At 39.3% G+C, this 423,534-nt stretch overlaps 1 protein-coding gene and 1 non-coding gene across 11 annotated transcripts; both read right to left on the bottom strand.

Annotated features, from left to right (window-relative positions):
- Positions 1-15,083: 15,083 nt before the first annotated feature.
- On the bottom strand, positions 15,084-294,064 carry NCOA1 (nuclear receptor coactivator 1). 10 transcript variants are annotated; one of them, XM_063789219.1, is made up of 22 exons: positions 293,929-294,063; positions 201,076-201,160; positions 141,723-141,879; positions 127,034-127,139; positions 119,853-120,019; positions 112,298-112,395; positions 102,609-102,786; positions 94,076-94,255; positions 92,385-92,480; positions 87,895-88,035; positions 80,468-80,615; positions 77,840-79,160; positions 74,620-74,800; positions 59,041-59,158; positions 57,270-57,438; positions 55,935-56,249; positions 46,218-46,319; positions 43,561-43,963; positions 33,587-33,761; positions 27,598-27,781; positions 22,976-23,065; positions 15,084-17,461 (listed from the first exon to the last, which is right to left on the bottom strand). In XM_063789219.1, the coding sequence occupies exons 4-22, from the start codon at positions 127,120-127,122 to the stop codon at positions 17,291-17,293; spliced, it is 4,326 nt and encodes a 1,441-aa protein (XP_063645289.1). In that variant the 5' UTR covers positions 127,123-127,139; positions 141,723-141,879; positions 201,076-201,160; positions 293,929-294,063; the 3' UTR covers positions 15,084-17,290. The 10 variants fall into 10 exon arrangements, with proteins under 10 accessions (XP_063645289.1, XP_063645290.1, XP_063645291.1 ...); XM_063789220.1 differs by lacking the exon at positions 201,076-201,160 and adding an exon at positions 221,171-221,306 and having other exon boundaries at positions 293,929-294,054; XM_063789221.1 differs by lacking the exons at positions 201,076-201,160; positions 293,929-294,063 and adding exons at positions 221,171-221,306; positions 229,541-229,805.
- On the bottom strand, positions 109,344-109,450 carry LOC112208317 (U6 spliceosomal RNA). Its single transcript, XR_002942719.1, has one exon. It is a non-coding gene; the product is annotated as a U6 spliceosomal RNA (small nuclear RNA).
- Positions 294,065-423,534: the final 129,470 nt, after the last annotated feature.

The raw sequence follows: 423,534 nt of genomic DNA on the forward strand, positions 1-423,534 counted from the left end.
ATCCTTGAAAACAATCTCCTATGCTTTGATAGATTTCTTTTTTCTTTCTTTCTTTTCTTTTCTTTTTTTTTTTTTCTGAGACAAGAGTTTTGCTCTTGTTGCCCAGGCTGGAATGCAGTGGAGCAGTCCTGGCTCACTGCAACCCGTGCCTTCTGGGTTCAAGTAATTCTCCTGCCCCAGCCTCCAGAGTAGCTGGGATTACCGGTGCCGGCCACCATGCCCAGCTAATTTTTTGTATTTGTAGTAGAGAGGGGGTTTTATCTGTCACACACATCCCTGTGAAGAGACCACCAAACAGGCTTTGTGTGAGCAATAAAGCTTTTTAATCACCTGGGTGCAGGCAGACGGAGTCCGCAAAAGGAGTCTGCAAAGGGAGATAGGGGTGGGGCAGTTTTATAGGATTGGGTAGGTAGTGGCAAATTACAGTTAAAGGGGGTTTTTCTCTTGCGGGCAGGGGCAGGGGTCACAAGGTGGCCAGTGAGGAGCTTCTGAGACTCATTGTCCAGGAGAAGGAATGTCACAAGGTCAACTGATCAGTTAGGGTGGGGCAGAAACAAATCACAACGGTGGAATGTCATCAGTTAAGGCAGGAACTGGCTATTTTCACTTCTTTTGTGGTAATTCAGTTGCTTCAGGCCATCTGGAGGTATACGTGCAGGCTTGGGCTCAGAGGCCTGACATCATCATGTTGTCCAGGTGGTCTTGGACTTCTGACCTCAGGTGATCCACCCGCCTCAGTCTCCCAAAGTGCTGGGACTACAGGCATGAGCCACCATGCCTGGCTGGTAGGTTTCTTATATGTGAAAAACATTGTATAATTAACAAAGTGCTCCCATATGAATCAATCCTGACAATTGTTGTGATGCAGGCCATCTAGTCTCAGAGTTTACAAGATTCAGAAAGGCTTTGACTTGCCAAGATCAAAGACAATGGCAGGACTGGGATTGAAAAAAAGGTCTTTTGTCAGTTCAGTTTTTCTTTTTTCTTTTTCTTTAGATAGAGTCTTATTCTGTCACCCAGGCTGGAGTGCAGTGGCACAATCTCGGCTCACTGCAACCTCTGCCTCTTGGGTCCAATTGATTCTCCTGCCTCAGCCTCCCGAGCAGCTGGGATTACAGGCATGCACCATCATGCCCGGCTAATTTTTGTATTTTTACTAGAGACGGGGTTTTCCCATGTTGGCCAGACTGGTCTCATACTCCTGACCTCAAGTGATCCGCCCACCTTGGCCTCCCAAAATGCTGGGATTACAGGCGTGAGCCACTGCACTCAGCAGTTTTTCTAATCTCTTGTAGTTGGTTAACAATTTGGTTTTCCAGCCATCTAGATACTGGAGGGTAGTTTGAAAAGGGGTCACGAGTAGTTCAAGTGCTGAAAAGCTGTATCTTCCATTTTTAATTGGTTAATTGACATTCTGGATTATAAATCAGCCTCCTGCGACTGTAAGTTTTGTGACTCAACACCCTAGAGCCCAATTATCACTGGATGAGCTGACAAAGTTGAGTTTCTGAACTTATAAAGCTGAGGGTCAAAGCCTAGGTCACCGCTTCTCATGGCGCTGGCAGAGCGCAGAGGACTCCCCTCCAGGGGCAGGTTAAGAATTGCCTGTTTTATTGTCTAATCAACACAGAACTTTCCCACAGGTTCTGAGATGCTGTCCTAAGAAGGGTGTGAACTCCTTCTTGCTTCCTGATTGAGAATCTTGGCAGTAGTGAGCCATCGTAACCGACAGGAAGGTGTTAGTGTGGATAGATGGTTGAGAACCACTGCCCTCAGCTATGACTGCTGACAGGTTTTAGCTGTCCTCTGAGGTCAAGCTTAACACAGCACCAGCTTTTGTCCTTTAACATCCAGATATGATGGGTGTTGACTGCTGGCCTAAGGCTGGATTTTAGCTGAGGGGATTTTTTGTTTGTTTTTTTGAGACAGAGTCTCCCTCTGTTGCCCAGGCTGGAGTGCAGTGGCGCAATCCTGGCTCACTGCAGCCTCTGCCTCCCAAGTAGCTGGGACTACAGGCACGCACTGCCATGCCCCGCTAATTTTTGTATATTTAGTAGAGACGGGGTTTCACCATGTTGGCCAGAATGGTCTTGATCTCCTGACCTCATGATCCGCCCACCTCAGCCTCCCAAAGTGCTGGGATTACAGGCGTGAGCCACCGCACCCGGCCAACTGAGGGGATTTTTAAGGGTCAAATAAGTGGCACCCAAGTTCTGATCCTAGGTTCTTGAGAAATGAGACAAAAAGCAGATAAACAAAATATCACTTTTTTTATCAATTGGTTAGAAGATATAGCTTTATGCGATGGCCTAAATAGGATCGCTAATTCCCTATCTTAAGGAAAAGTGTGAGTATACAGAGCAGATACTTCACCAAAGTTGATGCTTCCGACTGGTAATGTGAAGTAAGGATAATAAGAACAAATTCCCCATATTCTATCAAACTTTGATAGATTGGTTCCACTCAATTGACAGACGTGGACCAAAGGCAATCACCCACCAACTAGGTTATTCTTTTAACCTCCATGAGGAGGAAGAGTAAGGTAGAACAATAGAATAGGAGCATTACGTCAATTAAAAAGGAAGAAAACACTGGTTGGCGATGAAACATTCTACCTCTGCCCCAACACTGGACGTAAGGAATAAGAAGTGCTCATGATAAAAGTGGAAGATTAATCTGGCAACAGAGGCAAGATGTTATTTCCTGGGAATGGGAAGGAAGGCTGGGACATCAGTCAGGAGACTGTTTGAAATATTCAAGACACAAGACTGTGATGATGTGGCTGCAGGAACAGAAATTGAACCATAGGAAATATGCTATTACTTCTTTGTGATACAAATGGAAAGAGCAAGGCAGGTGACAATCCCAGAAGACTTAATGTTAAGACTCAACTCTGCATGTAATGGCTAAGGAATTTAGCTTCAGTTTCCTCACCTGTGAGTAAGTTTTAGCAGGATTGTGAAGACCAATTTAAACCATACCCTATAAAAGCACTATCTAACAATCACCACAATTTAGTCTCTTTTAATGCAATCTTCATACTTATTTCTTTTTCTCATCTTATTGCACTGGCCAGGACTTCTAGTGCAATAATAGCAGTTTAGCAGGTGTCTTTGACTCGCGATTGAGTTTAGTGAGAATGCTCTGAGACCTTCACTGTTAGGTATGTTATTTGTTGAGAGTTTTGACAAATGCTCTATTAGATTAAGGGGTTTATCTTCTGCCACTGGTTGGCTAAAATTTTTTTCAGTTAATAAATGGATGTCTTAAATACCTTTTCTGCATTTACTGACATCATCATGTGGTTATTCTCTGTTGTTACTGTGGTGAATTGTACTCCTAGACTTCAAATATTGAACCATCTTTGTTCCTGTGACAAACTCTGCTAGGCATGATTATTTAATGTGAGAGACAGAGTTAAGAGACTTGGTTTCCAGTCATCTTTTAGTCTTTAAAAACCATGACCTTGGCCAGGCCCGGTGGTTCACGCCTGTAATCCCAGCACTTTGGGAGGCTGAGGCAGGAGGATCACCTGAGGTCAGGAGTTCGAGACCAGCCTGGCCAACATGGAGAAACCCCGTTTCTACTAAAAATATAAAATTAGCCGGGCGTGGTGGCACATGCTTGTAATCCCAGCTACTCAGGAGGCTGAGGCAGGAGAATTGCTTGAACCCGGGAGGCGGAGGTTGAGGTAAGCCAAGATTGCGCCATTGCACTCCAGCCTGGGCAACAAGAGCGAAACTCCATCTCAAAAAACAAAACAAAACAAAAAACAAAAACTATGACCTTAAAATTAAGCATACACTGATGTCTTCAAAATTTATATCTTCAATCAGCTCTCTACATTTCAGGCCCATATATGTCCAACTGCTGATTTGTCATCACTTGGATGTCTAATAGGAATCTTAAACTTATCATGACAGAAAATGAACTAAGCCTGCTTCTCTTCCCCATCTCTGTTAGTGGCAACTCCATCCTTCCAGTTGCCCAGGACAAAAACCCGAGAGTCATTATTATTCTTATTTTGAGACGGAGCCTTGCTCTGTTGCCCAGGCTGGAGTGCAATGGCGTGATGTCTGCTCACTGCAACCTCTGCTTCCCGGGTCAAGCGATTCTCCTGCCTCAGCCTCCTGAGTAGCTCAGATTACAGGCGCCCGCCACAAGACCCAGCTAATTTTTTGTATTTTTAGTAGAGACAGGGTTTCACCATGTTGGCCAGGCTGGTCTGGAACTCCTTACCTTAAACGATCCACCCGCCTTGGCCTCCCAAAGTGCTGGGATTACAGGTGTGAGCCACCGTGCCCGGCCGAGAGTCATTATTGATTCTTCTCACACACACCCCACATCTGATATGTCACCAAATATGGTTGTCTCTGCCTTTAAAATAGATCCAGAATCTGACCACCTCTCCCGATTTCGACTGCTACCCTCCCGGTCCAAATCATCATCTCTTGCCTGGATGACTGCCATAGCCTCCTAACAAGTTTCCTAGCTTCTGCATCTGCCTTCTCCATAACAACTCTTCACACAAAGCCCAGAGTAGCCCTACTAAAACCCAGGCAAGAGCACGCCACTTTTCCTGCTTAAAATCCGGTAGCACCTTGCCGTCTCAGTAAAAGCCAAAGAACTGATTTGGTCTACAAGGCCCCACACCCTCCTGTCCCTCATTGCCTCTTTGACCTAACTCCTACAGTTCTCCTCGGTCACTCTGCTCCAGCCTCAAGTCCTTTGCACCTCTGCTTAGGAAGGTCTTTCTCCATATTGCCATGGCTCACTATCTCACATCCTTCTGGTTGTCACTCAAATGTTACCTTCTCTGAAGGCATGTTCTGACTTTCCTGTTTTAAACTGTGATCACTCCACTCCACTGCTTCCTATCCCCCCTTCCCTACTTAATTTTTCTCCACAGCCCTTGTCATCTGACACACCATATATTTTGCTTATTGGTTTGTCAGCCAACCTTCATTAGAATGCAAGCTCCATGAGGGCAGGGATTTGTATTTTCTTCATTGAGGTAGCCCCAGTGCCTGAAATAGTACCTGGTAAATAGTAGGTATTCAGTTAATATCTGCTGGTTGAAAATATATATATTTTGTCACTACTATTAAATTACTTGTGATATAATCATTATTTAAATAGCTAATATGCATTTTTTTTTGAGACAGAGTCTCACTCTGTTGCCCAGGCTAGAGTGCAGTGGCATGATCTCAGCTCACTGCAACCTCTGCCTCCCAGGTTCAAGCGATTCTCTTGCCTCAGCCTCCCAAGTAGCTGGGACTACAGGCGCCTGCCACCACGCCTGGCTAATTTTTGTATTTTTAATAGAGACGGGGTTTCACCATGTTGCCCAGGCTGGTCTCGATCTCCTGACCTCGTGATCCGCCCACCTTGGCCTCCCAAAGTGCTGCATTACAGGCATGAGCACCGCGCCCGGCCACTAATGTGCAATTTTAAAGACAAATCCTTAGGTCTAAAGATTCCCAGGATGACTAGCCACAACTTACTTTTGAGCTGGTAATGAATAAAGTGACTGAAGTCATCTCTTTACTTGGGGTTATAAAAATCACATACCAAAAGACTGATTAAAAACCTAGAACTGGTTCATTATACTATTCTTTCTACTTTCACAGACACTTAGAAATTTCCTTAATAAAAAGCTATTTAGAAGCTTTCAACTGAAGGTAGGATGAAAATTTAAAGCCTAAGCTCAGAGTCGTGCAAGTCTTTAAATAGGGTGTGCTCTATAGGGAGCTTTTACCCAGATGGTTTTGCTTAAAGTCTAGCTTGCTAAGTAATTATTATTTAAAGTATAATTGCTAACATTAGAAGAATGTTAAAATGGAAAGCTAATTTTTAAAATTTATGCTTTTTTAAAAAAATTTTTTTTGAGATGGAGTCTCACTGTCTCACTCTGTGGCCCAAGCTGGAGTGCAATGGCGCGATCTCAGCTCATCGCAACCTTTGCCTCAGGGGGTCAAGTGATTCTCCTGCCTCAGCCTCCCAAGTAGCTGGGACTACAGGTGTGCACCACCACACTCGGTTAATTTTTTTGTATTTTTAGTAGAAACAGGGTTTCACCATGTTGCCCTGGGTGGTCTCGAACTCCTGAGCTCAGGTGATCCACCTGCCTCGGCCTCTCAAAGTGCTGGGATTACAGGCATGAGCTACCGTGCCCGGCCAATTTATGCTTTTTTAAAAATAGAAGTTTGCAAGGCAAAAAGGAAAATGATCAGGAAATATGTAGCCTAAAGTTAAGTATAGGCAGGTATGTGATAAATTACTTTGGACTTGAAAAAGCAGCAGAACTGAGCAGGGCTGGAATGCTTCTTCAGGAATGAGGAAGGAAACTCCAGGCAAGACCTTTGTTCCTGTTAGAGGAAGGTCAGCCTGTTTGTTGATGTGTCCCTTCTGTTCACTTTCTGAGTTAAGTCACTCAGCTTTTAGAGGCATTGGTTTTAAAGGCCAAACTGATAGAAATTTCACAAGCAGCCATCTTATTCTTGTTTAATTTCAACATGAATTGCTTCTCAGCAGCATTTTATTGTAGGTAAAAGAGTGAATAGGACATACGAAAAGAAAAGAAAAATTTGGGGACCCCCAAACTCACTGTGCTAAAGGGAAAGTTAAACTTGGGAACTGAAGCACACAAAAACTTCCTTCCTTTTGTTCTTAAACAGGTAGCTGTGATTTCACACGCTGACCTTACCTTATGTGTAAAAGGAATGGCTGGGCACAGTGGCTCACGCCTGTAATCCCAAGGCAAGCAGATCACTTGAGGCCAGAAGTTTGAGACAAGCCTGGCCAACACAGCAAAACCTTGTCTCTACTAAAAATACAAAAAATTAGCCAGGTGTGATGGCGCATGCCTGTAATCCCAGCTACTCAAGAGGCTGAGGCCCAAGAATTGCTTGAACTCAGGAGGTGGAGGTTGCAGTGAGCTGAGATCATGCCACTGCACTCTAGCCTGGGTGACAGAGGGAGATCCTGTCTCAAAAAAAAAAAAAAAAAAAAAAAAAAAAAGGAAAGAAAAGAAAAAAATATTTATTGAGTGCAGGAAAAATGCATAATTGACTTTCCCCTACTCCTGTCTTTTCAAACGTAAAATGTGAATTCAGTGAGCGCTAATCAAAGCCTCACAAGAATGTAACGATTTGCCTTACCACCTAACCTCCCCCTTTCTCTTTCCTCCTACCCCTTCTGTCCACTCTTTGCCCTTTAAATACTGAAGTCCTCAAAACCATCTTTGAAAAAAGTACAGGCCACAGATCCTATTGTAACTTGTATTTCTTTTTCCCATGCACAACCTCAACTGTGGCAAAGTAAACCTCTAAATCAGTTGAGATCTGTCTCAGACACTTTTTGGTTTATACTATATATTCATTTTTGTAGGGAAGACTGGAAGTGATTGTCTCACCGATCTGCCTTTCCTACTTTCTCAGTTAAGATGGTAGTCAACTCAATCAGCTGATTATCAGTGAGAGGGTAATTTTGGAGAAGTGGAAAGGGTTTAACCCAAGCATATATCTTCTATAAAGCTGAGAGCTTGAAGAAGTATTGCAGATAACTGCTAATGTTCTGTAAATTCTCCAACGATGTAGAGGCTCCTAGAGTGTGAGAATTTCGAAACTCCTAGTGAAAGGGACTTGTATTCACTCACCTTTTATGAAAACAAACAAACAAACAAAAAACAGTTGATACAGGAGCTAGAAAGAAATTATTTAGGCAGATAGTGAGGGCAACAGAGTCCTTGACGGATTTTCCCTTTTAACAAAAAGCAGCCCCCCCAATCATTTCTTCTCTAACAAAGAACAGCCTGAAAAATCAAACTGCAGTCATAGATAAGCAAGCTAGAAGCTTGCATGGGTGAATGCTGCCAGTTGTGCCAATAGAAAAGGGCTACCTGGGCTGGGCACGGCGGTGGCTCATGCCAGTAATCCCAGCACTTTGGGAGGCCAGGGTGGGCGGATCACGAGGTCAGGAGATCGAGACCATCCTGGCTAACACAGTGAAACCCCATCTCTACTAAAAATACAAAAAATTAGCCGGGCGTGGTGGGGGGCGCCTGTAGTCCCAGCTACTTGGGAGGCTGAGGCAGGAGAATGGCATGAACCCGGGAGGCGGAGTTTGCAGTGAGCCGAGATTGCGCCACTGCACTCCAGCCTGGGCCACAGAGTGAGACTCCATCTGAAGAAAAAAAAAAAAAAAAAAAAAAAAAAAAAGGGCCACCTGAGGGCCAGGCATGCTCAACATGGAGGCTCCAGCTTCCCTTTGTCACCATGTGTAAAGAACCAGGTAATGTGGCGCAGGCCAGTTAGAGAACCCGTCTGCATAATAAAAGATTAGTGTGGGACAACCACCTTCTTTGCATGCTATGCAAATGGTACACCTACAGTTCTCACCAGCTTTTTGTGTGCTATGTAAATGGCACAGCTGGTCCAACCAATCTTGTACACCCTATGTAAATCAGACACCTCTTCCTCAAGCTCATCTATAAAACCTTACGCATTTCACTGCAGAAGTGACAAACCATTTCCCATTTTCTCCGGGACCCCTCTCTTTGCAGCAGAGAGAGTTTTTCTCTTTCTTCCAACTATTAAGGTTCTGCTCTGAACCTCACTCTTGGTGTGTCTGCGTCCTAGTTTTCCGTGGCCACGAGACAACGAATCTTGGATATTTATTTACCCTAGACGGTGATGCCGTTTCATAGTCATCAAGATGAAATCAAAATCCTGTCTTGACGTTTTAGACAAGTCTGCAACCTTCTATCAGCTCAACAATCCAGACTCTAGGGAGACAACTCAGTGCCAGTCTACCCACAGCAATTTTCCCTTATTTGAAATATTGCCTTTGAGTCTATTTCTTCAATCAGCACTTAAGATCCTACTATGTAGAAGGTTCGGCGGGAGGCTGGGGGTGGTAGGAGTGTGTGTATCTCTTCTTTAAGAGGCTTACAATTTAGTGAAGAAAAGAAACAGATGTACATATAACTGCATGCCAATGGAGACCCAAACACTGTAGCAAGGCAGAGCAAAGGAAGGGTTAATCAGAATGTGGGGACAGTGGGGGCTTCATGGCAAGAGCATCTCAACTGAAGTCTTTTTTTTTTTTTTTTTTTTTTGAGATGGAATCTTGCTCTGTCACCCAGGCTGGAGTGCAGTGGCGCGATCTCGGCTCACTGCAAGCTCCATCTCCCGGGTTCAAGCCATTCTCCTGCCTCAGCCTCTGAAGCAGCTGGGACTACAGGCGCCCACCACCACGCCCGGCTAATTTTTTTGTATTTTTTTTAATAGAGACGGAGTTTCACCGTGTTAGCCAGGATGGCCTCAATCTCCTGACCTCGTGATCCACCCGCCTCGGCCTCCCAAAGTGCTGGGATTACAGGCATGAGCCACCGTGCCCGGCCTCAACTGAAGTCTTGAAGGATGAGTAGAAGGGAAGAGCATACAGGCTAAGGGGAAGAGACTGGGGATGGCAATGAAAGCGAGAACATGGTAAATTCAAGAATAAAGACCGGATCATTTTTGTGGCAGGACCTTTTTGTTTAGAGAGAGTGTAGAGGGCAATGAAGCTCAAAAGGTCACTGGATTTCAGATCAACTCTAGGCAAGAAGCAGACACTAAGATTCTGAAGGCTGTGTTTAGAAAGATTTCTCTGATGATTGTGTGAAGGATGCGTGTAAAAGGCATGAAGGTGGTTACTGTAATCGTCTGAAAAAGGATAATTAAGTCTGGAATTCGGTCAGTGAGTAATAGGGCTAGAAAGGAGGAGATGGCTATGAGGCACTACAAAGTGGGACTTCTTGCAATTTAGTGAAATGAGTGGGAAAAAGTTGTTGAAAATGACCACTAGCAGGATAATGATGCAATTAATTCAGATGGGGACATAAGAACATATTTGTGGGGAATAAGTTATTTGGTTTGGGACTTAAGTTTGAGGTGCTGGAGGTGGGAGGGTGGGATCCATGTGGTAATGCTCACCAGTTGAAAATTTAAAACTGGATTATGAGAGAGATGTTGAAGAGTGGACTTAAGATGTATACATGTGTGAGTGGTACTGAGTTCAAGGGAAGAGCTGTTCAGTGAGAGTACAGGGCCCTGCCTGAAAAACATTATCCTCATATACATTTAAAACATGTTATACTTTGACAAACTCAAAATTAGAGCTCTGTTGGCCAGGTTGGTCTCAAACTCCTTACCTCAAGCAATCCCCCCGCCTTGTCCTCCCAAAGTGCTAGGATTACAGGTGTGAACCACTGCGCCTGACTTAGATTTGTTTTCAAAATGGAAACCCCTATGAGCTTGTAAGGAATTTGAGTTCCAGAGAATAATTTTTAACTCATCAGAATTCCCACAGTCATTATGTCATCGTCTAATGATTTTTTTTTTTTTTTTTTTTTTTTTTTTTTGAGACGGAGTCTTGCTCTGTCACCCAGGCTGGAGTGCAGTGGTGTGATCTCAGCTCACTGCAACCTCTGCCTCCCGGGTTCAAGCAATTCTTCTGCCCCAGTCACCTGAGTAGCTGGGATTAACATGCATGTGCCACCACGTGCGGCTCAATTTTTGTATTTTTAGTAGATGGGGTTTCGCCATGTTGGCCAGGCTGGTCTCGGACTCCTGACCTCAGGTGATCCGCCCGCCTTGGCCTCCCAAAGTGTTGAGATTATAGGCGTGAGCCACTGTGCCCAGGCAGGTGCTTTTATCTCTAGTACTTGTATTGTGCAGTGGAACCACTGGCAGGTTTCATTCCAAAGCCCAAGGATTGACTCTTGGGCCAAGCACTTGTTAGTCACCTGACTATAAATCTGAGCTTCAGTTTCGCCATCTGTAAAACAGCCTACTGTAATTGCTTTATAGGATTTTGCAGATCAAATATGTGAAAGTGCTATACAAATATAAGAAATTATTCACACAAAAGTGGGTTACTAGACTAGTACATTGCCTGGCAGAGTAAAAATAAAAAATCTGTTAACTGATGTAGAATCTCCAGTTAGGAAAGAAGCAGCTTCACAGCAGTGTCTCTGTACTTCCCACACTGCTGTACTGTGTCAGTATAGCAACAGCTCATCAAAAATGGAATAAAGGCTGGGCTCGGTGACTCACGTCTGTAATCCCAGCACTTGGGAGGTCAAGGCAGGAGGATCACTTGAGGCCAGGAGTTCAAGACCAGCCTGGGCAATATAGCGAGACCCTGCCTCTACCCCACCCCCCCCCCAAAAAAAATTAGCTGAGTGATGCACTTGTAGTCCCAGCTACTTGGGAGGCTGAGGCAGGAAGATGGTTTAGGCCCAGGAGTTTGAAGCTGCAGTGAGCGATTCTCATGCCATTGTACTCCAGCCTGGGAGAAATCCTGACTCTAAAAAGAAAAAAGGAGTAAATACCATACCGTAGTCTCGGGGTTTTGCTTTACCTGAGGGCTCCTTGGCACTGGAATGGGAGGAAAATCTGATGGAACAGAAGTTATTCCTTTCAACGTAATTCTTCTTTTCTCAAGCCAATGTCTCAAGTTTGTTACGGACACCTGTGGGCACTGCTTGCTTCTGCTGGTTGTACAAACTACCAGTTCAGAGACAAGCATAAACAATTAGACCAGGGCCAAACTCCACAGCATAAGAGAACGATTCTTTGTCTGCAGTAGGATCAAGAGTCAGGGAAAGGCAAGTTTTTCCAAGGTCTGATCCAATAAACCTACGATCCTAGGGTGAACTGTAGGGTCCTAAAATTCCTCTGCCTCACAAAAAGGATCCTCTGTCAGTCATTCTTATACCTGCCCCAAAAGGAACTCACATTTTCCAAAATTCTTTTAAGCTAAGGGGATGACCCTGTAGTTTCATAGACTCCTTCTTCATTCCTTGTTTAGATATGCAGGCACAGAATGCTTCTCCCAAACGGTAGTGGGACACCCTGCTGACCACATGCCAAAGATAACCCCTATTTAGTTGAGGCCTCCAAAGGGCAGGCTCTGACCACCTCCAGAGAAGGGGCCGGGTCCTCTCTTCTCAACCCCAGAGTTCTTGCCTGTCTTTTCAAAGCTGTTTTAGTTATTTCACATATGAAAGCACTGCCTAAGATCAAAAAGAGATTAAAGTCTACAGACTCAGAATCCATCCTAAATCATATTGTCCAGGATAGTGAATCCAGAATTTGGAATTAGACTTGGTTTCAACTCCCAATTTCCACTGATAAATGGTAGTGTTTGTATCATAACCCTTCAGAGCTTGTTTTCTTTTTTTTTTTTGAGACGGAGTCTCGCTCTGTTGCTAGGCTGGAGTTCAGTGGTGCAATCTCAGCTCACTGCAACCTCCGCCTCCTGGATTCAAATGATTCTCCTGCCTCAGCCTCCCAAGTAGCTTGGATTACAGGTGTGCGCCACCACGCCCAGCTAATTTTTGTATTTTTAGTAGAGACTGGGTTTCACCATGTTGGCCACAATGGTCTCCATCTCTTGACCTCATGATCTGCCTGCCTCGGCCTCCCAAAGTGCTGGGATTACAGGTGTGAGCCACTGCACCTGGCCTTTTTTTTTTTTTTTTTTTTTTTGAGATGGAGTTTCGCTCTTGTTGCCTAGGCTGGAGTGCAATGGTGTGATCTTGGCTCACTGCAACCTCCACCTCCTGGGTTCAAGCAATTCTTCTGCTTCAGCCTCCTGAGTAGCTACCTACTCAGGCGCACGCTACCATGCCCCGCTAATTTTTTTGTATTTTTAGTAGAGACAGGGTTTCATCATGTTGGCCAGGCTGGTCCTGAACTCCTGACCTCAGGTGATCCACCCACCTCAGCTTCCCAAAGTACTGGGATTACAGGCGTGAGCCACTGCACCCAGCCCAGAGCTTATTTTCTAACAAGTCTCTACAAGGACAGCAGAGGATTAAATGAGATAATGTGCAGAAAAGTATTTTAGAAATTGTTACAAATTTATTGTCTCCGAGTACTTTTAATACTGTCACCAGCTACAGACTACTGTGTAGAAGATACAGAAGCCTGTATTTCTGGCAGGACAGGGCTGGTTGTGGAAGAGACTTTAAGTATGAGCTGAAACAATTTCCAAGTGAGGATCCCAATGCCTAGTGCTGTTCCTCCTGGAGCCATGGGCTGACGTAACTCTAATGTAGATGCCAGCTCAGGAGAGTGCTAGTTAACAACTTAAAACAAGCAGCTCTCTGGGGCTCCTCCCTGTCTCCAGGCCTTCCCATGTGCTGCCTCTCACAACTCTGTTCACTGGCTCTCCACTGAGCTACCTCCTCATCACCTGCAAACCTCACTTTGAATGCCATTGCTTCCTCAGGGAACCTGCCTTCGCCTCCAGATGAGGCCCTGCTTACAAATTCCTACTTGGAATTCTCCTGTGTGAATTCCACAGTTGGAATTAATCCAGTTGTGGTTATCTTGATCTAAGTCCCCTGATGTGAATATAAGCTCCACTAGGGCAGGGCGCATGCCTGTCGGGATCCTTTCATATCCCCAGTTCCTCAGATAAAGACAATACAATGTGTTGAATGAGTGAGTAAGGCCAGAACTTTGTGTTCCTTCAATCTTGTTAAGAATTCTGGGGGCAATGAAAATATAGAAAGAAAACTAATTTAGTGCTGGCAGAAAGGGTTCTGGACAGAGGCACGCTTCCTTTGGCAGTTTTCTCCAATAAAAATAATTTATGGGCTTAATTAAATCATCAAGATCTTCAGGGGCACAGGAATGGTCAAGGCTCAAGCTTGCTCTGAATTACTCACTTTATTCAAGTGGAGGTGCCCTTCTGGGAAGAGCAGTTACTGTCAACCAGGAAATCAGTACAACTGCCTTTGTAAGCAGACAACTGTCCTTGCTTTTTCTTTGTCAGGGCCTAGGAGACCATTTCGGAGGTCTTCTTTAGGAATGGAACCTACCTTAGGTGAAACCACAAAGGTGAAACTTCCTTATAACAATCACACTTTGTCCTCAATTGTTTTTGTTTTCCTCACCCCTACACCTCAGGGTAACTTTAAATCAATGTTCAGCCTCATCTAAGGGAAGTTTCATTTTTATCTTATCCCAACTATGGAAAAAAAAGGTTTTGTCCCCCATAAATATGACTTCAGAAAACAGTTACCAAATCTGTGTACATTTAGGTCTAGGAATGTGTGTGGGAAGTACACCCTCCTTGAGCCCTCTGGAATCACATTTACCTTATGACAGAGCAGGAGCATCGCCATCTTGGACAAGCCCCTCATTCTAAAATTCACCTTAATCAAAAACCGCCTAAATCCAAAGGGCATCAGCCTAATGACTAAGGTCAGCACAACCATAAACCACAAATAACATCTCCAACCAGCAACACTCCAAACTCCTCCCCAGCCAAAGACATGCTAACCCCGAGATAACCCCCCTCTGGCCAGAAAGACATCAGCCCCAAGATAACCTCCCCTTTGCCCAGACATTCCGACCCTGCCATAAAACTTCTCCCTCACACAAAAACATTCCAAGCTTGTGATAAGCCCCGTCACCCTAAAACCAACGTATACTCTTACTCTGTAAGAGAAAGCACTCCTGATGGAAATCAGCCAGAAGCCCCTCTCAGGTTTATTTTCTCTAAAATAAATCTGTCGTTAACTGTTGAGCCGCATTTCATGTTTCTTTCCTCTGTAACTCTTACACTCTAGCCCTACTTAGCCAAGTTGGTGGATTTAGGATTTAAAAACAAACAACAGGGCCTAATTCCTATAAAATGCATTGTCACATTGAAGGAGGCTTCTCAAGTAAGACTCAATACCTATTATTGATAAATGTTGATATATTAAAAAAAAAATAGAGAGAGACATGGCATCTATGGCCATGAAGTACTGCCTGGACCAGATCTTCTGAGTCAAGAAACAGCAGGCCTAGAAGTCTTTAATCATCAGACAATGTCACAGTTAGAACCCCTCAAGGCCTGCTATCATGACTTCAGTTTGACCTTCTCAAATTTCAATGGTCTGGCTCAAATCAGGATGACTTTGAGGATCTTTGGCTTCAGGGATGCTTTATTATCCTTTTATAATACTCGTTAATTTGGGCTTTGGCAATTTCTGCAGAATGTACATTTCATTTCTTCCCAGTAAATGAAGAGGCAACCCATGAGGTTGTTAAACAAATTCTATTCAGTAGCTGGAAAAGTGAATTTCCTGTGGAATGACAGGAATTACATAGAAGCAAGCAATTTTATTTTCCTCAAATGTAGCAATAATTTTAATCTGTACATACATAAAACAAACAGTGCAATTATAAAACCTTGAAGGTGACATGCATATTTTAAGGTGCAGTTGGGGTGGGGGAGGATGTTAGCATCTCCAATTTTCCTTACCACTTTTTTTTTCTAGTTCCTTATGCAAAAGCACTGAGTCAGGAAACTTCATCTGGAATGCTGAAGTTAAAGGTGAACTTCCTGAAGTCTGCGCGTCTAAATATCACAAACAAAATGGAAATGACCTTCTAGAGCAGTTTGGTAGGGACTAGAGTAATATGGCTGGCTTTCAAGCTGGAAATGAATGAAATCAGGGATGCATTTTCTGAAAAACTAAAGGAGATAATGTTTGTAACTGAGTGTCCTATTTCTGTTTCATAGTTGCTAACCACATGAGCCCTTCCACCAATCTTTTTATTCGGCATAGTTTCTGAATAGATGCTGTTCAATGGAGTTATTTGTAACTAGGGGTGGTGAGATGCAGAAGGAAGGACCTGGGGAAATGGCTTCTTCCTTGAAGTCTGAGTCCATGCTCCTCTTCCACTGTTCTTATGGCCTTTTCTCTGCCATGGAGGCAGAGGTAGCTGGTGCAGAATGTCAGGTGCTGTCATCATTCACAGGCCCAGGGATGCAGACAAAGGTGAGTGATGGGGGTCTACCTTTGCTTCTTCCACAATACCTTTCTCAAGCTTTCCTGGCCTTGCAGCGGAACTTCTAGAACTAGAAAGTCAGTTCACTGGGTTCTTGACTCAGAGGCCAGGATGAGATGGGATGTGGCAGAGTCACAAGACACAAAGGGAAAATATGGTACCAATTAGCCTCAGAGCAGGATAGAGAAATTTATATTTGCACTGATGAAAATTCAAATTCCCAAAGTCAATCTAAAAAATGAAGATTTCCTTTGAGTATTAATTTTTTCTCTGTACAAGTAGCCTGTGCACTTCTGTTCAGATGATCCCAGGGACACTCTAGGGCAGTATGCTCTAGATCAGCTGGAACAGCTCTTTCTGGCAGTGACATTTTGATTTGAACCCCAAAGTAAATCCATACATGACATCACAGTTATTAAAATAATGAAATATTACTAACCAAATGTAACTGCAATTCAATCAATGTTATATTTCACACACAAATTTAGAAAAATCAAGAGTATAATAAAAGCATAAAATTAAACAGAAGGAAATCAATTTCTACAAGAAATCAAATATATTTACAATGAGATTTAAAGGGAAAAATAAGCTACTTGGATCATAAATTTAATTTTATTTTAAATAACTTTAGCTACCTCAGCTGTTAATACAATAAAAGCAGAAAAAACAGGCTGCCTTTTATTTTTCCAGATTTAATCAGAAAATTGTATCTACAATAATTGACACAACTCACTTCTTGTCCTTCACCCATCTCATCAAAAATTATTGCATTTTCCCCCAAACTGTATTTTTTGGATTCCTCTGTGAATATACTCATTTCGTCCTCTTTCCTGGAGGCATCTTGGTTTAAATCCATCTTCAAAAAAAGGAGAAGGGGTACATATGTGGAGGCAAAATATTCTCTTGAAGCCAACAGATACAGAGTTGCTAGAGAAGCTGATTGTACACATAAGCTGCCTGGGATTGGGATGGGGAGGGCTGCTGATTTCGAGACACGTGACAGCCTTTGGTGGACGGGCACAGGCAAAGCCCCACGGGCCCTTCTTCCTGGGCAGAGTTGGGACTAAGCGGCGGAGGCGGAGCTTCATCTTCTTCTTGGAACTTGTCGTTTTGGTTCTCCTCCAAAAGCCTTCATCCAGATAAGAAGCCAATGACTGATTACAAAAATAAGAATAATTAAATTTGGCTCAAGAAATAGATTGTCCAACTGTTCTGCCTTGGTATTTTTTCAATATCCAAGGCCTTTACAAAGAAAGAAACAAAAACATCTTTCAATCTCCCGACAAAAGCGAACTCCTTTTTTTTTTTTTTTCTTTTTTTTTTTTTGCTCCAAATGCTACGACCTGAAGAATGGCTGCAGATTGAGATATCAAAAATCTCAGAAAAATATATAATATATTTGTATATCTCTGTATGTCTATTATTTAAATTTCACATTCCTTTAAAAGTGGTTATTCAGTCAGTAGCTGCTGAAGGAGGCTCTTCTGCTGGGCCTGGGGGGTCTGTGGTCCTGACGTGGGCTTTTGAGTTCCCAGTGGACCAGGCTGGTTCAGGTAAGGGTCCCCGCCTACCAGATTCACTGTACACTGGACATCAGCAAACACCTGAACCTGTTGCACCTGCTGGAACACAAATAAAAGATGTGTTTAGACAGAAGGGTCTGCCCCCCCGGCTTATGAGTGGGTACTACTTGAAGTGGAAACTCACTAGAGCATTCCTCTAGTCTGTAGTCACCACAGAGAAGAACTCTTCTGTCTTCTTGTCCTACAAAAAGAAAATCGCTGCACTCATTTTGCTCAGGGTTCTGGAAAGTTCACACTTTAAAAATAAAATCAAAATTGGAATGGTCACGCCTCCTATAGGGTTGCCATCAATACTGAAAGTGAGTATCATTGCTAATGTTGCCAAGATTGGGAGAAGCCCAGTTTCAGAGTCTGGGTATCCAGTGGTAGGTTTTAAAAAATACATGATATTTAGAAAACTGGTTTAAAACCATTCTATGGATGATTTCAGTAGGATAAAAAATCTTTATGATGTCACTGAAAAATTAAGGGCTTTCAAACCAGTATTAGCAAAACAAAACCACACCTCAATAAGAGGACATCAGCATCTAAGGTTAATGTCCAAAAGATTTTTTAGTATTTAAATATATTATTACACAGCTCTTTCACATATTGGCTTTAGAATTACAGCAAATTATCATTAGAACAATTTCATATTTGACTTTTTTCCCCTGATAGACAATCCATTTAAACACATGAGCTAAAATTAACAGTACATCTATTAGCCTTGAGAACAGTGTGAATTTTCCCTTCACTACTTTGAGTAATAATACACTTATTCCTTAAAAATGTCTAAAGTTGCATAGTTCTAGCATATTCTATCGGGAAAACAAAGCCAGAAGTTAGTCTTTACCAACCAGCCTTATTAAAAAGTTGTTCGTAGAACTGATTAGGGCCAATACCACACTTGTGAATGTTCCAGACCAGGAATGGAGATGCCTTCTAAGGCATCTAAGTGCATCTAAGTGTCTCAAACTTTTTGACAAACTTGTGTCTCCTGTTTGATAGGTCATAAAGTATTTTAGATTAGTGGTGTATTTTTTTTGGTCATTTATCACTAATTCATGCCAATTACACTCAGCTTTTTAAAAAACTTTTCTATCCTAATCGGGTAAAATTTGTTTTCCATCAACCTTCATTAGCCAAATGTCAAATATGGTATGCATCAAATTTGGACACCAGTCTGTCCCCTGGTCTCCTATCCTCTTAATCCGTTTATATCTCCACTTTCCTCCCTCTCAGATGAGGCAGACAGCCCCCAAGCTGAGCTTTCCTAGTGCCTAAGGAATCAAATCTCTAGTTAGATTTGCACTGCTTTTCTCTCCTTCTCTTCCCCCTTCCCTAGTTTCCCAAATGTGGCTTCTAGCTCCTATATGCTCCCATTTGTTACTGCCTCCGCTGGCTCTTTCTCTTGTGTCTATAACACACCAACGCGCCCAGTCTGCTCTCCAGCTGCCTCTGTGCCCTTGCCCCGCCTTTGTGGTCTGTAACGTCTCATTCTGACTCTTTCCTTCTAGAGCTTCACCAGGCCTTCCTCTCTTCCTAGGTCAACGATCCTCCTGCCAGCCCTCTTCCCGCTCCTCTGTTCTCTTCTTGTTCTCTCCTGTCTTACCTCCTCCTGCCAGCCCTCTTCCCGCTCCTCTCTTCTCTTCCTGTTCTCTTCTGTCTTACCTCCTCCTGCCATCCCTCTTCCTGCTCCTCTGTTCTCTGGGTTCTCTTCCTGTTCTCTCCTGTCTTACCTCCTCCCCATCCCATCCCAGTTCCCTACTACTCCCCTAGTCCTCTTCTCCTCATCTTTTTCTTCTCCCTTTCTGTACATCTGTCTTTATATTTCTGTCTAACTCACTCCCCAGCTGCCGTCTGGTAAATACAAAAACACTGGAGCAAGATTCATGATTGGCCACAATAGAAAGAAAATTCTACCACTGAAACTTCACATGACCACAAAATATAGTTCTTTTTTAGGCAGTGATTTAAAAAAAGGTCAACATATAAAATTTGATGTTTATGTTTCTACATATGAAATATTGGGGCAGAGCATAAGGTGTTTTTGTCCCTAAATTCTTAAAAAGTTCTTGATAAAGGCATGATAAAACAAACTAGAAAGTTCTGCTTCTTTAAAAATAAAACTTTTTAAAAGATAGTCTAGGATAGGCATGGAGGCTCATGCCTCTAATTCTAGCACTTTGGGAGGCTGAGGCAGGAGGATCACTTGATGCTAGAAGTTTGAGACCAGCCTGGGCAACATAGTGAGACCCATCTCTACAAAAAATAAAAAAATTAGCTGGGTGTGGTGGCACACGCCTGTCATTCTAGCTATTTGGGAGGCTGAGGCTGGAGAATCACTTGAACCCAGGAGGAGGAGGTTGCAGTGAGCTGAGATTGCACCACTGCATTCCAGCCTGGGCAACGACAAAGCGAGACTCTGTCTCAAAAAAAAAAAAAAAAAAAAAAAAAAGTGTATTATTGAAATTACAGAAAACTGAAAAGACTGAACAAACTCTAAAACCCATTTCAAACTATTACTTAAAAGGGGGTGTCTCAGACCAGTCCACAAAGGACTTCTTATATTGTCACAACTTCTCAGATAGGCAAAGTGTGACACAAAAGAAGCTTCAGATCTTCCAGGTGAGAAGACTGGTGTGAGAGCTGAGTCCCAACCTCTGAAGATTTTCTGGCATAATTTTTGCTTCAGTTCAAATACTGTTTCAGGGCAGGGCTCTGGAACTTTAAAACATGGTTGTTTGGGTGTAACTAATTTGTCAAGCTGCCCAGTAATGTCTCTGTGGGTTTGAGACTTTCAAAAACATCTGGTGAATGAAGACTCTTCATTTCCTCGATCTTTTTTTTTTTTTTTTTTTTTTTTTTTTTGAGACAGAGTCTTGCTCTGTCACCCAGGCTGGAGTGCAGTGGCACGATCTCGGCTCACTGCCAGCTCCGCCTCCCAGGTTCACGCCATTCTCCTGCCTCAGCCTCCCGAGTAGCTGAGACTACAGGCGCCCGCCACCATGCCTGGCTAATTTTTTTTTGTATTTTAACACGGTTTCACCGTGTTAGCCAGGATGGTCTCAATCTCCTGACCTAGTGATCTGCCCGCCTCAGCCTCCCGAAGTATTGGGATTACAGGCATGAGCCACCGCACCCGGCTCCCCAATCTTAAAATGCCCTCTCTCTCTCTCTCTTTTTTTTTTTTGAGTCGAAGTATCCCTCTGTCGCCCAAGATAGAGTGCAGTGGTGTGATCTTGGCTCGCTGCAACCTCCACCTCCTGGGTTCAAGCGATTCTCCTGTCTCAACTTCCTGAATAGCTGGGACTGCAGGTGCCCGCCACCATGCCTGGCTAATTTTTGTATTTTTAGGCAGGGTTTCTCCTCCATGTTGGCCAGGCTGGTCTCAAACTCCTGACCTCAAATGATTTGCCTGCCTCAGGCTTCCAAAGTGCTGGGATTACAGGTGTGAGCCAAAATGCCTTCTCTTTACCTTGAGAGGACTCAGGTCCTATTTCCTAATGCTTAGACTGTGAACCCAGTCTTCTAATCTTTGTCCTTCTCAACTGGCCAATATATCTTCCTTCACCTTCTTCCCAAGATGAAGTCTAAACTAGCACTTCTATCGATGTTCCCTTTCAGGGATGACTCTTCTGTCCATAGGGTTGAATCCAAATCCCTCAGTTTAGCATTCAAGGCCTCTGGAAATTTGCCCCAAGCCACTTTACCAATTTTAATTCCTATGAATACTTATTATAAACCCTTTACCTTCAGTTGATTTGGTTTCCCAGGACTATGTTGAGATATTACTATTTCCCTGTTTCTGTGGCCTTCCAGTTCCTTCTACTTCTAAATGTACCTCTGCACCAGCCTCCAACAACTACCATACCCTTTTCCTTCCCTTTGCCTTGGTAACTGTCCTTCAAGGCTCAGCTCAGCTCTATCTCTTGCAAAAATGCTCTTCTGACCATCTCAGCAAATTCTCCTTTCTTTGAATGCTTATGGTTCATTACTTGTAATAATTTGCCTTCTTTGGTTATGTGACAGTTTATGTGCATATATTGATGTGTTTTATCTTTCAGCAGTCCCTAACTGGTATGGCAGGAACAGTGTGGACTCTGGCGGTAGAAAGACCTGGGTTTGAACCTCAGCTCTTCCTCTTTCTAGCACTGTGAATGGTACATGTAGTTAAACCTCCTCATGTTCAGTTTCTTCATCTGTGAAGAAAAGGAATACTACCTCGTTCATAGGGTTATAGTGAGGCTTAAATGAGATAATGCATACAGTGCATAGCACAGTGCCTGGCAAACCACAAGCATTTCACAAATGAAGTTTCCTTTCCTCACTTCTCCCCACAGTTCACCAGATGCTGATGGAACATATCTTATGTGTCTTCCTACTGCCATCTGTGGCATAATCCCTGGGTTAAAAATGTTCATTAAGAGACTAAAGTCTGGCCTGGCTTGGTGGCTCATGCTTGTAATCCTAGCACTTTGGGAGGCCGAGGCGGGTGGATCACTTTAGGTCAGGAGTTCGAGACCAGCCTGGTCAAAATGGCGAAAACCTGTCTCTACTGAAAAGACGAAAAATTAGCCGGGCATGGTGGCGGGCGCCTATAATCCCAGCTACTTGGGAGGCTGAGGCAGGAGAATCGCTTGAACCCAGGGGGCGCAGGTTGCAGTGAGCCAAGATCACGCCACTTCACTCCAGCCTGGGCAAAAGAGCGAAATTCCATCTCAAAAAAAAAAAAGAGAGAGAGAGAGACCAAAGTTCAACCAAAGTTACGAAAGTGAATTAAGCCGTTCCTCCAAAAAAAATTTTTTTTTTGAGATGGAGTCTCGCTGTCGCCCAGGCTGGAATGCAGTGGTGCGATCTCGGCTCACTGCAGGCTCCGCCCCCCGGGGTTCACGCCATTCTCCTGCCTCAGCCTCCCAAGTAGCTGGGACTACAGGCGCCTGCCACCTCGCCCGGCTAATTTTTTGGATTTTTAGTAGAGACGGGGTTTCACCATGTTAGCCAGGATGGTCTTGATCTCCTGACCTCGTGATCCGCCCGCCTCGGCCTCCCAAAGTGCTGGGATTACAGGCATGAGCCACCGCGCCCGGCCCACAATTTCTAAATTAGGTTAATATAGGAAAGTGGCCACCTTGCTGTTTGTGCTGTTTTGAAACATACTTCTTAGGAGGTGAAGTATATAGCAGGTACTCTGTTTTGTCTGAATTTACTGAGATCTTCTGAGGTATTTTGATTACAGATGAGTTTTTAGCACTGTGCTTATTTACAAAATAACAATTAGTGGCCACCATTTGTGATCACTTTATCCTATCTAAGCACTGAGTTAAACCATCTGAACTGATCTCATTGAATCCTCTCAACAATCCTATAAGCAGGTGTCATGTTAGTTCTGTGGTTATACAGCAGCTCAGGAAAGCTCCATAACATGCCCAGGACGACACAGCTAAGAAGAGCAGAGCCAGGACTCACACCCAGGTCTGACTCCCAAGGTCAGGCTCTTAATGATGCTACACAATGACCTCTGTGCATCTAGAGTACATTTGACAGCTCTGGGCTTAGAATTTCCTTACTGACCTGGGTTCCATCTGCTTCTGTTTTGAGAAGGTCAGTGGATGAGAGCTGGTTGCAGTAGAGGCCTGTGTGTCTCAGTGCGGGATCATTTATCTATTAAAGATAAATACAAGATCAAATTACAAGCTAGTTGTTTAAGCTGAAAACCAAATTCTTCAATGAAAAACAATCTCACTGACAGAAAAGTAATAGGAGCACAGCAAAAATGAAAAGCTTAGCAATTAACTGTGTTGTTACAAGTCAGGATAGTCATTCCCCTTGTGGGGTAGTGAGTGTGTAAGGGACACAAGGAGAACCTCTGGGGTACTGATGACATTCTGTTTCTTGATCTGAGTGGTACTCAGGTGTGTTCACTTTGTGAAAATCCATTGAGTTGTACACTTTTCTCTATATTCTTATATATGATACTTTAATAAAAAGTTAATTCACACATACATATGTTAATTAGTGATAGACTCACACTTTGGTCAAGATTTAGTAACAGGGATCAGACTTATCCTCCTGCCTCAGTCAGCTAAAAAAATTGACAAAATATGTGAAAAAAAGGCACTGAAGACATTAGACAAAGGCAACGAAGGACAGTGATCCCTAACAGTTCAGCAGTCCCTACTGTGGCAACCGCCCAGCCTACTGCCTGGAGTGTATTTCTGGCTGTATCATGGACAAAGGGAATCCAGGCAGCGCCTGGCAGGCTCCCTGAGTTAAGGGGATGCAGCTAGAATCCTCAGAGCAGAATATCAGAGAGAGCTCTGGAATAGATCTGCAGTGGCCCTCAAGTCTGAAGCTCAGTACTAATCAGCTTATAGATGCAGGGGAAACAATCACCTGAATAGATGACATGGAACAATTCCCAAAGTCCCCACAGGGCTGGGAATAAGCCCTGATTTCACCCCCCAGAGTGGAAAATATCGTTAATTCATGTAGTATCATGTAGCATATTAAAGGTTTTACCTTGGTGGTAAGGTTAAAATTAGCCCTAGAAAAAATACTGCTTTGGTCGCAGTAAACAAAAAAGCAAGGATCAAAATTCCAAGTAACCATTTCCTAGAACAAAGCTCAAGAATATTTGTAGGAATATAAACAAGGTAAAATTCATGTCTGGCATCCAATAAAAAATTACCAGGCATGCAAAGAGGCAGAAAAATATGATGCATAATGAAAAGGGAAGTCAACTGAAATCAATTCAAAAATGATGCTGATAATAGAACTGATAGGTGAGAAATATCAGGACAATTATAATAACCATATTCCATTTGTTTAAGAAATAAGAGGAAAGACTGAACAGATATGAAAAAAATGTTGGAGATATGGAAGATATAAAAAGGATCCAAATATGACTGCTAGATATGAAAACTGCTATGTCTGAGATGAAAAATACACTGTATAAACAGATTAGATATTGCAAAATAAAGAATTAGTGAACCTGAGGCTACAGTAATATAAATGTTCTAAAATCAAAGAAAAAATAACTGAACCTCATCCCAGTGCTCCAAAGCCCCCAAACCTAGAGAATCAGTGAATGTGAGACAATTTCAAGTGTCCTATTATACATGCAACTGAAGTCTCTGAAGGAGAGGAATAAGGATGGTGACAAAAATTATTTGAAGAAATAATGATCAATATTTTCCAAAATTTGGCTGGGTGTGGTGGCTCACGCCTATAATCCCAGCACTTTGGGAGGCCGAGGTGGGCAGATCACCTGAGGTCAGGGGTTTGAGACCAGTCTGGCCAACATGGCAAAATCCCATCTCTACTAAAAACATAAAAATTAGCTGGGTGTGGTGGCGCACCCCTGTAGTCCCAGCTACTCTGAAGGCTGAGGCAGGAGAATTGCTTGAACCCAGGAGGTGGAGGTTACAGTGAGTGGAGACTGCGCCATTACACTCCAGCCTGGGTGACAGAGTGAGACTCTGTCTCAAAAAAACCACAAAAAACCAAAAAACGACAAAAAATTTTTTCCAAAATTTAATGAAAATTATATGGTAATGAATCAAGAAGCTCAATGAACCCCAAGAATAAGAAATATGAAGAAAATACACTGAAGCATATCATAATCAAATTACTTAGAACCAGTGGTGGAGAGAAAAATCAAAATCAGCCAGAGGGGAAAAACATCGATCATACATGGAAGAACAAAGATAAAATGACAGCAGATGTCTCATCAGCAACACTGTAGTGGAGCAACATCTTTAAAGTACTGAAAGCTAAAACTGCCAAGCTAGAGTTTAGGGGAAAGAACATTCAAAGATGAAGGTGAAAGACTTTTTCAGACATAGAAAAGCTCATTAGCCGCAGGCCTGCACTATAAAAATGTTAAAGCCAAGGCTGGGCGCGGTGGCTCACGCCTGTAATCCCAGCACTTTGGGAGGCCGAGGCGGGCAGAACATGATGTCAGGAGATTGAGACCATCCTGGCTAACACGGTGAAACCCCATCTCTACCAAAAATACAAAAAAAAGAAAAAAAGAAAAAAAAAATTAGCCGGGCATGGTGGCGGGTGCCTGTAGTCCCAGCTACTTGGGAGTCTGAGGCAGGAGAATCGGTTGAACCTGGGAGGTGGAGGTTGCAGTGAGCTGAGATTGTGCCACCACACTCCAGCCTGGGCTAAAGGGCGAGACTCCATCTCAAAAAAAAAAAAAGAAAAAAAAAAAGTTAAAGCAAGACCCTCAGGCAGAAGGAAAATAATACCAAATGGAAATTTAGAACTACAAAAAGAATGCAGAAAATTTAAAGTGGTGACTATGTGGGTAAATATAAAAAAGCTTTTATTTAAATTTTCTTTAAATAGTCAATTATAGTTTATAATTAATTTATAAATTTGTAAGTAGAATTTATAAATTTATAATTTATAATTGACTAAAGAAAAAATAATAAATTGCAGGGAACAGAACATATATAAATATAACATGTATGACAACAGTAGCACAGGAGGGACAAAATAGAAATAAATTGTAATGAGGTTCTATACATTATATATACCTCTATACATTATATTATACCTCTATACATACATATATCACCTCATGTGATATAGAGGTGATATAATATACACCTCTATACATGAGGTGATATAGTATCATTTGAAGATAAAAAAGGTAATTGGTGTTTATATATTTTTATGATTGCCTATAAATGATGGCTGCATGGTAATAGCCTAGTTACTATAGCATACTTTGTGGTTGCTGATATGAATAATGAGAATAGCAACTATAGAGAGTTATTGCAATAATCTTAAATATTGTTTTGAATTTATTCATTCTCTTCTAAAAATCTGTAAGAGGCTCCAGGATAAATTCCACACACTTAGATGGCATGCAACATATCAAAAAAGCTTACCACATTACTTCTTCTCTAAATAAAATATAAATATCCCCTTAACATTAATTAGGCTTTCAACTCCTATCCTGCCTAGGTCATGCTGTGATAACCAATCTTGAATGTTCTTTTTCTATTCTGTTTAGGCAACTTTTTCATAATGCCTTTTTTTGACCAGGGCTTTTTTCTTTTAAGCCCTCAGTAGTCAACTGTGCATACACTCCTCATCTGACAGAAACACATATGGCCCATCTCTTACATACTAGTTTTGTCCTATGATTAAAATGATCCTTTGTTCATGTTGTGTCTTTCCCAACTTGTACATATGCATGTCCCACAAGGCTATCTTTGTACACAGTAAGTACTGAATAAATGCTTATTGAATTAAAAGGTAGAAATGAAGAAAATGTTTCAAAATATAATGGAATATTCCAAGACAATATATTACATGTACTGTTTTTTTGTTTGTTTGTTTTTTTGAGATGGAGTCTTGCTCTGTTGCCCAGGCTGGAGTGCAGTGGCGCAATTACCAGCTCACTGCAACCTCCAACTCCTGGGTTCAAGCAATTCTCATGCCTCAGCCTCCCAAGGAGCTGGGATTACAGGTGCATGCCACCACGCACAGCTAATTTTTGTTTTGTTTTTTTTTTTAGTAGAGACAGGGTTTCACCATGTTGGCCGGGCTGGTCTCGAACTCTTGACCTTGTGATCCAGCTGCCTTGGCCTCCCAAAGTGCTCGGATTATAGGCATAAGCCACCACACCCAGCCATGTACTGTTTTATAAATCTAAAACACTAAAATCTCATGAAACTGAAATCTTATTTATAAAGTCTGTCAAGGCCAGGAGTAGTGGCTCACACCTGTAATCCCAGCACTTTGGGAGGCTGGGATAGGAGGATTGCTTGAGCCCAGGAGTTCAAGCCCAGCCTGGGCAACATAGTGAGACCTTGTTTCTGCAAATAGTAAAAAAATTAGCTGGGCAGGGTGACATGTGCTTGCAGTCCCAGCTACTTAGGAGTCTGAGGTGGGAGGATCCCTTGAGCCTGGGCAGTCAAGGCTGCAGTGAGCTGTAATTGCACCACTGTACTCCAGCTTGGGTGACAAAGTGAGACTCCATCTCAAAAAAAAAAAAAAAAAAAAGGCTGTCAAAATTTTTCATTGTATATCTTAAGAGCCAGTAATTATTAAAAGTTAGTGGGAAAGAATAAAGAAGTGTGGCTATTTCTGATGAGTAACTGTCAACATACCTGATTTTCCTCAGAATTAACTGTGATGTGGTGTGGCATGTGTGTGGCGAGTGTGCCACTTACCTGCTCAGGGCACACAGTGTTCATTCCTGGCATCTGCAAAGAGCTCATCTGCATCTGGGCCATCATTGGGTTCATGTTCTGAACATTCGTATTTCCACCTGCCATGGAAACGGTGATGCTCATGTTGTTGTATACTCCTGGCTGTGCAGGCGTGGGCTGGTTCTGGACAGCTTGACTGAACACACTGTAAACTCAAAAACAATCCAGATTACATCCACTGATCATGAACAAGGGGATATATGACTAGATTCTGTTTCCAAATAAAATACGTTACATCCTTAAATTGCATGTATGACTGTATCTTCTTAAAATATATAAAAATTAATATAATTCAGATACATTCTGAAGTCTATATAAGGGATTAAATAACTGAAAAGAGCTCATTTTAAATAACAATTATCTGGCACAATATCAGAGATGCTAGGCTACAATCATCTAAATAATTAAGAAAGGAAGTTTTCCATGTAAGTAAATCTTCTAGGTAACTGACATTTACCTATCTAAACAGAGAATGTCCTATTTGAGCAAAGTGTCTGGCATATATATACATATATATATATATATCTTCAATAAATGTTCACTGAATGAATTAACACACGAATGAATGATTCAAAGACAGCATCCTTATATTGTGTTTGCTTGTAGAGCCTCTTAGACTTAATACTTCAGGGGAATGATGGTATCTTGTTCCACTTATTTCTTGTCTCTATTAATATGTGACATATAGCAGGCACTCAGTAAATACCTGATGAATAAATGAATTATGGCATGGGTTATTATTCGGTGCTGTCAAATGGTGATGTTCAGATTGTTTTCTATTAAATGGTTTACTGTATCTGTGCCAGTGAAGTGGCATACATTTTTTGAAGTGTAGTGCAGAGACCATCTACAAGAGAATACCCTGGGACTCATTGGCAATTGAGACTCCCAGGTTTTACTCAAGCCCTGGTGAATCACATTTTCCAGGGGTGGGTATAGAAAGGTCCATCTTTAACTATTCATGCATACTAAAATTTGAGACCCTTTATTCAATATCCTATAGCTTGCTGTCACTTCTCAAGGTTTTATCTTCTGGTCGCTTTCAATATGCTACAAATTAAGAGGAAGCCAGATGTATACAACCAAATGTTTTTAGGTGGCAAATTTAATCCTTTTAAAAACTTCCAAGGTCTTATCAGGCCTCAACATAGCTTCACGTCTTTTCTAGGAAGCAAAATACATAAGCAATTATGTTTTTCAGAGAGCCTATTTTACTGACTTCCTTCTTCATGGCCAAGTTCTGGACTGTTGTTACACCAAAGATCTCAAATGTAAAATCAGTCTCTATTAGGAAGTAGAATAGTAAGCAATAAACTCCATGGGAATTCAACTTGACACTTTGTATTTGAACCCTGAAAATTTTCATTGATACAGATATGCACATCTAAAGGATAATGATATTAATTCTGTCTTTCCTAAGTTCTATAAACACCAAATATTTTATGACTATATATTAATTGTTAACAATAAACTGCTGGTAAAATTCCACCTATTTTAATATTAATTCTATAGAATTTGATTTTAAAAATAATTTTCCCCATCAATAGTTTATCTATTCCTTGCTAGCTCTTAGTGTTAAGAAGGATATACTGACATTTACAGTTTCCAGTAGACTAAGGTAATCATACTGAATTGACAGGCCAAGAAACAGCCTATTTATCATGTCTGAAGAAAAGTACAGAATTTTCCCCCAAGTAATTATAAAACAAAAATGCCCACAGAAAATTATATGCCTAGGAAATAGTCAATAATACACCTGTGGACCATTAATGTCTGCACAGTGTGTATGCTTATGGGGCAGTGATCCTACAACTAAAGGTGAGAAAAAAGCCTACTAATCTATGTCTATTTTCTTTTGTTTTTGGAGATGGAGTTTTACTCTTGTTGCCCAGGCTGGAGTGCAATGGCGCAAACTCAGCTCACCGTAACCTCTGCTTCCTGGGTTCAAGTGATTCTCCTGCCTCAGCCTCCCGAGTAGCTAGGATTACAGGCGTGCGCCATCACGCCTGGCTAATTTTGTATTCTTTTTTTTTTTTTTTAGTAGAGATGGGGTTTTGCCATGTTGGTCAGGCTGGTCTCAACCTCCTGACCTCAGATGATCAACCTGCCTCGGCCTCCCAAAGTGCTGGGGTTACAGGCATCAGCCATTGCACCCAGCCTCTATGCCTATTTTCTAATGAGAACATTTCTGCCTAAGACAGTACTCATTTGTCAATTGATACATAAGTCACCACTGCGGAGGAGCAAGGCTATGTAAGTTAATGCATGTGGAAACTTCAAGGACTGCAATGATGTCATACTTATTGAAAAAAATTTAGAGCTTAATTTCCTTTCAAATTAATACTTGGGACTGTATATTAGTTTAAGTTCTTTCAAACTGCTCCTGCCAATAGTTCCATTTTAGCATCTTCCATTAAGGGAAGAAGACCAAGCTCTTCTGCAGCTGCAATCACTGTCTCAGGTCCTAGAAAGACGTCTGGGTTCACTGACACCTAAAGTCCAACATTCACAAGCCCTTTTCCTCACTCTGCTTTCCTGCCTGCTTTGTAGCAGCTATCACAGTTTTCTCAGGGTAGCACTAGGTATTTGGTAGTCACTAAATGATGGGAAAAAGAGAAGGATGAATACTCTGGCCCAGAGTGGGTTCCACAGATATTACAGGTATTAACAAGCAAGGGAGTCCCTGGTCAAATAAGTCTGAGAAACAAAAGGTTAAACAACAGGACTTCTTATCCTTTAAAATGATAATAAGCAATAGGATTCTCCCATCAACCAGCCTTACACAGAAGCACTACCCAGTTCCAGGACCCACAGGTTTGTTTAACCATTTCTTTCTCTTGCCACCAGAGAGATAATGAAAAAGAATCATGTTACACTACCTCTGAACTCTATTACATCATTCTACTTAACGGTTCTCTGACTGTTTCATGTTTTAATTCTCTCTGACCTGCCCCCTCACCAACTAGACTCTTCGTTATTTGGCAGCAGGGGTTGTTTTTCAGTGTTCCTCATGCTATCTTGTGTTGTGTGACAGAGACAGTGAGTGGTCACTGTCTCCAGGTGATATACGCTAATACACAATGCTTATGATGACTAATAAGCTTTTGCACATGAACCAAATGAGCAAGTGTGAGTGTTTAAAGAGTTGGTGGTAACTGTTTTCTTTCCCAAATGATTTGGAAAGTCAAAGTTTGCAAAAACTACTAAAATACAACGAAAACCTATACCCATATTTGAATCTGAATCCAAGATGTTGACTTAGGGAGTATTTGCACTCATTTGTTTGATAGATGTATATGAAGGGCCTCCCTGTTCCAGAGTATGGAGAAACAGAAGTAATACAAAATAAAGTCCTTGCTCTTATGATGCTCATTTTCTAGATGGAGAAGAAAAATCACAAATAAATAGACTATCACACAGTATGTCAAGTGTTAATCACTATGAAAAAAGTAAAGAATGGAAAGGAGGCGCCAGGGGTAGAAAATGCTATTATTTCAGAAATGATGGTCAGGGAAGTGCAATAAGGTGACATTTAATGTCTGTGTCTAATAAAGTGACATTTAAGGAAAGACTTGAAGTGTGAGAGACAAGCCATGTGGCCACTGAGGGAAGAACATTCCAGCAGAGAGATTAAAAAATGCAAACATCCTGAGTTTGCAGTGTACTTAGCACATCTGAGGAGCAGAAGGATAAAAGGAAGCCACTGTGGCAGAGTGAGCGGTGAGAATAACAGATGGGATCAGAGAGGTATCCAGGAACAAGATGATGTGGGGTTTTACGGGCCCTATTCTGTATTTTGAGTAAGATGGGGAGCTACTGGATGAGTTGTGCGTAAAGGACGGACATACTCTGCCTCATGTGTTAAAAGCATGGCTCTGGCTACCCATGTGGAGATTAAATGATGGTGCAGCAAGGGTGGAACCAGGAGAAGAAGCTACTGGAATGGCCCAGGGAAAAGATGATTGTGGCTTGCATTAAGGTGCACATGTGGAATAGGTAAGAAGAGAGAGGTGCTAAGAAGCTGACATGATTTGCTGATGTGTTGGATGTGGGATGTGAGAAAGAGAAAGACTTTTCTTCTGGACAAGTGGAAAATGGAATTGTCATTTACTGAAATGGGAAAAAGTAACCCAGAGGAGCAGGTCTGGCGAAAATATCACTTTAGTTTTCATCATGTTAAGTTTGGGATGCCTATTAGACTTATAAGTGGAGATATTGGTTAGGCAGCTGAATATAGAGTATGGTGTTCAGGAAAGCCATCTGCACTGGAGGTTTAAATTTGGGAGTCAAGCATAGCAGTAGGCATTGACAATAGTAAGATGGGTGATGCAACCAAAGGAGGGAGTGGGTATGGCGAAGAGGTCCTAGAATCACCTCTGGGGCCCTCAAATGGAGGTCATGGAGATGAGAAAGATCCTCAAGGAGACTAAGTGATAGGAGGAGAGTCACTTTTCTCAAGACAGAGAGTTGTTCTAGAAACCAAATGAAGAGCTTCAAGAAAGAATAAATGCTCAAATATGTCAAATGCTACTGATGAGCATTGCTTTTGGCACTGAAAAGGACATTTAACTATCTTGACAGGGACACTTTCGTGGAATGATGGGAATGAAAGCCTGATTAGTTCAACAAGGAGTAGGAGTAGGGGAAGTGGATAGAGTATAATCTTTTAAGGAATTTAACTGTAAAGGGGAGCAGAGAAATGGGTTATTGAGACATGTCAGCATGACTGTTTTTTTTTCCCAAGCCATATTTCAATACTTAGGTGGAGGTATAAAGTAAGAGTTTAGTTGGATTTCATTAGGGAGAATTTTGCCAGGCATAAGTGCAACAGAGGGAGAGCTAGGCAAGGGAGTCAGAGTACCTGTAAGGTAGTGATTATAATGATGGGCCACAAAATCCAGAGTGAGTTTAGGAAGTTGGGATTAGAATACATTAGGAGACTAAATTCCTCTTGTATTACAGATATGGTTCCATTTCTACCTAATTTATACATGGTCCTCACTGAGACCTACACAGTTCTCTAACATGAAGATTTTCTCTCACCTTTCAATGAACTTTAGAAGAATATAGTCTTATGTTTTCAACTTTAACTGCCTTACTTATTATGTTGTCAGATCAGACAGCTTCCCTGTCATTATAACTAAGACACAACCAAATTAAAATCCTTATAAAACTCAAAGTGATGTGTGAAAAGTTCAGCAGCCAGGATTTGGGGAAAAAAAAAAAAAGGCTTTAGTGAGATAATTCTAAGCAAGATGGGTGAGTCAAGGTCACTAAAAATCTAGAGATTCTAAAAGGGGTAAGCCTTAAAAACTTTTGTTATTGTTATAAAGTCTTTAAATACCTCGAGAAAAGTGAAACTTGTGTGCCCACTACTCAGCTCTATTGAATTCTGACATTTGCCATTCTTGGTTTTAGATTTATAAGATTTTAAAGTGCTCTTATAAAGAAAAACTTTTTAAAAAGTACCCATTTCTATGTCTGTCCCAGGGAAGCTCTGTTACTGATGTGAGCTCATCATATTCTGCAGGTGTGCTCAGGTTAGGATGGAAAGGTTGGGGACCTAGATCACTTTTCTGTACTGTCAGCACACAAATTTGCCTTAGAAGTGACTTGATACTTATAAGATTTAAAAATCATTTTTCTTTGCTGATAATATAAAATTTAGTTCTTTCCATTATGCAAATGGAAGTAGCCAATAATCTTCTACTTAGCCTGTGAATACAATCAGCCCATGAAAGCATGGCTGTTCTTACGTGCTGCTTTCTGTCTCCACACACAAACGGGGGAACGGGGAAACGTCATATACATGTAGCCATATGTGGCCTTTTGTGTCCGGCCTTCTTTCACTTTGCATAATGTTCCTGAGGTTCAACCACTGTAGCATTTATCAGTATCAAGGATTTATCACAGTATCAAGGATGCTCATATATAAAAACTGCCCCCTTACTTGTTGTTTCCTATCGCTCCTTGCTGCCAGGCCTTCATGTCTGGTGACTGATACCCGGAGGCAGGTGGAGTTTGCTGGAGCAGAGAACTCTGAGGAGGAGGGATTGGCATCGGCACCATGGAGCTCCCAGGGCTTAGAGATGGAGCAAAGTTGGCCTCACCTTGGGGAACCATTCCTGTAAATTGATACAAATTAATTTATGTTGATACACTATAAATTTATTAACCCCATAAATGAAAAAACCCAAAAGGATCTGTCACGATATATTTACAAATAACTTTCTTATTTGCCTTGTCTTGTGTCAGGCAATGTATTTACAAATATCGCATTCAACAGAGCATGGAAAAAATTTAGTATCTTAAACTAGGGCAAGAAATCTCAGCATAAACCAATGAAATAAATGTAAGCTCGGAATAATGCTTTCCATTCACTAAGACGTTATTTGTGCAGCAGGATTGTATATGATCTATTTCTGTTCTTTTTTGCTTATGTGCATTTTTAAGTGTAAAAATATGTATGAACATACATGATGAATTACTTGTGTAGTAAATTAAACTTTTTTTTTTTTTTTTTTTTCCCCCGAGATGGAGTCTTGCTCTGTCACCCAGGCTGGAGTGCAGTGGTGCGATCTTGGCTCACTGCAACCTCCACCTTCTGGGTTCAAGCAATTCTCCTGCCTCAGCCTCTCAGGTAGCTGGGATTACAGGCGCCTGCCACTGGGCCTGGCTAATTTTTGTATTTTTAGAGGAGACGGGGTTTCACCATGTTGGCCAGGGTGGTCTCGAACTCCTGACCTCAGGTGATCCACCGGCCTTGGCCTCCCAAAATGCTGGGATTACAGGTGTGAGCCACCGCGCACGGCTGTAAATTAAATAATAGTTAAGAAAAAGCCACGTGTGGCCAGGTGCTGTGGCTCACGCCTGTAATCCCAGCACTTTGGGAGGCCGAGGTGGGTGGATCACCTGAAGTCAGGAGTTCGAGACTAGCCTGGCCAACATGAGAAACCCCATCTCTACTAAAAATACAAAAACGCCTGTTATCTCAGCTACTTGGAAGGCTGAGGCATGAAAATGGCTTGAACCTGGGAGGCAGAGGTTGCAGTGAGACGAGATCGCACCACTGCACACCACCCTGGGTGACACAGCAAGGCTCTGTCAAAAAAAAAAAAGAAAAAGAAAAAGCCATGTATGAAAATAAAAAATAATGAGAAAGTTTTGTTAGCCACTCTTCCCCTCCTCCTTCCCCCTTTTAAGCTTTATTCAGACATAATCTATATAACATGAAATTGACACAGTGTAACTGCATAATGCAATGATTTTTAGTAAATTTATAGAGTTGTGCCGCCATTACCACAATCCAGTTTGGACATCTAATCATTCCCCAAATTCCCTTATAGAGTTGTGCCGCCATTACCACGATCCAGTTTAGACATCTAATCATTCCCCAAACTCCCTTCCTTGTACCTGTTTGTAGTCAATCCTTGCTCCCATCCCTAGTCCCAGGTAACCTCTGATCTACTTTCTGTCTCTAAAAGATTTGCTTTTTGGGGGGAATTTCACGTAAATGTAGCCATACATGGTCTTCTGTGTCTGGCTTGCATTCACTTAGCATAATGTTTTTGAGGTTCAGCCACTTTGGAGCACTTATCAGTAGGCTATTCCTTTTTATTTAGGATGATGCTTATTAGCAGCCATCTGACCTGTCAAAACTCAACTGACCATAAAAGTAAGGGTTTACTTCTGAACTTTTTATTCTGTTCCAGTGATCTCTATGTTGTACCAGCACCACATTGTCTTGATTGTTGCGACTTTATGGTAATTTTTGAAATTAGGTAGATATCCAACTTTGTTCTTCCTTTTAAAAATTGTTTTGGCTAATCTAGGTCCTTTGCATTTTCATATACATTTTAGGATAAGTTTGTTAATTTCTCCAAAAAGCACGCTGAAATTCTGCATTGAATTATAAGATCAATTTTGAGTAAATTACCAGGTTTTTTTCAGTCTTTTTTCTCTGATTTCATTTTGGATAGTTTCCATTGTTATATCTTTAAGTTCACTATTTTTTTCTTCTGTAATTTCTAATCTGCTGTTTATCTCATCTAGGGTTTTGTTTTGTTTTGTTTTGTTTTTTAAATCTCAGACACTGTAGTTTTCATCTCCAGAAGTTTGACTTGGGTTTTATTTATATCTTCCATGGCTCTAGGCTCTACTTAACATATTCAAGCTTCCTCTTGCTTCTTGAACAAACAGAATTTATAATTTATAATTGCTTTAATGTCTCTGTCTACTAATTCTATCATCTGTGTAATTTCTGAATTTTTGATTGGCTGATTTTTCTCCTCATTACAGGTCGTATTTTCCTACTTCTTTGCATACCTGGTAGTTTTAAAAATCAGATTCCAGACCTTGTGAATTTTACCTTATTAGGTGTTGGATTTTTTTTCTCTTCTTTTAAATATTTTTGACCTTTGTCTGGGCTGTGGTTAGGCTACATGGAAACAGGTTAATTCTTTTAGGTCTTGTGCCTAATGAGACAAGAGCAGAGTTTAGGGCTTATTTTGCCCCACTACCGAGGCAAACCATCTCTGAGTGTTCTACTTGATACCCCCTGAATTACGAGGTTTTCTACTCTGGCTGGTAGGAAGAGGAACTGGCCCTGTATGAACTTTGAAGATGGTTCCCTCTTATCTTTTCAGGTGGTTTTCTCTGGCCTTGATTTGTACACACAAACACGCATGCCCGCGTGCGCGCATCAGCTCTCAGCTGAAGACTTGAATGGGACCCTCTGCATATCTTACAATTCTCTGTGTAGTGCTGTCCTCTCTGGTATTGTGCCCTGCTACCTCTAGGTGTCTTGGCTTTCCCAGACTGCAAGCTCCACCTCCTCAGCTCAGGGAAATGGCCTGGCTCCTGTTGGATTCTCCCTCCCCGCAGCACAGTCTGGACAATCTCAAGAACTACTGTTGAATGTACTTTGTCTGTTTTTTGTTTATTTGTTTCAGATGGGAAAGTAAATCTGGTCCCTCTTACTCTACTGGCCCAAAGTAGATATCCATTAGAATTTAAAAGTGTAAAAATGTTTTTTAAAAAATGTTTAATGTTTAATGCTAGCACTGTGTTCTTTCTTTCTTTTTTTCCTGACAAAATACATCTCACAGTTAAATACTTTTAAGGCAGAGAAAGTTATAAAGGTGCAGAAAAAAGGATGCCATAGTATGATTGCCCATAATTTAGTAAAATTCCTTTACATCTTTATAAAATCCTGTAACATTCTGTGACCTGCTTGTTTCCCTCAACATTACATCACAAACATGTTTCTATGTCCTTGATGTCACTTTGTGAACACATGCATATATGCCTGTGTAATATCTACTGTGTTCTGTCACTATTAATGTAATTTTTTTGGTTATTTTTAATATAATGATTTTTTTCTCTTTTTACTTGGTTTATTTGGTTAAATAAAAAGAGAAAATCATTATATTTGCCAGAGATGTAGTTAATTTACTCGTTTTTTTATTATAGGGTACATTTTTTTATTTTTTTGAGACCGAGTTTCACTCTTGTTGCCCAGGCTGGAGTACAATGGCGTGATCTCTGCTCACTGCAACCTCTGCTTCAAGCATCTGGGTTCAAGCAATTCTCCTGTCTCAGCCTCCCGAGTAGCTGGGATTATAGGCTCATACCACCACGCCCAACTAATTTTTGTATTTTTAGTAGAAATGGGATTTCATCATATTGGTCAGGCTGGTCTTGATCTCCTGACCTTGTGATCCGCCTGCCTCGGCCTCCCAAAGTGCTGGGATTACAGGCGTGAGCCACCGCGCCCGGCCTTATAGGCTAGAATTTTAAAACTGTTTTAAATTTTCTGTGGAAGTTGACCTAACTTTAGACTTCACAGTTTTTTCTTTCACTAGATAGGGTTTATTTATTTTTGGTAAAGATTATATAAATGAAGCTACATATTTTCTCCTTGTTGCTTCCTCTATATGTAAGGTAAGTAATTTTGATTTAGAATATATGGGTCTCCATTTTTTTTTCTTTTTTCTTTTTTTTGAGACGGAGTTTTGTTCTTGTTGCCCAGGCTGGAGTGCAATGGTGTGATCTCAGTTCACCACAACCTCCGCCTCCTGGGTTCAAGCAATTCTCTTGCCTCAGCCTCCTGAGTAGCTGGGATTACAGGCATGCGCCACCACGCCCAGCTACTTTTGTATTTTTAGTAGAGACAGGGTTTCTCCATGTTGGTCAGGCTGGTCTCAAACTCCCGACCTCAGGTGATCCACTTGCCTTGGCCTCCCAAAGTGCTGGGATTACAGGCATGAACCACTGTGCCCAGCATCCATTTTTTTTTCATTTATGACTCTAGAGGGTGGGTTTTTTGTTTTTGTTTTGCCACCATCTTCACTTCTAATGTCTTTGCATTAACTCTCCATTTTAAACTATTTTGGTTGTGATCCTTAAAAGAAAAACTCTTGTATTAATGTGTTTTTAACCTCATTTATGATGAAATTAATTTCTTTTAGAAGAAATATAGCCTTGGTGTGGTGGCTCATGCCTGTAACCCCAGTGCTTTGGGAGGCTAAGGTGGGAGGATGGCTTAAGGCCAGGAGTTTGAGACCAGCCTGGACAACGTAGTGAGACCCGTTTCTATAAAAAATAGAATAGTTAGCCAGGCACAGTGGTACATGCCTGTAGTTCTAGCTACTCAGGAGGCTGAGGTGGGAGGATCACTTGAGACCAGGAGTTGGACACTGCAGTGAGCCATGATCACGCCACTCCTGGGCAACAGAGCAAGACCCTATCTCAAAAGATAAAAAAAAAAAAAAAAAAAAAAAAAAAGAGAAAAATAAAAATAAAAATATGTGAGCGGGAAAAGATGCTTATCATATTCTGGATATTACTTTGTGGGGTCAACAGTAAACAATAAATAAGAGACTCCAAGTACAAGAGCAAGCTTTCTGATATTTCTTTCTGGCTTCATCTCACATTCTAACTGTTCATATTGGAATGAACAGTTTCCCTTAGAAGATGACTTTTTTGTGGTTTGTTTTGTTGTTGTTGTTGTTGTTGCTGTTGTTTTTAGTGTTGGTCTTTTAAATTTATTATTTTAAAAAAGACAATTTTTTAGAGAAGCTTTAGGTTCAAAGCAAAACTAAGTGGATGGTACTGAGATTTCCTAACTTTAGACTTTACAGTTTTTTCTTTCACTAGATAGGGTTTATTTTTGGTAAAATTATGTAAATGAAGCTACATACCCCTCCTCCATTCACTCACATGTATAACTGTCCTCATTATCAACTACCCCAGAGTCTATAGGTTACATTACGGTTCACTCTTGGTATTGTACAATCTATGGATTTGGACAAATGTATAATGATATGTACCCACCATTATAGTATCATAGAGAGTGGTTTCATTTCTCTAAAAATCCTCTGTGAAACGACCCAGTTTTAGCAGAAAGAACTAGCCTGTGGGTAATGAATTAGAGGAATACTTAGAGTTCTGGTCCCAGTTCTGCTACACACTGGTCCTTGGATAACTTGCATCAATCAGATAATCTAGTTCTTCTAGATGAAAAATTTTACAGTTCTATCTTTGCCTAGACTATGTTTGTTTTTGTTTTTTTAGACAGAGGCTTGCTCTATTGCCCAGACGAGAGTGCAGTAGCGTGATCTTGGCTCGCTGCAACCTCCGCCTCCTGGGTTCAACCAATTCTCCTGCCTCAGCCTCCCGAGTAGCTGGACTACAGGCGCCCACCACCACACCCAGCTGATTTTTGTATTTTTAGTAGAGATGGAGTTTCGCCATGTCGGCCAGGCTGGTCTCAAACTCCTGACCTCAGGTGATCCACCTGCCTAGGCCTCCCAAAGTGCTGGTATTACAGGTGTGAGCCACCGTGCCCAGCTGGGCTAGATTATGTTAAGTTTCCCTGCTAGACCAACCATAACTAGCATTGCAGACATGTGACAGTGGCAACTAGAATTAGAATTCATACTTTCATTCATTTATTTCTTCAAAGATTCATTAAGCATCTATTCACTGTGAGACCACTGTGCTAAGCACTGGAGAAACAATGGTTAAAAAGGTCACACTCTGCTCACGTAAGGAACTTGCTATTTAAAAAGAAAGGCAGCTAGGTTAACAAGTGGTTTTAAGACAGGGTGGTGAGTACTTTATGATTGGGAGTGTCCAGGAAGACTCTGCAGAGGAGTTATATCTGAGAGGAGGGAAGAATAGGAATGAGAAGTAAAGGAATAATACTTTAGATAGAGTATAGACAATGTTCAAAGCCCCTGGAAATAAAAGAGAACAAGGTCTGTGCTGTTTCTCGGAACTCAGAGTTTACTGTAGCTGGAACACAGAACTATAAAAGGGAACATGGAGTTGATGAGTCTAGGTTTGTACAAGTTAAGTTTGGGGTGTTGGTGGAAAATGCAAGTATATGTATCCAGTAGGCAGCTGTACATATGAGCTGAGAGATACTGTTTAGAGATAGAGAATAAAGTCACTAGCATGTAAAGGTCCCTGAAACCCCAAAAGGAGATGAGATCACTGAGGAGGAATAGGTGGAAGAGGATTTTATTGTAGTTCACAGAAAAGAAGTCTCTAAATGGGCTTGAAGGAACCCATGAAGTGGGCAGATACACTAAAGAATCCAATTTCTCATATTTACTTTGAATACTGCCTTAATAGAAAACAATTTCTGGCCAGGCACGGTGGCTCACGCCTGTAATCCCAGCACTTTGGGAGGCCGAGGTGGGTGGATCACGAGGTCAGGAGATTGAGACCATCCTGGCTAACATGGTGAAACTCCATCTCTACTAAAAATACAAAAAAATTAGCCGGGCGTGGTAGTGGGCGCCTGTAATCCCAGCTACTCGGGAGGCTGAGGCAGGAGAATGGCGTGAACCCGGGAGGTGGAGGTTGCAGTGAGCCGAGATCACGCCACTGCACTCCAGGCTGGGCGACAGAGCGAGACTCTGTCTCAAAGAAAAAAAAAAAAAAAGAAAAAAGAAAACAATTTCTAAAGTCTGATTCTGTTCTTTTACACTCATTATCATAGCATGGTAGTCTAGAAAAGTTTCTTGTTTTCAGAAATACAAGAAAACTTACTCTGCCATTACTATGACTTTCATGTTCCTTCATTTACTTTGGGCCTACATTAAGTGGAAAGAGGCTAAAGCAAAGGATATAAAGCAAAGCAAATGCAGTTATCCGTTGGTTTTACTGTCATCACTTAACACAGAAATCAGCAAGCTTCTTCTGCAAAGGGCCAGATAATACAAGTTTTCAGTTTTGTAGGCCATAAAGTTTCTTTAACTACTCAACTCTTCTATGTGAAACCAGCCATAGATAATACATAAAGCAGTAAGTATGGCTGTGGCTGTGTTCCATTAAAACTTTATTTACCAAAACAAGTGGGCTGGATTATGGACCTTAATTTGTCAAACCTGGAAACATGTTGGAACACATATATTTTGGTACTTTTGTATGGCCGATTTCTTAGGAATAGAAGCATAAAACCAACAAAGGCCAAAGAGCCTTTTTATCTGGATTTCCTTAAGCCACAATAAACTGTTTTTGTTTTGAAAAGGTTGGAACTTTTCCAGAACTTCATTTTGTGCCAACACAAAACCTGGTCCTCTACCAGACTGCTGATCAATTTGGAGCAAGTTTATAATTAAGAGTGGTGACAGAAATTAAAAACATTGCATCTTTAAACGTTCTTACTCTTTCCAGAAAAGTTAAACATTTTTCCAGTATTATTTTGAAGCAGTCCATGGAAGAACTGACAGCCCTGCCATTTCATTTCAGTTTGCAACTGGATGAAACCACTGTTCTCTTCAATGCACTCAGCTTTTGGGTTTTGTTTGTAGTATGAATGCTGACTTTATAAAAAGCAAATTCTTATTTTGTGAAAATAATTTTGTCAATCAGAAGTTGGTCTGGAAGAAAAACCCAGGCACCAGATACTCGTGATAGGTGGCAACACATCTTTCCCATTATGGTACGGGGAAAGAGGAAGCTCCACCCACTCCATTATTTCAGCTCACTTTGTTCTATGCTGACACAACTCAGATCAAAGGCTAGACCCAGAACTGTGAAAGAAACTTGTCAATTTCATGAGAACCGGGGCACTGAAGGACCGCCTTTCCAGGTGGCTTTGTCAAGGAATGAAAGCAGGATATAAAGTTCTCCTTTCTTGACTTTCCAGAGGAAACTTAAAAGTGCATGCCTGAAAATGGACAGAAATAGTATTTCTATTTTTTAATAGAAAAAATCCTTAGAATAATTTCATGAGGAATTTATTAATGTTTGGCTTACTTCTAGTTAGCTTTTTCCCCTAATGCATGAGATAAATCTTTTGATTTAGGGCTCTGCAATTAATATTATGAATGCTGCTAAAAACCCATTTGCTGTTTTAGTCAGGTTGTCATTTTGGAGGAGGAATGGGGATGCAGATAACTACACAAGTCTTCTAATGTTGGAGGAAGTACTTCCGCAGGCTAAAGTGAAAAAGCTTTGTCAAATTCTTTGCATACAGAAATTGTAAGACACATGGAAATAAAACTCTTTTGAAGGCCATACTCTTGTTCAGGCAACCATATAATTAAAATATGGATTTATAATCCTTTTCTCGCCCACACAGATAGTGTCAGTGATATAAACCAGCCAAAGATGACTTCATTGTCTTGAGGACAAAGAAACTGATGTGGCATAATTTTGATTAAAATCTCTTTAGAGTTCTGGTGCTCTCTGGCACAAGTCTTTAGATACTTAATTTGATAGTCAAAGGATTTTAGTATTTGCTACCATCAGAATGGAAACTCTAAATTGATTTGGCTGTCAAAACTGATAAGCATACTGCCATGTCAAAAATCTCTGTATAACTTTGACATTTTATTCAAGTCAAACAGCAGCTTTCTCATTGAAATTCATTTTTAAGCAGCCTTAAAATTTACCTCTTTTCTTTCATTTATATAATCAAGGGATTTATTTCAATTATTTTTCAGGAATTGACAATTAATTTTGCATAAAAGTTTGATTAAACAGAGTAGACTAATCAGATGTTCATCACTGCCACTACCTATCAGAAACTGAAAGTGACAGAAAAGAAGTAAGAAAAGATATTATCACCCAGGACAAAGAGAATGGAAGACAGTGCCAAAGAAAGACTAAAAAAGAAAAAAGCTTTTGGAAGCCAGAAAGTTGACTGACATTGGAGAGGAAGCTGCAACAGTAGCAGCTGAGAGTGATGACACCAATGAGTAGTCTGAGATACTCCGTGGAGATAAATTATTCTTATGCAAACTGGCAAAAACAAAATCTCCCACACAATGAAAAAACTACATGCGAATTTTGAATTAATGTACTAAAATCCATTGTGTGGGGAAGACTTTCATTGAATTCTCATAGAGATCAATGAGAAAAATTAAAAAATAAGAGAATGGGCCGGGTATGGTGGCTCACCTGAGGTCAGGAGTTCAAGACCAGTGTGAGCAACATGGTGAAACCCTGTCTCTACAAAAAAAACACAAAAATTAGCTGGGCACAGTGGCGCATGCCTGTAATCCTAGCTACTCGGGAGGCTGAGGCAGGAGAATCGCTTAAGCCCAGGAGGTGGAGGATGCAGTGAGCTGAGATTGCACCATTGCACTCCCAGCCTGGACAACAGAGCGAGACTGCATCTAACAAAAAAGAAAAAAAAAGGGGGAACGTACTTTGCATACAAAATGCTCAAAAGGTCCTTACAGATCCTCTAATTCAATCATCTCAGCTACAAAAGGGAGATAAGCCTCAAACCAGTCAACCATTTAGTGTCAAAAGCTGAGTCTGAATCCTGGGTCTCCAGACTCCCAAGTCAGTGTCTTTCCTCTTCCACACACTGTTTTAATGTCCAAGCACAGACATAAAGATGGAGAGAGACCTAAGCCTGTAGGGATTACTTAGAACAACATAAAGTTGTGACCCTCCTACCTGCTCCTGGATACTGGAAGACATTCTGCTGCATCTGAGGATTGATTCCAGTGCCAAACTGTCCTCCCATGTTTCCTGTCATGCCTCTGCTCACCATGCTGTTGCGGTTGGCCAAGGATGCTTCAGGATTTGCTGCTAGTTGTGAAAACGGGCTGGTAGAAGCAGGTGGGGTTCCTGGATTTGTACCATAGTTTGGTGGATAGGGGAATTGCTGTGGAGCACCCTGAGGAAGACGGGGGTTCCCCATTTGAACTGGTAGTCCAGATGAGGGAGGGAGGTTGTTCCCAAAGCTTTGTTGCCTCATAAGCATGGCTCTTTGCTGCTGTATTAGCTGCCTCTGTCGGTGCTGTTGACTGTACAGTTCCCGCTGACGTTGTGCCAACATTTGAGCATTCAGGGGTGGCTGAAAAGCAGGAAAAACCTCACTTACTAAAATTATTATAATCACTATCTATCCTGGAAAGTTTATTGGATTAAGGCCTACTTGCTTGGGGCAATAAAGTACATAGCAATTATCACTGTACAAGGGAAACTAAAACAGAAAAGGAACAAAAACCTCTTAAGTAACAATCACGGAGAAAAAATGAATTAAGTACATTTTACAGATTAAAAGTAGTCAAGAAATGCTAAACAATATCTGACCATTATAAATGAGAACGCAAATTCTCAATGAAAAGTCACACAGAACTGAAAAATTCAAAGAAAGTATGTATTGATTAGTATTATAATATTGGCCATGAACATTGTTAAGAGAAACATGAAGACCATAAGGAAGTGAAAGAAAATGTGCTTGATGACTTCTGTCCTATCCTTCATTAGATCATTAGAAGACTTTTTCAATTCCAAAAAATTTACTGTGTTTCTGGTAAAGAGAAACTTAGTTTTTCCACTTTTCTCACTGAGAACATTATCCCAGTTTATTTAAATGAATAACATGTGATTATAGGTGATTTTAATTTTCATTATACTTTTCTATATTTACCAAATTATTACGATGAACATGTACTACCTTTACAATTAGAAAAAACCTACAAATACCATTAAAAAAGGAAGATTCTGAAATCTAGGATCCAATGCCTAAGAAATTATCACTTAAAAAGAAAATAAGTAGAAATAAAATAGTAAAAAGAAATAAATGGAAACAGCTATTTTGTATTATTATTGGAGTTTCAGATTATTCCAGGCATTAGTGTAAGTGGTTTCAGTTATAATATTATGGATGAGGAAAGAAGTGGTCAAATTAGCTTAAAATCATTTTTTCAATATAACATGGCATATCAATAAAGCCTTCTTCAGAAAATGTCAATTCAGATTGAGAATCTGGTTAAAGCATACAGCTCTTGCCAACTACATATAGTCTAATCTAGAAGAAACTATGAAATAAGACTTTCTGATAGGAATTATCTTTATGTGAATCCAAAAGTGTGGTCTTGTTTCCTTACAACCTAATTACTCCTGAATTAGCTAGCACTAAGATTTATAATTTGTAAGACAGAGAAACTGAAATCTGGATCCATGAAGATGTCAATATCTGCTGCTTACCAACAACTTCAGTCAATACAGTCATGTGATGCATAAAGACATTTCAGCAATAAGACATTTTAGTAATAAGACATTTCAGTTGCACACAATGGACCAAATTCGGTGGTCCCATAAGATTATAATACTACAGTATTTTACTGTATCTCTTCCACGTTTAGGTATGTTTTGATATACAAATACCATAACAATTGTCTACAGTATTCAGTAGAGTAACATGCGGTACAGGTTTATAGCCTAGGAGCAATAGGCTATACACATAGCCAGGATGCTAAGTAGGCTATACCATGTAGGTTTGTGTAAATACACTCTATGACCTTTGCACAATTATGAAGTTGCCTAATAACACATTTTTCAGAACATATCCCTGTCTTTAAGTCATGCATGGCTGTATTTATCTCTTTAATAATACAGGTGCTGGCTTTGTTTATTTGCTCCTAATCCATCTAGTTCCATATTGTGGAGAGGAAAAGAGTATTGTTTAAATCCTCTCTAAAATTCCTTATCTCCAAGATTTTTACATCAACTTTGTTATGAAATAAAAGTAAGTAGTTGAAACAAAAAATTTTTAAGTATGTATGGGGTAAAGTAGAGAGTGAGTACTAGGTAACATTTAGAAGTCCACCTAGTTCTTTTTATGTTTAAAGTTCTAATGGCTCTGGGTTTATTAAAAAAAAAAAAGGGATTTAAAAAATAAATACAAGCTAGAAAATGCTGATGTTCAAATTGAACATAGTACACAAGATAGTTAAGACAGCTTAGCAATGTGACTGGGTTTTGATCAGGTTTCGGGTACCGTTCACACAGTTTCGTATCAGAGGCTTCCTGTTACTGGTGCTATTCGCTACAGAAATAAGAGTTTTTTCTACTTAGTCATCTGGTATCCAATAACAATGACAATAATAACAATAAAACAAAACAAAGCACCATTTGCTTTAGATCAAATATCAGTAAGAGGTATCAAAAGTAGATTATTAATTCATTCTAGAAGAAAACTACACTACAAACATCATTAAAAGATCAGCTCACAGACCATTTCAAAGACACTCAAGTCAACACTTTAAGAAACACTATGTGGGTTAAAGAAGTACTAATGACGTCTGGTTTTCTCACATTACCTGAGGTGTAATTTGCTGTTGCATGCCTGATCTCATATTGATGCCAACAGGAGCAGTTGCTGCAAACTGGTTTAAGATAGCTTGCCGATTTTGGTGTATCAACTAGAGAAAAATGGAAACAATAAGATATATTTCTACACACAAGCATAACACGGGCCTTATAAAGTAACACAAACTTTCTATTGATTACTAAAAAGTTTTAGTGTTGCAGGTTTGGTTAGATTATTTCCTATGTTTATTTTCCAAAAGGCTGGTAGTTCCCAACATTTATAAAACACTTATTGCCTCCAAAACACTATGGCAAAGTATTTAAAAGTAGGATACAAACACACTGCACTCCAGCCTGGGTGACAGAGCGAGACTGTCTCAAAAACAAACAAACAAAACAACAAAAAAACATGTTAATAGTTATTTTAGATAAGTGCTGCAATGGGGAAGAAGAAGTACCAGCCCTAGGTCTTAAAATATTATAAATGTAAAAGCAGGTATACAGTAAGGGCACATTTTACAAAGGTCTGGAAGATGAAGGGAAAGTTGAGCAAGCTGGATGGTATTCTCACTTGGAGGTACTATGTCTGGTGGATACATATTTGGGGAAAATCCAGTATGATTTCATTAGCTAGACAGTATTATGTAAGAAACAAATGGTCTGAAAAAATGGATTATTTATTTAACTAGAAAAAGTAATTACTTTAGACCAGCATTTCCCAAATTGGTATGCTAAAGAACAATGCTAAAGAACATTGTTCTGCAGGATATTAATAGATGTGCTGGGAAAACAGCATGCTGTGCTGTATTAAGTACTGGAAATGATGGGTTACACAAGGTAAAACAGATTTATTTACTGCAGAAATTTTATAAGCCTTTAATTGGCCAAAAGCACATTGTGGATCTCCAAGAAGGGATATACTATGCAATTTATTTATCATGAACCTTTTTTTCTAACATCTAACCATTAATATCTATCCCTCAGAACAATTTTCTGTGAATACTGGTTTGGAAGATCAGTCTAGACCAGGATTAGGGTTCCAGGTCATAGGCATGCCAGGCATGCCTTAACAGTATCTGGTAACAAAAGAAGTATTCTTGGAAATGAGATTTTCTTGAAAACAATCTATAGCTTAAAACATTTCTTCTTCAATAATTTGATATGAATAAACTATTCAGGAAGATAACAGTAACAATAATATTAATACTATTTTATGTTTATATACTTTGTAAAACACAAATTATATATACTTATATATCATACATTAACATATTTCAATATATTATACATAAACTAGAAAGCCTACGAAAGTTTTATAAGAATCCAAAGAGCTATGAACAGTGATTAAATCTCTTGTCATCAAATAGCTCAACTCTTAATTCTAACTTCAGTCATTTTCTCACTCCCATTAGATCAGAAAACAAACCAATTTTGGGGAAAAGCTCATTATAATATAAATGTTAAAATGACAACTCTAAGGCATTGTGGAATAAGTTAAAACTTTCTGAAGTTCTGAGTCACTTCAAAAAGAAAGATACCAACTTTATAGTTTTAAAAGTCAAAAAGACTCTTAAATACCAAAACTGATATACTTCTTAAACTTGAAAGACCAGGAACATAAATTTAGATAAACCAAGTTAATTTTATAAAGATTTACTTAAAAACTCAGTACATTCAAGATACTGTATAAAGTTTGGAGGTTACAAAGGTGAGCAAATTCCTGTCCTTCTAGGAGTTCCCTATTGAGTGGCAGAAGCCAACGCACAACAGTAAAATGCACAGGTGCTTTGTCTGCATAGACAGACACATCTACGGCAGCACAGAGGGAGCAACTCATTCAGTCTAGGGATGAAGACAGGGACCAAGAAGCATGAGTGAGCTCAGCTTGCATTCATCTTGAAGGATGAGAATGCAAGGTGGCAAGGAGGAGGGCAGAGTTAACTTGAGGCAGAGGGAACAGCAAGTAAAAAAACAGGAGAGGAGGCAATGAGGCCAGGTAAAAATACATTCCAAACATATAGCTTTATATATTCTTTGAATTGTGAGATAATGTACAAATGAAATGGGTAGGGATGGAGGAAACATGCCTGACAAGCAGAATAGGCTCTTTTCTAGAAGTAGAAGGAATTATTCTAAATAGCATAAATCTACAAGTACTTTCTGTTATAGGAAACCTGGTCTATTTCTGCCCTTGAATTAACCCTTGTTCATTTTTTCCTCCCCTTGACTATCTGTGTGTGCAACCTGACTAGTGCTGTGTACACCTGTCTTATTTTGACCTGCCTCTTCTCTCCAATTATTAAAATGCTTTGTTTTTCAACAAGTAGGTCAAGTTCCACTTCTTCCAACATAGCCTTCCCAAAAGGATCGCTACATTTCTCAGCTCCTTGGAAATCTTAACTTTCAGAGAGGCGGGGAGTGGGAGGAGATTAGTTGTTAGTCCTTAGACACAAACACAGGTTAAAAGGCTTGTTGTAGAAGAAAAGGAAATGTGGGGCTTGTGGCCAGCGCAAGAGGGCAAACCCATTCCTAAGTATAAAATAAACACACACAGTTCAGGCTGGCTGTCACTTTGTCTGCCGGAATGGATTTTCTTCCCAGTGCTTTACCAAGAAGTCCTTCTATAGGAAACCTAAAAGATGATTATCTAGCCTAGAGGTTCTCAACTAGGGGTGATTCTGCCAAACAAGGGACATCTGGCAATATCTGAAGACATTTTCGCTGACACAACTAAGAGAGGAGGTACTGCTGACGTCTCGTGGGCAGAGGCCAGGAATGCTGCTAAACATCCTTAATGCACACAACATCTCCCCCATAACAAGAATTACCCAGCCCCAAATGTTAAAATGCCAAGGTTGAGAAACCCTGAGCTAGCTACTGCACAAATTCTTGCAAAGACAAAAGTATTCTTTAAAGAAACTTATTGTCCTATTGGGCATTTTTCATTGCCAGAAACCTGAAGGTAAAATGTTTCTCTCTTTTTTTCTGTCCTTTAATCCTAATTCTGTTTTCTGATCACTTCTATTCTCTCTAATATATAAAAGATGATCAATAGTGGTTCTTATAATGTCAGATACATTCATTTGTTCAGTACCCTAACACATACATATCTGGACTTGACTTGTTTTAAGATTGCTAAGTATACCATATTTGTTTATGTGTCTCACTGTCACTTTCTCTTTATATTATTCTCCTCTTGATAGTTATGAAGATCATGATCCTTGCTGAGGAAGAAGAAAACAAAACTGGAGTGGAAAAATCATATCTTTTGTCAGCTAATGATACCATTTTCTTTTTCTTTTTCTTTTTTCTTTTTTTTTTGAGACGGAGTTTCACTCTTGCTGCCCAGGCTGGAGTGCAACAGTGACATCTCAGCTCACTGCAACCTCCACCTCCTGGGTTCAAGTGATTCTCTTGCCTCAGCCTCCCAAGTGGCTGGGATTACAGGCATGTGCCACCATGCCTGGCTAATTTTATATTTTTAGTAGAGACAGGGTTTCTCCATGTTGGTCAGGCTGGTCTCAAACTCCCGACCTCAGGTGATCCACCTGCCTTGGCCTCCCAAAGTGCTGGGATTACAGGCATGAGCCACCGTGCCCAGCCTATGATACCATTTTCTAAAAGCAGCAGGTCTACCCATCTTTGCTGTTGTTCTTTTTCCCAAAATAGAATTTTAGAAGTCCTTTACTGATATTACGGATATATTTCTTGGGTCTTTGCTTATTTGAGGAGTAAGCGGGTATTACACCTAAAGGCTTGTAACTTCGTATTGCTTTTTAATCATCAGCTCCTTCCTTCCTTTTTGTTGCTCTTTTTAAAAGTCTCAACCAATACAGATACACTAGTTTCCTAGGATGTTTTTCATCTCTCTCCTCCCAACTGGGGATTTATTCATAACTGTGTAATTGAATTTAAAATGTTACAATCTTTTTACTCCTTTACACAAGGAGTAAAAAGTATATACCAGCCAGTGAGATATACTCATGGCCAATAAATGATATCTATATCTATATATATATATATATATATATATATTCAACATCTGTTTTTAAACTGACCTTAAAATTCACTAAAAAGAAGGAAACTATAATGTATATCTGAGTACACCCGTTTTCTTTTCTCAAATCACTAGGCATGGTGCTAAATTCTTGCTATGAGATGCTTACAGTCTCCTGTATTTGGGAAGAGGGAAGGAGAGGATATGACCAATAAGCGAACAGATGGGTATCAATCCAATGAGGTAAATATATTATGAATAGCAGATTACAAACTGGGTGTATTCTGGACACTAGTCCTTTGCCAGTCATATGGGGTTGGAAACATCTTCTTTGAGTCTTTGTCTTGCCTTTTAACCTTGCTTATGGTGTCTTTTGTCTTCTAGGTCGTAAATTTTAATGTAAACATTTACTTTTTCCTTTATGTCATTTTAAAGAGGCTACAGAGATATTTTCATATTCACATTTAGGTCACTAAAACACTTAGAGTTTATTTTTGTGTCTTGTATAAGATGAGGATCAAATTTAATTTTTTCCTCCTCATGAACAGCCAAATGTACCAGCATTTATGATGCATGCCATTCTTTCCCCATTGTCACCTCTGTCTCTTATTAAGTCTCTCAGTATGTCTGGGTGTGTTTCTGGGCTTTCTATTATGTAGAGCTATTATGCAGAACCATCTATTATGTAGAACTCTATTATGGTAGAACTATTTATCCTCATGCTAGTTCCACACTGTTTTAATTTTTTTTTTTAGAGACAAGGTCTTGCTCTGCCACCCAGGCTGGAGTGAGTAGCACAATCATAGCTCACTGCAGCCTTGAACTCTGGCTCAAGCGATCCTCCCAACTTAGGCTCCTGAGTAGTTGGGACTACAGGTGCACATCACCACACCTGGCTTTTTGCTTTTTGTTTTTTTTTTTTTTTTTGGTTGAGACAGAGTCTTGCTATGTTGCCCAGGCTAGTCTCAAACTCCTAACCTCAAGCAATCTTCCTGCCTACGCTTCTCAAAATGGGGGGATTATAGGTATAAGCCATCACATCCAGCCTGGTTTAATTTTTAAAGCTTTGTTTTAAATCTTGATATCGGTAGAGCAAGTATACCCTCATTTTATTAATACTTCAAGATTGTATTGATGCTTCTAAAACAAATTTAGCATCTATTTGTCAAATTCCATGTTGAGATTTTACTGGAATTCCACTGAATTTACTGATTGAATTTGGAACAACTGTCATCTTTTTACAAGCGACAACCAATTAGGAGACATAATTTCTTTCATGAGTATTTTTTTTTGGATGTTCTTTTTGCCTTTCAATTATGACTTCCACATCTTCTAAGTTTTGAACAGTGTGAATTTCTTTTTTCTTCTTTTTTTTTTTTTTTTTGAGATGGAGTTTCGCTCTTGTCACCAAGGCTGGAGTGCAATGGCACAATCTTGGCTCACTGCAACCTCCACCTCCTGGGTTCAAGCGATTCTCCCGTCTCAGCCTCCTGAGTAGCTGGGAACACGCCACCACACCCAGTTAATTTTTGTATTTTTAGTAGAGACGGGGCTTCACCATGTTGGCCAGGCTGGTCTCGAACTCTTGACTTCAGGTGATCCGCCCACCTCGGCCTCCCAAAGTGCTGGGGTTACAGGCGTGAGCCACCGTGCCTGGCCTGAATGTATTTTTAATTAATTTTCTAGTAAAAAGAATTGCCACTAATTTTTGTTTCTTGTTCTTTTATCTAAAATCCTTGCTGAACTACTCTATTTGTTCTAAGTTCCCTATAGATTCTTTTGGATTTTCTGTTTTTTTGTTTGTTTGTTTTTTTGAGATGGAGTCTTGTTCTGTCACTCAGGGTGGAGTGCAGTGGCACAATCTTGGCTCATGGCAACCTCCACCTCCCAGTTTCAAGCAATTCTCCTGCCTCAGCCTCCCCAGTAACTGGGATTACAGGCATGCACCACCATGCCCAGCTAACTTTTGTATTTTTAGTAGAGACGAGGTTTCACCATGTTGCGCAGGGTGGTCTTGAACTCCTGAGCTCAGGCAACCCACCCGCCTCGGCCTCCCAAAGTGCTAGGATTACAGGCGTGAGCCACTGTGCCCGGCCAGATTCTTTTGGATTTTCTATATAAATAGTTGTATTATTTGCATAAAATTTTGTTTCTTTCTCATGTTTGCTTTTTTTGTATTTCAAAATGACTTAATTTTTAGTGCGCTAATGGTGTTCTTTTTTTTGTCTACACTGACATGAACTTAGTCACAGACACAAAAAATACAACCTGTCATTTAATAGGATTTAAGGCAGGAGAAAGGGGAGATATATTAATACTACCTCAGTTCACTATTTTATCCCAACTGTGAATTTAACTATATAACTTTAAATAATATATTTAAACCTCAATTTCTTGATTTAATCAGGCACTGTTATTGCCAACCCGCAGCCATTTACTCTCCCCTTCTTTCTTGAAGACAGAACAGATTTTGTTCAGCTGACCATCCCAAATCACACAACTCCAGGGGTAATCCAGGAGTATTCTCAGTCAGTCTTTGCGAACCATTGGTTAAGGGTGTACATGTGACTCAGTTCTGACTAGTCAGACATGTGAAGTATTTTTTCCCCCTTTTTACTTTTTTTTTTGTTCCTTTTTTTCTTTTTTTGGCGGGGGATGGGGTGGGAAGACCTTCTGAAAAAAGTTTCCTGGCTTTTGGAAAGAGGTACATAGGAAAGAAACAGTCCCTTTTCTTCTGCTAGTTATAGTTTTGTTTGCCTACGATATTTGTAATCATGGCATGCCAAGGATTGCAGAGCCAAAAGAGAAAGAACGTGGGTCCTTGATAACATCCCTGAATCTCTGAAGTAACCACACCTTGGTCTGCTTTCATTTTGGATTGTCAATTGGGTCAAAATATTTTCTTTATTGTTTTACTATGCTGAGTTGATCCTTTTTTCTTTCCTTGTGGCTGAAAGCATCTTAACTAAGACACTGACTGAGAACCTTGGCCAGACCTGCTCACAGAAAGCCCTTAAGTGGACACATGTAAAACTCCTAGTACTTGCAGTGCAAGTGAAGCTGAGCGACCTAGTGCTGAAACAGTAAGAACTTATGGCTTAAAAGAGAAGGAACAGGCCCCGATATGTGGCTCATTAGGTAGCACAGTTACTGTCTTAGTTTGCAGTAGAAGTTGTTTTTGCGTATAGACATACGTGGGGCTTATAACATAGTGAGCCCCAAATTCTGTGTTTCTTCAACTTGGTGGATACTTTACTCTGTTAGGCTACCATGCCATCTCTGGATAGGCATCCATGAGATTTAAGGGAAGCAAAGAGCAGCAACTTTCACTTATTTGCATCTTACTCTCATACCTTTGCAGGGCTTCTCTGCTTATCAGCTGTTTTAGGAGCAAATGGAAGCCAAAACAACTTTTTTTTCTGAATCAAGCATGAATCATCATTCCATTCATTCATGAACCTGACCTAGACCCTTGGTCTGGCCTTGCTCATTGACCCTTTAATATTAGGCAGTATTTACAGAACTTTACATTGTAAAATGAGAAACTAGCACACCTACACTTTCCTTTACTTTTTTGGTTTAGCCCTTAATCACATACTGCTTGCAGCGTCACTTAACTTTTCAGGTATGTAGTCAAAATGGTTTTCAGGTCTTGTAGTCAAAAAGCCAAGCAGTTGCCTGTTTCTTTTATTCCTTGTATTCCTTATAGTACCTAGTGTAGTCCCCTTAAATATGTTCTGTGAAAAATTAAACACGGGGAAACTATTAAGCATTTCTTATTCTGGTGCCCTCTATCTAAAGATGAATGGAAAGCTACAAGAAGTAGTTTATCTTCAATTAATATCTCAGAACATTTATGATTCCTTCTCTTTCTCTTTTCCTCTCTCTTCCTTTAATTTTTCTTTGAATCCTTTATTCTACCCTAGCATTTAAAAAATTATTCCTTTTATTGTTATTCCATCATTTAAAAAATTTCCCTTAGTTCTCCTTTTCTCTTCTCTTTCATCATCTTCCTTTTTTAAAGCAGAATGGAAGCACATTTTATATTACATATTATGTTTATTGAATGCAACTTTATAGTAATAGCTAATATTTGTCAACTGCTACAATATGCCAGGCATTATGCTACAAGCTTTACATGTTTTGTCTGATTTATTCCATACAACCACCAGTGAGGGAAAGGAGTTCTTTATTAGACTCTTTTTATAGATGAGGAATTAGAGGTTTTAAAAGGTAAATCATTTGATTAAGGCAACCCACTTAAGTTTGGAACTGGGACTTGAAACTAGAACTCTTAAAACCATTACATCATACTGCCTTTCCAGTATAATTTATCTCCTTCTTTCTCTTCCTTCCTGAATTAGTAAGTCTCCAGGGAACCTCTTTAAATACTTTTATAAAAATTCAAGGCAATATACAAATATGGTTTTAGAAACTACAAGATTCATAACAAGCAGCAACAATCTACAGCTCCGGTCCCCCTTCCCACAGCAGGCTTTTTTTTTTTTTTTTTGAGACAGAGTCTTGCTCTGTCACCCAGGCTGGAGTGTAATGGCACGATCTCGGCTTGCTGCAACCTCCGCCTCCCGGGTTCAAGCGATTCTCCTGCCTCAACCTCCAGAGTAGCTGGGATTATAGGCACGTGCCACCATGCCCCCCTTTTTTTTTTTTTTTTGTACTTTTAGTAGAAATGGGGTTTCATCATGCTGGCCACGCTGGTCTCGAACTCCTAACCTCAAGTGATCCACCCGCCTTGGTCTCCCAAAGTGCTGGGATTAGAGGTGTGAGCCACCACGCCTGGCCCACAGCAGACATTTTTAACTGTTTGCTCTTGTGGTCCTTAATGATTATCTCCATATCTGTTGCTTATACAATCTTAAATATTTATGCCACTACGCCTACTCATTTCCTGTCATGAGAGAGAAGATTTAACTCACTCACAACTCCCAGGCCCCTATTCTCCTTCATTCTCCTAATATAGTAACATCACTGGGCATCAATCTCTCCAACCTCAATCAATATAAATAAACTTTATTTTCTTTTCCAATAATCATAAACAGTATCTCTTGATGCTCTACTTTGTAAATTAAGCTGTTTCTCTTAATTTAATAATTGTATGATGTTCCCCTTAAATAGTTTGTATCTCAAAAAATAAAAATTAAATTGTTCTTTAAGTTATAGGTCTCTAAGTGCTTTACTAGGAGCCTAATTGAATGAATTGATTTAATTGAATGAAAGGTCTTTAATTGAATGAAAAGGTCCCTTATCCCTTTCCTAGGAGAGGAGGGATGGCTCTTCAAGTCTTTCATGAAAGTTCTGGGAGTGGACTTGACACTTTTATTGTAGCAACTGGGCTGCCTTGCAGAGAGATTTGGTATATACCTTTAAAAAGTATCAACTGCTGGCAGGGTGCGGTGGCTCACGCCTGTAATCCCAGCACTTTGGGAGGCCGAGGTGGGCAAATCACAAGGTCAAGAGATTGAGACCATCCTGGCCAACATGGTGAAACCCTGTCTTTACTAAAAATATAAAAATTACCTGGGAGTGGTGGCACACACCTGTAATCCCAGCTACTCGGGAGTCTGAGGCAGGAGAATTGCTTGAACCTGGGAGGCGGCGGTTGCAGTGGGCTGAGATAGCACTACTGCACACTAGCCACACTAGCCTGGCGACAGAGCGAGACTTCGTCTCAAAAAAAAAAAAGTATCAACTGCTAAACAAGAGCACTTACCTGCTGTTGTCCCTGTAATCGCTGCTGTAGTTGAAGTCGAAGCTGGTTAGGTGCAGCCGGAGGTCTGTTTAGAGTTTGCCTGGGCTGCATGCCCATACCAGGTGAAAAAGCACCTCGGGGAGGTGTTACTTGAACAGGCATCGTCCCCAGTGAAGGTTTTTGCCTGACCATGCCTTGGAAAGGGCTAGGGAGATTGGCAGTAGGAGAAGGAGAAGAGTAAGGCTGGGAATAAAGGTTGGGTCTTTCTTCCATGATCAAAGGTGGCGTTGCTTGTTGTGGTGGAAATCTCTCTGATAATACATCTAATCCACCCCCCTGTTAGAAAAGAAGCCAGAATATTTTACAAATAAATTTCTGCCAATAAGTAACATGCTTCTGTATTTCTAGAAAGCACCATCATATATTCATTCTGAATTCATGCTCTCCAGAAGTTTACTACCTAAAGAAATCATTTATAAAAGCTGCTTTTGAAATGGAGTAACGGATTAGCTGAGATATTTAAAATCTCAGTAAAGAGATGGCAATATAGTTAAAATAAAGGCTCCAAATCAATGAAATAAAACTAAAAGGTTTGGGAAAAAACTTCATTGCAAAGCCTAAGAATCAATAAACTTTACATTTAATAGCTTACTATAGGAAGTAGATTCTTAAAGGAGGGATCAAGCAGGCATTTTTCTATCTCAGATATAAAATTCATGCTTTTATTTGAAAAAAAAATCCACAGCTCATGTAACAGAAAGCTGTAGCGTTATGGTTTCCAAATGTTTTCACTATTACCAACTGTAAGAAATATAAATTGTGAACTAATTGCGCATGTGCGTGTGTGTGTGTGTGTGTGTTTGTATGCAGCTGAAAGGAGTTTCACAAAACATGACTTCTTTTTATGGGCTATGCATTCTCATACTTTGTATTCTACACTATTCTACTCCATTTAAAAATGCTGGTCAAGATGCACTAAAGTGATTTTATCACCCTATCGTGTAAAAAAGGCTAACCTGGAAGTTGCAATACCATGGAATATACTGGCAGAAGACAAGCGTGAATGAAGGATAAATTAAGCTCTAAAATGAGAAGTGATGCTATAAATCTGGATTCTATTCTGGCTGGAGCTTGTAAGATTCTGTTCCATAGTGAAAAGCTAAGACTTATTTCTAATTCTAATTACTGTAATACTTTTTCTTAAAAAAAAAACTCATATATTTTGATAAGTTTCACAAGAGGTAAATTATAAAACAGCTAAAGCATAGTGGGTACAATACTTTAAAATCTTGCTTAAAATAATTTTCTAGCTTCTTAGGGCTCCATCAGTTAAATAATGTTGACTTTAATAAATACCTGAACAAGTTTGTCAATTCCCAGAGCTCTGTCTAGTTCAGCTAGCTCAGTTTCATCTTTGCCACTAAGGAAGGATACCAGCTGTTCAAGAAGAGCCTTCTCATCATTTCTCCCTTCTACTGTTGTGGGTGGACAGAGAAGCTCATCTAATTGTGAGCTAATACACTGGCTGCAGGATTAAAAAACAAGAAAGTTTCAGACTGACATAGCAAATAATTTATTCAATCTTTATATACATATATAGATGCAAATTTGGTCTTAGAAAATTCACTGTTGAGATGCTTGGCAATTCTAATGCCATGGAATGTTCTATGTTTAATGTGCAGAAATTAAATGAGTATTTGGTATGTAGCTTGAATATAGTTTTCATTCTTTTGTCAGTCATTGAACTTTGTTCCCATATTCTTTATGTTCCAGAAATAGCCTGGAAAATTAACCAAACAGTTAAGAAAGGGGAAATAACTTTTAATAAAAGTAAAAACAAAATCAGCCAAAAACTGAGAAAAAATCATTTAGCCTATATTCAGATTTATTCTACTTATTCTATTTATTTACCTTTTATGAATGCCATTAATTGTTAATAACTGAACCACAATCAAAACAGTACATATTATATTAACTTTTAAAGATGATCAAATCATTTTGATTGTTAACATGACATGATTACCATTTACAAAAGAAATCAAACTGGAAAAATGAAATATGCTAGGTATTAAGCAACAAATTATTCACTGATTACATGTAGGAAATATACAGTCTAATCCAAATAGATACCAACTGATACATAAAACAGAAATATATACAAAATAATACTAATCCTAATAACACTAATAATACAATTATAAGCATTCTTCCTTTGAGAAGGTAAGTGGGAATACAGTTCATAGTTAAGGCGCTAAACCACAATCAACACTATCTAGTCTTCCTGTGGTTGGCAGGTATGAGACGCAGCCTGCGTTATGGAATATGGCTGCCTGTGGGGAGTAAGAAATTCAATTCTAATCAAGATGTGACACTGAGTAGATGTAAAAAGTATACTTTCCTTTCTTATAACTTCTTGCACCAAACGAAGAGAAATGCTGGACAAAATAATAATATAACTAAAAGTTCAAGAGCAATATAATTATTGTACTGAGGCCAATTCATCCATAGGTCCCAGATACATTATGGTAATCAATTAAAGTAATACATGAAATATAAAACAATAGCTACATATTATATCAATCTCTTGGTGATTACAATGTATACTAGCCTTGTGGTCATGCAGTCAATAAATCTGTTTAATTCAGTGTCTTTCCCTTGTCCCCGCCACCCTTTTTTTTTTTTTTTTTTTTGAGACAGAGTTTCACTCTTGTTGCCCAGGCTGGAGTGCAATGGCGCAATCTTGGCTCACTGCAACCTCCACCTCCTGGGTTCAAGCAATTCTCCTGCCTCAGCCTCCTGAGTAGCTGGGATTACAGCTGCGCACCACCACGCCTGGCAAATTTTTTGTATTTTTAGTAGAGATGGGGTTTCACCATGTTGGCCAGGCTGATCTCAAACTCCTGACCTCAGGTGATCCACCTGCCTCCGCCTCCCAAAGTGCTGGGATTACAGGCCAGAGCCACTGCACCCGGCCCACTTTTTTTTTTTTTTTTTTTTTTAGTAAGTATTTACATCTATTAATATCTCACAAAATACCATTGTAGACTGAAATCTAGTTTGGAAAAAATAGTTCTCTGTTTAGAAGTTGGTATCTGATACCTTATAAAATACAAAATGTATTACTTACTCTTCTGATTTACTCTGATTTATAGCTGTCACTGTATTATTTGTCCATGGAATCTGATCGCCTGTTCCTGGTTGTCCAAATTGGTTATCAATTGCTTCCAATTCCAGCTCAGGTAATCCTGATTGAAGAAGAAAAGGTAAGGAGTCATTATCTCAGTGGAGGATAAAATGATAGTATTTTCAAAAATAATATATTGGAGAGTGAGATTTCTCCTTTAAAATATTACTTCAATGATACAAAGGTCACTTATTCAGCAATTTAAACTATCTAGTGTGACCACATAATAAAAAAGTAAATGAGAAAGTGAAAAAAGATTTCTGAATCAAGGAAAATCTGATATTAAAGTTTGTACATAGGTTACTGTTATCCAGAATCACTCAGGACTTTGTCAGAAATTATTTATCTTAAAGATAAATTTAACAATTTTGGTTATCTGCTTTTCAGTCACATATCAGAATATGCTATAAGTAACACAGTGTCATCACCACGAAATAAGAGTGGTGAGCAAAAGATAAAATACATTCTATCAGAGGCAGGAACAGAAACTAGAATCTGAGGCCATGTAGCAAATGAACACAGCTCTACAGTTGCTAATCTTAGAATACAGCTGTACAATAACAGTATAAGAACTGAGACTTATAATGATGGCCCAAATGAAAAAAGAAGTTGAATTATGTTTTGTAATTGAAGAAAATAGTATACGCATTTTAGAACGTTTTTCTGTAACGCTTTTTTGGAAAGCTTTATGATCATCTCTGTACTATTTATACTAGAAAAAAATTTATAAATAACCTAAATTCCAGAAACTTAGGGACTGATTAATGAATTATGGCATAGATATTGACAATGTGCTGTTAAATGAAAAAAGAAAACATATTCCAAAACATTATTTTCAGGATGACTCTGTTTTTATAAACTATTTCATATATATTTATATAAAAAAATTCTGGGATCACACACACACACACACACACACACACACACACACACACACACACACTTTAGGTCCACTTTAGGTAGTGAGATTAAAGGCTGCTTTTCTTTCTATGATGGTTATTTGAAATTTCTAAAATGAATATATATTAACTGATCATTGTTATGGGCTGAACTGTACCCCCCTCCAAATTAATATGCTGAAGTCCTAACCCCTGGTATCTCAGAATGTGACTATATTTGGAGACAGGGCCTTTAAAAAGGTAACTAAGACAAAATGGGTCTTTACAGTGGGCCCTAATCCAATATGACTAGTGTCTTTCCAAGAAGACGAGTTCAGGAGAAAAAAAATACAGACAGAGGGATAACCTGACCCAGAGAGAAGAGGGCCATCTCCAAGCCAAGGAAAGAAGCCTCAGAAGAAACCAAAACTACTTTAGGCTTCCAGAATTGTGAGAAAATAAATTTCTGTTGTTTAAGCCACCTAGTCAGTGGTATTTTGTTATAGTAGCCCAAATAGAATCTTTTTTTAAAAACTAAAACAGCCTTGGAGTTTTAAGGGAAAGCTTATTGAGGTAGAATTTCTCATTCGAATGAATGAAGAATAAGTAGATTTAAGGATGCTTCCCAAAATGTACTTAATGCTAGTTACTGAACATTATTAACTACATAATACATGCAAGGCTCACTTCTAAGTGAATATATTCAATATTTAGTATAACTGAGAAATAAAAGTTACATAAACACATTTACTTTTAAATGTATATAATTACAGCTTTCGATTAACCTCATCTCTATCATGACAAATGATATAGAAATCAAATTCTGTAGGATTCTGAAAAACACAACAAAATAAAACAACAAAAAAAATGGAAAATAATCACTTACTTTCTGTCATTATTTAAATCAGAAAGTTGGTCAAAGATTACCTAAAACTGTCCTATTGGCTCTGCCTACATGTTAATTCCTCAATCTTATTTCAAGAAATCTAATCTTAATTATTATAACCAAAATTAATTAATTTAAAAGTCTAAGAAAATTTACATGGCTGTCCACTGTCTACTAGCAATACTAAGTTTTGCAAGATAGTTTATTTGACTCAGTAATAGGACACAGTATCTAATTTTACTAGTCTTGAAAAAAATGTTAAGAAAATAAGTTGGATAAAATATTTTCAAAATAAGATTCATATGCTGAGTTTGGTGACTAAGCAAACAAAAACAAACAAAAAAAATCCCATACTAATAAAATTTTAAGTCAAAAAAAAGTTTTGTTTGGATAGACTGCATGCTTAAAAGAAGTTGGTTTTTATTCTGAAAGTCATTTCAACCTTTTGCGACTTTCTTTAGAAACTGCCTTCTGTAAAAAATGTGAAGGTATGCTTCACGTATTTCTTCTAGGAAATACACAGGCTCTCTCTCTTTGTCCAGAGAATAAATGAAATATTTTTGGTCATTTCTGTGACACAAACATGAGTAAGTATACATGTGATACAGGACAATACAGTCATTTCTGTTGGAAACAGGCAGCTGAAGTAGGGGCAGAAAACAAGCCCTAGGGATCCCCTGATCAAGCTATTAACATTCGTTATCATCTTTGCAAAGGGCTCAACATCATACTTCCTCCATTTAAAATATAGCTAAAAGGGACACTGAACCCAGCAAACAAAACAAAACAAAACAAAAAACAAACAAAAAAACCCCCCTTACATTAAGAAATAATTTAAAAATTTCTGTCACTTCCAAGATTAGGATATAGAAAAAAATTTCTGTACACCAAGTAGAAAGCATTTTCTTAACCATGAGGGTGGCTTTTGCACATTCTACTCTTCTAACAGTTGATTTAGTATCTACTGATTTTGATATTCACAGTTAATTTTCTTCAGCTGTTGTTAAGGAAGTTTCTGGTTTAGTTTTGTGTTACATTTGGCAGTAACTGCACAGCAGTTACAGTGTTTTATTTTTTTCAAAACATGATGTAGACAAAGAACTCATTTTTCTAACATATAAAAAATTCTATAAATCAATAGGATAAAAACCCAGTAAGACAATAGGTAGAGAATATGAACATAAATGAATATTATAAAATCATTAAAATATGATCTAATTCACAATAAAAGAAATATAGATTAAAATGACATTGAGATATCTAAAAAAATAAAACCATCAGATGGGCAAAAATGAGAAAGTACATAATTCAATGTATTGGCAAGGATATGCAGAAATGGAAACATTATCAGTTAGGGTGTAAGCTGAAACAACTGCTGGAAAGGACTATTTGGCAATATCTATCTTTTGACCCAGCAATTCTATTCAGAACTTGTATCTCAGATATACCCGTCACATGTGGTAAATTATCTCTACATAAGATTATTCATTACAGCTTTGTAATAGCAAAAGATGCCTATCAGGCTACTGGTTAAGTAAATTCTGGTACAACTGTAAGAAGCTGTACAGCTATAAAAAAAGAATAAAGATGCTCTTTATGCACTGATACAGAATGACATCCATAGAACATTAAGTGAAAAAGTGACTAAGATACTGAACAGCTAATGTGTATAGTATGACACTATTTGTATTTTAAAAAGGGAAGTCTATGTACGTAATTTTTGAAGGTACAGAAAAAACGATACTGCTAGGAAAGATATTTTTCACTATATATTTTAAAAACTTTTTTGAATGTTGAACCGTGAATATCTTAATCACTAAAAATAAATAAACAAATATACAAAAACCATGAAATGTAACTTCAAAGGATTTTTTTTTTTTTTTTTTTTTTTTTTTTTGGAGACAGGGTCTCACTGTCGCCCAGGCTGGAGTGTAGTGGCATGATCTCGGCTCACTGCAACCTCCACCTCCTTGGGTTCAAGTGATCCTCCTGTCTCAGCTCCCCAAGTAGCTGGGACTACAGGTGCATACCACCATGCCTGGCTAATTTTTGTATTTTTTGCCCATGTTGCCCATTTTTCACCATGTTGCCCAGGCTGAAAAATGGATCTTTTTAGGTACTGAAAATGTTGCATACGAAAATAGTGATTTTTATAGTTATACAGTATTTTTGATGTACTGTGAATTAATAAGATTAAAAAAAATTATCCCAGAATGTTTATGTTCACAGAACACAAAAACAACTGCCTCACACGGTCATTCACTTATTCCAGTGATGTCAATGCTTAAATATTTTTGGAATTCTTCAGGAACTATCTCAACCAGTCCACATGTCCTTCAAGAAAATAAGTTTCCTCATAGGTACACTTATTTTTAGTTTTTGATTTAAAAAAAACAGCATCATTCTTTTTAGATCAACGTATTTGGTTCCACATGACTGGAAATTTTCAAAAGTGAAATCTACCCTCAAACAATAGGGATTTGAAGATAGTCAAAAGGACACAGCAAAGGTTTTGAAGGTACTGACAAACAGGCATGCTGTACACATTCTGATCAACAATACCCTCATAAAAGCTATCTCCATTGAAAAAGCAGTATTTACCTGGATGTGCTCTGGTAGAACATTTCTAACAAAATTACTTAAATCACTTGGCCACACTGCTTGGTTGTGTGTGTGTGCATACACACAACATGTTTTGAAACCAGGTGGATTGAGATTTAAATCCTGGTTTATTCTACAAATACTACTTTGGGGAAGTTTTTGTCTGTGTGTGTTTATGTGTCTCCCTTTTCTCTGGACCTTTGTTTTCTCATTTGTAAATGAACCCAAGGAGACTTGTGGTTCAATGTGGCAGATTTATCACTTATATTTTATTTTCTCTTCAAAAACACCACTGAAATAACTCAAGAAAGAAAAAAGGGGAACACAAATCTACAGCCGAAGGAAAGGCAGAAGAAATTTTCATGGCAGCAGACTAAAACAACGAAGAATTTCTGAAAGACAAAACACAAATGGAAACAAACTGATTGTGAAACTTCAACTAAACTAAAACACTTGCAACAGAAGAAAGAGATTTTCCAAAGAGAGGAATTTTCCCAGAACACCAGAACAACTCCAGGCTCAGTGGTCATTTGAGCAAATAAAGGAACAGGCCATGGGCAATTGCTGGATAATTATGGATGGCTGAACAGCTGCTGCCAGGCCATTGCTCTGAGTGCAGCTGACTCTGGCACCTGTCCATGGGATTACAATTGTGAGCATATGACTCAAAATGGGAGTTCTGCCCAGGGAATCTCCCAAAGGGGGTGCTAGGGCTGCCACAAGGGGTTTCCCCACCTCCAAGGCCTATTCCTCACAACAACTGAGAAGTAGGGCTTCTATAATCAGAATCTACATTCACTGCCAGGGGAAAAGGGCTTCTCACTTTAGCTAAAGAAATACACTAGCTACCAGTATTTTAAAATTCTAGATCTTTTTCAATATATATGGAGAGACAGTCAAAATTTACCAAACATTCAAGAAAAGTCAACAGGAGGAAGAAAGCAACTTTAATGAAGAAAGTAATGTTGAAGAAAAAAGAGTTAGTATACAAAATGAGTGAACCCCAAATTACAATAAATATCATCATACAGATTAAAAAGTCTATTGCATCCATAAAAAGTAATAGACTCCTAAGAAGAAGAATGTTTAGAAATCTTAAAATTATAGCTATGATGAAATGATCTCAATAGATGGACTGAAGGGCAGGATGGACATAGCTGAAGATTTAGTTTTGATCTGGAAAGTTGAGCTCAGAGATTCTCTCAGAATACAGCGCAAAATGGCAAGGAAAAGAAAAGTATAAGAGAAAAAGATAAGTGTCATGGGGGATAGAGCCATTACTTCTAACTGTGTATCTCAGGTGGTGAAGGAGGATGATAATTAAACTATCCTATGCGAGATATTTGTACGTGACACAGTTCAGCTAAGATTGAAGACTAAAGTAAGGAAAGGTGCTTGATTTTCCTGGGCGGGCACAAACTTAAGATGTGGGCCAATCAATAATAGACTCTGGTTCTAGTAGACAGTAGTGATGGACAATTTAGAGGTAAGAGTGGGGCAGAGAATTAGAAGTGATTCTTTTCTTCTTCTCTTTATACGCTATCATATTTTTGTTCCCATCTTTTTTCTTTCTTTTTCCTTCTGCAATCCTTAATTCTTTTTTCCTTTTTCACACCCAACTTGTTTCCTTAGCCTTATGGTCTCTGAATTCTTTTTTCTTTCCTGTCTATATCTACACATTGTAGACTGGTTGTCTGCATCTACTGACCTCCCCCATATCTACCTTGGTATCTTCCCCTCTATGCTCTTGGCCTTTGCGAACATATTAGCACGAGGTGAAACAGATTCTGGCCTATTTACATACTTTCACTTATGGAGCTGTACTCCGGAGGGGAAGCCTCAAGGGAGAAAAAAGCTATTTGCCTCAATACAGACTATGACAGAAAACACCCCACTTTCACAACTTGCAAAGCTAGCAGATACTATTTCTATTAACTCTAGTTTTTATCAAGTTAACACACACACATAATTTTATAAGTCAGAACCAAGAGGCCCGTAATAAATAAAGCAGTTTCTTGCCTCACCCCTTCCAGTCACTTAGTTACCTCCTTCTCAATAGAGGCAACCATCTGCAACTCTGAAAACTGTTTTCTTTGGCATTGCCTATTTATTTCTAAATATGCATATATTGCTATTTCTTGATGTCTCCATTTTAGATTTACTGACTTCCCCTCATTATAGATGAGGTCTTAGTTCTTCCACATGTACCTCTCTTACTACTTACTTACTTACTACCATCCTGGTTCCCAATTCCCTAACAGAGATCATAGTTTTTTATAAAATCAAAAGCTAATATTTTGATTATGATTATGCAAATATTGCTCACTGCTAAGTCAAATTGTGCACTTTGTTTGAACCTCCTCTCTTGTGCCATACTTTTTCTGGAGTTAATAATTTTCTTATGTTTTCATTTGTCAGCGGTTCTAGAATTTATCAGATGTTTCAACATTCTGACATAAATCTATCAATAATATTTTCTATAAACTCAAGGAGATCAATTCATTTCTTCTCTGGAGGCCTCCTTTCTAGAGGATTCGCCAGGCCCCCGGTTCAATATGCACTGGTTGTTCCCTAATCTTGTGGATCAGCTGTCATTCCTGGGCTTCCTTTTCAGATCCTTTGCTTCCTCCGTCTCTTTTGGTTTTGTCTCTTTTGGTTTTCCCCTGTTTAAGGACATCTTCCAGGACCTTTGCTAGAAAAGGTGAATATATCAAGCAGATAAAATCTGAGGTATTTTACATCTGAAAATGCTTTATTCTATCTTTACAACTACAAGAAATGTGATAGTTATTGGCTGGAAATCATTCTACTCTCAGATATTTCTAAACTAAACTTCATTGATGTATAATTTACATACAATAAAATGCACCCATTTTAAGTTCAACAAATTTTGTACAGTTCAACAAATTTTGAGAAAGGTATAAACCCAGGACTTTCCACTCAAATCAAGAAAACAGAATATTTCTATCACCTCTAAAATTTCCTTCATGTTCCTTGGCTATCAATCTTCCTAACTCAGGCAAACAATGATCAGACTTCTATTACTACAGATTAGTTTTGCCTGTTTGAGAGCTTAAAAAAAATCTGAATATATATGGCTTTTTTCACTTAGCATGTTTCCAAGAGTAATTCATCCTATGTAATAGTATTATAGTTCCTTCCTTTTCATTGCTGAGCAGTGTTTCATTTTATGAATACACCATTTACTTGTTGACAGACATTTAGTTTGTTCCGGTTTGGGGTTTTTTTTTTTTTTTTTTTTGGGACAGAGTCTCACTTTGTAGTACAGGCTGGAAGGCAATGGTGCGATCTCGGCTAACTGCAACCTCCACCTCCCAGGTTCAAGTGATTTTCGTGCCTCAGCCTCCCTAGAAGCTGTGATTACAGGCGCCCGCCACCACGCCTGGCTTTTTTTTTTTTTTGAGACGGAGTCTCGTTCTGTCGCCCAGGCTGGAGTGCAGTGGCGTGATCTCGGCTCACTGCCAGCTCCACCTCCTGGGTTCAGGCCATTCTCCTGCCTCAGCCTCCCGAGTAGCCGCCCGGCTGATTTTTTTTTTTTTGTATTTTTAGTAGAGATGGGGTTTCACCATGTTAGCCTAGTTTTGTATTTTTTTTTAGTAGAGATGGAGTTTCACCATGTTGGCCAGACTGGTCTTGAACTCCTGACCTCAAGTGATCTGCCTGCCTCAGCCTCCCAAAATGTTGGGATTACAGGTGTGAGCCACCGCGCCCGCCCAGTTTGGGGCTATTTTGAATAAAACTGTATGGATATTTGTAGTCAAGTATCTTTATGGACGTGGACTTTCATTTCTCTTGGTTAAATACCTAAAAGTTGAACTGTTGGGTTACATGGTAAATGTATGATTAACTTTATGAGAAATTGCTGAACAATGTTCCAAATTTGCTATACCACTTTACGTGCCATTAGCAATGTAAAAGTTCAAATTGTTCCACACCCTTGCCATCACTTGCCATCACTTGGTATGGTCAGTTTTTAAAATTTTGGGCATTCTAATGGGTATGCAGTGGTATTGCACTGTAGTTTTAATTTGCATTTCCTTGATGATTAAAGATGTTAAGTATCTTGGCCGGGAGCAGTGGGTCACACCTGTAATCCTGGCACTTTGGGAAGCCAAGGCGGGTGGATCACTTGAGGCCAGAAGTTCTAGACCAGCCTGGCCAAAATGGAGAAACCCCATCTCTACTGAAAATACAAAAAAAATTATCCAGGCATAGTGGTGCACACCTGTAATCCCAGCTACTTGGAAGGCTGAGGCACGAGAATTGCTTGAACTTGAGAGGCAGAGGTTGTAGCGAGCGGCAATCATGCCATTGCACTCCAGCCTAGGCAACAGAGAGACTCAAAAAAAAAAAAAAGATATTAACTAGCTTTTCACATGCTGATTTGCCATTTTCATATCTTCCTTTGTGAAATATCTTTTAAAATCCTTTGCCCAATGTTTAGATTGGACAGTTTTTCCTACTATTGCATTAGTGCGGTACATTTGTTAGAACTGATAAGCCCATATTGACACATTAGTATTAACTAAAGTCCACAGTTTACATTAGAGTTCACTCTTTGTGTTGTACATTCTGTGGATTTTGATATTTTGACCAATACAGAATGACAGGATAGATACATGTCATTGCATACAAATGATTTATATATATATGTGTATATGTCTATGTACATTTATTTATACATGATATGAACACAGGGGATTTTTAGGTATGATTCTTATCACATAAAATCCCCTGTGTTCTCCTTATTCATCCTTGCCTTTGGCAACCACTGACAACAAACCCCTGGCAACTCCTGATCTTCTGACTGTCTCCACAGCTTTGCCTTTTCCAGAATACGGCTGGAATTATACAGGATGTGTAGCCTTTTCAGATTGGCTTCTTCTCAGCAATGTCTTTTCATGGCTTGATCGCTTCCAAGTTTTGGCAATTATGGATAAAGCTGCCATAAACATTCATGTGCAGGTTTTTGTGTGAACATAAGTTTTCAACTCATTTGGGTAAATATCAAGGAGTGTGATTGCTGGATCATATGGTAAGAGTATGTTTAGTTTTGTAAGAAACTGCCAAAATGTCTTCCAAAGTGGCTGTACCATTTTGTATTCTCACCAGCAACGAGAGTTCCTGTTGCTCTACATCCTCGCCAGCATATTGTTGTTTTAATTTGCAATTTTCTAATGACATATGAGTTGGGCATCATTTCATATGCTTATTTACCATCTGTATATCGTCTTTGGTGAGGTGTCTGTTCAGATCTTTTGCCCATTTTTAAATTGAGTTGCTTGTTTTCTCATTGTTTCATTTTAAGAGTTCTTTGTTTATTTTGGGTATCACTCCTTTATATCAGATATGTGTTTTACAATATGAGTTAGGAAATATTTTCTTTGCTTCTATTTTTTGGAAGAGATTAGAGAGAATATAATTTCTTCCTTAAATGTTTGGTAGAATTACAAGTGAACCCATCTGGGTTTAGCCTAGTGATTTCTGTTTTGAAAGGTTATTGATTATTGATTCATTTCCTTTCAAGTGGTGGTCTTTAAAGAGCAGAAGATTTAACATTTAACGAAGTCTAATGTATCAATCTTTTTCTTTCATGATTAGCACTTTTTGTGTCCTATCAAAAATGTGTCTATCTCAATGACTTTTTTTTTGTTGAAAAGCTTTATAGTTTTAACTTTTATATTTAAACCTATGATCAACTCAAAATAAGTTCATTTTTTTGTGTATGGGATGAGGAGAGAGGTTGAGGTTCATTTTTTTCTACATAGATGTTCAGTTGTTATATCACCATGTATTGAAATGACTATTCTTTGTTTAATTACCTTGGTGTCTTTGTTGAATGTCAATTCGCCATATAAATGTGGGTCTGTTTCTGGACTCTCCATTATTTTGCATTGATCTATATGTCTATTTTTATTCCAAAACCACACCATCTTGATGACTGGTGCTTTATAGAAGTATTAAAATCAAGCAGTATAAATACTCCCAAGTTTTCTTTTTTTTTTTTTTAAGTGGTTTTTGTTATTTCAGGACCTTTGCATTCTCATATACACTTTAGAAAAAGCTTGTCAAATTTTACTAAAATGCCTGCTCAGATTTTTTTTTTTTTTTTTTTTTTGAGACGGAGTCTCACTCTGTCACCCAGGCTGGAGTGCAGTGGCGCAATCTCGGCTCACTGCAATCTCCGCCTCCTGGGTTCACACCATTCTCCTGCCTCAGCCTCCCGAGTAGCTGGGACTACAGGCACCTGCCACCACGCCCGGCTAATTTTTTGTATTTTTTTAGTAGAGATGGGGTTTCACCATGTTAACCAGGATGGTCTCGATCTCCTGACCTTGTGATCCGCCTGCCTCGGCCTCCCAAAGTGCTGGGATTACAGGCGTGAGCCACTGCGCCCGGCCGCCTGCTGGGATTGTTATTGGGATTACATTAAATTTACATGGGTTGATTTTGGAATAATTGATATCTTGACAAAATTGTGTCTTACAATCCATGAAAATGGTATCCCTCTCCATTTATCTGGCCCCCTCTAATTTCTCTCAGCAAAGTAGTTTTCAGTGTAGAGTAATGCACATGTTATTCCATCTAAAATTTATGTCTTAATATTTTATGTATTTTGTAAATTGCTTTTTCTATATCATTATCCAATTGTATGTAACCGATATACAGAAATACAATTGATTTTTTAAAATACTGAGTACACATATTGTGACTTTGCTAAGTTCATTTAGTTCAAGTAGCTTTTCCTCTCACTTCTTTAGGATTTTCTACATGCAGGACACTTATAGAATATTTTTCTGTTAACAAAATGCATTTTTAACTTTAGCCTCTAGCCTCAAATATTATACTATTTTGTAGAAAAGAGTATTGTCTCATTTATTCTACCTCATTTTTGGTACTATTACTGTCATACATTTTTCTTCTACATATTACATATATAATCACTGTTATTATTTTTGCTTTAAACAGTTATTTTTCATTTAAAGAAACTAACAAATGAGAAAAAAGAATTTTCCATTTATTCATACCTTTACTTATCTGGCTCTCTTATTATTTTCTGTAGGTTAGAGTTTCCATCTGGATTCATTTTATTTTAGCTTGAACAATAGTGTAATCTGCTGGTGACAAATTTTCTCAGGGTGGTTTGTTTGAAAACATCTTTATTTCACCTGCATTTCTGAATGATACTGGATACAGAAAGTTAGTTGTTTTCTTATCTTTGTTCATCTTATATCATTTTCTATCTTTTTTCATCTCTGTGTCATTTTGAATGATACTAAGTATAGAAAGTTTTTTCTTGTTTATCTGACATAATGTGTCACTTTTCTTTGATTGGTTTTAAGATTTTTGTTTCAGCAATTTGATTATGACATGGCTTATAGTAGTTTTCTTTGTGTTTATTTTGCTTGGGATTCATTAAACTCTTGGATTTGTAGGTTTATAAATTTCCACAAATTTGTAAATATTTTGGCTGTTTTTTCAAAAATTTCACCTGCTCCCCCTTCTTCCATAATTATGTATTATTTATATATTATGTGTATACTAGACTGCTTTGTATTGTTCCACAGGTGACTGAGGTCTTCAATACTATTGTGGTATTCTTTTTCTCCTCTAATTTGAGTAGTTTCTAATACTATGTCATCTTTATTGCTCTTTTTTTCCTGCAGTGTCTAATCTGCTGGTAGGCTCCTCCAACAAATTTTTCATTTTAAATACTGTATTTTTCAGCTCTACCAGCTCTATTTGGCTCTTTTTTTTTGTAGTTTATATCTCTTCCCTCATTATGTTCATGTTGTCCTTTAAGTTCTTCAACATATTTAGAATAGCTATTTTCAAGTCTTTTTCTATTACTTCTATCATCTCTGTTTGGGTATGGGTCACAGTTTCTTGCTACATCATGTGTCTTAATTTTTTTATTATATGTTGGAAATTATGAATATAATGCTGTTGAATGTCTGAATTTTGGTGTCTTCTTTAAAAACTATTGAATAGTGTTCTTTCAGACAGTTAATTTACTTATACATAAGCTTGATCCTTTTGAGGTTTGTTTTTAAGATGTCAAAGCAGGTCTAGGGTAAATCCACTCTTAAAGTGAGGCCATTTTCCACTAAATGTCCCAGATGTTCAAGAAGGTCTACCGACTCTGATTGGTCAGGACTTGATTATCTTCCAATCTTGTGTGAGTTCTGGTAGTTGTTCAGCTCACTCCTTCCTGATAGTTGTTCTTCCTTCACAAACTGTTCTTTGCCCCACCTGATGGAGTATCGTTGAATACATGCACAGTGTAGTATTCAGCCAAGGATTTAAAAGAACCCTGATTCAGATTTTTGTTGCTATTTTCTACATATCCTTCTCTTCTCGGGTACTTTGTTCAGCAAGTTCTAGCTGCCCCACTGTCACTGAACTCCTATCACTATTTTCTGAGTTTAGTAAAATATCCGTGCTTATTTTGGGTTCCTCCTACCTGTACTTGGTTTGGTAAACATCTCCAAGAAAAAAGCTGAGATGATTGTAGAGCTCACCTGACTTGCTTCCTTCTCAGAGAGATCACAGTCTCACACTGCCTATTATCTATTGGCTTACAAGAATTGTTTACTGTATTTGCTCTTTTCCCGTTATTTACAGTGGGAGGACTAGACCAGTGCCAATTATTGCTGTCATAGTTGAAAGTAGAAGTCCTCTTTCTCAAATCACAAATGTCTTCTAGTTCCAATATTACCTTTGAAAATTCCTGATTCACTGTATGGAATTAACTTCTCTCTGAAAGGTTTTAGAATCTTTTCTTTATCTCTCATGTTCCAGAATGATACGATGACAAGCTTTGGTACAAGTACTTTTTTTTTCCATTTGTGTTGGGTACTTGCTGAAACACTGTAATCTGGGGAATCAAGTCCTTTAGTTAGTTGCAGAAAATTCTCTTATATTTTTTGATGTTTCCCACCCTTGTTTGTGTAATTCTTTTATTTTTTTAAATTAAATTAAATTTTTAAAATTAATTAATTAATTAATTATTTTTGAGATAGAGTTTTGCTCTTGTCGCCCAGGCTAGAGTGCAATGGCACGATCTCAGCTGACTGCAACCTCTGCCTCCTGGGTTCAGGTGATTCTCCTGCCTCAGCCTCCCAAGTAGCTGGGATTACAGGTGCCTGCCACCATGCCCAGCTAATTTTTGTATATTTTTGGTAGAGACAGGGTTTCACCATGTTGATCAAACTGGTCTTGAACTCCTGACCTCAGGTGATCCGCTTGCCTCAGCCTCCCAAAGTGCACGATTACAGGCGTGAGCCACCGCACCTGGCCTGTTTGTGTAATTCTTAATCATTATTGGCCCTCTGAGGTGGACCTTGTAATTTCCTTAACTTTTTCTTCCCTACTTCCCATTTGTCTTTCTGGGAGCATCTTTTTGTTCTTTCTAGAAGCTTTTCTCAGCTGTATCATCTTACATTTCCCTCATTAAAAAAAAAAGTTGGATACCTAATTTCCAAGAGTTTTTTCTGTTCTTTGTCCCTTTTTTTCCCTTTCCATATTTTCAGGGGTAATACTTTTTTATCTTTCTAAAATTTCTAGTAGTTTTTTTCTTTTTTGGTTTATGCATTCATTATATATTTCCACTGCATACTTTTTCTGTTTATTTCTTTTTCTCCCTTTCAAGTTGCAGAGTTTCCTCCAAGTACTGATGATTCTTGACTGTGTCTGTTCAGTCAGTGTTCTTAAACATGGACTGGGAGGGCTGAGTGCCAGGCTTGTCTCTTCTGGGAGCCTTCATTGTTGGATGATGAGATAGTAGAATGGCTTTTGTACTTATATACTCACATCCAGACATCTTTCCGCCCATTCAATGTCCCCTGAGAAAATTCTTCCAGTCTCCCATATTGGATGGGGAAGGAGATAAAGACCTCCAAACCAATCAATATGCAGACTTTCATTTTATCTCTTTTCAGCCTTGCATCTTACTGTTTCCTCAATTGTGACTGACATTCCAGTCTAGAACCTCACTGCTTCAATTAGAAGAAACTTTCAAAATCATTTAATCTAATTCTTATATTGCAGATAAAGAGAATAAGGTTCAAAAAATGCACTTCCTTGAGGTAAGACTGTTAATGACTGGAGAATGTGAGATTTGAATCTAGGCTTCTGACTCTTCCTCTAATACTCTGGTCAGCTAAAATACTGCCTCCAAAAATGTCACAGATGGATTCAAGATTATTCTTTGCAGCTGTCTGAAATCCTGGCAAACTATCAGTAATTGGGTCATGACAGTTAAAAGTTCCAGTTGGACTGAAATAACTGAAGTCCCACATATGATACCATCAGAAAAGGGATAGAACTAAGGTTGAAAATCCAGACTAATTTTGAAAGTGGGCTGATTAGTTTCCTTTAGTTTCAAGGTCATACAATGGAATTCTTACCACTGGTTTTTTCAACATCAAAATGTGATGGGCAAAAAAATCTGACAGCCTTATCTTCATAAATTTAATGTATTAAACTATCAAAGTGTCTCTCAACTAGGAAAATGCTAACTTGGGTTAGAACGATAACATATTTTAACACAGTTGTCTCCTAAGCAACTTCATGGAAAACTCATTCTGTGGTATAACATTTATTACTTGAGAAAAGAAATTCCATAATCAGGAAAGTTTGGGAAATGTTGGGTAAAAGAAATCTAAACTACATTCTTTAATACAAGGCTTCTCAAAACTGCTAATAGGCATTAAAACATCAATACGAAACGTATGGAACATGTAGCATTTGCCCAGTGTATTTTAGTACAGAATCTTTTATTTCTGCAACTCACAGGATTAGTTTTCAAGGAAGATATCTGGAAACAATCTGACCCAATACTGTATTTCTGGAAGTCCTGTTATGGGGTGTTTTGGGTGAGACGACAAAATTGTTCTCCTTAACATCAATTGCTCACCTTAACATTAATTACAAAAGGATAGAGGTCATAATTTAAAATACACATGATGAATGATGTTCACATGCCTAAATATAACTGTTTTATTATTTATAGTGGCATTAATAAAAAGATATTTCACTCTTAAGCAAAGGATCTGTGTCATACTGGTGAGAGACAAAATGCTAATCCACATTATCACTAAACGTTTAAAATGAGGTGTTGTCCCCAGAACATACTATTTAGCCTGGAAGTGGGTCTGGCAGTGGCGGACTGAAGTGAAGCTGGCAGGATCTCCGATTTGATGGTTACACTGGTGACCGCACCATCCATCCTGTCTGTCTCACATAAGCCTGGCAACTGTGCTGCCTTCTCCAGCGTGGGCAGTAACTGATCAAACTGGTCAAGGTCAGCTGTAAACTAAGAATGGAAACCAAAGTTAGAGGAAATATATTTTACACTTTCACCTGAAACAATGTAGAAAAAAATGCTGCTTCTTTAAACTCTATGAATTCAGTGTGACTTTGAGAGAATGAAGAAAGAAGAAATAATTAGAATGATTGGGGCTACTTGGAAATTACACGAGCTAACTATTCCATGGGGAAAATATTTGGATGCTTCTGATATAGTATTCATATACTGCAGGATATAAATAATACACATATATTTGGCTACTATATCTTGGTACAAAAATCTATGTATAAAAAAAGATTGGACTGGAAAAAAGTGTCAGTAGTACTGTGTTATGATGATAGCATTATGGGTGACTTTTTCCTGTCATATTTTTCAAAATTTCATAAAATGACTTACTTTAAACTTCTATTGATTCAACTATTTTATAATTTAAAAAAGTTTGGAAAACTTTTTCATAAATTATGTATCAGCTTTAAAGATATCACAATGGTTACTTCCCACTTAAGGACTTAATAAGAAACATATCTTTTAGAATAGATAGGGAGGCCGGGTGCCATGGCTCACACCTGTAATCCCAGCACTTTGGGAGGCTGAGGCGGGTGGATCACCTGAGGTCAGAAGTTCGAGACCAGCCTGGCCAACATGGCAACCCCGTCTCTACTAAAAATACAAAAATTAGCCAGGCATCGTGGCACGTGCCTATAACTCCAGCTACTAGTGGGGCTGAGGCAGGAGGATCACTTGAACCTGGGAGGCGGAGGTTGCAGTGAGCCGAGATCGTGCCACTGCACTCCAGCCTGGGCTACAGAGCGAGACTCCCATCTCAAAAATAAATAAATAAATAGATAAAATAAAATAAAATAAAAAAGAATAAATAGGGAGTTCCTACATCTGTCTTAGGTTATGTAGAGAAGAAAACTGGCCTTTATTTCACAATATTGCTATACTATGATTACTTTTTGGGTTTCATTATCTAGTTCAACTGAAATTTTTGTTTCTAGAGTATATAAATAGAATTACATATATGTATTTAATTATATTTCTGAGGTTTGGGCACTGTTACATTTAGCAGCAGTTCATTCATTTTTATTGCTGAATAGTGTCCCACTGTATGAATATGTCACAACATAATTATCCATTCTATTGTGATGGATTTTTGGGTTGCTTCCAGTTTTTGGCTGATACGAATAAAGCTGTTAAAAACATTTGTGAACATGTCTTTTGTTACACATGTGCAAAAAGCATTAACCATAAAGGAAAAGATTGACAAATTGAACTATATTAAAGTGAAGAACTTCACCTCATCAAAAAGTGCCAGTAAGAGAAAGAAAAGGTAAGCCTTAGCACTGAAAAGATGTCTGCAAATATATGTCCAATAAAGGACTCATACATAAAGAACTCTTAAAAGTCAATAAGCAAAATAAAAACACATTAAAAAATGGTCACGAGACTAGACTAGGCAATTTACAAAAGAAGATATCCAAATGACCAATGAATATTTATCAGGGAAATGCAAATTAGAACACACACCTCAGAATAACTAAAAATCTAAAATATTGATAATATCATGTATTAACAAGGACTTGGAGCAACTAGAAAAAATACTGATACACTAGGAAAACTGGCATTATCTACTGAAAAAGGACATATGCATATCTTATTATCCTGTAGTTCTACTCCTAGGAAGCAGCTAAACAGAAATACATACACATGTGCACAAAACAGATGCACCAGAACTGAACACAATGGCATTATCTTATAAATCTTTTCCTTTTAAATATACTTATTATTTAATGCTGTTTTCTGCTTAAAAATTAGTTTCATTGTACCAAGAAACACGAGACAGCCTTATCCTCAAAGAACACACATGCACAGAACCAGTCAAAATAGTGTTACTACAAATAGTAAACAGAGATGATATGAAGCACCACAAAAGGACAGAAGCAGGAAATGTCTAACTAGGGATACTTGGGGAAGGCTTTATGCAGATGTTATTTGAATTGGTTTGTGAAGGATGAGTAGAAGTTCAGTGGGCACAGAAAGAAGAGCAAGGCAGAATATGTTTAGAAGAGACATGGCTTATTCTAGGAATGACAAGGACTTCCATCTGCCTAGAATGCAGTATTTCTGAGGGAAGAGAGTGATTCTTGTGAAATGAGAGCAGAAAACTAAGCTGATTCAAGAAACCGAAGGACCTATGCATACTAAGTGTGACTCATGCTTTAGAATGGAGTCTTGTGGATAAACTGCTTTGTACATACATTGTCTGCTGATTAATGAATGTCTATATTCTGTCTCTAAATAAGGTGAAAGCTCCTAGGAAGGGCCATTTTTTTTTAAACTATATTCCTTCAGAGTCCATAAGCAATTATACAATAAATGAAGATACCTGTTTACTTTTACACCACTTTCACCCCATCCTAAACATAAAGGTTTCTAATCCATAACAACTTATGGAAAGGTTTGTCTTTATTTACGTCTGTTTCAGGTCATGTTACATAAGGGCAATATTCTGTTACCCAGAATATTCAAGTCCCTATCCTCTGATGGTTGAGGGTGGTCAGAATCAGATGAGAAGGAAAAAACAGCCTTAGGAAATGCTTCAAAGGAAATAAAAAACAAGCCAGACTAAGTAACCTTGTCCATCTCCTTACATTTCTCTCCCACTTCATTTACATCAGGGGTTCCCAGACTTGGGTTTGGTTCCTAGGTTTTATTTCTAGAGAGTTAGATTCAATAGGTAGGGCTGGGAGGGAGGGGCAGGGAAGGTATTTAAAAAAATGTCTAAAGATGTGAACTCTGGTTTTACAGAGAAAGAAAAATTTCCTTTTTTATAATTCTGCATTAAAACTGTAGCCTTCTGAAGTTCTAAAGAAAACTTCTGAGGGCATCCTGTGATCAGTTATTGATACTAACCTCTTAATATATGCCCAATGGATAGGATAAAACATAGTATGAATTCATATCTGGTCTACAGATGGAATAGAATAAATGAAAAAAAAAATTACTAGGAATGACCATTCTGTGAAGCAAGCAGTTACCCACCTGGCTCTGGGCCTCCAGTTTTATTTCCTCAGGAGTGGGTTTGGTCATTGGGGTTGGGTTTGTATTACATGGATCCATCTGTTCTTTCTTTTCCACTTTCACCTTTACATCATCCAGGCTCAGGTTTGGAGTTGATCTTAAATCTTTCTCATCTTTATCTAAAAGATAGCGTAGGAGCTGATGGTCTTTTGATTCTTTTTTCTTTGAAGCATCCAGTTCTAGTTTTATACTGGAGTTTCCTTGTACCTGTCCAGTCACTGACACAGAAGTAGATGCACTGTCCTTTTTATCAGGCTCGACAGACAAAGTGGTGATATCTGAGGGGCTACCCTCCTGTAAGAGCCGGTGTAGAATTTTATGCCGCTCCGTCAATGAGCTATGAGAAGAGGGACAAGAACCTCCTGAAGAGTTAGCAGAGGCAGAGTTGGAAGTGCCTGTGCAAGACAGGACATCTTTGCAGCTTGTGTCTATATCAGCATGCCGTAACTGCTGTTCGGCAGTTGTTGTCAAAAGCTGCACTAGTTTGTGACTGGTTTGAGAGTATTTACTGTCTCCATCTGAAAGTCTGTCATTGTTATGCAGAAGCCCTGAATCCAGAGGTTTGCCATCACTAGAGCTGTTGTCAGATTGAATCATTTCATTTAAAATTGAGGCAATCTCTTTGTTATCTTTGGACTCAGCTTTTGCTGGTTGTATATTTAATCTGCTAGGTGAATTCTGTGAGCTCATCTGCCTGAGGACTGGAGAACTGGCAGAGAAGCCAACGGAGTTATTGGGTCCTTCATTCATACCCTGTAAGGATGTTACTGGGATGTTTGAATAAGATCGGTTATTATTATTACAGGCACTACTTGTCATGCCAACGGGAGAGCTTAATGTCGAAATATTAGGAGGAAAGGAATTGTTTGGCATCCTGGGCCTTGTTGCCAATCCAGAAGTAACCTGTCTCCTTGGAGACATGAACTGTGCTAGGGATATTCCTGTACCTTCCATAGGAGAATTATTGAGGTTTAAAGAGGGATTACTGCTCTGTGAACTGGCCTGTCCTTGGTTTAAGGCAACATTGGCTACAATCTGACTTCCAGGTGAGCATCCGAAACTTCCTTGGCTGTTGCTAGAATTACTATGACTGCTGCTATGAAGGTCTGAGCTCTGCTGGCGGTTTATTCTGGTGGATACCATGTTGCTGTTGGATGGTGGCAATGTGGATGAACGAGCCACACCATGAGCTGGAGAGATACTAGGATTGACCGAGGGATTTACTCGGGGAATTGACATTCCAGAATTAGTGTCATCTTGAGGAGAAAGCCCACTGTGCTCCCTAGGGGGAAAAAGACATTATTATTCAAACATCTTCATTTGTTTCTATTAAAATATTTTTATGATACATATTCTAAAACAAGACCATTGATCTCATTAATATTGCAAGCTATCAAGTAAAGAGCTTCTGTACCATCTTAAATTAAGAAAAAAGTTTCTTAAATTAAGAAAAAACTACTGTAAAATATTAGCACCACTTAATAAGAAATAATGCTTATCGACTCTTACATTTGATAATGGTCTCAGTTATATGTAAAATAAATTTTTCTTGGTTTTGGAAAAAATCCAATATATGTTCTTTTAAACAATTTCTAAGCCTAATATACACAATTCACATTATAATAATTTTTTGGTTGAAAAATAAACTTCTCACACCTCTGTTTATAAAGCACTTATTTATGACTCCTGTTACAGCTTTTAAGTATTTCAACTCCAAAGAGGAAGACTGGGTAAGGAAAATACTGTGTCACTGATGTAAAAATTAAAAAGAGTGATATGCAGACATAGCAGATGTTTTGAAAGAGAAATCACAATATGAAAAAAAAGAACTGTGCTAATTCCACTCACAAGCATAATTTAAACTAAAAGTAGAAAAAAACCAGAATACTGAATTCAGGTTTTCAGTGAGTCCTTTACTCAAATTCATAATTATGACAACAGATTTGTGACTGGCATTACCATGTTCCAATAAGCAAATACATTAGATGAGAAAAAGATGAAGTGAGGGGAAATGTCTTTGTTTTTAATGCTACATTTTCACCACTGTAAATGTAGGATTTCTAATAATTCATAGGATAATAGTTTCATGAATTTACCATATATCAGTGTAAAACATACTTAGGGGAACAAATTAGAGACAATGGCACTCAAAAATCAAGTTGATAGTTTAATGATTTGTAATTTCTGTGAGAAATTGTCAACTTGAACTCAGGAGCCACCAAGTATGCCCTAATGAAAATAGAGCACTTTCAAAAATAAAAATAAAAATAACAATGTTAACAAACTCTGAAATCTCTTATAAGATTCACATATGGAATGCTGTAAATTTTTAGCCATCTTTTTGGTTTTACCCTCTAAAAAGCAGATTTTCAGCCTCAGCTTTCCTACCTCCCTTTATGAACAACAAAGCTATTACATGATAAAACTATAGAACCCAATATGGATATATTGATTATATATACTCATCACACTAGTTTTACGCCTAATTTAGAATTTCTGCTTTCTAGCCATCAAGAGTATAAAAAATTTATCTAATAAGAGATATGTGAACTGGCTTATTTCATATGAAGCTCTCCGAATAAGTAGTACCTGTCGATGATATGAATTCCCATGATGAAAGGTTGCATGTCTGGACTTTGAGGGTAGCAAAGTTTACACTTGGTGTGGGCGCTAAGCATTGTCCCATCATTCAATATGAATCTATAGGAGGGGCTGGAGGCAGTGCCACGAGTCATCACTGTTTCAAACAAAAGAGAAACCTAGTTAAAATTCTGATACTTATACGCTGGCTTTAAGTCACCAGGTTTTATTTCTACTTAGAACCTCATTTTAAATGCCCTCCCAACTGTTGCCTGCTTAGACTCAGAATAAAGAATAGTTCAGACAAAGCAGATATCTGAGGGGGAAGATGATTCCAGTTGAAATATACCACTTGATGACAGGTTTTAATTGAGTCATAGTTGAATGGGTGCCTCCTCAGAGAAGTTATAATTATGAGGAAACCCCAAATCTGGGAAACATCAACTTTAGTCTTTTTATTTTTTTTTCTTTTGAGACAGAGTCTCGCTCTGTTGCCCAGGCTAGAGTGCAGTGGCACGATCTCGGCTCACTGCAACCTCCGCCTCTGGGGTTCAAGCAATTCTCCTGCCTCAGCCTTCCAAGTAGCTGGGACTACAGGCACCCACCACCATGGCTAATTTTTGTATTTTTAGTAGAGGCAGGGTTTCAGCATGTTGGTCAGGCTGGTCTTGAACTCCTGACCTCAAATGATCCATCCACCTTGGCATCCCAAAGTGCTGTGATTACAGGTGTAAGCCACCGCGCCTGGCCCAACCTTAATCTTTCTCTATACTGGGGGCAGCTCTTCAAATTTATTGTCTCCATTAAAAATACCAGGAAATATTTTTCTCCCCTCTCACTCTCAGTATTATCTTTAACAAGTTTGTTTTCTCTTTTGCTGGTTTTTTTTTTAATAACAGCTCTACTAAGATATGACTGACACACCATAAAATTTACTAAGTTTTGATCAGTTTACAGAGTTCCTTAACTAATATTCAAATTTAACTTTTCACTCAAGAATGTGAATCACTAAGGTCCCATTTGACAAGTTATTTATAAATATGTGTAAAATCTGTGTACTATTTTTAATGTTTGAATGTTTAAAGTTTAGTAAGCAAATTAAGATATAGCCAATGGTTATTAGTATAAGGAACAAAAACTAAGTTAAGGCAGTCAAGTCACTTTATAAGTAGCATAATTTACTCGTCTTAAAGCTTTACTAACAGCAGAAAAAATTCTAATCATGTAAGTATTTATTAAATACATAAAGGCTACGCCAGACTATTATGTAATAAAATATCACTGATGTTTTAATAATACCATATAATTCTATTTTAAGAAAGATTGAGTACTACCACAAATGACTATTATAATTTAGCCTGTGATAAAATGTTAGTCCAATTTTTCAAAGACATTTCGAAGGTGCTTTGATTACATTTTAAAGGCCATGAGAAAGAGGCTTAAAATTACCAATTAATAAATAATTTTTGAAGTTACATGTTACTTAAACAAGACATGTTCTATTTTATTGTCCTGTGTATACAGTACCAACTGAAAAAGGTATAGTTTAATGTAAATCTATACCATAATATATCTGCTTAAGTACCAAAACCAGAATATAAATTTAATTGAAAGGATAAGACTTATATTTGACCAACCACATTCTTTACACACCTGGCAATTTCAGCTAAATCACTGGCATACTTACTAAATATAATGTATCTAAACTAGGAAAAATTCCTGAATTTAGGGAAGCCTATTAATTTAATACAAGACAATTACCACACTTTATGTTTTGAAATTAGATTATTTGTTTTGGATGAGAATGTATGGACTAAGATTTGGCATTTAATAATTCATTCAGCCATTCTTGGAAGTGAGAAAGAGGAAATATTTAATATGGTAAAACTTCAATTAATTAGAACTCAGTAAGACTCTCCAGTTAACTAAAAGTCTGGTGCTTAATTGTTCAGATGAAGAGGTCAAAGGAAGGCAGCATAAATCAATGAAAAGAGTAACAGCCTAGGAGTCAGATTCAGGCTTGACCTCTCACTGTCATTTACAAGTTTAAGACTTAATGCAAATTAACATTCACCCATCTCAGTCAACTCATTACTAAAACTGAGCCAATAACATTGTAAGATAATATCTAGCACGGAGCCTAGCATGGAGTACATATCAGGTATTGAATGAGTATTTCCTCAATAAACATCAGAGGGAAAAAAACCCAACAAATACGCAGCTTCCAAAGTATTTATGTTCTGAGTCACACACATAGTCAATCCCTAGACACCATTTATGGCAACAGCTTCAACTCTGAATAACAATCACTAATACTTTGAATTAAGAGATGAGTAAGGTAGCCACAGCTCCTTACAGAGTTGGTTCAATAAACATTTGCCGTACACATCAAATTTTCCCTTTAAGTGGGTTTCAAGGTTTAGTTTTGGAATCCCATTTTGTTTATAGGTCCTGGCCTAGTTTTCTGACCTAATTTTGTCATCTTTATAGCTAGTATTCTGATCTCTGATTCCTGTGTCCATTTCTAAACTCCTTAGAACACTTAGTGAGGAAAGATAATATTGAAGGACTATTATTGACACCTCAGAATCCTTCAAAAGAACCTTTAACATGACAGCCGCTTTTATTTATTTATTTTTTATTTATTTTTATCCCTAGAATACGCCTCAACAGAGCTACAAAGCAAAAGAAACATTAAATTTTCCCTGGTTACAGCAGCTGTAGAAGCAAAGCTTTTTGGGTTTTTGATCCCTCCCAATTTGGTGCTGAGATAACCTCAAACAAGCATGCCTTACTGATATTAACAAAATAGGCAGGTAAAAAAATGTGTGGCAGGGTACTATGGGTCAATGCCGGTAGAGGTTTATTTTTCTTTGTGGTAGTCACCTAAATATATGCAGAAAAAGATAAAGAATTAAAAAATTGTTATTAGGTACAGAAAAAATAATTACCCCTAGATGTTCTAAAATTCTCAATCACCAATGAGTACACTCTATTTATTATATCAAAATCACTAAGAGGACAGTAAACTCACATTTTAAATATTTTTAACAAAGTTTGACATAAAAAGATTTTCAGTTGTTACATGGACCGTGGACTTAATCACATTACACAAGTCTCAAAGAACCTTCTAATTAATCATTGATATGGGTACTTTATGTTTTATAGCAATGCTTCCAAACTTAATACCATAAACCCTTTCCAGCTTTGACTCATGATATATTTTTTTTCTTTTTTTGAGACAGGGTCTCCCTCTGTCACCCAGGCTGGAGTGCAGTGGCGTGATCTCGCCTCACTGCAACCTCCGCCTCCTGGGTTCAAGGGATTCTCCTGCCTCAGACTCCCGAGTAGCTGGGATTACAGGCTCACGCCACCACGCCTGGCTAATTTTTGTATTTTTAATAGGACGGGGTTTTGCCATGTTGGCGAGGCTGATCTCAAATTCCTGTGTTCAAGCGATCCTCACACCTCAGCCTCTCAAAATACTGGGATTACTGGCGTGAGCCACCATGGCTAGCCTTAACTATATTTTTTAAAAGATGAAAATGGCTTTATTTTAATATAAAGTTAATAGAGAGATGAACAAAGAACAAGTAAAGTCATTTGTAATTCCATCATGCAGAGATAAACAGTTAAAATTTTGTTAATTTTCTAGAATTGGATAAATAGATATGTAAAAGTGAGATCATATTATATATGCTGTGCTCTCTTGGTCTACTCTTTTTTTTTTTTTTGAGACAGTGTCTCACTCTGTCACCCAGGCTTGAGTGCAGTAGCATGATCAAGGCTAACTGAAGTCTTCACTTCCTGGGCTCAAGCAATTCTCTCATCTCAGCCTCCCGACTAGCTGGGACCATACCTGTGTGCCACGCCTAGCTAATTTTTGTATTTTTATTTTTTGTAGAGATGAGGTTTCGCCATGTTGCCCAGGCTGGTCTTGAACTTCTGGACTCAAGCAATCCTCCTGTCTCAGCCTCCCAAGGGCTGGGATTACAGGCATGAGCTACTGTGCCCAGCCACCTACTTTTTAATATAACAATATGTCATGGATATTTCAAAGACAAGAAAAGATGATCCATTACATCATTTTATATATATATATAAACAGAACTTTCATACAACTAGTTTCTAGGTTGTATAGCCTGACATTTCCCATGACTACTATCTAACTGCTGATAGATGTGCTCCAGGAAAAAGTATTCTGTGAAAAAAAAGTCTCAATAACAAAATTTAAAAGGTATTTTTATTGTAGAACTTCTCAGAAACTTAAATACCTTAAATATATCTTATAAATCACCTAAAGTGGGATTACCCATAAAACATCATTTCCTAGTTACAGTTATTAAGTTTGTGGAACCTAGGTTCATAGTTTACAAACTTCTCTGTAAGTAAACATCTTAGACTATAGACTCTGATTCAGTAGTCCGGGGTGGGGTCCAGAAATCTAGTTTAACAACTGCCCCAGATAAATCTATCTTATCAGGGACCTTGGGAAGCACCATGACCTAGATATTTCTTTAAAGTAATAGTTTTGAATTGAACAGAACCTGGGAACTTTTTCCAAACTATACACACTTGCATGGATCTTCTCCTAGTTTAAAAAGTTCCTCAAGTGATCCTGATACCCATTTCCCTCCAATCTCAATGTAAAACCGTGGCTTTAATCTAATTCATGCTAGGTGAAATGTGTTTTCAAACTTGATTCTGGAAAATAAAATAGTAAACTCCTTTTGACAGCAGTTCATGAGCTGACTGTCAAAAGCAGCTAAAAAACTAAACTAAAACTAGAAATTTTAACGCATGTTAGGATTTTAGACTAGTTGCTGCCATCAAAGAGTAAGTTAATGGACAGGAAAAAAGAAAACAGATGGAGGACAAACTTTTCCTGCCTAAATATCATTCACTGTAAAGTTCTACACAAAATCAGGAAGATAGTACATAATTTGCTTCACTCTTTTTATACTGTCCCTAAGTGAAAAGGCAGCAAGAAAACTGCAAATGCAAATAACACCTCTCTCCAATCTTGATGGACCAATGATTGTCAAACTTAAGCATTATTACTATTATTATTATTATTATTATTATTATTATTTGAGATGAAGTTTCGCTCGTTGCCCAGGCTGGAGTGCAATGGTGCGACCTTGGCTCACCGCAACCTCCACCTCCCGGGTTCAAGTGATTCTCCTGCCTCAGCCTTCCGAGTAGCTGGGATTACAGGACTGCGCCACCATGCACGCTAATTTTGTATTTTTAGTAGAGATGGGGTTTCTCCAAGTTGATTAGGCTGGTCTTGAACTCCCGACTTCAGGGGATCCACCTGCCTCGGCCTCCCAAAGTGTTGGGATTACAGGCATGAGCCACTGCACCCGGCCAACTTAAGCATTAGCTTTAAGGTTTGTTAAGATATCTGGGCAGGCCTTCATTTGATATTTTAATTCAGCAGGTCACTATCTTTAACAGGTGATTCTCATAAAAGTGTTTCATTGACCACATTTCTCACATCTGGCTAGATACTGCTGAATAGAAAATATCAAAAAAGGCTGTGCTCAATCCACAAAACCTGTTTGTCAGGTTGTTTAGAATCTCCAAAACACTGGATTCAGTCACGTGAACTTTGGATAACTTGATTCTAAGAAAAATACAGTTATTTCTATTGAGGATTTTTTTTCCTAAAAAAAGTAGAATGAGGGAGCATTAAAAAATGACTAATGGGAAAGAGGTATTGGATTATACTTACATTTCTTTACATTTTACTCTAAATTATTTCAGTTTATATATTAATGACAAACTAGTTACTTATTATACTTTAATCAATTCATTGTATGGGGAATTCTGTTGAAGGTTTAGAAACCTTCAACTGTGGCCTAGTCACATCTATGGGGAGCCTAGCCATTTGGATAATAAGACAAGCCAGATCTGCTTTGCCTTAGTGAAAACGTACGTAAATTATAGGCAAATAAATTAAGTCTTTTAAGTAAAGCCTTGGAAGGCCCAACTTAAGGCAAAAATCAAAAGTACCATAAACTCGAGAACTTCAGGCAATGAGTCGAAACAGTGCTCTGAGTCCCAAACCTATGCAAAAGTCAAGCATCACCCTTGCCAGAGGAAATCACAAAGTTCACATCCAGTGGACGGCATTAGTTACTTATTGTAATGGTTTCCAAACCTGGCTGCCCTTCAGGATTGCCTGGGAAACTTTTAAAAAATTCAGATTCTTAGCTCTACCCAGTGAAATACAATCTTAGGAGGTGGTATAAGTCTAGTAAGGAGCCCATTAGAGAACCACTAGTCTGTACGAAGCTGTTCCAGAAATACCTGGATTGTGATATTTATATAGATGTTTCCTGGAAGAAGAAAAAAATCAAACTACTTCCTCCATATATCACTAGGAAGCAGTTGACCTAAAATGTAATGAATGGAAAATCATCCGTAAACTTAGGAAATCTAATGTTATGGGGAAAATGTTAAAATTAAGAATGACGAAATAATGAAGCATAGTTTTAAATTGTTTTTCAGGAAAAGCCATACAATGAGATTCTTACAAAAGAAACTATCTAGAGATTAGAGAATAAATTTCATTGGAAAAAGAATGTTAGGCTACCATAATTAAATGACAATATTTTTAAAGTATATCAAAGCCATTTAATTCTGAACTTCTGTAAACTTTCTGGCCTTAATTCTCAAATAACTTTTCCTATCGTTCCTGTAGTACTGTTAAGTTTCTTAAGGGCAGGGAATATACATATCTTATACTTCCATGATACTTACTAAGACCCAGAAGCTATGCAATAATTAATAATTTCATAGGATATATTTTTTTGACTTGAAATTTCAACCTGAGTCAGGAGATACAGGTTCTGCAACAGTCATGAAGTAAACAGGCATGATACTGATCTCTGTATTATCTAGAAGGCCTTTGACATGCTTGTTCTGCTGAGAATGATCTTCAAGAGCCAAACAAAATATTACTTCTTTTCTGAAGTCATCCTTGATTCTTCAAGTCAGAATTAATTTTTTTCTTCTTTGGTTATGGTTCTATCATACCCCACATCAAACTGATCTTTAGGGTTGTCATATATTTTCCTACTGTATTATAAGCTCTTTAAGGGCAAAACCTTCTTTTTTAGTCATCACTGTATCCCTGGCACCTTATATAGTGTTCTATGTATGTTGGGAACTTGATACATGCCTGCTGAATGAATGAATGAATGAATGAGTGACCACCACACAACATCCTATTCTTCAGAACGTGTATCCCAAATTTCAGGATCCACTCATGAATTACTTTGCTTACCCATTTCTTCCTTTCCTAAAACTGATTATTGCAAAAACTATAATTTGGAGAAAATACTTATCAAGCCATAAGTTCTATACAAACTATTCAAATATCAGTAAAGATAAAGGTTAATGAAAATAATTGAGAGAGAAAATTTTACCTTCTTGGAACAGCTGTCTGGCATAAGATGGTTCTCTGCCCTGAGGTTGGAAAAAAGCATAAATGCACTTCCTCACTAAATCTTCCCAACCAGTTCTGCCAGCAGCTCTCAGGGAACTAGTATCAATAGAGATGATTTTACCTGTACAAAGAATGAAAGTTTATATTTATAACAGCCTCTTTATATAAATCATCTGTATTTCAAAACTAACAACTGCATCTAAGAAATATTCTTTCCAAATACTCAATAAACAAAAGCATCAAAAAGCACTATTAATTTTTATTACATATAGTTATGAAGTATGTTATTGACATAAGAAATTGTTTTGGTCTTGGAATGTGTTATGTCCTAGTATGTCATATTCTAAAATTCAATTCTGGTCTAGGATTAAAGTCATACCATAATGACCTGACACTACTGAGACTAATGCAGTTCAAACTCTTCTGGCTTGGTCTTTGGATTCTGCTCTCTGTATACTGATGACTGATTGGAAAGGAGAGGCAAAGATGAAGTATATTTTTTGGTTTAAATTAATTTCTAACTACTAAGTGAAGAGAATATGAGAAAAGAAGCAAGCCTTTTCCTTTCTAACCTTTGTTGGGCTGTAGGCAATACTGTATTTAAGACTAAACAAAGACTGAAGACAACAAAAGTTAAATCAGAAAAACAGTAAGTGAGAACATTAAGATTTGCTAGGCAGTATGCACACGGAACATACGCTTTATAAAATTTAGTGGTGATTCGCCATTGTTATCATATTTAAACAAATTTCCAAATGGCTATGAGAGAATTCAGGTAAGTTATTCCTCAGTTAACAGAGGGCCAATTAATCCAGTTTGTGAATATTAAGACCTGTTTTATTACGTTTTACAGAATCTTACAGTCACACAAAATAATACAAGATATATATAGAATATATATATAAATTAAGAATTAATGAGATAAAAACCTGCAAACCCACCACTCAACTTCAGAACTTGACGTTACCAATATTGCTCCATCACATGTGCACTCCTCCCTTGTCACCACCCCCATCTTTAAATTCTCCTGTGAATGGGCATCTAGACTGTTATCGGTTTTTTGCCATTACAATCAGCACTGCTATGAACATCTTTCACGTGTTGCATGGTACATGCATGTGAGAACTTCTCTAGTGTATATATGTAGGAACAGAATTGTTAGATTGTAGGTTATGTGAATGTTCGACTTTATAATATTAATTTTAAACTGTCTTCCTGAAACTTGTACCACTCTATGCTTCCACCAGCAATGTGTAAGAGTTAGTGCTAATCTAATATCCTTTCATCACTTGTGTTGTCAGGCTTCTTTATGTTTTCAAATTAGTAGGTGAAAAATGCTATCTCATTGTGGTCTAAATTTTTATTTCCCAATTATTAGAGTTCACCACTAATGTTTCCTCTTCTATGAATGCCTGATTAAATATTTTCCCCATCTTCCCCTTCTTCATACAATCAACTCAAATCTATCATCCAGTTTGTGCCTCCTCATTGAACTAATCCCCTCTTTATATATCTCATTTTGTTTGTTTAGAAATAAAATATTCATTAGACCTTTTTAACTTAGGGTCTTGAATCTGATGTACCCAGTCCTACTTGATCAGGTTATCACCTAAGTCTTGGCATAAATGTAAATAGTAGAAAGAAAATAAACTGAAACTCAAGGGAATTTTGTCATTTAAGAACAGTTTGGGGAAAGCCTGGTGAACACTGTAACTGAAACTATAAAAGATTTTAGATTTTTAAGAATTTTAATTCTTAAATTAAAATTCTTAAGATTTTTAAGAATTTTAATTGTTCAACCCTTGTTTCTTATGTCGGAGATAAAAAGTTGGTTATAGCAGGGATTCCACTGCTACATAATCTTCCTATACAATAATGCTCCTCACAGGCAGTGACTAAGGGAGGCATATGCATGTGTGTGTTCATGTCAGGGTTGGCCCCACCAGAGAGCATGAGAGTTTAGAGTTTGGGGACTGGCAGGAGAGAAAGTGATTAAGTTATCAGCAATGGTACCAGATGGGTAATGTAATGACTATCTTAGTGAAGAATCATGAACAGCTTGATTTAGAATACTCTGCCTACTACAGGAAAGTTTAACCAACCAACTAAACAACAATAAAAAGCCCCACTGTTCAACATTTCCTAGTAAAATACTTTTTTCTTTTTTTAAGAGATATGGATCATCCCATGAAGAGTTAAAAAGTACTACAAAAACTTAAGAAATTAAATGTTTAACATTTATTATACTTATTCTTTTTAGCTAAGTCAATTCTATGATTTATATGTTAGTTTTACATTTTAAGCATATTTTATATTTCCTTGGTATCTTTGTACAATAACTGTGTACAGTATAGTGATGCCCTTTTAATAGTGCTTTAGTGAAAAGCAATGTAATACAAGAAAGGGCTCCACATTAGGGCCTAAAGGTGTCCATTCTCGGCAAAGGGCTGTATGGTTTTGATCAAATCACCATCCCCTCATTTGTAAATCTAGGTTGGATTCTGTGATATTGGAGGTTCCCTCTCTCTCTCTATATATATAGTTATTTTATGGCCCAGAGGCTAATTTTTTATTTTACATGATTATGGCTATTTTTATATATTTATACATATTACCAGGTATATCTAAAATTTTAACACCTGGGTTCTTAGAAACAAAACTACCAGGGATAACACTGTTCTTATGGGAAAATACAGTCCTCAAAGCAATCCAATTTAGAATTCAATTTATACAAATGCAATATGAGGAAAAGCTGAAACATATTGTTCCTAAATTAGCCTCATAACTTTTAGGCCTCCCTCATCTCTGACATTTTTTCTGTGACCTGACAATAACCTTTTTCAACATGTTTTCATTCTGCTATCTCACAAAGCCCTTATTTGGTTTCTTTTTATGTTAACTGGTTACTGACAGAAAAGACCAATTTTCCTTTTCAATGGACTCTATTTTTCCTTCATGCAAAATACTTTCAATTTTCAATAATTAAAAAAAATTTTTTTTAATTTAAATAAATTTTTGTTTTTGGACAAACCTACATATCCATAGCAAGTTTATTAAATTTTTCCAGTGTTGTTCATGGTAGAGACTGTAAAGGAACATAATACATGGTAGACTCAAAAACAGAATGAAGAAAGGTATGATAATTGATAATTACTATCCTTAGATGCCATCTCTCCATGCTCAGAGACATTCTCTTTACCATTTTCTATTATCTGTGCTAATCTATCCATACTAGTTCTTTAGTAAGAGCAGTTGGAAGTTTATCTCCAAAAACACAAGCACAAAGTATACAACATTAGAATATTAGATTATTGGCACTAAAAAATTAATACATAATGAAATAGGATCTTATAAAAAGGTGGTAAAAGTCAAAATGTACACTAAAACTAAACTTTCACAAAGCATAAAATTCAGAAGAAATTATTTTTAAAATCTTAGTCTGCTAGAAAATATACCTCTAATATTTATCTCTATTTTAAAATTAGAGAGGTAAGTGATATATATGTAACTCTGGTTGTTGTAAAAGCATGAACATACAACATGTTAGTGTAAAGATAAAATCAAATATAAGAAAAATAATTCATCAACTATAAACAACAGTAACAACTTGTTCTTGCTGAAAATAAAATCTGAAGTAGGCCTTTAAGAAGAATGCCTTATTTATAGGTAGTCTGTTACTCAGTTTGAGGCTCTCCTGCCCTCCTTCTAGTACTTCTAACTTACCTCTCTGTCTTGCTTATCTTTAGACTTCTGCAGCTCTGGTTCCTCAATTAGGAGTACTCGTTCTGCATCAAGACCCTTTCTTGCTGCCCCCCTTCCAAGACCCGTACTTTAAATAGTGGGCACCACTTCATCCTTTGGGGCTCAGTATCAGCTCCTCAGACAGGCCTTTGCTGACCAACTAATTTCATATATCCTCCCTTATACCATCTCATAACTTTTCCATCATCAAAAATAACACAATTTGTCACTGAATCATTTTTGTTCAACCATATACATCTTGAGGAATCACCTAATGACAGGCACTTCTAGGGACTCAATCGGTATGTGCTAAATAAATTTAAAGAAAAAGAATTAAAAAAAAAATAGCCAGATACGTTTAAGCATAATAGTAAAACTACCATATTCATATCTATTTAAATAAATGTATGTATATCTACATATTTACATATCTATATCTTCTCAATTTCTTTAAACATTTTATTCCATGATTTGAAAAATAATTTATAATCAAACAAATATAGGTATATAAAGTTATAAAAAGTGTTCCTCCAGCACCCTGACCATGATAATGATCATAGTATCTAAATTGTATAATCTCAAGAGCACCATTTAAAATGTTTTCTGTATAAAACTAGGGAGCAAAGCCTAAATCTCATAGAACAGAAAGACATTCTGGATATAATTAGTTTTAAGGGCAGAGTCACATTATTAATACCTATGGAACATTCTGAACTTTACAATTAGTACCTGTAGTATCTTGCTTGGTCATAAAGGATTCTACACCCGTAATAGCTGGAGGCCGAGGTAATCGCCGTGCAATACAAATCAGACATGACTGGAAATCTGCCCAAAACAAGACGGGGAAATTGAAGGATAGAGAGTAGAAAATGGTTTATATCTATCACTCACCATTAATGGTTTTCATAAAAACAATACATGTTGGCCAGACGTGGTGGCTCACGCCTGTAATCCCAGCACTTTGGGAGGCCGAGGTGGGTGGATCACAAGATCGAGACCATCCTGGCTAACACGGTGAAAACCCGTCTCTACTAAAAAACACAAAAAAATTAGCCGGGCATGGTGGCGGGCGCCTGCAGTCCCGGCTACTCGAGAGGCTGAGGCAGGAGAATGGCGTGAACCCGGGAGGTGGAGCTTGCAGTGAGCCGAGATCACGCCACTGCACTCCAGCCTGGGCCACAGAGCGAGACTCCGTCTCAAAAAAACAAAAACAAAAACATGTTACAGCACCTGACATAATATTGCATAATATTGAAATCATTCTTATCTAATAGTGTATTAGAAATAAAATTGCTGGCAACCAAAAACTGACAGCTCCAGGTAGAGAGTTAGTTGGCATAAACCATTCCTTCCTATTGAATGCTCTTATATATACATACCAGAGGAGAGAGATGCATCTCATGTACTGGATGATAACAACTACAAGTAGTAGTTTTGGTTAGATATAAGTGGCACAGTGTTTTTTAAAATACAGTTTTGTAGTCAATTTCTTATATTCACCAGTACTTAATGGCTACAAAGATTATTCTTATAACCACAGTGTAGATAGTTATATGAGAAAAACAACCTTTAACTCCGAAGCACTATTTTGCTCTTGACAGATGACTTCATGTTTTTAGGATATACAATTTTTTCAAAGTCCCATTCCCAAATTTTGTTTTGAGGATGTTAAACACAATATCACACAGCTAAAAATGAACTTTAATCAAATAAGACTTGGCATGTGTATTTTGTAAAAAGTCTCCAGTTGATTGTTACCTCCGTTTCCTGGTGAGACCTGCTACATACATGGCTTTTTTGCATCTGACTGACTTCTTGTCTACTACCTTCCCTTGTCCTTACTCCAGTTCCCAATTTGTGATTTTCTAAACTTAGCCCAGTCTAAGTTTACATGGAAAACTCATCCACTGTCACATATTTAACTAATTCCATGTTGACACCATGTTCATATTAGAGCTTCAGCATGTTTCCATCTGTTCTTAAGTTTTCTCCTTATAAATTACCTTGTATAGCCTGAAAAATGCCAACTCTATTCTCCAATGTTCCCTACACTCTAAACTTGAAACTTTCTAAAAATCAGAGCTGTTCAACAGTCTGCTGCATCTGGTACATTTCCAACTGGCAGCAGTTAGTTACATCTCTTATTTCTAGACAGCAAGTTGGTTTGAATTATTTGACATTTTAGTGGGAATGCCAGCTTAAAACTGAGAATCTGGGGGGCATATTAAAGGAATGATTCTAGATGTTAGTAATTATTGTTTTTTAAGTATTAAGAATATATAGCAAATGGAATAGCCACTATGATACATATTATAGTAACCAAAAATACTATCTGAAAATGGCAGTTTATAATTAATTTCCTCTCTTTTCCTTAAAGTCACAGAAGAAATAAACACTTTAAAAAGACCGTTTGTCTTTACCTTCTCCATCCTCTTGAATTGATTTTGGCTGTGACACAGTGAAACACTGCATTACTTCATAACGCTGGCAAGCTTCTTGGTTCTCGGTCCCTGGCTCATCTGGAGGGTGAATTAGCATCCTGCAGTTAAAGGTATGGCTATTTCGTCGTGTTGCCTCTTGAGGCCAAGGAACTCCATTTACTGAGGAAGAAAAATTGATTATGTGCTTGCGAATATGGTGAAAAAGCACAAACTCTGAAGATACAAAAGATGTACTTTAAGCCATCTGCTTAATTAGATACTCAGATTAAAAGACAGACTGACCTCTTCAGATCTAACATTATCCTGAGGCAATAGAATACTTATCTCCCTAGCAAATCTAAATGTCTACCAATTAGAAAACTGTAACATTTCCAAGAAAATACATATGATCTTCCCCTCAAATACTATAATCAAAGGCAAAAATTAAAAATTAAAACTTACTAGCCATTTTGCTCAGAATTTTACAGCAGTTAATGAGTTTTTCAGTTGGTTTCCAGTTATACTTTGACAATGAAAAAATGATTCAAAACCACAGGTACATTGGTAAGTGGGGTTTTAACTTGGCAATCACGGATTCTTAAGGTTGGCTTTTGTGTGGATGTGCACCTTTCTGGGGAAGAAGATTTCAATTTTCTCAGAGTCTGTGACTCAAAAAAAGTATTAAGAATATAGCGCAATCTCAATTTCTCATAACCATTTTTTCCTTTTGCTTTATTTTACTTAACTAGCACAGTTCATATGCTACAATACCTTGGATATAGTGGATAATCAATATTATTATGTGAAAAAAGACTGCTAAAAAATAAATGTTACCTGATCCAGTATAGGAAAAATGAATTCAGTTGTTGAAAAGGTATCTATTTCAAGTAAAAACCACGTGTGGTAGCTCATAATTTCCCAGTCACAGTGTCATGTTTAAATCACGTGGTCATGAGATGATCAGAGGGTTTTTAACACTGCCTTTTTTTTTTTTTTTTTTTTTTTTTTTGAGACGGAGTCTCACTTTGTCACCCAGGCTGGAGTGCAATGGTGTGATCTCGGCTCACCACAACCTGCGCCTCCTGGATTAAAGTGATTCTCCTGCCTCAGTCTCCTGAGTAGCTGGGATTATAGGCGTGCGCCACCACGCTGGGCTAATTTTTTATTTTTAGTACAGACAGGGTTTCACCGTGTTGGCCAGGCTGGTCTCGTACTCCTGACCTCATGATCCACCCATCTCGGCCTCCCAAAATGCTGGGATTACAGGTGTGAGCCACCACGCCTGCCCAAGGCTGCTTTTTTACTGTTCCCAAACGTTTTCCTACCTTAAACTCTCCAATGACCCTCCTTCCTTTTTTCCATCTCATCCTTTATTAAGTGTTAGAGGAAATCATGGAAACAAACCTATACTGGAGTAAGAAGTCCTGGGTTCTGCTATTAGCAAGTTCTAAGGTTTGGGTTAATCTTTGATGCTCATTGTCTCATTTTTTAAAATAAAAGAATCTACTACCTTATCTCTAAAGTCATTTATACTTTAAAATTTCAAAATAAAATACATAAGATACCTTGATACTTGATTCAAATATCAGTAGTGATTTTAATAGAAAGAATCATTTCAAGTCCCCAGTTACAACAAACATATATGACTATTTTCTAAAGGAAATGAAGTTTCTATTCTGTTGGGGGAACAATGTGGAAAATGAAGAGCTATGAATAACATTTTTATATGCATGTCTGGTTTAGTTATATAGGATTTCTGTCCAAGGTCCTCCCCTCCACTTTTGGAGCATATATAGGCTAAAGAGTGGAAGGAAAGGGAGGAAAAAAAGAAAAATGAATGTAAAAATTAGCATATCCATTCATTTTTAGAGCTCTCTTCTCATGTACTGAATAAATGGATTAAGTTGTCTAATTATTAGGAAAACTCTCCAACTAAAGTAAATAGACCCTATGATAAAAAAAATGGATTTGTGCCGGGCGTGGCGGCTCACGCCTGTAATCCCAGCACTTTGGGAGGCTGAGGCAGGCAGATCATGAGGTCAGAGATCGAGACCATCCTGGCTAACACAGTGAAACCCTGTCTCTACTAAAATTACAGAAAATTAGCCAGGTGTGGTGGCGGGCACCTGCCAAGTAGTTGTCCCAGCTACTTGGGAGCCTGGGAGGCGGAGCTTGCAGTGAGCCAAGATTGCACCACTGCACTCCAGCCTGGGTGACAGAGTGAGACTCCATCTCAAAAAAAAAAAAGGATTTGTTAACACTACTCAAAGAAATCAGAGATGACACAAACACATGGAAAAACATCCCATGCTCATGAATAGGAGGAATAAATATCATTAAAATGGCCATACTGCCCAAAGCAATTTACAGATTCAATGCTATTCCTATCAAACTACCAATGACATTTTTCACAGAACTGGAAAAAACTATTTCAAAATTCATATGGAACCAAAAAAGAGCCCAAATAGCCAAGGCGATCCTAAGCAAAAAGAACAAAGCTGGGGGCATCATGTTATCTAACTTCAAACTATATTACAGGGGTACAGTAACAAAAACAGTATGGTACCAAAATAGAATACCGAGCCTAGAAATAGGGTGGCACACCTACAGCCATCTGATCTTTGACAAAGCTGACAAAAACAAGCAATGGGGAAAGGACTCCCTAGTCAATAAATGGTGCTGTGATAACTGGATAGCCATATGCAGAAGATTAAAACTGGACCTCTTTCTTGCACCATATACAAAAATCAACTCAAGATGGATTAAAGACTTAAATGTAAAACCCAAAACTATAAAAAACTTTGGAAGACAACTTAGGCAATACCATTCTGGACATAGGAATGGGCAAAGATTTCATGATGAAGATGCCAAAAGTGATCAAAACAAAAGCAAAAATTGACAAATGGGACCTAAATATAAGATCATCTGCACAGCAAAAGAAACTGTCAAGAGAGTAAACAGGCAACCTACAGAATCGGAGAAAATATTTGTAAACCATGCATCTGACAAAAGTCTAATATCCAGTATTCATAAGGAACTTAAACAAATTTACAAGGAAAAAACAACCCCATTAAAAAGTGGGCAAAGGACATCAACAGACACTTTTCAAAAGAAGACACACATATGGCCAACAAGCATGTGAAAAAAAGCTCAATATCACTGATTATTAGAGAAATGCACATCAAAACCACAATGAGATAATATCTCACACCAGTCAGAATAGCTATCATTAAAACATCAAAAAATAACAGATGCTGGCAAGGCTGTGGGCAAACGGGAATGCTTATACACTGTTGGTAGGAGTGTAAATTAGTTCAACCATTGTGGAAAGCAGTGTGGTAATTCCTCAAAGAGCTAAACAGAACTACTGTTTAACCCAAATATCTCATTACTGGATATATACCCAAAGGAATATAAATCATTCCACCATAAAGACAGATGCAAGTGTATGTTCATTGCCACAGTATTCACAATAGCAAAGACATGGAGTCAACCTCAATGACCATCAAGGCAGACTGGATAAAGAAAATGTAGTACATACACACCATGGAATACTATAACAGCCATAAAAAGAATGAGACCATGTCCTCTGCAGGAACATGGATGGAAATGGAGGCCATCATCCTTAGCAAACTAACGCAGGAACAGAAAACCAAACACTGCATGTTCTCACTTATGAGTGTGAGCTAAATGATGAGAACTCATAGACACAAAGAGGGGAAGAACAGACACTGGGGCCTAATTGAGGGTGGAGGCTGGCAGGAGTAAGAGGATCAGAAAAAATAACTATTGGGTGCTAGCCTTAGTACCTTGGTTGATATGGTTTGGCTCTGTGTTGCCACCCAAATCTAATCTCAAATTGTAATCCCCACATGTCGAGGGAGGGACCTGTAATCCACATGTGTTGAGGGAGAGAGGTGAATGGATCATGGGGGCAGCTCCCCCCATGCTGTTCTCGTGATGGTGAGTTCTCAAGAGATCTGATGGTTTTATAAGCGTCTGGAAGTTCCTCCTTTGCTTTCTCTCTCTCCTGCCTCCTTGTGAAGAAGGCAATTGCTTCCTCTTCTCTCATGATTGTAAGTTTTCTGAGGCCTCCCCAGCCATGTGGAACTGTGAGTCAATTAAACCTCTTTCCTTTATAAATTACCCCAGTCTCAGGGAAGTTCTTTATCGCAATGTGAAAATGGACTAATACACTGGGTGACGAAATAATCTGTACAACAGACCCCCATGACATGAGTTTACCTATATAACAAACCTTGCACATGTACCACTGAATCTAAAATAAAAGTTAAAAAAAAAAAGCTTTACATTTTTGTTTATAGCTTGGCTTAGATAATGTTTATCCTGATCTATTCGGTTATCAGGGACAGTTTCAGCTTTCTGAAGGTGTCTACAAAGAAAGCTACTTGCGGAATGTTACTAGAAGAAGAGCTAAATATCTAATCACACTCAGTTCAGGTAAAAGGAAAGAAGGTAGAGAAAAGGAAAAGAGGTGGAGGAATGGTTAGGAATTAAGGTAGGCCAATTCCTACCTTAATTAAGGTAGGTAGGAATTACGGTTAGGAATTAAGGAGGAATGGTTAGGAAATAAGGAGCCAAGAGAAGAGCATACAGTGATGAAGAGGAGAAAGGCGCTTCCTTGAAGTTTAATTTCATGACCTGTTATGGTGGTCAGTATATCTGAGTTGTACAAAACACTTTCTGAGATGTGAAAAAAAAAAGTTGAAAAATAATCACCAAAACTAAAGAAACTAAAGTCATTCTGGTAATAATTTACATGTCAACTATCATTATCTTCTTAAAACAACAATAATTAACAGCAAGTTCAATTCCAAACTTATAGGCCCCTCAAATATAAGCTGCTAAATATTTTAGGTGATCTTTCTAGATACCCTGATTTCACAAGATTAATTCGATTTTTTTAAGTTAACTGAACTACTAATAGGTTACCATGACAAAACTTTTTTGAACCTAAATCTTCTTTTAAACAGTAGGCACTGAGCTACATATTTATGCAAAAAGACAACAGCATCACACACATAAGGTCCTGAATACTCTGTGGAATGGAAATAAGAGGATAGATCTATACTAGAGGTACAAAGCTTCTGACAAAATTCAGTATTTTGTGTGTGGGAGGAGGTAGTTTACATTATCTAGCTAGAAAGCAGCATGCCTAATCTTCATGCAAGTCCTTTCTTAACTCACCATATGATTCCTCTTTAAAAGGATAAATGCCCCTGATAATGTTTAAAAAACCTAGTAAAACAAACCCAAAGTATTAAAAAATTACTAACAAAAGCCCCCTGTACAGGAAGAAGTAGCAGTTTAGCTACAATTCAAAAAAGAAGAACAGGGTCAGGCGTGGTGGCTGACTCCTGTAATCCCAGCACTTTGAGAGGCTGAGGCAGGCAGATCACCTGAGATCAGGAGATCGAGACCAGCCTGGCCAACATGGTGAAACCCCTGTCTCTACTAAAAATACAAAGATTAGCTGGGCGTGGTGGTGGGCACATGTAATCCCAGCTACTCAGGAGGCTGAGGCAGGAAAATTGCTTGAACCCAAGAGGCAGAGGTTGCAGTGAGCTGAGATCATGCCATCGCACTCCAGCCTGGGTGACAAGAGTGAAACTCTGTCTCAAAAAATAAAGAAATAAGAAAAACGGAACTATCCTACTGAATGTGATCTATAAAAAAATTTGCCTCAATTTCTACAGAATAATTTCTATGTGCTTCTAAGAGCACACTATGAAAGGACAAGATTGTCCTTCCTTCACATTGATTTCTAAGCTAAAAGCATAATCAAAACCAGCTAGTAGTTGTTAATAATAATTGTAGATCTATCATTCAGAAATTAAAAGCTCCAAAACATTTAGATAAAGCCAGTCACAGGAATAACAGCTAAAACAAAAAGAATTTAATACCAGCCAGGAATATGCTAAGCAACACTTACCCTTTAACCTTCCTACCAACGATGAGGCCTAGAGGGGTCAAGTGTCTTGTTCAAGGTCACGCTGCTAATTAAGTAGCAGAGTCAGAATGCACAGCCATTTCTATTTTATACCAGAAAGGCTATGCTCTTAAGCACTATCGTGTCTCCATCATTTGAGATATAAATGGTATGAATTTATAAAAAGACTTGCTTTTTAAATTTTTTTTTCAAACTTCAAGTTCCAATTTATTAGAATTTCACAAATAAGTCTATGTTCACTAACATCTCATTCTTTGTAATCTTAGCCTTTCACAATATAATCTTTTTATAACCATCTGTGCAAGTATAAGTATATCCATGTATACTTGTTCTTTTGGACAAAATTTCTCACCATACCAGCTTCCCAGCATTCAGATTTTGTTTCTTATAAATAAAATGTTATGCTTAAAAAGTACAGATTTTAGACACTGAAATCTTCTAAATCTGTAAATTCAAAAGCAATTTTAAAAGTTTGACTTTAACTTTTTTCTTCAAAATTTCTCCTTGGAAAGAACAAATCAAAAAATAAGAAGGCAGTGCTTTGAATCATGTATATGTGATACATGTATATAAGGTGAATATATATATAAATAATGATCTAAATTTTTCTTCAAATTTCTTTCTTGATAGTTTCTGAATCTTGATTTGATTTTTTTCCCCAGTGGTTGATAATGAATTACACATAAAATGATTCTACTTGGTCTCTTTCCTTAATTTTCTAATACTTTGATTATTCTAATAATAAAGGTTTAAATATAGGTACTATAATTTATTTTCTCCTAAATGCTTTTTGGAAATACCTTGAAAGAAGCTATTGGCTTTTCTAAGTTAGTGTAGTTGGCCTTTATTCTTTTGGTGGGACCATCTCATTGGTTTCTAATGGATGATCAACCAACACTGTAAGATTAGATGATCTATTCTATTATTACTGAGCTTGCCCTATCTTTGCTTCTCTACACTATTGTATAAGAAAGTAGTAGTATTTTTTCAATGTTTCTGTTCTTCCATTATTGGGGGAATGAGAGAAAGATATCTCTGTAGCAAAAACTTCACATTCCTCCCTATTGTGAAAGGCTGCTCAGAGAGGCTACAATGAATTGTCAGGCCAGCTGAGGATCACTGTCTTGTAAGCACCCGGGAGCAGCACCACTAGCAAGCACATAAGCTAGCAGATGACACTCCCTCCAAATTTATCTACTGGCAGTGATTTGGGGGAACCCAAATAGTCATAGATCTACAGCATCCTGAGAACCAGGCAGAACAGGTAATGTGGCCCTTCCACAAACAATAAGCACCTTCTTCAGGAGTCAGAAAACAGCTCATCCTTGTTTTCTGTGACTGTAGGCCTCTTTCCAACCAGGAAGGCTGCTAAACCCAACAAATATCTTGTTACCCAACATGAGACTAAAATTAAATTAGTTTTTTTGATACAAAATAAAATGCAATAGCTCAGTTCAATCCATACACCAGTAGTCCTCAAAATTTGTGAACAGTAGAGCAAAAGAATCTACAGTCCATGGCCAAGGAAAGAAATCTTAATTAAGTATTACCTATAGTGACATCAGGGGAATCTTACATTGTTTGACTTCCCTGACCACATGCCTCAGTTCCCATACTAAACGGTATGGTAGAGTCTTAACTCTCCAACTCAGATACTTTATCACACAGTATCTGTCTGAAAAACTGATGTGTGGTAAATTTATCTGCATTTTAAATCGCTTTTATTTCAGAGCTCACTGAACAAATAAACTATGGGGAAAAAAAGTAACAAAAAATCTAAAATGGAATGGAATCTGAAAGGTAATATGAAAACTTTCTTATTTATCTACAAAATATACACTGACTATTGAAAAACACCCCCACTCAGATGTAAAGGTAGCAATGCAATCACCAGGAGTAACTAGAACTTGAGCACTGAAAAACTTTAGAGGAGCCTGAAAATTCAAGAAGTAAACAAAGGCTTGCTGTTAGTCCATCCATGCCTTTACAAGAATTAGAAAAAGTCCCCTAACTCCTAAGGTCCCAGCCCTGCCCCAAGGCACAGGGTTCAGTGAATAGAACAGACACTAGAAATTAGACTCCATCCATCCTCTCAGCTAGGCTCCTCAGCAGCGAATAGCCCATCCAACCATACTTGGAATTCCTCAGTTAAAGACTTAAGTCTAAAAACATTAATTTTAGTAGATATATGACATATATTCTTTCCTTCTTCCCTCCTTCTCACTCCCTCTCTTTCTCATTTCTATTCTTTTTTCTGTGAGCAGGGTAATGGAAAGGATACACATTTGTCTCTTTCTTGAACATAATCAAAATTGAAAACAATTCACACAGTATAAAGGAAGAAGCTGAAAGGAATACTCTCCATCAGCTATTTGATGAAACTCCCCTTCATATTTATATCTGAGACTGAAACTACGTTGAAAAAATATTTTAAACACATATTATAACATATATAATACTGTGTATTATAAATATAATAATCACATATTATAGATTATATATATTATATAAGGAGAAGATACAGAGAGCTAGTATTCTTTTTAAAAACACATTTCTGTTTACCTAGTGATTTTGGTAGCAGATTCTTCACAAATTCTGCATGATCCCCCACGTGCAGTATGCTGTAGACGCTGGTATTCATTAATTCCTCCTGATTATAACCTAAGTAGCTGGTTACATTCTCTGACACAAATACAATTCTCCCTTCACAGTTCACAACAAAGAAAAATCCATCCAAAGCCTGCAAAACCAAAAGAAAAAAATGGTTTGGAGGTTGAAAGATAAAAGAAAAATTAAACTATACATTTTTCTATTAAAAAAGAGATCAGAAATATATGTCAAGACCTGGTCTCTGTCCTCAAGGAAATTGTGATACTGCAGGAGAGAGAGACATAAACATAATAAAATATCAGTGATAAAATGCAGATCAGAGACATACACAAAATAGTCCATAAGCACACAGAAGGATGCCTAATTTGGGATCAGGGTGGGGGTCAAAGAAAGGTACAGACCCCTACCTAACATATAAAAGGCATAGTTGGGGAGGAAGAGGATTGAAGGAAGAACATTCCAGGAAGTGGAGAGAGCATAGCACAAAAAGAAAACGAACAGGCAGTTTGCAGCTGCTGGAGTATATGGTACAAGGCGAGTCAGCAGACGTGGACAGGAGCCAAATCACAGGGGCTTCCTATGCACTGAGATGGAGCCAGGGGTCTCCAAAAGGAGACATATGCGTCCTACGGGGCATATAATATCCACAAGGGAGCACGGGAAAAGTTAGAACCTCTATGTATATTGTAATCTAAAACATAATAAAGACATGAAGCTTAAGCATATTAACACTATGGTGCCTGACTCGGTGCAGACAGTCACATATCACACAAACCCTGGTATCCCGAGGAAGAGCCATAATGCAGAGGTTGACTGTGGCACCTTACTTATTTGTAATCTTTTCATTTATTGCAACATGTTGCAGCTTACTTGCTGCAGAATGTATATAAGCAATAAAATCAAGATCCTGAAAAAATAGAACATTTACAGAATTTTGTAACAAAATGTAAAATGACCATAAAAATCCTTTGGATCATACAGGGTCTGCTGGTTATCTACGGCGAAATTAAAAGACCTATCTAACAATGCTGACGGGTTACTCATTTTTCCTTTTAAAAAAGGCCACGGGGCCGGGCGCAGTGTCTCACGCCTGTAATCCCAGCATTTTGGGAGGCTGAGGCGGGTGGATCACGAGGTCAAGAGATGGAGACCATCCTGGCCAACATGGTGAAACCCCGTCTCTACTAAAAATACAAAAAATTAGCCAAGTGTGGTAGCGGACGCCTGTAGTCCCAGTTACTTGGGAGGCTGAGGCAGGAGAACGGTGTGAACCCGGGAGGCGGAGCTTGCAGTGAGCCGAGATCGCGCCACTGCACTCCAGCCTGGGCGACAGAGCAAGACTCCAAGACTCCGTCTCAAAAAAAAAAAAAAAAAAAGGCCAGGGTACCAAGTTTGCTGTCTAGCAGATACTCTCCAAAAAGTAAACACATTTTTTTTCCTTCAGGATTAAGATGAAATTTTAACAATGAATAAAAAGTAAACTGCTTTTTAAAAAGACACTAATGCTATAGAGATAGCATGTGAAAATGGATGTTTGGAAGTGTTACCACTGTTACAATTTTGTTCCTGAAAATGACGTGATACTGAAAATGTCGTGACACTGAAAATGACGTGATACTGAAAATGACCTGAATAGCTTGTATAATTTATCTTATCTCATCAGTTTAAAATCTTAGAGCATTTTCTGTTGAAAAATCTTCCAATTAGATTCTCAGTGGGCTTTGGCCCTTTTTTTCTTTTCCTTTTTTTTTTTTTTTTTTTTTTTGAGAGAGTGCAGTGGCACAATCTTGGCCCACTGCAACCTCTGCTTCCTGGATTCAAGTGATACTCCTGCTTCAGCCTCCCATGTAGCTGGGATTACAGGCATGTGCCACCATGCCCCGCTGATTTCTGTATTTTTAGTAGAGATGGGGATTTACCATGTTGGCCAGGTTGGTCTTAAACTCCTGACCTCAGGTGATCCACCTGCCTTGGCCTCCCAAAGTGCTGGGATTACAGGCATGGGCCTCCATGCCCAGCCCTATATATATATTTTTTTAATGTGAAAATGCAACATCTTCTGATGTTTGGAAGAATCATTTTTTTTTAAAATCAAGGAAACTGGAATGTCAATAAAAACCTCTGCATAGTTTGTGGGTAGGATTTAAAAATGACTATCGTAATTTAGTAAACACATCCAATGATATACTTTTCCATTTGCCTCTACCTTATTTTTGAGAGGTGCATTTTTCAGCTAAGATGATTATTTTTTAATTGAGAAAAACTAATATATATTTATGGTATATGTTTTCAAATACGTATACATTGTAGAATGGCCAAATCAAGCTAATGAACATAAGCACTACCTCATATACTTATCATTTTTTTTGTGGTGAAAACACTTAAAAACTCTCTCTTTGCAATTTTCAGGTATAAAATAATTGTTATTAACTACAGTCACCATAATGTACAATAGATCTCTTGAACTTATTCTTCCTATCTAATTGAAAGGTTTTTATCTTTTGACCAACATCCCTCCAATCCCCCCAACCCTTCACGCAGCCCCTGGTAACCACCATTCTATTCTCTCCTATGAGTTTGACTTTTTTAGATCCCACATATAAGTGAGATCATGTGGTATCTGTCTTTCTGCGTCTCGCTTTTAATTAACATAATGTCTTCTAGGTTCATACATGTTGTCGCAGATGACAGGATTTCCTTTTTAAAGGCTGAATAGTATTCCGCTCTGTGCATACACAGCATTTTCTTAATCCATTCATCCATTTTTGGACACTTAGGTTGATGCAAATTAAAACCATGATGAGATATCACTTCATATCTGTTAAGCGTAGGTGAGGATGTGAAGAAAAGAGAACATCTATTATGGGAAGTAGTAGGGAGGTTCCTCAAAAAATTAAAAATAGAACTACCATATGATCCAGTAATCCCAGTACTGGGTATATATCCAAAGGAAATGAAATCAGTATGTCAAAGAGATGTCTGCACTCCCATGTTCACTGCAGCATTATTCACAATAGCCAAGATATGAGGATCAAGCTAAGTGTCTGCCAACAGATGAATGGACAAGATTATTTAAACCAAATATTAAAATAAATGAAATTTAGTAATACATCTCCATTATCACTCCATCACAAAGAATATAACCAAGATTTAAAACAAGATTGAAGCACAACCCATTGTTCTCATTTAAAATATTGCTAATATTTTCTTTAGCAAGAACAAAAAGGAATAAAGCTATTTTTATTCTACCCGATTGCTGTGACTTACTTAGTCCATAATGCAAAGGAGATAGGGACGTGATTAATAATCTTTAAAATCTCAACACTAGATAAACTCTTTTTTAAAATATTTTGGGTTTAGATGAGCACAGGAAAGTACACTCATATCTAAATTGGGTTTATAAAACCCCTCAGATTAGCTATAAATCTCATAATAGGTGATCAATGTACATTTACTTACCTTGAAGTTTATATAAAAATAGAAATAATTTAAAAACAGATTTATTTTTCAAAAATAGACCTGAAACTTCTTTAAAAATGTTCTTTGCATCAGTGCAAATACAATTTAACTTGCTTTGTATTATAAATATATACTTATAAAGATTAAAATGTAAAAATGAGGTTGATAGTGGAAGACCTGCCAGAATTCCACCCTCAAGAGACTAGTAACATTTCAGGGAATAATTTTTGAGACTATTCCTATGAATATAGAAGCATCTCTATTTTCTAAAAGTGTATCTGGTTAATATAATCTGTTATTACTTGTTCTTGTTCTACAAGTTTCCCTCATATGTTGTTTATCTAATTAACTTCAAAGTGTGCTCCTGGAAAGGAATCTTCCTATTCCTCCAAGTCCTGACAGCTGGTTTTATGTTGTACTGCATACAGAGAAGACAACAAATGCCTATGCATTCAGTAATCAATCTGAGAACTTTTCCAAACGCTGCCCAGGATGTCATCCTTTGAAGAAGACCACCGTGTGTCACACGGAAGGGTTCACATTAGCCAAGGCTTCTCACAGGGCCCTGGCTTTAAATGAGACTACCAAAGTGACTGTGATGGGACAAAGTTCCGGGAATAAAAGACATCACCCAAAACTATAAAAACCCTAGAAGAATATCTAGGCAATACCATTCAGTACATAGGCACGGGCAGAGATTTCACGATGAAAATGCCAAAAGCAACTGCAACAAAAGCAAAAATTAACAAATAGGATCTAATTAAACTCAAGAGCTTCTGCACAGCAAAAGAAACTATCATCAGAGTGAACAACCTAAAGAATGGGATAAAATTTTTGCAATCTATCCATCTGACAAAGGTCTAATATCCAGTCTACAAGGAACTTAAACAAATTTACAAGAAAAAACCAAACAACCCCATTAAAAAGCAGGCAAATGGCATGAACAGACACTTCTCAAAAGAAAACATTCATGCAGCCAACAAACATATCAAAAGCTCAACATCACTGATCATTAGAGAGATGCAAATCAAAACCACAATGAGATACCATTTCATGCCAGTCAGAATGGTGATTATTAAAAAGTCAAAAAACAATAGATGCTGGCAAGGTTGCAGAGAAAAAGGAATGCTTTTACACTGTTGGTGGGAGTATAAATTAGTTTAACCATTGTGGAAGGCAGTGTGGTGATTCCTCAAAGATTTAGAGGCAGAAATACCATATGACCCAGCAATCCCATTACTGAGTATATATCCAAAGAGACATAAATCATTCTGTTATAAAGATACATGCACATGTATGTTCATCACAGCACTATTCACAATAGCAAAGGCCTGGAATCAACCTAAATGCCCATCAATGATAGACTGGATAAAGAAAATGTGGTACATATACACCATGGAATACTATGTAGCCATAAAAAGGGATGAGATCATGGTCCTTTGCAGGGACATGGATGGAGTTGGAAGCTGTTATTCTCAGCAAATTAATGCAGGAACATCAAACCAAATGCTGCATGTTCTCACTTATAAGTGGGAGCTGAACAATGAGAACACATGGACACATGGCAGAGGGAACAACACACACTGAGGCCTGTTGGGGGCAGGGGTGGCAGGAGGGGGAGTATGAGGAAGAATAGCTAATGGATGCTGGGCTTAATACCTAGGTGATGGGTTGATCTATGCAGCAAACTACCATGGCACACATTTAGCTATGTAACAAACCTGCACATCCTACACATGTACCCCGGAACTTAAAAGTTGAAGAAAAAAAAAAGTGTGGCACATCCTCATTCTCTCACTCTTTCTCTTTCCTGCCGCCTGGTGAAGAACATACTTGCTTCTCCTTTGCCTTCTGCTGTAATTGTAAATTTCCTGAGGCTTCCCTAGCCATGTGGAACTGTAAGTCAATTAAACCTCTTTCCAGCCAGGCATGGTAATTTATGCCTGTAATCCCAGCACTTTGGGAGGCCAACCGGGGTGGATCATGTGAGGCCAGGAGTTCGAGACCAGACTGGCCAACATGGCGAAACCCCATTTCTACTAAAAATACAAAAATTAGCCGGGCATGGTGGTACATGCCTGTAGTCCCAGGTACTTGGGAGGCTGAGGCACAAGAATTGCTTAAACCCAAGAGGTGGAGGTTACAGTAATCCGAGATTGTGTCACTGCATTCCAGCCTGGGTGACAGAGCAAGACTCTCTCAAAAACCAAAACCAACCAACCAAACAAAAACATCCCTCTTTCCTTTATAAATTACCCAGTCTCAGGTTTGTTTTTTTTGTTTGTTTTTTTGTTTTTGAGACAGGGTCTTGCTCTGTCACCCAGGCTGGAGTGCAGTGGCGTGATCTTGGCTCACTGGAACCTCTGCCTCCCGGGTTCAAGAGATTCTCCTGTGTCAGCCTCCTGAGTAGCTGGGATTACAGGCATGTGCCACCATGCCAGGCTGATTTTTGTATTTTTAGTTGAGACGGGGTTTCACCATGTTGGCCAGGCTGGTCTCAAACTCCTGACCTCAAGTGATCCGCCTGCCGTGGCCTCCCAAAGTGCTGGGATTACAGGTGTGAGCCACCATGCCTGGCCCAAAATCAGGTATTCTTTATAGCAGTGTGAAAATTGACTAATATACTCTCCCTGTTTGTCAGGGATACCAGCTGTAGGTTTAGTCTCTTTACATAATCACATATTTCTCAGAGGTTTTGTTCATTCTTTTTTATTCTTTTTTCTTTATTTCTGAGTTGACCAGTTAACTGGTCTTTGAGCTCTGAGATTCCTTCCTCAGCTTGGTCGATTCTGTCATTAATATTTCCAATTATGAAATTTTTCTTGTAGTGAGTTTTTCAGTTTTATCAGATCAGTTTGGTTCTTTCTTAAAATACCTGTTTTATCTTTAATCTCTAATATCATTTTACTGGATTCCTAAGATTCCTTGGATTGGGTTTCAACTTTCTCCTGAATCTCAATGATCTTTGTTGCCATCCAGATTCTGAATTCTTAGTCTGTCATTTGAGTCATTTCAGCCTGGTTACAAACCATGGCTGAAATGGTTAGCGCAGTTGTTTGGAGGTTAAGAAAACACTCTGGCTTTTTGCGTTTCCAGAGTTCTTACACTGGTTCTTTCGCATCTGATGCTCCTTTAATGTTCAAAGGTGCTGTCCTTTCAATGGAGCTTTTTGCTTTTATATTCTTTGATGCCCTTGGTTTTGCCTGTGGTATAAGTTGGGTTCAGCTGAAAAATATGAAATACTTCACAAATTTATGTGTCATCTTTGTGCAGAGGCCATGATAATCTTCTCTGTATTGTTCCTATTTTAGTGTATGTGCTGCCAAAGTGAGCACCACATCCAAGTTTTGATTTCTTTCCAGAATGCTTCTGAAAAGGGAGCACAAGCAACTCTCCTCCCCAAGTCATGTCTATGATTATGGCAACAAATCTGGGACGGATAGTACAAAAGGAACTATCCCAGGTCACATGAGTAAACTGGATGTTATCATAGCACTGGTCATTTTTCATTGCTGTTCCAAAACTTGAGGTGACCCCACTGCCACAGAAGTCTGTTGAGAAACCCCAAAATACCTCCAACCTCCAAAGTGAGGCCACTCTAGGAAAATTGGAAATCTTTAAAAGGCAGCAGGATGTATTGAAAGAGAAGCTTGGAAGACAGATCTGGGCTAAGGATAGACCTTTGTGATTCACAGGTACATATAGTAATCATTTGGGTCTCTTGTTTATTTTTTACTTACTTATTAATTTATTTATTTTGAGACAGAGTCTCACTCTGTTGCGCAGGCTGGAGTGCAATGGTGCAATCTCAGCTCACTGCAACCTCTGCCTCACAGGTTCACGTGATTCTCCTGCCTCAGCCTCCTGAGTAGCTGGGATTACAGGCACTCACCACCATGCCTGGCTAATTTTTATATTTTTAGTAGAGACGGGATTTTGCCATCTTGGCCAGGCTGCTCTTGAACTCCTGACCTCAAGTGATCCACCCGCCTTGGCTTCCCAAAGTGCTGGGATTATAGGCGTGATGCACCGCGCCCGGACTGTTTATTTGTTTTTAACTACGATCATCTTTTCCCCTAGTGAAGAATACTCAGATTTCCTCTGGGAAATTTTCTTCCCCACTACACAAAGCCTTATGGGATTCTTAATCAGGCCATTGGGAGACTTCCTCCTCAAATGTGAATCTTGAGAATAATTACAAAAAGCTAAACATAGCAGGAGTACACTCATTCTAGCAGCAGGGCACTGCCCAGATGGTTCTTTCTAAGAGACCATTAACAAAGCTTTTGGTTTCTAGCCTCCTTAAGATATTTTGATTTCATCCCATTTCCAAGCATGGTTCTATGATATCCAAATAGCATTCCAATAAATTCATATTTGCTTAGTCAGAGTTGATTTCTATTGCTTCAAATCAGAGAAATGCAACTGATTTCATATATGTAATTCACATATATGTGTATATGTTATATAGACAAAGACACAGATAAACCTTCCCAGTAAATGTGCACAGAATAAAAAAAGGGAAAGAGCCAAGGCTAGACTCCCAGGGGATACTAACATTTAAGAGGCAATTAAGGAAAGAAATCTGAGAAAAAGGCTGAGGAGTAACCAGAGGGGTAGAGAAAGAACACTGTGAAAGGGGCCATGGAATGTGTAAGGTAGTGGGAATGAGTGGTCAGTAAGTGTCAAAAGCCACAAAGAAATGTAGGGAATGGTACAAAGCAAGTTAAGGAAGCTAGAATGCATGTGCAAGATATAGTGAGACCTCTCTGAAGCAGTTTTCTTATGGACCAATGGAAACAGGAGGGTTAGAGTCAGATAATGCAGACCTCTGACCAGCAGGCAGAGGAATTTTAGACAGCAAAGGGAGGAAATAAGCTTAAAAAAATGCCCATACTGGACTTAATGAGTACTAACTATGTATAAAGTACTCTGCTAAGAAATTGTGTCACTTAATTTTTAAAATAATTCCATGATGTAGATATCCAGTGTCTAACACACTGTAGGTATTCAACAAATCTTTGTTGAATAAATACATTATAATATTACCCTCTCATTAGATATGCGAAAATTTCTTCTAGTACCTTCATTCTTTACCCGTGCTACCTTTATTTTATATTTTTAAAAAGAGAAATAGGCCGGGCGCGGTGGCTCACGCCTGTAATCCCAGCACTTTGGGAGGCCGAGGTGGGCGGATCACGAGGTCAGGAGATCGAGACCATCCTGGCTAACATGGTGAAACACCGTCTCTACTAAAAATACAAAAAAATTAGCCAGGCGTGGTAGCGGGCACCTGTAGTCCCAGCTACTCAGGAGGCTGAGGCAGAAGAATGTCATGAACCCGGGAGGCGGAGCTTGCAGTGAACCGAGACCACACCACTGCACTCCAGCATGGGCCACAAAGCGAGACTCCGTCTCAAAAAAAAAAAAGGGGGTACCCAAGGGCCATAAATAAATATATATAATTAGACCTAGAGATAGAAATATATATATATATATACACACACACACACACACACACATACATACATATGTCTTTAAACATTCAAGTAGGAGAGAAAGCATTTAAAGTAATGAGGATGCTTGGAAACAAGACATCTATATTGAGAATGCAGGGAGTAAAGATTAGATAGAAAATGCAGGGGTGAAAATTACACAGTAATTACAAAGCCATTCAAATTTAAAAGTTCTTCACATTACAAAGTTTGACAGTTAAAATAGTAATTCTCTTAGAATGTTTATATAAACAATTTAAACATTTTTATTCAGAAAACTGCAGAAAATCACGTACTGCAATAAACTGTGGGATCCTTCATTCAAAAGTAAAATTCTAGGGTATACATATAGATAACACTAGCTAGCTAAGTAAATCTAATATTAATATTTTATTTTCCCAACTAGGCCTAACCACCACAGAAATAAAAGGCAAAGCCATATAATAAGCTTCAAGTTTTCCATCTCACTGCTTAGAATGCCTTCATGAAAATTTCTCATGTTCATTATTCACTTTTGATTCTGAAACAGTAACAACTGTCAAATAGTTCTCATAATAAAATAATTGTAAAAAGTTCTTTACTTTGTTTTATAATTTATTAACTGGATATAAGGCATTTAAAAAAGAAAAAACCAAACTGGCTACAACAAAGATTTTAATCACTTTCTGAGTCAATGAAGACACCTACCTCCAAAAGAAGAGGTCCCAAGGATTCCTTTTCTATCACTCCTTGACTACTTGATGAGATGTCTGATTTCTGTACATCGTCATCAGTTGTTGATTTCTCTATAATAAAGAAACTTAAAAAAATCACATATCTGAAAAGAGCTTATTTCCATAAAGTCAAGTTTACGAAGACATAGATCCACCAAATTCCAAATTCAAATAACATTTAGTCAGTATCTAGGCACTTTCACACTAATCTTAATTATACTCATTTTATGGATTATAAAATGGAACATCACAAAGGTTAAGTAATGTGCCTGAAAACATACAACTAATACATGGTAGCATGAACATTTGAATACTACATCCAGTGTTTCAACAATGAGAAAAATGCTATAAATATATTGCCTTTTTAAAAAGTCCATACCAAAAGTTTTGAGAAATGGGTAAGTTGTAAAAGAAAAATTATTTCAAGTTTTCTCTTTCTTTTTCTGATTTGATCAAGTGCCATTGAAGAGAGAATGAAAATATGATTTTTCCTTTTGAGAGCCTGCATGAACTCACTAACATTTCACATTCGGGCCATGATGCTCTGATTGATAAAACTGAAACTGCTAAGTAATTGGGAGTTCTTTTGTGAGGTGATGTTGCATATCCCATCATCTTAAAGCAGAATCATATTTAAATAATAAAAGTTTCTGATCTGTCAGACTAGTTAACCAAAAGCCAAATATGGTATTATTGAGCACAGAAATTCATATTTTCACTTTAAAACAGGAAGTATTTCAGGGTTGGGTGCAGTGCCCCAAGCCTGTAATCTCAGTGTTTTGGGAGGCAGAGGTGGGAGGACTGCTTGAGGCCAGGAGTTTGAGAACAGCCTGGGCAACATAGCGAGTCCTTTATCTTTACAAAAAATTTTAAAAATTAGCTAGGTGTGGTGGTGCATGCTTGTAATCCTAGCTACTCAGGAGGGTGAGGTAGGAGGATCGCTTAAGCCCAAGAATTTGAGGCAGCGGTGGGCTATAATTGTGCCACTGCACTCCAGCCTGGGTGTCAGGATGAGACCATGTCTCAAAAACAAGAAGAAGGATTTCAAGTATCCCAAAAAATACAGAAAATTATACAGCACATATTAATATAGCCACCATTCGGTTTTCACAGATGTTAACATCATTTGCCTCAGATCTTTCCTTTTTAAATAAATACATGTTGCAAATACAGAGAAAGCCCTGCCCTCCCTCCTCTGTCCCTTTTTTCAGAAGTAACCATTATTCTGAGGTTGCCATAATCATTTTAAGCATTTTTTATACTTTTACTACATATGTATGATTTCATAAACAATATATTATTGTTATATATATAAACATATATATAAACAATGTTATTGTTTCATGTTTTAAGGTTTACATAAATGTATAGTTATATATACCATTAGTCCTCCACATCCATGGATTCTACTGACCACAGATCAAAAATATTTGAAAATGAATTGTGTCTGTGCTGAATACATATAGATTTTTTCATCATTATTCCCTAAACAATACAGTACAACAACTATTTACATAGCCTTTACATTGTAGTAAGTATTTTAATAGGTAACGTAGAGATTATTTAAAAGTACATGGGCCAGGCAAGGTGGCTCACGTCTGTAATCCCAGCACTTTGGGAAGATGATCAGATGGGCAGATCATCTGAGGTCAGGAGTTGGAGACCAGCCTGGCCAACATGGTGAAATCCTATCTCTAATAAAAATACAAAAATTAGCCGGGCGTGGTGGCACATGTCTGTAATCTCAGCTACTCAGGAGGCTGAGGTACAATAATTGCTTGGACCTGGGAGGCAGAGGTTGCAGTGAGCCGAGATCCCGCAACTGCACTCCAGCCTGGGTGACAGAGTGAGACCCTCTCTTAAAAAAGTACATGAGAGGATCAATTATAAGCAAATACTATGACATTTTATCTTATTTTTAAATTTTGCTTGTTTTATTTTATTTTAAGAGACAGGGATCTTGCTATGTTGCCCAGGCTAGCCCTAAACTCCTAAATTCAAGCAATCTTCTAGCCTCAGCCTTCCAGGTAGCTGGGATTACAGACATGCACCACTGCCCCTGGCTACTACACCATTTTATATCAGGGACTTGAGCATACTCAGATTTTAGTATCAGTGGGAGGTCATGGAACCAATCCCCCACACATACCAAGGGACAATTGTACAAACTTTTTCAACTTACTTTTTCCACTCAACATTATGTTTGAGATTTAACCACATTGATACATGTAGGTTTGATTCATTCATTTTAACTGCTGTTAAGAGTATTATATTATATAAATAATCTGCAGTGGATTTCTATTCCCCTACTGGTAGGTCTTTTGATAACTACAGTGCTATAATAAACTATTTTTGGTATTTCCTCTTTTGTACACATGTCACAGTTTCTTCAGGATAAATACTAGAAGTGAAATTTCAGGATCATAAGGTCTGCGTAACTTATATCACTAGGTATTGACAAACTGCTCTCCAAAGAGGCTGTAACATTGGTTTTGCTCTTCTGCATCCTCACTGAAAAACAATATCATAGTTTTTAATTTTTGCAAACCTATGGTGTAAAATGTTATCTCACATACTATTTATAATAATGGCTTTCTTGAGCTATAATTTACACAACATGCAATTAACTCATTTAAGGCACACAATTCAATGATTTTTAGTATATTCACAGAATTGTGCAACCACTGCCACAACCATTTTTAGAATATTCTCATCACCTCCCAAAAAACTCCATTCCCATTACCAGTCACTCCCCATTTTTCCAATACCCCTAAGACTGAGGCATCTACCAATTTATTTTTTGTCTCAATGAATTTGCCTTTTTTGGACATTTCCTATAAATGGAATCATACAATATGTGGTCATATGTGACTGGGCTTCTTCTTTGGCTTAGCATGTTTTCAGGGTTCAACCATGTTGAATTATTTATCAGTACTTTATTCCTTTTTATTGCCTAATAATAGTCCTTCATAGTGGTATATGTCCTTTTATATATCTATTCATCAGCTGATGGATGTATGGGTAGTTTCTACTTTTCAGCTATTTGTGATAATGTTTTTGTGAACATTCATGTACAAATTTTTCGTATGGACAGGTTTTCATTTCTCTTGGGGATACACCTAGAACTGGAATTATTGGGTCATATGATAGCTAGCTCTATGTTCAATCCCAAACTCTCCTCCAGTTGAGAAACTGTTGGACTGTTTTCCAACGTGGCTCCATCATTTTCCATTCCCATCAGAAGTATGTGAGGCTTTCAATTTCTCACCCACACTTGTTATTACCTTTTTCTGTTTTTTTTCCTAAGACACTCCTTGCTCTGTTGCTGAGGATGGAGTGCAGTGGCACAATCACAGCTCATTGCAACCTCAAACTCCTAGGCTCAAGCAATCCTCCCACCTTGGTCTCCCGAATAGTTGGGACTACAGGGATGCACCACTGTGCCTGGGTAATTTTTTATTTTTTTGTAGACAGAGGGTCTTGCCATGTTGTCCAGGATGGTCTCAAACTCCTGGGCTCAAGCGATCTTCTCACCTTGGCCTCCCAAAGTGCTGGGATTACAGGCGTGAGCCACAGCACCCAGCCTTATCTTTTTGATTATAGCCATCTTAGTGAGTGTGAAATGGTATGTGACTTTGATTCTAGTTTGCATTTCCCTAATGGCTAATGATATTGGGCATCTTTTTCATGTGCTTGTTGGCCATTTGTACATTTTCTTTGGAGAAATGTCTATTCAGGGTCTTTATTTTTAAATTATGTTATCTTTTTATTATTATGGTGCAGGAGTTTCTCATTTTAAGATACATTTCCTTCATTATTTCATGTGTTTTATTACATGAGGGTAAGAAAGGATTTTGTTTGTAAGCAAGTTCTAAAAAACATAAACTATCAAGTTCAAGTAGATTAAATAATTTTGTGTGAAGTGCAAAATATCTAACATTTTAGGGAAAACCTAAGGTAGGAATGGCTATGTGACTAGTTTCGGGCCTAACGGAACGTGAACAGAAGTGACATGCAATTTCTGGGTCTTATCTGTAATGGAAAAGAAGCATGCCTTCTTGTTTTTTTCTTTCTCCTTCTTGTTAGCTGGGACATGGACAAGGGGGCCATGTCTAACAACATGGATAATGGCAATACCCTAGGAATGGCAGAGCAAAAAAGATGGAAGGAGTCAATCCCTCACACCTTCCTAGACCATCTTTTTAAAACCATTGTATTTTGGGTGTGTTGTTATACTAACCTAGCCTATATCCTAATATGCTTTATACTTCTTAGTAACATGCTAATTTGCTATAACCTGATTTTGTCCATGTTAGACATAACCTACTGACATGCTACCATGAAAGGTAAATAATTTATTTACATCAACCTGCTATACAAATTACCCCTCCTCTCTTACTTTCAGTATAGTTTTAACAATTTTTTGAGTAACCAATATTTAATATATATGTCACTAGGGTCATATAAATATACTTTATAAGGGAGCTGATGTGTGTGTTATAACTTACATTTCTTTTTTTATATTTAGTGTTTCAGATCTTACGTATAGTTTAATTCAACCCTAAACTCCCCTCCAGAGCTGAAAAATTCATCTCGATTCAGTCAGTTAGCAGATACTCTTATGCGTTCCTTTTTTTTTTTTTCCTATGGAAATGTTCCCTAGAGTCCTCTATCCACCTGCTCCAACTAGGACTGGCTATTTTCTAGGTTGCTGCACAACTGTAATCCTGGGTCTCCTTTTACCTTTCTTTGTGTTAAGATTCCATGGTTTCCCTGGATTAAGATCCTACGCCCTTCTTTCTAGCTTTACTATCTTGGATTGGATAGAGATTTCTGAAACAGGTATAACTGGAGGTAATACCTTTGAGACTTTGAATGTCTGAGCATGTCTATTTGGCACTCATAACTTCAACTGGATGAACACAGAATTCTGGGTCTAGAATTCTAGTTTTCAATGTTGTTATTTAGAAATCTGAACCTATTCTGAAAGCAATCTAGTATGTGTGAGACCTGTTTTTTCTTCTCTCTTGTTTATCTCCCTGGTGTTCTGAAATGTCACTAAATTGTGCATTGGTATAAGTTACTTTATCTTTCTTTTACAACAACTGTGCTGGGCACTACATGAGGGCTTTCAATCCGGAAACTAATATACTTCTAGTTCTGAGAACATTATTTTTGCATTATTTCTCTTATCATTTATTCCCTTCCATTTGTTCTATTCTCTTTTTCTGGGATTAATCATATGTTAGACTTCCTGAACTAATCCTATAAGTTTGTTATTTTTTCTCTCATTTTCCATTGCTTATTATCTAAGAGATTTCTTCAAATCACATCCCTTCATCCAGTCATTCAACAAATATGCATTGAAAGCCTACTATGTAGCCAAGTGCTGTTTTAGGTACTGAGGATATAGTCGTGAACAAACAAAATCGCTTGCCCTCGTGGAACTCTAGTGGGGGCAGGCAAATAATATATAAAATATGTCATATGTCAGATGTAAAAAGTACTGTGGGGAAAATAAGGAAGGTATAAAAAGATGCATAGATTTTTTTTTCTGTTTTTAAAAATATTTCAAATAGGTTAGTTAGGAACAACTTTACTCAGAAGACATATTTGAGCAAAGACATGAAAGAGGTGAATAAAGCATGTGGATATCTAGAGACAGAGCATTCCAGACAGAAGGAACAGCAACTGTAAATAGCAGGGGCAGAGTGTGCCTGCAACTGGTCAGGGCAGAGAGTGTGAGGAGACAAAGGTAAAGAGGTAAAATTTTTTCCAGCTACCCTGTTTCTAAGTTCCAAAAGCTATTTCTTCTTTTGAATATTTCATTTTATAGGACTTATTCTCATTTTTTGATGAAATACCTTCCCTCATGTCTCCCAGGGACTGGTATCTTTTTAAGTTTTCTTCAGTTCCCTGCACTGTTTCTGCTTCCTCTGAGTTCCCTTTTTTCTGTTTGTTTGCTTGGTTTGCTCTCTTTTATATTACAGGCTTTCCCCCAATACCTGGCTTTTTGTTCACATTAAATAGTTGACCGGCAGTTAGGTGAGGAGTGGGGGCAAGATAAGGAATGAATTTTTTCATTTGAGGATCACCCCCACATGACTTCATCTTCCGACTGCTCAGTTTACCCAGAGGTATACTGCCACCCCCAATTTAGGGAGTAGGAGCCAGGCTGTTAGTGTTTCGAGACCAAGCAAGGAAGGGGCAGAGAGCCTCTTGCTAGTGCTCGTCTCTGCAGTTTTACAGTATGGTTTCTCCTGTTTGCTAAATCAGTTGTCACTAGACTATCCGTTTTCCAGCTTCTAAAATCTTAAAATTATAAAACTTTAATGCTAATAATCTGAAGTTCTTTGGGGTTAGTCCTTCTGTTTGTTATTTGTGCTGTTACTCTAGATTATTTCCTCATATGTTAAATAACTTTGCAGTGTAAAATCACCCTCAGAAGCACTTTTTCTGTGGCACTCCCATGGGGCCAGCTTGTGGGATTGTTTCTTCAAAGTGCTTTGCGTTTATTTCTGGTAGGCAACCAAGGAGTTTGATGGTATGGGGTTCCCAGTAAATATAGGTAGTAAAAATATGAAGCTTAAAAATACACCAGCCTGGCCAATATGGTGCAACCCCATCTCTACTAAAAATACAAAAATTAGCTGGGCATAGTGGCGCGCACTTGTAATCCCAGCTACTTGGGAGGCTGAGGCAGGAGAATTGCTTGAACCCAGGAGGTAGAGGTTGCAGCGAGCAGAGATCGCACCACTGCACTCCAGCCTGTGACAGAGTGAGGCTCCATCTCAAAAAAAAAAAAAAATCAGGGTTTTTTCAGAGAAGAGCCCAGGTAGAGACAAACTTCCTCATATAAGTGGAGAGATTTTTCCCTTCATGGAGTTACTGTCCTAAAGAACTCTATGCCAGGGCCTCAGGTCCAACTCCACAACTTGTGTCTTCTGACTCAATCCCCTATGATACTGAGTCCCATAATCTCCTAAAGCAACCAGTTTTTGAGTTAACTTAATAAGACACTTTGTTATAACAAGAAGATTCTCAGGTTCACTTTCTAAAATAAACAGCATCTTAACAAAGACATTTCTTTATAAAATTATAATGTTCAATATAATTTTTTAATAATAAAAAAGTAGGCCAGGTGCAGTGGCTCACGCCTGTAATCCCAGCACTTTGGGAGGCTGAGGTGGGCGGATCACGAGGGTCAGGAGATCGAGACCATCCTGGCTAACATGGTGAAACCCCGTCTCTACTAAAAAAATACAAAAAAATCAGCCAGGTATAGTGGCAGGCGCCTGTAGTCCCAGCTACTTGGGAGGCTGAGGCAGGAGAATGGTGTGAACCCAGGAGGTGGAGCTTGCAGTGAGCCGAGATCGCACCACCGCACTCCAGCCTGGGCGACAGAGCAGGACTTCATCTCGAAAAATAATAATAATAATAATAATAATAATAATAATAAAGTAAAATCACATATTATAAATGTCTTAATAACAAAGCACACAGCCATGGGTTTTCTTTTTCTTTTTTACCTTGTTCCATTCTCTTCATTAGCTGTATCTGATCGACTGTTTTCTTCAAAATCTTGCATTTGTCTGGTTTTACACTCAAGCTGTCAATGTCACTAATGTTGGCAGACAGTAACTCAGCTAGTTCTTCTAAATATTTATTTTCTTGCTCCCTGCGCCTCTTTTCAGTGCTGTTACACAAAGAAAATCCAGTTAGTGTATATTTGTATCACCATATTTCCTTCTCTGATCAAGTATCTATGCTTACACATTTAGTGAGATCTTTATTTTTATCGAAAATATAAAACCAGATTTAGAAAGTGATATAAATTCACATCTAAAAAGTGGACATTACAAAATACCAAAATTTAGAAAACAATTCTGGCTAAAATATATAAAGTAAATTGACTGCTATAACAGATGTATTTCCCCAATCATATATACATCTTGAATATTTTCAAATAACAATTACTAGATAGTAAAAGCAAACAAGTAATAAACACAGCAGTTACATTTGGAACTACTTTATATTATGAATAACTCCTTGAAATAGAAAAATCTGAATTTTCAAATAACTGTTACAAATTAAGCAGAGAATACGATCATAGAATTCACAAGTTATAATTAGAAATCCGATAACTCTGATAAACTCTTAATTCTTATGATTAAACCATTAGTTGATCCTCATCAAAAAAGTATCCATTCAAAGGCAAAATAAGGATAATAATAATTAGAGACGAAGGTACAGTGAACAATGTATTCTGTATACAGCTGTGTCCTAAAAAGACAGAAAAAAAATGATTTGTAAGTTTCTATAAATGCAATAAACAAAATCAAACAATTTATCTTAAAGCAAAATAATGAGAACAAGGAATAACAGTGCATACAGGTAGCACCTTTTTAAAAAAATATACCAAATGTACTGAATGACTATGATTCGTTTTTGCCTTCCAGTCTTTAGCCCTGGTTTACTTAGCCAAGTCATCAGACAACTTGTTTTGTAATACATATAAAGACAGTTAAGTATGACTTTGAAATTTTGTTTTCATCAAACTAATATAATAGGAAGAAGTGGTCACAAGTAGCTCTTTGTTTTATAAGCAGCAATCAAAATCATTTGGCTACATATAAAAGTAACAGAAAAAAGAGGACAGAAGAGGGGAAGATCAGTTGCTATAGAGTTCATAATTGGCAACAATTAAGATACCATTTACTTTTCTTTTCTTTTTCTTTTTTTTTTGAGATGGAATCTCGCTGTGAGGCCAGGCTGCAGTGCAGTGGCGCAATCTCGGCTCACTGCAACCACTGCCTCCCGGGTTCAAGTGATTCTTCTGCCTCAGCCTCCCAAGTAGCTGGGACTACAGGCGCACACCACCATGCCTGGCTAATTTTTGTATTTTAGTAGAGATGGGGTTTCACCACGTTGGCCAGGATGGTCTCGATCTCTCGACCTCATGATCCGCCCGTCTCAGCCTCCCAAAGTGTTGGGATTATAGGCGTGAGCTACCAAGCCCAGCCCCATTTACTTTTCTTAATAATATTAAAGACTATAAAAACAATAGCACAAAACAATATAGTAAGTTGAAAAGAATCAACTAATCAAATGTATTTACCTACACAAAACAAAATATTACAAATACCAAAACAAAACCAAATTTTAAAACTGTGACCATCACGTTTGTCTTTTAAGTCTTTCATTATTGATGAATTTTCCCAATTGTAGTTATTAAAATTGTATTTTATAACTCCCACAACAAGAAAATGCAGCAAGATATTTTGACAAATTACATACCAAGGCATGAATAAAATGAGTAACATACATTTTGATACATACAAGGTTTTAGGGAACCTCAGCTCTGCAACCTGACAGTGTTTGAAGACATCTACTTTTACCTTAGAGAAACTAATTGATATAAGATATATGTAGTAGATTCAGTCTAAAGTTCTGATCTATTTAAATCCATGGATCTAAATTGCAACATGAGTAAACTGGACTCTCTTCGTGGAACTCTCAAATATGTTTTTGATGGTAAGTTTTGTGTAAAACCAAAGAACTTGAAGACAGTATAGAGGAAAAGAAAAAAGTGATAGAACAGGCAGGACACACAGACAGAGAAGGGATAGAGAAAGCAAGAAGCTAAAAGTAATGAACTGGCAAGGTGTCTATAAAATGACTAGAGATTGAGACTAGGAAAAATCACCATGAAATGAAGTAACCAATAAGCAAGGAGATAAAATGAGGGCAGATATGTTCAAAGTCAAAACTGGAGATGGCAAAAAAATTCTACCTTAATGGAAAAGAAGTCTTCCTTTATTACTCCGGGTCAACTATATTTCTCTCTTTACGAATCCCTTTTATTACCATTCATATTGCAGACCTTCTAGCTAATGCCATTCTGAGTTAATTTCTCAGGTGCATACCATTTTTCCTTCAACAAACTAGCTAACTCAACAAATACTCCTATACTTATTATATGCCAGATAACCATGTACTGCTATGTCTAGAGGATCCAAGAATAAATTAGATGTAGCTCCCAATTAGTCAGAAAATGAAGAAAACAGGCCATTACAATACTATGCAGCAAGACTAGAATACTATAGAAGTACATCTAGACCTAGAGAACAAGATACATGAACTCAGTGGTAGGGAGAGGCTGGCTTCCTGAAAGAAAAAAACAGCTTTTTCAAAGGTATAAAGTAAGAGTGAAGATACCAAGTTAAAGAATCTATAAGTAGTTCAGTATAGCTAAACTATAGATAAGAAACAAAAGGGCAAGAGATGTGGTCCAGATCAGATCACAGGGATCTTGCCATGATAAAATGCATGGTATACTGCTTAAAAGCACAGGTTCAGCTGGATACAGCAGCTTGCATCTGTAATCCCAGAACTTTGGGAGACAGAGGCAGGAGGATTGCTTGAGGCTAGGAGTTCAAGACCAGCCTGGGTAACACAACAAGACCCTGTCTCTAAAAAAAAAAGAAAAAAAAATTAGCCAGGCGTGATGGTGTGCGCCTGTAGTCCTAGTTACTCGGGAGGCTGAGGGGGGGAGGATTGCTTGAGCCCAAGAGTTGGAGGCTGCAGTGAGTTATGACTGTGCTGCTCCACTCCAGCCTGGGCAATAGAATGAGATCCTGTCCCTTAACAGAAAAAAAAAAAAAAAAAATGCACAGGCCCAAACTTCCTGTCATTTACTAGCCATGTAACCCTAGGCAAGTCACTTAGTGGAAAGTTAACTTTTCTAAGCTTCGATTTCCTTATCTGTAAAACTAGGATAATGACATTACTTCCCAGGGTTTTATATTAAAAAAGAGAATACATGTAAAATGCTTGGCAGAGTTCCTGGTATATACTTTTAGCTCAGTAAATGTTATCTATTATCATCATTTTGATTATGATTATTTATTTTCAGGGACATGGGGAGCCCAGAAATTTAAGAAGCAGAATGAGGGCCATGACCAGATTTGTAAGCTCCCTAAAGACAGAAACATGTCTCACATTTCACTTGTATCCTTAAAACATCATGCAAATGGTGCTGGCTGAAGAGTACGCACTTAATATGTACTTGAGTTGAATTGGAAATATTCAACAAGCATAAACACAGCTACCTATACTTTTGAGATTAACGTTTTAATCCTCATTCTCCTAGAAGAATGAATGAATGGAGAAGAGGTAACAGGAGGAAGATATGAGATATCTCACTCCACCAAACAGTTGCTGAGAAACTCTCCTATCCAAGGATCTGTGCACAATGCTGGCAATACCCTGATGTCTAACAGATGCTCTTTATGATTAAAGAATTCAATTCTGTTTGGGGAGACAGAAACATTACAAGGTGGCATTCATACATAAACTCAGTTTCAAAATTATAAATTTTTAGTTTACCATATCAAATACATTGTTTTGTTAAAGCTGAAGCCCATATTTCAGTTATAAACCTCAAGGAGATGGTACTTTCAAATATTTTTAAAGCAAATGTGAATATAATTATCTTTAAGATATCTAAAGAAGAGAAAAAAGATATGAAACTTTTATATTTGTAATGATGCTATATACACAAAAACATCAGATCATCTACAGATAAACCATTAAAACACATAAGAAGATTCAGCACAATGGATGGATTTGAAGAATAACCAAGAACGTCTTGTTCCATCACATATCAAGGCAATTATCATAAGAAAGCTCAGAACCAGATCCCTATATATACAGGAACTTGACTTATAATAAAGGTAACGGAATAAAAACAGTCAAGGGTAGTGTCATTACTGATAACTGGGAAAAACAATAAATACAATTAGGTCCCTATATTACACCATGCACAAAAATAAATTTCAGATTAATTAAAACCCTAAACATGTATTAGAAGAAAACATATAAAAATACATTTAAAACCTTAGAGTAGAAGAAAAATTATTAAACAAGACCCTAAAAAGCTTGACACATGAAAACCTATGGCTCTGTATGTCAAGAGACATCATAAATAATGTTAACCAACAGGTTGGGAGAAGATACTTGCATCAGTTATAAACAAGAAAAGGTTAATAACCAGAAAATTTAAAGTAAGTCTTAGAAATAAAAAATAAAAGAACAAACAACCCAGCAGGAACATGGGCAAAAGATACAACCAAGAAATTCATAAAGGAGGAAAATATAAATGAGTAAAAGACCAAAAAAAGGTGATCAGTTTATCTAATCATCATGGAAATGCCCTTTAAACTATAACCCCACACCCATTAGATTGGCAAAGTGTTAACATGAGAAGAGAACAGTGATAGTGGGAAATAGTGAATGTGGGATAGTGAATGTGGGAAAAGAGGAATTCTCAATGCCTGTTATTTGAAAAACAATGTGGTACTTACCTAGTGAACATAAAAATTTACCTAGATATTAAAGAAACTCTTTTTTTTTTTTTTTGAGCCGGAGTTTTGCTCTTGTTGCCCAAGCTGGAGTGCAGTGGCACTATGTTGGCTCACTGCAACCTCCACCTCCTGGGTTCAAGTGATTCTCCTGCTTCAGCCTTCTGAATAACTGGGATTACAGGTGCCCGGCACCACAACTGGCAATTTTTTTTTTTTTTAAATAGAGATGGGTTTTCACTATGTTGGCCAGGCTGGTCTCAAATTTATGACCTCAGGTGATCCACCTGCCCCGGCCTTCCAAAGTGCTGGGATTACAGGAGTGAACCACTGTACCCAGCCAAAGAAACTTTTATGTATAAAACAGGAGATATGTGTGAGGATATTTGCTGCAGGGCTGGCTGTAACATTGAAAATTTGTAACAGGCTGTTTATCTCTAGGGAATGTATTTGTAGACAAATATATTTTTCAAACATGGTATATTCATGTAATGCAATACTAATCAAAAGTTAATGGGACTGAATATATCTATGCATATTTAAACCTCAAAATCCATGTTGAAAAAGTATACTATAGAAAATATATACAGTATTACATAAATTATGTAAATGTAATATTCTATATTGCTCAGATACCTGTGTGTGTATATATATAAAATACACACATAATTATTAAAAATAGATTAAAATACTGCAGACAAATCAATTGTTAATATTGTATTACTTTTAAACAGGATTATGCAAATATGATAACATATTAACAAAATAATATGATAAAATATTATCAATTACATTCTGTTGTATGATATAGTGTCTTCGCCTATATTCTTTTATATATTTAAAAAATTTCCCCAAACAAAAAATTAAATGTAAAAGATAGTTATTTATTCTTAGCTTTTCCTTTAGGGACTGATTTTATACACAGATAAAACAAGAGCATTAATTTTTGACACACTTCTAGATTGCATCTTGATCTCAACCTTCCTCCCAGCATCTGGACACTTACTTGTGATTATGAGTACTCAGGTTATTGTCCTCTCTGACAGCTCTCTGAGCTGAGTAAGATAAATAGTCACTTTTCTTTCTCGAGCCTGGAGCCCTGGCATTCTGTTAAAATCCTCCCTTTTTTCCTCCCATGAGAAAGCAGCATGTAATCCAAGGACAGAAGAGTCTTCTGTAGCTTTACTCTCTAGATCAGTGATTATCAACTAGAGGTGATTTTGTTTCCCCTGGCCCCAGGGGACATTTGGCAATGTTTGGAGACATTTTTGGTTGTCACAACTAAGATGCTACTGACATTTGGTGTGTAGAAGCAGGGATACTGCTAAACATCCTACAAAATACAGGACAGCTCCCCCACAACAAAAAATTATCTGACACGAAATGTCAATAGTGTGGAGTTTGAAAAACTTTCCTCTAAATCCTAGAAGATGAGTGGAATAAAATCTCCACTCATTCTAGGAAGCTGCTCTCAGGTAGGAAGCTAGCTGCTCCTTTAACCTAATATTAAATGAGCAGCTAGGGAATGTATCTGCAGAAAAACATATTTTTCAAATGTGGTATATTCATGTAATGCAATACTAATCAAAAGTTAATAGGACTGAATATAACTATGCATATTTAAATTTATGTGGCATTTGAGGTTTCTTCTCTATCTGGCATTTGTGAGGGTCTCCTTAGCATTAGGTTTCTTTTAGCCTGTTCAAGGTGGTCATATTCCTTATAACAAACCAAATATTTAACTACACAATCATTTTTTAAAATCCTGATATTTCTTAGCTCCATTAATGCCATAATGTTCTAAGATAGCAATTAAAGGTGTATAATAGATTTATATATTCATTTGACAAATCTTTACTGTGTTCTTACTATATATAAGCCACACACTGTTTTAGGAACTAAGGATACAATGATGAGCAAGAACAAACAAGGTCCTTTACCAAGTGGCAGCTTAGAGTCTAGCGGGGAAGCCAGAAATTCATGAAATAATCACACTAGTAAAAATCTGCAATTATGGATCATGGCTATAAAAACATCTGAGACAGATACATGAATGGAGGAACTTGATCTAACAGTTATGGAAGGAAGAGAAGGCTCTCTTTAAGTATGTAATGACTAAGCTGGCATCTGAAGGATGAGTAGGTGTTAACTAAAGGAAATCAAGAGGAAGCAAGCTGGATTGAGGGAGAAACATGTGCAAAGACCCTGGGGGAAGGAAGACAACATGGTGAGTATGAAAGACTCAAAGAAAGCCACTGAACTTGGAGTAGATTAAACAAAAGCTCTGAAGTGGCAGTGAAAGTAATAAAGCAGCTCTGCCAAAAATAGACTAAGAGGAGTGTTCCTACCTTGATGCCAGTGTGTCACATGGCGATCCTTTCCTCTTATGTGAGTCTGGGTTAGCAGGGTCGGATGAACTGTCCCCGAGGCCACTCATGTTGAAAAACTTCACACCTAAACAGGAAGGACAACAGTAAGAAATCTACCCTTATGACCTTTCCAACCAAATAAAGGTAGGGAAGCTCCCCTCTGTTAGAAAATTTCTAAAAATTGTGCTATATCAATGAATAGATAATTACAGCCATCATAAAAACATGAAGATCTACATAAAAGTACAGAGGTCATCAGATAGTGTTTCTATACTTTCTTTTCTACATCTGTAAAATAAAATTAATAATCCTTTGTGAAATTGTTACAACCAATTAGGATGAAAACATGGTTAGAATAATTAAATAGATACTGAGATTTTTTTTTCCAAAGAGAAAATAATCATTTTCATGTGTAAATGTAGAAGCCGAATGTTGAACTGGAGTCAGAGAAATTATTCTTTGCATTTATTATGTAGAAGCTGCTTTTCAAAAGAATTTAAAATAACTTTCACTCATAAGGTTTGGGATTTTATATTGATAGGAAGATAAATAATACATACATAATTAAGTTAAAGTGATAAACTAGATTTAGATTTTGAATTGTACGCTGTGAGTTCTATACTCCTAACCTTTTGTTTATGTAGTCAGGCAACAAAGATCAAATGTTTAGTCTATGTTAGGATCTTGGTATAGATCCCAGAGAACACAACGTCATTCCCCCTAGCACACCAGCCAGGTCTCTCACATGTTGCACCAGTTAGCAACTGCACTTAAAGATCCCTGCTGATCTGTCCCTCATCAACCATTATTCTCCATATAATCCCTAATGAAACTCAGAATCCTATCCTTGGTCTTACAATCATCACTACCTTTTGGATTTTATTAGTGCCAAACAACACACTTCACCATTCTCTTTTACTCCATCTACCCTTATAAAAGGAAAGAAAATTCTTGTTAAATGGGAGAACCTTTAGCTTTTCCTTAAATTCTAAATTATTAAACTACAGCACTGTATGTGAGCAGCCATACTGAAAAACTTTATTATAAAGAATGCTGAGAATCTCTCACATGGCTTTAATTGGTATGTCTGAGTAAACCCTTTTCTCTAGTCTTAAAACTGACTCTGCTTCTAGCCCTTTTCTGAAGATTAATGACTGTCATATTTTTTGGTGTACAAATAATCCCTAACATTTTAATCATGAACTTATTATTTCATGCAACCAAAAAGGCACATTTTCAATTTCTCCATATTAGAAGTGCTATTTATGAAAACTTCCAACTCTTAGGATCATAATTTTACAATTTTTTATTCTTCTCTTTTACTCATTTCTAACTGGCATTCAGATCCTGCTAATTTTTCCTTAACAAGATTGTCTCTTCCTTCTTCATTCCCAGATACAGTTATAATCCTCATTTGGAACCAAATACCTAATTGTAGATTAATGCAAGATCCTTTAATCTTGCTTCTCAATTCTAGTCATTCTCACTTCTAATCTGTCCTATAAACAGCAGCAAAAGCATCCCTGCTTAAGTATCATTTTCAAGGTCTCATTTCCCTGATAAGGAGTCAACTAGATTTGCCTACTGCAACATGGTAGTTAAAAGGATGGGCTTCCGTGCCGGGAAGAAATGAAGAGAAAAGGGAACTCGTATACATTTTTAGTGGGAATGTAAATTAGCGTAGCCATTTGGAAAAGAGCATGGAGGTTCTTCAAAAAACTAAAAATAGAACTACTATATATCTGATACAGCAATCCTACAAATATGCATATGTCCAAAGGAAATGAAATCAGTATGTTGAAGAGATATGTGCACTCCAATATTTATGTGGCAGTATTCACAATAAGCCAACATATGAAATCAACCTAAGTGTCCATCAACAGATATATGGGTAAAGAAAATGTGGCATATATACACAGTGAAATACCAGACAGCCACAAAAAAGAATGAAATCTTGTTATTCATGGCAACATGGACAAACTTGGAGGGCATCATGCTAGGTGAAATAAGCCAGCCACAGGACAAACACTGCATATTCTCACTCACGTGTAAACTAAAGAAGTTAATCTCATAGAAGTAGATAGCAGAATAGTGGTTACTAGAGGCTGGGAAGGATGTGAGGAGGAGAGGATAGCCAGAGGTTGTTTAACAGATCCAAAAGTACAGCTAAATATGAGAAATTAGTTCTAGTGTTCTATAGCATTGTAGGTAACTATAATTAACAACAATTTATTTTCGAATAGCAAAAAGAGTAGATTTTGAATATTCCCAATGCGAAGAAATGAAAAATGATTGACGTGAGAGACATGCTAATTACTCTGATTTGATCACACACATTGTACACATGTATCAAAGTATCACACTGTACCCTATAAATATGTTCAATTATTATGCAACAATTAAAAATAATAATAAAAGCAAAAACAAAACAAAACAAAAAACCAGCATGGGCTTTGGGGCCAGAAAAACTTTGCTTAAATCCTGGATTAAACACTACCTGCCTGTCCTTGGGCAAAGTCTCTCTATAAACCTATTTCCTTCTCATGTATTTCTTGTCTCAGTTGGTACACTGCAGTCATTCTAGCCTCTTCTCTCACATCCTGCATGCAAGCAAATGTCAGTTTTTACTTCTTCCTTTTTTTTTTTTTTGTTTGAGACGGAGTCTCGCTCTGTCGCCCAGGCTGGAGTGCAGTGGCGGGATCTCAGCTCACTGCAAGCTCCGCCTCCCGGGTTCACGCCATTCTCCTGCCTCAGCCTCCCGAGTAGCTGGGACTACAGGCGCCTGCCACCATGCCCGGCTAATTTTTTGCATTTTTAGTAGAGATGGGGTTTCACCATGTTAGCCAGGATGGTCTCGATCTCCTGACCTAGTGATCTGCCCACCTCGGCCTCCCAAAGTGCTGGGATTACAGGCGTGAGCCACCACGCCCGGCCATTACTTCTTAAATATTTCCAAAATCCATCCTTTCTTCATATTCTCCTTTACCAAGATCTCAATTCAGGTTCTCATTTAACTCTTTTGCTGGACTACTAAAATAGCTTCCCAAATAACTTCTCCCTGTTTCCGGTCTTGTCCTCCTTAAGTTTATCCTCTGCAGACCCACCAGAGTAGGCTACCAAGTGTATATCTAATCATGTCAATCTCTTACTTAAAACCCTTCACTAAATCCTCAATGCCCATAGGACAACATCCAATCTCCTAAACATAATATATAAAGTTTGCATCTGCTCTCACCTATTGTGTGAGTCTATTATAGGATCTGGTGAATGAATTACTAAATGACAGTCCAATCAAGTGTTCATAGATTATATATGCCATGTATTATGTATTGCATATTACTATATGATCTACATATAAATAAAATTATGTTATATATATCATCTGTATATACAAGCATATAGATTATATATGTTAACTTTAGTTTCAACTTCAAGAAAAGACTTTAAAAATAAAATCCTTGGTAATATGTACTCAGCAAAGGTAAATATTAGACAAAAAGGTAAATACTAGCCAAAAAACTTTAAATTGATCTCAGTGTGGGAGAAGACCAATTTAAATTAGCTGCAAATATTTACTGAGCTCTTACCATATGCCAACCTCTGTTCTAGGCACTAGAGATAGAGCAGTGAATAAAATTTACAAAATAACTGTCCTCATTGAGTTTCATTCTATTGTGACAGAGACAACAACACATAAAATTAAAAAGTAAGTTACAATACTTACTCTGGAGAAAAATAAAGCAAAAACAGAGGCTTAGGTATGTGGAAGTGGAAGGGAAGCAAGTAAGGTAATTAGGAAAAGATTCACTGAAAAAGTGAGAGATATGAACAAAGGTAAGAAGGGGGTAAGGGAGAGACAGCCAAGAGAATGATAAATGGAGGAAGGGTGCTTCTGGCAAGGGGAGGTAGAAGGACCTTAAAGCAGGAGCATAACTGCTTTTTGAGAAACATGAAAGAGGTGAGCATGGCTAGAACCTGGGGGATGGGGGAGTAAGTGACGAGTTCAGAGAGATAATAGGAGGCTATACCATGTAAGGTCTTAAAAGTCATTGCAAGGACTAAGTCCCAGTGACTGAGGCAGTCACTGGAGGATTAACAACAGAAGGATGACAGGATTTGACTTTTATTCTAAGACTTCCTCTGTGAAGAGTAAGTACAATCTTTCTCATCTTAGTAATCCGGTATCTGAATGTCCACAATCTTTCTCATCTTAGTAATTTGGTATCTGAATGTCCACTTGTTAACTGGATGTTTTCATTTGGATATCCCACTGTCACCTCAAATTAAACATGTATAAAAAATGATATACTTTTAAATTTCAGATTTCTGTTAATGATAAATGAGATGAACTGCATTACAGATTAATGTCTTAAAAAACAATTTATTAAACCTTCAATGGGGGTGACTGGAGAGGAAGGAACACACAATAAGGAAAATATAGAAGCCTAGTTGGCCTTTGCAAAATTTACAATTTAATGTGAACAACCCCAATGCAAGGCAAATATACCAGACTTGCAACAGCCACCACAAAACAAAGTCAAAAGACCAACATGGTTTTGTTACCATCCATTCTAAAACTCAAACACAAAATAAAAATAATCAGTTCATTGTATTACTGGAACTAACAAAATATACACCTTGTTTTCCTGCAGAGATTCACAGAAGCATAAATAAGATTAACCAAAGTTCACATAAGTAAAGAAGTCATATAATTTCATATAAATAAAATGTATTTTAAAATTTAGTAATACAAAAATGAAATAATGCAATAAATTTGTAATAATGAAGTATCAATTCTAAACTTTTCTACAAAAGTAGAAACAAAAGAGAGAAGAAAATGCTGAACAAGGAAGTTGAAAGACATGACTTTAGAATTTGCCCAATTCAAAAGAAAAGAGTTGGCTAACGCTTACTTCATGTTCAGGGGCCATTTTTTGTTTCCTTAGCTGCTCATCTTTTCGGCCTCCAATGAAATTAGGTTATGTCCTTCTAAGAATTTATCCATCTGAAATTCTACTTGTTCTCAAAATAATCCTGGGCCTATGTTTTTTTATTACAATGTGCTATAAGTTACAATTATTTTGTCTCCCTTTTGGGATTGTGAACTCAAAGCCAGTTATTAGATCTTTTTATTGTATATCCAATATCTAACACAATACCTAAAGGATAGAGAAACTAAATAAATAGGTGATGAATTAAAAACAATTAACCTATCTTACTAATACAACATTTAAGATTTCTAAAACAAAGATATTTAATTTGTATGGTTAAATATTTTCTGAAATATTTTTAAAATCTTTGAAATTATTTCTTATAATTGAGAAACATGAAATTTCTTAAAATCCTTATTGTCTTTCAATGGGAAAAAAACAGCAAACTGCCTTCTTGGTCTAGAAATTAGGGAATATTCTAATTTTGAAAAAGTAAAGATCTATTATTTTGTAAAAAAACAACCCGTGATATTTCACAGTACTACAAACCCAAGCCATGCTGCAGTTACATGATCTGAATAATACAATCTCACAGATTGAATAATTTTGAGTAATAAATACCTCTGGATCTAAAGCAAGATTCCCATATGTACTACCCTTAGACTACTAGCTGGAGATTCACAACTGCTATATCTGAGATTCTGGGGCTAGGGAGAGCAAACAACAAACAACAGCAGCCAGACAGGCTGGCCTACTGAAATAAGAGCCAAGAGCTGAAGAGCTATGAGACAGTCACCCATAATTTGCTGATAGTATGATTCTGGTATTAACTGCTTCCTGTTTACAAAACACAATAAACAAGGCAATGTAAAACTTCTCATGAGGAAAAATTATTACAGTTGTATTTATGTGAAATGGCTTTGTATTTCGCAGTCAGGGTACTTAAATAAGAATCATTAAGAAAATAAATGCTGGTTTCAGGAAACCAATTTGCATATCACTATTTAAAAAGAGGTAAGGTTTCTAAGTAAAAGTACCCTGTTGATTTAAAAAGAGTTGCTAAATTATACCCAATCTTATGCAATCTCTAGAGAGTAGTTTTAGGAACTAGAAACTACATTGATCTCTGTTCAAATGTACCAGACTAAACCAAACAGGTGAAGGCTAAAGAAATAGAACTGTGCCTTATAATTCAGTTGAATTTAAATTTCTACATAAGAAATCTGTCATTCATTTCTTGGATTTAGCTGAGAACTGCATAATTTTAAAAAGTCCCTGCCAATTAGTTAATAAACATTTCTAATAATATATTTTAAAATGCTTAGCAGGCAGTTAGCACGAAGAAGCATTTATATATAGTGAGAAGGATACTCTGAGAGCTAAATATCCCCAAGTTAATAGTTGTATGAAGGGCATCACACAGGAAAAACATGATAAATAAAGATCTGAACTAGGTAATTTCCAAAAAAATGTTTCTCAAACTGGAGTCCTAAGACACGTAAGGGTCTTTGAAACAAGTTTTCATTTTAGCTCTTCATTTCAATGACAACCAAAATCTTTCTCATGTGTTAAGGAAGGATAGGGACTTTAGGATTTTCACTGCCTTTTTAATAATTGAATAATATTCTATTGTTTGGAGATGCCATATTTTGTTTATCCATTCACCAGTGGATGGATATTTAGGTAGTTTTCACTTTTTGAATATTATCAGTAATGCTGCTGTGAACATTTATGTACAAGTTTTTATGTGGCCATGTTTTTAATTCTCTTGAGTATTTAACTAGGAGTGGAACTGTTAGGTTATACAGTAACTCTTTAACTTTTTGAGGAATTATCAAAGCCAGTTTTCCACAGTAACTACACCATTTAAAATTCCCACCAGTAATGTACAAGGGTTCCAGTTTTCCACAACCTCACCAAATAAAGAGTTATTTCCTGTCTTTAAAACATTACAGCCATCCTTGAGGGTGTGAAATGGTATCTCATGGTTTTGATTTCTATTTCCCTAATCACTAATGACATCAAGCATCTTTTCTTGCACTCATTGGCCATTTGTATGTCTTATTTGGAGATGTGTCTATTCAGCTCCTTTGCCTATTTTTTAAAAACTAAATTTTACTGTGTATATTTATGATTTACAACATGATGTCATGAGATGAGGATATGTAGTAAAATGGTTATTATATATATTATGATGGTTATATTATTATTGTAAATGAACAAATGAACATATCCATCATCTCCCATAGTTACCCATTTTTCCCCACTATGGCAATGTTTTATTCTCTATCTCTGTATATTTGCCTTTGTTTTTAAAGATGCCTCATGTAAATGAGATTATGTAATATTCTTCTTTCTGTGTCTGACTTATTTCACTTAGCAAAATGTCCTCCAGGCTCACCTATGTTGTGGCAAATGGCAGGATCTCCTCCTTTTTAATGGCTGAATAATATTCCATTGCATATATATATTACAACTTCTTTATCTATTTGTCCACTGAGCAACCCCTAGGTTGTTTCCATGTCTCAGCTATTGTGAATAATGCTGCAATGAACGTGGGAGTGCAGACAGCTTTATGAGCTGATTTCATCTCTTTTGGGTATATACCCAGAAAAGGTATTGCTGGGTCATATGTTAATTGAGTCATATGTTAATTTCCTTAGGAGTATCTATACTGTTTTTCATAATGGCTGCTCCATTCTAAGTTCCCACCAAAAGGGTACATGGGTTCCCTTTTCTCAACACCTTTGCCAATACTTGTTATCTTTTGTCTTTTTGATACAGGTTGAGCATCCCAAATCTAAAAATCCCAAACCTAAAATGATCCAAAATCCAAAAATTTTTGAATGCCAACATAACACTCAAAGGAAATGCTCATTGGAGCATTCTGCATTTCAGATTTTCAATGCTCAACTGGTAAGTATAATGCAAATATTCTAAAATCCATAAAAATCCAAAATATCAAACAATCCTGGTCCCCCAAACATTTTTGATAAGGGATACTCAACTTGTAACAGCTATCCTAATAGCTGATAGATGTGAGGTGATAAAGTGGCTTTTACTTACATTTCCTTGATCATTTTATGATGTTGAGCACCTTTCATATACTTGTTGGCCATTTTTATGTCGTCCTTAAAGAAATATCTTTTCAGGTCCTTTGCCTGATCTTTATCTGGGTTATATGTTTTCTTGCTATTGAGTTGTAGGATTTTGGGTTGGGTTTAACTTGTATTTTTATTGAGTCATAAGAGTGCTTTACATTCGGGGTATTAGACCCCTATCAGATACATGACTTACAGATGATTTTCTCCAATTCTGTGGTTTCTCTTTTCATTTTCTTTACAGTATTCTTTAATGAACAAAAGTTTTTAATTTTAATGAAGTCCAACTTATCTACTTTTTCTTCTTTAATAGGTCCAATGTCTGGCCCCCTTAGGGACAGATACTACTGATTGTTATTTTTCCTGTATATGGGCCAAATATTTTTGTTTCTTTGCATGCCTCCTAATTTTTGTTGAATACTAGATATTTTGAAGCTAATTGAATGGGTAGGGATTTCCTGAAATCCCTGGAAACAAAAATTCTCTCAAAATCCAAAATGCCAGGGCCCAAATTGAGATGGTAGTTATCCTTGGCCCAGAGAAGAGACCCTGCTCCCCTAAGCTTCTACCATAAATCACTGCCAACGTTCTTAACCATTATGGCCAAGAATAAAAAGCAAAATCAAATAAATGGATTCAAAGCAATCAATGAATTCTTAAAAATCAAAACACCATTTAAACTTATTTCATATTCTACTATAAAATACTAGATTTTTCTTACAGTGCTTTTTGTAAAAGAGAATCCTGTGCAGTCTTTTAAATTTATTATGCTAATAATAAAGACATTATCAAGGATTTGGTAACTTGCCCTCTAAATGTATCTTAATGTTTGAAACAATATATTTAATACGTCTGTGTTTACCACTAAAAGCTTATTCCACAGACTAAGCGACAATGCTTTTTTTCTTTGCATTAATTTTTTCTAAATACAAATAATAAGTTTGAAAAAAGAAAAGTTTATTTTGTTTTCTATTAACAAATACATAGAAAAAGGAAAACCAAATTAGTTTTAAAACCTAATATTTTCCTCATATTGGCTTCATTTAAAATTTAATTTTAAGATGAAGAATAAACATTTGCCTTATTAAAATATTCCTAGTATATTCACGACTGAGGAAAAATAGCATTGTATCACATATTTGTGGCAGCTATCTTATTAGAACAAATTAGCAAAATAACTCAACATTTCCTTATGAAACTATGAATCCAGTTATCTTAAGAGTGACATAGAGTTATGCAGGTATACTGCACATGTCTTCCAAAATCCACTTTAATTTGTGTTGGTATTTCTTGAGGGAAAATCAGTCGTCCTAACTATAGCTATCTTCAGCTGGTATAAACAAGAATTATAAGTATTTAATATTTACTTGCAGGCGTACAAAAGAGTTTTATAAGAGTTTAGCAGAAGCAGCCTTAAAAAAGTAAATGATCATTTTGCTTTGTCATTTGCACAGACAAAACTGAGTGATAAAAATTTCAGTGTTGCTGGGTGCAGTAACATGTGTCTATAATCCCAACTACTCAGGAGTCTGAGGTGGGAGAATTGTTTGAGCCAGGAATTCAAGTGTGGTCTTGGCTACACAGACAGACTATGTCTCTTTTTTAAAAAATAAAATAAATAAATAAAAATTTAAAAAATTTTTAATGTCTGCCTCTTTTTACCAACCTCTTTCAGAGATTCAGATAATAGTGGGCAGAAAAACAGCTAGAAGCCAGAACCAAAAGAAAATGAAGATCTGCATTAGATACAGATAATCCACAAATGATTATCCAAAATCAAATAACTACATTTACACAAAAAATTACTCCAATATCTAAAATAAAGAATTCAGCCCCAGATCAGAAGCTATTCAATTTTGATCAACTATTTTAGAAACCCATTTCAGAATACAGTATAGTTAAATATATATATCTACACCAATAAAAGAAAAATAAATACACTAAAATCTGTTCTTTAATGGTATATGGTAGAAGAAGTACCAAAGTCATAGAGCCAAATGAGTCAAAATAATTGACCAAAATAATAGAATTGTATTTTGAGGGTGTTATAAAATGATTAAGTCAGACAAACCTCCGGTTAACTTCAGGGTCACCCTCCCAACCTGAAAGGGAAAGGGCACAGATAAAATCACAATATGAGGGCTGGGTGCAGTTGCTCACGCCTGTAATCCCAGCGCTTCAGGAGGCCAAGGCGGGTGGATCATGAGGTCAGGAGTTCGAGATCAGCCTGGCCAACATGGTGAAACTCCGTCTCTACTAAAAATACAAAAATTAGCCAGGTGTGGTGGCGGATGCCTGTAATCCCAGCTACTTGGAAGGCTGAGGAAGAGAACTGCTTGAACCCGGGAGGCGGAGGATGCAGTGAGCTGAGATTGCGTCACTGCACTCCAGCCTGGGAGACACAGTGAGACACCGTCTCAAAAAAAAAAAAATCACAATATGAGCCAATCTTCACTGACCACATTTATAGAAAAGATATGCATTTTGTAAAGTCCAGCTTAAAACCTAAGTCATCTTACTTGATTCATTTATATTCGGCAATATTTTATTGATATCCATTGAAAAATGAAAAAAAAAAATCCCAAGCATTTCATGTAAATGGCTGGTTAAATAGCATCAATATCCTCTTAATGCTAACACTAAATGTGGCTAGCTATATTCCTTCTGCTGCAACGACCAGCAAAAGACTAACTTGGAACAAGTGAAACTCAAATTCCATTTTCCGGGGTTCTCAATAGAATAATAATTATGATAACAAACAGAATAATAACAATAAAAAGAATGCTCACACATTTTAAACTGGAGATGCAGACTTTTAAATTTTTAGAATAAGGACCCCTGCAATTGTCACCCAGTACAGTACTTCTCAAATATTTCGACTATAGGCCACTTCAGTGGTATAAGCATGCTTACCCTTCCAGTTGCCACTTTCACATTATAAAGTCAATAGTAACAAATAATTTGAGAGAAACAAAATAATAAAAAGTTTACAAGTTAAAATGTAAGCCCATTAATATGCATCTAAAGGATATGACATTATATATATATTGAGCATGTAATATATGTTTTATATGCATTAATTCACTTATTTCTCACAACTGCCCTATGAAGTATACATTATTATTTCCATTTTGACAGTTTTATCATACTAATAAATTATGCTCTGATGATGATGATAATGAATACTAACACTTATGTAAGATTTACCATGTGCCTATCACTGTTCTAAGCACCTAACCTATGTTAATTAATTCCCTCATAAACCTTACTAACTCATTTACTCATAAAACATCAGGTAGGTAATATTATAATCCACGTTAGTGACGAGAAAACTGAGGCATGGACAAGTTACTTAATCTGCTCAACAACTTAAGCGGCAGAGGAAGAAATCGGTCTTAGGTAATCTGGTTCCAGAATTTGCATACGCTTTAAGTTATATCACTAACCTACAGTCACATAACGAATAAATAGAAAACCCATCAATATAGCCCCAATCTTTTGCTTTGGCCTCCACATCAAAATATTTCCTTAATATATCCAGTAAGAGCCTTACAGAAAAGGTGACATTAAAATATACCACATCTAAAAACTAGGTAGTATACAAGGTACTCAAACATATAAACAAAGAATCTTTTCTATCCTTAGTCCAAACATCACATGAAAATAAAGTTATTCATATAGCTAATCGTGACTTACCTTCTATCGTACGTTATAATATAAAACCAATTATTTCTTATAAGATGTCAAGGACTTTAAAATAAAATGCACTGTTCAATCAAAATCAAAAGTTCTGCTTTTGCAAACCCTAATTTTTGTTCCAAAGTTTATAAATCTTGGGTCCTACAATTATATACATATATATATATATATATACATACACACATTTATGTGTGTGTGTATGTGTGTATAATTCCTTTCAATAACACCTAAATTATCTTAGTGATTCTAGTTTCTAGATTTCCTTTGTTCCAACAGACTTTATCCTGAAAACTCTTTGTAGACTTTGTTATTTAAGATAACCTTCTCAGTAAAAAAAGAAAAAAAGAAAAAAAAAGAAAGAAGAAAAAAGAAAAATCCATGAATCTCCATCCCCTATCACAGCCTTTTTAGGAAGGAAATAGGTGGAAACAGACAATCCTGAAATGAGGACCATTGTACAAAATAGCTGACCTGTACTCTTCTCCAATGTCACTATCATGGAAGGCCCTATTATGAAAAACAAAGAAAAGCTAATAAACTATTCCAGGTTAAAGGAAACCAAACAAATGTGACAACTATGCAATCTATGATTGTGAATCAGACAAATGGTAAAATTTTAATGTGAACTATATATTAGATAACAGCAATAAAAAATGTTGTTTCCTGAATTGATTATTATATTGTGGTTAAGTAGGAAATATTTTAGAGTGAAGGATCATGATTGTCTACCACTTTTTCTCAAATGGTTCATCATTGTCATCGTAATGGTAGAGGGGGAAGGGGAAAAGGAAAAGTAAATACAGAGAGAGATAAAGCAAATTCCATAAAATGTTTATAATTGGTGAAACTGGGCAATGGGCATGCAGGTGTTCAGTCTAGCAATTTTGTAACTATTTGGTATATTTGAAATTGTTTTTAATGTTAAGAAGAAACAGAAAAGATGAAAAATGTCATTATAATGAGGAAAATGACTTTCTTAGAGTCACTCACTGAACAATGAGGAAAGACAGACACCAAGCTAATGTTCAGTCACTGCATTATTCTATCAATTTTCTCCTCCTTTCTCTTTCATAAAGTCGAGGTACTAACACTACTTTCCTGAAAACTCTTAAAGAGATGGCTCTCCTACTTAATTAAAATTTCTCTTTATTATAATACATCCTACTCAGCAAAACTTTCTTTTTTAATCAGAATACTTAATTCATTTATTGCTCCTTAGGGAGAACCAACAGTCCTGATTGGAAACAACAGAAAACATAAATTAATACAGGTTGAGCATCCCAAGTCCAAAATCCGATATGCTCCACAATCTGATGATACTCAAAGGAAATGCTCACGGGAGCATGTAGGATTTCAGATTTCGGATGCTCAGCTGATAAGTATACTGCAAATATTTTAAAATCCAAAATACGGAACACTTCTAGTCCCAAGCATTTCAGATACGGGGCACTCAACGTGTAAATACAAATGTATCATCAGTTAATAAAAGCCAGAAACAAAGAGTTGTGTTTGCTCTAGCAACTGATGAAATTTTTTTTTCTTTTTTTCCTGAGAGGAGTCTCGCTCTGTCACCCAGGTTGGAGTGCAGTGGCTCGATCTCTGCTCACTGCAAGCTCCGCCTCCCAGGTTCACGCCATTTGCCATTCTCCTGCCTCAGCCTCCCGAGTAGCTAGGACTACAGGCGCCCACCACCACGCCTGGCTAATTTTTTTTTTTTTTTTTGTATTTTTAGTAGAGACGGGGTTTCACCTTGTTAGCCAGGATGGTCTCAATCTCCTGACCTCATAATTCACCCGTCTCAGCATCCCAAAGTGCTGGGATTACAGGCGTGAGCCACAGCACCTGGCCAAAACTGATGCAATTTTAAAGAGGCAGAGATAGTAAGATTAGATGAATATCTTCTTAAATAATTTTGTACCTCCAGTCCTTGCATTAAAGCTCTCTGCCAACTGAGAGTTTTGCCTCCAACTTCCAAACTCATTGTTAATTCCAAACACAGGCATTGTTGGCCAACTAAATTTTACTGCCTTTAACTTCAGTGATCTATAAAACCCCACATTCTAGGTTGACAGGTATCACTCTCCATAGTGACAACTGTCGCCTCCTTTAAAAGTGAATGGGCGTGCAGCTGGGACACATGGATGAAGAGGATTTCTGGGGTGGTGGTATTGTTCTACTTCTTGACCCAGGCGATGTTTACACAAATACGTTCAGTACATAATAAATAAAAAGTTATATGCTTATAATTTTTTATTTTTATCTATGTATAATTCAATTACAAGTCTATTAATTAACAAATTTTCTCCTGGAAGTTTTCCCTTACTGATTTATCAGTTTCTGATCACTCTTCAACTCTTTTATCTACTGTCTTGGCTTGGTACATGTTTATTTTTCTACTGCTCCCATTAGTATGTTCACGGATATACTGGTTCTATTCAGCTAGCTCACAAACTCTAAAACAGCAACAATGTAAAAATGCCCATATGGACACTATATACACATAAATTACATAAGTATACATTATATGGGTATACCTACAATTACCTATATATTATACAGGTATACCTATAATTATATAGGTATATATTATGTAATTTTATGCATATATGTATAAAATTAACTGGATATATGTTAGAAATATATGAAGCAAATCTGGAGATGGTTTACTACAGTTTCTGCTGCCATTTTCAATTCAGTAAGGACTTCGAGGGTCTCATCATAAGTGATTTCGACATACACTAAAATAGCTTCATAAAGTGTATCCTAGAATTTTCCTATCATTTTCACTTAGGAATGTGAGCATCTGTTTTACACTAACCTTGAAGCAACCCAGATCAAACATATATTTCCATAAAAGATAACAGTCAACAGGTAATCATGTTCCTTCCATACTTTTGCAGAGACAAAGCTCTTTAAAAATAGAACTACAATTCCTACCTGGGAGACTTCTTTGTTCATAATGAATCCTCAAAACAGATATGGTCAAATCTTGCGTTCCAGAGGGTAGCTTCCTGGGGAATGGGATAATGATGTTTTCCAGAGATGGCTCTAGTCTCTTCACTCTCACCTCATTTAAGGCCAATTATATAAACAACTAGAATAAAAAGACAAAAATAAAAGCAGAAGGGATGTTAGATTGCCATTTTATTCTCCAATAAATAATAAAGGTCAGATATGCTAGAAAAAGAAAAAAAAATGCAACTTTTAGAGTGAAATGGAAAAATATTTCCAAAAGACAATGAATAAAGATCTCATTTTACAGCTTAAGTCCTTTCTGGTGATTAAGTATATACTCCTATTTGAGAATGCTGCTTAGGTAATACATAATTGCATCTATCTGTAAACTTCTGAAAGACTCATTTATATGTCTTTTAAAAGTTGTTTCTGGCTGCATTTGTATATTTATCCTTCTTCCTACTTATAAATGACTGATTTTTTTCATGTTTTCAGTTATCACATAATTATTTACTTATGTAATACTCCTATAATATTTTGTCTTCAAATTTCTAATTGAAAAAGTTTATAAACATTTTATGTTTGTAAAACTTCAAAAAGATGTTAGTTGAGCTCTGGTTCTAGTAATGATGAACTACCTTATATCGAACTAATTTGCCCACAGTTAATGGTTATAAACTCTGGACAAAATATAAAAAACAACTGTTTGAAGAAATTGGAAAGTGACCAAAGCAGACAGAAATTGTAGGGGTTCTGATCATTGAAAGAAAGGAATTACACTGGGTGAGATACACACTTATGAGACTCTCCTGGAAGGGAACTCGGAACTCTTCCCAGTACTCCCACTTAAGTGCAGAGAGGCTAGGTTTAAAGGAGAAAACCACAGTCTTATTGGCTTGAGGCATTAAACAATGTAGATCAGAGCTAAAAGAAAGCTGGAAATTGAGTAGACTAGATTACAGACCTTACTTGAATTTTGCCAGTTTTTGCATGCACTCATTTTTTGTATGTCTTTTTTACAATTCTATGACATTTTAGCACATGTACAGATACATATAACTACACCACAATTGAGATTCACTGCTTCATCACCACAGCTGAATTGTTTCATGCTGTTTATAATCACATCCACCTTCCCCTTTCCTTAACTCTTGACAACTGCAATCTGTTCCCTATTTCTATAATTTTTGTCACTTTGAGAATACTACATAAATTGAATCATATAGCATGGAATCTTTTCAAGTTGGCTTTTTTCACTCAGCATAATGCCCTTGAGATCCATCCAGTTTGGTGCACGTATCAATAGTTCATTCCTTTTTATTGCTCCATGGTACAGTTGTGCCACAGTTTTTTTCACCATTTGTCCTTTAAAGTGCATTTGGGTTGTGTTTAGTTTTCGGCTATTACAAATAAAAGCTGCTATGAATATTTCTGTACAGGCTTTTGTAAAAGCATTTGTTTTCATTTCAATGCCCAGGACTGTAATTGCTGAGTTGTATAGTAAAGTGTATGTTTACCAGCCAGTAATTTAGCTGTCTACTAGAAGATAAATCAATACTCTTTAAAAAGAGATAACAATCCACAATGTCATCCACAATATCCAGTACACAATAAAAAATTACTAAACATGCAAAGAAGGTAGAAAATGTAACTCCAGATCAGGAGAAAAGGTAGTCAACAGTAACACACCACAAGATGATTTAGGTGTTGGAAACACCTAACAAAGATGTGAAAGTAGCTATTATAAATATGTTTAAAGATTTTTAAAAATATATATATATATTTATATACATATAATGGGTAAACACATGAGAAATACTGGCAGCAAATGGAAACTGAGAAAGAAATAAAAGGAAATTCAAGAGCTAGATCCTTCAATAGCAAATTCTAAGATTCACTGGCCAGACTTAACAACAGATTTGTGACAGCAGAAAAACAAGTCAGTGAACTTGAAATGAAAATAATACCCAGTCTGAAGAAGAAAGAGAAAAGAAACCACACAACCACACATACCCCTTCTATAATCTGGGGAAAACACATACACACACACACACGCGCGCGCGCACACACACACACACACACACACACACACACACGCCCTCTGTAATCTGCTGGCAATACCAAGCATGTAATTGATGAGAGGCGAAAGACACTGGGGCAGAAATAGTATTATGGGGAAATAATGATAGAAAATTCCCAAAATTTGGTGAAAAATAAACTGTCAGATCCAGTGTCTCAATAAATCCCACTCAGAATAAATATAGAGAAACCAACTCTGGCAAAGTCCAGTCAAACCGCTAAAAAAAAATTAAGACAAAATTTTGAAACTAGCTTGGGCAAGGTAGCACGTCACATACAAGAAAACAAAGATATAAATGGTAACTGGTTTCTCACTGGTAACAACAGAGGCAAGAAGATAATGGAATAATTTCTTCCATTAAAATGCTGAAGGGGGGTGGGGAGCCCTATCAACCCACAATTCTACATCCAGCAAAAATATCCTTCAAAAAACTGAAGGCAAAATTAAAAACACTTTCATATAACCAAACATAATCTGTTTTAAGATTAATATATAAGAAATACTAAAGGAACTTTTTCAGGCTAAAGGGAGATGATGCTAGATAAAGTCAGATCTACAAAACAGAAGCAAAAGCATCAGAAATCATAAATATGAGGGTAAATAAAATGGACTATGTATTTTTTATTATTTAAAAGATGTATTTATTCTTTTTATTCTTTAAAAGAAGTATGTATTTTCTTTAAAAGATAAGTGATTATACAAAAATATATTAAAATATATAAAATATTGTGGAGTTTATAATATATTAAATGTTAATTATATTACAATAATAGCACAAAGGTATAAATGCAATTATACTGTTGCAAGGCTCTTAAATTTTACATAAAGTATTACAATGTTAACTACAAATAAATTTATAAATTAAGGATATATATTTTAATTCCTAGAGCAGCCACTTAAAAATTATAAACGAGTAGTGTTCAAAAGGTTATAAAGGAATTTGAAAATATAAGAAAGTATAGCTAAAAAGTTAACAGGAATTGTTAGCACTCTACTAAAAAATGTTTGGTTAACCCGAAAGAAGGCAAGAAAGTAGGAAAAGAAGAACAAGGAACAAATGGTATCTTAAACCCAACCACATTAATTACATTAAATATAAAATAACTAAACATTACAATTAAAAGATGGAAACTAGGGAAAAAGCAAACCCACACTATATGCTGTCAATAAGAGGTATAGTTTAAATATAAACAACAAATAGACTGAAAGTTTAAAAAATGGAAAAGAATATATTACACAAACAGCAAACATAAGAAAGCAATATAAATATCAGCAAAAGTAGACTTCAGGACTAGGAATGTAACTAAACATAAAAAGGGAAGTTTCTTAAGAAAGCCAATGCATCAGGAAGACAGAATCAGAATTTTAAAGAAATTTTTAATTGTTTTAGAGATGGGGTCTTGCCCAGGCTGGTCTTGAGCTCCCAGGCTTAAGTGATCCTCCTCCTGTGGCCTCCCAAAGTGCTAGGATGATAGATGTGAGCCACCACGCCCGGCCAGAATCATAAGTTATGCAAATAATAACAGAGCTTCAAAATAAATGAAGCATAAACAGAACTTAAAAGAGAAATAGAAAAATCTGTACATATCATTGAAGATTTTAACATTCCTCTCTCAATAATAGATAAAACAACTAGATTTTTAAAAACCAGTAAGGAAACAGAAGATTTGAAGAACAGTGATGACCAGCTTGTCCTAAATGAACACTCGTAGAACAGTACATCCAACAACTGGCAAATGTACATTTATTTTCAAGTGCACATGAAAATATTACTCAACATGAAGCAAATGGTGAACCATTTTTTATATAACACGTTTCTAAAGATTGAAATCTTAAAGGGTATGTTCTCTCACTACTATGGAATTAAGTTAGAAACCATTAACATATCCAGAAAAGTCTTAAATAGGTAGAAATTTGACAACATACCTGTTAATGACCTACAGTGAAAGAAGAAAATGCAATGGAAATTAGAAAGTAAGTGAAACTGCAATAAAGTAAACATAAGACATCAAAATCTGTTGAATGACTCTGAAGTTGCGTTTACACTCTGAATATATACATATACTTTTTTTTTTTTTTTTGAGACAGAGTCTCGCACTGTCGCCCGGGCTGGAGTGCAATAGCACGATCTCTGCTCACTGCAACCTCCACCTCCCAGGTTCAAGAGATTCTCCTGCTTCAGCCTCCTGAGTAGCTGAGATTACAGATGCCCACCACCATGCCCAGCTAATTTTTTGTATTTTTAGTAGAGATGGGGTTTCATTATGTTGGTCAGGCTGGTCTTGAACTCCTGACCTCGTGATCCACCTGCCTCCGCCTCCCAAAGTGCTGGGATTATAGGCATGAGCCACCACGCTCAGCCTATACTCTGTTTATATATTTTTAAAAAGTTTAAAATCATAGGTATAAACTAAAAATAATACATTTAATATTCTAATCAATGGAATAAATATGGACAACTGAAAAAAACTAAAGCTAAAAGTTGTTTTTTTTTGAAAGGTAAAAAATTGATAAAACTTTAGCAAGACTGATCAAGAAAAAGTTAAAAACACAAATTACTAATACTAGAAATATGAGGGATGTCACCACAGATCATACAAATATAGTGTTCTGAACAACGTAATAAAAATCAATTCAGTAACTGAGATAACATGAAAAATCTCAAAAAATTAATTTTTTTATTTTATTTATTAAAATAACCACAGAAAGAAACACACTGTATGTATTAAATAAATTTGTAATTAAAAACAAAACAAAACTCCAGGTCCAGATGGCATCACAGGTAAGCTGTATCCAACATTTAAGGAAGTAATAATAGCAATCTTACACACTTTCAGGAAAATAGGAGAGGATATTTCCCAATGTGTTTTATTAGGCAAACAAAACCCTAATACTAAAACCTGGAAAAGATATTAATGGAAAAGAAAATCAGCCTCATGAGTACAGATTTACAAAAAAAATCAAATTGAATCCAGACATATTTAAGAATAGACTATTATCAAGTGGTATATCCAAGGAATGTAAGGCTGATTTAAAATTCAAAAACCAATCTTCTGACAGGAGATTAATATCCAGAATATACAAGGAACTCAAATATCTCAACAGCAACAACAACAACAACAATCTGATTTTAAAAATGGGCAAATAATCTGAACAGGCATTTCTCAAAAGACATACAAATGACCAAAAGTCATACAAATATATGGAAACATGCTCAACATCATTAATCATCAGGGAGATACAAATCAAAACCACAATGAGGTAATCATCTCACCCCAGTTAGGATGATAGCTATTATCAAAAAGACAAAAAATAACAAATGCTGATGAGGATGTGGAGAAAAGAGAACTCTTAAACACTGTTGGTGGGAATGTAAACCAGTACAACCACTATGGAGAACAGTATGGAGGTTCCCCAAAAGAAAAGAAACTACAAATACAACTACCATATAATCCAGCAATCCTACTACTTGGCATTTAGGCAAATAAAAGGAAATCAGTATTATTGAAGAGACGTCTGCACTACCATGTTGACTGCAACACTATTTACAATAGTTAAGATATGGAATCAACCTGGGTGTCCAACAACAGATGAATGGATAAAGAAAATGTGGCATAGATACACAACAGAGTACTATTCAGCCATAAAAAAGAATGAAATCCTGCTATTCATGGCAATGCGATTGGAACTGGAAGACATTAAGTGAAATAAGCCAGGAACAGAAAATTAAACATCACATGTTCTCACTCCTATGTGAAAGCTAAAAAAAAAAAAAAAAAAAAGTTGATCTCATAGAAATACAAGTAGAACATAAGATACTAGAGGCTGGGAAGGGTAGGGGGAAGAGGGTAGGGATAGAGAGAGATTTGTTGAAGGATACAAAATTATAGCTAGATAGGAGGAATAAGTCCTAGTGTTCTATACCACTGTTGGATAACTACAGTAAACAATATATTGTATAGTTTCGGCCAGGTGCAGTGGCTCATGTCTGTAATCCCAGCACTTTGGGAGGCCGAGGTGGGCAGATCACTTGAGCTCGGGAGTTCAAGACCAGCCTGACCAACATGGAGAAACCCCGTCTTTACTAAAAAATACAAAATTAGCCAGACATGGTGGCACATGCCTTTAATTCCCGCTACTTGGGAAGCTGAGGCAGGAGAATGGCTTGAACCTAGAAGGCGGAGGTTGCGGTGAGCCGAAATCATGCCATTGCACTCCAGCCTGGGCAAGAAGAGCAAAACTCCATCTCAAAAAACAAAACAAAACAAAACAAAACAAAACAAAAAACCCCCAATATATTGTATAGTTTCAAACAGCTAGAAGGAAGGTAATGAATGCTTGCAACATAAAGAAATGATAAATGTTTGGTTTTTTGTTCTTGCGATAGTTTACTGAGAATGATGATTTCCAATTTCATCCATGTCCCTACAAAGGACATGAACTCATCATTTTTTATGGCTGCATAGTATTCCATGGTGTATATATGCCACATTTTCTTAATCCAGTCTATCATTGTTGGACATTTGGGTTGGTTCCAAGTCTTTGCTATTGTGAATAGTGCCGCAATAAACATACGTGTGCATGTGTCTTTACGGCAACATGATTTATAGTCCTTTGGGTAGATACCCAGTAATGGGATGGCTGGGTCAAATGGTATTTCTAGTTCTAGATCCCTGACACGTGGACACACGAAGGGGAACATCACACTCTGGGGACTGTTGTGGGGTGGGGGGAGGGGGGAGGGATACCATTAGGAGATATACCTAATGCTAAATGACGAGTTAATGGGTGCAGCACACCAGCATGGCACATGTATACATATGTAACTAACCTGCACATTGTGCACATGTACCCTAAAACTTAAAGTATAATAATAATAAAAGATTTTTTAAAATCTCAAAAAAAAAGAAATGATAAATGTGTGAGATGAGGGATACGCTATTAATAATTATCCTGAGCTGATCACCATACATTATATGTATCAGACATCACTATGTATCCCATAAATATGTACAATTATTATTTGTCAATTTAAAAATTAACATAAAAAATTTAAATCTACATAATTTACCATATTAACAGAATCTTAAAAAAACCTCAATGGATGCAGAAAAAGCATCTGAGAAAAATCAGCGCCCATTCATGATAAAACTCTCAGTAAGCTAAAAATTAAAAGTTATTCCATCAATCTGATAAGGGAGATAAATGAAAAACCTACAGCTAGTATTTTATATAATGGTAAAATACTGCAAGTTCTCATAATACTGCGTTCAAGTCAAGAATGTTCACTCTCCCTACTTCTATTCATCATTGTATTGAATATAGTGGAGTTCCTACGTAGGGCAAAAAGGCCAGAAAGAGAAATAAAAGTTAGGGAAGAAAGAACTAAAATTGTCTTTATTTATTTAAAAATGAATTTTTTGTCAATAATTTTAAGGAATCTGAGAACCAATTATTAGAATTAAGTGAATTTGGCAAGGTGAATATACTAAACAAAGTTGAATGCAATAAGTGAATTTAGTAAGGTGAATTCACAAGGTGAATATAAAAATATCAATTGTTTCTATACAAATGTAGCAAACAACTGGAAAATAACATTTAAAAACAATTTTATTTATAATAGCATCAAAAACAAAATACTTTGGAATTAATTTAATGAAACCTATGGCAAGACTTAAAACTTTGCTGAAAGACACAAAAAGAGATCTAAAAAACAGTGGTTTAACATGTTCACGGGTTTAAAGACTGAATAGTGTGAAGATGTTAGTCCAATCCCAGATTAATTCATATATTTGAAAAGAAAATGAATGGTTTACTTTATGCATATCTGATGTATTTTACTATCAATAAATACAAGCCGATTTTTAACAATACATTTGTAATGTTTTTTAATGTCTGTTTTGGGTTTTTGCTTTTTATATAAAAACTGTATTTTCTCTAAATCATGATGATTTTCCCCAATGGTAAATTCCATATTAAGGTGGAATGTTTAATGTCAGCAAATTGAACTGTTCCTATCAACTGGATCCTGACCTCTTACTGCCCCTCCAAATTAAATGCTTTTTATATTTTCAATTTTTTTCTTTCCTTGACTTAAACTCATACTTCAAAAACTCAAAGAAACTTAAACTTCCAGCTCTTCATATTGGCTTATAGTTAAACTATTAAAGAAAGGGATTTATAGTTAGATTAGCCCATTGTTCTCATTGTATATGTCTAGTTTATCTGCATTTGTAATAAACTTAGTGCCCTAAAACATTTCGTAGGGGATGAGATTCCTTTTGATTATTACTTTGTAATTGATAAGTAGTCATTATATATGGCAAAGATAGTCATCCACAAACCTAGGTTCTCTCTTATTATTTGACTTCCAAGAAAAGGCACTCCCAAAAATCATTTGTGTACTTTACTACGTTTGCCAAATAATGCCACTGTCTTTTATAAAACTTGACAGTTTTCATGAGTACTTTTAATTTTTTTATTTTTATTTTTTTATGAGAACTTTTTCAAAACCAAGCAGTAACTGAAGCCAGATGGATTCCTACTAATGATTGAGGATCCCCAGAACAGCTTGCTCATGCTGACGAACTCATGGCCAGTCAAGCAAGGGAACAGGGAAACCATGCTGATGGGAGGCTGAGCACACTTACTTAGGGACTGCACAAAGGCAGAAAAGTACATGATGAATCCATATTCAAAAAAGATATGCAAATGGTCAGAAGTGAAAAATATAAAAACCAAGAGATAGGTGACACACAGAGACCAAAAAAGACAGGAGAAATATGAAGGAATGGGGGGAAGAATGATGCAGATCATCTGATGTTTGTTATTATGGAATCAGTAAGCTTATTCTTCTAAATATTAATTATTTAGTAATTATTACATGGTTATTACATGATCATCTGTGCAATCCAGAGTTCAGTATTTTGAAAGTGTTTTCTAGGGCAGGTATAGGGTGCCTCACACCTGTAATCCCAACACATTGGGAGGCCCAGGCAGGAAGATCACTTGAGGCCAGGAGTTTGAGAATAGCTTGGGCAACAAAGTGAGGCCCCGTCTCTACAAAACAATTTAAAAATAAGCCGGGCAAGGTGGTGTGTGCCTGTAGTCCCAGCTACTCAGTTGGGGGGCTGAAATGGGAGGATCGCTTGGGCCCAGGAGTTGAAGGCTGCTGCAAGCTATAATTGCGCCACTGCACTCCAGCCTAGGCGAAAGAGTGTGGTCTTGTCTCCGGGGGGTGGGGGTGGGGGGTTCCTCCCCTAGGAATCCAGGGTAGGAGACCTGAGATGGATGGAGCAAACCCTTAATAAACCCCCACAGCTATTGGACATGACTGAAGCTTCCAATTCCTAGTTTTAAATTGTCTCTCATGGGTAAAGGCCCTTCTGTCTTCATTATCTACTTCTGATGCTGGATTCTGGCGTATGTACTGGTTAATGCAGTACCTGAATTCCCATTTAAGAATCAGATGAGAAAGCAAGGTGATAGAAGAGTACCTATAATGTACCTAACACATAGAAGGAGTAAAAAGGAAATCTAGAAAACATTCTTGTTTGTTATTTTGGAGTTAGGCAAAGGGCCAGAATTTAAAGATATAAAGAAAAACACAACAACTAAATACCTATGATCTATCACTCAGAATTAACAACAGTAAACATTGTGATATATTTATTTTCTTTTTAAAGAAATGAAGCATCACTGATAAAGCTAAAGTCCCCATACTCAAGCCTACCCTGTTCCTTCCCCCTCCCCTTGATAGAGGTAACCATTATTATGAATTTGGTACATACCTTCTGGTCAATTTTTTATATTATTTTAGGACATACACATATCCATAAACAATATAACGTTTTATGTTTTGAAATATATGTTTAAAATGTATATATATCATACATATTCTGCATTTTGCTGATTTCATACATTATCTTTTGGAGTTCTATCCATGTTGAAGTGTGCATGTGTTCTGTTCGTATGTGTATGTGAATATACCACATCTTAGCCATTTTTGTATTTAGGTTGTCCATACATTCTCATTATTACAAATAATGGCTCAGTGAATGTTCTTATACACAGCATCTTGTCCAGATCTTCATATGCATAAGTAGAAGAATTTCTAATGGCAATATCCAAAAGTAGAATTTCTAGATTGTAATATTTGCATATGTCCAACTCCACTTGCCATCTGGCAAACTGTTTACCAAAATAATTGTTTCAGACTTCCCCCGGAGTGTGTAGTTTGAGACAGCCATTTTCCCCATATCCTTCCCAATGCTATTGATATAATTAATTTTTTACCCTATCAAATGGATGAAAAATTGTATCTCATTTCAATTTGTATTTCCCTGAATATTATGGAGCCTAGGCATCTAAGTTTGCTTTTTTTATTTCCTATTCTTTAAATGAGTATTGGTCTCTTTTCATCCATTATGCCAGGCACTCAATAAGTACTTTGCCTTCAATTATGAGAATTTTTCTTGAAATATACTATTCATTTTTTCTTTCTTTTCATTTATTCTGTTTTCCCTTTTTTGGAATGTTTAATAATACAGAGCTGGCCCTCCTGCACTAGTATATTTACTTTATCTTCTGTTTATTATTTCTTTGCCCTTTTGCTCTACTTTCTAGAAGGTTTTCCTCAACTTAATGTCCAATATTTCTTTGAGTTTTTCTTTTCTACTATATGTTCTTAATTGGTAAAAATTCTTTTTTGTTCTCTGAATGTTCTTTTAAAATATCCCATTCTTGCTTTATGGGTGCAGCATCCAGTCTTTCTGCATGCACATATCTGGGTATTTGTATATATATGTGTGTGTGTATGCATATGTATCTATATATGGCTGTATGTGTACGTGTGTATATGTATATATGTATGTACATGCATACATATACATCAAGTTTTCTAGGTGGCATAGTCTATTTTCTCCAGTTTTTCTCTATTTGCTTATTTTGGTTTCTGTTATTCATATTAGAAGCTTTCCTCAGATGCCCAATGGTATTTAGTTGTTTGGGTACACAAAGTTGATGGAAAGTTCTAGTTATATACATGGGACTTATCAATTATGACCTTCCCTACAACAAGGCAATCTGTCCAGGCTCTTTGTGAGGGCATAAATATTTATGTGAGAAACCTGGCTCCCCTTTTCTAATACTTAGCTTATTTTTCAAACACTTGTATACAGGTAATGTAGTTTACACTGTTAACCTATACCCCTATAAGAAACAAACTTACCAAGTGGAGTACAGTATTTATGTATAGTTCTTTTTGTCTTTAGGTTTTTCTCCTTGAGTTGGTGGGATTCCCAAAAAGATTCCTCCTGTTTCCTGCCTGGATGCTAAAGGGCCTAGTTTTCAATTTGGGAGCCAATAATGGAGAAGGGGGCCAGGGGTTCTGAGCATTGGAAATGTCAGTACTCACTTAATTCCTCTCCACCTTCAATGTGACTGGTGTCCACTAGCCAAGAGACCCTCTGTTTTAACCTATAAGATGGACCTCAAGCCTCCCACCTGTCAGGATGGGAGAAGTGCATAAGCACAGTGACAGAGAGTGAAGAAGGATATCAGTGCATCTAGTGGCTTTTTAAATAGCTTTGAAACCATCTTCCTCATTTTAGTTCACTTCCCTTCTTAACTTCCAGAGTTACATAATACTACTATCCGAGCCTTTTGAAGATTCACCAGTATCAGTCCAACTGGTCATCAGCTTTCTTCCCTTAAAACTGGCTTTCTCAAGTTTAGTGAGATTGCTACTACTATTCTAGCTGTTCTACCCCTTCAAAAATTTTGTCATATTCCCTCCCATTCTCCTAGTCTCCCTGGATTTATGACTTTTTAAAAATCCTTATTTATCCTATTTTTGTTGTTGTTTAACTAACTGCTGTTTTGAGAGTGAATACTAAGTAAGTGCTCAATCTACCACTTTTACATGGAACCAAATACTATATATTATTTCTAACATTTTATTTATTTCAATCTTCCTGTTATTTTGTAATTATTCAAAAATTTTTACTTCATGTATATATTATCACCTTAATTTTTTCGTGAATTTAAGAATCCACTATCCTGACATTGAGAAGCAGTAAGCAACAGAAATTACTCAATAACATAAAGAATTATATGACAGAAATAGAGTTAACAATAGGCAGCAAGGCCTATGCAACAGTTCATTGGAAAGGTTTGTGAAAAAGAACCAGCTTTCAACCAAGAGAACGTCCCTCTGTACACACAAGCTGACACCACTGATTGTGACTTTTATAAAGCAGGAAAAAAAATCCATCTTCCATTACCAAATATTGCCTTATGATATGACTGTCAAAAGAAATTGTGGCTTAATGTTCCCTCTCTTTTTTGTCACTGTTCTTAAGTCCATTTTATCTAAGTATCGCTTAATGTTCTCTCTTGTAAGGAAGTAAAAAAACAAACTTACCAACTAGAGTACAGTATTTACATGCCTAAAGGACAGTAAATTCTCTCACCCCGGTATACTGACTGTGAGGTGTGATGAAAGTTTGTTATCAAAAACAATTAAAATACCAATGATTTCCATATTATTTATTTAAAATTAGAGAAGATTCAAGATTATTATAACGTGGCTTTAACTTATCTTCTTTAGGATATACTTTTTGATGGGGAGAGAAAAGAATAAAGCTAGTCAAAATTCCCAGTGTTCTGGGACTCATAGTTTAGGTTAGGTGTACTGCCATCCAGTAGTGAGTCATTATAAATAAACCATTAACACTAATGGCAATTATAAATTATTTTGGTAGCATGGAGTTATAATTCCACAGTAGCTTATGTATACTTGTTAATTTTACCCCAAATAAAATTTAAAAAGAAGGTGCCTGAAAAAGGTGGTTTTAAGAGATCAAATTTTGGGTGAAAAATGCAAGATTTTAATAAAAGAATGAAGAAAGAATATTACCAACTTTCTTATCAATGATGACACAAGTCATGCTTTCCAAACTGAAGATGAAAAAGATTTAAAAAAAATTTGAAATCAAACCATCCATATTAATGTTAAAAACATTGTAAACACTGAAAATGCTGTAAAATATTCGATACATGTATAAAGTTTATTTGACTTTCCCATAGACTTTACAATAAAGTTGTTTGCTTTTTGTAATAGAATAGCAATATTTACTTATTTTTTTATCTTTCACTTTTAAAAAAGTGATTTCATTGTTTTTATGATTACAAAATGCTTTTATGAAAAACTTGCAGTCTCTCTCCAGAAAAGAACTCATTTCTTCACATAATTTTTTAGGTGACTTAAAAAATCTAAGAATTCATGAGTGCTGTTAGAAGACATAACTGCATTATGTTGGAAAGATATGAAAACTGTTGCTCTGTGGCCAGAGCAAGAATTCCAAGTAATATATCTGAGCACCATTAGTAAGTGGCAAGAATTCCACCAGTGGACCAGTAATAAAGAGAACCACCGCCTCAGAGAAAGTTTCTTGGATATGTGCAACAAGATATATGAAGAAAGTTCATGCTAACAATGTTTATAAGAGCAAAAAATAGGAACAGCTCAAATGCCCATCAATAATAGAATCTGGTATATTGATACAATAAAACTTCACACCAGTGAAATAAATTAACAGCTTCAGTTATCCACATCTGCCTACAGGTAACCACATTCCCTTCTTATAACCAAGACAGTATAGCATTAAGATTAAAAGTATAGATTCTGGAGTTCAACTCCATTTACAGCTTTTTGACCTTAATCTTTCCATGCCTCCATTTCCTCATCTACAAAAAGTGGGATAACACTTGTACCTAGTCAAGAATTGTTCAGAGAGTAAACATTAATAAGTTACGGCCGGGCGCGGTGGCTCACGCCTGTAATCCCAGCACTTTGGGAGGCCGAGGCGGGCGGATCACGAGGTCAGGAGATCGAGACCATCCTGGCTAACACAGTGAAACCCCGTCTCTACTAAAAATACAAAAACAATTAGCCGGGCGTGATGGCGGATGCCTGTAGTCCCAGCTACTCCGGAGGCTGAGGCAGGAGAATGGTGTGAACCCAGGAGGCGGAGCTTGCAGTGAGCCGAGATCACGCCACTGGACTCCAGCGTGGGCGACAAAGCGAGACTCCATCTCAAAAAAAAAAAAAATACATATATATATATATATATGTTACTTAAAACAGTGTCTGGCACATGATAAACAACATGAAAGTGTTTGATTAATAACCAGACTACAGCCAACTAAATTTAATTTAATTTGTCTTCTACTTGGCAGCCACCTTTCTAACAAACGATTGGGGCATCATGTTTTCCCTTAGTTTTTCCCTGACTTGGATGTCATACATTCCTTTAATTATTCATTATATCCTCCTGTTTCAGTAACTTATATTCAGGAGATTTTAGGTACCTTTTTTTGTTTTTAAATCTCATTGTTTCTAGGAAGACATAAATGTTTACATTCTAAGTTTAATGATAAAGTGTAAAAAAAAAAAAAAAACCCAAACAGTACAGTAAGAGGTCAACCCACAGTTATTTTGTTATATCTTAATTTTTACTTCCTGTTCCTTTTGAAAAAAGGCAGATTATAAACTTTTATAAACTGTGTGTTTACAAGTCTGTATATCAACTACTAAATCTAAAATATTCATGACTCTTACACGCACCATTATATTTATGTTAAACAGATAAGCACTGAAATAGACTAGTATATTTCAATATTACTAATTCTGGGTGCAGTATAAACACATCTATTTTGAAGACAAACTATTCTCAAAAGACTGTTGCTACTTTTTTTAATGCTCTATTCTAAGGGCCTGCATGCATTTGCCTATTTATTAAGTTCCAAACTAAATTCCTCCCTTCTCCTTTACTTTTTCCCATCCTTAAAAAGGTACCTTTATACCCATTCAACTGCTGCTACCCAAAACCTAGATATCACCACCCTTTAAATTTTTACACTATCACACTTTATTTATTCAATCACCAAGCCCCACCTTATCTATTCCCCTGCACACACACAAATCCACTATTCTAATCCTGCTTACACACCCCTTCCACAGGGTTTTATCTCACTTATGATAAAATCCAAAACTCACAGCATAGCCACTCTCCCCAAAGCATACTATGCTTTAACCACACTGGTCTTTCCTAAAAGTTTCTCCTATTCCCCAATCTTTCTTCCTTACTCTAAGGCCTTCCCTACAATATATTATCTGCTGTGAATAATCCCTCATACCTTCTTCATCTATCCAATTCCTATTCATTGTTCAAACTTCAGCTAAAATTCTACTTCTCTTAACCTAGTAATCTAAATCAGCCTCCACTGTACTTTCATAGCATTTTCTACGTTTTCTTCACAGCATATTTTCCACTATTTTATTTACATATTTGTTGTGTGATTATGTGTTTATTGTGTATCTCTCTCACTCAACTGTAAGCTCCATGTAGGTATTTTTAATCTGGAGCAGAGTAGATACACAACATTAAAAAAAATTAATATATGCAATTAATGAACCTGCTCTAATTCAACAATCCTAATATAGTTAAAAGCTCAAAGAGAATAAGCTCTGATCATTCAACTGGTCAAAGAACATTACACATTTTTCTATACAAACCCATGAGCTTCAGAATAATGGCACGAGGTGGGGTACATAACAGATTTTTTTTTTTTTTTCTGAGATGGAGTTTCGCTTTTGTCACCCAGGCTGGAGTGCAATGGCACAATCTTGGCTCACTGCAACCTCTGCCTCCCAGGTTCAAGCAATTCTCCTGCCTCAGCATCCCAAGTAGCTGGAGTTACAGGCGTCCGCCACCACACCCAGCTAATTTTTGTATTTTTAGTAGAGACGGGGTTTCAACATGTTGGCCAAGCTGGTCTCAAACTCCTGACCTCAGGTCCTCCACCCGCCTCGGCCTCCCAAAGTGCTGGGATTACAGGCGTGAGCCACCGCGCCCGGCCTCCCAGATTATTAATATAAGGAATTAGGCACAGATTTGAAGGTGAGAACAGAGGGAGGAAGAAAAACTAAAACACAATGAGTAAAACTGCTAGATTAGCCTCTATTACTTGGAGGAAGAGCATTTTTGTATCATCATTCTGCAATACAATTTCTCTCTGTATTTGCCACAAGGCAAGAGAAAACAAGATGTCAGAGAAAATCCACACTCAAAAACCTAAAAATTAAACCTAACACCTAAACTGCAAGTGTTTAGTTCTTTCCTAAAGAACAACTCTACTTAATCAAAAAGCTTCTACTGAGGACCATCAAAACCAAGTTGTTCTAAATCTCCAAAACATTATGGCAGGATACTCAGATAGGATTTTAATTTCCAATATAGGTTTTATATGTGTTAGAAGATGGCATTCTACTAAGGCCCAAGAAAAAGTAAATATTAAATCTCTTTAGGCGATAGTTAAAACTGGCATAGATTTTATCAGATAACTGTTTGCATTACTAATTTTTTCTATGTGCAGGTTCTATCTACTCTACCACACTGCTAACTGACAACGACAGTTGTCTTACCAGTTCTTCGTACCCCTTAAGGATAGCAAAGAACAGCTACTAAAGTTAACAGTAAAACTATTTGTTTCCAAGTATTTAGATTTATTTTTATCATATTTCTAAATTACATATTACCTTTTAAAGTAGAGTAGTGACCAGCATCTGTACTTAGAGATTTTAATAAGTAATTCCATTTTTGGGGGATGCAAAGTTTAATTACATAACAAAGTGTGCTAATTTATATCACATGTAACCATCACTTTCCATATGGTGACATGCACAGTAGTGGGGGTAGGGGGTGAGGAATGACAAACAGAGACCTAGCCTTAACTTAAAAAAAAAAAAAACAGCAAAAAACAAAAAAACAGGTATTAAACATTAGTAAGGAATTTTAAAATCAAATTATAAAACATTTGCTTTTTATTTCTTTTACTCAGTATACCTCAGTATACATATTTTCTCTTTCTAACAGGCAGTCATTCAATTCTCAAATATTTAAAAGCCTAATATGTGATAGGCATTGTACCAAGTGCTAGGGATACAGAGTTGAAGGCCCCACTCTCCTTTAGCTTACAGTCTAATAGGAGAAAAGAAAACAGAATAATGAAGTAGAGAGTGACTAGGAGAGATACTTTAGAATAGTGATTAAGAAGAGTTTATATATTAGGGGAATATCTGAGCTAAGACCACATATAAAATCTTAATCCCACAATTATTCAGAAATCAATGATTTCATAGTATGCATGCAATGAAAACCCAGTAGAAACTCTTATCCTCCTTTACCAATCTTGAACTTCTCACTATTAACAAAATGATGCCATATTTAGATATCCAGGTAACATCCAAAATTTATTAGGTCAAAAAGAAAATCCTCATCTCTACCACTTAAAGTCACTATTAAATACACTGCTATCACCAGCAACCATACTACCACTTTCCCAGCTCTCTCGGTTCTTAGAACTGCTTCAGTCAGCTCACCTTGCTTTTCCTATATTCAATCCATTGAAATCTCCTGCTAATTCTTTCTCTCCAGTGTTTATCAGAACAGCATCACGTTCATTATTTTCAAATCATCATTATACTCCATACTGTTAGCAATCCAAGTCTGAAGCACTTTAGCAGCACGTCTAACTCCTATCCCTGGTCTGCCTATGCAGTATATCCTGCTGAACAAGTCCCCACATCCCATGTCACAATGTCACACCCCTAGTCACCACTCAACGGTGCCTTTCCATAAAGAATTCACACTTGCTACCTTGCATTCAAGGTCTCCCATTATCACAGCCAGCAATGACAGAGCTTAAATATACATGAGGAAAGTGACTAAATTAAATAGAGAAAAACATACACACTGCTACAGCTGAAGATTTTAATGCCCCTCTCTCACCATTTGATAGAAGAACCAGACCCCTCTAAAACAAAAATCAATAAAGACATGGTAGATCTGATCAGCCACCTCAACCTAAGTGACATTTTTAGAACACTATATCCAACAACTATAGAATACATTGTTTTTGAGTACATGTAATTTCACCAAGACTGATATGATTTATGCTGATAAGTCAAAATAAATTTAAAAGGATTAGACTTCTCAGAGTGTGCTGTTTGAACACAACTGAAATAAATTAAAAACCAGTAAGACATTTAGAAAAACTCCAAAACTTCAAATATTTAAAACCAACACACTTCTAAATAATCCACGGAGGAAAAAAAAAACAAAACAGAAAACACTGAATTATTTCAAATGGAATGTAATGTAAAGTACAAATAAAAATACATACAAACATCTGGAGAGCACAGAGAAGGCAGTGTTTAGAGGGGAGGGAGAAGATTTTATAGCTTTAAATGTCTCCTTTGGGGGAAATAGATTTCAAGGTTCTATCTTAAGAAGCTAGGAAGAAAAGAGCAAAGTAAACCCAAAGGAAGTAAAAGAAAGAAGATAATCTAAATGCAGAAATCAGTGAAAGAAATAAAACAGTAGAAAAAATTAACAAAGCAAAAGTTAGTTCCTTGAAAAGATCAACAAAATTTTTAAATCCCCAGTTCATGTGGCCATGAACACATTCTCACCTTTCCTTCAACTTTTTTTTTTTTTTTTTTTTGAGGCAGAGTCTCGCTGTGTCACCCAGGCTGGAGTACAGTGTGCAATCTCGGCTCACTGCTACTCCCACCTCCTGGGTTCAAGCAATTCTCGTGCCTCAGCCTCCTGAGTAGCAGGGATTACAGGTGTATACCACCACATCTGGCCAGTTTTTACATATTTAAATGGTTGAAAAAAAACACAAGAAGCATAATATTTCATGACACAACAAAATTACATGAAATTCAATTTCAATGTCCATAAAAAAGTTTTGTTGGAATAGTCACACTCATTTGTTTCTTACCGTGAGACAAGAAAATTATATAAAACTCAATTTCACTGTCCATAAACAAAGTTTTGTTGGAATACACTCACACTCATTTGTTTATGACTTACTGTCTATGGCTGCTTTCACACTACACCAGCTGAGTCCAGCATTTACTATCTGGTCCTTTACAGTAAAAGTTTGTCAAACCCTTCTCTACACATACTCTTTCTCCTCCTCCTCTCCTCTCTGTCAATTCATGCATCCACCCCAAGAGTCAGCTCAAAATCCACTTATAAGAAATGTTATTTTTACTTCCTGGAAAATATTCTGTTCAAAATATTCTATATTGATACGTAGAGTAATATCTTGCATATGTATATATTGTTTCATCATTTAGCAGCAACTTCCCTAAGAAAGGAATTGTATCTGCCATTCATCAACAAAACACTCAGTAGCATTTGAACAAGTAAATGGACCAGAGTTAAGAAAACTCCCTTGCCTTTTCTCACCAGAAGCAAGGACCAAAGCTGGTGGGGGAAGCAGGGTTGGTAGGCAGGGAGAACAGGGGCAGAGAATCTATTGAAAATTGAATATGCATACATTGAAAACTTTCTGTTCTTATTAAAGATAAATACAGAAATGTAATCTGTCTACTTTCTAAAAATAAAAGCTTATTTTCTCTGATTATGACAGAACTATTTGCCTTATGAATCAAGAACAGAAAATAGAAAAATTTACTTGATTAATAGCCCCTTCTTTCCCATAGATCATCAGTTCTTAAATTCTTTTGGTTTAAGGATCCCTTTATACTTTTAAAAATTATCGAGGACCCAAAGAGGTTTAATTAATATGAGTTACCAATATTTATTGTATTGTCAGTTAAAACTGAGAATAGCCCTTTAATAACCCATTTTTTTTCTTTACTGCAATTATGGAGTAACAAAGAAAATAACCAAGAATACAATTGGGTACTATAGCCTCGGTTTATGAGAAGGCACCAATTTTACCCTCCATTACTTTTGCACTATTGGTGAGAATGTCTAGACAACAGAAAAGGAACACAACACCTTAATATTATTAATAAAACAATTTTGATGTTGTGGACTCCATGAAAAGGTCTTAGGGGCTCTGTTACAGACTGAATTGTGTCCCCTTCTCAAGTTTATACGTGAAGTTCTAACCCCCAGTGTGACTGTACTTGGAGACAGGGCTAGTAAGGAGGTAACTAAGGTTAAATGAAGTCCTAAGGGTGGAGCCCCAGTCCAATAAGACTGGTGTCCTTATAAGAGGAGGAAGAGACACCAGGAGTGCACAGGCACAGAGGAAAGGTAATGTGAGGACACAGGAAGATGGCGGCCAAATACAGAGAGGCCTCACCAGAAACCAACCCTGACGGTATCTTGATCTTGGTCTTTCAGTTTCCGGAACTGGGAGAAAATAAATTTCTGTTGTTTAAACCACCCAGTCTGTGGTATTCTGCTATGGCAGTCCAAGCAGCCTAATACAGACCCTCCGAGGGGTGTGCAGACCATATGATGAGAACTTTTGCCCTAGATATATATTTCTTATTATCTTTTTATGTGCTCTGAAGGAAGAGGGCAAAGACCCTTTCAAAGACAAAGACAGAGATCTGGAGCCCAGAAAAAGAAAATTAGATGATATCCAAGAACAGTGAAGAAGATAAATTCCCTGATAAAAATGAGAAAGTAAAAAAATTCCATAGGTAATCCATATAAGCTGGGCTGTCTCACCAATCTATACTTAGCTCTCCCAAATACCACATTACTTAGACAATGCTATGAAATTTAAGCCTCCCATTCTCATACTCTTACTATATCACTTTTCTGAGTTTCCACCTCTAACTTCTTTTAGTCCTTTGAATATTCATCACTTGTTTGACCTTACAGAATTTGGCTAGGGAGGTTTGAGGTGAACTTCCTAGCAAATTAGTCACTTTTCTCTTTGACCTTTCAGACATATTCCAAGAAAAGTATACTGGTTGTCCTCCGCTTCTTCTCAATATCCTTGTAATGCCTGGTAAATGTGGACACACAGCTCAAGTCTTTAGCCCTCTGCTCTTCTGTCCCCATGAATATATATACACATGAACATATGTACATGTGTCCACATGGTCATACACAAACACATGCAACACATACATACTCTCTTTCCTTAGAGAAGTACCAATGTTCTTCTACATTCAACTTAAAAATCTATTGAGTATCTTTTATGTGACACCTCAGTAAGTTCAACCTACTAGGAGAAACCATAAATGACCAAATTAATATCCCCAGAAAAATGAGCCAAGAACAAAAGCAAGCAATGCACAAAAGATGATCTGCATATGGACAATAAAAATTCCGATATACCCAACCTTCTTAATAACTGTTTGAATTAAAATTATGGCAATGTAATTACTCATCTATCAAAATGGCAAAAGACTAAAAAACTGACAAAATCCAGCACTGGTAAGGGTCTAGGGAAATATACAATGTCTTATATTGTTTTTGGAATAGAAATTGGTATATCCTTCTGGAGTTACCAAAATAATTACGATGCACAATCTATCTTCTAAGAATTTGTCTTCACCATATAATCAAAAGTACAAAGACATAATCATAAGTATAGGGCAGTAGTTATTAACTGGGGCTGTATTACCTCCCAGGAAACACTGGTAATGTTTGGAGGCATTTTTGGTTATCACAACTCAGGGTGGAGAGTGCTACAGATGTCTACTAGGTAGATATCAGATGCTGCTGAACATCTTACAATGCATAAGTACAGTCCCCACAACAAAGAATTATCTGACCCCAAAGTCAACAGTGCTGTTGTTGAGAAACAGTGGTATATGAGGATAAATTATTTTTTACCATTGTGGCTACAAATGCTTCTCCTCAGAAGGGAAAAAAAACAACAGTTCTTTTTTAGGTCAAATTCCTGTATACTAACTGGCTATACTGGAGGTCAGTGTGCATTAAACCAAACTGCTGTATGGTTCTCCTTCTCCTATGTTCATCATCTATTTTGCTGGATATGTAAGTGGATGCAGCCTGATTTCTCAGGAGTGTCTGAGCATTTTCCTCTCACGCAGTTAACATGTCAAAACATGCGGGGACTAGAGGTGTCACTCTGTGAACAGAAGCTGACAGTCAGCTAACAGTATAAGGTCAAACATTAGGTTTGGGGAAGTGAGACAAAGGCATGTACCAATTCCTAACAAAGCTTCCCAGGATACAGAAAGACAGAGATTAGGTACAAATTAGACCTACAGGGATTCAAATTCATGAGCGCTGCTTAGAAAGCTGCCTGAATGGCTGGGCGTGGTGGCTCATGCCTGTAATCCCAGCACTTTGGGAGGCCAAAGAGGATGGATCACCTGAGGTCTGGAGTTTGAGACCAGCCTGGCCAACATGCTGAAACCCTGTCTCTACTAAAAATACAAAAAATTAGCCGGGCATGGTGGCAGGCGCCTGTAATCCCAGCTACTCAGGAGGCTGAGGCAGAAGAATCACTTGAACCCAGGAGGGAACCCAGGAGGTGGAGGTTGCAGTGAGCTGAGATTGCACCATTGCACTCCAGCCTTGAGACGGAGTGAAACTGCAGCCTTGAGACGGAGTGAAACTCTGTCTCAAAAAAAAAAAAAAAAAAAATCTGCCTGAATACACACATACACAAAAAATGAAATCTGAATTTCTAGACAATAACAATGTTCAATTAGACACTGAAGTGGTTCAAGTATTCAAAGGGAAAACAAAAAAACAAGAGATTTTAAATATACCAGATATATAATAAGGGGACAAAGGAAGCCTCAGGAAAGATGAGGACTGAAGTGCCGTTACTGTAATTTTCTAAATGTTTCACAACAAGACAAGGCATTTCACATGCCATATTCCAGGAAAGGGGCCAGGTGAATAAGGGAACTCCTCCCCACCCCCCACATACCACACAAGATTATGAGAATCACAGTAACAACTCTTCCCATGACGAAAGCAGGGTAGATAAGAGGGCTGGGATACTCCAAAGAAGGAATAAGGAAAAATTTCTAGCTTAGTTAACAAGAAGAAACATGGTATCATGAATTCAAAGTAGCATTTCTTTTCAAATATCCTGTTATTATCTCTTACCACTAACACAGAAAGATATTTTCCCTAATTAGCTTAAATTTTGTCACACATATGCAATTCTTACTTAAGTAGCATAGAAAGGTCCTGCATATCCTAAATTTTTATAAATCAAATTACATTCTTTATATATAAGCTACAATATTCCATTCAATGAAATTCTGTGAATCATTCTTTAAAAAATTAATCCCATCTTAACACATTTGTATAAAATCAAATTTTTATACATGTGAGCCAGTGAACATACAAAACACTTTAAAAACATACAACAAAAATAAGAATTAAATTTGTCTATATTATTTTGCATATTCCCAGAAAGACTCATAATATTGAATTATTTTGTTTTGTTTTTGAGACCAGTTTCACTCTTGCTGCCCAAGCTGGAGTACAATGGCGTGATCTCAGCTCACCAAAACCTCCGCCTCCCAGGTTCAAGCGATTCTCCTGCCTCAGCCTTCCCAAGTAGCTGGGATTACAGGCATGCACCACCACACCTGGCTAATTTTTGTATTTTTAGTAGAGACGGGGTTTCTCCATGTTGGTCAGGCTGGTCTCAAACTCCTGACCTCAGGTGATCCGTCCACCTCGGCCTCCCAAAGTGTTGGGATTACAGGCGTGAGCCAGCACGCCCAGCCAATATTGAATAGTTAATAACAATCTGAACATGAGGTTCGCTGTAAAAGCTGAACAAACCAAATTATACAAAATTTGGCAATAGTAATGAAAATAGAAATCTGAAATTATTGCCAGTTTATTATTGCAAGATGAACTGAGTCTCCCCAAAGGCATGCTTTTCTTAGTCTTAGTTTGGGCTTTGAACTTGCTGAGAAGGAATTTAAATTTTGTAGAAAGGATAAGAATTTTACCCAGAAAAACTGGAAAGAATTCTGTACAGTAAGTATGAGGAAGGACTGAGGAGTCTGAAAAGACTGAGAGGGTAGGTTGTTTTGGGGAGAGAAGGTCAGGAAGAGGTAGGATGTGGCTGGTTAAAGAAGAACAAGAAAATCTGAGAAAGAACAAAGATACTTAAAGGCAATTTATAGGAAGTAAATCTTGCTGGATCAAACTACTCCCTTTATACCCCCAAAAAACCCTTTAGGAATAATCTCTATTATTTATCACCAAAAATATAATTTTATAATTATCTTTGTAATTATATAACTATGATTATTTTTAAAATGTTTTGCTTGTTTTCTTGTTTGTAAGAAGTCTGGAAGAGAACTTCAAGGACAGAGAATGGTAGTCTAAGGATCAAAACCAATCTGTCCCCCTGCCCTGACCAAATAATTACACCATGAGTATTCTATCTCTTACTGAAAAACAACATATTTCTCCAAGTTAACCAACCAGTCAGTTTATTGGTTAACTCAAGGTCATAATGAAGTCAAGGCTCTGGGTCTGGACCCCTTTGATCCATTAACTGTTCTAAACTGAGTTCACAGGCTATATTCCAAATGTTTGGTAAGCTGCCTTTCAAAAGAAGTAGTTCGTTAGTCAGATAAGGGTAGTTGAGAGAGTATGAATGAATCAATGAGAAATAATCACTCCTACTATTGGTAGTAGATTCACTAATTTTGAATCTAAGGCCATATTATTAATACTTTGTGGGAAAAGGTCAAAGAATCTTCAACAGTTTGGAAAATTATTCTTTTTCAGTTTCATGTAAGCTTTCACAAGAAGGTTCACCATTTAATTTTAAGTCTAAAACAAACCCAAGTGAATACTTTCCAAGAATAAAGGTTACATTCATAAAAGAATTACTACTTATGACACAATTATATCATTTTAATGATGCCTAAATAGAAGCAATTAAACAACAAGGTGAAAGAAACTATGAAACGTCCTGTTAATTGTTGACTATAGCAGAAGAGTTTTAAAAATCACACATTTTGTTTAAATTCCTCTCACGTAAAAATCCAACAAAGCAATAATGGTAACATAAGTAGTAAGTAACATCAAATTTTTAATCATAAGTGAAAAGACAGTATAAATTGTCTCCTCTTTCCTAGTTAACCATCTGGAACATATTACAAACTCTCTGAAAGCAAGAAAAATCTGCAAGTATAATTACACTTTGGGACTATTAGCATGACATGCCTCAATAAATACTTCTAATAGGATCTGCTGATAGAATAACTGGCACTAAAATGGATGGATTTTCATTATTTGCCTATTTGTTCTTACTGGCTAAATGCTCAAAAAAAAAACCAATGAACTGTTTATTGAATACAGGAGGGGGGAACATACACCCAGCAAGGGCAAGGTATGGCAGTTTGTAGAGGTAGAACAGAAGGAATGAGCACAGATTTGTGAAGGCCTGAGTTCAAATCATATTTTCTCTCCCACCCTTCCTTCCTTCACCTCTCCTCCCCCCAAATCTGCATAACTATCCATGCTCTGGTTAAAAGTCACTTGGTTAAGGTTAGGTGAATATATTAAATTAAATCTTGAGTTGGCTGAATTCCATTGGCTGAAGGTCTTCAGACCAGATGGTAAACTAGTTACAAGGAATAACATTCACAATTTCCTCTGTTCTTGATGGTTTTTGAGATTTAATATGTAGCCACTTAAATGGAACAGTGAAGCAAGTGAAGAACTGCATCAGTAAGGATTTTCAGGAAGGGAGCTCGGCAGCTGAGCAGCAAAGTCAAGAGGCTGCTGTGTCTTATCCAGATATAATGAGTAGTTGAACTAAGCAGCAATAGTTGGAGTGAAGAAGACATTATTAAACTAATTCAACAAGTGTTGGGAGTGAAAAAGGGAGGCCAAATTGTCTGCATGTGTGAATTACAAAAGTAATTCATTTTTACTACACAACTTTGGAAAATACAGGTAAATAAAAATAAAATTAAAATCACCCATAGCTGTACTATCTAGAATTAAAGTGAATATCTGCATATGCATTCTTTCTATAAATATCTATATATAGTTTTATTTTAATAATTATGGAATTATAGTGAATATATTGCTTAAGAGCATCTTTTTTCACTAAGTTTACATATGTTCCTTCTCATGTCATTAAATATTCCACGGAGATTTTACTGTCTGTAAAATATTTCTGCGTGTGTGCATGTGTGTGTATATCACAGTTTTTAAGAAATGCAGTGATTATGACTTCAGATTGGCTCCAATTTTTTGTTTTTTGGTATTAAATAAAATACAGGTACTGTGATGAGGCATCTTCTGGCTAAAACTTTGTTTATATTCTCTGAATAAGCTCCTATGAACACCAAGGTTCCTGGCATGAGGGACTCATTAATGCCATTTAGCCAAGCCTGAGTTTATGGGAGATAACAGATGTCTGAGGGAGAGGCTGATTAACTCAGTTACGTACACATTAATCATGAGGTGGCAACAGGACACCCAAGAAGATATGTTCAGATGACTTTCAAAGAAGTGGAATATAAAGGATTCTGGAATCACTAACACATTAATGATAGTGGAGTGTATGAGATGACCAACAGAACGTGTGCAGAAAGAGAAGAGAATGGATTACTATGGAAGCACTGCAATATTTAAAGAGGGACACTGTTACAGCTGGAAGAACAAGTAAAAAAGAGAGAAAATGGATAGAGGTAAAAGGAAAACCAGCAGAAGTTGAGGTGGAGAGATCATAACGTTCAGTTTCGAGAAGGATTTTTGTACCTGCCAAAACAATCACAACAAACTCTTAGAAAAAAGTGCCCAAAGGTAATGAAGAGTCTGCTAAAATTTAAACCCCAATTAGGCATGAATACTCTTCTCTCAAAGGGCCCTGAAATTCAACATACCCCAACAACACCACAGTCATTGGAGCAACATGCTTTTATGTTCAACATTTCTACCATCCTCCCCAACTTCATACCATAAAGATGCAAACAAGTATTTGGTGGTAAGTTTGTAGGACAGTATTATAAAGTCTCTTTTTGAGGGGTGGTGTCTAAAACTGTATCTCTCCATCCAAGGTTTTGGCTACTCCTAGTATACTAAGATTTGTCATCACAGTAAACATGTCTATGTTCACAATTTCGACCTCATTTGATAAACTTTCCAAAGTATCACTTTCAGAATCAATTTTTTACAGACTGGATTTCATTTTTCCCTTCCTCTTTCTAGCCTCTGCTAAATCCTCAGGGATTAAGAGCTTAAGTCCCCTAACAACTGTTTTCCAATGTTTCCAAATACCCACACTAACTGCTCTACTTTCCTCAGTTCTAGTCAGGGACTGCTCATATCCTGAGCAGGACTACAGTACATATAAAAAACTACAGTACTTCTAGGTAGGTGTCATACAGATATGCAAGTAGGAGATCAAAAGTGTACTCTTATATCAAGTCACACTCATCAGGTTACCAAAACATGCAGAACTACTGCCTCTGTTTTGGGGGTATTTTTAAAGACCAACTTCATTTATTTTCCTATAATCCCTGATATCATTTTATCCATTACAACATCATCTTCCTTCCCCTAGACTCACATTCCTCCCCTTCCAAGAAATTCTTTATTCATTCCCTTTCACTTTTCCCAGTTTTGCCAAAAGAAATGGTATTTCTCTTGCATTTTTAATATGCTATTTTATTGGGAACATTGGAGAAAGATGGAAAGAAATCTCAACTATCAAATCCATACAAGAGCAACAAATGGTATCAAATTAAAACTATGTACTATGGTAACTATGTAACAAATTATTTTTCATCCTCTGTGAAAAAGGATGATAGGAAAAGGGAAATGTGCAAATAGCAGACACAACTCATGATGAAATTCACCCCACATACAAATCATCATTTCCATCCTCTGAAGGTTACTATTCCTTTGTTTCTCTTCTCTCTTCCTCTAATGTATAACCTAATGTGACAACGCTACCAAGTAACAAGCATGTAGACTCCAAAAAGTGCTATTTGATAGAAAATTCAGTATTACATATAAAGAGTGCCATTTTTATTTTACTTTGAAAAATTGTCTGCTTTAGTAAAAACTGAACCTAAAAGTAGGCTCTTAATATTCTAACACTGACCTTATAAAAGTTTCCTAAGATCCCTGATCTTTTCATAAATGTTGGATGAATGGAACACCTTTGTAGTAATGACAAATTTCAGCCAGCCTTTACTTTTCCTCCTATCTGGACTTACTACTCTAATCCCTCACATTCTCATCCTCTTCCCTCTAGAAAGCCATTCCTCATCTGCAATGGTTTGGCTGAGTAACCCTCCTATGTGTCCTAGCATCTAACAAAAAAAGTAATTGTGTATATATCTATCTGATTATATAGATAAGTTAACTGCAAGCTTCTTGAAAGCAGTGAGACTATGTCTCACTCACCGTTTTATCTCCAGAGCCTAGGACAATGCTTGGCACTTGTTAGATTCTCAACATTGACAGTCAGCATTGGCCCCCACCAGCACCATCGACCAGTACCCATCAGCTATTCCATCAACAACATCCTAGACTAAGGCTTACTACAATCTCCTGCAGAGAAGCCAACATAACTTCTTAGAGGATTCCTTAAGTTCTGATACTAACCATCTACTGTGTGCCAAGCAATATATTACAGGTTCTATTTTGTTATTTCTTCAAAAACCCCATGAAGTAAAAATAGTTATCCTCCTTTACCAACAAAATAATAAGAGGTCTGTGATAATTTACTTTCTCATAGCTACATAGTAACAAGCAGTTGAGTAGAGATTCATGCCTAAGTCTATCTGACTGTAAACTGAGGCCATTTCTACTGTGTTATTCTGCTTCCTCAATACCTACACGAAATCAACATAAATACATAATTTATCCAAATATATTTTTCTTGCTATATTCTGTAATGTCACAAACCCTTTGGGAATCAATAAAATTAACTCTGTGAATTACCTGGAAGACTGTAAAGATGGTAGGTTAAGATTACATGCTCTGGAATCAGAATGACTACTTGGATTCAAATAACAATTCTGCTACCCACTAGCTACATAAACTTGAATAATTCAATTTCTCTGTGCTTTGATTTGCTAATCTCTAAAATGGGAATACAAGTGGTAGCTATAGGATTCTTGTGAATAATAAATGACAAGATATGTGAAGGACTTAGAATGGAGCCTAGCATATAACAATATTAATACTAACAGCTAGAATTAGTGCATGCTTACAATACATGTTACCTTATCTTCAATAAACACTAGCTGTTATTATTTAATTATCTAAGTTTACATGAAGAAATAACTTTTTCTATGTCAGTGGTTCTCAGACTTGCAGTGCATCAGAATTATCTAGGAGGCTTTTAAACATACCCACAGGCCCTGCACCCTTGAGATTCTGACATGTAGGTGTGGGTTGGGCTTTAGAAACTATTCTTTTGAAAATTTTCCAAGAGGATTCCCACTGCCTGAGATATGAGAATATGCTGGGCTAGAGATCTTAAAACATTTCTATTTTAAACGTCTGATACAAAGAATGAAAATGGGCTAGGTGCAATGACTCATACCTGTAATCCCAGCACTTTGCAAGGCCGAGGCAGGCAGATCACTTGAGCCCATGAGTTCAAGAGTAGCCTGAACAACATGACAAAACCCTGTCTCTCCAAACAAAACAAAACAAAAACAAAAAAGTAGCCAGGTGTGGTGGTGTATACCTATAGTCCCAGCTACACAGGAGGTTGAGGTGGGAGGATCCCCTGACCCCAGGTGGTTGAGGCTGCATGCAGTGAGCTGTGATCACACCACTGCACTCCAGCCTGGATAGCAGAATGAAACCCCATAGCAAAAAAACAAAACAAAACAAAACAAAAAGAATGGAAATGAATCGATACAATAGGCAGAAAAGCAAGTAATAAAGCTTCCAGATACTCCTGGGGCATATATGAATCCTAGTAACCTAGGGTTGGAAAGGATTGAGAAAAAAGTTTAGGCCTCTGAAAGTCAGGTAAGACACTATCAGACAAAGACAGGGCCCAAGAAGGACAATAACACCAGGAAAAGGGTAAATTCAAACATTAAAAACACCTTCAAAGGCAAACATCACAGAAAACCTCTTGGCCTTAGCAAAGACATCATGAGGATTTGGTGCCTGAATCATCTATGCTATGTGAATACTCCTAAATCTCAAAAGTCGGGGTGCAGCAGGACCTTCTCTGCTTCACACCCAGGCAGATCTCCAGGTAACTGGAGCACCCATTCACCTGGATCAGCAGGCTAAGCCAGCCCACTCTCCCCATGCCAAGACCATGGTAAAGCAGGGCACTCTCTGCCCCATTCCCGGGCATAGCTTCAGGCAGTCAGAGGACCCGTTTGCCTGGATTGCTAGCCTGAGACACCCCATCCTTCCTGTGTAGAGATTGTGGTACAGCAGGGCCCTCTGTACGCAGCACCCAGGCAGATCTCCAGGTACCTGGAGTACCCACTCTCCTGGATTAAGAGTTCAGGCCTCCACCCCTGCCTGTGTAGAGAACTTGGGGCCAAGGAGCTTTGCCAGCTCCATGCCTAGGACCACCTCTGGGTGCTTGGTGGCTGCCCACTGGCTTCTCCCTCAGTGTTAGTGATTGTGCCTGCCATCAGGGGACTGTAGGTGGCCTGGCCCCACTCATCTTGCTTCCCACTCCCCTGGGGCTGAGCAAGTAGCTCAGACCACTGTGCACTCCACTTATCAGCCCAATGCCTGAGGCAACAGAGAGCTTCTTCCTGTAAACAAGTATCAAGTGTATACCTAGTCACACTGGCTACAGCTGGCTAAGTGATCTTACCTGTAAGCGCCATCTACTGGCTTGTAGGTTGAACCCTACAGCCCAATATAAAATCTGCCCAAAGAAGTACATAAGGCTATAGAAGCAAAGCCAAAAGATGCTACCCAGCATTCGCTACAATCATATCCCCTAGGGAGTTGGGGAATGGAAAGGGAAAGAAAAAAAAAAATATTACAGGGACAGGAACAAAAAAAGAAAAAAATCCTACCTGCATGAAAATAATTACAAAAATCAAAAGTGCTGGTGTCTCCAGATGAGAAGGAACCAGTGCAAGAATTCTGGCCAAACGAAAAATCTGATTGTAGTGACACCACTCAATAATCACACTAGCTCTCCAGCAATGGCCCCTAACCAAAATGGAAACTCAGATATGACAGATAAAGAATTCAAAGCATGAATTACAAGGAAGCTCACTGGGATCCAAAAAAAGGTTGAAAATCAACACAAAGAAACTTCTAAATCATTCTAAGAAATGAAGGAAGCGATAAATACTTTAAAAAGAAGTCAATCAGAACTTCTGGAATTGAAAACTCACTTAAGGAATTTCCAAATATTAGGGAAAGCTTTATCAATAGACTGGACCAAGCAGAAGAAAGAACTTCAGAGCTTGAAGACTGCCCTTTTGAACTGATCTAGTCAGACAAAAATAAAGAAAAAAGAATTCAAAAAAAGGAACAAAGTCTTTAAGAAATATGGGATTATGTAAAGCAACCAAATTTACTAATTGCTGGCATTCCTGAGATGGAGAAAAAGCAAACAACCTGGAAAACCGATTTGAGGGAATAATTCAAGAAAATTTCCCGAATCTTGCAAGAGAGGTAGACATTCAGATACAAGAAATTCAGAGAACACCTGTGAGATACTACACAAAACAAACATCAATAAGAAATATAATCACAAAACGATTCAAGGTCAACGCTAATGAAAAAGTCTTAAAGGTAGAGAAAAAGGTCAGAGGAAATCCCATCAGGCTAGCAGTGGACTTCTCAGCAGAAACTGTATAAGATTGGGGGCCTATTTTCAGCATTCTTAAAGTAATTCCAACCAAGAATTTAATATCCTGCCAAACTAAGCTTCATAAGCAAAGAAGAAATAAAATCTTTTCCAGACAAGCAAGTGCTAGAGAATTCGTTACCACTAGACCAGCCTTAAAAGAGATCTTTAAGGGAATTCTAAACATGGAAATGAAAGAAAAATAACCTTCTACCACAAAAACACAATTAAGCACACAGCTCACAGACCCTATAAAGCAACCACACAATAGAAACTACAGTGACTAGCTAACAACTTCACAATAGGATCAAAACCTCACATATCAATATTAACTGTGAATGTAAATGGTTTAAATGCCCCACTTAAAAGGCACAGAGATGAATTGGATTAAAAAAAAAAGACTCATCTATCTGTTGCCTTCAAGAGACCCATCCCGCACATAACAATACCCACGGGCTCAAAGTAAAGGGTTGGAGAAAGATCTATCATGTAAATGAAAAATAAAAAGGAGCAGGGGTTGCAAGTCTTACATCATATAAAACAGACTTTAAAATAACAGTAAAAAAAGAACAAAGAAGGACATTACATTACAATAAAGGGTTCAATTCAACAAAAAGACTTAACTATCCTAAATATAAACCCACTGGAGCACCAACTTCATAAAACAAAAAAGGGAATGCTTATACATTTTTAGTGGGAATGTAAATTACTTCACCCACTATGGAAAACGGTATGGAGGTTTCTCAAATAACTTACAACAGAACTACCATTTGGCCCAGCAAACTCAATACTAGGTACATATCCAAAAGAATATAAATTGTTATGCCAAAAAGACACATGTACTCTTACGTTCACTGCAGCACTCTTTACAATAGCAAAAACATGAAGTCAACCTAGATGCCCAACAGTAGATCAGACAAATTAAATGTGGTACACGTATACCATGAAATATTATGCAGCTGTAAAAGAAAATAAAATCATGCCACTTGCGACAACGTGGATGTAGGCCATTATTCTAAGCAAATTAACAAGGGAACAGAAAACCAAATACTGCATGTTCTCATTTATGAGTGGGAACTAAACACTGGGCACTCATGGACATAAAGATGGCAACAATAGACACTGGGACTAACAGAGCAGGGAGGGAGAGATGGGAGCAAGGGTTTAAAAATTAACTGTTGGGTACTATGCTCACTACCTGGGTGACAGGGTCATTCACACCCCAAACCTCAGCATCACACAATATACCCATGTAACAAACCTGCACATGTACTCCCTGAATCTAAAATAAAAGTTAAAAAAATTTTTAAAAGGGGAGAATTTCAAGTTAAAACCTATGTTCATAGACCCCTAACTCCAAGCACATAGTAGAAGGAAATAAAAAATCTTCCCTGGAGGAATGCACTGTGAACTCAAGTCTAAAGAGTTACCACAGTTACACAGGGTTCCAATTAAAAAAAAGAAGTTCATGATTCAAAAAAAAAAAAACCCACAATAAATACAAGTAAATAAGGCACTATTAGAAAGAGCCAGAGAAAACAAACAACAAAATTTGTTGTAAAATTTCAGATATTAGAATTATCAAATATAGAATATTAAATATGTTTAATATATTAAGAGAAAAAGAACAAATAAAAATACTAGTAAAGCTCGAGAGAATATAAAAAATGAATGGGCAAATCTGAAAAATAACCAAACAGAACTACTAGAATTGAAAAACATCACAAGTAAAATCATAATGGAAGAAGTAAATAAACAGAGTCAGTGAATTGTTACACAGAAATGACAAAACAATTCAGAATGCAGCCTAAAGGCTGGGCGCTGTGGCTCACACCTATAATCCCAGCACTTTGGGAGGCCAAGGTGGGCAGATTACGAGGTCAGAAGATCAAGACCATCCTGGCTAACACGGTAAAACCCTGTCTCTACTAAAAAAAAGAAAAAAAGAAAAAATACAAAAAATTAGCTGGGCGTGGTGGCAAGTGCCTGTAGTCCTAGCTATTCGGGAGGCTGAGGCAGGAGAATCGCTTGAACTGGAAGATGGAGGTTGCAGTGAGCAGAGATCACGCCACTGCACTCCAGCCTGAGCGACAGAGACTCTGTCTCAAAAAAAAAAAAAAAAAAAAAAAGAATGCAGCCTATAGTCACAAAGAAATGCAAAATATGAAAGAAAGGTTAAAAGACATGGTAGAGAAAATGGAACAATTACTACCAGAAAGACTACATTCCCTGATCACAATGCAATGAAATCAAAGCCAGTAAGAAAAAGACATAAAATTGTCATACATTTCAAAACTTAAAACTGTATCACTAAATAACATATGACTCAAGGAAAAAATTATAAATATTTTTAAAACCAAGAATGAAAAAATAATGAAAACGCTACATTTCAAAATCATAAAATGTAGTAAAAGCAATACTCAGAGAATGTATTCCCATCAATGCTTTCATTAGAAAAGAATGACTGAAAACTGAGCTAAATGTCTAAGAAGTTACCAGAAAGAATTTCCTCACCAAGAAAAAAAAAAGGCACAAATATAAAAGCACAAATTGATGAAACAGAAATCAAATGCACAATAAAGAGAATAATTAAACCAAAAGTTGGTCCTTTTTTATTTTTTAAGAGATGAGGTCTTGCTATGTTACCCAGGCTGGAGGTGCAGTGGCTATTTACAAGCATGATCATAGCACACTGCAGCCTTTTAACTCCTGGGCTCCAACAATCCTCCTAGTCTCAGCCTCCAGAGTTGCTGGGATGGCCCTGCTCCACCACACCCAGCCTGGTTCTTTGAAATGACTTTTAAAAATCCTGCCAATGAGATCAAGAAAGAAAATAACACAAGGTAATTATAAATGAAAGGGAGAACTTAACAACTGACAAAGCAAAGATCAATGTTTTTGTTGAAAACATTTAAGTAATAGATTTGAAAACAAATGTAACCAGTAAATTCAATTAAAAAGATACATAACCCACTAAAACTAACCTAGAACACAGTGATATAAACATATGGTTAAATAAATATTTTAAATGGAGAACAAGAAACAAATCTTTCTTACAGAAGAATTCCAAATAATTTATGTAGCTACTCCTCCCTCTGGGAGGTGAAACTTAATTCCCATGTCCTCACCCCTTGAAGGTGATTTAGTAACTTGCTTTCAAACAACAATTAAGTAAGGAAAAGAAAAAATAATGACTTTACAGTGAGTAACAAGGCAATCACTATTTTACCAAGTGATGGAGGTTAATTTAACACCATCAGTGATGTCATGGATATTATGTGCCCCCTAAAATGATGTGATGAGAAGGGCCTTTCCTCTCTATGGTAGTCTTCCCACAACCTCACAAGAAAAACATCAGACAAACCCCAACAGAGAGAATATCTGGCCAGTACTCCTCAAGACTGTCAAGGTCACAAAAATAAGGAAAACCAGAAAGTGTCATAGACCAGAGGAGACTGGGAAGACATGACAATTAAATACAATGTGATACTCTGGGAACCCTGGACAGAAAGAGGATATAGGATATAAATGAAAAAAAAAAAAAAAAAAACACACAACAACAACAACAAGAAAAAACAAAACAAAAAAACCTTTTGAAATCTAAATAAGGTGTCAAGTTCAGTGAGCCAGTGTCAGTCTCTTAGTTTTGACAAATGTACCATGGTAATGCAAATGTTAATAATGGGAGAACTGGCCGGGCATGGTGGCTCACGCCTATAATCCCAGTACTTTGGGAGGACGAGGTGGACAGATCACAAGGTCAAGAGATAGAGGCCATGCTGGCTAACAGGGTGAAACCCCATCTGTACTAAAAATACAAAAAATTAGCACGTGCTTGTAGTCCCAGCTACTTAGGAGGCTGAGGCAGAAGAATTGCTTGAACCCAGGAGGCGGAGATTGCAGTGAGCAGAGATCGCGCCACTGCACTCCAGCCTGGGAGACAGAGCAAGACTGCCTCAAAATAATAATAATAATAGGGGAACTGGGTGAGGAGTATATGGGAATTCAATATACTATTCTTACAACTCTTCTGTAAATCTAAAATTATTGCTTAAAAAGTTTTTTGAAAGATGACACAAAAAGACATGAAAAGACTAAATAATCCTATAGTCATGAAGGAAACTAAATCAACAGTTTAAAATCTTCTCTAAAACTATGAGTTAGTTTTGCTTAAAAGTACAAGATTTGGTGACTAAGCGATAAACCTACTTAGAATCAACTCCAAACAGGCTTTGTTTTGTGTTCTTGGTATAAGATTGTCCAGCCTTAAAAGTGTATTGTATGGTATTACAGTAAATAAGAAAATACAGGTAGGCAAAAAGAAAAACGAATTCAACCATAATAATTTTTTAAAATCTCACAAAGAAAGTTGAGTTTTACCAAACTCAAAGAACAATTTCAGTCTTATGTAAACTCTTCAAGAAAGAGAAAATATTCATTCCCCAACTCATTTTATGAAGCCAGTATAACCGTAATACCAAAACCAAACAGTGTAAGAAACGAAAGTAGGTGAATCTCACTTTTTTTTTTTTTAGACAAGAGTCTCGCTCTGTCATCCAGGCTGGAGTGCAGTGGCACTATTTTGGCTCACTGCAATCTCCACCCCCTGGGTTCATGCCATTCTCCTGCCTCAGCCTCCAGAGTAGCTGGGACTACAGGCACCCGCCACTACACCCGGCTAAATTTTTTGTATTTTTAGTAGAGATGGGGTTTCCCCGTGTTAGCCAGGATGGTCTTGATCTCCTGACCTCATGATCCGCCCGCCTTGGCCTCCCAAAGTGCTGGGATGACAGGTGTGAGCCACCGTGTGCCCAGCCAATCTCACTCTTGATCATAGATGCAAAACCGCCCAGCCAATCTCACTCTTGATCATAGATGCAAAACCGTACATAAAACACAAGTATCCCTCATAATTAAAAACTCAACAAAGAAAATGACTATAGCAAATTTTATTAAAGATATAGCTGATATCCTGTTATTCCAACTTATCTTAATAAAATATAAATATCAAATAGACTCAAAAAAAAAAAAACACAGTACCCCTCACTGTTCACATTCTAACTATTCACTCTCCAAAATTCAGGGTTTCCCAAATTATGCTATAAAACATCTGTCTGACACCAAATAATTTCAAAATTAAATAGTACCACTTTCCTTTCAATGATGTGTTATCCTTATAAATCTGAGTTTATGGTAGTTGCTGTGAAAAAGAGCATCCCCAAGTGAAAATCAACATGGAACAAGAAGTGAGGGTGGCAATGGCAATGCCTTATCTGATTCCAAGGTTTGAGAAGTTATGCATTGCTCTGAGGTGCACACATATCCCATTAGCAAGGGACTGTGGTTATTTACAATTAAAATAAAAATACATTGAATTTATGCATATGATTTTTTCAAATAACTAATAAGTTATAAGGACATAAATACTAACTTGTTTGAAACTAAATAAATGTAGCTGTTAGGTATTTCTTTGACTTGAGGACACCATGAACTGGAAAGTTTGGGAGTATCTGAAATACTCATATAACATGGTATTTCTCACTATCCAAACTAAGACTGAAAATATGGAGACAGCAAAAAATACTTCAAACTGAAGAAAGTGATGAACAAAAGATTAATATATATCATGACCAAGCTGAGTTTATGCTAGAAATATAAGTGCAGTTTAACATTATGAAGGTATAAGGCCAGGCATGGTGACTCATGCCTGTAATCCCAACACTTTGGGAGGCTGAGGCGGGTGGATGACCTGAGGTCAGGAGTTCGAGACCAGCCTGGCCAACATGGTGAAACTCTGTCCCTACTAAAAATACAAAAATTAGCTGGGCATGGTGGCAGGCGCCTGTAATCCCAGCTACCTGGGAGGCTGAGACAGGAGAATCTCTCGAACCCAAGAGGTGGAGGTTGCAGTGAGCCGAGATTGCACCACTGCACTCCAGCCTTAGCAACGGAGTGAGACTCTGTCACCAAAATAATAATAATAATAATAATAATAATAATGATAAAAATAAAAAAATAAAAATTATGAAGGTATAAATATCATTCACAAGATTAAGGAAACAAAAGAGAAATCCCAAATGTTCATCTCAATCATTACTGGTAAAACATCAGATTAAATTCAGCATTCCTGATAAATTTTTTTTTTTAAAAAATCTTAAAGAGAAGCTCCTTGCTTCATAAAGGTAATCTAGAGAACACAGAATGTACTGTAGATATCTGTGAAATATAAGAAGCATGCTCTTTAAAATTAGAAATAACACTCATTAATCCCCACTTCTATATAACGCTGTACAAGTCTAGCCAGCACAGTAACAGGTAGGAAAAGGTACAGGAATTGGTATGAAAGAAACAAAACTTGGCCAAAAGATGGGAGAAGAGAAACTGAATGATGATGCATGGCAGATTTTTGTGGGCCAGGCCTAAAAGTGGCATAGATTACTTCTACTCACATTCTACTGACTAGAATTCATTTACATGGCCATTCCTGATGCAAGAGAGGTGGAAAATTCAACCTAACTCTGTGCCCAGGAAGAAGAGGAAATTTTCAGTGTATATCTAGCCACCCTCTGCCACAAACCAAAATGGAAAATAATTTGGCATTATCTGAAATTGAATATGCACAAACCCCATAACTCAGCAATTCTACTTCTAGGAAGGGATACTTTTGCACATGCATACCACAAAATAAGAATACTCATAGCTCAATTGTTCATAGTAGAAAAAAACAATGTATCAATCAACAATAGAACAAACTGTCACATACCCTTAACTGAATAGTATAAACCCAGGAAAATAAATGTTCTACAGAGCAACATAAATAAATCTTAAAAATTTTTTAAAACTTAAGAGGTAGATAGTAGAATACATACAATATACAGGCATACCTCCTTTTATTGCACTTTGACTTATTGTGCTTTGCAGATATTGTGTTTTTTACAAATTGAAGGTTTGTGGCAACCCTGATCCAAGCAAGTCTGTCGGTGCCATTTTTCCAAAAGCATGTGTTCACTTTGTGCCTCTGTGTCACATTTTGGAAAACCTCACAATATCTCAAACTTTTTCATTATTATTATCTCTCTTATGGTGATCTGTAATCAGTGATCTTTGATTTTACTACTGTAATTGTTTTGGGGCACCATGAACATGTAAACCCACATAAGGCAGCGAACTTAATCAACAAATGTGTATGTTCTAACTGTTCCACCAAACCAGCCATCTACCTATTACCGGAGACACGATAATACTAAAATTAGGTCAATTAATAACCCTACAATAGCCTTTAACTGTTCAAGTGAAAGAGTCACATGTCTCTCACTTTAAATCAAAAGCTAGAAATGATTAAGCTTAGAGAAAAAGGCATGTCAAAAGCCAAGACCGGCTGGAACTAGGCCTCTTACACCAGTCAGCCAAGTTGTGAGTGCAAAAGAAAAGTTCTTGAAGGAAATTTAAAGTGCTACTCCAGCGAACACACAAATGATAAGATAGCAAAACAGCCTTGTTGCTCATATGGGTAAAGTTTGAGTGGTCTGGATAGATCAAACCAGCTACAGCATTTCCTTATGCCAAAAACTAATCCAGAACAAGACCCCCAACTATCTTCAATTCTATGAAGACAGCGAGATGAAGAAGCTGCAGAAGTTTGAAGCTAACAGAGATTGGTTCATGATGGTTAAAGAAGCTGTCTCCATAACATAAAAGTGCAAGGTGAAGCAGCAAGTGCTGATGGACATACTGCAGCAAGTTATCTAGAAGATCTAACTATGATGAAAGTGGCCACACTAAACAGCAGATTTCAATGTAGATGAAACAGCCTTCTATTGGAAGAAGATGCCATTCAGGACTTTCATAGTTAGAGAGGAGACATCAACGCCCAGCTTCAAAGCTTCAGAGGACAGGCTAACTCAACTCTTATTAGGGGCTAATGCAGCTGGTGACTTGAAGGTAAAGACAGTGCACAGTGACTATTCCAAAAATCCCATGGCCAATAAGAATTACGTTTAATTTACCTGGCCTGTGTGCTATAACAACAAATCCTAGATGACAGCACATCTGTTTACAGCATAGTTTAATGAATATTTTAAGCCCAATGTTAAGACCTACTGCTCAGAAAAAAAGATTCCTTTCAAAATATTACTGCTCATTCACAATGCACCTGGCCACCCAAGAACTCTGATGGAGATGTACAAGGAGATTAATGTGTTTTCCTGCCTGCTAGCATAACATCCACTCTGCAGCCCATGGATCAAGGAGTAATTTTAACTATCAAATCTTATTATTTAAGAAATATATTATATAAGGCTATAACTGCCATAAATAGTAATTCCTCTGATGGATCTGGGCAAAGTAACTAAAAACCTTCTAGAAAGGCTTCATCATACTGGATGCCATTAAGAACATTCGTGATTCATGGGAGATCAAATATCAACATTAACAGGAGCCTGGAATAGATTGGTTCCAACCATCATGGATGACTTTTATGGGTTCAAGACCAGTAGAAGTAACCGCAGATATGGTAAAAACAGCAAGAGAACCAGAATTCGAAATGGAGCCTGAAAAGTGACTAAATTGCTGCAATCTCATGATAAAACATTAATGGATAAGGAGATGCTTCTTATGAATAAGCAAAGAAAGTGGTTTTTAAAGATGTTACCTACTTCTGGTGAAGATACTGTGTGAACATTGGTGAAATGACAACAAAGGATTTAGAATATTACATAAACTTGGTAAAGCAGTGGCTGAGTTTGAGATTAACTCCAATTTTGAAAGAAGATATACTGTGGGTAAAAAATGTTATCAAATAGCATCACGTTACAGAGAAATCTTTTGTGAAAGGAAGAGTCAATCAATGCAGCAAACTTCACTGTCTTATTTGAAGAAATTGCCACAAGCATTCCAATCTTCAGCAACCACCATCCTGATTAGTCAGCAACCATCAACATTGAGGTAAGACCCTCCACCAGCAAAAAGATTATGACTCACTGAAAGTTCACATAATTGTTAGCAATTTTCAGCAATAAAGTATGTTTTAATTAAGGTATGTACATTTTTTTAGACATAATGCTATTGCACACTTGATAGACTACGGTATAGCATAAACGTAACTTTTATAAGCACTGGGGAAGCAAAAAATTTGTGTGATTCACTTTATAGCAATATTTGCTTTATTGTGGTAGTCTGGAACTGAACCCACAATATCTTGTAGGTACGTCTTATCTTTTTTAAAAAGTTTGATAAAATAAGTGGATCAATAGATAATTTAGGAATAGATACATACGCAGTAAAACCTTTTTTAAAATCAAGAGCGTAACAGTCAAAATTCAGCATAGTGTTCACACACTGGGGAACAGTGCAGGAAGAGGAATAAGTTGAGACAGGCTTACACAGGGAGTTACCACAGTACTGGTAAAGTTCCATTTCTGAGGCTGATGTACATGACACTGTTTAGTTCACATTAACATACTAAACAATGTTTTTATATCTGCTTTTATATGGAGGATAACAAATTTTTATAAAATGATTAAAGAAATTGGAGAATATTTTATTTAAAATGTTTTATTTAAATAATATTTATTTTATTTAAAAATAACTTAAATTTTTAATTTAACCTTATTAGCCAAAATATATTTATTGTCTTGATTACCTAAAGAAATATTCAAGAAAGTGCTAGTTACTACGTAAATTTGGAAAATAACTTAGAGTGTATTTTTTAAAACCTTACTGTTGCCAGGCGCAGTGGCACATGCCCGTAATCCCAGCACTTAGGCAGGCTGAGGTAGGCAGATTGCTTGAGCTTAGGAGTTTGAGACCAGCCTGGGCAACATGGTGAGACCCCATATCTACAAAAAATTAAAATATTAGCCCGGTGTGGTGGTGCACCCCTGTAGTCCCAGCTACTGGGGAGGCTGAGGTGGGAGAACTGCTTGGGCCTGGGAGGTCGAGGCTGCAGTGACCTGAGATTATGCCACTGCATTCCAGCCTGGGAGACAAACTGAGACCCTGCCTTTACTTTAAACTTGCTAAACTTTACTACTTAACAATCCAATTACTTGTTGCTATTCTTCCCCAATCACATGACTTGTCAGCAAATTGTAGTTAATCTCTCTGACAGCTACATTAAGTTCCAGGGTTCTTCCTAAATTTTAATTATAATGAGTATTTTTTGAAACGACAGAAGAAGTAACAAGAAAAAATTAAACGGTGAAGGCATAATAATTCTAACAAAGATTAAACTACCTGATAAGGAAGGAATTCTTGTATTCTGACTTCCGGTAAAGAAAGGACGAAGTGGCCGGGCGCAGTGGTTCACGCCTGTTATCCCAGCACTTTGGGAGGCCAAGGGAGGTGGACTGCCTGAGCTCAGGAGTTTACGACCAGCCTGGGCAACACGGTGAAACCCTGTCTCTACTAAAATACAAAAACAAATTAGCCGGGTGTGGTGGTGTGTGCCTGTAATCCCAGCCACTCAGAAGGCTGAGGCAGGAGAATTGCTTGAACCCAGGAGGCGGAGGTTACAGTGAGCTGAGATCGCGCCACTGTACTCTAGCCTGGGCGACAGAGCGAGACTCCATCTCAAAAAAAGAAGAAAGAAAGAAAACAAAAAAAAAAAAAAAAAGGAGGAAGGAGGAGCTGTTTTCCAAAGAATGATCTCTAGAGTAATCCCAATCAATAAAACTGTCAGAAAAAGATGTGGCATTAAGGTGTTACGGATCTGACCAGATGCACTGGCTCATGGCTGTAATCCCAGCACTTTGGGGGGCAGAGGTGAAAGGACAGCTTGCAGCCAGGAGTTCGAGACCAGCTTGGTCAACATAGTGAGATGCCATCTCTAAAAATTTTTTTAAAAACTTAGCTGGGAATGGTGGTACATATTTGTAGTGCCAGCTATTTGGAAAGCTGAAGTGGGAAGATCGCTTGAGCCCAGGAGTTGGAAGTTAAAGTGAGCTCTCATTGTACCACTGTACTCTAGCCTGGGTGACAGAGTGAGGTTCTATCAAAAACAAACAAAAAAAACAGAAGATGTTAAAGATCTATTAAATCCTTTCCTCCTGGTATTATTAAAAATGTAGTTTCACTGACTCATTAACTCTTATAAATGAACAGCATTTAAAAAAAACACTAAAACTATAGAACTGTGTAACGCTTCCCATGTAAATTGCATGCATATTTGAAACATTCTATTTTTCTAGTAATTTTATGTGACAAATCTTTATACTACTAGATAATATTTCCATACTGTAAGATAATAACATGTACTGAAACACTGAAAACACAAACTACTTGCAGAGAAAATCAGTTTGACTTAACGAAAACTGAGGTACAGAATATTGTGAGGTGAACAGTTTTATTTCAGTAATTCACATTCTATGCATATCATATAAATTGCTATGAATGCAATCCAAAGAAGATATTTACTATGAGAGTAATAATAGTAAGAGGCAATAAGGTTTGGAGGATGGAAATTAGAATAGGGCTTGAGAAACAAGCACAGGAATAAATACTATCACCGAAAGAAATTCCTATCTGGAAAGAAAGCAAGAGGATGTAGGCTCAAGCACAGTGACAATAGTAAGAATATGTATCTCTGGCCCAAGGAATATCCCAATTAATGCCATTGTCAGGACTATGGGCAAATAATGAAAGCAAAGGCATACACAGTATAAGTAACAACAAAATAACAACGAATGGGAAATAAAAAACATAATAATTTCAATGCAGACAGGTGTGGTGGCTCAAGCCTGTAATCCCAGCACTTTGGGAGGCCAAGGCGTGCGGATCACTTGAGCTCAGGAGTTTGAGACCAGCCTGGACAACATGGCAAGACCCCGTCTCTACAAAAAATACAAAAAATTAGCAGTGCGTGGTGGCACATGCCTGTAGTCTCAGCTACTCAAGAGGCTGAGGCAGTAGGATGGCTTGGGCCAGGGAGGCAGAGGTTGCAGTGAGCCAACATTGCACCACCACTGCACTCCAGCCTGGGCGACAGAGCCAGACCCTGCCTCAAAAACAACAACAACAACAACAAAAAAAAAACATAATCTCAATGCTGCTCCCAAGAAATGCCCAATACTTTGACGAACTTCTGAGACTGATAGACTAAAGAAGGGAATGGGGAATATGCAATCAAAGGATTTTATAAAAGTGAAGCTACAGGGCTCTGATTTATATAATAGGACTAAGGCTTAGGCATATAAAAATGATTAATCGGCTGGGCTCACGCCTGCAATCCCAGCAGTTTGGGAGGCGGAGGCGGGTGGATCACCTGAGGTCAGGAGTTCGAGACCAACCTGGCCAACATGGTGAAACCCCATCTCTACTAAAAATACAAAAATTTGCCAGACGTGGTGGCGGGCACCTGTAATCCCAGCTACTCGGGAGGCTGAGGCACGAGAATCGCTTAAACCAGGAGGCGGAGGTTTGCAGTGAGCCAAGGTCACGTATGCCATTGCACTCCAGCCTGGGCAAAAGAGTGAGACTCGGTCTCAAAAAAAAAAAAAAAAAGATCAATCATACATAATAAAATAGTAGAAGGGCTGTATATAAGTTATAAGATATTCCAAATTAATAGTTTAGGGAAAAAAACATGTAGTATATTTAAGTCACAGCTAAGCCTCCAACTTGTGGGGCTTCCTGCTTCCCTATTTGTCCCACTGTGTAAATAAAGCTTTTAAAAATCCTACGTATAAGGGCCTCAATCTGAGACACTCATAAATCCTTCGCAGAAAATACGTGTAAATACCTTCCCACTTTAAACTGCTACAGTTTTTGTTGCTTTGTCACAGTAGACACTGACTATACTGAGAGAGAGGATTTACCATTTATGTGATATATCTGATATCTTCAAATATTATATGTTATACTATGAAGTTTATAATACAAGTATGCCAGTTTCCCCTAGTAGAATAACATCCCTTAATAGGAAGATACCATATTTTGTGTCTCAGAATGTCCAGTATATTGGAATACAATGATAAAACCACTTTCGCCCCACAGAATATCTGAGTCACATGTGTACATCATTCCTTATATTCCACTTGCCCATCTTGGTAAATTTCCACATCACTGTCAAAATTAACAACATCATTCTTACAATACTAGATTGACAATTTAGGCAAAATCAGTATATCCTCTCTTGTGTTGTCTCCAACATTCAATCACAAAGTTCTGTCAATTCTCTCAGCAGTCTCTGAGAAGTCTCAGTTCTCTATTTGGATTTTGTTTCTATTTATAAATCTTTGTCCAGGTCCTCATCTCCTGTACTTGGGCTTAGCAACCACTCTAGTCCATCATACATGTAAAACTAGATTTTTAAGAAAAAAAATTTTTTTAACTACCAGTTGGGTAGTATCTTGATTATTTGAACGATGAGTTCAATAGAAGCCCAAACCCCAGAGTTATGCAATATACCCATGTAACAAAACTGCACATGTGCCCCTTGAATCTAAAATAATGTCTTAAAATTAAAAAAAAGAAAAATGTAAAAGAAATGTTTTCATTTAATCTCTTCCTTCCTAATTAACTCCTAGAAGTTTTTTGTTTTTGTTTTTTTAATTCTCCAGCTAAACAAATTTAAAATGTATATGCAACGCTCTTTGCCAGTTTCTCCCTGTCCTTCCTTCCCCAAGCCTCTCATAAGGCCTGTGGTACTCTACTTATCAGGCTTCTCTGCCAACTCCATATATGCACAGCATGCATACTTTCTTCAAATTTTTATCAAAATTCACATCCTTTAAGAATACTTTCCTAAATTCTGATCATTTCTCCTTTAAAATTTCCTAATTTATATGTTATGTAATAATTGTTCATATGCTTTCATTTTTTTTCCATTCTGCCCTTAAAGATTCCAATATAGCAATATATTCCTGGCCATAGCAATGAATGTTTCTTTTATAACTTGTGACTATTCCTTATAATAATTTCAATTTTTTATAGCTAATTTCATTTACGAGAATGCTGAATCTTCCCACTGAAATTAATCATTTAATTGGTTAATTTTATGTGTCAATTTAACTAAGTCATTGTACCCAGATATCTGGTCAAACACCAGTTTAGCTGTCTGGGAGAAGGTATTCTTTAGATGAGATTCACCATGGAATACTATGCAGACATAAAAACGGATGAGTTCATGTCCTTTGTAGGGACATGGATGAAGCTGGAAACCATCATTCTCAGCAAACTATCGCAAGAACAAAAAACTAAACACTGCATATTCTCACTCACAGGTGGGAAATGAACAATGAGAACACTTGGACACAGGAAGGGGAACATCACACACCGGGGCCTGTTGTGGGGAGGGGGGAAAGGGGAGGGAAAGCATTAGGAGATATACCCAATGTAAATGACGAGTTAATGGGTGCAGCACACCAATATGGCACATATATACGTATGTAACAAACATGCACGTTGTGCACATGTGCCCTAGAACTTAAAGTATAATAATAAAAAAAAAGAGATTCACATTTAAATCAGTAAACTGTGAGTAAAGCAGATTATCTTTCATAATATGAGTAGGCCTTATCTAATCAGCTGAAGGCTTTCAAGAGAAAAAGACTGAGGTTGCCCAAGGAAAAAGGAATTCTGCCTCAGGACTGCCTTCAGAATCAAGTTGTAACATCAACTCTTCCCTGGGTCTCCAGCCTGCCAGCCCACTCTACAGATTTCAGACTCTCCAGCACCTACAATTACTGAGCCATTTCCTGAAAATCTTCCCCAGCCCCAGCCCCAGCCCCTCCCACAAACACAAACAATACTCCCATTGATTATGGTTTTCCAGATAACCATTGGCCAATACAGTATTCTCCAGTTTAAAATCCTGTTTAGTGACTATAGAGGATCCAAGATAAGCCCTCATGTCTCACAATTGATTCATTCATTTAAAAAATATTTGCATGTCTGCTGTGTGCTACATTCTGAGGATTCAAAGTTGATTTAACTGATGTCTCTGTTCTCAAGGATTTGAGGGAGATTTAGTTAAGAGGTAATTAAAATAACATGTAAACATCATAAGGTTATAGGTTATGAGCTCAGGATACTATTCATGGGAACAAAGAGGAAGGATGTATAATTGAGGTTCCTATATCAATAGAACCCCACTTCCCATAGGTAAAACACTGTTGATCACATATTGACCCTTGGAAACCAATTATATACCCTAAGCATATAAAGTAAAACCACAAAAGCACAGTGTGTAAAAACAAACACAATATAAATATTACATTGTTAATATTCCTTTTGGATGATTTCTTTACATGAGCTGAACTGGCTAAGGAATCTTAAAATAGGACTTAGAATATTGAAGAATCTTGTTCCAGTTTGAAAAGCCAAATGGATTAACAGGGATTGGAAAGACACACAAAACCTCACAGTTCATAAACCTCAAGTATACCAGTTAAAATGAATATTGTAGAATGGCGTAAGTCTTTAACTCTTTGAAATGTAATAGCACATTAAATCATAAAACCTTTATTTTGAAATCATCTTAAGTATACACAAAAATGATTAAAATTTAAGTTTATTTAAGAATACTCTCAATTAATTTGTTGTAGCCTTTGCATTTGTTAAGTATGCCATCTTATATTACTAAATATAAAAATTCAGGATCTAGGTTTACAATGTGAAACATAACCTCTAAATTAAAACATTTAAAAAATCACTAACTTAAGCCTGACAGTCAAATCTTAATCAAATAGTACAAAATGGTAAATAAAACAAAGATTTTTTTTTGGCTTTGGTCCTATATTTAAATTAGGAGATTTCTTTCATTCCTAGTAGTCTGAGAATTTCATAACTCTGTGAGACTACTACGCTAAGGACTATTTTGTAAGAACTGCTGTCAGTATTACTGTATGGCATTTTATTCTTCAGGTTAAGTAATCAGAAAAACATTTCCCAATATTAACCAAACTGATATTATTAAATGAACACAGTACTATAATTTTCCACAAGTATTCTATAAGATAAATTTGCTTTGCTTTCTAGAATCACTTAATCACAGAATCTTGGTGTAGCCAGCCTCCATTTTTACAGATGCCACAAGTTGTGATCTACCCAATGATACTGTAGTTTAATCCTTGTCAAATTAGCAGGGGACACAATGGGGCTCTTTTGGTATCCCAAAACCAGTAAAACCTACATCTCCATAAGCAGGCACACAATAAATCTTTGTTAAATGAATAAATGAAATGCTCACAGGTCTGGGATTCTTATAGTCTGAAATCTCATGATCTCACTCCTGAAAGTCTACCTCAACACAGATGCTGTCAAAGACAGATTTTCCTCTGCAACTACAGGGGCTTCCATATACAGTGTAAGAACATACACCATATACAGCAAAGAGATGACACAGTATCACATTAACACTTCATGAAATAATTGAGGCAAATTATCGGAGATCTCTATTGTGCCCATAAAAGCTTTGTATTCAAATACTAATACCTGCTTGCCTAGTTGAGAGCTCAATAACCTCTATGCAGAGGCTGGAAGGCTAAAAAGGCCCTAAAAAACAATTAGGACACCAAAAACAATTAGGACACCAATTAGGACGCCTCATTGTGTCCCCTGCCAATTTGACAAAGATTAAACTACAATATCATTGGGTAAATCACAACTTGTGGCATCTGTAAAAATGGAGGCTGGCTACACCAAGATTCTATAATTAAGTGATTCTAGAAAGCAAAGCAATTTTACCTTAAATATTCTTTTGGAAAGTATGATACTTCAGAGGTCCTATAAAAATAGTTTTTAACCTTGTTTAGGTGATGGAAAGCGTCAAGACTCCAATAAAGCTACAGATATTTCATCTCAAAAGAATTCCCACATGGATAAAACTTTATATATAATATCAGGAGATTTAATGAGCCTCTGAAGTGGTCCATGAAACTCATGTAAGAAACTTCTGTTTTGTAAATTTAAATAGAATTCAATACATTGGAGGTGTGCTAGTAAGTTTGAAAACAAAGCAGTACTTTCTACCTGATTCTTTTGATTTTTAAAAAACAAGTTATGTTATATTTATTTTAAATTTCAGACAATAGCAAAGATGAAGAGGTGATTTTACAACTATCAAATAGAAACATGGTTTTGAAGAACTGAAAAATATTAACTTAGATAATTGAACTGTGCTGGTAAATCAGAGTTCCAGATAAGTGACAATCAAACCATTATTATTACATAAATATCAATCCCAATTCTAATAAAACTATAAGAAAAATATTTATTTAGAATTCCAAAGTTAAACAAACATTTGGCCCATTTAATTTTCTTCAATGAGACAATCCATTTAAAGATAAGACTTTAATAAAAACACAAAACTAAGTATAAGCAATTGCATTACTATAATAGCTTAAATTTCTGAAAGATTAAACATCAATCATGTATTTTAAAAGTGAAACAGTCTCATCACATCCTAATTTATAATTAAGATTGGTTAAGTATGTTGAACTACAACATTAATTTGTTCAGTATTTGTATTTCTAAGGATAAAATTTAAAATGCTTTCAACTGTATCAGGAAAGAAAGCTGAGAGGGCTGACTTATCATAGAGAAGGAAAGAAGTAACAATTACACAATTCTTTAGAGGTTAATTAAAAATAGGCAAGTAATACCGATGTTAAGGATTTTATAAACCATCTGCACAACAAACCAAAAGCATGCTAATATCTGCTCTTGTAGTTTAGTTTCCGATGTACATCTTTTGTGCAAATTTCTCCTAGGATTTCTCTTGTCTAAAGAGTGTCCCCAGGGAACCAGCAAGAAGAAATTCTGTGATTATGTTCTGATGCAATAAAGGCAAAGACCTTTCTAATCCTGAATTTGAGAAAAATAATGACTCTGCCCCAATTGTGACAGCAATACCCCCATCAGGAACATGAAAATAAAATGGCTATAATTTCTGGTATATTCCTTTTGTCTTTTCAGTTGAATGATACCTAATTTTCTTAAAGTTTTTTTCAGTAAGTTACGAAATCATAAATTAAGTATGTTTTATTATAAATTACAAATTACCATTTATTGAATTCACAAAAGGAAAACATTTAAATAAGCTTATGTAACATGTTTACAGCAACATGAATTCTGGATTCTTCAATGTTCCACTTATAAATTATTATACTTAGGAACTGTGAATCTAGTACCGTGTTTACTTGAATAATTGTACATTTCCTTCACATAAATTACACTGTGAAAGGGATCAGGAAATGAGGCAAATATCAGGATCTTAGTCCACAGTAATCTTTATAATTCCAATTTATCTTCTGGATCCTTATTTCTGTTTATCAAAGAATGGTACACTTCCTAAAAATTGCAAAGATAATTAGTAGCAGAGTTAAGTTAGAAGAATCTAGATTTAATGCTTCTCTTCTCTTCAGCTGTTTTAGTTTTCTAAGAAAGGCTACTTAAAGCTAAAGATACATATTGGGTGAGGCCTTATAGGGCAGACTTCATATGTGAATACCTGTACGCATGACAGCAAGAATTCAAAGAACCAGGGTTTTACTCCCAAAACTTGCCACTAACCTGCTTTTGTGACACCAGGCATATAACTTGTAAGGGACTTAGTTTTTGCCACCTGTAAAATAAGGATGTTGAAACGTGATCTCCAAGGTCATTTCCAATTAAGATGCTTGTGTAAGTCCACATTTATGTAAGTATACGAATAACAGAATTACAGTAAATCCATGTGGGAGTATGGACATAGGTATATATGTAGGAAGGACAAAGAAATGTGTAAAAAAAAAAATAAACATTCAATGTTTACATTTGGAGTTTCCTTTCACAGGCAGGGTTTAGACTTTCGATAAAGAAAGGCCCAGAAGACCCACTACTCTCATCCAAATTCCCATCACCCTCCTTTTATGCCACAGCTATACTAATATCCACAAGCAGTATAACCTAAGAGCGTGCTTTCCCCACAATATAACCATTCTCATATCCAGTCCAGGGTAGACTGATCCAGTCTATCTCAATGAGGGTTGGCAAGCTTTTCTGTAAAGAGTTTAATAAATATAGGTTTCCTTTCCCTTCTCAATAGTGCCATCCGTCAAGACAGTGCTTGCTGCCAACGCTGACTTCTAACAAATTACTTACTCTGGCCCTCTGACAAGAGCCAGTCCTTGACTCTTCCTGATCCTGACAAATAAACTCCTGGTACCACTGTATCAAGTTTTTATTGCTACGTAACTCCTTTTTCCCTCATTAATGCAAAGCTACAACTTCACGACTTCATCCATCTTGAACCCCAAATGTCAGTATTACTATCACTCACCATTGGCCCAGAAAGATGGTAAGAAAATAGAAACAAAAAAAGAAGGGGACAGAGACAGGGTAGGTTCAGGTGAAGGACAGGTGAATGGTAGTATTACCTCCCTTTTCTAGACTCTAAAAAGGAACCAGGTGCTACGTTACTGTTAATTTATATTAAAATGTCTACTTCAGTGGGAACAGAGAACATTTCACTTTATGCAAAGTGCTCCCTAATGAAAGAATTGTTATAACAGGGGGGAAAAAAACCTCAGTAAGCTTTTTTATTATGCTTTTATCTAGATCACTCTGCGTCCAGCTGTGAAACTGACTGATGTTGTTAAAGCTCCCAAGGAGCCTCTACAAGAAACCATGGTTACTGGTTCAAAACAGTATCAAAAAAAAAAAAAAAAAAAAATTAGGAGGGGATAGCAATTTGAAGAGAAAAACAGTTTTCTTAAATTTCATCAAATGAAGCTATAGCAACAAGGAGTAGGTTGATGGCTGGGCAAAGGCTTCAAGATGATAACTTCTCTATGAGCCGTCAAGGTGCTTGATCTCTCAGCCCAGAAGGCCCAGCACCTCAAGGGATCATTTTACCTTGCCCAAGAGTGATCCCCCAAAGCTAATTTAGTTATTTACTATGGACAATATCTTATAAACTCAAATAATATTCTCTTCACAAGGTCACTGAGTTTGCTTTACACAGAAGCTTACTTGGAAAAAAATTAAGAGCACAAGGTTGCTTAATAAGTATATGAATCTGAGCCTAACGGTACCTATCGTTTTAATATAAAGCTGCCTAAGTCATTCTTACCAATCTTTTTCAAAAAGTTTTCATCAAATGCTCGTCTTTTCAAACCCCTTAGCGACGTTTTCAGTTATTAAATAATTCATTCCTTTCACATTTGAGAACCTATCATGTTTCAGGCACTGTATGAGACACTGGATATATCACAATAAAGAAAACAGCTTTTATGGAGCTTATAAACTAATGGAGAAAAGAGACATTAAATACATGATTGCAAATTGTTAATGTGCTAGGAAGAAAAAAATAAAAGGTATTTACTGGGATTTCAAGAAAACTTTTTTTTAATTTTTAAAGAGATCAAATCCCCACAGCTATCGATGGTGGGTAATGGATACATAGAAATGGTGATGGATTCATCATACTCTCTACTTTTGTATATATTTATAAATTCTTAAAATAAAAATTTTAAAATGAGAGAAATAGGAAGAGACCTGAAAGATAAGTAGGTGTTAAAGAAGCAAAGCATGTCAGAGAAGAGTGTTCTCTAGGCCAATAGAAGAGTAGATGCATCAATTCAGAGAACTGGGGAGCTTGGCATATTAGAGGGATTGAAGGAAAGACTAAAAGATAGCCTGGCCTCTAGGAACTATTTTTTAAAAGCCCCACCAAAAACTAAAGAACTCTCACATCCACAAGCTACAGATGGCAGATATTCCAAATAGTAATAATGGAAGCTAACTTTTTGAGCCTTCACTAAATGCCAGACAGTGTGCTAAGAGTTACTACACTTTATTTCATAGATGTCTTAGAACAATCTATAAGAAAGATACAATTTTTTCCTAGTTTGCAGGGGAGGAAACTAAGGCACAGAGAGATCAAGAAACTTGCCTAGAAATGTCTGATTGCAGAACCTGTACTTTTTCTTAACTACAACCATATATACTGCTTACCACATGTCCAGTTGACATTATTATTATGTTTTACTTAAGAGTTCTAAATTCTTGGTCCATTTCCACAATTAGCTTGGGCTTTGTGCTTAAATTATTTCTTGCTCATTTCACAAAATGGGATAGTAGATTATATATTAAGGTCTTCCTAGCTTTTAATGTACCTTTCCAATTACATTACTATTTTTTATACCAGAAGTTTATACTTACAGTATTTTATAGATCATATGATATAATTTAGGCAATTATCTAAATTTTGATAATTTATTAATCATTCAACAAATACTGGTCACCTTCATGACACGTGCTCCACTAGGTGTTAGGAATACAGTAGTAAGCAAAATCGTTCAAAATCTCTGCCTGCATGCTATTTATAATTCAGTGAGAAGAGACAGACAATAAATAAAACAAATAAACAATACAGTATGTTAGAACATGGTAAGTCCTATGGAGAAAATAAATCAGGAAAGGAGCACAGGAATTGCTGATTTCCCCATGCCTATCATGAGCAGGAATTTGTTGGGCACTAGGGCAAATAAAGACAAGCAATGTCTGATTCCCTGCATTGAGCTGACTACAGTTTGGTAAACACAAATATGAGGAATTCTACAAAAGACAAATAAACAAAGTGCCATGGGTCCACACAGGGAAGAGCTACAAGGCAGAAGAAACTGAGTTGCAACCTGGATTTTACTCTCTTAAAAACTAAAAAGAAAAAAAATTTCCTAAAAAGAATGTGAGACATATTTATTAAATCCACATTTCAAAATTTTATAAAACCTTATTGATAAATATTTTGAGAAGATTTGAAAAAATAGAGACACACTATTTTCCTATTTGAGAAAACTGTAATTAAAAATATCAAAGTTATAAGCTTAATACAAATCAAATAACTATAATATGTTTTAGAAGCATAATCTTGTAAGAGTCTCTACTACAATTAAAAAAGTAAATGTAAGAAAAGCCAAGGAAGTCTTGAGAAATGGGAGTACTGAGAGTAGATATGCTCTCATGATTATGAAAAGATACTGACATGCTTTTCTCATTTGCTTTTCCTTCCACTGACTTCCCTCCTATTCTATGAGTAGCATCCATATCTTTGGTAAAGTTTAAAACTGAAAAGAGAAAGAAATAGTTAATATTTACCTTATGTTAATTTTACACTAAGATAAAAGTTTTTGAAAGTCTGGTTTTCCCAAAGAAGGAATTTGTTAGACACTAATATTTTCTGGCCAAGATTGAAAAGAGTAGGATTATAGTTTCTTCCACAGTACAGAGCAGATATCCCTTCTGCTCATGACAGTCAGAACATGGGGCCTGTCAATTAGGGTACAAAGATGATATAAATTAGAAAAAATATGAATTATAGCCCCAAACTCCTGATTCTGGATGAAGGATTGTGGGATTAAAAGGTGAGACAGAGACAGAAGATGCAAGTGACCAATACTCCCATCATCATCTTTCAGGCAGATGCGGCAGAAGAAAAGAATGTCTGATGGAGTAAGGAAATCTGGGAGCTAGAACAGTCAGCTTCACTTCCCACTAAGACTGTACAAAATGACTGCCTTCCAGGAACTTCCCTGCCACGTGGCGCGTGTGCGCACAAACACACACACACTTTCACACACACACACACACACACACCACCAACCTCTTTCCTCTCCCTACTCAACAGAAGCTGGAGATAGCCACTCCAAAATATATGCACAGAAACACAGGAAGATTGAGAAGGAATGTGAGATCAGCTCTGGCATCTCCCTTATTTCTCATGTGCCACGGAAGGTACATTTAGGAAATGTACCTTAGGAAACTTCTGTGTGCTCTAAAGTAGTATGGGAAAGGTAACTTAAGATACAGATTGACGACTTTGCCAGAGGGATAAAGTAATTCCATAGCAAGAGGCCTGGAAGAGAGAATACCAGGCTCAGGGGGCCAAGCCAGACCTCAGGCTATCTGTGACACCAGGAAAGATGGACAATGCATCCTAGGAGCAAAAAGAACAGGTCTCAGACAGTTCTGGTAGTACCTCAAACGATAGTTCTGGTAGTACCTCGGTGGCCACAATTCCAGGGAGAGACCAGTAAGAAACCAGAAAAGACAGTAGATAGATTGAGGGTCTTGGTGTGCTTCCACCACAAGGTCACACAAGCCAACCCATAAGTCTAGATTCTGTTGTGGGCAGGTCTGAGGAAAGAGATAATATTTGAATGAGTAGTATCCAGAAGCTGAAATATCCAAACACAACTATTTAAATTATTGGATAAGACCCAGTTTACCAGATGGGAGTAAGTCTGGTACTCTTCTTCCGGCCATCCAGTGACCAGGGTTCATCAAAAGGAATAGATAAGAAAAATAAAGAAGCTATATTTTCTTTGCACACCTGAGTATACATAAGGTGTGATCCTACTACAGATTTCATGATGATTATTATATCTGAGAATTCAACAGAAATACCCTGCACATTAGAAACCAATATCACCTTAAGATTAACAGTGGACATTCAATTAAGATGGCAGAGTGAGCCCATTCATCTACCTCTTCTCCTACTAAAGACCTGAGGTCAGAAGGGCCTGGGGGTGTGGGCAGGCCACAAAACGACTGAGTGAAAAAACACCAATGATGGCCAGTACAACTCTAAAGACAAGTAAGTGTCAGCCACAGCATTTATCATGAGTCTAAAGTCTTTGTCTGAGGGCTTATAGTGTGAACTTTGAAATGGAGATAATAGCAGGCTAAAGACAATCTCAACAGGGAGAGGGGGGAAAAAGGAAGGCAACTCAGAACTAATCAGAACTCTACCTGCAGAAAAATTCCTTTCCAACAGCAGAAACCGAGGGACAGGGACCCGCTATTAGCCTTGTCTCTGCAAGTGCATGATAAGAAAAATGAGTCCAGGAACAGTAGCTCACGGTTGTAATCCCAATGAGACCGAAGTGGGAGGATTGCTTGAGGCTGGGAGTTCCACACCAGCCTAGGCAACATACAGAGACTCCACCTCTACAAAAACAGAAAAATGAATGGGTATGGTGGCGAGCACCTGTAGTCCCAGCTACTCAGGAGGCTGAGGTGGAAAGTTTCCTAGATCTTGGGTGGTCAAGGATGCAGTGAGCCATGATCACACTACTGTGCTCCAGTCTGGGTGACAGAATGAGATCCTGTCTCCAAAGAGGGGAGGGGAGGGGAGGGGAGGGAAAGCCCACCTCTCACTCACCACAGCAAGCGGGAAGCCGACTGCAGAGTCCCATGGTCAGCCATGATGCTCAGTGGGTAAGACAGTATTTTGTAAAGGGGAATAATGAGCTGTACAGAATTACACCAGTTTCCAAGATTTCAAGGGCTATCATTCAACTATCAGCATCAAAAGAATTTAAGGTGTTTATGTGCCCTACTCTAGACTTACTGAATCAGATTTTTGTCCATGGGACCAGGAATCTACATTTTACCTGGGCCGCCAAGCAATGGGTATATACATTCAAGTAAGACAACCACTGATTGTGACCTTTACTTGAAAATACTGTAAAGAAGAAAGCTAACAATCACTGGCCACTTAATAAAAACCAAGAGAGGCAATAAAGTGTAGAAGTAGAGACACAATGACCCAAAGAAAATACAGTAAGGCAACAAAAATAAATAAAATGTTCCTAACTTTATTGGTATCTTGAGAGAGATTCAAGAGGCCAGTATATGCACAGAACAACAACAACAAAAATCTGTTCTTATAATAGTCAAGGAACAAGAAGAATTTTGGGAAAATCAAAACAAAAATTATTTTCAAAATGAAATAATGTGACTTTCAGTGAATGTCAAGATGGAATAAGCCCTTTACAGCCTATCTCCCTCACTAATTACAACTAAAAACTCTGGGCAGAATACTAAAAGCAACTTCTTGAAAACTGAAAAATAACAATGTCAGGTGCGTTGGAGAAGAAAGTCAAAATATGAAGAATAACCAATATGACGGTGAGTTTCCTATTTTTATTTTAATCCTTCCTTTATCTACCACTTTGACCTGAGGGTGGGCAGAGTCCCAGAATTAGGCAGCAGACACACATGGCAAAACTCCAGGAGAAACCCCCTCTTTCTAGTGGGTGTAAAACAAGCATCTGTGGGCTACAGTGTGTGGTTTGGAGCAGTACGAGGGGAGTTTCCAGTTTCTTTTTTTTTTTTTTCTTCTCTGCTGACTCTGCCTCAAAGCCAGTCTGTTATGAAGCTGCACTACTGAGGCAGCACATCTGAAAGCCTAAGAGAAACCTGTCCTTCTGTCCTGAGAAACGGGAAAGGGGCCAGGGTAGTAGGAAGAATATGGGAAGAATCTTCACTATGTATTTCTCTGGGGCAAAACAGTGGGGGAGGGCGACACTAAGACTCTAAGAGAAAGAATAACCCCTGCCACTAGTGAAAGGACTAGGAAAAGAGGCTCCTGGGAGCCAGACAGCATAAGGAAAGTCTCTGAGAGGACAGAGATCTAATTCCAAGTTGCATATGTGTAGAAAAAACATAAAGAAATATAGCAAGCTGGCCAGGCATGGTGGCTCACGCCTGTAATCCCAACACTTTGGGAGGCCAAGGCAGGCAGACTGCCTGAGCCTAGAGTTTGAGACCAGCCTTGGCAATGTGGTGAAACCCCATCTATACAAAAACAAAAACAAAAAACAAAAATTAGCTGGGCATACTCTGGGGCTGAGGTGGAAGGATCACTTGAGCTATGGAGGCAGAAGTTGCAGTGAGCTGAGATTGTGCCACTGTGCACCTGCGGTCCCAGCTGCTAGGAAGGCTGAGCTGGGAGAATCCCTTGAGCCTGACGGGTAGATGCTGCAGTGAGCCCAGATCATGCCACTGCACTCCAGCCTGAGCAAGAGAGGAAGATTTTTGTCTTAAACAAACAAACAAACAAAAAGCCTCAAGCAATTCTCACACCTCAGCCACCCAAGTAGCTGGGACCACAGGCGCACATCACCGGCCCAGCTAATTTTTTTTTTTTTTGAGACCGAGTCTTGCTCTGTCGCCCAGGCTGGAGTGCAGTGGCACGATCTCGGCTCTTTGCAAGCTCCGCCTCCCGGGTTCACACCATTCTCCTGCCTCAGCCTCCTGAGTAGCTGGGACTACAGGAGCCCGCCACCACGCCCAGCTAATGTTTTGTATTTTTAGTAGAGGCGGGTTTTTTCCATGTTGCCCAGGCTGGTCTCCAACTCCTGAGCTCAGGTGATCCACCCGCCTCAGCCTCCCAAAGTGATGGGATTACAGGCGTGAGCCACCGCCCCTGGCCCCAAATGAATCTTTAACTCAATGCAATCGTAATTAAAAATCCTTCATATGTTTACTTTTTAATTTGATGAATATATTCTCAAGTTAATTTGGAAAAATATCAAAGAATAAAACAGTTTTGAAAAACTAATAAAAGAGGACTTTAAAGCTAAAATAACATTAAAAATACATCATAATTATGCTGTGACAGATAATTAGATCAAAGGAACATTAATAGAGACAAAGAAATATACGTGTACATGAAAATCTTACATTGGGTAGACTATACTTTGAAATCTTGGTAAAAATGAAACATTTACTAAATGCTATCAGAACTAATAATCTAGATTTCTACATATCATTTATAAAAATTATGAAAGATTAAATACTTAAAAATATTTAAAGAAGATGAAAGACCAATAGCCAATAAACATATGACAAAAGGAAGTCAAAAAACTGTAACTTAAGTGGCATTGCTTTTTTAATCTTTTAGATTGCCATTATGTTAAAAAAAAATCTGTGAATGTGTCTGCATTCATTGAGATGTATCAAGCATTTGGAAATTTCTACACTAAAAAAAGAGAAAAAATGTAGAGGAAAAAGTAGATCTGAATACTTAAACATTTCAAAACTTCTATACATAAAAAAATCACAAAGTAAAAAGGCAAATAGAAAGGGTAAATGTATTTGCACAAAACATGACAAATATTCTTAATATATTCAAAATTCATATATAATGCTATAAAAATTGGTAAGACTCCAATGGATAAGTGGATAGAGAACTCTAAATACAACAAAGAAACAAATTAAAATGAAATGCAATTATCTACATGCCAATTTAGCAAACACTAGGGTGGGGGAACACCCAATGGGATAATGTGGTGAAGCAGGCATGCTCACTTGCTGACAATGAGGAAAGGCTGACACAATCTTACTAAGGAGCAATTTGACATATTAAGAAGAAAGAACCTTAAAAAAAGCCAACAGTATTATTAAAATTTGGGAAAGTCTTCAATTCTAGCCTCACATTTGACAGCTGCATTACAGGAAAAGTCACATACCATTTTGAACACCGGTTTCTTCAATGTAAAATATCAATACCAGTCACTAATTCATAGAGTTGTAATATTTAAAAGAGAAACAAAGCCTGTAAAAACGTCTGAAATACTGCAAAGCACAGGGTTGCCCAGTGGTCTGTGAACTTTAGGAAATTTTCGAAGATCTTCAAACTCTGACTGAACATGTGTGAATGTTTGTGAAAAGATCTACACAGCTTTAAGCAGACTCTCAAAGGGGCCCTGATCCAAAAGAAAACTGAAAACCACTACAGGCATGGAAAATAAAAGAAAGAATTTTCTTCCCAGTGTCCAACTGTTGCCTGACACACTATAGGCCCAAATTAGGAATTCACTATAAAAATCCAGATAGTATTTAAGATGATATTCAACTTACCCTGTTAATTTCTAACCCCCTCAGAGTAGTATTTAGTGATTTCTGAGGCGATTAACTCATTCTCTGATATAGCTGTAACTGGAACCTGAAATTAGGAAAACAGTAAGTCAATCAATTGGATCTACTTGGATCAATCACATGAAATTAATGCAGTCTACTTTGGAAAATGGGTGGGGGGAGCAGTAAATAAACTTAATATATTTAAAGTACTATTCTGAATTCATTAAGATATGCATAATTAATATATAAACTACACTGGGACATTTCTCTTGAAGCAAACAAAAACAAAATTGTATATATTTTAATAAAATGGAATATAGATAATTAACATTCTACAAAATACTTCTTTTTTATCATTTGAAAAATAATAGCTTTTTAAAAAATTGACATTTAGTAACTATATTTATGGGGTACGGTGATATTTCAATACATATATAAAATGTGTAATAATCAAATCAGGGTAATGGCATATCAATCACCTTAAACATTCATCATCTTTGTGTTAGGAACGTTCAAAATCCTCTCTTCTAGATATTTAAAGATACAAACTAAATTCTTGTTAATGATAGTCACCCTACATTGCTACAGAACACCAGAACTTATTCCTATCTAACCTATAATTTTGTATCTGTTATCCAACCTCTCCCAATACCTGCCTCCCGATTATCCTTCCTGCCTTTAGTAACCACAATTATCTCTCTACTTATACGTGCTCAAATTTTTTTAGCTCCCACAATATGAGTGAAAATGTGCTATATTTGTCTTTCTGTGTCTGACTTATTTAACTTAATATACAGTCCTCCAGGTTCATCCACATTGCTCCAAATGACAGGATTTCATTCTTCTTTATGGCTGAATAGTATATTCCATTCCGTATATATATCATATTTTCTTTATCCATTCATCTGTTGATAGATATTTAGGTTGATTCCGTATCTTGGTTACTGTGATATACTGCAATAAATATGGGAATATAGATATCTCTTCGACATACTGTTATCCTTTACGTTGGGTAAATACCTAGTAGTGGGATTGCTGAAACACATGGCAGTTATATTTTTAGTTTTGAGGAGTATCCACACTGTTTTGCATAATGGTGGTTCTAATTTATATTCCTACAAATAGTGTATGAGTGCCCTTTCCTCCACATCCTTGCCAGCATTTATTTTTTGTCTTGTTGATAATAGCCATTCTGAGGTGAAATAATCCTCATTATGGTTTTGATTTTCATTTCCCTAATGATTACTGAAGTTTAATATTTTTTCCATATATTTGTTGGCCTTTTGCATATTCCTTTTGAGAAATGTCTAGTCAGATCATTAGCCTATTTCTTAACTGAATTATTGGCTTTTTGCTGTTGAGTTTCTTACTTATTTTTGATATTAATCTCTTATCAGAAGAATAGTTTGCAAATATTTTCTCCCATTCTTCAGGTCGTCTCTTTACCCTGTTGATTGTTTTCTCTGCTGTGAGGTTTTTTAGCTTGATATAATACCATTTGTCTATTGTTGCTTTTGTTGCACCTGTGCATTTGAAGTCTTAGCCATGAAATCTTTGCCCAGATAAATATCCTGAAGCATTTCAGATTTTACATTTAAGTCTTAAACCATTTGGAGTTGATTTTTGTATACGATGAGAGATGAGGGTCTAGTTTCATTCTTCTGCATATCCAGTTTTCCCAGCCCCATTTATTGAAGAGGCTTGTCTTTTCCCGAATGTATGTTCTTGGTGCCTCTGTTAAAAATCAGTTGGCTATAAATATGTAGATTTATTTCTGGGTTCTCTTCTGCTCCATTGGTCTATGTGTCTGTTTTTATGCCAGTGCATGCTGTTTGGGTTACTACTGCTTTGCAGTATATTTTGAAGTCAGATAATGTGATGCCTCCAAGGTCCTCTCCCACCCCTCAGGAATTCTTTGCCTATTTGGGGTCGTCTGTGGTTTCATACAAATTTTAGGATCTTTTTTTCTATTTTTGTGAAGAATGTCATTGGTATTTTGATAGGGCTTGTGTTGAATCTGTACATTGCTTTGGGTAGTATGGTCATTTTGACAATATTAGCTCTTTGTTAATACATGAACATTAAATATGTTTCCATTTTTTGTATGTCCTCTTCAATTTATTTCATCAGTGTTTTGTAGTTTTTATTGTAGAGATATTTCACCTCCTTGGTTAAATTTATTCCTAGGTGGGGTTTTTTTGTGGTTATTGTAAATAGAATTGCTTTCTTTTCCAGGCTAGTTCATTACTGATATATAGAAATGCTACTGATTTTTGTATGTTGATTTTATATCCTACAACTTTACTGAATTTGTTTATCAATTTTAAAACTGATTTTAAAAAAGTGGAGTTTCTAGGTTTTTCTATATATAAGATCATGTCATCTGCAAACAGAGACAATTTGACTTCCTCTTTTCCAATGTAGATGCCTTCTATTTCCTTCTCTTGCCTATTTGCTGTGGCTAAGACTTCCAGTACTACGTTGAATAAGAGTGATGAAAGTGGGCATCCTTGTCTTATTCCTTTCCTTAAAGGAAAAACTTTCAACTTTTCCCCATTCAGTATAATGTTAGCTGTGGGTTTGTCATATATGGCCTTTAACTGTATTGAGATATATTCCTTCTATGTCTAATTTGTTGAGAGATTTAGCATGAAGGGATGTTAAATTTTATCAAATGATTTTTTCTACATCTTTTGGGTGATCATATGATTTTGTACTTCATTCTGTTGATATGATGAATCACTTTTATTGATTTGCATATGTTGAACCATTCCTAGGATAAATCCCACTTAGGCATGGTGTGTGATCTTTTTGATGTGCTGTTGGATTCAGTTTGCTAGTATTTCATTGAGGATTTTTGCATCTGTGTTTATCAGGAATATTGGCCTGTAGTTTTCTGTTTCTGTTATATGTTATGACCTTGGAGCTGAAGAAGCTGGCAGCCCGAAAAAACCCATAGGCCCAGACTCCCCCCAAAACCAACCAGCCAAACAAAACAAAATCCTGTTCTCTCCAGGCAAAGAATAAGGAAAGAGACAATCCAGACAGAGCCCATTATACCTAGCCAAACATCACCAAAAACACAAAAACAGAAGTAAAAAACAACTCTGTGCCTGTAGCTCCCACCCCCACCAGCAAAGGTGAAGTAGGGAGCCTAGATGTCTGCTCTCCTCCGGCTGTAATAAGGCACTCAATTCTCCCCACAATGGTGATGTCAGAGAAGGCCAGTAGGGAGCCAGTCTCTGCCACGTGATAATGAGACCTCCTTTTCCACAGTGTCAGTGAAGACCACATGGAGAGCTTTGACCTTCACCTAGTAGTAACAAGGTACCCTTCTCTCTTTCTGCCACAGGCTGTTTTTGGAGAAGCCTAGTAGAGTCAGGCCTTTCACCATCACACAGTAAAGAGACTATCACCCTGTGGAGGATATGTGGGGAACCATAATGACACATTCCTGCCCCTCCCAGCCAGGGAGAAATCAATGTGGGCAAGAACTCCCATCCATGACCAGCAGTAACAAAGAATCTCTCCCTAAATTGAGTGTCAAGAGAGGCAAAGTAGAGAACCTGGACTTGTATCCCCACAGGAAAGTAATGAGGCTTCCCTCCTTCTCATGCGGGGGCAGGGCCAGAGGAAGCCAACTAAATCAGAACATTTAAATAAGACCCAGAGTGTCAGCATGTAATACTAAAAATGTCCAGGTATCAAATAAAAATCACTCATCATACCAAGATCCAGGAATATCTCAAACAGAATGAAAAAAGGCAATCCACAGATGCCAATACCAAGATGATGGAGGTGTTAAAATTATCTGAAAAACATGTTTAAGCAGCTGTCACAAAAATGACTCAAGGAGCCATTACAGACATACTTGAAACAACAAAATAACTGAGAGTCTCAAAAACAAAGCAAGATATAAAGAACATACTGCAAAGAAAGAAAAGATATAAAGAAGAACCAAATGGAAATTTCAGAACTGAAAAATAGGTAAAACAAAAGATGTAATGGATGGATGCAACAGTAGAATGGAAAGGACAGAGGAAAGAATCACTGAACCAGAATGTAGAACAATAGATACTATCCAGTCTAAACAACAGAGAAAAAATAGCCTGAAAACAAATAATTAGAGCCTCAAGACCTAACAAAAGATCTAATGCTAACAAAAGATCAAGCTCTAACAAAAGATCTATCTTCTGCCATGGAATCCAACAAGGAGAGAAGAAAGTGGGCTGGGCTGAAAAAGTGCTCTAAGAAAAAAACCAGACAATTTTCCACGTTTGGCAAAACACATAAATTTACAGATTCAAGAAGCCGAGTGAACCATAAACAGGATAAACCCAAAGCAATCCACATTAAAGCATATCATAGTTAAACTTCTGAAAGCTAAAGACACAGAAAATGTAATAAAAACAGTAAGAGAGAAATGATAATTTACCTATAAGAGAAAATAATTCAAATGACAGCAGACATCTCATCAGAAACAAAGGAGAAATGAAAGAAGTGGCACAACATTTTTTACTGACGTCCACACCTGATCATCTGTGTCTATTTTTGCATCTGTTTTTTCTCTTGTTCCTGGTTCTTGGCATGTCTGGAATCTGGGGACTCAGTGTCAAACACTGTATCATTAAAAACCATAAAGGATGTGAAATTTATCTTCAATTGAAGAGTTTCTTTACTTTCTGGTTGGCAGCGAGAGCTAATAAAATCAGAGATCAAGCTAACTTGAAGCTTGTTTTCAATCTTATTAAGACCTAGTCTACTCCTGGTTCACTCTTACTGCTAGGATGCAGTTGTTCAACCTAGGGTGTTTACCAGGACGCCTCTATCTCTAGCACCATGAAACTGCTGAAAACTCTGCTGAGCTTAGTTTGTTAGCAGCCACTTTCTGCTCAACTTTCCTGCTTATTGGTTTGTGTTGCTTACTAAGCTGTGACAACTCTTAAGGGAAACATGATTCAGACTTATAGGCTCACTTCTCTGTGACTGTCTTCGCCACTCAAGCTCTAGCTACCTTGGTAACCATGAACTCCAACAGTCTCTCATCAGGGTTTGGGGACCTCTAGTTTAACTGAGTGAACCTGTCTTATATGGCAAAGGTAGATTAACTCCTTGAATTATATAGCTCTTTCAATATCAAACTCTGTTGAAAAAGCATCAATGACTTCTCATACAGAAGAATAAAGTCCTACCTCGTTAGCTACAAGTCCACTCAGAATTCTGTCCTTATATATGCCTAACCTCCTGCCTTATTCTCCAGTCAGTTCCTACTGTCAGGTCTTTCCTCAGATAAATCCCTCTTCCTGGAGTAGCACTCCCACCTCCTGGCTCCCAAGAGAATCCATATTCTACTAAACTTGCAAACCCCAGTTCAAATTCCTCTAAGAACTCTTCATCAACCAACTTGTTTCCCATCCCCCTTACTCATTAAGGTATCTGAGAACAGGTTCTGTATGTGTATGTTTTAAATTCTTTTTTAACTCAACATTATTCTGTTGTTCATTAAAAAAAAATACTACTAATAATTTTTCAGTACCCACCACATGCCAAGCTTTTCTAAGCACTGGTTTTACAGCAGAGAACAAAAAAAGATACAGTCCCAGTTGTCACAGTGCTTACACTTATATGTAATGGATATGAACTATTCAGGTATTACTTTTGCATAATATATCAAAATTTTCACTGTTGACCAATTAGGTTGTCTTCAGCTTTTACTATGATAAGTAATAGTATTGTGAATGCAGCTCTAATATAGCTTTTTTTATTCTTTATTTACTTAGGGTCAATTCCCAAGAGTAAGATCATTAATCCATGCCCTTAGATATGTTTATGGCTTTTAAGATATATACTACCATACTACCTCTCAAATGAGTTATTCCAATTCCAAAAGCAATGCATGAGTACTTGATTCCCTATGGACTTCTTTATTATGGTTACTCAGTAAGTATAAAAAAAGTTATTCACTATTGTTTTTAATTACCAATGATGTTGAACTCTTTTCCTTAAGAGCTAATGGGCATGTCCTTTATTAATGTAGTTACTGGAATCTTAGTGTTGTAAATATTTTCATAATACAGTAATCATGTAAGGTCATATTTGTGTTTTCCACTTTGTTATTTTTCTTTTTAGTTTTAATTGTGTTGGTTTTCTTCATACAGATGTGCTTAGTTTTTATAATCACTTCTTTACAGTCTTCTTACTTTAGAAGATTACTATTCTTTGCACAGTTTCACGAGTTTTTCCAATTTAAAAAGGTCAACTATAACATTTGCATATGAAAAGGCTCTACATGAACTTTCCTAACTGCCATCTGATCATCCCAAAACTTATTAAACAATTCTACCACTGACAGATTTTATGCTTGCTCATTGTATACCAAATTACTAAACTAGATTTTCTCAATACTAAAGATACTTGTTTTTCTTAAAATAATATTTTCAGGTTTCTGAAACTAGAAGTATCAGAAATAAAATCCAAAAAAATTTGCCAGTAGCCAAGCAAAAGAGTACGTTGTGAGGTATGTCACTGCCTACCCATGTGTAAACCTATGGAAAATACATTCCCATAGAAGGTATCTGTCAATCCAACCATGACCACAGCTGAGTTAACTGCACAGGTAAACTCAGATGCAGTTGAATTTTAACTTAAATTTGAAAGCATAACTTGCTTGAAAATGTTTTCAGAAAGACTGAATCGTGTCAAAGCACTGAAATAAAAAGCTATTGTAATGCAAAAGTTGTCTGTTGCAAGCCAAGCAAGGGCAATTAAAGGCAGTAAAAACTGCACAATCTCTCAAAACAGATCATAGAATTATCAGAGCTGGAAGACACTGGTGTGACTAATTTGCATTTTACAAAGTACTATCACCCAAGTGCTGGATATCAATCTGTCAAAAGTTTCCAGCTGACTCAAAAAGGAAGTTATTTAATTCACGGCTTATCTATAAAAAAACTGAAACCATGAGTTCAACCAAAAAGAAAAGCAGTTAAACTCTACACATTTCCATATGACTCAAAATTATACTGGCAATCATAATGTGTAAAGAGACCAAGAAAGCAAGCACAGGTAAGGAAAAGCAGCATGTCAGAATTTGGAAGACGATTACACTCAATCTTATGATTCCCAAAAAGATGAGGTAGAAGTTATATGGATAAATGTATACTTCTGTCAGTAAACCTTTAAGGATTTAAAAAATAAACTTAATGTTTCTTTTTTCATGAAAATATATTAAATCTGTGGCATATGTCACAATTAATAGTGTTTGAATTGAGAAAATGCACTTTGTGTGTGAGTATATGTGTCTACATTTATTCGATTACTAATTTATTCACTCATTCGAGTAGAGAAAAGCAAGATTAGAAAAACAGATAACAAAACTAAAGATATAATGCATGAAGGTCAAACACTTTCAAGAGCCTAAACATTACTGTGATGCAGAAAAATACAAAATATATAAGGAAAATATAATCCAGCTGAAAAATGACAACCAGTTAGATAAACTAGCAACTAACAGAAACAAAGAAAAAACTCATAAAATTAAAAGTAAATACCAGCAAACAGAAATAGCTGAGAAAACGCAAATAAGTATGGGTCTTAATTCAGTTAAAAGTACTAAGAACTTATTTAAACTATGTGGCAACTGACCAAGACTCAGAATACCATAATTCTTGATCAACTACCCTACTACTGTAGTAGGTTCCCGACACTGAAACTGAGAGGAGAATGCATGAAGTGAAATCATCTGTTTATCATCATCAAAGAGTTTGGACCACAGACAACTAGGGACTCTTCTGCCTCAGTTACTGACAAGCCAAACACCTGAAACACTGAGATCAAACCAACTTGTTTCTTAACTTCTTTAACTTAGGCCCACATCTTAATCCACAGAAAAAGGAGGAGGAGAAGTTACTCAAGAATTTCCACAAATAGCCATGATGGAGTAACAGAGATTAGATTTGTTCTCCCAGTTTATACTACCAGAAAACTGGATAAAACAGATGAAACAATGGCTTTTAGATATTAGATAACAGTCAGAGCAGGAATGGGATTCCTGAGAAAAGATGAAAAAATGATGTGAGTCCTACATTTGCCTGACCTCACACCCTTGAAGCAATTTACAGGATGTAGTGTAAAGAAGGGAGATGGGGCTTAAACAGAACCTTACAGTCTCAAAGAGTTGAGGTCACAAAGATTGACACTTAGTGGGGCCAAGGCAGCCAGAATTTGTGGACTAGCCTAACAGAAAGAAACTACATACAGAGACAGTGCCTTGGAGACATGCAAAGGAGTTCCCACAAGCTGTTAGGAGAGTGCTGATATGTCCTGTGCGGAAGGAAACCACCTGAGGCTGGAGAAAGGACTAGCAAACCAAAAACAAAACAAAACAAAACAAAAAAAAACAAAGGCCAAATAATTTTTGAAACTCTCATACAAGGCTATGAATAGTTTGTATTCCAATAGGGTAGAGTAAAAAGACCTCCCAATCCATGAAGTATCATGTAAAGTCCTCAGAAGGGTATCAACTTCTAAATTAGCTCTAGGAGAAAAGTCTACTCGCTGCTCCAGACTCACCCTAACAAAGCCTCCTTAAAACAAAACAAGTCTTAAAGGGCATCAAAAAAAATTTAACTGCATGCCAAAACTTAGACCAACATTACTTAAAAGAATGGCCTCTTCGGCCGAGAGTGGTGGCTCACACCTGTAATCCCAGCACTTTGGGAGGCCCAGGTAGGCGGATCATGAGGTCAGGAGATCGAGACCATCCTGGCTAACACAGTGAAACCCCGTCTCTACTAAAAATACAAAAAATTAGCCGAGCATGGTGGCAGGCACCTGTAGTCCCAGCTACTCAGGAGGCTGAGGCAGGAGAATGGCATGAACCCGGGAGGTGGAGGTTGCAGTGAGCCAAGATTGCACCACTGCATGCCAGCCTGGGTGACAGAGCGAGACTCTGTCTCAAAAAAAAAAAAAAAGAAAAGAAAAAAAATGGCCTCTTTATCACAAAACCTAGCATCCAGTAACATGAAATTTACAATGTCTGACAATCAAAATTTACCAGACATGTAAATATGACCTATAACCAGGAGAATATCAATAAAAACAGACCCAGAACTGACAGAGAACTTAGCAAACAGAGATGCCAAAAGAGTTATACATATTCTCAATACATTCAAGAAAGCAGAAAAAGATATGGAAGTGTTGAACACAGAAAGGCAAGACTTTTTTTAGGCCCAATTGGAGCTTCTAGAAATTAAAAATACAAAATCTGAAATGAAAAATACACTGCATAGGACAGCAGATTTAACACTTAGTTAACTTAAAGATATAGCAATAGAAGATTTCCAAAATGAAGCACAAAGGAGAAAAATACAAAAATAATGAAAGTGAATACCACTGATTTGCAGCAACACACAAACAAGCTAAGATCAATGTAACTGAGGTCCAAAAAACAGAGGAAAAAAAAGATAAAAAACATACTTGAAGAAATAATGAGCATAATTTTTTCAAATGCTATCAAAACCAGAAACTTACAGATTCATAAGAGGCTCAACAAAATCCAAGCAGGATAAACAAAGAAAATCACACCAACAATTATCATAATCAAATTGTTGAAAACCAGTGATTGGGGGGAAAGAAATGTTAAAGACTGCCAGAAGAGGAAAAAAGATTGTGTACAGAAAAACAAAGGTATGCATGAGAGCAAACTTCTCATCAGAAATTATACAAATAAGAAAACAATGGCGCAAGATTGGAAGGGGGGGAACCTGTCAACCTCAAATTCTGTACCCTACTAAAATATATTTCAAAATAAAGGTGGAAATGTTTTCAGACAACAGCTGAGAAAAATCCATTAGCAGCAGATAATGCACTTAAAGAAATGATTTTTAGGCAGAAGAAAAAGATTATCAGGTCCAAATTTTGATCTACACAAAGGAGAGTGCCAGCAATGGTAAATACGTTAATAAATATAAACAATATCTTTAAGTTTTGAGTTTCTGGTTGTTTTTTCTTTTCTCAATTGTTTTAATCTCAAGAAAAATCTGTGCTTACAATAGAAACTAAAAAAAAGCAGTAACCTCCCCCAAAAGAGTTTTACTGCACTGAACCATTAAAAAAGTCATACTGATTTTATAATATTAATTGGGCATATTTCCATCTTTTCTATAATCTCTAAAATAGTTCTCACCATAGGAATTATATGTTCCTTGAAAACTAAAAAGAATTAACTGGCAAAAATTGGTTCTGGAGCTAGCTGGATGTAGCTCCAGACCAACTTTTCTTAAATCAGCTTGGGTGTTCCATAATTCATTTCAAATAAATCAGCTTAGAGTTAATAAATAGTATTCGCTTACTATTTTTTAAACATCTTTTCTATTCTTATATCTGCTTTATAAACTTAATTTTGGTTTTCCATCTTTTCCTTTGTAAGATTTGTCAGATATTTTTCTATTTTGTTTTTCAACCCTAAGAAGTAGCTTTTAGATTTTTCATTTCTGTGGTTTCTGTTTTTTAATTCACCTATTTCTGCTTTTATCTTATTAATTTCTTTCCTTTCTCCTAGGCATTTATTTTGTTGAGTCCGTTTGTTTTACTAAATTCTAAGGTTTAGTGCTTAGTACATTTATTTCATTCATTAACAAAGACTATTAATCTACTTCTAAGCACAGTATGAGTCTTAGCCTGAATCTCATTTCAGGTGCTAAATGACCACTTATTGTACATTTGATCTCCTGTTTGACCCGGTATTTATTTAAGCAATTTTTTTTGTTTGATTTGTCCAAATGGTTAAAGTTGTACATTTTAAATTTCTGTTGCAGTCAGAGAGAATGGACATATGTAGTTTCAGCTTTTCTGGAATTTACTGAGATTTTCCTTTGTGGTTTAATCTAAAATTGATTTTTTAAAATGTTGCATTGACTGGAAAACTGGAAAAATCAACTTAATCCCAAATTTAGATATAAGCTTCATAAATAACTAAATAAACCCCAAATCATCAATGCAGGTTTTACACTACATTTATTCAGGCTTACAATTTTTACTAGCATTAAATGCATCCATACAATATGAAGAGTAAGGACAGAGATTCTCGATTTTGTACCTTTATCTAACTCTGGGTTTGCTGGGCTTGCAAAGGTCAACCAAAGAGTGTTTGTTAATAATGTAAGGAATTTCTAATTTCAAGAAATGTCAAAAATTCTCAAAAACTTTAATAGCTATTTAGTAACTTACACCTAAATGGTTATTGGGACAGTATCTGAAAATATGTATAAAGTATCTATCACAGCACTTGATACGCAGCAATCATTAAATATTAGCTATTTTCTTACATTTTTGTTTTTCTCATATCTGCTTTCTTTTCCCTTAAATTCACTTCATCTCACATTCTATATAGACCACATTAACTATGCCTCCTCATTTAAGATCATCTTCAAAGCAATAAACATTTCAATACCTTCACCAAGTAACAGATAACAAAAGTTAAATTGAGTACCTCTCAACTATGCTTCCTCTTATATATCACCTTTTGGTTTCCAGAGCATCCAGATTTCATTGGAAAGCATTTCATTTCATGATTAGATATGAGACTGGGTTTGTCATACACATTTGTTATTCAAAAAAATGTTTTATCTCTTATCAATAACCTACGGGCCCCCCAAAAGCAAATCCCTTTCTTTAACACAGTCAAGTAATTGGTGATGCAATTTCAATAGCTATGCCACTCAATAATAATAACTGGCCTTTGGAAAATAAAAGATACTTTGTGTGGCCACAGTCTTCAGTTTCCAAATACTTTAACATCATTTTCAAAAATAAAATTAAAGATATGTTAAAAGGTTGCTTCAGTACACTCCTATGTAAAATAACAGGTGCAGCTCGGGTGGAGAGAGGGAGGTGATGGAGTACAGAAAAATACCATAACTTTTAACTAGCTATCCCAGGTCTTCAGAGTCACCTTCCACTATCTTCACGAAAAAGTTATCTGTAATTGTGACCCTTCTCTCATATGAATGAAATCAAAAGTTTTCTTTCTTACTAGAGGCTATGTGCCTCCTTTCATGAATTGTAGTATCCTACTATGTCATAACGTCCTTTGCAATTGGCTAAAGAGGAACCAAAACACTCAAGAAGTTGGGACAGGTCACGTTTTCCCTAAATTGTTCCCACTTCACCCCCAATAAACAAGTATTCTTTTGGAAACCAACTCAAGTCAGTAATCTTTCTCAAACTCAGAGCCTATCATTAAAAAGTTCCTTGCAGAGAACACAGAGATTACTCATTAAACCACCCTAACACATTATCAAGTTTTACCCACCTGTCCCAGGCCTAGGACTTCTTAAAGTGACTAAGCCATATTCTTCCCTCCCCATTTCAAAAGTTACCTAAAGAGTAAAGAACAATTTTTGAACAAAATTATGAAGTGGCTGTCTCTTAAACCAAAAAGCGTATTTACTAGATACATATTATGTGCTAAACTGTGTACTAAGTGCTTTGCTTATCTCATGTAACCTACGTAAAGTCAAGCAGGGGGTAATTACCTAACGTGTAGGAGTTAAGGGGAGGAAGGAGTAATTTTATCTAAGTATCACAAAGAAATTCAGCAAGTAATACCAATAAAATCAAGTAATTAAAAGTAAAATGAGCCATGAATGAACTGCTTACAGATCAGGAGAGAAATATAATAAAAAATACTGAACACTGTTATAATACACTTGATCCTTTGGTTTCTGGATACACAGTAAGCTAATTCTAGCCCCTTACTAAGTACCTTGTATTTGTAAAGGAGCAAAGTCAGCTGGACTCTGGGTTCCCTATGTATTAAGATAACTTACAAAATCAAAATTATACATAAAAACTGGTCTTTAAAAGCTGAACTCCTTGGCCAGCGCACTAAGAGAAACAAAAGAAAGACTGGAGTAGAGGGATTAAAAATAAAAAGTTATAAAGAGAGATACAAAAACTAGAGATGCATAGACTCTAGAGCTAGAATGCCTGGATACAAATCCCAGCTCTAAAACATAGCACCTGGGTAACCTTTGCAAGTTAATGTCTACTTCACAGGCATTCTTGTGAGGATCTAATGGGTAAATATGTATAAAGTGCTGAGAAGAGAGCCTGGTAAACAGTAAGCACTATACAGTAAAACTGTCCCTTGCAGGCAATAGGATTTTCTATATAGTACACTCAGCAGACTCAAGAAATTATCAGAAATATAACTGAGCAGGTTGCTAAATATACATAATTCAACTGTATTTTTGGACCTTTTTCCTATGGAATTTTTCAAAAAAGTTTAGGGAATATTATCAAGAATTACTCCCACCCCCTCACGCACTGTCCCCCAAATCACAAGTGTCTAGTTGCACGATCAACTAATGGCCAATCTTACTTAATCCTCACCCACAACCTCCCCTGTACTCGAGATAGTAAGGAAGCAGGAGCCCAGGCATATCTTTCGTTACATCAATATTTCATTATGTATCGCTAAAAGGTAAGGGCTTTTAAAAAATACATAACTACATACTATCATCTCACCTAAAAATTAACAATAATTCTTTAATATCAAATATCTTGTCAGTGTTAAAATTTCCCTATTTCATAAATGTTTATTAAAATTTAGACTCAAATAAAGTCCAGGCACTGCTGTTAATCTACGGTTTCCTCCTCCATTTCTCTTTTTTCTCCCTACAATTTGCTCGTTGAAAAACAAGTCATATGTCTCTAAGAGTTCCCCATAACCTATATTTTGCTAACTGCATTCACATGGTATCACTTAATGTGTTTCTCTGTCTTCTGTGTTTCCTGTAAACTGGTAGAGCTAGAGACTTGATCACATTCGGGTTCAACTTTTTTGGCAAGAATACTTCATGGGCAGCACTGTGAACTTTCATTAAGAGAAAGCTAATGTCCGTTTCTGCCCGTGCAGTTAGCAGCCATTCATGATCTTTGCTTAGGTTCAGGAATTCATTAGAAAATGGTGATGTTTTATTCTATCTGAGAAAAGAAACTTCCTCTCGGCAACTATTTGGTTGCTCTAAAGCATAGTTGGCTCCTTAGCATACTCTGAAGAAAACTAATGAGTTTTTGAAGTATCATTATGAACTCACGGATTTAAATATATTTGATATGATTCATTATATTGCAGTTAATGCTTACTGATGCTCAGATTGTCTCATCTTCTTTGGCCAACCAGAGCCCATTCAATTAAGCACCTGAGTTGTAACAACCCTATTAGTGTTTGATAACTTCACTGCAAGATGTTCAAACACCCATATCTGGAATCAGATTGAACCATAAACCAATTTTCATATTCAGCTGGTTTCTTTCTTGTTCTTTATTTTTAGTAAATAAAAATCTCTAATTATAAATCATAAATCAGTGGCATTATACAGCCTGGATATTATGATTGAACATGGACCCAGAAATTATATAGCAAGACTTCTCACTGATTTTTAATTTCAGCATTCCTTTGAATGCTAAAAAAAAAAAAAAAAAAGTATACACCACTTAAAGCTGGAAATTAAGTGCTTCAACTTGAGAAATTGAAAAAAGGATTCCTAATCTACTTTCTGCTTGCATTTTGACTCTGGGAAGTATTTTTCCATGTTCTATTTCAAAATTTGGATGTGGTTTTTAGACATGTATAATACAAATTCTTTTTTTTTTCTTTTTTTTTTTTTCAGACGGAGTATCACTCTGTTGCCCAGACTGGAGTGCAGTGGCGCAATCTTGGCTCACTGCAACCTCCGCCCCCAGGGTTCAAGCGATTCTCCTGCCTCAGCCTCCCAAGTAGCTGGGATTACAGGCGCCTGCCACTGCACCCGGCTAATTTTTGTATTTTTAGTAGAGACGTGGTTTCACCACATTGACCAGGTTGGTCTTGAACTCCTGACCTTGTGATCCACTCACCTAGGCCTCCCAAAATGCTAGGATTACAGGCCTGAGCTACCGTACCTAGCCCAAATTCAGTAAAAAAAAAAAAAAAAAATTAATCAAACCAACAAGTTTGAGGATACGGTCAAACTCTCAGAGGTTGAATTATTTTGCACCGTAATTCAGACTTTTACAAAATCCTCATATTTCATCCTTAACATTGAAATTCATGATATCATGAATATAAAGTTGTAAGTTCAGACTATTTGAAATACCACAGGTACTAGGTAAGTTATGTCCCTTGAAATCATACAATATTAGTAGCAAGTATATCTTTATCTCATTTTACTAAAAAACTAATTAAGAAACATGTAAGCCCTTTCCTCCTATACAGCTACCATATCACTGTGAAAAAGCAAAATACTATTGCTGCTATTTTGTCATAAAACTCTGAAAAGAGGTGGCTCTAGTGGCCAAAACTGCTTACATCCACAAGTTTTACTATTTTCTTCAACACTAAATCATGACAAAAAGTCACATTACTAAATGCCAATTCTCCTCTCTGAAAAAAGTGGGATATGAATTGATATCCTGCTGCAACTTCTTTTACTTAAAAAGCAAGTAGACCATTTCCTGCAGCTATAGTTGTTGGTGCTTTGATCAGAAGGAAACAAAGAAGCTTTTCTAGGCTATAATGGCTTAAAAAAACAACAGACCAATAACAAAACATAAAACTCTTCTGCTATAGTGATTTTTCAGTGATAAACAGTAACACACCTGCATCAAGCACTAGTATATCCTCTGTACATCAGTGCTTTCATCCAGCTGAAAAACAAAATACTGGCATGGGTACATGACAGTAATTGCTTTTCCAGATGGTATGTCTTTGATAAAGGATTTGTGCCAAAAGCTCATTTTACTTTCTCTGCAAGCATAATATTTGCTATTAACTTTGAAACTGGTTTTACAAGCTTCTCAATAGTAGTGAGTAGACCTGCTTTTTGCTATGAAAAAGATACCTCTGAATGATACAGTAATGTGGACCTCTCTGTCTTAGCAACAACATTCATTAATTTCACACTAAAAAGCATTATTTTTCATTATTTCACACACATTTCATTCTTCATCACCTCTAAAAATTAATTCTTACAGAAAAGGAAACTAAGAAATATTAATTCAATTCTCCCAAGGTAGCATGAGAGTAAAGCTTCTGCTCTTTCCATCATAGCACAGAAAAAAAACTGTAGCAGGGAATATCCATTCCCTTAATATAACTGGCCAAAATTTGCTTTCAAATGTTTTACTGAGTCCAGACAAAACATTTTAAAAAGGTACCATTTCAACTTAATGTAAACTGTAATCCAGGACATATAACTTTGCAAATGTTCTAGGGCCTTAACTTCCCGTCTCAAGTATTGATTTTACTCTTATCCCCCAAAACAACAAAATCCCATATTCTTTAAATCTGAAGTTCAAATGTAAAACTCTTCCAAGCACAAATTTGTGAGATTTTTCACTTTTCTTCATTTTCAAAATGGAAAATGACAAATATGAATAGGGGATATCACTCTGAACATCTGAAAAACAGTGAGGAGATATAAGAAATTGATAAATGGCCAGGTGCAGTGGCTCATGCCTGTAATCCCAGCACTTCGGGAGGCCAAGGTGGGCAGATCACTTGAGGTCAGGAGTTCAAGACCAGCCTGGCCAATATGGTGAAACTCCGTCTCTACTAAAAATACAAAAATTAGCCAGGTGTGGTTGCGCACACCTGTAATCCCAGCTACTGGGGAGGAGGAGAATTGCTTGAACCCAGGAGGCGGAGGTTGCAGTGAGCCAAGATCATGCCACCACACACTCTAGCCTGGGTAACAAAATGAGACTGTCTTAAAAAAAGAAATTGATAAACAAGAAATTCCTAATTTAAAAATTTAAGCAACCTAATTTAGGCTATATGGCACTTTTATACAACCAATTAGCAAATTCAATTGATGAGAACTTCCTATTCCCTAATCTTTACTTTTGTTAAGGTCTGAATATAGAACTTAAGTATATTACTTAGAAAGGGATTCTAGATTTTGACTTGATGTACACAGTCTATGACTGCACATAAATGGCTTCAGATGGGTGTATCTAGTCTTCCTAGCCCAAGAGTAACCATTCTGAATAAAAGACATCTTCAATTTCATTTATAATGAAGTTACAGAATAATTTATATTCTTCCCCATATCTAGACTCATTCTTTACAAAGCTTGGGCATTCCACTAATGTTCCTAAGTGAAAGTAAGAAGAAAAGATATACCTAAAAAAACAAGTAAAATGGCTCTGGTACTAAGACGAACTATATATTTAATCATCATTACTATTTGAGTTCAAACGCCAACAAGAAAACAAAGAAAAGTACAATACATCTACTAATTGCCAGGGACGTTTTAAAACTTATCATCAAAGTAACCTCTTTTTCATCTGCTACTTGATTTGAGATAATTTTTCTTTAGCAAAAATTGCTCAATTACACTAACCCCTTTCAGGAGATAATCCATTTATTGTAGCTGAGGCAGTCTTAGTGATGGCAGCAGCGGCCCATCTAGAGCAGCTACAGTGGGGTAAGTGTAGGAAGGGCTGTGTGCTCCACTGAGCCAGCAGGGGCTGGGAGCAGGCAGAAGGCCCACCCTCCTGGGTGCAGCTGCAACTACCCATCCACCACTGTGGACCCAGACTTCTCTGCACTCTTAGGGACCCAGGAAGGCCCCCCATGCCCCTGCAGGCTCAGAAGTGCCTACTCCCACTGCCTGGTCTCTTCCTGCTCCCAGCGCCTGCTCCAATCTCGGAGCAAAGTTGAGGCCAAGGCCGGGCACTGTTGCAACCCAGCTGGGTGGGTGCCGACGAGCACGGGTGAGAGAGGACAAGGAGAGACTCGATGCTGGCCTGCAGGTGCTCCTCAGCAGGAACAGCCTGGGCACCATGAACAATGGTAGGAGGCAGATAGACTTCTGGGCAGAAAGGGGCAGGTCCCTGGTGAAGCCTCACCTTCAAACCGGAGAAGGCTTGAAGCCTGGGGCCAAGCTGCCAGTCCTGTGGACTGGAATGGAAACTTACAGTGCTTTTTCTGGGCCCACTCATGAACCAATCAGCATGCACTTCAGCCCCTGGGAAGCCCATAAAAACCCTGGATTCAGCCAAATTCGAGGAGAGGATAGGATGACCAGCTGTGGAGAGGAGCTACCCACTCCAGGGTCTCCTCTCTGCTGAAAGCTGAGCACACAATGGAACTACCAGTTGTGGAGAAGAGCTGCCCACTCCAGGGTCTCCTCTCTGCTGAAAGCTGAGGAGAGGATGGGATGACCAGCTGCAGAGAGGAGCTACCCACTCCAACTCCATGGTCTCCTCTCTGCTGAAAGCTGAGCACTCATCGGGACACCCTGGCTGCAGAAAGGAGCTACCTATTGCAAGTCTCCTCTGAGCTGTTCTATCGCTCAATAAAGCTCCTGTTCCCTTTGCTCACCCTCCATTTACCCGTGTACCTTATTCTTCCTGGGTGTGGGACAAGAACTTGGGACATATCAAATGGCAGGATTGAAAAAGTTGTAACACAAACAGGACTGAAACATGCTCCTTGCTTGCCACGTTGTGGGTGAGAAGAGGAGAAAAGAGCTGCAGCCTTCAGGAAGCCCAGACCTAGGAGTTCCTTGAGCCAGGGCAGTGACACCCTCTTTGGAGCTCTGCAGTTCCTGGCATCTCCAAGCTTCTGAGGACCACTGCATTCCCTGGTGCCAGCCAGGGAAGCTGCTTGTGATACACCTAGTCCAGACACAGCTTGCAGGGAGTGAGCGCCCGTGCTGGTGCCTGGAGCTGCCTGCCCCGCCACAGCCAGCGTGCCTGGCTGTGCACAGTGGCCAGACCCCACACTCGCTTGCTCACACACCCCCTGCTGCTCCGCTCACCCTTGGCAGGCATGGGATCCAGGCCAGTAGTGTGAGCTGCACACAGCCTGCCAGGCTGAGTGGGCCCACTGGGCCCAAGCAAAACTCAGGCAAAGGCACCACCAGCCACAGAAGTTTCTGGCTAGTGAAAGGACACCCCAAGGATCCCATGACATTAGGATTCCCAATATCATGAATTCTTATTATTTTTGGAATTTATGCTTTACATAGTCTTCTTCTAAAACAGAACAAAGTTAAGAATCCTAGTAATAAGTGATACATATTTACATTTTTCTCAGGTTTTACTTTCTCTATATTCTAGCAAAATATTACTTTACAAAACTCTGTAACATATTCAGAGAAATCAACAAACTCTGACCTGTCCCCTAAAATACTTAGCATACTTTCTGCCTATTTGGAAAAATATAATTAAAATAAAAAATATTTTGTTTTTAAATAAACACCTAACTCACTCTACCTGTTTGGAATTCATGTGAAAACAGAACTATTTTTGTTTTTGCTTTCTGTTGACATTATATATCTTTTTTGTTTTATTTGTCTTATGTAGTCTTTCAAGTGGGGATCCACCCCATGTTTTGGAAGTGTCACCTGATTCTTTAGTTAAATATCTTGGTTTTCTGGCCCAAGTAATTCATTAGATCCCAAAGGTCCTACAGGGACAGCTTATGGGGAGTAACAGTGACACATACTGGTGAATAGAAAATCCTTAACAATAAATTTAGGAGGAAAGGCAAGAAAGGTTTCAAACCATCTAAAGGATGATCAGTAAGGTCTCTGACATCTTGCAGGTGGACTCAGAGTGCTGCATTCAGTTGCTTTTCTCAGGGGTCATAATGTAAATAAAATAATTATTAAATTGACATTTATTTATTCCAGTTGTTCTAATATAGTTACTGAGACTTAATCTACACTTAATTTATCTCTTATAATTGACATGCTTTCCTACTTTTAATAAATATATCCCTTTAAAATCTTGTCTACAGCCATACCACCCTGAACACACCTGATCTCAAAAGCAAAGCACAGTCGGGCCTGGTTAGTACTTGGTTGTGAGACCACATTGGAATACTGAGTACTGCAGGCTTTTGGAAAAAAAATCTGGATCTTTTCTCGGTTGGTTTCTTTGGGAGTACAGTGGGAAAGGAGGGAAGTGAACTCTTCTCTAAGAGCTAAGCATTCTAACATATAAGTACTTTTAAACTCACCAAACCTATATCTAGAAATCAACACTACAAAATGACTACTAAGGAGTCAAAACTAAAGTAAAATTGTGTCTCAAATACCTCAGAATAAGTAGAAATTCTAAATGTTGGTAACTTCTTTTGGAAGCAAAGTTGCCTACTGCATGATCTTGCTTGATGGTCCTTGATTTTATCATCAGAGTCAGTTCCAGTTACATTGCCATTAGTATGGATAGATCTAAAGCAGGAGAGAGAAGACACAATTGGGCCATTGAAAACATTACAGATTTTGGGTAGTGTGACACACCACTGTTTGTAAGCATACAAAGATTCTTACACAGATGCTTTAGTTATTCAAGAAATGTCAATTCTCATTCTTGTCACTACTAACAAGTTTTTAAAAATTAATTTAAATATTAAAGGTATAATAGATAAATATATCAAGTTGACAAAAGGTAGTTGCTGGCTTTTTTAAAAGCTCAGATCCCCAAAGGAGGCATGAAATCAATTGGGGCTTGCCTTGGTATTCCAGGGGAGTTGCTGAAGTCACCCCAAAAGCAGTAGCCTGAGTATCCAGTTTCAGGTAAAGTGGAACAGTAAAAGGAAACAGGGTTCCTAGCAGAAGAACTCTGTAATAAAGAAGCACCTGATATCATGGCTATTATTCCGTCCTAGGCCACTGGAAGTGGGATATTACAAATTAGATGTTACTAAATTAATGGTACATGCTTGTAATCCCAGCACTTTGGGAGGCCAAGGTGGGCAGATTGCTTGAGCTCAGGAGTTCAAGACCAGCCTGGGCAACATGACAAAACTCTGTTTCTACAAAAATTACAAAAATTAGCTGGGCTTGGTGGCATCCACCTATAGTCCCAGCTACTCGGGAGGCTGAGGTAGGAGAATGGCTTGAGCCCAAGAGGTTGAGGCTGCAGTGAGCCAGGATCATGCCACTGTACTCCAACCTGGGTGAAAGAGTGAGATCTTGTCTCAAAAAAAAAAAGAGAGAGATTTACTGGCTTTTGCTATTTAAGGCCAAACTAATTTAGGCTTTACCACCCAGGGTTAAGCTTTTTACTAACATTTTCTTTACAGTCACAAAGACAGGCAGTGGATCAGGCTCCAGAGACGGTCATTATACCACGGGTCAGAAATGTGGGGCTAGTTACTTCTACCTGTGACTCCTACGCCTATCACTCTTGGGCTTTATTCAAAACACAAGCCATTCTGGCCAACTACCCTCTGTCCTATTTACATGCCCCCAGTTATGCTTTCTCATCTACTCCATTTGGTCTCCCACTGCTGCCCTTGCTTCTAACCTTTTCCACAAGGACCTCTGGAAATCCCTCTTATGTAAGTAAAACAAATCATCTCTACATTCTCATCACTGAGAATGATGACCAACTCTGACCACTCACTGGCCAACTCTCATCACTGACCATCACTGACCAACTCTTTCAACCACTGGGCTAAATCTGGCTTTCGAAAATAATGCTTTAGAGCGAAGGATAAGGCAGCAGAGACAAAATTCTCCAGATTGACACTTCCAGACCCTCCCAAGCAATTTCCTTCCTTCCCTGTGATGTCCCATCTGGCTGTATAACCCTCTTCTTCAATTTGTCATTCAATATCTCACTCTATTTTTTCTAACCTGAGTCCAGACTCATTCCCTTGGATGCACTCTACCTGCTCTTTCTCCATTCTAGTCGCTTGTTAGCTCCAGTTTCAAAATCTTGGTTATCTCCCCAACTATAAATCCACATAGTATGCTATTTCTTGCTTCAGCTTCACCACCCTCAAACTCCTAATCCAATCGCCTGCTAGAGAAAAATCACACAACCATGTGAATTGATCCTGCTATAAAATTATGGTCTCAAAATTCAGCTAGACTCCGAATGCTGTGCAGCAACCCTTAATGCACCATTAATCAGGTCCTTCTCCCATAATTGACACTGCCTTTTTTCCCAAACTTTTGCCACTCTACCTCTTCCAGCCCTACTAGGGGTGGAATGGAATCGAGGTTTCTTCATGTTTTCCTTACCCATTTGTGTAAATTGTTTATATTGTGAAAATACAGATTGAGTATCCCTTATCCAAAATGCTTGGGACCAGAAGTGTTTCAGACTGCAGATTCTTTTGGATTTGGGGATATTTGCATTACACTTACTAGTTGAGAATGTGAAATCCAAAAATCTGAAATTCAAAATGCTCCTTTGAGCTCATGTCAGCATTCAAAAAGTTTTGTAATGTGAAGCATTTCAGATTTCAGATTTTCAAATTTGGGTTGCTCAACCTGTACTATTTCTCTTGCTTACTTTTAACATGTTCTCAGTCTTATCACTGGCCCTTAATACAGAAGTTTTTATTTTCAGGTGGATGGATTTGCCCATCATTGACTTTTTCATATCTTTTATTATTTCTCTGCTTTGAAATTTCTCCCCCTTTAATAATAGTAGATAATGCTCTGATTTTCATTTTTCTATGGACTAATCTTCTCAATACTTCATTTCATATAATGTATACAGTGAGGTTTGGCTCTAAACTGACCTGCATTTCAAATTACCAACCAGTTTTTCCTAGCAACATTAAGGTATTCTCATCATCCCTTGGTTTACAAAGTTTCTTCTTTTATACTTCATTTGTTTGCCCATAAGGCTGGTCTCTGAGCTATAATCTATTTAAGTAACTATTGTTTCTTTGTAGGTTTTAATTTGTGATAAGAATATTCTTGGTATTTTCATCTATTTTTTTCTGACAATAAACACATCTTATCAGATTCCAAGGGTATTCCTGGTGATTTCATGAGTAAGAAATGGCTGCCTTGCCCACTCCAAGTACTGTGTATTTCTGTTATAGTTTTTACCTATACAAAGTGCTCCTTTCTACTTTGAGTGAACATCCATACTACTACTGCTTCTAAAACCAAAACCTTCCTAATTGTGCTAGAAAGCTACCTTTTTACATATTTCTCTATCTGGAGCCAGATTCATGAAACCTTGTCCTTCACAATTTTCCAAACTTTGTATTCACTCTCTCATTGGTGAAAGCTGGCTTATGTAAAATAAAAGCATCTCACATCCAATTTTTGTTTCATAGACTAACATTTTTTATCGCTCTGAAGAATTTTTCAGATCTTCCTATCTTTCAATATCTACATAGTTATGTCTATTGGTTTTCATTTTTTGAATACATGCTATATTCATGATTTAAAAATCAAAATGATATAAAAGGAAACCTATATCGAAGAAGTCTCATTCCCACATCATCCACATGCAGGTCATTTTGCCCTTGCTTACTGTAGGTTACCACTTTTATTAGTTTCTTGTATATTCTTCCAGCAATGCTTTACACAAAGACATTTACCTACAAATACAGTCTTATTCCTCCTGCCTTCTTACAAAAAATGTTCAGTTTTGCATCTTACTTTTTATTCAGCAGTATGTCCTGGATATCCAAGTTAGGAAATGTTTCTTTATTGCTTTTACAGCTCTACAATATTCCATTGCATAAATATATACTAGTTTGTGTAACGAATCCCCTATTTTCCAAAAATTAGATTTTATGAATTTAAGTCTTATTTCTGACAATAATTTAGTTCAAAAGCAACAACAACTACACAAACCAAACAGCACAGAAACCTCTGTGGTGTGATTTCACAAATTTGTATTCTATTAATAAATATGAGCTTCCTTGTACGTCATTTTATCTTTTATCTCAAGTTTACTCTATGATCCTATCTAAAAACTCAACAACCATTATGCTCATAAACTTGCAAAATCTTAAAGCTGCCCAATCTCACTGAGGGTTTCAATGGGCCTGCAAAAGGTAAAACACATTCTACAAGAGACACAGTCAAGAATGTTCCATTCTACTTATTGGAATCAGGAAAGGCTTCATGGAGGAAATAGCCTGGGTTCAATCCTAAAAGACGAAGTGATCAAGACGCAGATGAGGGAAAAGGGAAAACATTAAAGGAGGATCAGCATAAACAGAATTTTTAAATTGTCAAGCACTCTAAGTAGTTCCATTTCTGCTTAGAATGCAGAAAGCCACCAAAGAATGTCATTTCCACCCTAATGAGAAAAAAAAAATCATATCCATAGAATCAAAACTTCTCTTGGTCTAACAAAGAGTGGAAGTCACAAGGCAACCAAGTAAATTTAAGAAAATTCCAAGTACATTTTATTCCTCTCCTTGGAGGGATAACTCCTCCAAGGAAAGACTACACACAAACTGTCTGACCTCTGGCAGGTCACAGAAAAAGAAGTGGCCACTATACAACAGTATAAGAAAAAATCAGCTAAAATTTTAACAAATTCTTAAAGACCAAGTGTAACCTATTATGTCAGTTTAGAATAGCTGGGGACCCCAGACATAAGGAAAGTTCTCTCAGTTGCAAGATTTTCCACGTGCCTTGACCAGGTGCTCACAAGAAAGATTAGTATAATAGTAGGCCAGGAAACCAGAGAGAGCCCTCATCATCAGGGGAAGTGTGCAGGAGGTGTCTAGGACAAGGCTGAAGCCTGATTCCCCAACTGTTCTCCAACACAGAAAAAAAGCCTCAAGCCACTAGGAGAAGAACAGAAAATCCTCTAACCAAAGGTCCTGGCAAAAATCCATTGCTTCAGGGCAGAATGGAAGCAAAATGCCTCTGCCTCTGGGGAACAGATAGACAAACACTCTCAGTTATGTTACAGGGAAAGATACAATGTTGCTAGGAGAGGGGTAGAGGCAAAAGAACCTCTGCCACGGTGGTGGAGTACAGAGCAGGAAAAAGAGTTAGGCAACGAATCCTGCACCAATACCAAAGAAACTTCTACCACCACTAGGGGAAAAGAAGGATATTCCTGTCCATGACCTACCACAAAACATGGAAGAAAGGGCAGGCCACAAGAAAGAGAAAGCAGGAATGCTGAGGCTGAGAGAGCCCAGTTGATGCCCAGGACAAATGGCCTGAATACAATTGAGTCTGAACCAGAACAAAAGAGAAGCCTGCTCTGCACCACAAGCATGGCACTGAATAACAAACAACAGGCTATCACTGGGAAAGAGGCAACAACATAAGGAGAAATATTGGTACTTCTATGCACAGATGTGCAAAGACTGTTGGAAGATGAGGATGGTACAGGAACACAGAGAAAAATCTTGTAGAGCGACATGCCATTCTCTAAACACAAGGGACCAGCAGCCAACTGCTGGAGAAATATGAAGCTTGTGGTGCACTGAGAGGGTAATGACGGTGACAAAACCCAAAATCAGCTCAACTCTTGATTACACTGATTCAGCCTCCAACACAAACAACCTGACAGAGGCAGCAGCAAAAGAGGATCACCTTAGTCTCGTCCTTTTAGCAGAGAGATGGAAACTTTAAAAAGTAAAATATGAAAGCTAAAAACAAAAAGAAAAAGATATCAGAGGTGAAAAATTATTTTTCTAACTGCACTACCCCAGTCTGATTCAACTTTTATGTAACAAAGTTGCGAGTTGTTTTTCAGTTGCCATGGACCCCCAGGTTGAATGTCACATAACCTGAGCATGCCCAGATAAACCAAGCATGCAACCACAAGTGGAACCTAAGTGCTCAGACTAAGGAACAGGGACTGAATTAAGAAGCAGACAGCATACAGCAGGATTCAGGATCCAATGAGATCAAGCCCTGGCATTACCCCAAGACAGGATCCAATCAGATCACACCTCTAGGTATCACCTCATCGCAAGATCCAATTAGATCATGCTTCATTACTCTCTGACTATAAAACATGCCCCAGCTCAGGAGACAGATTTGAGCCACTCTCCTGTCTCCTAATTTGGTGGCCTTGCAATAAACTTTTCCCTCTACAAAAACCTGATGCTTCGGTGTTTCGCTTTTGATATTGTTTGACTGTGTCCCCACCCAAATCTCAACTTGAATTCTATCTCCCAGAATTCCCCCATGTTGTGGGAGGGACCCAGGGGGAAGTAATTGAATTATGGGGGCCAGTCTTTCCTGTGCTACTCTCGTGATAGTGAATAAGTCTCATGAGATCTGATGGGTTTTATCAGGGGTTTCCACTTTTGCTTCTTCCTTATTTTCTCTTGCCACCACCATTTCAGAAGTGCCTTTCACCTCCCGCCATGATTCTGGGGCCTCCCCAGCCATGTGGAACTGTAAGTCCAATTAAATCTCTTTTTCTTCCCAGTCTCGGGTATGTCTTTATCAGCAGCATGAAAATGAACTAATACAGTTTTCCGTTGCACACAGGCAAACAAACTTAGTTAAGTTCAGCAGCACTTTGACTGGCTCAACAGTAGCCTGGACAGGGATGAAGAAAGAACTAGTGAACTTGCATACAGGTCAATAAAAATAATCCAGAATGAAACCAAAGTTAAAAAGAGTGGGGGGAAAATACAGTTTGGAGTATTCAAGAGCTGTGGAATTATATCAGAATGTCTATTACTCCCAGGAGAAGAAAAAAAAATAATGGAGACAAAAAATATGGAAGAGATCATGGCCAAGAATTTTCCCAAAATGAACCCAAGGGTTCATTTTGGGAAATGAACCAGAGATCCAAAAAATCCCAAGGAACCCTTCATAATAAACACCAAAAGCACACACACCAAACATACATGGATATATCATAGTCAAATTGCTGAAAATGAAGATAAAAATCGCAAAGTTAGAGAGAGAAAAAAATATCACAAAGAACAAAGATTAAAATGACAGAAGACTTCTTATCAGGAAAGTATGCAAGCCAAAAGAGAATGGAGTATATACCTTTCAAGGATTGAAAGAAAAAAAAGCTGAACATAGAATTCAGTTCTATGTATAGAATTCAATAACCAGAAAAAATACTTTTCAAAAATAAAGGGCTTTTTTTGAACTAATAATATCTGAGATAATTCACTCCCTGCAGACACAAAATATATTAAAGGCAGTTCTTCAGGCAGAAGTATAGTACCAGGTAAAAATCTGGATCTACCAAAAAAGGGGGAAAGGAGGGGAGAAGGAGGAAGAAGAAGAAGAGGAAGAAGAGGAGGAGGAGCAAGAGGAGGAGGGGGAGGGGGTAGCAAAGACGAAGAGCATTGGAAGATAAATATAAAAGACTACTTTTTCTTACTTAGTTCACCGTAGGTTATTCACCAACTAAAGCAAAAATTAATAAGACTGCATTGTAGGGTTAGTAACATATAGAAGTAAAATGTGTAACAACATGGCATAAAAAGGGGAGATACAAAATTGAAGTACAGTGCTGTAAAGTTATTATATGACATATAAAGTGGCATAATATTATTTAAAGGAAGAATGTGATAAGTTAAAGATATATCTTTTAAACTCTAGAGTAGCAGTTCTCAACCAAGGGCAATTCCCGCCCCCAACCCACCATTGCTACCCCCATGAAAACATTTAGCAAAGTCTGAAGGCATTTTTGGTTGTCACAATTGGGAATGGGGAGTGGTTGCTACTCTCATCTAGTAGGTAGACACCAAGGATGCTGCTAAAAATCCTGCAATACATACAGGATAGCCACCCCCCCCCCCAACCCAACAACAACAATGAATTATCTGGCCCAAAATATCAATAGTATCAAGGTTTAGGAACAATGGCCTAGAGCAAGCACTAGGTAAATAAGTAGCTAAGAGTAGAGATAAAGTGGAATCATGGAAAATGATTAATTCAATACAAGGCAAGAAAAGAAGAAAAAATTTCTGGTTCTAGGTCTTTGAGGAATCGCCACACTGTCTTCCACAATGGTTGAACTAATGCACATTCTGACCAACAGCATAAAAGTGTTCCTATTAATCCACAGTCTCACCACCATCTGTTGTTTCTTGACTTTTTAATAATAGCCATCCTGACTGGCATGAGATGGTATCTCATTGTGATTCTGATTTGCATTTCTCTAATGACCAGTGATGTTGAGCTTTTTTCCATACGTTTGTTGGCCACATAAATGTCTTCTTTTGAGAAGTGTCTGTTCATGTCCTTTGCCCACTTTTTAATGGGGTTGCCTTTTTCTTATAAATTTGACCCAGCAATGCCATTACTGGGGATATACCCAAAGGAATATAAATCATTCTACCATAAACATGCAAGCATATGTTCACTGTAGCACTATTCACAATAGCAAAGATGTGGAATCATCCCAAATGCCCATCAATGATAGACTAAAGAAAATGTGGTACATATACACCATGGAATACTATGCAGCCATGAAACAGAATGAGATCATGTCTTTTGCAGGTACATGGATGGCGCTGGAAGCCATTATCCTCAGCAACTAACGCAAGAACAGAAAACCAAACACCGCATGTTCTCACTTGTAATTGGGATCTGAACATATGAGAACACATGGACATAGGGAGGGGAATACACACTGGAGCCTGTCAGGGGGGCGGGGGAAGAGAGAGTATCAGAATAAATAGCTAATGCATGTTGGGCTTAACACCTAGGTGATGGGTTGATAGGTGCAGCAAACCACCATGGAACATGTTTACCTGTGTAACAAACCTGCAGATCTGGCACATGTATCCTGGAACTGAAAATAAAATAAAGAGGAAAAAATAAACAAAAAAGGCCCAAAATACAGAAGACTAGCAAGATGGTACGTTTAAATCCAAACATCAATAATTAAGTAGAAATAATCTAAGCATACTAATTAAAAGAATAAATTATGAGATCAAATGTTTAAAACAAGATCCAACTACATCCTATCTACAAGATACCCACTTTAAATACGAAGAGAAAAGTTAAGTAAAAAGGATAGAATAGAAAGGAAAGACAGAACTGATACAATATCTGACAAAACAAACCTCAGAACAAGAAATATTTCCAGTAATAAAATGGAACACTATATAATTACAAAGAATCAATTCATTAAGAAGACATAGCAATCCTAAATGTGTTACTATCTAACAATACAACTTCAAATTAAATGAAACAAAAACTGACAGGACTGTAAAGAGAAATAGGCAAATCCACAATTACAGTTATCGATATGAATACTCCTGTTATTAATCAATAGAACAAGAAGACGGAAAATAACTAAGATACAGAAGACCTGAAAACATTACCAACTAACTTGATCAAATTGGACATTTACAGAACACTCTACACGAGCAAAAACTATGTTCTTTTCAGGAGCACATGGAATATTCACCAACATGGACCGTATTCTGGCCCGTAAAACAAACTTTAAGATATTTAAAATACTTAAAATCAAATAATGTATTTTTTCTGGCCAAAATGGAATTAAATTAAAATTAATAACTCAAAGATAGATTAAGAATACCAAACAGTTGGAAATTAAACAACATGTTTCTAAAATACTCCATGGGTGAAACAAAAAAGTAAGGAAAATTAGAAAATACTTTTAATTGAGTGAAAATTAAAAGAGAAAATATCAACGTTTGTGGGGAGGGCCTTTTCCTCTCGGAAGTCCCCTCTCTCTCACTAGAGAGAGAGCTGTTTTCCTTTCTTTTTCTTTCTCTTTCTCTTGCCTATTAAACCTCCGCTCCTAAACTCCTCGTGTGTGTCTGTGTCCTAAATTTTCCTGGTGTGAGATGACGAACTCGGGGTATTTACCCCAGACAACGTGGCCGCTTCATATTGGGAACCTCGTCTGGGATACCAAGGTACAACATTCATCAAAACGGTAAGTAGAGAAGCGGACTCCAATCCTGTCCTTTCATTTTGGGGCTCTCAGCCTCCATTTTAGAGCCAAATCAAATCAGTAACAGGCATCCGTCAGCCAATTAAAAACACAGCGTGGTTGCCATTCTTAAAGACTCGGATGTGTGACTTACTAGGGAGAACATCGAGAATCCCCCAGCACCAACATGTTGCTGGCTATGTTGGCCATGTTTGAACCAGCTTCCTTTCACGGAGGATTCAGCTGTCGTGTGAGGCTGGAAGAGGTTCTGGAGCAACTGAGGATTTCTGGCTGGGGCTACCCCCTGGTATTATTCAAAGGTTTCTGGACTGACCTCAGCATCCAACTGCCCAAAGGGGTGTTAGCAAAAGGATCTCCAACTTTTCTATCGTAATTTCCTCCTTTCCTATCCACGATTGCCGTATCTCCTGTCCTCTTTTCCTCTCCGAAGTCCCCTCTCTCTCATTAGAGAGAGAGCTGTTTTCCTTTCTCTTTCTCTTGCCTATTAAACCTCTGCTCCTGAAAAAACAAAAAACAACAACAAAAAACAAAAACAAACAAAAAATCAGGGATACTACTAAAGTAGTTTTTAGAAACTTACAGCATGAAACGCTTACATTACAAAACAAGTAAGGTCTTGAATCAATAATTTAAGCCTCCACCTTAAAGGAAGTAGAAAAAGGAGTAAATTAAATACAAAGCAATTTGAAGAAAAAAATTGAAAACAAAACATAGAGGTATCTATGAAACACAAATCTAATTCTTTGAAAAGTTCAATGAAACTAAATAAATTTCTAACCAGAGTGATCAAAAAAAGAGAGAAGCCACAAATTACCTACATTGGTAATGAAAAGGAGACATCACTAGAGATTTTATAGCTATTAAAGGGATAATTAGGAAATATTCTGAACAATTTTATGGCAATAAACTCCACAACTTAGATAAAATGTACCAATTCCTTAACTCATAATTTAAAACCTTCTCAAGAAAACAGTTCCATGACAAAGGCTCCCTTGGTGAATTCTACTAAACATTTAATGAAGAAATCATAGCAATATTACAAAAACTCTTCCAGAAACAAGAAGAAAACATTTCTCAATTCATTTTATGAGAATATAGTATTGACCCTAATACAAAAATCAGACCAAAACAAACTACAAGAAAACTACAGACCATCATACTTTGATGAACATAGATGGAAAATATCTTAACCAAATGAATCTAGCCAATATACTGAAAGAAATATATATCATAGCCAAATGCCATTTATCCCAAAAATGCAATGTTGGTTCAACATATGAAAGAAAATCCATCAATGTAATACACCACATCAACAGACTGAAAAATAAATGATCATCTTAATTAATGGGGAAAAAAACGGCATTTGGGCTGGGCACAGTGGCTCACACCTGTAATCCCTGCACTTTGGGAGGCTGAGTGGGCAGATCACTTGAGGTCAGGAATTTGGGACCAGCCTGGCCAACAAGGTGAAACCCCGTCTCTACTAAAAATACAAAAATTAGCTGGGTGTAGTGGCGCACACCTGTAATCCCAGCTACTCGGGAGGCTGAGGCAGGAGAATCACTTGAACTTGGGAGGTGGAGGCTGCAGTAAGCCAAGATCGCCCACTGCACTCCAGCCTGGGCGACAGAGTGAGACCCTGCCTCAAAAAAAAAAAAAAAAAAAAGAAGGCATTTGAAAAACGTCCACATCATTCATGATTCAAAACTCTCAGAAAACTAGAAACAGAAGAGAACATCCTCAACCTACGTATCTATAACAAATCTATAGCTAACATTATACATAATCACAAAAGATTAAACGTTGTCTCCTAAGATGACGAATGAGACATGAACGTCTGCTCTCACCACTCCTATTCAACAATGTACTATATTGTACTACACTGTCACTACAGTGATGCAAGAAGGAATAAAAGCCAGAAGATGGATTTTAAAAGGGGAAACAAAACTGTTTTTTTCCACAAATGACAAGATTGTCTATACAGAAAATCCCAAAGGATTAATCTACTGAATTTAGCTAATAAATTTCTACTATTAAAACTACTAAATGAATTGAGCAAAATTGCAGAAGACAAGGTCAACACACAAAATTACATTGTACTTCTAGTGGTAGTAACGAATAATTAGAAATAAATTCACAAAATAGTAGCAATTGTATAAACATTAAAAAGAGATAGAATATAACAAAATAAATGCAAGATTTTTGTGCTCAAAAATATAAAGCACAGGCCAGGAGCGGTGGCTCACGCCTTTAATCCCAGCACTTTGGGAGGCCAAGGCAGGCAGATGACGAGGTCAGGAGATCAAGACCATCCTGGCTAACATAGTGAAACCCCGTCTCTACTAAAAATACAAAAAATTAGCTGGGTGTGGTGGCACATGCCTGTAGTCCCAGCTACTCGGGAGCTGAGGCAGGAGAATTGCTTGAACCTAGGAGGCAGACGTTGCAGTGAGCTGAGATCATGCCATTGCACTCCAGCCTGGACAACAGAGCGAGACTCCATCTCAAAAAAAAAAAAAATATATATATATATATAATATATATATAAAATATATATGAAGCACAGTGAGAAATCAAAGACCTCAATAATTGGTGATACATTATTTTCAAATATCAGATTAATCAATATTGTTAAGATGTCAATTTTCCCCCAAATTAATGTAAATCCAATTAAAATCCCAGCAGGCTTTTAAAAAAAACTGACAAGCTGATTCTAAAATTTTATGAAAATGCAAAGAAACCAGAATAGTCAAAACACTTTTCAAAAAGAAGAACAAAGTTGGAAGACTTAGATTCACTGATTTCAAGACTTTCTATAAAGCTACAGCAATTAAGACATTGTGATTCTGCCATAAGGATAAACACAAAGATAATGGAATAGAAGGGATAGTCCAGAAATAAATCTACATATTATGGTCAACTGATTTCAAACAAAAGTACCAGGGTAGCTCAATAGAAAGAGAACTGTCTTGCAACAAATGGTGCAGGAACAATTGGCAGTCCATATGCCAAAACAAAAACAAAAACAAAAACAAAACCCTCAACCCACACCTCATGTCTTACACAAAAATTAATAGACCTAAATAGAAAAAATTCAAAACTATACAACCTAGGAAAACATAGAAGAAAACCTTTGGGATTGCAGGTTAGCCCAGGGGTTGGTAAACTTATCCTGCAGAGGGCCAAACAGTCTCTGCTGAAACTACCCAACTCTGCCATTGTAGCATGAAAGCAGCCATAGACAATACATAAGCAAATGTTCACAGCTATATTCAAATAACATTTTATTTACAAAAACAAGTAGTGGGCTGAATTAGGTCGTTAGTTTGCCAACCTCTCACTGACAGAGAGTTTTTATATATGATGCTTAAAAACACAAACGATAAAAGAAAAAAAAATAACTTTATTAAAATTTTAAACTTTTGCTGTTCAAAAGATAGTGTTATAAAAATGTAAAGACGAACCACAAATTTGGAGAAAATATTTGCAAAACAAACATCTGATGAAGGACTTGTTTTCAGGACATAAAGAACTCTTCAACACAATAATTTAAAAAAATTCAATAAAAATAATGGGCAGAATATTTGGACAATGCAAAAATGATAACTCTTAACAAGCAGTCTAGAGACATGGTACATATGTTTAACCTTTCCTACTGGTCTTTATGCTGTCTGAAACAGAACCAATCTTGCCTGGATAGAGCATCCAGTGTTCTGCCTTACAAAAAAAAGACAACCACAAATGAAAACTATCAGAGCTTTTTTTTTTTTTTGAGACAAAGTCTTCCTCTGTCACCCAGGATGGAGTGCAGTGGCACAATCTCAGCTCACTGCAACCTCCGCCTCCCAGGTTCAAGCGATTCTCCTTCCTCAGCCTCCCAAGTAGCTGGGATTACATGCCTAGCTAATTTTTGTATTTTTAGTAAAGATGGGGTTTCATCTTGGTGGCCAGGCTGGTCTCAAACTCCTGACCTCAAGTGATCCACCCGCCTTGGCCTCCCAAAGTGCTGGGATTTCAGGCATGAACCACTGCACCCAGCCTATCAGAGCATTTTTAAAGTTAGGTAATACAAATACTTGGTACAAAAAGGAAACTGTACAAAACAAGTGATGGTGAACAGGAATTTCCCTCCAATCATCCAGCTCCCTTCCCTTGTTTACTAGGCATTCATAGATATTCTATACATATAAAAGCAAACAAAAACAACAGTGGCATATCTGATATGGTTTGGCTGTGTCCCCACCCAAATCTCATCTTGAATTCCCATGTGCTGTTAAAAGGACCTGAAGGGAGGTAACTGAATCATAGGGGCAGGTCTTTTCCCATACTGTTCTCATGGTAGTGAATAAATCTCTCGAGATCTGATGGTTTCATAAGGGGGAGTTTCCCAGCACTAGCTCTCTCTCAACCTGCTGCCATCCATGTAAGATGTGACTCACTCCTCCTCCCCTTCTGCCATAATTGCGAGGCCTCCCCAGCCACGTGGAAATGTAAGTCCATTAAACCTCTTTCTTTTGTAAATTGCCCTGTCTTGGGTATGTCTTTATCAGCAGCGTGAAAATAGACTAATATGGTAAGTTGGTTCTGGGAGTGGGGGGTGCTGCTGAAAAGATACCTAAAAATATGGAAGCAGCCTTGGAACTGGGTAACAGGCAGAGGCTGGAATGGTTTGAAGTGCTCAGAAGAAGAGAGGAAAATGTGGGAAAGTTTCAAACTTTGTAGAGACTTGTTGCATGGCTTTGACCAAAATGCTGATAATGATATGGACAATGAAATCCAGGCTGAGGTGGTCTCAAATGGAGAGGAGGAAGTTGTTTGCTATAACTTGTTTTAGCAAAAAGATTGGTGGCATGTTGCCCCTGCCCTGGAGGTTTGTGGAAATTTGAACTTCAGAGAGATGATTTAGGGTATCTGGCGGATGAAATTTCTAAGCAACAAAACATTCAAGAGGTGACTTGGGTGCTGTTAAAGGCATTCAATTTTAAAAAGGAAATAGAGGCTGGGTGCGGTGGCTCATGCCTGTAATCCCAGCACTCTGGGAGGCCGAGGCGGGTGGATCACAAGGTCAGGAGATCGAGACCATCCTGGTTAACACGGTGAAACCCTGTCTCTACTAAAAATACAAAAACAAAATTAGCTGGGCGCAGTGGTGGGCACCTGTAGTCCCAGCTACTCAGCAGGCTGAGGCAGGAGAATGGCGTAAAGGCGGGAGGTGGAGCTTGCAATGAGCCGAGATTGCGCCACTGCACTCCAGCCTGGGTGACAGAGTGAGACTCTGTCTTAAAAGAAAAGGGAAATAGAGCATAAAAATATGGAAAAATTGCAGCCTGACAATGTGATAGAGAAGAAAATCCTATTTTCTGAGGAGAATTCAAACTGGCTGCAGAAATCTGCACAAGTAACGAAGAGCCGAATGTTAATCACCAAGACATGGGGAAAATGTCTCCAGAGCATGTCAGAGACCTTTGTGGCAGCCCCTCCCATCACAAGCCCAGAGGTTTAGGAGGAAAAAATGGTTTTGTGGGCCAGGCCCAGGGTCCCTCTGCTATATGCAGTCTAGGGACTTAGTGCCCTGTGTGCCAGCCACTCCAGCCATGACTAAAAGGGGCCAAGGTACAACTCAGGCTGTTGTTTCAGAGGGTGCAAGCCCCAAGCCTTAGCAGCTTACACATGGTGTTGAGCCTGTGAGTGCACAGAAGTCAAGAACTGGGGTTTGGGAACCTCTGCCTAGATTTCAGAAGATGTATGGAAACACCTGGATGCCCAGAGAGAAGTTTGTTGCAGGGGCGGGGCTCTCATAGAGAACCTCTGTTAGGGCAGTGCAGAAGGGAAATGTGGGGGTCAGAGCCCCCACACACAGTCCCTACTGGGGCACCATCTAGTGATGCTGTGAGAAGAGGGCCACCATCCTCCAGACCGCAGAATGGTAGATCCACCAACAGCTTGCACCGTGCACCTGGAAAAGTCACAGGCACTCAACGCCAGCCCATGAAAGCAGCCATGAGGAAGGCTGTACCCTGCAAAGCCACAGGGGCAGAGCTGCCCAAAACCTTGGGAACCCACCCCTCGCAACAGCTTGTCCTGGATGTGAGACATAGTCAAAGGAGATCATTTTGAAGCTTTAAGATTTGACTGCCCTGCTGGATTTTGGACTTGGTTGGGACCTGTAGCCCCTTTGTTTTGGCCAATTTCTCCCATTTGGAATGGCTGTATTTACCCAATGCCTGTACCCCCAAGTATCTAACTTGCTTTTGATTTTACAGGCTCATAGGCGGAAGGGACTTGTCTTGTCTTGGATGAGACTTTGGACTGTGGACTTTTGAGTTAATGCTGAAATGAGCTAAGACTTGGGGGACTGTTGGGAAGGCATAATTGGTTTTGAAATGTGAGGATGCAAGATTTGGGAGGGGCCAGGGATGGAATGATATGGTTTGACTGTGTCCCCACCCAAATGTCATCTTGAATTCCCACGTTGTGGGAAAGACCTGGTGGGAGGTAATTGAATCACAGGAGCAGGTCTTTTCCCATGCTGTTCTCGTGGTAGTGAATAAATCTCACAACATCTGATGGTTTTGTAAGGGGGAGTTTTCCTGCACATGCCCTCTTTCTTTGCCTTCTGCCATCCATGTAAGACGTGACTTGCTCCTCCTCCCCTTCCACCATGATTGTGAGGCTTCCCCAGTCATGTCGAACTGTAGGTCCATTAAACCTCTCTCTTTTGTAAATTGCCCAGACTCAGGTGTGTCTTTATCAGCAGTAAGAAAACAGAGTAATACAATACTATACAGTTTCATATCTTTTTTTAACATAGTGTATCTTAGCACTCATTTCATAGCATTCCTTATAGAATTCCCTCATCCTTTTTTTTTTGAGACAGAGTCTCACTCTGTTGCCCAGGCTGGAGTGCAGTGGTGCGATCTCGGCTCACTGCAAGCTCTGTCTCCCAGGTTCACACCATTCTCCTGCCTCAGCCTCCCGAGTAGCTGAGACTACAGGTGCCCGCCACCAGGCTTGGCTAATTTTTTTTGTATTTTTAGTAGAGACAGGGTTTCACCACGTTAGTCAGCATGGTCTTGATCTCCTGAGCTCGTGATCCGCCCACCTCGGCCTCCTAAAGTGTTGGGATTACAGGCATGAGCCATTGCACCTGGCTCCCTCATCCTTTTTTTTTAACAATCTCATGATATATGAATACATCACAATTTAATCAGCCCCTCACTGATTATGCATTTGCAATATTTTGCCATACAATGCTGTATCTCTGTACTCACGAAGCAGAATTACTGAGTCAAAGAGTATCTGCATTTTAAATTATGATAGTCTTTGCTAAACTGTGCTCTACATAGTTTATCAGGGTTTAAAAAAATATGGACACATGTCAGTAAGCCCTCCAGTTCAGGGAAAACTAAGATGAAAGAGTAAATTCTCATAATATAGCTGCAATTACTAAGCAAAGATGTTTTGGAAGATTTGCAACTAAATAATCCAAGATACTTATTAAATTTATAGTGAATGACAAGACGAATATATAGTGAATGACACAAAAAAGAGGTTTATCCAGGCCTCCCATTATCCCAAAATCTCTTCTATTAAATTAAGGTCAATAATTTTAATTTGAGATTTATAACCTAATTTCTAAGAGGACTTAAATTATTACAAGTTAAAATACAAGATAAAGAGGATTAATCATAAAATCATGTAAATAAATTAAAAGATTAGATACTGTAATAGATGGTATAGCCACATACTAATCTTCCAAACATGGCCACCATTGATTATTTCCTTTCCAATGTGCACATGTCATTCCACCTATCAAGAGATGAGGCTTTATTTCCCAGTCTCTTGAATCCTGGCTGGCCTTGTGACTTGCTCTGACCAGCAGGAAGAATGTGGTCAAAGTGACGTTCTGAAACTGCAGGAACCCAGAAGACTGGTAGCTTCCCCTTACTCCCTCTTCTTGGAAGTCAGAAGCCATGTGAGAAATCCAGCTACTCTGACACCACAATGCTGAGGAGATACCATGTGGAGGCATACAAAAGTGTCAGACATGTGAAGAAAGCCTGAGACTGTCCAGCCCACACCAGTTACCAGCTGAGTAAGTGATCCCAACCGATGCCACACAGAGCAGAAGAATCCCCTATCTGAGCCCTGCTCAAACTCCTGATCCCCAGAATTGTAAAAATTATAAATCACTGCTGTAGACAATTGAAAAAGATACTATCAAGCTCGTGATATCAGCAAATTACAAACACCAAGTGTCAAATTTGGGTCCATGTTTTCCAGGTTATAAGTTTTCATTTTTCAGTAAGAAGAAAAAGAAAACATGTAATTTTTCTATCTTAATTAGATGCACTTGTACAAAGAACAATGAACCTAGGACTATAGTTTCAAATATAATTTTAGAAAATTTTATTGATTCTATACAGACAAATAACATTAAATCAGAACTCAGCACAGGCATTTTCATGTCAGAGGAGACTAAGATGATGTGGTCTTGATACTTTTGTTCTCTGAAGACTTAATACAAGAAACTACATGAATGCATAATTAAGATATTCATTAGTCTGTCTTGTATCTGATGTGGATTTTTTGCATTAAGTGAGCTTTTTTTTTTTTTAAGAGATGGGATCTTGCTCCGTAGCCCAGGCTAGAGTACAGCAGTACAATCAGTGAACTTTTGATAGACACTAAATAGCTGTCAGTTTGTGATTAAATCCAATAAAAACAGGCTGGGTGTGGTGGCTCATGCCTGTAATCACAGCACTTTGGGAGGCCAAAGCAGGTGGATCACCTGAGGTCAGGAGTTTAAGACCAGCCTGGCCAACATGGTGAAACCCCATCTCTACTAAAATACAAAAATTAGATGAGTGTAGTGGCGTGCACTTGTAATCCCACCTACTCAGAAGGCTGAGGCAGGAAGATTGCTTGAACCTGGGAGGCAGAGGTTGCAGTGAGCCGAGATCGTGCCACTGCACTCCAACCTGGGCAAGAGAGCGAGACTCCAACTCAAAAAAATAAATAAATAAATCTAATAAAAACACAGAATAAATATTCTATAAGGCTGGTTAAATTTAGAGCCACATACGTAAAGAGTACAACTATCTACCTCTCCCCACAAACTGTTCCCTCTGAGATCACCAACATTCTTTAATGCTATATCCTATGTAAATACCTTGGTCCTTGACTTATCTGATCTCAAACAGAATCTATACAAATAACCATTCCTCTCAGTCACCAAGTGCAGCCCATACTCAAGGGGGTGGTAGGAGGTGGGGGGTTAAGTTCCACTTCCTTGAGGAGGGGAGTGTCTGCACAAATTATTTGGAATTCTGTACAAGATAAATAAGTAGGGACAGTTATTTATTTAACCATTTATTTTAATCAGTGTGGACTTAGGGATATTTATTTTATGCTTTGGGTCATAATCCAATAATACAATATTATTTATTTTATTGCTCAAATTGTTCCAGCTTCAGTCACCGGGTGCTCTTTCAGTTGGCTCCTGTATCCCTTTACCAACCCCCTGTCCTTTTGCATTTTGCATATTTTCTTATTTTCTGGCACTCTACAATGTTCCAGGCTCATCTTGCAAATTCCCTGCCCCGGCCCTAGAATCAGCCATTTTCCAGGGAGCCTTAGTTCTTTCTCTATTGGAGAGTGGTATTAGAAACCAAGATCTGATGCTGGGTGTGCTCATGCTACTGGGTTGTCACTGCTCCTAGGCCCTCTCAGCAGACAGAGCTAGTAAATAAATGTATGTATACTAGGCTATGTATACATACATATCTATATTTATTTCTGAATCTGTATCAATATTAAGGTAAATGTGTGTTCAATGCTTATGTTTCAAACTCTAATTCAGTACCACATGGTTCATTCTAGCCTTCTTCCTGCCTGTGGTTACCTCACTCTCCAAAAATGAGAAAACTAGTTCCCATGATTCACCATTCATTTACTTATTTTTTTAATCCCAATATACATGTGCAATGTTTTTTGAATTGTTAGCTCACACTCTACTGAATTTCTGTCCTATCTTTTTCTTTTGAGAGTCTTATTAACAGAATCCTCTTTTATTTTTTCTTGAGACAGGGTCTCATTCTGTCACCCAGGGAGGAGTGCAGCGGCACAATCATGGCTCACTGTGGCCTCAACTTCCTGAGCTCAGGTGCTCCTCCCACCCCAGCTGCCCAAGTACCTGGGACTATGGTGCATACTGCCATGCCCAGCAAATTTTTTGTATTTTTTGTAGAAATGAGGTTTTGCTATGTTGCCCAGGCTGGTCTCAAACTCCTGAACTCAAGCAATCCACCACCTTGGCCTTCCAAAGGGCTGGGGTTACAGGCATGAGCCACCGCACCCAGCCAGAATCCTCATTTTAGAAGCACGTGTTCCTAAGATCCTTGACCTGGATCACCTCTTCTATCTCCGCACATTTTACTTGAGTTATCTTTCATATCCACAACTTTACTTTCCAAATGCTGATACTTTCCAAATCAGTATCTCCAACCCAAATCTCTCTCCTAAACTTCAAACCCACTTATCCAACTACCAGTTGGATCTCAAGTTAGGTGTCTCATAGGCACCTCAAACTGAACTCAACCATCCTTCCCTAATCTTCTCCTCCAGGGTTTATCTACTGAATGACACCATCATCATCATCTACCTATCTGCATAAGCCAGAAATTTAAGACTAGGTTGGTCCTCTTCTCTCTACTCTCCCTAGCATCTAACCACCAAAGCCTAAATCTTTCTCAAACGCATCTCCATCCTTATGATCCTCCTACTGTAGCCAATCTAACATTACCTCCCACCTAGAAAAATTTCTTGTTAGAACAAATGAATACACAAGACAACTTCTTAATTGATCTCCCTACCTTTAATTTTACCTGGCTGTAATCCATTCACACTACAATCTGAGTAATTTTTCTAAAAAACAAACCAGATCATATCACTTTTCATTATTAAAATATTTCAATAGATTCCCATTCCTCTCAGGATAAAGCCCATCTGCCCTAACATTGCTTTCAGGGCTGTGTGATATAATACCTAGTGACCTCTTTCCTGTCATCCTTCTCTCACTTTATGCCCTCTGCAATCAACTAATCTGAAATCTTCTCAATTTCTCTCTCCTGTCTTCTTGTCTCAATTCAGATGTTCCTTCTTTAGAAAGCCATCTCTGCCTCCCCTGTTCATCTAGGTTAAGTGCTCCTGTTCTATGCTCACATTCAATTATGTGGTCCATCCACTGTAGCAACCATCACACTACATTGTAGTATCTGTTTATTTTGTATCCCTTGCTAGACTAGAAACTCAATCTGAGCAAAAAAATCACATTATCTCTGCTACGATTTGATTTGTCCCCTCCAAAACTCATCTTAAAACTTGATCCCCTAGGTGGCAGTGTTGGGAGGCAGGGCCTGGTGGAAGGTGTTTGGGTCATGGGGGCAGATCCCTCAAAAATAGATTTAATTCTCTCCTGTGGGAGTGAGTTTTCTCAGGACTGGATTAGTTACTGCAAGAGTAGATTGTTATAAAAGCAGGTTGTTATAAAAGGAAGTTTGGCTTCCTAGAATTCTCTTGCTTCCACTCTCACGATGTGATCTTTTTGTACATGCCCACTCCCTTTTCTGCTTTTCCACTGTGTTTTGACCCAGCACCTGGTCCTCACCATAAGCCCCTAGATGGAGCACTAAGCTCCTGAACTTCCCAGCCTGCAGAATCATGAGCCCAGTAAACTTTTATGAATTACCAGTCTCAGGTATATTCTGTTATAGCAATACAAAACAGAATAAGACAACCCTGTTTGTCATTGTATCCTCAGAGACTAGCTCTCTGCCCAGCACAACAAATGCTTAAATACTTTTGAGTTTCCATTTTTGTTATTTCTGTGGCTTAGACTTAGTGACGATTTTACAAGTAATCAAAATAAAATCCCCTTGTAAGGTACAAAGTTTAATATTAATCTGTTAAATCAAGTTTACTAATTATATTATTCTAAAGAGTATTCTCTTGGATATATTCTTCAGAAAAAGTAAAAAGTTAGTATAATTTCTGAAACCTTGTCTGTCTGGAAATCTCTCTTTAGCCTTTGTATGTCAATGACAGTGTAGCAAGGTATAAAATTGAGGTTACATCTTCTTCTCCTCTTACGAACTTGCAGAGAGACCAACATCACCTACAACAGTAGCTCCCAAACTCCAAGCCCAGAACCAATGCTATTTGGCGATAAAGTTTTCACTAGTCCTCAGTACAATCAAAAACAGTGACAGTATTATTTAACCTAAAGCAAAAATTATTGTTATATTTTATATCCTTGTTTAGCCAAAAAAAAAGTGTATAATTTATGCCAGTCATCCAAATTTTCTACTAGAATCATATAGTCTATTAATTCAAAGATCTTAAATTCTCTGATCCAGCATTTTTCATTAAATAGAAGACTGGATTCCAACCTGATTGTCTTCCCTTTGAAAATCATTTGGTTCCCCCCTTTGAATATTTGTAGAATTTTCCCTCTTATCCTTGAACATCAGAAATGTGACTAGCACATTCACTAATCGTATTTATTTGGTTAGTTCTTTTAAAAGTTAAAGTCTTCAATTTAGCTACATTTTCAACACTTTCTGTATTGTTTGACTACTTATGCATCATCTCTGTTCTTTTAGAACACCCAATTTATATATACCAAATTTCTTGTATCTATCTACTCTATTACCTTCTTGGTCATGATCTCCATGTCTATCTTCCCATAACTCTGGAACATCAATTGAACTAGTCTTTTAACTCACTAGTATTATTTCCTGGAGTATCCAATCTACTTTTCATTATTATTAATTTTAGTTCAATATTAATGATTTTGTTTTCCAAAATCTTTTTCCTGTTCTCAGAGTGCCTTCTTGTTCATAATAATCCCCTCTTAAATCTCACTGTACTGAGTCTATGAATTTAAATTTTTAAAGTCTGATGCAGTGTCATAACTATTTCACAGGCAGCCATCTGCTATGAAAACTCAAATTATATCTTCTTTAGAACTTCTGAGTCTTATTCCTATGAATTTTCTGTTGGCTCACACTACAAGAGGGATGGCCATGTTCTTCCAGAATCTGAAGCTGAGAAAGGCTCTCTCAAGGATTATTTAGATCAGTGTTAAAATCTTTTTCAGATAATTTCCCCTTTATGTCAAAAAATCTTTTTCAGATAATTTCCCCTTTATGTCAACTTTGGAAATCAAAAACCAACTGGGGCCACAACCTCTTCTAGCCTCCATAGTAGCCTTAATCCAGCCAATGCACTGGCTCTGTGTGTCAGTTAGGATTAGGTTCCATTGCACACGACAAATACCAGTAGTTTGTATAAAAGAGAGTTTTATTTTTCTCTCACATAACAGATCTGGAGGAAGGTAGTTCAGCTGTTCCTGTTTTGGTCATCTCTTAGTTATCAAATCACTACTCAGTCCTTTCTTATCCTTTGGTAATCTGGCACTGCTGACCACTCCATTACTTCTCTGGTTTCCATGACATGATTCTTGGTTCACCTCTCACTCTTTCAACCATTCTTCTCTCCCTTGCCTGCAGGCTCCCCTTCTTCAACGTAGCTCTCAAACAGTAGTGGTCATTTTGTCTCACAGTATATTCATTCTTCCTGAGCAACTTCACCCATGAACTGCCATTATCAACTACCATTATCACTTATACATGACTTCCATATTGTCCTCAACCCCAGACATTTGAGTTCCAAATCCATATATCCACTAGCCTAACAGACTATAACACTTTTTCGTGTGGTTGTCTCACAAGCATCTCAATCTCAGCATGCCCAAGTGAGATAGTAGTATCTTTCACTCTCATCCCCAAAATGCTTTTACTATTGCATTTGCTACCATGGTTTCTGGCAATACCATCTCTCCACTCAACCAATCAAGAAACCTAAGAATAGTCTAGAATCCCCCTTCTGTCTCATTCCCACACATATGTCTTCTTAATTCTACATATTTAACATCTCTTTTGTTTGTCTCCTTATGCTGCTATCTAAGTTCAGGATCTCATTATATCACTGGATCATCAGAAAGGGCCAGTTCTGGCCAGGTGCGGTGGCTCACACCTGTAATCCCAGCACTTCGGGAGGCTGAGGCAGGCGGATCACTTGAGGTCAGGAGTTCGAGACCAGCCTGGCCAACATGGTGAAACCTCGTCTCTACTAAAAATATAAAAATTAGCCAGGTGTGGTGGCACGCGCCTGTAATCCCAGCTACTGGGGAGGCTGAGGCAGGAGAATCACTTGAAGCTGGGAGGCAGAGGTTGCAGTGAGCCAAGATCGCACCACTGCACTCCAGCCTGGGTGACAAAAGTGAAACTCCGTCTCAAAAAAAAAAAAAGCCAGTTCTCCCAGCTACTAATCATGCACGGTTCTAATCCATCCATCTTGACACCAAAAAGACTGTTCCATTTCAACAACTATATTTTTCATTCCCCAGATCTCTAATTGACTCTTTTAAATAAATGCCTACTCTTGTTTTATAGCCACTTGTTTTTGTTAAGGATATAATAAATTCCCTATCTGTCTAAAAGTATTAGGTACACATTTTAGAACTCTGTTCTAGTAACTTTTTATTTGATCCTAAGTTCTTTTTTGTTGATTCTTTTTTATAGTGTTGGCTTTCCTGAAACATTTAGAGATTCTTATCTTTATACTTGGGATTCTGTTACACTCTGTAGGCTTTTGGTACAGCTCACTCAGGAGCAGTACTTATCTCATATTGCTTTCAGTGGGAGAGAAGGAGAAGCAGAACACGTCACAGACAGGGTTCTCAGTCCTTCGTCTTCTAGACATGAATATAGCCAGTTACCCCCAACTGCTTCCTACTCTCATAGACTCAGGGCTCCTACATGCAGTTCTCACATGGAAACAGATCCTTTACTTTGCTCAAGTTGGTGTTAGAATACATAGATGTTGAAGCTGCTTGGTTGCTCATGTTGCAGTAATGCTAATGAATTCCCCTATTGATTATTCTGGGACCCTTCCTAGCCTCTTACCTATGGTATGAGTGTTACCCACAGGACCTCCTATTTATGTTCAGAAATTCTTCACAGTTTTTGATTTATGGAGAGTTCCTCTTCTTGTGTCTATACATGGCCACATTCAAATTTTTCTATTACTTCTATAGGTTTGGTGAAGGAATACAAAAAGGTAGTGAAGGTTCAGTCTGCCTTTGTGAAACTGGCCAGAATAAGTATTCTGAAATGCAAATCACATCATGAATCTGTCCCTTGCCCAGCTTAAAACTCTTCATGGCTTCTGATTTCCTATAGACAGACTCTAAATGCCTTAGTATATGCAAAGCCCTCTATGATCTAATTGATGACTTCCTACACCTGCTCATTCCCCACGCAATATCCCTCATGAACCAGCCACATCTAAGTATTCAGTAATTATGGGAGGCCATACACAACATGCTTTTTCAGGCCTTCATATCTTTGCATTCATCATTCCTTTTGTCTCTAATGCTTCCTTCCCCAACCCTGACTCTTTTTATTATAGTATTCTAGGCATTGTACAAAACCCACTTTCAGAGGCCAGGCATGGTGGCCCATGCCTGTAATCCCAGCACTTTGGGAGGCCAAAATGGGAGAATCACTTGAGGCCAGGAGTTCAAGACCAGCTTCATCAATTTTGTGAGACCCCATCTCTTAAATGGGGGGGGGGGGGGACTCACCTTCAAATGGGTAAGAAGGAATGCATATTAAGTTATTAATAGTGGTTGTTTTCTTGATTTTTGCTTATCTGTACTTCCTAACTTTTACACGTTAAGAACATACAGTATTTTATTAGGGGGACAGGTCTTTGAATTTTAACGCTCTGCTTAGAGGTCCCGTCCTCTGTAAACTCTTACTTGACTAGTCAAAAGAAGATTCACTTCCTCTTTGTATCACTACGCTGTCATGTTACATCCCTTTTTAACTACACTATATCACATTTTTTTTCTTCCCCTACTAGACTGTAATCTCCTTGAGGACAGAGTCTGTTTTCTTCATCTTTCTCTCCCCAGAACCTAAAAGAATCTGAAGTCTCGTACATGACAAATAAATGCTGGATAAACATCAATGAAATCAGAGCAACTGGGAAGGGGCAGTTTTAAGCTCATATGAACTGGTCTTGGAAAGTCACTTAACTTTTCCTTCAAGAAAAAATAGAATAAAAGTATATACAGACATTTAGAGGTGGTGAGGAAGTCTACGCAGTCATAGACTTTTTAAGCTGGAAAAGATTTTAAGAGAACATCGCATCCAAGCTCTCAAGTTACAGATTAAAGAATTACATCCCAAACAAGTAATTGACCTGCTCAAACTCAGAGCTTCTGGCAGAATATGGATTTGAATCCAGATCTTCTGATTCCCGTTACAAAAGTTCATTCAATTTCAATGACTTACTCTATTGCTTTTCAAGTCTTTCGAGGTTTTGGAAAGGATAATACCATCTTAATAGTTAAAAATTACTCGAAAATAAAAGTTCTCCTAACATGCACTATCGCCTCAATTTTAGTCTATGAGCATTCTGCCAAGACTTGCTTTTGAATATGACTGTTCTTTGAGGCAGCTACTAGTGCTCAAACCAGGGATGGAAAGGTAAAAAGTATTCATTTCAGGCCATAAACCTGCTTTTATATCAAGTGACCAAATAACATACACATATATAACACTTGCTATTTTAATAGATATAGTCTGTAATTTCATCAGATACACTAAAAACAAACATTTAAAAAGCTATCTCTTAAGAAAAATAAAATAAAAAGTCATTTCTTAACACTGAAGCAAGATAAATTTCTTAACTTCCATAAGTGTGGGATTACCAGGAAGGAAAAGTATTTGTCAGTTTGTTTTTGCTATGGATTGTCCCCTTCTTAGACACAAAAAGTTAGCAGATACAGAATTGCAATCAAAACAGAATTTCCACTATGTTAGTTTTCTTTTTTTTAACAAGTTTTATTGTATATATTTGAGATTTACAGCATAACATTATGAGATATATACAGATAGAAACAAACATGATTGCTACAGTGAAGCAGATAATAACTTATTACCTCACATACTTTTTGTGACAAAAGCATCTAAAATCTACTTATTTAACAAAAACCCCTAACATAATACAACTTTATTAACTTTGATCTTTGCGTTGTTCATCAGATATCTAAACTTGTTCATCCTATACATAAGCTATTTTGTATCCTTTGACCTACATATCCCCATTTCCTCACCTTTCTCCCCAACATCCCACCTGTGGTAACCAGTTTCATTCTCTATCTCTGTGCATTTTATATATATATATAGAGAGAGAGAGAGAGAGAGAGACACACATACATATATATATACACACACACAAATATGTATATATACACACACACACATATATATATAATCTCCCACATATAAGTGAGATCATACAATATTTTTCCATGTCTGACTTACTTCACTTAGCATAATGTCTTCCAGGTCCATCCGTTGTGGCAAATGGCAGGATCTTCTTTTTCAAGGCTTATATAATTTTCGTGTTTGTGTGTCTGTGTGTGTCTGTGTGTGTGTGTGTGTGTGTGTGTGTGTGTGTATGTATCACAGTTACCTTATTCATTTGTCCATAAGTGGACACCTAGGTTGTTTCTGTATCTTGACTATTGTGACTAATGCTACAATGAACATGGGAGTCCAGATATCTTTTTTTTTCCAGTAGCTTTTGAGGTACAGGTGGTTTGGGGTTACATGGACGAATTGTATAGTAGTGAAGTCTGAGATTTCAGTGCACTCATCACCTAAGTAGCATACGTTATACCCAATATGTAGTTTTTTTTACCCTTTGCCCCCTCTCCCACCCTCCCCTTTCTGAGTCTCTACAGTCCATTATATCTCTCTGTATGCCTCTGTGTACCCATAGCTTAGCTCCTACTTATTAGTGAGAACATGTGGTATTTGGTTTTCCATGCTTCAGTTACTTCACTTAGAAAATGGCCTCCAGCAAGGATCAGGCAGTAGTATTTGCTGTTCTGCAGTATCTGCTGTTCTGCAGCCTCCACTGGTGATACCCACGCAAACAGGGTCTGGAGTGGACCTCCAGCAAACTCCAACAGACCTGCAGCTGAGGGACCTGAGTGTTAGAAGGAAAACTAACAAACAGAAAGGAATAGCATCAACATCAACAAAAAGGACATCCACACCGAAACCCCATCTGTAAGTCATCAACATTAAAGACCAAAGGTAGATAAAACCACAAAGATGGGGAGAAACCAGAGCAGAAAAGCTGGTTTCTAAAAACCAGAGCGACTCTTCTTCTCCAAAGAATTGCAGCTTCTTGCCAGGAACGGAACACAGCTGGATGGAGAATGACTTTGATGAGATGACAGAAGTAGGCTTCAGAAAGTCAGTAATAACAAACTTCTCCGAGCTAAAGGAGCATGTTCTAACCCATTGCAAGGAAGCTAAAAACCTTGAAAAAAGGTTAGGCGAATGGCTAACTAGAATAAACAGTGTAGAGAAGACCTTAAATTACCTGATGGAGCTGAAAACCATGGCACGAGAACTTTGTGACGCATGCAGAAGCTTCAATAGCCGATTCAATCAAGTGGAAAAAAGGATATCAGTGATTGAAGATCAAATTAATGAAATAAAGCGAGAAGACAAGGTTACAGAAAAAAGAGTAAAAATAAACAAACAGAGCCTCCAAGAAATATGGGACTATGTGAGAAGACCAAATCTATGTTTGATTGGTGTACCTGAAAGTGATGCGGACAATGGAACCAAGTTGGAAAATGCTCTTTAGAATATTATCCAGGAGAATGTCCCCAACCTAGCAAGGCAGGCCAACATTCAAATTCGGAAGTACACAGAACACCATAAAGATACTCCTCGAGAAGAGCAACCCCAAAGACACATAATTGTTGGATTCACCAAGGTTGAAATGAAGGAAAAAGTGTTAAGGGCAGTCAAAGAGAAAGGTCGGGTTACCCACAAAGGGAAGCCCATCAGACTAACAGCGGATCTCTTGGCAGAAACCTTACAAGCCAGTAGAGCACGGGGGCTAATATTCAACATTATTAAACAAAAGAATTTTCAACCCAGAATTTCATATCCAGCCAAACTAAGCTTCATAAGTGAAGGAAAAATAAAATTCTTTCCAGACAAGCAAATGCTGAGAGATTCTGTCACCACCAGGCCTGCCTTACAAGAGCTCCTGAAGGAAGCACTAAACATGGAAAGGAACAACCAGTACCAGCCACTGCAAAAACATGCCAAATTATAAAGACCAGCAATGCTATGAAGAAACTGCATGAATTAATGGGCAAAATAACCAGCTAACATCATAATGACAGGATCAAATTCACACATAATAATATTAACCTTAAATGCAAATGGGCTAAATGCCCCAATTAAAAGACACAGACTGGCAAATTGGATAAAGAGTCAGGACCCATCAGTGTGCTGTATTCAGGAGACCCACTCACGTGCAGAGACACACATAGGCTCAAAATAAAGGGATGGAGGAAGATCTACCAAGCAAAAGGAAAGCAAAAAAAAAGCAGGGGTTGCAATCCTAGTCTCTGATAAAACAGACTTTAAACCAACAAAGATCAAAAGAGACAAAGAAGGCCATTACATAATGGTAAAGGGATCAATTCAACAAGAAAAGCTAACTATCCTAAATATATACGCACCCAATACAGGAACACCCAGATACATAAAGCAAGTCCTCAGAGACCTACAAAGAGACTTAGACTCCCACATAATAATAATGGGAGACTTTAACACCCCACTGTCAATATTAGACAGATCAATAAGACAGAAGGTTAACAAGGATATCCAGGTCTTGAACGCAGCTTTGCACCAAGCAGAACTAATAGACATCTACAGAAGTCTCCACCCCAAATCAACAGAATATACATTCTTCTCAGTACCACATCGCACTTATTCTAAAATTGACCACATAATTGGAAGTAAAGCACTCCTCAGCAAATGTAAAAGAACAGAAATCACAACAAACTGTCTCTGAGACCACAGTGCAATCAAATTAGAACTCAGGATTAAGAAACTCATTCAAAACTGCACAACTACATGGAAACTGAAAAAACTGCTCCTGAATGACTACTGGGTAAATAACAAAATGAAGGCAGAAATAAAGATGTTCTTCAAAACCAATGAGAACAAAGACACAACTACCAGAATCTCTGGGACACATTTAAAGCAAAGTGTAGAGGGAAATTTATAGCACTAAATGCCCACAAGAGAAAGCAGGAAAGATCTAAAATTGACACCCTAACATTACAATTAAAAGAACTAGAGAAGCAAGAGCAAACACATTCAAAAGCTAGCAGAAGACAAGAAATAACTAAGATCAGAGCAGAACTGAAGGAGATAGAGACACAAAAAACCCTTAAAAAAAAAAAAAAAATCAATGAATCCAGGAGCTGGTTTTCTGAAAAGATCAACAAAATTGATAGACCTCTAGCAAGACTAATAAAGAAGAAAAGAGAGAAGAATCAAATAGATGCAATAAAAAATGATAGAGGGGATTATCACCACCGATCCCACAGAAATACAAACTACCATATAAACACCTCTACACAAATAAACTAGAAAATCTAGAAGAAATGGACAAATTCCTGGACACATACACCTTCCCAAGACTAAACCAGGAAGAAGTTGAATCTCTGAATAGACCAATAACAGGCTCTGAAATTGAGGCAATAATTAATAGCCTACCAACCAAAAAAAAGTCCAGGACCAGACGGATTCACAGCTGAATTCTACCAGAGGTACAAAGAGGAGCTGGTATCATTCCTTCTGAAACTATTCCAATCAACAGAAAAAGAGGGAATCCTCCCTAACTCATTTTATGAGGCCAGCATCATCCTGATACCAAAGCCTGGCAGAGACACAACAAAAAAGAGAATTTTAGACCAATATCCCTGATGAACAACGATGTGAAAATCCTCAATAAAATACTGGCAAACTGAATCCAACAGCACATCAAAAAGCTTATCCACCACAATCAAATTGGCTTCATCCCCAGGATGCAAGGCTGGTTCAACATACGCAAATGATAAACATAATCCATCACATAAACAGAACCAATGACAAAAACCACATTATCTCAATAGATGCAGAAAAGGCCTTCAACAAAATTCAACACAGCCCTTCATGCTAAAAACTCTCAATAAACTAGGTATTGATGGAACGTATCTCAAAATAATAAGAGCTATTTATGAGAAACCCACAGCCAATATCATACTGAATGGGCAAAAACTGGAAGCATTCCCTTTGAAAACTGGCACAAGACAGAGATGCCCTCTCTCACCACTCCTATTCTACATAGTGTTGGAAGTTCTGGCCAGGGCAATCAGACAAGAGAAAGAAATAAAGAGTATTCAATTAGGAAAAGAGAAAGTCAAATTGTCTCTATTTGCAGATGACATGATTGGATATTTAGAAAACCCCATCGTCTTCAGCCCAAAATCTCCTTAAGCTAATAAGCAACTTCAGCAAAGTCTCAGGATACAAAATCAATGTGCAAAAATCATGAGCATTCCTATATACCAACAACAGACAGAGAGCCAAATCATGAGTGAACTCCCACTCACAATTGCTACAAAGAGAATAAAATACCTAGGAATCCAACTTACAAGGGATGTGAAGGACCTCTTCAAGGACAACTACAAACCACTGCTCAATGAAATAAAAGAGGACACAAACAAATGGGAGAACATTCCATGCTCATGGATAGGAAGAATCAATATCGTGAAAATGGCCATACTGCCTAAGGTAATTTATGGATTCAATGCCATCCCCATCAAGCTACCAATGACTTTCTTCACAGAATTGGAAAAAACTACTTTAAAGTTCATATGGAACCAAAAAAGAGCCCACAATGCCAAGACAATCCTAAGCCAAAAGAACAAAGCTGGAGGCATCATGCTACCTGACTTCAACTATACTACAAGGCTACAGTAACCAAAACAGCATGGTAATGGTACCAAAACAGATATACAGACCAATGGAACAGAACAGAGGCCTCAGAAATAACACCACACATCTACAACCATCTGATCTTTGACAAACCTGACAAAAACAAGCAATGGGGAAAGGATTCCCTATTTAATAAATGGTGCTGGGAAAGCTGGCTAGCCATATGTAGAAAGCTGAAACTGGATCCCTTCCTTATACCTTATACAAAAATTAATTCAAGATGGATTAAAGATTTAAATGTTAGACCTAAAACCATAAAAACCCTAGAAGAAAACATAGGCAATACCATTCAGGACATAGGCATGGGCAAGGACTTCATGTCTAAAACACCAAAAGCGATGGCAACAAAAGCCAAAATTGACAAACGGGATCTAATTAAACTAAAGAGCTTCTGCATGACAGAAGAAACTACCATCAGAGTAAACAGGCAACCTACAGAATGGAAGAAAATTTTTGCAATATACCCATCTGACAAAGGGCTAATATCCAGAATCTACAAAGAATTTAAACAAGTTTACAAGAGAAAAACAACTCCATCAAAAAATGGGCAAAGGATATGAACAGACACTTCTCAAAAGAAGACATTTATGTAGCCACAGACACATGAAAAAATGCTCATCATCACTGGTCATCAGAGAAATGCAAATCAAAACCACAGTGAGATACCATCTCACACCAGTTAGAATGGCGATCATCAAAAAGTCAGGAAACAACAGATGCTGGAGAGGATGTGGAGAAATAGGAACACATTTACACTGTTGGTGGGAGTGTAAATCAGTTCAACCATTGTGTAAAACAGTGTGGCAATTCCTCAAGGATCTAGAACTAGAAATACCATTTGACCCAGCGATCCCATTACTGGGTATATACCCAAAGGATTATAAATCATGCTACTATAAAGACACATGCACACTTATGTTTACTGCAGCATTATTCACAATAGCAAAGACTTGGAACCAACCCGAATGTCCATCAATGATAGACTGGATTAAGAAAATGTGGCACACATACACCATGGAATACTATGCAGTCATAAAAAAGGATGAGTTCATGTCCTTTGCAGGGACATGGATGAAGGTGTAAACCATCATTCTCAGCTAACTATCACAAGGGCAGAAAACCAAACACCGTACGTTCTCATTCACAGGTGGGAACTGAACAATGAGAACACTTGGACACAGGGCAGGACACATCACACACCGGGGCCTATCAGGGGGTGGGAGGCTGGTGGAGGGATAGCATTAGGATAAATACCTAATGTAAATGATGAGTTGATAGGTGCAGCAAACCAACATGGCACATGTATACCTATGTAACAAACCTGCACAGGTACACATGTGCACATGTACCCTACAACTTAAGTAATAAAAAAAAAAAAAAGAAAATGGCCTCCAGCTCCACCCAAGTTGCTGCAAAATACATTATTTTTTTCTTTTTATGGCTGAGTAGTATTCCATGGTGTATATGCCACATTTTCTTTACCCACTCATTGGCTGATGGGCAATTTGGTTGGTTTCATATCTCTCCAATTGTGAATTGTGTGGGAGTGCAAATACCTTTACAAGGTGGTGATTTCATCTCCTTTGCACATATAACCATAAGGGGGATTGCTGGGTCGTGTGGTAATTCTATTTTTAATTTCTTTAGGAACCTCCATACTGTTTTACATAATGGCTGCACTAATCTACATTCCTACCAACAGTGTACAAAGGTTCCCTTTTCTCCACACCCTTACCAACACTTATTATCTCTTGCATTTTTAATAACAGCTATCCTAATGGGTGTGGGGTGGTACCTCATTCACTATGGTTTTCAACTAAGCCAGTCCACCACAGCCACTCTAGGTAATCTTGCACTTTAACACTCAGAATGCTATAAGAGCACTTTTTATTGTGAGGCTATAATACTGCTGATATGGAGCTATAAAGAAGTCTGATATATAAGAAATCTCCACAAGACTTTGGCTACATAGTAATCAACCCCCTTTAAAAGGTATCTTCAATTCTAAATATTCATAAATATATTTTCATCTCCTCACTCTTCCCCTTCAAGACATTTCTCAGTCTTTCTCTTCTCTACCAGCACTGAAGAGATTTGCAAAGGTCTTATACACCTAAGTCTAAGTGTTATGTGGACTCTGGGCTTTGCCATTTTAAAGTACTGAACAAAATAAAAAGAAAATGCAAATGAAGTGGGCATGAGGCAGACTGGCTAGAATGCCACTGAATATTGTTTATTATGTTTAATTTGCATATACATGATGAACTGGTGGGAAGTAGCTATGTGGAAACAACAGGTAAATTAAGAATACTTGTCCTCGGCAGAAAAAAGAATACAAAAGTTACCTGAAAGACAAGATGATCAAAAGCCAAAAATCTGAAACACAGACCCAGAACCGTATTACTGCAAAAGTGTGTAAGAAATAGGTTTTTCCACTCATCAGATTTGTCTTTACTTCCTCAAAATAAAATACCTGTGATTAGCTAAAAGTTCCATAGTATTAGTCACAAGAAAGATTCTCACTAAAACATTCCAACGTAAATAAATGGGAAGGCAAATTTAACTATGAAACCAGTGACTCTTCTCTAGCTCTTAACAGTAAACAGAGTGATCATTTTTTGCTTAAATCAACACTGTATTGAATATCTTTTGTCCAACACTCTTTCAGATATTCTGCTCACCGACAGCTAAAAGACTTACAAATGTGATGCCAGAAAGATAAGCTACTGTCAACTCTAAACCCGGAAATCTTTGGTTGCAACTCTTTGGATGCACTTTGCAATCTTTAATCTGAATCTATTTAATAAAATGCTATTTCTAAGAAGTAGTAGAGAATTTAGCAATTCACGGTATGTTGGACTGTAAATTTATTTTAAAAAATTGAAAACCACTTTTTTGAAATCTGAAATAGGCTAAAAGTAAAGAATGTCTATATTTTATCACTAGCTAAAATATCTAAGAGTTTAGGTTATATCATTATGCTAAATATGGCTGCTTTTTTATAAAATTAGCAAACATGAGTTTTTATAGCATAACCATCAAGAAAAAAATAGGTAGATAAATTATGCCAGTACTAAAGAGAATATATATCTGACTTCTGTCTCTCAAATATTCTTATGGAGGAAAGTGTTAAAAAGTTAAGCGGTTAAAGGTACTTTCAGGTAAAGGTTAAACTGACTATGAAAACTCTGCCCCAGACCAGGAGCTATGGCTTTTTACCTGTAGCCAAGATGGCAGAAATGCTTGAGGTCAGCAGCTCAAGACCAGCCTGGGCAACACAGCAAGACCTTATATCAACAAAATCAATCGATCAATAAATAATTAGCCAAGTATGGTGACACACACCTGTAGTCCTAGCTACTCAGGAGGCCAGGGCAGGAGGATCACTTATGCCCAAGAATTCAAGGCTGAAGTGAGCTAGGATTGTGTCGCTACTCTCTAGTCTGGGCAACAGTGAGAGGTCCTACCTCTAGAGAAATAAATAACTCTGCCCTAGAAAATGTTGATTAATGACACAGTATCAACCAATGAACAGAACTGTGGTCTGCCTCAGTGCTCAGCCCCAGGTTACCCTGTTAAATATTTTTTTCAATGATTTGTTCTAACAATTCAAAAACTCTTCATCAGGCTGGCACGGTGGCTCACGCCTGTAATCCCAACACTTTGGGAGGCCGAGGCAAACAGATCACGAGGTCAGGAGATTAAGACCATCCTGGCTAACACGGTGAAACCCCGTCTCTACTAAATATACAAAAAATTAGCCAGGCGTGGTGGCGGGCGCCTGTAGTCCCAGCTACTTGGGAGGCTGAGGCAGGAGAATGGCGTGAACCTGGGAGGTGGAGCTTGCAGTGAGCCAAGATGGCGCCACTGCACTCCAGCCTAGGCAAGAATGTGAGAGACTGTCTCAAAAAAACAAACAAACAAACAAAAAAAACTCTTCATCATATCTGTTGATAACACAAAGCTGAGTAAGCCAGACAATAAATGAAAATTTAAAATGGTAAGTCAGCCAAAGGGTCTAACACTGGGTTAAAAATAAACATAAATTAAGGTGATAAGTACATTAGTACTTGCTGTATTCTTTATATGTTAATAGTTTTATACATTCTTTTGCATCTATTAAATATTTTTAAACTTTTTTTAGGATTTCCACACTCAAAAGAATGAAATTAGCCAGGGGTGGTGGCTCATGCCTGTAATCCCAGCACTTTGGGAGGCTAATTTGGGTGGGTCGGTTGAGCTCAGAAGTTTGAGACCAGCCTGGGCAACATGGTGAAACCCCATCTCTACAAAAAAATACAAAAATTAACCGGGTGTGGTGGAATGCACCTGTGGTCCCAGCTACTTGGGAGGCTATGGTGAGACGATCACTTGAGCCCAGAAGATTGTGGCTGCAGTGAGCCAAGATCAAACCACTGCATTCCAGCCTGGGCAACAAAGCAAGACCTTGTCTCAGAAAAAAAAAAAAAAAAAGAATAAAATTGGACCCTTATTTGACGCCACAGAAATTAATTCAAATGTAAGACCTGAAACGATAAAGCTCCTAGAAGAAAACACAAGGGAAAGTTTCTTGACAGTGGCCTTGGCAATGATTTCTTAACACAACACACCAAAAGCTCAGGCTATAAAAACAAAAACAAATATATCAAACTAAAAAGCTCCTGCACAGCAAAGAAAACAGCCAACACAATGAAAAGGCAACTTATGGATTGGGAAGAAATATTTGCAAACCATGCTATCTGATAAGGCATTAATATCCAAAATTTATAAAGAACTCATACAACTCAATAGCAAAAAAAATATAACTCAATTAAAAAATGGGCAAAGGACCTCAAAAGACATTTCTCCAAAGATGACATAAAAATGGGCAACAGGTATATGAAAAGGTGTTTTATATCACTAATCACAAGGGAAATGCAAATCAAAACACTATGAGATATCACCTTAAACCCATTAGGATAGCTGTTATTAAAAAGGAAAGAGATAACAAGTGTTGGCAAGGGTATGGAGAAAAGGGAACCTTTGTACATTGTTGGTAGGAAATGTGGATTAGTGCAGCCATTATGGAAAATGTTATGGAGGTTCCTAAAGAAATTAAAAATGGAATTACCACATGACTCAGGCAATTCTGCTTCTGGTTATATACACAAAGGAGATTAAATTACCACCTTGTAAAGATATCTGCACTCTCATGTTCATTGCAGCATTATTCACAATAGGTAAGATACAGAAACAAACTAGTCGTCCATTAATCATGAACAAATGAATAAAGAACTGTGGTGTACATATATATACACAGTGGAATATTATGTAAGCCTTAAAAAAGGAGATCCTGCCATTTGCCACAACACGGATGAACCTGGAAGACATTATGCTAAGTAAAATAAGCCAGACACAAAAATAAGAAGATTATATGACCTCACATATGGAATGTTTTAAAAGTCAACATGTACAGAGAGAGAGAATAAAACAGTCATCAGAGGCAAGGGTTGGTGTAGGAAACTGGATGATGTTGGTCAAAAGATACAAAGTAGCAGATATGTAGGATATAAAAGTCTAAAGATCTAATGTACAACATCAGGACTATAATAATAGTATATTTTACTCAGGATTTTTGCTCAAAGAGTAGATAGATGATAGCTGCTCTTGCCATGGGGAAACAGTGGTTAACAGTGAGATGATGGATATGTTGATTTGTCTTACTATAGTAACTATTTTACTATATAGTCATTCCTCATATCTGTGGGGGATTAGTTCCCAGACCCCACCCCAGGATACCAAATTATGAGAATGCTCAACTTCCTTATGTAAAATGGTTTGTATATAACCTATGCATATTGTCCTATATACTTTAAATAACCTCAAGACTACTTATACCTAATAAATGTAAACACTATGTAAATAGTTGTTACACTGTATTTTTTTAATCTGTATTATATCTTGTTGTATTACTAAATTTTTTCCCAAATATTTTTGATCTGTGGTTGGTTAAATCCATGGATGCAAAACCCACAGATATAGAGGGCCAACATTACATGTATCTCATAACATCATGTTGTACACCTTAAATATACACAACAGAATTTATTTATTTTTTATTTTTTTTTGAGAAAGGGTCTCGCTCTTGTCACAAAGGCTGCAATGCAATGAGCCTGCACCCAGCCAATAAAATTTATTTTTAAAAACATTTTTCAAAATTGAGGATAAGTAAAGCACAAGAATGAAGAACAGTATGAAGTCTTTCCCCTAGATTATTTCATGGAAATCTCACCACAATCTTAGTAAAAATGATAGCCTATTTTTTTTAAAAAAGGTCGAGACAATAGTCCAAAGACACTTTACTAATAAATGGAGGAACCCAAATATTTCTGCCCCTAAATCCATGGCTCATGTTACTACACCATTTTCTTTTCCATTCTAGAATGAAAACCAATTATGAAAAAAAGAGGTAGAGAGGAAAGAGGAACAGTAAGGGGGAGAAATTTATTAACCTATAGGTTTACATGATCAAAGTAGTTAATGAAAACAAAATGTGGAATAGAGCCATTAAAAAAAAAACTAACTGCAAACTTGGATCACTGTAATCACACTGATTAAACAGACCCATTCTAATCTGAACCACTAGAATCACATCTTACCCATTACATGAGGTTTTGAAATCATAATTTAAAGGAGTTACAAATTAGAGAATATCCATAAGGATTTCCAAAAGAGTCTGAAAACAATGATATCCAAGAAACAATTAGGCCAGGAAAATTTAGCCTGGAAAAGAGAAGCATATAGGAAGACAGAACAGATGTCTGTATTTGATCTTCAAATACAGACATCAAAGCAGTCATCAAGTATCTTAAGCCTGATACACCAAAATGGACACAGACTTGTCCTGTGCAATTTCAGAGAGCAGAACTAGGAGCAATAAGAAGAGAACATAAGGAAGCAGACCTAAGGATGATTATTAGAAATTTCTAACATAAGGTCGGGCTCGGGGGCTCATGCCTGTAATCCCAGCACTTTGGGAGGCTGTGGCGGGCAGATCACTTGAGGCCAGGAGTTTGAGACTAGCTGGCCAACGTGGCAAAACCCCATCTCTACTAAAAATACAAAAAAATTAGCCAGGCATGGTGACGCATGCCTATAATCCCAGCTACCCAGAAGGCCGAGGCAGGAGAATTGCATGAACCCAGGAGGCAGAGGCCGCAGTGAGCCAAAATCGCGCCACTGCACTCCAGCCTGGGTGACAGAGCAAGACTGTCTCAAAAAAAAAAAAAAGAACTTTCTAACATAATAAAGACTATAACCTGAAGTAGCTATTTCCACATTACTAAAGATAATCAAGTAGAAGTGAGATCAAATAAATAACCAGTTTCCTTACAAATCTCCGATTCTGCTTTCCTAATCCTTATCCTTAATATGCCACCCTTGTTCTCTGTATCCTTGATTTTATCTGTATGCTAGTCATTTATTATCATTTTATATGCATCTTTCCATAAACTTGACTCACTTTTATCTTTTCCAAATTCAACCTAATCTATAACTCCACCACTAGTCCCCCAAATTTGGAAAATGAGACTCCACTGAAGAATGAATGAGTTCAGAGCAAGTAAGTGAGAGGTCATTAGATGACAGAATTGAAGAAAAAATGCCTTTACTTCCCCTAAAATGGCCACTGCCTAAAGTACCATCCCTAGTAATTTTTTAATGAAACAATTTGTGTTTTGCAATATTGCACTTTTGTGCACAAGCGCCTCTCCCCTAATTTCACTACCCTCAGATTCTCTAAGGCTCCCCACACCATAGTACCCTGCACTAGCCCTACACTGGCTGCCCAATTTACCATAGTTCTCTGATATCCAAAATTACATTTCTCCCTTCTAATTACAGTTTCCACTCTGTAAGTTCAAAAAATATGAAGTAGGCTGGGTGCAGTGGCTCACACCTGTAATCCCAGCACTTTGGGAGGCCGAGGCAGGTGGATCACCTGAGGTTGGGAGTTCAAGACCAGCCTGGCCAACATGGTGAAACCCCGTCTCTATCAAAATTACCAAAAAATTAGCTGGGCATTGTGGTGGGTACGTGTAATCCCAGCTACTCAGGAGGCTGAGGCAGGAGAATTACTTGAACCCGGGAGGTGGAGGTTGCAGTGAGCTGAGATCGCACCATTGCACTCCAGCCTGGGCAACAATAGTGAAACTCCATCTCAAAAAATATATATATACATACAAGAAGTAGGGGAGGCCAGGCACAGTGGCTCACATAATCTTAGCATTTTGGGAGGCCGAGGCATGAGGATCACTCAAGTCCAGGAGTTCAAGACCAGTGTGGGCAACAGAGTGGGACACCATCTCTACAAAATAATTTAAAAGGCAGCCAGGCATGGTGGCACACATCTGTAGTCCCAGCTACTCAGGAGGCTGAGGTGGGAGGGTTGAGTCCAGGAGGTTGAGGCTTCAGTGAGCCAAGATTTGTCACTGCATTCCACCAGCCTGGGCGACAGAGTGCGACCCTGTCTAAAAAATAAAGTAAAATAAAAAGTAAGTAAGTAAAAAAGTAAGTAAAATAAAAAGAAGTTGAAAGGCAATCTGATTTGAACAATTTATAAAAATGATTATAACCTCTTAGCCTAACCGGAAGTATCTGAAAAACATGTATTTGCCTACTCAAATTAATGCTTAATAAACAGAATTTCAGGCAATATAAACTAAAATTTAAAAATCATCAGACAATGGGGATGAAGATATTTTTGTGCAAAGTTTATCATTTGTCATAAAGTTCAAGCTCTGCCTGAAATCAGCTCCCATAAGTGGATTTCTTCACAACTTTTCTCTTTCCTCTAATTTTGGGTCTTCAAATCCTTTAAAAAGCCCAGTTTCTTTTTTTTTTTTTTTTTTTTGAGACAGAGTCCCACTCTGTTGCCAGGCTGGAGTGCCGTGGCACGATCTTGGCTCACTGTACCCTCCACCTCCCAGGTTCAAGCAATTCTCCTGCCTCAGCCTCCCAAGCAGCTGGGACTACAGGCACGCGCCACCACGCCCAGCTAATTTTTGTATTTTCAGTAGAGATGGGGTTTGACCATGTTGGCCAGAATGGTCTCGATCTCTTGACCTCATGATCCGCCCACCTCGGCCTCCGAAAGTGCTGGGATTACAGGCGTGAGCCACCGTGGCTGGCCAAAAAGCCCAGTTTCTTTTTTTTTTTTTTTTTGAGACGGAGTCTCACTCTGTCTCCCAGGCTGGAGTGCAGTGGCGCGATCTCAGCTCACTGTAAGCTCCATCTCCCGGGTTCATGCCATTCTCCTGCCTCAGCCTCCCGAGTAGCTGGAACTACAGGCACCCACCACCACGCCTGGCAATTTTTTTGTATTTTTAGTAGAGATGGGGTTTCACCGTGTTAGCCAGGATGGTCTCGATCTCCTGACCTCGTGATCCACTCGCCTCGGCCTCTCAAAGTACTGGGATTACAGGCGTGAGCCACCGCTCCCGGCCAAAAGCCCGGTTTCTAACAATGGTACCCATGATGTATGGGGAGAAGGGAGACTCTAATAATAACAATCTATTTAGCAGTTTTTAAAAATAGGTATTTGTTTTAAAAAGCTGATCGGGGCAGTAAAAACAACTGACAGAAAGACATTAAGGGAGGACCGAAGGACACAGTTCATGAAGATGTTTTCTGAAATGAATGGATAACCCCAAATGCAAATAATCTACCTACAGATAATTGACTTGACCATACATATAAAAGAGGGTGAAATTACATCATATTATTTTCAATTAACAAGTAAAATATTTAGAATAATGCCTGATATAAGATAAGCACTCAAAAAGTGCTCACTTCTATAATTATTGGCTTATAATTTCCACTGATTATAGTTTAAGATAATTCTCAATACTCAATCCTCCCTTCCCCTAAGAGTATGAGTACTACAAACTTTAAGACAAATGCAATCTAAATGTATTACCTCTTTGAAATCCTTAAAAGCAAGAATCTTCCTCTAATAATGTTGTATTAGATTATGAATTACTAGAAAACATTATAGCTAATAATTAAATTTTTACTTCATCTTTTCCATTGTTGACAATCTTTAGCCCCCTTCCAATCTATTTTAATATCTGTCCCAAATCATCCCTTGACATACATTTTGATTACTGCATTCTCTTACTCAGTTGTTCTTCCTCCTCCCATTTCTATACCATTGCTAAATCAGGACCTAACCTCCAGCTCTCACAGTTGGGCACTCCGTCTGGTGTACACTCTGGTGTACGCTCTTTGTACCTTTAAAATGCCTTCTAACATGTACCCTTATCAGATACCATTAAAATAATTGTTGATATATCTACCTCTACTATAGTTGGAGAGTTCCTTGAGGGCAAGGTCCGTATTTTCTTCATTTTTATGAGGCTGGCACACAAAGCTTGAACACTGTAGACTTCTAAATGCTTGCTGAATGAATGACTCTATTCTTTAGGAATAAACTAAATGATAAGAAATTGTTTAATAAATTAGACCACAACTAGATGAAGTGGTGTAGTGTTACTGGATCATCACTATAAAAACTAAGTCATTATGAAAACTCAATAATGAATGTTAGAGAAGGTATATACTATGGTGAGTGATTAAGAGAAAATGAGTCAGTCCATGCTACAAAAGCTGTGAGTTCATCCATTCAACAAAGATGTAATGAGAGGCTACTATAAGCCAGGTACTATTCTATTCTGCCCTCATAGAACTTACATTCCATTGGGGAGAGGCAAACAATAAAATATATAATTATATGTTATGTTAGAAGGTACTATGTATGGGGGGCGGGGAGAATAGGGAAGGAAGGGGATTGGAGTGAAGGGGATGAGGATACTAGACAGGATGTCCCACAGCTGATAGAATGGCAATTACCAAAAAGAAAAAAGATAACAAGTTTTGGCAAGGATGTGGAGCAAAGGGAAACCTTATACATTGTTGGTGAGAATGTAAATTGGTACAGCCATTATGAAAAATAGTAGGGACGTTCCTCAAAAAATTAAAAACAGAGTTATCAAATGATCCAGCAATCCTACTTCTGGGTATACATCAGAGGAAATGAAGTCAGTATATTAAGGAGATCTCCAACTCTCATGTTGACTACAGCATTATTCATAACAGCCAAAATATAAAAACAACCTAAGTATCCAAAGATGGACTAATAGATAAAGAAACTGTGGTATGTGTATGAAATAGTATTTGGCCTTTAAAAAGAAGAAAATCCTGTAAACTGTGACAACATGGATGAACTTGGAGGACTTTATGCTAAGTGAAATAAACCAGACACAGAAGGACAAATATTACATGATCTCACTAAATACTTAGAATCTTAAAAAGTTGAACTCATAGAAGCAGAGAATAGAATGATGGTTATCAGAGGCTGAAGACAGGAAGGGGTGGGAATGGGGAGATGTTAGTCAAAGGTTATAAAGTTTCACTTTGACAACATGAATAAATTCTGGAGCTCTATTTTACAGCATGGTAACTATAGCTAATAATAATGCACTGTAAAATTGCTAAGACAATTCTCACCACAAAAACATATGTGAGGTGACCGATATGCTGATCAGCTTAATTTAATCATTTCACAACACATATATATATCAAAATACCATGTTGTATACCATAAGCATGTAACATTTTTATTCATCAATTATACTCTAATAAAGCTGGAGAGAGAGAAAAAATAAACAGGTAGACTTCCTTGATACTCAAGGTAAGATGTGAGCAAAGACCTGAAGGAGTTGAGAGCGTTATGAAGTAAGTATCTGGGGAAAAGAACATCAAAAGCAGGGAGGACAAAAAAAAAAAAAAGCTAAAGCAAATTCTCCTAAGGCAGGAAGCGGCCTGGAATAGTCAAGGAACAGCAAAGTTGCTAGTTTGGCTAAAGAATGAGCAAGGAAAAAGAACAATAGGAGAGAAGGTCAGAAAGATAACAAGGGCCAGATCATACAGAGCTTTGTAGGACACTACACAGACTTTGACCTTTTCCCATTCACAAGACTTTTTCATTTTATTTTGTTATACTTATAACAGCTTTGAGGCATAATGAACACATAATCAGCTGCATGTGTTTAAAATTTAGTTTTATAAATTTTGACACATGTATACACCAATAAAACCATCACCACAATCCAGATAATGCAATATCCATCACTCTCATAAGTTTCCTTGTGCATCTTATGATCCCTCATTCCCACGCTTCCCTGTGCTCAACACAATCTGCAGACAAGCACTGAACTGCACTCTTTCACTATTGATTAAGATGCATGTTCCTGGATTTTAACAAATGGAATCATACAGAATGCACTCTTTTTTGGTTGGCAGCTTTAACTCAAAATAATTATTTGGATATTCATTCAAGTTGTTGGGCATATGGTTATTTCATTTTTATTGATGAGTACTATTCCATTTAATGGATATACCACATCTATCCATTTACCTATTAAGGACATTTGGATTGTTTCTAATTTGGGAGTATTAAAAATAACATTGCCATAATAAAAACTCATGTTCAAAATGTATATGGACATATGCTTTCATTTATCTTAAGTAAATTGCTTAAGAGTAGAATGGCTGGGTCACATGTTAAGTATATGTTTAACTTTAAAAAAAATTGTCAAGCTATTTTCCAAAGTAGTGTATGGTTTTACATTCCCACCATAATGTGAGTGTTCCAGTTGCCAACACTTAGTACAGTCAGTCCTTTTAATGTTAGCCATTTTAAAAGGTGTTAGTGATCTCTCATTATGGATTTTATCCACACTTCTGTAATGATTAATTATGTTTATTATCTTTTGATGTGTTCATCCATCATCTGTGTATCTGTTAGTAAACTCTCTGTACAGGTACTTTCCTCACTTTTGAATTAGGTTTTATGTTTCCTTAATATTGAGCTTTGATAACTCTATATATTCTGGAATTAAATCCTTTATAAATGAATTACAAATATTTTTTTCTCAACACATGGCTTGTTCTTTCACCCTTTTCAAAAAATACTGCTACTAAATTTTCTGTTTTGGGGGCATCATAGCTCACTGCAGCCTCCAACTTCTGGGCACAAACAATCCTCCCATCTCAGCCTCCCGAGACTATGCCTACTAGTAATTAGGCATGCACCACCTAACCCAGCTAATTTTTTTTTTTTTTTTTTTTGTAGAGACAGGGCCTTTGCTGCCCAGGCTGTTCTCAAACTCTTGGCCTCAAACGATCCTCCAGCCTCAGCATCCCAAAGTGCTGGGATTACAGATGTGAGCTAGCATGCCCAACCGTGTTTTCTTTTTAATAGTTACAGTGAGATAAGTCATATACCATACAAAAAATTGTACAATTCAATGATTTTTGGTATATTCAAAGATACATGTAACCATCACCATAGTCAATTTTAGAACATATTCATCATCCCAAAAGAAACCCTGTCCCCCAGTCCTTCCAGCCTAGCCCTAAGCAACCAACTAACCTATTTTCTATTTCTATAGAGACCACTCTATAGTGATCTTTTGTGACTGGCTTTTTTCAATTAGCCTAATGTTTTAAAGGTTCATCCATGTTGTAGCACGTATCAGTACTTCATTCCTTTTTATGATTGAATTATAATATTTCATTGTATACATATACATTTTGTTTATCACATATGTGAATGAATCTATTCCAGACTTTCTATTCTGTTCCATCAATCTACTTGTCTGTCTTGAAACCCATACCACCCTATTGTGATTACTATAGTTTTATAATAAGACTTGAAGATAAGTAGTGTAAGTCTTACAACTTTTTTCTTCTTTTTCAAAGTTGTTTTGGCTGTTCTAGGTCCTCTGTATTTCTATATGAATTTTAGAATCAGCTTGTCAACTAGTACCAAAAAATTCCTGCTAGGATTTTGACTGGGATTGCATAGTACACACAGAACACTTGGGGGAAGGTAACATCTTAGTATTTAGTCTTCTGCTGCATAAACACAGTATCTCTCTCCATTTGCTTAGGTTATCTTAATTTCTCTCGGGAACACTTTATAATTTTCAGTGTACAAGTTTTAAACATCTTTTTTTAGATTTATCTCTAAGTACTTCATAGTGCTCAATGTTTTTATACATGGCATTAATTTTTATTTCAAGTTCCAAATGTTCATTGCCAATATACAAAAATACAATTCATGTCTACATATTGATCTTCTATCCTACCTTGTTCAACTCACATATTACTTCTAGTAGCTTTTTTGTAGAATCTATCCGTAGATAATCAATGTCATCTGCAAATAAAAAGTTACTTCTTCCTTGCCAATCTGGATGCCTTTTATTTCTTTTTTTTTTTACTTCATCATACAGATTAGAACCTCCAGTATAATGTGAAAGAAAAGTGGTAAGAAGAGATATACTTCCCTTGTCCGTGTTTATGGAGGGAATGCATTTAGTCTTTCGCCATTAAGTATAATGTTAAACCGTAGGTTTTTCATAAATATGCTCCATTTATCAGGTTAAGGAAGCCCTCTTTTTTCTAATTTGCTGAGAATTCTTATCTCTATTTCTAATTTGCTGAATTTTTATCAAATGCTTTTTCTGCATTTATTGAGATGTTCATATTTTTTTCCTTTTTAGTCTGTTAACATGGTAAAATACGTTCATTAATTTTTTAACGTTAAACCAATCTTGCATTCCCAAGGTAACCCCAATCATAATGTATTATACTTTTTATATATTATTGGATTTGATTTGCTAAAATTTTGTTAGGACTTTTAAAATATATGTTCACTCAATAAATGGTTGTTATTACTAGTTATGTTAAATGAGAAACAGAATACAAGAACAAAAACACATAGTAAGAATATCTACACAAAATACATACACTTGTAGACAACTACCAGAAGGAACTATGTAAAAATTAAAAGAGCATAGTGAAATCATGAGGCACATTCCAAAATTGATGCTATTACTATATTATCATTTCACTAACTAAAATTCTAAATAATTCCCTTCCTAGTTGTAAATCCTAGCAAATTACCATAATTTTCACTAGAAACACCCAACCATACTATCTCTACCATCCTGTGCCCTAATACAAAGATAAAACAATTTTAAAATGAAAAAGCTAGCAACAACTACGTTCAATGATAAGCACTTCACGTGTGCTCTGGTGGCTTTGAGTAAAATCTTCCTAAGAACAACCTTGTTTCCAATATTCTAGTTCTAATTGTTTGAGCCAGATAAATAAATACCTGTATGTTAAAGACACGCTTGCTAAGTAAATTAGCCTTCTAGTTTCTGTGAAAGGAAATCTCACAGTGGCAACAGCACCCTGTCAGTGTGAAACGGCTCTCGCAGACATAAACCCTGAGAGAGAAACCTCAGCTCCAGATAAGGGAAATCCAAGAAGGGCCTGGCTGTGAGAAAATGCAATGTGTACTCCAGGTACAAATGAAATGCACTTGCTCAGAGGAGAAAGTTGGTACACACTGGGTCTTGGAAAAGGGTGGTGGTGTGCAAACAGAACAGCAGTGACAAGCAGAAGAGATTCCACACAGAACGGAAGGAGAGAGAAACTGAAGGAAAAAAAGGAAGACACTCACAGCAGAAAATATAGTATAAAAAATACAAACTCAATTCTCTACAAGAACCAAAGTAAACAAAATAAATAAATAAATAAAAAATAAGTGTGTAAATGGGGCAACTTTAAACCAATAGGAAAACATGGGGCCTAGACCTAACGGAACAGATTATGCACTAGCCTTAAAGCATTCAAATTCAAGATACAGTAAAATACTGGGTAGTCTAAACAAAATGGGGTGTGTGTGTGTGTGTGCGCGTGTGTATATATATACGTATATATACACGTATATATACACGCACATACACACACGCACATATATATGTGGTTGAAGGGGGAGCACAGGAAAAAACACTGGTATATAAAGATATATTTTTAAAATGAAAAAAAAAAAAAAAGAAAGCTGGATAGAAATAGGAAAGTACATTGGAATGAAGGCCAGAGAGGCAACTTCACAGCAATGGGTATAACAGAGGTATAAGAGAGAAAGTGAGAAAGATGATACTAACACGTGGGAGAGGAGAGAAAAGGGTCAGGTATCAGACTGAGAATTGAAGGGGGATTAAACCAAGTTTAAAAAATTCTTAATCTGTATTAATATATTCATTGACATTTCATTAGTGTGGCCATTAGCTTGGATCAGTTAACAGCAGTGACATAATGTCACTGCGTAATGACACAATGTAATGAACTTTTGTCTTTGCTCCTCCCCTCAATTAAAAAAAAAAGGCGGGCCGGGCACGGTGGCTCATGCCTGTAATCCCAGCACTTTGGGAGGCCAAGGCTAGCAGATCATGAGATCAGGAGATCGAGACCATCCTGGCTAACATGGTGAAACCCCGTCTCTACTAAAAATACAAAAAATTAGCCAGGCGTGGTAGCGGGCGCCTGTAGTCCCAGCTACTTGGGAGGCTGAGGCAGGAGAATGGTGTGAACCTGGGAGGCGGAGCTTGCAGTGAGCCGAGATCGTGCCACTGCACTCCAGCCTGGGCGACAGAGCGAGACTCCGTCTCAAAAAAAAAAAAAAAAAAGGCAAAACCTATTTATATTCATAAAGAGAAAAAAATTATTTCATAGGTCAGGGTCCATGTCACTTGTGCCTTTATAACATGCAGAGCAAGGCTCAGTCTATTCAGCCTACCAAGCAGCTAGCATACAGGAGTCAAGCCACCAGAGTGACTGCCTGCTGGCTGAGCTAAGGCTCTTCCTTAGTAAGAGCTTCTGAGGCACTAACAAAGAGCAGAAGTAGAACTAAAAGAATAACTTCTTTCTTGAAGGAGCTTCACTGAGGGCTTCTGTTTTTTGTTTGTTTTGTTTTTAACTCCTGGTTCTATAAATTATAGACTAGCTTTAGGAAAAAAACTGAATAAAGTTATAAATCTAGACTAACTTTCAGAAGCCCACCAAATTAATAGCTTTTGTTTAGGGATAGTATTACGTGTAAGTAGTCATTGCTTACTTTACTTGCTCTACAGGTTTTTTCTCCCTCCTACTTTTTAACATTTCCCCATAGTTTCCATAATGTTCCAATATTCTTTTCATAACTTTGGACCAATAATTCAATACTGCAAATAAGCAAGCAAGAAAACAAGACAGCCTTCCTCCAAGTAATATAACATGAATCACTCTTAATCACTCAAAATGCCAAAAGTAGAGATAAATTATTAAAAGGTTGCCAAAGGCCGGGCACAGTGACTCACATCTGTAATACCCAGAACTCTAGGAGGCTGTGGCAGGAGGACTGCTTGAGCCCAAGAGTTTTGAGACCAGCCTGGGCAACATAGTGAGAACCCATCTCTAAAAAAAAGTTTTAAAATATTAGCTGGGCATGGTAGTGTGAACCTGTAGTCCCAGCTACTTGGGAGGCTGAGATGGGAGGACTGCTTGAGCCTGGTAGGCGGAGGTTGCAGTGAGCCATGATCGCGCCACTGCACTCCAGCCTGGGTAACAGACCCAGACCCTGTCTCAAAAAAATAATAAAAATGAAAATAAATAAAAGGGTGCCAAAATAAATGACCCCAAAATAAGTTGTTCCTAAATGCACCTTTAGTAATTTAGGAACGCCATACAAAACATGTTTTTAACAAAAAATTTTTGAAAACAAAAATAATCTTTTTTAGATAAGTTCTTTCTCAATGCTAAATTAGATTAAACAACTTTGGTGACTTATTCCAATGCCTGGAGTCCAAGCAAAGGTCACAGATTGATAAGCACTCTTCTGGCTCACACACTTGCTTCTTAATCCAATGAATCCATACCATCTCTGTCTTTAAGCTATGGATAATTAATGTAACTTTATTAATTCGGCATATTCACCTAACATTCATTATACTACACTTAATATTTACTTCGCATTAAATTATCCTAGATGTCTTTAACATCAAAATCTTAAGCCATATAAATTTATCTATTTATACGTTTACTTTTTTTTCTTATTTTTTTTGAGACACTCTGCCCTGTCACCCAGGCTGGAGCACAGTGGCACAATCACCACTCACTGCAGTCTCGACTTCCCAAGCTTAAGCAATCCTCCCACCTCAGAGGCACACCACCAACACAATCGGCTAGTTTTCGTATTTTTGTAGATATGGAGTTTCCCCATGTTGCCCAGGCTGGTCTCAAACCCCTGGGCTCAAGTGGTCCGCCTGCCTCAGTCTCCCAAAGTGCTAAGATTACGGTTGTGAGCTACCACACCTGGTCCTATATTCACATTTTATTACAGATTATCCTACGCTTATTTTATTAATCTCTTAATAATATTTATTTTAAGTCACAATTGCCAGATACTCACTTTACTTGCTCACATAGAGCTTAATCAAGTAATATATAGGTAATGAAGACTATTACCAATGCTTATGTGACTCAGAGATAAAAAAAATTTGCTATTTTTCTTTTTTTCTTTTTGTTTTTTCCTTTTTTTTGAGACAGAGTCTCACTCTGTTGCCCAGGCTGGAGTGCAGTGGCGTGATCTCAGCTCACTGCAACCTCCACCTCCCGGGTTCAAGATTCTCCCACCTCAGCCTCCCGAGTAGCTGGGACTACAGGTGTGTGTCACCACACCCGGCTAATTTTTTGTATTTTTAGTAGAGACAGGGTTTCACAGTGTTAGCCAGGATGGTCTCGATCTCCTGACCTCGTGATCCGCCTGCCTCGGCCTCCCAAAGTGCTGAGATTACAGGCATGAGCCACCGCACCTGGCCTAAAAATTTGCTAGTTTTTAAGTAAACTGGTCAAATGAATTCTGGGTGGCTTTATACCAGAATAAGTTAGTCATAGATCCTGAGCCACACAGTATCAGAAGCCTGTTCATTTGCTAGAATAAATGTTTTCTACACATACCAAGTCCTCCTACAGTTGGCCGGAGAAATTGCTGACCCTAACAGCTGCTAACCATCTAGAACCTTATGAATCCCATTTTAGATAATGCTAAGAAATGAAACACTAGAAATGTTTGAGGAATGTAAAACTCTCACACTCTGACAGTAATGTTTAAATTGGTATATTTTATTAAATAATGTCAAATTATTCTCCAAAGTTGAAGATGCATATACTTTTCAACCAGATTCCAATCCTATACGCAAGCACATATGTACACGTGTGCACGCACACACACACACATTTTCCTTACAAGCTCTCTATAGAAATGCACATATGTTCACAACCAGTATGTTCAGGAATGTTGACTACAGCATTGTCTAATAATAAAACATGGAAATTACCTAATAACCACCCAGAGGAGCATGAGTAAGTAAATTGTGATGTAGCCATGAAATAGAAATTGCAGGAAAAAAAGGATGAGAAAAAAAAAAAGGGTACTGCAAGAGCATATTGCAGTATAGTATGTATCTGAGGTTTAAAACATGCAAAACAATTACATTATATATAGATAACAAATATATTCAGAACAATGTTTCCTCTGGGGAATGTGGAAGGGGTAAAAGAAAGAGGGTACAGAGAAGGCTGAACTCCACAATGTTTTACTTCTTTTTTAAAAAATCTGAAATAAGGCAAAATGTTAAGATCTAAGTTGGGCAGAAGGTGCACGGAATGATTTTTCCACTATTCTTTTCTGCATGTTTGAAATATTTCCTATCAATTCAGGATATCAAGACATCTGAACTGGACGGATGCTAACAAATAGCTAATATCTGACTAAGTAAGGCCAGCAAAGAAGTACTTGTGACAGAAGGCTGTTTTCACAAGCCTTACTTTCATCTGTGTGTGGTAGAGCCATATGCACCCACACACACAAATCATTTCATTTAATCATCCAATACTGCAAAAATGGAGGAATTAACTCCATTCAACAGAAAAGCGAGTTGAGATCAAAGAAACGGTGTTTTGGCTAAGGTTACGCAGCCAAGCAGTCAGAGATGAGTCCAGATCTATAGGTGCAAAGCACATTTCACAACTGTAGTGTTTCAAAGGAACAGGAGATGCACTTAGAAACTCTTGTTAGAGAGGGGTTTCACTGATAACAAACTCAAGATGAGCCCCAAAGATAGCATGGCTTCCATTAACAGCTTAATTCTGGGTTATATGAAAAGGAAAAACAAAAAAACTATCAGTCAATTACACTCTGTACCACGCTGCACCACTCTGCACATAAGTGAAGTTTAATTTTAGACTCTGAGTTTTAAGAGGACCTTGATAAAATGGGTAGTCATTACCAAGGGCAACATTCCAACTGAAAAAAAGAATAAACTTTCTAGCCATTAGAGCTTTTAAAAACTGAACTGAATTGCTTTAGGAATACAAGCATTTCTCCTACTGCACCGGTGGATATAATGTTCTCATTTAATTATAAAACACTGTGGGTTTTGATCCAATCACCAACTCTCTTTAATTTAAACTGCTAAAAGCAAAATAACTTATTAAAACTATATAGCTCCTAAACCCCTGTTCCTTCTGAAACTTTTTATTTATAAAATGATGTTTGAATAGGTAAGACTTCTTAATATAACTATTGTATTATAGTACAACACACTTCAGTGAACTAACCACCTCTAAAACTGTTCAAACAGTTGAAAGCTCTTCTGTCACAGATGCAGAGGGCTCTACTCTAAGAGATTCAACTGCATAATCAATAAACATCCTCCTAACTTTCACATTCTATGATAAGTGCAAAAGTTAGTACAGTTTCGGTACAGCAAATACTTAGCAGGGAGTCGAGGGTGAAACAAATGAAGTGGCAGAATCATATAGTGATTAAAATATTATCAAGCAAGGTGGAAACTGAAAGTGCTACTGATGTATGTATTTGGAATATAATGAGCTTTTGTCCCCACTGTAAAAAAAAATTGGGATCTAACTCATACCATATAGAAAAATTAACTAAAAATATATCAGACCTAAATGTAAGCACTAAAACTCTTAGGAAAAAAAGACATAAATTTTTGTGACCTTGGATTAGACAATGGTTTCTTCAATATGGCACCAAAAGCATAAGAAGGAACAAAATCAATAAATTGGACTTATCAAAATTAGAAATGTTTGTCCCTCAAAGAATAACCACCAAGAAAGTAAAAAGACAAACTACAGGATGGGAGAATATATTTGCAAATCATATATCTGATAAAGGACTTGCATCCAGAATATATAAAGAATTCTTACAATTCAGTAACAAAAAGGCAACACAATTTTAAAATAAGCAAAAGATCTGAAGAGACATTTCTTCAAGGAAAATGTACAAATGGCCAAAAAGCATATGCAAAACTATTCAACATAGTCATTAGGGAAATGCAAATCAAAAATTATAGTGAGATGCCACTTCACTGGAGAATGTGGAGAAATCAGAACCCTCATACGCTGCTGCTGGGAACGTAAAATGGTGCAGCCACTTTGGAAAACAGTTTTGCCGTTCTCACAATGTTAAACACAATTATCATATGACCCCGCAATTCATATACTCAAGACAAATGAAAACATATGTCCATGCAAAAACTTGTACATGAAAGTTCAGAGAAGCATTATTCATAGTAGTCAAAATGGATTACAGTGGGACATTATTTGGCCATAAAAAGGAATCAAGTACTGATACATGCTACAACATGGATGAACCTCAAAAACATTACACTAAGTGAAAGAAGTCAGACAAAAGGTGAAATATTGTATGATTTCACTTACATGAAATGTACAAAATAGGCAAATCCATAGAGACAACAAATAGATTAGTGGGTGCCTGTGGCTGAGGAAGGGAGGAATGGGGAGACACTGCTAACAGGCATGGAATTTCTTTCTGAGGAAACAAAAGTTTGATATTACACAATGGTGATGGTTGTACAACTTTGTGAATATACTAAAAGCTGCCAAATTGTACACTTTAACAGGGTGACTTATGGAATATGATTTATATCTCAAGAAAATGGGAAAACTTTGTTGGGAATACCAGAATGAAATACTAGATATTTCACCACAGTAAAGAGAATATGGCAATAAAGTCCCCAGAGTACAAAAAGAACTGCAAGAAGCAAAGTACCAAGAAAATGTGTCCAGGTCAAGCCCTAGGGCTTTCTGATAAACGCATTACCAAAGTTTACCGAAAATATAGTGCACTACCAGAGACAGTGGCTCACGCCTGTAATCCCAACAGTCTGGGATTACGAAGAGGCTGAGGCAGGAGGATCACTTGAAGCCAGGAGTTCAAAACCAGCCTGGGCAACACAGGGAGAACCCATCTTAACAAAAAATTTAAAAATTAGCTAGGCCAGGTAGTGCATGCCTGTAGTCCCAGTTACTTGGGAGGCCAAGATGGGTCACTTGAGCCCAGGAGTTTGAGGCTGCAGTCAGCTATGATCATGCCACTTCACTCCCATCTGGGCAACAGAGCAAGACCCCATCTCCTTTAAAAAAAAAGTGCAGCCGGGCGTGGTGGCTCACACCTGTAATCCCAGCACTTTGGGAGGCCAAGGAGGATCACTTAAAGTCAGGAGTTTGAGATCTGCCTGGCCAACATGGTGAAACCCCATCTCTACTAAAAATACAAAAACTTAACTGGGTGTGGTGGCAGATGCCTGTAATCCCAGCTACTGGGGAGGCTGAGGCAGGAGAATCACTTGAACCCGGGTGGCGTAGGTTGCAGTGAGCCAAGATCACGCCATTGCACTCCAGCCTGGGTGACAAGAGTGAAACTCCGTCTCAAAAAAAGTGCACATTCCTACACTCTGCCCCAGGCAGGCAGACCTAAAGGTACCAACCTCACTCCTATTTCTTTCTTAGTCTGTCACACATGCAAATATTAGTGGTAAGTACTTTAATAGTTTTATTCATTATAAAATAGTTCAGACAAATAAAGAGGTACTGAAAATAATTTTAATATACATTATATACCCACTACCCAGCTAAAGAGATAAAATATTATACATTCAATTATAATTTCTCCTACTTTTAACAAATATTTGTCCTTTTAGAAAAAAGAATCTGAACTGTGACTGTACTCTTTCTCTCTGTTAAACCCATCTGTACTAAGCCTACATATATGGCAAATGGAGTAAAACCAAGACATCATTGTTCACCCAGGGACTCTCAAGCAACCTCTGACATGCAACATTTACCACCTGTAAAATCTCTATCACTCTCAATTTTAACAAGAGAAGAAAACACTTCCACATTTCAACAGCAATAGTAATAGAAATGAAAGTCAGAAAATGACCACAGGGTTCTTCCCATCCAAACTTTTCACTGTCCCTTAGTTATAGGCAAAGCCTCCACCATCCACCTTTCCTCATGAATGGTCATCCCAGCATACTTCTCACTTTAATATCTATCTTATTTTTCAAGGCATTTTCACAAACAACATCTAATTGACCCCCAAAGTAGATAAGGCAGCTATTTGTATACCCACTTTTACAGATATAGAAGAACAAAGTGATTATGAGCACAAGATTGGAGTCAAGCAAGGGCTTGAACTCCCTGTTTCACTATTTCTTAGCAATGTGGCCTTGGACACTTTAATATTTCTGAACTGCAAAAATAAATATGATAATGTCTGGCTTACAGGACTGTTATAAAGATTAGATTACACAATGTATATAAAGCACTTAGCACATAATCTGGTACAAAACAAGCACTAAGTGAATGTAGCTGCTGCTGTCATTGTTGCTGATTTTGTTGATTACGCAAGATCAAACAGCTCCTACACAGAGGAGCCAAGACTGATACCTAGATCTTCTTGATTCCACACAATATTGCTTCATTCTCAAATGGTCACACCAGGAGTCCTATTTGTACAAAGCAGACTCTATCATTTCCAGACAATGCCTCCCCATTTTCTTCTAGACAACATGGTGATCACTTTAGGATTTTAAGAAGCAAAAGCCAATAGTGATACCAACAACTGCTAACATCACAAAAGATAACCAGAGATTTTGTGTGTCTCACAATACCATCTATAAAGTTGTCTTGTCCTCCCCCCACCAAAAAAATAACACCTTAATCAAGCTTCTACATCAAACTGTCAATTTACAGGATATAGAGAGGGCAGAGCAACATCTTTAACCAAACTGCAATCCAGACTGTAGGAAATTCTACAGGATAACCACACAGGTTCTTCAAAAGATAAATTACAAAGAAAAAAAAGGGGATGGGGGGAAGAGGGAATCTACAAATTTTAAGAAAGACTTGAGACATTTCATTCATTAAAATTTTTTTGAATTCTCCCCCCAAAAAAGACAGTATCAGCCCCATGTACATCTGCTTGGGGAAGTGATTATGCTAATGACATAACCAGAATATTCAGGAATATTCTAGACTTTGGGACATTCCTTTTTTTTTGTCATTGCAAATAAATTAATGAATGTTCTGGTTTGTAAAAGAAAGGCAATAACAACATATATAGACTTTACTCTGCCTATGCTATAACCTAATATAAAAGTCTTATTCTGAAGACTATTCTTAAGACTACAGGTTCACAAGTTTTTTAAATAAGCCCCCCTTTTCCTTCCCAAATCCACGAGAGATGGCTGGAGCAAAAGTCAAAGAAAAAAATGAGAATAAAAGTCATAATTATGAAATGAAATTTTCACAGTTTTCTTTGTAATTAAAGCTTAAAAGAAAGCTAACACCATCAATAGGATTAGCTGTCAAATGGAACCTTCCCAGAAGTAACCCAACTATGATATGATTTGAGATATCTTAATAAAAATTATAGCTCCTCCTTGTCATGAGGAAGTAGCTAGCTTAAGGTAAATTAAATGAAAATTAATCTGAAATTTCAATATGAGCACATGCTATAATGAAATTACTTGTTTGTTTCCATATTACTTCAAAAAGGATTTGAGACCGTTCACAGGGTGTATTAGAATTAAAAAGAAAGAAGAAATTGGGCATAGAGAAAATGAGAGAGGAAAATAAGATAAAGTCAGAGGTAAGTTTACCACACAAACCATATGCCACAAGGTCCTATACAGTTATAAGAGAAGGAATACACATTTGACTTTGAGTTCCCTTCCTAAGAGAGAAATAACAATCAGTTACAAGTCATGATGACTACGTAATACAAGTGAACCAGCTGGTCAAAGGAAACATAGCTTTTCCTGGTACCGAGACGTGGAGAAAAAATTACTACCATAGATTCTAATGATGATGATGAAGATGATAAAAAACAATAGATCTGAAATGTTTCCAACACAAAGAAATGATAAATGTTTGAGGTAATGGATATCCTAAATATCCTGATTTGATAATTATACATTGTATGCATGTATCAAAATATCATAGGCACCCCATAAGTATGTGCTATTTATTTTAAACATTAAAAAAAAAAAAAAAAAAAAAACCAGCAGCTCACCTTCACTGTATATGTTCTGGACCTGGCATGACCTAAGCATTTTGTATGTGTAAACTCACAAAATTCTCACAACCACCTTGTGGAGACAGGTACTATCATCCCTATTTAACGATGAAAAGGCTGAGGCACCAAGAGGTTAAGTAACACAACAACTAGGCAGTAGCAGAGAGAGCCAGAATTCAAGCTTAGGAAATCTGGCTCCAGAGCCCATACTCCTAACACAGCCCCTCATCCATAAAGCTGTCTCCCTTTGGATATAAGCATTTGCTTCCAGCTAAAGACAGTATTTGCCCATCATATATTAGCTCATTTTATGTTCAGTCTTCGTCCTCCAGATGAGCCGCTAATAGTAACAGTAGTACTGTAATAGTAGTAACAACAACAACAAGGACACTGAGATAAAGAATATAATACCCTCACAAGAATTCTACAAGAGAAGTGCTAAATTTCATAAAGCTGTTTGTTTTAATAGCTCTTAATAAATGTTTATTGCATTACACCAAAGAACAATTCTGTAAAAGCAATTCTATCCCAGTCTAAAACAATGCAATCAACATACTCTCTGGTATTCTGGCCTGGTCCAAGTAAAAACTGATTCTTTCTAAAGCAATGGATTGAAAGTGTTTTATTTAAGCAATTCTCAAAAAATGCTGTTTCTAGGTTTTTTTAATAAAAATCAGGCAGCAGAGTATGTGGATACATACTTGCTAGAGTGAAGCTATGCCATACTGCCAATTATAGGTACTATATGTATTTCATAATCAAATGCAGTCAGGTGAATATTCTCTTATGATAATTAAGGAACCTAACCACTAAAGATGTCTAAGTAGGCTGCCAACCCACCTCTCCACGGAAGTGAGCCAAGAAAGTAACGAGCCAAAATTTTCCTCTGAAAATGATTCTGAATCTGCACCAATGGACAGTCAATTGAGTCCCAAAGTTCTATAGCCTTCAATGTCATCACAATGATTTTGACCCCAAAAGTCCTCAAAGCAAGAGTTTCCCAGCATTCAGCTCAGCCATTAAATCACCTGAATAAAGCAGCTATAGAGCAGCCAACTGAGACATGTACCCCCAGCCAACTAAATCTTTAGCCAAAGAGAGAAATAACTATCAGCTTCAAAAGTCATGATGACTACATAATACAAGCAAACCAGCTGGTCAAAGGAAACACAGCTTTTCCTGGTACCGAGACCTGGAAAAAAATTTACTACATAGATTCTAATGATGATGATGATGATGATGCCAACAGGGGTCTGGATTAGCAAGGACTCTTTCAGTTACAAACAACAGGAACACTTGCAAACCAGCACAAGCAAATTGGGCAACTGATGAGTTCATTTAACTGGGAAATATTGGGTGGATCTAATACAGAGTGCAACTAGATCCAAAGGCTCCAATGGCTCCCAATGCTCACTCATTCAAGCATGTGAGAGTGAGTGTGTGTGTGAGTGAGTCTGTCTATCTGTCTCCGTCAGCTCTGCTTTACTCTGTATGTTGGCCTCATTCTTTCCTATGGCAGATGGGCTTCCTTCAAGGCACTCTCTACGTTAACTCGGCTTAGCAACTCCAATGGGATGAACCTGTCCTTCATCCAATATGTTTTTCAATCTCAAGGAAGGACTCAACCTGCTCAGGTCATCACACGGCCACCCGGCAGCAACCACTGTGTCCAAGAGAATGAAGTGTTATGACAGACCAAGCCTGAGTCACATGCCCATCCCTTGGGCCAAAGGGAAGGATGCTATGACCTAAAAAAAATTAAAAAGAATGGGGGGAGGGGTGTTTACTACATAGCCTAAATTAACAGCTACCATAAAAAAAAGTCTTCAAGACAGAGACTTTCACTTTTTAACTCTATATACTTCCATTTCTTTGAATTTGTTATTAAAATGTCATCATGTATTTTATATGGTTCATTATTTAATTTTAAAAAGGAAAAAATAGCCGAGCACAGTGGCTCACACCTGTAATCCCAGCACTTCGGGAGACCGAGGCAGGTGGATCACCTGAGGTTGAGAGTTCAAGACCAGCCTGACCAACAGGGAGAAACCCCGTCTCTACTAAAAATACAAAATGAATACATGGTGGCACATGCCTGTACTACTTGGGAGGCTGAGGCAGAAGAATCGCTTGAACCCAGGAGGCGGAGGTTGCGGTAAGCCGAGATTGCCCCATTGCACTCCAGCCTCAGCAACAAGGGCAAAACTCCGTCTCAAAAAAAAAAAAGAAAAAAGAAAAAAATATTGGAATACAGTCAGAAAGTCTAAGGTTTAAAAAGTTCAGGATTGATGACTTTAGGAATAAAACAGGGAAAAAACAAGCCTCATGGACAAGTAAGGATCTAAGCTTCCTAGTAGTTCTGCAAACTTGGCCAACACCAATAGTTGGCCAACTATTTTAACCACCACCCAGTAGTCCTTAACAAACCAAGCATTAGAAAGGCAAACAAAAAATGGAGAAAACAGGTTTTAATTAATTAGCAATATGTTGATAACAAGGGGAAAATGACCTCCAAGGATACTAGAGAAATTTTGTGAACTTCTCAGACAGCAAAAGTCTCCAAAAGTATCTAAGCCCTTTACTCCCTCTCTCACTTTTCTTACCTGAAATCTTACCAGTTAAACCATATATGTAGGAAAGTCCTGGATCAGGTATACTGAAGCCAAATATTCACTTTCTGTTTCAAATATCCACTCTAAAGATGGTAGCAAACTAAAACAATTCATAATACTTACCCCTAAAATAGACACACTAGTAAAATTTCTCCTTTAATTGTCCCAAAGGCTACCATTCAGTGCTTGTAAGTTCTTTTCACAAATAAATTTAATAATAAAAATTCCATTTAGGTTGACACATAAAAGCAATTCTTCTTTTCTTCAATAACTCCAAGCAGGGTCTACCAATTTTGGTATTCACCACTAAAGAAAATCAATTCTGCTATAGTAAGGCAAAATCATTTACTCCTCACCAAATATTCATGTTCTTACCCACACTTCCTAGCCCCTTAAGTAGTATCCTATGACTACTTTTAGCCAATAGTCTATAAGAAAAATCGATGTGGGACACTTTAGGGCCAAAGCCACAGTAACCAAGGAGGCTTCATGTTCTAGATGGTACACCAAACCTATTTTATTAACTAAAAACGCTTTTATCATGTTCCATGGGACTATGCCATAAGCAACATTCCAAAGCCCACAAATGGAATTCAAATCCACTTCCTCTAGAAAGCCTACCCAGATCATACTAGGCTCCTAGTATCATCGGTAACAAACTTATGTATGTACACTGTGGGTAGAGCATTATGAAAGCACTGTGGTACAAACAAGTACAATAAATAGTCTCCATCTACTATAATTTACAATCTGGAAGCGAAGGATACATGTAAAAACAGAGACAAGTAGCCAGGCGCGGTGGCTCACGCCTGTAATCCCAGCACTTTGGGAGGCTGAGGCAGGTGGATTACCTGAGGTCAGGAGTTCAAGACCAGCCTGGCCAACATGGTGAAACCCCGTCTCTACTAAAAACACAAAAACTAGCTGTGTGTGGTGGTACACATCTGAAATCCCAGCTACTCGGGAGGCTGAGACAGGAGAATCGCTTGAACCCAGGAGACAGAGGTTGCAGTGAGCCAAGATCACACCACCACATCCAGCCTGGACGACAGAGCAAGACTCTTGTCTTAAAAAAAAAAAAAAAAGAAAGAAAGAAAACAGAGACAAGCATACATGATAAAAAATTTCACGTGAGTGAAGAAATAAGTGCTAGATAAGTTTCCATATATCTCAGTTAAAAACTAAGCCATACACTCTCATGTGACATATTTTGTATTGTATATTATTTCTAAATTCATGTATGATTTATAGCAAATGAGACTCCCTTATAGGGGTTATAATCTCCTTGAAAGGCAAGAATCCTAAAATATAACTACTTTATGGTGCCCCATATTATCAAACAACAGGTATTCAATTAAAATTTGTATTTTATTGTGAAGACTGTATTGAAAAATTAAAACAGAAATGTAGTAATCCTCAATACATGAGGAATTAGTGTTCCCATCACTGTTAAGAAGACAGAGGAAAGAACACAAGTTTTTCTGTCACCCAGGACAGGTAGAGCTCTACACTGGAGAACAATTACTCACCAAGCTACACCAGACTTTTGAGATATCCCTTTACAGCCAACTTCTTATGTGGTAGAACAACACGTTCTCCAAGCAATACCAGATTTCCAATTTAATTCCCTAAATACCCTGAAACTAGTCAAGAAAATCCCTAGTTTATCTGTGAGTATTCCAGGAACACGCACATGCGTGCACACACGCACACATTCACACCCACAAAAGGTCTATTTCTCTAAGTACATTCATAAGTAGCATTATGATTTAATCAATATGACTTGACAAATATTGTAATATCTATGTGTGTAAGACACTGCAGAGGACAAAATATAAAACCTAATCCCCATTTGCCATTCTCACACCCTAATATAGGAGACAGGACACACAAAAACAAAAAATTTCATAAGTACAAGGTTGTACATATAAAGTACCAAGCAAATAACAAGGAAAATAAATACTGAGAGTTCACAGGAGGAACTGACTACTTTTAAATTTTATGGTCTGAACACTAAATAAGCAAGGTGAAATCTGAGTTGAGCTGTAAAGGATAGGTAGAATTTCAAAAGGCATAGACTAGATTAAGGGAGAACATTCCTTGGAAAATAACATATAAAGAGGTAGAAAGAGAAAAGCTCAAGAGATGTTTAGAGGACAAAAAACTGACAATTTTATTTCAAAACACAATTTATTGGGGCAGACTAGTGGGAAATGAACCCAGAAAAGAAAGCTGGGGCCAAACACTGGAAAGTTTTAAATGCCAGGCTAAGGAACAACTTTATCTTGACAGTAATGAGGAACCACTGAAGGTTTCTGAGCAAAACAGTACCATTAAAGTAAAAATTAGGATAATCATTCCAAATCAAAATTTGGGACATATGAAGAAGGAACTCACTGGGGAGTGGGACCACTTTGCTTGACCAATTAATTAATTGTTTGACCAATAATTAAGCCCCAAAAGAAAAAAAAGAATAATTAAGCCTGAACTAGAATGTCAGTGAGGAGAAAAGAGCCTACAAAACTTGCAAAGTGTTTTTAGCATATGTCAAATCAGACTCTAAGGATTCTAGAAAGCTGAAATTCAGATGCTAAAGATAGGTCAAAAGCACAACTGTGAATCCCAGCCTACCCAGCAGGGATACTTGAAGCGAAGTGAATTGAAACTGGGCTCTTTATATATATTCCTGTCTCTACACCCATACAATAGGTCCACTCTTTTTAATTGGGGGTTAGGGGGATATAGATGGAAAATAACATATATAAAAGCAGCCAAGGGATGGAGGGCCAGGTAGTTGTGCAATAAACAGACAGAACTCAAACACCTGTAAAAGCCAAAGGCACTGCAATCACATCTGTTGCAAAGTGGAAAAACAGACTGCACATCTAGTCATACGGTGGGCTTGAGTAATGACATCAGATATATCCATCAAACTTGGCAAGAGGGTACAACTGGATGAGTAGAGTTACTGAGGTCCCAGTTCTCAAAAACAGAGATCCTAAACCATTGGGGGAGGTCATGGACCCTTTCAGAAATTTGGTGAAAGCTCTAGACCCTCTCCCCAGATAAATATATAGACTCACAAAATTTTACATACAATTTCAGAGTGCTTACAGATCCCCTAAAGCCTATCTAGGGGCTCTTATTCTATGAACCCCAGGTTAAGAACTTCTGGTATAGAATCATGATAGCCATTTTTATCACATATCTCATGGTTTACAAGTTTATGAATAGGAAGCCATTATACTTATTTATAATTTGTATATATTGCACACCAAATCAATAAATTATGTAGATATGGCATATACAAAAAAGGAAATTAAAAAGAATATTATAGCAAGTAAACAAATTTTTAAACATTTACTTTTCTTATTGATGACACAAAAACTTTGTGCTTTTCCTAATATTGTTATTATATTAATACCACTCACTACTTTTGGTGACAGCAATGTAAACGAACATGGTTTGTTATTTTTATATCTTGCTTTCATACTTTGTAATATAACAACTTGAAGGTCTAGTTCTACATTCGGTTCCTTTTTATGAGAGATATAACTATTTTATTTGGTTTTAATGGTTATCATAGCTGAAAAATGTTACCTCACAAATATGAATAAAACCAAAAGAACTCCATTACTGGGTGCACTGAATAAAACATGATATTCAATTTCCAATCCCATTCACCATTTATGCAAAGGTTTTTGCTAAAATTCAGCTAGTGCATTTCCATACCTTCTGATGGCAATCAGTTGTTCTTATAAACTAATCAGATGGTATTGCCTTTTTGTGTTTTCAGCAGATGGGCTCAAAACCACTAAACAGCTCTTCTAAAAGATTTTTATACAGGTTAGAAAATTCTGTTTCCAAGTTCAAGTATACATATAAAAAAAGCTCTTAAAGTTAACACATATAATTTTCAACAATTAAATTCCATAACAGGAAAAATTCTAAATATCCATTTTCAATATCCTTTCTCTACAGCATTAAATTTTTTGTTGTTGTTCTGAAAGGTAGTTACTTTTTGAATCACTGTTAAGAACTTACCCTATTATCTCAAAGGGGCAGATTAAGTGTGTTTATTTGCTAGGTAACATACCACTTATAGCCACGTTTCACAAAAAGGACCAACAAACTTGGGACATTTGTCTTTTTGTGAAAAAATACTGAGTAAATCATCTTTAAGTTAGATCATTCTTAACTCCTCTGCCTCAAGGTGACCAGTTAATCTCTATGAAATGGTATTAAAAAGATCTGCATAAGTGATCTCTACTGCAATACAAAATAGTGTTGAGTCTACTATTTAAAATAATAAACCTAAAAATCCAGTAACCCAAGCCCCTGTAAACTACAAACCACCACAACAGACTGAAAGAGAAGAAACATCCTCACAGACCTCTAGTATTTCTTCCATTTTGCGGATAATTTAATGTTAAGAAACTACTGGCCAGGCGCGGTGGCTCACGCCTGTAATCCCAGCACTTTGGGAGGCCAAGGCGGGCGGATCACCTGAGGTTGGGAGTTCAAGACCAGCTTGACCAACATGGAGAAACCCCGTCTCCACTAAAAGTACAAAATTAGCCAGGCATGATGGCACATGCCTGTAATCCCAGCTACTAGGGAATCTGAGGCAGGAGAATCACTTGAACCTGGGAGGTGGAGGATGCAGTGAGCCGAGATCGCGCCATTGCACTCCAGCCTGGGCGACAAGAGCGAAACTCCTTCTCAAAAAAAAAAAAAAGAAAGAAAGAAAGAAAAAAAGAAACTACCGGGCTAAAAGTGCCTGGGGTCCCAAGAGTTAAGGCTCTTTATCAGCCTACCCAGCAAGGATACTTGAAGGGATACTTCCAGCCAATTTCTGTTGTATGCTATCAAGGTTTAAAGGACTTATCTTTAAAGGTACCCCAATTACACTGTATCATCTCTGAATTACTACCAGTTTGGCAAAAGACACACCACAGCACATTCAGTGACACTAGTTGTCTTCAACACTGTTCCCTCCGTGTAACGAGTAACGTTGGCTAGGGGCATCAGTCAAATAATAGACAGGGCTGGAACAAGGTCCAAGACTCCTCAAGACACATCCTGCCTTAAATCCTTTTTGGAACATGGCAAGGCATAAATAAATCAGTAAAATAAATCATGAACTATAAATGAGAGCCAGGGGCTTCCAACTTGTATGACCAATCTCATTTATACAGTCAGATACACTTATATTTATACAAAGAGACATTTTTACACCGAACAAACAAGTCCACTGCATCATCTTAAAAAATGCCAAGTGATAATACACTGTTTAAAAGAATACTTACTGCTTAAAAAAAAAAGTCAATGGTATGAAATAGAAGATAAAATGGAAAAGAAGTACACTAAGAACAATATAAAGCACATTTAGAGGGCATGAAATTAGATCTGATAAACAAAGGGCCATAGAACAATGCTGGAGGAATGTTGGAATATTGCAATCCTGGTTGGTCCAAAATTCATCTATATATTTAATAAACTCAAATCAACATCTAAGAATCACTGGGAGGTTAAAATTTTTTTTTAAGGTTGATGGCAGGATTTTCCTTATCAGTAACAATATATAAAACAGTACGGAACTGCCACATATTAAATAGATGTATCTATTTTTGGAATAAAGAAATGCAGAATCAGAAAAAAGGGAGTATAGAAACATCAAAATGTAGACTTCAAAATAGTAGGGAATTATTAAAATGAATACGTTAATAAATTATGTTGGATCAACTGGCTAACTCTTGGGCAAGTATCATGCAATATGCATATCTCATATCACATGTAGGTTAAGGCATAATTCATGATCAAAAGTAAAAAATAAAAAAGTTAATTTGAAAAAAGTATAAGGCAGTGAAAAAGATTTTGTACCAACTTCTATTCAAAAAAAAAACCATATAATCTGTATTTAAATATACATAAAAATGAGTGAATAAGTTCCCAATGTGGGTAAGCCTTACATATGGAATCATTTCAAAAACCAAAAATATGAAATTTGGGGTATAAAACCTGCCAAGAAAAGATCCACGTAAATTTGGAAAATTGACATTTCTCATTTTCATCCATATCTACATACTTACTACATACTGCTCCCCACCACCTCCCTCCATTAAAATCCACCAATGTTTTCTTACTACACCTAGACGATATGCTTCCCTCTCCCACTTCAGCTGATGCCACACTCCTCGCACTTTCCCCTGCATTACTCCGTCTTTTCATCTTTGCTATTTAATCTTCCTGAACATACTGTTCTCCTTGTCTCTATTCTTAAAGAAATCATCCCCTGCCCTCAATGCTTTTGTCTACCACCAAGTCCTCCATAAAACTTGCCCTGATTTTTCTCAAATGAAAATACAATAATCATTCCCTCTCCCTGAATGTTCAAAGCACTGTTTCAGGACCTGTCTCATAGCACTCATCACATTCAATTACTATTATAGGTATTTGTATGTTTGTCTTATCACCTCTCTCAGGTCATAATCTGTTTAAGAACAGGATCTATATTTTATCGGTTAATTTCCCAATAACCACTATCTTTTTACAGCACAGCACCCTGAACAAAGTACGTACTCATATAACTACGTCTTGACCGAATGATTGAGTAGCTACTTAGAAATTCAATTACAGACCACCTGTACCATTTAGAATGGAGAGGGAGATATTAGACATTGCAGAACAAATAACTTTTTGTTTCTTACAAACAAATTCACCAAAGTAAAGTCAATATTACACATACAGATGTTTTCAAAACTCAAGGACATTTCATCCTTCAACTATCTGGTCAAATATGACGTGATATGTTTATATACATACATACATTCACAATAGAATATCTACTGTTAAATAATCAAATCTATGCTTGATAATAAAAGTATGTAAATGTTTTAACTATATAGGCAAACTGGAATTTTAAGATAAAATCAACCATTCAAATTACAAGTGGAAACACAGAGAATGACCAAGCAATTTGTTCCAAAAAAATAAAAACAAAACCAAACCACACTAAGCTTTAGCTATTTAAATACCAACAAAACTTGAGAGGCAGAATTTTATGGCTAAGAATCCAAAACCAACCAAAGATAACCTTACCTGGATAGAAGCACCAAAGAATCAACATTACTGAAGTACAAAGGTGAGACCAGAAACAGCACAAGAATCTTTTTTTTTTTTTTGAGATGGAGTCTCGCTCTGTCACCCAGGCTGGAGTGCAATGGCGCGATCTCGGCTCACTGCAACCTCCGCCTCCCTGGTTCAAGCAATTCTTCTGCCTCAGCCTCCTGAGTAGCTGGGACTACAGGCTTGCGCCACCATACCCGGCTATTTTTTGTATTTTTAGTAGAGACGGGGTGTCACCATATTGGCCAGGTCTCGAACTCCTGACCTCATGATCTGCCTGCCTTGGTCTCTGAAAGTGCTGGGATTACAGATGTGAGCCACCACGCCCAGCCCACAAGAATCTTAAAGTGACATTTTCATCAAGTAACTGGTATATATGGCTCCCGGGTCATCACAAAGGAACAAGACTGCAGGAGTCTCCACAACACAGGTATTCAAGAGAAAGAAAGTCCAGAAAGAAAAAAAAAAAAAGTATAATGTGGCCAAGTGTGACGAACATGCTTGAAGAGAAGCCAATTGAAAGGTATGAATATGATTTCCACTCAGTAGGCTTGAACTCAAATGTCATCCCTAACATCTATAAGCTGTGCAATCTTACGCCAGCCACTTAACTTCCCTGAGCCTTGTTTCCTCATTTATAAAATGTAATATGTAGAGCTAGCACAGTACCTGGCTCAGAGACAACACTCAATAAATATTTGCTGACTATGAATGAGGGCCTTACAAGAAAAGCAGACATTTTTCTACAGGTACTTTTGTAGTTTTTGAGAAAACGGTCTTAATTAATTCCTAATTAATACCTTTTTACAATATTTGAGAGTCACATTTTGGTCAAAAAATAAAAATGCTCCTTTCCTCCTAGCTTACACATTACTCAAAAGCTTACAAGAATTCTTATAATTTAAAATATCTTTGTAATATTGTAACTTTCAATACAAAAAGTAACTCTCATAAAGAAACCCTATTCCCAACTACATCTGCATGGACTTAGTCTGCTCAGCTGTAATATTAAGAAGGCTGTCCTAAATGATCATTTAAGGCTCTTTAACTCTAAATGTTGTAGTTCCTGGCATCTCAAGCGTTTTCCAATCTGTTTAGGAAAACCAATCAACACACACTAAAAAGAGAATCTCTCTCAAAAGAAAGAGAGAGAAAGAGAAGTTTATTATATAGAACAGAGTACCTAATGCTAAGGGAGTGATAAAAATCAAGCTTTCTTGAAAACATACCAGCTTTGATGCTGTTTTTGAAGGTCACGAGAACATAAAGGAAATCCAATTTAAATGAAGAAAATGGAACATGTAAAAGCAAAGACGCAAGATATCTATGATTATCATAATACTTTCTTCATTGCGTAGCACTTTACAGTTTGCGAAGTATTTCTGCATATGCCATCTACAGCAAATTTTCTGGAATGGGAAATGAAAGAATCAGTTTAAATGATTTACATTTGATAAATTTGCCCACAGAAAATCTCCTCTGAAAACAATAACATAAAAAAATTTTTTTAGAAGGGAATTTCTTCAGCATTATGTGTAGGATAAATTAGAGAGGTAAATGCATGCAAGCAAACAGCTATAAACCTACAAATCATAGAATTTTAAAACAAGAAGAAATGTGAAATTAGACCAACATGCTCATTTAATGATAAAGAAACTCAGGCCCACAGAGTCAATGTGACTCCCATTACTCCATGTGCAAATGACAGGAGGACCAGATTGCAGAACCAGAAATAAAGGAAAAAATCTGAGAAATTACAAAGAAAAGAATGCGAGAATTTGGTGATGAATTCGCTAATGAAATACCTGTTAGTCATTAATGTCTATGTGCCAATCATATGCTAAACACATTTAATAATTTTAAAGATTACAATATGAGGACAAGTACGTTACTTCAATTTTAAATATAAAAACTGAAGTTTAGTGTGGTTAAATAGCTCAAGGCTACATCAACCTAAGTATCTGGAAGAGCTAGGACACCTCTGTCTGTCTGGTCAGAGTTTCTTTTCTAAAAGATGCTTTAAAATTGCCCCACAATTATAAGCTGAAAGGGCAAAAATGAAGCATCACTCTGGAAAAACTGGATAATCCAGTACAATTAGAATTCTGGTCCTGATAATGGGTGCGTTTTGCTTCCGTGCTTGCACCTATTTTTATGAGTCTGGCCTGTTTGTGCCTAATGGTCAGGTCAGGGCTACTCAGTAAAACCAAACATCCCTGCCCTCCACACACTAAAACATACTCTCGGGGAGTGGTAAGAACAAAATATATCCAAGATGAGGGTGAGTCTTCCATAACTCCTCGAGTGACTAGAGCTTCTATTTTGGCATAAGCTACTTATCTTTTAAATATGATAACCATACTAAGCTTTTCTAAAAGCCTATCACTCCAAGGAGCCTCAAAAATTCTGTGTTGCAGATGGGGTTATGGGGGAAGAAGCATGGATACAACTCACTTTACTTAAACTTATGGAATTGGACTTATATGTTGGTATCAGTGTTTTATAATAATTTCCCTTATTCAGCCATGTATCCTGCAGAAATATATAATAATCATTTCTATACATTAATCCAAATACTATAGCCCACAAACCATTTTCCAGAACTAAGCTATTAAAAAAAAAAAAAAAAAAAAAAAAAACCTTCATCTCCTTATGAAATGAAGCAACCAAGATTGGTACCTAGTTGCCACTAGGCCATTTTATGACCTCTGACACCAAATGTTGAAAGGCACAAGGTCTAACTAAAATATAAAGAGAAAAGGGAAGGTTTTAAATGACTAGACCTCATCTTCAATGTTAAGAATAGAACATGAGGCCTATCCTTAGTTGCCAATCACCAACGGCTAAACTACTGCTAATCTGGGAAAGAAGCAATTTTAAAAAGTCCTTTCCTACAGTCTAGTCTTCCCAAATGGGTAGGAAAGTTAATCTAAGATAGGGAGAAATTTATACGGTTCTGCAGCCCAGATCAGATACAGTGTTCTGACATCCACCTACTGAAACACATGGATTTCACCCGAGCCCACACCGACCACAGCATCCAATATTTGCAAGTAATGCAAAATGGAACCCTCCAAAACATTTTTGGACCTCTGCCAGGAAAGCAGCTGATGGTCCTCTGAGAATTTCTGTTATAATCATATTTAAAAGGCAAAAACCAATGCCAAAACAATCATGAGCATCCCGGGGATCTCCTATGCTCCATGACTTAGATTCTACTCCGTGTTGTGCGTTGTATTGACCTCCCACACCTGCCCTAAAATGAAAACTATGTTAAGCCACATGGCTTAAGGCCAGCCAACTCCATAAGATATGCAACATAACATTCAAACAATGTGGAGTCCTTGGGAGACGCAGCAAAAAAGACAAACTAAAGTACGGAACAGAGGTAGTATCTAAGAGAAGGTATATGAAATTGATGACAACCAAGCAGGGAGAACTAAAACATCCTTGAAAAACAATTATAAATCACAATCTAGTATACAGATTCCCTACACAGAATTGGGGAAAAGAATTTCAAGAAAATGCCCAATACCCTCTCTCCACCACTCCACCTTTCAGCACCTCTATACCACCCTCATCACTTACTCAACATTTAGTCCTAGTGAAAACCGCTCACTGGATTAGCAGGATCAAGAGGACATGCACAGAACATTCCATTCTGAGAACAACATCTTTAAATTATTTAGGCTTGTTTACCACCCTTCCCTATAGAGTAAAAGCATGAAATGTTGCCAGCACTTTCACAATATACACCAGTTAGCACCATAGCAACCCAATCTTCTGCCCACCAAAAGATTAACACCTAAGTAGAAAACAGGAAATTCAACAAAAATTAAAGTTTGACCTTAGACTCCCTCAACAGTTAAATGTCTTAAGTAGTAGCAGTGTCTTTACATCACACCCACTTCATGCTACCCTTACAGCTTCCTGGCATAAGCAAGTTCTTGGGATTATACAAACTGCTGCTTCTGTTTGCAGCCCAGATTTCTAGAAATGAAACCCTGGAATTGAGGGAGAAACAAAAACAAATGTTCGCAGAAAGAGGGAGGAAAAAGCATTGTCTATATAATCCTAGTTTAAGTGAAACAATCACCATTAGCTCCATCAAGCACTTTTTTTTTTCCAATAAAACCACTGCAGATCTAAAACACTCCCTTGGTTTAAACCACACAAAAAGCAATTTAATAGGCACAATCCTACAGGTTTTCTGAGAGAAATAAGGAAGAGATCAAGTGTAAGCTATGTAAAATTCACGTTTTGCACCTTATAAAGCAAACTTCAATGTTGTTAAATAACCAGTAGAAAATATCTACAAAAATCAAACTAAACACCTGTTCTTATAAGCAGCAGTCCTCTATTTTCTCTCTAAACCATATATTCCCAACTCAGACCCTCTCTGTGACCCACTGTTCCCAAAGCATAGAGTCTGAAGAAGAAATATAAAACATTTCGGACATTCGTTCACAAAACCAAATTAGACCTTTCCACAAAGTACAGGAGATAAAACAGAAACACTTCCATTTTATCTAATTTATGGCAAATAGTTCAAGGAATGCCTATTTGTTAAGCTGAATCAAACCCCACTGCTACCTTTAACCCAAAACTATTTCTAGTTGAAGATCCAAGAGACCTAAGCAAATACTTTCTTTTCACATTATTCTCAACATGAAGAAATCCGACCCCCTTCCTACAACATCATAGGAGGCCCCTCTGGCCAACTTTCGTTGTTATTGTTGTTGTTTTGTTTGCTTTTTTTTTTTTTTTTTTGAGACTAGCCTCCAACCAATTCCAGAAGAGGAGACAAACCTCAAACAAATTTAACCCTTGAGATCCATCCCTCAACTGTATCATATAATCTACGCTTCACGGCAGTAATGTTTTAAGCAGACACTTGATTTCTTAATCACTGAAATGTAAGCACCAGCCCTCACAAATCATCGCCACAGAGATTCCTCTTGGCATCCACAGAGGGTGCTGGGACTGCAATTCACTCAAGAACCCTTTACTCACCAACATCACACTCGACATTAAAAACTCACCGTCTCCGAAGAAAAAATGTCACCTTCTCCACAAGGACACCTGCCTGTTCAACACCTCTACAAGAAACGAGGAGGGCCAAGCATGAGAGGCTAACAGATCCTCCAGCTTAAAGTTTTCCTCCCCATGAAACTCTCCGGACACAACACCGTGGCCTGTCCTTGTCACACACACACAGGCTGTATTGTCAACCCCTCCGTCTCCCTCTAACGTCGTCAGACTGGGCAGTGTCTACCCATGGGGGTAACTGCTTTTGAATAAAATAAAAAAGCAGCCACCACAGCTGGGTAGTAAGGACTGGAGACCCTGGGTGTCCGATTTCTTCAGGTCTTTTACAAGGGACTAGAGAGCGGCCCGAATTCTGTCACTGCCCACTAACCAACCCCACCTCCCAATCGCCTCGTCAACATGTTTGCTTCCCTTCCTCGGCCCTTTCGGCTGAATCCCAGGAAGGGGACCAAACCCGGGCCGCGACAGGAACATGTCCAGTATCCACCCCATGTCTACCTCCGAAACCCCTTCTCGGGAGAAGGGGCGAGCAAGCGCGCCGGGGTCAAACCCAAGCGCCGTCGAGAGCTGCGCCGACGGAGAGGGACGCCGCGGTCGCCCCCATTTCGCGGTCCCGGCAGGCGAGATTCCGAGAGGTGAGCGGGCCGGCCAAGGTCACGGCGTCGTCGGGGCCGAGGGGCGCCCGCGCCGACTTCCGGCTCCCCCTCTCGGCGGCGGCCCGGGGCGCCCGCTCCCGACGCCGGGCAGGCGGCCGCGCAGCTCGCGCCCCCTCCGCGGATGCTCGCCCTCTCCGCGCTAACTAGGGCAACTGGAAAAGAGGCGGAGAGAAGTCGCTGCTGCAGCGATTTCCCTCGGCGGGGAGCAGCCCCCAGCTGGTGCCCGTGACAGCTGCGACCTCCGCCCCCTCCAGCCGCGCCGGGCCGCGAGGGGAACTCGGGGAAGTGGGAGGGGGATGGAGCGGGAGAAAGGAGAGCAGGGGGCGGAGGGGCGCCAGCTGCTCCCCGCCCCCTAGGGCCTCCGCGGCCGCGCGGCTCGTGACAGCTGCACCCACCGGGAGGCTCCGCACTCGCCGCCCGCCACTCACCTGCCGCCGCCACCTCTGGGCCCCGCTCACCGGCGCCGCACTCGTCCGCGACCGTGGCGGCGGCGCCGCACCGGCCTCCGCCGCTCCTCGGGCCCGGCGCCCGGCCCCCTGGGCCCAGGCGCCCGCCGCCGCCGCCGCCGCGGCTCTCCGGCCCCCTCCTCCGGAGCAGGGGTCCCCCCGCAGGGGGATGCAGAGGGAACCTGACGCAGGCTCCGCTCGAGGGAGCAGCAGCGAACAGGCGGCGGAGGCCCTCAAGGCCGCGAGGCAGCCGTCGGAGGACAGAGCTCAGCAAATCGCGTCAGACTCCCGCTCGCCCGGCCTGAAGAACAGGCATTTCAGCCGCTCTCCGCGGCCGCCATGTTCTCCTCCTCGGCCGCCGCTGCCGCTGCCGCCGCCACCGCCCCCCGCTTGCGGCACCGCCCCCTTCGCGCCCCGCCCCGCCCCGCCCGTTCCCGGCCGCCCGCCCGCCTGCCCGCCCGCCGCACTTCCCCTGCCGGCTCCGGCCGCCCGGGCCGCCGCGACCCGGTGCCTACGAGCTCCGACAGTGCGCCCGGGACAGCGCGCCCCCAGCCCGCCGGGCCTGCCGGGCCCGCCGAGCGAGGAACCGCCCCGCGCCCTCTGCCGGCTGCAGGCCCGCCCCAGCTGGCGTCCTAACGAAGTGTGGGAAAGGAGGCCCGAACTCTTCCCCGCCCGTCTCAACTCCTCCCCGCCCCTCTCCTGCCCTCCCCTCGGGGCGTTCCTCCCACTGCTGCCGGGAAGCGGCCTCGAACCCCAGGGCGCTCGCAGCTAGGCCGCCGGGCCTGCCGCCTCCCGCTGTTCTTTATCTTTCTGGGAAGGTGTAGGAGCGGCGAGAGGCCCTGCGGACGGGGCGGAGTCGGCTCCGGGCCTGTCCCTCCACTCGGGCGTTCTATTACTTTGAGCGAGACATATCCCGCGGGCCTCGTTTTTTATTCTGTAAAATTGGGAGGTGGTTGCCTAGATGATTTCACAGGCTATTAGACAAGAGAAAAGGAAGATCGTCTGCCCCCTTCGTTTTACAGATGAAAAGATCTGCCTGACACGTTCTGGCTCTGCAATTCCATGAATTATCTAAAATGTCTGTCATTCACAGATCTTTCCCCTCAAGGGGCCCACACCTTTCTTCTTATCTCCCTTTTCTTTTTTTTTTTTTTTAACTTCTCTAATAGAAGTGCTACTTCCAAAAGTAGAGTGTTCCTTGTCACCAGAGGAATCGAACAGCGGCTGAACAGCCTCTCTGAGCTGCGATGGCCTTATCTGGACCGCATCCCGCATTCCAAAGGCTGGCAATGCAATATATACCTATGTCTCTCCCTGGGTTGTCCTAAGCATGAATGAGTCACTCGCCGTGGAAGTGCCTTGTAAAGCATACATCTGTCCATTCCTTTCTTTCATTCTTACCCCATTTCGCACTCTTACCCTTCCTCAATCCTGTCCTGCTGCTGCTGTCTCCCGGCGTTTCCTGCTGTTTCGCTTCCTGTGTGTTCTCCCCTAAATCAATCTCTGTAAATCCTTAAGCCCTTCCCACCCTTCTCCCAACTGGGGAACCTGACAGCCTTGAAAACACCAATCTCCCTAGCAGCTCTCTGAGTCAACGGGCAGCTTCTTCCACAGGCAGGTACTACTGTATGCTTTCACCATCCTCTTCCTATCCTTGTCACGCTCATAAAGTAATCGCAAGACCACACCCCCACATGCATTCATATATTCATTCATTTATATGTTCATTCCCCTGATTCTTATCGGAGACCTACTACTGGGGCCCTAGGTGCATCTCCTGAGCTCTGGCTTAGCAGTACCTCTAGCCACCCGCAGAGTCCCTATCCCCAATAATAGCTGAAAATACCCGGGCACTCACGAGTTTCGTCCCCTAATGTAGGGCCTACTTCCCAATCTAGTCCAATGCAGACTGTGTGAAAGTGCCTTGTTCTGGCCTCTGGTGCCAACAAATGAGCCACTTGTACAAGGTACTCCTGTCTCCACTAGACTCTAGTAAGTGCTGAAGGCCAAATCTAGTGGCCACTTCAGTCCTACTGTCGTGTGGCCTTTCTACAGCACGTGATACTGCTAACTCCTCCTTTTTGAAACTCTCCTCCCTTGTCTTCGATATGAGTCTCTCTACCTGATTTCTGAACTTCCCTTTGTTTGCACTTTTCTTGGGCTGCTCCTTTTTTACAGGGCCATAAAAAATGTTGGTATCCTCAAGGTTTTATTTTTTTCCTTCCTTTCCTTTGGCTTCGGTTGACTGTTTATTTCCACAGCTTTAACTGTTAACAACTCCTGCATTTCCTTCTTCCAATCTCCCACTCTGCAGCCCGGGGTCGTAATTAACTTTAAAATATCCTCAAGACACACAGTGCTAAGATTTTGTTGAATGACAAATTATTTAGGTGTTAATTTATATTGCCATAACCATCCATGTATGCTAAAGAGAGAGTTCTTTTCTAGAATGGTACTGTTTCTTTTTTGTTGTTGTTGAAACAGAGTCTCGCTCTTGTCGCCCAGGCTGGAGTGCAGTGGCGCGATCTCGGCTCACTGCAGCCTCTGCCTCCTGGGTTCAAGTGATTCTCCTGCCTCAGCCTCCCGAGTAGCTGGGATTACAGGCACCCGCCACCATGCCCGGCTAATTTTTTGTAGTTTTAGTAGAGACGGGGTTTCGCCGTGTTGGCCAGGCTGGTCCTGAACTCCTGACCTCAGGTTATCCACCAGCCTCGGCCTCCCAAAGTGCTGGGATTACAGTCGTGAGCCACCGCGCCTGGTAACGTTTCTTAAATAATAACTCTTTGACTTTTTTCTCCTTCCTCTACAAGTCATAATCACTTGTCAAAGCAGTTATAACACCCTTTTATGTCTCCAATTGGTAATCTTTTCTCTGGTCATACTCAACTTCTCTCAGACTCCATCTACTTTTACTAAACAGGCCCATTTTACTAATCCACCCGAGCAACCCTAAATACAGGGCCAAAAGATTCATTAGATTTACTTCGTGACTGTACAAGTAGCCTCTCTAAAATCCATTTACCTTAGCTATTTAAAATTTCTTTACTCCCAAAATACAATGCCAATCAACAAGGAAGACTAACTCCAATTAAATGAAAATGCTTTGAAGATATTTATAAATAAAAATGTAAGACAACATTTAACTCTTATAGCCCAGATAGAACTGGTTTTAGTCCAAACCCTATTGTTTCCATAAATTAATAATAATCCTTTGGTGGACTAGAAACAGCCTAGTTCTACGGGCAAAATCTAGAACATACCTGTTGGATTTTCTCCAGAGCATAATAGATTTCCAGTTCTATAAAATATATGGCTAGTGTGCATGAAATTACTCCAGTTACTGAGGCAAGAATTGATTTAACTTTGACATTCTTTTTTTCAAATAGTTTTTTGTTTTATAATAATTGATACAGACTCACAAAATATTCAATCAATAAAGAACGGCACAAAAAGTTTAAAAATAAACTTTTTCAAGCCAGAGAGAAACATAGTAAACATGTTTCCACACCTTTCTCTATATATATTTGCACATATAAATACACTATTTGTAGTCAATTTTACATAAAAATAAAATCACGCCTGTAATCTCAGCACTTTGGGAGGCCGAGACAGGCGAATCACCTGAGATCAGGAGTTCAAGACCAGCCTGGCCAACATTGTGAAACCCTGTCTCTACTCGGTGTGGTGGTGGGTGCCTGTAATCCCAGCTACTCGGGAGGCTGAGGCAGGAGAATCATTTGAACCCAGGAGGCAGAAGCTGCAGTGAGCCAAAATCGCCTCACTGCACTCCAGCCTGGGCAACAGAGTGAGACTCCGTCTCAAAAAAAAAATAAAATAAATAAAATAAAATCACATGATAAATGCTCATCAGTAATCTGGTGCCTTTTACTGTACAATGTATTTTCATCCTAATAGTTAAATACTCTTGCATTGTATATCTGTTTAGCCATTTAATTCCTTACTAAAAATGTTTACATTGTCTGTATTTTTGTTTGTATATTTTTGTAAATCATGCTGTAATTCTAATGCATGCCTCTGTGCAGTTTAGAAATTATTTTCTTAAATTTCTAGAAGATTAATTGTTGGCTCAAAGGGTACATGTTAATTTTTTTACTACATTATTTACCAAACTGGCCTCCAGAAAATTGTTTCAATCTGTGGTCCTAGCTATAGTGCATGAGCCTGCCACTTGCCCATGACCAGCTCTGGATTTTACCCATTTCACTTTGAATAATCTTTAATTTCTACATCTGCTTAAAGGATAGAGGTTAAGAAGACTAGCTTTAGAGTTAGGGAGACCCAGGTTTGAAATGGGTTTGTCACTTACTAGCTGTATGAAACCTGAGCCAAACCACTTCAACATCTCCAAGACTCAATGTCCCCATCTGTAAAATAGGATGCTAGCACTTGCCTCAAAGGATTGTTGCTAAGATTAAATGAAATAATGTATGTAAAGCACTCAATACAGTATTTGACATTTAGGATTGCCCATGAGAAAGTAAATATTAGCTCACACTGAGAAGGTAAAAAATCAGCTCAACTGTTCATCAGGCTAGAAAAATAGGCACAGATAAAGCCAGCTGCAAAGTTAACAGGATGCAATGTCTCCTAAGGACGTGCTGCAGCTGTAAAGTATCATAATAACCCCCTTCTTCAAGTGACTACAGCTTTCCTACTCACTCAGAAACATTGTTCTCTAAAACCATAGACATCACAAACTTTGGTGTTTGCAATTATATCAGTAAAAATGAAGCAGCCCCAATTTACGACCCAGGTGCAGTGCTTTGGGTGGGGGGTTTCTGGACATAGCATTGTATACCTATCTTAACTTTATTGTTTCCGAACAACACAATTCTCAGTCTACTTTGCAGTCCAGGCTGGACATTGACCCCTTTACACACAGCTAAGATTTACTTTGAGTCTATCAAAATTCTGCTGTATTTAAACTGTATCTTGGCTCTGCTAAAGGTTACTATCTTCCAGCATGTGTTATTAAGTAGAAGTACGTATTACATATTCATAGAGTTCCATTTGGATCATCTTATAAATTTCTTTTTAACAATTAAAAAATGATATTTGTGAAGTTAGCTACAGTTAAGCAAATTGAATGGTTTTTGCCTCCATGTGAAACTGGTCTGGGATTAAGTTTCTTAGAGTTTCTTTCAGTTCTAGTACCCTTCTAAACAGTTATTTGAGTGATAAAACTTATTGCCCAGGAAGCTGGGGTTTTTTCGTTTGTTTGTTTGTTTTTGAGACTGAGTCTCACTCTGTCACCGAGGCTGGAGTACAGTGGCACGACCTTGGCTCACTGCAACCTCCGCTTCCCAGGTTCAAGCTATTCTCCTGCTTCAGTCTCCCTAGTAGCTGGGATTACAGGCGCCTGCCACCATGCCCAGCTAATTTTTGTATTTTTAGTAGAGACAGAGTTTCACCATGTTGGCCAGGCTGGTCTCGAACTCCTGACCTCAAGTGATCCACCCATCTCAGCCTCCCAAAATACTGGGATTACAGGCATGAGCCACCACACCCGGCCTGATTTTTAAAAGTCAAATAAAAAATACTATGTCAGTGTTCCATTATCAAAAAATAGGATCTCTGATCTCTTCAGCAGATCTTGTTGATTAGTTACTATAACTTTATTTCCATACATTATGCAGCAGTTATTTTTTAGAATATTCTTAGATTCTATGTTAGTTAATTCACTTTTCAGAACTAACTACTTAGCAATATTATCTTGCTTCATGCTTGGTGGTGAATTCTCCAGTGTTATATTCAGTTCCAAGAAAGATGTTTGAACATGTTCACACCTATTGGGTCTTGGACCCAATAGCAAGGTAGGTGTGAACATGTGCAAGTATTAGTCTTCCTTTCCTGAATGACCACTTCACATCTTTTAGTTTCGACAACTGTCTTGTTTCTCCTAAGGTGTATATTATTCATGCACATTAATCTTAACTAAGAAGATTAAGGTACCATAAAATTTCTTTGTTTTTTAGATCTAAATTTTCGAGATTATATTCTTTATGATGGACATTTTGGTTATTTTAAATCTTTCACTGTTAAAAGCACACTGCAATGAATGCTTTCCTCGCACCCTCCTGAGATTAAAAGATAATCTATTTTCTGAGTATTAATGGGGTAAAACACAGGCATGCCTCCCTAACATATGTAGGCTTCAATCAGACTTGCTATAGCAGCTGCATCTCAGTTTTGAAGTCTGGATACCAAAGCCAGTTGTACACGTAGGAGGATTGGATTGGCAGTGGCCTGTGTTGTGTGCTTTCAGAGATGCCAGACATATCCCCACCCCCAAGCTTACCATAGTGCCTACAATTTCAACAACAAAGATTCATTCCTTTGGGTTTATAATTTGCTATCTCAGGGTAATCCTTTAAACAAATCATTCCTCCCTAATTATGGTTATTGTAGAAAATTGAGAACATACAGAGAAGTTAATAAATGAAAATAGAAATTACCTGTAGCTCACAACTCAAAAACCACTACTGTTAACATTTTGGTATTTTGTTTTCCTTTCCCATACATGAAATTGAAAAGTTGATTGTATTAGTCCGTTTTCACTCTGCTAATAAAGGCATACTCAAGACAAGGCAATTTACAAAAGAAAGAGGCTTAATTGGACTTACAGTTTCACGTGGCTGGGGAAGGTTCAACAATTATAATGGAAGACAAAAGGCACTTCTTACACGGCACAGGTCCAACAATCATGGCGGAAGATGAAAGGCACTTCTTACACGGCGGCAGCAAGAGAGAATGAGTAGGAAGCAAAAGCGGAAACCCCTAATAAACCCATCAGATCTCATGAGACTTATTTGCTATCACAAGAATAGCACAGGAAAGACCAGCCCCCATGATTCAATTACCTCCCCTTGGGTCCCTCCCACAACACATGTGAATTCTGGGAGATACCGTTCAAGTTGAGATTTGGGTGGGGACACAGTCAAACCATATCATTCCACCCCTGGCCTCTCCAAATCTCATGTCCTCACATTTCAAAACCAATCATGCCTTCCCAACAGTCCCCCAAAGTCTTAACTCATTTCAGCACTAACCCAAAAGTCCACAGTCCAAAGTCTTATCTGAGACAAGTCCCTTCTGCCTATGAGCCTGTAAAATCAAAAGCAAGCTAGTTACTTCCTAGGTACAATGAGGGTACAGGTATTGGGTAAATACAGCCATTCCAAATGGGAGAAATTGGCCAAAACAAAAGAATTACAGGGCACATGGAAGTCTGAAATCCAACAGGGCAGTCAAATTTTAAAGCTCCAAAATGATCTTCTTTGACTGCAGGTCTCACATCCAGGTCATGCTAATGCAAGAGGTACGTTCCCCTGGTCTTGGGCAGCTCCACCCCTGTGGCTTTGCAGGGTACAGCCTTCCTCCTGGATGCTTTTATGGGCTGGCATTGAGTGTCTGCAGCTTTTCCAGGGCATGGTGCAAGCTGTCAGTGGATCTACCATTCTGGGGTCTGGAGGACAGCAGCCCTCTTCTCACAGCTCCACTAGGCAGTGGCCCAGTAGGGACTCTGTGTGCGGGCTCTGACCCCACATTTCCCTTCCACCCTGCCCTCGCAGAGGTTCCCCATGAGGGCCCCACCCCTGCACCAAACTTCTGCCTGGGCATCCAGGCATTTCCATACATCTTCTGAAATCTAGGCAGAGGTTCCCAAACCTCGATTTTTTACTTCTGTGCACCCACAGGCTCAACACCATGTGGAAGCTGCCAAGTCTTGGGGCTTCTACCCTCTGAAGCCACAGCCCAAGCTGTACATTGGCCCCTTTCAGCCACGGCTGGAGGGCTAGGACACAAGGCACCAAGTCCCTAGGATGCACACAGCACGGGCACCCTGGGCCCAGCCCACAAAACCACATTTTCCTCCTGGGCCTCCAGGCCTGTGATGGGAAGGGCTGCCATGAAGGTCTCTGACATGCCCTGGAGACATTTTCCCCATGGTCTTGGAGATTAACATTAGGTTCCTTGCTACTTATGCAAATTTCTGCAGCCAGCTTGAATTTCTTCCCAGAAAATGGGTTTTTCTTTTCTATCACACAGTCAAGCTGCAAACTTTCTGAATTTTTATGTTCTGTTTCCCTCTTAAAACAGAATGCCTTTAACAGCACCCAAGTCACCTTTTGAATGCTTTGCTGCTCAGAAATTTCTTCCACCAAATACCGTAAATCATCTCTCTCAAGTCAAGTTTCCACACATCTCTAGGGCAGGGGCAAAATGCTGCCAGTCTCTTTGCTAAAATATAACAGGAGTCACCTTTGCTCCAGTTCCCAACAAGTTCCTCATCTCCATCTGATACCACCTCAGCCTGGACCTTATTGTTCATATCACTATCAGCTATCGCTATGAAGAATTCAAATACTTGTAAAAGGAGGAGCAAATTACTTGTGCCTTATGCCTCTCATGGATTCAATCAAGCTGATGGTTTTCTTCCCATTTGGGGAAGGTAAGGACACTGGAGGAAGTAAGTATCACAGAAAGGAAGGCAGAGGCCACTGAAGAGAAACGTTATCCTTTTTCTTGCTCAGCCAGCCTGTCTGAGAACAACAGAAATAGTTGCTAAGATGACGTTCTTTCCACCTTCATTAGATAGTGGATTCCACCAGCTTTTCTGCCTCCAGCATAATGCCAACAGCCTTATTTTTTATTAGATTTGACTTTCAAAAGAACCCACACTTGTGCACTTCATGTGCTGATGCAACTAAACAGCTTTTGACACACCAATTCATTCCTTCCTATCTCTGCTGACCAATGATGACTGTGAACTTTCTCATGAAGATGGCCCTCCCCACTGCTGGTGCTGAGAAACAGGATCTAGCAAGGCAGCTGATACATGGGTGAGAGCTCATGGGGGTGCCCACTAGTGCCCTCTGAAGAGTCCCCAGGCAAGCCTTTCTGAAGGGGTCCTTTCTGGGGAGCCCTTAGACAACTCATGGAGGGCTGGCCATCCCCTGTCCAAACCTTCTCCACACTCCCATGACACCACTAAGCTGCAGACAGCACCAGGTTCAAGCAAGTGGTAGTGGAACCTCCTGGGTGGCTAGGTGGTGAGAAAGGCCCACTCTCTCAGCTTGGCAGGAGATGAGGGGACACACTTCTCTTTCCGTCTCACCTTCCGGGGGCTATCCAAATTCTGCCACTTAGGCAGAGGGAAGGCATGAGAAATCAGAAAGGGGAAATTCCCAGCTCTACTTCCTCAATCCCAAAGGCAAGCTGGCAAGCCACAAGCTTTCAAATACAGGAATCAGAGATTCACTCGGGCAATCATTCAATAAACATTTATTAAAAGCCCAGTATGGGCCAAGCATTATTCTAAGTGTTGGGGGTGCAGTGGAAAATTTCTGTCCTCAAAAGTTTACATTGCAGGAAAAAAAGATACATAAATAAACAAGTAAATAAATGAGGACGGTTTTTATGTAAGTAGAACGTATAAAGTACAAACATTAATGCTAAAATAATTCAATGTATTAATCACTCTGATTCATGCCCAGAATTTCTCTTCAGTACCAAGCTGCATAAAATCTAAGAATATTCTTCAGTTCAATTTAACAAACTGAGTGCCTACTTCCTACGATGGGCTTGAAAACTGTAAAGACCGAAAAGAGGCTCCCTGCCCTCCAGACACTCCTCTTCTAATGTATTAATGTATTCAACTAATCACCATAGTCAGTGGTTGTACTACACATCTTCATTTAGGGAGGCGAGACGTATGTACTTCCATTGATGGAGCCAGCACATCCTGGGTCCACAAGCTCAGAACCTGCACCTAGCTTCTCATTCAATGCATGTGTATAGCTATGATTCTAAGAAAGAATTCATTTCACCCCTCCTCTCTTCCACACTTCCTAACCTCTGCTTGCCTCCCATTTCCCTAACTACTCTTTCTCCCCGAGCCACCAGAGACTGCCATCTCCTTGCATTCCTATTGTTCCTAGGGTCAGGAGACACTGGCAACACTCTCTTGGTGCTTTCCTCATCTAATTGGACTGAGTTTCCTACATCCACAAACTCCTAAGGCAGGAAAGAATTCTTGGTACAATGTACTCATGTTACAGATCAAACAATTGAGGCCCAGAGAACTTAAGTGACTTATCCAAGGTCAAATGCTTAGTTGCTTCCTACAAGAGGCATTTTTGCTGGAGTGAGTCTAGGGAAAGGTTTTCAGAGACAGAGTTTCACAGACTTAAAGGGTTTTGCTTGCCTGCTGCTCCCTGTTAGCATAGAAATGAAGAAGAACCCTCAGTTAACCAAATGCAGGTAATGCACAGAGCACTAAAATCACCTGGCCACCTGGAGATGTAGGAGTAGGAGCAGGATTACTAGTGGTCAAGAAGTAAGTGGGCAGTGAGGGGTCAAGCTTGACTCCCTTGTGAAGTCTGTTGGTGGGGAGAGAGGATGGTAATCAATAACTTAAATGGGCTGGGCACAGTGGCTCACGCCTGTAATTCCAACACTTTGGGAGGCTGAGGTGGGTGGATTACCTGAGGCCAGGAGTTCGAGACCAGCCTGACCAACATGGCGAAACCCCGTTTCTACTAAAACTACAAAAATTAGCCAGGTGTGGTTGCAGACTCCCGTAATCCCAGCTGCTTGGGAGGCTGAGGCAGGAGAATTGCTTGGACCCAGGAGGCGGAGGTTGCAGTGAGCTGAGATTGTACCATTGCACTCTAGCCTGGGCGACAGAGCAAGACTCCTTCTCAAAAAAAACAAAAACAAAAACAAAAAAAACTTAAATGAAGAGGATTCTTATTACAGAAATGCAAATCAGAACCACAACGAGATACCATCTCACACTAGTTACAACAGCCATTATTAAAAAGTCGAAAACAACAGATGCTGGACAGGTTGCAGAGAAAAGGGAATGCTTATACACTGTTGGGAGTGTAAATTAGTGAAACCATTGTGGAAAGCAGTGTGGTGATTCCTCAAACAGCTAAAAATAGAACTACCATTCAACCCAGCAATCCCATTACTGGGTGTATACCCAAAGGAATATAAATCCTTCTACCATAAAGACACATGGACATATATGTTCACTGCAGCACTATTCACAATAGCAAGGACATGGAATCAACCTAAATGCCCATTAATGGCAGAATGGATGAAGAAAATGTGGTATGGATATGCTATGGAATACTATGCAGCCATGAAAAAGGAATGAGATCATGTCCTTTGCAGGAACATGGATGGAGCTGAGGGCCATTATCCATAGCACAGTAATGCAGGAATGAGAGACCAAATGCCGCATGTTCTCACTCACAGGCAGGAGCTAAGTGATGAGAATATGTGGACACAAAGAGGGGAACAACACACACTGGGGCCGAGGGTGAGAGGAGGGAGAGGATGAGAAAAAGGAACTATTGGTTGCTAGGCTTAGTACCCAGATGACAAAATAGTCTGTACAATAAACCCCCATGACACAAGTTTACCTATAAAACAAATCTGGGGCGGTGGCTCACGCCTGTAATCCCAGCGCTTTGGAAGGCCGAGGCAGGTGGATCACGAGGTCAGGAAATCGAGACCATCCTGGCTAACACAGTGAAACACCGTCTCTACTAAAAATACAGAAAAATTAGCCGGGTGTGGTGGCAGGCGCCTGTAGCCCCAGCTACTCGGGAGGCTGAGGCAGGAGAATGGCGTGAACCCAGGAGGCGGAGCTTGCAGTGAGCCGAGATCGCGCCACTGCACTCCAGCCTGGACGACAGAGCGAGACTCCGTCTTAAAAAAATAAATTAAATTAAATTAAATTTAAAAATTAAAAACAAACAAACAAACTTGGACATGTACCCTGAACGTAAAATGAAAGTTAGAAAAAAAAGTAAAGAAGATTATCATTTCAGGAAAAGGGAGACATAAACATGGTGGTGGGCAGAGGGAGAAGATCATTTATTAGAAAAGATTGAAGTTGAGAGGCCAGGCACGGTGGCTCACACCTGTAATCCCAGCACTTTGGGAGGCTGAAGTGGGTGGATCATCTAAGGTCAGAGGTCAGGAGTTCAAGACCAGTCTGGCCAACATGGTGAAACTTCATCTCTACTAAAAGTACAAAGATTAACCAGGCATGATGGTGGGTGCCTGTAATCCCAGCTACTCAGGAGGATCACTTGAACCTGGAAGGTGGAGGCTGTAGTGAGCCAAGATCCTGCCACTGCACTTCAGCCTGGATGACAGAATGAGACTCTGTCTCAAAAAAAAAAAAAAAAAAAAAGGAAAGGAAAATATTGAAGTTGAAAGAAAGGAAAAAAATTGACCAAACAAGGTTTAGGGGATGAGATTAAAGCCACAAGTGGTGCCATGACTTCTTGGCTTATTTTGTTCTGCCATTAACTATCTACTTGACACTAAACTCCATGAGGACAAGGACCACATCAGGTTTTGCTTACCATGTGTCATCCAGTACTTGGCACATAGTAGGAACTCTGTAATATCTGTTGGAAAAATGAATGAACAAATGATGAGGGAACCTTCCAGTGCTTTACTTATGTACTCAGCAAAAGTTTAAGTCTAAATTAAAGAAGGGGAAAAAAAAAAGGCAAGAAGGAGATTGACATATAAAACAGATGCCTCCTCTGGCCGATATACTGGATGAAATCCAAGAAACCCAGACAAATTTTCAGTAGTCACTGCCATAGAGAGAAACTGACAGTTCTGGGGACTTCAGTGCTGATGTTAATTGGAACTGTACACTACAGCATAAAGTTATTCATCATCCTGAGTTTTCAATGCCAAATGAAATTTATCATGTAAATCTTGATGTGAATAGCAGAGTAGCTGGTGCCCTTGATAGAAATTTAACAAAACAAATAGAGACATTATACATATATATAAGGGAGATATTAAAAATTTTTAACAACGGGTATGACTTAGAAGCTGGCCAACAGACCAACCCTAAGCCACCAGTGTGGCTGCACCTGTCCATACTAACTATCAGCACTGCATGTGGCTATTGCTTATATTGATGCTCAGACACCAACAGTGCTGTTTTTAAAAGGCTCTTTGCTGAGTGGAAGAGAGAGTGTGCAAAGCAATGTCGCATGCTACAGAAGCAACCTCTTCCCCACAAATTCTTAGCCTGATGCTTCTCTGTCCAGTAGAGCAAGGCCTTACTCACTGTTCCTTCAACTTTGTCCTCCAAACTTCAGCAATCCCTCATACTGGCCACTTGCCTTGATATCTGTCATCCTTGACTAATCTAGTTCGTGAACTGGCAGCACCTGTATGAGACCTGCCCTTCCTTAATCCGTATGCCAATTACCTTCACTAGCCTGCAACTGTCCCCAATATCTGCAACCCACTCTCATCATGTATCTAACAGGCCAGGTTCCTGACAAGACTTAATCACAGAAAATATTCAAAGAAAATTTTATGACATTAAGGACTGATGGTAGAAAACTTATCTTCAAGAAGTTGCAGACTGATAATTATACTAGGAGATAAGATTATAATCCCTTGAGCACTGAGGGATCTGTGAGAGGATTTGTGGGGTGCTTCAAGAGCAGGTCTTAAAAGATGGTTAGGATTCAGAAAAGAAGGGAAGAAGTAGGGGGCACTCCTAGAAGAGAGAACAATGTAAACAACAGCAGAGGGTTGGAAATGCTTTATTTTCTATTAACGAGAGAGTACATACTTGTCCCAGGTAGAGAGGTATGTTCGTGTAAAGAAAGTGCACTGCATTTTGGAGGGCTTTGTTTTTTGTTTTTTTTGTTTGTTTTTTTTGTTTTGTTTTGTTTTGAGATGGAATTTCGCTCTTACTGCCCAGGCTGGAGTGTAATGGTGCGATCTTGGCTCACTGCAACCTCCCCTTCCTGGGTTCAAGCAAGTCTCCTGTCTCAGCCTTCCAGGTAGCTGGGATTACAGGCACATGCCACCATGTCCAGCTAATTTTTGTATTTTTAGTAGAGACGGGGTTTCATCATATTGGTCAGGCTGGTCTCGAACTCCTGACCTCAGGTGATACTCCCACCTTGGCCTCCCAAAGTGCTGGGATTATAGGTGTGAGCCACTGCACCCGGCATTTGGAGGGTTCTCAAGACACGGTCCGTGTTGTAACTCCTTCTGTGCTATTCCAGGCTGGATCTGGGAGCTAAGGCAGGAAAAGAAGTAACGAAAGATTGACACATGGGATTGCAAAGTGTAGGGTGGAGGGAGATCAAGAGACAGCGAACTGGGGCGTGGCTAGAAGCAAGATAAACTAATCAGAGAGGCAGAACTAGTTATGAGGTAACCAGGCTGACTTAGAGGCTGGGGCAGAGCAGGCTTTGAAAGAGAAGTGGGAAGCAGCACCTGCAGCAACTCCCTAAGGCCCCAGAATGCAGTACAAGAGCTTTCTAAAAGCCTTGTCTGGGTACAGGGAGGGTGCCATTAAGAGAATGAAAGCATTCTGGACAATATATAGATGGCACGGGGTCATCACTGTGAAGGTTGTAGACCAGAAGCCAACAGAATGGTAATTTAGAAAAATGAGTTAAGTAGCACTGTAGGAGCAGAGTTAGAAAGGATAACATATCCAGACATGATTTTTTTTTTTTTTTTTTTGAGATGGAGTCTCGCTCTTGTTGCCCAGGGTGGAGTGCAATGGCTTGATCTCGGCTCACTGCAACCTTCGCCTCCTGGGTTCAAGCAATTCTCCTGCCTCAGCCTCCCGAGTAGCTGGGATTACAGGCCTGCGCCACCACGCCCGGCTAATTTTTTGTATTTTTAGTAGAAACAGGGTTTCACTATGTTAGCCAGGCTGGTCTCAAACTCCTGACCTCAGATGACCCGCCTGCCTCCGCCTCCCAAAGTGCTGGGATTACAGGCGTGAGCCACCTTGACTGGCCCAAGCCTTTTTTTTTTTTTTTTTTTTTTTTTGTGACAGAGTCTCAGTCTGTCGCCCAGGCTGGAGTGCAGTGGCGCCATCTTGGCTCACTGCAACCTTTGCCTCCTGGGTTCAAGTGGTTCTCCTGCCTCAGCCTCCTAAGTAGCTGGGACTACAGGTGCGTCCCAAGACTGGCAAATTTTGTGCCCGTGTTAGCCAGGGTGGTCTTGATCTCCTGAACTCGTGATCCACCCGCCACGGCTTCCCAAAGTGCTGGGATTACAGGCGTGAGCCACCGTGCCCAGCTGACATGATTTTTAAAGTTATAAAAATCAATTTGAAAACACCAAGTTTGGCTTTTCTTTGCTCACCATAATACCTAACAGGCAGTTCTTGGTTAATATTAGTTAATGTTAAATGTGAAATGAATGGCCTCTGCAAAGTGATTGCTTTTGTTCTAACACTAAGAATATCTCCTAGAATAAAGTAATCCATAAATATTGTGGTTTATACATCAAATTTCTATGAGTTTGACCAATATGAGTCACTTCTTTGCAACCTAATAATTCTTGGATGAACGAATAGCACTGGGTTTCCAAACTTTCCAGGTTGACGGTCTGATGCTGGATTAATTATTTGCTGGAATGCAATAGAAATAGATCCTTGCTATGATGCAAAAATTAATCTATTGAAAGGATATAGGACAGGTCAGAGAATAAAAAGATTTGTTGGATAATTTGGCCTCAAGAGGCCAGACCCAAAGAAGCTTCAAGGATCGTAGCAGCAGGGACTTGTAACTGTCTTTCTATGGCACTGCTGTCAGATAATGTAGCTTCATCACCTTCTGTGTCAGTGTTTCAGCTGGTTTCAGCAACCAGCTCGAAACTTAAATTCCTGGGGGAAAAAAGTGTTATTGGCCAAACAAAGATCAAACATCAACCTCTATGTTGGGAGTAGACAGCAGGGTTTTGTGATTGACAAACCTGTCAAAACCACGTATTGGATGTCCAGCAGCAGCCTCCAAGGAAGGAATTCTAGGAAGACAAAAAATAATTAATATGCATTCTGGGCATTTCCATTTAGATATTTACCCTCAAAGGAGGATGAACAGGTGATTAGATAAGATGCTGCATAAGGGCCTTTCCACCTCTGAGAAGTCTACACATTAGAATTGATATTTATCATTCCAGAGACCAAATCCTACAGATAAAGATGAATTCGTGGACTTGGAGCTTATCTACACGGGTCTTATTTCCTAGAAGTTTTCAATGTTTTTTCAATATGTCTGCATGATCTGGTGATTTAAATTTTTCTGATTACAGCATAAAATAGTATAGAATTTAGAATACATATAGAAAAATACACAGATCATAAGTGCCGAGCTCAAAGAATTGTCACAAAGTGAATAATATGTGTAATCAGAACCCAGATTGAGAAATAAAATCTGACCAGCAACCCAGAACATCCCCTGATGCCCCCACTTCCCCCAACAAAGGTAACTGCTAAACTAACTTCTATCTCCATCAGTAAGTTTTGCCTTGTTTGGGGCTTTATGTAAGTTGAATTGTATATTTTGTGCTCTTTTGTGCCTGGTTTCTTTCATTCAACATTACGTTTTATGAGATTCACCCATGATGCTACAAGTAATTTGTTTTTTCTCTTTGCTGTGTGGTATTTTGTTTTATGAGTACGCTGCTGTTTATCCATTCCACTGTTAATGAACATTCTTTCCTGTTTTTGACTATTACTAATAGTGCTGCTATGAACATTCTCATACATGTTTTTTTGTGAATATATCCGCTCATTTCTGCTGGATATATATCAAGCCTGGGTATATATCAAGGAGTGGAATTGCTAGTTCAAAGGGTATGTGTTATATAGGTTCAGCATTCATAGGTAGTACTAACAGTTATTCAAAGTGGTTGTACAGGTTTGTGTTTTTATTTATTTATTTTTATTTTATTATTATTATTATTTTTGAGACAGAGTCACGCTCTGTCGCCCAGGCTAGAGTGCAGTGGCACAATCTCGGCTCACTGCAACCTCTGTCTCCTGGGTTCAAGCGATTCTCCTGCCTCAACCGCCTGAGTAGCTGGGACTACAGGTGCGAGCTACCACACTCAGCTAATTTTTCTTTTTCCTTTTTTTTTTTTTTTTTTTTTTTTGGATTTTTAGTAGAGACAGGGTTTCGCCATGTTGGCCAGGCTGGTCTTGAACTCCTGACCTCAACTGATCCACCCGCCTCAGCCTCCCAAAGTGCTGGAGTGCAGTGGCACGATCTCGGCCTCCTGGGTTCAAGCGATTCTCCTGCCTCAGCCTCCTGAGTAGCTGAGACTACAAGCATCTGCCACCACGCCCAGCTAATTTTTGTATTTTTAGTAGAGACGGGGTTTCACCATATTGGCCAGGCTGGTCTCGAACTCCTGACCTTGTGATCTGCCCACCTCAGCCTCCTAAAGTGCTGGGATTACCAGGCATGAGCCACCGAGCCCGGCCCAGATTTATGTTTTTAATAGCAGTGCGTACAAATTCCAGTTGTTCCACATCCTTGACAATTCTTGATTTTAACCAGTCTGGTAGGTGTGCAATATCTTATTGTGATGTTAATTTAGATTCCTCAGATGACTCATAAAGTGGAGTATCTTTTCATATGTTTAAGGGCCATTTGAAATGCTCTTTTTTGAGGTGCCCGTCAAAATCTTTTGCCCACCTTCTGATTGTATTGTCTCTTTTTCTTATTGATCTGTAGGGGTTCTTTATATATTCTGGACAAAAATCCTTCTTGGGATATATATATTACATATGTCTTCTCTCATTATGTGGTTTTCCTTTTTACTCTCTTAATCTTATCATTTGATGATCTTAAGTTCTTAAAATTAATGTTTTTTTGTTTTGTCGGCTTTTCTTTTCTTCTTCTTTTTTTTTTTTGGCATGGCCTTTCTCTGTTGCCCAGGCTGGAGTACAGTGACATAATACAGTGACATAATCATAGCTCCCTGCAGCCTTGAACATCTTGGCTCAAGCTATCCTCCTGCTTCAGCCTTCCAAGTAGCTGGGACTATAGTCATGCACCACCACATCCAGCTAATTTTAGAATTTTTTTGTAGAGATGGGGATCTCACTACTCACTACGTTGCCCAGGCTGGGCTCAAACAATCCTCCCACCTAAGCCTCCCAATGTTCTGTGATTACAGGTGTGAGCCACCACACCCTGCCTGGCTTTTCCTTTAGGCTTAGTGCTCTTAGTGTACTGCTTGAAAAATTTTAGACAGAGAAATTATAGTAGTTGGAAAAATAGTATAGGTCCATACAAAACTAAAAATAAATTAAGAACAAAAAACATGGCATTCATTAACTTCAAGAAAAAAATCAAACTAGAAACAAGACATAATCACAATATACTACTTGGTTCAACAGTGACAATTATTTACACAATTATAATACAATCCTTGACTACTGATTTATCCAAAAATTATGATAACTTTTTGAGGTCTCTGTGGGGGCCCAATAAGTAACAACCATCTTCCCAACCTGAGTTCTGAACAAATGGAAAAATAATACAAAAGAGTGGCAGAGAGAGGTTAAATGTCACCTTTATTATAATCGATTAGAGGCCAAGTTGCAGAGTGTGGCATCAAGTGTTTTTGCAAAGTGGGATGGTTAAGACAAAACCAGACATAGATGGAATTACCCCCTCAGTTACATAGGCCATGCTGGATCAAGGCGGGCCTTCTCACATGAGTCCTTCATGGTGCCCATGCAGCTGGCAGGAGCCCCTTTGGGTCAGCAGATGATTGTTTGACATCCAACACCACTAGATTTTCAAGGGAGTAGTTTAGTTTAAAAAGGAAGAAACTTTATCTATAATTCTTCTGGTAAAATGAAAATCACTCTAGGCAGGTATTCATGTAGGAGTATTTTTTTTATTTCAGCTTTTATTTTAGATACGAGGGGGTACATGTACAGGTTTGTTACGTGGGTATATGGAACCCAGATAGGAGCATAGTACCCAATGGGTAGTTTTTCAATCCATGCCCCACCGCCTCCCCTCCCCCTTTAGTAGCCTGCAGTGTCTATTGCTCCCATGTTTATGTCTGTGGGAGCTCAATGTTTAGCTCCCACTTGTAAGTGAGAACATGCAGTATTTGGTCTTCTGTTCTTGCATTAATTTGCTTAGATTATGGCCACCAGCTCCATCTATGCTGCTGCAAAGGACATGATCTCATTCTTTTTTATGGCTGCATAGTATTCCATCATGTATCTCTACCATATTTTTTTTTTATTCAACCCACCATTGATGGGCCCCTAGGTTGATCCCATGCCTTTACTATGTATGAAATGTGGCAATGTACATACAAGCACATGTGTCTTTTTGGTATACTGATCTATTTTAGGAGTATGTTTTCATTAAGATGTACCTAATGCTATAAAAAATAAACTCCTGGCCAGGCACAGTGGCTCATGCCTGTAATCCCAGCAATTTGGGAGGCTGAGGTGGGCAGATCACCTGAGGTCTGGAGTTTGAGACCAGCCTGACCAACATGGAGAAACCCCGTCACTACTAAAAATACAAAATTAGCTGGGTGTGGTGGTGCGTGCCTGTAAACCCAGCTACTAGGGAGGCTGAGGCGGGAGAATCGCTTGAACCTGGGAGGCAGAGGTTGCAGTGAGCCGAGATCACACCATCGCACTCCAGCCTGGGCAACAAGAGCGAAACTCCGTCTCAAAAAAAAAAAAACTCTCCTAAATTTATGTCTCAACCACAATATAAATTGAGTTATTAATGATATAACAGGCCAAGTCACGTGTTCCTCATCAGTGGAGGCAGCTCTGCCATTTTCCACAGTTGACTTCCAAGGTTGCACTAGTCCTTTCAGTATACAGAAACATGGGAGGGAGGTTCTTACGGGCCAGGCATAGAAGTGCCACTCATTTCCACTCATGTTCCACTGGCGAGAGACCTAACTGCAAGGGAAGCTGGGAAATGTAGTCTAGCTATGAGTGCAGGAAGAAGAGGAGCCTACAAATTTTGGTGAACAGCTGTCTCTGCCACTGGATGTAAGGTTCATGTGGGCAGGGGCTTTTTTGTTCCTTATCGCCTCTTGTGAGTGACTGATAGTGGGCATTCGATAAATGTTTGTTGAATAAATAATGTAGTGGGAAGAACATGGGCATTGAAATAAAAAAGACCAGAATCCTAACCCGAGCTCTGCCACTTCGTAATTGTATTAATTTAGACAAGTTACTTAAATTTCTCAAGGCTCAATTTGTCATGTATAACGGAGATGAAAATATATTTGTGATCTGCTTCCCAGGCCATACTAGCCAGATGTGAGAATAGGTAGTAGCTGAAATTATGCCGACAAAAATAATAATAGTGGCTGGGCTCAGTGGTTCATGCCTGTAATCTCAGAATTTTGCAGACTGAGGCAGAAGGATTGCTTGAGCCCAGGAGTTCAAGACCAGCCTGGGCATCATAATGAGACCCCCATCACCACAGAAAATTTAAAAATTAACTGGGCGTGGTGGCCTGCATCTGTAGTCCCAGCTACTTGGGAGGCTGAGGCAGGAGGATTGCTTGAGTCCAGAAGTTCAAGACCAGGCTGGGCAACATAACAAGAACCCGTCTCTATTATTTAAAAAAAAATTTTTTTTAATAGTTATCATTTCCCTGGTCCTGCTTCCTCACTAATATTTCTGAAATAGGTCTCTGATTTCCTCCCAAATTACTCTGAGAGTGAGGAAGGGGCATGTAACATGGAGAGAGTGGTTCTCTCATATATATATATTTTTAAATTTTATTATTATTATTATCATTATTTTGAGAAGGAGTCTCGCTCTGTCGCCCAGGCTGGAGTGCAGTGGCGCGATCTCGGCTCACTGCAAGCTCCGCCTCCTGGGTTCACGCCATTCTCCTGCCTCAGCCTCCTGAGTAGCTGGGACTACAGGCGCCCGCCACCACACCTGGCTAATTTTTTTTGTATTTTTAGTAGAGATGGGGTTTCACCGTGTTAGCCAGGATGGTTCTCGATCTCCTGACCTCATGATCCACCCGCCTCGGCCTCCCAAAGTGCTGGGATTACAGGCATGAGCCACCACACCTGGCCTCTTCTTCTTTTTTAAAATGTATTCTTAAAGCACTATATTTGTCCAAGCAGCCAATAGCGTCTCCATTTCCCTGTTTTCTGCCTCTGGCACCCTGGAGTGGCCAGATGGTCAAGGCTTGGGCTGAGGCTACAGGTTCCCAATGCCTTCATGCTCCCAGATCACTACGTGCTCTCGGTTCCTTCCAGAGCCCCATGGCTCTGCCACGTACGCTGCCCAGCAAGGGTGCTCCAGGTCATACTATCTTGCCTTAATAGCTTTCAATTGCAGTGGCTTTGTTTGTTTGCTTCTGTTCTTTTATTCAATCTCACTAGACTAAGGCAGAAATCCCCAGAGCAGAGACAGCATATAATGTTAGCGACAAGCAGCTTACAATATTCATGACATCCCTCCCACTTTCACCCAAATTTGCCCCATTGTCCTTAGAATGAGCTCTTTCTCTGGACTTCCTTGATTCTTGAAGCAAATAGATCCCCTCCCAACAGACTTCCAGACATTTATAGATCTGTCAGAACTCTGGGCTGAACCTAGGTTTGTCGGCCTAGCTGGGATTCCCTGCACCCCACCCCTGTGCTTTTCTGCTTTGCAGGGTTGATGTTGGCATTCAATTAGATAAAGTAGGTAAAATACCAGAGTTGTTGGTGGCATCAAAAAGGTACACAGTACATGTTGCTTCTTTTCATATTATTTGGGCTACTTCTGGCATCACCAAAATTTATAGCTATACATCACTTATTCCCCTGAAGGTAGTCCCCTGGCTACAAGCACCCTTGAATTTGAGACAGATGGCATAAATACTACATCACCTTGGTACTTAGGGCAGGGTCTGCAAATTCAGTTAATAGACAGTCTTGGATATAGGGCCTGCAGGGATTGCATTTTCCAGAACAGGAAATAGAAAACTGATATGGGCCACAAGGGAGTGATACCATGAGAGCAGCATCTTCACACATTATTTTTCCAATTATCCACAGATATTTGCTATTCAAGTGGGGCATGGGAATTACTAAGGTAATTACTAGCTGTCCCAACAACTGCTATGTGGACCCTTCATTCCAAAAAAAGGGAAGAAGATATGAAAGAGAGAAAATATGCAAAATAAACAATATTCTAACCAATGCCTTTTGGATGAATTAGAGCAGAAAAGAACAGAAATGTGGAAAACAGGAGATGCTTGCAGTGACTCACAAATGAGCAGATGAGGGCCTGAACCAAGAAGGCAGTTGTTTAACTGCTTTGATAATGGCAAGTATGAGACATTGTAGAAGAAAAAATTAGGATAAGTTTTTGATGAGTTAGACATGGGACGTGCAAGAGAAAAAGGAACAGAAAGAACGATGAGATTATTAGCTTGAGAAGCAGGGTAGTGCCTCTGAGCTTAAGGCATAGGACCGAGAGTGAGAAGACCTGTCCCTACCACTTTGAACAAGTGACTTAACCCCTCTTAGCCCACTCTTCTCATTTGTAAAGTGTCTCTGCTCACCACATAGTGGTTTTGTAAGGCACAAATAAGATGATGTGCAGGAAAGCTGCAATGTGCTGGACAAGTGAAAGGCAGTAATGTTCATCATCATCATTATCAGTAAGGAAGCTGGAAAGGGAATATAAGAGTATGAGAAATTCAATTTTAAATATGCTAAGATGTTGGCTTAACATCAAAGTGAAGATAACAGAAAACTAGCTAACGTGGGGAATGACTTAAGGAGTTAATGAGTCAGGGCCATTATATACAACAACAACAACAACAACAAAATATGTTTCCATAAGAGGCCAAGTCTAATCTGTCATTGATGGGCATTTAGGTTGATTCCATGTCTTTGCTATTGTGAATAGTGCTGTAATGAACATACACATGCATGTGTCTTTATGGTAGAATAATTTGTATTCCTTTGGGTATATACCCAGTAATGGGATTGCTGGGTTGAATGGTAGTTCTGCTTTTAGCTCTTTGAGGAATTGCCACACTGCTTTCCACAACAGTTGAGCTACACTCCCACTAACAGTGTATGAACGTCCCATGGAATACCATGCAGCCATAAAAAAGAACAAGATCATGTCCTTTGTGGGAACATGGATGGAGCTGGAAGCCATTGTCCTTAGCAAACTAATGCAGGAACAGGAAACCAAATAGCAGATGTTCTTACTCAGAAGTGGGAGCTAAATGATGAGAACACATGGACATAAAGAGGGAAACAACAGACACTTGTGCCTACTTGAGGGTGGAGGGTGGGAAGAGAGAGGATCAGAAAAAATAACTATTGTGTACTAGGCTTAGTACCCGGGTGACAAAATAATCTATTTAACAAACCCGCATAACACAAGTTTACCTATATAACAAACCTGCACATGTCCCCTGAACCTAAAATAAAAGTTAAAAAAAAGGGGCCAAGTATTCTAATTTATTGAGCTGATTTGGGATATAAGGTCAACTGTGGAACTGAGGCATATAATCACTTGCATAGTAGAATAAGCATACGCAGCACACCTGAGCAATAGCGTTACTGGTATTTCTGTGCTATGAGAGCCTGGATGTGGCTGCCTTAACACTACAGACCCTTGACTGGAGCTTCATTCATCAATGCCCTTGGATGTCCACCTATGAAGTGCACAAAAAGAGCAAAAGCAAATTTGACTAAAATGGGAGGGGGAAATGGTGTAGGAGTAAACAGAAAAAAGGAAAAGAAAGCCAAGATAAATGTAAGAAAGTAAAAGGAGATGTTGAGTAAAGGATATTTGTCCATGGGATGCAACTATAAATAAACCAGGGAGAAAAAAGATTTTTATGTACTTAAGAATGGAAATCAATGAACTGGACTGAGTATTGTATCAAAACTGTAAGGCATATGATTGTGATGGAAGACACCTCACTTCCTTTTCCTGAGAGAAAGCCACAGGTAATCACCCTTTGTAAAATAAATCATTTTGTATATATGAAAAGAGAATTTGCTGTTTGAAGGAATCCCATGATGGTTCCTCATATAAAGTAAGAGTTCACTTCATAAAGCAAACAATCACTCCCATTTGTGAAATGGATGAATTGGTTGATTGCACAATTTATCACTTGTGTATAGACCTGTATTGTCATCTACTAGGACTCTGTAGATCAAAATAAAGATGACGTTGAACCTGAAGTTCAGCTAGAGATAACCCATTTTCTACCTTCTCTCCCAACTACCTCTTCTTGAGTAAGTTCCCTGGAGATGCCACACCACATCTCCCTCCAAAAGTAACCAAAAAATGAATGACTGAAGAAAGAGGGGGCCCCCGACCTGGGGCCATCTGGTGCAAAATGTGAGCTAAGCAAGTCGCTTTCCCTCTCTCAGGACTTAGGACTGAGGAAAAAACAAAGCAGTGGTGGCTGAAATCAAAAGGACTGCAAGTTGCCAACCAAAGTTCAAGAGACGAGAAACAATGATAATGCAGACGAAGCTGCCAATAGACAGGAAATGGATCTGTAAGAAGAAGCAGAATATAGGAGCTGTGAGATCAGGATCTAGGAGAAAAGATTAGAAAGTCACTCTTAGAAAGGGCTTTACTTTAAAAGCAGTTTAAGTAGAAGGCCAGCAAGAGAAGCCAGTTGCAAGGTATGTTGATGCACGGGTGGGTGGAGGTGACAAGAGAATATCACTGCTTGGGATTTCGAGACACTGAGTGGAATGTGACCGATCCTGTATGGGAGGATGGAGTGTCAAGTATGTAGGGAAAATAGGACTTTGCTTCCCTGTGAGCCAGGTGAGCTAAGAACTGGACCTGCATTTAGAATGGGGGGTAAAATTGACCTCATAGAACTAAAAACCACATGATAAACTATTTATTAAACAAGCTTTTAATAGGTTGTTAGATTAAGTTAAAACAATGGAACCATGTACCTGCGACTTACCAACTTCATGTAGTATATCATCTAAGATTTCCACATGCTGTAGTAACCTGGTTTTGCAATCTCACTCAATTGTCCATGTAAGCAGGAATAAAAGAAAGAGATATAGCAGAGGCCCTAAAGAAAATAAAAAGAAAAGTAAGTCTGCACTCTTAAGGACATGGTCAACTGTTTGAAAAATGCTTCTTTTTTGATAAACTTAAAAATCTTACCCTCTCCCAAGATTCTGACACTATCACCTATCACCTCAGGGCAATGTTTTTCAAACTGTAGGTCATGAAATCAATTTGGATGGTCATGACCAGCATTTTTTAAAAAGAATAGTATGTACTGTTTTTTTAAAAAAAGATGTTTTGGTTGTTTTAATTACACACACACACACACACACACACAATGTGTACTGAGTGAAGATGTAAAATGTATTTCTTACTGTGGTTCACAACAAAAAAGTTAGAAAAACATTTCCCTCTCCCTGGCCTCTCTATTGAGATTATTTTATTTTCTGCATATGTCCAGTTTTACTTTTCTCTTTTTTGAGACAGAGTCTTGCTCTGTCACTCAGGCTGGAGTGCAGTGGCTTGCTCATAGTCATTGCAGCCTCGACCTCCCAGGCTCAGGTGATCCTCTCATCTCAGCCTCCCTAGTAGCTGGAATTGTAGGTACACAACAGCATGCCCGACTAACTTTTTTTTTTTTTTTTTTTTTTGAGAGGGAGTCTCACTCTGTCATCCAGGCTGGAGTGCAGTGGCACAATCTCAGCTCACTGCAACCTTGGCTTCCTGGGCTCAAGCGATTCTTCTGCCTCAGCCTCCTGCGTAGGGGGGATTACAGGTGCATGCCACCGTGCCCAGCTAATTTTTGTATTTTTAGTAGAGATGGGGTTTCACCATGTTGGCCAGGCTGGTCTCCAACTCCTGACCTTAAGTGATCCACCTGTCTTGGCCTCCCAAAGTGCTAGGATCACAGGCTTGAGCCACTGCACCCTGCCCTGACTAGCTTTTTTGTTTCTAATTTTTTGCAGAGACAGAGTCTCACTTTATTGCCCAGGCTCAGTTTTACTTTCTTTAATTCACATGATGAAAACAAAATGTCTCATTTATTTTTCAAATATTAAAAAATATATTCTAGTCTGAACGCAGTGGATGCTGAGGCAGGTGGATCACTTAAGGTCAGGAGTTCGAGACCAGCCTGGCCAATATGGTGAAACTCCATCTCTATTGAAAATACAAAAGTTAGCTGGATGTGGTGGTGGATGCCTGTAATCCCAGCTACTCAGGAGGCTGAGGCAGGAGAATTGCTTGAACCGGGGAGGCAGAGGTTGCAGTGAGCTGAGATCGCACCACTACACTCCAGCCTGGGCAACAGAGCAAGACTCTGTCTTAAAAAAAAATACATATATATATACACATATATATATTTGTTAAGATGGAGTTTAAAAAAACAAAAATATATATCTATATAATATATATGAAATACTTTGAAAAAACATGTTCAATCAATATTTTTCAAACTATGCCCTCCCCTGCACCTGGGAATTCTTATATTTCCCCTAAGTGTCAAGAGTGCCCCTGGTTGAGAATTACTGGTTGAAGGCACAGGGAAACCTCACCTTTTGAATAATAGCAGCATCAATTCTCAGCAAGGAAGCCCTATAAACCTTCTGTTTTGAGTTTTTGCTGACCTTATTTCTTCATATTATTTCCAGAAAGAATGTAGAGGTCAGTGGGCCCCCAGGAATCTTACAAACTGATATTTAGGTTCTGTGAATTCTCAGGCTCATTATTCAAGTTAAAAGGTTGTCATTCTCGGCCAGTTGTGGTGGCTTACGCCTGTAATCCCAGCACTTTGGGAGGCCAAGGCAGATGGATCATGAGGTCAGGAGATCAAGACCATCCTGGCTAACATGGTGAAATCCTGTCTCTACTAAAAATACAAAAAATTTGCCAAGCATGGTGGCGGGTGCCTGTAGTCCCAGCTACTTGGGAGGCTGAGGCAGGAGAATGGCGTGAACCTGGGAGGCGGAGCTTGCAGTGAGCTGAGATTGCGCCACTGCACTCCAGCCTGGGTGACAGAGCAAGACTCCATCTCAAAAAAAAAAAAAAAAGAAAAAGAAAAGGTTGTCATTCTCTGTATGCCTCTATTGTAGAAATGTTGATATTTGAAGGGAGAGAATCTTAAAAATATTAAATAGCTGGTCAGCGTGGCTACTGAATAATCCGAATGAATGTTGACCATCAACAACCAATAGATGCATTATACCTGAAGATCTCTTAGCAATGGAGGTAAAGTGGAGGATTAAATCCTAGCCCTCTCCCAAACAATACTCATGAATTTTGATAAGATACCCCAGAGCAAGGTAGAATTAGCCAATGTCAAATGGTAGTGGTAGCCAGGTGTTGTGGCTCACACCTGTAATCCTAGCACTTTGGGAGGCCAAGGCGGCCAGATCATGTGAGGCCAGGAGTTTGAGACCAGCCTGGCCAAAATGGTGACACCCCATCTCTACTAAAAATACAAAAATTAGCCAGGCAAGGTGGTGCATGCCTGTGGTCCCAGCAACTGGGGAGGCTGAGGCAGGAGAATTGCTTGAACCTAGGAGGTGGAGATGGAGGCTGCAGTGAGCCGAGATAGTAACACTGCACTGCAGCCTGGGCAACAGAGTGAGACTCTGTCTCGGGAAAAAAAAAAAAAAAAAAAAGGTAACAATGAAGATTAAACTATTTTTTTTTAATGTTGAAGCTAGGAAAAATCAGGCATGGTGTGGGAGAAAGCAATACCTAGGAATGAAGTGGTGAAAGGTCTTCAAAAACAAAAAGAAAACAAGCACACCTTAAAACAAGGAGGAGGTAAAGTAGGTTTTTTAAAAAAGCATTAAAGACTATAAGGGAAGAATGGAAGAGAAAAGCAAGAAAAGGCTCAGAAGAGGCAAGATGATGGAATGAATATCTTATTAGATTAGCTCAAGTCTGGAAAAATAAGGTAGGCCTAAGAAGAATATCCAGGATGCCTTTAACGGAAAGAATAGATTGAAGGACAGAGCCAAGATACTGCCTGAACTTTCCTCCTGGACCGCCAAGTACACAGGGAACCATACTTGCTTTAGGGATCTGAGAGCCAGGAGTGGCCTCAGAAATGAGGCACAACTGGCTCATGGGCTGTAATTGATGGAGCCAAGGGAAAGATAGCACCCATGGGCAAAGCTGGGTGCATGCCACACAGAGAGTCCCACTGAAGTGTCAGGCCAAAGGATCTGGGAAACATGGCAGAAATAACCAGGTGCTGGGCAGTGGAACAGGAACTGGAGCTCCCAGGACAGGACAAGCAATTTCGAATGACAGGTGGGAGGCAGAGCCTTAGGATTTCCCAGGGCACTGGAGTATCATCACAGAGGAATTTTATGGGGCTGTTTAGGGAGCTAAGCTGGTTTTACATAAATGTAATGGAGCCAAGCCCTTAACCTCAGCAAGAAATAATAGCCATGACAAGAAGAACAACAACAGCAATAATAGTAGCTACTCTATACCCACTGTGGCCCTTGGTTTGAATCTTGGTTCCATCATTCACTGGTGGCAAAATGGGTCTATTTAACAAGCTTTTGGACCTCTCCCAGCTTCAATTTTCTCCCTTTTAAAACGCAGGTTATGAGAAGGACTGTCTTCCTGGATAATTACCTCCATTCCTGTGGCGTTAAGAATCTATGTGTCGGCAACTCCCAAATTCGTTTCTCCAATTCGAACCTCTCCTCTGAGTTTCAGACTCCTGCATCCAAACACAACTCAAATTTACAATGGCAAAATGACATTTTTTAGATTCTCTTGACCCTGGCCTTCCTCTCCATAAATGGCACCATCGGTTGCTCAACTTGACGTCCTTGAGTCCTCCTTCTCCTCGACTCCCAACATCCAATTCAATGAACCCTAAAATAAAATCCAAAATCCTTTCCATGGCCATGGCCAATTCTACTGAAGTCCATCTATTCTTGCTCTAGAATGAAGCTGAGACGGCCATAAAAATCCAGGAGACCCTCATAATGGTCTCTGTCTCTTCTGCATTTCTCCTGATCACTTTCTCTTCTCTGCTCCCAACTGCTGCTTCTCATCATTGTCTTTCCAGGTTTTCTTTTCTTTTCTTTTTTTAAATTTTTTTTAGAGATGAGGTCTCTCTCTGTCACTCAAGCTGGAGTGCGGAGGAGCACTCTGTCATGGCTATCATGGCTCACAGCAGCCTCAACCTCCGGGGCTCAAGGTGATGCTCCCGCCTCAGCCTCCCGAGCTGGGACCACAGGCACACACCACCACACACAGCTAAATTTTTGTATTTTTAGTAGAGACAAGGTTTCACCATGTTGTGCAGGCTGGTCTTGAACTCCTGAGCTCAAGCCATCTGCCCACCTTGGCTTCCCAAAGCCCTGGGATTGCAGGCGTGGGCCACCACGTCCAGCCCTTTCCAGGTTTTCTAAGCCCTGTTTGGTTTTGGTTTTTCTCAGTTCTCTAAAGACTTCCTGGCATTTTGTAGCCGTTTGGGATGTGCATCACTGGTTCCAACCTCAGTCCTCCTCCTCAGAAAAGGTTCTTTTATGTTCCCACCAACCCCAATACCCAACGACATTGGGTAAGAAACTCTTTCGAATTCACTTAAGCTTTAGTAAAATGTAGTCGTGCGCAGAACTGTGTAAGGTGAATCAAAGTCGGTGAGCAGAGAAAACCAAGCACTTTAGAGACAGCGTGTGTTGGAGAAACATTCAAACCGAAAGGCATGGCTTTTTATGGAAAAGTGTTCCCCTTTTGAGCTGTGGCAGGTTGGAAGGATTTGAGATCAGGCTGCAGATGAGCCGGGAACCCTGGGGGCTGGGGTTCTGTGTACTCACTCTGCTCCTCTTTTGCAGCAGCTACCTCGCCCTGCTCTCTTCCCCTTCCTACTCACAGTAAAACCACAATCTGCAGCCAGACAGTTGGGTTATCAGCCAGCAGTGCATTTCTATGCAGTAGGGCTGTCCATAAACAGTAGAATGATAAAGAATTCATCCTCAAGCATTTTTACTCTGATCCATCTAATTTGAGGCTCATATCTAAACCAAGAATATTCAGGAGGCTGAAAAGCATTGTATGTGATAAGGATGATCTGTATTGGGGAGAACAGGGAGTGGGGATGGATGCCTAAGATTGTTAGAGCAGGTTAAGAAAAACATGCTTTTCCTTCCCTCCTTGAAGACGGAATAAGATATCAGTTTAGGAAGCTGTCTTTCATGGAGGATAATGGTTAAAACCTCATTTCAAATGCAGCTTCCACGTAGAAATCCTCGCATGCCTGCTCTTTGTCTAAGCCCTCTAGGGTAGCTGGGCCCTGTGCATTTTGCTTATTTTAGTATCCCCACAAACTAACACAGTGAAGGCACTTAGTAGACACTCATTAAATACTTGTTATTTAAATGTAACCTCTCTGGCACCCCAATGCCCTAACTTCTTCCTGCCTTTTGCATTTTATAATTAAAAAAAAAACTATTTCAATCCTTAGAACTTGAGTTGCCCACTCAAAATAACGTGGGCAGCCTGGCAAGACAGGGGCACAGAGGTCTCAAATGAGGTGCACAGGATATCAGAACTGTCTACCATTCTTCAGACTCAAGTTCTATTCCATACCCATGCCCCTAAAGGAAGAATGCTGGAGAAGGCATTGCTTTCCCATCCTATAGAGGAAACTGAGGCTCAGGCAGAATGAGTAACTTGCTCAGATTCTCTCAGTTTGGAGTGTCAGGTCCAGAAGTCTCAGAGTTTTGGAAGGAGCCTGAGCTGACCACAGTTCAGATCAGGGCTCTCCTACTTATCTGCCACTTAGAAATAACGTGGGCAATATTTGCAATTTCTGTGGGCCTACCTCTGTAACAAGGAATAATGATAGGATTATTCTATCCTGAGCGATGAATTAAAATGGGATGATACTTGGGCCAATCACAGTGACTCACACCTGTAATCCCAGCATTTTGGGAGGCTGAGGTGGGTGGATAGCTTGAGTCCAGGAGTTCAGAAACAACCTAGGCAACATGGCAAAAACCTGTCTCTACAAAATATACAAAAAATTAAGGCCAGGAGCTGTGGCTCACACCTGTAATTCCGGCACCTTGGGAGGCCGAGACGAATGGATCACCTGAGGTCAGGAGTTTGAGACCAGCCTAGCCAACATGGCGAAACCCTGTCTCTACTAAAAATACAAACAAAATTAGCTGGGGGTGGTGGCGCACGCCCTGTAGTCCCAGCTACTCGGGAGGCTGAGGCAGGAGAATTGCTTGAACCTGTGAGGTAGAGGTTGCAGTGAGCCAAGATTGCACCGCTGCACTCCAGCCTGGGCAACAGAGTGAGACTCTGTCTCAAAAAAAAAAAAAAAAAAAAATTAGCTGGGCATGGTGGCACATGCCTGTAGTTCCAGCTAGTCAGAAGGCTGAGGTGGGAGGGTCGCTTGAGCCCAGGAGTTCGAGGCTGCAGTCAGCTATGATGGCACCACTGCGCTCCAGCAGAGTGAGACCCTGTCTCAAAATAAATAAATAAATAAAAATAAAAAAGTGATACAGGAAAGTGTGTGCAAATTAGATAAGCACAAACAATAGTTTCCTTCTTCTACCCCGAGTGGAAACAGCAGATACAATTTTGTGAAGATAATAAAACTTTGTTGATTATTAAAAAAAATCAATCTGAAAATAAAGATTCCATGCATAATAAACAGTATTTATAGAACTCTAATTAAAAGGGCATTTTGACAATGTTAATTTTTGTGTCTGGCATATCTATTATCTGGTACACACATGCATGCGTGTGCACACACACACCTTTCCTTCCTCATTAACCAGTTTGAACAGTCAGCCTGCAGGCGGGAGCAGACAGGGACCCAGGAAGCCAGGGTGAAGAAGCTCCTAAATCAGATGGCTTCTGAGACAGTTTTCCCCTTCCCTCAGGCTGAGATATTCTGCCATCTGTTTTGATTAAACCTTTCAAAATTCAACTTGTGTTTTTCCTTCCATTCCTTTGAAATCTCCTTTAATTCAACAGTCTTTAGGCTTTCTTCTTTCCCTTAACCACCATCTGGTGCTTCTATTTAAAAAAAAGAAAGAAAGAAAGAAAAGAAAACACATACAACAAACACTTTGAGTTCCTTGGAAGAAAGGTATAATGATGAGGATAATTTATTCCCATAGTGAGGCCCATTACTATTTCCATGGCAACAGACTGTGATGTTCTGAACATGGGACTTTGTGATCATCACAAGAACAGAATGGCAAAAGGCCCTGTTCAGACTCTTTGTCCTTATGGATTCTTTGGGTAATCACCCTTGGTGGCTCCCAGTTGCCTACAGAATTAAATGCAAAGGCCTCAGGGTGGCATTCAAGGCCCTTCTAAATCTGGTCCAGTCATGCCAGGCTCGCCGTCTGCCAATCCCAGGGCACATGGTCCTCTGGCATTCTCTACAGCTCACTGCGCCCTGGACATATCACAAGCTCTCACACCTCCATTCCTTTGCCTCCACTGTGGCCTCTCCTTAAAATGCCCTTCCTCAACTTCCCTATTTGTTTTTCTTTTTTTAACCTAATGAAACCCTCCTCATTTGAGCTTAGCTCAAATGTCACTTTCTCTATGGGCTCTTCCATGGCTCACCCAGGCAACAGCAATAACTCTTTTCTGTGCTGCAGGCATTTTGCTCAAACAAGTATAATGACGCCTAACATTTTGTATCATAGTTATGCTCATATCTCCTTCATTCAAATTTGGATTATTTGCTCTCAATATCCATGCCTGTTTCATTTTTGTCAAACACCTCGATTACTTCACATGATTTCTTAAAACATCCTTGGGGGTAGGTGGTCAGGCTTTTAATCTCCATTTTACTGTTACAGCCCCAAAGTTTTAAAAATGTCAGAGATGGGGCCGGGCACGGTGGCTCACACCTGTAATCCCACCACTTTGGGAGGCTGAGGTGGGCAGATCACTTGAGGTCAGGAGTTCAAGACCAGCCTGGCCAACATGGTGAGACCCCGTCTCTACTAATCCAAAAATTAGCTGGGCGTGGTGGCACGTGCCTGTAATCCCAGCTACTTGGGAGGCTGAAGCAGGAGAATCTCTTGAACCCAGGAGGTGGAGGTTGCAGTAAGCCGAGATCACACCACTGCACTCCAGCCTGGGCCACAGAGCAAGACTCTGTCTCAAAAAATAAAAAAATAAAAAAAGTCACAGATGGGTAGTAAGTGACAGAGCCAGAATTCCATGATAGAAGGAAAAGAATGCGGACTTCAGAGTCAGGCATTTGGGGGCTCAACTTACGTTAACTCTCTAATCTTCTATTTTTTTCATCTGCAAAATTAAGATTAAACAAAATCATATGTGTAAAGGTGCTTGGCACATCATAATATTCAAATAATATTAGTTTTCTTCTTCTTTTCCCTCAATATCTACTTTCTAGCACCATCTAGAAACATGACATTTTTTATTCCATTTTTGTTTCCCAAATTTTTATATGATGCTGAAACTCAGATGAACAAGCAAACAAATGTCTTCTGCATCTTCCAGAGAAAAGTTTTGCCTTAATTCTCTTATCTGTAATCAAGTTTAAAAGAGAAGCTACCTGACAGAGTTGTAAAACCTAAATGAAGCAACATGTGAATGCATGGAGCTCTTAGCACAGTGTTTGGCATATAGGAAGCACTCAGGATGTTTGCAATTACATTATTACCATTATCATCCTCATCATCATCATGATTATGACCATTATTTTTTGTGTGACAGAACAATAGACCCAGTGAGAATTACAAAAATTAATGAGACAGTCTCACAACTCTGTCTTCAGGCTTCTTGTTCCACAGCTTGACCCTGGACTACAGGCATCCGTGCGGTCATTGTAGGCTTTAGATTGCAGGCTTTAGATAGGGCTTCTGAGCCTTATCTTGTAATTCTTTCTGTTGGGTGGACCTAAAACAAAACCTTGCAGAGGAGAAGCTTTCAGTAAAATTTGGTCAAAAGAATGCTGGATGGTATTTCTCCAAAAATGAGCACAAATACTGAAATAAGCCTCAAAAGCCTCTGGTTCCTCATCACCAAGATACTAATATTCACCAGTGGCGTATTGGCTAGGAGAGTCATTTTCATGAACACTGTGCATGTCTGTAGATTATTGAACAGTGCTTTTGAATACTTGAGATGTTTCCATGTGTAACTTTTCCGCATAAGCTTTCTCTATAGGACACAGAATATTCCCAGATGAGGAAACAGACTCTGCTCCTGATCTCCAGGGGATAGGCAACAGGGTCTTAAGAGACCGTGTCCTGGAAAACATGTCAACCAGGTGTCAAGCACAGCCTCAGCTGGGTGATCTAGTGGTGGCATCACTTAGACATTTATTCAGCAAGTATTTATGGAGTACCTCATTCATGTCAGGCCCAGAGTTGAGCTAAGTGAAAGCATGAAATCCTCTTTAGCAATCTGTACCCCCCACCCCCACCAAACCAACCACCTAGTGAGAAAGGACATTATCACCTTCAGATTAGGGATGTGTGTCTCAGAGTTTAAGAGACTTGTCCCAGTAACACCCACTTAATGACAAAGAAAGGATTTACATTTAAACCAAAGTCTCTAAGACACCAGAGCTCACATATTCTGGTGCATTCCCAGCTCCCAAGATCGCTTGCAGATTCCCCAAGATGCATCACTGATGATGACACCCCAGTGACAGGTGCTGGCCCACCTGTCCCCTTTCTTGCTGTCCATCATGTCAGAGTTAGGGTTGAGGTTGGATTTGCTGGTTTCACCTCTGGCCATCGCTTACATTATGGCCTCTGGTCTGTGCCTCCTTGGAAGAGGCAGGGTCCACAACACTCAGGGTACGAAGGGTCACGGGGAGGGGGTTTGTGGTGTGTCCTTTAATACCTTCCTTTTTTCTTTTCCTTTTTATTTTTTGATTTTTTGCTACAGCTAGGGGGGTGGGGGCACTGATTCTGACTCACTACACACTCTGAGAGTATCTGACTCATCCCAGCGCTGGTGTTCTTCCAGCTCTGCTCAGTACACCGGGGTGTCCTTCCCCAGCTGCCTGGGATCGGCCAGACCCGTTCAGATGCTCTTGGTTCAGCCCTAAATGACACCAAGGTTCATTAGTAAATTAGACACATACACAAGAATTAAAAACTCCCCAGCAACCAACAGGGCTTAGGCAAGTTTTGGACTGTGTTGAAGCCAAGATTAATGTGCAATACCATTAGAATTAATGAACTGCTTTGCATCCAAGCATATAGTTCACATTAACATTGGTCATATTGATAGTTAAAAGTTTATTTTTCAGTTTAAAAACTTACAAAAGTCAACCATAAATATGAACTATTGGTAGTTGAAAGTTAAAAGTTAACCATAATTTTTTTAAAAAGTTAACTATAAGTTAAAACAAAAAAGTTCTCTTTAACCAATATTTTAGACAGCTGTATAATAAAATATCCTTCTCTACTTTGAGAATTTGTAAGAGATCACATTTATCAAAAGTTAAGAAACAAGCCTTAATTTAGCTGCTTAAATAATTATCCTTTTGGCTGTTCCCATATAGTAAATTACAGGTGTTTCTTCAAGTACATGAAGGGCTCCAAGTTCATTTAATTGTTCCTGATTGCTATTTTTATCGCTATGCAATCATTCCATTTCAAAAAAGAATTTTGTATTTGGTAGAATTTTGGCATTAAACTGTCCTTTCTTCCCATGGTCCTGTTCTGCTTCAATCTCCAGCAGAGCTCTCCCCCATTAATTTATTGTCAAGAGTGTTTTGTTGGCCGGGCGCAGTAGCTCAAGCCTGTAATCCCAGCATTTTGGGAGTCCGAGTCAGGCGGATCACAAGGTCAGGAGATTGAGACCATCCTGGCTAACATGGTGAAACCTCATCTTTGCTAAAAATACAAAAAATTAGCCGGGCGTGGTGGTGGGCACCTGTAGTCTCAGCTACTCGGGAGGCTGAGGCAGGAGAATGGCGTGAACCCGGGAGGCAGAGCTTGCAGTGAGCCGAGATCGTGCCACTGCTCTCCAGCCTGGGCGACAGAGCAAGACTCCATCTCAAAAAAAAAAAAAAAGAGTGTTTTGTCCCATTCTCTGATAACTTTGCTTACTCTAATTGTAAAACTTTTATTTCCAGCAGTTATCATCTTCTAGGAGGCAGTCTTAATATGAGTATCAAAAATGCTCTCATCCTGGCCAGGCACAGTGGCTCACAACTGTAATCCCAGCACTTTGGGAGGCTGAGGCAGACGGATCACTTGAGTTCAGGGGTACAAGACCAGCCTGGCCAACATGGCGAAACCCCCCCCACCTCTACTAAAAATACAAAAATTAGCCAGGCAGCGTGGTATGCGCCTATAATCCCAGCTACTCAGGAGGCTGAGGCATGAGAGTCACTTGAACCAGGAGGCAGAGGTTGCAATGAGCTGAGATCATGCCACTGCACTCCAGCTTGGGCGACAAGAGCAGACTCTGTCTCAAAAAAAAAAAAAAAAAAAAAAGGCTAGGTTTGGTGGCTCACGCCTGTAATTCCAGCACTTTGGGAGGCCAAAGTGGGGGGATCATGAGGTCAGGAGTTCAAGACCAGCCTGGTCAACATGGTGAAACCCCATCTCTACTAAAAATACAAAAATTAGCCAGGCGTGGTGGCGCACGCCTGTAATCCCAGCTACTCAGGAGGCTGAGGCAGGAGAATGGCTTGAACCCGGGAGGCAGAGGTTGCAGTGAGCCAAGATTGTGCACTGCACCACTCCAGCCTGGGCGACAAGAGCAAGACTCTGTCTCAAAAAAAAAAAAAAAAAGTCTCTCATCCTGTGGTGAGTATCCTGTGTAACAGCAATGAACAACTTCCTTTCTAGGGAAAGCTGGCTTTCTCTCCATTTTTCAGAACAGATGTTTGTATTTTTTGATGAACCCTCATCCCAACTCTCTTCAGACTTCTTTTCTTTGGGTTTTGACACCATGCCTCTTGTTTTCTACCTGATCTGACACCCTAAACTTTGATTTTCGTACCCATGAAATGCTTATTTGCAAATATATGGTTATAGGCTGGAACTAGGTTTTTGTTACCTCCCTAGTCCACATCTTTAAAATGTTTCCTAGTAATGTGTGTTCCGCAAGAAATAAAACTGAGCTATGGTTCTGCAGAAACTTGATAATGTTCTCCCTGGAGGGCTCCTCATTCCTCAGCCTTCTGGGGACTGGCCACGCGATCTTCCCTCATGGGGTGGGCACTCAGCATGTACGTTTTAGACGTATTTGGAACCAGCAAGTTTGGTAGGACAAAGGATGTTTTAAGGATTTAAAGAGAAAAGGAGTCGCCTACATTGAACTCAATCTCGTGCCGAAATTCTTGCAGTCTCTGCCACTGACACCGCATGTGTTCTGGCTTTCGGCAGGATTGTTCTCCCCGGCTTTGCTCTGAAACGTAAAGCCCCATTGCCCACTGCAAGTTTTAATGAAAAGCAGCTCATAAGCAAGTTACGTAACCTAATTGTAATCCAGGGATCAGCTTGGTTATATTATTTAAAGAAATAGCATCCATTTTCCGTGACCTGATTTAGAAAAGAAACTTAGGGAGGAAAAAAAAAATACCCAGTTCAGCATTTGGCTTCCCGTGCTCATTCTAATGAGACTGTTGGTAAATAATTCAGAAACAATGACTTTTAAGAACATTAAATCCAACTTAGCTCAGGGTTCTATCTCAAAGCAGCTAAAGCTACTTAAAGCAAATTATAAATTATTATAAAATATGGAGCTTCTTATTGCAGAAAATTTGGTCATTTAAAAAGTTTATTTCCTCATCAATTCAACACATGCAGAATACTGACTAGATGCAAAATGGGGAATGCTAAAATGCATGGACTGTGCTCTCAGGAAGCCTGAAATCTGGTAGGGGTAATGATAATGTATCAACATTGGTTCATTAGTGGGAACAAATGTACTACAGTAATGCAAGGTGTTAACAGCAGGGGAAGTGGTGTTGGTGGGGGGTGTTACAGGAACTCTGTCCTATCTTTGCAACTTTTCTGTAAATCTAAAAGTATTCTAAAATTAAAAGTTTATTTTTAAAAACCTGGTTAGGGAAACAGTTGGGTACACAAATAGAAACACATCCATCCTTGTTGCCTGATTTATAGAAATAAAACCAGGCCTGCATAATAGGCAGCTTCCTAAGTGGTATGATTGTTTTATGAACTTCAGAAGCACAAAACTGGATTAATCACAGTTCTGATTCATATTAATAGTGTGTCATGAATCAAGGGCTATGACTGGCCCATTGGTTTTTAAATAAACCTCATTTCATTTATTTTCGTTGTATGTGTTATAATAATACAAGAAACCACTCATAACCCCACCTCTCAACCCAAAAGCCAAAAACTCTCCATGACATACATCGACCTACCTGTTCCATCCCATACCAGACCCCAACATTCTTCTCAGTAGTAACTATTCTTTTAAATTTTGTTTTTATCATACATTGCTCTTCTTTAAATTTCATTACACATTTGCGTGGGCCTAAACAGTATACTAGTTTTATTTGTTTTGAATGTATTATATGTTGTCTTCTAGGACTTGTTCTTTTAGCTCAATACTATATTGCTAAGGTTGATCAATAATGTTGAGATCATACTCTATTCATTTTCACCATTGTGTAACACTCAATAGCAGGACTGTATACCACAATTTATTTAACCATGTTTATCAGTGGTTTAATAAATTGTTGCTATTACAAATGGATTGTGCCGTGAACATTTTTTTATGTGCGTTCTGGTAAACATATGCTAATGTTTTCATTGAACTAGAGATATACAAGATTTAACAATCTTAAAACTGCATAAGAATTAAAGCTTGACAGTTCACTTACAGAAATTATGTTAAGCGTGTCTGGGGAAGAGCATATAATACAAATTCTTCACTACTGAAGCAAAGGAAAATATGAATTATACACTAATTTCACACCAGTTAGGATTTGATTTGTCTATAACATAAAACCCAAATTAATCATTCCTTAAACATATATGTTGCTCTCATGTAAAACATCTAGAGATGAGAAGTCTAAGGCCAGTTTGGCAAGGTCTGCGGAATTGTCATGGACCCAGGCCTCTTCCAGCTTTTCAGTTTGCCATCCCTAGGGTGTGACTTTTATTCTTCTGGTCCAAAAGGGTTGCTCAACTTCTAGTCATTAAATCTGCCTCCTCGTCAGCAAGAAGGAGAAAAGAAAGGAAGGAGAGTGCATCTTCCATTCAAGGACACTTTCCCCAAATTGCACATGACATTTCTAATTGCATCCTATTAACTAGAAGGGGGACACACGGCTCTTGCTAGTTTCAAGGGAGGCTGGAAAATGTAGTCTTTATTCTGGTCATCTTGTATTCAGCTAAAAGTTAAGGGTCCTATTACCTAAACGAATGGGAAAATAGACTTTGAAAACAGTTAATAGTCTCGGAGAATTATTACAGCTAAAGTGAAAGCAGAAAAGAAACCAACCCATCAAGGCCTTATTTTGAGAAGTAGAAAGAAAAACTAAACACCGATAACATCACCACCCAGTGATGACCACTGTTAACTTGTTGAGATGTATTTTTCCAGACTTTTTCATCCATATAAAAAACTACATATGTCTCCAGTATAGCTGTAATAATACCTATATCTATACCAATATATTCACATGTATTAGTCTGTTTTCAAGCTGCTAATAAAGACATACCTGAGACTGGGTAATTTATACAGGAAAGAGGTTTAATGGACTTACAGTTCTACATGGCTGGGGATGCCTCACAATTATGGCAGAAGGCAAGGAGGAGCAAGTCAACGTCTTACATGGATGGCAGCAGGCAAATAGAGAGTTTCTACAGGGAAACTCCCATTTTTAAAACCATCAGATCTCATGAGACTTATTCACTGTCCTGAGAACAGCAGGGAAAAGACTTGCCCCCATGATTCAATTATCTCCCACCGGGTTCCTCCCACAACATGCGGGAATTCAAGATGAGATCTCGGCAGGGGACACAGGCAAACCATATCACCACACATTACTTTTAAAGGGAAAATTTAAATTAGTGCCATCAGTCAAAGGGAAAGATAGCTGGGTTGTTTTCCTCCCTCCTTAAATTCTTAATAAACTTCATGGGAAATGCAACATTGGAGCAACTAGAGAAAAGAGGAGAATGTGGTCCATAATTGAATGCTGATATTTCTCAGGGGTGCCAAATGCAAAATATTAATAACTTTAACTGCATACAGGATGCTCTGGAATAAAGATTTAGAGGTGAATTTAAAATAAAATAATTAGTCATCCCAGAAAACCGCAGGCATGTCTTCAGTGGGGATGGTAGAAAACTTTGTGGACAGAAAAATTAATGGACAGAAGAACTTTGGGGAAAGCCAGACTAATGGAGTTTTCTAGATCATAGGTTAAAAAGAGTTACAAGTATCAATAACTATTTACCCTGAAGCACACCTTACCAGATGAGCACATGCTAGGCTCTCTGTTCTCTGTTTAAAAGTCTCCTAGATAGTGAACCAACATGGCATATGACCTTTTGTTAAGAAAAAGGACTATTATACAGAGCTGCAAATTCACCCAACACACACTTACTAGGACTTACTACATGTCAGGTACTTGAGTACAAAAAAAGAACATACCATGGTCCACATCTTCATGGAGACTGTAGTACAGTAAGGCAGACAAGCACCTATAAAGATGAATTGGCTGGGTACAGTGGCTCATGCCTGTAAATCTAGCACTTTGGGAGGCTGAGGTGGGTTGATTTCTTGAACCCAGGAGTTGGAGACCAGCCTGCGCAACGTGACGAAACCCCATCTCTTAAAAAAAAAGATGAATTGAAGTTTACTATGTGTCAGACACTGTACTAAGCACTTTACATGCATTGTCTGATTTAGCATTTATGACTATCTATTCTTACCCTCATTTGACAGATCAAGAAAATGAAGCTTATAGGTCAGGTAATTTGATTGAGGTCACAAAGCTAGTAAGTGGCAGAGCTAAGAATGTATGTCACATCAGTCTGACTTTAGAGTCACCACTCTGGGCCACTGAGTTAAACTGTCTTACAGCCCAAGTAGGCAGTGCTATAATAGAAGTCGGTACAAAATTCTGAAGGAACACAGAAAAAGCATCAAATATCTGCCAGGGGAACATTTATACAGTAGCGTCTTAGCCTGTTCAAGAAGCTATAACAAAATACTATATACTGAGTGGCTTATAAATAACAGAAATTTATTGCTCACAATTCTGGAGGCTGGAAGTCCAGGATCAAGGTGCTAGCAGATTTTACATCTGATGAGAACCCACTTTCTCATAGAAAGGCCATCTTCTCATTGTAACCTCACATGGCAGAAGGGGTGGGGATCTCTCTGAAACCTTTTTCATAACGGCATTAATTCCATTCAGGAGCATTCTGCCCTCATGACCTAATCACCTCACAAAGGCCCCACCTCTAAATACCCTCACATTGGGTATTAGTTTCAAAATATGAATTCTGGGATGGGGGGTGCACATAAACATTCAAAGCACACAAAGTAGCATAAAGATAAGAAAATATGAAGTCTAAACATAATGTCAGTAAGTGTTAAAATAAAGATCAATGTGAGCATTAATAAATGAATGGAAAATATAAGATTTCTTCCATAGAGCCCATTAAACCTGAATTTTAAAAGTAGCCTTTCTTACTGTTTTTGGCTACACAGTTCGATTCTATATCATCTAATGCCTTTATCCTGTTTTAGTAGTTATTCATCTATTATTGACACCTTCATTTTTTATCAAGCTATTTTCTCTTTTTTTTTTTTTTTCGAGATGAGATCTCATTCTGCCACCCAAACTTGACTGCAGTGGCACAATCTTGGTTCATTACATCCTTGACCTCATAGGCTCAAGTGATCCTCCTGCCTCAGCCTCCCAAGTGATCCTCCTGCCTCAGCCTCCCGAGTAGCTGGGACTACAGGCATGCCACCACACCCAGCTAATTTTCTTTTTTGGTATTTTTTGTAGAGACAGGGCTTTGTTATGTTGCCTAAGCTGGTCTTGAACTCATGGGCTCCAACAATCTGCTCACCTTGCCCTCCCAAAGTGCTGGGATTACAGGCATGAGGCACCATGCCCAGCCTCAAGCTGTTTTCTCCATATACACTGCCTCTACATAATTATCAGCTCATAGACAGCAAAATGAACCATGTGTGATCCCTTTTAAAAAATCACTGACTAGGGTATATTCTAGCATACTTGGCACTTAGTACATGCTTGAGTTGAAGTGATAACCATTTATTTAAAATTGATTCAGAGTAATATATATCAGCGATCAGCAGAGAAGATCCAACATATGGAAAATTGGAGTTTATAAAGACTGAAAACAAAACATTAAAACAGAACTAATATTTAAAATTATAATTATCTAATAAAAAGTCTAGAAATAAAAGAATACCCGAATCTACCCATTGAAAGGAAGATACAGAGTTGAGTATGAAGACTAGGCAAGGGCCAGATCATGTAGATCCTTGTAGGCCACTGTGAGAAATTTAAACTTCAATCTAAATGCAATAAAAGTCCTTTGGAGGACTTCAATCAGAAGCACCAGCCTGGGCAATAGGGTGAGACCCCAATCTCTAAAAATTAAAAATAAAAAAAGTAGCCAGGCACGGTGTGTTGTCCTGTAGTCCCAGTTACTAGGGAAGATGAGGCAAGAGGATTGCTTGAGCCCAGTAGTTCAAGGTGAGGCTGCCTGGGTGACAGGGATTTTCTCTCTTAAAGGAAAAAAAGGAAGCACCATTGTTTACACAAAATAGAGAAGTAGAAATGTGTGTGGACTTGAAAAAAAACTAAATATGAGAATGAAGAAATGGTTTTATTTCACAACACAAGGCCTTTCCACTTCCACTTTAATGATGGCAATACAGAATTGCGCACATTCCTTCCATTTATCAAAATTTTCCCCATAAAGAGACTAACTTTATGCAAACTTTTTGGCATGAAAATGCTGGGCACTAAGAACAGCAAGCAATTTGTGGATTAAAGATATAAAATTAGCACTAGAATTGTTGAGATAAGCCTGGTTTATCCTGGCCAGATGATAAGCATGGGAAGTGGCTGGGTAATCAGAAACTAGTTGTCAAGTTAGAACAAGAGCTCCAAAATTATAACTCAGGATTGGGGACGAGACGGTGTGAGGAGGAAAATTCAGAAAACAAAGCTCAGGAGAAGGCCAGAACACTTTACACGGAGCATATCCTGGGAAATCAAAGGAAAAAAAAGTCTATTAAAGGGAAGGGCGGTAGAAATGAGATTAGAGGGAAAAAAAATCAGAAAGATCAAAGAAAATCTGGTGCTTTCCATCCAAATCTGTACCTTAATGGATAGAGAAATATTAGGGGCTTCCCTGTCAAAGATTTCATTTTAACTTCACTGTTTATCTTATTTATTTTTTATTTTTTTAATTCTTAAGTTTTCACCCTCTGTACTCAAATTATATGTAATTTTCTTCAAGATTAAAACACTTACGTGGATTGTTTTGGTTTTGACAACATGGAATATTAAGCTAATGTGAACTAACTCTCACTACAAATATACTAAAATGCTTTATAAAATAATACAAAAATTTAATTACACAGTCAAGACTGAGAGAAAGGAAAAAAGAAAAAAAAAAAAAAAGGAAACCACAAATCCCAAAAACAAAGAGTGATCCATATTAGTGCAGTAAATCCAATTATGCTGTAGTAAACTGGAAAAGTGGATATTTTTTGTGCCTTGAAGCTACAGAAATCCCCAAACTGGTCCAGGATCCATAAAATTTCTTAAGTCCTAGCAAGAGAAAATGTAAAACATCAAAGCAGAGTGACACTCACAGTTCAGGGCACTAAGATGAAGGAAAAAGAACACCTTCTTCAAAAGTTCACAAAATATAAAAGAGATGAATCAATGAACCAGCACGAGGGAGAGCTCATATGTACAACAATGGGAAGAATTTGTATCCTAAGAACTAGCTATCACAGCAAATCGGAAGGAGACTACTTACTACACTAAATATCTATTTAGGTTACAGTTATTAAGGAGATGACATCAAATTTTAAAACTTCTACTCTGTAACTTCTGTGAGGATGATGAAAAGATAAGGCACGGACTGGGAGAAAATATTTGCAAACCACATATCCAACAAAGGACTTGTATCTAGAACATGTAGGAACTCTCAAAACAGTAAAAAAAAAAAAAGAAATAAAATAAAAATCTAATTTTAAAATGGGCAAAAGATATGCCCATATATTTCATTTGAAAATAAATACAGGGCTGGGTGCACTGGCTCACGCCTGTAATCCCAGCACTTTGGGAGGCCAAGGTGGGTGGATCACCTGAGGTCAGGAGTTCAAGACCAGCCTGGCCAAAGTGGTGAAACCCTGTCTCTACTAAAAATACAAAAATTAGCTGGGCATGTGGGTGCGCACCTGTAGTCCCAGCTACTTGGGAGGCTGAGGTGGGAGAATCACTTGAACCCAGGAGGCAGAGGTTGCAGTGAGCTAAGATGGCGCCACTGCACTCCAGCCTGGATGACAGAGTGAGACTCCGTCTCTAAATAAATAAATAAATGGAGTAAACTATCAATACATAGAACTTGAATGGATCTCTAGGGAATTATGCTGACTGAAAAAAGCCAATCTCCATAGGTTATATGCTGTATTATTCTACTCATAAAACATTCTTGAAATAACAAAATCGTAGAAGTAGAGAACAGATTAGTGGTTGCCAAGGGTTGGGGATAAGGCAGGAGCATGAGGCAAGTGCTGGTGGTTCTAAAGAGGCAGGATGCTGCAGCCTCGTAGTGATAGAACAGTTCTGTATCTTGATTGTGGTGGTGGTTACACAAAAATATACATGTGGTCGGGCTTGGTGGCTCACCTTTGGGAGGTAGAGGTGGGTCTTGAGCCCAGGAGTTCGAGACTAGCCAGGGCAACATGGCGAAACCCTGTCTGTACAAAAAGTACAAAATAATTAGCCAGGTGTGGTGGCATGCAACTGTAGTCCTAGCTACTCAGGAGGCTAAGGCAGGAGGATTTCTTGAACTGGGGAGGTCGAGGGTACAGTGAACCATGATCATGCCACAGCATTCCATCCTGGGTGAAGAGCGAGACCCTGTCTCAAACAAAATTTTAAAACTCCAAAGATTTATTTATTTAGAGACGGAATCTCACTCTGTCGCCCAGGCTGGAGTGCAGCGGCGCCATCTCAGCTCACATGCAATAAAATTTCTTAAAACTGCACGCACACACACACACACACACACACACACACACACACACACACACATAAACATGCCTATAATCCCAGTGCTTTGGGAGGCCAAGGTGGGTGGATCATGAGGTCAGGAGATCGAGACCATCCTGGCTAATACACCACCATCCTGGCTAATACATCCTGGTGATACACCGCCTCTACTAAAAATACAAAAAATTAGCTGGTGTGCCGGCAGGCGCCTGTAGTCCCAGCTACTCAGGAGGCTGAGGAAGGAGAATCACTTAAACCTGGGAGGCAGAGGTTGCAGTGAGCCGAGATCATGCCACTGTACTCCAGCCTGGGGGACACAGCGAGACTCCGTCTCAAAAAAAAAAAAAAATTGGTGAAGTATGAATTAAATAAATGATTAAAGATAAGTAAGGAAAAAAGAAACCATACTGAAAAAACCTAGGCAGATTTTTAAAATACAGATATAACTTTAAGGAATAAAAACAACTATCACTGAAACAAAAAGCTTAAACAAGTTAAGCAGCAGGTTAGACATAGCTGAAGAGAGATTTCTTAACTGAAAAACAGATTTGAATAAATCATAGAGAATGCAGTACAAAGGGATTAAAGAGAATGGTAAATGTATGAGAAAAGTTAAGAGACACAGAGGACATAATTAGAAAATACTATATACTTCTAATAGGAGTTCCTGAAGGAGAAGACAGACGGCTAGGCAATGTTTAAAGAAATAATAGATCAAATGTTTCCATACTTATAAAAAAGATCTAAGTCCTTACATTGAAGGAACAAGCTGAAAAAAACACACACACGAATGATGGTAAAACTACAGAATATCAGAGATAAAGTCTTAAAAGCAACCAGAGACAAGACATATGACTACAAAATAATAACTATTAGACTGACAGCAGATTTCTAATCAGCAGCAACAGCATCTTAAAGACTTGATTAGGCCAGGTGCGGTGGCTCACCCCTGTAATCCCAGCACTTTGGGAGGCCGAGGCAGGCGGATCACGAGGTCAGGAGATCGAGACCATCCTGGTTAACACGGTGAAACGCTGTCTCTACTAAAAATACAAAAAATTAGCCAGGCATGGTGGCAGGCGCCCGCAGTCCCAGCTACTCAGGAGGCTGAGGCAGGAGAATGGCGTGAACCCGGGAGGCGGAGGTTGCAGTGAGCCGAGATCACGCCACTGCACTCCAGCCTGGACTACAGAGCCAGACTCCATCTCAAAAAAAAAAAAAAAAAAGACTTGATTAATACCTTCAAAGAACTAAGAGAATATAACTATTTAAGCTAAAATCATATTCATAACTAAAGTATCCTTTAAAATAAGGCTAAAATGAGAATATTTTCAGAGAAATAAAAAAAGTTTATTATTCACAGGGTATCACTGGAGATCTATGAAAATCTATGAAAATTGTTTCTTCCTGGAGTACCTGAAGAAAGAAATTGAAACAAAAATGATGACGTGAGATGCAAAAAAAAGTTAAGATAAATCGGTAAACATGTAAATTAAATCTATACAAATATTGTAAGAACTATAGTAATAATATTGAAAACCAATGTGGGGTTAGAAATAATTGAAATTATAGAAACAACAGAAATTATTGATTGGTAAGTAAAATACCAATCAAGAATAAGATGTCAAATGGGAAATAGGGGAGATCAAATTTAAAGAATATAAGGATGTGGTGGCTCATGCCTGTAACCCTAGCGCTTTGAGAGGCTAAGGCGGGAGGATCACCTAAGGTCAGGAGTTCGAGACCAGCCTGGCCAACAGGCTGGTCTATCAAGAAGTTAGAACTCTTGAGTAACTTTAAGCATTGTTAAGGCAAATGTACATGTTAAATATCAACAATAGCAAAAAAACTTCTAAAAATATAGATACAGAATATGTAACTTCTGAGCCAACAAAGAAAAGGACTTAAAAGAATCAAAATAATAGATGACAGGAAAAGAGAAAAAGAGAAGCAAACGATGAGCAAACAGAAAATACAAAATAACTTGCTAAAATTAATACCAAGTATATCAGTGATCAAAGTAAAAGAAAAGAGATTATTTCTGTTGATTAAAAGTATACAGGCTGGGAGGGTGGCTCACGCCTGTAATTGCAGCACATTGGGAGGCTAAGGGAGGAGGATTGTTTGAGCTTAGGATTTGAGGCCAGCCTGGGTAACACAGTGAGACCTGTCTCTACAAAAAAAAAAAAAATTAGCCAGGTGTGGTGGTGTATGCCTGTGGTCCTAACTACTCAGGAGGCTGAGATGGGAAGATCACTGGAGCCCAGGAGGTCAAGGTTGCAGTGAGCTATGATTGCACCACTGCACTCCAACCTCGGTGACAGAGTGAGACGCTGTCTTTTTTTTTTTTTTTTTGAGACAGAATCTCGCTCTGTTGCCCATGCTGAAGTCAGTGGCACAATCTCGGCTCACTGCAACTTCTGCCTCCCAGGTTCAAGCAATTCTCCTGCCTCAGCCTCCTGAGTAGCTGGGACTACAGGCACGCACTACCACACCCAGCTAATTTTTTTGTATTTTTAGTAGAGACGGGGTTCCACCATACTGGCCAGGCTGGTCTCGAACTCCTGATCTCATGATCCACCCGCCTCAGCCTCCCAAAGTGCTGAGATTACAGGCGTGAGCCACCATGCCTGGCCTGAGACACTGTCTTGAAAAAAAAATTGTCTACAATTCTCAGATTGAATTTTAAAAACAATAATGCCCTGCCATTTATTGATGAGAAAAAAGTGATGGAAAAAATGCAGAAAATATATATCTCCTAAAAATCAGATACACCAATATTATTATTATAAAGAGTAAACATTAAAGAAAAGATATTATTAGTGGAAAGAGTATTATTACATAATAATAATAAAAAGAATAACTCTTTTGGTTGGGCTCAGTGGCTCACGACTGTAATCCCAGCAGTTTGGGAGGCTGAGGCAGGAGAATCGCTTGAGCCCAGGAGTTTGAGACCAGCGTGGGCAACATAGGAAGACCCTGTCTCTACAAATAATTTAAAAGTTAGCCAGACATGGCGGCACATGCCTGTGGTCCCAGCTACTCAGGAGGTCAAGGCAGGAGGATCACTTGAGCCCAAGAGGTTGAGACTGCAGTGAGGTGTGATCATGCCACTGCTCTCCAGCCTGCGTAACAAGAACAAAACCTGGTGTCAAAAAAATTTTAAAAAAAGAAAAACAGGCTGGATGCGGTGGCTCACACCTGTAATCCCAGCACTTTGGGAGGACGAGGCAGGCGGATCACGAGGTCAAGAGATCAAGACCATCCTGGCCAACAGGGTGAAACCCAGTCTCTACTAAAAATACAAAAATTTGATGGGCATGGTGGTACACGCCTGTAGTCCCAAATACTCAGGAGGCTGAGGCAGGAGAATCGCTTGAACCCACGGGGCAGAGGTTGCAGTGAGCCAAGATCATGCCACTGCACTCCAGCCTGGGCGACAGAGTGAGACTCAGTCTCAAAAAAAAAAAAAAAAAAAAAAGAAAGAAAAAAGAAAAAGAAAAAAAGAAAAAAGAAAAACAGATAATAATTCTTTTTTGTTTTTGTTTTTTGTTGTTGTTGAGACAGGGACTCTCTGTCATCCAGGCTCATGCAGTGGCGCAATCACAGCTCACTGCAGTCTGGACCTTCCAGGCTCAAATGATCCTCCCACCTTCCCCTCACAAAGTGCTGGGATTACAGGAGTGAGCTACCATGCCCAGCCTAAAAATAATAATTATGTTTTATTCAATGCTGTTTAATTCAATGTCTCGAACAATGTCTGGGACATAACAGATGCTCAATACATTAATGGTTGATTAAGTCATGAGGAAGATACAGACCTAACAGCATAGCCTCAAAATGTACAGAGAAAAACTTGACAAATGTCTACAAAAAAATTGAGAAGCCATAATTATCCTGGAAGATTTTTAACATTCTTCACACAGGAAATAATATCAAACAGATAAATTTAGTTAAAGATATAGACTATTTTGTATAACTGACTTAACAAATTCAATTCAATGGGCACACATAGGACCTTACACCCAACAAATGGAGAATATGTAACTTTTCAAGATCATTTACAAGACCACATAGAAAACATTTACAAATATTGACTATGTAACACACCATAAAGGAAGTCTTAACAAACACTAAATAATTTCTATAGAGATCATGTTTTCTGAGCACAATGGGATAAAGTCATAAATAACAAAAATATGTTTTAATAATTCAGTTCCAAAGAAAAATAATAACGAATATAAACCAATAAATAACTGAAAATGTCACATATTAATCTCATAGGACAAGGAACACGTAAGGAAAATTTACTGCGTCGTATGTATATATTTTGAAAGAAGAATGAGACGGGTGTGGTGGCTTACGCCTGTAATTCCAGCACTTTGGGAGGCCGAGGCAGGCAGATCACCTGAGGTCTGGAGTTCAAGACCAGCCTGGCCAACATGGTGAAACCCTGTTTCTATTAAATACAAAAATCAGCTGAGCGTGGTGGTGGGTGCCTGTAATCCCAGCGACTTGGGATGCTGAGGCGGGAGAATTGCTTGAACCTGGGAGGTGAAGGTTGTGGTGAGCCGAGATTGTGCCACTGCACTCCAGCCTGGGTGGCAGAGACTCCATCTCAAAAAACGAACAAACAAACAAACAACAAAACAAAAAAAAAAAACAAAAAAGAAGGTACAAATAAACAATATTGGAAATGAAATAAAGATATAATTATGATTACAATAAAAATACTTTGACCAAATTAGTGCCAATAAATTTGAAGACAAATGACATGTATTTTTTAGATAAATATAAATTATAACATTTAATCAGAAACAGAAACTATTTCTATATCTACATACCTATAATCATAAAAGAAATGGAGTAATTGTTAAATTCCTCACAAAGAAAACATAAAGTTCATATGATTTTATAGGAAAGTTTATTTCCAGAAAAACGAGCTCCAAGATGGAAAGTTCATTTTATGAGGCTAGTATATCCTTGATATCAAAGCCAATGACTGTACAAGAAAGGAAAATTTAAGTCAATTTTGATTATGAATATAAATTTAAAAAACCCTCAACAAAATATTAGCAATTCGTATCCAGGAATGTGGTTATTTTTTTCAATCATGAGCAATTTGGGTTTATCACACAAACGCAATAATGAAATACATAAGAAAAAAATCTGTTATTTCAGTTCAACTCATAAATAAATTAAGGAAAACCATGTCATTATCTCAGAGGATACAGGAAAATCAGTCAATAAAATTCTACATCTATTCGTAACTTAAAAAAACACAAAACTCTAACTAGAATTAGCTAACGAAATAGAAGACTTTCCTAACCTGAAAAGAGGTATCTACCAAAACCTTCAGCAAACGTTGTATTCAACAGTGAAATGATGGGCCGGGCACAGTGGCTCATGCCTGTAATCCCAGCACTTTGGAAGGCCGAGGCAGGAGGATGGCTTGAGTCCAGGAGTTTGAGACCAGCCTGGGCAACATAATAAGACCTCATCTCTAAAAAATAATTTTTAAAATGTGGCGGAGAGGCCAGGCGCGGTGACTCATGCCTGTAATCCCAGCACTTTGGGAGGCTGAAATGGGCGAATCACCTAAGGTCGGGAGTTTGGGACCAGCCTGGACAACATAGTGAAACTCCGTCTCTACTTAAAATACAAAAAATTAGCTGGGTGTGGTGATGCACGCCTATAATCTCAGGTACTCGGGAGGCTGAGGCAGGAGAACTCCTTGAATCCAGGGTGCGGAGGTTGCAGTGAGCCAAGATCATGCCACTGCACTCCAGCCTGGGTGACAGAGTGAGACTCTGCCTCAAAAAAAAAAAAAAATTGGCGGAGAATTGCTTGAGCCCAGGTAGTCAAGGCTGTGGTGAGCCGTGTGACTGCTCCCTTGCACTGCAGCCTGCATGACAGACTGTGACCCAATCTAAAATAAAATAAAATAAAGAAGAAAAAAGTGAAATTTTGGAAACACTTTTAAATTCAGGGAAAAAAAAGACAAAGATGACTGCTATCCCGACTTCCATTTAACTTTGTACTGGAGATCCAGCACAAGAATCAAACAAAATGAGTCAGAATTAGAACCACAGAAATAAAACTATCATAGCACATTAATCATAATTATTTCAAAATTCCCCATCTGATAAGTCTAACATCTCTGCCATATCTGAATTCTGGTTTTGATGCTTCTTCTGTCCCTTCAAACTGTGTTTTTGCATCTTAGCAGGCCTTGTAATTTTTTGTCGTAAACCAGACATGATATTGATTAAAAGGAACAGAGGTGGACAGGCCTTTCATGTGAGGTTTTACGTTTATCTGCTTGGGAGTCAGGCTTTATTTTCTGTTTGCTGCAGCTGTAGGTGTCAGAGGCTAACCTTTCCTCTGGTGTCTTTGTTTCTCTCTCCCCTATTGGCTTTACGTTTCCCTAGAGACTTCTTAAATGTGTCTAGGGCAAGCCATTCTTTGAGCTGTATTCCCCTGTTACCATACAGGAGCCCTATTGCTGTGTTGGTAAGGTGTTGGAAGAAGGGATGGGTTCTATAGACCTATGATTAGGCCTCAGGCTTTTAGTGAGTCTGTGCCTGAGTCCTGACCTTCACAAGCTCTTCTCAGCTTTGTTTTCTTTTTATTCCCCCCTTAGGTGACACACAAAGGCTAGAGGGAGCCAGAATTGAGTATTTCCCTTCCCTCAGGTTAGTCAATCTCTGGTAAAACCCCAGTCAGTTAGGCCCTGGTAAAACAGTTTCTCTTGAGGGCTGGCCTTGTTAAGGAGAATAGAATGTTCTGAGAATATTTCGAAATGGTTACTTTTCCCCTCTCCCTGCCAGAAGGACCGGGGATTCATCTCCAGTGTTGACCATGAGACTGTGGAGGGCTCCTGGAAGTAAAACCCACAAAAGTGTGGGGGCCACCAAGACTGAACCCCCGTGGAGCCCTTAACTCTCAAATGTGCCCACACTGAGCCTCCAACAACTCAGATGAAGCAGTAAAAACCACTGGCAAAACTTACTACATCTCAACTCTTGAGTAGATGTTTTTATTATTTTTAAATTTCTTTTATTTATTATTGTTTAATAATAATAAATTATAATGTATTTATTATTTATAATTTATTATAAATAAATTGAATAGAGATGGGGTCTTGCTATGTTGACCAGGCTGGTCTCAAACTCCTGGCCTCAAGTGATCTTCCCAGCTCAGCCTCCCAAAGTGTTGGGATTACAGACGTGAGCCACCACGCCTGGCCTCTTGAGTAAATGTCTTTTTTTTTTTTTTTTTTTTGAGACAGAGTCTCCCTCTGTTGCCCAGGCTGGAGTGCAGTGGCACAATCTCAGCTCACTGCAACTTCTGCCTCCTGGGTTCAAGCGATTCTCCTGCCTCCGTCTCCTGAGTAGCTGGGACTACAGGCGCAAGCGACCACGCCCAGCTAATTTTTGCATTTTTAGTAGAAACGGGGTTTCACCATGTTGACCAGGCTGGTCTCAAACTCCTGACCTAAAGTGATCTGCCTGCCTTGGCCTCCCAAAATGCTGGGATTACAGGTGTGAGCCACTATGCCTGGCCCATGTCTTTTTAATATTAATATTCTGTGTAATTAAATGGGAAAGACACAGAAAGCACTTTTCCACACCAAGGAATGATGGTATTTCTCGCAAGGAAAACCACTTGTGTATTGTTTTGGGCTATGAGCTGAACTAGCCACTTTTTCACAGAACACTATTTTTACTTGAAAGAAAGACTGACAAACTATAGTTATCCAGACTTGAGAACTTGGCAGGCATTTTTTCTCAAAAAAAAAAAAAAGAACAAAATGAGCCTGTCACTTCAAGGAAAGCGACTGACTGCATCTGTTGCTAACGATAAATTTTGAGCTTTCAAGCAAAAATTAGATTTTTGGAAAACTTATGTCCACCACCATGAACTTGATGGTTTCCCAATTTTTAAAAACCTTTATGGTTAAATCAGTGGTGCTATAAATAAATGTGGGTTTTTGATACTGTAGAATGAAATCTGTCAACATTTGTAAGACATGTATAATTCAGCAAACCAATATTTTCGAAATGACCATGAAAGATCAATAGGTTTTAACATGATAGAGCATGAGAAATACATTGATATGATTTCAGATTCCACTTTGCAGCTAATCTTTAAGAAACTATTATTTGCTAACTTTTGATTTAGTTTTTTTGATAAATCAAATTACTGAGGCTATTAAAATACTATTCTCTTTCACAACTGCGTATCTGTGTGAGGCTTGCATTTCTTTATATACTTTAACCAGACAACATGTTGCAACACATTGAAGGCAGAGGCAGATATGAGACTTGCAGCTGACTTCTATTAAGCCAGACATGAAAGAGATTCACAAAAATATAAAACAATGCCCCTCTTTTCATTAATTTTCTTGGTTTGGTAAAATATAGGTTTTTTTTCATTAAAAAGCATGTTATTTGTGTTAAAATATGATGGGTTTATGATTTTTAAATGAATTAATAGATACATATTTTCACATTTCTCAATTTTAATTTTGAACACTATAAATATCAATGGATACAATCCATGTCAAAAAAAGCTACTTGGGGACCTTAATAATTTTAACAGTATAAAACGATCCCAAAAGCAAAACTTTGAGAACAATTGCCCCAAGAAAAATATCTCCAGCTGGGCTCAGTGGCTCATGCCTGTAATCCCAGCACTTTGGGAGGCCGAGGTGGGCAGATCACGAGGTCAGAAGTTCGAGACCAGCCTGAGCAACATGGTGAAACCCCATATCTACTAAATATACAAAACTTAGCTGGGTTTGGTTGTGCATGCCTGCAATCCCAGATACTCGGGAGGCTGAGGCAGGAGAATCGCTTGAACCTGGGAGGCAGAGGTCGCAGTGAGTCGAGATTGTGCCACTGCACTCCAGCCTGAGTGACAGAGCAAGACTCTGTCTCAAAAACCCCCAAAAACTCCCCCACCCCCCAAGAGACACATATAAGACTATTCATTGCAACGATGTTTGTGATTACCCCCCAAATTAAATTACTTAATGTCTTTCAATAAATGTATGGATGAATACTTTTTGATATAGTCACATAATAAAATATATTTTTAAAGTTAAAAAAATGAATGTGTTCGATTTACATGTATTGGCTGGGCGTGGTGGCTCACCCCTGTAATACCAGCATATTGGGTGGCCAAGGTGGGAGGATCACCTGAGGTGAGGAGTTCGAGACCAGCCTGGCCAACATGGCAAAACCTTGTCTCTACTAAAAATTCAAAAATTAGCCAGGCATGGTGGCATGAGCCTGTAGTCCGAGCTACTTGGGAGGCTGAGGCAGAAGAATTGCTTGAACCCAGGAGGTGGAGGTTGCAGTGAGCTGAGATCGCACCACTGCATTCCAGCCTCGGTAACAGAGCGTGACTCTGTCCCAAAAAATAAATAAATTTTCAAAGATTTACATACATTAATGTGGCTGATTCTGAAACATGGTGAGGGAAATAAAAACACTTTGCAAAAAGAGAAGTACAAAATGATACCACTTACATTTCAAAAACAAAGAGAAGGATATCTTTGTTTATAGATACACCGGTATGTGGTAAGAACATAGGCCGGGCGCGGTGGCTCACGCCTGTAATCCTAGCACTTTGGGAGGCCAAGGTGGGTAGATCACAAGGTCAGGAGATCCAGACCATCCTGGCCAATATGGTAAAACCTCGTCTCTACTGAAAATACAAAAATTAGCTGGCCATGGTGGCGTGCACCTGTGGTCCCAACTACTTGGGAGGCTCAGGCAGGAGAATCACTTGAAACCGGGAGGTGGAGGTTGCAGTGAGCCAACATTACACCACTGCACTCCAGCCTGGCAACAGAGCGAGACTCTGTCTCAAAAAAAAAAAAAAAAAAAAGAAGAAGAAGAATATAAACCCCTGGTTGTGGTTTACATAGAAAAATACCTACTAACTTCAGGATGGGAGTGGGGAGTGGGGCCAGGGGAAGAAGGGGTAGGTTTTAATGTATACCAAATTGTTTAGAAAAAGTTGTGAAGTAAATGTGTCACAAAGTTAATATTTATCGATCTGGGCCTTAGGTGTTGTTTCTGTTCATTTGAAATATTCCAGTATGAACATATGCTTATTTTTAAATGCCTCGGTGCATTTGCTCTCAGTTAGTAAAGAAAACTTCAACTGGCTGTTTCCCGATGGAATCCACTTTCTCCACCCAGGGCTGGACCGCCAGCTGCCCCGCTTTTTGCCGGCTGCTTGCTGACCCTAATAGATGGCTTGGGATATTCGAAGGGTAATGTCTTTTCTGTCTGCAAAGCTCTTGATCCTGGGTTCTCAGTCATGGTTGCAAAGGAAATTCTCCCTCAGATTTCTTACAGAACTCCTGCAGCTGTCAGGCAGGGCAAGAAGCCAAAATACCCAGGGAACAACTTGAACAGGCATCAGCATAGTTCCCGCTCAGAGCAGGAGTCCCAACACAGAGTATCCTGTTCCTGTTCCTTTTCCTTTTGAAGCCAGAGATCAAGCCTTTGATTTGTGTGGTGATGATTATCATGTAGCCTGCTGGGTGTACCGGGCTCTGGGAGTGGAGCTAAGAGGCACCTAATTCCCCCAGCGCTCCCCAGAGCCTCCTGAGCCCCAGTAGATAACTTCATAGTCGAGCTGAGATTGTCTTTTTGCCTTTAAATTCATACATGCAGCCCGGAGGCCACTCAGCTTCCCGGTATTTTCATTAAGAATCCCCTCAGCAGTCATTTTCATACTTCATAGCCTCTGATAAGGAGGAAAGAGCTTGCTATTCTGGCTTTGTTTCTGTTTGAAGAGCGCGTCCCCAAAGGAATTCTATGTGTCCCAGATTCAACACAGCTGTTAATTAGAGCTGAGAACACTTGGTTGACCCCTGTGTGGCTAATTGCTAGAACTGAGAAGCGTCTCTAAGGGCCTCCCATGATAAGAACTGAAAATTGTATTGAGCCTCACCTAACGCTTCTGGATCCAGTTCAGGATGGAAAGCAATAGGCTCCCTGCGGTTCCTGGCACAGGAGAGACAGCTATGTGCTGAAGGAGCAGCATTAAGGATTCTCTTCAGTGATTAAAACACCCACATTTCACTTTGGATGTGCGACTTGAGGCAGTGCACTCGGAAAGGCTGATGGGAGAGCTCCGAACTGTGCAATGGCGCAGGCGTGGCCTACTTCGGAGGGCTTCAGCTACTCCCTTAATGTTGTGGTCTGATGCCAGCACTGCCACCACCTCGCCCCCAGTTCTGTGGGACGGAGTGTGAGACAACTCCTGTCGGGACCCTAGGCCAGCTTCTGAGGTGGGGCCTCAGGCAACCATTCTATCACCTAGCCCTTAAAATGAGAAAAACGCTTAAAAATCACCCAGCTCCCTGCCGGGCCCACAAGGGTGGCATCGCCTCCCTGCCCCGTTTGCTCTGCGGACAGGGAACAACAGTGGAAACAGCCAGAAACAGAAAGGTGGGCTGACAAGAGCTCGGTCTAGGTGGGAAAGGAGAGAAGATGAGGAAGAGAGGCCTCAAAATGAACTCTGGAAGTCAGAAACACTGTCAGAGGAACAGTGATCAGGGAGAAAAAAATGGGGACCATGACACAGAGAGAGGAGGAGGCGTGAAGGATGGAAGAGGAATGGATGAGACCAGCCAAAGACAGTGATAAGAGAAGTGGCTCTTCCTCCTTTCTCCCCAGGTCCTGGGGAGAGAGAAAATAGCAGAGCTGATGGTGAGTGTTTTGGCCTTCTCAGCCAAGAGGCCCAGAGCATACCCCAGATAGTTTAGTGCTCTGGCCAACTCCACCCCCCAGGCCTGGCCTACAGGAGGTGACCTGGAGCCAGCAGTGTAAGGAGAGACTTGTGATCCCTTTTCCAGAGGAGGCTCAAACTATGGGTCCAATTCCAGGGAGTAACAGCAACAGAAAAGCAACCCAGAGTCAGCCTTGCCCAAGGCCAGGTTGGGGAAAGACCCAAAGGAAGCTGGAGGAAAAGGAATCAACTTCACGCTCTCATAGACCATAGACTGGCTGTCAAGGGTACCTTGCTCCAGGGACAGCTGGGAACCCCACAGATCTTGAGTCTCTAATTGAACCTTTCAGACCCTTTCTTCTAACAGACACTTCCTCACTAACAAACATACACACAGGGCCCTGGGAGGGCTCAGCCTAGGTTGAGCAAGGATAGGGGAAAAACAGAGACAGCGAGCATGGCTGCTGTCTGCAGGCAATGGCTTGGAGAAAAAAAACAAATACGGGCTGGGCATAGTGGCTCATGCCTGTAATCCCAATGCTTTAGGAGGATTGCTTGAGCTCAGGAGTTTGAGACCAGTCTGGGCAACATAGCAAGATCCTGTCATGGTGGCATGCATCTGTAGTCCCAGCTACTCGGGAGGCTGAGGCAGGAGGATTGCTTGAGCCCAGGAGTTTGAGGCTACAGGAAGCTAGGATCATGCCACTGCACTCCAGCCTGGGTGACAGAGCAAGACTCTGTCTTTTAAATAAAAGTTGAATACACAGGAAATCACAGTGTACAACACAGAAGAGCATCAAATGATTAGCTAAACTGTGTAGTGTAGGCTCAAAGTCTGTAGGGACTGGAAGGTGGGCCGATTAGGGCTGGAGTAGTCAGGGAGACTTCACCAAGGAGGTAGGACTTGAGCATCAGTGAAGACTTCCAGGGTCTTCAAAGTCGGAAGTGCTTTACTTGGGTAAAATGACACAGCTGATCTCACTTGACTGGAAGGCTCATGGTAGAGAATGATGAGAAGTCACGGTCCTTTATTGCCATAAAATGTACATGAAGCTGTATATTTTGAGACTTTTCTGTAAGTTTTCATAATTGCTCCTTACAAGCCTTCTAAGAAAAAATTTTTATTTTCAGAATTAGAAAACAGCTCAGATTTTATACCATCCCGGCTCCCCGTATTACGTTTAATAAAATGAATCCCAAAGGTCAAGGGACTAACTCAAGGTTACACAGTTAACAAGAGCCAGGACCCTACGTCAGGTCTTATTATTCTACCCAAACAGACTTTCCAAAAGCTGGATAGATGCAGTTTTGTTTTCATTTATATGGAATTACTTTCTAAAATAGAGACCTACAAGAAAAAGAGTAATTTTATATGTTTTGTTTCCTTACAATAAGAGAAATACATAATCTTCATAGAAAGCTTAGAAAAGATAGATAAACCAAAAATTAAAATCATCCATAATCACCATAATCACAGCATCTAGTTCATAGGCTTTTTTTTAATTAAAAAGCAAAACAAAACAAAACAAAAAAACAAAAACAGAGATGGGGTTGTGCTATGTTGCCCAGGCTGGATTCAAACTCCTGGGCTGTGCTCAGCTTCCTGAGTAGTTGGGACTACAGGCGTACACCACTGCACCCAGCTCTAGGCTTTTTGAAAATCATTAAAAGTTTATATTATTTTCAGTTGACCCTTACATACAAGTAGCTTTATCAGGAGCAAATGTCTCTGGTACCTTTAAGGAGACGCATTTCAGGCAGGACAATGTGGTAGGAAGAACATAAGATCTGGAAGCCAAAGATCTAGGATCAAGTTCTGTTTCAGTCATTACCAGCTGTTTGATCTTCCATAAGTCAGTGAACTTACTTGGGTTTCACTTCCTCATTTGCAAAATGCTGGGGGTCCAGTGATCCACTTAGATGTCTGTTCTGAGTCTGGACTTCAAAAATCAAACATTGTAAACTTGGAACAGTTAGGGCCAGGCACAGTGGCTCACGCCTATAATCCTAGCACTTTGGGAAGCCAAGGTGGGTGGATCACCTGAGGTCAGGAGTTCGAGACCAGCCTGGCCAACGTGGCGAAACCCTGTCTCTACTAAAAATACAACAATTAGCTAGACGCACGTCCTGTTGGCGCGTGCCTGTAATCCCAGCTACTCAGGAGGCTGAGGCAGGAGAATTACTTGAACCCGGAAGGTGGAGGTTGTAGTGAGCTAATATTGCGCCATTGCATTGCAGCCTGGGCAACAAGAGCGAAATTCCATCTCAAAAAAAAAAAAAAAAAAAAAGAAAAAGAAAGAAAGAAAAAGAAAAGAAAAGAAAAAACTTGGAACAGTTAATTAAAACAAAACAAAACAATATGTGATGTTTTTAAAGGAATGTAACAGCATGTTAAAATAGGGCTTTTCCTTTCTCAGAGTGTTGGCTGAGGCTTCAAAACTGAGAACAATAGGTTTCAGTCCCCCCTCCACATCCTAAGTGAGGTACAAGACTGTCCAGGCAGGACTTGCAAAGAGAGTGGCCTTGTGCCAGTTCTGCCATGGTTAGACCTTCACCCATCTCCAGGCTTCCTAAGAGAAGGGACAGAGAGGCTGCGTTCTGATATCAGTGGAAAAAGTTCTTGAGTGGAAGGCTGGTGGGTGGCAGTAGAGCAAAGCCAGGGGACCCAGAAGGAACAAGCCACACTTGCAGAAACAGTGGGGAAGTTTGTGCCAGGGGGACATGAGGAAGAAAGCTGGACTTGAGTCATCTTATAGACCCTATCTAAGAGGACCTTCTGGATGATTCCAACATAAGAAACACTATGCAGGATGGTCAACTGGAATTCAAGTCATAAAGGGGAGAATGGAAGAGCCTAGCTAAAATGGGCACTGTCCAAGCCAAGGGAATGCTTAGTAGGAGGGCCAAAGGAGGAAGGGTCTCTAAACAAATTCTCAAAAGCACCTCACTAGAGAAATACCCGTTAGATCTGCTACTTACCAAGGGTGCTGTGATTACAACTCAAGAGCCACTGAAGGCCTCTGTTTCTTTAATCCCCTCTCTCCTGGGCCCAGCTAATGCAAGAGGAGGCGAAACAAAGAGAAGACAATGACTGGAACCCCCTTCTTCCCTATATGCTTACAAGCCTACGTTTGCTCACACTAGTGACAGGGAGAACTTTAATTTGGATAACAAATTAAAATTTTGATATTTGATTGGACTGAACTTTTCAATACCTGATGATAAACGGAAAACCATGGGTAGGGGCTGGGTGCCATGTCTCACGCCTGTAATCCCAGCACTTTGGGAGGCCGAGGTGGGCAGATCACTTGGGCCGCGGAGTTGGAGACCAGCCTGGGTAAAATGAGGAAACCCTGTCTTTACAAAAAAATACAAAAATTAGCTGGGTGTGGTGGTGCATGCCTGTGGTCCCAGCTACTTGGGAGGTTGAGGTGAGAGGCTCAGCAGAGCCCAGGAGGTCAAGGCTACAGTGAGTCATGATTGCACCACTGCACTCCAGCCTGCATGACAGAGCGAGACCCTGTCTCAAAAGAAAAGAGAGACAACCATGGATGGGTAGGGAAGAAAGATTTGAGAGAGTAGGGACAATCTTTCTCAATCCATTTTGTGCTACTCTAACAGAGCATCTGAAACAATAATTAATAAAGAGCAGAGATTTATTTCTTACAGTTCTGGAGGCTACTAAGTCCAAGGGGCCCACATTGATCAGATAACCTTCTTCTTTCTTTCTTTTTTTGAGACAGAGTCTCACTTTGCCACCCAGGCTGGAGTGCGGTGGCGCAATCTGCAATTCTCCAGGCTCAGTCGAGTAGCTGGAATTACAGGCCCCTGCTACCACACCCGGCTCATTTTTGTATTTTTAGTAGAGATGGGGTTTCACCATATTGGTCAGGCTGATCTTGAACTCCTGACCTTGTGATCCACCCAACTCAGCCTCCCAAAGTGCTGGGATTACAGGCGTGGGCCATCACACCCAGTCTCTTGCTTTTTTTTTTTTTTTTTTGAGACGGGGTCTTGCTCTGTTGCCCAGGCTGGAGTGCAGTGGTGCAATAATGGCTCACTGTGGCCTTGACCTCCGGGGCTCAAGCAATTCTTCTACCTCAGCCTCCACAGTAGCTCGGACTACAAGCACATGCCACCACACTCAGCTAATTTTTTTATTTTTTGTAGAGATGAGGTCTCACTATTGTTGCCCAAGCTGCTCTCAAACTCCTGGGCTAAGAGATCCTCCCGCCTCATCCTCCCAAAGTGCTGGGATTACAGGTGTGAACCAACACATCCAGCCTACCAGGGACCTTCTTGCTGCATCATCCCATGGCAAAAGGTGGAAGGGCAAGACAGCATGGACCCATGCATGCACATGAAAGAGAGGAAGAGAGGGAAGGAGAGAGAGAGGAGAGGGGAGAAGGAGGCAATGAGGGGAGGGGAGAGGGCTGAAATCATCCCTTTATCAGGAACCAACTCTGGCAGTAACAAACCCACTCCCTCAGTAATGACCTTAATCCATCAGTGAAAACAGAGCCCTCATGACCTAATCACGGCTTAAAGATCCCACCTCTCAACACCATTGCATTGGGGATTAAATTTCCAACATGTGAATTTCGGGGGACACATTCAAACCACAGCATAGTTATAAGATAGGACAAGTGCTTTCTGTTTGAGCCATCCCAAATCCGTCTTGTTTAATATACTGGTTACAGGGGAATAACTTTGGGGAGTTGGGGAAGGATTGATTGCAAACGGGAGAGACTGGCGTCTATTGTCTAGATATTAGACAATGAGGCACTGTGGGCTGAGGCTGTTCCTGAGGTAAACCTGGCAGGACTTAATGACTGCTTAGATGTGGAAGGGAAGAACGGTGGATGACTCATGACAGCTTCTAAAGTTTCTAGCCTGAGAGTCTGAAAGATGGCGACTTGATGGATAGCAATGCCACATTCTACGGCTGAAAATGTGTTCTATAGAGACCACACACTTAGGTCAACGATGCTGAGTTTTTGGAACTCTTCAACTGAGTTTCTTCGGAGCCAATGGCTTCTGAGCCAATTCATGAGTCATATAAAAGAATCAATCTCATTACTTTTCATTTCTTCAGTTTTTCATTTAGTCCATCACTTACCAAGCTTTCTTTAAGTGTTCCCTATGCATTATGATGCACTGTGTTAGTCACTGCAGAGAAAAATCAGCAGGACACGGGGTCAGTCCTCAAGGAGTTCAGCCTACTCCAGTTAAAGATTGGGGTAACCATGGTTTTTGTGGCCTTATCCCCCTTTAACTCCTTTATGTCACTGTTCTTCACGTAAAAAAGAGCAGAGTATCATGTACATTGGGTATAGACCATCTTAAGTCCATGACCTTATCACGTTTTGTCTGAGTTATTTTAGGTCCTGCAGAACTTAGGTTGTTATGACAACATGGCCCAGAAACTTGATCTCTGTCCAAATTTGTACTTTCTAAATGTAAGCAGACCCTCAAAATCAGTCTAAAAATCACTGGCACAAAATGTACCCACACAGGCCCATACAAATGTGTTTTCTCTGCTTGTCTGTCTCTCACTATACCTGTAATGCGCGCACACACACACACACTTACACAAACACACTTATTCATACCAATCAGATTCCGTTCAATCTGATAACAATATATATCTAGTATTCAGAATATCAAAGTTTTATGCTAAATCCTCTAGGGAATATGAAAAATTTAAAACATAGTTCTTTCTTTCCAGAGGCCCATAGCTTAGTAGGAAAAACAGATACTTTATAAATAGGGATATGTATGCCGGGCGCCGTGGCTCACACCTGTAATCCCAGCACTTTGGGAGGCTGGGGCAGGCAGATCATGAGGTCAGGAGATTTGAGACCATCCTGGCTAACACGGTGAAAGCCCGTCTCTACTAAAAATACAAAAAATTAGCTGGGCATGGCAGCACGCACTTGTACTCGGGAGGCTGAGGCAGGAGAATCGCTTGAACCCGGGAGGAGGAGGCTGCAGTGAGCCAAGATCGTGCCACTGTACTCCAGCCTGGGTGACAGAGTGAGACTCTGTCTCAAAAAATAAATAAATAAATAAATAAATAAATAAATAAATAAATAGGGATATGTGATGCAAAGTTAGCAATGAAGTGATGTAATAAAAGAATAAGCCAATTAACAAAGGAGAAAATCTACAATAACCTCTTATACTTAAGTTGCTTATTTTTTGGACCTCAGGGGCAGAGATCTGAGTTCCTCATACTCCAGTGTGCTCAACAAACATTCTCATAGAACGTATCATGTAGCAGGCACCTTTCTTGGCCATGAGAATATGTGTTTTTTTTTTTAAGAGGCGGAGTTTCATTCTGTTGCCTAGGTTGGAGTGCAATGGCATGATCTCGGCTCACTGCAACCTCAAGTGATTCTCCTGCCTCAGCCTCCTGAGTAGCTGGGATTACAGGTGCGTGCCACCATGCCCAGATAATTTTGTAGTTCTTTTAGTGGAGACAGGGTCTCACCAAGTTGGCAAGCTGGTCTCCAACTCCTCGTCTCAAGTCATCCGCATGCCTCGGCCTCCCAAAGTGCTGGGATTACAGGCGTGAGCCACTGAGCCCCGTGAGAATATGTGACTTTTATTCAAATTGGGGGTACAGTCATTAAACAAGCAAATATCTGATAGTGGTGACAGTGGAAAAATTAAAAGCAGGATGGTGAGATAGCAAGTCCTTAGATGGTTCTTTGGTTTGGGTGGTCAGAGAAAGCTTCTCTAAGGATGTGACATTTAAGTAAGACCTGTGCAACAGAAAGGAGCCCACCTTGAGAAGGAAGACCAGAAGGATGAGCATCTCAGACAAATGGAACAGCTACCCCCAGCAAGAATGCATTGTGCGCACTGGAGAAACTAAAAGAAGCCAGGAGTGCCTGGAACACTGTGGGCAAAATGGGGAGAATAGGATGAGATGAGATTGCCTAGGTGGGCAGTGATCAGGTAATGTAAGACTAGATTTGAAAATAATACAAAGTTTGAGGCTGGGCGTGGTGGCTCACGCCTGTAATCCCAGCACTTTGGGAGGCCAAGGCGGGCGGACCACAAAGTCAGGAGATCAAGACCATCCTGGCTAACACGGTGAAACCCCGTCTGTACTAAAAATACAAAAAATTAGCCAGGCGTGGTGGTGGGTGCCTGTAGTTCCAGCTACTTTGGGAGGCTGACACAGGAGAATGGTGTGAACCTGGGAGGCGGAGCTTGCAGTGAGCCGAGATGGCGCCACTGCACTCCAGCCTGGGCGACAGAGACCGTCTCAAAAAAAAGAAAATAATATAAAGTTTGATTGGTCTTTAAGCACATTGTACACACACACACATGCACACACAATGTGAATGTGCATGCACACACACAAACAGACACACACACAGTTCCAAAAATGTTTCAAGCTTTGGCAGAACTGCTGGAAACTATGACTGCTTTGAAAGAAATAACATTCATTTGGAAGAAGCTTAAAAACTCATTACTTTATATCCACATCTAATACTTAATTTGACTAGGAAAATCTAAAGAACAAAAGGATATTTGCAAACTGTACATGAGCTCTAAGTTTTATCGATGGTATCACTTAACAGAGTGTAGGAAAAGCCATGGCCAGGGACTCCCAGAGAACAGTTTAAAAACAAGAAACTCCGTGATAGCAAGCAGAAGGGGTGAAGCAATTCCCACTCTGAGGGGGTGAGGAAGGACAGTTTTTGCTGTGCTTCTGGTTAGGCCAGAGGTGTTTGCTTGCCACATTCTTGTCATTGGTTCTGGACAAGGGGCCCCTCTCGTATTTTATATTGCCATTTCCTCAATCTTCACTTCCATAGGCATCCTCTGTAGTATGTTTGGAATATGTCCTCACAGAGAGTTATTTATCTTTGATAGATACGTGGGTTATGTTCCATGAATGTGATTTTAACTAGCCAACATGATATTGTTCTATCTCTCATTTATTCACACCATACTATGAATTGTAGTTCATCCATGTTGCTCCGTATATCTCTAATTCATCACTTCTAATTGCTACAGAGTGTTTTGTGATAAGGACCCTTCATATTTTAGTTATTCATTTCCCTAGAGATGGATACTAGCTTGATGCGCACTTTTTTTTTTCTTTTTTTTTTTGGAGACAGAGTCTTGCTCTGTTGCCTAGGCTGGAGTGCAGTGGGTACAATCTCGGCTCACTACAACCTCTGCCTCCCAGGTTCAAGTGATTCTCCTGCCTCAGCCTCCCAAGTAGCTGGGACTACAGGTGTGTACCACGACGCCCAGCTAATTTTTGTATTTTTAGTAGAGACGGGGTTTCATCATGTTAGCCAGGCTGGTCTCGAACTCCTGGCCTCAAGTGGTTCACCCGCCTCAGCCTCCCAGAGTGCTGGGATTACATGCAATGAACATCCTCATAAAGGTGAACTTTTGGGCCTGAGGTGAGCTTCTCTTGGGGGCTGCAGGGCCAAAAAGGCTCCTGTCACTCAGCTTCTTTGGGGAAGGTTGGATTGCTGTCCTGAATGAATGCACTAGTCCGTGTGCCCATTATATTTTCACAATTGATTTCTACAGAATACACTGAGTCTTGGGGACATTTGGTGGCATATTCAAGGTCAAACATGTACAAGTCTCAGAATCAAGATCCAAGTCTTCCCCTTCAGTCTACAGCTTTTTCCATTGGGAAAATGCCTTTCTGAGGAAGCTGACACTTACCTACATGATGTTCATAAACACAGACACCAAGTTTAGTTGAATTACTCTTTAAGGAGTATAATTATCCTTCTCTGCCCTCATTCCATGATGATTGATTGAAATGCAGACACAGGAGACACTAGGTTTTTTTCTTTGCGAGGTCAAGGTTTTATTTCCTTTCATCATGAAATCACCTGTTCTAAGCAAGTATGTGCTAAGGATAAGTTACTTCCTTTCCATGAAGGAACTTACCATCTAATTTCCTTTCATAGCACAGTCAACAACAATACAGATAGCAGATTTTGTAAAATTCTCCTGTAGTTCTGTGTTCTTGCATCTGCATCCCATCACTTCAGAATCCCGCAAAATCGACAGCTTTACCTGGTTCCTGTTCTCCATTTCCAGAGACTACAAACTCCCTCAAACTTCAGGAACCCAATATCAGTCATTTAGGAAGACATTTTTGAGGCTGGTGGACACTGCCCAATGTGTATGTAGCACAGTGAGTTTGTTGAGAGCACAGTGCTTTCTGAGCAGGTATGACAGAACCAAAAACTGAATCCATTTTAGCTACAGTTGGTTGTGCCCTTGGGTTTGAAATAATTACTTTCCTAGACATGTGGTTCCCAGATGAAAGCCATGCTGTGATTTGATTTTTTAAAATGCAAAAAAAAAAAAAAGAAAAAATTCTGTAGCAGAAAATTCATCACCAACATGTTAAGGAATTTGATGACTAAAAATAATCTCCCCACAGAGTGCATTAACGTGGTGTGCAGATTTGGGAAAAGGATGAACCCACTGGGGAGTCTGTATGATTACACCTGTAATCCCAGCACTTTGGGAGGCCAAGGTGGGTGGATCATGAGGTCAGGAGTTGGAGACCAGCCTGGCCAACAGAGTGGAACCCTGTCTCTACTAAAAATACATAAAATTAGCCAGACATGGTGGCAGGCACCTGTAATCCTAGCTATTCGGGAGGCTGAGGCAGAAGAATTGCTTGAACCTGGGAGGCAGAGGTGACAGTGAGCCAAGATCACGCCACTGCACTCCAGCCTGGGCGACAGAGCGAGACTCCATCTCAAAAAAAAAAAAAAAAGAAGAAGAAGAAAAGGAATGACATCAACAATGAACTGGGGCAGCTTTTGACTTGCTTAGCATCAAGAGGCTGCACCACATGACAAAACAATATTTGAATCAATTAAATAACAGGTGATTACAAATATTATGGATACTAGCCCTCGAATCAAATTAACTCCCTAAAGGCAAGTTACAAGTCAGGGAGAGCTCAACACAAGATATTCTCAGCATCTTTTGATTCTGTGTTGGAATCTGGACTTGACAGTCAACTCCATACACAATTAGGTGGAGCCCACTCTTCCTTCTCAGAAAATGATTCTCCTAGTTCCTGGAGAAAAAAAACCACCTAGTTGTTTTAAAAGTAGAAAAGCATTAAAGCCAGGAATTACCATGGGGCAGGCAGGTAGCATGAGTAATGTTAGGTGAAGGTTGAAGACACTGACGTATTTAAACACTGAGTCTCTAAGCCCAAGGCCATTCATTATTAAGGCTCTAGGGACTTGGGACCAAATTTCGTCTGCATTAGTGTTTTTTTTTTGCTTCTGTGTTTGTATTAGCTTCAATGCGTGGTTTTTCTGTGTCCTGGGAGGGGCATGAAGTCTCTAGTTAGCCCTAGCTCCCCCACTCCCTGTTGTCTTACATCCCCACATGGTGGTTAATTTTATGTGCCGGCTTGGGTGGGCCATGGTGCTCAGATATTTTGTCAAACATTATTCTGGATGTTTTATGTGCAGGTGTTTTTTGAATGAGATTAACGTTTAAATCCGTGAACTTTGGCCAGGTGCGGTGACTCACGCCTGTAATCCCAGCACTTTGGGAGGCCAAGACAGGCAGATCATTTGAGGTCAGGAGTTCAAGACCAGGCTGGCCAACATGGTGAAACCCTGTCTCTACTGAAAATGCAAAAATTAGCTGGGCGTGGTGGCAGACACCTGTAATCCCAGCTACCCAAGACGTTGAGGCATAATCGCTTGAATCTGGGAGGCAGAGGTTGCAGTGAGCCAAGGTTGTGCCACTGCACTCTAGCCTGGGGAACAGACTGAAACTCCATCTCAAAAAGAGAGAGAGAGAGAGAAGGCAGGAAAGGGGCAGAGAGAGCAAAAGAAGAGATGCAAAGGCTTCCATTCCATTGATTTTTCTCTTGATTGTCTAGCTCAGCACTGTCCAATAGAAATAGAATGCAAGCCATATATATAATTTTTAATTCCCTAATATCACATTAAAAAGGTATAAAAAGAATAAATAAAATCAATGTTAATAATGCATTTTATTAATGTGTTTTATTTAACCTAATATATTTAAAATATTGTCATTTCAACATACGGCACCAGCTACATTTCAAGTGCCCAATAGCTGCACATATGTAGTGGGTACCGTATTGAAGAGCTCAATATCCCAGAACTCATTTCCTACAGCCCCCAGGGCCTCCCAGTACCCTGCTCTCTGATCAAAGATTCCAATCACATTTCCCTCCACGAGCCGGGGTTTCCCTGCCACACACACTCAACTCTCCCAACCAGATAGGAGAAATTTCACTGGCTTTTTTCATCTTATTTTTTCTCTGGCTCTAAACCAATATCTGACCTTTGGCAATGTGCTTCATTTCACCTGCTCTGGTGAGAGGTAGTGAGATTTTTTTTCCTCTTTCCCTGTTTCATCTTTGTGTGTCTGGCATTTGGCATACGGCCTGGCACATGTCACTGCCTCACAGGTGGGTGACTTTGGGGCATTTAAACAGCAGGGAGGTTCGGAAGACCCGGTGAGGGTAAAATCATGAAGATCAGGCTGTTTATACCAGGTGCCTTGATGAGCTACATCTTCACCTTTGGGATAAGTGCTCAAAGCCTTCAGGCTTCCCCCCTTGAGCTGGCTTCCCATGGGCAATGGTCAGGCCAGCTGTATGGCACAGAGCCTCCCACAAAGCTGGACTCAGCAATGTCTGAAAAACCCAACTGAATCGACTTCAGGCAGAAGAGACTAGCCAACTGTGGGGCCTGAGCTGAGACTCGGGCAGGAATACCTACTGGAAATTGGCCCAGGGAGGGAGCCACACAGCTCTCTGAGTGAAGAGTGTTCTGTGCAGCAGGGGGACGTGTTTCTGCAGTTGGAGGAGCAGCTCGCTTAGAGGGAATATCGTCCTGGATATGGCCATGGCAGCAGCCATCTCACCAGGCCGGTTCCACACTATGGTTCTGAGAGTTGTTACTGGAAGCTCAGCTGAGAGCCTGTTCTTCCAGCCCTTCCAATGCTTATATGAGCTACTTAATAAATCCCTTTCTGCCTAAGCTAGTTAGTATAAACTTTATTGTTGAAACCAAGAATCTAACCCAATGTAATTAATTATAGTATCAGTCTTAGGGTTTTCCTTTATACTGTTAAGTGCACTTATATCTCTGTTATCTGAGGCAAGGGTCTGGGGAAATGGGCATGGTTACCAATGGGAATATAAATTGGTAAAATGTCTGGAAGGGTATGTTGGTAGTATTTATTTAAATTATAAAGGCACTTACCTTTTTAACCAGTATTCTAATTATAGGCATTTGTTCTGCAGATACACTTGCATATATAGAAGCTGAGTTATGTACAGTTGCAGCATTGTGTGTGAGAACAAAATATTTTAAATCACCTGAAAGCAACAAGAAGAAGAAGAAACTTTATCTTGATGAAATGACTAAGCTGCTTTTACCTGGAACTTTAATATATGTGAAGAAAGGCTGTCTTCTATGGTGATAATCCAATTAAGGTAAGAAGGAGATCCAAACCAATAGCTAGAGATTGCATATTGCAGGCACAGCTGGCAGGACTCAAACTGTCCAACACAAGTGGATACTCTGGGATGCAAAACCAAAATATCTGGCTTAGAACAAGCTTTTGTGCACGCCAGTTATTGAGGCTCCCTTGGACCCCATTTGAGACCACAAAGGGGCAGGGGCACCAGGGTGAGGAAAGAATCTTGGCACAGTGATGACACAGCGTGGAGGGACAGCTATCAGTCATAAGCAGCCCTGCAGATGCTAGCCTCTCTCTCTGTAGAAGAGCAAAGGGTAAACCAGCTCACACAAGCACACATATGAATCCCTGCTGGGATCATGGGGACTCAGGTAGGGGTTTGCCACTCTGCTCTGGTGCCTTCCCATAGCAAAGAGGCTGTCTAGGAGGCAGGGGCTCTAGGAGACGCTATTCATGTTGTATTCCACGTCAATGGCGCCCCCTGGAGAGAAGACAATTTGGATGTTGCCCATTGGAAATAGTGTGTGTCAACCCTGCAGGAAAAGTGCCCTCATTCAAAGGTGAGAAGTAACTAAAAGAGAAACAGCACACAAATCTTTAGGAAAATACAAGAAGGAGAAAGGAGGAAATCAATAGGGAAACAACTGGCAGGTAAAGAATACAGAAACATCTTGCCTCAAAACTGGTGAAAATCATGACCAAATACAGTAGTCCCCTGCCCTTATCCACAGAGGATACGTTCCAAGACCCCCAGTGGATGCCCAAAACCACATTTAGTACCAAACCCTATATACTATGTTTTTTTCCTATATGTGCTTTTTTTTTTTTTTCTGAGGCAGAGTCTCACTTTGTTGCCCAGGCTGGAGTGCAGTGGCGTGAACTCTGCTCACTGTAACCTCCACTTCCTGGGTTCAAGCCATTCTCCTGCCTCATCCTCCCAAGTAGCTGGGACTACAGGCATGCACCACCATGCCCGGCTAATATTTGTACTTTTAGTAGAGAGGGGGTTTCACCGTGTTGGCCAGGCTGGTCTTAAACACCTGGGCTCAAGTGATTCACTCGCCTCGGCCTCCCAAAGTGCTGGGATTACAGGTGTGAGCCACCGTGCCTGGCCCCCTATATGTGCATGTCTATTTGATAAAGTTTAATTTCGAAATTAGGCACAGTAAGGCTGGGCTCAGTGGCTCACACCTGTAATCCCAGCACTTTGGGAGGTTAAGGCAGGAGGATCACTCAAGCTCAGGAGTTCCAGACCAGCCTGGGAAACATAGCAAAACTTTGCCTCTACAAAAAGTAATATTAGTCAGCATTGTGGTGCATGCGTGTAGTCCAAGCTGCTTGGGAGGCTGAGATGGGAGAATCACTTAAGCCCAGGAGGTTGAGGCTGCAGTAAGCCATCATGGAGCCTCTGCACTCCAGCTTAGGTGACAGAATAAGACCCCAACTCAAAAAATAACTATCATCATGAAAAATTAGGCACAGTAAGAAATTAATGACAATAACTACTAATAAAATAGGACAAATTAAATAAAGTAATATAATGAAAGTTATGTGAATATGATTTTTCTCTCTGCATTGCACCTATTTTTGGACCCTGGTAACTGAAATTGAGAAAAGTAAAACTGTGAGACTACCATAAATCTCCATAAACTCTAGGAACTAAAGTAAAAATAATCTCTATATAACAAGCACTCAAAGCAGAGATACAAGAGTTCAAGGAAAAAAATGACAAAGCAACTAAAGATGAAAAATGAGCTGGCACTAATGTTTTCTTTGAGGTAGAATTACATAAAGTCTTAGATGTACAGTCTGATGGATTTTTTTTTTCAAGTAACCATACCCATGTAACTACCACTCTGCTACAGATATGGAACATTCTCCGCATCCAAGAAGACTCCTTCCTGCCCCCTTCCAGTCAAAAGTAATTGCTGTTTTGATCTCTATCATCCACCATAGTTTTGCCTATTGTTGAATGTCCTATAAATGAAAACATATAGTAGATGTTCTTCTATGTCCAGGTTCTTTCACTTTACCTTATGCCTGTGACAGTCATCTACATAGTTGTGGATAGCAGTAGTTCATTCTTTTTCAATATTGTGTGGTATTCCATTATATGACTATGCCACAATATATTAACGCATGAATTTTCGAGTTGTTTCCATTTGTGTTATGAATAAAGCTGCAATGAACATCCTTGTGCATGTCTTTTGGTGAATATAAGCATTCATTTTCATTAGGAATATACAAAGGAGTGGAATTTTTAGGTCATAGAGTATATGTATATTTCACTTTGGCACCATTAAGTTTTCCAACATGGCTGTACCAATTTAAATCAGGAACACATGCTCCATATCTTTGCCTCCATTTGGTTTTCCTTTTAGTTTTAGCCATTCTGGGAACAGCACCTCATTGGTTTTTTCACTTACATTTCCCTGACACTTTGAACCTTTTCATGTGTTTATTTATTGTGAAGTACCAGTTCAAGTCTTAGCCCAGTTTTTATTGGTTTGTCTTGCTTACTGATATGGAGTTCTTTATATATTCTGGACAGGAGTCTTTCATCAGATATGTAAATACAAATATTTTATTCCCATCTGTGTCTTGCCTTTCACTCAAATGATGTCTTTTGATGGAAAGAAGTTTTTAATTTTAATCAGGTCCAACTTATCAATATTCTATTTTATATTTGGTAATTTGTGCTCCCTATTTAAGAAGTCGTTGCTTACCTCAAAGTCATGAAAATAGTCTCCCACTTTCACATTTACTTTTATGATCCATTTCAAATTAATGTTGATGTATGGAGGGATGCAAGAGTCAAGGTCCATTTCTTTTCTATATGGGTAGCCAGTTAACCTAGCACCATTATTGAAAATAACACCTAAGCCAGGCATGGTATTGTGTGTGCCCCAGCCACTTCAGAGGCTGATGTAGGAGGATGTGAGCCCAGGACTTTAGAGCCAGCTTGGGCAACAAAGTAGAAACCCATTTCTTAAATTTATCTGTTTTTTTTTTTTTTTTTTTTGTGAGACAGTCTTGTTCTGTCACCCAGGCTGGAGTGCAGCGGCATGATCTCAGCTCACTGCAACCCCTGCCTCCTGGCTTAAAGTGATTCTCATGTCTCAGCCTCCCAAGTAGCTGGCAGTATAGGTGCATGCCACCACACCCAGCTAATTTTTGTATTTTTAGTAGAGACGGGGGTTTCACCATGTTGGCCAGGCTGGTCTTGAACTCCTGATCTCAAGTGATCTGCCTGCTTTGGCCTCCCAAAGTGCTGGGATTACAGGCGTGAGCCACTGCACCTGGCCACTGCGCCCGGCCAAGCCCAATCTCTTAAATTAAAAAAGAAAAAGAAAATAACATCTTTTCCCACTAAATTTCATTGGAATCTTCTTATAAATCAGGAGTCTGTACCTGTGTGTGTCCCTTTAGCCCAGAGAGTGGACCAACTCGGTAAGTACTTTCTTGTCTTGCCACTTCTCCTCTCCTTCCTACCATGTCCTTTCTGTCCTAGCTCCTGGTAAAAGTTCCTAACAGACAGCATCTAGCTGGGAGGGAGTCTGGGGAGGGGAGGGTGACAGTGAAAAAAAGAGCAGCAGTTGACCCCTCCCACCTTTCCTGGATCACAGCCTCTCACCTGCAACAGGCCCCAGCTGAAGGAAGGGCGAAGGTGAATCACTATGCTCGGCCTGTGAATGTGAACTAAAGGGATTGTAAGGATTTTTATTACCCAGGAGTGACCAGAGATGTGATGAAAATGCTTGAGTTTTCATCCAGAAGGAAAGGCAAGGGCTTCCTGCACTGAACAACTTTAAAGGGAAAGTAGGAGATAAAAATAAAGTTGCTTCTATGGCCACAAAACACAAGTCCTGCCTGTTCAATGAGCCAGTTACACACAAAAAACCAGTTAAGCCAGAGTAAATTCAAAGACCTGAATTTAGTGTGTGAATTTTTTCATGATTTTTCATTCTAATTATTATTAATTATTGGGACGATTAATAGACATTACATGTACAGACTGATCAAGGTGTGTGTAGACATCAAGGAATAAAAAGGCTCTAAATATGTATGACTTCTATCAATTATCCATGCTTGAAGAAAGTCATATATAATGAGAGTATAGGAAATGTTTAATATCAAGAATAGGCTAATTAAAATCAAAGCCAGTGATCACTACTCACCTGGTTCAAGCTCATAAAGGATGACTTAATTACATCCTTCCACCCATTATTCCATATATAAGGAGGACTGAGTCACTCTTCTGTATTTCCACCCCATCCCCAGCACCTCTCCTAGGTATTCTGTAGGTAACTTTATTTACCCAAGTAAACCAACTAAAATTTTCTATATTATATATATGTTATAATATATTATATATTAATTATATATATTTATATAATATAATATATAACATATATTATATATTATATGTTAAATATATAACATATATAAATATATATTTATAATATAATATACATTATAATATATAAATATATATATATATTTTTTTGAGATGGAGTTTCACTCTTATTGCCCAGGTTGGACTGAAATGGCTTGATCTCAGCTTACTGCAACCTCCGCCTCCCGAGTTCAAGCGATTCTCCTGCCTCAGCCTCCTGAGTAGCTGGGATTACAGGCATGTGCCACCTTGCCCGGCTAATTTTGTATTTTTAGTAGAGACAGGGCTTCTGCATGTTGGTCAGGCTGGTCTCGAATTCCCGACCTCAGGTGATCCACCCACCTCGGCCTCCCAAAGTGCTGAGATTACAGGTTTGAGCCACCACCCCCGGCCCAAATAACATTTTTTTACTTCTCCATGTCATGCACAGAAAAGATAATGTTTTTCTTTTTCTTTTTTTTTTTTTTGAAATGGGAGTCTCGTTCTGTCGCCAGGCTGGAGTGCAGTGGCAGTCTCGGCTCACTGCAACCTCCACCTCCTGGATTCAAGCAATTCTTCTGTCTCAGCCTCCCAAGTAGCTGGGATTACAGGCGTCTGCCACCACACCCAGCTAAGTTTTGTACTTTTAGTAGAGACAGGATTTCACCATGTTGGTCAGGCTGGTCTCGAACTCCTGACCTCAGGTGATCCTACCACCTCAGCCTCCCAAAGTGCTGGGATTACAGGTGTGAGCCACCATGCCTGGCCATAATGTTTTATTTTCTTAAGTCCCAACTCTTCTCCTTTACATTTTTAGATGTAGATATCACTGTTGAATATCACGTGTGCATTTTGAAGATAGATCACCCAAACTGTGATCTTATTATTTTAATGTGATGTAATAATCTTGCAAAGTTATGGCAGGAAGGAAGCACATAGAGATGACTTTTCAACTTTCCATGTGCCTGCAATGAACCAGGGGATATTTGGACATTTTAATCAGAGAGACCCAATTGGTTATATTACCTATAATAAACTTGTAATAATAACATTAACTTGTAATCCTCAAAGGTTATCCAAAAACTACATTGTTGATGCACAGATTCATTCCTTTGTTTCAGAACAATAGTGTACACTTTTTTTTTTTGCAAAGCATGACAACCTTCTAAGCCAAATCTCAGTTTTGAAGTGGAACTTTGCATATGCAGTGTTCTCCCAATGGTTGAAAGGTTTATGTATGAGTTGTGGAGGGAATACAATTCTTGGATGTTTCTATGAACATCAAGTTTCCCAAATTTTTGCAATTTATATCACAGACAAGGGCAAATTTCCCAATCTATTGGGAGTCCTTACAAATGAAGACCAATCCACAACAGAAAAATAGGTCAAAAAAAAAGTATGGAGAGTTTCCAGAAAAGGAAATATAAGCAGATTTTTTTTTCATTTTTCCGAGACGGAGTCTCACTCTGTCATCCAGGCTGGAGTGCAGTGGCATGATCTCAGCTCACTGCAACCTCTGCTTTCCGGGTTCAAGCAATCCTCCTGCCTCAGCCTCCTGAGTAGCTGGGATTACAGGCCTGCACCACCATGACCGGCTAGAGGGGGGGGGGGGGAGAGAGAGAGTGTGAGTGTGAGTGTGTGAGTGTGTGTGTGTGTGTGTGTGGTGTGTGTGTTTAGTACAGAGGGGTTTCACCATGTTGGCCAGGCTCCACTCCTGACCTTGTGATCCACCTGCCTTGGCCTCCCCAAAGTGCTGGGATTATAGGCATGAGCCACCACGCCCAGCCTTTTTTTTTTTTTTTGATGTGGATTTTCACTCTTGTTGTCCAGGCTGGAGTGCAATGGCATGATCTTGGCTCACTGCAACCTCTGCCTCCCGGGTTCAAGCAATTCTCCTGCCTCAGTCTCCCGAGTAGCTGGGATTACAGGCATCTGCCACTGTGCCCGGCTAATTTTTTGTATTTTTAGTAGAGACAGGATTTCACCAGGTCGGCCAGGTTAGTCTTGAACTCCTGACCTCAGGTGATCCGCCTGCCTCGGCCTCCCAAAGTGCTGGGATTACAGGCGTGAGTCATCGCTCCCAGCCATAAACAGATTTTATACAAATGAAAAGATGCTCAGCTTTATCCTAAGAGAAATGAAATTGTAAATGATGCAATTCCACTTTTACCTGCAGATTGGTAAGATCAAAAAGTTTTATGACACATCTAAATCGGCAAGACTGCAGAAAAGCAGGTACTCATGCATTGCTGGTGGGAGTGTGAACTGACAGAAATTCTCAAGAGAGCAATTTGCAATGTCCATCAAAATTACAATAGAATATATACAGGCTGGGCTTGGTGGCTCAGCCTGTAATCCTAGCACTTTGGGAGGCCGAAGCAGGTAGATCACTTGAGGTCAGGGGTTCCAGACCACCCTGGTCAACATGGTGAAACCTCGTCTCTACTAAAAATACAAAAATTAGCCAGGCATGGTGGCGCATGCCTGTAATCCCAGCTACTCGGGAGGCTGAGGCAGGAGAATCACTTGAATCCAGGAGGCGGAGGTTGCAGTGAGCCAAGATCACGCCACTGTGCTCCAGCCTGGGTGACAGAGGGAGACTCTGTCTCTAAAAAAAAAAAAATTACAAACTGAATATATATGCTTGTCAAAGCTTACAGAATTGTACAGTAAAAAATGATATTTTATTTTGTGTAAACTATATTTTTTTAATGAAAAAACTAATATTAGTCTCTTCAAAATAAATTCCATATTGACTTTAAAGATAAGGAGAGGATGGCTGGGCGAGGTGGCTGCCACCTGTAATCCTAGCACTTTGGGAGGCTGAGGCGGGAGGATCACAAGGTCAGGAGTTCGAGAGCAGCCTGGCCAACATAGTTAAACCCCATCTCTACTAAAGATACAAAAAATAGCCAGGCATGGTGGTGCGTGCCTATAGTCCCAACTACTTGGGAGGCTGAGGCAGGAGAATTGCTTGAACTCAGGAGGCGGAGGTTGTAGTGAGCTGAGATAGCACCACTGCACTCCAGCCTGGCAACAGAACGAGACTCTGTCTCAAAAAAAAAAAGAGATAACGAGAGGATGAAGTTGATCTATACTTACTGGTATGCAATAAACTCCAGACATATTAATTAAAAACTCAAGGTGCAGAATAGTATGTGTAGTATATACCTTTTAAGCAAAGGCAAATGATGACATATACTTATTCATATATATATGTTTGTATATGCATATCTCTAGAAGTACACACACAAACAGTGGCTACCTCCAGGGAGGGAGCCTGGAAACCAAAGAGTAAGAGGACTTACTTTTTACTGTATGTGTGTGTGTATATATATATATATATATCTGTGTGTGTGTATATGTGTGTGTATATATATGTATATGTGTATATGTATGTATATATGTATATGTATATTATATATATATATACACACACACACATACACACACACTTTTTTTTTTTTTGAGGCAGAGTTTCGCTCTTGCTGCCCAGGCTGGAGTGCAATGGCGCGACCTTGGCTCACTGCAATCTCCGCCTCCCGGGTTCAAGCGATTCTCCTGCCTCAGCCTCCCAAGTAGCTGGGATTACAGGCATGCACCACCACCTCGGCTAATTTTGTACTTTTAGTAGAGACAAGGTTTCTCCATGTTGGTCAGGCTGGTCTTGAAATCCCGACCTCAGGTGATCCGCCCACCTCGGCCTCCCAAAGTGCTGAGATTACAGGTGTGAGCCACCGTGCCTGGCCTATATACATACACTTTTATTCTATTTGGATTTTCTTCCCATGGTAGGCATTATTTTTTCGAGTATAATAAAACCTAAGCCTGGCATAATTTCAGCACTTTGGGAGGCCAAGGCAGGCAGATCACCTGAAGTCAGGAGTTCAAGACCAGCCTGGCCAACATGGTGAAACCCTGTCTCTACTAAAAATACAAAATTAGCAGGGCATGATGGCGCACGCCTGTAATCCCAGCTACTTGGGAGTCTGAGGGAGGAGAATCGCTTGAGCCCGGTAGATGGTTGCAGTGAGCCGAGATCGGGCCATTGCATTCCAGCCTCCGCAACAAAGCAAGACTCCATCTTAAATTAAAAAAAAAAAAAAAAAACTAAACTAAAAAAGTGTGTGTTGGGGAGGATATACAAACACATATACCCTTGGCCCAAAAACTTTACGTCTAGACATTTACTGCAAAAATATATTCACCCAAGTGCAGAATGACATATGTACAAGATTGTTTATTGTAGCATTGTTTTCAAGAGCCAAAGATACAAAGCAACTGAAATGTCCATTAACAGACATTAATGAAATCATGCTATTATGAAATTGTGGGATACTCAGACGCTACCAAGAAGAATGAAGAAGCTCTTTATGTACTACATGCAAGTACATCCAAGATATCTTCAGTGAAAAGAGCAAGGCTCAGAAGGTCCATACACCAGTGTTGAGGCAAAGGGGGAATATAATACATTGTTTGCTTAAATATGCATAAAGTCACTCTGGGAGGCTACATCAAAAGCATGAAATGGATTAGCTCTGGGGAAGAGAATTGGGCACCTGGGAAACAGGAGCGGGAAGGAAAGTTTTCACAAACATTTATTTGTACCCTTTGAGCTTTCAGCCATGCGAACAAATTTCCTATTAAAAATAAAACATGGCCAGGCATGGTGGCTCCCATCTGTAATCCTGGTACTTTGGAGACCAAAGTGGGAGGATTACTTGAGGCCAAGAGTTCAAGAACAGCCTGGGCAACATAAGAAGACCCTGCCTCTACAAAATCTAAAAAAAAAAAAAAAATTAGGCCAGGCCCAGTGGCTCATGCCTATAATCCCAACACTTTGGGAGACTGAGGCAGGCGATCATTTGAGGTCAGGAGTTCGAGACCAGCCTAACTAACATGATGAAAACTCATCTCTACTAAAAATACAAAAAATTAGCTGGACGTGGTGGTGTATGCCTGTAATCCCAGCAACTCGGGAGGCTGAGACAGGAGAATCACTTGAACCCAGGAGGCGGAGGTTGCAGTGAGCCAAGATTGTGCCACTGCACTCCAGCCTGGGCGACAGAGCGAGAGACTCTGTCTCAAAAACAAAAACAAAAAAATTAGCTGACTGTATGGCACACACCTGCAGTCCCAGCTACTTGAGAGATTGAGGCAGGAGGATTGTTTGAGCATAGGAGTTAGAGCAATGAGCTACAATTGTGCTACTGCACTCCAGCCTGTGTGACAGAATGAGATCCTGTCTCTTGAATAAGTAAATAAATAAATAAAACAGACCACCAGGTTTCCCTGATGTAGTACCACTGTGATACAAGACACAGGTGCTCACTTGCGATAATAATCTTTCTTTAGCATAATCAACGTACTATTTACCACCATAAAGAAGCAGAGTTTGACTTACAGTTTCAATTGTGCATGAAAATAAATGACCTGTTTAAGGGGATAAACAGATGTATAAACTGGTTGGCCACCTGTGTTACAATGGCATCATCATGGCCAGTCACAAAAGATTTCTCACCCTTTGACAAGAATGTGGACCCCTGGGGTGGAGTGTGGCAAAGGTCACTGTGGAGAAGGCTAGAGGCACTGACTTAGGAACAAAGCCTTTCTGAAATGGACAATGTCTTCACAGTGTCCTCCAATTTCAGGCACAAATGGCCCTCAGCCAAGCCCAGAGATTGCAGTCACACAGCCAGGTCAATCTATCGTGCCCGTCTTAGTCCATTTTGTGCTGCTATAAGGGAATACCAGCGACTAGGCAACTTATAAAGAAAAGAAATTTATTCTTCACAGTTCTGAAGGCTAGGAAGTCCAATATCAAGGTGTCAGCATCTTGCAAGGGCCTTCTTGCTGAGTCATCCCATGACAGAAGGTGAGAGGGAAAGAGAAAGATGCTTAAACAAAACAGCAAATTTGCTTGATTATGTAACTGAAAAGTCTCGAAATAGGGCTTGCTGCTATCTTGGCTTAAAGGTTGAAATGTATCACGGCTTCTCTCTCTCTCTCCCTCTCTCTCTCTCACCTCTGTTCTCAGACTGGCTCCCACTGAAGATGTCAAGATGGCTGCAGCAACTTTGGGCCTCACATTCCCTCAGGTAAAAATCTAGCAGGACAGAGAAAGAATCTTTCCCTCAGAAGTCCCCAGAAAAATGACTGATGAATGGAAGCCTCGTTCATAGCCAATGAGAAGAAATGATACTTTTGCTGGAAATGCAAGCTTTGGATTGATTTAGATCAGAAGCTCTGTGCCTGAGCTAAGGGTGAAGCCCCGGCCAAAGCAGCCCCACTTGGGAGGCAGAGGCAGGGATTGCCACAAAAGGGTGGCTGCCTGGTGGGCAGTAGAGAGAACAGCTGTCAGTAAACAGCTGTAGCCTAAGATAATTGGCGTGCAACAGATATCCAGTAGGAATGAGGATCTGCCAAGAACAAGAAGTACACTGAAAGAAAGAGGGTAGAATATAGATGTTTATACCTATCACTTGACATTAGTGTTTCAAATTAAAGAAGTCAATATTTCTAAACTTGATATACAATTTCAAAAAGAAAGAATAATTAATGTTTCTGGACGATATGCAATTTCAAAAAGAAAGAATAATTGCTTTATTCTTTGAAATAAAAAAAAACTTCATAAAATTAGCTGTAAAAAGAAAACTTTATCCTGGGAATTACTGCAGATATGATTACTCTCATCTAAAAGCATGAAGAAATAAAAGACAGTGATGGGAATCAGCTACTGACAGTTCTAGATGGAATGTCTAATTTGAAAATGATTTCTTCTTTTCCATGTAAGGCTCTTCCATAATATGTAAATTGGAGGTGATTCGTACAACTCACGTCGTGGTAAAATAATAGCTAGAGTAAGAAGTTTGGGTTAGAAGTAGAATTACTTTTAAAAATAGTTCTACTGTCAGTTTCTATACTCATCAAACTTTTAATGGCAAGACATTTAGTACAAGAATTCTTCTAAATCACTGCAGAGAATAATTACCACAAGAAGAAAAACAGTTTCTGAAGAGGTGACGTCCCGCCCTTAGACAAAGGGTCTGGTGGATTTAGCATATAATCTCTCCTGAGTGTCTCTGGCACGCACTATTGGCAGCCTACTCAATGGCTATACTTCACTTCTTTCTCACCTAAAAAAATCAAGTACATACATAAAAGCCCTATTTTGACCAGGCAACCATATGCCCAGCTTTAGGTTCTAAGTAAATCGTGGTTCTCTAACTTTTCTTTTGTCAGTCTAGCGATGGACATGTAATTAAATTCTGACCGAAGAAGTCTCCTGGGGGGCCCAGTTTAAATTCTTGCTTAGGGGGACTTGAGAAAGCCCTTTTGCTCCAGCCTCCTTCCTGCCTTCTTAAATGTGGCCCTCTGAGGATATAATGTTTAGAGCAGCTGCTCCATCTTGTGGTCAGAAGAGGAAAGCCATGGAAACCTCAAATTTGTGCCTAACACATCTACTCCAGGGATTCCAGACGTTTTGCTAAGTGGCATATTATGGGTCACATGGGTTGAGCCACTTTGAATTGGATATTCTGTTGATTTCAACCAAAGTCATTCCTACATGATATAGCTCCTCCTCAAATTTCCGATCTGTGGTTGCCATACTAAATACCACATATTGGCTGGGCGCGGTGGCTCACGCTGTAATCCCAGCACTTTGGGAGGCTGAAACAGGCGGATCACTTGAGGTCAGGAGCTCGAGACCAGCCTGGCCAACATGGTGAAACCCCATCTCTACGAAAAATACAAAAATAGCTGAGGCAAGAGCATCACCTGAACCCGGGAGATGGAGGTTGCCGTGAGCCGAGATTGTACCACTGCACTCCAGCCTGGGCGACAGAGTTTCAAAAGACAGAGTATATAAAAATACCACATACTAATTTTGGAGGTTATATATTTGCCTTGCAAAGGCTAAAATAAAGGACCAACTTTCAAAAAACCATCCTTAAAGAACAACTATGTCTTAAACTATCCTATTCGTTTAAATTTGGGCTAGCGGGTTTTTTTTAAACAAAAATATCAAGCCAGATTCTTTTAATCATTTCCTTCAGAAAGCCGTTAAATAAATGTATTAGTAAGATAACATCCTCGCACAGCTGACACCTGTCCTCCTGCTTCAACTATGACAATCTGTGAAATCTGAGGAGGAAAGTGTTGAGCTCATGATAAGGAAGAGCTTTCACTGGAAGCCATGCAAAGACACAACAGGCTGCTCCTGAGGGCAGAGGGAGGCCTCACCATGAGAGGCATCTAGGCATGAACAGCCCGACAGGACTTTGTGAAGGAAGCTTAAATATCACATAAAATCCAACCAGGTCATCTTTAAGCTTCCCCTCAACTCTGAAGTTCAAGGATTGCATGTTCTTGTATCTCAATTCTTCAAACTGGAAAACAAACATCTTTTGTGCTTAATTCTGCAACTCTGTTTTTTAGGGGTTTTTTTTTTGGTTTCTTTTGTTTGTTTTTTTGGGGGGGAGGGGGACTGAGTCTCGCTCTGTCACCCAGGCTGGAGTGCTGTGGCACGATCTTGGCTCACTGCAACCTCTGCCTCCTAGGTTCCAGCGATTCTCCTGTCTCAGCCTCGTGAGTGGCTGGGATTACAGGCGTGCGCCACCATGCCCAGCTAATTTTTGTTTGTTTGTTTAGTAGAGACGGAGTTTCACCATATCGGCCAGGCTAGTGTTGAACTCCTGACCTCAAGTGATCTGCCTGCCTCGGGCTCCCAAAGTGCTGGGATTACAGGCATGAGCCACTGCGCCCAGCCTGCAAAACTGTTTTTAATGCCATCTACTCTCCTTAAACATTTGATATATACACATTTTTTTTGCCTTCTAACTCAGGGGTACCTATCCCCCAGGCCATGGACCGGTAAGTGGCGTATTATGGATCATATGGGTTGAGCCACTTTTAGTTGGATATTCTGTTGCTTTCAACCAAAGTCATTCCTACATGATGTAGCTCCTCCTCAAATTTCTGATCTGTGGTTGCCATATGAAATACCACATGCTAACTTTGGAGGCTATATATTTGCCGGACAAAGCCTAAAACAAAGGACCAACTTTCAAAAATCCCACCTTGAAGATGGATTTGCCATCTCTGCCTCCTGTCAGATCAGTGGTGGCATTAGATTCTCATAGGAGCACAAACCCTTATTGTGATCTGCACAAGCAAGGGATCTAGGTTGCGCTCCTTATGGGAATCTAACGCCTGACGATCTGAGGTGTAACAGTTTCATCCAGAAACTACTCCCACCCTCCCATCCCCATTCCGTGGAAAAACTGTCTTCCACAAACTGGACTCAGGTGCCAAAAAGGTTCGGGACCGGCCGGGCGTGGTGGCTCATGCCTGTAATCCCAGCACTTTGGGAGGCCGAGGCGGGCGGATAGCGAGGTCAGAAAATTGAGACGATCCTGGCTAACATGGTGAAACCCTGTCTCTACTAAAAATACAAAAAAATTAGCTGGGTGTGGTGGCAGATGCCTGTAGCCCCAGCTACTTAGGAGGCTGAGGCAGGAGAATGGCGTGAACCCAGGAGGCAGAGCTTGCAGTCAGCCCAAGCCGAGACAGTGCCACTGCACTCCAGCCTGGGCAACACAGCGAGACTCCGTCTCAAAAAAAAAAAAAAAAAAAAAAGTTCAGGACTGCTGTTCTAATTGTCTACTCCCCATCTTTAATATCATGTAACCCAAATTCTATACCCCACCTTTGTACTAAAAGCATTCTTACTTTACCAATGACTTTGAAGATTCAAGCCAACTCAACACATTTTTCATCATCTTTATCCTCCTTGAACTCTCTGCTACATCTAAGCCTGTTTTCCAACTTCTGCTTGAAACTCTCTCCTTCCTTCAGTGACATTCTAGACACTTGAGTTTGTGCTTTGTTTTGATTGTTTTTCTTAGTCTTTATCAAGATACAACCGAAGCTGGATGCAGTGGCTTATGCCTGTAATCCCAGCACTTTGGGGGGGCTGAAGTAGGAAGATCCCTGTAGCCCAAGAGTTTGAGACTAGCCTAGGCAACACAGCGAGACTCCATCTCTACAAGTTTGTTTGTTTGTTTTTAAGTAGCTGGGCCTGGTGGTGCACACCTATGGTCCCAGCTTCTTGGGAGGCTGAGGTGGGAGCATCGCTTGAGCCCATGAGGTCGAGGCAGCATGTGAGCCATGATCACACACTGCACTCTAGCCTGGGCTACAGAGTGAGACCCGTCTCAAAAACAAAAAATTAATTAAATTAAAATAAAAGGTATAACTGGATCATCTGGGGAACATTTAAAAATTACACACATCTGGCTGGGCATGGTGGCTCATGCCTGTAATCCTAGCACTTTGGGAGGCTGAGATGGGAGGATCACCTGAGGTCAGGAGTCCGAGACCAGCCTGACCAACATGGTAAAACCCCATCACTATTAAAAATACAAAAATTGGCCAGGCACAGTGGCCTGTAACCCCAACACTTTGGGAGGCCGAGGCGGGTGGATCACGAGGTCAGGAGTTTGAGACCAGCCTGACCAACATGCTGAAACCCCGTCTCTACTAAAAACAAAAAAAATTAGCTGGGCATGGTGGTGTGCGCCTGTAATCCCAGCTACTCAGAAGGCTGAGGCAGGAGAATCTCCTGAACTCGGGAGGCGGAGGATGTAGTGAGCAGAGATCAAGCCACTGCACTCCAGCCTGGGCGACAGAGCAAGACTCTGTCTCAAAAACAAACAAAACAAAACAAAAATTACACACATCTAAGTTCCAATCCAAGAATTCTGATTCAGTGCATCAAGTGTGGGGTGCCTTTGGCCAAACACTCTATGTTTTTAGGGTATACATTTCTCCTAATCCCTTCTTCCATCAATTCTGCTTTGTTAACAGGGAAAAAGTCGGTCATGGCTATTGGTTAGGCTGCCAAGATCTGTTCAATATTATACGGTTAAATTTGGATTTTTAAACTAATGAGGAAAAAATACTTGTGTTATTAAAGAGTGACCAGAGGAACTTTCTTCTCAAGTAGGAAAAAAAAATCCACTAACTATAAAGGAAAATGATAAATTAAGCCACATTAAAATTAATAACTTTGGCTTGGCCCGGTGGCTCACGCCTGTAATCTCAGCCCTTTGGGAGGCCTAGGCACGCAGATCACGAGGTTAGGAAATGGACACCATCCTGGCTAACACGGTGAGACCCCGTCTCTACTAAAACTACAAAATAAAATTAGCCAGGCATGGTGGCACTTGCCTGTAATCCCAGCTACTTGGGAGGCTGAGGTAGGAAAATTGCTTGAACCCGGGAGGTGGAGGTTGCAGTCAGCCAAGATCGCACCACTGCACTCCAGCCTGGGCGACAGAGCAAGACTCCGTCTCAAAAAAAAATTAATTAATTAAATTAATAACTTCTGTCCATCACAAAACACCATGAAGAAGGTAGAAAGGTAAGCCATGGAATGGAAAATTATAGTTATATCAAATATTCTTGAGAAAGAACTTTAAACTACATAAAGAACTCTTAACAAATTAATTTTAATTATTTGTATTTATTTATTTATTTTTGAGACAGGGTCTCACTCTCTATCGCCCAGGCTGGAGTGCAGTGGCGTGGTCTCAGCTCACTAACCTCCGCCTCCTGGGTTCAAGCGATTCTCCCACCTCAGCCTCCCAAGTAGCTGGAATCACAGGCATATGCCACCACACAGGCTGGGCGCGGTGGCTCACACCTGTAATCCTACCACTTTGGGAGGCCGAGGCAGGCAGATCATTTGAGGTCAGGAGTTTGAGACCAGCCTGGCCAACATGGTGAAACCCCATCTCTGCTAAAAATACAAAAATTAGGCCCGGCGTGGTGACTCACATCTGCAATCCCAGCACTTTGGGAGGCCAAGGGGGGTGGATCACAAGGTCAGTTCAAGACCAGCCTGACCAAGATGGTGAAACCCCGTCTCTAGTAAAAATACAGAAAATTAGCTGGGCATGGTGGTGGGGGCCTGTAATCCCAGCTACTCAGGAGGCTGAAGCAGAGAATTGCTTGAACCCAGGAGGCGGAGGTTGCAGTGAGCCGAGATTGCACCACTGCACTCCAGCCTGGGCGACAGAGCGAGACTCTATCTCAAAAACAAACAAACAACAATTAGCCAGGTGTGGTGTCATGCACCTGTAGTCCCAGCTACTCGGGAGGCTGAGGCAGGAGAATCGCTTGAACCCAGGAGGTGGAGATTACAGTGAGCTGAGATGGTACCACTGCACTCCAGCCTGAGTGACAGAGCAAGACTCTGTCTCAAGAAAAAGAAAAAATTATGATTCTGCTGGGCATGGTGACATGTACCTATAGTACCCAGCTATTCAGGAGGCTGAATAGGAGAATCACTTGAATCCAGGAGTTTGAGTCCAGCCTGGGCAACATAGTGAGACTCTGTCTCTAAACAAATAAATAATTCCCTTGCCATCAACATTTTTAAACAAGAGATGTCTTCCCTGTGTGAATATTAAACTTTTAAATTAGTATGAATGTTAGATATTATAAACTATGTTTTACATAAGTGGGGGAAGTTTAAAACACGGCTGTTAAGAGAGGGCATTGTTAATGCATTAACCAGGAATAGACTACGTTATGTTACAATAACAATCCCCCAATTGTATTGCTTTAACCTATTTATTTTCCACTCACACAAAGTTGGCTGCAGGTACTGTGGTCCTTCCAGACAGCTCCCTTCCAAGTATGAGTCACATCCAGGCCAGTTCGTTCCCTCTTCTGGTTATGCCATCTCCACATTTGGCCTCGGCTGTCATTGCGGCAAGAAAAGAGAGAGGAATCAAGAACGAAAAAGTGCTCTTCTCTTTGTGCTTTGTCCCAGAAGTGACACATGTCATTTCCACTCACGGCTCATTTGTCAAAATGAGTCGCATAGGCCCTCCTAACTGCAAGGGAGCTGGGGAGTCTTGGGAGCACATGGATATTCAATGACTAATAATACAATAAATTATATCCCTCCAGCTGTAATTGAACTTACAATGAACTCCTCGAAGTTTTTCAACTAAAAGTTATTTCCAAAACAATATAAAACCATGGTGTGATCGCCAATATTTGAAGAAGCAGACCCTCTGCTCTCTCCCCGCTACAGCAGTTAATTTTTTGAGAAGTTCTGATACCTTCAAAACATAAAACACAGCATGGGACTTTTCTTCTTCAACAGCTTCCTTACATTTAAAAGGAAGGAACTGGATTTAATGATTTCTAAAGTCACTGAAGAGCCCTTTAAATTACTGTCCAACTACCAAAACCAGTTGTTTTTTAAGTAGAGCCTTTTTTTTTTCCAGGATTCTGGGTTTTTAAACCCAAACTGTATTTATGCACTAGAAGTTCCAGTCTCTTGAAAAAAAAATTTTGTAAGTGAGTTGGAGATGTGGGCAAATTTTATGCATCTGCTTTATATCACATAGAATTTCTCAAACTCCTGGCCTCAAATGATCCTCTCGCTTCAGCCTTCCAAAGAATTCCAGGTGTGTCTGGAATTGGTGGGTTCTTGGTCTCACTGACTTCAAGAATGAATCCGCGGACCCTCACGGCTGAGTGTTACAGTTCTTAAAGATAGTGTGTCTGGAATTTGTTCCTTTCGATGTTCGAACACGTCCAGAGTTTTTCTTTCTGGTGGGCTCCTGGTCTCACTAGCTTCAGGAGTGAAACTGCAGACCTTCGCAGTGAGTGTTACAGCTCTTTAAGGCACCACGGACCCAACGACTTAGCACCAGCAAAATTTATTGCAAAGAGCAAATGAACAAAACCTCCACAGCAAAGGTAACCCAACTAGGTTGCCTTTGTTGGTTCTGGCAGCCTGCTTTTATTCCCTTATTTGGCTGCACCCACATCCTGTTGATTGGTCCATTTTACAGAGAGCTGATTGGCCCATTTTACAGAGAGCTGATTGGTCCATTTTGACAGGGTACTGATTGGTCCGTTTACAGTCCCTGAGCTAGACACAGAGTGCTGATTGGTGCATTTACAATCCTCTAGCTACACATAAAAGTTCTCCAAGACCCCCCCCCACCCTCACTCAGGAGCCCAGCTGGCTTTGCCTAGTGGATTTCTCATCAGGGCCACCGGTGCAGCTGCCTGCAAGTCCTGCCACGTGCCCACACTCCTCGGCCCCTGGGTGGTGGATGGGACCAGACGCTGTGGAGTAGGGGGTGGTGCCCCTCGGGGAGGCTCGGGCCGCGGGGGAGCCCACGGTGGCGTGTGGGCGGGGTGGTGGAGGGAGGCCTGGGGGGTGGGGTGGGGTGGTGGAGGGAGGCCTGGGAGTGAGGGGAAGGCGTGCGGGGGGGGGGCGGGGGGAAGGCGGGCAGGGGGCGAGGCGCGGGCAGAGCGGGCTACAGATTCTGAGCCCTGCCGTGGGGGGAGGCGGCTGAGGCCCGGCGAGAATTCAAGTGGGATGCGGGCAGGCCGGCAGTGCTGGGGGACCTGGCTCACTCTCCGCAGCTGCTGGCTCGGGTGCTAAGCCCCTCATTCCCCGGCGCTGGCGGCCCTGGCCGGCCGCTCGGAGTGCGGAGTCTGCTGAGCCCGCGCCCACCGGGAACTCACGCTGGTCTGCGAGCGCGCACACAGCCCCGGTTCCCGCCCGCGCCTCTCCCTCCGCACCTCCCCGCAAGCAGAGGGAGCCCGCTCCGGCCTCAGCCAGCCCAGAGAAGGGTCCCCACAGTGCAGCGGCAGGCTGAAGGGCTCCTCAAGCGCAGCCAGAGTGGACACCAAGGCCAAGGAGGCACTGAGAGCGAGCAAGGGCTGCTAGCACATTGTCACCTCTCACAGGCATGGGCCCCCACACCCAGCCCCATCACACAATATTTCTATCCAAGGATGTTTATTTTGTAGGCAACATAAGTTAAAGAATGGAAGCACTGTTCCTTCGGTACAAGGTCAGGGTGTGAGCTCAGTTTATTTACAAATTAACGTGTGCTTACATCATTAAAGCTTTGCTCTAAACCTATAACTTAGTGTGTGTGAGTTTTAGAGAATTTTGGTAAATTTGTTAGTAATGTTTCCTGTGTTCTGTTTATTGGCAAGAGATTGAGGGATAAGTGGTAATAATCTCTAATCTTGTGGTTGCAAAATTATATCCTACAAGGTCTAACTGGGTAACATAAATGATGTGGGAGTTGTGGAGATCATCAAGAATAGGAAGAGCTGGCCAGGCGCGGTGGCTCGCACCTGTAATCCCGCACTTTAAGAGGCCAAGGCAGGCGCATCACTTGAGGTCAGGAGTTTGGGACCACCCCGGACAACATGGCGAAACCCCATCTCTTAAAAATACAAAAAGTAGCCAGGCGTGGTAGCGTCTATAGTCCCAGCTACTCGAGAGGCTGAGGCGGGAGAGTGTCTTGAAGCCAGGAGGCGGAGGTTGCAGTGAGCCGAGATTGTGCCACTACACTCCAGCCTGGGCAAAAGAGCAAGACTCCGTCTCAAAACAAACAAAAAAATCAGATCATGTCCTTTGCAGCAACATGGATGAAGCTGCAGTGGAGGCCATAAGCAAACTAATGCAAGAACAGAAAACCAAACACCACAAGTTCTCACTCAGACATGGGAGCAAAACATTGAGTACACTAGAGGGTGGAGGGTGGGAAGAGGATGAGGACTGAAAACCTACCTGTTGTATGGTTATTATCTGGGTGACAAAGTCTGTACACCAACCCCCCCGTTACATACAATTTACCTATATAACCTGCACATGGACCCTTGAACCTAAAAGTTTTTTTTTTTTTTTTTTAATTAAAAGAAAAGGTAGGAGAGAGGGGAGGGGTGGTTAAGAATGAAGTGAGAAAAGTGAAGAACGGAAGGGGGATGACAGCTGAGAATGGAAACGACAAGGGTGTGTTGGGGAGGTAAAAAGCCTCTAGCTTTCCTCCTACCCTTTCCTTCCCACTTTCAGCCAAGTAATTTCTCCCTTATGCTCAATGAGAGAGAGAAACTAGGAAAGCGAAGGCTGTTGGCTAGATGAAAGTGAAAATTAAAACAGCAACAAGGCTCTTTGAGAAGTCAAGGACTGAAAATAAAAGGGGCAAAGATTAAAAACAATAGTAATAGTATCTAGGAGCACTTACCACATAGCAGGCAATATTCTAAGAGTTTCCCATATACATGTGCTCGTTTAATCCTCATGACCACTGTTTAGTAAGGAATTTGACCTCCAAAGTGAGGTCTGGCTTTTGTCTTAGTTCAGGGGGGTCATTTCTAGACCCTTGAGATTTTTTGTTTTGTTTTGTTTTTTGTTTTCGAGACAGGGTCTCACTCTGTTGCCCAGGTTGGGAATGCAGTGGTGTGATCTCAGCTCACTGCAACCTCCACCTGCCAGGTTCAAATGATCCTCCCACTTCACCCTCCCAAGTAGCTGGGACTACATGTCATGCCACCACGCTCAGCTAATGTTGGTATTTTTTGTACAGACGGGGTTTCGCTGTGTCACCTGGAACTTCTAGTGCATAAATACAGTTTGGGTTTAAAAACCCAGAATCCTGGAAAAAAAAAAAGGCTCTACTTAAAAAACAACTGTTTTTGGTAGTTGGACAGTAATTCAAAGGGCTCTTCAGTGACTTTAGAAATCATTAAATCCAGTTCCTTCCTTTTAAATGTAAGGAAGCTGTTGAAGAAGAAAAGTCCCATGCTGTGTTTTATGTTTTGAAGGTATCAGAACTTCTCAAAAAATTAACTGCTGTAGCGGGGAGAGAGCAGAGGGTCTGCTCAAACTCCCGGACTCAAGCGATCTGCCTGCCTCGGCCTCCCAAAGTGCTGGGATTACAGGCATGAGCCACTGCACCTGGCCAACTCTTGAGATTTTTTCCAGGTATGGGAATGTTTTTGTTACTCATGACAAGCACCTTGGACCACACCTGATAGTTATCAGTAACAAGGCCGTTACAAGACAGTTTATGTTAAGATGATTCAAGGTGGGGCTGGCCACGAGAGAAGACCAAGTGATTAGAAGACTGGGGCTTTCTCGTCTGGGAAGTGAGGAGCGTCTCTCCTAGGCCGCCGCCCCGTCTGGGAAGTGAGGAGCGCCTCTGCCCGGCCACTGTGCAACCTTCCAAGTGTGAAGTGACAGCCTTGCGTGTGATCTTTTCTGTCTTCCCCAAGTTTGCATTTTCGACATTCAAGTTTACTTTTTAGTTAAAAGTTAAAAAAAGACTGGGGTTTTGGGCCACGTCACTTCACCCTGACTTCCAGGCAGGGGAGGGAGACTGGCAGTTGGGTTCAGCCACGTGGACAATAATTCAATCAATTGTGCCTATTGTACGAAGCCCTAATAAAAATTCTGGACATAAGAGCTGGGTGAGTTTCCTTCTCAGTATTGTCCCCTTCGTTGATGGGAGGGGAACACAGCCTGAGGATGACAGCAGCTCTGCATTTGGAGCCCTGCCAGACTTCGACATATGCATTCTCTTCCTCTGGCTGGTTCTAATTTGTATCCTTTACCTGTAATAAATGTGACAGTGAGTATAATCGCTCTCTGAGTTCTGTGAGTCTTTCTAGTGAATTACTGAACCTGAGGGTGGTCATGGGCACCTCTGAATTTGTAGCCCGTTGGTCTGTACTGAGGGTGGCCTGGGGGCCCTTCAAACTTGCAGCTGGTGTTTGAAGAGCAGTCTTTGAAGGACTGTGCCCTCTGTGCAGTTTGCTGAACTCCTCTGCAAGCACTATAAGAGATTTTTAGGATGAGGGAATAGACACAAAGAGGTTAGGTAATTTGCCTGAAGTCATACAGCTGGTGAGTGGAAAAGCCAGGATTCAGACACAGGCATTGCAACCATCATAGGATATTGAAGCAGCTACAGTGTCTGGGATAAATACCCAGGGTTCATCATCTCACACCAAGAGAAGTTAGGACACAAACGCACATGAGGAATTTAGGAGTGGAGGTTTAAAAGGCAAAAGAGAAAGGAAAACAGCTCACTCTCTAGTGAGAGAGAGGGGACTTTGGAGAGGAAAAGGCTGGCAGTGGATGTGCCAGATTTTATAGTCAGGCTTGAGGATGCGGTGTCTGATTTACATAGCACTCGCAGATTGGCTTGATCAGGTATGATGTTTACATAGGGCAAGGAGAAGGCTGGCAGACCCACCCTAATCATACTATGCAAATGAACTTTCCCCTTGGCCAGCGCCATCTTGTCTGCTTCTTCCTGTGCATGTGGCTGTCAGAGAAGGGAAGATGGAGCCGCCATTTTTAACATGCTTGGCATAACTGCCAGCATCTACGTGTGCAGCTCAATTTTACAGGCTGCTGTTTGTTAGAAAGGAAAATTATTTGGGGCTGCTTTTCATTAAAAGGAAAACCTTACCAAGGAGTTCTGTGCCCTATCTGCCTAAGTAATTTCTTCTTAACTCCTGTATCAATATTACTGCTTGATCAACTTTGCAATAGGGAAAAATACCTAACTTAGCTATTCCACAATGTGTACATTTATCAAAACATCATGGTGTACATTTTATATATATATATATAAAATATATATACACAATTTTTACTTGCCAATTAAAAATGTTTTAAAAGAATACCTAATAGCACCTTAGGCTTGTTTAGAACTGTTTTTCAAACATACTGTGGCTCACAGTATGAAATCCTGTATTTTACATGACCACTCATTAAACATAACCTCTCCCATACACATACTCCAGAAATAAAAATATGATGCACTCTGATATTTTCTTTTTTCTTTTTTCTTTTTTTTTCTTTTTTGTTGTTGTTTTAAGATGGAGTCTCGCTCTGTCGCTAGGCTGGAGTGCAGTGGCACAATCTCAGCTCACTGCAACCTCCACCTCCTTGGTTCAAGCAATTTTCCTGCCTCAGCCTCCTGAGTAGCTGGGACTAGAGGCATGTGCCACCACGCCCAGCTAATTTTTGTATTTTTAGTAGAGATGGGGTTTCACCATGTTGGCCAGGATGGTCTCGATCTCTTGACCTCGTGATCTGCCTGCCGCAGCCTCGCAAAGTGCTGGGATTACAGGCGTGAGCCACGGTGCCAGGACCACTCTGATACTTTCTATTCCCAATTACTTGTATTTTCAAAATGCTAGAAACCTACCAAATTTATTTCCTATTCACTTAAGAATTTTGCACCAACAATGTGGTGTAGACAATAAACCACATTTAGAAATGCTGGCTTAAGAAAGTTGCTTTAAAATGGTACTTTCCAATTATGCCTTTAAGTAAGAATAATCTGGGGAATTTTTCAAGAAAAATCCAAAACCCAGGTCCCACCAACAGAGATTTTGACTCATTTAATCTGGGATGGGGGTTGGACATCAACATTTTATGTTATTTAAGTCTCTGAGTGATTCTAATGTACAGCCAGGAGCTAAGGGCCACTATTTTAAAATATCTGCTTCAAAATCTTAAGCAAATGTTTTAAAGAACAAAGACATTCTTTTATTTAAAAGTGAAAGCACATGATGAAAATACGTGGCTAAAACTAGTGACCTAAATCCCTTGCAGCTCACTTTCTTTGGCTGTGGTATCTGGGGTAGCATTTTGTCTAAACTGCAAGGGCAATTTTTTGAGTAGTCAGAAATAAACGTGATAACTAACTTTGTAAGTTTAAAGACATGTAGTAACATTTTGGTGACCTTTCTTTTCACTTAAAAGTAATTTTATTGTTAAGAAGTTAAATATTATATATATATATATAATATATATAATATATACTCCAGAAAATGAGATTTAAAAAGCATAGATACCTGTGTGTCTATCACTCAATTAAGAAAATAAGGTTATAATCTGACATTCATATGACTAAAAAAAAGAAAGAAAATAAGGACTATTATCATCATCTGTGTGGCCTTCTCTGTTCGCATTTCCTTTGTTTATTAGAAATAAACCCAAGGCCAGGCACGATGGCTCACACCTATAATCCCAACACTTTGGGATGCCAAGGCACGCGGATTGTCTGAGCTCAGGAATTCAAGGCCAGCCTGGACAACATGATGAAAACCTGTCTCTACAAAAAATACAAAAATTAGCTAGGCATGGTGGCGCACACCTATAGTCCCAGCTACTCATGAAGCTGAGAGGTGGGAAGATCACTTGAGCCTGGGAGGTGGAGGTTGTGGTGAGCTGAGATCCTGCCACTGCACTCCAGCCCGGGTGACAGAACCAGACCCTGTCCCAGGAAAAAAAAAAAAAGAAAAAGAAATAAATCCTATCCTAAATATTGTGTTATCTTGCAATTCTTAGAGGTTTAACAAGTTTGTATACTTACATCATTTAGATGCATGCTTTTGGGTTTTAATTTAATGGAATCATATTCCATGCATTGTGTGACTTGCATTTTTTTCATTCAGAAAATTCAAAATTATCTTCCTGAGATTCATCCACGTTGTCGTAACTGCTTTATTTTCACTGTTGTATAGTATTCCATTCTACAGATATGCTGCAATCTATCCATTCCATTGCTGCTGGGCATTTGTGCTGCTTCTAATGTGATGCTATCATAAATTGTACAGCTTTGATTGGATTGGTCCATGTCCCCTGATGCACATGTTTGAGGGTTTCTTTAGGACTCGTACCTGTAAGTAGGAACATCCGGTTATATGACACACACCTCTTCAACTTTACTAGCCAATGCCAAATTATTTTTCAAAGTTATTGTGTCACCCACCAGCAGATAATTATAATTTGAATTGCTCCACATTGTCAACACTCAATATTATCAGATTTTATTTTTGCCAGCCTGGTGAGTGTAAAATTGTATCTTGATGTATCATTTCCTTGAGGTTAATGAGGCTGAATATTTTTCCCTGTATTTGTTGTCTCATTGGGTTTTCTCTTCTGTAAAGTCCTTGTTCTAGTCTTTGCCCTTTTATCTACTGGGTTTTCATTTTCATAACTACTTATATGTCAACCTATCACATTCTCGTAAAACAAAATATGCCACAGTAAGATGATCTTCAAATATAAGTCCACCCCCCAACCAAAAGTAATTTGTTTGGAATTCCGTAAAGTTTTTAGGTTATCATTTCTAAATACACAGAATAGGTAAGTTTAAAACAGGATATTAAAAATTACCCAAACAACCCACAGATAGCCAGAGGTTCCTGCTTTTTTCCATTTCAAATCTCCCTTGATACCGAGCTACATTACTCTAGGGAGTAATGTGGAATCACATGCAAGGCTCTGTGTTCACAGTGGGACAGAAACAAGGCTAGAGAAGAAAAGCTTCTGACAAAGCCAAATATTGTGGATGAAAACAGAGGAATACGATCGGAAAGAGTAATGTGGAATCACATGCAAGGCTCTGTGTTCACAGTGGGACAGAAACAAGGCTAGAGAAGAAAAGCTTCTGACAAAGCCAAATATTGTGGATGAAAACAGAGGAATACGATCGGAAAGCAATTTGTCAAGTGGAGTATTCTCCATGCACCTGGTTTCCTGCCAGACAGGATAAAGATTGTTACTAAAGCTAGACAAATGAGTAACACAAATAAAAAATAGAATTATCACAATGCAAATAACTATGACTTCAGTTGTATAGTTCAATAAAAGTGTTATTAAAAATCCTTGCAGTAGCGTTTATGAATATAGACAAGCTGATTCTAAAATTTATAGAAAAGGCAAAGCAACAAAATAGCTAAAACAATTTTTTTTTTTGAGACAGAGTTTCACTCTTGTTGCCCAGGCTGGAGCGCAGTAGCGCAATCTCGGCTCACTGCAACCTCTGCCTCCTGGGTTCAAGCGATTCTCCTGCCTCAGCCTCCTGAGTAGCTGGGATTACAAGCACCCGCCACCACGCCTGGCTACTTTTTGTATTTTTAGTAGAGATGGGGTTTTGTCACGTCGGCCAGTCTGGTCTCAAACTCCTGACCTCAAGTGATCCACCTGCCTCCGCCTCCCAAAGTGCTGGGATTACAGGCATGAGCCACCGCGCCAGGCCAACAATTTTAAAACAGAAGAATAAAGTTGAAGGAATCATATTATCCATGTTTAAGACTCAGTATAAAGCTATAGTAATCAGGCCGGGCGTGGTGGCTTACGCCTGTAATCCCAGAACTTTGGGAGGCCAAGGCGGGCGGATCACAAGGTCAGGAGATCGAGACCATCCTGGCTAACACGGGGAAACCCCGTCTCTACTAAAAAATACAAAAAATTAGCCTGGCATGGTGGCAGGTGCCTGTAGTCCCAGCTACTTGGGAGGCTGAGGCAGGAGAATGGCATGAACCTGGGAGGCAGAGCTTGCAGTGAGCTGAGATTGTGCCACTGCACTCCAGCCTGGGCGACAGAGCGAAGACTCTGTCTCAAAAAAAAAAAAAAAAAAAAGCTATGGTAATCAAAATTGCTACCATGAATTCAGTCCTGAGTTCTAAGATAGAGAGATTTTAATAAAAGGCAGCTTTTTAATTATTTATTTATTCAATTATTTATAATACATTGCTCCCCCCTTGTTCCAAATTAAAAGATTTGAGTCACCCTATCAAAATAAATACAGTATCGAATGAATAACATACAAGTGAAAACATAAGGGTAAAACAAACAAAGGCAGTCTAAAATTCACTTAAAACATATACAAGGCCAGGCACAATGGCTCACCCCTGTCATCCCAGCACTTTGGGAGGCTGAGGCAGGAGGATCACTTGAGCCGAAGAATTTGAGACTGGCCTGGACAACACAGTGAGACCCCATTTCTACCAAAATAATTTTTGTTTAATTAGCTGGGTGTGGTGGTGCATTCCTGTAGTCCCAGCTACTTGGGGGGCTGAGGCAGGAGGATCACTTGAGCCTGACAGGTTGAGGCTGCGGTGACCCCTTATCACGCCACTGCACTCCAGCCTGGGTGACAGAGTAAGACCCTGTCTCAAACACACACACACACACACACACATACACACACACACACATGCACCATCCAAACATACATACAAACTGTAAGACCCTCTCTACCCTCTGGAAATACAATGCAAATTTAGCTAAGAGCTTTCTAGCAGCCGGCTCAAAGAAAGAAGCAAAGTTGGTTGCATGTCCACAGTATTCATAAAAAAGCAGAAGCATAGGAGAAAATGTAATTTTCTGATCCTGTGAATTGAGAAAAATTTCTTCCAGTGTAGGAGAACACACCCGTGTGGGTGCAGTGAGGGTGTGAAATGTCAACAGCATTGGAGCCAGCAGCTTCAGCAGTGACAAGAAATAGCATCCATCTGGCAGGGGGCAGTGGCTCACACCTGTAATCCCAGCACTTTGGGAGGTCAAGGCAGGAATATTCCTTGAGGACAGGTGTTCAAGACCAGCCTGGTCAACTTGGCGAAACCCCGTCTCTATTAAAAATACAAAAAAATTAGCCAGGCATGGTGATGCGCTTCTATAGTCTCAGCTACTTGAGAGGCTGAGGCAGGAGAATTGCTTGAACCTGGGAGGTGGAGGTCGCAGTGAGCTGAGATGGTGCTGCTGCACTCCAGTCTGGGCAAAGAGTGAGACTGTCTCCAAAAAAATTAAAAAAGAAAGAAAAGAAAAAAGAAGTACCATCGCTAGCACAAACATCAACAATTTGACCCCAAGTACCCACAGCCTTTAGACAAATCAGTGAGAGCCAACAGCAGACAGGGGTGTGGCCTTCAACTGGCCTCTGAAGAAAGAAGAGCAAGATCAGAAACTTCAAGGCAATCAAAGGAAGAAAGTCACAGAACATTGGTGAGATACTGCTTATGTTGCCGAAACACCAGGGGTGCGGTCTAGGTCCTGCTGCTCGTGGCACAGAAAGCCAATCACTAAGATGCCGAGTGCTGCCAAGGAAGGCTTTAACCTGGTGCTGCAGCTGAGGACACAGCAGCTCAATCTCAAATCCATCTCCCTGACCGACTAAAACTAGGGGTTTATATAGGAGGGAAGAAATGTAACAATGTGCAAGAAATCCAGAACTAGGGAGGGACACGGAAGCAATTATGATGAATGAGGGGTCCAGCATCTCATTGTTAGGATGTGGTGATCTGGTGAGTTTTAGTTCTTTGACACTTTTTTTGAGAGGCCTGAAGGTTCTTTCCTGAGGAAGGAACTCAGATAAAACACGCCTGTAATCCCAGCACTTTGGGAGGCCAAGGCGGGCGGATTGCCTGAGCTCAGGAGTTCAAGAGCAGCCTGGGCAACAATGGTGAAAACCTGTCTCTACCAAAAAAAAAAAAAAAAAAAAAGTATAAAAATTAGCCAGGAGTGGTGGCATGCACCTATGGTCCCTCTCAGCTACTTGGGAGGCTGAAGTGGGATGATGGCTCAATCCCAGGAGGCAGAGGTTGCAGTGAGCTGAGATTGTGCCCCTGCACTCCAGTCTGAGCACAGAACCAGATTCTGTCTCAAAAAAAAAAAAAAAAAGAAAGAAAAAGAAAAAGAAAAAAAGAAAGTAGAGTCAAATACTTATGCAGAGGGATAGTGGAGAAAAGGATATTCAATAATTAAACGCATCAGATTGAGCATATGACACTTATTTCTGTTGCCTCCAGAAACTCTGCTAAAATGAGAATAAATTTTTTGAAATGAATAAACATAGTAAAGGGGGAACGTGAACAGCAACATAGCAGTTAGAGTTCTGGCAGGAAACAGATTGGCATGCTCAAAGGAGAAATGAAGAAAATTTAATGAGGAAACTATTTACAGAGGTGTGGGCAGGATTAAGAGAACCAAAAAGAGATGCTAAAGTACCCAGGCACTAGCAACACTGGGAAGCTGTCACCATCCCTAGGCCTCAAGGGGCAAGTGGCAAGAGTAATTACTGTAACCTGGTAAGAACTCTAGGCATAGGAGAAAGTCACCCTAGGGAGCCATGGAGTTAGGTACAAGTTTTCTGCCACTACCAACACAGCAGCCTCCAGGGAAGAGGCACATAAAAAGGGGGCACAGCAATGGGAATAAATGCGCTTACATCTATTATTCTATCCCCTCCCACTCTGCAGTCTTCTTCCAGTCACTCCAGTTAGCTGAATCGAACTGGATGCCAAAAATCAAAGGAGTGCAAGTCCATAGGTGTTATCTTCTCAGGATACGGAGTGGGGCAGAAAAATATGGCTAATGGATGTGGAGGGACAAAACACAGAATGAACACAGGCGCAGACAAGCAATGTCAGCAGATTTCTGGAAGATAGAAATTACTAGTGTTACTCAAATTATGAAAGCTTAAAACCAAAAGAGTATGCTAATGAGAAGAAAACTGATATTGCCAGAGGATCTTGGACATGCTCAGAATTTGGAGGCACCAGGTATCTCTAAAGGCAGAAATTCATGTTACAGATGAAAAGAGAAGGATCCATTGAAAAACCTTACATGGCTCACTCAGACCCCTAGAACTCCATTTTTCTTTTCTTTTCTTTTTTTTTTTTTTTTTTTTGAGACAGAGTCTTACTTTGTTGCCTACCCAGGCTAGAGTACAGTGGTGTGATCTCAGCTCACTGCAACCTCTGCCTCCCAGGTTCAAGCGATTCTCCTGCCTCAGCCTCCCATGTAGCTGGGACTACAGGTGTGCACCACAACACCTGGCTAATTTTTTATATTTTTGGCAGGGACAGGGTTTTGCCATGTTGGCCAGGCTGGTCTCGAACTCCTGACCTCAAGTGATCCACCTGCCGCGGCCTCCCAAAGTGCTGGGATTACAGGCACGAACCACCGGCCCCGGCCAGAACTCCTTTTTCAAAGACAGATGGACCTTCTTTCCCACTCCAGCAGAAGACTGACTGTGTGTTAAGAAACTTACAGCATCTAAACATAGGGATACCAGGCACAGCTGAAGGCAATAGGAACTATCAACATTCAGAGGGGTATCACCATTATATTGCTAAGTTTAAGGTTGAACTAGTAATCATTACATAGAAAACTGCTAAAACAACCCACAGGGCAATTATTAATTCTAATATGAATAAAAATTTATCTTATCAGTATTATATTACTTGGCTTAACATTGAGCAAGTGTTATATAGTGAGATAATATAAACAGTATAAATATTGATATAAACAAAAATGTACTACAAATATATTGGGAGTATGAAGAGAGGGAAGGAGGTTTTAAGTGTGCTAAATTTTGTGACTCCATAATAGAACGTCAATAGATAACATATAAATAAAAATATGAGAGGTCAAGCATGGTGGTTCATGCCTGTAATCCCAACACTTTGGAAGGCCAAGGCAGGAGGATCACCTGAGCCCAGGAGTTAGAAACCAGCCTGTTCAACATAGTGAGACCCTGTCTTTACAAAAGAAAAATTAAAAATTAGCTAGGCATAGTGGTGCACAATTGCAGTCCCAGCTACTCAGGAGGTTGAGGTGGGAAGATCACTTGAACCCAGGAGTTCAAAGCCGCAGTGAACCATGATCACGCCACTGCCCTCCAGCCTGTGCAACAGAGAGTGATCCTGTCTCAAAAAAAAAGTGTGTGTGTATATATGAATATACATATATGTGTACATATGAAAATTATGTGTGTATATCTATATATATGAATATTTTTAGAAATATTTTTAGAAATGTAGATGTAAATAGAAGAAACAGCTGAAAGAATTAAAAGTTTTTCTTCCTGAGGGGCAGGTTTCAGGGTGGAAATGGTGGTATAGTGTTCTACTATTGTCATTACAAGCTTTGTCATTGTGTTAGACTTTTTAAAATTATGTGTATATCTCACTTTGACAAAAATTATTATTATTATTTTTTAGAGACAGGGTCTCACCCAGGCTGGAGGGCAATGGCATGATCATGGCTCACTGCAACTTTGACCTCCTAGGCTCAAGGGGTCCTCCTCCCTCAGCCTCCCAAGTAGCTGGGATCACAGGTGCATGCCACCATATCCAGCGAATTTCTTATTTTTTGTAGAGATGATGTCTGTCTACGTTGCCCAGGCTGGTCTCAAACTCCTGGGCCCAAGTGATTTTCCTGCCTCCACCTACCAAAGTGCTGGGATTACAGGCATGAGCCACTGCACCCAACCGGCAAAACTAAAATTGACATTTAAACAAAAGAAGAAAGGGATATATGTATTGCCTACTTAAAACAACAAACAAACAAACCCTTTTGGAGAAATGTGACAGAATCCAAAACTTCTACAAGGTATCTTTTACAATATCCAAGGTACAATCTGAAATTACTAGACATAAAAATGAAATGTGACCCCAGTACTCAAGAGTCTGATGCTGACATGTGTCAAATGTTGAATTATAACAAAGACTTTAAAGCAGCTATTAAAATTGTGCCAAACAGAGTACATATATAAAGGAAAATATTACTCATAATTAATGAAAGAAAATATAAGCAGAGAAATAAAAACTATAGTAACCAAATGTAAATTATAGAATTGAAAAGTTTAATATCTGAAATTTAAAGCTTTACTGGACAGGCTTAGAAGCAGATTGAAGGTGACAGGAGAAAAAAGTCAGAAAACTTGATGAGAAATCAATAAAAATTACTCAATCTAAGTAACAGACAGAAAATGGATGGGAGAGGGCGGGAATGAATAGACTCTCAGGAAACTGAGGGGAAATAGCAAAAGAGCTAAAATATGTGTAACTGGAGTCTCAGAAGCAAGGAAGAGAATATGGGACAGAAAAATTATTTTGAAGAAAAAGAGGTTGAAATTTTCTAAATAGGTTGAAAGATAAATTTATAGATTTAAGAAGCTAAGTAACCCTCTCCCCACCAAAAAAAAAAAAAAATGAAGAAAACCATACCTGCACACAGTATAGTCAAAATGCTGAAAACCAAAGATAAAGAGAAAATCTTGAAAGCCAGAGAAAACAACTCACCATATGCAGGGAATGATGATACAAATGAATGCTGTTTCTTCTTATAAATAATAGATATCAGAAGACAGTGAAACAATATCTTCAAGTATAGGATCAGAAAAAAGTCAATCAATCCAGAATTCTATAGCCAGCAAAACATCCTTTAAGAATGAAGGCAGCCGGGTGTGGTAGCTCACGCCTGTAACCCAGCACTTTAGGAGGCCGAGGCAGGTGAATCACCTGAGGTCAGGAGTTTGAGACCAGCCTGGCCAACATGGTGAAACTCCGTCTATACTAAAAATATAAAAATTAGCTGGGCATGGTGGCAGGTGCCTGTAATCCCAGCTACTCGGGAGGCTGAGGCAGGAGAATCGCTTGAACCCAGGAGGCAGAGGTTGAAGTGAGCCAAGATAGCGCCACTGCACTCCAGCCTGAGCGACACAGCAAGACTCCATCTCAAAAAAAAAAAAAAAAAAAAAAAAGAAGGCAAAATGAAAAGAAAAGGAGGGGAACATCACTAATCATTAGGGGATTGCAAATCAAAACTACAGTGAGATACCACTTCACACTATTAGGATGGCTACTCTAAACAAAACAAACTCCAGGATTGGACATAGTGGCTCAAGCCAGTAATCCTAGCATTTTGGGAGGCTGCAGCAGGCAGATCCCTTGAGCTCAGGAGTTTGAGACCAGCCTGAACAACATGGCTAAACTCCATCTCATTTTTAAAACTATATAAATAAATAAACTCCAGAAAATAACAAGCATTGTCGAGGATGTGGAGAAATTGGAATCCTTGTGCACTGTTGGTGGGAATGTGAAATGGTGAAGCTGCTGCAGAAAACAGTTACGGTGGTTCCTCAAAAATTAAAAATGGGGCTGGGCACGGTGGCTCATGCCTGTAATGCCAACACTTTGGGAGGCTGAGGTGGGCCGATCACTTGAGGCCAGGAGTTCAAGTCCAGCCTGGCCAACATGGCAAAACCCCATCTCTACCAAAAATACAAAAATTAGCTGGGCATGATGGCACATGCCTATAATCCCAGCTACTCAGGAGGCTGAGGCACAAGAATTTCTTGAACCTGGGAGGTGGAGGTTGCAGTGAGCCAAGATCATGCCACTGTACTCCAGCCTTGGCGATAGAGCAAGACTCCATCTCAAAAAAAAAATTAAAAATTAAAAATGTAATTTGCATATGATTCATCAGTTTCACTTTTGGGTATATTCTCAAAAGAATTGAAAGTAGGGTCTTGGCCAGGCAAGGTGGCTCACACCTGTAATCGCAGCATTTTGGGAGGCCGAGGCAAGTGGATCATGAGGTCAGGTGTTCGAGACCAGCCTGGCCAACAGAGTGAAACCCAATCTTTACTAAAAATACAAAAATTAGCTGGGCATGGTGGCACGTGCCTGTAGTCCCGGCTACTCGGGAGGCTGAGGCAGGAGAATCGCTTGAACCCGGGAGGCAGAGGTTATGGTGAGCCGAGATTGCGCCATTGCACTCCAGCCTGGGCAACAGAGCGAGACTCCATCTCCAAAAAAAAAAAAAAAAGAAAAGAAAGTAGGGTCTTGAAGAGGTATTTGTACACCCATGTTCATGCCAGCATTATTCACAATAGCTCTAAGGTGGAAGCAACTCAAGTTGCAGATAAATGGATAAGCAAAATGTTATGTATACATAAAATGGAATATTATTCAGCCTTAAAAAAGAAGGAAGTTCTGACACATGCTACAACACAGATAAAACTTGAAGACATTATGCTAATTAAGCCAGTCACAGAAAGACAAATATTGTATGCTTCCATTTGTATGAGGTACTTAGCATAGTCAAATTCTTAGAAAGTAGAATCATGGTTGCTAGGAGCTGGTGGGAGGAGAAATGAGAGTTATTGTTTAGTGGATATAGAGTTTTTGCAACATGAAAAGAGTTCTGGTGATGGATGGTGGTGATGGTGAAACTGCCTTTGCAAAATTATGACAGTAAGAGAAATCTGACATGGCTGACTCCATCTTGCTTTTAGCCTCATAGGCTGGCTATCTTTGCATATTCCTGGGTGTAGGCCAAGCTAAGTTTGGGAGAAATTTAGTTTATAGCTTAAATGATAGTAGCTCTTCCCCCAAAACTAAACCTCCCTTGTAAAACTAATGAAAGACCACCAAGTTAGGAGGGTAAGAGGGTCCTGAATTCTGCTAAGATATGTGCATAGTTAAATGATTACCAGCCATTACTCCGGAGGTCCCAAGATGTGTAACTTCCTCAATTACTCCTGTAAATATCATCACTATTGTGAACCTAAGATTGGCCTTTTGAGATATCTTTTCAGGTTTCTGCATTTCTTTTTTCTTTCTTTTGAGACAGAGTCGCACTCTGGCTAGAGTGGAGTGGCGTGATCTCAGTTCATTGTGACCTCCACCTCCTGGGTTCAAGCAATTCTTACATCTTACCCTCCTGAGTAGCTGGGATTACAGGCATGCACCATCACGCCCAGCTAATTTTTGTGTTTTTAGTAGAGATGGGGTTTCACCATGTCGGCCAGGTTGGTCTCGAACTCCTGACCTCAAGTGATTCTCCTGCCTCAGCCTCCCAAAGTGCTGGAATTATAGGTGTAATTCCTGCATGGTCAGGCTTTTGCATTTCTGGCTACTGGATGGCCCCACCCAGACCAGCGACACCTCTAGTGGTCCTCCCCCAGAAGCCGACTCATCACACCAGGACTGGACTGTTTTCCACACCCTGTGATGGCATCCCCAACCAATCAGAATGCCCCCTTCCCTAGCCCCCTGCTCACCAAACTCCTTGAAAAACCCTAGCCTCTGAGACTTCTGGGAGATTGATTTGACTAATAACTCTGTCTCGCTCATGGCATAGCTAGCCTTGCATCAGTTACATGCTTTCTTTACTGCAATGCCATAGTCTCAGTGGATTGATTTTGCCTGTGCAGCAGGCAGGAAGCACCCACTGGGTGATTACAATGGTTGCCCAATAATTGGAATGTACTTAATACTATTAAAAATACAAAAGTTAGCTAGGTGTGGTGGTGGGCACCTGTAATCCCAGCTACTCAGGAGGCTGAAACAAGAGAATTGCTTAAACCTGGGAGGGGAAGTTTGCAGTGAGCCAAGATCATGCCCCTGTACTCCAGCCTGGGCAATAGAGTGAGAGGCCATCTCAAGAAAACAAAACAAAAAAACCCTACTGAACTGCACACTTTAAAACATTTAAGATGGTAAATTTTATGTTTGTGTACTTTACCATAATAAAAACATCGGGAAAAAGAATGAAGGCAAATTAAGACACTTTGGTATGAACAAAAGCGAAGATAATTCATCACCAGGAGACTTACACAGGAATAGAAATAGAAATAGTAATGAACAGAGTTTAGAGGGATTTAGAGAGAAATAATAAATAGAGAGATAGAAAAAAAGAGATCAGGCCGGGCGCAGTGGCTCACTCCTGTATTTCCAGCACTTTGGGAGGCTGAGGTGGGCACTTGAGGCCAGGAGTTCAAGACTGTGGCCTAGGTTGCAGCCTTGACCTCCTGGGCTTAGGTGATTCTCCCCCCTCAGCCAGGAAAGTAGCTGGGACCACAGGCACATGCCACCATGCCCGGCTAATCTTTGTATTTAATTTTTGTATTTTTTTGTAGAGATGGAGTTTCACCATGTTGCCCACGCTGGTCTTGAACTCCTGGACTCAAGCAATCCACCCACCTCAGCGCCTCAAAGTGCTGGGGTTGCAGGCATGAGCCACTCCACTCGGCCCTATGACATAGTCTAAGGCCCAGTTTGGGCTGATCCGAAAAGAGCAGCAAATGTCTTCCATGAACAACAGTGTTAAATAAAACTTATAGCCAGGTACAGTGAGCTTAAGAGCCCTTGGGCCTTAATAGCCTGGCAGTACTCCCCATGGGCCTGTGGTAGTAGTGGCCACTGGGTGAGACTCCTCTGACTGTGGAAAGGAGAGGAAAGAGTTGGAAAGACGGCATCTCATGGTTTGAAAGCCAGCTCAGCTGCAGTACAATAGAACATCAGGTAGGCTTCTAAGGATTTTTATTCCAGGTCCGGGCTCTTGGATGACACCTCTGGACCTGTCCAGGGCCTGGGGGAACTTGCCATCCTGAAGGGAAGGACACAGGCCTGGCTGGACTTGCCACCTGCTGATTGTAGAACTCAAGGGCCTTGAGTGAACACAGGCAGTAGCCAAGTCGTAGTTACAGTGGGTCTTACGTGAGACCCAGTTCTGTACTGGCTTGAGGTCCGACCCAGAGTAGTCCCAGTGGTGGTAGCCACAGGGGTGCTTGTGTCACCCCATCCTTAGCTCCAGGTGGCTCAGAACAGAGAGAGAGAGAGAGAGAGAGAGAGATTCTGTCTCTTTGGGAGAAGGTAAGGGAAGAGAAGTGTCTGTGCTGGTAATCCAGAGAATTCTTCCAGATCTCATCCAAGAACATCAAGGCGGTACCTCTACGAGTCTGCAAGAGCCACAGCATTACTGGGTTTGGGGTGTCCCCTAAGGCAGCTTAGATTACAACACCCAAGTCCTTCTAAGTACCTAGAAAGCCTTTCCAAGAAGGACAGGTATAAACAAGCCCAGACTGTGAAAACTACAATAAATAATAGTTTTGGGCCCAGACACAAATGAACACCCATAAACATCAAGACCATCCAGGAAAATGTGACCTCCCCAAATGAACTAAATAAGGCATCAGGGACCAATTGTGGGATCTAAAAATCAACACAATTGAACTCATGGACATAGAGAGTAGAAGGATGGTTACCAGAGGCTGGAGGGTTGGTGGGCAGAGGGAAAGAGATGATGGTTAAGGGGTACAAAAATGTTTAGAAAGCATAGGGCACAGTGGCTCATGCCTGTAATCCTAGCACTGGGAGGACGAGGAGGGTGGATCACCTGAGGTCAGGAGTTCAAGACCAGCCTGGCCAACATGGTGAAACCCTGTCTCTACTAAAAATACCAAAAAAAAAAAAAAAAAAAAAAAAAAAAAAATTAGCTGGTGTGGTGGCAGGTGCCTGTAATCCCAGCTACTTGGGAGGCTGAGGCAGGAGAATCGCTCAAACCTGGGAGGTGGAGATTGCAGTGAGCCGAGATCATGCCATTTGCAGTCTAGCCTGGACAACAAGAGTGAAACTCCGTCTCAAAAAAAAAAAAAAAAAGTTTAGAAAGAATAAATGAGCTAGAATTTGCTGGCACAATAGGATGACTATGGTAAAAAAAAAAAAAAATATATATATATATATATATATATATATATTTCAACAGGGTCTCACTCTGTCACCCAGGCTGGAGTGGAGTGGTGTGTGATCATAGCTCACTGCAGCCTCGACCTCCTGGGCTCAAGTGATCCTCCCACCTTAGCTTCCCAAGTAGCTGGGACTACAGGCACACACCACCACATCCAGCTAATTGTGTTTATTTTTTTGTAGAGACGAGGTCTTGCTACATTGCCCAGGCTGGTCTCGAGCTCCTGGGCTCAAGCGATCCTTCTGCCTTGGCCTCCCAAACTGCTAGGATTACAGGCATGAGCCCCTGCACCCAGCCCCAAAATAATTTAATTGTACATTTAAAAATAACTAAAAGAGGCTGGGCATGATGGCTCACGCCTGTAATCCCAGCACTTTGGAAGGCGGGTGTATGGCTTGAGGTCAGGAGTTTGAGACCAGACTTGCCAATGTGTCGAAACCCTGTCTCTACTAAAAATAGAAAAGTTAGCCAGGTGTGGTGGAGCATGCCTGTGATCCCAGCTACCCGGGAGACTGAGGCATGAGAATCACTTGAACCCAGGAGGCGGAGGTTGCAGGCAGCCCGGGCGACACAGTGAGACTCCATCTCAAAAAATAAAATAAAATCTAAAAAACTAAAAGAGTATAATTGGATTGTTTGTAACACAAAGGATAAAGGCTTGAGGTGACGAATACTTAATTTACCCTGATGTGATTATTATGCATTGCATGCCTGTATCAAAACATCTCATGTAGGCTGGGCACAGTCATCTTTTTAAAATAATAATTTTTAGGCCTGGTGCGGTGGCTCACGCCAGCACTTTGGGAGGCCCAGCTGTAATCCCAGCACTTTGGGAGGCCCAGGCAGGTGGATCACTTGAGGCCAGCCTGGCCAACATGGCAAAGCCCTGTCTCTCCTAAAAATACATAAATTAGCCAGGCGTGGTGGCACTGCCCATAGTCCCAGCTACTTGGGAGGAGAGGTTGCAGTGAGCCAAGATCACGCCACTGCACTCCAGCCTGGGCAACATTCTCACTCATAGGTGGGAATTGAACAATGAGAACACATGGACACAGGAAGGGGAACATCACTCTCCGGGGACTGTTGTGGGGTGGGGGGGAGGGGGGAGGGATAGCATCAGGAGATATACCTAATGTTAAATGACGAGTTAATGGGCGCAGCATACCAACATGGCACATGTATACATATGTAACAAACCTGCACATTGTGCACATGTACCCTAAAACTTAAAGTATAATAATAATAAAATTTTAAAAAATTCTCATGTAACCCAATATATACCTACTAAGTACCCACAACAATGAAAACATTTTAAAAATGGGAGAAATTTTTTTAAAAAGGAAAAAAAAAGAGACAAGCATTTTCTACATATTTGAGGATTTAGATTCACAGGATTGAATTGGGAAGAGTTTTTTGTTGTTTTTGTTTTTGTTTGAGACAGAGTCTCGCTCTGCCACCCAGGCTGGAATGCAGTGGTGCGATCTCAGCTCACTGCAACCTCTGCTTCCCGGGTTCGAGTGATTCTCCTGCCTTAGCCTCCCAAGTAGCTGGGATTACAGGTGCCCGCCAGTATGCCCAGATAATTTTTTGTATTTTTAGTAGAGACAGGGTTTCACAATGTTGGCCAGGCTGGTCTCAAACTCATGACCTTGTGATTTGCCCGCTGGGTTCTGTTTTCAGAGTGAAAGACTAGCATCTTATGTTATCTTTCTATTGGGCTCATTAGATCTGTAACCCTGTCTGATGGGTTTGATTATAGCATCCTACAGCATAATTTTAAACAAGATATAGAAGGGAGAAATTCCTTCTCAAGTAGGGTACAGCAGTGGTTCTTAAACCTTAATGTGCATAAGAATTGCCTCACCTCCAGAAATGCCAATTCAGAAGGTTGTGGGGTGGGGCCCAGAATTCTTCATTTTAAACAAACTCTTCAGGATATTTTTATGCAGGTGGTCCACTTGGAAAAATACTTGGATTGTACTTGATAGAATGTCCTGACCTAGTTCTCTGGCTCCCTGGGTATTACATCAAAGAACACTTGTAAAGGGGCAGAACTACCGATTTCATGAGTCCCAGGTGGAGAACAAGCAAAGACTGAAAAATAAACCGCATGAAGGTGCAGACAAGACATTTCTGGTACTCTGCAAAGCTCCCTGGAGAGAGAATGCAAAACCCTTGATTTCCTGACTTTAATAGTAAAACAACAAGCATCCCCCCACCCCACCCACCCTGCGCCATCCACACACACTTTGCCAGGACGTGCTGGATGCGCCCTCTAACCTCTAGGGGGAGCACAAGGATTTCCTCACACTAACGCCTTTGCTGTGCGAAAAAAATATACACGTCAAGGAGACTTTGGGGCTTAATTATTGCTAAGGGTGAAGTTTAACAAGAATGTAAGGACCTAAGAGATTGGAAGCATTTGCTCACCCATGGACTTTCCTTTCCTGCTTGTTCCTATTTAAATCTTTGGATTTTGGCCGGACGCAGTGGCTCACGCCTGAAATGCCAGCACCTTGGGAGGCCGAGGAGGGCAGATCACTTGAGGTCAGGAGTTCGAGACCAGCCTGGCCAACATGGTGAAACCCCATCTCTACTAAAAATACAAAAATTAGCCAGGCGCGGTGGTGGGCGCCTGTAATCCCAGCTACTCAGGAGGCTGAGGCAGGAGGATGACTTGAACCCAGAAGGTAGAGGTTGCAGTGAGCCCAGATCGCACCACTGCACTCCAGCCTGGGCGACAAAAAGAGACCCTGTCTTTAAATACATAAATAAGATTAAATAAATCTCTGGATTTTAAAAAGTGGTTCTCTGGCCAGGTGCAGTGGCTCACGCCTATAATTTCAGCACTTTGGGAGGCTGAGGCGGGTGGATCACCTGCGGTCAGGAGTTCAAGACCAGCCTGGCCACCATGGTGAAATCCCATCTCTACAAAAATACAAAAATTAGCCGGGCATGGTGGCGTGCGGCTGTAATCCCAGCTATTTGAGAAGCTGAGGCAGAAGAATCACTTGAACCCAGGAGGCGGAGGTTGCAGTGAGCTGAGACTGTGCCACTGCACTCCAGCCTGGGCGACAGAGTGAGACTCCATCTCAAAAAAAAAAAAAAAAAAAAAAGGTGGTTCTCTGAGGTAGCCCTGAGATAGCCTGGGGTGGATTTGTCAGGGTTGTTAAAGAAAAAATTATTCAGGCCAGGTGTGGTGGCTCACATCTGTAATCCCAACACTTTAGGAGGCTGAGGCGGGTGGATCACCTGAGGTCAGGAGTTTGAGACCAGCCTGGCCAACATGGGGAAACCCCGTCTCTACTAAAAATACAAAAATTAGCCAGGCTTGGTTGCATGTGTCTGTAATCCCAGCTACTCAGGAGGCTGAGGCAAGAGAATCACTTGAACCCAGGAGGCAGAGGTTGCAGTGAGCTGAGACTGCACCACTGCACTCCAGCCTGGGCAACAAAGCAAGACTCTGTCTCAAAAAAAAAGAAAAAAAAGAAAAAATTATTCTGACCTGTGCTAAAGAACAGTAAGACAGACTTTATTCTGGGGAACTGCTGCAATGGAGTCTGGGAGTGGGGGAGAGAGGTTGGGCTCAACCCTCAATCCAACAAGGACAAGTGGGAATTTTTAGCCAAGGAGCAGAGTGAGGGGGTCAATGGATGGAAAATTACTAAGAGGAGATAAGAGGATTCTTGCTAAACAAACTTAATAGGATTGTTGCTAAAGGCAACCCAAGGACTTAGACACTGTGGGTGGAGGATGAAGAAGCCAGCTATCAAGGGTGTGAGGGTATCACTACACTCACTGAGCAGGATTCTCACTGAAACTGGGCTATGCAGGCCCAGCAAGGACAGGGCCAAGGCCTAGTGCAGAGGACCGTCAGAGGAGCATGACTAAAGTTCAGCCGAGGAGAAACTCTTGGTCAGGATTTATAGATAAAGGGCTCTTTTTCTCTTGGTTTCCCTTCCTTTTTATTTACCCTTCCTAGGGTAAAATCAAAGTGTGACCCTGAGGGTAAAGTACCTGGGAGGCCTACTTTTTACCTAGGCCTTGATCTTGAAGTCCTGCCTGGCTTAGCAGAAGATTAGAGAGGGAATGGGGCCACATTTCCAGCCTGCAAAACAGTAACTAATGTTCTTATTCTCCATTTATATATATTTACTCAAAGATCTAGTGGGTTGTCCACCTAGAATCCAAAGTTTCTCTTTCACACACACAACTAACTTTGATGATACAGCATTTGACTGAAATAGTAAACACAGACACACAAACACACACAAGTGTACACACACACATACACATAATGATTTAGAAAGTAGGTATCTAAATATTGAAGCGCCTTTGCTTTTCTAGACCTAGAAAATAGATTAAATAATACACCTACTTTTTTTTTTTTTTTGAGTCAGTCTTGCTCTGTTGCCCAGGCTGGAGTGCAGTGGTGTGATCTTGGCTCACTGCAACCTCCACCTCTAAGGTTCAAGCAATTCTTCTGTCTCAGCCTCCCGAGTAGCTGGGATTACAGGCATGTGCCACCACACCCTGATAATTTTTGTATTTTTAGTAGAAATGGGGTTTCACCATGTTGGCCAGGCTGGTCTCGAACCCCTGACCTCAGGTGGCCGACACGCCTCAGCCTCCTAAAGTGCTGGGATTACAGGTGTGAGCCACTGAGCCTGGATAATAGTATGCCTAAATTTAATCTAAGACTCCCTAGAATGTGTCACAAAAAAGCAAAAATTGAATAAACTACAGAGCAAGCCAAGCATTAAGACTGCCTTGTGCTTTCCTACTCAGTGTACAAGTAGAGAAGGCCTGGGATGCGCCAGGCACTGTGCCTGATAGCTCCTCACTTGAAATAAACTTACAAAAGTGATTGTATGCCCCCTTTAAAGATGAGAAAAAGGTTTAGAAAGGCTAAATTGTCCAACATAAAACTGATGGAGGCCGGGCACCGTGGCTCACGCTTGTAATCCCAGCACTTTGGGAGGCCAAGGTGAGCGGATCACAAGGTCAGGAGATCAAGACCATGGTGAAACTCCATCTCTAACTAAAAATACAAAAAATTAGCCGGGCGTGGTGGCAGGCGCCTGTAGTCCCAGCTACTCGGAGAGGCTGAGGCAAGAGAATGGCGTGAACCCGGGAGGCGGAGCTTGCAGTGAACCGAGATCGTGCCACTGCACTCCAGCCTGGGTGACAGAGCAAGATTCCGTCTCGGAAAAAAAAAAAAAAAAAAAAAAAAAAACTGATGGAAAGGCAGAATCAGGAGTTTAATTGGGATCTGACTATAGAATCTTACTAAAATTATTCCTACCATTTTAAAGTAATATACTTTAAACTGAAATGCACCATAACACATGCTTTGTAATCTATTGTTTCCAAATAATATGTCATGAACAATCTCATAATCTTCAAAGTCATCTTTTTAAAATAATGATTTTTAGGCCTGGCGCGGTGGCTCACGCCTGTAATCCCAGCACTTTGGGAGGCCAAGGCGGGCAGATTACCTGAGGTCGGGAGTTCGAGACCAACCTGACCAACATGGAGAAACCCTGTCTCTACCAAAAATACAAAATTAGCTGGGCATGGTGGCGCATGCCTGTAATCCCAGCTACTCGGGAGGCTGAGGTAGGAGAATCACTTGAATCCGGGAGGTGGAGGTTGTGGTGAGCAGAGATAGCGCCATTGCACTCCAGCCTGGGCAACAAGAGCAAAACTCTGTCTCAAGAATAAAAATAAAAATAAATAAATAAAATAATGATTTTTATACTTTTAGAAAAAGATGGCAGCTTAAGAAGACATGGTTGATTCCTCTCCCTCCCAATTCAAAAAAAATGAAAAGACTAAAGATGAAAAGCAAGGAAAACTTTTCATCAGCACTGAAGATAGAGAAGAGAGGTATGCAAATATTAGACATTTTGAGGAATCTTGCTAGACTTAGGGCAGATGTCATCCGATTAAAGAATACACAGATAGGGACGGGTGTGGTGGCTCACGCCTGTAATCCCAGCACTTTGGGAGGCCGAGGAGGGTGGATCACCTGAGGTGAGGAGTTCGAGACCAGCTTGGCCAACATGGTGAAACCCTGTCTCTACTAAAAATACAAAAAAATTAGCCAGGCGTGGTGGCGGGTGCCTGTGATCCCAGCTACTCAGGAGGCTGAGACAGGAGAATCGCTTGAACCTGGGAGGCGGAGGTTGCAGTGAGCTGAGATTGCACCACTGCACTCTAGCCACCAAGAGTGAAACTGTCTAAAAAAAAGAATACACAGATAGGCTGGGCACAGTGGCTCACGCCTGTAATCCCAGCACTTTGGGAGGCTGAGGCGAGTGGATCACCTGAGGTCAGGAGCTCAAGACTAGCCTGACCAACATGGTGAAACCCTGACTCTACTAAAAAACAAAACAAAACAAAAAGCCAGGCGTGGTGGCTGGCACTTGTAATCCCAGCTACTTGGGAGGCTGAGGCAGAAGAATTGCTTGAACCCGGGAGGCAGAGGTTGCAGTGAGCCAAGATTGCACCATTGCACTCCAGCCTGGGCAACAAGAGCAAAACTCTGTCTCAAAAAAAAAAAAAAAAGAATCCACAGACAGAGTCGCCAGATTTGGCATATAAAAATATAGAACACCCAACTAAACTTCAATTCAGATAATTTTTATAGTAACAATTATTTATACTATTGTCCCATGAAACATTTGTTGTTAATCTTAAACTGAAATTAAACTGGGCACTTCTACTCCAGAGGCATTCATAGCTTCCCCAAAGGAACTGCAAGACCTGGAAAGAATGAGAGAAGGAAGAAAGGAAGGAAGGAAAAGAGGAGGGAGGGAGATGCTGTAGCTCAGGTTTGGAGGGATGAGGCTGGGATTGGAGGAGGAAAGGGAGGCTGATTACAAAGCTGAATCTGGATTTCCAATTAGTTGCTGAGGATCCTGTGGGTTGTAGTGGCCCTAAGCTCCAGGGATGTCAAGTGATACTGGGGTTTGTTTGTTTGTTTGTTTTGAGACAGAGTCTTGCTCTGTCACTCAGGCTGGAGTGCAGTGGCTTGATCTTGGCTCACTGCAACCTCTGCCTCCTGGGTTCAAGCAATTCTCTGACTCAGCCTCCCGAGTAGCTGGGACTACAGGCGCACATCACCATGCCCAGCTTTCTTTTTTTTTTTTTTTTTTTTTTTTTTTGTATTTTTAGTAGAGACGGGGTCTCGCCATGTTGGCCAGGCTGGTCTTGAACTCCTGACCACAAGTGATCCGCCCACCTCAGCCTACCAAAAAGCTGGGATTATAGGCATGAGCCACTGCACCTGGCCAATGTCAGGTGATATTAAGCTGCAGACAGTCTAGAGTGGAAAAATGAGCCCTCTAGAACACAATTTGGCTATATATCAAAATATATAAAACATGAATATACTTTGACCTAGCAAGATCTTGTATAGGAATTTATTCTGCAAAAGTAATAAATGTGTTATTTAAAGTGTTGTGTATAATAAAAAATGGATACAACTTAATGGTTAATAAGAGAAGAATGTTTCAGTTATGGTACATACATATTGAGGAACACTATGCAGTCATTAAAAATTATTTCATAGGCTGGGTGCAGTGGCTCATATCTGTAATCCCAGTACTTTGGGAGGCTGAGGTGGGCAGATCATTTCAGCTCAGGAGTTGAAGATCAACCTGGCCAACATGGCGAAACCCTGTCTCTACTAAAAGTACAAAAAAATTAGCTTGGTGTGGTGGCGGGCGCCTGCAATCCCGGCTTCTTGGGAGACTAAGGCACAAGAATCACTTGAACCCGGGAGGCAGAGGTTGCAGTGAGCTGAGATCAAGCCACTGCACTCCAGCTTGGGTGATGGAGTGAGACTCTGTCTCAAAAAAAAAAAAATCATAGATTATTTATTTTTATTGACATAGAAAAATTTTCATTTTCTATGTAAGTAAAAAAAAGGCAAGCTACAAAACTGCATTATGGTAAGATTCCGTTTGTGTAAGAATATATGTATATTTAAATATATATGCATTTGTACACATACAAAAATATCTGAAAGGGTATATACCAAAATGTTTGTTGTTGTTGTTGTTGTTGTTGTTTTTGAGATGGAGTCTTGCTCTGTTGCCAGGCCGCATGATCTCACCTCACTGCAATCTCTGCCTCCTGGGTTCAAGCGATTCTTCTGCCTCGGCCTCCCGAGCAGCTGGGACTACAGGCGCCCACCACCACACCCAGCTAATTTTTGTATTTTTAGTAGAGACAGGTTTTCACCATGTTGGCCAGGGATGGTCTCGATCTCCTGACCTCGTGATCCGCCTGCCTCATACTCCCAAAGTGCTGGGATTACAGGCGTGAGGCACACGCCCACCCATACCAAAAGGTTAACAATGGTTTTCTCTAAGTAATAAAAATATGTATGGTTATTTTTTCTTTTTACTTATAACCATTTTATAATTTTTCTTAAAAATATATATTACCTGAGTACATTTTTTTTTTTTTGAGACAGAGTCTCACTCCATAAGGCAGGCTGGAGTGCAGTGGCGTGATCTCGGCTTATTGCAACCACCACCTCCCAGGTTCGAGCGATTCTCATGCCTCAGCCTCCTAAGTAGCTGGGACTACAGGCATGCGCCACCATGCCTGGCTAATTTTTGTATTTTTAGTAGAGACAGGGTTTACCCATGTTGGCTAGGCTGGTCTTGAACTCCTGGGCTCAAGTGATCCGCCCTCCTCAGCCTCCTAAAGTGCTGGAATTACAGACATGAGCCACTGTGCCCAGCTTACGTGAGTAAATTTTTTTAGGTTAAAAAAACTTTGGTGATCATATGCTTTGATTAGTTATAAAATAAGATTGCAATTATAAAATGGGCCTTACTATTAAGGATGTCTAGTTCAGATAAATGAACACTGAGCTTCTACTGGGGACAGGCCATGTGCAGCAAGCTGGGGAGAGATAAATTGCACACACCCTGTCCTCCAAGAGTCTAAAGGATGCATTCCTTGCTGATGTTCCTTGGCTCTCGGCCTTGCTGGCTTCAAAACCCCATTTTGTCAGCCCACTTGAGATCATCTCTCATGTTAACCAAACTCATAGAGCCTGGTGAACAAACAGGGACAATGTGTTAATTGGTACTGAGAATTATCACAGTCACACAGGCCAGAGTAGTACTCTTTTGTGTGTGTGTGTGTGTGTGTGTGTGTGTGTGTGAGAGACGGAGTCTCGCTCTGTCACCCAGACTGGAGTGCAGTGGCGCGATGTCGGCTCACTGCAAGCTCTGCCTCCCAGGTTCACACCATTCTCCTGCCTCAGCCTCCCAAGTAGCCAGAGTAGTACTCTTAGTGTGACCAGCATACGCTTTCCCTGTGAGGTGACCTACACAGGGAACCAACTTATAATTAGGATGTGGCTTGCTCACCCTGGAATCATACCAGTGGCAGGTAGTCACTTAAAAGCTTAATGGAACCCAGCTAAAATAAACAGGTAGTATCCCTTCAATAAACATAGTCTTACCAGTGGAACCATAAATACCACAGTTTGAGATTTTCTCTTCCCTGGAAAGTGGCTGGATGGTATAAGGATGTAGAAAAAAATCACGCTGGGCGCAGTGGCTCATGCCTGTAATCCCAGCATTTTGGGAGGCCGAGGCAGGCAAATCACCTGATGTCAGGAGTTCGAGACCAGCCTGGTCAAATTGGCAAAACCCCATCTCTACTAAAAAGACAAAAATTAGCCGAGCGTGGTAGTGGGCGCCTGTAATCCCAGTTACTCAAGAGGCTGAGGCAGAGAATCGCTTGAACCCGGGAGGCAGAGGCTGCAGTGAGCCAAGATCGTGCCACTGCACTCCAGCCTGGGCAACACAGTGAGACATCGTCTCAAAAAAGAGGATATAGAAAAAAATTGGCCGGGTGCGGTAGCTCATGCCTGTAGTCTCAGCACTTTGGGAGGCCGAAGTGGGTGGATCACAAGGTCAGGAGTTTGAGACCAGCCTGCCCAATATGGTGAAATCCCTTCTCTACTAAAAAAATACACACACACACACACACACAAAAGTACCCGGGTGTGGTGGCAGGTGCCTGTAGTCCCAGCTACTCAGGAGGCTGAGGCAGGAGAATCGCTTGAACTCGGGAGGCAGAGGTTGCAGTGAGCTGAGGTCGCGCCACTGCACTCCAGCCTGGGCGACAGAGCAACACTCTGTCTCAAATAAATAAATAAATAAACAAACAAAAAACAAACTCATTTTTTTCCTACTGTAATAACACAGAATACTTCTGTGACCCCAGATGTGTAGGGAGTTTTCCCATGCACACCAAGCAATTAATTCTGCAGCTGGTTCCCCTGCAGACACCAGCTGTGTGTTTTCTAATTCAATTCAATTCTTACACTGTTTACCTGGAGACCGAATCAGATCCCACAGGTTGAGGTCAGTCTTATAGGGCTTCCTCCCACTCACATGCCAGTCACAAGTTCAAGCCTCTGGAACTTCTGAACAACTGGCTGTAATGGAGTTGTCACGAACTCTTCTCAGGTTCTAATAATTTGCTAGAGCAGCTCACAGAACTCAGGGAAACTCTTTACTTATGATACAGATGGCAGCCAGATGGAAGAGATGCAAAGGGCAAAGGGGGCACAGAGCTTCCATGCCCTCTCTGGACATGCCACTCTCCAGGAACTTCTATCTGTGCAGCTATCTGGAAGCTCCCCAAACTCAGTCTCTTTAGGTTTTTATGGAGGCTTCATTACATAGGCTTAATTGATTAAATCATTGGCCATTGGTGATCAGATCAGTCTTCAGCCCCACTCATGTCCTCCGACGCTAGGGGATGGGGCCAAAAGTCCTATTCCTCTAATCATGCCTTGGTCTTTTAGGTGACCAGGGCCCATCCTGAAAGTACCTACCTAAGGGCTGTCAGCCACCAGTCATCTCATTAGCATATGAAAGACAGTCCTATCACTCCAGAGATTCCAAGGGTTTTAGGAGCTGCACGTCAGGAAACTGGGACAAAGACCAGAATATATATTTCACCATATCACAAATGTGCACTGCCAAAATTTAGTATTTTTTGATTTTGTAAAGACAAGGTCTCACTCTGTTGCCCAGGCTGGAGTGCAGCAGTAGAATCACAGCTCCCTGTAACCTTGAACTCAAAACTCCTGGGCTCAAGTGATGCTCCCACCTCAGCCTCCCAAGTAGCTGGGACTATAGGTGCATGCCACCATGCTCAGCTATTTATTTATTTATTTATTTATTTATTATTTTCATAGAGATGATGTCTCACTGTGTTGCCCATGGCTGGTCTAGAACTCCTGGCCTCAAGGGATCCTCCCACTTCGGTCTCCCAAAGTGCTGGGAGAATCTTAGAGATTCTCCTTTTATAACAACTGCCCAGGCTAACAAACCTGCTTCCTTCAGATTGCACTCTTAATACGTACAGTCACAGTTTGCTCTGATCTGGAGCCATTCCATTTCTTTTTTTTTCTTCTTCTTCTTTTTTTTGTTTTTTTGAGACGGAGTCTTGCTCTGTCGCCCAGGCTGGAGTGCAATGGCATGATCACGGCTCACTGCAACCTCTGCCTCCCGGGTTCAAGCAATATTCCTGCCTCAGCCTCCCAAGTAGCTGGGATTACAGGCGCCCACCACCGCGCCCGGCTAATTTTTGTATTTTTAGTAGAGACGGGGTTTTGTCATGTTGGCCAGGCTGGTTTCTAACTCCTGACCTCAGGTGATCTACCCGCCTCAGCCTCCCAAAGTGTTGGGATTACAGTCATGAGCCACTGCCCCCGGCCCATTCTGTTTCTTTAAAGTAATTTTTGTCTATTTTTTCTCTGCAATTTTTTATTTGGGTAGTTTAACACTGATCATGATCTTATTTTCTTAATTTCCCATCCTAAAAGGGATTTTTTCCTTTTTTTTTTTTTTTTCGGAGACAGAGTCTCACTCTGTCACCCGGGCTTGAGCACTGTGGTGAGATCTCAGCTCTCTGCAACCTCTGCCTCCCAGGCTGAAGCCATCCTCCTCCCTCAGCCTTCGGAGTAGCTGGGACTGCAGGAATGTGCCACCATGCCAGGCTAATTTTTGTATTGTTTGTAGAGATGAAATTTCACCATGTTGCCTAGGCTGGTCTTGAACTCCTGAGCTCAAGTGATCTACTCAGGTTGGCCTCCCAAAGTGCTGGGATTACAAGGCATGAGCCACCATGTCCAGTGCAACAAACTTACATATTAAATGCAGTTTTTTAAAATTAGGGAAAAAAAAATCCAAGTCAGGAATAGGGGGTGGGATAATAAAATCTGGTGGGAGTTTGGTGAAGAAGTTGAGAACAACCACATAAGGCCTTCAGGAACTGCTTACTTGCTTCTCAGTCAGGATCAAGCTTGGGCAAAATTCTCATCACAAGTATAAAACTAAGCTCCTATCATATAAATTGGAAGATACCTGGCACAGCTCTCTCCCTTGAGATGGTCACAAAGTAGTTGACACTTGGCTGTAGCTTTCTCGGTTGCCGCCTTACCCACCTAGAGTTTCCATGATAGGAACCCAAGTCTACACAGTCTACTCTACATCCTGGGTTCTAATGAACACCCAAAAAGGGTGTTGCAAAAGGTGCACCCAAAAAAGCAAAGTAAGCACATTCTCCTGGGCCTGGCCAAGCAAGGGCAGGCCTAGAGCATACCTGTCTGCACATTTGCATACACACACACACACACACACACACACACATAGTTATTTAGAAATAATTCCACATTTTTATAAAAAATGTGTTGAGGGCCGGGCGCGGTGGCTCACGCCCGTAATCCCAGCACTTTGGGAGGCCAAGGCTGATGGATCACGAGGTCAGGAGATTGAGACCATCCTGGCTAACACGGTGAAACCTCGTCTCTACTAAAATTACAAAAAATTAGCTGGGTGTGGTGGCAGGTGCCTGTAGTCCCAGCTACTCGGGAGGCTGAGGCAGGAGAATGGCTTGAACCCGAGAGGTGGAGCTTGCAGTGAGCTGACATGTGCCACTGCACTTCAGCCTGGGCGACAGAGCGAGACTCTGTCTCAAAAAAAAAAAAAAAAAAAAAAAAAAACAATGTGTTGAACTGGGCGCAGTGGCTCACATCTGTAATCCCAGCACTTTGGGAGCCCGAGGCGGGTGGATCACAAGGTCAAGAGATCGAGGCCATCCTGGCCAACATGGTGAAACCCTGTCTCTACTAAAAATACAAAAATTAGCTGGGCGTGGTGGCACATGCCTGTAGTCCTAGCTACTCAGGAGGCTGAGGCAGGAGGATCACTCGAACCTGGGAGGGAGAGGTTGCAGTGAGCCAAGACTGCGCCACTGCATTCCAGCCTGGTGACAGAGTGAGACTCTGTCTCAAAAAAAAAAAAAAAGTGTTGAAATAGTTATCAAGCAATTTTTTTGTTTTTGTTTTTGGGTTTTGAGACAACGTCTTGCTCTGTTGCCCAGGCTGGAGTTCAGTGACATGATCATGACCCATTGCAACCTTGAATTTCTGGGCTCAAGCCATCCTCCTGCCTCAGCCTCCCAAGTAGCTGGGACTACAGACACACATCACTACACCTGGCTAAGTTATTTCATGTTTTTCTTTTTATTTAATTTCATACATGGGTGTTTCAGCGTTTAGGGCTTCCAAACACTGAATCCAATCTTGATGATACCAATTCCAGTATTTTTACAACTTGTTTGTTTTTGAGACAGGGTCTGGCTCTGTCCATCAGGCTGGAGTGCAGTGGTGTGATCACTGCTCACTGCAACCTCCGCCTCCTGAGCTCAAACCATCCTCCTACCTCATCCTTCCAGGTGGCTGGGACTACAGGCACATGCCATCACGTCCAGCTAATTTTTTTGTTTTTTGTAGCGATGGGATTTCACCATGTTATCCAGGCTGGTCTTGAATTCCTGTGCTCAAGTGATCCACCTGCCTTGGCCTCCCAAAGTGCTAGGATTACAGGTGTGAGCCACTGTGCCCAGTCTTTTACAGTTTTTAAATTAGAATCACATGATGTTCATGTTCATTAGGCAATTTATATTTGTGTATTCTAAATTTCAACATGTCTCAGCCATGGGATACATTCGTGACTCATTTAAGAAGCTATGAAAAGCGTTCATCAGACACCAAAATAGCTCTTAAAGTTAATTATACTCAGAGTCAGGATTTTGTGCCAAACACTCAATACCCAACCATTAATTATTATTTTCTAAATATTGAGAGTATAGTATAAGCTGATAAGTACATGTCAAAACCTGGTCCCTGCCCCAAGGCCTACCCTATAAATGACAAAACTGAATCCATTTAGACTACACACTACATCAAATTAAAAGCAAGGCTAACTCGAAAGGCACAAAGTTCAAGGTCCTTTCTTTTTCTTTTTTTTTTTTTGAGACGGAGTCTCCCTCTGTTGCCCAGGCTGGAGTGCAGTGCCGCGATCTCGGCTCACTGCAACCTCCGCCTCCCGGGTTCAAGTGATTCTCCTGCCTCAGCCTCCCAAGTAGCTGGGATTACAGGCAGCCACCACCACGCCTGGCTAATTTTTGTATTTTTCGTAGAAATGGAGTTTCACCATATTGGCCAGGCTGGTCTTGAACTCCCAACCTCAGGTAATCCACCCGCCTCGGCCTCCCAAAGTGCTGGGATTACAGGCATGAGCTAGTGCACCCGGCCAGTTCTTTCTGTAAATCCCTAAGAAGTTACTATAATTCTAACCAGAATTTTTTGATTTGAAGGTAGAATTTTATATTTTTAATCTTCTAACAATGACATTGCTGCTGTTCCAGGAAAGAACATTCAACTTAAGAAGACAATGCTAGAGTTGTAATACAATTTCAGTTACGCTCTCCTGTTGTTCCAAATGACAAAATCCAATAGTAAAAGAAAGCCCTTTGCTATCACCTAGATTCTTTCTAAGCATCTAAAGGAACTAAAATATATCAATCCATCTTAGCTGGGTGTGGTGGCATGTACCTGTAGTCCCAGTTACTCGGGAGGCTGAGGCAGAAGAATTGCTTGAACCCGGGAGGTGGAGGTTGCAGTGAGCCGAGATCGCACCACTGCACTCCAGCCTGGGCGACAGAGCGAGACTCCATCTCAAAAAAAAAAGAGTGATCTGCCAGGCGTGATGGCTCATGCCTGTAATCCCAGCACTTTGGGGGGCTGGCAGGAGGGTTGCTAGAGTGCAGGAGTTTTAGACCAGCCTGGGCAACATGTAGAAAAAAAAAAATTAGCCAGGCATAGTGGCACTCACCTGCAGTCCCAGCTACTTGGGAGGCTAAGTTGGGGGAGCATCACTTGAGTGTGGGAGGTTGAGACTGCTGTGAGCCATGATCTCACGACTGTACTTGAGGCTGGGCGACAGAATGAGATGGTGTCTCAAAAAAAAAAAAAAAAATTATCTGTGCTCCACTATACATCCCACCCTCTCTCTATTGAGAAGATGAAGCACAAGTGCAGAGGTGAGACAGAGAGGGTCCCTGGACAGTGTTCAGTCCCTAATTCCATTTTGCCTGGCCCCACTCCTGTCCTTGGTGACACTGGCACACTCCACTTACCTTGTATATAATTAATTCTTTTTTTGCCTAAGCCCTTTGAGTTGATCCCTGTTATTTGCAACCAAACATTTTAACTGATACAAATACCTGGTCACTTACATACGAAAGTAAGAGTTTTATGTTTCCCTATACAAAGGCATAAGAAAAGCACCTGCTGAAATTATTGAAATGGGAAGTGAGGCTTATTCCTTTTTGAAACACATGAAAAAAAAACCTCACCACAGTGAGCCTTTGGCTTAAGGAAGCTTTGTTCAGTAGACTTCACTGAAGGAGCTGTCTTTGATCACTGTCTTTGCCCAGAATAACTTTATTTTGAATGTATGAAAAGCCTTAGAAAACATTGAACTGAAAATCATAAAAATAGAGATTTTTATTATGTTTGAAGAGTTCTATTGCCTAGAACTATTCTATTACACAACGAAAATAAACTGGGCCTCTCCCAGGATACCACCACCAGCTTTTGTTTAAACAGGTCATACAAAGTAGTAATAGATAACTTCCACAAAAAAATGCTATTATTGCTTATATCTTAGAAAAAGAAGAAACTAGACAGAACGTGGAAAAGAACCACCTGACTATTCTCATCTGGTAGGAGAATCTTAAAAATCTCCTGAAGGACTCCAGAGAATTAATCTTGCTGAAATGTAGATGGCATTATCTTATGTCATAATATTTATTTTTTTCAGCATCCAGTGACATTTAGTGAACATTTAATGGAGCCAGGCACCATGTTACTATCTTGTTTACTCGAATATCCTCTTTGCTTAGCATAGTCTTAGGCATATGAAAGGCACACAATAAATATTTTTGATGAGCAAATGAATAACAAAAGATAAATAAGACTCAACCCATGTTTTCTGGTAAGCAGAGAATAAAACAATTTGTGTGATGAGACAATAACTAAATGATTTAAAAACAACCATCTTTTGAATATTTTATATAAAAAATTATATGAATTGATAAAATAAGAATACCATAAAACATAAATAGTGTCTTAATCTGTGCAGGCTGATATAATAGAACGCCATAAACTGCATAGCTTATAAACAACAGAAACTTATTTCTCACAGTTCTGGAGCCTGGGAAATCCAAGACCATGGCACGAGTAAATTCAGTGTCTGGTGCTGGCCTACTTTCTGTTTCACAGATGATGCCTTCTAGCTGTGTCTTCACTTGGTGGAAGGGGCAGGTAGCTCCTTGGGGTCTCCTTTTTTTTTTTTTTTTGAGATGGAGTCTCGCTCTGTCATCAGGCTGGAGTGCAGTGGTGCGATCTCGGCTCACTGCAACCTCTGCCTCCGGAGTTCAACGACTCTCTTGCCTCAGCCTCCTGAGTAGCTGGGACTACAGGCATGTACCATCACGCCCGGTTAATTTTTTGTATTTTTTAGTAGAGACAGGGTTTCACCTTATTGGCCGGTCTCAAACTCCTGACCTCGTGATCGGCCTGCCTTGGCGAAATCTCGGCTCATTGCAACCTCCACCACCCAGGTTCAAGCGATTCTCCTGCCTCAGCCTCCCGAGTAGCTGGGACTACAGGTGTGTGCCACCACGCTCTGCTAATTTTCTGTATTTTTAGTAGAGATGGGTTTTCACTGTATTAGCCAGGATGGTCTCAATCTCCTGACCTCATGATCTGCCTGCCTTGGCCTCCCAAAGTGCTGAGGTTACAGGCATGAACCACTGCGCCTGGCCAAAATTACTTTTTTTTTTTTTTTTTTTGAGACAGAGTCTCACTCTGTTGCCCGGGCTGGAATCAGTAGCATGATCTTGGCTCACTGCAACCTCTGCCTCCCAGGTTCCAGCGATTCTCCTGCCTCAGCCTCCCAAGCAGTTAGGACTACAAGCACCCGCTGCCACACTTGGCTAATTTTTGTATTTTTAGTAAAGATGGTGTTTCACAATATTAGTCAAGCTGGTCTCGAACTTCTGACCTTGTGATTCGCCCACCTGGGCCTCCCAAAGTGCTGGGCTTTTTTATTGATAAAATTAATTATTTTCCTCTGTGAACTGTTCACATTCTCCATCTTCTATGGTGTCAATGTTGTGTCCCCCCAAAATTCACATGTTGAAATCCTAACCCTCTAGGTGATAGTATTAGGAGGTGAGGCCTTTGAGAGGTGATTAGATCACCTAATCACAAATAGGATGGGTGCCCTTTAAAAGAGACCCCAGGGAGGCCGGGCGCGGTGGCTCATGCCTGTAATCCCAGCACTTTGGGAGGCCAAGGCGGGTGGATCACGACGTCAAGAGATCGAGACGATCCTGGCCAACATGGTGAAACTCCATCTCTACTAAAAATACAAAAATTAGCCAGGCATTGTGGCGGAGCCTGTAGTCCCAGCTACTTAGGGAGGCTGAGGCGGGAGAATCACTTGAACCTGGGAGGCAGATGTTGCAGTGAGCCGAGATCGCACCATTGCACTCCAGCCTGGGTGACAGAGAGAGACTCCGTCTCAAAAAAAAATAAAAATAAAAATAAAAATAAATAAATAAATAAATAAGGCTGGGTGCGGTGGCTCACGCCTGTAGTCCCAGCATTTTGGGAGGCTGAGGCAAGCGGGTCACCTGAGGTCAAGAGTTCAAGACCAGCCTGGCCAACGTGGCAAAACCCCATCTCTACTAAAAAATATAAAAATTAGCCGGGCATGGTGGCAGGCGCCTGTAGTCCCAGCTACTTGGAAGGCTGAGGCAGGAAGAATTGCTTGAATCCAGGAGGTGGAGGTTGCAGTGAGCTGAGATTGAGCCACTGCACTCCAGCCTGGGCAACAGAGCGAGACTCTGTCTCATAAATAAATAAATAAATAAATAAATAAATTAAATAAAAATAAAAATAAATAATTAAAAGCCAAAACTATCCTGTTGAGGAATGGCTTCTGAGGTTAATTCGCAAGCAGTGTACTTTTTGTTCTTTCTTGCTCTCCTTCATGGTTCTACTAAATTAAACATCCTTAAACTATAGGCACAAGAAAAGGAGGAAAACATATCCACTCTATACACGCAACACAAAAAGCAAAAACAGAAAAGGCAAATGGCACCAAGCACCCAAATCCTAATCTCTATCTGAGCCCCAAGGCAGAAAACTCTCCTGACCTGGCCATTCCTCCCTAGGGCAGATAAGAATGTTAACCAGCTTGAGGATGCAGGGCCCCACTTTGGGCAGTGATTTCATAGCTCTAGGTTTTAGATGTTCATCTTGTTTTCATGAGAGAAGTTAAGACAGGGCAAGTGTCAAGCATGTCATTTAAACAATCAAAATGTGGCCTCGCATTTGCCTGTGGCTTACCCTTGTAGATTGTTCTGTCCCCTGGCATTAGACCAAGGGCAGCTATTCCATTTCCATTTCCCTAGGGCCGGGGTAGGGGCAGTTAAGCAGTTATCTTTCTTTTTTTTTTTTTTTTTTTTTTTTTTGAGACGGAGTCTCGCTCTGTCGCCCAGGCTGGAGTGCAGTGGCGCGATCTCGGCTCACTGCAAGCTCCGCCTCCCGGGTTCACGCCATTCTCCTGCCTCAGCCTCCCGAGTAGCTGGGACTACAGGCGCCCGCTACCACGCCCGGCTAATTTTTTGTATTTTTAGTAGAGATGGGGTTTCACCGTATTAGCCAGGATGGTCTCGATCTCCTGACCTCGTGATCCGCCCGCCTCGGCCTCCCAAAGTGCTGGGATTACAGGCGTGAGCCACCGCGCCCGGCCAGCAGTTATCTTTCTTAAATTTCATTGGCTTAAGGGCTGGGCATGGTGGCTCATGTCTGTAACCCCTGCACTTTGGGAGGCCACAGTGTGACATTTCATTGGCTCAAGACATTATCTGGGAGAAGAAAATGTCAATACTAGGAAAAAAAAAAAAAAAAGCCTGGCCAGACTGGGCCAAGCAGTACAAAATGATCTGATCCATTGCATATTTTAAATTAAAAAACTGTTGCTATCTAAACCCAGAAGAGCATGGCCTATGTTTCTCTATTTAAATGAGGAAAAGAAAATCACAACTAGGCATAGGAAAATTCTCCAAACACAAGGCAAAAGCCTGATTTTACCTCTCTTTCTTCATACCAACCAAAGTGAGACAATCCCAAACAGCACTTTACCCTAATTCCCAGGATTGTTACAAGGATTAAATGAAATAACAAAAGTACTCTGCCAAGTGCAAAATGCTACATTAATATTAGTTACGTTATTATAAGAAGGGAACTGGTATCACTCCAGGTTTGTGCTGCAGACAGCAACAATGAAATAAGCAGACAGCTGGGCATATCTGCCAGACAGGAAACATTTCTGACTCTTGAACACAGATTGGATTCCCTTTCGCTGAGCTACACCTGCCAGACTGGAAGCCCCTGGTGCTTTGGTAATGAATGAACACGTCCTGTCCAGGGACTTTAGGGCCTCGCCCAGTCTGGCCTTTGACTCCACCCTGCAGTGCTGGCCTAGGCCCAAGTCTCGGCTAACTTCCCCCTTCAGTTTGCCTGGTACTGCCTTTCCGGTACCATCAGGCCTCAAGCCAGAGTCTCAAGTTATGCACAACATTAGTGGCCCAATAATGAGAACACTCCTTCCTTCCATGCCAGGGCTGGGAATTTCCCTTCTCTCCTCTTTCCCCTGAAGTCACTCCTATTTCCACTTCTCTGCTTTTCTTCTGCCCCGGACTCCAGAAGGAGATCTGTAAGGTCAAGAAGCTAAGAAAAGATCCAAGGACCAAATTTGTCCCATTGACCATTCTTGTGAATTGAGTCTCCACTGCTCCTCACCAGTGCTCATTCCTTGCGAAGTCCTTGTTTCTAGTGGCCAGAACATGGTAGGGTGTTTTAAAAATTATTAATTTAAAAAATATATAACTCATACCTACTGCTGTTCACGTGGAACTCTTCTCCACTTCTGCCTTCAAAATTCCCATCTGAATATTTGCTACTAACGTCAAGATCTGCACCTGCATTGGCTCCACCCAGGCCTGTGCCCCAGGCTTCAAGTCTCAGGGCAGAGCATCTGCAGGGATGGGAACTTGGGGTTGGGGGGTTGAAAAATGGGAAATGATGCCATCTGCTCAATCCCTTTCCTCTCCCTTCCTCTGCTCCTCCAGTGCCATCCATTTTCAGAGTTAGTTTGTTTGGCAGGTGGGAAATATTATCATAGGAAACTCGGATCCTCAGGAAAGAATGAAGAGTGCCCAAAATAATAAATATCTGGATAAATCAAGACTATTTTTGTTGCCTGTAACCTATTAATTTCTTTATAAATTATTTATTTAAAACTTGGCTCACGCCTGTAATCCTAGCACTTTGGGAGGCTGAGGTGGGTGGATCACCTGAGGTCAGGAGTTCAAGACCAGCCTGGCCAATATAGTGAGACCTTGTCTCTACTAAAAATACAAAAAATTAGCTGGGCTTGGTGGTGGGAGCCTGTAATCCCAGCTACTCAGGAGGATGAGGCAGGAGAATCGCTTGAACCTGGGAGGCGGAGGTTGCAGAGAGCTGAGATCACGCCATTGCACTCCAGCCTAGGCAACAAGAGTGAAACTCCATCCTAAAAAAAACAAAACAAAAACAAATTAAAAACTCCCAAAGTTACAGCATTGTTTTGAAGGTAAAACTATAACATGAAATATGAGCTCCAGGTTCTCAGTCTTTCTACTCTATATGATAATGGTATTTATCTTATGGGATGCCTGGACTCTAGAACTGTTGCTTCTACCTATTCTATACTCTTCTTACACTGCAGGTTTGTTTTGGGGGTAAACATGGTAGAAATGGGGTACAGGATGGAATCTTTGAAAACTAACTTAAGGGGAGATTGATAGAACATAAGATACATATGGTTGAGGAGAAGGATCAATAATACATGGAAAAGAAAACAGATAGAGACTAAACGCTCCCAGGGTAAAAGCTAGGTCACCAGGAACAAGTCTAAGAATCTTGCCTAGACTGTGGCAGAACTAGAGGAAGAGAAATGTAACATGGTAGGACTTAGCTCCTCCAGGTATTTGATTTCCAGCTGGTGCCAGAAGTAAAGAAAAGATGCTGGGATTTGGAGAATACTAAGGAGGAAATGTACAGACACACTTCCAAGGCTGCCCTATGAGAAGAGGAAGTCAAGGAACTGGGATGGCGGCTGCATCATCTAAATGAATCATGAACACTGAAAGACACTAAGGATGATGAAGGTCCTGGGCGGAGAGTACTGGCTGCTCCATGTGCAGAAATTCTTGAGGAATATATTGAGTGCCCTGGAAGATGGTAAATGATAAGGATGAGGATAGAGGATGGGTGTAGCTAGTGTTATAAGCCTCATAGGAGAAGGGGCTTTTGCATGTGAGTGGAAAACTAGGATCTGGATGCAGTCGAGGAGCAAGGAAAATGTTTCTTCAGCCACTTCCAAGGTCTGTGCTTCCCTCCTGTATTCCATTCTTTATCTTGTTGAATAGAACTACCATTACCCAAAAACCCAAGAACCCTTTACTCCTTCTTCTCATTCCTTATATCCAACCACCAAATGCTTAATATTGCCCAAATTTATCCCTGAATCACACAGGGTGGGAGGTATGTGTGAGAGAGAAGATAGATAACTGGAGGTGCTTGCATTTTGGGCTGTGATAGAGTAAGACAGGATGGACAAACTGGCCTCAATGTTCTGAAGGGAACTCTGGGATACAGTTGTTTTAGTACTTGGGATACTGTAGGCATGCATTCAGGACCCTGATTTCCAGCAGAGGTTGTTAGTTTTTTGGTTTATTTTAGGGGGGCTTTAAATTTTTTTTAATTCCTTTATAAGCATCTCTTTCTACAAATTCCATTTTTGTCCTGCCGAGGATTTGGCACCTCCTTTAGAAGGAAAGGAGACTCAGGGTGAATTGCACCAGGTCTAGAACCCCAAAACACAAATGACATTGGTCAAAGGATGGGAGAAAAATGAAGACTAGCTATGTGCCTAACAGGAATAAAAAATAGGTTTTACCTCTCAGACCAACTCTCTGGAGCACTATGTTGTGAAGGATTCTGGGGCTTTGACTCTCAAATATGGGCTCCAAAAGAGCATATCAGTTAACTGGTGAAGGGTGCAATGGGAATGAGGCCACGTGCTCAAGATTGCTATCCTTGGCCTGGGTGGTTTGTTTGCAGATAAGGACAGATTGGCTGGTCCCCAGCAAGTGAGGGGCCTCCTGGACTGATAAAAGAGTCAGGCTTCTCTGTGTCACTGAAGCTCAGGACCTGTCTGTCAGGTCTTGGTCAGGTTCTAATCGAAGAGTTAGGAAAAACACTGAGTGTGAGAGCGGGAAAAGCCTGTTTATCATCATCGATGTTTGGTAAATTCCTCCTAAGCTGGCCGGCCAGTTCAGATAGGCCTGGGTTTGGAGCCATCTCACCTTCACCTGCCTCAACAGGTAAGGAATGAAAG

This window comes from Pan troglodytes, chromosome 12, assembly GCF_028858775.2.
Source record: "Pan troglodytes isolate AG18354 chromosome 12, NHGRI_mPanTro3-v2.0_pri, whole genome shotgun sequence".
In the NCBI taxonomy this organism is placed as follows: Eukaryota; Metazoa; Chordata; class Mammalia; order Primates; family Hominidae; genus Pan; species Pan troglodytes.

Coding starts and splice junctions, on each gene's coding strand:
- NCOA1 (XM_016948148.4), bottom strand. CDS start 127,122: ATGAGTGGCCTCGGGGACAGTTCATCCGACCCTGCTAACCCAGACTCA. Junction 74,801..77,839: donor AACTGGAGGCCCAGAGCCAG/GTGGGTAACTGC, acceptor TTCCATTCTTAG/TTTACAGCTGACCTTGACCA. Junction 27,782..33,586: donor GGAGCGATAGGAAACAACAA/GTAAGGGGGCAG, acceptor TTGAGTTTACAG/TGTGTTCAGTCAAGCTGTCC.